Genomic DNA, 523,385 nt, shown 5'->3' with positions numbered 1-523,385 from the left:
TCTCACCCGGCAATAGCATACAAACCAGATCCGGCCATCGGGAGGGCGGTAAACCGTCACTCTTTTCACGGGTCCTTCTGCTGGTCCAGCCCCCGAAAGGGGGCTTCTGGGGGACCGTGGTGCCCCCGACCCTGGCTTCGGGGCCGATGCGGTGCAGAGCTGGGGGTTTTCCCTCTCTCCCCACCCTGCTCCCTCATCATCCCCCAGCGCCGCCTCCGATTGCCGCCCCTCTGACCGGGACGTGATCTGCGTGACGATGACAGCTCGTCGCCCGGAAAGGATGGCGTCTCTCGGGGCGCCCGGGGCCCCAGCCCAGTGCCTGACGGAGGACGGCTCGTGGAGATGGACCGCGGAGGCGCCCCGCCTCGGGAAGCTCCTTCCCCGTGGGAGCGGGAGAGGACTGGGCCGGGTCTTCAGCCGGGCGAATGCCGGGCTGGGGCCTTCCAGATGGGCCCAGGGGTGAGGCGCGCCGCCCCATGAGACGACCACCCTACCCAAATATGCCCAGCTCTGATATTCTCCCGTTTTCCAGCTCCGGTCTGTCTCGTTGCATGGAGGATGACTGTGTTTTTGTGGAGTTTTTTTGCTGTTCCCGGTTGCTGTTCCCGGCCTTCGCGTTCATCCTTATTTTGCAGGCGGAGGCCCTGACTCTAGGGTGTTGAAATGACTTTTCCAGCAACCCACCGTGAATCTTTCACCGGGTCGCTGAAATAGATGTGTTGACTGTTGGTAGAAGCTACTTTCAAGCCTATTCGGAGCCCTGCGTGGGATAGAAGTTCGTCCGTTCATTTAATCATATTTATCGAGTCCCTACTGCTTGTAGAGTGACATGCAAATCTGTGAAGCATTCCATAGTTTTCCTCAAACTTACCATGTCCGAAACAACTCCTCATCTTCCCACCCAAACCCTGTCCTCCCCCACGCCGTAGACAGCACCACCATCCTCTCTATCTCACAAACCTGTATCCTTGGTGTTATCTGCGGCTCATCTCTCACATTCCACCCACATATTCAACCTGTCTCCAAATCCCTGTCAGTTCAACCTTCACAACATCGCTAAAATCCTTCCTCTCCTCTCCAACGAGACTACCACCTTAATCCAAGCATCTATCCTGCTCCCCCTTGATTACCGCATCGGCCTCCTTACCGACCTTCCTGCCTCCTGTCTCTCCCCACTTCAGTCCAGACTTCTTCGCTCTGCTGCCTGAATCATTTTTCTACAAAACCATTCGGTCCACGTTTCCTCACTCAAGGACCTCCAGTGGTTGCCCATCCACCTCCTCATCAAACAGAAACTCGCTACCATCAGCTTTAAAGCACTCGTCTGCCTTTTGTCCCCTTCTACTTGCCCTCTCCAGTTTTCTATTCCAATCCAACTCACACATTTGGGTGTGTGAAGCAACAGCACGGCTTAGTGGAAAGAGCCTGGGTTTGGGAGTCAGAGGTCACGGGTTCTAATCCCGGCTCCGCCACTTGTCCGCTGTGTGACCTTGGGCAAGTCACTTAACTTCTCTGTGCCTCAGTTACCTCATCTGCAAAATGGAGATTAAAAATGGGAGCCCCACAAGGGACAACCTGATTACCTTGTATCTACCCCAGCGCTTAGAACAGTGCTTGGCATATAGTAAGTGCTTAACAAATACCATAATAATAACATTTCACTCCTCTAATGCCAGCCCACTCACCGGATCGCCATCTCGTCGTCTCTCTTGCCGCCGACCCCTCGCCCACATCCTGCCTCTGGCCTGGAACGCCCTTCCTCTTCCTAATTGACAGGTGATCACTCTCCCCCCAACCTTCAAAGCCTTTTTTAATGGTATTCGTTGAGCGCTTACTGTGTGCCAGGCACTATACTAGGTCCTGGGGTAGATAGAAACTCATCAGGTTGGACACTGTCCCTGTCCCCCATGGAGCTCACAGTCTTAATCCCCATTTTACAGATGAGGTAACTGAGGCACAGAGAAGTTAAGTGACTTATCCAAGGTGACACAGCAGACAAGTCCTTTTGATTCCCGGGCCTGCAGCCTATCCACTAGGCCATTGTTAAAAGCACATCTCCCAAGAGGCCTTCCCTGCCGAAGCCTCATTTCCTCTTTTCTCATTGAAAAAATGAAAATTTTCTCATTCTCTGTGTCTCCCTTGTGTTTGGATTTGCACCCTTCTTTTCCCTTTCCCTGCAGTGGGGCCTAATTCCTCAGTGGAGAACACAGATCAGGGGGTGACTGCTTAAGCCCCAGGTGACAAAGACCGTATTTTTTACATTTTTACACCTCAACCCAGCCCCTGCTCTCCCCTGTATTCGCACCAACCCAGCTCCGTTTTTCTCCTGAACGCTGACCTCTTCCCTCTCAAGAATCCAACGACCCGCGTGCGATTCGACCATCTCCTCAGGGTGTCACCGGATTAAGTGGTTATTGCTATCGATTGCCCAACCTACAACGCCTAAACTTCACTGACCCCACCGTGACTCCTCAATCCCAACCCTCCAGTCAGCCCATCGCAATCATCTCCTCCCGCCATACCTCCCCGTCCTCCACCCAACCCCTCTCCACCCCTTGTGCCACCCCGTCGTCCGGTCCCGGGGCCACCCCTCATCCCCCTGCGGTGGCCCCGGCCGACTGAATCCCCACCCCTCACGCCCTCCCTCCCCCCAGAACCCCCGCCCCCTGCCCCAGCCTCAACCAGGTGCAGCCTGTGGAATCCCCACTCCGAGGTGGGGAATCTTCCCCTCAGTCTTCGTCTGTTCCTGACCCAGTCACTCTCCTCCTCACCGGTACTGAAAACCTGGCGCTCCCCAGCTGCCACGGTCTCCCCTGCTGCTGTCTCCAGAGGGGGCCTCATCTTCTCCCACTCCCCCAGACTCACTTCTAGCACCCCAGTGCCGCTTTCGCACCACCCCACCTCCCCCATCCCTTTCTTTTCCTTCTTTCGAAGCCAATATCATTCACCTCCACCACTCGCTCCAGATTCTAATAACGGACATCTACTGCCCCCTAGGTCCCACCTCCGCCTTTTTATTTAAACGATTTTGATCCCTTTCTCAGGGCCTAGTCAGGGAAGGAAGGGAAAATTTTAAAAACCCACACCCTTTTTTTTTTTAATGGTTTTGATCCCTTTCTCAAATTCCTTCTCTCTTTAGCCATCCCTATATTGATCCTTGGGGACTTTGATATCCACCTAGATGTTCCTGACGACCTTTCCGCTTACCCACCCTCCTACCGCTTCTCAACTCCACTGAACTCCTGCTCCATCCCACCTCACCCACTCATCAACTTGGACACATACTAGATCTTATCGTCTCTAGCTACTGCACAGTCTCTACCCTCACCAATGTGAAATCCCTCTATCTGACCACAACCTCCTCACCTGCCTTCTCCCCCCGACAAATCTGTACAGTTCCCCCACGGAGACCTCCGATCTTTCGACCCCATCCATTTCCTCAAGTCATCATGCCCCATTTAGCCTCCGTTCCCAAACTACCTCCCCTCGATGACCAAACTGACACTCTCAACTCCACCGTCTGTACCGAACTCAACCCCCTCGCTCCCCACCCCTTCGTTGATCTCGTACCACTGACCCGCTGCCCCGGATCGCCTCCACGGTCCACTTCCATTGCTCCCGTGCACGGGCCGCCGCGCGCTGCTGGCGGAAGTGGAACCATCAGGCTGACTTGGTCCACTTCAAGTTTATCCTGGTGTGCTTTAACTCTGCCCTCTCCTCTGCCCAGCAAAATTATTTCTCCATCCTCATCGACACCCATGCCTATAGCCTTTGCCAGTTGTTTAACTCCCTCCTCGAACCGCCCCGTCTCCCTGCCTCCCCCATCCCTTGCCACTAACGGCCTGGCCGCCCTGACTAAGGGGCCTTCCCTGACCAGGCCCTCTTCTCCCTCTCCCTTCGCCGTCGCCCTGACTTGCTCCCTTTATTCATCCTCCTGCCCAGCCCCTCAGCACTTCTGTACGTATATGTAATTTATTTATTTATATTAATGTCTGTCTCCCCCTCTAGACTGTAAGTTTGTTGTGGGCAGGGAACATGTCTACCCGCTCAGTTGTACTGTACTGTCCCATACGATACTACTGTATGTACTCTGCATGTACTAAGCGCTCAATAAATATGATCGATTAATTGACAGAGCACGGTACTTGGTGAGTGGGAGGGTAGTAGAGACAGTCTTCTCTATTCCCCTGTGGGAAATAACTGTCCTTGCCTGTGTGAGCCCTGCTCTGATGCTCCAGCTCTTTTCCAACTCCCATTCGCCTAGTTGTGCAGAGGATAACTGTGGGTGTTTTTTTTCTTTTCTTTTCTGTTCTTGTTCTTTATTCATTTTGCGTCCATTTGCAAAAGGAACTCAAGCGCAAGGGAGAAACCCAAACAAACAAACAGCAGCGTGTCCTAGTGGAAAGAGCATGGGCCTTGGAGTTAGAGGATGTGGGTTCTAATCCCATCTCCGCCACTTATTCATTCATTCAATAGTATTTATTGAGCGCTTACTATGCGCAGAGCACTGTACTAAGCGCTCGGAACGGACAATTCGGTAACAGATAGAGACAATCCCTGCCCATTGACGGGCTTACAGTCTAATCGGGGGAGACAACTTACCCCTGTGTGACCTTGGACAAGTCACTTAACTTACCCGTGCTTCAGTTCCCTCGTCTGCAAAAGTGGGGATTCAGTCCCCGCGCTCCCTCCAACGAGCGTACGAGATGATCTCGTATCTACCCCAGTGCTTAGTACGGTGCTCGGCGTAGAGTAAGCGCTTCCATGATCATTATTATTATTGTTGATTATGATAATAGTAACCGATGAAAACCGGGATGATAGATTGGACTTTGCAGACACTTTAAATACTATCTTGAAAAGAAAACTTGAGATACTAAAACGTATTTCCGTTGGTTAGAAGGGGCAAGTCTGATTGCTTGTGGCTTCCTCGGCAGCCGAGGGCCTAGAATGAAAAGATGGCTGTGGTTGTCGGCGCTTTTGTGCCCAATCCCACATTCCTTCCACGGAAAGTAACCCGACCTGTAGCAACCCCCCTTGCCTCCTCCCCTTCCCCACTCAGCAGCCTGCTCCTCCCTCCTCTCATCACTCGTTCGATCCAGTGTCGAAGAAGACTAAAGTAAGGAGACACTGGGTAGCGTGCTCTCCTGGGCTCGAAGCGGGTAACAGGAGCTGGAGAAAGAAGGGGCCCGGCTAGGAGTTCCGCAGCAGCAACCAGGTACGGGGGGAAGGAGGAAGAAGGGAGATTTGGGCAGCGGGGACCTCACAATCTGGCCAGTGGATGCTTCGGCCGAGTTTCGACCGTCTTCCGGCAACAAGACCGGGATTAGAATGCCCGAGTTCTAGCCCGAGTTTTGCTTCTGGCTCACTGCATCTCCCAGGTTCCAGTTTCTTTGTCTGTCATAGGTGGTGGTGGGGGGGGCGGGGAGAGGTCATTTCACATCTCAGGCCTCCAGAGTAGGTGAATGGCACGCTCCCTGTTGCGCCGTGGGCAGATTGAGACGGGCAGGAGTATAATTCCAGGGTGGCGTTATGACCGAGTACCGTGCTGAGCGTTCCGTACGGTGCCCTGCATGCTGTAAGCGCTCGGCAATTCCCATTGATCGATCGATCCGCGGACCGTCAAGATCCGCGCGGCTAGAGCTGAGAAAGTGACTTTTGCTTATCGAGTCATTCAATCGTGTTTACCGAGCGCTCACTGCGTGCAGATGCGGCCAGGCTTGCAGTAGGCCATGGGAAGGGATGGCAGGGAACCCTCAGAGGGCGTGCGGCATCTCGTCAGAGTGGCCAAAGTGGTACAGATGGTTTTCAGTCTATACCATTTTCCCATTTTGCACAGAAGGGACCTGCCAGTGCCGGCCCAACCTCGTCACCTCCGTCGCCCCTTCCCGTCCGCGTTTCAGAGCCGGGAAGAGTGCCGGGGACAACTCTCCTTTCACCCTCTCCTCACACTTCTGCACGCTCTGGACCCCCTACGGTGGGGAAGGGAGGAGTAGCCACAGATGGAGGAGGGCAAAAGTAGCGTAATAGCACCTTAGAATTGGCACCTTTCTTCCTCCGCGCCCGAAAGGACTTTCCCTGAATCACCTCTCGTTTCCTTGCAACATCCCAGTGCAGTGACATCAGGGAAAGGTATTCCTATTCCCATTTTTTGGATGGGGACACTGGGGCCCGAGAGGGTTAAGAAACTTTCTAAAACCGCACCGTTCAGCTGGGTCGGAACCCAGACTCCTGACTGAGTTCCCAGTGCTTTTTCCACCAGAAGCTAGATCCCTCCGAATCAGTCGATCTAGATCCATCTAAAAACCAGGCAATCCAGATCAATCTAAGTCAATCTCCACCCATCTGAATCCTCTAAATTGCCGCTGCTTTTCCGAGCACGCGCAGCGGCACGTAGAAAGAGCAGAAGGCGCGGCCACTGGGAGCGCAGAAAATTCTCCTCCCGAAGACAAAGGTGTCTGGGGAGCGGCGGTGGGAGTGGCTGGAACGTGCCCACGGATCTCCTAGAGAATGGGAATGGGAATGTCTAAGCCTGGGGTAGGCAGGAGAGGACGGCTGGGCAGAGCCACAAGCTGTGCTGGAGAATAATGCCAATAAAAATATAACAGAAATTACCACGTATGAACCACGTACGAGATAACCCGGGCAGACGCGGTCCCTGTCCCACACAGGGCTCGCAGACCAAGGATGAGGGAGAGCAGGCATCGAACCCCCATTTTACAGATGAGGGAACCGAGGTGGAGAAAAGCGAAGCGACTTGCCTGAGGTCACACAGCGGGAAAGCGGCAGAGCTGGAATTAGAGTCCAGGTCTCCTGATGCCCAGGCCCAGGCTCTTTCCGCCGGGCCACACTTCTTCCCTCAGGGCAGGGGGGGCATGGAAGAGTAGGAACCGGACATTTAGCAGGGAGCGGTAGAGTGTGAGGCAGCTGTCAAAGAAAAGTCAAATACATTTCTGTTTATTGGAAAGGTTTTTCCAGAGCTCCCTAGCAACTCTTCCCCCGAGGGTCCCGTGCTCAGCATTCTTTCAAATCCCATAGAGGAATCGAGCCTCCTCTCCGGAATCACTAGAACAGCCATCTCTGCTAGGATTTCCTTGTGGGCTATAGATGTGGTCATATGACAATAATAATAATCATTGTCGTTGTCATATTCATTAGGCACTTACTCTGTGTCAAGCACTGTTCAAAATGCCGGGGAAGATACAAGATCATCGGGTCAGACATCGTCCCTGTCCCACCCTGGGCTCACGATCAGAGTGGGAGAGAAGACAGGTATCAAGTGCCCATTTTACAGAGGAGGTAGCTGAGGTACAGAGAAGTTAAGTGACTTGCCCAAGGTCGCACGGCAGGCGTGTGGTGGAGCCGGGATCGGTCCTCTGACTCGTAGTCATATTCTTTCCACTAGGTCACGTTGCTCCTCTCAACATAAATATATGATGTGCATATGAAGTCTATTCTCCGTCAGCTTTGCGGTTAAAATGTAATTATTGCAGCACTTGATGGTCTCCATGCTTTGATTTTTCTCTTCCTATTTGTCTTTTGGGAGGAAGCTACCTTAGAGGGGATTTTTTTTTTTTAATGGTACTTGTTAAGCGTTTGCTAAGCGTCAAACGAAGCAGCGTGGCTCAGTGGAAAGAGCCCGGGCTTGGGAGTCGGAGGTCATGGGTTCTCATCCGGGCTCCGCAGCTCGTCAGCTGTGTGACCTTGGGTAAGTCACTTCACTTCTCTGGGCCTCAGTTCCCTCATCTGGAAAATGGGGATGAAGACTGTGAGCCCCACGTGGGACAACCTGACTACCTCGTATCTCCCCCAGCGCTTAGATCGGTGCTTGGCACATAGTAAGCGCTTAACAAATACCGACATTATTATTATTATTATTATTATTATCTCTTGGGGGAGAGATGTAAATGATGCTTGACTTTTAACTTCTTAAATAGAGCGACTATGCTCCCTCGCCACTCGCTTCCCAACCCAGCGTGGCTCATTGGAAAGAGCACGGGCTTTGGAGTCAGGGCTCATGAGTTCAAATCCCAGCTCTGCCACTTGTCAGCTGTGTGACTGTAGGCAAGTCACTTAACTTCTCTGTGCCTCAGTTCCCTCATCTGTAAAATGGGGATTAAGACTGTGAGCCCCACGTGGGACAACCTGATTCCCCTGTGTCTACCCCAGCGCTTAGAACAGTGCTCGGCACATAGTAAGCGCTTAACAAATACCAACATTATTATTATTATTAACCCGCTACTGCCCTCCGAGCGGCATCTCCTTCCCTTTGTCGCTCGCTCCACTCTCTTTCAGCTCCCACATTCCCTCCTGGCTCCCTACATTAAAAAATGAATCAATCGGTGATATTTATTGAACGTTTAGCGTGCGCGGAGCACCGAGCGCTTGGGAGATGGCAGTGTAATAAAGTCGGTAGACACGATTTCATTCATTCGTTCAATCGTATTTATCGCGTGCTTATTGGGTGCAGAGCAATAATAATAATAATAATGTTGGTATTTGTTAAGTGCTTACTATGTGCAGTGCACTGTTCTAAGCGCTGGGGTAGACACAGGGGAATCAGGTTGTCCCACGTGGGGCTCACAGTCTTAATCCCCATTTTACAGATGAGGTAACTGAGGCACAGAGAAGTGAAGTGACTTGCCCACAGTCACACAGCTGACAAGTGGCAGAGCTGGGATTCAAACTCATGACCTCTGACTCCAAAGCCCGTGCTCTTTCCACTGAGCCACGCTGCTTCTCTAGCACTGTACTGTGCTAAGAGCACTGTACTAAGCGTTTGGAAAGCACAATTCAGCCACCAATAGAGACGACCCCTGCCCAACGGCGGACTCGCGGTCCAGGATCTCTGCCCTCAAGGAGCTTACAGCCTAGTTGGGGAGACGGAAATTAAAATGAATTACTGATCGGGGAAGCGGCTGAGTGTAAGGCTGTAGACATTATTGCGGTGGGGTTGGGGTGAGCATCGGCGTGCTTCAAGGGGGCAGCGAGCCCAAGGACGGAGGTGACGCGGAAGGGAAGATGAAGAGTTTGTCACAAACCAACCTGTGGCAGAGATGCTTTCGTTTCAGGAGGAGGAGAGAGGAAGGATCACAGATAACAAAACAGAGCTAGCTGCGTGACTGTGGGCAAGTCACTTCACTTCTCTGTGCCTCAGTTCCCTCATCTGTAAAATGGGGATGAAGCCTGTGAGCCTCACGTGGGACAACCTGATTCCCCTCTATCTACCCCAGCGCTTAGAACAGTGCTCTGCACATAGTAAGAGCTTAACAAATACCAACATTATTATTATATGGCCACCACCCAAAAACGGTATCAGAGGAGGTGGCGGATGGGGACACTGCTCATGGATGGCAGAAGCAGCATGGTGTAGCAGATAGAGCACGGGGCTGGGAGTCAGAAGGTCATGGGTTCTAATTCCGGCTCTCCCACCTGGCTGCTGTGTGACCTTGGGCAAAGGCCCTTCTCTGTGCTTGTTACCTCATCTGTAAAATGGAGATTGAGACTGTGAGCCCCACGTGGGACAGGGACTATGTCCTAGCTGATCTGCTTGTCTCCATCCCAGCGCTTAGTACAGTGCCTGGCACATATTAAGGGCTTATTATTATTATTATTATCATCGCAGTCATCCTGAGGGAGCTGGAGGCATGGTACCCCGGCCACATGCCACCTCTTACCCTGACTCCAGGTAGCTTGTACTTTAAAAAAGGAGGTAGGATGCCGGTTGAAGAAAAAAAAGGGAGAGATACAGAGAGGGCTGACCGTGTGATGACTTAGAGGCAGAAGACACGATGCAAATCTACCGAGGCGTGAGGAAAAATGACTGGAAAGAGGAACCTTTTTTTTTCTTCCAGTCGGAATCATCAGGTTTTAGAGGATCGTCTGAAATCTAGGTCCATCTCGACTTTGAAACGGAACGGTAATGTTGGTATTTGTTAAGCGCTTACTATGTGCCGAGCACTGTTCTAAGCGCTGGGGTAAACACAGGGGAATCAGGTTGTCCCACGTGGGGCTCACACTTAATCCCCATTTTACAGATGAGGGAACTGAGGCACAGAGAAGTTAAGTGACTTGCCCACAGTCACACAGCTGACAAGTGGCAGAGCTGGGATTCGAACTCATGAGCCCTGACTCCAAAGCCCGTGCTCTTTCCACTGCGCCACGCTGCTTCTCTAACGTAGCACCCTTATGACCTCTGAAAACGGTAAGGAAGGGATCAGCATCTCCTGACATGAGCGACGGTGATGATGATAATGTTATCACGCCCAACACCCACCGTACCAAGCCCTGGGGTGGATACAAGATAATCAGGTCGGACGCAGTCCCTGCCTCCATGGGACTCACAGTGTAAATGTATAGACTGAACCCAAAAAAAGATTCCATAAGCTTTTCAAGACTCGTCGGGAACATTTTAAATGAAAATGGCTCTGACTATCCAATCCCATTTCAAGAGCGCCAGAGCGGAGCATGCCAAGCCAATCTATTCATTCCTCCCATCATATTTATTAAGCGTTTACACTGTGCAAAGCACTATACTAAGTGCTTGGGAGAGGACAATATAACAACAGACACATTCCTGCCCACAGCAAGCTCACGGTCCAGAGGGGGAGACAGACATTAATATAAATGAAGTACAGAGGTACATATATATATATATATATATATATATATATATATGTATATATATATACAGATGTAAATCGATGTGTCATGGGGATGGGAGGGAAGATGAATGAAGGAGCAAATGAGAGCGGCCCAGAAGGGAGTGGGAGAAGAGGAGAGGAGGGCTTAGGGAAGGCTTCTTGGAGGAGATGGGCCTTCGATAAGGTTTTGAAGTGGGGGAGAGCAATTATCTATCTTTGAGGAGGGACGGCGTTCCAGGCCAGAGGTAGGATGGGGGCGAGAGGTCGGTGGCAAGAGAGAGGGGATCGAGGTACAGTGAGAAGGTCAGCGTTGGAGGAAGGAAGCGGGCCGGTTAGGTTGTAGTAGGAGAGTAGCGAGGTGAGGTGGGAGGGGGCAAGGCGATGGAGTGCTTTAAAGTCAAAGGTGTGGGGTTTTTGTTTGATGCGGAGGTGGATGGGCAACCACTGGAGTTCCTTGAGGAGTGGGGAAAGGGGGACTGAACGTTTTTGAAGAAAAATGATCCGGGCAGCAGAATGGAATATGGACTGGAGTGGGGAGAGACGGGAGGCAGGGAGGTCGGCCAGGAGGCTGATATAGTAATGGAGGCGGGAGAGGATAAGTGCTTCCATTAACGCGGTAACAGTTCGGAGGGAGAGGAAGGGGCAGATTTTGGTGATGTTGTGAAGGGCGTGACCTCCTCCAAGAGGCCTTCCCAGACTAAGCCCCCCTTCTCCTCAGCTTCCCCTCTCTTCTGCGTCACCTCGACTTGCTCCCTTTGCTCTTCCCCCCCCCCCCCGCCCCACAGCACTTATGTATATATGTATATATCTCTAATTCTATTTATTTATATTGATGCCTGTTTACTTGTTTTGATGTCTCTCTCCTTTTAGACTGTAAGCCCGGGGTGGGCAGGGATCGTCTCTCTTGCTGAATTGTACTTTCCAAGCGCTCGGTACAGTGCTCTGCACACAGTAAGTGCTCAGTAGATACGACTCAACGGATGAATGAGTGAATGAAAAGGTAGAACTGACAGGATCTAGCGGTGGCTTGAGTATGTGGGTGGTACGAGAGAGAGGAGTCAAGGCTAATGCCAAGGTTACGGGCCTGTGAAACGGGAAGGAGGGAGGTGCCGTCAACAGGGATGGGAAAGTGAGTGGGAGGGCAGGGATCGGGTGGGAAGGTAAGTTCCGTTTTAAGCCACAGTAAAGTCTGAGCTGACGGAGGACAGCCAAGTAGAGATGTCTTGAAGGCAGGAGGAAATGTGAGACTGCAGAGAGGGAGGGAGATCAGGGCTGGAGATGGAGATTTGGGCGTCAACAGCACAGAGGCGATAGTTGAAGCCGTGTGAGCGGATGAGCGCGAACCTCTCCGTGCGCTCAGGGTTTCTGAGACGGGCTTAGAGCCGAAACTGATGTCGGTTTGGTCTTCATAATAATAATGTTGGTATTCGTTAAGCGCTTACTATGTGCCGAGCACTGTTCTAAGCGCTGGGGTAGATACAGGGTAATCAGGTTGCCCCACGTGAGGCTCACGGTCCTCATCCCCATTCGACAGATGAGGTAATCGAGGCACCGAGAAGTGAAGTGACTTGCCCGAAGTCACACGGCTGACGGGTGGCGGAGCCGGGATTAGAACCCGTGACCTCTGACTCCTAAGCCCGGGCTCTTTCCACTGAGCCACGCTGCTACTCTTGCCAGCTTACTCGCTACTAACTTAGATAGACGCTGAATATGTGAAGCTTGTCTTATACCAATTTGAGACAGAAACCAAGTATTCTTTGGCAAGATGATTCCAATCGATTCATGGTATTTACTGAGCGCTTACTGTGTGCAGAGCACGGCATTAGGTGCTTGGGAGAGAACAGTTCAATAGAGTTGGTAGACTGCCCACAACGAGCTGACGGTCTAGAGAATTTCCCTAAAACATCCTTGCTTGGGGCAGATGTGGCCTGTGAGTGGCTTCTTCTCTGAAGCAGCGTGGCTTAGTGGAAAGGGCCCGGTCTTGGGAGTCGGAGGTTGTGGGTTCGAATCCCAGCTCCGCCACTGGCCGGCTGTGTGACTTTGGGCAAGTCACTTAACTTCTCTGGGCCTCAGTTCCCTCATCTGTACAAGGGGGATAAAGACTGTGAGCCCCACGTGGGACAACATGAAATCCTCGTTTCTATCCCAGCGCTGAGAACGGTGCTTGGCGCACAGTAAGCGCTTAATAAGGGCCATCACTATTGTTATGGGAAGCAGCGTGGTTCAGTGGAAAGAGCCTGGGCTTCGGAGTCAGAGGTCATGGGTTCGACTCCCAGCTCTGCCACTTGTCAGCTGTGTGACTGTGGGCAAGTCACTTCACTTCTCTGTGCCTCAGTGACCTCATCTGTAAAATGGGGATTAACTGTGAACCTCACGTGGGACGACCTGATTACCCTGTATCTCCCCCAGCGCTTAGATCAGTGCTCTGCCCATAGTAAGCGCTTAACAAATACCAACATTATTATTATTATTCTTGCTTCCTGTGCTGGGAACATATCTACCAACTCTCTTATATCGTACTCTCCCGAGCGCTCAGTACAGTGCTCTGCACACAGTAAGCACTAAATAAATACGATTGATCGATTCTTGCCTATCTCAGCTGCCTGCTCCTGGCTGGTTGTGCCACAAGGAAACAATTTAGAGCGGCGTTTTCTCAAATTTTTGCCACCGTGACCTCTCCGCCCCCGCAAAAGTCCATATGATTTCCCTGGGCCCCCATCACTCCTCTCCCCCTTTATTCACCTCCCACCAAAAGGCTCAGTTTGTCTCTTTCTTGGCTAGTAGGGAAGGAGGGAGAGAAAGAAGAGGAAAGGAGGGTGCAGGAGGTCAGAGAGGTCTGCTCGCCTCACTCATAAAGTCCAGTGTCTCAACCGCCACTATTCATTCATTCATAATAATAACAATAATATCAACAACGGTATTTGTTAGTACGTACCAAGCACGGTTCTAAGCGCCAGGGTGGATACGAGGTAGGTTGTCCCTCGTGGGGCTCACGGTCTTAATCCCCATTTTCCAGATGAGGTCACTGAGGCCCAGAGAGGTGAAGTGACTTGCCCAAAGTCACACAGCTGACAAATGGCGGAGCCGGGATCAGAACCCACGACCTCTGACTCCCAAGCCCGGGCTCTTTCCATTAAACCACGCTGTTTCTCTATTCATCCAGTCGTATTTATCAAGCGCTTACCATTTGCAGAGCCCTGTACTAAGCGCTTGGGAGAGTGCAGTACAACAGTAAACGGCGACATTCCCTGCCCGCAACGAGCTCACAGTCTAGAGAGGGGGAGACAGACATCATTGTAAATATATAAAATTACAGGTATATACATAAGGGCTGTGGGGCTGGGATGGGGGGAAGAGGAAAGGGAGCAAGTCGGGGTGACGGAGAAGGGAGTGGGAGATGAGGAAAAGCGGGGAGAGTCACCGTCCAGTGAATTAATTGGGTTCAGGGCATCCGTGTTTCTGCCGGGGTCACTTTCTCATGGTGACCTTCTTCTCTCCCGTCCCCCCCGATGGGTGTGAACGAGAGGGCTCGTTCACCTTGCCTGCCTCCCCTCCTGTGCTGCATCATCATCCTCGTTGGCGAGGATTCGACACCTCCGCCGTGTGCAGAACACCGTACTCTGCGCTTAGGGAGCATGCCGGACAATCGATCGGTCAATCAGTGATATTTATCGAGCGCTTACCCTGCGCAGAGCATGGTACTAAGTGCCGGGGAAGAGTACAGTGTGACCGAATTTGCAGACCCGTTCCCCTCTGACCATCTCACTATTCTCACTGGTCCCTGAATTTCCAACCGTTTTAATAAAAAAGATTCCAGAGACCTGACAGAAACATTTTAACTCAGTCTTGGAGTTGGTGCACTGTAGGGCACTGAATTATAGTCCCCTTATAACTTGAAGCCTAATCCGGCAGTATTTCTCCCTCAAAAGCGTGTCGCTTTCCAGAAATCACGCACTAGCCTTGGACTTTAATTTCACTTGATTTACCTAAGTAAAATCGAGTGCCCGAGTAATGGCCGACCTCGAGGAGCTTCCCAAATCCCGCAAGCGTCTCATATCCTACGAGAGGCCCCGGGAATGGGGCCCTCTGGGCTTCGGGCCTCTGGGCCGCCTCATCTGGATGTGGGGATGGGATCGGGGAAGGGATCGGGGTCCCGAATTGATGCCGATCAGGCCCCGAGCCCAGCGACGCGAATGAAACCTGGGGCTCCCGTTCCACAGATTGGGTTGCGTCCCCTGGGTCGCTTTCGGCAGCAACTGGGACCGGTTTAGGCTGGGTTGGGCAGAAAGGGGGGGAGGTCTGGGGGCTTTGGCGCCGGGCAGCGAGGAGCCGGTGAAGGAGGTATGCGCAGATCGTAATTTCCTTTGCTCTTCTTTTAGATTCCCTGCAAGGGGCCTTTTCATCTGGAATGAAGAGTTTGAGGTCCAGGTTTAAGAAGGCAGAGGTGAGTCCTGAAGTACAGAGGGTTGGGACTGGAGTTTAAGACCAGCCCTCAAGTGGCTCAGGATAGATCAGACCAATACCTAGGGCCCGATCCCTCCCCGTCTCATTGCTCTCGCTGCCGACCCCTTCCTCGTGTCCTCCCTCTGTCCTGGAACTCCCTCCCCCTTCCTATCCGACACACCGCCACCCTGCCCACCGTCAAAGCCCTGCTAAAGTCATATCTCCCCCGAGAAGCCTTCCCCGATTAACCTCTCTCCCCCCTCCCACACTTCTGTGTCATCCGTGCACTTGGCTGCGTACGCCTTAAGCACCGCCAGCCCCTGTGTACATTTCCTTATAGCCTCCCGCTCTGTTCATTCATTCATGGGTATTTATCGGGCGCTCACTATGTGCGGAGCACTGTACTAAGGGCTTGGAATGGACAATTCGGCAACAGATAGAGACAGTCCCTGCCCCACGACGGGCTCACAGTCTAATCGGGGGAGAGAGAGGGACATAAACAAGACGACATCATCACGATAAATAGAATCAAGGGGACGTAGACCTCATTAACAAAATCAATAGGGTAATAAAAATACATACAAATGAGCACAGCGCTGAGGGGAGGGGAAGGGAGAGGGCTTTGTCTACCTGTGATTTATTTTAATGTGTCCCCCCCGCTGACTTGTAAGTTCCTGGAGGCCAGAGACCACGTATTGTCTTGTCCTCTCCTAAACGCTTAGTACAGTGTCCTGCACACAGTAAGCACTCCATAAGTCCCATCGATCCATTGCTAAAGAAGGCAGGATTATTCCTGATATGGGGAAGGAGCCTCCTCTTCCATGAATTTTCCTAGGGTTTGTCCCTAGCTTCCCTCGCTGTCGTTTCAGGCGGGAGGTGGCTTCCTTGAAGTCCCAAATTGCTCTGACCTCCACTGTGGTTTCGCCGCTACTTTACCCATGAAAGGGGCAGCCCCACGTCTGTCAGTTATCTATCTATATTAATGCCCGCCTCTCCCTCTGGACTGTAAGCTCCTTGCGGGCAGGGGAAGCGTCTGCTTATTGTGTCGTGCCCTCCCAAGTGCTTAGCGGAGGGCTCTGCCCACAGGAAGTGCTCAATAAATACGATCGAGTGAATGAATGAACTAGAAACCGGTGGGAAAAGGTGGGGGGCTGGGGGAAGTGGAGATGCAAGTTGCCATTAGAGGCCCGAAATAAAGGGAAAGGAGACGACCGAACGCGACTGATCGGGGACGATCGCGTTTTCGATCAATCCATCTATTGGTAATATCGAGCGCTTTGTGGATTTTAGTTGCGGGGGGAGGGAGGGGAAGGCGCCCCCCCTCCTCCCTCCCCCCACCCCCGAAGAATGAAGCTCAAAATGGGCTTGTGCCCCGGGGTTCTGATCCCGGCTCCGCCGCTTGTCAGCTGTGTGACCTTGGGCCAGTCACTTCACTTGTCGGTCGCCTCGGTGACCTCATCTGTCAAACGGGGATGAAGCCTGTGAGCCCCACGTGGGGCGACCCCGTTACCCCGTATCTACCCCAGCGCTCAGAACAGTGCTTGCCGCATAGCGGGCGCTTAAGAAATACCAACCAACGTGCTTCTCATCATCTCCCGACTCCGTTGTCCCGCTCCCAAGCGGTAGGCGCTCGATAAATCCCGTCAATTGACCGGAGGGGTGCGGAGGTCGTCGGGGGATGGGGGGGGCGGAGGGGACAGGGGACGGGGCTCGTCTGAGCTCAGGTAGGCCGGGCCCCTGGCCCTCGCCTCGCCCTCCTCTCCGGTTCCCAATCCCCGAAACAAAGGGAGTCCAATTTCCGCGGCACCGGATGGAGGAACCCGACCCCGGGCCCGGGTCGGGGCTGGCCGGCCGCCGAGGCTGCAGTGCGCCAGGGGGAGGAGCCCGGCGGGGGCCCCGGGGGATGGGATGGGGGTGAGTGCCCCCCCTTCCCCCCGCATGGCCGCTCCTCGGGATCTCGCCCCGGACATCATGAAGCAGATCTGCCTCTGCGCCGCCGCCTCCTTCGCGGTAGGAGCCAGTGCGGCCGGGCCCTCCCTTCTCCACGCTGGTCTGGACTCTTTCCCACCCCCCGTCCCCGCCCCCCCCGTCCCCGGCCAGGACCCCCCCCCCCGTCGCCCCCTCTTCCCTGAACTGGAACGATCTCCTCCTTTCCCCCCCGCACCCCTAGTTGCCAGCGGCGTGGGGGCGAGGAGGGCTTGCGGAGGAACGGAGGTTCGAGGTCTTGCGCAGAGGGGATGAGGGCTCAGAGACGATTGAGGGGGACACCCCCCCCCCACACCACCACCACCAGCGGCGGCTGTGAGATCCCTAGGAGCACCCCCCGACCTCCTCCAAGTCTCAGCTTTCCTATCATCTCCCTCCCCGGCCCCGGCCACCACCCTTCCCGTGCAGAGCCAGGACTGGGGAAAGAACGACGAGAAGCTGCTCCAGGCAGTGGAGAGCGATGACCCTGCCCGGGTCACGGCCTTGCTGGTTCGGAAGGGTCTGGTCCCCACCAAGCTGGACACGGATGGCAAGTCCGCGTAAGTGCCCCTCGCCGTTTTCCCAGCAGCCGGAAGACTCTACCAGCCCCCGGCCGGGACCCGGCGTCCTCCGGGCGGGGAGAGATGAAAAAAGGAAACGGGGAAGAGAAAGATGAGGGTAGATGCGTCCAAGTCCCCCTCCCCACCCCCGTCCACCCTCATGGGCCCTCTCCCGGTGCCCCAGGCCAAACGGGTCACCGGAGCTGCCGGAGCAGAGGAAAAGAGGTGACGCTCCTGCGGAGGCCCCGTGGCGGTCCTCTAAGGCCAGAGGTTCCCAGGCCCAGCTCGGCAGCTGGCCCTAGACCCTAGATGCGGGGCCCGGGCTAAAGGTGGCGGAACGGGGAGCCTGCGAAAGGAAATCCATCATTTTATCCAGGCGGGGGAGAAAAAAAATAACGTGTCCGTAAAATGTCCGATCTGTGGTCTGGGGAGGACGAATCCATTTAAGCGGCCTACTTTGGTAAAGACAACTGCCCGATCGTAATTATGTGATAAAATCCAATCGCCTGCCATCTCTTATTGCTTCCGCTGGATCCGTGCGCCTGCTCCAAGGTAAGAAGTGGGCTACCGTGTAACGAAACTACATTATACGTGTCCGAAGACTGAGATGTGACCCCAGAAACCGCTCTATGTTAATTGCAAGGCAAGTTTATTGTAACGTCAGGAGCCCCGATGCCAGGATCGGGTTCATTTGGTACCTTCCAAGCGCTTAGTACAGTGCTCTGCACACAGTAGGCGCTCAATAAATACTACTGAATGAATTTTGCTTTAAATGACTTGTGCACAGGAACCGAGCCACATTAGTCTTAACCGGGCCTTCTAGGGGACCCCTCCCCTCCCGGGGAACCGGACGCCGGAGAGCGGCTGCGGCCGTCGGCTCCTCGGCCAACTGCCCCCTCTGCCCCGTGTGACGAGGGCCCTCGGGGGTCCCGATCACGGGGAGGGACGGGGCCCCTCGGGGCTCAAGCCCCGGGCTGACCGGTGCCCTCCCGGAAGGGACCGCCGAGGAGTTGCGGAGGTCTCCTGCCAAGCGCCAGAATCTCTTCTCTCCTCTTAGGCGTTTCTCTTCTTCTTCCTCAAATCCTCCTCTTTCTTAATCCCACTTTGCAAGAAAGTCCCCCAGATATTTTACCGGTCTACCCTACCTAATAAGGCACGCGGGCGATAAAGTCAGCCAGCCCAGCAGTCCTGACCTTGCAGCTAGCGACAGTCTTTACTCACCCCCCGAAGGAGTGGGGAAATGGCCATCTGAAACGCTGTTTAATGTGGGCGCTGTCTCCCCGAGTGGGCGGCCAGGCGTCCCTCAAGGGATTTTGACTGGGGGCGGTGGCGGGGGGGCGCGTTTCTGCTGCAGGTTCCACTTGGCCGCAATGCGGGGAGCTGCAGCTTGCTTGGAAGCCATGCTGGCCCACGGAGCCAACGTCATGAGCACCGACGGCTCAGGTAGCCCACGACCCGGGAGTCCGGCCGGGGGGGGGGGGGGGGCGGGGCCCGAGCCAAGAGGCGAGAGAGCCCGAGAGCGACCGCTGACGGTCTGGGTGGGAGTTCTGGTGCCCGCTTTGCTGTGGTCCTGAAGCAGCGTGGAAAGGGCACAGGCCTGGGAGTCAGAGGACCTGGGTTCTAATCCTGGCTCTGCCACTCATCCGCTTTACGGCCTGGGGCAAGTCGCCTCACTTCTCTGTGTCTCCTTTCCCTCACCTGCAAAACGGGGATCCGATACCGGTTCTCCCTCTCACTTAGACCGTGAGCCCCACGTGGGACCCGACGGTCTCATCTCCACCCCAGTGCTCGGTACGGTGCTTGGCCTTATTATTAACGCTAGCGACGATAAACAGGCTACTTCGATGAGTCGTCGGTCAGTGGCAGATATCTACCGAGTGCTTACTCTGTGCAGAGCGCTGTCCTGAGTGCTTGGGAGAGTACGGTACAACGGAGAGGGTATAGCCGAACGCTGCCCACAGGAAGGTCTCAATGTAGAGCTTAGACCTGCGCATCAGACGGAAGCACCTTACCTTAAAGCACTCGATCAGCTTGGCCCTCCTCCCTCTCCTCGCCGGTCTCCTACTCGGGTCCGGCCCACGCACTTTACTCCCCTGGAGCCAGCTTGCTCACCGTGCCTCTATCTCACTGCCTCCCCTTTCCCACCTACTCCCTCCCCCTCCAAACGGGCCAGACCATCGCCTCTCCCCACCTTCCAAGCTTTATTAGACTGTAAGCCCGTCAAAGGGCAGGGACTGTCTCTATCTGTTGCCGACTTGTTCATTCCAAGCGCTTAGTGCGGTGCTCTGCACATAGTAAGCGCTCAATAAATACTATTGAATGAATGAATATTAAAGTCACATCTCCATCACGAGGCCTTTCCCCGATAAGCCCTCTTTTCCCTGCTTTCCCCTCCCTTCTGCGGGGCCTACGCACTTAGATCTGGGCCCTTTGGACCCTCGGTATTCACCCCCTCCCTCGGCCCCACAGCGCTTAGGTACATATCGGTAAACGATTAATTGGCGTTAACGCCTGTCTCCCCCTCTAGACTGTAAGCTCATCGTGGGCAGGGAACGTGACTAATAATAATGTTGGTATTTGTTAAGCGCTTACTATGTGCAGAGCACTGTTCTAAGCACTGGGGTAGATACAGGGTAATCAGTTTGTCCCACGTGAGGCTCACAGTCTTAATCCCCATTTTACAGATGAGGTAACTGAGGCACAGAGAAGTGAAGTGACTTGCCCACAGTCACACAGCTGACAAGCGGCAGAGCCTGGATTCGAACCCGTGACCTCTGACTCCCAAGCCCGGGCTCTTTCCAGACTACCGACTCCGTTCCGTTATAGTCTCCCAGCCATTTAGTACAGCGCTCTGCACCCGGGAAACTGTCAGTAAATACCACTGGGGGGTCGACAGAGGGGGAGACCGACATGAAAATTCATTTCAGATGAATATGTTACCTAAGTGCCGTGGGGCTGGGGGAGGGTGACTATCAGAGTGCTCAAAAGGGAGCAAACCCGACTGCAAAATCGACCCAGAGGCCGGGGCGGCTGAGACAGGGAAGTCGGGGGAGGTCTCTTGGAAGAAAGGTGATTTTAGGAGGGCTTCGAAGGTGGGGAGAGTACAGGTCCGTCAGATGTGAAGGGGGAGGGCGTTTCGGACACGAGACCGAGGCACGGCGAGCAGGTTGGTGTTGGAGGGGTGGAGTGTGCAGATTGGGTCAGGGTTGGAGACCTGCGGGGTAAGAGAGGAGGGGGAGGGCCGACGGAGGCCGTTTCTAAGCCTTCGATTCACCCACCTGTACGAACCGTCGCTAACCCGCTTCCTGGGGAAGAGGGCGGGGGAATAGGTGAGAAGGAGTGTGGGAAGCAGCGTGACAGTGAAAAGACCTCAAGGCCCTGGGTTCTAACGCTGGCTCCGCCACTTGTCTGCTGAGTGACCTCGGGAGAGTCATCGAACGTCTCTGTGCCTCAGTTACCTCATCTGTGAAATGGGGATTAAGCCTGTGAGCCCCATGTGGGCCCTGGATGGTGTCCAACCCGATTAGCTTGTATCAACCCCCGTGCTTAGAACAGTGCCTGGCACATAGTAAGGGCTTAACAGATGCTATTATTATTATTATTAATGATATCACTAAAAAAAACCCCAAAACCCGAGTGTGGCCTGCAAGGTTCGAGAGGGCTGGGAGCCTGCAGCTTCTCTGCGTTCTCTAAAGTTACTCTGGGGCGGGAAAGGATTAGCTCCTTTTCCGAACGGGTTTCAGCTAGAACCAGGGAGTCCCAAAGGCCTGGGGAGACCCTGACTCAATATTCTTCCTCTTTCAGGTTATAACGCCCTGCACTTAGCCGCTAAGTACGGGCACCCGCAGTGTTTGAAGCGGCTGCTTCAGGTAAACTCCGCCCGCCTCCCACCCCCGGCAGGGTGGGTCAGTCCGTTTCATTTCAGCCTTCTCCTCTCCCAGGCAGCCTGCGTGGTGGACACCGTGGACGGCAGCGGCTGGACGGCTCTCCATCACGCAGGTGGGCGGCAAGAGGCCGCCCGAAGCGGTCTTTAGTCCCAGGGGGTGGGATGTTTCCCCACTTCCTGGGCCGGGGTGAAATGGGAGAGAACCGCTGCCGACGGTAAGCCGGAACAGGCTAGAACTCAGTTAAAGAAGGCCCAGAAGGGGTGGTGGGGAGGAGGGAACCCACCGCGTCCTGTCTCTTTGGTCACCGGCAGCCGCAGCCCCGCCTCAGCTGTTTTACTCCTCCCTGAAGGCCCTGGGCCGCAGGCCTGACGCCTTCTCTGGAGGCTGACCGGTCACCCCCTCTCTTCTCCTCTCCCCGCTGGCCTCGAGGGCAGCGGCGGAGGAAGCGGGGGGCTGCCGACACTTGGGTTAGACCATTTTTTAACCTCCTTGAACACCGGGCAGACTCAACAGTGGGGCAGCTGGGATGGACAAGGATAACTCCACGAGCAACGGGGACACGGGTGTTTCAGATCCAAGGATCCTTCCAAACATTCTATTAGTCACTACGTTGACAAACGTAGTATTTTTGACCCACATCAGATGCCCCCACCAGCACGGGCAAATGGAGCGAAGACTCATGGATTCGAGTTCAAGCTCCTCTCATTTTCTTGTCCATCCCGGGGAAGAGGTGCCGCCGAGCAGCAGGGCGACCGAAAGACAGGGCAGTCGGAGGGAGGGGGAGGAATCAGAGGCTTGGACGATCCACGGATGGGACCGTAACGCAGGGGTGGGGCAGTGATCGAGTCGGTGTTTTTGTGTGTGTGAGGCGGGGGTGACGGTATGTCTCTCCGCAGCTGCCGGTGGCTGTCTCTCCTGCTCTGAAATGCTCTGCGCCTTCAAAGCTCATCTGAACCCCAGGGATCGGGTGAGCGTTCTCCTTTCCCCCCCGCCAAAGCGGGTGCTCCCATCCCTCCCCTCCTTCACTCTCTCGGGGCACTCTGGCGTCACCCAAACTTGCCCGAAGTCACACGGCCAACGAGCGGCGGAGCTGGGTTCTCATCCCGGCTCCGCCGCTTGTCAGACCCCGGACAAGTCACTTCACTTCTCTGAGCCTCAGTGACCTCATCTGTGAAATGGGGATGAAGACTGGGAGCCTCACGTGGGACAACCTCATTACCCTGCACCTACCCCGGCGCTTAGAACAGCGCTTTGCACATAGTAAGCGCTTAACGAATGCCATCGTTACTATTATCATTATTATTTGAACCCGATCGTCAGTCTACCGTATTGATTGAGCACTTACTGTGTGCACAGCGCTGTACTAAGCACCTGGGGGAGTATAATCTAACAAAAGAAGAAACACATTCCCTGCCCACAGTGAGCTTACGGTCTAAAGGGGAAGACAGACAGGAATATAAATAAATCAATTGCAGATGTGTTCGTAAGTGTTGTGGGCTGGGGGGGGGGGAGGAGTATGAATAAAGGGAGCAAGTCAGGGCGACGCAGAAGGGAGAGGGAGCAGAGAAAGGAGGGCTCAGTCAGGGAAGGCCTCCTGGGGGAGAGGGGCCTTCGTTAAGGCTTCGAAGACGGGGGAGAGTAATCGTCTGTCGGATATGAGGAGGGAGAGGGTTCCAGGCCGGAGGCAGGACGTGGGCGATAGAGGAGATCGAGGTGCGGCAAGAAGGTTGGCGTTAGAGGAGCGAAGGGCGCCAGCCGGGTTGTAGTAGGAGAGTAGCGAGGTGAGGTAGGAGGGGCCAAGGTGATTGAGGGCCTTCAAGTGGACGGTGATCATTCGGCCACCTGTCCCTGGTCCCCGCCTCCTGGTGACCAGCCATCAGAGTCCACGGACGGGGCGTGATGGTCGGAGGGGGTGGGTGCCCCTCTCCGTGTCCCGTCTCCCCGTCCGCGTCTCATTTCCTCCCTCCCCCCCGCCCCTCCAGTCAGGTGTGACACCCCTCATCCTGGCCGCCCAGATGAGCCATGCGGAACTGTGCCGCCTCCTGCTCCAGCACGGAGCGGCTGTGAATGACCAGGACCAGCAGGGCAGGTGAGTGATCGCTGCCACTGTCTTGCCTTGGGGAAGGCGCGCTGGGCAGGAGGGGCGGAGACAGCCTGGGAATGCTAACATTTTAACCAGAAGTAAGAACCAGAATTTTTCCAGATCACCAAAACATGATCCGGGAGCTCTTTTCCACTTGCCGGACGTCAGTCGCTCCAGTTGGCAAGTGCCCCTTTTCAAGGCCGGCCGTAACCTTCTTCCCCCGAATCCAGCCGCTGCCTATTGGAAAGTGAGCAGGGGGATCCTGCGGGATGTAGGAAGGACGTGGTCCTCCCCTGTCCCCCCAAAACAGTCCCACTCCCCACCTGAGGGCCTACGAGGGGAAGCCGGGCTCCCCGAGAGCTTCAGGAGCCGGGTCGGCTAGATCCCGGCGGCCGAGGCGGGAAGAGCTTCCGGATTGGATGGGGGGAACTCGGGAGAGTCCTCCGACGGGGCACGTCCAGCCTCGCTTGCCCTCTAGCTCAGGCAAGAGGAGCGGGGAGCTCCTCAGGCCCCCAGGAGATGACGGCCCAAAGGCCCGAGACGAGAGCTAGGAGCCTGTGGGCCCGTTCCCCGGCTCCTCCCGCCCCAGGGAGCCCGTCTTTCCCGCTGCAGAACAGCGTTGATGTTGGCCTGTGAGGGAGCCAGCACGGAGACGGTGGAGGTGCTCTTGCGGGGCGGGGCCCGGCCCAGCCTCACCGACACCCTAGGCCACAACGCCGCTCACTACGGAGCCCTCACAGGGGACGCCCTGGTCCTTCACTTATTACGGGATGCTGCCCGGCGCCAGTCCTTGGCCAGTGGTAGGTCAGATCACGAGGCCCGTCGGTGGCTGGGAAAACCAAGGAGCGGCAAGTGCCGGGGCCCTCCAGCCCCTGCTCTCTGGTGTCAGGCTCCGTCTCCCCACTCCGGATAGCGGGTTTCACTCCCCTCGCGCCACCCCACCTCCCGTTGGTCTCGCGGATCGCTCCCTCTCCCTAACCGCAGGGGGTGGAAGGGAGCGGGGAGGGAGGGAGGGCCGGAGGGACCGAGGCCTTGGCCAAAACGGAGACCCGAGCCTGCTGATCACCTTCTGTTCTTTCTCCTCCCTTTGCAGAAGAGGAGTCGGCTGAAATCTCTTCTCAGGTATTGCATTCGCCCCGTCCCCCTCCCGGCTGGGGCTCCCCGGAGCAGTGATCCCAGCCTCCTCTTCCATCTCCCCAAACCTCCTGCCGCCCCTCTCCTCTGCCCTTTTCCCATCGCGGAGCCGCGATGCCCACCCGCGACCGGAGTGTACGTACACGGGAGCTGGGGACCACCCCCCGGGCTCCACCCCCCCCCCCCCCCGCTTTTACTCCCTAACTTTCAGGAGCCTCAGAAGGCCCTCGGGAACTGAAGCTGGGGTCCGTCCGGTTCGGTCCCGACTAAGTACAGAGTCCAGAAGTCCCGGGTTTGACTTCCAAGTCTGCGCCTGGGACCCGCTCTGTGCCTCAGTTACCCTGTCTGGGCAACCGAAAGGGAGGTTGGGGTGGGGGAGATGAGGACTACTCTGACCCTCGCTTGCCCCCCTGCTTTGCCCGGTCGGTGGGGGAGGGGTCGGGTCAGAGGACTGGCTTCCACCGGCCTTCATCCCATCTCCCCGCAGACCTCTCTGACTAGCCAGCCGACTCCTAAGGAGAAGAGCACGGCCTCCAAGAAGAGGAAGGCTCCCTTGCCTCCTCCCTGCTTCTCTGTCCCGGTAGAAGAGGCTCTGGGTGTGGGGGGCCTGGAGAGGGGGGCGCGGACCTGCCCAAGTCCCCTCCGTCCCGGGAGGCCAGGGAGCGGGGAGGCTCCTTTGAGGCTGGGGGACGGGGCATTTGAGGACGGGGGAGCGAGGGGGAGATTGCAGGGTCTTTGGGAGTCGCGCGGTCTCCCAGAGCAGAGGGATCGTCAACCCCCGAGCGGAACTCAGCCGAAGCCCCTCGGGTGGCAAAACCTGGTCCCGGGCCCACGCGGGTGTGGGACGGCGTCCCGTTGGCGACCCCCGCCCCGGGTTTGGGCCAGGAGAGGGGCTCTCCGGGGGGGGGCTGGCCCTAAGCAGGTGCTTGGGGCCTCCCAGGAGGATAAGGAGGCCTACGAAGAGATCGTGAGGCTGCGGCAGGAGCGGGCCCAGCTCTTCCAGAAGATCCGGAGCCTGGAGCAGAAGCAGGACGAGCAGAAGCGAGAGGCAAGCTGAGGGGTCCCGGCCTAGGTGGGAGGTCAGAGAAGAAAAGGGATTGACCGACTGACTGACTGAGGTCTGGTCTGGGAGCCCAGCAAGGCAGCTCTGGCCCTACAGTGGGGCCCTGGAGGGTTGGGTGGCGAGGATCCCGCCGGAGCTGGACTCCCGGCGGCAGGAGGCCAAGATGGGTTGCAGGGTGGAGCACGGTGCGATCCTTTCCCTCTCTGCCCGTCTCCTTGCAGCCCCGGGACCCCGAAGACAGCTCCCTCCACGCCCTGGAGAAACAGGTGAATCTAGGAGTCCGCAGACCGAGAATCCAGTGCCCATAACCACCTCCTCCCTTCCTCCTCCCCGCCATGTCAACTGCTCCGATTGGCAAGTGCCCGTTTTCGAGGTTGGCCGTAACCTTCTTCCCCGAGATCCGGCTGCTGCCTATCGGAGAGTGGGGAGGGGGATCCTGCGGGACATCGGAAGGACCCGGCCCTCCCCCGGCCCCCCAGAACGGCCCCGGTCCCCACCTGAGGTCCCCCAGCCCCGCCGCCCGAGGGAGGTCGAAGCAAGCCGTCCTCGTTTCGTAGAAAGGACGATAGGAGAGCTTCTGGAGCCGCAGGGGGGTGAGACGGTGGGCGGGGGTCCCAGGGTCTGATCTCTGCTGGAGGGGGAAGGCAGAGGGGCCTTATGGTGCCCAGGAGTCTAGCGGGGCACAGTGCATCTTAGCTACATTTGGGCCTGTCGACTGCCACCTTGGTCCAGTCTGCTCCCCTCCAGAGCCGGGTCTTTGGGGGAAGTGTGGCTGGATGGACCCCGTGATGGGAGCCCCCGACCGAAAAAACCATCAACAACAGATCGAAGAACTGCAGAAGCAGCTGGTGGACAAGCAGGAGGAGAAGGAGAGCCTCAGCAAGGAGTTAGAGAGCCTCCAGAGCCGCTTATCCTTGCTGGAGGTATGAGCCTTGGTTTGGGGCTGGGGTGGCTGGGGGGGACGGGGGACGGCCAGTGGTCGTCGTCAGACGCTGGAAGGTGCGACTGAGAATGTGGAATTAACTTCTTTGGAGCGATTTAGAAAACGGGAGAACCTCTCACCCAGATGGAGCGGTGGGTCACGTGTGGGTGTGGTGCATTCCCGCCTAGAGGCAGAGGGAGGGAGGAGATGGCCTCTCAGCGTCCCTTCTGGGCCCAGCATCCTCTAGATTCCACGAGCCCTCTGAGGGGTTGACTTTCGATCCCGCTTACTGTAGAGCCAGGCCCATGGAGGCTGGCACCTGCATCTCAGGGGATCACTAGCTTCCCGTTTAGGCCCCAGGGAGATGAGGCAGGGCGGTGATTGGAGGGAAGAGCCTGCAGCTCTCATGTTCCCTGCCCGGCCTAGCTCCACGGAGCCCTGGAGTACGTGACCTTTTAAGGCCTGGCATAAGACCTCCCTCTGGAAATGGCCCATTTTAGTGGTGGGAGATAAGATCCCACACCAGCTCGAATTTCGAGATCTGGTTCAGCCCGACCCGTCCCGATACCCAGCTTCGGCGGCCGGGTCCGGCTGCGTTCCGAACTCATGGGAAAGGAGGGAAGAAATAGGAAGCTCCAGGACTCAGGTGTCGCGCGTGCACGGGGACAACCTCGCCGACGCCCTGCGGTCCAGCTGACGGGTGGGACGCCGCCGAGAATTGCCCTCTGCAGGTCTTGTGGGCTTTTAAGTATGAGCGAGGTCGCCACCCTGCACGTTTGGGTCCCGGATCCGGGAGGTCCCAGCCGCCGGCCGGGGGAGATCTGACGTGGCAGGGCCACCTGCTCGCCGCGCGATCTGAGCCGGTCGGTAGCAGGGTCGACGGTCTTCATTAAATGCTTCGGGGGCACAGAGCGCTCCAACTGGTCCGGAAGAATTCACTGGGGAGAATTAGAAGAGAATTATTCATTCATTCAATAGTATTTATTGAGCGCTTACTATGTGCAGAGCACTGTACTAAGCGCTTGGGATGAACAAGTCGGCAAACAGATAGAGACAGTCCCTGCCGTTTGACGGGCTTACGGTCTAATCGGGGGAGACGGACAAACGAGAACAATGGCAATAAATAGAGTCAAGGGGAAGAACATCTCGTAAAAACAATGGCAACTAAATAGAATCGAGGCGATGTACAATTCATTAACAAAATAAATAGGGTAACGAAAATATATACAGTTGAGCGGACGAGTACAGTGCTGTGGGGATGGGAAGGGAGAGGTGGAGGAGCGGAGGGAAAAGGGGAAAAAGAGGGTTAAGCTGCGGAGAGGTAAAGGGGGGATGGCAGAGGGGGTAGAGGGAGAAGAGGAGCTCAGTCTGGGAACGCCTCTCGGAGGAGGTGAGTTTTAAGTAGGGTTTTGAAGAGGGAAAGAGAATCAGTTTGGCGGAGGTGAGGAGGGAGGGCGTTCCAGGACCGCGGGAGGACGTGACCCAGGGGTCGACGGCGGGATAGACGAGACCGAGGGACGGTGAGGAGGTGGGCGGCAGAGGAGCGGAGCGTGCAGGGTGGGCGGTAGAAAGAGAGAAGGGAGGAGAGGTAGGAAGGGGCAAGGTGATGGAGAGCCTTGAAGCCTAGAGTGAGGAGTTTTTGTTTGGAGCGGAGGTTGATAGGCAACCACTAGAGTTGTTTAAGAAGGGGAGTGACATGCCCAGATCGTTTCTGCAGGAAAATGAGCCGGGCAGCGGAGTGAAGAATAGACCGGAGCGGGGCGAGAGAGGAGGAAGGGAGGTCAGAGAGAAGGCCGACACAGTAGTCTAGCCGGGATATAACGAGAGCCCGTAACAGTAAGGTAGCTGTTTGGGTGGAGAGGAAAGGGCGGATCTTGGCGATATTGTAGAGGTGAAACCGGCAGGTCTCGGTAACGGATAGGATGTGTGGGGTGAACGAGAGAGACGAGTCAAGGATGACACCGAGATTGCGGGCCTGAGAGACGGGAAGGATGGTCGTGCCATCCACGGTGATAGAGAAGTCTGGGAGAGGACCGGGTTTGGGAGGGAAGATGAGGAGCTCAGTCTTGCTCATGTTGAGTTTTAGGTGGCGGGCCGACATCCAGGTGGAGACGTCCCGGAGGCAGGAGGAGATGCGAGCCTGAAGGGAGGGGGAGAGGACAGGGGTGGAGATGTAGATCTGCGTGTCATCTGCATAGAGATGGTAGTCAAAGCCGTGAGAGCGAATGAGTTCACCGAGGGAGTGAGTGTAAATGGAGAACAGAAGAGGGCCAAGAACTGACCCTTGAGGAACTCCAACAGTCAAAGGATGGGAGGGGGAGGAGGCTCCAGCGAAGGAGACCGAGAATGACCGGCCAGAGAGGTAAGAGGAGAACCGGGAGAGGACAGAGTCCGTGAAGCCAAGGTGAGATAAGGTATGGAGGAGGAGGGGATGGTCGACAGTGTCAAAGGCAGCAGAGAGGTCAAGGAGGATTAGAATGGAGTAGGAGCCATTGGATTTGGCAAGAAGGAGGTCATGGGTGACCCTAGAGAGAGCAGTCTCGGTAGAGTGGAGGGGACGGAAGCCTGATTGGAGGGGGTCTAGGAGAGAATGGGAGTTAAGGAATTCTAAGCATCGATTGTAGACGACTCGTTCTAGGATTTTGGAAAGGAAGGGTAGTAGGGAGATAGGGCGATAACTGGAGGGGGAAGTGGGGTCAAGAGCGGGTTTTTTTAGGATGGGGGAGACGTGGGCATGTTTGAAGGCAGAGGGGAAGGAGCCCTTGGAGATTGAGTGGTTAAAAATAGAAGTTGAGGAAGGTAGGAGGGCAGGGGCGATGGTTTTGATAAGGTGAGAGGGAATGGGGTCCGAGGCGCAGGTGGAGGGGGTGGCACTTGCGAGGAGGGAGGACATCTCCTCTGAGGATACTGCAGGGAAGGATGGGAAAGTAGGGGAGGGGGTTGGTGGGGGGGAGGGGAGAGGCAGAGGGGTGACTTTGGGGAGCTCAGACCTGATCGTGTTGATTTTCGTGAGGAAATAGGTGGCCAGATCATTGGGGGTGAGAGATGGGGGAGGGGGAGGAACAGGGGGCCTAAGGAGAGAGTTAAAGGTCCGGAACAATCGGCGGGGGTGACGGGCATGGGTGTCGATGAGGGAGGAGAAGAAGCTTTGCCTGGCGGAGGAGAGGGCAGAGTTAAGGCAGGAAAGGATAAATTTGAAGTGTGTGAGGTCGGCTTGGTGCTTGGACTTTCGCCAGCAGCGCTCGGCAGCTCGAGCATAGGAGCATAGGAGGCGGACGGAGGAGGTGATCCGGGGCTGTGGGTTAGTGGAGCGAGAGCGGCGGAGGGAAAGGGGGGGCGAGAGAGTCGAGATGAGTAGAGAGGGTGGAGTTGAGAGTGGAGACCTGATCATCGAGAGTGGGAAGAGAGGACAGGGCGGCAAGGTGAGGAGAGATGCTAATGGAAAGACGGATGGGATCGAGAGAGCGGAGGTCTCTGTGGGGCAGTAGCGAAGATTTGCAGGGGGAGGGAGTGTGAGAGATGAGGCAGGTGAGAAGGTTATGGTCAGAGAGAGGGATTTCAGAGTCGGTGAGGGAGGAGATAGTGCAGCGGTAGGAGATGACGAGATCGAGGGTGTGACCGAGTCGGTGAGTGGGCGCGGTACGGTGGAGGAGGAGGTCGGCAGAGTCGAGGAGGGATAGCAGGCGGGCGGCAGAGGAGTCGTCGGGTACATCCATATGGATGTTGAAGTCTCCAAGGATCAGAGTGGGCAGAGAGAAGGAGAGAAGGAAGGTGAGAAAGGGGTCAAGGTGGTTGAAGAAGTCGGAGGTGGGACCGGGAGGGCGGTAGATGACGGCGACAAGTAACTGGAGGGGGTGGTAGAGGCGAATGATATGGGCTTCGAAGGAGGGGAAGGAGAGGGAGGGGGGAGGAGGGATAGTGCGGAAGCGGCAACGGGGCGAGAGGAGGAAGCCGACACCTCCTCCCTTACCGGCGAGTCTGGGGGAGTGGGAGAAGGAGAGGCCTCCGCTGGAGAGAGCGGCGGCGGAGACCGTGTCTTCGGGAGAGAGCCACGTTTCCGAAAGGGCGAGGAGGAGGAGAGAGCGAGAGAGGAAAAGGTCACGGATGAAAGGTAGCTTACCTGTAATAGAGCGGGGGTTCCAGAGGCCACACTTGAAAGTAGCTGTGGGTGCAAGGGGGGAGGAGGGGAAGGGCGGGGGGAGGGGAGGGTTTGGATGGGAAGGAGGTGGCGGGGCCCTGGACGGGGAGAGGGGGATGAGGGGTAGCGGTGGGACAAGAGGACTGGGATGGGGCGTGGGTGGGGAAGAGAGAAGGGGGGAGGGGGTGAAGAGGGGGTTTGGTGGGGGGAAGAGTAGGGGGAGGGGGAAGAGGGGTAGCTCTGGTAAAGTGGGGTTCTAGGACGGGAGAGGGGAGGGGGGGAGGAGACAGAGGAGAGAACGGGAAAGAGCTGAGCAAGAGAGGGGAAGGGGAAGGGGAGGATAGGAAGGGGCGGGGGGGCGGGGAGGAGGGACATGGCGAGGCCAGAGAGGTGGGTGGCAGCACTGACAACAATAAACAGTAATAAACGAAATCGGTAATATAGCAACATGATACAGTATGATACAATATAGTCGTGTTAATAAAAGGGGGCGATGACCAGGGTCGGGGGTAGACTCGATTAAGGGGCGACCTGATCAGATTCAAAGTCTGACGACAATAAACAATAACAAGCGAGATCGCTAATATAGCAACATGCTACAGTAAGGCACACTACAATAGTGTTAATAAGCAGGCGATGACCAGGGTCGGGGGACAAGCCGACCCTACCCGATCAGACTCAAAGTCAAGCGGCCAGCGGCCGAGAGAGTCCCAGAGCTCATGACCAAATAACCCTGTGGCGGCGGGGGGGCCCTGAGGTTGTCCGGGGTGGGTGGCGGCCGTAGGCGGCGGCTAAGGTAAGGTAACATGGTGAGAACAAGGACGTCGTCGCCCGGGGCGGGGGCGGGAGAGATGAATCACCTCAAGAGGGAAGAGGGAGTGAGGCCTTCCCAAAATGGCCGCCTCAGGCAGAGTGGGGGCTTCCCAAAATGGCCGCCTCGGGCGGAGTGGGGGAGCGGTTGGGGAGCACAATGTCCCCGGGCCCGAGCAGGGGGACACAATGTCCCCCGAGGACACAATGTCCTTGGGGCCGAGAAGGGGAGCACAATGTCCCCAGGATCGAGAAGGGGAGCGCAATGTCCCTGGGCCCGAGCGGGGGGCGGGTGGACTGGAAGCTGGTGGCTGGGGGTCTGTGGGGGCGAAGATCCTGAAGGTGTGGGTCATATTTCCATCAATCGGTCGTATTTACTGAGCGGGGGAGAGTCCCCCGCCCACAAGGAGCTTACGGTCTAGAGAGGGAGACAGACGTTAATATAAATAAAGTACGGATGCCCACGGAAGCGCCTTGGGGCCGAGGGAGGGGTGAATGAAGGGTATGAGTCCAAGTGCAGGGACAGCGCTTGGAGAAGCGGGAATGAGGGCTTAGTCGGGGAAGGCCTCTTGGAGGAGATGTGCCTTCGATAAGGCTCCGAAGGTGGAGAGTGCGATCATCTGGCGGATGTGAAGAGGGAGGGTGGCTCGGGACAGAGGCGGGAGCAATATTTGGGCCGGTGGAGGGCTTCGGTGGGCGGGAAGAGTGGGGTTGCTGCAGCCACCTGCCCTGGTTGCATTCTAAAATACTCCGGCATCAAAGGTCGTATAATCGTAATAACGGTAACGGCGGTGTTTTTAAGCGGCGGGGCTCAGTGGAAAGAGCACGGGCCGGGGAGTCGCAGCTCATGGGTTCAAATCCCGGCTCCCTCACGTGTCAGCTGTGTGACTTTGGGCAAGTCACTTCACTTCTCTGGGCCTCATTTGCCTCATCTGTGAAATGGTGATGAAGACTGGGAGCCCCACGTGGGACAACCTGATCACCTTGTGTCCTCCCCAGCGCGTAGAACGGTGCTTCGCACCTAGTAAGCGCTTAACAAATGCCAACATTGTTATTATTATTATTATTATTATTATTATTAAGCGCTTAGTATGTGCCAAGCACTGTAATAAGCAGTGGGGCAGATACAAGATTATCAGGTCCCACATAGGGCTCACAGCGAGAAGCAGCACGGCCTAGCGGGTGGAGCGCGGGCCGGGGAGTCAGGAGGACCTGGGTTCTGATCCTGGCTCCACTCGACTGCTGTGGGACCTTGGGCAAGTTGCTTTACTTCTCTGGGCCTCAGTTTCCTCACCTGTAAAATGGGGATTAAGGCCGTGAGCCCCATGTGGGACACTGACTGTCCAACCTGATTAGCCCGTGTCTACCCCAGCGCTTAGTCTGGTGCCTGGCACATAGTCAGTGCTTAACAAATATCATTTTGAAAAGAAGAAGTAGGAGAGAGAAGCGGTACTGAATCCCCATTCTGCAGATGAGGGAACTGAGGCGCAGAGGCTTGCCCAAAGTCACCCAGCAGAAAAGTGACAGAGCTGGGATTAGAACCCAGGTCCTCCGGCTCCCAGACTCACGCTCTTTCCGTTAGGCCACGTTGCTTGAAGAAAATGGGGAGAGAAAATTCCCAACTACTTGAGACTGGCAACGGATGTGACTCCCTGAGGGGCAGAAAAGGGAGTGGGAACAAAGCTTTGGACGTTGGGGTCTCTGACACCCGGGGGTGGGGTGGGGATTGGGTAGACGGAAAGGGGAGGGGGAGGAGGGCTTGGAAAAGGAGGGAGGGGAAGAATGCTCTGGGTTCAGGTCTGTCTGTCTCCCTGCCAGAATGAGAAGGAGAACACCAGCTATGATGTGGACACCCTGCAGGACGAGGAAGGGGAGCTGCCGGACTTTCCAGGTGAGGACCCGGGGCAGGGCGTCCAAGTAAAGGGTTAGCGGGACTCTGGGGAGGAGTAGACAGGACTCCGCTGTCCTTCCCCGGCTTCCCTAGCTGCAGCCCGTCCCACTCAGTCAACCGATCAGTCGATTCTATCTACTGAGCGCTTCCTGGGTACAGAGCGCTGTACTAAGAGCTACGGAGAGGACAGTGCAACAGAGTTGGTTAGACACGTTCCCTGCCCACGACGAGCTCGCAGGCCAGAGGGGGAGGCAGGCTTTAAATTACCGACGTGTACGCGAGTGCTGTGGGGCGGAGGGTGCGGTGAGTAAAGGGAGCCAGGCCCGGTGCCGGGGAGAGGGAGTAGAAAATGAGGCCTCGGTTGGGGAAGGCCTCTCGGGAGAGATGTGCTTTTAGGAGGGCTTTAGTAATGTTGGTATTTGTTAAGCGCTTACTATGAGCAGAGCACTGTTCTAAGCGCTGGGGTAGATACAGGGTCATCAGTTGTCCCACGTGGGGCTCACAGTCTTCATCCCCATTTTACAGATGAGGTAACTGAGGCCCAGAGAAGTCCAGTGACTCGCCCACAGTCACACAGCTGACAAGTGGCAGAGCCGGGATTCGAACCCCTGACCTCTGACTCCCAAGCCCGGGCTCTTTCCACTGAGCCACGCTCCCCCCTCCTTCGTATCAATCGGTCATATTTACTGAGCACCTACTGTGTGCAGAGCACTGTTATTAAGCACTTGGGAGAGAACAAACATAAGACAGTTGGTAGAGCTGTTCCCTGTCCACACCGAGCTTACATTCTAGTAGTCCCCAGCATAGCCTTCGTATCAGACAATCGCTCTCCCCATCTTCAAAGGCTTATTAAAATCACATCTCCGCCAGGCGGTCTTTCCCAAGCAAGCCCCCCTTTTCCCTGCTCCCCTCCCTTCCGTGTCACACGCGCGTCGGAGTGGCGCCCTTTATTCACCCCACTCCCAGCCCCGCGGCACTCAGACATGAATGTAAATAAATTACGGATACCTACTTGTTTCCCTTTCTAGACCCTGAGCTTGTTGTGGGCGGGGGGGGGGGGGGGGGGGGGCGCGTCTACCAACTCTGTTGTACCCAACTCTCCCAGGGGCTTATACAGTGCTCTGTGTGCAGTAAGTGCTCAAGAAATACCATCGATCGATCGACCGATTGATTGATCTGAAGGCGGGGAGACCCCTTGCCTAGCTACTGCTCCCGAGCCAGCGTTACGATGAGCCTGTTATGCACCCTGAGGCGGGAGTTTAAAGTGCCAGGCCTTACGCGTCGCAGAATAAATCACGTCACAACTCACGCAAGACGTGGCGTGAAGGAGTCGTGTGGCGCATCGTGCGATGTCGTCAAATGGCACCGTTTCACCATGTGGCGAGACAGCGATCTCTTGACTCTGGCCCCTCCCTGCCCCCCGACCCTACTCCTGCCCCTTGCCCCGTCACTCCCAGGCCTGCCTCGCCCATCTCCTCTGCCCCTTCCCTGCGGCAGCCCACTGCTCTCCGCTTCTTCCCTCCTTTCCCCGGGGTCCCGTGGGCTCTCGGGGCCGACCGCCCTGGGCGGATAACGCCAACCTTGGGCCTCCGGGCGGTCTTCCCCGAGCACGGAGAGCGACCCCGCTCTCTCCCAGGCCTCGGCGTCCCCAGCCCGACCCAGGTAAGGCTGCCAGCCAGCTGCCCCTCTAACCCCTGCCCCACGGCTCCGAGTGGCTCACTTGCCGCTTCCTCTCAGCGGGCGGCTCCGCCGCCTCTGAGCCAGCTGGAAACCGGGTTTTCTGGGCCCCGATCCCACCCTGTGGACCCCAGGGATTCCAACTTCAGGTCCCCCAGCGGCCTTCCTCAGGGCAGGGACCCCGGACCCTCATCTTCCCCGGAGCGGCCAAACTCGAGCTCCCGCCTCAGGCCGCCCGCCGGCCCAGCCCTGGAGGAAGAGAAGCCGGAGGCCCCCCGGAATCGAACGGCTCCCTCCACTCCTGGGTTCTGAGGAGGCCGCGGAGGAAGGGGAACGGAGGGAGGATGGGAAGGAAGAGCTCCGCGGAGTTTAAATCAATTATAAAAGAAAGCTGGTCCTTTTAAGAAGGCTCCTTTATTTCTGAAGGTGGGCGAGGAAAGGGGCCATGTAAAACTAAAACTAAAAATGGCTGCCACGCACGTGCAGAGAGTGGCAGGGAAACTGCCGTGACTCTCCATGTGTGCGGTGGTCACGTCGAGCAGGAGATAGAGCCGCCACCTCGAACGTCCCGAGGGGCCGCCATCGTGGGAGGGTCAGGAGGCGTGACGCCACCCCTGCCGTGCGCCACCCTTCTGGAGTCGGCCAGTCGGAGTTTGCCACCTCTCCGTGGGCCCTGGGGAAATCTCACTGGAGGGGAGCGGTTGGCACGTTAGACAGCGGGTGATGCTATCTCCCCTACTAGGTGTCGAGCTGCCCCTGTCCAAGAAGAGTCTGAGCCCCTCCGTCCAGGAGCTGCTGGTCTCCCTGCAGGGCCGGGTGGCCTCTCTGACCCAGCAGAACAAGGAACTGTTGGAGAAAATCCAGGTGCTGCCCCCGCCCCACAGCGGGGGCCGTCCTTTAGCTGTGGGAGTTACCCTAGCCTCGTCCCCTCCTCCATCCTTAGGTCAGAGCTCCGGGTTCCTTCCCTAACTCTGGACTCCGCCGCTTCCCATTATTACGGTATTTGTTATGCGCTTACTGTGAGTCGAGGACCGTTGGGCGCGCTGGCCTCAGGCAGATGACCCCCGACCTCGAACAGATGAATCCAGGATCTCGCCCGCTCTCGGGGAGGAGGGAGAGTCCCGATGAGCGCTGCGGTCTCAGGCGGTCCTCCTCGCCCCCGCCCGGCCCCCCGGATCCCTACCTCACTCTCCTCGAATTCCTACCTCCCCTCCTAGGTCCTGGAGAATTACGAGAAAGACGACACAGACGTGGACCCGTCCGCCGACTTCATCCCCGTAATCCTCTATGACTCTCTCCGGGCCGAGTTTGAACAGCTCCGGGAGCGGCACGCGGAGGCCCGGCAAGCCTTGGAGCGGCAAGCCTTGGAGCGGCGGGGTGCCGGGCCAGCAGGGCCGGGGGAGCCGGGGGCGGGGCCCGCTCTCCGTCCCGGGCCCGCTGAGGTCTCGGAGCGGCCCCGGATGGACTCGGAGTCCCAGATCCAGGGCCCGGAGAACCTCCTGAGGCAGCGAGAGCGCGAGTCGGCGGCCGAGCTGGAGACGGCCCGGGCCCGGTGTGAGGCGGCAGAGGCGGAGGCCGAGAGCCTGCGCAAGCTAGTGCGGGAGGCCGCGGGGGCGCCCGGGGCTGACATCCAAGAGCTGGGAGCTGCTCTGGAACGGGCCCGGGAAGACCTCCGGCTCCGGGACCTCCGCCTGCAGGAACTGGAGGTGCAAGGGGAGGGGGCCGCGGCCCTGCGGGCCTCGCTGGAGGCGGCCTCCGCCGAGAGGGACCGGCTGCAGGTGGCCGCCGAGGCGGCCCGGGGAGAGCGGCGGAGGCTGGAGGAGGAGGCCCGGGGCCTGCGGGAGCAGCTGGGGCGGCAGGACGGCGAGCGGCAGGTGGCTCAGGCCCAGCTCCGGAAGCTGGAGGCAGAGGCCCGGCAGCGGCAGGAGGAGGCGGATGCCCTGAGGAAGCAGCTGGCCTCAGCTTACGTCCCCCAGCGGGACCACCAGCAGGCCGTGGAGGCGCTGGGGCGGGCCCGGGACGCAGCAGAGAGCAGGGCCCGGGAGATGGAGGAGCGGTGCGAGGAGGCCCGGCGGGGCCTCGCTCAGTTGAGGGAGGCCTCCGAGGCCTACCGGCGGGCGTCTGTGCCCGCGGCCGAGCACTCCCGGGCCACGAGCGCCCTGGAGGATGAAGGCCGGGAGCTGAGAGCCCGGGTGCGGGAGCTGGAGCAGGAGCTGGTGGTCAAGGGCAAAGAGGCGGCCCGTCTGCAGGTGGAACTTGCCCGAGAGCGGGAGGGCAGCGTGGCCAAGACGGAGCACGAGCGGGTGACGGCCGCCCTGCGGGCGCAGGTGGACGCCCTGACCGCGAGGCTGGAGGAGCTGGGCCGGCGGCACGAGAAGACCAGTGCCGAAGTCTTCCAGGTGCAGCGGGAGGCCCTCTTCATGAAGAGCGAGCGCCACGCCGCCGAGGCCCAGCTGGCCACCGCCCAGCAACAGCTGCGGGGCCTGAGGGCCGAGGCCGAGCACGGGCGCCAGATGCAGAGCCGGGCCCAGGAGGCGCTGGAGCGGACCAAGGAGAAGGACCGGAAGGTGGGGAGCCAGCAGACAGGGACCGGGCCACGGGAAGCGGGGAGGGGAAGAGGGGCAATCCAGAGATGCGGGGGACGGGCACGGGAAGTCCCAGCGGCTGACCCAACGGGAGGCCTGGGGGAGCGGCCTTTTGAGAACAGCGTCTTGACCCAGATCGGGTCCTGATCGGTCACGATGACCGTTGGTGACCAGCAAATTATCCTCTTTCGGGAAGTGTGGAGACAGGAATAGAAAATTACCAAAACTCTGCCTGGGATTACTCCGGGCGAGCTCAGGCCGAGGGGCTCATTCCCCGCCACCCATTAACGGGGGATTTGTTAAGCGCATACTCTGGGCCAGGCACCGTACTAAGCGTCGGGATAGACACAAGATAGAGAAACAGCGTGGCCTAGCGAAAAGAGCAAGGACCTGGGAGTCAGAGGTTCTAATGCTGGCTCCGCCACTCGTCGGCCGGGTGACCCTGGGTAAGTCACTTCACCTTTCTGTGCCTCGGTTATCTCATCTGTACAATGGGGATTAAGACTGTGAGGCCCGTGCGGACAGGGACTGCGTCCAACCTGATTATCTCGTATCTACCTCAATACGGTGCCTGGTGCGTAGCGAGCGCTTAACAAATACCATTTAAAAAAAAAAAATCAGGCCAGACGGTCCCTGCCCCACACGGGGCTCACCGTCTGGAGGGGCGCGAAGAACAGGCGTCGATTCCCCATTTTTCAGGTGAGGAAATTGAGACGTGGGGAAGTGACGGGCAGGCGGCAGAGCGGGCATTAGAACGCGCATCCTCTAATTCCCAGGCCTGGCCTCGTTCCCCTGGGCCCCGCTGGGGGAAGCTAGCAAAATTAGGGCACACTGCCAAAATGAGATTTCCCCAAAGCCAGCGTGGTTTTTCTCCCCGTAGCGTCCTTTAGAAACAAGAAATCAAGCCCACCGGCTTTTACGTGACCGGTTGGAGCCCTCCTTCCTACCCCAACAGATGCACCCTTGGCTTGAGATGCCTCCCGACGAGGGGAGCGGCACCCTCTCCTAGGAGAACGTTTCTTTTTCGGTGGGAATTACGCTTGATGCCCTGACCGGTCCTGCTTGAACAGCAACCTGGCCCCTCTGACCGTTCTGTCCAGCTCTAACAAGGGGAGAAATCACGTAGGGGCTGAGGCCGGGACGGAAAGGAAGGAGGATGAGAGCGGAGTGCGTGGATCGGAAATGCCGGGGACCCAGTCAAGGCTGGTCCTGGGCCAGGCCTTCCGCTCCCTAGGGCGGTAGCCAGTTCGGGCTTCGCACGCAGCTGGGTCCCGACCTGTTCGGCCCTAGCCGATTTAGAAGCCCCCGCCGTCCCAGAGTGACCGGTTCCCCCGCTCCTCCCTTTCGACGGTAAGCTCCCTGAGGGCAGGGATCGCGTTTACCGACCCCGTCGTACCGGACTCCCCCCGCGCGCCCAATACGGTAAGGGCTCGAGAAATCCCACTGACGGGTTCTCTGCAGATCACAGAGCTGTCCAAAGAGGTTTTCGATCTCAAGGAGTCTCTGAAGAGTCAGCCCCCGGCGCCCTCCCCGGAGCTGGGGGCTCTGCAGAGCCAGGTGAAGTCACTGAAGCAACAGCTAGCGGTGAGTCTCCCCGTTTGCTGGGCAACGGACGGGGCCGGGGCCGGGGCCGGGGCGGGGGGGAGACATCCGTAGAAGACGGGGCTGGGGGAGAGAGACGGTTCACGGGGTCCCCCGTAGCCCCACCTGCCTCCCGACTCCCCCCATCTTCCGCCCACAGGAGGCGGAGAGCTGTCACGGCACAGTGGTGGCCCTGTACCGCAGTCATCTGCTCTACGCCATCCAGGTCAGCGGGAGACGGGTCGGGGAGAGGGTGGTCAAGAGACCGGGAGGTGGAGTGTCCCCGAGGAGGGGGCCCAGGGCAGGAGACTGTAGGCTAGGGACATGGAAAGCGAAAGAGGCCTGGCGGGGGGTGGCGGGGGTTTGCATATGAGTGTGTGAGAGTCCACGTGTGTGTTTGTGTGTGTCAGGGCCGGAAAGAGGTATCGGTATCGGTGGAGAGTCAGGGGAGGAAGCTTAGCGGGTCACAGATTGGAAAATGCCCCCAGTAAATCCAAGTTTCTGTTTGACTGGTCCCCTGAGGGCGAGGGAGTCATTATCAGCCTCCCAACTCTCCGATAATGATAATGAGGATGATGACGATGGTAAGCGTGGTGTTTGTTAAGCCCCTACTATGTGGCAAGTGCTGTATTAAGTGCTGGGTTAGGTACAAAATCATCAGGTTGGACACAGTCCCTGTCCCACGTGGGGCTCACAGTCTAAGTAGGAGAAAGGACCAGTGATGCTGCTTCCTCCCCCTCCCTCCCTTCTCCTCTCTCTCTCCCACCTTCCCTCCTTCTCCCTCTCCATCTCTCTTTCCCTCCCACCTTCCCCCACCCTCTTTCCTTCCCACCTTCCCTCCCTCACTCTCTCCCTCCCTCCCTCCCCACACTCTCTCTCCCTCTCTCCCTCCCGCTTTTCAGGGTCAGATGGATGAAGATGTACAGAAGATCCTGAACCAGATCCTGCAGATGCAACAACTCCAGGCTCAGGGCCATTGAGGGTGGGCGGGTGGGGGGGGCCCCGGACCCTCTGGGTACTTGCCCCGTGACTTTCATGGGTGTCAGCCCCATCACACTCACACATACCCCGCCCCCCCCCCCCCGGCATCCAACCTGCAGCTCCTCTCACTTGGCCCTATCACCACCCCCTTAGCCCAGTTGGTACCAAGACAAAAGCCACGGTCTCGCCCTTGGCCTGCCTGAGGCCAGGGCTGAAGAATGACGCCGAGGCCTCCGAGTCCCAAAGAGCAGCCCCGGGCCCAGCAAAGCCTCTTCGGCCCGAAGGCAAAGGCAGCCGGTGGAACATCCTGGATTCTGTGACAGTCTTCCCCTCCCCGCCACAGATCCGTTTTCTTCTCCCTCGATCCTGAACACAGCCACAGGAAAAAAATAAAGTATTTATATTCACAGAACTGCCCGGTAGGGAGTCTGTTGGAGAAAAACGGGGAGGGGGGGGGATCGGAACTGAGCTCACCAGATGAGCTCTTCACCTCCACGTACTCCACCAGGGTGCCTCTCCCCCCCACCACCCCCAACACACAAGCTGTGCTTCCCCAACTCTCTCTGTTCCACCCTACCCTATCCCCTTTTCTTCCTGTTTCAGCTTCTACTTTTTTCCTCCCCGTCCTCTCTCCTCAATCAATAAATCAGTGGCGTTTATTGAGCGCTTACTGTGTGCAGAGCACTGTACTGAGTGCTCGGGAGGGGCTAATATGACAGTCGGTCGACATATTCCCAGCCCACAGGGAGCCTACGGTCCAGAGGGACTTAATCACACTGGCAAAGCCCCAAAGGTTTCTGGCTTCTCACTTGAGGAAGTGAGTTGGGAGGAGAGTGAGGTTTTCTGTGCGTGGTTTTCTGCCCCAAGGCAGCAGAAAAGGCCATTTCAGCAGCAAGACCCTCAAGGTGTGGTGAGTTAGAGCTTCTCTCCCTTCTGCCCTTCCTCTCCTTTCTGGGACTCACCTGCCAGATTCCCACTTCCCTTTTCTTGGGGAAGCCACGCTTCTTGGGCCCAGTGCTGACTTCCCTATTTAAATCCCACTCTGATTGCGACTCTCTCTGGCGGTTGAATGGGAACCGAGGTGAAAGAAGCGAGTGGAACGTCAGCCCAGGTAAGGGGAAAGAGTCTTCTCAGCTCTAAGCCGCTCCTACAGCTGGGCCCAGCGGCCACCTACCCGTCGATCAACCGGTGATGTTTATCGAGCCCTTAACGTGTGCAAGAGCACCGTACTGAGTGCTTGGGAGAGTACACTCTGACAGAGTTGGTAGACATCTTCCCTAACCACAGCTACCTAACGGTTCCTCTGTCAGCCGCTGTTGTCGATCTCTGTTTTTCTGTCACCGGGGGCGTAGGCAGAGTTGACGGGGGGAGGGGGAAGAGGGTGAAGGGTCTGTGAGGAGGAAGGCAGGGGCTTCTGGCCAGTCTACCCGACCGTCCACCCCCTCGGATCACCCCTAGCACGCCGCAGGCAAGAGAGTTCGGCCACAGGGTGAGCTGGTTTGGATTTCTCCTGCTCTAATTGCTGGGTTCGGGCGAGGCGGAAAGGGAGGCGAAATCACTGGGGTCCCCAGATTGGGTCCCCAGCCCCTTTCTCCTCCACCTCGTGAGGCCCACCAAGTTTCCCTGCGGTTTCTCCGTGGTCTTGAGCTAGAGGTCCAAGAGGTAGCCACGGCCAAGGTTCCCCCGGCACCATCCTCCGTGATCTTGTGACCCTGGATCATCGGAGACTTGGCCCGACACAAGGAGCCATAGTCATAGTAATAGTAGTATTGATTGAAGGCCCCTGAGTGAAATGAGCTGTACTGCACGCTTTGGAAGAACCAATCAAATGAATGGACATCCCCCACCCCCACGCCCCCATCAAGGAGCTCACACGCTAACGGGGGAAACGGGCGTAAGAACAGAAATAGAACAATCAAAGTAAATAATTCAACATACGATTGAGACTCGGAAAAACAGGCTTCGTTAGATCGATGACGCTTTTCTGTATCCAGAACTCTATCTATCTAGACTAAAAAAAAATCACCAAAATGGGGACCGAGCTCTATTTAGAACAGCCTGGGGGGAGAAGAGGAGTTAGAAAAGCCGGCCAGGATCCCACCGTTAGCTCCGTCACGGTGCCCGGACTAGATTTCCAAGCAGAACGATGGACAGAGTCAAAGACGAATCCGTAGTACAAACCGGAAGGCATACCAACAAAGAGAGGCAGAGACTGAGGTTTACCGAATAGTGTTTAAACCCACGGGACTCACAGCCGGGAACGCACAGTCCGATCCCAAAAGCCACCGACCACGTGCTCGGCCGCATGGGTGCCCTGGGCTTTTGGAAAGAGGGCGGAAAAGGCTTTGGACCGAGAGAACCCCAGATGAGATCGCTCTACTACTCTCACAGCTTGAGCGGAGAGGAAAACCACCTCACCCCACGGAAATCTCCTGGAGGGTCCCGGCCAGGCAGGAACGGGTCAGGGAGAAGGAGGGCAGTCAGCAGGCATCGAGAGCCGCCTCCGGACCGACGCTTTCCCCGGAGTCATCCCTGAGAAAAACTCAGCTTGACCCCGGGCTGGGGTTGAGCTCTTCCGCTATTGGCAGTGTCCCAGAGGCTTCTCTGGGTAACGTAGTTTTTCTTGCCCTGCATTTCCCTGCCAGTTTTCAGTCTCGGACCTGTCTGGGGGTTTCGCTCGGCACGCCGCTTGGGCTGGGATCAAGCTATCTTAAGGTGAACGTCTATAGACATCCGCCGTTGAGCCTGAATGAGTTGAGATCGCCTCCCCCCGACGCCCCGCATCCACTTCTGAGGTGTTCTGTGTGCTGCCAGGCGAGGGGCTTAAGAGAAGTGGCCTACATCCCCCTGAAACTGAAAGAGGAAAGGGGAAGGGTGGAGGACTCAGGGGGGATTTTCTCCTAGGCACATGAGGAACGGGGGATTTCAAGACGCTGGGGTGGGACAGTTTCATCTCTATTGCTGGGCAGTCCTGGACTCCAGTTCTGCTCTGATCCCTGGGGAATCCAACGTCCCCTGAGGGATCTGCGCCGGCCTGGCCCCACGCCCCGGCGGCTTGGAGGTTAGGCGTAGGGTGGCTGTTTCCCGGCAACTCGAACTCCTCTCCTCAGGCGCTTGAGGGTCCGGCCCACCTCCCTCCCCGGCCCTCCCACCGCCCCAACCCTAGCCATGGTCCGGGTGCTGATCCTGCCCCTCCTCCTGTCCGCCTGTTTGGCGTCCTTCGGCAGTGGCGAAGGAGCAACGGGAGACAGAGGTACGTGGGGTCGCCGAGGGTGGGAAAGGAGTGGATGTGGGAGTCGGGTCACCGACCCTCTTGCCCCTCGGCCCAGGTCTCCGCCAACAGCGGTTTGCCGTCATGGGCTCCGCAGTCGTCCTGAACTGCGACGTCTCCGGGGAGGCCGCGGGGGTGGAATGGAGACTGAATGGCAGCGTGGTGCCCGGCGGGGCCGGAGAGGGCGCCCAGCTGATCCTGCGCAACGCCGGCCCGGCCGAGGAGGGCCAATACAGCTGCCACGATCCGAGAACCGGAGAGGTCCGGAGCCGGATCGAACTGCTGCTGGGCTGTGAGTGAAAAGACGTCCGGGTCTCCCGCCGCTCTTCCCCACCCCCCCGGTCCGTGACACCGGCTTCCCGGAGCCGGCCGCTTCTCTGGGGCCTCGAGGCGAGCAGGCGCCGGGGGTGCCGAGCCTCCGGCCCTGGCCCCTCGACTCGTCCCCTCCTCCCGTTGCCGGGGAAAGCGAGTCCTTGACGCTGAAGGACGCCCCGGCCCTTCCCCCTCCTCCCCAGATCCCCCAGCTCAGCCGAGGGTGGAGTGTTGGGCCGTGAGGTATCCCGAGGCCGTAGACTGCTCCTGGACCCTGGAGCCGGCTTCAGCCCTGAGCACCTCCTTCATCGCCACGTACAGGTGAGAGAGCGGCTAGGGGAGGGGTCGAGAGCACTACCCGGGCGCTGGGGGCCTCGGGGCCAAAAGGCTGCCGTTTCGCCAGGCCTCTGACGGTCCAGCTTCGTGTCCCAGGCAGGGAATGGCCACCCTGGGAGAAGACCACAGGTGCCTTCAGCTTTCCCCGGAGGCCTCCAGCTGCGTCATCCAGGACCTCCAGATGTTCTCCATCACTCCCTACGTGCTCAACGTGACCGCCATCAACCCCCTGGGAGTCAGCAGCAGTCTCGTCCCTTTCTTTGTGGAGAACATTAGTGAGACCCCTTTCTTTCCTTAGTTTCCTTCTTTCCCTTTCTTTCTTTCCCTTTCCTTCTTTCTTTTTTCTCATGGCATCCGTTAAGCACAGACCACGTGCCGGGCACTCTACTGAGCGCTGGGGTAGGTGCGGGTTAATCAGGCCGGACACGGTCCACACCCCACGCTCACAGTCGTAACCCCCACTTTGCAGATGAGGGAACCGAGGCACGGAGGAGCGAAGTCTCGTACTCTCCCAAATGCTCAGCGCGGTGCTCCGCACGTAGTAAGCGCTCGATAAATACGATCGATCGACTGGCTGCCAGGCGACAGGGTCGGGATTAGAACCTAGGCCCTTTTGACTCCCAGGCCCCGTGCCCTAGCCATTAGGTCACGCTGCTTTCTCGGGAGAGGCGGGGCAGGGAGAGGGGCAGAGTTCGGGAGCCACTAGGTCGTGGAGTGGGGGGGTGGGGAGTTGAGAGACCCGGTCCCCAGAGGAGGGAGAGGAGGGTCCCGGGGAGCCGTGGAATCAAATTTAGGGAGACTGGGGAAGCCGGATACGAGATAGAGGAACTGTCCCCGGCTCACGGGATTAGGGGAAAGACGTTCAAGGGAGGAGTGGGTTTCAGCTCATCACTCAATCGAGCAATCAGTAGTATTTATTAAGCCCCTACTGTGTGCAGAGCCCTGTGCCAAGTACTGGGGAGAGTACGGTCAAATTAGTAAAAATGATCTTTGCCTTCTAGGAATTTACAGTCTGGCAGGGGAGACCGACGCTAAAATAAATCACGGATGGGAGAGAGAGGGAAGAGGGGTGTGGCGAGGAATTAGTGTTTAAGTACTAGAGCGTGGACGAAAGAGATTATTATTACTATTACTGTATTTGTTAAGCATTTACTACGCGTCAAGCACAGTCCACGGCGCCGGGGGTAGATCCGAGTTAATCAGGTCGGACACAGCCCCCCGTGGGCCCACTCGGGGCTCCCGGTCCTAGTGGGAGGGAGGCCGGGTTCTGAATCCCCATTTTACAGACGAGGAAACAGAAACGCAGAGGAAGTGAAGTGACTCACCCAAGGTCACCCGGCAGGCTCGTGGCGGACTCCTTCCCTCGTTCATTCAATCGCATCGATCGAGCGCTTACTGTGTGCAGAGCACTGTCCTAAGCGCTTGGAAAGTACAATTGGGCAACAGAGAGAGACAATCCCCACCCGACGACGGGCTCACGGTCTAGAAGGGGGAGAGAGACAACAAAACGAAATGAGTGGACAGGCATCGCTAGCATCAAGATAGAGAAATAGAATTATAGATATAGACACATCGTGAATGAAATAAATAGAATAATAAATATGAACAAATATACACAAGGGCTGTGGGGCGGGGAAGGGGGCAGAGCAGAGGGAGGGAGTCGGGGCGACGGGGAGGGGAGGAGGAGCGGAGGCAAAGGGGGGCTCGGTCCGGGAAGGCCTCCCGGAGGAGGGGAGCTGTCAGCGGGGTTTCGAAGGGAGTCCGGATCAGAAGCCAGGTCCCGTGACGACTAGGCCGAAGTTCTCGTGTGAGCAGGGACCTGGGCGTCAGGGGCCTCAAAGCCAACCGTCTTGGCCAGCCCCGCCGACACCCAAGAAAACCTCAATGCCCAACCCCCTGCCCGATGTCTGTATTTCAGTTAAACCAGGCTCCCCGGAGAACGTGCGCGTAAGCCCTGTCCCAGGCAGGAAGCTGCTGGTGCAGTGGAGTCCCCCGGCATCCTGGCCCTTACCCCAGTATTTCCCGCTCAAGTACCTGATCCGTTACCAGCGTCAGGGGACAGCCAACTTCCACCAGGTGAGGCCCGCTCGCTCGTTTGGGGGGGAGAGGGGGGCGGGGGGCCGGGGGGAGCGACGGCGGCTCGGGAGAGGCGCATCCCCGACACCTCTCTGGAAAGCTCTATCGCCTCCATGTCCCTCCTTCCTCGCATCCTTCCTCGTGCCTGACTAATAATCGTGTTTCTTGTTAAGCGCCCGCCAGGTGCCCAGCACTGTACCAAGCACCGAGGTAGATACAAGGTCATCGGGTCCCTCATGGGGCCCACGGTCTAAGTAGGGGGGAGTACGGGTAGGGAATCCCCATTTCGCAGATGAGGGAATTGAGGCACAGAGAAGCTAAGTGGCCTGCCACACGGCGGACAAGTGGTGGGGTCAGGATAAGAACCCAGGTCCTCGGACTCCCCAGCCCGGGCCCTTCCCGCTCGGCCACACTGCTTCCCCCACCGCCCGAGGGCAGGTGGAGTCAGCAACCCGCCATCTTTGGGATCTCGGCCCAGGTCGGCCTGAGCCTTCCCCGTCTCCCCGCCCCTTCGTCCCAGTGAACGCCTTCCCGGGCCGGCCACCCTCTCCTTCCCAGGTGGGACCGAGGGAGCAGACGTCTTTCATCCTGACTGGGCTGTGGCCCCGGACCCCCTACCGAGTGCAAGTGGCTACCAAGGACTTCACCGACTACGGAGAATATAGCGCCTGGAGTCCCAGTGTGGCCGCCATCCCTGGGGCTAAGTAGCTGGCGGGAAGTTTCACGCCCGCTGCCTTTCCCAAAATTCACCTCTGGCCTCGGTGTTTTGAGGCCGCACAGCCTGTCGGGTCCGGCCCCCGTGCCTCCTCGGGAAAGGCCCCGCTGTCTCTTGAGCCCCGAAACTACGTTTTGTTGCCCTTCTCCGAATTCCTAAGCTTTTCTTCTCTCCTCTTCGCCCGCTAATAGTTATCGTCATCATCGCTGTGGTAGTTGGTAAGTGCTTACTCCGTGCTAAGCACTGGGGCAGATACGATACGGACACAAGCCACCAGGCTGGAGACCTTGGGCCGGGGTGGCGGGGGAAGCTGGGAGGAAGTGAGCTAAAGCCACAGGGGGAAATAAAACTTGTCCAGCCAAAGTCTCACCTCTTTGGACTTGCTCCGTCCATCCTCAGCTTGTCGACTGCGTGACTTCGGGCGAGTCACTTCACTTCTCTGGGCCTCAGTGACCTCAGCTGGAAAATGGGGCTGAAGACTGTGAGCCCCATGTGGGACAACCTGATCACCTTGTATCCCCCCAGCGCTGAGAACAGTGCTTGGCACATAGTAAGCGCTTAACAGATACCAAAAAAATAAAAATAAAATGCAGTTTTTGCTCTACAGGAACTTGCAAGAGTAATGGGAGAGACAGAAATCCGTACTGTTGGGTTTTTAGTCATTTGCCTGCCTGGAGGCAGGGGCTGGGCCAGATGACCTGGGACTCTGGGATTCTAGAATTCCATGTCATGAATCTTCCCTTGGGAGAGGGGAGGGAGGAGAGTTGAATGAATGCGCATAGCGGGAGGTAAAAGAATGTCCGTCAATTAATCGGTCTCGTTTACTGAGTGTCTACCGAATGCAGAGCACGGGACTGAACACTTGGGAGAGGACAACAGAATTAGTCGACGAGAGCGTCGCCATCTTACAGTCTGGGGGGGAAACGGATACTAAAAGAAATTTCACGTAGGAGGAAGAAGGAAAAGGGGATACATGCCAGGAGTTAGTGCTTATTAAATAATGGGGTATGTACCATATGTCCTGTGGGAGTTTGGGAACGCCCAAGTGCTGAGGAAGTCCTGAAGTGGCAGTTATAAACTGGGGAGATCAGGAATTCATCATGAAAGGCCTCCTGGAGGAGCTACGATTTCTGAAGGGCAAGAAGATGGGGAGAGCGGTGGTCTGCCGGATTCGAAGAGAGAGGAAGTTTCGGTAGGAAACAAGAGGCGAACGTCGGGCGAGGGAAGCACGGGAAGCCGTCGCTTGAGAGATAAAGAGTGTGAACTGGGGTGTACTGGGAGAAGAGCGAGGATAACTAGGAGGCAAAACTAATTGAGTATCATAATGTCGATGGTGAGTACTCTCTGCTCGGTGTGGAGAGAGGTGGACAGCCACGGACGGTTTCTGAGGAATTGTCAGATGTGAATAGAACGCCTTTCAACGGAGTGATATTGACCGGAGAGGGGAGGCCGATGCAGTAGGCAAGCTGGGGTATTTTCAGGGTCGGGACCAGCGCGGTGGCCATTTGGATGGAGAGGAAGGTGGCCAATCCTGGAGACGCTGCGGAGAACCAAGATGTTACCAGCACCAAATCAACATCCGCAGTCGTGACCCCACAGTACACCCCGCTTCCTGACAGTCCGATTCAACGTGCCATCATCATCATCTAGAGAAGCAGCGTGGCTCAGTGGAAAGAGCACGGGCTTGGGAGTCGGAGGTCATGGGTTCTAATCCCGGCTCCACCACTTGTCTGCTGCGTGACTTAACCTCTCTGTGCCTCAGTCACTTCATCAGTAAAAGGGGGATTAAGACTGTGAGCCCCCCAGCGCTTAGAACAGTGCTTGCCCCTTAGTAAGCTTAACAAATACCATCATCATCAAATACCATCGACCAAGCGCCCGTTGTGGGCAGGGATCGTCTCTATCTTCTTCCCCTCTTCAAAGTCCTACTGAGAGCTCCCCTCCTCCGGGAGGCCTTCCCCGACCGAGCCCCCTTTCCCTCCACTCCTCCTCCCCTCCCCATCACTCCTTCCCCCTTCCCTGCCCCACAGCACTTGTGCAGCTTTGTAAGTATTATTATTCTATTTATTTTATTTATTTTATTAACGATGTGCATACCTCTATGATTCTACCTATCTCGATGATATAATAACAATAATGTTGGATTTGTTAAGTGCTATATGCAGAGCTCTGTTCTAAGCGCTGTTAATAATAATAATAATAATAATAATAATAATGTTGGTATTTGTTAAGCGCTTACTACGTGCAGAGCACTGTTCTAAGCGCTGGGGTAGATACAGGGTAACCAGGTTGTCCCACGTGAGGCTCACAGTTAATCCCCATTTTACAGATGAGGTAACTGAGGCACAGAGAAGTCAAGTAACTTGCCCACAGTCACACAGCTGACAAGTGACAGAGCCGGGAGTCGAACCCATGACCCCTGACTCCGAAGCCCAGGCTCTTTCCACTGAGCCACGCTGCTTCCCCTAAGCTAAGCGTTCTAAGCGCCGGGCTCACGTGAAGCTCCCAGTCTTCATCCCCATTTGCCAGATGAGGTGACCGAGGCCCAGAGAAGTGAAGTGACTTGCCCCCAGTCAACCAGCTGCCAAGTGGGCGAGCCGGGATTCGAACCCAGGACCTCATGACTCCCAAGCCCGGGCTCTTTCCACTGAGCCATGATATCTACGCCAGACTCCTTCTCTTTGGTTGTGTTTTGCTTTGCCGCCTCCCCCTTTTAGACTTTGAGCCTGCTGTTGGGCAGGGACGGTCTCTGACGCTTACCCAATTGTCCATTCCAAGCGCTCGGGATAGTGCTCTGCACACAGTAAGCGCTCAAGAAATGATGATGATGATGATGGTGGTGGTATTTGTTAAGCGCTTACTAGGTGCAAGGCACCGTACTAAGCGCCGGGGGATACAAGGTGATCAGATTGTCCCACGTGGGGCTCACAGTTTTAATCCCCATTTTAATGATGAGGTAAATTGAGGTCCAGAGAAGTTAAGTGACTTGCCCAAAGTCACACAGCTGGCAAGCGGCATACGACTGAATGAATGCATATGTGTGGCTGAACTGTACTTGCCCAGTGCTCAGCAGAGTGCTCTGCGCCCAGCAAGCGCTCGAGAAATACTTCTCTGTGCCTCAGTTCCCTCATCTGTAAAATGGGGATTAAGACTGTGAGCCCCACGTGGGACAACCTGATTCTCCTATGTCTACCCCAGCGCTTAGAACAGTGCTCGGCACATAGTAAGCGCTTAACAAATACCAACATTATTAAATACGATTGAACGAACGAACGATCGGATGCCCCCTTTTCCCTGCGGAACCTTTCTTAGCAGGTGGCGGTGTCCTGCCGGAATGGTTTGTCTGTCGCCACGCCGAGGCCCGAACGTTAATGGGGGTCCCGGAAGTGCCCCCCTGGGGGATCGTTTCCGGCGACGGACCGAGCCCCGGCCGCCTCTGCCCGGCCGCTGAAGCGAGAAGATGTCGGAGAGGAAAGTTTTAAATGTAAGTAGAATCGCCTCGGCTTCAACAACGCCCCCACGGCCCCCCCAATCTCGTCCTCTCGTCTTACCTCACTCGGGTTTATTGAGCCCTTACTGTGTGCACAGCGGTTGGGTCCGTCCTGGGCGGGGAAGGTCTCTGCTGCTCGGTCGTCCTCTCCCAAGCGCTTAGCACAGTGCTCTGCACCCCGTGAGCGCCCCGTATGAGCGGGCAGTACACGGTCCCTGCCCTCAACGAGCGGTCTGTGACTCGCCCCCTCCAAGCCGGGGCAACCCGTGGTGGTAATCATCTTGGTATCTGGTAAGTAAGCGCTTACTCTGTGCCGGTAAAGCATTGTTCTAAGCGCTGGGATAGATCCAGGGTCATCAGGTTGTCCCACTAGAGGCTCACGGTCTTCATCCCCATTTTCCAGATGAGGTCACTGAGGCCCAGAGAAGTTGTTACCCTGTATCTACCCCAGCGCTTAGAACAGTGCTCTGCACATAGTAAGCGCTTAACAAATACCAACATTGTTATTAAGTGGGCCAACCTGATGACCCTGTATCTCCCCCAAGCGCTTAGAACAGTGCTCGGCACATAGTAAGCGCTTAACAAATACCGACATTAAGTGCCTTGCCCCCAGTCACCCAGCTGACAGGTGGCAGAGCCGGGATTCGAACCCATGACCTCTGCCTCCCAAGCCCGGTCTCTTTCCGCTGAGCCATGCCGCTTCTCTGTGGGTAGATACAAGGTTATCAGATTATCCCAGGGATAGACGTTAACGGGAATAAATAAGTAACATGCTATGTAATTTAAAGATAGGTACGAAAATGCTGTGGGGTTGGGGATGGGGCGATGATCAAATATCCAAGCGTGTCAGATCCGAGAGGGAGAAGGCCTCCTGGAGGAGATGACCTTAAAGCAGGGTTGATTGCTCTGCTCTGAAGAAGTTTTTAATCTAATGGGTGGAGGCAGCAGATATCCGACAAACTCACCGCACTTAATCGGTGGTGTTGATGGAGCGCTCTGCTGTGTGCAGAGCATTGTACTAAGCACTCGGGCGAGTGCACTACAACAGAGTAGGTAAACCTGTTCCCTGCCTACGGTCAGTTTACAGTTTAGAGGGAATATGAGAGAATAGGTTGGCACAAAGTAAGTAAATCAATAAAAAACAAGCAACGAAAGGATGTGGCCGGGAAGGGGGAAGAGTTAATAATAATGCTGATGGTATTTATTAAGTGCTTACTATGTGCCAAGCACTGTTTGAAGCGCTGGGGTAGGCACAAGGTTGTCCCACTTGGGGCTTACAGTCTTAATCCCCATTTTCCAGATGAGGTAACCGAGGCACAGAGAAGTGAAGTGGCTTGCCCAGGGTCGCACAGCAGACGAGTGGCAGAGTCGGGATTAGAACCCGTGTCCTCCCAAGCCCGGGCTCTTTCCGCTGAGCCGCACTGCTTCTAGGCAGGGGGTGTGAGTTGAAGAAGCTGGTGGGGGAGTGGGGGGGGAGTAATGCGCCATTCTGAGAGAAGATGGGAACGATGAGATGGAGACAGAGGGTCAACAGCAGGTGGGTAAAAGAGAGCCAGCCGCTGGAGAGCCTTAAAACTGTTGCAAAATGGCACTGTGTACACGTCTGTAATTTTTGTATTTATTGATATTACTGTCTCCTCCAGACTGTAAGCTCGTTGTGGGCAGGGAATGTGTCTGTTGTACTGTCCCAAACGTTTAGGACAGCGCCGTGCGCAAGGTAAGCGCTCGACAGATACGACTGATTTACCGCCCGACCAACAGATGGTCGGGAGTTTGTTTTACGCACGCTGAGAGCAAGGGGGAGCGGTTTGAGAGTTTTCAGGAGGGTGGCCGGGTGCTCCACTTCGGACTGGGCTCCCTATAGCTGTAAGACTGAAGCGGGGAGAGGCTGGAGGCAGGGAGATCCGTAAGGAGGCCGTTAGAGGATTCCAGCTGGACGGTGGTTGTAAGGGTGGAGAGGAGTCGATAAATTGAGCCCCCGCTAAGCGCAGAGCAGTATTCGGAGCCCTTAGGAGCGTACAAGCGAGGTATAAGACACAAACCCTTCCCTCATGGAGTTTACCACTCGGCGGGAGAAAGGGCACCAGATAATTTACAGAGAAGGAGAGATGAAAAACTGGTCTGTCGACGTGCCAGTGCTCAGATTAAGTCCGTACGTTCAGAGGTGCTACAGACAGGGATGAGTGTAGAAATGCTGAGGTGGCGGTTAATGGAAGGGGGGGGTTGGACCTAGAGGAAGGGGTGTGTATGAAATATTTAAAGAGGAACTTGAAGGACTTAGTCAAGTCAAAGATGGGAGGTAATGACGCCAGTCAATGGTGCCTTACGGTATCTGTCAAGCGCTTTACTACGGGTCCAACACCGTTCCCAGATCTGGGGTAGATAAAAGCCCATCAGGCCGGACCCCGTCCCCGCCCCGCCTGGGGCTCACGGTAATGAGGACGACAAAGTCGCAGATCTGTGGGGGAAGGAGTGGGGCCTAATGGAAAGAGCACTGCCCTGGGAGTCAGAGGATCTGGGTTCTAATCCAGGTTCCTTCACTTGTCTGCAGTGGGACCTTGGGCAAGTCACTTCACTGCTCTGTGCTTCAATCTATAAAATGGGATTAAATTCTCCTCCCCGTGAGTCCCGTGTGGTACAGGGACTGGGTCCGACCTGATTATTTTGTACCTACTTCAGTGCTTAAAACAGCGCTTGACGCAGGGTGAGCGCAAAACGAAGATCAAAACAACCCAGGGAGGATTGGTCGTATTGTCATCGGCGGCGGAAGAGCGAGGAAGAGACGAGGGAGAGGAGAAGAGATGAAGCGTTCGGTTTTAGCCCTATTAAGTCGAAGCCGTCGCAGAGCGAAAGGACTTTCTGACCGGTGGTGATCCCCGATATTCCAATTCAGCAGTCGGTTATCTTAGCTAAGCCTCAGTCGGGGTTATTTGGCACCCGTAGGGAGCGGCGTACTGAGCTCTTGGGAGAGTGCGATATAAAAGAGTTGGTAGATCCCTTTCCTGCCTACAGAGAGCAGGAACGGCTGAGGACCTTCTTGCCCATTTCGTACGGGGACGCTTCAAACTAATTAAATTTAGCTAATGAAACGAAAATCGAAGTGCAGGCTTTGAAGAGCTAAGTACAGATTCAAAATGGGAACAGATTCAGGGCAGGAAAAGCGTATCTGGGAACGGATGTAAAGCCAGCGAGAGCCCACTGTATCCAAATCAGTCAGTCATATTTGTTGAGCGATTACTGTGTGCACAGCACTCTACTAAGCCCTTGGGAGAATACAATACAGCAGAGTTGGTAGACACTGTTTCCTGCCCACAAGGAGTTTACAGTCTAGTACCACAGGAACTGGTTGCTCTGCTCTCCCCCGCTCTTTTCCTCCCTTCTAATTTCCCTCCCTTTCTTCCACCCCCCCATCCTCCCTCCCGTCTTTTCTCCCTTTCTCCCGCCCCCCTTCCTCCCTCCCGTCCTTTCTCCCTTCTTCCCTCCCTCTTTTCACCCCATTTCCTCTTCTCCTATTCTCTCTTCCTGCCTCTTTCTCTTTTCCTCCCCACCCCCTTAGTGTTCTGTCATAATTAGAGCTCCATAACGAAGTTCATTAAATGTAATCTGTGGGATTGTCTGGGCTCAGAGGTTTCATTTCGGGGAGACTCTTCTGAATAAAAGAGTTGCAGACCCCCGATCTAGATTGTAGGGGATCTAGGAGGGCGCGGAGGCAGCGGGTGTATGTAGCCCATTAGAGAAGTTTCGGTAGATCTGGGAGGTGGGCCACCAGCTGGAGAGCAGGGGTGGATCTCAGGATGTTATTTTCAGTGTGTTGGAGGCATACGTTATGCTTGAAGGTAAAAGGGAATGAATGAAGGTAACAGTGAGAGTGGAGCACAGCGTGGGCGCAAGTTTCTTTTAAGAGGGGAGAGGGGATGGGGGTCCAAGGCCCCTTCAGAGACCTCCCGAGACTCAGTCCATTCTTTTTCTCTTTGCAGAAATACTACCCGCCGGATTTTGATCCGTCGAAAATCCCGAAGCTCAAACTTCCCAAGGACCGCCAGTATGTCGTGCGCCTGATGGCCCCTTTCAACATGAGGTGAGGGCCAGCTCCCGGCGGGCACGGACGGGTTCCGCAGCTCCCGCGCGGACCCCCACGCTCTGGGGGATGGGGATGAGCTCCCTCTTCCCACCGGCCCTTCCCCTGGCAGTCCCCTTGCCCCGCCGGTGGGAAGTTCCGAGAGCCTGGCGGGCGGGGGAAGGCCGGGGACGGGGGCTGGGGTGGGAGTTCCGTTCTGGGCCCCACTTTTCCCGGCCCCACTCACGTCGGGTCAGTTTCGGCTGGAGCGGCCCGTTGCTCCTTCCGAATGAGCAGATGCCGTCGCCCGAGGCGGGCGGACGCGTAGCGGCCTTCCCTCTCCCCGGCGCCCAAGCTGCCCTCACGTCCGTCTTTCAGTAGCCACACCGTCTGTGGCCGGTCCTCTCCCAGCGTGCCTGGGGCCGGTTAAACGGCTGCCCAGTCGAAGGCTGTTCGGCACTAACCCGGCACTAACCCTCTTAGATGTAAGACCTGTGGCGAGTACATTTATAAAGGCAAGAAGTTTAATGCTCGGAAGGAGACGGTACAGAATGAAGTGTATCTGGGGCTCCCCATCTTCCGCTTCTATATCAAGTGCACCCGCTGCCTAGCAGAAATCACTTTCAAGGTAAGTGTTTAATTAAGTCTCTGGTTCAGTTCGTGAAGCTGCTTGATTAGAAATGTACTGAGGACAGACTCTTGCTCTTGAAACTAGAGAAGGAAAGGGAGAGATGCGATCCTTGAATGACCTCCAGTGTAGAGTGGCGTATAATTAAAGAAAAAAAAATTAGAGTGAACCTTCTCTTCCCCCCGCCGGAGCTTCCATTTCCTTGTGTCGAGGGGGGAGACTCCATCTTAGTGGGAAGTTCTTTTCCTTTCCCGGGAGATCCGAGGCCCCACTGACATCGTCGTCTCCAAAGGCTTCCCCCATTTTGGTGGATTCTGGGATCGACAGCTTGACTCTCGCTTATTAGCCCAGCAGAGAGGTTCCGGGTCGGAGTGCCTCGGATAGCAGTGATAAGTAAAAGCACCATCTTCCAGCCCAGCCGTGGAAGTTTCTAAGCCAGGCACAACCTTTGGCCACCTCCCCGTGAAACTCTCTCCTCTCCCTCAGACAGACCCTGAAAACACAGACTACACCATGGAGCATGGAGCCACGCGCAACTTCCAAGCGGAGAAGCTCCTGGAGGAGGAGGAGAAGAGGATCCAGAAGGAGAGAGAGGACGAAGAGCTGAACAATCCAATGAAGGTAATCCCAGGTAGCTCACCTGGCACATCACACTTCTAATAATCGTGGCATTTGATAAGCGCCTCCTACGTGTCCAGCACTGTCTTAAGCGCTGGGGGAGGTACACGGTCGGACACGGTCCCTGTCTAACACGGGACTTGCAGCCTAAGTGAGGGGTGAGGACAGGCATTGGATCCCCCTTAGAGATGAGTAAACTGAGGCCCAGAGCACTTAAGTGACTTGCCCGGGTCACAGAGCGGGCAAGAGGCAGAGCCGGGATTAGAACCCAGGTCCTCTGACTCCCGGGTCCAGAGTTTTTCCACCAGGTCACGTTGCTACCCTACACTTCAGCTACCCCCAAGTCCCGAAGCCGGTGGCTTTATAACTGGAATCGATCGGTGGTATTTACTGGGCGCTTACCGTGTGCAGAGCACACTGCAACAGAGTGGGTAGACGCATTCCCCCGCCCACGAGGAGCGTACAGTCTCGATAAAATCGGGATCTGCAAATCACAGGGAGTTGGCCGTTGACCGTGAAAATATCACATCATCTTTGATAATCCCTTTGCGACGTGATGCTTCTCACGGCGATCCCCACAGGCGTCCTTCCTCCCCGGATTCCTTTACCTGTCTAAATGTCTCAGGTTTCCCGGCTCAGTAGAACAGCCAGGGCCCTGGGTCTCTGTAGCCTTGAGTTTTTTTCCTAGAGCCCTGGTGGTTCGAAGGAGGAGTGTGATTTCGGATCCGCGGACGCCGGGGCCTGGCCTCGTTCTCCCCTCTTCTCCGCTTTCCCCTCCTTCAGCACGGTCTTCCACGTCGGGGGGGGTGTCCCCGAGGCCCGGCAGTCCTCGAGCTCCTCTGCTCTGTCTCCGCCCCCCACCCCATTCAGGTGTTGGAGAATCGGACCAAGGACTCGAAGCTGGAGATGGAGGTGCTTGAGAACCTGCAGGAGCTAAAGGAGCTCAATCAGCGTCAGGCCAATGTGGACTTTGAGTCGATGCTGCAGCAGTACCGTGTGACCGAGGAGGAGAAGCAGCAGATTGAACAGGAAGAGGACGAGAAGGAAATAGAGTGAGTATAATGGGAAGGGAGGAGGTGGTGGCTGTCTGCGCTCACGGTCCAGGACTCTCAGAGAGTCAGGCTGGGGGGCCCGCTAAGATCCCTAGCGAAGCGGTCCGGCCTAGTGGGAAAAGGTGGGGCCTGGGAGGCAGAGCACCTGGGTTCTCACCCTGGCTCTGCCGCTTGCCCGCTGCGTGGCCTTGAGCAAGTCACTTCACTTCTCCGACCTTCAGTTTCCTCACCTGCCAAATAAGGGATTGAATCCCACTTCCTTCTCCGTAGACGGTGGGCCCCACGTGGGACGGGGGCTGGGTCCAACCTGATTATCTCGTATCCCCTCCGGTGCTTAGCGTCCACGGCTCGGCACCCAGTAAACACTTAACAAACATCCCAATGACTTATCGTCATCTCCTCGCCCGGGCCTCAGAGTCCCACTCTAGGTTTGGCAGATGCTTGGGAGGGGAACGGCGGCCTCTGGGAGAGGCGAAAGAGCGAGGCAGAGGTTGAGTTCCGAGAGATGCTTACTTGTTCGGTACTGAGGATGGATCGCTGCCCGGCGGGGGTGGAAGTCTAGTTTCAGGGTTGCGTCCTTTGCGGGTGAGGAGTGCTGTCCGTAGCTGGACAGTCGCCTCAGACAGTGTCAGCAGAGATTCCGGCAGACCTAAGGAGAATCGAGAAGAAGTGGAGCCTAGTGGATAGAGCCCGGGCCTAGGAGTCAGAAGGACCTGGGTTCTATTCCTCTCTCTGCCACCTGTCTGCTGTGTGACCTTGGACCTGTTACTTCACTTCTTTGTGCCTCAGTTACCTCATCTTTAAAATAGGAATTAAGACTGTGAGCCCCAGGTGGGACATAGACCCCGATCCACCTCAGCACTTAGTAGAGTGCCTGGCACATAGAAAGTCCTTAACAGATGCCATTAAAAAACAACCCAAAAAATCGTGAGCTCCAGGCATAGCAGCGGCCTGTCATTCGTAGAACTGCCTTTCTATCAAACCCAAGACCACTTTTTTTGGAATGGTAATTGTTAAACACTATGTGTCGGGCACTGAACTAAACGCTGGGGTAGATACACGCTAATCAGGTTGGACACAGGCCATGTACCACGTGGGGCTCGCAGTCTTAATCCCCCTTTTGCAGATTAGGTGAGGCATGAAGAGATTAAATGATCTGCCCAGGGTCACCCGGCAGACAAGCGGAGCCGGGATGAGAACCCGGGTCTTCCGACTGACTCCCAGGCCTGTGCTCGTTCCACTTGCAGGGGGATTAGTGGGGGAGCGATGTAGTCCGGCATGGAGAGGGCCCTGGGGTGCAGGCCTGTTCGACCGACCTCTTCCAGGAGCTCTGGAAGCTTCCGTCACTGTGCAGCCCAGAGGTCGCTCCTCGCAGCAGTCGAAGGGGAGACGCTGGCCGGGAGGCAGCAGGGCCGGTCCCTGAACATCCTCGTCTCAGCCTGCCCCCGCGAGGACAGAATTCCTTCCCAAGGAGGCCATGTGGGTCTTTCAGTTATCTGCCTAACGTCTCCCTGGTCAAATGTACCCCTGGCAGAGCCATGATGGAGCAAGCTAAGAGGCGGCATCTGATCGAGGACTCTGACTCTGACGAAGAACGTGCCCCGGCAAAAACCAGGCCCCCAGCGAGACTCAACCCCACTGCCATCCTGCACGAGGTGAGTTCTGATCCCCTTCTTCCTTCCCTCCTCAATGCGTCTGAAACAGAACTCCTAGGCCTTCCCCGCTTAAACCCCCTCCCCTCTTAACCCTTCCCAGCTGAGTCCGTAACGCCACCACTCTCCGTGTCCCAGAAGCCCACGTTGATCGTCCTCGACTTCTCAGTTCTCACGTTCATTCTACCGCCAAATCTTGCCAGTTCTTCCTACTCATAATAATAGTAATGATGATGATTATGGTATCTGTCAAGTGCTCGCTACACGCCAGGTACTGTGCTAAGCACAGCATACGAGATCATCAGATTGGCCACGGTCCCTGTCCCACATGGGGCTCACGGTCTAAGAGGGAGAACAGATATTTAATCCCCATCTCCCAGATCCGCATTTTCCTCTCCACCCAAACTGTTTTCACTTCAGTAGAAATTGCGGTCATTTTGCGGCTAGACCGATTCGTCATCTCCTTGCATCTCCCTTCCTCCAGCCTCTCCGCTTTCCAGTCAGAACTCTGTGCCGCCGCACGGGTCACCGTGGTCTAGTAGAAAGAACTTGGGCCCGGGAGTCAGAGGACTTTTTTTTTTTTTAAAAATGGTGTTTGTTAAGCACTTTGCTGTGCCAGGCACCGGACTAAGCACTGGGGTAGATCCAAGCTAATCAGGTTGGACGCAAAACGTGCCCCACCTGGGCCTCACGGTCTTCATCCCCATTTTACAGGTGAGGGAACCGAGGCCCAGAGAAGCGACGTGACTTGCTAGAGGTTACGCAGCAGACAGGTGGCGGAGGCGGATCTAGAACCCAGACCACCCGACTCCCAGGCCCGGCGCTCTCCACCAGGCCTCGCCGCTGCGGGTCCTTTCATCGTCGTGAGCCCATAATGGCTGTGCTTTCTCCTCCCCAGAATCTGGGCGTGCCAAACAAGAAGCAGAAAATGGAAAGTTGGGAGCGTAGCGTGGGCAAGCTCAGCAGCAAACCTCAGCTGACAGGGTTGGTGATAGGAAAGAAACCAAGAGAGCCGAGCCGACCGACACCGTCATCTCCCGGCCCGGGTAAGGAGGGGGCACCGGGGGTCCGGCCCGCCTGCCGGTCAGACCAGCCGGATCCGAGCCGTGGTCGGGGCTGGTACCCACAGCGGGCTGGAGCTGCTGCTCCCGGGGACAGCTGCTAATCCAGCCCTTGCTCTAGACATCTTTATGGGCTTGGCTTCGGTTAGTGTTACGGAGGCCCCATCCAACAGAGGTCAAAGTTCTAGGGCCCCGAGTGGTTTGAGCTGAAACTGAACGCGGGGCCCCGGGCTGGGCCCGACCCGACATGGGGTGCTGGCCTCGTGCCCGTGCGCATCGGCTGGAATCTGACCGATCTATGGGCCGTCCTCAGAAGCCCCTGCGTGTTGCAGCTGAGGCACATAGGCCGAAGAGAGCCACGGAGCCATCCCCCTCCCCTCCTTCGTCCAGTCGAATTTATCGAGCGCTTACTGTGTGCTGAGCGCTTGGAAAGTACAATTCGGCAACAGGTAGAGACAGTCCCTCCCCAACAACGGGCTCACGGTCTAGAAGCGGGGAGACAGGCGTCACTAGCATCAATATGAATAAATAGAATTAGCGATACATACGCATCGTTAATAAAATAGAATAATCAATATGTGCATACATACCCAAGTGCTGTGGGGCGAGGAGGGGGGTAGAGCAGAGGGAGGGAGTCGGGGCGATGGGGAGGGGAGGAGGAGCGGAGGAGAAGGGAAGGCCTCCTGGAGGAGGTGAGACCTCGGAAGGGCTTGAAGGGGGGAGGAGAGTAAGTTTGGCGGGCACGAGGAGGGAGGGCGTTCCGGGCCGGACGTGGGACGTGGGCCGGGGGTCGACGGCAGGACGGGCAAGGAGGAGGCCCAGTGAGGAGGTTAGCGGCCGAGGAGCGGAGCGTGCGGGCTGGGCTGTAGGAGGAGCGAAGGGAGGTGAGGTAGGAGGGGGCGAGGGGGTGGAGAGCTCTGATGACGGAGAAAGGGGACAGGATTTCGCCTCCGCCCTCTCACCCCGCCCCAGGTTTGTGCGTAATGTGGGCCCGTGGCCGGTATTAGCCCAAATCAGAACTCGGGACGCCAAGCGGTCTTCAGTTAAGCCCACCACCAGGCGGCAGCAAAGCCGCGCGCCCTCCTCCGGGAAAGTAATAATAATAATAATAATAATGTTGGTATTCGTTAAGCGCTGACTCTGCGCAAAGCCCTGCTCTAAGCACTGGGGGGATAAAAAGTGATCAGGTTGTCCCTCGTGGGGCTCCCCGTCTTCATCCCCATTTTCCAGATGAGGTCACTGAGGCCCAGAGGAATGAAGTGACTCGCCCAGAGTCACACAGCAGACAAGCGGCGGAGCCGGGATTAGAACCCATGACCTCTGCCTCCCGAGCCCGGGCACTTTTCACTGAGCCACGCTACGGAGCGTCCCCGGGCTGGCGACCCAGCTGCGTTTGAGTCCGGCCCACGCCGTGGCCCGGCACCCTCGGGAGCTAGGTTGGATCTGCGGGTTCGACTCATCATCTCAGTGGGGACTGGGACTCCCCTCTTCTGGCCCCGTCCCCGACCCCCCGGCTTCGGTCTTTCCGAGGAACGCCGAGAGCCCGAGCACGCGGAGGCACGGAGTGGGAGCGGGGGCGCGTCGGCTTGAATCGGGTTCCTCTTCTAGGAGCGGTTGGGCGGAGCTCAGAGGATGCCGGCGCGGCCCCTCCACCCTCCAGCACCTCCTCTCTCAGTCAGCTGGGGGCCTACTCGGACAGCGACGACAGCAACAGCGGCTGAAGCCCCGGGCCCAGCGTTTCTCATCGGCTCGGCGCAGCGACCAGGCCGCCGGGGCCTTTCGGTGCCCGCTCCCACTTCCGACTGATCGGGGGAGAGGGCAAGCTCCGGGCCCGGGGGTTCCCACCTCCCGGACACCAGCTGCTCTCCCGTCAGCGGTCAGTCAGCCGGGGGCCTCTCCCCCCAGACTCTGCTCTCTTCCCTCCTCCTCCTCCCTGCTGTCAGCCTTGTGATCCGAAAGCAGTGACGAGGCGAGAGGCCGATCGCCCCCGTCTCGCCTCAAAACGTAAGGTCGGAAAGCTTCCCACGTTCACAGGCGTTTCGTCTTTCGAATGGATGTCTTCCGTTACCGCACGCGCCGAGTTAGCTTCAGACGAAAGGGTTTTTCAATCCGGTCAGACTGTCGAATTTGCCACCCAACCTGAATTGTAAAGGGAGCAACTGGGCTACGTGTTTTACATGAAAGAATAAAGTGAGACCGAAAGACTGGGTCCGGTTCCAGAGTGATTTTTTTTCTCCCATTTTGAATAGCAAAGGTGTAGGAGCTGCAGGTGTGGCCACAGGAAAGGCGTCCTTTAGAATCACTGTTTGGCTTCTCTCTTCAAGCTCACCTTCCCCTCTCTGTCCCTTGAGTGAGGGAAGTCGGGTGAATCCCTGAAGGGAGGAGGAAAACGGAGAGGGAAACTAACAAACAGCACAGCCCTCTCCTTTTGTTTAATGACCTGCTCATCCAGCAGCGCGGAGACCAAGTGGTCATCCCAACTCTGCAGATAAAGGCTGACCCTACAGCTCAGGGCAATTTACGCGGAGGCGGGAGGGGTTGAGGAGGGAAAGCCGGGTAGACAAGAGGGCCCGGCCGCCGGCTGAAGCGATACTTCCGCCCTGGAGTTAATAGTTCCCCAGCAGCCTTGGGGAAAACGTTTCACCACAGAGATGCGCGTCACTGCCGCCCTCCTCGGAATCCTTCCGTGTGTAAGAGGGGGTCCCAGGCCCAATCTCACGGTGCCCCCGCTCCGTTGGTCCTGCGTGCCGCAGCCAACTGCCTCTCCCACCTTCTGATGCCCCACGTGCCCCCCCCGAGGGGCCTCATAGGGTAATAATAATGACGACGATGGTATTTGTTAAGCGCTTACTATGTGCCGAGCGCCGTTCTAAGCACTGGGGGAGATCCGAGGTAATCGGGTTGTCCCACGTGGGGCTCACGGTCTTCCATCCCCGTTTCACAGATGAGGTCACCGAGGCGCAGGGAAGTGAAGCGGCTTGCCCAGCGTCAAACAGCTGATGAGCGGCGGGGCCGGGATTAGAACCCACGACCTCTGACTCCCAAGCCCGGGCTCTTTCCGCTGAGCCACGCTGCTTCCAGGGTACGGGGGCCTGGGGACTGCATAGGATCCAGAGATGGGGGGAATCACCTCCCACCCAGACTCTAAACTATAAGGTCGTTGTGGGCAGGGAATTTCATTCAGTCGTATTTATTTATTGAGCGCTGACTGCGTGCAGAGCACAGAGAGTGTGTATTGTTATATCCCAGCGCTGCCACTTGTCAGCTGTGTGGCTGTGGGCAAGTCACTCATCTTCTCGGTGCCTCAGTTCCCTCATCTGTAAAATGGGGATTATAACTGTGAGCCCCACGTGAGACAACCTGATCACCTTGTATCCCCCAGCGCTTTGCACAGTGCTTTGCACATAGTAAGCGCTTAACAAATACCACCATTCATTTTATATTGTACTCCCCGAAGCGTTTAGTACAGTGCTCTGCCTACAGTGAGCGCTCAATAGATACGATTGAATGAATGAACCCCACTCTGGTCTGCACCACATGGGACCCAAGGGGTCCCAGCCCGGCACAGATGAAGCCACAGGACGAAGACGGGCATCCGTCCAACAGAAAGCCGTCGGCAGGAAAAGAGGCCCGGGAGAGACGGAGGCGGAGCGGGAGGGTTCGGTGGTTCGCTCCTGTTCTTTGACGTTTCTCCCCTAAGCCGAGCTGGTGGAGGAACCAGCGAATAAGCTTCCGCTCCACCGGAACTCAGGAGCGGAGCCTTAAACACATTGGTCTTTCCGACAGGACTCGGATCCGGGTGTTTCCGTCGAAAGCAGGTCATTCGTCTGGCACCGTGCGCAGCAAACCTTTTAATCGGGGCCCTGGCGCTCCTCTAATGAAGGGTGGGTACGCGACACCGGGCACTCTTTGGAGCGACGGAGAAATCTCTAAACTCCTTGGGAGTTAAATATGGAGGGTGCTGAAGCCTGGGGCATTGATCCAACTTAACCTGTAAGGTACAGGCTAAAATTGCTCCATCCGATTGACCCAGGGCTTAGACCAGTGCTTGGCACCTGGTAAACGCTTAACAGACACCATCGTCATCATTTCCATTTCCCCTGCAACCTTGTACCCCTGCTCTGGGCTGAGGGACAGGCAGAGTTCATTCAATCGTATTTATTGAGTGCTTACTATGTGCAGAGCGCTGTACTAAGCGCTTGGAATGTGCCATTCGGCGACAGATAGGGACCATCCCCGCCCGACGACGGGCTCGCAGTCTAAAGGGAGTTAGAGTTCTGCTCAGACAGCAACTCTTCCGGTCTGGGAAGGCCAGACGGATACGATTCCGGTGTCGGGGTCCCTGTTTTTAACCAAATTATAGCCCAAACGCTCTTCTCCTCGGGCCGTCGTCCTTCCATCGGCCAGGACGTTATCGGGAAGTTTAATGCTCTCTGCCCCTCTGGTTTGAGGGAAACTGGGGGCGAGGTGGCTGACGGACTGCCGGCAAGCCTCGAACGCGAGTCCTAATAGTGACGTCGGCAACCCGGCCCTCTTCGTCATCATCTTCGTCGTCATCATCAGAGACGGTGGTATTCGTTAAACGCTTACTATGTGCCGAGCACCGAACTGAGCGCTGGTGTAGATGACGAGATGATCGGGCCAGGTATCACCTCTGTCCCCCTTGGGGCTCGCAGTCTAAGTAGGAAGGAGGGCAGGGATTGAATCTCCGTTTTACAGATGAGGAAACTGAGGTTCAGACAAGTGACGTGACTTAATAATAACGGACTGCTTACTACACGCCAGGCGCTGTACTAAGCGCTGGGGTGGGTATGAGTAAACGGGGTTGGACCCGATCCCTGTCCCGCGTGGGGCTCACGGTCTCAATCCCCATTTTCCAGATGAGGTCACTGAGGCCCAGAGAAGTGAAGCGACTTGCCCAAGGTCGCACAGCAGACAAGTGGCGGAGACAGGATTAGAACCCACACCCTTCTGACTCTAGCCTACTACCCCGTGCCTTGCCTAAAATCACCGAGCAGGCAGGTGGTCGAGCCGGGCAGGGAATGGGTCTGTTTATTGTTGCGCTGTACTCTCTCAAGCGGTCAGTCCTGCGCTGTGCACGCGGCAAGCGCTCGACACATACGACTGACGGACTGATCGGAACCCAGGGCCCCTTGTCTCCTTCCCCTGGGCCACGCTGCTTCTCTTCTTCCCTCTTCTTTGTTTCCTCTGCTTCCATCTTCTAATAATAATAACGTTGGTATTTGTTAAGCACTTACTATGTGCAGAGCACTGTTCTAGGCGCTGGAGGAGATACAGGGTGAGGCTCACAGTCTTAATCCCCATTTTACAGATGAGGTAACTGAGGCACTGAGAAGTTGAGTGACTTGCCCACAGTCACACAGCTGACAAAGGGGCGATAATAATAACGTTGGTATCTGTTAAGCGCTTACTACGCGCAGAGCACCGTTCTAAGCGCTGAGGGAGATAGAGGGTCATCGGGTTGTCCCGCGTGAGGCTCACGGTCTTCATCCCCATTTTCCAGATGAGGTCACTGAGGCCCGGAGAAGTGAAGTGACCTGCCCACAGTCACCCAGCTGCCGGGTGGCAGGGCGGGGATTCGAACCCATGACCCCGGACTCTTTCCACTGAGCTACGCTGCTTCCCCCTGCCCCTACGCTCTTCTGCCCGGCCATGGCAACCAGAGCCAATGTAGCCCCGAGTAGATGGCAGCAGCCAGCCGCCCTCAGCCCCGTGAACTCTCCTAGCGGCTCCATTTACCTGCGTTCGGCAGCAGCCCCGGGGAGCCGTAAATTGGGGTCACCAGTCTCTCCGGATCAGCCTCTCTCGGCGGTCAAGAGGAGCAGTCCGGCTATATCCAGCAGGAGCAGGACGGGGCTTGGGGGGCCCTGATGGAAGGAGACCCCTTTCACTCTGTATTAACGGTGGTATTTGTTAAGCGCTTACTATGTGCAAAGCACTGTTCTAAGCGCTGGGGGATACAAGGTGATCAGGTTGCCCCACGTGGGGCTCACAGTTTTAAGCCCCATTTTACAGATGAGGGAACCGAGGCACAGAGAAGTGAAGTGACTTGCCCAAAGTCACACGGCTGGCAAGCGGCGGAGCCGGGATTCGAACCCATGAACTCTGACTCCCGAGCCCGGGCTCTTTCCACTGGGCCACGCTGCTTCTCTATTCAGATTATGCTTCTCTGTATTCAGATTAAGAGGGGCCCCAGGAGGCGACATGGCTGAGGGGGAAGAGCTGAACAGCAGAAGAATCTCTAGCCTACATTGCTTGAACAACCTGGATCCTGCAGGGGAGGGAAAAGGAAACTGATCCTCTCAAAGCCAACCCCCCCACCCCGCCCCTGCACCAAGACGAAGACGGCCCCGCCTGGTGTGGTCTCCTCCCGCCACCCCCCCGACCCGGGCGGCTGGAAAATTGAGCTTTCCACACCCCCTCCAATTAAAGGAATGGCTTTTCCGCAGAGCCGGTGGCAAAGAGGCATCTGGGGCCTGGGCCAGAGAAGCTGAGCTGCCTCTAGTCTTTTTATTTATTTATAATGGTACTTGTTCGGCACTTACTGTGTACCGGGCGCTGCTCTAAGCGCTGGGTCAGATAGGAGACAATGGGGTTGGACACAGTCCCGGTCCCCATTTTTACGGATGAGGGAACAGGGGCACAGAGAAGCTAAGTGACTCGGCCGGGGTCACGCAGCGGAGGCAGCTTGACGTAGTGGATAGAGCCCGGGCCTGGGAGGCAGAGGGTCATGGGTGCTAATCCCGCCGGCTCCGCCACTTGTCTGCCGTGTGGCCTTGGGCAAGTGATTTCACCTCTCTGGGCCTCGGTTACCTCATCCGCGAAATGGGGATTGAGACCGTGAGCCCGTTGTGGGGAAGGGACTGCGCCCAACCCGACTTGCTTGTATCCACCCCGGCGCTTAGTACAGGGCCCGGCACATAGTAAGCACTGAACGGATACCGTAATTATGATGATTATTCATTATTTTAAGGGGCGGAGCCGGGACTAGAGCCCGTGACCTCCCGACCCCCGGGCCCGGGCTGCTTCTCGTGCTGCTTTTAATGGTACTTGTTAAGCCCTTACTACGTGCCAAGCACTGTACTAAGGTACAAGATAGACTGGACACAGTCCCTGACCCTCACGGGGCTCACGGTCTTCACATTTCTCCAAAAGGGCTGATCTTCCGATCTGCAGAAGTGACAGACAGACAGGCGGACTCACTTCTCCCACCCTTCACTTCACAAAGGAGCTGGAGAGCCGCCAATTTAGCTGGCTCTAGCAGGATTCCAGGTTGGTCGATTACTTAATCTGTCTTTCCAAGCTGCCCTCCCGTGTATTTGCCTCCCGTGTATTTTTCTCTGCGGAAAACTTCCGACCGTTGCCTCGTGTTCATTACGGGCAGGGAACATGCCTGCTAATTCCGTTGTAGTGTACCCTCCCACGTGCTTAGTTCAATGCTCTGCACATAGTAAGCGCTCATTGATTGACGCCACAACCCCCCCCCCCTTCTCCTAAGCACCCTGACTAACCGTTCTCTGCCCTTCACTCACACCACGCAGCTGCTGTCACTCCACCCCACCCTCTGTTGGGGAGGCCCATTTCAAAGGGTCCTTTTTCGGGTTGGCGTTTCCAGATTAAAACTCCCTATTTTGGGGAAAGTGTCATTTTGTCTGCAAGGAACTTCAGCCCGAGCCATGTCAGACAAAAGCAGCAGGAAAACGTGGCATTTGACTGCGCTGAGGACGGACTTAATTACACCTGCTGGGTTGGGGTGGAGATGCTGAAAAGCATCCAAGTTTTCACATATGTTCTAAGTTTTTCTCTGGGCCTCTCGAGGGAGAGAGGGCCTGATTCTAAGAGAGGCATCAGCCTGCCCATGTTTAAGGTTAGTTGGGGGGAGTGGGGTCAGGGGGGTTCCCTTCTTCCTATTTAGGCAGTAATTAAGGTTGGTGGAGGGGGGGACCGCCCTCCGCCTATTTAGGCAATGATGATTTGTACCCAACTTCGACGCACAACTGGTTATTTGCAGGCAGATGACCAAGAAATCCAGGGATTTCGTTTATTGCGTCAGATCGGAAAACTCAAAGGGCCATTAGTCGATCGATCAGTGGTATTTATTGAGCACTTTATTAATAATAATAATGGTATTTGTTCAGCACTTACTTTGTGCCAGGCACCGTACTAAGCGCCGGAGTGGATACAAGCAAATCGGGTTGGACACAGTCCCCTGTCCCACGTGGGGCTCACGGTCTCAATTCCCATTTTGCAGATGAGGTCACTGAGGCCCAGAGAAGTGAAACGACTTGCCCAAAGTCACACGGCAGACAAGTGGCAGGGGCGGGATTAGAACCCTTGGCCTTCCTACTCCCAGGCCCGGGCTCTTTGCACTAAGCCACTGCTTCTCTAAAATGATCCCACCCCTTCTAATACAGAAAGGCAACATTTTCTTTTATCTTTCACTCCAAGCTTTTCCAATCTGGGCGGGGAGAAGGGAGTTGGAGAGAGTAGGGGAGGGGATTATGTGTGTGTGGAGGGGTGGGGGGGGGAGAGAAAGGTTGAACTGTACTCTCCCAAGCACTTAGTTCAGTGCTCTGCACGTAGTAAGCACTCAGTAAATACCATCGATGATATACCTATGTCAGACCAACTGGGTGACATTTGCCACCCCCCCCCCGCAAAAAGTTTAAAATCTCAGCAGGTCTTGCTCGCTGTTAAACGGCCATAGTATTTCCAGCCTCGGTTTCGATGGTTTCTGTGACCGTTCAGCCCGGATTGCCTGGCAAGGTCGAGCTTGTGGAGGAAAGGCGGTAGGTGTGCGTACGGGCATCCCAAGGTGAGCCACTCGATTAGCCTAGGTGGAAGTTGGCATAATTGGCGACTGACCTTTGGGGCAGACTGGTGGCCCAACGATCGAGCCTCTTCCTCATCCCCCGTCCCCCATCACTACCGGCCTGCCTGGACTCTGGACGGTGGGGAAACTCCCTCAGGGCCACCAGGTCGGCCTAGGGGGAGGTGCTGGGTTAGGGGCGGAGGGAAAGCTAGAGAAACATTAATCAGGCTTTTCCAATGATGGACTCCATTTGGATGCACAGCTAAGATGCGGCTTTCCACTGATCGTGTCACGGCTAGAGTGAACGCAGTCAAAAAGACCAGCTGTAGACAGATTTGGATCTGAGCGCGGTGACCCCGCTCGACGGTGTAGCTACAGGATGAGAGGGAGGGTGGTGGGAATGAGATTGTGGGTTTCGTTTTGTCAGTCCCTGAGTTGGCGTAGCAACCACAGAATTTGTCTAGTGGAAAGAGCACGGGCTTGGGAGTCAGGGGACATGGGTTCTAATCCTGACTCCGCCATTTGTCTGCTGCGGGACCTTGGGCGAGCCGCTTAACTTCTCTGTGCCTCAGTCACCTCATCTGTAAAATGGGGATTAAAACTGTGAGCCCCATTTGGGACAACCTGATTACCTCGTATCTACCCCAGGGCTTCGAACAGTGCTCTGCCCACAGTAAGTGCTTAACAATACCACTATTTTTATTATGGTTATTATTTCGGCAAATGTGAGCAGCTTTCAAATGCCCATTTCCACCCCTGTTTCCAGTCCTGACTGCCCAAATGAAGTCTGACTGAGCTCAGGCAGAAGGAGAAGCCCACGAAGGGGGACTTTCAGAGTCAACAAATCATCCCCCTTCCTTTGGTAATGCTAAATGAAGGGATTGTTGAAGAGCCCATCACCCTAGCACAAGCTCCCCTCTGTCCTGGATGGATTGGGCTTTGACCTGTCTGGAGGCAGAGGACTAGACCAGATGACCTCTGATCCTTTGCAACTGTGTGAACCTCTAGTTGCTTACGGGGAGAATCCAAAGCAATAAAGCCTCCAAACTCAGTGGAAAAACACACTGAAACTTGAGAACTTGAGTTTTTCGAGGTTTTCGGTAGCACAAGCTGGAGCGGTGGGGAAGGGGGGATTTATTTTTAAACGTCTCGTAGCAGTTTCCCTTTCTGCTGAGATTTTTTTCTAACCTCGCACTCGGAGTGTGTTGCCCAAGCAGATTATTGTGGAGAAACAGATCACTTTAGGCCTCTGGTGGCTTTCAATTTATTCTGGCCCCTTCTTGTTTCTCCTTGAAGCGGCCGGTCAGCAGAGCAGAATGTCAGGCTTTGTAATTCCTCACCCGTCTCGTCTCTTACCTGAGCCGAGAACTCTCTGGGGCTTATCTCTTTCTGATTCAGATCCTTACCCCCCAACTCTCCACTCCTGAGTCTCAGAGTTCTCTCGGTTAATCATTAAATCAATCGATTGCATTTATTGAGCATTTACTGTGTGCAGAGCACTATAATAGTAATACTTAAGCACCTACTATGTACAGAGCACCGCACTAAGCACTGGGGTAGATACGAGTTAATCAGTCCCTGTCCCACATTGGGCTCATATTCTCAATCTCCATTTTTTTACAGATGAGGTAATTGAGGCACAGGGAAGTTAAGTGACGTGCCTAAGGTCACAGAGCAGAGTCGGAATTAGAAATTCTGGGTTCTAGTTCCAGCTTTGCCACTTCTCTGCTGTGTGACCTTGGGCAAGTCATTTAACTTCTCTATTCCTCAGTTCCCTCATCTGTAAAATGGGGATTAAGACTGTGAGCCCCATGTGGGACATGGATGGTGTCCAACCTGACTAGCTTGTTTCTACTCCAGTGCTTAGAACAATGCCTGGCACATAGTAAGTTATTAACAAATACCTCAGTTACTATTAGTATTATTATTACCCAAAAAGGAGCGGAAGAAGAGGAAAATGAGGGCTTAATTGGGGAAGGCCTTATTTTTTTTCTTAATGGTATTTGTTAAGCGCTTACTTTGTGCCAGGCATTGTACTAAGCCCGGGGATAGATACAAGTTAATCAGGTTAGGCACAGTCCCTGTTCCACATGGGGCTCACGGTATTAATTCCCATTTTACAGATGAGGTAACCGAGGCTTCGTGGCGCGAAGTGACCTGCTCTAGGTCACACAGCAGACAAGTGGCGGAGCCGGGATTAGAACGCAGGTCCTTTTGACTCCTGGGCCCGGGCTCTATCCGCTCGGCAACACTGCTTCTCTTGGAGGAGATGTGTTTTTAATAAGACGTGGAAGGTGGAGAGAGTGAGCATCTGCCAGAGGTGAAGAGGGAGGGAGATCCAGGCCAGAGGCAGGATGTGGGCGAGGGGTCAGCAGCGAGATAGATGAAATCGAGGTACAGTGAGTAGGTTTGCATTAGAGGAATGAAGTGTGCATTTATTCATTCATTCAATCGTATTTATTAAGCTCTTACCACGTGCTGAGCACTGTACTAAGCTCTTGGGAAAGTACACTACAACAGTAAACAGTGACATTCCCTGCCCACAATGAGCTCACGGCCTAGAGGGAGGGGAGACAAACATCGATACAAATAGACATTAATACAAATAAATGAAATAATAATAATAATCATGTTTGTTAAGCCCTTTCCATGCACTGGGCTAGATCCAAGGTGATCAGATCGTCCCACGTGGGACTCACATTCTTAATCCCCATTTTCCAGATGAGGGAACTGAGGCCCAGAGAAGTGAAGTGACTTGCCCAAGGTCACACAGCAGACAAGTGGCGGAGCCGGGATTAGAACCCACATCCTCTGACTCCCAGCCCATGCTCTTGCCACTAAACCACGCTGCTTCTCTGATATATACTACAGATATGTACATAAATGTTGTGGGGCTGGGAGGGGGGAACAGCAAAGGGAGCAAGTCAGGGTGGCACAGAAGGGAATGGGAGATGAGGAAAAGCGGGGTTTATTCTGGGAAGGCCTCTTGGAGGAGGTGTGCCTTCAGTAAGACTTTGAGAGGGGTTGGGGGGGAGGGCAATTGGCTGGCAGATTTGAGGAGGGAGGGCATTCCGGGCCAGAGGCAGGACGTGGGCCAGGGGTTGGCGGCGGGACAGGAGAGATGGAGGCAGAGTGAGAAACCTAGCTCCAGAGGAGCGAAGTGTGCGGGCAGAAGAGAAGCGAGGTGAGGTAGGAGGGAGCAAAGTGATGGACCGCTTTAAAGCCATTGGTGAGGAGCTTTTGTTTGATACAGAGGTGGACAGGCAACCCCTGGAGATTTTTGAGGAGGGGGGTGACGTGTCCTCAAGTTTCTGTAAAAAGATGGTCCGGGCAGCAAAGTATGGACTGGAGAGGGGAGAGGCAGGAAGTTGGGAGGTCAGCAAGGAGGCCGATGCAGTCATCTATGCGGTATAGGATGAGTGATCGCATCTAACGCAGTAGCAGTTTGTTTGGAGAGGAAAAGGCTGATTTTAGCGATGTTGTGAAAGTGGGACCGACGGTATTTGGTGACGGATTGAATATGTGGGTTGAATGAGAGAGAGGAGTCAAGGATTAAAACCAAGGTTATGGGCTTGTGCAGGCTGGGTTGTAGTAGGAAAGCGGAGAGGTAAGATGGGGGGGGACAAGGCTTTAAAGCCGATGGTAAGGAGCCTCTGTTTGATGTGGAGGCGGATGGTCAGTCACTGGAGGTTGTTGGGAAATATGGAAACGTGGACTGAATGGTTTTGTAGAGAAATGACCCGAGCAGTAGAGTGAAATACGGACTGGGTTGGGAGAGGCAGGAGGCTGAGAGGTCAGCAAGGAGGCCGATGCATTAAACGAGGAAAGATAGGAAAAGTGCTTGGATCGATGTGGTAGTCCGTCTGGAGAGGAAAGCGTGGATTTTAGCCATGTGAAGGTTGAACCTACAGGATTTAGCGACAGGTTGAATATGTGGGTTGAATGAGAGAGACGAAGCGAAGATAGCTCCAAGGTTACAGGCTTGTGAAGGAGGTAGGACGGTGGTGCTGTCTACAGTGACAGGAAAGTCAGGGGGGTGGACAGGAGGGTTTGAGTGGACGGAGTTCTTTTTGGGACATGTCAAGTTTGAGGTGTTGGCGGGACAGCCAAGTAGAGATGTCTTGAAGGCAGGAGGAAATCCGAGACTGCAGAGAGGGAGAGAGATCAGGGTGGTGGTATAGATTGGGGAATCATCTGCCTAGAGATGTGGGAGCAAATGAGTTCTCCAAGCGAGTAGGTGTAGATGGAGAATAGAGTCAATCAATCGGTTGTATTTATTGAGCCCTTACTGTGTGCAGAGCACTGTACTAAGCACTTGAGAGAGTACAACATAACAGTATAACGGACACATTACCTAAGGGGACCCAGAACTTGGCTTGAGTGACTCCCACAGTTAGGGGTGGGAGGCAGAGGAGCAGCCCGTGAAAGAGACTGAGAATGAGCGGCCAGAGAGATAGGAGGAGACCCGGGAGAGGACGGTGTCAGTGAAGCCAAGGTTGGATAACATTTTCAGGAGAAAGTGGTGGACGGCAGTGTCCAATCCTCTCTTCCTGACCTTTCCACTCTCTTCTCCCACAACATCTCAACTCACACTCAGTGCTCCTACCAAACTCTCGTGCCTTTACGCCTAAGCTCGTTGTGGGCAGGGAATGCGTCTGTTGTACTCTCCCAAGCGCTTTAGTACGGTGCTCTGTACACAGTAAGCACTCAATAGATACGATCGATTGATTGATTGATTGGAACCCCCTCCCGATTCTGATCTGCCAAACTACAGCTCTCCCTCCCTTTCAAAGCCTTCCTGAAAACCCACCTGTTCCAGGAGGCAATCTGCGAGTCATTCTCATCTCCCTGGTCATGTCATCCCAACAGACCCTTAGAACTTTTGGGTACAGGGTATCAGTTTATTTCACTTGGTAGCTCCCATTTCTTTTTTTTTTTTTTTGCTTATTGGTCGCATCTAAGTTTTTCCTCTTGTTCCACTTATAGATATACTAGCTGTGTCAGCCACTCCCCTCCCCAAATTGAGTGGCCAATTTCTTCGGTGCAGGGTCCACACTGTCTACTTTTATTCTATGTTCCCAAGAGCCTAGGTCAGTGCTCTGCACAGAGAAAGTATTCAGTTAAATACTGATGGAATCCAGACCTCTGTAGCAAAGGCATCTGACTCCTTCCTGCCAGTTCTCTGACGGTCTCATTTCTCACTGTCTTCTGGGTCTGTCACGCTTATCAGCCGGTTGTTGTCAAACCTTATTTGAGACCTCTTCTGTCATCTGGCTAGCACCACTGCAGAACAGTGTCCGGGGGGCAGCCCTCTCCGCTTCCCCCCAAGTGGATGTTTAATATCTTTTCTTTAAGATGATGAATAATGGAGATCAGATAGAGAAGGAGATATTTTGACCCAGGCAGGGCCTCAGGGAGCGGGCTCTTTCTCTCTCTCTCTCTTTCATGCTTTTGTGTGTTAGCTTCATATCTCTGCCTAAGCACCAAGTACCACGGTGATCAGCCATAGAAACCGGATGATAGCTCGGGGAGCTGGTTCCCATCTCTGTTGAGTGATCGGACACAAAAGAGAACGATCCCTGATTAAAACGTCAACTCTTTTCTTTCAGACAGATTCATTCCGATCCAGCCTGACTTTTCCTTCTTGCTCCAAATCAGCCCTTTCTCCTGGACCTAGCTACCGAGATACCCGCATTTCTCATTTAATCTATCCTTCTCTGCTAATCCTGTCAGCCCTTTAATCATCCCGATGGTTTCTGGGAGGGTGGGGCGTGCTTTACCAGGAGTGAGCTGGGAGCCATGCAGAACTTGTTGCCTAATGGTGGTTCAAGAAAGAAAGATATCCCCAGGTGCCAGAAGGCTCTTCCCATCCCAGTGCTTTCCCCTTTTAGAAAACGAGCAGGGCTGGTTGAGGGGAGGAGTCTACTAGACATTTAGCAGGGACTTTCCCTCAATTAATCGACTGTATTTATGGAGCGCTTTACTGTGTGTGGAGCGCTGTACTGAGTGCTTGGGAGAGGACAGCGTAACAGAGTTGGTAGGAGAAGCAGCGTGGCTCAGGAGAAGTAGCGTGGCTCAGTGGAAAGTGCCTGGGCTTCAGAGTCAGAGGTCATGAGTTCGACTCCCAGCTCTACCACTTGTCAGCTGTGTGACTGTGGGCAAGTCACTTAACTTCTCTGTGCCTCAGTTCCCTCATCTGTAATATGGGGATTAAAAGTGTATGAGCCCCACGGGGGACAACCTGATTACCCTGTATCTCTCCCAGCACTTAGAACAGTGCTCGGCACCTAGTAAGCGCTTAACAAATACCAACATTATTATATGTTTCCTTACGGTCTAGAGCTTACGGTCTAGAGGGGGATAGAGGCAATCCAATAAATAAATAAATTATGGGTATGTATGGAAGTGCTGCGGGGCTGAGGGAGAGTTGAAAAAGGGTGTAAATCCTTAGCCCTACTGAGAGCTCACCTCCCCCAGGAGGCCTTCCCAGACTGAGTCCCCCCTCCCCTCCCCCCCACCCTCTGCTCTTCCCCCTTCCCCTCCCCTCAGCACTGTGCTCATTTGTATATTTTATTATCCTATTAATTTTGTTAATGAGGTGTACATCTCCTTGATTCTATTTATCTCAACGATGTCTTGTTTTTGTTTTGTTCTCTTTATCTTTGCTGTCTGTCCCCCCGGTTTAGACCATGAGCCCGTCACTGGGCAGGGATGGTCTCTATCTGTTGACGAAATGTGCACTCCAAGCACTCTGCTCTGCACATAGTAAGCGCTCAATAAATACTATTGAATGAATGACGTGCAAGGGCGATGCAGAAGGGAGCGGGAGAAGAGGAAATGAGGGCCTAATCAGGGAAGGCCTCTTGTAGGAGATGTGTCTTCAGTCAATTAGTCAATTGCATTTAATGAGCACTTACTGTACTAAGCACTTGGGAGAGTACAGTATAACAATAAACAGACACATTCCCTGCCCACAACGAGCTTACAGTCTAGAGGGGGAGAAAGGCATTAATAAATTTCAGATATTCATTCAGTGGTATTTATTGAGCGCATACTGCATGCAGAACGCTGTACTAAGTGCTTGGGAGAATACAATCTAGCAGACACAATCCCTGCCACAACGAGCTTACATTCTAGAAGGGGAGACAGACATTACTATAAATAAAGTACGGATACGTTCATAAGTGCTTTTGTGCTGGGAATGGCGATGAATAAAGGGAGCAAGTCATGGTGACTCAGAAGGGAGTGGAAGAAAAGCAAAAGAGGGCTCAGTTAGGGAAGGCCTCTTGGAGGAGATGCGCTTTCAATAAGGCTTTGAAGGAGGGGAGAGTAATCGTCTGTGGCATATGAGGAGGGAGGGCATTCCGGGCCAGAGGCAGGACGTAGATGTGGGCGAGAGGTCGGTAGTGAGACGAAATCGAGATGCACTGAGGTTAACATTAGAAGAGCGAAGTGTGCAGGCTGAGTTGTAGTAGGAAAGTAATGAGGAGAGGTAGGAGGGGGCAAGGTGATGGACTGCTTGAAAGCCGAGGGCGAGGAGTTTCTGTTTGATGCCGAGGTGGGTGGGCAACCACGGGAGGTTCTCGAGGATTGGGGAGACATGGCCTGAACGTTTCTGTAGAAAAATGACCTGGGCAGCAGAGTGAAGTGTGGACCAGAGAGGGGAGAGACAGGAGGCTGGGAGGTCAGTAAGGAGGCTGGTACAGTCATCGAGGCAGGTTGCAGGGTAAGTGATTGGATAAATCTGGCAGCAGTTTGGATGGAGAGGAAAGGGCAGATTTTAGCGATGTCGTGAATGTCGAACCGACAGGATTTAGCGGCAGACTGAATGTGTGGGTTGAATGAGAGAGGTGAGCTGAGGATAACACCAAGGTTACGGGCTTGTGAGACAGGAGGGATGGTGGTGCCGTCTACAGTGATGCGAAAGTCATGGGGGAGAACAGGGTTTGACTGGGAAGATAAGGAGGATAAGGAGTTCTGTTTTGAACTACTCCCTTCTCCTGGAAACATCCAACCTTGGCTTCACTGACACTGTTGTCTCCTGGTTCTCCTATCACTGAGGTCACTCCTTCTCAGTCTCTTTTGCAGGCTCCTCCGCTGCCTCCCACCCCTTAACCTTGGGAGTCCCTCAAGGTTCAGTTCTAGGTCCCCTTCTAGTCTCCATCTACACCCACTCCCTTGGAGAACTCATTTGCTCCCATGGCTTCAATTAACATCTCTAGGCAGATGGCTCCCAAATCTCCAGCCCCGATCGATCTCGCTCTCCTTTGCATTTCCTCCTGCCTTTAGGATATGAGGACAGAACTCACCTAACCAAATGAGCCTGGCCCAGCAGACGGGGGTGATGGTAGCCTTCCTGGCCGATGCTCTGTTTGCTTTCTATCGTGGTTGGTAAAAAAGGAGGAATCAAGATGGAGGCTTACGGACTCCAAGAATTCTACCGGTGCCTAGGCCCCCCTAGAGATCGTCATCTTATCCATCTCCCAGCTTCAAGACTGCACTGCCCCCTTCCCAGATCGGATACGTGTCTTTCCTAGTCTTATAGATCTTCCCTTCAGGAAGGGGAATGTCACAGCCTCTCTCTTACCATTCTAAGGGTCTCCCAACTCAGAAAGTCAGGAAATTCTTTCTGCCTGATCTGAATTCCTCCTGCTGTAATTTCAATTAGTCTGGGTCCGGTGGAGATGGAGAGAAGGGGTTTGGCTAAAACACAACCCCTGTAGTATAGGAGAATTTGGGGTATCTTGGATTTCTAAAACACTATCTTTACAGTGGTCTCCTTGATATCCATGAAGGCAAGGGTCATGACTCTCATTTTAAAGGCAATGTTCAGGGAGGTTAAGTGACTTCCCCTAGGTTACACAGCATGTCAGTGGTAGAACTGGAACTAGAAATTAGATAGCCTGACTACCAACCAAGAGATTAAATAGAACAACTCATTATTTTTTGCAGAAACAGGATGATCTTCAAATCCCATTCATTCATTCATTCATTCAATCATATTTATTGAGCGCTTACTGTGTGCCAAGGACTGTACTAAGCGCTTGGGAGAGTATGATAATAATAATGATGATGATGGTATTTGTTAAGTGATTACTATCTATGTGCCAAGCACTGTTCTAAGCACTGGGGCAGATACAAGGTTATCAGGTTGTCCCTCGTGGGGCTTACAGGCTTAATCCCCATTTTACAGATGAGGTGACTGAGGCACAGAGAAGTTAAGTGGCTTGTCCAAAGTCACACAGCTGGCAAGTGGCGAAGCCGGAATTAGAACCCACGACCTCTGACTTCCAAGCCCATGCCCTTTCCACTAAGCCATTCCTGCCCACAATGAGCTCACAGTCTAGAGGGTGGGACAGACATTAATATAAATAGATGAATAGATAATAGATAAATAAGTTACAGATATACACAGATAGATACACATGTGCTGTGAGGATGGGAGGGAGGATGAATGAAGGAACAAGTAAGAGCGGTGCAGAAGGGAGTGGGAGAAGGGGAGAGGAGGGCTTAGGGAAGCCTTCTCGAAGGAGATGTGCCTTCAGTAAGGCTTTGAAGTGGGAGAGAGCAATTATCTGTCTGAAATGAGTAGGGAGTCCCGGGCCAGAGGTAGGATGTGGGTGAGAGGGCGTCGAGATCGATGAGATTGAGGTAGAGCGAGGTTAGCATTAGAGGAATGAAGCGTACGGGTTGTGCTGTACTGGTCAGGTCTGATGTAACTAAGCTCTCAAATTTTGTGTTTCATCTGGGTCTTTCCTTGAGTGAGCCATGCATTTCAGGAAAAAAATAAGATGGAAACCTAGAAGTCAAATGCTCTTTTGATTATTCTGCTCGTGTAATTAACATTCCTCACATACTGGATTGAAATTAGACAGCCCTTTTCAAATATTTACACTTTAGGTAGTGCAAATTTTTTTCAAGGGAGAGGATTTATATTTGATGAGATGTCAACAACTGTTCTTAGGGACAGGGATTTTTGTGTGTATGTGTGCTGGCAGACTTCTGAAAACAGTACGATTGCAGTAACCACCCTCTTCCCCCAACCCAGTCCCCAAGAGGTTGACAATCTCATTTCTGGAGTGAAAAACAGCTAAGCATCTCAGGAGGCGTCTGAGCTAAAGAGGTTTGAATGTTAATGTAGCCTGTAGCATTTTCTACCACATCCAGGTTATGGCCCTAGTTTAATCCCAGGTCAAGGGACCTCCAGTTCAGCATGCCACTCCCCCACTCCTTCCCAGATTATTAGCCTCAGAGGTTATGTTTTGTAAATGAACAAAATTCTGGGGGAAATCTAATCCATCCCATGTCACCAAGCAGGCTGACATATACCCATCTTAGGTAGAAGTGCATTTGTCCCCTAAGATCCTACCACTTTCCAAGAGCAGGTTATCCCCATGGACTAACTCTGTCAGGCAGTGCCTTCTAATGTCTAATCCAAATGGTCCTTGCCCTAGTTTCAACGCCTCGCTGAGCCTTCGGGAGAGGTGGAGAACTGGTCTCACCAAAACTTCGCTCTCAACAAGTCTCTGGCATGTCCTGAGGTCTCGGCTACCCCAGCGGGGACCGGGTGAGGACCAGTGTTTTCAGGAGAGCCCAGAAGTCGTGTTGATGACAAAGGCGGGAGTCTGGGCAGAGGCAGGTGAGGTTTAGGAGCAAGGCAGGGAGGGGGTGGGGGGCAGGGGGGCTGAGAATCAGCTCCGGGCCTGGAAAGAGAGGATTTAGACAGATATGTGGGTGCAAGTCAGGTGGGGCTGTGTTAACCTCGGAGGATTTAGGCCGGTGCCTACTACTGCGAATCAATGGTGGCCACTGGGTCTGCCCAAGACTGACAAACCGAGATCCCAAGGTTTATAGCCGGGCTTGGATTGCGAAGTAAGGCCGGGTGTGGGCAGGCAGGCGAGGCTTTGTCCTTCCCGCACCCTCTCTATTCCTCTCCCCCTCCCCCCAGCCCTGGAAGAGCCGGGAACAAAGGAGGGCAGATGCTCCGGGCCGGGCCACGTGCAGGGAAGCGATTGTCCTTTCGTCTCCTCCGGGGCCGGCGGGGAGGGGGCTGCTCTTTGTTCGGGGAGATGCCCTCCCCTGCCGCCCCGGCCTCCCGGCTCCCGAGCTGGGAGGCGGCGAATTCAAACCTCGCCGGACTAAGAAGAGGATGCCCATCTCCGTCCCTTTCCCTTCCCCCTCCCCACTGTGGTTGTCCATTTCATTCGATGGCCCTTACTGAGCGCTTCCCGCGTGTGGAGCACTGGACTGAGCACTGGGAAAGGACAATTCGGCAACAGAGAGAGAGAGACGATCCCTGCCCACCAACGGGCTCGGGGTCCATTTCGACTTTCGCCTCCCTTAGTCGGATTCAGTGGCTGCTTCCCAAGGGGATCCCCCCCCCCCCGCCAAATCCCCACCTCCAGCGGGAGGGGGAGCGGGAGGGGGAGGGGGAGAAGCATCCACCCGTCCTTTCCCTTCTCCGCACAGACTGCCAGATGGAGGGAAAGAGGAGGGAGGAGAGCTCGGCTGCCGCTCCTTAGCTGGCTAGGTGAAGAGAACTGAAGAGGAGAGCGGGATTCTCTCCTCTCCTCCACCGCCGGAGCGCCAGATTTCTCAGGGAGAGATCTTTTCTTTCTTTCTTTCTTTCTTTCTTTCTTTCTTTCTTTCTGTCTTTCTTTCTTTCTTTCTTTCTTTCTTTCTTTCTTTCTTTCTTTCTTTCTTTCTTTCTTTCTTTCTTTCACGTGCTGGTACCCCGGGTCATGGCACTCGGCCTAGAGAGAGGGGGTTGGAGGCAGGGAGGAACGAAGAGGGAGAAAACGGTCAGTGCCCAGAGCAACTAAAGTACTGGCCGGCAAAGTTTGCTCCGAGGCCGGGGAGAGAAGAGCGAGGGGATTTTGCCGCCCCGGGTCTTTCCCTCCGGATCTCGCTGCCGGGAATCTAGAGGAGCCGGAGCCTGGCTGATTTGTCCAGGGTTCCCCTTCCCGCTCTTGGAGCCGCTGTTGTTAATGTCGGTATTTGTTAAGCACTTACTATGTGCCGAGCACTGTTCTGAGCACTGGGGGAGATACAAAGTGATCAGGTTGACGTGGGGCTCACAGCATGTTGGGATTGGGGGGGATTCTGCCGTCCAGCCTCCCTCCCTCGGCCATTAAATTTGGCCTAGATTTGGGTCCAGGAAAGTGTTTGTTGGGGGGTGAGACAGAGTTTCGGTGTGCTCAATCTGGTGAGGGGAAAAAGTGCAGAGCCCCAGGGGTGAGGGAGGCCCTGAGGGTTTAAGGAGCGAGCTGGAGAGGGGCCCCTAGCCCTTCCAGTTGGTCTCATTCTGGCCAGTGAGGGCCACGTGTTGGAATAGATGGCCAAGTGGCTGAAGGACTACCTGAACTTTGGCAGCCGGCGGTCTCCCCCGCAGCCCCCCAAACCCGACTACACAGAGAGCGACATCTTCAGAGCCTACAGGGTTCAGAAGAGCTTGGACTTCGAAGACCCCTATGAAGATGGGGAGGGCAAAGCAGAATCGGAGCCGGGTACCCTCGACTCACCTGGCAAATACAGCACCCTTAAACACCGGCTTATCAAGGTGGATTCTACAGACCTAAACCGCAGCAAAGTCCTGCTGGGGACTCCGGGGAAGGACAAGGTGGGTAAGAGCCATCGCCTTGGCTCCCCTTGCCAGGGTCAGAAGCTGGGGTTTGGGGGCTTCAGTTCCACCTTGGGGTGGGTCCTGCTTGAGGAAGGATCTCTCTGAGTCAGAAAGTAGTGAATCAGGACCCTGGAGGGGTGTGTGTGTGTGGGTGTGGGGGGGGGTGTGCTATGACCTGCTTAGCTTTCCCCAGGCTAAGGGGAGGGAATTAGAATTCTGCTCTTTGGCTCTATACTGTGTGGCTTCAGAAACATCAGTGGCCCTCTCTGTGCTGACTGAGGACAATTGGTCAGTACTGGGCAGAGAGGTGAAATGGCTCCTATATGAGAACGGGAAAAGCTAGACTGGACAACAGCCAAACACATCGGGGAGTCAGAAATCCCAAGGAGAAGCTGGGCACTCTGCTCTAGGAAGTAGTAGGGACATGAGCTGAAAGGATGGAGGGGTGGTGGGGGCCGGGGGCTGGGGGGGCGGGAGGAGATGATGATGTCTGAGTGTCCAGTTCAGCCCAGAGCACCCTTCATTCTTAGAAGCCCTGGGTTTTGAGGGTGGATTTTGAAGGGGGGAAGGGAAGGGTTTGCCAGGTAAGGACAGACTGTTTCCGGAATAGGGAGCTGAAGAGGGGGATCGGAGGGGGAAGACAGAATGGGGCAAAGATGGGAGGTTGAGCAGAGGAAAAAGCTGGGGGCTGAGAGTGAGAGGAGGGGGGAGTTTGAATTTTGCCGGGGAGAGGGAAGCGAGGGGACGAAAGGGCAGCGGGAGGGAGTGGGGAGACGGTACAAGAGAGTGAGAGGCAGAGACAAGAAGCACCGGTCTTGACTTTCCCTCCCCTTCCTCTTCCCCAGCTGGCTGCTGAGCGTGAGTACTGCAACCCCTTTGATGCTGAGGCCCGGGTAGCCCTAGGGAAACAGCCACTGCCTGAGAACGATGGCTACATGGAGCCCTGTGCTGCCCAGCGGGTCATGGCAGGTTAGTGAAGTGGCCCGGGGCCCGGGACCCAGGGATCACACTCGCAGCTCCGGCTGGCTGGGCCCCCCAAACGGGGCCACCCTACCAGCTGTGCCTGGACCTTGGGAGACATGCCAGTGTCTGGGTCCCAGAAAGGAGGACATTCTCTGGGCACCTCATCCACTCAGAATGCGGTGCTCCTGCTCCTCCTCTTGTGAGCGGGGAGGAAACACCTCTCGATCTCAGGCTGCCTCCCTCCCCATGTGTGCTTGCTTGGTGGCTCCGGCACACGGTTGCACGCCTGGGTCTGTGTGCTCACCCTGGGTCCGTGTGCTCACGGGTCCCAGGACCTGGGCTGGCGCTGAGCCCCTTGCTGCCGTCCCCCAGAGCTGCAGTGGCCGGAGGGCCAGAGGGGGCCGGGGACCCAGGCGGGGCTGCAGCTCTACGACACTCCCTACGAGGAGCAGCGGGAGGGCTTTGAGGCCGAGGGGTGGACTCAACCTCTGGAGAGCCGCCTGCCCGAGGACGACGAGCGGCCGGCAGACGAGTACGATCAGCCTTGGGAGTGGAAGAAGGATCACATTTCCCGCGCCTTTGCAGGTGGTACTCAGCCCATTCCCGCCTTGACCGCCCAACCATCAGACCCCCTCCTTCTCCCCTCTCACCTTTTGCACCTTGCTGGCCCTCTCCCTTTTCCCTCGTGTGGCTCTGCGGGTCATGGGACACACGCCCCGGGCGGACACTGGGGGAAAGGGTGGTCTGGCCCCACTCGAAGGGCCCACAGGCACCCTCCCTATCCCCCTCGCCCCCCCACCTTTACCTCTGAATTTGGACTGTCAGGCTGAGTGCAGGTTTAACCCTCTCGTGGTTCTTCAAAAGTGCCCCCCAGAGGAAAGGGACAGGAGTAATTGTCCAGGAGGAAAATTTTGGCTCAGTTTTCTTTGCTGTTTCTCTCCACAGTACAGTTTGAGAGTCCTGAATGTGAGCCAGCCTCAGGACTGGCTAAGGAGCGTTGGTGCCCGCCTCCAAAACTTGGGCTGGTTGGGAGCAAGCTCTGGAGGGGACCCAGCCCCGAGGGCAGCGCCCCTGTGGCCGAGCGCGTGGATCCAACTGTGCCCCTGGAGAAGCAGGCGTGAGTGAGCATGCAGGGTGGGGAATGGAGGAGTGGGGAAAGCAGTTCCAGCAATCTTTGAGGCCCTTGCCCGAAGAAAGGCTAAGGTCCTTCAGCAAAGTGACTTTTGTTCTGCAATTTAAACCGGACAAGGGTTGCACATGGAGCCGATCGGGGGTAAAATAATTGGGTTAGGAGGAGAGAAAAAGGCACAGAATAGGGAGGCAGGACAAAACAGAGATCAAGGCAGACCTGCTGACAGGCAGAAAGACGTACAGTGGGACAAAGGAGACGGAAAGAGCGGAAGAAACGAGAGACGGTCAAGAGAACAGTTAGAGAAAGCGAGAATCAGGGAGAGACGGATACCTGCCGAGAGATACCCAGAGAGACAGCATTTTCTAAGCTCGTCGTGGGCAGGGAATGTGGCTGTTTATCGTTATATTGTACTCCCCCAAGCACTCAGTGGCTTAGTACAGTGCTCTGCACACAGTAAGTGCTCAATAAATAGGACTGAATGAATTAGATGAAGTGACAGGTGACGTTGTGGTGGAGGACCACCAACAGCAGCTGGCAGAAAGGAAAGGAGAGGGAGTCAAATGATGATTACCCTGTATTTACCCCAGTGCTTAAAACAGTGCTCTGCACATAGGAAGTGCTTAACAAATACCAACATTATTATTATTATTATTATTATGTGGTCCCTCCTCTACCATCATCATGTTCACTGGGACCACTGCTTCTGCGGCCTGCCCTGAGGCTGCTCCCTGAAAGTTTCTGGCGGTCCGTCCCAGTAGCTCACTAACCGCACTGTGAGGAAATTCTTCCGTAGGTCTACTCCTAATCCCCCTTGCTGCCCTTTAAACCCATGGAGTTAGTTAAGAAAATGACACACAGAGACATGAGGTGATATTCTCAGGCTGAGGAATTGGCCAGGCGCTAATTAGAATCGCGGAATCAATCTGAGGCTGCATATCTTGAAGGATGTGGAGAGATCATGGAAGGCCCAAAGGAGAACAATGAAAATGATGAAAAGTGGGACTGGGAAGAGCGGGAAAAGGAATCGCAGTGAAGCAGAGGGAGTCTTTTTATAGCTTCCTGTCAGTAAAAGATATTGCCTTTTTCATCTGCTCTGAGGACTAAACCTAAGAAGAAATGGATTGAAACTGTATCGGGGGGATATAGGTTAGACCACAGGAAGACCTGCCTGCCGATGTGAGATGGGGGGTATTACGATAGGTGATTCAGGGAGACTCTGGAGACCTTTCAGTTGGAGGGGTCAGACACTGATGAAGGTGAATTCGGTGATGACTTACCTGGAGGTGGGACATGAACAAGATGATCTCCAGGAGACCGTGCAAACCTCAGGCCTCTGAGATTGTAACCTCGCCATTATCAGTGGTCATCTAGCAGCCACCAAGTCGATGAAGGCCAGTGGAAGTTTCCATTCAGAGTCCTTACTAATGACCCGGCAATAGGTACAATGAGCTTGTCTCCCTTGACAGAAGGGCTTTTCTAGTGATGTAGGAGGGTGGGTTAATATTTTTAAATTATATATCATTAATTACTTATTTATACATATCAATCTCTGTCTCCCCCTCTAGATTGTAAGTTTGTAATGGGCAGGGAATGTGTCTGCTAATTCTGTTGTACTCTCCCATGCAGTTAGTACAGTGATCTGCACATAGTAAGTGCTCAATAAATACCTTTGATTGATTGATTGATTGATTGACTGGTAGGAGAATCAGGGAGGCAGGGTTGGAAGGCAAGGGAAATAGAGGGGAAACAACTCTCTTTCAGCAGAATCCCACAATTTGAGACTGATCATCTGGAGGAGTTTCCCACCTCTGCCCAAGCCGAGAGGAAAGGAAGGAAAACAAGGGGAAATCCAGAGATAGGGACAGAACGTCCAGTTCGTTTTAGGAATCCACCTGAAACAAGTCAGGATGAAGAGAACCAAAGAGGGAGGCCGGAAAGACCCTTTCCTAAAAGAGGCCAAAGATTTGCGCAGAGTGGAGCCTAGCGGAATTTAGCTGAGCCAGACTCTGCCTGGCTGATTTGGAGAGGGGTGGGGGTAAATTGGTTAAGAGGAGTGGTGGGCTCTCTCTTTCTCAGTCTCTGCCTGACCCTCCTTTCTCCTCTTCTCCCTCAGGTGGTTCCACGGCGCCATCAGCCGAGTGGAGGCAGAGAGCCAGCTATCCCTGTGCAAAGAGGGCAGCTACATGGTCCGCCACAGTGAGACCAGCCGCGACGACTACTCCCTGTCCCTTAGGTGAACCCGGGGCCCAGGCTCCATTGCTGAGCTGGGAGGGACTGGGAAGAACTGGAAGGTGGTGGCGGGGGGGAGACAGGATGCTTGGTGTGGGCCTGACCTCTGCCTCGGGGCTTGGCTTTACCCCCTCCCAGCCCCCACACCCTTACGAGAGTCCCCAGGGTCAAGAAGGGGGTCAGTGCCTGGAGGGGGACCCTAGTTGATCCTGTGCCCCGTCTTCAGGAGCAGCCAGGGCTTCCTCCACGTGAAGTTCACCCGGACAAAAGAGGACAAGTACGTGCTGGGCCAGCACAGCGGCCCCTTTGCCAGCATTCCTGAAGCCGTCCACTACTATTGTGCCCGACCGCTGCCTGTGCAGGGGGCCGAGCACCTGGCCCTGCTTTATCCCATCACTGTACAGACTCTCTGACCCGGTGCATCAACCATCGGTACTGGCAAACGCGCCGCATGGGGATAGAGGGCTCGTGTTCTTCGGCATCGGGCCCGGTGCTCGGGCCCCGCGGTCTTCTTGCCTGCTGTGGTTTCGGGCCCTGGTCCTGCAAAATGATTGCCCCCCCCTTGCCATCCTCCCACCTGCCTCTCACTGTGCTTAGGGAGCCCTGGAGAAAAGGGGCAGTGCTACCCACAGCCCTGCTAGGACCCCTCAGCTGGAACCTTGGTCCCCGAGCGACAAAAGAGCTACGGTTCCCTATGCAGAGAGACAAAGTGGGTAGCAGATGGCACTCCAGAGGTCTGGAACCCTAAAGTTCTGTGTCATACAGAGCCCAGGAGCCAGACTTTTGACAGAATAAATAAGTTATTGACTCTCTCCATTCTCTTTTTGGTGTCCTCTTAGGGCTGGGGGAAGCAGGGTTGGGGGTGGGGGGTGGCGGAGGAAGAAGCTAGGGGAAGGAGAGCTTCGGAGATGGGGACAGGGAACCTGAACAGGAGACCGAAGGTAGGGGGAATGCCAGGGCTGATAGTACCCCAGCTACGTTGCTTGGTGCCTGGAGTAGGGGGAGGGACAGACTGAGGAGCCACAGCTGAGAAATCAAACGAAGGAGCCCTTAGCTCAGCTTGTTTCCACTCTCCCTTTTCCCTCCTGAATCTGGAGCCACTGGGAGATGCTTGGGTGGGGCCGGCCAGGGCCTCTGCTCTCCAGGACGTGGGGGACTGGGACTTCTCTCTTCAACTGTACCCCCTAATTCCCATGACCCCCCGGAGGCTGGATAATAGGCCTGGGATAGGGGAGAGGAGCAAAGAGGTACTGATTCTAAATTACGTTCAATTTAATTTGGGGGAGGGGGATGGTGGGCATGTGTGTGCGTGTTGGGGGGAGGGGGTGGCATGTGGTCACCAGGCAACAAACAGGAGGGAGTGTAACTCCTCCTTGGAGGAAAAGAGCAGAGAGAATTGCGGTTTCAACCCTCTCCCTCCCCGCAGGATTTGGCTCTTTCGATTTGAGTCGCGATTGGTTTGGAAGGGGCCGGACCCACTGAGCCCAAGCAGATATCAGTTTCCTCAGTCATCGGATGGATATTGACCGGCCCCCTGTAAATATTAGCTCTGTTTTGGGGGGGTTCCAGGGCTGGGGTGGACCCGGTATTGTGTCCAACTCCACGAGATGTGGAGCAAACTCTAGGGGGAAAGGAACCGTCCAATCGTATTTAGTAAGGGTTTTCTCTGGACAGAGCACGGTACTGAACACATCAACAATCAATCAGTGGTATTTATTGAGTGCTTACTATGTGCCGAACTAAACTCTTGGGAGAGTACAACACAACAGGATTAGCAGACACATTCCCAGCTCATAAGGAGCTTGCAACCTCCAGCACTTATGCACTTATCTGTACCTGTCCACGGCACTTTCGTATATATGTTAATCAATCAATTGCTTATTCTGACTATTCTATTGGTACATACCTTTATGTCTGTCTCCCTCCTTAGAACACAGGGGCGGGAAAGCTGTCACTTCATCTCATGCCCACGTCTCCCCCATCCTAAAAAAACCCTCCCTTGATCCCACAGCTCCCTCCAGTTATCGCCCCACCTCCCTCCTCCCTTTCCTCTCCAAATTCCTTGAGCGAGTCGTCTACACCCGCTGTCTCAGATTCTTCTCCTCCAACTCTCTCCTGGACCCCCTCCAATCTGGCTTCCGTCCCCTTCACTCCACTGAAACCACCCTCTCAAAGGTCACTCCTTCTTGCCAAATCCAACGGCTCCTACTCCATCCTAAATCCTCCTTGACCTCTCAGCTGCCTTTGACACCGTGGACCATCCCCTACTCCTCAATATGTTATCCAACCTTGGCTTCGCTGACTCTGTCCTCTCCTGGTTCTCCTCTTATCTCTGGGGCTGTTCATTCTTAGTCTTCTTTGCGGGCTCCTCTCCCCCTCCCAGCCCCTAACTGTGGGTGTCCCTCAAGGTTCAGTTCTTGGTTCCCTTCTATTCTCCATCTCCATCTCCTCCCCTGTTCTCTCTCCCTCCCTCCAGGCTCCCATCTCCTCCTGCCTTCAGGACATCTCTACTTGGATGTCCTCCCGCCACCTCAAACTCAACATGTCCACGACAGAGCTCCTTATCTTCCCTCCTAAACCCTGTCCTCTCCTGAACTTTCCCATCACTGTAGGCAGCATAACCATCCTTCCTGTCTCACAAGACCGTAACCTTGGTGTCATCCTTGACTCCGCTCTCTCATTCGATCCACATATCCAATCTGTCACCAAATCCTGTCGGTCTCACCTTCACAACATGGCCAAGATCCACCCTTTCCTCTCCATCCAAACCACTACCCTGTTAGTACAATCACTCGTCCTATCCTGACTGGATGACTGCATCAACCTCCCTTCTGACCTCCCAACCTCCTGCCTCTCCCCACTCCAGTCCATATTTCGCTCTGCTGCCCGGATTACCTTTCTGCAGAAACGTTCAGGGCATGTCACCCCCTCCTCAAAAATCTCCAGGGGTTGCCGATCCACCTCCGTATCGAAAGTTCCTCACCACTGGCTTTAAAGGTCTCCATCACCTTCCCCCCTCCTACCTCACCTCCCTTCTCTCCTACAACCCAGCCCGCACACTTCGCTCCTCTGGTGCTATCCTTCTCGCTGTGCCTCTATCTCTCCTGTCTCGCCGCCAACCCCTGGCCCACATCCTATCTCTGGCCTGGAACGCCCTCCCTCCTCAGATCCACCAGATAGTTACTCTCCTTCCCTTCAAAGCCTTACTGAAGGCATATGATAATTATGGTATTTGTTAAGCCCTTACTATGTGTCACGCACTGTTTTAAGTGCTGGGTTAGATACAGGGTAATCAGGTTGTCCCACATGGGGCTCACACTTTTAATCCCCATTTACAGATGAGGTAATGGAGACACAGAAAAGTTAAGTGATTTACCCAAAGTCACACAGCTGACAAGTGACGGAACGGGCATTAGAACCCACGACCTCTGACTCCCGAGCCTGGGCTCTTTCCACTGAGCCACCCTGCTTCTCTATCTTGGCCACCTGCCTGCAGTGGTAGCATTAGATGATGGCAGTAGAGGAGGAGAAGGAGGAGGAAATTAATCCTGTAGCTTTCTCCTCCCTCTCCTCATTTTCCCTTCATTCTCTCCCCTCCCCCCCCCCCCCCGCCCCATCTGCCTAAAGTGACCAACTGGAACTCGTAATCCCAGAGAGCAGCCAGGGACGTCTGCCCATGGGAAGCAGCGTGGCCTAATGGAAAGAAGCCGGGCCTGGAAGTCAGAGGACTTGGGTTCTAATCCCAGCTCTGTCACTTGTCTGCTGTGTGACCTTGGGCAAGTCATTGAACTTCTCTGTGTCTCAGTATCCTATATAGTAAAATGGGGATTCAATGCCTGTTCTCCCTCCTATCAGATTGGACCGTGTCCAGCCTGATTCCTCATATCTACCTCAGCGCTTAGAACAGTGTTTGACACATAGTAAGTGCTTTAAAAATACCATTAAAACATGTGCAATTCTTTCATGCTTGCTGGGAGCTGTGGGCCCTAACTGGAAGAGGCCTCAAACGATGACCTTGATGCTCTCAACACCACCCTCTCACTCTTTCCCCATCTCTTCGTTGATCCCATACCGCTAACTGACAGCCCCCTGATCACTTCCACAGTCCTCCTCCTTCCCTCTTGGTCACGAGCCACAGAACCCTGCTGACGGAAATCTAGACATCAGGCCGACTTTGTTCACTTTAAGTTTATCCTTGTTCGCTTTAACTCTGCCCTCTCCTCCCTCTGCTCGGCAAAATGTTTTCTCCATCCGTACTGACACCCATGCCCATCGCCCTTGCCAGTTGTTGCAGATGTTTAACTCTCTCCTCAAACTGCCTGTCCCCCCACCTCCCCCACTCCTTGTCCCTAATGACCTGGCCACCTGCTTTATTGAGAAAATTGACACTATCAGGCATGATCTCCCTAAAATCTCCCCGACTCCTCTCCAGTCCCTCCCCCCTCCTGCCCTCCTTCAACTCTCCCATCTTTCCCAGCAGTATCTCCAGAGATCTCCTGCCTTCTCTCAAAATCCACCCCCTCTCCTGCATTTCAGACCCCATTCCTTCTCACCTTATCAAAATATTTGCCCCTTCTCTTCATCCCTCTTTAAGTGCCATCTTCAACTGTACGCTCTCCAATGCCTTCTTCCCCACTGCTTTCAAACACACCCATGTCTCCCCTATCCTAAAAGAGCCCTCCCTTGACCCCACGGCTTTCTCCGGTTATCACCCCATCTCCTCTTACCTTTCCTCTCCAGACTTCTTCAGTGAGTTGTCTACACTGGGGGTCTCAAGTTCCTCTCCTCCAATTCTCTCTTTGACCCATCCCCGCCCCCCTGCCACACAATCTGGCTTCCATCCCCTTCACTCCACAGAAACCACCCTCTCAAAGGTCACAAATAATCTCCTTCTTGCCAAATCCAAAGGCTTCTACTCCATCCTTGTCCTCCTCGACCTCTCAGCTGCCTCTGACACTGTTGACCACCCCTTTCTCCTGGAAACACTATCCAACTTTGGCTTCACTGACACTGTCCCCTCCTGGTTCTCCTCATCTCTCTGGAAGCTCATTCTCAGTCTCTCTCACGGGCTCCTCCTCTGCTTCCCACCCTCTGACTGTGGGGGTCCCTCAAGATTCAGTTCTGGGTCCCCTTCTATTCTCCATCTACACTGACTCCCTTGGAGAACTCATTCGCTCCATGGCTTAGACTACCACCTCTATGCAGATGATACCCAAATCTCTATCTCCAGCCGTGATCTCCGCTCCCTCTCGGCAGTCTCGTATTTCCTCCTGCCTTCAAGATATCTCTACTTGGATGTCCTCCCGTCACCTTAAACTTAACGTGTCTTAAACGGAACTTATCTTCCCACTCAAACCCTTTCCTCCCCCTGACTTTTCCATCACTGCAGATGGCACCACCATCCCTCCTGTCTCACAAGCCTGTAACCTAGGCGTTATCCTTGACTACTCTCTCATTCAACCCACATATTCAATTCATCGCTAAATCCTGTCGGTTCGACCTTCACGACATCACTACAATCCACATTTTCCTCTCCATCCAAACTGCTACCATGTTAATCCAATCACTTATTCTATCTCGCCTTGATTACTGTATCTGCCTCCTCGCTGACCCCCGGCCTCCTGTCTCTCCCCATTCCAGTCCATACTTCTCTCTGCTACTCGGATCATTTTTCTACAAAAGCATTCAGACCATGTTTCCCCTCTCCTCAAGAACCTCCAGAGGTTGCTGATCCACTTCCACGCCAAACAGAAACTCCTCACCATTGACGTCAATGATTATGATGGTATTTGTTAAGCGCTTACTATGTGCCAGGCATTGTACTAGGCACTGGGGTGGTTACAAGAAAATAGTGTTGGACACAGTCCCTGTTTCATGTGGAGCTCACAGTCTTAATCCCCATTTTACAGATGAAGTAACTGAGGCACAGAGAAGTGAAGTGACTTGCCTAAGGTCACACAGCAGTCAAACGGCAGAGCCGAGATTAGAACCCATGACCTTCTGACGCCCAGGCCCATGCTCTGTCCACTACACCATGCTGCTTCAAGGCACTCAATCACTTTGCCCCCACATACCTCACCTCGCTACTCTCCAGCCTGCACACTTCGCTCCTCTCATGCTTAACCTTCTCGCTGTACCATGATATCGCCTGTCTCATCACCGACCTCTCACCCATGTCCAGCCCCTAGCCTGGAACCCCTCCCTCTTCATGTCCGGCAGATAGTCACTCTCCCCACCTTCAAAGCCTTATTGAAGGCACACCTCCTCCAAGAGGTCTTCCTCGACTAAGCTCCTTTCCTCTTCTCCCACTCCCTTCTGCATCGCTCTAACTCCCTTTTTTCATCTCCCCTCCCAGCCCCACAGCACTTACGTACATATCTGTAATTTATTTTATTTATGTTAATGTCTGTCCCACCTGCCCGCCCCCCCAACTGTAAGCTCACTGTGGGCAGGGAATGTGCCTGTTCATTGTTATATTGTACTCTCCCAAGCACTTAGCACAGTGCTCTGCACACAGTAAGTGCTCAATAAATACAATTGACTGACTGACCCAGACACACACACACGCAATCTCTCTCTTCCTCTCTCTCTTTCCCTCCCTTCTCTTCCCCCTTCCTCCCCTCCCCCAGCTCAATGCTCCTGTTGTCCTCAAATCTGGAACACCCTCTCCTCTCAGCTTCATCAAACCATACCCCTTCCCCTCCTTTAAAGCCTTCTTAAAAAGCCACCTCCAAAAAAACATTCCCCAGACCTTTCTGGTCGTGTCACTCCTTCGGCCACTTCAATCAACGCTCATGTATTTCCTCTCGGTTTATTTATTTTTTACTCGGCCTCCAGATCTCAAGGGGCTGGGTGGGTCAAGTTGGCACTGTAGGGATTAGCGGCACATCAGCCTGGGACTCGCGGTCACTGAGGTGGCTTTGGGCTTCCCAGACTGCACAGAGGGGTAACGGGCAGCTGGTTGGCGAGGAGGCTGTTGTAGTAGCAGAGCCTAGGGCTGGAGCTGGGTCTGGGCCTGAGCGGTTGAGGAGGCCGGCGGTTGGAGAGGGCAGAGGTGGTCAGTGGGGGGGGACAGGGGGCCGGGTGGAGGGGCTGGGCTACGGGGAAACCCACCGTATAGCGGCTCTGTCCCTTTGGATTCCCCTTTTCCCCTTGGTTCGTCTTTTCAACCTCCCTTTCGTTGGTTTCGGGCCCCGCTCTCTTCCCCTCTTGGCCTTCAGCCTTCGGTCGGCAGAGGATTTTAGCGTAGAAATGTTCTCCTGAGGGGGCGACACAAATGAGTAGCCGTCACTCAGCGGTGGGGAGGAGGGATGCAGTTGATGCAGTCCAACTTTGCATTGTCCTTGGAAGCCCTTGGAGGTCTCCTATTGGAAACCCAAAGTACCCTAAGCCTCTTTATCTGGAGAGCTGGGCCCCGGGGCCCCGATAGGAAGAAGAGAAGGAGGGAGAGAGGGGTGTGTGTGTGTGTCTGTCTGTCTGCCTGTCTGTGTACTTCCCACAGAGCAACCACACTGATGCCTCTCCTATCATGTGTGTACGTGTATGTGTGTGTGCCGCTCCCCACAGAGCAGCCATATGGATGCCTCTCATGTCAAGTGCGTGTATGTGTGTGCTTCCCCACAAACCGGCCATACTGATACCTCTCACGTTGTGTGCTTGTGTGTGCGTGAATTTGTGTGGGCTTCCTCCTAGACTGAGCGTACTGATGCCTCTCCTGTCCCAGAGCTTAGGCACAATGAAAAAGGCAATGTGTTCGGGATAGGCAGACTCGTCAGGCCCAGGATAGGGGTGGGTGGGATGGGGTGAGTGGGCATGATGGATGCGGGTGGAAAGCTCTACAGATTCTCTTGCAAAGGGGACCTGGGTCTGAACAGGCTGGGAAGGGAAAAGTGGAACAAAGTGTGTGCTGGTGGCCTAGTCCTTGAAGATTCTAGCTTTTGGGCTTATTTACTCCTTTCTCTGCAGAGTGTTGTTTCTCTGTAAGCTGGACTCCGAAACAGTCGGGGAGAAATCCGAAGAGGTTGTGCTTGCCGTGCCCCGCAACCTTGGTCTCCTGGATCCCATGTTACCTGTGTCCCTACAATGGCGACGATAGCAGCAGATCACGGCCGCCAGCACTAACGTCACCGAGGCTATGCCGCCCATCACCAACGACCAGACAATAAAATCTGAAAGAACGGGGAGATGGGAGACATTTCAGATGACGTCTGAGCCCCCGTAATTTTCACCGGCTGGGCAAGACCACCCTGGAGTGAAATATTTCAAAAGAAACAGAAAAGGAGAAAGGGGGAAAGGAGAAGTAGAGGCAGAGGGGACCCGCGAGGGAGTAGGGGGAGAGAGAGGAGCAGGGGCCGAGTGTCCTCGGGGGAAAATTGCAGGGATTGGCCAGTCAGGGGCAGAGGGGTGGGGAGCGAGCCGGTGGCTTCAGCCTCCGTCCGTCTGTCATTAACTGAGTCTGTTGGCGAATTTTTCCCAACTTTCAAAAGGACATGGGGATGCAAGTTGTTCAGAGAGTGGCCCTGTTCCAAAGGGGCTTGCATCTGCAAACCAGTGGCCCTGAGTGGGGGCCTGAGTGCAGGCTGGAGCCTACCCTAGGGACCAGTGGGGAGAGTTACCCTGGGCCCTACCCCTCTCAGCAAGCGGGGGGACTCCAGAGATCTGTCACTGTAGGCCTCCCTTGATACTCCTGCTATCTCCATGGTAACGGCCCTCTGGGGTGATGTGGACCAAGAAGGAGCGGCGGGACAACCCCTGGCCAAAGACCTAGCTGGTCCTGAGTCCTGCCAGGAGGGCCAGAGAAAGGGCAGCCAGGTGGGGCTCCGGGTGTGAGAGGGAGGAGATTTGAAGGTGAAACTTCCTCTCAGACAGTCCTGCCTGGAAACGGAGAACTGAGTCATGGGTAAGGGGCGGTGGGGGGGTCAGGACCTGGGAGGGGGCCAAGCGGGGGAGAAGGTTTGGTTGGGGTTCTGGGGAAGCGGACAACTGCAGCCTCTCACCTGAAACGAAGCTTTTGGGATCAACCGCTTTGGTCTCTGCAGAAAGAAGGAAATCTGTCATGAGATGCCCCTGTGATTCCCTCTGCTTCCAGATCCTTCCCTTTCCACTTTCCACTTTCCACTGTCCAGGGCTCCTCAGCTTCATACCTTTTTTCCACCGAGGCTTTGGGCTTCACCATACTGGCCTCACCCCACTGAACCCAGAGCAATGCCGAGGAACTTACTGGGATGAAAGAACGCCTGCCGAACGCCACCACGGAGGGCTCCTCGGGACTTTTTTTGGGGTGCCATTAGTTAAGCGCTCACTCTGTGCCGAGCACTGTTCTAAGCGCTAAGATAGATAGAAGATAATCAGGTCAGACACAGTCCCCGTCCCACGATGGGTTCGCAGTCCAAAGGCGGGAGGGGGAGATCAGGTGTTGAATCCCCATTTTACAGATGAGGAGATGGAGGCTTAGAGAAGTGAAGTGACTTGCCCAAGGTCACACAGCAGGCAAGTGGCATAGACGGGACAAGAACCCAGGGACTCTGGGTTCTTTCCACTTGGCTGTGCTGCATTTTTTCCTCTCTCTGCAGCTGTGCTGTCCCTGAACATCAGTCACCTAGGTTTTTCTGGTGACAGCAGTGTCTCCCGGAGAACGGGAAGAGAAAAGAACCGAGTACCTCAGCCCTGAGGGTGATACAACATCTGACTATAGAGAAGCAGCATGGCGTAGTGGCTAGAGCACGGGCCTGGGAGGCAACGAGGTCGTGGGTTCTAATCCCGGTTTTGCCACTCGTCTGCCGTGTGCCCTTGGGCAAGTCGCTTCACTTCTCTGGGCCTCAGTTCCCTCATCCGTAAAATGGAAATGGAGACTGTGAGCCCCATGGGGGACAGAGACCGGGTGCAACCCCATTTGCTGGTATCCACATAGTAAGCGCTTAACGAATACCCTGATTACTATTAATTATTATTATCACTATAGCCCTACCCGCAGGACCCGAGCAAGCGGGAGAGAGGAGATATTGGCCGGGGGAGCAGCTGCAGCATTGTAAACACAGTAAACACAGTCACTTGTGTCTTTGCTAATTTGGTAACTGGCCCAGCTGATGAGGTGGGGGAAGGGCACATGGCTGGTACTGCCAGTTTCTCTGCAAGACCCGAGCCAGCGAGCTGGACTGGACGCGCGGGAGAGGGGACGGACCCGCCGAGGATGAGCGGCCGGCGGCCCGGGTCAGCGAGAGGCAAGGCGGGCTACGGTGGAGGACGCCTGTGTTTTCAGCTCTGCCCTGCTGCGGGCTCCCTAAGTCCTCTCTTGTGTCTCAGCTTTCTCAGCTGGGGCATGAGGAATGAAGGGCGATGAAGATGGTCAGTGGTATACGACGGGGGTGCGGACCGTCTGGACCGTGTCTGAGTGAATCACCACCTTCCCTGGTGCCCTTAGCTGATCTAGCTTCACTCAGTTGAAGGGGTTGATTTACGGCACGGTTATAAACCGTTGCTTCTCATTGGTTACACACACACACACACACACACCCCAAACACATACACACACACACTTGGCTCTCATTCTACTCCCTCAGTGCTTAGCCCACACCCGGGAGCGCCAGAAAGGAGGAGAGAGCTACTCCCATCCCTTTTCCTTCCACCCCCTAGGAGGAGCCAGACTCTAAGAACTAGAGCGGAGCCGGCATTCCCTGTTCTGCAGCCCCCAGCTCTGCTCTCCGCCCGGCCCCTTTGGACCCCCTGCTCCCCCGTTAGTTCCGCACCTTTCAGATGAACGATGGTCCCGCTGCCGTTTCCTTGTTTGATCTGGGGGATCTCCACGATGATGCGGCACTGGTATATCCCGGTGTCATTGTTGTCGTTGATGGGCAGGCTCAGGCCGAGGCTGTGGTTTCTCCAGGACAACTTCCAACCTCGCGGGTGGTTGGTTTCGTTGAGCATGTTGTTGGTAATGAGAAAAGAGTGTAGCATGGTTCCATTCTTCAACCACTCCACTCGGATCTGCTCCATAATCTCATCTGAGATCACCATACAATTGATGTTTACGATGCTTCCTGGTTTTACCTGGATAGTCTGGGGCTCCTGGTTTATCTGCAGGTTATTCACTCTCTCTAGTACTGGGGGAGAGATGGGATGATGAGCGTGAGGCCAGGGGATAGGCGGTAGGGTTGGTCTGGGACACAGAGAGACACTTCTGCTGTCAGAGAGTTGGCGTCCAGTGCCCAGCCTGCTTCCCCTCCCGCTCCTGCGGCTCCCGGGCGTCACTCTGCCCCCATGGGGGAGAGGTGGGGACGTCCCGAGGTGCTTTGAGGGGGTTCTTCCAACCCCGCCACTTCGTGCTGGGGGTTGGAGAGGACCGGGTTTCCCCTCTTAAGTCCCATTCCTGGGGTTCGTCCTACTCCACGCTCTGAAGAAAGCCCAGGCCAGCTGGGCCTTGAGACTGGGAAGGGAATGGGATGCCAGTACTCACCCACTAGCAACCCCAGAAAGAGCGGCATTCCCTGCAGAACCCCCATGGTGGGGTCCCTCTGCTCCCACCCAAGGGACTGTTGCAGGCAGCTCTGGTGGGTCCCGGGACACTTCAGGTTGCTCAACTCTCCGATCTCAGCTCCCTTATCTGCCACCTGGGCTGTCCACAGTCATACTTCCTGCCACAATATCCGTTCCGCTCTCTCAACCGACACCCTTGAACACGATCCATAACGAGGGGGCCAGACCTGAGACAGGAGGGAGGCTTGAGGGATAATTGCTTCTGGTTTCAGTTCTTTCTATTTCAAAATGGGCCAGATTATTAGGCTATCTGTCGACTCAGAGGAATTGGGGAAACTGAGGTCCTGGAAGAAAGGAAGGGACTGGCTCAGCATCCACTATCAGAGGGAGAACAGAATTTAAACTCAATGGTTTAGACTGTGAGCCTCGTGTGGGACGGGGACTGTGTCTGATCTGATTGCATCGTAGCTACCCCAGCGCTTAGGACAGTGCTTGGCACAGAGTAAGCGGTCCGCAAATGCCATCATTACTATTATTATTGTATTTATTAAGTGCTTTGGGCGTGTCAGACCCCCTTCTAAGTAATGGGGTAGATACAAGTTAATCATGTCCGACACAGTTCCTCTCCCAAATGAGGCTCGCAGTCTAAGTGGGAAGGAGAAGAAGCAGTGAATCTTCATTTTACAGATGAAGAACCTGAGGTACAGAAAAATCAAGTGACATGCCCAAGGTCACACAGGAGGCAGCTTGCAGAGCCGGGATTAGGACCCAGGTCTTCTGACCCCCGGGCCCGGCTCTTTCCACTAGGCCATGCTGCTCCTCCAGTGCCCTCATTCTCATTATTAATATTTATGAATGGCAGTTTTTCCCTTGGGTGTTAAGGAATGCCCATTCCTGCTCAGTGGACAGATACCCAACAATCAGACTTCTCTTTTAAACCGACTTCTGAGTTTTCTTGGAGGCCAGAGGTGTGGAACACCCACTTCGACACATTCCGGTGTACGTCTCACACCATCAGGACCACTGTAAAGGAACTGACAGTCCCACATCCTGTGGCTACTTCTCAGCCTGCTGTCTAAACCACAATCTTCACTCCCCTACATGCTCCCCTTGATCTCCTTTCATGCATGATCTTCTTTCCACCATCTCCCTGCCAGACATGAGAGGCAGCCTGGGGGCCCCACCTTGCCTGATGTGGGCGTAGATGCTAGCCTGTCTATCCCCTTCATTCACTTACCCCGATCTCCGCCTCTGCCTTCGCCCCTCTAATGCCAACCTTCTCGCTGTACCTCCACCTTGTCCATCTCACCGCCGACCCCTCGCCCACGTCCAGCCTCTGGCCTGGGAGGCCCTCCCTCCTCAGATCCGCCAGACGTTTCCTCTCCCCACCTTCAAAGCCTTATTGAAGCCATTTCTCCTCCAAGAGGTCTTCCCTGACTAAGCCCTCCTTTCCTCGTCTCCCACTCCCTTTATTCATCCCCCCTCCCGGCCCCACAGCACTTCATATCGGTCATTTATTCACTTATATCAATGTCTGCCTCCCCCTCTAGAACGTAAGCTTGTGTGGACAGGGAATGTGTCTCTTTATGGTTACAGTGTACTCTCCCAAGTGCTTAGTACAGTGTTCTGAGCACCATAAGGGCTCGCTAAGTACAGCCGAATGAATGAATGAAGTCGGGGCAAGGGGAGAGAGAGCAGCCTCGGCACCCCTTTTCTGGCTGTCCTGGAGGCTTAGCTTTCTGCCTGATTTGACCTCTTCCCTTCTCAACACTTCCACCTGTAATGTAATCCCTCCATTCTCTCTTGCTCTGAGAAATTCACCACAACTCTGTTTCATTTGAAAGGGCCTGGTCCGATCCTTTAGTGCAGCATCAACAGACTACTGCCAAATTGTGTACTAGATCCGGTCTTTATCAATTTATTTTTGCTTGCTGTGTGACCTCGGGTGAGTCACTTAACTTCTCTGTGCCTCATTTTCCTTAGTCGTTCTCTCTCCTACTTAGACTGTGAGCCCCGTGGGGGACTGGGACTGTGTCCAACCTAATCAGCGTCTATCTACCCCAGGGTTTATTCATTCATTCATTCATTCAATAACATTTATTGAACGCTTACTATGTGCAGAGCACTGTACTAAGCGCTTGGAATGTACAATTCGGCAACAGATAGAGACAATCCCTGCCCGGTGACAGGGCTCACAGTCTAAACGGGGGAGACAGACAGCAAAGCAAAACAGAACAAAACAAGACAACATCATCAAGATAAATAGAATCAAGGAGATGTACACCTCATTAACAAAATAAATAGGGTAATCAATAATACATTCAAATGAGCACAGTGCTGAGGGGAGGGGAAGGGGGAAGAGCAGAGGGTGGACGGGAGGGGAGGGGGAGCAGAGGGAAAGGAGGGGCTCAGTCTGGGAAGGCCTCCTGGAGGAGATGAGCTCGCACTAGGGCTTTGAAGAGGGGAAGGGAGTTAGTTTGGCTTAGAACAGGTTCGAAACATGGTAAGCACTTTAACAGATACCATAAAGAAAGCCATTGTTTGAAAATGCAGCAAGGGATCTGAAAGCCAGTGTCAGAGTAGGGTGGCCATTTTCTTTGATGATATTCGTTAAGTGTTTACTATGTGTAAGCACTGGGAGAGAAACAAGTTAATCGGGTCGGACATAGTCCCTGTCAGTCAGTCAGTAGTATTTATTGAGCGCTTACTGTGTGCACAGCATTGTACTAAGCACTCGGTACCATGGTAATACAATCACTCATCCTATCCCGCCTAGATTACTGTATCAGCCTCCTTGCTTACCTCCTGTCTCTCCCCACTCCAGTCCATACTTCACACTACTGCCCGGATCATCTTTTTACAAACCGTTCTGGACATAAACGGACATGGACACGGACCATGGACTCCTCGAAATCTCCAGTGGTTGCCTATCCACCTCCATATCCAACAAAAACTTTTCCCCATTGGCATCACCTTCCCCCTCCTACCTCCCCTCGCTTCTTTCCTACAACCCGGCCCACATACTCCGCTCCTCTGGTGCTAACCTTCTCAGTGTGCCGCGATCTCACCTCTCTCGCCACCGACCACTGGCCCACGTCCTGCCTCTGGCCTGGAACACCCTCCCTTCTCAAATCCGATAGACAATTACTCTCTCCCCTTCGAAGCCTTATTGAAGGCCCATCTCCTCCAAGAGGCCTTCCCAGACTAAGCCCCACTTTTCCTCATCTCCCACTCCCTTCTGCATGACTTACTCCCTTTGCTCTCCTCCCCGCTCCCAGCCCCCCAGCACTTATGTATATATCTGTAATTTTATTTATTTGTACTGATGTCTGTCTCCCCCTCTCTAGACTGTGAACTCACTGTGGGCAGGGATTGTCCCTGTTTATTGTTGTATTGTTCTCTCCCGAGCACTTAGTACAGTGTTAGGCACACAGTAAGCACTTAATAAATACAATTGAATGAATTGAGTGAATACAGTATGACAGTATAACAGACACATTCCCTGCCCACAGTGAGCTTACAGTCTAGAGGGAGAGACAGACATCGGTACAGATAAATAAATTACAGATATGTACATAAGTGCTGTGGGGCTAGGAAGGGGCATGAATAAAGGGGGTGAGTCAGGGCAATGCAAAAGGGAGTGGGAGAAGAGGAAAGCAGGGTTTAGTCAGGGAAGGCCTCTTGGAGGAGATGTGCCTTCAATAAGGCTTTGAAGGTGGGGAGAGTGACTGTCTGTTGGACATGAAGAGGGAGGGGTTCCAGGCCAGAGGCAGGACGTGGGTGAGAGGTCAGTGGCGAGATAGATGAGATCAAGATACAGTGAGAAGGTTAGCATTAGAGGAGCGAAGTTTGCGGGCTGGGTTGTAGTAGGAGAGTAGCAAGGTGAGATAGGATAGCACAAGGTGATTGAGTGCTTTAAAGCCAGTAGTGAGGAGTTTCTGTTTGATGCAGGGGTGGATGGGCAACCACTGGAGGTTCTTGAGAGGGTGAAACATAGCCTGAACGTTTTTGTAGAAAAATGATCAGGACAGCAGAGGGAAGTATGAACTGGAATGGGGAGGGACAGGCGGCTGGGAGGACAGTAAGGAGGCTGATACAGTAATCAATGTGGGATAGGAAAAGTGATTGGATAAACTTGTAGCAGTCTGGAAGGAGAGGAAAGGGTGAATTGTAGCGATGTTGTGAAGGTCAAACAGACAGGATTTAGTGATGGATGGAATACATGGGTTGAATGAGAGAGAAGAGTCGAGGATAACGCCAAGTTTACAGGCTTGTGAAACAGGAAGGATGGTGGTGCGGTCTACAAGGATGGGAAAGGTAGGAGGAGGACAGGGTTTGGGTGGGAAGATACGGAGTTCTATTTTTGACATGTTAAGTTTGAGGTGAAACCCACGGTTGGGGGTGGGAGGCAGAGGACGAGTCCACGAAAGAGACTGAGAATGAGCAGCCAGAGCGATAGTAGGAGAACCAGGAGAGGACAGTTATCAACGAAGCCAAGGATGGATAGTGTTTCCAGGAGAAAGAGGTGGTCATCAGTGTCGAAGGCAGTTGAGAGGTCGAGAAGGGTTAGGATGGAATAGAGGCTGTTGGATTTGGCAAGAAGGAGATCATTTGTGACCTTTGAGAGGGAGGTTTCTGCCGAGTGAAGGGGAAGGAAGCCAGATGGGGCAGGGGCATTAAGGAGAGAATTGGAGGAGAGGAACTTGAGACCTCAGGTGTAGACAACTCACTCAAAGAGTTTGGAGAGGAAAGGAAGGAGGGAGATGGGGTGATAACTGGAGGAACTGTGGGGTCAAGGGAGGGTTTTTTTAGGATAGGGAGTCATGGCCATGTTTGAAAGCAGCGGGGAAGAAGCCACTGGAGAGCGAACAGTTGAAGATGGCAGTTTGGGAGGGAAGAAGGGAAGGGACAGGCGTTTTGATGAGGTCCAAAGGAATGGAGTCGGTTGCCCCTTCTGTCCCACATGGGGCTCTCAGTCAAAGAAAGAGGGAGGCACCCCTTTGCCAACTTGAAGGCAACAGGCACATGGAATGAAGTCATAAGAAGCAGCAGGATGGGTTGTTACTCACAGGCAGAAGCAGAGGAAGGGAACTATGGGAGTGATCCAAGGCTGGAGATTGGTGATGTGAGAGCAACAGAAGGCAGTGGGGCAAGGGAATTGAGTCGGGGGGAGGAGCTGGAATTAAGAACCCAGACATCAGCATCAAGGGATGGAAGGGTTGGTAGAGAGTCCAGGAACAGCGTGATAATGTGGGACAGATGGGTGGGTCCAGGGTCCAGAGGTCACACTGAGGGGTGAGGAGTGTGTTCAGGGGAATGGGGATGTGGGATATGTGTGAGATGGTAAGTCGGAAGGTTATGAGTGGATAATAGTGGGTTGTAGTTCGAATCCCAGCTCTGCCACTTAGCTGTGTGACTGTGGGCGAGTCACTTAACTTCTTTGTGCCTCAGTTACCTCATCTGTAAAATGGGGATGAAGACTGTGAGTCTCATGTGGGACAACCTGATTACCCTGTATATCCCAGTGCTTAGAACAGTGCTCTGCACATAGTAAGCGCTTAACAAATACCAACATTATTATTATTATTATTAGTTATCGAGGTTAGAGATGGAGCAATGTCTGGAGAGGATGAGATCTAGCAGATGTCCATGCTGATGTGAGGCTGAGGAGAGGCCAAGCAGATTTGAGAAGTCGATCAATCGGTCGTATTTATTGAGCGCTTACTTTGTGCAGGGCACCGTACTAAGTGCTTGGGAGAGTACAATATAACAGAGTTGGTAAACCCATTCCCTGCCCACAGGGCACTTACAGTCTAGAGAAGTGAAAGGATGTGGCTGTCCAGAGGGGTCAGAAGGTTTAGCGACATGGAGAAATCTCAGGAAGAGAAGAGAGTCAGAGTAGGAAGGAGAGAAAAGCATCAAAGTCAGTCAGACATGCAGGATAACAGCAGATGGAGATAACAGCAATCAGTATCTTGCAGAGGGAATGGGAGAAGGTGATGCTTCTTGAGAGAGAGCGGCAGGGGAGACAGAGGGATCGGGCAAGAGCCAAGTGTCAGTGACGGTGAGGAGGAGGAGGAAGAGTGAGCGGGTCAGAAACGGGTGGACGATTTGGTGAAGCTTATTCATGATGGAGCGGGTCTTCCATAGGCTACCGCGGAGGTTGATCGTGGGATTGGGAAATGGCGGAAGATGATGTAAGGGGCAGGGACAAGGTGCCATATGGGTGTTTGTGGGGCAGGAGGTTTGTGGGAGGGGTAGTGAGTGAGACCAACAGAGATGTAGAGGGAATCGATCACTGACTCCTGCCCCTGCCCTCGGGGACTTTGGTGGGTTGCTCTGCTCTCCCCACCCCTGGCTGGAGGGCGGGAGCAGGGGTGTGTGCTGCTGACCTGGCCATTCAATTGCTTTTCCAAAGAAGCCGGGTCTCAGTGGCCACCTCCCTCCCCACCTGGCTCCAGTCCCAACCGGCAGGGACGGACCACTGACCGGCCGCCTGCCACCCGAGAAGCATTATGCCCTATTGGATAAAGCACGGGCCTGGAAGTCGGAGGACCTGGATTCTAATCCTAGCTCTGCCACTTGGCTTCTCTGTGACCTTGGGCAAGTGCCCGTCACCCCCGCCGATTGTTCCGGACCTTTAACTCTCTCCTTAGGCCCCCTGTTCCTCCCCCTCCCCCATCTCTCACCCCCAATGATCTGGCCACCTATTTCCTCACGAAAATCAACACGATCAGGTCTGAGCTCCCCAAAGTCACCCCTCCGCCTCTCCCCTCCCCCCACCAACCCCCTCCCCTACTTTCCCATCCTTCCCTGCAGTATCCTCAGGGGAGATCTCCTCCCTCCTCGCAAGTGCCACCCCTTCCACCTGCGCCTCGGACCCCATTCCCTCTCACCTTATCAAAACCATCGCCCCTGCCCTCCTACCTTCCTTAACTTCTATTTTTAACTACTCAATCTCCAAGGGCTCCTTCCCCTCTGCCTTCAAACATGCCCACGTCTCCCCCATCCTAAAAAAACCCGCTCTTGACCCCACTTCCCCCTCCAGTTATCGCCCTATCTCCCTACTACCCTTCCTTTCCAAAATCCTAGAACGAGTCGTCTACAATCGATGCTTAGAATTCCTTAACTCCCATTCTCTCCTAGACCCCCTCCAATCAGGCTTCCGTCCCCTCCACTCTACCGAGACTGCTCTCTCTAAGGTCACCCATGACCTCCTTCTTGCCAAATCCAATGGCTCCTACTCCATTCTAATCCTCCTTGACCTCTCTGCTGCCTTTGACACTGTCGACCATCCCCTCCTCCTCCATACCTTATCTCACCTTGGCTTCACGGACTCTGTCCTCTCCCGGTTCTCCTCTTACCTCTCTGGCCGGTCATTCTCGGTCTCCTTTGCTGGAGCCTCCTCCCCCTCCCATCCTTTAACTGTTGGAGTTCCTCAAGGGTCAGTTCTCGGCCCTCTTCTGTTCTCCATTTACACTCACTCCCTCGGTGAACTCATCCGCTCTCACGGCTTTGACTACCATCTCTACGCAGATGACACGCAGATCTACATCTCCGCCCCTGTCCTCTCCCCCTCCCTTCAGGCTCGCATCTCCTCCTGCCTCCAGGACGTCTCCACCTGGATGTCGGCCCGCCACCTAAAACTCAACATGAGCAAGACTGAGCTCCTCATCTTCCCTCCCAAACCCGGTCCTCTCCCAGACTTCTCTATCACCGTGGATGGCACGACCATCCTTCCCGTCTCTCGGGCCCGCAATCTCGGTGTCGTCCTTGACTCGTCTCTCTCGTTCACCCCACACATCCTATCCGTTACCGAGACCTGCCGGTTTCACCTCTACAATATCGCCAAGATCCGCCCTTTCCTCTCCACCCAAATGGCTACCTTACTGTTACGGGCTCTCGTTATATCCCGGCTAGACTACTGTGTCAGCCTTCTCTCTGACCTCCCTTCCTCCTCTCTCGCCCCGCTCCAGTCTATTCTTCACTCTGCTGCCCGGCTCATCTTCCTGCAGAAACGATCTGGGCATGTCACTCCCCTTCTTAAACAACTCTAGTGGTTGCCTATCAACCTCCGCTCCAAACAAAAACTCCTCACTCTAGGCTTCAAGGCTCTCCATCACCTTGCCCCTTCCTACCTCTCCTCCCTTCTCTCTTTCTACCGCCCACCCCGCACGCTCCGCTCCTCTGCCGCCCACCTCCTCACCGTCCCTCGGTCTCGCCTATCCCGCCGTCGACCCCTGGGTCACGTCCTCCCGCGGTCCCGGAACGCCCTCCCTCCTCACCTCCGCCAAGCTGATTCTCTTTCCCTCTTCAAAACCCTACTTAAAACTCACCTCCTCCAAGAGGCGTTCCCAGACTGAGCTCCTCTTCTCCCTCTACTCCCTCTGCCATCCCCCCTTTACCTCTCCACAGCTAAACCCTCATTTTCCCCTTTTCCCTCTGCTCCTCCACCTCTCCCTTCCCATCCCCACAGCACTGTACTCGTCCGCTCAACTGTATATATTTTCGTTACCCTATTTATTTTGTTAATGAATTGTACATCGCCTTGATTCTATTTAGTTGCCATTGTCTTTACGAGATGTTCTTCCCCTTGACTCTGTTTATTGCCATTGTTCTCGTCTGTCCGTCTCCCCCGATTAGACTGTAAGCCCGTCAAACGGCAGGGACTGTCTCTATCTGTTGCCGACTTGTTCATCCCAAGCGCTTAGTACAGTGCTCTGCACATAGTAAGCGCTCAATAAATACTATTGAATGAATGAACTTAACTTCTCTGGGCCAGTTGCCTCATCTGTAAAATGGGAATTAAGACTGTGAGCCCCACGTGGGACAGGGACTGATTAACTTGTATCCACCACGTTGCTTAGAACAGTGCCTGGCAAATAGTAAGTTCTTAGTGAATACCATGGAAAAAAAGGGTTTAAGAGTATTTACTGGGGGCTTATTGTGTGCAGAGCAAGGAGGGGAGGGAGGGAAAGGGCATGCCGGGGGGTAGCTTCCAAGAGTTAGCTAGGAATTTGGATCCAGAATAGCTAAACAGGTCCTATGCTGGTGGAAACAGCTAATTTTGAACAAAGGGGGCCAGTCTGTGTGCAGTACACCCTTAGCAAGTCACCCTTTTCCCATCCAATATCCCCTTGCGCTAGATATGGCTTTTGGAGAGGGAGAGAGGTCGTGGAGGGAGTCAGAATCCTGGCCTGGCAAAGTCCCCTCCTCCTCTCCACGCTCTTGCCCAGAAGTGAGGGGGGAGGAAGGGATAGCGCTCAGGAATGGGAGGATTTACTTGAGCAGAAGTTTGGGTAGGCTGAGTGCCTAAGAATGCCTTACGGGCTCTAGACTGTAAGCTCCTATGGGCAAGGATCATGTCTAGTCTATTGTATCGTACTTTCCCAAGGGCTTAGTACAGTGCTGTGCACACAGTAAGCGCTCAATAAGTACCACTGATTGATCGATTGATTCCCAGTGAATGTATGTTATCTTTGCCTGCTGCCTCCCCCATTAGATTGTAAAGTCCCGGAGGGCAGAGACGGAATATTCTACTTTTATTTTATGTTCCCAAGTGTCTAGTACAATCCCTAGGGCACAGTAGAGACTCGATAAATACTGATGGTGAGAATGATGGTGATCATTCATTCATTCATGCATCTGATCCTATTTATTGAGCACTTACTGTATGCAGAGCACTCTACTAAGCGCTTGGGAGAGGACAATATAAAAATAAACGGACACATTCCCTGCCCACAACGAGCTTATAGTCTAGAGGGGGAGACAGATGTTAATAAATGAATTGCAGATATATACAGAAGTGCTATGGGGCCGGGAGGGGGGTTTAGAGAAGCAGCGTGGCTCAATGGAAAGAGCCCGGGCTTGGGAGTCAGAGGTCATGGGTTGGAATCCCGGCTCTGCTACTTGTCAGCTGTGTGACTGTGGGCAAGTCACTTACTTTCTCTGTGCCTCAGTTACCTCATCCGTAAAATGGGCATTAACTATGGGCCTCACATGGGACAACCTGATTACCCTATATCGCCCCCAGCACTTAGAACAGTGCTGTGCACATAGTAAGCGCTTAACAAATACCAACATTATTATTATTATTATTGAACAAGAGAGCAAGTCAGGGCGACACAGAAGAGTGGGAGAAGAAGAAAGGGGGCACTTAGGGAAGGCCTCTTGCAGGAGAAGTGCTTTCAGTAAGGCTTTGAAGGTGACAGGGAGTGTAAATGTCTGTTGGAAATGAGGAGGGAGGGCATTCCAGGACAGAGACAGGATGTGGGCAAGAACTCGGCAGCGAGATAGACAAGATTGAGGTACAGTGAGAAGGTTATTATTGGAGGGATAAAGTGTGCCGGCTGGGTTGGAGTAGGAGAATAGCGACGTGAGGTAGGAGGGGGCAAAGTGACCGAGTGCTTGAAAAGCCAATGGTGAGGAGTCTCTGTTTGACACGGACGTGGATAGGCAACAACTGGAGGTTCTTGAGGAGAGGGGAAACGATGGCCTGAACGTTTTTATTGAAAAATGATCTGGGCAGCAGAGTGAAGCATGGCCTGTAGTGGGGAGAGACAGGAGGCTGGGAGATCAGCAAGGAGGCTGATTCAGTGATCCAGGCGGGATAGGATAAGCGATCGTATTAACGTGGTAGCACTGGATGGAGCAGTTAGGAATGACAGGATGAGGGATGGATGGTGATAATAATGATGTTGAAGAGGCAGGACTGAAAACAGCACCTGCATCTGGCGCTATTTTCGACCCTTCTAGAGTAGCAGCATAGCCTAGTGGAAAGAGCATTGGTCCGGAAGTCAGAGCACAGGGGTTCTAATCCCGGCTCCGCCACGTGTCTACTATGTGAACTTGGGCAAGTCACTTAACTTCTCTGGACCTCAGTTACCTCCTCTATAAAATGGGGATTAAGACTTTGAGTGGGACAGGGACTGTATTGGACCCCATTACCTTGTATTTACCTCAGTGCTTAGAACAGTGCGTGGCGTAGAGTAAGTGCTTAACAAATACGGCTTAATTATAATTACTTTTTCTTAACCAAGGCTGTTGTTCCCATACCAGTCTTTTTGGTTGATCTCCCAGGTAACTCATAATCAAGAATGTCATTTTTGAACATGAAGGACAATTCGATCTATTAAATACTAAAATGAGTGATTGAGAGCTCAGCTTTCTTTCCCTGCCCCTGTCCCATATCTAACCTTGGGATCTCTGTCCTTTTCTGCTTCTCCTTCCTCTCTGGCTACTCCTTCTAGGTTTGTTTAACTGGCTCCCCCTCTAACTCCCATCCCCTACCTGTGGGGTTCCCTCAAGGCTCAATTCCAGGTTTCCTTTCACTCCCCATTTTACATCCTTCCTCTTGGGGAGCTCATCCAATCCCACGGCTTCAAATAGCTTCTTTTAAGGGAAGCAGCCTGATCTACTGGGGAGAGCCTGGGCCTGAGAGTCAGAGGATCTGGGTTTTAATCCCAGCTCTGCCACTTCTCTGCTGTGTGAACTTGGGAAAGTCACATCACTTTTCTGTGCCTCAGTTCCCTCATCTGCAAAAACGGGATTCAAAACCTGTCCCTCCCACCCCCCTTATTTAGACTGTGAGCCTCATGTGGGGGCTGATTATCTTGTATCTAACCCAGCGCTTAGTACAGTGATTGACAAATGGTCAGTGCTTAACAAGCACTGAGAAGCAGTGTGACCTGGTGGATAGAGCACGGACCTGCAAGTCAGAAAGACTTGGGTTTCTAAATCCGGCTTTGCCACTTGTCTGCTGTGTGACCCCGGGCAAGTCACTTCACTTCCCTGGGCTTCAGTGACCTCATCTGTAAAATGGGAATTAAGACTGTGAGCCCCACGTGGAACATGGACTGTGTCCAACCTGAGAAACTTGTATCTACCCCAGGGCTTAGTTCAGTGTCTGGCACATAGTAAGTGCATAACAAATACTAGTATTATTATTATTACATGGATGGCTCCAAAATCTACTTCTCCAGTGATGACCTCCTACTTTCTCTGCAATCTCACATTTCCCCTTTGCCTTTCAGGACCTCTCTACCTGGACACCTCACTGACATCTCAAATTTAACACATCCAAAAACGAACTTCTCATCTTTCCCCCAAACCCTCTCCTCCCCTGGACTTTCCCATCAATGTTAACATCACCATCTTCCCTGTCTCACAACTCTTGGTTATTATCCTTGACTCAATCAATCAATGGTATTTGTTGAGCGCAGAGTACTGGACTAAATGCTTGGGAAAGTAGAATAGAGTTGGTAGACATAATCCCTGCCCACGAGGAGTTTACAATCTACAGGGGGAGACCGAGATTAAAATAAATTACAAATAGCGGATTTAGGAGAGTAGAAGGATATGTTCATAATTGCTGGGGGATGGGGTGAGTATCAAAGTACTTAAAGGGTACACAGCTAAGTGCGTAGCAAGGGCAGTCGATAGAGCAAGGTAGAAAGTGGAGTGCCTTAAAGCTGATGGCAAGGAGTTCCTTTTTGTTGTGGAGGTGAATGGGTGACCTTTGGAGGTTCTGGAGGAGTGGGGTTTTATATATATATATATATATATATGTGGGCTGGATAGCTGGATAGTGTGTTTTTTTTAGAAAAATGACCCAGGCAGCAGAGTGCAGCATGGACTGGAATGGGGAAAGCCAGGAGGCAGGGAGTTCGGCAAGGAGACTGATGCAGTAGCCCAGGTGGTACACGATACATCATCATCTCCCCACCCTATTTCCCCTCCCTACTGCCTCCCCCAAAACAGTCCCAACCTCGAAGCACTGAGGTACCTGCCCCACCCTATCCCCTTAACACTAATTCATTCATTCAATAGTATTTATTGAGCGCTTACTATGTGCTGACCACTGCACTAAGCGCTTGGAACATACAATTCGGCAACCGATAGAGACAATCCCTGCCCAACGAGGGGCTCACAGTCTACGTCCTTGAACTTGACTGTCGTAATTCACTTTAACATCTCTCACCCTTGCTAGATTTTAAGATCTTCAGGGGGAAGAGATGGTGCTTCCTTACTCCGCGTCCTCTCCCGAGCACCGAGTGCCAGCGGTCTGCCTTGGTAAGCGCCCTAACGAATGCCACCGACGGCGATGCCCCAGCTGGTATCAATAATCCGCCAGACACCACCACGATTTTATTTGACGATCGCGAGGCCGCTCAGCTCCAAGCTCGGTAAGGATCTCGGAGACGAGAAGCAGCGTGGCCCGGTGGAAAGAGCCCGGGTTTAGGAGTCAGAGGTCGTGGCTTCGAATCCCGGCCCTGCCGCCTGTCAGCTGGGTGACTCCGGTCAGGTCACTGGACTCCTCGGTGCCTCGCTCCCCTCATCTGGAAAAGGGAGGGGTGAAGACCGTGAGCCTCAAGTGGGACTGCCCGCTTGCCCTGTGTCTCCCCCAGCGCTTAGAAGAGTGTTCGGCACATAGTAGGCGCTTAACGGGTGGCAACATCATTATTTTTATTATTATTATTAAGGAGGCCTCTCCGGATCGGGGGTGGAGGGGTCTTCCCGGGGAGGGCCGGGGGGATGGGGGGCGGTGTGGCTCAGTGGAAAGAGCCCGGGCTTGGGAGTCAGAGCCCACGGGTTCGAATCCTGGCTCTGCCACCCGTCAGCTGTGTGACTGTGGGCAAGTCACTTCACTTTCATTCATTCGTTCATCGAATAGTATTTATTGAGCGCTTACTATGTGCAGGGCACTGTACTAAGCGCTTGGAATGGACAATTCGGCAACAGATAGAGACCATCCCTGCCCAGTGACGGGCTTACAGTCTAATCGGGGCCTCAGTGACCTCATCTGGAAAATGGGGATGAAGACCGTGAGCCTCACGTGAGACCACCCGATGAGCCCGGATCTCCCCCGGCGCGCAGAACAGTGCTCCGCACATAGTAAGCGCTTAACGAATACCAACATTATTATTATTATTGTTCTGAGGGGTTTCCAGGCAGGCCGGCCGGCGGCGGTCGTTTCCCTGAGGGCCGTCCCGAGCCCCCTGCCTCCCCGGGCCCCGTGGGCCGGACTCCATTTCCCAGGATGCCCCGGCCGGCGCGCCTGCGTGCTCCGGGCCGGGCTGCGCAGCGGTTAGCGCCACCGGCGGCCCGGCCCCGGCCCCTCGCTCCCCGCAGCTTTGTGCAGAGGAGCAGCGTCGCGGGCCGGTGGCCGCCGCCTCCCCCCGCCCGTCCTCTTTGATGTCCCTGAGCCCCGTGGGTTGCGGAGCGGAGCCGGAGGCGCGATGGGGGACCAGAAGGTAAGTGCGGGGCGGAGGGCGGAGGGCGGGGCCGGGGAATGCCGCAGCCGCTGCGCCAGGTGATGCTCCGACCGTTTGCAAAAGGAGCCGCGAGCGCTCCCTCCCTAGGAGGAGCCCGGCCGGTGTGGGGGCCGGGGCGGGCTGCGGTGCTGGGTGCGGAGGAGATGCAACGATAAGGGGGCAGGGCCCCCGCCCCCTCCCGGGGACGGAACCCAGGCGTCCCCACCTCCCCGCGGCCGGGGGGGCGTCCCCGGCTTTTGTCGGTGCGGTGCTCGGACCCCGCCCCACCCCCCGGCCATCGGCCCTGCCCCACGGCCATCCATCCCAACGATGTCTCGGGACGGGAATGGGAGGGAGGGAGCGGGGGAAGAGAGAATCGGAGAAAGGAGGGAAAGCTGGGCTCCTGCCTCGCGGGAATATCCCCCTGCCTCCCCCCACCCCCATCTCTCTCATGCACACACACACGCGTACACACCCCTCCCCCTTCTCCTCTCCATCTCTCCTTTTTCTCCCCTCCCCAGGACCCAGGCGGCCTCACAGGATGGGGCTCGAACCCCTAGCCCCCGCACTGAGATTCCGCATCCAGTTAGCCCCCGCCCCCAACCCCAGGTTGTTCCCCAGTTTATCTTTCTCCCTCCCCCCCCTCCCCCGGCTCCCGTTCTCGGGTTACCCCTGCATAACCTTCCCGGATTGGTGCCCTTCTCTTCCCCACCACCCAACCGGGCCCTCCCTCCCCCCTCGTTGGGGCGGGAGGGGCCCCGGGTCGTTTTGCCGGAACAGAGAGGGTTCGGGGGGGCTCCCCAGAGGGACAAGGGACTGCGGCCCTGGAGGGGCGAGGAGGGAGGGCGGGCTGGGGTGGGGAATTGGGATCTTGGCTGGAGGGGCGGGGCTGCGGGACAGCCATATCTACGTTTTGTGGGTTTGGGGTTACACTCAGGAGGCCCTGAAAAAGATCATCACCACTCTGGCCGTCAAAAATGAAGAGATCCAAAACTTCATCTATGCCCTGAAGCAGATGCTGCAGAATGTGGAGGTAACGGATGTGGGCGTGTGCCCCGAGTCCCCGGGGGTCCCCCGGGGTGGACCCGCAGGGTCGTGCCGGGCCGGGGGTAGTAGCGGTAATCCCGCCAACGAGTACCCCCAGCTCGTCGGCCGACGTCGGTGTTTTCCCAGCCGGCCCCCTCCTCGCCATCTCCCTCCCCGCGCGGTCCGCCGCAGGGGTGGGAATATCCTGGAGCCTAACCCCGGGACATCCCTAGAGCCGGCCCTCCCCGAATCTGTGTTGGGATGCCGTGCCGCTGTTTTGGGGGCCGGGACGTGTCGGCTGCAGAGGGGAGCAGAGGTTTGGGCAGGAGGGAGGTTTTGGGAGCCCGGGCCTGCGACTGAGTGCCATCCCCCCCCCGCCTTGTGCCCCTAGGACAACTCCACCAAAGTTCAGGAGGACCTGGAGGGTGAGTTTCATTCCCTCTTCTCCCTTCTGGATGAGCTGAAGGAGGGGATGCTCATGAAGATCAAACAGGACCGGGCCCTCAGGATTTATGAGCTCCAGGTGAGACACCCCCCCCGCCACCGCCCACCGCCCCACTCCTCTCCGGGCGGCACAGCAGCGGACACAGCCGGCGCATCCGGTCTTTCCTAATCTGGGCTGTCATTCCGGGGACCGTCTGCCCCGGGCAGCGGGTTTGAATTCCACTGTGGTCGGTTGCCCTCGAGAACGAATTGTATTCGACGGACTAGAGCTAGGGCTCCTTGAACCCCTTTTGGGCTGAGCGCCCGGGGCGGCTTTTTAGCAGGATTGCGACCCTGCCTCTGGATCCCCATTGTCCTTTCTCCCCCTGTTCAGAACCAGCTGACAGCCTGTACCAAGGCCCTGGAATGCTCGGAGGAGCTGTTGGAGACGGCCAACCAGACGCTGCAGGGAGCAGACAACCATGACTTTCCTCAGGTTGGGGAGGGGAAGGGAAGGGTTGGGCTTGAGGGGAGGAGAGTCTGAGAGTAGATGGGACCTTTGGGGGCTGCGGAAAGTTTAGGGGCTCAAGGATGGGGGAGGGATGAGGGAATGGGGGGCTGGATCGCTTCCTGAGCCGCCCAGGGCCGGGGGAGGCAGGACTGTGAGGAACAAGGAGGTAGGGGAGTGGGGATGGTGGTTTCTGACAGGACGTAACCCTTTTCTCCGTGTGACTTCCCCGTTTGCCCTTTGCTTCCCCTTCCCACTCTTTGTCCCCTCGATCCCTTCACGTTCCAGGCGGCCAAGCAGATCAAGGACAGGTATGATATCCCGCCCTTGGGTGCCTCCCTTGCTTGGAACCTGGGGCACTAGTCCCTAGGTTCCCAGGCAGGGTTCTCGGGGTGGGGGAGGAGGATGTGTTGAGTGTGGGAGATTCCTCCGAGCCCCCCGAGAGCATATTGAGGAGCGGGGCCTTCTCCCTCCCTCCCTTCCTCCCCCCACGAGGGGAGAGACGAGACATTGACACCTCTCCTTCCCCCCTCACCCACCACCACCACCCAAATGCCCATAAGGCCAGGTCCTCCTGGTTTCTGGGTCAGCAGTGCCAGTCCAGGCGCCTCTGGGAGCTGCCCCTCTTGCCCCCCACAGTGTGACCATGGCGCCTGCGTTCCGGCTGTCCCTCAAGGCCAAGGTCAGCGACAACATGAGCCACCTCATGGTGGACTTTGCGCAGGAGCGGCGGCTGCTGCAAGCCCTCAAGTTTCTCCCAGGTGTGGGGGAGGGGGCAGAGGGAGGGACCACAGAGCAGAGACCGCCGAGCCGAGGCCACAGAGCAGAGGCTGGTGGGATGGGGCTTGGCCGCCTCGGGGAGGAGGCAGCAGGGGGCCCGTTGAGGGTAGGGGAGACGGTTGGATGTACCTTGGCTTGGCCTCTGGTGGCCAGAGGGAAGAAGGTGGCAGGGGTGGGGAGTCCCATGGAGACCTGGCCACGTCCAGTAACACGTAGGGGTTTCTGAGGGGACTGGTGGTCAGGCCCTGAGGCTCCTGGTTCTCGATTGTTTCCCCTCTTTGCTCCTGCCTCTCCCCAGTGCCCAGTGCCCCCGAAATCGACCTAGCCGAGTCTCTGGTGGCCGACAACTGTGTGACTCTGATGTGGAAGATGCCGGATGAGGACAGCAAGATCGACCACTATGTCCTGGAGTACCGTCGGACCAATTTTGAGGGCCCTCCCCGGCTCAAGGAGGAGCAGCCCTGGATGTTAATCGAGGGTATCCGGCAGACCGAGTACACCCTCTCTGGTGAGTCACGGCCCGGGCTCGGGGAGGAGGCACCGGCTTCTTGCTCCCCTCTGCGCTCCCAGACCCGTTTAACTCCTACCCCTGGGCCCTCTGCCTCTAAGGAGAGAACGGTGAGCTGGAGACAGGACACTCGGGCCCTGGATTGGCATTGTCCAACAGACTATTTTTAGGCTAGCCCCCGTACCGGGCGGCCTGTGTTGCCCGAGTTTTCCCAGCCTGACTGGAAATGGGCCTGGATCTGGCTTCTGCGGGGGGCCGCTGTGCACGTGCAGCGGTTTCGTCTGTGAGGATGAGGCATCTGTGGGAAAACACCTTGTGTGAACAGCAGCGCGTCACCACGACCGCCCCGGCTCAAAACTCCTATAAAAGGGGCCCTGCGGGAGTCTAGAGGAGTGGCTTTGCCCCTACCCTTTCTGGCCAATGGGCTCGGGGCCCTCGGGGCCTCCATTTATCCAAATCTGGGTGTGGTTGTACCCCATTCCCCACCCGCCACCCGTGACCCCCCTCAGTGTCTCCCTCTCGCCCTTCTTCCTTCCCTCCCAGAGAAGACGTGTTGGGAAGATGCTCCCATCTGGGCTAGGGTCATTCCCCTGAGGGCCGGGCCAGGGTGCCGGGATTTCTCCAGCACTTTCCGCCCACTCCCTGGCCAATGGCTCCTCCCTGGTCCCACCATCTCGCTCTCCCTCCCAGGTCTGAAGTTTGATATGAAGTACATGAATTTCCGAGTGAAGGCATGCAACAAGGCAGTGGCAGGCGAGTTCTCAGAACCAGTCACGTTGGAGACCAAAGGTACATTTCCCAGAGGGGCTGACCGGCTTCCCTTCTCTCTCCGTGTTCCCTCTTGAGTCTTGAAACCCGCAGCATCCTCTGCCCCTATCTTAGAGGCCTCGTTGACCCAAGTGGTGGGTACATTCTGCAAAGGTTCTGGTTGGGTTGGGTGATTGATGTCAGGTTACGGTCAGGTGTAGGGTGGGTATGGGTCAGGTCTAGGTGGGTTCCGGTGCACCAAATGAACGAATGACTAATCACCACATCAGGAAGCCTGGAGTAAATCATGGTTGCCGTCCTGAGGCTGCCTGACCCTCTCCTCCTGTTTTTTCCCCTCTCCCCGGCATGGCCCAGGTCTACCCTTCCTGCCTCACCCTGGTCTGCACCCCTCTCTCCTCAAAGAGAGTCTGACAGGGAGAGCAGGGCATCTGCCTAAGTCCTGGGGGAAGGAAGAAGGGATATGTGAGTGACCAGCCTGCCGAGTAGACTTGTGATATCTGCCATTCGTCGGTCCTGACTCACCCCTCGGGTACCTTTAGGAAGGTTGCGGGTTGGGCCGGGGAAATAGGCTTTCTCTGGGAGTATGGGGCGGGTTCCCGTGATGGATCTGCGCAAGCCTGCCGGGTACGAGGGTTAAATATGATGGTGGATTCTCCCGTTGGGAATGACAGACGCTCCTCGGTTCAGTCACAGAGACTTTTGGCCCCGAGAACCTGTGCGAAGCAAACCATCGGCTAAATCTAGTAACCAGGCAACCCCACCATGGTCATCTTTGCTGGTCCTACCTCCTCGACATCACCTTTCCCTTCTAAAAGTAGTTCTGGGAGGGCGGGGAGAGCGGGTCTGGAAAAAGGGGGCAAAGAGGGAGATAGAGCTTTCCTTGTCCAGGGCCCTCCAGAGCTTTAATGTGGCTCTCTCGCCCACCTCTCAATCTCAGGCATGCCGAGGGGGTGAGGGTCTCTCCCCTTTTTAAAAATCTTTCCCACCTCCTACAGTCCCAATCCTCATTAGTAGGAGACTTTTCTTCTACCTAAACTCAATCCAATTCAAGTCCATTTCTTCTCACGTTTTTCTCAGTGAAGACAAAGAACAGGAAGTGGGCCCTAGATGATAACTCATCATAGCCTCGAAAGCCGCTCTTAAAAGACCGAACACTCTTGTTCTCTCTTCGTTCTGTTTCTAATTTCAAATCCCCCGCCTCACGGGTGGTTTCTACTGCCTTTGGCTGGAGGAAGGCTCCTTTGACACCTCCCCCCCCCCCCCCCCCAACCAGGCCAAGCTTTAGCCCGTGGTCCTTTGGGCTGGCCGTGGACTTGGTTGACTCTGCTGATGAGGCCCCCGGTCACACCCCAAACCCTCTGCTCCTTCCCCCTTCTGTGCAGCATTCATGTTCCGCCTGGATGCAGCTACATGCCATCAGAACCTAAAGGTGGAGGAGCTCTCGGTGGAGTGGGATGCCATGGGGGGAAAGGTACAAGACATCAAGGCTCGGGAGAAGGATGGCAAAGGGCGGACGGCTTCTCCAGTCAACTCCCCGGCTAGGTAATAATCCCTGGAAAGGGGCTGATGAGATGGGGATCCTCGGGGAGGGGAGAATGGAAGGAACTGGCTGGAGAGCAAGGTCAGACCTGGGGAATGGTGGGGAATGGTTAGAGATGGTTGAGACCTACCCCAGTCCAATTTCCCATTATTATTATTGTACTAAGCACTTAATGTGCATCAAATACTTTTCTAAGTGCTGGAGTAGATACAAGTTAATCAGGCCAGACCCAGTCCCTGTACACATGGGGCTCACTGTTCTTAGGGGTGGGAAGAAAAGGCACAGTGAATCCCTATTTTACAGAGGAGGAAACTGAGGCACATAGAAGTTAAGTTGCAGAGGTGGAATTAGAATCCAGGGCTTCTGACTCCCAGGCCCTTGCTATTTCCACTAGGCCATGCTGCTTACTCCTGCCAAGTTGTTTGAACTGCAGGAATCCCAAGGGCTCCTTCTTCCCTGTGAGGTGGGCCAGGGCTTCCTTCCCTGAATGATAGGTGGCTCTCCACAGGTGCACTCAGTCTCCCAAGCGGATGCCCTCAGGACGGGGAGGCAGGGACCGTTTCACTGCTGAGTCCTACACGGTGCTAGGTAAGAAAAGGGGGTGGGGCCGGATAAAATGGCGGGGCGGAAGGGGCGCACTGGGCGGGATGGGGGTGGGGGTGGGGGCAGCAGGAAAGGGAAAGGGCTTCTTGCTGGAGAATGAAGTACTGGAAATAGGAGGGAGATCACTCTCATTCGGGCAAGAGTGGGAATAGATCTTCCTCACTGTTTATATATCTGTAGCCACAGTGGCATCTCTGTACTTATTTGGGTCTGTTCCATAGCGCCAACATTGAAACGAGCCGAGCCTCGCACAGCCACAACCCTCCTGAGGGTACAGAAGCCCCACAGTGAGACCCAGGCACACAGAGTTTGAGAGAGAGATGCACAACGTCAGAGTGCCTCAAACAGAAAGCCGGAGAGACATGGGAGACTGAGATTCAAGGAAACTGAAACAGACACTCAGAGGCAGAGCAAAACAAATTTGACAGACATAGAAACCCCATCACCCAGAGGTAGAGACCACGTAACAGAGAGATCCGGAGTCTAGGGGAGACTGACATAAGGAGACTCAGAAAAGCAGAGAAAGGCACGTGAAGAAGCAAAGCAAGAGACAGGTAGAGAAAAAGGGAGGGAGTTGGTGAAGACAGAAGGGAGAGATGAATGCAAATGAAGAGAGGAGACAGGTGGAGAGGGAGAGAGAGAGGGGAGAGACAAATGGAGATGGAGCCAGAAGTAGAGGCTGCAAGACAGTAAAACTGACAATCAGAGGCAGGGGGACACCATCAGAAAGAGTAAATGGGGTGAGCGGAATGTGCGACTCCCTGTGCGGGTGAGTGAGCGAGTAGCTGGAGTGATCCCATTGAGAAAACTGAACGTTTCATGCATTTCTGCTAGTAATGGGTAATAAATGAGTAAGCTTAGAAATGTGAGCTAAACGAAATAAAGTCAAATTTTAGCTTGTGTAATACATCAAAAGCAGACCGACAAGTTTCAACCGCAAAATCAGACTTAGATGCCCAGAGAAAGGCCTTGACCCTACCTGTGTCGGCAGAGCCAAAATTACATCAATCTATCCTAATAGTTCATGGCTCCCTATTGGGTGGAGACCGAAGGGTTTATTGTGGCTTTTTGGGGATAGGGTGGTTGACCCCCAGAATGGTCACAGTGGAAGCAAACCCGTTGGAGAGTAAGCACGGACAAGGAGCGGTGGCTGGGGAGACACCTGGACTCAAACAGTGGTTAGAGGGCACCAGCCGCTGAGGCTCCTGCCAACAGTGATACTAAGGGTGGCCGTCGGCGGTTCATCCTCAGTCGCGAGTGAGGGAATTGGATGAGCACCATATTACCATCCAAGAATGTGGCGGAGAATAGCCATTATAACAGGTATTGGGGCGGAGGTGTGATAATTCGGTTCAGAAGGTGGGACTTCCGGATTCCTCTCCCGGAACCAGGAAATTTTTCTCACTCCACACCAGGTGATGAAGTCCCTGACTAATGCCCAAAGTGAGAAATAAAAATGAATAACACCACCGATGAGATACCTTGTAAAGTTTGTACGGGGCTCTTGTTTTCAAGGCATTTTCTCATCTACAGTAGTCTCATGTGGTCTTTTACATCTTTGAGAGAGCAGGGGAGACAATAATGATAACAGTAATTGTGGAATTTTGTTAAGCCTTTACTCTATGTCAAGCGCTTTACTAAGCACTGGGGTGCTTAGTACAAGATAATCAGGTTCCACATGGGGCTCACAGTCTAAGTAGGAGGGAGAACAAGTACTGAATCTCCGTTGGGCAGGTGAGGAAACTGAGGCCCGGAGAAGTGAAGTGACTTGCCCCAGAAGCAGTGTGGCTACTGGAAAGAGCCCAGACCTGGGAATCAAGGAGCTGGGTACTAATCCCGGCTCTGCCGCTTGTCTGCTGTGTGACCTTGAGCAAGTCACTTCACTTCTCTGTGTCTCAGTCCCCTCACCTGTAAAATAGGGATTAAGACCATGAGGCCCATGTGGGACAGGGACTCTGTCCAACCTGATTAACTCGGGTCTACCCCGGTGCTTAGTACAGTGCCAGGCACGTAGTATGCACTTAACAAATACCATTAACAGCAACAACAAAAAAGTCACACAGCGGGCGCGTGGCAGAGCCGAGATTAGAACCCAGGTCCTCCGACTTGGAGGCTCGTGCTCTTTCCACTAGGCCACGCTACTGACCCAGCTTGTCAGTAGTAGAGATATCGGTGCCTCCCAAGCTGGGGAGGGCATGACTGCGGCGGGAGGGTGGCCCTGGCCTGGGATTCTCCTCTCCTCAACTTTCACTCCTTCCCCTGACAGGCGATACCCTGATTGACAGCGGGGAGCATTACTGGGAAGTTCGCTATGACCGGGACAGCAAGGCTTTTGGGGTGGGTGTGGCGTACCGCAGCCTGGGCAAGTTTGACCAGCTGGGCAAGACACCCGCCTCATGGTGTGTCCACCTCAACAATTGGCTGCAGGTCAGCTTCACGGCCAAGCACAACAACAAAGCCAAAGTGCTAGATACAGCCGTGCCTGACTGCGTGGGTGTCCACTGCAACTTCCACGAAGGTGATGGGGCTGGGGGGTTATGGAGAGGATAGTCTGGGGGTGGGGGTGGTCACGGAACGGGTAGTCACACACAGGAACGTGGAGGGGGCTTCGAGGGCACTGTCGTGCGTGGGCCGGTCAGGTTGCTGATTTTTTGCTCATCTCTTCTGCCGTCTGTCCGTCTCCAGGGTTCCTGTCCTTCTATAACGCCCGTACTAAGCAGTTGCTCCACACCTTCAAAGCCAAGTTCAACCAGCCGCTCCTGCCGGCCTTCATGGTGAGAGAGGGCGGAGGGGTGGCGGTTCCTAGGGGTAAGGGCACCGTGGGGGAGACGGCCCCTGCGCCATCTGGGTTGCCCCAGGCTTCCCCAGGGGACAGCTCGCTTCCTGGACCCCTTCCTCTGTCCCATTGCTGTCTCTCTGTCTCTGTCTCACCTCCCCCTTTCGCCAGGTGTGGTGTGGCAGCTTTCAGGTGTACTCTGGCCTGCAGGTGCCCAGCTCCGTGCGTTGTCTGCAGAAGCGGAACAGTGCCACGAGCAGCTCCAACACCAGCCTCACCTAGTTCAGCCCAGACCCCTCCTCTCACCCCCAATCCTCCCCCCCGCCCCCAGCCTCCGCGAGCCCGACGACTGACTCCTCGGCAGGAGGTGGGCTTTGAATGTACCAGGCCGACCACCTTCCCCTACGGTAACAAAACCAGTCCTAGAAGCCTGAATTACCACCCCAACATGTTGCCCTTGAAGGAGATTCGGTTGAGGTGGCAGGGGCCTTGGGCTTGTCTATTAGCTGCTCTCCTAGCCCCTAGGGCTCCCCACCCTGGGTCTCGGCCTTGTGTGTGTGTATGTGTGTATGCGTGTATGCGTGTGTATGTGTATGTATATGCACGCTCATGCACACGCGTGCCATCAAGAGCCTCCCCTCACCATTCCTCAGAGAAGGCTCAGGGCTGGATCAGTGGGCTCTGTTCACCCCTTAATTACCTCTTCTCCTGGCAAACACTGCTTTTGGCCTTAACACTAGACTGGTCATTGTAGATGGAATCTAAGGGGAGGACGATCAGGGCAGGGCTAGTTCTACCCCCCCCCCCCCAAGACTGCCCCCCCCCCCCGGCTCCCGTTCCCCCCCCACCATTAAAGCAAGATGCACCTGGCTGGGCCTGAAGTGTGATCATTTTGGATGTGGGGGAGGAAGGGTAGGGCCTAGTGACCCATCCAGGGATTTTCCTTGTCTCCTGTGACTTCAGCCCATCCTCCTTGGCATCCCACGAGACTAAGGGAGCTAATATGCCATCGCCCCTTAAACAGAAGGGGAAGCCAAAGCCAAATTGGGGCCACAGAGTTCACTCAATCTCTGCCATCCCCTCTCCCTGAATTTCAGGCCTTCCCACTTTGCATGCGGCCAATAGGGTCCCACCCTCCCTGGCGAACCGGGGACTAGACGCCCCCCTCGTCCCCCAACCTCCTCCGGCTCCACTTTGGCCTCCCCCATTGGGGATGCGGAGAGGGGTGTGCTGGGTATCTCATGCCCAGCTCCCTAGGCTAGAGCAGCAGAACGAAGGGGAAGAGAGAAATAAGGATTTGGCCTGTGGTTACTCTAGGAGCAGCTGGGACAACAGCTGTCAGGACAGGGGTTGAGAGGGAAGGGGACTATCATGACACTGCTGCTGAGAATGAACCCTTTTAATACCCGAGGGGAGTGTTGGGGGCTGAGGGGTGCAGACTGAAGGCAGAGATTTGGCTCGTGCCCTTCTCTGGCCCCTGGGTTGTGTCCCCGCCACACGGGCTCCAGGTCTACTTGGCATCCCCTGGGTTCAGGGTGCTGGGAACGGGGCAGGGAGGTCCTTATTTGCTGGGCCCCGTGCCCTGTTCAAGGGCCTGGGTCTGGCGGACCTGGTAGGTACTGGGGGGTGGGGGGCGGGGCAGCGGGAGAGGCCTTAGCCTCAGGCTGTCTGTAGCAGTGTCTGGGGGCGGGCTGCGTCGGTGCAGGTCACTCGTCCAGGGTCGCTCTGCGCAGCTGCAGCTTCCGCTCCAGTTCCTCTGACATTTCTGCCAATCCCAAAGGGAGGAGAGAGGCTAAGATGAGGGCAGAGTTCATATTCCTTGGGTTCTTTGGGGTAGGGGGCAGCAAGAGGCCCAGCACCCCCCCAACCTGCTTTCTCCCATGTGAGATGCCCTCCCCCACCATCCTCTGTCCACATCACCAACCCGTCTTTCCCCTCCTTACCAGTGCAGATGCCCATGGAAGCCAGGAATTTGGGGTGTGAAGAGCTAAATCCAGATTTCTTCGGGGTGACAGAGGAGAGGAGGCCTTTCGGCTCTGAGGAGAGAGTCGGTAATGGGTTTGGCACAGACCCATGATGCAGAGCGCTGGACGAGGAGGTTGGGAGCCATGCTAGAGAAGAGGCCTTGGCCCACCTTCAGAGAGCTTGCACTCTAAGAGGGAGGGCCGTACTTCTGGGAATATATTAAGGGGAAGACTGTGCTTCTGGGATGACGAATGAGTGGAGAAGGTGGCCACGGGCGGTGATTTAAAAGAGGGGACAGAGACTGGGCAGATAAGTGCTGGGCACACAGTAAGTGCTCAATAAATACCTTCAATTGAGAGGAGCAGGGAGATGCATCCATGCGAAGCCACAGATCGGGCAAAGGCTCAGAGGCAGGGGAAGGGTGCCTAAGAAAGCAGGTTTGACTGGGACAGAAAATGTGGGCTACAGCATAGCCAGACAGGAGGGCAGTCAGGTAGAATGGGCCCAGCAGAGAGCTTGGAAGGCCATTATCATAAGCTCGTGCCCAAGAACATGGGCGGTACCAACACTGAGTCAGAACAGTCGATCAGTTGGTATTTACTGGGCACTTTTTGTCTGCAGAGTACTGTACTAGCACTTGGGAGAGTATGATACCTGCCCACAAGGAGCTTACAGTCTACGGGGGAAGACAGACACCAAAATAAATTACAGCTAGGGGAAATGGCAGAGTATCAGGATATGTTCATAAGGGCTGTGGGCAGGGGGAGTATCAAAGTGCCTAAGAGGTACGTACCCAAATGCATAGGCGATGCAGAAGGGAGGGTGAATAAGGTGGAGAAACGACAGGGTAGTCTGGGAAGACCTCTTCAAAGAGTTGTGATTTTAGGGGAGAATGATGGCCTGTTGGATATGAAGGGGAAGGGAGTTCCAGAGGAAGGATGTGGGCAGGGAGTCGGCGGTGAGACAGATGGGATCAAGGTACAGTGAGTAGGTTGGCGTTAGAGGGGCGAAGGGTGGGGCCCAGGTCGGAGTAGGAAATCAATGAGATAAGATAGGAGAGGGAAAGTTGGCTGAGTGCCTTAAAGCCGGTGGTAAGGAGTTTCTGTCAGAGGCAGAGGTTGATGGACAACGAATAGAGGTTTTGAGGAATGGGGAGTTGTGGACTGAACTTTTTTTTTTTTTAAACCATCTGGGCAGCAGAGTGAAGAATTGACTGGATGGGGAGGGTCAGGAGGCATTCATTCATTCATTCATTCAATAGTATTTATTGAGCGCTTACTATGTGCAGAGCACTGTACTAAGCACTTGGAATGAACAAGTCAGCAACAGATAGAGACAGTCCCTGCCATTTGACGGGCTTACAGTCTAATCGGCAGAGAGTCGGTCAGGCAATCGTATTTATTGAGCGCTTACTGTGTGCAGAGCACTGTACTAAGCACTTGGGAGAGTCCAATACACCAAAAAAAAGACACATTCCCTGCCCACAGTGAGCTCACAGTCTGACAGACAGGGGTCAGACTAGCTGAACCAGACTGTCCACCAATATTAAACCGGACAAATGGCCTCTCTACTGGTGTGGGACTTTGCTCCAGCTCCTTCCACTTGGTTCCTCTAAGGGTGACCAAGAGCCTGCTTTCATTCTTGTTGAAGTCCTAGGACTCGGCTCGACATCTGGACAATCCAGGTCTAGCTCTAATCTCTGCTTCCAGCCTACCCAAACCTGGGACCTAGATGCCTCTGTTGCTGGCTAGGCCACGACTCTAATCCCCACCTCCAACTCTCACTCCTGAAAGAGACTTGGCCCCCAGAACTTGGCTCGATATCCAGGCCCTGGCTCTCCGGCCTCACCCAAACCTGGGTCCCGGCTTCTTCTGTAGCCGCCTCGGCCTCAGCTCTAATCCCCACTCCCCATTCTCACTCCTGAAGGAGGCTGTGGCCCCAGACCCCGCTGCCCCGTTCACACCCATCCTGGCTCCTGAGGCCTGACTCCTCCCGCGGGCAGTCTGCGTCCTGGCTCCGCTCATCACTTCCTCATCCTTGTTTCTGCCGGGATCCTGGTCAGGGGCAGGGCTGGATTCCCGTGGTGAGATGGAGCCATAGCTCTGAGCCCTGACTCTCTACAGACCCCAGGGCTCGGCCTGAAAATCCCACGGGGCCGTAGTAGCCACGTCAGACTGTGTGGCTCTTGACTTTCACTGCACCGCTTGGGCTCTGAGTCAAGGAGCCACTCAAAACCAGGTAGGAGAATGGCCTTTTGGAAGTAAAGGAACTAACATTCCTCAAACGCAACTCTGCTCTCAAATCTCCTACCAGGACTTCTCAGTCCAGCCCTGGGTAACCTGTTGCCCACCCACCTGTACCCTTAACCTGGACTTGGTGAGAATAGGTTGGTGAGGAATAAACAGAGGCCCTTGATTCCCTACCTTTATCGAAGTTCTGAATCCTGTATTTGACCCAGAACACTTTCAGTAGCTCCCTCACACTCATCTTCCAGGTGCTGCTCCATCATCCCCAATTTTTACCGATCAACTGCAAGGTGTTTGGCATGATTTTTTTCCAGAAGTTTTTTCATATGCTCCAAACAATTCTCCAGCTTTCCCACCTAGTAATGTATCTGAAACATAGTCCTGGTCCTGCGAATTCTATTTTTATTGTTTTTTAAAAAATCTACTTGACCACCGTCTGATTTTAGTTTGGGTACAGTCCGGTCTTTCAGCTACCAGAACTATAGGCCCAAGGGAATTTGGATTATTATACCTAAAATATTCATTTAGATTAATATTCATTTTAATCCTGAATGCTGTCTCACAAGCACTTAATACAAGCCTCTGCCCAAAGTAAGCATTCGATAAGTACCACTGATTGATGGATTCATTTTCCTTTAGAGAATCAAGGTTTTCATTCCATTTTTCCATCACTGAAGTGACCAGTGTGGTCGCATTTTTCTGCTTTTATCCTTTGGCCCACTACCTATCCAATGTGCAGAATGCTCTTGGAGCCAAGCTGTCAGACCCAGCACATCTTCTTGTTAATCTATGACACTGGGGTGGAACTACAGCTTTACCAAGCAGCCTCAGATTTTCAGAACTATACTATCTAGCTAAAATTTAGGAAAAGATTTTAAACTCTAAAGTATTTATAGGCCACTTACATTAATCAGTGTGCTCCACAGGTTGTATGTGCTAGTGAGTCCCTTAGGATGGCCCACCATCCCCTCCCCCATTTAGTCCTTAAACTCCTCACTTCCAGCAACCCCCAATCTCTGGCAATAAAGCAGTTCTAAAACAGCAGTGGAAATATCAGAAGGGATGTGCAAACCTCTAGCCTGCTCTCAGTTTTGTCTCCATTCCAGGACCAATTTAGCACTGTTCTGGTGCTAGAAACTGGGCCTACCATGAGGCAAGACCCTTCCCACCCCAACGGAGGAAAGGCTTTTTTTAGGGGGGTAGCGTGGGGGGGACGGGGAGAAATGGAATTTTCACACCAAGACTTCAGCCTCAGCAGTCCCTATCCCTGTATGAGATTGGTCCCTGCTAATGCTCACGGTGATGGTGTAGCCTCCTGCCGGGAAGGCTGGACTTCTCTTGCTTAGATCTGTCTGATACTGAACTGAAAGATATGGAGGATGTGGTATTGTCAGAAGTGATGGGAAAGTCTTGGGACGGACAGCGGAACTGGGGGGGGGGGGGCGAGAAGGAAGCCGACTCCTCCCCCTTTCTCAGTGAGTCTTGGGGAGTGGGAGAAGATGAGGTCCCCTCTAGAGAGACCGTGTCAGCTGGGGATAGCCGGGTTTCAGTGGCAAAGAGGAGCAGTAACTGGGTCAGGAACAGGTCAGGGATAAAGGGAAGCTTTCCCGTGATGGAGCAGGGGTTCCACAGGCCGCATCAGGCTGAGGCTGCGGGACTGAGGAGGGAGGGAGGAGGGGATGACACGAGGGGTGGGGAGGGGAGTATGAGGTGGCGGTGGGAAAGGACATGGATGGGGTGATTAGAGAGAGGGATTTGAGGGAACATTTAAGAGAGCTTTAAGAGGTTTTAAGAGAACTTGTCTGGAGCGGTTACAGCTTAGTCTGGGGTGGTGATCAATTGCAGGACTGATGGCAGGTCCTTCGAGGTGGGTGAGAAGAAACACACCCAATCAGGGGGATCTTTGAGAGTCGACGGGTGAATGATGGATGGGCAATGGTCCATCCAACCTAACAATCAGTCACCAACGATGGTAAGAAGACACTTGGAGGAAGTGAAGAATAATTTTAGAGAGTGTAGGGAGGCTGAATCCTGGGGACCAGCAAAGTTTCAAGAAGGCAGTGGGTGATCTGGGACTGAGTGGGTGTGTGGATGCTTGGATGATGTTGCCCACGGTTGAGGGGTGGAAGGGTGGAGGCCCTGACTGAGCACTGGCACTGTGAGGACCGTACCTGTTCTGGTCAGTGGGGGAGGCTCCTTCTCCTGGGTCTTCGCTGCCCACTTGGTTCTCACACCATTGGGCCGGTTCGGGGGCAGCCCTGTCGCACAAATATAACAAGAATTGCAGTATTGGTTAAGCACTTTTTAAAGTGGTGTTTGTTAAGCGCTTACTATGTGCCAGACACCGGACTAAGCGCTGGGATAGATACAAGCGAATCGGGTTGGACACAGTCCATGTTCTCCATGGAGCTCAAGGTCTTAATCCCCATTTTCCATATGAAGTAACTGAGGCCAGAGAAGTTGAATAACTTGCCCGAGGTCACACAGCAGACAAGCGGCAGAGCCGGGATTAGGACCCAGGTCCTCTGAGTCCCAGGCCCGGGCTCTTTCCATTAGGCCATGCTGCTTCTTACTATGTGTCCAGCCCTGTGGTAGATACAGATCAGATTGGACACAGTCCCTGTCCCGCGCTGGGCTCACAGCCTAAGGGGAAGAAAGAACAGGTATTGAATTCCCATTTTACAGATGAAGAAACTGAGGCACAGACAAGTTAAGGGATATGTCCAAGGTCCCACAGCAGGAAAATTGTGGAGTTGGGATTAGGGCTCAGGTCTGTGCTTTTCTACTAGACTGGTTCTCCACAAGGGAAATGGTCTAGACATTCAGGCCTCTCATCTAGTTAGAGTAGGCAACTGGCATCCCGGCTGTCATTCCCCTACTTTTTCAAGCCCAGAATGACCAGGGAAGCCAAGATGAGAATTTGGTCCGTCTCCTCCCCTAGGCATTCTCTCTGCCCCACAGTGTCTCCCCCTTGTCCTGGGCCAGCTGCCAGTTCTCACTCACCACTAGGCTTCGATCGGTGGAATTCAGCAACTTCTGTGAGGTGGTAGAGCGTGAGAGCCCAAAACAGGACGAGGGATAGAAGGGTAAAGGCAGAAGAATAGAAAGAGATAAGAAGAGAGATTCAGAGAGACAGAGAAAACAGGAGAGATGTAGGTTACCTCTCACTTTCCATTATAACCTGGGCTTGCTTTTGTCCACTCATTCAATCAATCAATCAATCAAACTTGAGCGCTTACCTGTGTGCAGAGCACTGTACTAAGCACTTGGGGTAGTACAATATATAGTAGTCCCACATGGGGCTTTCAGTCTCAAAGGAAGGAGAACTGGTATTGAATTCCCTTTTTACAGATGAGGGAACTGGGGCACAGAGGAGTTAAGTGATTTGCCCAAGGTCACTCAGCAGAAAAATGGCAGAGCCGGGATTAGAACCCAGGTCCTTCTGACTTCCCGGCCCATGGTCTACCGACTAAGCCACGCCGCTTCCAGCACCAACCCTCCCCCGTTCTCCCCGTCCTAGAAGCTCGACATCATTTTAAACCAAATGTGGGCAGTGAAACAGGAATTTCTACCCGGCCTTCCTCTTTAGTTCACCCATCTGCTTCTTCATCTCCCCTCTTTCAAGTGCTACACTGGTTCAAGTTCACATCACCTCCGGACCGGGCATCAGCCGGGCCTGGAGTCTCAGAACATATCACTCTCCTCCTCCAAAATCTCCAACGGCTCCCGCTTTCTGTCGATCATCAGCTTCGAGGCTCCTCCACCAGCTGTCGGCTCCCTGCCAAGCTGGTCTCTTCCTCTCTCCCCCAGCTCATCCTCTCCATTCTACGCGCCAAGCCCAGGACTAAGTACGAGATAATCACCTTCTAACTATGCTTTGCTCGCAACCCGCCCATCTCCAAACTATTTGGACATTCTTCTCTCTGCAAAAAACTTCCTCCCCTGTCGAGTCTGCCGAACCATGTGCCTCCTCCACCTCCAAAGTCCTTCCCAAAAGCCACCTCCTCTGGGAAGCCTTCCTTAACTAGCTCCCTACCTTTCTGGTAATGTCCTCCTCTCGGCAGTCATGTATAGCTCCGTTCATTTGTGACCTATTATATCGTTTGTTGAATTGTTACTTGTGTTGGTTTTATCATTTGTTTCTATGCCCTTATTCTTCCACCTCTCCTTGTTTCCCCCGGTTAGATTGTAAAGTCCTCGAGGGCAGATGTGGTGTCTTTTATTTCTACTGTATGTTCCCAAGTGCGACTTGGGGAAAGGCAGCCCTATCGGTTGATGGTCCTGAACTAGTTTTCACTGAGCACCCTTAGCCCAACTCAGCTGGGCAGGGGAAAGGATTTAAATTGCTCCAGGAGGGCCTTCCATACCATATTAGCCAGGACTTCCTGACTGATGTGCTACTTTCACCCCCACCCCCCCACCCCACCCAATTCCAGGGACCCACGGGGAGGAGAAGGATGCTTCTTACCCTCTTCATTGACATATTGGGTATGGGGCTCGCTGATGGGGATCACGTAGTTCTCTTCAGAGGGTGGCATGGGACCTGTCGTGGGGGGCTTCAAGGGATTTTTGTCCAGGCTGGGAAGCTTCAGGGGTTGTTTAGCAGCCACTGTAATGAGTGAAGGAACCAGGAAGGGCAAAGGATGAAGGGAGATGGCTCAAGAGACTGGCAGCAGAAGCAGTAGCCGCAGTGACAGCAGCAGCAAACTGCCCAGGAGGAGTGCGGTGGCCTAGCGGAAAGAGCACGGGCCTGGGAGTTGGCGGATCTGGGTTCTAATCCTGGAAGCACCACCTGTCTGCCGTGTGACCTTGGGTAAGTCACCTCACTTCTCTGTGCCTCAGTTCCCTCATTTGCAAAATGAGGATTCAATACCTGTTCTCCCTCCTATGTAGACTTGTATCTACCCCAGTGCTTAGTACAGTGCTTGGCACATAGTAAGCGCTTAACAGATTCCACAGGTATTATTATTAACTCCTCGGAGGGCAGTTGTCCCGGGAGCCCGGGGCCATGGGTCTGGGAGTCAGAGGATGTGGGTTCTAATCCTGGCTCCACCACTTGTCCGCTGTGTGACCTTGGGCAAGTCGCTTCACTTCTCTGTGCCTCAGTTACCTCATCTGTAAAATGGGGATTAAGACTGTGAGCCCCATGTGGGACAGGGATTGTGGCCCACCCGATTGCCTTATATCTACCCCAGTGCTTAGGACAGCTCTTGACAATGGTAACTGCTGACCAAATACCACAGTTATTATTATTATTATCATTACTAAGAAGACCAGCTTTTATTGAAAGTCCATGCCTTGGCCTGGGGGTAGGCCCCCTTCCTCCAAGAATGTCAGCCGGGTGGCTTCCAAGAGACCAGGACTCTCAAGACTTGCAAAACCCTGAGGTAGTTTCCGATGAGCGTGGGCCCAGCCCCAGGCTACTCATCCCAGGAGCTCCTGGGGGCTTCGGGCTCCCCTCAGTCACCAGTTTATTGCCCAAGGTTGAGGGGGCCACATAGAGTTTGCCCTGCCCCTGGACTTACCGCCAGTATCTGGGTGCATCTGTGTCTGTGCCTCAGTATAATAATAATAATTAATAATAATTATGGTACCTGTTAAGTCCTTACTATGTGCCAAGCACCGTTCTAAGCGCTGGGTAGATACAAGGTGAATCAGCTCAGACACAGTCCCTGTCCCATGTGAGGCTCGCACTCTTAATTCCCATTTTACAGATGAGGTAACTGAGGCACAGAGAAGTAAAGTGACTAGCCCGAGGTCACACAGCGGACAAGTGGCGGATCAGGATCAGAACCCACAATCTCTGACTCCCAAGCCCTTGCTCTTGCCACCAGGCCATGCTGCTTCCCGTATGTTTGGGTGTCTGTCATTTGCCATAATAATAATAATAATAATGTTGGTATTTGTTAAGCGCTTACTATGTGCAGAGCACTGTTCTAAGCGCTGGGGTAGACACAGGGGAATCAGGTTGTGCCACGTGGGGCTCACAGTCTTAATCCCCATTTTACAGATGAGGTAACTGAGGCACAGAGAAGTTAAGTGACTTGCCCACAGTCACACAGCTGACAAGTGGCAGAGCTGGGATTCGAACTCATGACCCCTGACTCCAAAGCCCATGCTCTTTCCACTGAGCCACGCTGCTTCTCTATGTATCGTTTGTTTGACTGCTACTTGTGTTGGTTCTATCCTTTGTTTCTATGCCCTTCTTCTGGGCCAGGCCAGCTCTGTCGGGGAGGGAACACTGGGCCGGGGGGCATCACCTGGGCTAGAGGCAGCTGGAGGTGGGAAGGACTTGGAGGCGGTCCAGCTACTCTCTCCATTCTCTTTGTTGGACTCCACAAACCCTGAAACAGAGATGTGAGGCTAGGAGAGGCTCGCGGGAGTCGGGCGGCCAGTCAGATGGGGATGGGTGTCTGCTGGACCCCACGCTCCATCACACGTGTCCTCCTGAACTGCAGGAGTGGGCCCAAAGGCAGTGGGCCCAAAGGCAGGGGGGTGGATGAAATGACCTCCTTAGTTTGAGTGGAGGTTTCTAGCACCCAAGCTTCTAAGCCCCCAGGTCCTGACCTATCTGCCCTACATACCACGACGGGATGCGTTGGCAGCCACCACTGGCCCTGGTAAAACCCACCTATCACCTTCTCATAGTCTTCATCCATCTGGAATGGGACCAGCGCTTTCTTGGTGTTGGAGACAAAATAGTTCACTACAGCCCAGAGAGACGAGCAGGAGAACTAGAGGGCAAGAAGGCGGGATGAAGAGGGCCTGGGTTCTCCCTCCTGGGAACCCTCGATGGGTCTCTCCCGCTGGGTCCCTCGCCCTGATCCCTCCCTGCCTGGGCCTCTGTCGTCGGCCACAAGGTGCTCACCGGCTCCTCCACATCAATGATGTACAGTTGCCCCTCCTGTTTCACCTTGTAGTGCCGCACAACTTCGGTCCTGCAATCAAACCCTGCGGCTGAGCCGTCTGCTCCCCACGCCTCTGGACGGGGAAGAGACGGGGTAATGCCCCGCAGGGCCCAGGAAAAGGATGCCTCCCGGGTCTCACCCCCTCTCCGCTTCCCAAGTACCCATTGAGCATCTGGCGGGTGGTGACGGAGATGCCGGCCCTGTCGCTCCCAGGCCTCAGGAGCAAATTCCCGCATTCGGGGTAGCGCTCCAGGAGCAGCTGGGCCTCCAGTCGGCTGACCTTCAGGAAGCAGCTGAGGAGAAAGATGCATCAGGATGCCTCCTCCCCCCATCTCTCCCCAGATCCATCCTCTCAGCCAGCTTACTGGCTGAACTGGCTCCTCATCCACCCCCACCCCCAACTCTGTCTGTCTCTGTCTCTCTCTCTCATACGCACGTACACACGAACGCCTGGTGAGCTACACCTCTACGCATGACACTCTTCTCCACCCCTACACTTCTCCGGCAGCCTCGGCTCTACTGACCATGTCGCTGTGGTCACTGGGGAGGGTGGGAACAGGATATGGGCTGACTTGAGCCTGTGGTCAAGGTTGGAACAAAGTGCGGGTTCTGGGGAGAGTCGTGAGATGCAGAGTGGTTGGGACCAGCGGAAGCCAGATGTCTCAGATGGGACAAGCTCAGAACGAATATAAACAGTCCGGTCCCGCCCCGGACCCTCGGCCGAGAGCTCCGGGACCCCTGCTTCAGAGGGTCGACTCACTGAGGTATCTCGTGGGCTCGGCGTTCCTCCTCCTTGGCCAGGGCCTCCGCCATCATGTACTTGTGCCCTGGCAGCAGGGTCAGATCGGAAGGGACCTTCATCTGTAAAGGCAGAAGTGACGCTGGAGACAGAACACTGGCCTCGTCTCTGCCCCCGGGATCCCTTGCTTCTGTTCTGGCCGGCGGGAGCGGTGTCCCGAGGACTCCGGGGGCAACGGCAGACGGACCCTCCCCCAAGACTAGAGCAGGGGCCAGCCGAGTCCCCTCTTCTCTCACGGTCTGTCCCTTCTGAAAGGGCCCAGCCACCTCATGCTCAATCTCTCCTACTTCCCCTGCGGCAAGGCCGAAGAAGGGCAGTATACCAAAGGGACTCACCTCTACCACCGTGAGGATGAACCCCTTCCACATCTCCCGCGCCTCCAAACTCTCCACCTGGAACCAGAGGCTTCACGCTAGCCAGGCCACAGGGGGAGGGGACCGGAGCCCCGATCTGACCCTTCTCCCAGCCCAGGGCATCAGAGCCCCTCCCATCTTCAGACACACCCACCGCCCTCCCCACCGCCTCCCCTACCGGGGAGATCAATCCCTTTCCCTTCAATCCAACGGCCGTGCTCCTCCACCCCCACGAGCCGACCCAATCCACCGAAATCCCGGAGCCTGTACCTTGAGTAGGAGTTCCTGGTTCCGGAGCGATAGGCATAGCCAGGTTCCCCCGTCCCTGGGACTGCCCCCTAGCCCGGTCCTTGGGGCGTCGTCTGTCAGCGACACAAACGTCTCCAAATCCACCTTCTCCACATACTGTGGAAGACAGTACAGAGGTCCCAGCACCGACCCTGCCCTCTCGGGGTCCCTTTGAAGGCAGGACTCTAGTTTCAGTCAACCCGAGCAAAGGGTCCCCTTCCCTGCTCTTCTTCCTCCTGTCCCCGCAGCTCAGAAGAAGGGCAGAAACTGGGGCAGGAACCCAACCGTCAGACAGCTAGAGCACAGAGACCGAGAAAATACCTCCCAGATTGCCTTGCTTGGGTCTCTGGAAGAGAGAACAAGCCCCAGTACCTAGTGGGAGGCCAGTGGGAGGGTTCGTTCCATCCAGGCATCCATGGAGCAGCTTCTGGGTTCTAATCCCAGCTCCACCTCTTGCCTGCTGTGTGACTTTGGGCGAGTCCCTTAACTCCTCTGGGCCTCAGTTTCCTCATCTGTAAAATGGGGAGTCACTACTTGTTACCCCTCCTACTTAGACCTTGAACATCACGGGGGACAGGGACTGGGTCCCACCAGGTAATCTTGTATCTACCCCAGCACTTAGTACAGTGCTTGGCCCAGAGTAAGTGAGTAACAAGTATCGTGGTGATTAGCAATTACTGTTGGCCTCTTCCCTGTCCAGCAGAGGAAGGGAGGCTGAATGGGGCAGGAGTCTTCAAACCAGGAAAGGGACAGTCTGAGATGGATTCGGGAAGGAGGGGCTTCTCCCTCTGCTTACCTGGGGGTCCCGAATGTTGTTGTAGAAATACAGTGTGAGGCCCTGGAGCCCAGCCCAGAACTTCTTAAAGTCCTAAGGAAAGGATAAGGCAGGTGAACCAGGGAGACCAGGGCCTTCTGGCTCCACATTGAATACATCTATATGCCACTTTCACTTGGCAGATCCAGTCCAGAGCAAATCAAGAGTCCAATCTGGTCCAAGCCCAACCTAGGGAAGACATCAAGTCCCAGGACAACCTGGGCTGCAGAGGGTAAGGGATAGGCCCCTTTGCCCCAGCTTACAAGATTGGTAGGCAAGATTAAGACTGTGAGTCCCATCTAGGACAAGGTCTGTGTCTAATCTGATTCTCTTGAGTACACCTTACCGCTTAGTACAATGCTTGGTACATAGTAAGTGCCATTAAAATACCATTGAAAAAAAAAAGCCAATAGTCCCAAGAGTAATGACGGTATTAGTATGCTGACCTCCCTGCCTCCTGTCTCTACCCATTGCAGTCCATACTTCACTTTGCTGCCCGGTTCATTTTTCCACATAATCGTTTAGTCCATGTCTCCCCACTCCTCAAGAACCTCCAGTGGTTGCCCATCCAACTCCACATCGAACAGAAACTCCTTGCCATCCTCTTTCAAACATTCAATCACCTTACCCCCTCCTATCTTAACTCTCTGACTTCCTACTACAAACCAGCCCACACATTTTGCCCCTCTAATGCCAACCTACTCACTGTATCTCCGTCTCATCTTTCTCGCCACTGACCCCTTTCCCACGTCCTGGCTCTGGCCTGGAACTCCCTCCCGCTTCGTGACCGACAGAGGATCACTCTACCCCCCTTCGAAGACTTATCTTAGGCCTGCCCCCACTAGGCCCTCATTTCCCCTACTCCTCTCCCTTCTCCATCGCCCTTGAACTTGGATTTCTTCCACCCTCACCCCACCCTCAGCCCCACAGCACTTATGTACATAGCCGTACTTTTTTTTCATGTCTGTCTCTCCCTCTAGGCCGTGAGCTCCTCATGGGCAGGGAACACGTCTACCAACTCTGTTGTATTTTACCCTTCCAAGCTCTTAGTCCAGTGCTCAGCACCCAGTAAGCGCTCGGTAAATATGATCGGTTGATATTGAGAGGGCCACTATCAAGAGAGGGTCATTTCCTACAAAATCGCTGTTCCAAATCATGTCTCTCGGTCTCCCGCCTTTGTCGTTATCATCCTGCCCTCCAAGTAAGACCCTGAACCGGACATCTTTCTTCTGGAGAACTCATTCGCTCACATAGCTTCAACTACCGCCTCTATGTGGATGATTCCCCCAAATCTATATCTCCAGCCTCGAGCTTTCTCTCCCTTTCTTCAATCTCACATTTCCTCCTGCCTTCAAGACATCTCTACTTGGGCGTCCCACTGTCACCTCAAACTTAACATGTCCAAATCAGAACGCCTTATCTTCCCACCCAAACCCCGTCCTCCCCCGACTTTCCCTTCACCATAGACAGCACCACCATCCTCCCTGTCTCACAAGCCCGTAATCTTGGAGTTATCCTTGACTCCTTTCTCACTCAAACCACATATTCAATCCATCGCTAAATCCCGTTGGTTCGACAACATCGCCAAAATTTGCCTTCTCTTCTTCCAAACTGCTTCTGTGTTAATCCAATCACTTATCTTATCTCCCCTTGATTACTGTATCAGCCTCCTTACTGACCACCCAGTAAGTACTGTCTCTCCTCACTCCTGTCCATACTTCACTCTGCTGCCCAGTTCATTTTTCTACAAAAACGTTCAGGCCATGTTTCCCCTCTACTCAAGAAGCTCCAGTGGTTACCCATCCACCTCTGCATCAAAGAGAAAATCCTCACATTGGTTTTAAAGCAGTCCCTCACCTTGCCCCCTCCTACCTCACCTCGCTACTCTCCTACTACAACCCAACCCTCACACTTGGCTCCTCTAATGCTCACCTTCTCACTGTACCTCGATCTCGTCTACCTCGCCACTGACCTCTTGCCCACGTCCTTCCTCTGGCCTGGAACGCCTTCCCTCCTCATATCTGAACAGACAACTACTCTAACATGCTTCAAAGCCTTATCGGAGACACATCTGTTCCAAGAGGCCTTCCCTAAACCCTCCTTTGCTTTTCTCCCACTCCCTTCTGCATCACCCTGACTTGCTATCTTTATTCCTCTCCCCTCCCAGCCCCACAGCACTTACGTACATATCTTCACTTACATATGTACATCTGTACATATACATACTTCACTTCTCTGTGCCTCAGTCACTTCATCTGTAAAATGGGGATTAAGACTGTGAGCCCCACGTGGGACAACCTGATTACCTTGTATCTACCCTAGAGCTTAGAACAGCACTTGGCACATAGTAAGCGTTTAACAAATATCATCATCATCATCAACATCATCATATCTGTAATTTTATTTATTTATATTAATGTCTGTCTCCCCTTCTAGACTGTAAGCTCGTTGTGGGCTGGGAATGTGTCTGTTCTATTGTTATGGTGTCCTCTCCCAAGCGTTAGTACAGTGGTCTGCCCGCAGTAAGTATTCAATAACTACGATTGACTGACTGCCTGACTGACTGGTGGATTTTTGCTTATCAGTCAATAGAGCTGGGGCCTGGATTGCTGGATTCCAGGATTCTACCTTTGGCAGGATCCCCGTCTCTCTGGAGGCTGTCCCTAAGTTCAGCAACTGTCCCTTGGCTGCCCCGAGAGAGCGTCCCGCCTCCAACAAATGGTCCCCCAGCCCCAGTGCCCCTGGGGTCGTTGGTGGATAAGCCTGATGAACACGATCCTGCTTACCTATCCCCTCCCGGCCTGCCCGGCGCCCTTCCCCGTCAGCCTCAGTCATTGCGATTCCCCAGGTCTCTGCATCTTTCCTAGCTCCAAAGCTCCGAGCTTTTCCCCCACTGGCATCGAGGTGGGAGCAGGGAAGCTCAGGGGCCTCTTCAGCTTGGGGATGAGCCCCAAGAGTCTGCCTGGAGGAGGAAGGAAGTGAGTGTCAGCTTACCCGATCCTTGGGGCCCTTCTTCTCCAGGTAGCCTTCATAGTAATGGCAGGGGAGAGAGGATTTGGATTTCCAGCCTTTGGGGTATCCTGGGGCCGAGGCCATGGCTGGGGAGGGAAGGGGAGATGAGGGAGAGCCCTGTTCTGTTGTTGGTTCCAACCAGGAAGCAGAGCAGGTAAACAGGCTCTGGGAATTTCCTCTCCCTTCCCCCACACCTTGCCCCTCCCTTGCACCTGATTGGGTGACTTCTCAAGTAAGGCTCAGAGGGCACCGGAGAGAAATCTTGCTGCCCCAACTAGCTGAAAGGGGAAGCCTGTTTCTCCTGCATTCCGCTGGGAACGGAAAGATCGACATCTCTGTCCTGCCCTCACTGTCTCCCGTGTCACTGAAAACCAGGGCAGCGGGGAAGAATCCCTGCCCTGGCTCCCTCCCTCTGAGTCAGAAATGCTCTTCCTTCTCCCTGCGCTTCTGCAGAGCAGCACTGGCTGGGCAGCTGCTGGCAACCTTAACAGAAAAGTCCCCTGAAATCCGACAAAGGAGAAGAATGGTCCTGGAGGACTGTTCCGAAAGGCCCTTTGCCCCCTCTCCTTTGCCCCCTAGCCTCAGAGGGCAGGGAGGATCAGAACTGAAGAAAGCATGAGGCATCTAGCCTAAACTCCTCCCTTTCTGAATCACGCTGACTCCATCCTGATCTCCCCAGAACCAGTCTGGCCTCAGCCTGGCCTCTGGGCAGGGGACTTTGGTTGGAACACTCTCCAGTGCATTTCCTCCATGATCAGGATTCACTAAAGGATGACGATTCCCTAAAGAGACACCCACCTCCCCGCCCTCCCCAACCCCTTCAAGCTCTTTGTATTTCTCTCCAGCCTTTTGCTCTCTCTTAGTCAAGCCCAGGTAGGAAGGATCCAAAAACTCTCTCCTAAGTAGTTCTGGAGGAAGCAGGGGGCCCATTCCAGAAGGGACCCTGGCCTAGGCAGAATGGACCCAAGCTATTGGGGCAGCTGGCTGATTGCCCCAGGGCCTGAAGTTTAGAGTGTCAGCCAGTCAATCGATCGTATTTATTGAGTGCTTATTCAATAGTATTTATTGAGCGCTTACTATGTGCAGAGCACTGTACTAAGCGCTTGGGATGAACAAGTCGGCAACAGATAGAGACAGTCCCTGCCATTTGACGGGCTTGCTCGGTACTAAGTGCTTGGGAGAGTACAATATAACAATATAACAGATTTATTCTCTGCCCACAATGAGCTTACAGTCTAGAGGGGGAGACAGACATTAATATAAATAAATAAAATTATAGATATGTACAAAAGTTCTGTGGGGTTGGGAGGGCGGACGGTTACAGGGAGAAAATCAGGGCGCCGCAAGAGGGGGTGGAAGAAAAGGAAAAGAGGGTTTAGTCAGGGAGATCTCTTGGAGGAGATGTGCCTTTAATAAGGCTTTGAAGATGGGGAGAGTAATCGTCTGTCGGGTATGAAGAGGGAGGGCATTCCAGGCCAGAGGCAGGACACGGGCGAGAGGTCAGGGGCGAGATAGATGAGATCAAGGTACAGCGTAAAGATTAGCATTAGAGGAGTCGAGTGTGCGGTCTGGATTGTAGTAGGAAAGTAAGAATGGGCGAGGTGATCGAGTGCTTTGAAGCCAATGCTAAGGAGTTTTTGTTCGATGCAGAGGTCAATGGATAACCACCGGAGCTTCTTGAGGAAAGGGGAAACATGGCCTGAATGTTTTTACAGAAAAATGATCCGGGCAGCAGAGTGAAGTATGAACTGGAACAGGCTAGGGGGCAGTGGCATTAGAATCCAGGCCTCCTGACCCCCTGGTCTGTCATCTTCCCAGTAGGCCTCTCAATCCCCCTGCCCACTCCTACCTCACTTCGTTGCTCTCCTACAACCCAGCCCACACACTTCGCTCTTCTAACACGAACCTACTCACTGTACCTGGATCTCGACTATATCACCGCCGACCTCTCGCCCACATCCTGTCTCTGGCCTGGAACACCCTTCCTCTTCATATCTGACAAGTACTCTCTCCACTTTCAAAGTCTTACTGAAGGCTCATCTCCTCCGAAAGGTCTTCCCCAACTCAGCTCTCATTTCCTCTTTTCCCACTCTCTTCTGCATTGTTCTGATTTGCTTCCTTTATTCACCCCTTCCTCAACCCCACAGCACTTACGTCCATATCCGTTAATGTCTGTCTCCCCCTCTAGACCGTGAGCTCGTTATGGGCAAAGAACGTGTCTACCAACTCTGTTGTATTGAACTCTCCCAAGTGCTTAGTACAGTGCTCTGCACACAGTGAGCACCCAATAAATGCCACTGATCGCTTGATTGATTCCTTCTCTGGGCCTTGGTTTCCTCATCTGTAAACTGGGGATTCAGTACTTGTTCTCCTTCCCTCTTAGACTGTGAGCTCCTTTTGGGACAGGGACTGTGTCCGACTTGATTCTCGTGCATTTACCCCAGCGCTTAACACACTGCTTGGCAGATAATAAGCACTTAATAGATATTATCATTAACCAATCATATTTATTATGATATTTGTTAAGCACTTATGTGTCAAGCACTGTTCTAAGCATTAGGGTAGACACAAGCCAATGAGGTTGGACACACTCCTGTCCCACACGGGTCTCGTGGTCTCAGTAGGATGGAGAACAGAGATTGAGTCCCCGTTTTACAGTTGAGAAAACTGAGGCACAGAGAAGTGAAGTGACTTGCCCAAAGTCACACAGCCAGCAGATAAGTGACGTTGCAGGATTAGAACCCAGACCTTCCAACTCCCAGGCCTGTGCTCTTTCCAATAGGCCATGCTGCTAATTGAGTGTTTACCGTGTGCCGAGCCCTCTACTAAGTGCTTTGGAGAGTACAGTATAACAGAGTCGGTAGACATGTTCCCTTCTCACCAGGCGTTTTCAGTCTAAAGAGGGAGGGATAAATTAAAATAAATTACAGATAGATACATAAATCCCTGGGGCTGAGTGGAGTAACTAGCAAGTGTTTAAAGGGGACAGATCCAATTATTAGTGGAAAAAAACGAATCCCCCAAATTGCCCTGGCCCCTTTCTGGCTATAAAGAATGGTTCAGGCTAGCTACGGCACACCACTCTGCCCTTAAAGGTGTGGAGGGAAAAGCAAATGGCTTTATCCTCACAGTGCTAATTCCACACAAACACTGGCCCCTCGCCCGCTCATGGAGGTCACGGCTTTCTTAAATTCCTGCTCTTTCAGGAACTCTGTCTGTCGATGCAGGGTAAGATGATTGGGCAGGGTAGTGCCCATGCAAGGCACTTAGAGGGGTTTTGTGTTCAGTTCACTCCTGCTATTATGTTGTGTGTCTTTACTGACAGTCAAGCTAGTCACTACTTCATAATGTTAATGAGTTGCACTGGGCCACTCTGGAAAAGCTCAGTCCTCCTCAAGGGCCCCAGAAGTTGAGTTAATCAATCAATGGTATTTATTGAGCACTTACTATGTGCGGAGCACTGTACTAAGCACTTGGGAGGGGACAATACAACAGAGCTGGCAGTCACATTCCCTGTCCGAAAGGAGCTTAAAGCCTGGAGTTAATGTTTGTTAATTTTCAAAATGGCTACCTGGGACCCATGAAAATCATACAGGATTTTGGAGTTTCCGTCTCTTTCCCAGTCTTCCGGTATTTCCTCTCCCTCCTTTGTCCCTCCTACCCATGTTCCTCTTAATCATGCCATTCTCTCCTTCTTTCTCCCACTGCCATAGATCTCTCTGCTTCAGGCGTTACTAGAGGAGGGTGCTGGTCCTGCTTCTCTCGCCTCTGCTTTTGGTGGCAGCAAAAATATAGACTGACGTTGTTGCTGATGAAAAAAAGGAGAAGGAGAAAGCTGGAATGTTAGCTTTTGGTTCCTACTCCTGCTATTTGTGTTTGCACAGTTGACTGGGGAGTGGTGGAAGCTAAGCCACCCACTTGACCCCTATTCAATCTCTGCACAGACTCAATAGCTAGGTTTAATTCATTCAATAGTATTTATTGAGTGCTTACTATGTGCAGAGCACTGTACTAAGTGCTTGGAATGGACAATTCGGCAACAGAGACAATCCCTGCCCAATGATGGGCTCACAGTCTAATGGGGGGAGAGAGACGGACAAAAACAAGACAACATCACGATAAATAAATGTTGGTATTTGTTAAGCGCTTACTATGTGCAGAACACTGTTCTAAGCGCTGGGGTAAACACAGGGGAATCAGGTTGTCCCATGTGGGGCTCACAGTCTTAATCCCCATTTTACAGATGAGGGAACTGAGGCACAGAGAAGTTAAGTGACTTGCCCACAGTCACACAGCTGACAAGTGGCAGAGCTGGGATTCGAACTCATGAGCCCTGACTCCAAAGCCCGTGCTCTTTCCACTGCGCCAAGGGGATGGGCACCTCATTACCAAAATAAATAGGGTAATTAAAAATATATACAAATGAGCACAGTGCTGAGGGGAGGGGAAGGGAGAGGGGGAGGAGTGGAGGGAAAGGGGGGAAAGGGGGCTTAGCCGAGGGGAGGTGAAGGGGGGGCAGAGAGGGAGCAGAGGGAGCAGTGGGAAAAGGGGAAGCTCAGTCTGGGAAGGCCTCTTGGAGGAGGTGAGCTCTCAGTAGGGCTTTGAAGAGGGGAAGAGAGTTAGACAGAGGAAGGAAGGTGCATATCCCAGCATGCTCTGCTCCTAGGTTTTTAAATTGCGCAAAAGACAAATTCCAGAATGCCCTGCTCTTGGGAAAAACGGATGCTCTCAGGGTATCCCAGCCCAACTGGCTATGGTGTTGAGAGTATTATTTTGCCCATGACTGCGGCATCATCCACTTCCCCTGCACCACTGATGTTGGGTCTCTATGGACCATAGTAATAATAACTGTGGTGTTTGGTAGGTGCTTACTATGTGCCAAGCTCTGTAGTAAGCACTGGGATACATGCAGGCTAATCGTGTGGGATGCAGTTGCTTATGGGACTCACAGTCTGAGTAATAATAATATTAATAATAATAATGGTATTTGGTGAGCGCTCAGCACCGTTCGAAGCACGGAGGAAGGTACAAGGCTGGCACGGTGGACGCAGTCCCTGCCCCACGTGGGGCTCGCATTTTACAGATGGAGTAACCGACGCCCAGAAAAGTGAAGCAACTTGCCCAAGGACACAAGGCAGACAGCTGGCGGAGCCTGGATTCGAGCCCAGGTCCTCTGACTCAACGTGCCTGTACTCTTTCCACTTGACCACCAAGGGTGAGTCCTGCTACTGCACACTTCATAATAATAATAATTATAGTACGCGCCAGGCACTGTTCTAAGCACTGGGGTTGATGCGAGCTAATTGGGTTGGACACAGTCCCCGTCCCTTCTAGGACTCACAGTCTTCATCCCCGCTTTACAGATGAAGTAACTGAGGCACAGAGAAATGAAGTGACTTGCCCAAGTTTTCGCAGCAGACACGGGGTGGAGCCGAGATTAGAACCCATGACCTCTGACTCTCAGGCCCGTGCTCTAACTACTAGGCCATGCTGCTTTTCTATTAGGCTACGCTCATGACTGCACAGACCTGATGTCGGCGGTGTGGTTAGGCTAAGTCGAGCTTAGCCGTACTCTGCTCCGCTAATGCATTTCGTTATCCCTTAGGTTCCGTAAATCAAATCATTTTGCTTGATGGTGACGCCATCGGCTGTGCCCTTTACGCAGGCGTGTGGTTGTAGCTGGGAACACCAACCCAGAGTCAACCATTCTTTCCACACCGTGCCCACCTGAGCTAGTCTTTATGTGTGCTCTTTGCAGCGCTCGACACCGTTTTTGAGTTTGGCTTTTAGATTCAGTATCTTTCTGAAGTCTCTGGGAAAGAGTTACCACTTTCCTGCTTGCTACATGCCAGGTTGATCTGTTGCTGCCCTCTTTTAACAATCCTCTGCTGTTATCTTATCCTTTGAGGTCGTGCTTGATTGGGTCTTTAAAATGTTTCTTCGGTCATCTCTGCTTTCGGTTACTTCATTTCAGCCGACTGGACAATACCGATACATTGACGGATCTTGCTTTCATCTGACCCCTCTGCGTGTCTTGCCCAGTAAAGCCTTACTGAAAAGCAGTGGGGCCTAGTGGAAAGAGCACGGGCCTGGGAGTCAGGGGACCTGGGTTTTAATCCTGACTCCGCCACGCGTTGTCTGTGTGACCTTAGACAAGTCACTTCACTTCTCTGTGCTTCAGTTACCTCATCTGTAAAATGGGGATTAAGACTGTGAGCCCTACGTGGGACAAGGATTGTGTCCAACCTGATTATCTTGTACCTATCCCAGCACTTAGTACAGTGCCTGGCACATAGTAAGCGTTTAACAAATACCATAGTCATTATTATTGAACTGAGCTTTGCTGCACTGGGGGGAGGCTGCATTCCAGTACTTCACTACTGTGTGAGTCCGCCTATCCTTGAGAAGCAGCATGGCCTAATGGAGAGAGCACAGATCTGGGTTCTAATCCTAGCTCTGCTATTGGCCTGCTGGGTGACTTAACTTCTCTGAGCCCCTGTTTCCTCATCTGGAAAATAGAGATTAAAAAACCATTCTCTCTCCCACTGAGCCTGTGAGCCGCACGTGGGGCAGGGACTATGTCCGACCCGCTTATCTTATATCTACCCCGATGTTTGGCAGGGTGCTTGGCACATAGTAAGCGCTTAACGAATGCCGCAGTTGTCGTTACACTGACTACAGCATGAAAGTGACATTAATAGAACTGCTCAAGAGGTCGGTTGAGATGTCTGCGGTAGGTCCAGGCTTCACAGCTATGTACAGGCAGCCCTCAACTGAAGGCGTTTCAAGTTATGACATGCGGTATTTACGTTTCTAAATTTACAACGTGTTTACACCCTGTTTACAACACATCCTTTCTGACTTTATAACACTGGCCTCCTTTATGGCACTAATTCCAGAGGTGCAGGCAGTGGAGGGAGAGGACTGCAGGAGCCACGGGGAAATGATAGTAATGATATTTGTTAAGCGCTTATTATGCCCCAAGCACTGAACAAAATGTTGAGGTAGATACAAGATAGTCAGATTGGATACGGCCCCTGTACCACGTGAGGCTCACAGTCCTCCTTTTTTTCTTTTTAATGGTATTTGTTAAGAGTTTACTATGTGCCAGGCACTGGTCTAAGCACTGGATTGGCGCTGGCTAATTAGATTGGACACAGTCCATGTCCCACACGGGGCTTGCAGTTTTAATCCCAGTTTTACTTGGAATTATTCCCAATGTGGGGGGAAAACAAGTATTGAATCTCCATTTTGCAGATGAGGGAACTGAGAAGTAAAGTGACTTGACCAAGACCCCCCAACAGACATGTGATGGAGCCGGGATTAGAAGCCAGGTCCACCGATTCTCAGGTCCGGGCTTCTTCCACTAGGCCATGTTGCTTTTCGATTTTAAAACGGTTTTTAAAAGTCGAGAGAGGGGGAGGAAAAGAGGGGGTAAGTTCAAAGAGGGTGGGGATGAGAACTGGGTTAGACTGCGGGGGGGAGAATGAGGGGGTTACTTGCAGACTTTTACGTCGGCATTAAAACAGACATGTCAGCCCTCGCTGGTGGCTCTCCCTGGTGATCAGGTAATACTCTCCCCGTCCCTGTCCATGGAAGTCAAAGTCAGCTACCCTACTGTGATGTTGGAGTCTCCTGCCAGGAATGACAGATGAGCCTCGATCCCCGGACTTCATGACCTAGAGCTCAGGTGTTTTATACGTGTTTAATCACTGATGGCCCAAATGAAGCAGCCTAATGGTGACGTCGAGTGCCGCGACTCGGCAGGTGGTTGCCTTGGTAGCCGCTGCGGTCTCCAATGCTCACGTCGTCCAGCTATTTCTGCTGGGCCCGATCGCTTCACGGAACGTCCCAAACAATTCTTCAATCAGGAACCTGCTCCAACAGGCAGAACCAGGAATAGAACCCAGGGCTTTCTGGTATCCAGAGCAGTGATCTTTCAACTGAACCAACAGCAGGATCTATGCCCGAATCAATTGTAGAACCTCCCGGACACGGTGTAAATGCACTGATGGAGTTATATTACTCATCTACAGTTGAATGAGTTCATGATTCTGAGTAATTTTTGTTAAAGCAGGATATCAGATCATTGTATAACATTATTCTAAGGAGAAAACTGGTTATTTATAATGTTTTCATCTAAGACCCGGTTTTCAGAAACGACTTGTGTCATAAATCGGAGGAGAGCCTGTAGAAGGTTAGCTCTTTGGTCTTCAGTAGGGTCTGGAGTATGATGCCTCATTGGTGGCCCACTCTGTGTGTCCATCTTTCAGAGAACAGGCTGGCCTTTTTGATTGAATTTTCCACTTCTCTGTCAGTTAGGTCACCTTTAGTTGCCTAGGAAGGAGAATTTGGTGACAGCCCTCTGCTCTAGGTGACAATCTTGAGTGAATGAAAGTCAGTCAGTCGTATTTTACTGAGCCCTTACTCTGTGCAGACCACTGTACTAAGCTCTCGGGAGAGTACAATATAACACTGCAATGGACACATTCCCTGCCCCCAGAAAGCTTACAGTCTAGAGGGAGAGACAGATATTAATATAAATAAAAGATATGTACGTAAGTGCTGTGGGGCTGGGATGGGGGGGATGAATAAAGGGTGCTAGTCAGGGCGATGCAGGAGGGAGTGGGAAAGGTTTCCTTGGTTCAGGCTGGTATGTATACCTGGTGTTCTTCGGGCTATTCCTTAATTCATAGTCCTGCGCTGACCGTGTAAAGTGGATCCTAACCATCTGTTCATCTTACGTATGTGTCTCTAGGGTACAGTTATCCATAGCAACTTGAGAATTTTTGATGATGTTTGTAGCCTGTTGAGCTGGAAGCATTTCCCAGAGGAGCAGAAGCATATTTAAAAACCAGCTTCCAGATCCTTCTTTTCTTCATCTAACCTGACTAGTCTTATTAAAAAACACATCTCTTCCTCCAAGAGGCCTTCCTCTAAGTCCTCATTTTCCACTTCTCCCACTCCCTTCTGCATCACCCTTGTACTGGGATTTGCATCCTTGCATTTATCCCTTCCTCAGCTCCGTAGCACATAAGTATATAACCACAATTTAATTTATTTCTATTAATGTATGTCTCCCCCTCTAGACTTTAAGCTCACTGGGGACAAAAACGTGTCTACCAACTCTGTTGTATTTTCCCAAGCACTTGGTACAGTGATCTGTGCAGAGTAAGCGCTCATTAAATTCGATTGATTTGACTGCATAGATTATATTGTGTCTACCCCAACACTTAGCACAGTGCTTTGGCACATATGAGTACTTAATGAATTCCATAATTATTCTAGAATGTTGAATAAGACTGATGGGTAAGTGGAAAGAGCCCGGGCTTGGGAGTCAGAGGTCATGGGTTTGAATCCCGGCTCTGCCACTTGTCAGCTGTGTGACTGTGGGCAAGTCACTTAACTTCTCGGTGCCTCAGTTCCCTCATCTGTAAAATGGGGATTAACTTTGAGCCCCACCTGGGACAACCTGATTACCCTGTATCTATCCCAGTGCTTAGAACAGTGCTCTGCACATAGTAAGCGCTTAACAAATGCCAACATTATTATTATTCTCAAATCATGCTTTATTAAGCTGGTGGTGGGGAAGTGATCAGAGAAGGAAATTTTGATTTTATCCATATCATCGTAAAGCAACCTCAGGATCTTAGTTGGTGGGACCCAGGTCTACTGATAATAATAATAATAATAATAGTATATGTGCTTACTATGTGCCAAGACTTGTACTAAGCGCAAGAGTAGATACGAGATAATCAGGTCCCACACTGGCCTCACAGTCTAAGCAGGAGGGAGAACAAGTACTGAATCCCCATTATCCAGATGAGGTAACTGAGGCACAGGGAAGTTAAGTGACTTGTCCAAAGTCACACAGCAGGTATGTGGCAGAGCCAGAATTAGAACACAGATCCTCTGAGTCCCAGGCCCGGGCTCCTTCCTCTAGGCCACACTTCTTCCCGAAGCTATATTTTCATTTCTAAAACTCGTGGTTGTCAATATGCTGTGGGCAAGTCACTTAACTTCTTGGTGCCTCAGTGACCTCATCTGTAAAATGGGGATTAAGACTGTGAGCCCCACGTGGGACAACCTGATTCCCCTCTGTCTACCCCAGCGCTTAGAACAGGGCTCGGCCCATAGTAAGCGCTTAACAAATACCAACATTATTATTATTATTATTATGCTTCAGTATTGAGTCCATGTGATCTCTGACTAGGGTCTTGCCAACAGTGGAGAGCGGTTTTTGCAGTCAACTCTCTTATTCGTATTCTTGAAGAAGTGGCAACGGAGGTGCTTTTCACCATTTAGAATTTCCTTATCAATCAATCAATCAGTAGGTGGTATTTATTGAGTGCTTACCGTGTCTGGAGCACTATGCTAAGTGCTTGGGAGAATACAATACAAAAGACTTAATTATAATAATGATGATGGTATTTGTTAAGCGCTTACTATGTGCCAAGCACCGGGGTGGATACAAGATCATCAGGTTGTCCCACATGGGGCTCACAGTCTTAGAGAAGCAGCGTGGCTCAGTGGAAAGAGCCCAGGTTTGGGAGTCAGAGGTCATGGGTTTGAATTCTGGCTCTGCCACTTGGCAACTGTGTGACTGTGGGCAAGTCACTTAACTTCTCGGTGCCTCAGTTACCTCATCTGCAAAAATGGGAATGAAGACTGTGAGCCTCACGTGGGACAACCTGATTACCCTGTTTCTACCCCAGTGCTTAGAACAGTGCTCTGCACATAGTAAGTGCTTAACAAATGCCAACATTATTATTATTATTATTAATCCCCATTTTCCAGATGAGGTAACTGAGGCACAGAGAAGCTAAGTGACTTGTCCAAAGTCCCACACTGACAAATGGTGGAGTTGGGATTAGAACCCACAACCTCTGACTCCCAAGACCGGGCTCTTTCCACTAAGCCGCGCTGCTTCCCTGTTGGTAGACAGGCTTCCTGCCCACAAGGAGGTTACAGTCAAGAGGGGGAGACAGACATTAGAATAGATTATGGATACGTGCTCAAGTGTTGGGGGGCATAAGCAATGCAGAAGGGAGACGGAATGGGGGAAATTAGGGCTTAAGTTGAGGAAGGCCTCTTGGAAGAGATGTGATTTAATAAGGCTTTGAAGGTGGGGAGAGTGACGGTCTGTCGGATATGACAGTGCGGAGGGAGTTCCAGGCCAGAGGGAGGTCGTGGGCAAGGGGTCGTTGGTGAGATAGACGAGATCAAACTTCAGCGAGTAAATTGGCATTAGAGGAGTAAAGTGTGCGGCCTGGCTTATAGTAGGAAATGGGTCAGGTTAGATGGGAAGGGACAAGGTGGATGAGTGCTTCAGAGTCAATGGAAAGGAGTTTCTGTTTGGTGTGAAGGTGGATGGGCAACCACCGGAGTTTCCTGAGAAGTGGGGAGACCTGGGCTGAACCTCTCTTTAGAAAAAATGATCCGGGCAACAAAGTGAAGTAAGGCCTCGGATTGGCTGAGACAGGAGGCAGGGAGGTCAGCGAGGAGGCTGATGCAGTAGTCAGGGCAGGACAGGATAAGTGCTTGGATCTGCATTTCTGTGACAGTAACGAATCCAAATCCAAGTCTTTAGTAATGTAGAATTTATGAAAAATGTGAAAACCTAAAGGAATTAATAAAAGGATTAAAACTCTAACAGAGAGTTCTTATCCAAGAGGTTTTGCTGTCATCTAGTGGTTGAACTGAATGAGTCGTCCCCTAGTTATCTTGGATTTGCGTACCTTGAATTGATTTCCAAACTGCTCTCTTGGTAACACCTCTAGGGAACAGAACTAGGGAGGTCAGTGGACCCCTCAATGGAGAGGCTAAACAGGGCTGAGAAGGTGGCCAAGGGAAAGATGGACCAAAAATAATTCCAGAGTGGATGGGTGAACAGGGATTGACTGGAAGGGCTTACTGGAAGGAGCAAGAAGAATAATGATGGTATCTGTTAAGTGCTTACTATGTGCCAAGCACTGTTCTAAGCCCTGGGGAAGATACGAGGTAATCAGGTTGCCCCACGTGGGACTCTCAGTCTTATTTTCCATTTTCCAGATGAGGTAACTGAGGCACAGAGAAGTTAAGTGACCTGCCCAAAGTCACACAGCTAAGTGGCAGATCCGGGACTAGAACCCACGACCTCTGACTCCCAAGGCAGTGCTCTTGCTACTGAGCCACACTGCTTCTCTAACCAAGGGAGGACAAGAGGGATTGGGAATGATGAACGCTCTAGGCCTAGTCCAACCAGAGTAGAGGTGGGCTTGGTCTGGACAGTCCAGTGGTTTAATCCATCTTGTGGGCCAGACCCAGACTAACTATAAAATAGCTATTTCTCCCTGTAGTGTCTCCTACTAAGCTCTGAGCCATGGGTGGCCACAGCTAGTAATCTCCTGCCACGCCGCAATCTCCATAACAGCAACGTATAAGGGTTTCTGACAATCTCTACCTTCTTAATCAGTACATCACCCACATCCTATAACCCACAGAAACTGTCTTCTTCCCCCACAGAGACTTCTGGACTCTTAACCCTCTTCACCTGTCCCATGCTATCATGCCCTTCTTGGATCCCCTAACAATCCTTCCTTCCCTTGATGCAAAGATCCACACCTTTGACCGTGTCCTATCGGATGGCCTCGATTCCCTTACCCCCACCCCCCTCCCTTGCACCACTACCTCGCCAGCTCCAGATTTCTCCTACTTCCTTGGCTCTTGCTGAGCACTGTTGCTGGAAATTCAGAAACCAGGCCCACTTCTGCAACTTAGAATTCGCCCTCGCCTGCTAAAACTCTGCCTTTCCTCTGTTCAAAAACAGCCCTCGATACCTTCCTCACTGATTCAAGGTGACCACAGCCCCCACCAACTATTCCGGGCCTTTAACTCCCTCCTGAGGCCACCAGTGGCCCTGACCTCCTCCCTCTTCAACTCCTGATGATCTCACCTTGTACTTTGCGAAAAAGAAACCCCCAGATATAAACTACCCCAAGTTCTCCTCCTTGTTTCTCCAATGCTCTACTGATTCCCACAACCCCATTCTCCTCTTTGCCAGCTGTATCACTCAAAGAGATCTCCCACTAGCTCATAAAATCAACCTACTTATTTCCACCCTCCTTCCTTCCCTCACCGTCATCTTCAACTTCTCCCTCTCCCCTGGCTCTCTCCTCTTTTCTTTCAAAAATGCTCAAGTCTCTTCCATATTAAAACAGTCTTCTCTGGCTCCCACTGTACTCTCTCTCCATAGTACCATTTCTGTCCAAAGTCCATGAGCAGGCTATATACACCCACTGCCTTCACTTCTTCCTTTTTTTTTTTCATGGTATTTGTTAAGCACTTACTATGTGTCAAGAACTGTTCTAAGCACTGGGGTAGATAGAAGTTTTGTCAGATTGGACACAGTCCCTGTCCCACATGGGGCTCACACTCTGAGTAGGAAGGAACAGGATTGAAACCCCATTTTACAGTTGAGGAAACTGAGGTCCAGAAAAGTGAAGTGACTTGTCCAAAGTCATACAGCAAGCAATTGGCAGAGCAGGATTAGAACCCAGGTCCTCTGACTCCCAGGCCACACTGCTTCCTCTCCATTCAACCTACTCTAAACTGGATTTCAACACCCTTCGCTCTACCGGGAAGACCCTCACCAGGGTCTCCAAAGACTTTCTCTTAGACAGTTCTCTTCTTTGTCCTAAAGTTCCTTGACCTTCCAGCTGCTTTTCTCGTACAAAGCCTGATCAGACCTTGGTTTGTCAACAAGGTACTCACTTGACGCTCCAGTTCTCTGACCATTCCTTCTCAGTCACCCTCACGGGCTCTTCTTATAACAGTAGTAATTACGATATTTGTCAAGCATCTACTCTGGGCCAAGAAATGTACTAAGCGCTGGAGTAGATACAACACAATCAGATCAGACGCATTCCCTGTCCCACACGAGGCTCACAGTCTAAGTGGGATAGAGAGTAGACTTTGAATCCCCATTTTACAGATGAGGCCAGGAGAAGTTAAGTGGCTCGCCAAGGCCAAACAGCAGGCAAGTGGCAAAGGAGGGATTAGAACCCAGGTCCTCTGACCCCCTGCTTCCTCTATCTCTTTCTCCTGTGGGTGTTCTACAGTGCATTATTCTGGTCCTCTACTCCTCTCGCTATACACTCACTCTTTCCGGAGCTAGCTCACCTGTTCACGTGGCTTCAGGTTCCACCTCTATGAGGATGGCTTCCAAATCTACCTCACCACCCCCAACCTCGTACCCCATTCCTCTCCATCCAAACTGCTATTTCAGTTATCCCAGCACCTATCACAGCCCACCTTGATTACTGCATTTGCCTCCTCGCTAACCTCCCTGCCTCCGGTCTCTCCCCGCTCCAGTCCTTACTTCATTCTGCTGCCCGGATCATTTTTCTAAAAAAAAATTCAGTTCACATCTCTCCACTCCTCAGAAATCTCCAATGGCTGCCCATCCACCTCCATCTCAAACAGAAAGTCTTTCATTCATTCAATAGCATTTATTGAGTGCTTACTATGTGCAGGGCACTGTACTAAGCGCTTGGAATGTACAAATCGGCAACAGATAGAGACAGTCCCTGCCCTTTGACGGGCTTACAGTCTAATCGGGGGAGACAGGCAGACAAGAACAATGGCAATAAATAGAGTCAAGGGGAAGAACATCTCATAAAAACAATGGCAAATAAATAGAATCAGCGTGATGTACATCTCATTAAACAAAATAAATAGGGTGATGAAGATATATACAGTTGAGCAGACGAGTACAGTGCTGAGGGGGTGGGACGGGAGAGGGGGAGGAGGAGAAGGAAGGGGGGAGAAGAGGGTTTAGCAGCAGAGAGGTGAAGGGGGGGTAGAGGGAGCAGAGGGACAAAGGGGGGAGCTCAGTCTGGGAAGGCCTCTTGGAGGAGGTGAGCTTTAAGTAGGGATTTGAAGAGGGGAAGAGAATTAGATTGTCTGAGGTGAGGAGGGAGGTCATTCCAGGACCGCGGGAGGACGTGGCCCAGGGGTCGACGGCAGGATAGGAGACTCCGAAGGATGGTGAGGAAGTGGGCAGCAGAGGAGCGGAGCGTGCAGGGTGGGCAGTAGAAAGAGAGAAGGGAGGATAGGTAGGAAGGGGCAAGGTGATGGAGAGCCTTGAAGCCTAGAGTGAGGAGTTTTTGTTTTGAACGGAGGTCGATAGGCAACCACTGGAGGTTTTTAAGAAGGGGAGTGACTTGCCCAGAGCGTTTCTGCAGGAAGATGAACCGGGCAGCGGAGTGAAGAATAGACCGGAGTGGAGTGAGAGAGGAGGAAGGGAGATCAGAAAGAAGGTTGACACAGTAGTCTAGCTGGGATATTACGAAGTCTTTATCATTCAGCTCTCCCCCTCCTACCTTACCTCACCAATTTCCTACTACAACCCAGCCCGCACACTTCGCTCCTCTAACACAGACCTACTCCCCGTTCCTAGATCTCGTCTATCTTTCCACTGATCCCTTTCCCACATCCTCCCTCTAGCCTAGAGCTCCCTCCCCCTTCATATCCAACAGACCATTACTCTCCCCACCTTTAAAGCCTTATTAAAATCACATCTCCTCCTAGAGGCTTTCCCTAACTACATCCTCATTTCCTCTACTCTTTTTCCCGTCTGTGTCACCTCTGTGATCCGTATCCTTTAAGCACTTGATATTCACCCCACCATCGGCCCCATAACCCTTATGTTCAGAGCCATAAATTTTTTAGTGTCTGTCTCCCCCGTAGACTGTAAGCTCCCGATGGGCAGGCAATGTGTCTACCAGCTCTGTTGTATTGTACTCTCCCAAGAGCTTAGCACAGTGCTCCGCACAGAGTAAGTGCTCAACAAATACCATTGATTGATTGGTTGATTGATACCTCCTGTAGAATCTCATCTCCTCTCATGTCCAGGACATCGCCACATGGATGTGCCACCAGCACCTTAGACTCAACGTGACTAAAACTGAACGTCTCGTCTTCTCTCCTATCCTCACGCCTCCCAACTTTACCGTCACAGATACCCCCACTATCATTCTCCCTGTCCCAGAAGTTCACAACCTTGTTTTCATCTTTGACTCCTCTGTCTTTTACTTCTCACCTTTGGTCTATCTCTTAATCCTTCTCATTTTTCCTGAAAGATATTTCCCAAAACCCATCTTGCCTCTTCACCTTTATGGATACCACCATGATTTAAGTTCTCATTAACTCCCGATGAGACAAAGGCACTGGTCTCCTTACTGGTCATTCAGTCAATTATATTTATTGAGTGCTTATTGTGTGCACAGCACTGTACTAAGTGCTTAGGAGAATACAACTTAACAATAAACAGACCCAGTCCCTGCCCACAACGAGCTTACAGCCTAGAGCTTTCGGTGTGACCTAGTGGATAGAGCAGGGGAATCAGAGGGACTTAGAGAAGCAGCGTGGCTTAGTGGAAAGAAGCCGGGCTTGGAAGTCAGAGGACGTGGGTTCTAATCCCAGCTCTGCCACTTGTCTGCTGGGTGACCTTGGGCAAGCCACTTAACTTCTCTGTGACTCAGTTACCTCATCTCTAAAATTGGGTTTAAGACTGTGAGCCCCACATGGGACAACTGATTACCTTGTATCTACCCCAGCGCTTAGAACAGTGCTTGGCACATAGCGCTTAACAAATCCCATTATTATTATTATTATCATACTCCCAGCTCTACCACTTGTCTTCTGTGTGACCTTGGGCAAGTCACTTCACTTCCCTGGGCCTCATACCTCATCTGTGAGATGGAGATTAAGACCATGAGCCCCACATGGGGCAGGGACTGTGTCCAACCTGATAATCTTGTATGTACTTCAGTTCTTAGAACAGTGCTTGGCACATTGTAAGCACTTAAATACCACCATTATCATTATTATTGCCTTTCTCCCTGTCTCCAACCTCTTCCCTCTTCAGTCTAGCCTACATTCTGCTGCCAGGATCATCTTTCTTTATTATTCAGAATGCATCGCTTTCCTCCTCAGAAACTCCTCTTGGCTACCCATCTCCGTCCTCACGGAACAGAAACTCCTCACCGTTGGCTTCGAGACTCTTCCCCAACTCTGCCTTTCTTACGGATCTGCTCCCCTCGCCCTCTGCGCCCTCTTTGCTCCTCCCAAGTTAACCTCTCACTTTACTTTGCCCTCAAGTTTCCCATTTCTAGCCCACTGCATAGGTCTTTCCCTCCCCTGTCAGATCTGCCAGACCACAGCCCTCCTCAGAAGCAGCAGGACCTAGTGAAAAGAGGCCGGGCCTGGGAGTCAGAGGACCTGGGTTCTAATCCCCGCCCCGCCACCTTTCTGCTGTGTGACCTCGGGCAAGTCACTTCACTTCTCTGGGCCTCAGTTACCTCATCTGTAAAATGAGGATGAAATCCTCCTCCCTCCAATTTAAAACTGTGAGTCCCGTGGGGGGACAGGGACTGTGTCCAACCTGATGAACATGTATCTAGAACAGTGCTTGACATGTAGTAAATGTTTAACAAATGCCATTAAAAAAAATCAGTCAGTGGTATTTACTGAATGCTTACTATGCACAGAGTACTGACCTAAGTGCTTGGGAGAGTTCGATGAGTTTACAGCTTCAAAATCCATAAACTGCAATTCCTTGCAGGCAGGGTTCACACCTACCAACTCTACTGCATTGTACTCTCCCCAGTTCTTGGTACAGTGCTCTGCATGCAGTAAGTGCTCAATAAATACCATTGATTGATTGATTACTGAAAACCCACCTCCTCCAGAAGTCATTTTCCAGCGGTTAGACTGTGAGCCCGTCATTGGGCAGGGATTGTCTCTATCTGTTGCCGAATTGTACATTCCAAGTGCTTAGTATAGTGCTCTGCACATAGTAAGTGCTCAATATATACTATTGAATGAACTAATTTCCAGCACCCCTGGTACTGTCATCCCCAAAGCTACCCTTAGTATTTAGCCTCAGTTACCTCATCTGTGAAATGGGGATGAAGACTGTGAGCCCCACGTGGGACAACCTGATCACTTTGTATCCCCCCCAGAGCATAGAACAGCGCTTCACACATAGTAAGCGCTTAACAAATGCCATCATTATTATTATTATGTACCTACTCCACTTATATGTTTCCATTCCCTGGTTGTTACCAGTTATATCCATATTTTTCCTCCTGCTCCCATTGTAGGAATTCTATTTATATTCTCCCCCCATAAACTCTTCAAGGTCAGAAACCACGTCTTTTACTGTAGGCTGGTGTTAGCTTTACTTTTTATCGAGGTGCCTCTGGGGAAAGCTTTCAGTTTGATCCCAAAACACTGCACTCGGTGGGCATGCGATACATTCCATTACATATTTGCCTGGCCAGTACAACATTTGAAAAGCTGAATCACTGGCTGTAGAAGGAGAGTGGAATCAGCCTGAAGACACAGATAAACAGTTTGACCAATTCTGTCTGCCCAGCCTGAGGAAAAAAGCCAGCATAAGATGTCAAAGGCTCGTTTATCTTTTTAATAATATTTGTTGAGCAATTTACTACACACCGGGCTCTATACTAAGCGCTGGGGTAGATACAAGCTAATCAGGTTGGACACAGTCCACGTCCCACATGGGGCTCACGGTCTTAATCCCCATTTTACAGATGAAGCACAGAGAAGTTAAATGACCTGCCCAAGGTTACAGAGCGGACTAGTGGTGGAGGCGGGAGTCAGAAGGACTCCCAGGCCCGTGCTCTATGGCCACGCAGCTTCATGTTCTGAACGCTGAGATCCTGCAGCATCATGGGAACGCGGCCACTGAGGCAAATACCAGGAGAGCAAAGGTGTGGTCATCCGGCATAAAAAGTTGCTCAACGTGCTTTTTTCTGGAGAGCTGAGCACGGACAAACTTAGCACTCTCCTATAATAAGAAGAAGAATAAGACGTATCAAGTGCTCACTATGTGTCAAGCACAAGGTAATCAGGTAGGCACAAGGTAATCAGGTTGGACACACTCCCTGCCCCGCACGGGACTCATGGGCTAAGTAGGAGGGAGAACAGATATCGAATCCTCATTTTACAGATGAAGGAACTGCGGCCCAGAGGAGTTGAGTGACTTGCCCGAGGTCACACAGCAAGCAGTTGGCAGAACCAGGATTAGAACGCAGGTCCTCAGATGCCCAGGCCTGTGCTGTTTCCACTAGATCATGCTGCTCTGCATATAGTAAGCGCTCAGTCAATACCACTGATTGATTGATTGATGGCTGCCGCTTCCGATTAGTCCAGCGCTCGGCACATGGTAGGCCTGCAATAAATACCAGTCGATCCATCCATCAATCAAACAGTAGCATTTATTGAGCGCTTACCATGGGCAGAGCACTGTCCTGAGCGCTCGGGAGAGTAGAACACAACAGATTCGGTAGCCACGTTCCCCGCCCACGAGGAGCCATTTCCTCAGCCTCTAGCCACGTCGGAGGACCACGCTGCAGCTTCGGACATCTTTCTGTTTGTCCTAGTTAATAATAATCAGGGTATCTGTTAAGCGCTTACTACGTGCCAGGCACTCTGCTAAGCGCTGGGGTAGACACAAGCAAATCGGGTTGGGCACATTCCCTCTCCCACGTGGGGCTCACAGTCTCAATCCCCATTTTACAGATGAGGTAACTGAGTCCCAGAGAAGTAAAGTGACTTGCCCAAGATCACACAAGAGATAAGTGGCAGAGTCAGGATTAGAACCCATGACCTTCTGACACCCAGGCCCGAGCTCTATCGACTACGTCGTGCTGCTTCTCTAGTTGCCAGCCTCTGTAGACATCCCATGGATCCTGAGCCAGCCTCGGTCTCTATAGAGGCATCAGATCCCCCCAGATGACGCTGATTAGATTAGCACCATCCCAGTATCTTCTATCACCGATGGCCCGATTCCTGGCTCCCAAGTGGCTAGTCCTTGGTCCGCGAACCGGGCTTTGGGGGATCGGTTCTTCCGTATCGCTTAGCCGGAGCTCCTCTCTGCCTGGGCTGGATGTCGCCTCGCTCTCTCTCGGGGATTCCACCTGGCACTTTTTGCATACAGATAAGCATATTTAATAACAGGGTCCTAATTCCCCATCTGTTTCCAGCCACGGTAGGAATGCTCTTGAGACTCCATGCTAGTACACCCCAAAATTGCCCTAGCGGTTTGCTGGCCCTCATCCTTTAACGCTTAGATTCTGTGCCCTTGAAAGGCCCAAGAAGCATTCAGGGTTCGGCTGAGGACCCGCACCTCACAGGCCGGCTGCTGAGACGGAGGGGGGGCAGGGACTGTCTCTGTTTTATTGTCGTATTGTGTTCTCCCAAGTGCTTAGTACAGTGCTCTGCACACAGAAAGCCCTCAATAAGGACGATCGATGGATCTTTCGATCGATTGCTTGGGAGGGAATGTACTGCGGGCAGGGAACTTGTCTACCAACTCCATTGTATTGATTTCATTCATTCATTCATTCATTCATTCATTCATTCATTCATTCAACCGTATTTATTGAGCACTTACTGTGCGCAGAACACTGTACTAAGCTCATGGGCGAGTGCAGTACAACAACAAGCAGCCACAGTGCTTAGTACAGTGCTCGGCACGTAGTAAGCATTCAATAAATCAGGCTAGTGATTGACATCCTATGGAAAATCGCTCTCCTCCTGGGAAGGGTCCTGAGGAGTGAGCGGTTTCCAGTTCTGCAAGTTTCCAGAAACGTCTCCTTTGTATGTGAGGGACTCACCTGGCTAAGACTAGTGAAGCAGCATGGCCTGGTAGGTAAAGCCCGGGCCTGAGAGCCAGAGGACCTGGGTTCTAATCCTGCCTACTTGCCTGCTCGGGTAAGTCACTTCGCTTCTCTGGACCTAAGTTTCCTCAGCTGCAAAATGGAGACTCAATACCCGTTCTCCCTCTTACTTGACCGGAAGCCCCAGGTGGGACAGGGTCTGTATCTGGCCTCAATAACCTCTCTTAGAACAGTGCTTGACACATAGTAAGCGCTTAGCAGATTCCATTAAAAATTAGTATGTAAAATAATGATAAATGACAAATAAATAAAATACTATTGATCGATTTATTGACCGGATGGATGCCTTATGTCCCATCCCTTCCATGTGATAACAGAATTAGCGGGTTCACGACACGCAGACTCTTCAGGCACGTCCCACATCGCCTCCCTGGCCAATTCCTTCCTGGTTGTGCTCCAGCTGGGGCCGCCAGGTTAATGATCGACATCTTACTGAAAATAGCTTTCCTCCTGGGAAGGGTCCTGAGGAGTAAGCAGTTTCCAGTTCTGGAAGTTTCCAGAAATGTCTCTCTTGTAGGCGAGGTGAGGTGTAGGGTGAGGGTGCCTTTCTTTGTCTACTACGATGTCCTTTTTGCCTTGGTATAATCTTTTGCTATCCTTCCCACCCTCAGCCCCACATCACCTATGTACATACCCCTAATTTATTCATTTCTATTAGCGTCTACCTCCCCTTCTAGGCTGTAAGCTCGTTGTGGGCAGGGAACGTGCCTATCAGCTCTGTCGTGTCGTACTCTCCTAAGCCCTTAGCTCAGTGCTCTGCACACAGTACACGCTCAGTAACTACCACTGATGGACACATTGATTGATTTGGCAGCAGGGTCTCATCTCAGTCTTGACTGGCCACTCCACAATAAGCCATCGGCCCTGATTTTGTCACCCAACTCAGCAGGTATGCCGTCAGATCCAACAACTTGACCGTTTTCCTGTCATAATATTCAGATGCCTAGATAGGCTTTGATTCTGTGCAATCTCGAAGTTGAATTTTTACTCCAATGAAGTGTAAAGTCGTCATCGAGAAGCAGCACGGCCTAGTCAGTCAGTCAATCGTATTTATTGAGCGCTGTGTGCAGAGCACTCTACTATGCTCTTGGTACAATATAATCATGTAAAAGACACATTCCCAGCCCCCAGTGAGTTTACCGTCTCGAGGAGGAGAGAGGCATTAATATAAATACATTACAGATATGTGCATAAGTGTTGTGGCCTAGTGGAAAGAGAATGGACCGGGGAATCAGAGAACCTGGGTTCTAATCCCCGCTCCGCCCCTTGTCTGCTGTGTGCCTACCACATGCAGAGAACTGTATTGCACTCCTTCTGAGGAGAGAGTGTGCCCAGAGATGCCGTGGCTTCCACAGCAATTAAGAGGCTAGTCTGGGACTGCCTACTTCCCCAGGTCTTTAATTTAAGGTTGAGGAAGGAGAGGAGGAAAGAGTATCCTACCATCAGCAAGACATGTAGAGTCATTCCTGCTACAACATGATCGTTGAAAACCCCCAATCTAACCAAAATTGCATTGTGTCTGAGTGGTAAACAAGGGGCTGGGGGGGAGGAGATGGTCCAGAAACAATTAAATTGGTGCAGAGAGAGAGAGGTTTAGTGACCACCGGGTTTTCACTTCTAAAGCCCGTTTAAGCAGCCGGCATCGTGTTTCTGCATCAAACACACCGCCTCAGTTCATTAGTAGTGTAACCGTTTTCGCCTATCCCTTAAAGAGGCTTCTCATTCATTCAGTCAGTCGTATTTATTGAGCGCTTACTGTGCTTAGAGCGCCATACTAAGCTCTTGGAATGTATGAGTGACCAATCCCGGCCCAACGACGGGCTCGCAGTCTAAAAGGGGGAGACAGACAGCAAAGCAAGTAGCATCATCTTGGTTGACAACCTCCGGCTGTATCGTGCCCTTCCTAAAATGTGGTGATGGGGACAGATAGCAATAATCCCCGTGGTCGCACTTATTGAGCGCTTACTGTGTGCAGAGCACTGTACTGAGCGCTTGGACGAGTACATTATAGCAATAAGCAGACGCGTGCCCTGCCCACAGAGAGCTTACGGTCTAGCACAGCGCCCTGCACACAGTGGGTGCTCAATAAGTGCTGTTTACCACAAAGTCCGGCAAAAGTAAAGAGGCTCGGGATCTCACGCCCGTGAGGATATCTCAATCAGGTTTACCACGTGCTGTAAACGGGTGTGGACCGGAGAGAGGCAGCGTGGTTCGGTGGAAAGAGCCCGGGCTTGGGAGTCAGGGGTTATGGGTTCAAATCCCCCATCCGCCGCTTGTCAGCCGTGTGACTTTGGGCAAGTCACTTCACTTCTCTGTGCCTCAGTTCCCTCATCTGGAAAAGGGGGATTAAGCCTGTGAGCCCCAGGTGGGACAACCTGATCACCTTTTATCCTCTCGACCGCTTTGCACATAATAAGCGCTTAACAAATGTAAGGAAGTGTCAGATGGCTGGATAGTGTGAAGCAGCGTGGCTCACTGGAAAGAGCTTGGGCTTCGGAGTCAGAGGTCACCAGTTGGACTCCCGGCTCTGCCACTTGTCAGCTGCGTGACCGTGAGCAAGTCACTTCACTTCTCTGTGCCTCAGTGACCTCATCTGTAAAATGGGGATTAAGACTGTGAGCCTCACGTGGGACAACCTGATGACCCTGTATCTCCCCCAGCGCTTTGAACAGTGCTCTGCACCTAGTAAGCGCTTAACAAATGCCAACATTATTATTAGTGTGAGCGGCAGCTATTTGCCGGGGGCCCTGCAGCCCAAATAGTTGCCCACCACGCCCTGAACCGGACATTACAAACGAGGTTTGGGGTTTTCTCCCCCCGAGGTTTTGACTTCGACCACTAGGGGCCACTCCGCTAAGAGAAGTCAGTCGGTTTTCCGATCGAAAGAAATTAGGACACGAAGTCAAGTGATCGATTGCATTCATTTCCAATCCTTTCTTCAGCCCAGTCGTCCCGAGGCTTTGCTCCATTGGGCGCCCGCTGAAAGCGACGGCGAGCTAGGCCCGTTAAAACGTTAGCTAAGAAAAGTAGGGCAGGGCCAACTGGCAGAGAGCGCTCTTTCCGAATCCGCTTCGACTCTCGGAACGATGGCGTTCCTTCCGAGTCGGCCCAAAAGGAAGACCGGGCTTCTTCATAATGGGGAAGCTCGGACGGCCCAACGGGGAGGGAACGGATGTTATTTCCCCCAACACCGTCTCCTTTCGGAACACTGACAACCGCTTAGCAAGCTATTGGCTGGTGGAGCGAAATGACAGGCCTCCCGGCCAATGAACATTCGAGGAATAGAAAAAAAGGGGGAAATGCTGAGCTCTCTGACGTCACACAAACCCGTGCCTCTCTTCTATTGGCTCTTGGCCTCGACTGGCAGATAGACTGACCAATCGGAGCGGAGCAGAGGGGCCGCGGAGCCGGAGGAGGGCGGGTGGATCGGGGGCGGTGGAAGTTAAGGGAGGGGGAAAGAGGAAGGAGGAGGGAGGTCGCTTGGGTCGGGTGGCGCTGGAGGGACGGTAAAGGCGGCGACTGGGAGGCGAAGTTTGGAGTCGGGAGTTGGGCTGAACCCCTGGCGGGGAGGAATTACTGCCGCCCGAGGCGGGGGAGGGGCGGGGGGGGAGTTAGGGAGTCGCCGCCGCCGCCATGGGGAACCGGGGGATGGAGGAGTTGATCCCGCTGGTCAACAAGCTTCAAGATGCCTTCAGCTCCATCGGGCAGAACTGCCACCTCGATCTGCCGCAGATCGCCGTGGTGGGCGGCCAGAGCGCCGGCAAGAGTTCCGTCCTCGAAAACTTCGTCGGCCGGTGAGTGCGGGGCGGGCTCCGCCAATGGCGTAAAGCGGGCTGCCCCGGCGCCGGCCGGCTGGCTGGGAATGGCTCTGGGCGCGCCTACGGGAATGGCGTAGAGCGGGCTGGGGGCGGGGGGCTGAATCGGCCCCTGGCCTACTTCCCCGGCCCGCTCCCCTCCCTGCTGTACTTCAGGCTTGGGAGGGCGGGGGGCGGCGGCGCGGCCGCCCCGAGGGGGGCTTTGAACTCTCCTTTGCCGCCGATCCCGTATTTAGCCCCTACTCTGTGCAGGGCGCGGTGCTGAGCGACTACAACAGAACTGGTGGCCGCCTTCCTTGCCCCCGACGAGCCGACGGTCTACAGGGGGGAGGGGATAGTAATGATAATGTGGCATCTGTTAAGCGCTTACTATGTGCAGAACCCTGTTCTGAGCGCCGGGGGGATACAAGGTGATCGGGTGGTCCTATTTTCCAGATGAGGTCACCGAGGCACCGAAAAGTGACTTGGCCAAAGTCACCCAGCTGGCAAGCGGCGAGGTGTCCGCTTCTGGCCCCCTTCGTGCCCCTCGTTGTAGGCGGGGAACGTGGACTCCCAGCTCCTTGCTGGACTCTCCCAAGCGCTCGGTACAGCGCCCTGCCCGCAGTAAGCGCTCCATAAATACCACCAAGTGCCGCCTCCCCCCTTCGCGCCGGGCCCCCCCCCCAAATCGCGCCGAGTTCCTAGCGATTGGACTTTGTTTTGGTCAAAGAGGTTCGCCCGGGGCTAATTAGTAACGCGAGGCCGGCTGCCGTGGATGAGCTCGAAGTCAAGCCGTCTTTTTTTTTCCTTTCTCTTAAAAAAACGGCCCCGTGCGGGAGCTTGAACAGAAAAAATAACCTTTTGGGGAAGGAAGGTTGCCCCTCGGTCGTGCTTACCGTGTGCAAGGAGACTGTACTAAGTGCCTGGGAGGGTACAGTCCAACGTAGACGTGTTCCCGGCAGAAGAGGAAATGTCTCTGTTTTTGTTTTAGTCATATCAGTTGTCTTGGGCAAGTTTTAATTTTTCATTCTCCAAAAATAGCCAGTGTTGTTGAGAGTTAGCACTTCTGAGGTCTCAAGTTATCTTGTCTGTCTAGAGTACAATACAACTTTTGTAGCGATTCGGAGGACCTTGTGGCTTTTTGGTCGTGTCTTGTAAGGTTTGTGTGTGTGTGTGTGTGTGTGTGTGTGTGTATTTAAATCTCCTATTCAGGCCTTTGCAGTTCTAGCATGCTTCATTTTCAAACCAAAGGCAATAGTGTAGTCATAGTAACGGGAGGAGGTAAACCACACACTCGGTGCTATGGGCAGGAAATCTTCAGATAGTATGAGTATTGAGTGTCTGTTGTGCGCAAAGCACTGTACCAAACGCTGGCAAGGGGCTTGCAATCTAAGAATCGAAACGGGCCTGGTGGCAGACAGAAACTCCCAAAGCGACCATTTAAAAAAATGACGGATGAATTCCAAAACGAAGTAAGGTGAGGGTAACATTGTTTCAGGAGCCTTGGCCTCTAGGGTTTTAAAGACACCTGATTAACGGGTGGTATTTATTGAACGCTTACTGTTTGCAGAGCACTGTACTAAGTGTTTGGGAGAGTACAGTAGAGCAGAGCAGGAGCAATATTGATATGAAGCTATCCAAATGCTGCTGGTCTAGTAGAAGAGTCCAAAGCATATGTCTGTTCTTTACACTCACTACACCCAAGCTTGCGTTCATTCATTCGTTTGTATTTGAGCTCTTACTGTGTGCAGACCACTGTACTAAGCGCTTGGGAAAGTACAATACAGCAATAGAGACAATCCCTGCCCACAATGAGCACACAGTCTAGAGGGGGAGAGACAGACATCAATACAACTAAACAGGCATCAATATAAATAAAATGACATATATATATATATATATATATATATATATATATAAACACATATATATACACACACACACATATATATACACACACACACATATAAACTCTGGGGGGTGGGGAGGGGGGGAGAGCAAAGGGAGCGAGTCAGAGTGAGGCCGAAGGGAGTGGGAGAGGAGGAAAAGTGGGGTGTAATCTGGGAAGGCCTCTTGGAGGAGATGCGCCTTCAACAGGGCTTTGCAGAGGCGGATTTGAGGAGGGAGGATGTGGGCCCGAGGTTGGCGGTGAGACAGGCCAGATGGAGGCACGGTGAGAAGATTAGCACTAGAGGAGCGAAGTGTGCGGCCTGGGTTATGGAAGGAGAGAAGGGAGGTGAGGTAGGAGGGGGTGAGGGGATGGACAGCTTTGAAGTCAATAGTGAGGAGTTTTTTGCTTGATACAGAGGTTGATAGGCAACCACTGGAGGTTTTTGAGGAGGGGGGTGACATGCCCTGAGCGGTTTCTATGGAAAGATAATCCGGGCAGCACTCTCTGCTCTTCCCAAGAACCCCTCTCACTATACCTTTATTGCTGTATTGTACTTTCTCCAATACTCTGCACACAGTAAGTGCTCAATAAATACCATTGAATGTATGAATAGTCCTTGCTCCCTACTCTCCAGTCTCCTGCTCATCCCCCTATGCCTGGAACATCCTCCTCCCTTCAAATAATAATAATGTTGGTATTTGTTAAGCACTTACTATGTGCAGAGCACTGTTCTAAGCGTTGGGGGAAATACAGGGTCATCAGGTCGTCCCACGTGAGGCTCACAGTTAATCCCCATTTTACAGATGAGGTAGCTGAGGCACAGAGAAGTTAAGTGACTTGCCCACAGTCACACAGCTGACAAGTGGCAGAGCTGGGATTCGAACCCACTACTACTACCGAGCCAGGCTGCTTCTCTAAGCAAAGAGGCCTTCCCCGACTAAACCCTCATTTTTTCTTCCCCAGTCCCTCTCCCTTCTGCGTCGCCCTTGAACTTGGTACTGTCCCCTTTAAGTAAGGTGGTCATCCCACCCTCAGCCCCACAGCTCTTATGCACTTATCCGTAATTTATTTTAACATCGGTCTCCTTGCTCGCTAAAGTCGGTCTTCTCTAGACTCTAAGCTCTCTGCGGGTGGGGAACATGCCTACCAACTCTGTACTCTCCCAAGCGCCTAGTGTAGTGCTTGGTACATGGTAAGCGTTCTATTTTATTTTTTAAAAATCTGCCAGACCCCAGCTGTCCCCATCCTCAAAGCCCTTCTGAAATCCCATCTACTCCAGGAGCCATTCCCCAGTTAATTCCCACCCTCTTTGGTCCTGTCAGTCAATCATTTTTGAGCGCTTACTGTGTGCAGAGCACACTGAAACCAACAACAGAGCTGCAATAAGCCTGATTGAATAAATAATAATTACAACAATTGGCTAATCTCTCTGTACAAATGTTATCTGTCATCATAGGCCCACGTGTTGGATGGTAACTTAATGGGGACCTGCTTGATCTTACAGGGAAGTAGCTGCCATGCCTAGAAACCCAAGCAGGTTTTTCAGACACCAACTGATGGTGTGTTTGGCTTTCACAGATTGCTATATTTTGCTGCCCCCATTGATTAGCTTTCAGGTAGCTGGAGGGCAAAAGCAGTATCTGTTTGCTTTGCTTGTTTCATAGGTTGGCAAGACTTTTTTTTTTTCCTAAGGACATTTTGGTTTCTTAAAAGATTGGGTGAGGGCCCTCTATTTTTGACCTCACTTCATTTTCCACTGTATTGGTTTCATAAAGTCCTTTAGTTATTTGTTCACAGATTACTAAGGAGGAGTTAGAATGTAATTTGAAAACAAGACTTTGGATTGGTTTCCAATATCAGGCTGCCAGCTTGCTAAGGACAATCCTTAACAAAACAGACCTGGCTATATCTTTTTTTTTTTCTCTTTTCTCCTGGATGAGACTGTCATCTGACTCTCTACTTCTGCGATGGGTATGAAAGTGAAATACTCTTAATGGCTCAGGTATTGTACACATTATTTAACCAGATTATTTAACAAGGGACTGCAGTTGAAATTTATCATATTAACAATTTCTCCTTTCCTCCCCATCATTGAGTGCACAAGGTCTTTACTAAATTCTCATCAGCTGAAATGAAACCATTTGATTCTCAAATACTCTTCACTGGAAAAGCAAAATGACGGATTTTCATTTCTATATTAAATCTGCATTCTATTTTGACTTATACTACAAATAGGTCAAAAGTACCAAGGCAATTTTTCTGAACAAAAAACAACTTCCTTTTTTTTTTTTCCCACTTTAGACAATTTCTCCCATGAATATTTTCAGACTTGTCAGTGTGCACCAAACTGAAAATCATAGTGATATTTTTTCCTCATTTTTTGAGGAAGCTTTAAATGTCTAAAGGAAATATTGTGGACCTGGTCATATCTTTTTCAGTTTTTGTAATCAAACTGAAACATTAAAAAAAAAACAACTTGTCAATGTGATCTGAATGTGGGATATAATTGGGTGAATCAGATACTAGTCCTGGAATTCAATATTAGATGCACCAAATTTGCATAAGTGAAAAGTCACCATCTTCTCCAAGTTCAAACTTTTAATTTTTGCGGGGCAATTTGACTATGTCAGAATCTTTGAAGGATCTTTAAAAAAAATTACTGCCCAATTTTTTCTCCAACTTGTTTGGTGGAAAAGGAGATCTGCTTTTGAAACTTTTGAAGCCAACTAGAAACCTCAATTTTGGTTGAGGTTGAGAGAAGAGGTCATTAAAAAAAAAAAAAAATCCAGTTTACTTGGGGTGTTTTTTGTATTTAATGTCCCTGTGTACAGATAAAAACTTCACTTTATAGTTCAATAATGCAGGGTGCTCTAACATTAGAACTGGGTTCTCCAGTTTAACCTCCAGTTTCAAAATCTATTTGTTCAAGGACTGCATTCATGTTTACTCCTTAGGTGGAGACCTAAAGTCTTTTTTTTTTTTTAAAGGCCTGAAAGTGTGCAGCAAGAATGCCAAATGGAATAAAAATAAGATGACTGTAAAAGGGCGGCAGCTAACCAGATTTGAATCACCCTTTTGTAAAACATAATTTGCATCTAGGCTGAGCCCATTTCTGCCAAGTTTTAACATGATCTGAAATAAAATGATAAAGCTATAAACACTTGAAATACTTTAAAAGTCAAAGCGTTGACAAACCCTTAATTTATATTGCTAAAGAAAAAGCACAGTATAATTAAATCCTTTGGGTTTTAAAGCTGCAGGGGGGGAGTAAAGCTCTTTTTCGGAGGAGAGTTGGGGCATTAGCAATAATCAGGATTTTTCTAAATGTCCATGTAGTAGTAGTTGAGATTAAGTACTCCAGATTTAGTAAACTGGAGTATCTACTTTATTAACCATCCAAATCCTAAAGGCTACAGGGAGCCTCCAGTGAAGGCCACGGAGAAGCAGCCTAGCCCTATTAGAGCACAGGCCTGGGAGTCCAAGGACTTGGGTTCTAATCCTGACTCTGCCACTTGTCTGTGCCTCAGTTACTTTATCTGGAAGATGGGGATTAAGACTGTGAGTCCTGTGTAGGACAGGGACTGTGTCCAGCCCAACTGTCTTCTATCTACCTCAGTGCTTAGCAAATGCTTAACAAATGCTGTATTTAAAAAGCTGGAAGGAGGATGGCAGAGCTGCGTACCATGTGGCTGGTTGTCTCACTGACCTCATATCTAGGTAAACACCGACCCCCTCCCCTTACTTTGCCATTTACCCAAGCCCATCTTTGGCTGCTGCTTCTATTTCACCTCCTTCCCACTCCTTGGCATTTGGCAGGTCTTAGGTGAGTTTCCATCTACATTTTGTGGTACCCCTAAGCCAATTCCTGCTGAGAAGATAGTCTCCCCTCTACATGATCCCAAACTAATAATATCACCAGCTTGCATTTTAGTTAAGGTTGGCTTGTGTTGTACTTTCTCATAAACAATTGGTGTCATTTACTTTTGGTTTTGTTTTCTGTGCCTGTGAAGGAAGCTAGAACTGGTGATAGAGTAATACAAGTTCTCCAAAAAAGGGAGTCTACCAGGTCAGGTCTGGAAGATCGGCTCCTCCCTCAGCCCTGACCTGTGGATGTCTGCGGGCTCTCTGCTGGCAGGAGCCCATAAGACCTGATTTTTTTCCTGTTCGGTTGTGAGGTCCTCCACCCCAAAACCAGACTTCCACCTAAACCGCATCCCGCAGACTTGGTTCTCTGAGGGAGGGGGAAAAAAATCTTTAGGGATGCTAACTTTTATAACTCTGGAGTGATTCTTTTGTGTAATTAGCAAGGCACAATAATGGCAGGAGACTGTGAGATGTTGATGAAAACATCGCATGTAAAACAACCGATGTGCTAAAGAGAGCACATGGAGACAAAAAGCTTTCCGGTGGGAATTCTTCTTTAGTAAACTAAACCATCGTTTGTTAAGCCTTGATTGTTAAAGATGTTGAGTGCATTATTTGTGATTCTCTATATTAATATAGAGTTGGGGACATTGCCCATCTGAACACTTGATTTTTAAGATGTAAATTTAAGGCACTGATCAGGTCTCTTCCCCACCCCTTCTCTCATCTCCCCCTGCAACCAGCCTGCACTGACTTCCTTTAATGCCAACCTACTCTCTGTACCTTGATCTCATCCATCTCGCCACTGTCCCATTGTCTACTTCCTCCGTGTGGCCTGGAAAGCCCTCCTCTCACATGTGACAGTCCACCAGTCTCTCCATCTTCAGAACCCTCTGAAAATCGCATCTCCTCCAGGAAGTCTCCCCTGCCTAACGACTCATCTCCCCACCCTATTTTCCCTCCCTTCTGTATCACCTATGCCCTTGAATCCATTCCTCTTGTGCTCTTGAGAATCCATTCCCCTTGTGTTCTCTCGCTTCCCCCCAGCACTCACGAACATACCCTTCAACTGTGTTGCCTCCCTTACCTGTAATGCATTTTAATGTCTGCTCTTAATCTTCTTCCCGCCCCCACCCCAAAACAAAAACCTGTAAACTCCTTGAGGGCCGGGATTGTCTACCTACCTTATTTTATGTTCCCAATTGCTTAGTGTAGTGCTCTGCGTGTAGTAAATGCTCAATTTCCATTGATTAGTGATCACAGCCGTGTGTAGTGTGTGTTATTGTTTTGGTAATAACCACACTGGGGTAGTCTGGTTACATGCCTGCAGAAGGATCTAGTTTATCCTCTGAAGGAATCCATAATTGCATTTGGAGAGAGGGAGGAGTGTAGGTGTGGCTTGCTTTTTTTTTTGTCTGTTTTTAGAGCCCTTGACATCATGGGTGGGAATCCTGCTCGCCTTTGTGTCCCTCTCTCATTTCTGAAAGTGGCCGAGGCCTCTGGGTAGAGTTGTAAGCTAAGTGCTCGGTTTACCTTTGGGGAATTTTCATAATGGTCAACTATTGATGAATAAATGTTGATTTGTATTTTTGCAGCAGTCCCTGGTAGGGCTGATTCTGAGGAGTCTTTCCCCACCCCTTGGACTCAGTAGGTTAGGATTGGAAGTTTGGCTTGCTCAACTTTGGCCCAGCATTTGAATTAACACTGGTGCAGTCTTTTCGCTGCCACTTGTCTAGTCTCACATTTACTGCATGCTTTTCTGCTTATGAAGAGAGTCTGGGCAGAGGGATATTTCTCATCGCTGTTAAAGCCGTAGTTCCTGAAACAAGAATGCCCAAAAGCAACGGGCAGTCAGCAGATCTAGGGAGGAAAGTAACTCGAAAGTTATTCTGATCCAAATCCAGCTGAACCCTAAATACAGGAAGTCAGGTTCTGATGGGTTCCTGAGTTCTGAAAGAGAGGGACTAGATGATTATGAAATCGTAATCCAGTGCCATGGTTACCAACTGCCATTCCAAAATGAAGTGACTAAACTAGACTTGTTGTTATGAACTCTACCCATGGTGTAGTGGATAGAGCACGGGCTTGGGAGTCAGAAGGTCATGGGTTCTAATCCTGGCTCTGCCATCTGTCTGCCATGTGACCTTAAGCAAGTCACTTCATTTCTCTGTGGCTGTTACCTGATCTGTAAAATGGGCAGCATTGAAAGTGTGAGCCACATGTGGGACAGGGTCTGTGTCCACCCTGATTTCCTTGTATCCACCCCAGTGCTTAGTACAGTGCCTGGCACATAAGCACTTAAATACCATCATCATCATCTTTGATCAGGTGCTGTCAAGAGAATTCTTCGAGGCACATTACAAGCAAGTATTCGTGAGTGTAATGGGCCTTTGCCATGGGTTCCATTACCTACAATGAAGGAGACTGAGACTCTTGGCTCTCGATCTATGGAAATGAGACAGAAAGCTGTTGATCAGTCAATTAATGGTATTTATTGAGTGCTTCCTCTGTGCAGAGCACTGTACTAAGCACTTGGGAGAGTACAGTACGACAGTTGTTCAGGTTACTTCCTAAAAGGGAAGCAGCATGGTGTAGTGGATAGAGCACGGGCCTGAGAGTCGTGGGTTCTAATCGTGGCTCCACCACTTATCTGCTATGTGACCTTGGGCAAGTCACTTAACTTCTCTGGGTGTCAGTTACCTCATCAGTAAAAAGTGGAGATGAAGACTGTGAGCCCAATGTGGGACAGGGACTGTGTTGAACCTGGTTAACGTGTATCTACCCTAGTGCTTAGTAAGCTGCTAAACAAGTACCATAATTATCATTCCGCTTTACATACTGGACACTCAGTTCTACCAAAATCCGTGTGTTCACTGTGGCTTTCGGCCAGAGTGTGGTAGTGGAATTAGGGAACATTCTTCGAAAACACAGCATCAAACACAGACTGTTGACTTCATGGCTCTCTCCAGTTTCCATAACAGCTCTTTTTACCTGCTGCGCTTGTCTCCCATGCCTCCAACCCCTGGCTTCCCCTGCTACCTCTCCTCCTCCCCAAAATTCACCTTCAAAGCCCTCCTAAAATCCCACCTCAACAAGCCTTCCCTGACCACTTCACAACACCCACTTCTAGCACTTATTTATTTGTACCCACCTTTATTGCGTGTGGGTGTGTGGTTGCGTATAAGTAGATTTGGTTGAACAAGCAATATATTTGGCACTTTTTGCCTCCCCTTTTAGGGTAAACCCCTTGTGGGCAGGGAATGTGTCTTATGCTTTTGTTGTGCTTTCTCTATATTCAATAGGCCCTCAGTAAATAACATCACTATTATCAGTGCAATGTGAGATCAGCAGAAACAGTAAGAATGTGTTACCGGGCAAGATATTAAATTGCTAAATGGCTTTCTGGCTCAGCTGACTTAGCATAGCCACAAAGTTTTTGGACAAGAAACCTTGGGGACCCCTGGATTCTTAATGACTTGAAATTATATCACCTTGGAATTGCTTGCTTTGAGTGCGTTCTGTTCTGGCTATTAGACGGCTGGAATCTGACAGCTGCATACAATAACGAGGCAGCATTTGAAAGCCTGTGGTGAATGAGAAACCCTTTCAGAATCTGTTTTTCTCTGCCATATTTTCCCATAGCTTAGAGTCCTTCTATTCATAATGTTTGAAAGTGAAGGTGGTAACACCCTTTGATTGTGCATCCACACAGTGCTATTCAGACGCACCATTTAGGAAGAATTTGATGTCTCTACAACACAAAGCTTGGTTTGTCGTCTGTCTCACTATATGAGGTTTGTTTTCTGTCTTGGAAAAACAAGAGATTACTTGAGTAGAAAGCCTTCTTTTTTTTTTCTCTCTCCAGGGGTTCCAGCACTTCAGTGTTACTGTGTTTGGTAGTGCCTAGTACAGTACCATGTGCCCTATGATCACTTGGTGAATGCTGTGATAATGACCCCACCCCACCCATCCACCAACTTAGACACATGCTGGATCTTATCACCATTTCTGACCCTACCAACTCTGAAATCTCACTCCCAACCACAACTACCTAAACTGCCTTCTCTTCCCCCTCCCCACCTCTTTCTCCCCCCCAACCCTCCCCTCCTTTTTCCCACAGGGACTTCCTATCTCTAGACCTGCTCCACTTATCTCAGGCCATCATGCCCCATTTGGAAACCCTACCCAGTCTCTCATCTCTTCATGTGCAAATCCACTCCCTCAGCAACACTCTTCACTATCCTGAGCTCCCTTGCCACCCTGCCCTTCAGTCAGTCTTGCATCACCAACTTCTAGCCCTGGATCAGCTCCACAGGACACTTCCTCCCTTCCTAGGCTCCGGGCACCAGGCTGACTGTGGCCATTTTGAATTCATCCCTCTTTGCTATAACTCTGTCTTCTCTTCCACTCAGCAGTGCTGATTCTCTCCTTAACTCTATGCAGATGACACCCAAGTCTACCACTTTAGCCTTGACCTCTCTCCTTACCTGCAGTCTCACTTTTCCTCCTGCTTCCGGGACATCTCTACCTGGCTGTTCCCCTGGCACTTCAGGTTCAACATATCCAAAAGTGAAATCTTCATTGCCAGCACCACCATCTTCTCTTGCCTCCCAAGCCCATAACAGTGGTATTACACTTGACTCTGCATGGCCCTGACGTACTTCCTTTATTCATCTCCCTACCCACCAGCCCCACAGCACTTATGTACGTATCTGTGATATATTTATTTATATTGCCTGTCTCCCCCTCTAGACTGTAAGCTCATTTTGGACAGGGACTGTATCTGTTGTATTCTCCCAAACACTTTGTACAGTGATCTGCACACAATAAGCTCTCAAATAGGTTTGACTGACTCCCCCGACCCCCCTTTCTTTCCATCCCCAGAGTCATTCTGTGAGAAGAGGGTTGGAAGCCTGACTGTAGCAGAGTTGGGTGGAAAGGGAACGTGAGCAGCTGGTATATACAACCCATTTTGGGAGTTTGGCTAGGAATGGGAGTAGGGAGATGGGGTGATAGATGGAAGGGATTGAGAAAATCAATGAAGTTTAGCACGTACTGTGTGTGGAGCACTGAAGTAACCACTCAGGAAAGTACAATACAAGAGTGAGAAAGCTATTTTAGGATGGGGAACGCTTGAGCATGTTTGAAGGTAGATGGGAAGGAGCCAACTAGAGTGAGAGGTTGAAAATGGGGAGGAGAGTGAGAGCAAATGATTTATATTTTATTTTGTAGGAGGTGGGAGATGATAGACTGAGGCACGGGTAGCATAGTTTTGAGAGCTTGCTCAGTGTTATGCTTATTGTCTTAGTGCTTCACTGCCCTGTGAAGTAGGGATGTGAAGGGTGTGGTAGCATTTAGGCAGCTGGACTCCAGGGGTCCGGACCTGCCTTCTTTCTCTTCAGGGCTTCCTGGAACAAACACAGTATTCCTGTTACAAGAGCACAAAAGGCCAGTGATGATTGGACCAGGAAGCTATTGTATTTAAATTTTTGACTGACTTAGTAATAATTAGAAGGGTGGATCTGTATGTTCACTGGGTAATATTGGAGACCAAATCCTAGTGAAGCCTAATTTTATTCCTTTAATTCACTGCCATACTTACTAAGCACTTACTGTGTGCAGAGCACTTTGCTAAGCACTTGGGAGAGAATAATACAATAATAAACAGACACATTCCCTTCCCACAACAAGCTTACAGTCTAGAGTGGGGGAGAGGGACATAATTCTAGTGAAGGGATCTTTCTAGGCTGGGCAGGAAGCCCGGGGAATTCTCCTTAGAGGGGGCTGCTTCTCCAGATGGTTGAAAAATCTGCTTCCTCCTAATAACTTGGAGCGAGGCTATTCCTGACAAACTTATCTTGCAGGGTTTTCCCTACAAGTCCCATCCCACAATGTCCTGCTTTTCTCTCCTTCAACCAGAGGCACCTGAAAGGAGTAAGGTGATGAATGAATGGTGGTAGTTTGCGGTCATATCCTGCTTTTGGAAGAAGGACAGTGAAGACTAGTTTCTATGTAACAGACCCCCAAGTGGAGCACTTAATAGAACACCAGATCAGCTGGTGACCAACAGACTCATTGGTGGCAGCTACCCTTTCTGTGTTAAGATCATTGGGCAAATGTGGAAAAACCTAAATGCCCTAGTCTGCCAAGTCTGGTGTCTGTCACATGTCAAGTTTTTGTAAAACTGGATTACTGAAATGTATAAATCTTGTTTCCCGGTCTAGACTGGGGAATTGTTTCCACCAACTCTGTAATATTCTACCCTCCCAGTGGCTTAGTATGGTGTTCTGCATCTAATAAGTAAATGCCATTGATTTTACTGTGTGCAAAGCACTCACTAAATGCTTGGGAAAGTAAAACAGTGAGTGAGTGATGGTATTTAAGTGCTATGTGCCAAGCACTGTTCTAAGCACTGGGGTAGATACAAGGTTATCAGGGTGTCCCACATGGGGCTCACAGTCTTAATCCCCATTCTAGAGATGAGGGAACTGAGGCACAGAGAAGTGAAGTGAGTTGACCAAAGTTCCACAGCTGATATGTGGCAGAGCTGGGATTAGAACCCACAGCCTCTGACTCCCAAGCCCGTGCTCTTTCCAACAAGCCACACTGCTCCTCTAATATTGGAAGGAGCTGACCATCTACTGAGGAGATGTTCACGATAAGTTAGATGGGAGGAAGAAGAGATTGGAAAGGGTATTTGGAAAACTAAGTGTGTATATGGCATTTGCTAACCCATATGCATAAAGCACAATAGGTTGTTTGAGTACATAAATGCTGAGGTGGTAGTTAAGAGAATCAGTGGTATTTATTGAGTGCCAGCTGGGTGCAGAGCAGTCTACCAAGTGCTTGGGAAAGTAGCAGACAAGGTTGGTAGGCATGATCCCTACCCTTGAAGGAACTTACAGTCTAGTGGATTTGACCTATAAAAAAAATTCATTGGGGAAACACTCCTCGAGGAAGTGGGATTTCAGAAAGACTGACGGTCAGGAGAGCTATGGACTGATGGATTTGAAGGGAGTCAGAGGCTGTGGAGTCGAGAAAAAGCCACAAAAGTTGAGCTTGGGGGAAATGAAGAATGCCAGCTGAGATGGAGTGAGAGAAGAGTGGAGCAGAAGGAGAGACGTGATAGGAGGGGCCTTAATCAGTGGTCAGAAGGAGTCTGTGCTTGATGCAGAGAGAAGTAGGTACGCACTGAAGGTTTTTAAGAAACTGAGAGATTATGGGCAGAATAGTTTTTAGAAAAATGATCCAAGCAGCAGAGTGAAGTATGGACTGGGAATTTTGAGAAACATCAGCTCCATAAAGGCAAGGGGATCATGCAGAATCTAGCCAGCACCTCCCCCCCCCACACACACATGTGAGGTTGGCCATGGAAGCTCCAGAGTTTGGGGGGGTGGGGGGAGGTGGGAAAGACTCCCTCCCTAAGCTTCTGAAGTAACCATGTCTCCCTGGCACCCCCAAATTACCCAAGTCAGTACTACAGGCAGACACAACAGCTCGTGCTCCAAACAGGTTTTTAGTAGAGGAATGGCAGGGATCAACAGCATATCACCTTGGTAAAAAGTAGAACAGAACTCCAATCCGAAGTTCCTTTCCCTTTTCTCTGTCTCTTCCCCCCCTGCTGCCGCATTCCTCCTCTCGAGATCTTTGGACTTAAATTGTGGTATTTAAGTACTTACTAAGAGGCAAATACTAGAGTAGAGAGAATACAGTCAGATAAGACGGTTCCTGTGGGGGCCCAATGGGGCTCAGGGTTCGAGGAAGGAGAGCAGTCATCTTATCCCCATTTTTCAGATGTGGAAACTGAGGCACAGAAAAGGCCAAGGCACCTAGCAGGTAAGTGGCAGAATAGGGCTTAGAATGCAGATCTCCTGACTCTTGAGTCTGGTGCGTATCCTCGGATGTCCGGGTAGAACTGCTGGCGATCCTCGTGGTCCCTTACCCTCCTTTGGTGGTAGGATCCTTCCTTCGGGGTCCCTCCCCTGGAGGGAAACCATTTTTCGTGGCAACCTGTTGCTCCAAGATTACATCTCAGCTCCTCTTTGTCTCCACTCTATCCACAATTCCCCCCACCCGGCTTCTCTTTGCTCCTCTTTTGCGAATCCTCCCCTGGGATTGGCTGCGTTCCAGTTGGCAGCCTGCGATAGGTCTCTCTAAGTCCCTGGGAGTGAGTTTCTTCTTTTAGCAACCTCCAGAGTGCCTCCTCTCCCCTTCCTCAGAGTATGGGCTTATTCGAGTGCCTGTAACATCTTGTGGCAGGAAAATGAACTTCCACAAATGTACCCTTTGTCACGCACATCAGACCATTCCACGCTTCCTCTTCCTGCCCCAGTCCTCAAATCAGAGGCTTCTGCTGCCTAGACACAGGAAGATCTTGAATTGCCCTTTAGACCCAGTGCCAGAAGTTCAAAAATGCACCTTGAAGCAAAGCTTCTGGCTTGGATTTGGTGGTGTCCCTTTTTTTTTTTTAAGGTTGACTGATTTGAAAGAAGTGTTGAGCTTTAAAGTATATATTCCAGTTTTGAAATTGACCCATAGAGGGAAGGAGGAAAGAGTGTCTGCACTGCCTTGTCCTCTGAAGAAAATGTCCATATTTAAAAAAATTAAACCCCAAATTGCCCCAGTGTTTAACTGTTCCTAATGAGAGTTTGTTCAGTGACATGGCTTCATCACTGGGTTTTGTTCCTTTTTTTCCCCCCCGCCCATCATCGCTTATGCAAGGGGATTTCTAAGGGACCTATTTAAAGCCACATCCAATTCCTGAGGCAGTGGCCCTGCTAACGATGAAAAGTACGGCTGGGACCATAAACTTGTCTGTTGCTGACAAAAGCAACCAAACTGTGTGATGCAAGAGTACAGTTCCAGGCAGCCTAGTTTTGAGTGAGTAGGTTTTCTGCATCCTGTGACTATGTGCACTCAGCATACACCCAGTGGGTTGACTCATTAGTTGGCATTTGCCTCATTGGCTGGCGGGTTATCTATTTGCTCTCTCTCTCCCCGGAGAGTCATCTGCACTTTGTTTTTGTCACTCTATTGTTCAACTAGACATCCCACCCTTTAGAGAACTAGAAACCCAAAAGGCTTTTGTTTTTGCTTGTTAAACTACAGAAAATATATAGACGTGCTTATTTGAGTGTTCTCCCTCTCCTTGAGGGCAGGGATCCTGTCTACTAATTCTGCTGACCTCTCCCAAGTTCTTACTATAGTGCTCAATAAAATACTGTTGATTTGAGGCTGAATGGGAAGCAGTGTAGTCTAGTGGAAGGAGCCCTGGCCTGAGAATTAGAAGGATCTGGGTTCTCATCCACGCTCTGCCACTGGTCTGCCCCTAGTCCTTGGGCAAATAACTTAACTTTTCTGTGCCTCAGTTCCCTCATCTGTAAAATGGGGATGAAGACCGTGAGCTCCATATGGGACATGGACTGTGTCCAACCTCATTAGCTTGTGTGTACCCCACCACTTAGTACAGTGCCTGGCACATAGTAGGCACTTAACAAATACCATTTAAGAAAAAAACGGGGCTCTGCAAAAAATGTAAATGTTGCCCCTTCAGTCCCCCCCCCCCCCCCAAAAAAATACAGATCCAGTTTAGACACTGACCTCTGACACATTTTACCTTCCCTGTTATACTTGTCCCAATTCACTTCCTGTTTAGCTGGTGTGCACTTGTAAATTTTGAGAATGAAAGCTGCTGGAGGGCAGGGCCATATTTTGAATGATCCCAAACTCATTTCTCAGAATACAGTTTGAATAGCTTACTTTTCCCCTTCAGTAGTTAATAATAAAATAGCAATAATTTCATTTAAACCCTTACTGTACTAAGCTCTGGCATAGATACAAGTTAATCAGGTTGGACATAGTCCTGGCTCAACATGGGGCTCACAGTCTAGGAAGGAGAACAGGTATTGAATCCCCATTTTACAGATGAGGAAACTGAGGCCCAGAGAAATCAAGTGACTTGACCAAGGTCATACAGTAGGCAAGGCGGAATCTGTTTGGAAGCTGACCTTTTTCCTCTGAGGAGCAGAGGACAAAAGTGACTGACCAGGTGGTGGTTCTGTCTCTCTCTCGGATTGGAGTGAGCCTATTCTCTCTTCCGTTTTAAGAGCATCCAAGCAGAAAATGTCCTTTTCCTTATACCCGCTAGAGGCAATTCATTACCTCAGTTTCCTTGAATCTTCTCCTATCTCATTCCTGGCAGGGCTTAAGAGATCCACTTTGCCACAAGAAACTAAATGTGCTTATCAGTTCACATTGCAACGCGTTCTGAGCCTCCTACTCTTCAGCATCACGCCCAAGTCTCGCACAGCTAGACTTTGTGTCTGCCTACATACCGTAGAATCTCTTCGGAGGGGTACTCTCAAAGGTCACAGCTCTGCTGATCCTGGTTGGGGTTCCCCGGGTGTAATGGAAAATTATTAGACTTCCCCAACCAGCAGCAAGCCTGAACACATGAATTCAGCAGGCAGCGGTCCTAGAAGAGGTTCCTAGTGGCTCATTTGCTGGATAGTAGGAACTTAATCCCGGCTCTGCCACTTGTCAGCTGTGTGATTGTGGGCAAGTCACTTAACTTCTCTGTGCCTCAGTTACCTCATCCGTAAAATGGGGATTAAGACTGTGAGTCCCACGTGGGAAAACCTGATGACCCTGTGTCTACCCCAGGGCTTAGAACAGAGCCGTGCCCATAATAAGCACTTAACAAATACCAACATTATTATTATTATTATTATTTTTACTTTCATGGATGATAAAGTGTGTTTTCCCCCACACACACACCTAAAGGGCAACAGGTTGTCATTGCCCTTTGTCCTGCTTAGTATTGGGGGTCGGCTAGACGCATTCAGCTGTCCTGACCCTTGGGTAAAGACTGCCTTCTCTCCCATGTTCCACATGACCATTATTTTAGCGATGTCCTACACTGTGTTTTGAAGGCTGGGGTTTCACAGTCATCCCTCAACCCAGCACCCCGAGCAGCTTGGTACTGAGACCAACACCCCCCATCCAACTTGCGCTCTGCCAAAAAATCGCTTCTACTGCCACTGTCTCTGAAAGAAGGCTGATTTCGTTTAGTAGAGAGGCCGTGTGGTTTAGTGGAAAGCACAAGGCTAGGAGTCAGGTGGCCCGAGTTCTAATCCCAGCTCTGCTGCTTGCCTGCTGTGGGACCCTGGGCAAGTTACTTAATGTTTTTGTGCCTCAGTTTCCTCACTTGTAAAATATTGCATTGTACTCTCCCAAATGCTTAGTACAGTGCTGTGTACACAGTATGCTCTCAAGAGAAGTAGAGTGGCTTACAGGTTAGAATATGGGCCTGGGAATGCAGAAGGACCTGGGTTCTAATCCAGGGTCTGCCACTTTGCTGTGCAACCTTGGCAAGTCATTTAACTTCTCTGTGCTTGTTACCTTATCTGTAAAATAGGGATACAGTGTATCCAACCTGATTAGCTTGTATCTACTCCAGTGCTTAGTACAATGCCTGGCACATAGCACCTAAATGCCATGAGTATATAAATTGATTCATTGGTAGAGGATATGTTTTACCTCCCCCCTTAGACTATGGTACAGGGACTATGTCTGATCTGTTGGTATTGTATTTATCCCAGTGCTTGGCACATAGTACATGCTTATCAAATACCACGGTTGTTACTGCCACATTACTTAAGCTCAAATTCAATTACTTATCCTATTTTCCTTCTTCCTATCTGCCAATTTAGTGACTTTTTTAAATGTCTGCCTCCCCTGCCAGAGTGTAAACTTGTTGAAGTTGAAGATCATGTCTACTAATTTTATTGTACTCGCTCAAGCGCTTAGTACAGTTAATCAATCATATTGAGTGCTTAATGTGTGCAAAGCACTGTAGTAAGCACTTGAGAGAGTACAACATAATAAATAGACACATTCCTGGCCCACAATGAGCTTAAAGTCTAGAGGGGGAGACAGACATTAATATAACTAAATTACAGGTATGAACATAAGTGCTGAGGGGCTGGGGGGCGGGCGGTGAATAAAGGGAGCGAGTCAGGGCGATGCAGAAGGGATTGGGAGAACAGGAAAGGAGGGCTTAATCAGGGAAGGCCTCTTGGAGAAGACACACCTTCAATAAGTCTTTGAAGCCGGGGAGAGTAATTGTCTGTCGGATATGAGGAGGGAGGGCGGGCGTTGCAGGACATGGGTGAGAGGTTGGCCGTGACATCAGAGCGAGGTACAGTGTAGGTTAGCATTTGAGGAGCGAAGTGTGCCAGCTGGGATGAGGTAGGAGCGGGCAAGGTGCTTTAAAGTCAGTGGTGGGGAGTTAGCACAATGTTATTCATTCATTCAATAGTATTTATTGAGCGCTTACTATGTGCAGAGCACTGTACTAAGCGCTTGGGATGAACAAGTCGGCAACAGATAGAGACAGTCCCTGCCGTTTGACGGGCTTACAGTCTAATCGGGGGAGACCGGACAGACAAGAACAATGGCACTAAACAGCTTCAAGGGGAAGAACATCTCGTAAAAACAATGGCAACTAAATAGAATCGAGGCGATGTACAATTCATTAACAAAATAAATAGGGTAACGAAAATATATACAGTTGAGCGGACGAGTACAGTGCTGTGGGGATGGAAAGGGAGAGGTGGAGGAGCAGAGGGAAAAGGGGAAAATGAGGCTTTAGCTGCGGAGAGGTAAAGGGGGGATGGCAGAGGGAGTAGAGGGGGAAGAGGAGCTCAGTCTGGGAACGCCTCTTGGAGGAGGTGATTTTTAAGTAAGGTTTTGAAGAGGGAAAGAGAATCAGTTTGGCGGAGGCTCTCTAATTATGATTGATTTTGATCTGAAACCAGCTCTGTGTTGCATCCAGGTCTTTGTGACTTAAAGGAGATTTTGTGGTGGCTAAATAGTCTCTGCACATCAGAAGGCCGACACTTGCTAGTCACAAGCTGTTCCCTCACCCCAATGGGATGAAACAGGGTGAAGTGGGTCATGGTCCTCAGGCCTTTTTCTCCTGAGGGCAGATTCCTGGTGGTCTTCAGCAGCTTCTCCAGGAGATGACTTGCTTCTCAGCTTCCTTCTGACCCCAGCTCTTCTTTTTAAAGGCTTCAGGCCCTTTGCCCCATGGACATGAAGCTAGCAGCCTCAGTTTCTCCAGTGTTAACTGGGGTTTTGCTGGTTGCAACGTGCTAACCTTTCAGGACCTTTAGGTGGCGAGGGTGAAATCAGTCAGTGGTATTTATTGAACGCTTAATGTGTACTAAGTGTTTTTGGAAAAGTACAATACAACAGTTGATAGATACATCCCCTGTCCTCGATGAGCTTGCAGTCTAGAGGTTTGGTTTAAAAATCTGACCAGGAGCATTATTGATATGAAGCGATCTTAATCTTGGTCTAATAGATGCGATCCCTGCCTATAAGGATCTTACAGTCTACAGGGGGAGGCAGACATTTAAAGATTAGGGAGAGGAGAAATAGAGTATAGGAATACTTTCTATTTATGTTCATCTATTTCTTGACCTTTTAACTGGAAATAATCTATTTTTTCCACCCCTCCCTCCCTGGCACACCCACCCACCCATCCTCAATCTGAGCAGTCTCCAACCCATTTGCTTATATCCACCACAGCGCCTAGTATATAGCTTGGCACATAGTAAGTGCTTATTATTACATTGACTTAAGTGGTCTTAGTGGGTCGGTTCATTGTAATGGGCGGATGCAGTGAAACACCTATTATGATTTGATCTCGGACGGACTTTACATTCATCCTCTTTCCAGGCTTCGTGTCCTCCCTGACTAAGAAGCTTTCACCTGTGATATCATCTTTGACTCCTCTCTATTTGCCCTCCTTTGCCTCCCCCATACCCCCCACCAAAATATTCTACAGCCTTGCCCACCTACTGACTCTGCACTCTGTGGCCCTAGGACAAGAGGGTTTGAGGGTCACTGTGCACATCAGTCAGTCAGTGGTATTTATTGAGCACTTACTATATTCAGAGCACTGTTCGGAGTGCTTGGGAGAGTACAGTACGACAGAATTAGCAGGCATGTTCCCTGCCCATTATGACCTTCACGAGACTATTCCGTCGTCAGTTTTCTGTGCTGAAGTCTCAGGATCGAAGCCCATCTGTTATTCGCGATGACAGGAGACTCCATTGTCATTTTTACTTTGGCTGGACATAGTGGGCTGGGTAGAATTCATGTCTAAAATAAAACTCCTTATCTTCCCACCCAAACCCTGTCCTCCCCCTGACTTTCCCATCACTGTGAATGACACCACCATCCTTCCTGTCTCTCAAGCCCGTAACCTTGGCGTTATCTTTGACTCCTCTCTCATTCAACCCGCATATTCCATCCATCACTAAATCCTGTCAGTTCGACCTTCATAGTATCGCTAAAATCTGCCCTTTCCTCTCCATCCATACTGTTACCACATTAATCCAATCACTTCTCCTCTTCCGTCTTGATTACAGTATCAGACTCCTTGCCAACTGCCCCCCACTCCAGGCCAGACTTCATTCTGCTGCCCAGATTATATTTCTACAAAAACGTCAGTCCGTGTTTCCCCATTCCTCAGTCCTTACTCTGCTTACTCTGTGCAAAGCACTGTATTGAGTGCTTAGGATTGTACAACATAACAGACACATTCCCTGCCCAAAATGAGCTTACAGCCTAGAGGGGCAGACAGACAATATAAATAAATCACTCCTCATACCCTCCAGTGGTTGCCCATCCACCTCCAAATCCAACAGAAAGTTCTCACCACTGGCTTTAAAGCTCTCCATCACCTCACCCCCTCCTACCTCTCCCTGCTACTCTCCTACTGCAACCCAGACCGCACACTTCACTCCTCTAATGCTAACCTTCTCACTGTACCTCGATTTCGTCTATCTCGCCGCCGACCTCTCATCTTCCTCCTGCCTCTGGCCTGGAATATCCTCCCTCCTTCTATCTGACAATTACTCTCCTCACCATCAAAGACTTATTGAAGGCACATCTCCTCCAAGAGGCCTTCCCAGACTAGCTCTCTTTTCCTTTTCTTCTACTCCCATTTGCGTCGCCGTGACTTTCTCCCTTTATTCATCCTTGCTTCCAGCCCCATAGCGCTTATATACTTACCTGTAATTTTGTTTCTGTCTTCCCCTCTAGACTGTAAACACATTGTGGGCAGGGAATGTGTGTTGTTGCATTGTACTCAAGCGTTTAGTACAGTGCTCTGCACGTAAGTGCGCAATAAATATGTTAAGTCTGAATTCAATCAAAGTGATCCTTATTATTGCCACCTCAACATATTCATTCTCCTTTTGATGGAGATAAGGTTAGAAAGACTGTCCATGAAGACAGGTGACAATCCCAGCCATGTCATTTTTGCCAGGTGACCTTTGAACAAGTCACCTCACTTCTGAGCCTCTGTTTCCTCATCTGTAAAATGGGGATGAAATCACCTGTTCTCCATCTCCCTTAGGCTGAGCCCCTGGTGGGACAGGGTCTCTGTTCTGATTGCATTGTATCTACTCCTGTGCTTAATACAGTCTTTAGCAAATAGTATGTGCTTAACAAATACTGCTGTTGTTATTACTGGCGAGAGGACTATTCATTAGTCTAACTTCAGGCTATGAAGAACAATTCTTTACTTATCTGCTTTGTTTTTCCTTAAAAAATACATGAAACTACTAGGCTAATTTCAAGTTACCCTGGGATAGAAGGCTCCATTACTGTTCTGTCAACTCTCCAGCCCCTCTAACTAGGGAGACCTCAGCGCTTAGTACAGTGTCTATTAAAAGGAAAAACTACCCCACACTCTTTTGTAATAACTGGATGTATGATTAACTTCTTGTTTTGCTTCTTACAGGGATTTCCTTCCTCGTGGATCAGGGATCGTTACCAGACGTCCCCTCATCCTTCAGCTCATCTTCTCCAAAACAGGTATATTGGGGTGGGACTAAAGAGGGGGGTGTGTGTATTGGTGGGGGGTAGGGGTATGCGCCAGATAACCTCCAGGAGGAAGAACTCTGTTTAGCTACTATTCTATATGCCTAAGGCTCTCTTGACCCAGTAATTACTGATGCCTCCAAGAAGGGAAAGTATTATAAGATTTTTTTTAACTTACTTTTTTTGAGGTGTGGCAGTCATTTAGATTTGCTTATTCTTTGCCTATATTTCTACCTTTCAAACTAAAGCATTTTGATTGTCTACCCTCTTTACTGTTAGCAAAAAGTTAGTGGTGTTCTTGGTCACATCCAGGCAGCGTGGTGTAGCGGAAAGAGCTTGAGCCTGGGAGTCAGAGGACCTGGGTTCTAACTGCCACTCTGCCACTTGTTTGCTAAGGGGCCTTGAGCATGTCACTTCCCTTCTCTGTGCCTCAGCTCCCTCACCTGGAAAATGGGGACTGAGGCTGAGAGCCCCATGAACTGTATCTTCCCCAGGGCTTAGTACAGTGCCTGGCACTTAGTAAGTGCTTAAGACACCGTAAAAAATAGGCGTGTCCTGACTTCCTGTTGTGAAAATTCAAATGATTCCCAAAAAAGCCCCTGGAGTTCTTCCATAATGCATGCTTTTTAACTACGTTGCGGCTAAACCACTATGAAGGGAACGGTCTCTGAATAGTTTGTCTATCTGGAGGGAATGTGGTGTTGAAAGAGACAGATGTCCACGTGCCTGGGATAGCAGTTGACAGGCATTCTAGAGCACAAGCTTTCCTTAATGGGGGGGTTGATCAGAAATTCTACCTCCATGCTGTAGGTCAGCTGAGCGCCTTTCCATCAAGGCTTCTGGTTAGGAACTAATCTTACCTAGGTCTGTACCGAGTATTGACTTCTTGCATATCTGAATCTTCATTTATCTACTAGACGAAACATGGGCTGTCGATAGTGGGGAAAACTACAGCATATAATGACCGAGTGGACATTTGGATATGATAATAGCATTGTGTGAAGGCAGTGTTGAATTTGAGAATAACTCTGGAAGCTAATCAGTTTTCTGAGTTGGTACAGAACTTGGATGAGCAGCTTGCCTATACGGGACAAAGTCCAAATGGTAGAAGCAAAAATGCCCTACCATAATTATCTTTATTTAGAGCATAATTAGTTTGAATAGAATTGTACTGGTCTCATTCAGGCAAGTTTTAGTGACTTTGTATTCTCAATCAATATTAATTTGGTTTTAAAAAAGGTAAAATTATCCAAAATCCGATTCCTAAGGAGACTGGTTAGCCTAACAGTAAGATCTAGCTGTTTGTAGCTTTTCCAGATGTTTTAATAAGTGTTTGATCCGGTGCTCTGCATATAGTATGCCCTTAATATCACTGATTGATGTGGAATATAGCATTTCTAAATATTTGGGATCTATCTTCACCAGTCTGTGTGGTTAAAAGGAGCCAAAACTTGAGGGATTTTGAAAGTGGCTGGAATTCTGGGATGGGAGTTAGAGCCGGTTTAGACACTGACTCATTTCCCTTCTTTGGGCCTCAATTTTCCTCCAAGTAAAACTGCTATTGCCCAGAGGGTTGTCAGGCCCGGTGAAAGAAGAAAGTCTGAAAAAGTATGAGCTTTGCGTGAGAGTATGATAATACTATTCATTGGCAAGTTTTCTTAATTCTCTTACCTGCCACCAGCAGTTTTGTGAAGGAATCAATATGGTAGGATATGAGGATCTCTTCCAGGACCGTGAAGTGGAAATCTAAAGTTGAAATTACAGTACTTAAAGCCATTTTTATCTTTCCATTTTTTTTAATGGCATTTAAGTGTTTACTGTGTGTCAAGTACTGCTAAGGACTGGGGCAGATAGAAGTTAATCAGGTGGGACACAGTCCCTGTCATGGAGCTTACCATCTAAGTAGGAAGGAGAGCAGGTATTGCATTCCAATTTTACAGTTGAGGAAACTTTAAAGTAGGGGTATTTAGTGCGCTCTGGGCCGACAGCCTTTCATTCATTCATTCAATAGTATTTATTGAGCGCTTACTATGTGCAGAGCATTGTACTAAGCGCTTGGAATGAACAAGTCGGCAACAGATAGAGACAGTCCCTGCCGTTTGACGGGCTTACAGTCTAATCGGGGGAGACGGACAGACAAGAACAATGGCAATAAATAGTCAAGGGGAAGAACATCTCGAAAAAACAATGGCAACGACAGCCTCCACCTCTCGCGCTGTGGGCCGACAGCCTCCACCTCTCGCGCTGTGGGCCGACAGCCTCCACCTCTCGCGCTGTGGGCCGACAGCCTCCACCTCTCGCGCTGTGGGCCGACAGCCTCCACCTCTCGCGCTGTGGGCCGACAGCCTCCACCTCTCGCGCTGTGGGCCGACAGCCTCCACCTCTCGCGCTGTGGGCCGACAGCCTCCACCTCTCGCGCTGTGGGCCGACAGCCTCCACCTCTCGCGCTGTGGGCCGACAGCCTCCACCTCTCGCGCTGTGGGCCGACAGCCTCCACCTCTCGCGCTGTGGGCCGACAGCCTCCACCTCTCGCGCTGTGGGCCGACAGCCTCCACCTCTCGCGCTGTGGGCCGACAGCCTCCACCTCTCGCGCTGTGGGCCGACAGCCTCTACCCCTGAGCCAGCCACAGGTGCAGTTAGCAATTCTCCAGCCCCACATGACAGCCTCTCTCCCCTAAGGTTCTCCCCCCCCCCCAAGTGTTTAGGCTTCTGGCTACCTGGAAGCAGCATGAGCAGAAGTGGTTGCACTCTCACTTCCCTCTCAACAACGTGATAAGTGACCCTCAAGCTGTGAAGCAGCTTGGCCTAGTGGACAGAGCCATGGGTCTAGGAGTCAGAGGACCTGGGTTCTAATCCTGGCTTTGCCACTTGTCTGTTGTGTAGTCTTGTGCAAGTCACTTCACTTTTTGAGGCTCGGTTCCCTCTTCTGTAAATGGGGGTTAAGACTGTGAACCCCACGTGGGACCGGGACTGTGTCTGACCTGATTATTTTTATCTACCCCAGTGCTTAGTACAGTACCTGGCAAATGGGAAGCACTTAACAAATACCACTTAGATAAATCATTTCCCACTCCTTGATCTAGGCAGACTTTATGGTCACTTTTTTGTCATGAATTGCTTACTAGGTAAATCTATGTGTACTTGCAGTGGTATATTTGGAAAATCTTAAGATTTTGGAAGTTCTTTGATATTAATTCCCACATGCATAAGATTTGTAATTGAAGGTTATTATCTATTAGAATAAAGGCATTTTGAAATTTTCATTTGTTCACAAAACTACAACTACGCCCTGGCTTTTCTTGTCTATGTCTACATATTTGCAGTCAGTATTTGAGTGCTTACTCTGTGCAAAGTACTGTACCACGCACTTGGGTATGCAGTGGAAATAAAATGCTTAAGATCTAGTTCATGGAGACAGACACTGAAATAACTTAAAGGTAGGAAGTGAATATGTGTGTGAATTGGTGCTTAAGTAGTAGGGTTTGTAAGTTGGTATATACAGGATTATACATATATGTATTCTTTGGATGGTTGTGAGGTATACAAGTGCATAATGCTTGAAGTAGTTAGGAGAGAAAATAAATGAATCTGGGAAGGCCTCCTGGAAGAGATGTAGGAGAACTTTAAAGATGGGCAGGTGGAGGAGGTGGGGAAGGCAGGGGGACATTCCAGGCTGAGGGAAAGAAGGCAGTGGGCAAGAAGTGAGAGGTGGGAAAGATGAGAATGGGGCACAATGAGCAGGATAGCTTGAGAAGGAAATGGACAGTTGGGAATAGTACATGGTGGAGGAGGGGGGAAAGAGTGGATACATAGAGGGAGGTGGCTGATAGTGCTTTAAAGCCAATAGTGCTAGGCAGAGAGGATTGGCTAACCACTGAAGGTTTCTGAGGAGAGCGGAGGCGTGTGCAGATGACCTTTTTAGAAAAAATGATCCGGACAGCGATGTCCAGTATGGCCAGGAGGCAGGGAGATCAGCGAGGGGGGCTGGTGCAGTAGTCATACGAAAATATGACAAGTGCCCGGATCAGCTTGATGGCCATCTGGACAGGGAGGAAGTGACAGATCTAGGAAATGTTGTGGCAGAAGAGCCGGAAGGATTTGACGGCACACACTGAATATGGGGGTTGAAAGAGGAGTCAAGGCGGGGAGAGCTTGAGAGACGTGGAGGGTGGTAATTTCGTCAGTTCTGATAGTTGGAGGTGAGGGTTTGGGAGGGAAGGGGAGGAGTTCAGCTTTGGAGATAGTGAGCTTAAGGTGCCAGTGGGGACATCTATATGGAGGTGTCCTGGAGGCAAGGGGAAGTGTGAAATTGCAGAGGAAGTGAGCAGTTGGGGGTAGCAAAGTCATCCGCAAAGAGGGGTAGTTGGAGCCATGGGAGCGGATGAGCTCCCCAAGGAAATGACTCATTAGCAGTTCCTGGTTTCTCTGTGGTGGTTGGAAAAGATGGATGACTAGAAAATTTGACCTCTGACTTCCTTTCTCCATACTACAGCTAAAACGAATCACAAGCAGAGCCATTTTCCTAAGTGTCCAAGGCAAGACGCTTCATCGCGACCTGCTAAATGTGATCCCTTGGAGGATTTCTCTTATTTCAATGCTTTTCATAAACTATTCATGCAGTGGCTGAAAAGCTGCTCACATGGCACCTGAAGAAGAACTCTTGCCATCATGAGGCTGACTCATCTTTAGCCAGATGCTGCTAGCTGTCCAACCCCGAGCAGTAATTATTCACTGTCATTTTATGTTGGTGATGGGGTCTAAAATACTTATTTTAGCCCATTGGAGCCCAGTGCTGTGCTTGGGAGAGTACAGTATAACAGAGTTGGTAGACGTGTTCCCTGGCCGCAACTAGCTTACAGTCTAGACCGTTGTTTTGAGGAGGGATGGGGTCAGAAAGACAGGTGGAGGAGATAGATTCTTGTTCTCAAATGGATTTGGAGCTGAATGTCATTGCCCCACTAGCTAGGATCTCCAGGAATGCATGAGACTTGTCCTGGCTTCTTTGCTGTACTCCATTCCCAAACTCACCTGGGCATAGTATCTTCTGAGGAGTTAAGCTGTATCTCTGGGATGAGTTCAGAGTCTGCGCGCACACACACACCCCGAGACTGGCATTGCTAAGAGCAACGATGGACCTTTTTAAATTCCGATCACCTTTCCCACGGACCAGTTTGCTGCATGGATTGAATTGAGGGCTGTGAACAGTATTGAGCCTATGCAGGACTCCTATTTTATAGAATTAAGCCTAGTGAGGGATACGTTTTGTTCTCGTCTCAACGCTGGTTCAGGGTTGCTAGTGCGGTGTGCTGGCTAGAGAACTCTGCCCTCTGCTCTTCATTTGTGGAACTAATTTCTTCTCCTTTTCTTCCACCAAGATCCTAACTTCTTGATCTCTTCCACTTGGTTGAAAAGATTGCACTCTTAAAAGGAGGTGCGAGTCTGTAGAATGTGTTTTTCCTTTGGGATTCTCCTGCTAAATTAGAGAAGCAGCGTGGCCTAATGGATAAAGCAAGAGCCTGGGAGTCTGAAGGAGCTGGGTTCAAATTCTGGTTCTGCCACTTGTCTACTGTGACCTTGGGCAAGTTGCTTCACTTTTCTGTGCCTCAGTTACCTCATCTGTAAAATGGGGATTACGACTGAGCACCCCATGTGGGACGTGGACTGTGTCCAACCTGATTAGCTTGTATTTACCCCAGTGCTTAGTACAGTGCCTGACACATAGTAACAACTACCATTTAAAAAAAAAACCCTCTAGTCCCTAGGATAAGTGCAGCACCAGTATTTCAACCAGTCATTGGTATTTGAGTGTTTGGGAGTTGAATATAACAGAGTTGGTAGACATGTTCCCTGCCCACAAGGAGCTTACAGTCTAGAAGGGGAGATTGACAATAATCTAAATAAATTACAGATATACACATATGCGATGTGGGGCTGAGGGTGGGCTGAATAAAGGGTCCAAATCCAAGTGCAAGGCCAACACAGAAGGGAGAGGAGGAAATGAGGGCTTAGTTGGAACATTTTACCTTTTGAGCAAGGGAAATGTACTGGATAGAGAAATAATAATGTTGGTATTTGTTAAGCGCTTACTATGTGCAGAGCACTGTTCTAAGCGCTGGGGTAGATACAGCGTAATCAGGTTGTCCCACATGAGGCTCACAGTTAAACCCCATTTTACAGATGACATAACTGAGGCACAGAGAAGTTAGGTGACTTGCCCACAGTCACAAAGCTGACAAGTGGCAGAGCAGGGAGTCGAACCCATGACCTCTGACTCCTAAGCCCAGGCTCTTTCCACTGAGCCATGCTGCTTCCCCTATCTGAACAGAAATCTGTGCAAATTTATTTGGCCAAATACTGGAACAGAGACAGATAGTCATAGTGTCCCTGATGAGCAGAGTGGAACTTGCAGCTACCTCTGTCTATTTGTAACCTTTCACAGCTGAAGTCTGTTATGATGAGGATTAGTGTATCCTGATCATGAGCGATCCCTTTGTGTCGAGCTTAGCCAACTCTCGATCCAACGTATTTCATTATTAATGGCCAACAGTGCAAAGAGCTAGAGGAGTTTAAGGATTGAAAGTGCATCGACATTTGTTTGTTCGTAAATAGGGTTGCAAAGCTTATTGTCCTACATAAGATGTTAATGCAGGAAGAGATAAACAAGAACCTTTGGCCAGTCATGGAAATAATAAAGAGAGCATTGAAGGTTTAATAAAAATACTTCATAGTGCAGAGTTGGAGACAAGGGTCTGTTAGACTCAGGAAATGCCTGAGGCCTGTGGGGCTGCCTTGCTGGTTTACATTAAGCAAAGATTAAAATTAACAATATCAATCCTTCATATTCAGTACATCCAGGAGGAGTAGGGAGGCTGGCCAGGATCTGATTGCTAGCGCCACAGAAATTTGGTCACCCCAGCTGACTTAGATTCAAAGGCGAAATAATGGCCAATGCCATTGTTTAATCAGCATTACAGTCAGAAGACATTCAGCAGGATTCAACTGCAAGCTACTCACAGATGAAAAGAGACTTTGGGGCAGTGACTTGGTTAAGGCCTGCAACGGTGGGAAAGGGGTGAAAACTAGCATACCAAATGTCCCTGACTTATTTTACCACAACTATTGTTTCTCTCCACCCAACCAATTTCACCATATGGAAATCTTCTTCTGGCAGGAACAGACCTGGGAGGAGCAGGCAGTCAGCAAGCAAAGGGAGGGAGGAGGATTTTCCTCTTGGAAATACCTTAGAAAAGCCAAGCTCTGTCTAGGTCTGCCCAGAATGGGGTGTGGTTCTCCACCAATGGCAGAGAAGGCAGACTCCTCGCAGAATGCCTTAATGGCCTCTGGGAAATGAAGGCGAACCAGCCTCTTTGCTCTCTGAGTCATGTAGGATGGGGTTTTTTTCCTTGTTTGTTTTTGTCCATTCCTTCCCTGCATTTTCCTTGCTAGTGTTCACCAGACCTGTTTGAAAGTACATGGTGGTTCTACCCAGTGAATGGCTGTGACCCAAGCATCTAACAGGCCACCCTGTTAGGGCAGTCGCAGTGAAAACAAGTGCTGGTTTAGTTTTTGAGCCAAGATAGATTGAAAAGATTAGGAGCCTCCACTTTGCAAACATGAAAGCTGAGGGAATGTAATTAGTCTTCAAAATCATGATAAGTTTGGGCAAGGTGAACCTGGCATTGTTGCTCACCATATGCCCCAAATCCAGAAGTAGGTATCCATTAAAGCGTGAATAAAGAAGATCTAAGACCAATAAGAGACAGTTCTTCACTGGGGAAGAGCAAGCATGTGGAATTTGTTAACTTAGGCGTACAGGTGGAAAACATTAATAGGCTCAAAGAAGGATTTAGAGAAAAGTTAGAGATGTTTGAAGGTTTGAGAAGAATTGAGATACATTCATTGACCGTGAGTTGGCCATGGATTGTTAGAGAGAAAACTTAGGGGGACTACAAGGTTTATTTGTAACTACGAAAGTCAAGAAAGACAACTATCACACTTTTCCTCCAGACATCTGTTGGTGCCACTGTCAGAGATAGGTTACTGGACTGAAGAGACCCTCTGATATTTCTAATCAAATTTTTTTTATGTTTACACATCATATGGTAAGAGTTCTTGAAATTGGATTGGCATATTTGAACGGTATGAGAATTGGGTGCCTTTTTTTATTTTTTGGTTCGCCACCCCAGGTTGTGCTAAGATGAGAAATGAATCACTTGTGCTCTGTCTTTGGTAGAAGCAGGTTTGAACCTAACCCTTTAATGGTGTGTTTTTTCTCTTTCAGAGTATGCAGAGTTCTTGCATTGTAAATCCAGAAAGTTTACAGATTTTGATGAGGTCCGGCAAGAGATCGAAGCAGAGACAGACAGGGTCACAGGAACCAATAAAGGCATTTCCTCCATTCCTATAAACCTGCGGGTCTATTCACCACATGGTAAGCAAGGCTAAACAAAAATTAATTTGCCTTGTTACGTGAAAATGGCTTGTCTTATTTTTCTATATCGATGGTGGGAGTCTCCTGTTGGGAATGATGGATGGACCTTGGAGTAATTTATTATAGACATCACCCTTATCCCTGTCAGTCATTTTTTGTTTTTTTTTTTTCTGCCAGGGCATGGAGTGCAACAAAAGAGTAGGATTGCAGCAAAGTGCAAAAAAACCACAGCAAAAAAAACACACCCACAAAAAGGTTTTGACATGCATTTTGGCCATTTATGGCCAGTGTGATTGCAGCAGAGTGTCAACTCTGTGCGACAGTACCTTAACACACCAGATGGTTGCATGCCTTGATAGCGGCCCATACTAGCCTGCTATTTTTTCAGGATTCTTGCTGGTCCTGATCACCTCGTGGAACATACTAAGATGTGTTTTGGTCAGAAACTTTCACCACTGATGGCAAGGTAGACCAGTTGGGGCTAGAATCACAGTACGGTGCTCTTTCCCCTTCTCCGACAGCAGATCTGGATTAGAAAGGCACATGCAGTGTGGCTATTTTGGAAGATGACACAAAACCCCAACAGCAAATTACTTTTGGGTGATTCCCTCATTGCCCGACTCTTACCGGAAGGGTTCACCCCATGGGCCTCTAATATAAAATCAGATTGATTTCCCAAATAAAGCCCTTAAATTGATGATTTTATACTCTGTGGAATCTTGAGGCATTGGTCTTTCCTTCTAAATAGGCAGTTCTCAAATGAGACGCTTTAAATCTTGCTCTCTGTATCTCCTGCCCACATTTGAGAAATGTAGATTCAGGCCTGGATGATATTCGAGTTGCAGAGTTGATGCTGATTTTTCTATGTCTTTTATGGTCCTCTAGACTTTAAGCTTGTTTTGGACAGGGAACATGTATGCTATTTCTCTTCCATACTCTTATACTCTTCCAAGCACTTAATACAGTGCTCTGCACATAGTAAGCAGTCAATAAATACCATTGATTGGGCAGGGAATTTTTACCAACTCTGTTAGCTTGTACTCTTCCAAGTTTTTGGTACAGTGCTCTGCATATGGTAAATGCTCAATAAATATGCCTGTTTGATTTTTGCACCCCTTGAAGTTGACTTTCCTTCAATTTTTTCTTCCTCTAGTGCTGAATTTGACTTTGATTGACCTTCCGGGTATTACAAAGGTACCAGTGGGCGATCAGCCTCAGGATATTGAGTACCAGATCAAGGAAATGATCCTTCAGTTCATTGGCAGAGAGAGCAGCTTGATCCTGGCAGTCACTCCAGCAAACATGGATCTGGCAAATTCCGATGCCCTCAAATTGGCCAAAGAAGTTGATCCTCAAGGTAAAATAAGTAGCCCCAGATTGGATGCTTGTTCTCTCAGAGTCAGTTCTAATTGTTAGGCTCTCCGATAAGTGAGGAAACATCACGTGAAGAAGAGCTTTTGACTTCTCTCTCCTCCTCCCTCCCCCCCCCCCCCAAAAAAAAAGTTTGTTGCAAGAGGAAAAGTCACAAGAGACAAGAGAAGCAGGGTGGCCTAGCGGAAAGAGCACAGGCGCCTGGAAGTCAGAGGACTTGTCTTTTAATCCCTGCTCTGCCACTTTGCTGTGTGACCTCAGCGAGTCACTTCCCTGCTCTATGCCTCTGTTTTTCTCCTCTGTAAAATGGAGATTAATTCTCAATCCCTCTTACTTGACTGGAAACCTCATGTGGGACAGGGACTGTGTCCAACCTGATTATCTGGTGTCTACCCCAGTGATTAGGACAGAGCTTAGGACACAATAAACTTATGTGTTTAACAAGTAGTATTTTTAAAAAGAGAGAACTGAGCCAAAGGTTTGTCCTTTGAAGAAGTTGTTGACTGGATGGAATAGTTGACGATATGATCCAAAATGTGGTCTGGTGTTTCCAGCCCATTAACCCCCACTCCCAATTCAGAACTTAACCCACTAATTCTTGCTGTTGCTCTTATTCCTCTGTTCGTTACTCTCCTTGCCCTCCTGCCGACCCCCCACCCAATTAGGTCAGAGGCTGAGTGGTGGCCATTCCACAAGTGATTGGCTGAAATGTGCAATGGTGGTACCATATTGAATAACATTAGTTGAGGGATTCATGAAGGATTGTGCTAGTGTCCTAGGAAAGGAAAGTTCACCCTGAAAAAAGTTGATTGCACTTTAACATTTTAGGCTGAAAATTAGGGTGGCTAGCCACCATATGGTGTTTAAGCCTCTCCTCAGGGGTTCTGACCTGATGGAGTAAAATGTTGCAACATCTGTTCTACAGCAAATTGTACCCATCTCAGTTCTTCTGTGAACCAAGTGTGTACACTCTGAGGGACCAAGTAAAAAGGAACAAATTCCTAACTCTGACTTTTTCAGGCCTGCGGACAATTGGTGTTATCACCAAGCTTGATCTGATGGATGAAGGCACAGATGCCAGGGACGTGCTTGAAAACAAGTTGCTGCCTTTAAGAAGAGGTATGAATCTTCGGTCAGGAATCTGAATGGGAGATAGGAGTGGGGAAATATTCAGAACTCTTTTGACTCAAACTCAACTAAACAACCCTGGCTTTAACCACAGAAGATAACTGTTATTTCTTGAGTGGGGAATAAGATCTCTATCGGTGTGAATTTTAACGCTAAAAAGTAGTTCTCACCTCAGCGTTGTTAGAAGACCGCATGAGTGCGTTTGAGTTTTCACGTCCCATGGCCGGCGCGCCTATTTGAGAATAAAACCCAGTGGTCTCCTTGCAGGCTATATTGGAGTGGTGAATCGGAGCCAGAAGGATATAGACGGCAAGAAGGATATCCGAGCGGCGCTTGCAGCTGAGAGGAAATTTTTCCTCTCTCACCCAGCATACAGGCACATGGCTGATCGTATGGGCACACCCCATTTACAGAAAACCCTTAACCAGGTATAGAATGGTCACTGGGCGAGCTTTTTCCATTCCCTTCCAGCTTGGGTGGGAAATGGTTTACCCGAAGTCTGGTAGGTGGGAATATTAGTGATATCCCTTGGCTCATATAATTAGGTTCTGGTTATTGAGTGCTTTTAGGTTAAGCCACTCTAAAAATCAGTGAGGCAAAAAAGCCAAGTGTTTGAAGAGGATGAAGAATGTTAATGCCTTCCTCTGTAAACATGTCATGCCATATGTCGCCTCTGAGAATGGAATGTATAGCCCGGCAGGGCAGGTTGAGTTAGTGGCAGCAGGCACCTCAGATAACAGGAGGAAAGAGAAACTTTTTTCCGTGAAAGTAACTTGTGCAATAGAAAAACTCCATCTGAAGTGAGGGCAATCATAAGGAGTAGTAGCGAGATTTTGCCAAAGCAGAGAAAGCGGGCTGCCAAGGAGCTATCCAGTTGCTGTGAACCCTTGACTTGTTAGCCCATCTAAGTGCATTTGGCCTGCTTGGGATTTGGAAACCTAGCACCATGGGTAACCTCCCAAGCACATAAATTGTTCCGGAGATAGGCTAGACATTGTAGCACGTTCCCTAGTCTTCCTCCCGAAGATGTTTTGCACGTGCTCTCAAATCCCTTTGCTTGGCTCCAAGAGAAGAATGGGCAAGCCGTATGCAGGGTTAATAGTATTTAGCAAGGACTCCCCTCCTTCTCCCCCCGCCCCAGGGACTTATACTGACCCTACTTCTGACTTCTTTCAATGTAGCAATTGACCAATCACATTCGAGAGTCTCTGCCCTCTCTGCGCAGTAAACTCCAGAGCCAGCTGTTGTCCCTGGAGAAGGAAGTTGAAGAATACAAGAATTTCCGCCCTGACGATCCTACCCGGAAAACCAAAGCACTTCTGCAGTACGTTTTGGTTTTTTGTTTTTGTTTTTTGTTTGGGTTTTTTTTTGTTTGTTTTTTTTTTTCCCCTCCAACCTGTGCCCTCAACCTCTTTAGCATTGGACACCTCCTTTGTCTTGGGAACTGACTTGCTTGGTGTGTGTGGTTTTTTCTTGTTTTTTTCTTGCTAAAAAGAATCCAGGTGGTTCATTTAAAAGGCCCCGGGCATTATTTTCATTTCCTGCCTTGGACACCAGGCCAGGAGCGATGACTGTGGCGGGGGGAAACGGGGCATCCCTCTACCGCACGTTCCAACTGAATAGCGAATGACCTGACTCTCCGGCCGGGCTTCTGGGGAGTACTTGAAGATGACTTTCCACGAAGGGTTCTTAAACATCAAGCTACCTTGGAGTTTATTAGTGGTGGTGGTCTTCACGCGACTTGGCCCTTTGAGGGCTGTGGACCACAGTGAGCTGCTCGTGTTGTCCTGTGCTCCGCACATCCCCTCTCAGTTGGGAGGGATTGTTAATTGGACAGGTTGTAGCCGAAGTGATTCTGGCTGACCTGAGAAGCTCCCTATCAATCACTGGCATCCATCAGTATTGAGGAGCTATTTCATTTGTCTACTTGTTGGTCACATAGATGCAGATGAGGGAATTTTGGATCTCTCTCTGTCTCTAAACAGGCAGGTACAGGAAATTTCCTGGCGATGAATCGTTGGCCAAAAGGAGTGGATTGCCATGTAATGATTAACCCAAGAAAATATCACTCCCAAGGACATGCCTCTTATCTTGAAGAATCCTTTCTAAAGAGGGAAAATAAACTTGGGCTTGGCCATTGGCAGGAGGGGCATGTTGCCTTTCTGCCTGAACAGGTCACCCTGAGTGAACTGGTGGCCGGCGTGTCGGCCAAGTCAGGCCACTCGCATCATCTCGACGTTCATTTTAGATTCTTAGTAGAACTGTGAGCATTGAAGCTCAGTACTGCCTTGATGCTGTACGTTGGCTTTCTTGTAGCTACGGTCTCTTCAAAACCTTGCTAACTGCCCAGACTTAATGTGCACCTTTTGGGGTGTTTTCTGCAAGAAAATACCCACCCCTGTTTTGTTCTCTAGGGCGATAAAACTTGGTCCATTTTCCCACTGCCTAGAGAAGCAGCGTGGCCTAGTGGATAGAGCAGGGGCATGGAAGTCAGGAGGACCTGGGTTCTAATTCCGGTTCCGCAAATCATCTGTGTAACTTTGGGCAAGTCCCTTCACTTCTCTGTGCCTCAGTTACTCCTTCTGTAAAATGGGGAGTAAGACTGTGAGCCTGGTGTGGGACAGGGACTGTGTCCAACCTAATTAACTTGTATCTACCCCAGCGCTTAGTACAGTGCCTGGCACATAGTAAGCGCTTAACAAATACCATAAAAAAAGGTTGAAGCCTTTGATTTTTGTCTTGTGTTTTTTTTAGGATGGTCCAGCAATTTGCTGTGGACTTTGAAAAGCGAATTGAAGGCTCAGGAGATCAGGTTGACACGCTGGAACTTTCTGGTGGTGCAAGAATTAATCGCATCTTCCATGAGCGGTTTCCATTTGAGCTTGTGAAGGTGATGCCAGTTTACACCATGTATCTCTTGTTTCCCTCGGCAGAGGAGCAATTATTTAGGGTTGATCAGGTCCCAAAGCTTTCCCAGACTAGAGAGGACTGGGTCATCTCGGGCAATTGTCTCTTGGCCTGTGGAGGCCCCTGGAACCCATTCGCTTTTTACCAAAGTTGTCTGCTTATGAAAGAACCTGGGGAGCTAGCGGCTTGTTCCTAGTGGCCTGGAGTTTTCAGGATTTAGGGTTGAGAAATAGCTCTCTCCTGATGCACACTTTATCAGAGTTGTTGGGAGGTAAGGCGTGCCCAATATCCTGAAGTGAGGGTACTCAGATTCCAACTTCTAGAAGCTTCCCACAGTTCCTTCAGGCATCCTTTGTTGGATGGTCGGAGATGGTATCCCGGGCTGGATGAACAACTGGCCTGACCCAGTAGCGCATTTCTTGTGGTCTTCTTTCCTTATCAACTTCTTACGACCCGAAGTGCCCAGTTGTGGGGGCCCAGGGTCCCTCCTTGCTGCTTGTGGTAGCCTGCGAGACTACCGGGCTTCACGATCGCAGACCTCTTCAGATGACCTACAGGAACGTGCATCTGCCCGCCTGCCTTACCCAAGCACTGTTTTTTTCCGTTGCTTTGCAAACTGAGCTGGGGAGGTGCCACCCTTATAGGGCTGAATATCCTCCAGGGATTACCTTCCCTCTCCTTCTGCCCCTCCCAAAGTTTTGTTTTGTGTGGGGGTGGGGGGGATTTTTTATCTTTATTTTCTTTTATTTTTTTAAAGGGGGAGCCAAGGTATATGTCTCTGCTCTGAGAATAAATTCCTCATGGGCAGGGAAATATGACACTTGATTGTTTTGTACTTCTCGAGTGCCTAGGACAGTGTGTTGTACCCAGTAGTAAATGCTCCTCTTCTAAAACCCCTTGGGGGAATGTGGGCCGGGTGGTAGGCTGTCTTTTTGTCCAGAGAAACCAAAAGGCCCTGAAACCAACCCTGGGCCACCTTCTAACCCGAGGTGGCCCTTTCGATTGTACTTACGCTTCCCCTCCAAAGCAGAAATATAAAGTTGTTTTCATCTGTGGGACAGTTTTTCAGTTGCTGCTGAACGGTACTGTGGTTTAATTTGCATGCATATTTGCTGTGTTTGTGTTCTAGATGGAATTTGATGAGAAAGACTTAAGGCGAGAAATTAGCTATGCAATTAAAAACATCCACGGAGTAAGGCAAGTACTCAAGTAGTAATATGGCAGTAGAAAAAGATGACCACTTTTTAGTGCGTAACCATTTTTCAGAAGCCCTGTCCATTGAGTCTCCGAATCTTAAGCTGCTGATTTTTTTTTTTTTGTTCTTTTTGGACACTGTAAGCTTATTTTCAGGAACATACAGGCACTTGGTTATTGGATGCCTTGTCCCTCTAGCTGTCCTCTGAGCCAGACGAATGTTCCCCTTAAGCAGTTTGACATCTGACATCTTAACTCCCTCTGAATTGTTTTGAGTTGGCTCTCATAGGGGGCAGGGTTTAAATCGATGAGGTCCCATCTCTAGCTCCTCATGCCCTTGATCCAACAGAAGTCAATCTCCCCTTTTTCCCTTTTTGTCACTGAGGTTAGTCTCATTTTGCCTTGGAGAAATATCTGCTTTGAACCACATAATCCTGGAAAAGAGACTTAAGGGAGTTCCCATGTTGGGGGGGTTTGGGGTGGGAGTGTAGGGGGTTGGCCAGCTTTCATTCCTTGGGAACCTAGCCTCTTCCCTCCCACCCCCATGCATTAACCCTGGAGGAAGCCTGGCTCCATCTGTCCCTGCTAATTACTTGGGTCATTTCCAATTGTGATGTCTTCAGTTTCCCAACTGGTACCCTTATTGGCATTGGGAATTCCCCTAATGGCGGGAGTGGGAGTCTGCCCCTCTGATGTATGATTTCTACGATTTCTTCAGTTAACCAAACCGTTGCCTTTAAAATTGTTTTCTTTTGATTATTTCCCCCTCCCCCCCCCCCCCCACCCCATGCTCTTATGTCTGGACGTGCTTAGGACGGGGCTCTTCACCCCAGACTTGGCATTCGAGGCCATTGTGAAAAAGCAAGTGGTGAAGCTGAAAGAGCCTTGTCTGAAATGTGTCGACCTGGTTATTCAGGAATTAATCAATACAGTTAGGCAGTGTACCAGTAAGGTATTGAACCCTCTGGAGCAAGTCCAGCCCACTATTAATGATGCTGTGGAATTGCGGGGGACCATGGGGGACGGTACCAAGATCACAGTGTGATAACCTGCCTACTCTAACTGGTAAAGTTTCCCAGATCTCATCTTCCAAATAGGAAATGGAGTGTTATTTTTAAAAATAATAATTAAAAAAAACAAAACCCAAAAGCAAATGACTGACTTTTTCTGAAGAGTCAAACAATTGAGATTGATTGAAAACAGGGTAACTCAGGTCAGCCCCACTACCCACCCTCATGCGTCCCAAAAGGGCAGGCAATTGGGAGCAGGATGCTGGACCTTTTTGTTGGAGCGTGGCAATCCTTCGTGGCCTTCAGAAGATGAGGCGGAATTGGGCCTTTTAAATAAGGAAGCAGACAATAGGGGTGGTGGAGCATGGGTGATATGCAGCCAGAGCTTTTGTCAAAGTGAAGGAGGTAGCCAGGGAGGAACACAGCCTTAAGGGATAGTCTCAGGAGTTTACCAGAGTGGTGGGCAGGTTACCCTAGGATTTTGGTACCTAGCAGAGCATGTGCCTTGATTGTGATTTAAACTGCTGCTTTGCTGCACCCTGGGAAGCAGAGGAGAATGAAAACCAAGCCTCTTAGAAAGCTGTGGTCATCTTAGTCTCCATTTATCACGGCTTTATTCGGAGACATGTGGCACTGCGTCCTGTACTAATAAACCGCTGGAGGATTGACCGGTTTCTGTGAGCCGTGTTATAAGGAGCCGTGAAGCTCAGTACAGTGACAGCGTAACGAGTGCTTTTGTTGTATTCCTTTCCAAGCTGGCATTATCAGAGGCTGATCTCTGGCAAACTAGTTATTAACTATCTCCTGCTATTAACTAGTGGCAACTGGTTTTTAAGACAAACTGTTGCTTAAATAAACAAAGAAAAATTGAAGTCAATTACATCTAACATTTGTTCCTTGATTGGCCCAGTTATTACAATGGGCCTGAAATTCCAGGCTGAAACCCCTTGTCATCCCCACTTCCCAGAGTGTCCTGCTTTAGCGGAGCAATTTAAATGCTTTCACAGTGGCGTGTGCATGCTAAGAGTCCTGGGTTGTCTTTCTAAGTCAGGAAATCTTGCCTGTGGTGTTCTTGATCTGTGCGATTTGGAGAAGCCCTGCATTTGCTTCCCAAGCTCCTTCAATGAGAATCAGTCTGGCCGAAAAGAGTCTCTTACAGAGTGTGCTAAACTGACAAAAAATTCCAGGTACCCAAGTGAACCCAACTTTTCTGTTCGTTTCTGAGAATTGAGGAAACACCCCCCTCCCCTCCCCTCCCCTCCCAACCCCCTACCCCCCACCCCCTGGTTTGGAAAACTTCTGACCGGGGCAGGCAAATAGTCACAATGCATTGGGCATACAACAAAAAAAAAACTATGACCTACTTAAAAGGGAGAAAAGAAAAGAAAAAAGGAAAAACCCCAAATCAACTTCAGATAAACCCCCTTTAGGTCTTGTCCCCGAAGCAGCTTTTTAGGGCAAATGCTGAGGCTTTTCACATGCATGTTACTAACCTTTTCTTTTCTCTTTATGTCTTTGTCACTGTGTGTTTGGTCTGCAATGCCTTTTGGTGTTTCATCTTTCTACCTCCCTTTCGTGCTCTGCATGACGCAGGACGGGTCTCTTCACCCCTGACATGGCCTTTGAAGCCATTGTGAAAAAGCAGATTGTAAAGCTCAGAGAGCCAAGTTTGAAGTGTGTTGATCTGGTGGTCTCAGAGCTGACCACAGTCTTTAAAAAGTGTGCTGAAAAGGTAATGGGTTACAAATATCTTTTTCATCTGTTTAATATATACTGCTGAACATCTGGAAAATATCAGCTCACGGGACCTGGCAGGTTAACTTGGATTCGGCAACTTTTAAGTCTTTTTTTTTTTTTAAACTTTCCAAAAATTGGGAACTGATGGGTCTTTCTTTCCAACAGTCTCAAAAATAAAATGGGTAAACCTGCTGCCTTTTGGAGTCATATGGCACAGATGTAACCTTCTACCAATGCGCCCCTCAAAAAAAATAAAAATAAAAATGCTAACGGGCTCATGGAATAACCTCTGCCTAAGTCACCAAAGGGCTTTGGGAGTGCTGCTCTCACACGTTAATTTGCCTTGCTGCTTAGCTCATGCTGTAGCACTTGGGACCTTTTTGTTTCTGACCATGGGGAGGGGAAATGAGCGCCAATTCTGTGGCAGATGCACTTCTGCAAGACCAGCTTGGAATGCCCCTTTTCGTCTTTGCCTTTCTAAAACAGCAAAAGAATCTCTCTAATTCTCTTGCTCTCCACTGCCCCGTTTTTGTCTCTCCGCCGAATGCTGATGCTGACAAAACTGGGGCATTCTCCAGCCCTTTCTGGCTTCTTCAATCTCCCCCCCCCCCCCCCCGTGCCTGTTTTGCTTTTGTATAAAGTGGCGTGGTTAATGTGCCTTGTGGAGCCAGCTGATCCTGCCATTTTCCTCCCCCGGTCCACAGCTTGGCTCATATCCCAGGTTACGAGAGGAAACTGAGCGAATTGTCACCACTTATATCAGGGAACGAGAAGGAAGAACAAAGGATCAGGTATGTTTCTGATGAGTCCCGGCCCCTCCCACAGGGGAAAGAGGCTGCTCAGCCGCCCCAGATTTCACGCGACTCAAACCGAAACTGCCCCGCGTGGTTGGGTTCTGGTCTCCAGTGGGATCGACTGGAAGATCCGATTGAAGCAAACGATTGCCATTATTCTCTTGAGAGGTAACTGAAACCATGACCTGCAGAGAGACCCCCATTCCCCCCACTCCCCACCCCCCGGCCCATCTCTGTCCAGTCTGTGCTGGTGCAGTCCAATGTCCGGATGGGGGGCAAAAATGGTTCCGGAGCCCCCTCTGCTGGTAGGATCGCAGAGCGCTCCTAGTTCTTGTCAGAGCCCATGGGATCCAAAGATGTGTGAACACACCCCGTGACAACTTTTTTTAAAAAAATGAAATAACAGCCAATGTACAAACACCTTTTCAGATTCTTCTTCTGATTGACATCGAGCTGTCGTACATCAACACAAATCACGAGGACTTCATTGGATTTGCTAAGTATGTATCCCGTGTGTGTGTCTAGCAGGCTCGGGGAGAGCAGCCGTTTGCTCGTTTCGGTCCAATAGGCGGAAGTGCCCAAAGGGGCCATCCAGGTAGTGAACCCGGGTGTGCTGGGCTGACTCCAAGAAGCCAGGATGGCATTAGGGTTTCCCTGGGTGGGCTACGGGCCGAGTGGTCCGACTTCCATCGGGGCGGCTCCCAGTTTGGATGGCAGTCGGCTCCTGCCAAGTTACAGAGTGTGGCACTGACAATCCCACGACGCCCTTCCCCTTGGAAATGGTCACTCTGGAGGCAAACCCTGAATGATCTGAGGCCCGGAGGATTTCCATGGCGGTGACGAGGGACCGTAAGGTTAACGTTGAGCTCGGTTGCTTCGGCTTGTGAATTTTTATTGTGAAAAATTTTATGTCTCCTTCTCCATCTCCCTTCCTTTTCCCCGATTTATTCTAGTGGTGTCGGTGCCCCCGACTGGTAGGGAGAATAATCTGTTCCCAGACAACTCCTACTTGGCCATATGTAGTCAGAGTTGCACGTGTAGGAAATAATTAATGGCCCATAGTGTACTGGACACCCCTCCCCACCAAATATAAGGCTGGTTCTGGGCACCGCCTCTTATGTCCCCTGAGTTTTTTTCCAATGTAAACATAAAGAGCTCTTATCACTTTTTTTTTTCCTCTTGTTGTGTAAAATTTGCCAGAGTTTGGTTTGGTTGGAGGGGTTGACCATTCCCATGAATTGGTCCGGGGATCAGGCTGAACCAATTATTTGATTGAAACTGGTGCCACTGCATTACAAAAGAACTGAAACCCTTGAAGTGAGTCTTCATTTCATCCTGTGGGAGACTTATGGAAGGAGGAGGCAATAGGCTGCTGTAGGTTTTTGCCAGGTCAGGAGTGAGTGAATGAGTGTGAGAGAGAGAGCGAGAGACAGACTGACTCTGTTTCTCCTGGAGGGAGCAAGACCCTAGAAAAGCACAGTATGCAGTCCCAGCTGCCCATCTCTGGGCCAGTGTCAGACAAACCCTATCAACAGACTTTTGCTCTGGGGTTCAACCCAGCTCCCTTTTCCTTGTTGACTGTGTGTCTGAATGAAAACAAATGGTCTGACAGTTGTTACCGCTCTCCTTCCCCTCTTATTTGCTTCTGTTTACCTCACTTTTATGTTTCTGCTTTTCACACTTCATTCACAGTTCCTCCTTCTCACAATCTCTCCTGTTTTTCCTTTGACCACCTCACTCTTTCCTCTGGAATCCTTGAACCTCCTCCCAATAACCCCAGCTGTTACTATACTGAGCAGCTTGTGACAGGGTGGGTATCTGCCTGGAATGATGTTTCAGTGCTGTGAACAAAGATTGGTGTATGTATGAATTGGGAGTCCTCGGTGTACGTCACCAGTTTTTTTGAGGCGTGTCAAGACGCAGGCTCGGGCACCTTTTGTGATTGTGGGTTACTTGAAAGTCTGCAGCATGACTTACTCCTTTAAGGCCTGTAGCATGACGCAGGGGAGAAGCAACATGGCCTAGTGGAACGAGCCCGGGCCTGGGAGTCAGAGGACCTGTGTTCTAATCCCAGCTCTGCCACTTGTCTGTTGTGTGACCTTGGTCAAGTCAATTCACTTCTCTGGGCCTCAGTTACCTCATCTGTAAAAGGGGGATTAAAGCTGTGAGCCCCATGTGGGATATGAACTGCGTCCAACATCTGTGTATCCCAGGGCTTAGTACAGTGCCTGGCACAAATGTTTAACATACCATTTAAAAAAAAAAAAGCACCACCAAAAAAAAAATTGATGCTGCTATAAGCCCCAGGGTGAGAATGGTTGAGGGTTGGTGGGACCCAGACTTTCATTTTCAAAATGAGGATGGAGTAAAATACTATGATTTTTAACTTGTCCTGTGGGCCTGGGACTCGAAAGGACCTTGGTTCTAATCCTGGCTCTGCTGCTTGTCTGCTGTGTGACTTTGGGCAAGTCACTTAACTCTTCTGTGCCTCAGCTACCTCATCTGTAAAATGGGGAGTAAGACTGTGAGCCCCACGAGGGGACATGGACTGTGTCCAACCTGATTAGCTTGAATCTACCCCAGTGCTCAGTACAGGGCCTGGCACACAGTAAGTGCTTAATCAGTGCCATTATTATTAGCCTCCTGATTGACCATTAATCAAAGACCCCTAATTAATGGTCACTTCTTTTACCCACTGGGGTGATTTCTCGGCCTTACAGATTGGGGTATAGGAATTTCCTCTCTGCTCCAAAGACGGCCAGTTACTCGCTCACTACCAACATCTGATCGTCATCCCTGTAATGAGAATTATCCAAAAGTATTAGGTAACCGTGTGGCACAGCTCCCTGTGGGCAGCGATCGCATCTACCACCTAACTCTATTATATTGTACTTTCCCAGCGCTTAGTACAGTGCTTTGCGCACAGTAAGCGTTCAGTAAATGTCATTGATTTGAGTGAGACTAGTCAAATTAGTCTCAGCCTTTGCAAACCGCAACAGAGAACCGTCACATAAGAAAGAACAATGTGTGGGGTTGAACTGGTCTGCCCTCTGGATTGGATTCAAACGTGAAGTTGGAAGACTTCTCTGCCTTTTAACTTGACACTTTAGTCCCCTGGCTGAGGTAAGTGGAGCCTACCCCTAGAGGTCAAGTGGGTCTGAGCATCTGCAGTTTAACTGTGGAGAAGTTTAATCTTCTTGGGCTCAGATACACCAGCGTAGGTGACCAAACGGGCTTTTGTCAGAAGTGATCTGAAAATTTGGGAGGAAGAGATCCTTGCCTGCGCTTGATCTGAGAGTGGTCATGTGCTCCCATAACTCCTCAGACTGAAATTCCTTAGAAACAGGGCTTTTCAGAAATGTTCTCTGAGCCTCTCGTGGGTTTGATTAAGTGGATGAGGAAGCTTCAGATGCTTTCAGAAACGACTGGGAATTTGGCTTAGATATGGTGTTTTAATCGGAAGAACTGGATATTTTCCAAATGAGAAAAGAATCCTGGCCTCTAGTTGTCTGCATTTTTCAAAATTGTGTGTTTTGCATCTCACCTTTTGCTGAGCAGTTATTACCTTGAAGGGGGAAACCCAGTTTGCACACTGGAGCCCAGAATGGCCATCATCTTTTCTGATGTACCATCTGCCTAAAACTTGCACTCTGCTTTTTTTTCTTTTTTTCCAGTGCACAGCAGAGAAACACCCAAATGAATAAGAAAAGAGCCATCCCAAATCAGGTACTGGAGACCACCCCCCTCCTCACCCGATGAGAGAGAGAGTGTGTGTGTGTGTGTGTGAGGATAGGGCTCAACTTTTCCAAATGCCCAAGGTGCCTTGAAATGGAAAACACTATAACCAGGGTGTAGAACATCAAAGCTACCTCATAGAAAGTGGATGTCTGAATATATGATTTCCTACGAGGTTGCCGGTGGAATTTCACACTATATACGCTTCAATATTTTTAACAGTGTCGTGAGCATCTGGAAAACTCTGAGAGCAGCTAGTTAAACTGCTAGTCTGAGGGAGTAGGTTTATTGGTGAGAATGCCACTGCCTTTGTATGGGTTGATCTGTCTGTTCAGTGGTTTGAAAATGGGTGGTGTTATCCCGAACAGTTCTCCGGAAAATGGAAGTTAATACTGGGAGGCAGTTCTAGCTAGAGCCTTGTAGCTTGTTTTTTGGTGGTTGTTTTTTTTAAATAAATGAATAAATAAGTGAATTCTGCAGTTGTCCCATCATTCTTATCTGGGAACTGCGTCTGAAACTTGCATGATTAAGAATGTTTGGGAAATGTAACCATTGCATGAGTTTTATGCTTGCCATAGGTAATACATATGTTGTTGCTTTTTTGTTTGGAAAGATTGTAATGAATTAAACATTAACGCTGTGAATATAATTAATAGCATGTCATTTTTTTTTTCTTTTGCTGTTTTTCTGGTCTTCCTCTTCCGTTTTTTGTGCTTCCTGCTTCTCCTTTGTTACCTTGTTTCTTTTCCTTTATTCTTCTCATCCTGCTTTTCCTACATTTACCCACCACCCTAACTTTGCGATCCTAAAGGGTGAGATACTGGTAAGTACCTACCTAGAGTGTTAGTAAATCTTAGACCTAGTGATGGAGACCCCTGCCAAAAAAAAAAAAATAGTCTAACAGAAACCTTGCCTCTTGGTGTGGATTGAGTACACTTAGTGCATTAAAGCAACCTACTTTAGCACAGAAACTCTTCAATTAATGATAGTTATTGAGCGCTTACTACGTGCAGAGCAGAGCACTTGGGAGGAGTACAAGAGACTAGGTAGACATGATCTGTGCCCCCCAAAGAGCTTACATACTAGAGGGGGAGACAGACATTAAAATAAATTGCAGCTGGATATGTATAAGTGCTGTGTCAAAAAAGATCAAATTGCTTAAGGGGTACAAACCCAAATGTATAGGTCATACAGAAAGGAGGGTAAATGGGGATGTAGTCAGGGAAGGCTTATTGGAGGAGATGTGATTTTTAGGAGGGTGTTGACGATGGGAAGAGTGGTAGTCTTTTGGATATGAAGAGGGAGGGAAGGCGAAGGGTCTGTGGCAAGAAAGATAAGATCCAGTAGAGTGATGTTAGAGGAGTGAAGTGGGTGGGTTGGATTGTAGTAGGTCAGTGAGGTAAATTAGGAAGGGAAGGATTGACTGAGTCTTGTTTCTTAAGTGCCTGGAACAATATGAGGCCTCTGGGAGAGCTTAGTAAATAACTCATTCATCAAAATCTCCCCAGGCTAGTGCTTTTTAAAGTCCACTGGGGTGTGAAGAACCCAGGACTGGTGTAGCTGCTGCTTGCCCTCCACCCACCCATCTTCCACGCTTCAAAATCTGTAGCCGAGGAAGGCAAATTTTCCCGGATGTGCTCTTAACTAGAGGAGTTGGTGCCTACATTCTCCCACCTGGACTCAAATAGAAATACCGAGGACAAATTGTTAGCCCCTCTCCCACGTCACACTATGGGGGTGAATTCTCATTCACATGCTAGCATGAACTATTTAGAGTATTAGAATTGGGCGAATGAGATTCAGAACCCAGCAAGAGTAACAGATTGGTATCCTCCAGTGATTGAGCAGTTAGACCTGTTCTTCCATAATAAATTAAAATATCCTGTGGTTTTTTCACTCTTCCTATAAGATCTGGGCTCTCCACTCAGTTCCCATCTCCTCCGCTTTCCCTTCCCCTTAGATAGGGGAACAGTTTAGTTCTGACCTGGTCTTTTGTCTGCCAGGAGCCCTAGAGATCTTCCTGCTAAGTGTACTCAGTTCTGAAAACCCGAGGTCTACGTTTCTCATTCAGCAATAGTGAGAGCTATAGACTCTCCCTCCAAAATGCCTTCCAGGTTGGAGAGCTGACTTCTGTGGATACAGAGTTGAGAAATCCTCATTGAATGAGCAAGAAAATGGAAACTGCCAATTTTTAAGACTTGAAAAAAGTCGAGGGGCTGGAAACAAGACTCTAGGTAGGGCCACAGCAAAGAGCTGGAGGCCAGGTGTTGGTGTTGATCTCAGGAAGGGAAAGGGTTCACTTCTCTCCCCCTGCACCCACTGGGGTGGCCATGTTGCAAAAGGAAATTGGCACCAATTGGGAAAAGGAGGCGGGCTTGACAGCTAGTCCCATTGCATCTTGGAAGGCTTGTTAAGCGATTGAGCCATCAGGGTGCTGTTGACCCAAGAGGTCCGTGGGAGAGTTTCCCAGTCAAAGCTGAAAGGGTTGTGGAGAGGATCTGGTGGGATAAGCCAAGACCAGTTTGGCCTAGTTCAATCCCTCCACCTCTATTCTGTTCAGGGGGCAGGGAGGAAATCATCACCCATTGTTGCAGCACAAGAGTGGGTGCTGATGTATATCCCATTTTCTCTGTCAGTTTTTCCCTTGTCACTCCACGTCACCTTCCTTCCCAATCGGGGAGGAGACTGACAAACTACCCTTTGGATTATGTTGATGGGTTTCGCCCCTTCCCAGAAGTTGCCCTGGATTTTTCTCACACCGGTTTTAGTGGCTTCCATTTTCCTGTCCACTCAAAAAGGCTTTCCTCCCTTCTCGTCCCGTGCCAGAGCCTTTTTAAGCACTATTTGTTGCCTTTGTGTCTCAGAGCTCTTAGGATCTCCTTGAGGCTGCAGTCTCCATCACTGGTTGGGAGGCTGAAGATGTGGATTGGGGTGTGGTGATGGGAAGGTGGCGAGCCCTGACAATCGAGCAGAGGTTGGCAGGTGCTGGGCTGCTTCAGGCAAGTGTATGTGTGAAGAGCGGCAAACGAGGAAAAGTTCAGCGCCGCTGCACCATAATCATGGTGCAGGGGAAGTGCTCGAGGGCCCCAGGATAACGTCTATCCTTCACAGTCCCAGGAATGGCTGGTGACTGGCTTTCTCTCCAACGTCCTTTTACGCTCAGCCCGCTTCCTTTCCTCTAACTTAACTGAACGTTCTCTTATTGCTTCACCCTGCCGTGCTCTGGCTGTTGTCCTCTCCCAGGCCCGGTGCGAGCCCAGATGTAGCCCCTTGGCTGCTGAATCAGCCGAAGGATTTCCAAGTAAACATTCCCTCCCGAGCTGCCTGGTCTCTACAGTGGATCTGAAGAGCCTGGAGCTAAGCCCCAGCCCCTGGCGGGGGCAAGGGAATTCCCCAATTGGCAGTGTCAAAGACATGTTCTTGTCCTCCTCTGTGGCTAAGCATCAGTGGCTCTCGTACTCACCTGTGTTCTGATTTTGCTGTCATGCTTGCCCTTGCTTCCCGCTTCCTGCCTCTCTTCCTATCACAACTAAATTTTTTTTATCGTGCTTCCGGTGCAAATTTGGACTAACCAGGGTCATGCTCAGCCCTTCGATCCCATATGTCTTCAGCGACCTCCCCAACCCTTAACGTACGTGTGTTCCCATCTTCATTTTCAGAGCTCCTTCTCTCCGCCAGATAAGCTCGCCTGAGTTCAGTTCCTTTAGACATAGCAGCCTGCAGGCAGCCAAAGCTTGTGCATTTGTGTTTAACCCACTTGTTGTTTTGCGTGGGCTTCTACAAGGGTATCGGGAACATTTGAGTAGGCTAGCCGCCCAGTTGGGGGGGAAGAGGTTGGAGATAAAGCCGCAGAAGGACCCAGGGTCCCCTCGAGTATTAATGAGCCAAGCTTGAAACTGAGCTGCCTCGGGAGGCCTCTCTAGAAGGGATCACATGGGACAAATCACTTCTCTGGGCCTCAGTTACCTCATCTGTAAAATGGGATTGAGACTGTGAACCCCATATGGGATAGGGGCTGTGTCCAACCTGAGTTGCTTGTATCCACCCCAGCGCTTAGTACAGTGCCTGGCACACAGTAAGCGCTTAACGTACCATGATTATTATCTTTATATAGGGAAACTGGAAAGAACTCAGCCTGGAAGCCTGGGGCAGATCCTACCTGGGCCAGAGCAAAAGTTCCCGATTGTAGCCTTTGACCTTGTGTGCTTACGTTTCCCAACAAAGCAGTCCGATCGCTGTAGATAGCCGGCCTTCTCCTGGCTCGTTTCAGCTGCTGAGGAATGTACTGTGTGCTTCCCTGTTGACACCTGTCTGTAACCCAGTGGAGTGATACTAATAGGCCCACCGCATTCATGGGCCGTAACCATGGGTGCTGGTTGCTCTCCTGATTCCATTTTGAGGGGTTTCCAGCAGTTCAGGAGGCTAATGGGACTATAAAGGTGTTAAGGGATGGGTTGTTTGCTTGGGGCGCGGATAGCCCAAGGGGAGGTGAACTTTCCACTCACGCATGAGCGATTGGCTTTCCGCCCTTCCGTACTGTACGCGCCTGATGGAAGCACAGCAGCCCCGACTGTCTTACGGCTCCTGAACTATTTTTACCACAGATGGTTTACGGGATTGATTCCTCTTGGACGTAGAAGGCATATTGAAAAAACCTGAGAGTCCTCCTTTTAACGTGGTAGTGGCTTTACTGCCCTAGCGAGAGATGAGTCCTCTTGACTCCAAGGGCCGGAGAAGGCGCTCTAAGATCCACCTGATTGTTTTACTGGGGATTGAGGCTCTGGAGAGGAGGTTCAGCTTGTTTTTCCTCCGCCCCGTAACTGTTTGTGATGATGCGGCCAGGAAGCGGCTGCCTACTCCAGTGGGGGTGAGGGATTTGGGAGCCAGCAGGAGCGGCAACCGATCACAAATCCCAGGGGACTGGGGGGAAAAGCCCAGACGGGCCGGCTTCGAGCCCTTGGTCACATTTGGGGTCCACGTAAAAGTGCGAGATTGTCATATCCGTGAAGCAGCATCACCCTCTGGAATGTAAAGTGCCTTCTGCTGACTGAGTAATTTACCTGTGTGCTGCATTGGAGCGCACTCAAATGAAGCCTGTCATTCAGTGGCTACCGGAAATCCACCTACAGCAGAGCGCAGGAAGGGCAGGAACTCTGTGTGTGGATGTGAAGCTCGGTTCCTTCAGCAGCCTGTTTTGTGTGGTCCCTGGGACTCTGGAACAAACTGAACAATTTCTCCTCCCTGCCCCCCAGCCTATTCTGCATAACCTTGTGGGAAGCCCCTTGGAGCCTGGGTTACTTTCACTTGGAGAGTGCGGAAAACCCCCAATAAGGTGGAGCGGGCATTGTCCTGACCCTTTCAGAAGTAACGGGCTAAGACGGAGCCCACCTACTTCCAGCACACAAGTTCTTAAACACTCCCTCCCTCTGCTGAACGGTTAGGTCTCAGCCCCACAGCCAGATGTGATGAAGAGGGGAGGAAATAGCTTCCCACTCCTCTGGGGGTGAAGAATTTGGGAGGCTATTCCCTGGGTAGCTCAGAGTGTCTGGAACTTACACATTGGATTGTTTTTTGGTGTTTTTTTTTCTTCCCCTAATTTCCTGCATTACTGGGAAGTTGGCCCTCTGCTCAGCTCAAAGGGGTTTGATTTTTTTTATATTCTTTTTTTCCTTTGGGTGGTGGTAAGGGAAAAGAGCGAGGGACTGGAATAATCCCCAAACACAAATCCAGGGTCTCTTTCTGTGTCCTGCTAGGTGAAAAATTGCTCTTAAGCCAGCTTGACAAGTCAGCTTCAGTCTGTGGCTGTCTCAAAAATCCAGGCGAATCCTGTTGGCTCCTGTGCGTTGCCCGCTTGCCCCGTGATCCCTGGCCTGGGTTTTTAGATGACTAGGTTCCGTGGGGTCTCTCGGTCGCCTTGTGTTTCCCGATGGACATTTTTCCCTCCTCCCCCGGGGTACGGCATGTCACACTGCCTGGTGCCCAGGTGTGGCCAAAGTTAACTGTGCTTCCAGCTGCCCAGGTGAGCTGCTGGGGCGGCTGAGGCCAGCGGGACCCGAGTATTAGAAAACGCAGGGTTGGACCACGGCCGAGAAATTGGCTTCGGTTTCTGCGTTCTTTTCCGATGCCGCTGGGAACCCGGGATGCTGAACCAAGTCACTGTCTCTAGCGAGGGAACAGCTGCTCTCCGATATTACCAGATATGGGCCGGGCAGGATAACCTAGTGACCAGTGATATTTATCGAATGAATCTGAAGCCAACCTTGGGGCCAGTTTTACTTCTGCAAGGTTATGGCAATCATGGAATAGGTAGTTATTCTTGAGCAGAGGCTTCTGAGTGCTCTGGTTCACCCTTACGTTGCTTACATAGCAGGTATTCCTGATCTCCAAATATTTCATAATGGGGCATTCAGTGCCATAATCTGTTTCTCCAAATGGGCTTTTTTTTTCCTTGAGGGCAAGACCACCTTGGTTCTGGCTAACCTGGAAGTCTTTTGAGGTGCTTTTGATTGCAGCAGCGATGGAAGGCTGGGGGAATTTTGCTCACTGCCTTTTTGTCGTCTTTTTCTGCCCCTGGGATGGGAAATGCTATTTCCTCAAAACTTTGGTGCTGGGGATTCAAGAAAAATTTTTTTTTCCTCTTTCATTTTGGTGGGGGTAAGGTTTTGACCGCTCCTCCTGCCTTGGTGGGAAAACAACTCTGAAAGTTGTGTGCATTAGTATGGACTCTACAGTGTTTAATCTCCTCCAGGTGATCCGGAGAGGTTGGCTGACCATCAACAACATCAGCTTGATGAAAGGAGGCTCCAAAGAATATTGGTTTGTCCTGACAGCAGAATCTTTGTCATGGTACAAGGATGAAGAGGTATGTAATCGATAGAGCAGCAAAAATCCTTTGTGTATACATTGGAAACTCAAGGGGAAATCTCTCCCCGGGCTAAAATGTTAGATCTGACCTCACTTGGGTCAAGTCCAAATGGGATCTCTGATATGGTGCCCTGCTTGATACCTGCTTTCTTTTGAGTGGACATATATGTTACTCCATTATTCCCTTCCTATCCCTGGGTTCTCCCAGGGCTACCAGTCCCACTGTGGAGGTGGCATGGCAGGCTGGAACCAGGAAGAAACTCCAGCCCCAAGTACTAAGCTGTCTTGATGACCGTGTTCCTTAAAGACTGGATTCTCTTCACTATCTGGGAACTTCCATCCCTGCACAGCAAAACACCTGGAGAAACTTGGGAAAACAGGAGTAGGTCATCCAGACCTGAATCATTCGTCGTATTTATTTAAACACTTACTCTGTGCTAAGTGCTGGGGTAGATAGAAGAAAAACAGATCAGACCCAATCCCTGTCTGACAAGGACTCACCACCTAAAAGGATAACGACAGCATACATCTTATCCCCACTTTACAGATGAGGAAACTGAGGCCCAGAGAGGTTGGGACTTGTCCAGAGTCACACACGGCAAGCTGGTGACAGAGCTGGAACTAGAACCCAGGTCTCCTGATAACTTAGAGCTGAGTCAAATCAGTAGGGTCAGAGTTCCTGAAGAGATGGGACGGGTGGTGAAGAGCGATTGGGATCCCAGCTGCCGAAAATCTCCCTTCAGAGCTCTGTGACGTACTATTTCAAAATCTGCCAGAGTTGGGGTGTGGCTCTAGTGATCAGAGAGAAGGTCCCCGAAAGGAGAATTGTAAGAGGGACAGGGAAGTTGGGGCCAATCTGCACTTTGCCCATGGACCCGGTTTAGAGATTTGACCCCTAACTTCACTCCAGGGTTGGCCAATGTCCCTCGCTGGCTGGAAGGAGATGAGTTTGGGCGGATGCCAACGGTAATTCCGTGTATTCACCCCAACTGATTCATTCCTTACCACCTTAGAACTGCAGGGGCCTCGGGGAAGCAGAGTGAAGCACAGAGCTACTCTGTAGTGGCCCCCAAAATCATGCTTTTGGACTTTTCACTTTTTGCTCCCCCAGATCGTAACCCAGTGTGTCTTTCAGTGCATCAGCAGCTCACCTTCTAGTTGAAATTGTAACTTCCGAAGGATGGAATGGGAAATGTGACAGTCCTTGACTTTACGAAGTATTGTTGATTTTTAACTCAAAGGTTTCAGGAGGCTTGTTCGTTCTTCTCTTGTTCAAAAGCATGAAGACGGAAGCCTCTTCTCTAATCCTCTTCTCTAATCTAATCCAAGGGGGTGGGAGTGGAAAGAGAAGCAGATACTACCCGTTGGGCTGTTCCTAAATCAGCAAATTGAGCTTCGATTTTTTCATTCCCAAGCTAGCCCCTTAAGTCTTGAGTCTCCAGCTGGCTATTTGGTGTTGGGAGATGCGGAAGTGCTCAGAGAGAGCCCAGTCTGGCCCCTGTGATGTGGGTAAATGAGAACCAGCCGGGACTCTGTGAATGAAGCTCTGTTTTCTCCAGACACAAAGCCAGCAGGAATATTTTGGCTAGGAGAGGAAAAAGAAAGCCCCATTTCTTGCAAAGTAGCTTCTGATACACTTCTGTTTTTCTGCTTAAATATCCATTTTATGTATACACACACACTTAATGGTGCTTTTTCACCCAGATATTTGATGGAGAACATGATAAAAGAACAGTTGAGAGGGCTGGGGGGGGGGGGTTTAATGGCTTTTTTTTTTAATGGCATTTAGGTGCTTATTTAATGTGCCAGGCACTGTATTAAGCACTGGGGTTGATACAAACTAATCAGGTTGGCCACAGTCCACGTCCCAAATGGGGCTCACAGTCTCAATCTCTATTTTACAGCTGAGTTAACTGAGGCACTGAGAAGTGAAATGAGTTGCCCGCACTCACACAGCAGCCAAATGGCAGAGCCAGGATTAGAACCCAGGTCCTCTAGCTCCAACCCCTCCTCTATCCACTAGACCACACTACTGCTTCTGCGTGAGCTTTTTTTTTTTCCTCTTCCCCCTCCTGCCCCTCCAAAAATGTGACCCTCCTTCCCGCCCCCTTTCAGTTGCGATTGTAACAGATTTAGAAGAGTCCATAGACTCATTTGGCTCATTCTTCTTGAGCTGCTTTAAAATTAAACCGGATTGAATAGTCTCTATCTCCACCCATCCAAATAATTTTCCAACCCAAACTCTGCCCGAAGGTAATGCTTTGAGGAAAGGGTTTTGGGAATTCAACCAAGAGGGAGAAGGGGAGAGAAGCTGATATAACTTTTTTCCGTACTCACCTAGGTCTCCAGATTACCTGTGTCTGTCTGGCAGCTCTGGTGTAGCTACATTCCCAGACCCAGCCTAACCAACGTGCAGACTACTGTATCTCTTCAGAATAGCCTGAATACTGGGTCCCTGAGGAAAGAGTTTAGCCAGGAAACCTCTGGAAACCACCCACTCTGCAACTTGTGGGGGGCAGCAAGGAGCTGAGGAGGAGGGGGGAAGGGGGTTTTGTTTTGCTTTTAAAGCTAATTTTACAAGAAGGGGAAGTGCTGTCCCACGAAAGCATCTGCTTTGTCTCTTCTGACGTGGCAAGGCTGCGGTGGAGTCCAGGCTGGAAAAAAGTTTTGTTTTTCAGAAGGGGGAATAATGGGAGAGGGGGGGTTTAGGTTCATGGCCTTGATACAAAAAAAAAACAAAAACCCACGTCACTTTTGGGACACTGGGGAGGGTCTGTGTGTGCTTGCAGCAGCCGGAGACAAAGCCGTGCTTTAGTGTGGGGCTGAACGCTAAGTAATTCCAGATGTTGTATTTCATGGAGACAGATCTGGCCTGTATTTCAGTTGGGTGGCCTCTCAAAGTAGTGGGTCTGATCGTGTCAAAGCCGACTGTTGGATTAAGCGGGAATCAATCAATCGTACTTAGCGAGCGCTTACTGTGTGCGGAACTAATGGGAGTCCCTTCTGCACCTCCCTGCAGGTACCTGGGCAGGTGGGGCTGAGGGGGGCAGGGAGGAAGGGGAGACAGCATGAGCAAGTACTGAATCCCCATCTGATAGATGAGGAAACTGAGGCCCAGAGAAACGAAGCAACTTGCCCGAGGTCATACAGCAGGCAAGTGGCAGAGTGGGGATTAGAACCCAGATCTCCTGACTCCCAGGCCTGTGCCATGCGATCTCCTGGCTCCTATTAGCTGTGCTCATCCGTCATTATCCAAGTAGTGGTTTGGACAGGTCTGGGTAAGGAGCATGGCAATTTTCGCCCAGCAGTTAGTTTTCATCTATTGACATCGCAAATGACATTAATTAAGGCCTTGGCCTACCATGGGAACCACATTCATTCAATAGTATTTATTGAGCACTTACTATGTGCAGAGCACCGTACTAAGCGCTTGGAATGAACAAGTCGGCAACAGAGACAGTCCCTGCCCTTTGACGGGCTTACAGTCTAATGGGGGGAGACAGACAAGAACAATGGCAATAAATAGAGTCAAGGGGAAGGCACATCTGGAGGATTCTCATCTGCCCCAGCCTCTGCCTTCAAGAGATCTTCTTGAAGAGTTGAAGGTCAGCCTACTCGAGTCGTTCCTGCTTTCCACCAGACTGTACTGTGACCCATGGCAAGTGCAACCAAAAGTCTTCCATGGAATTTAGGGACTAGGGGCCTCAGTCCGGCAAGGCGTAGCTTCTCAGTTCATTTTATTGCGGGAGTTGGCTTGGGTACCAGCCGGAAACCCTCGGCCTGCCAGCCAAGTGGTTGAGTCGACGTAGAGGAGCGACGTGGCTTAGTGGAAAGAGCACGAGCTTGGGAGTCAGAGGTTGTGGGTTCTAATCCCGGCTCCACCACTTGTCAGCTGTGTGACTTTGGGCAAGTCACTTCTCTGTGCCTCAGTTACCTCATCTGTAAAATGGGGATTAAAACTGTGAGCCCCACTTGAGACAACCTGATAACCTACCATGTGCCCTGGGGAAGCTGCCAGTACCTTATCTTTGTGAGGGTGGGGAGGGGGGTCCCCTGGGGTGGATCAGGGATGGAAAATGCAGGTAGTCGGAGAAGATCAAAGTGTTCCCTTTCTTCAGTGCTAATAGGTGATTTTGAAGTTAAGCAGCCCTATTTCCCAGCCTGTTTCCTCTGGAGGAGAGGATGATTAGTAATCAGTTGAACTTAATTGCTGATTTTTCTTTCTCCTCTCTCTCCCTCAGGAGAAAGAGAAGAAGTACATGCTGCCCTTGGACAATCTGAAAATCCGAGATGTGGAGAAAGGTTTTATGTCCAACAAGCACGTTTTTGCCATCTTCAATACAGAACAGAGGTAAGAGGCTTATCTTTCCCTAGGTGATTTGACTAGGCTGACTCAGCACCTAAGTAGATCTCCTCCTCTCATTATTGACTTCAAGGCTCTCTCCACCTCGTTTATCCACTCTCCTCATTTCCTCTTCCCCGACTGGGGCTTTTTTGCTCCTCCCAAGCTTGCCTCTTAGCTGAACCCTCCCATGTCTTGCCTGTCTCTGACCCCTTGTTTTCCTTGTCCTCTGATCCTGGAACACCCTCCCATCTCATCTCCTCTCTCTCCTCTCTCTCTCCTCTCTCTCTCTCTCTCTCTCCTCTCTTCTCTCTCTCTCCTCTCTCTCTCTCTCTCTCTCTCTCCTCTCTCTCTCTCTCTCTCTCCTCTCTCTCTCCTCTCTCTCTCCTCTCTCTCTCCTCTCTCTCTCCTCTCTCTCTCCTCTCTCTCTCCTCTCTCTCTCCTCTCTCTCTCCTCTCTCTCTCCCTCTCTCTCTCCTCTCTCTCTCCCTCTCTCTCTCCTCTCTCTCTCTCTCTCTCTCCTCTCTCTCTCTCTCCCCCTTCCCCCCTACACCCCCTTCAAAGCTCTGCCCCAATCCCACCATCTCCAACAAACCTTCCTGGGCTATTCGTCAATGCCCTTATCAACCTTTCAGTCCCCTCTTGTAATTAGGTAATTATTTAAGTTCATTCTCAGAGAGAGAGTGTGTGTGTATACATGTGCACACATATGCAGATTTTCCAAATAGTACGTATTGGGAAGCAGTGTGGCCTAGTGGTAAGAGCACAGGCCTGGGAGTTCAGGAGACTCCAGTGGTTGCCTATTAATTCATTCAATAGTGTTTATTGAGCGCTTACTATGTGCAGAGCACTGTACTAAGTGCTTGGAATGTACAATTCAGCAACAGAGACAATCCCTGCCCATTGACGGGCTTACAGTCTAATCGGGGGAGACAGACAAAAACAATAGCAATTAAATAGAATCAAGGGGATGTACATCTCATTAACAAAATAAATAAGGTAACAAAAATATATACACATGAGCGGAGGAGTACAGTGCTGAGGGGAGGGGAAGGGAGAGGGGGAGGAGCAGAGGAAAAGGGGGCTTAGCTGAAGGGAGGGGAAGGGGCGGGGGGCAGAGGGAACAGAGGGAAAAGGGGAAGCTCAATCTGGGAAGGCCTCTTGGAGGAGGTGAGCTCTCAGTAGGGCTTTGAAGAGGGGAAAAGAATTAGTTTGGTGGAGGTGAGGAGGGAGGGCATTCCAGGACAGCAGGAGGAAGTGGGCCAGGGGTCGACGGTGGGATAGGCGAGAACGGGGGATGGTGAGGAGGTGGGGGCCTATTTACCTCCGTATAAAACAAAAACTCCTCCCCATTGGCTTTAAAGCTCTCCGTCGCCTTGTCCCCTCCTACCTCACCTCACTTCTCTCCTTCTACAACCCCTGCCCGCACATTTCACTCCTCTAATACTAACCTTATCACTGCGCCTCCATCTCGCCCGTCTGGCTGCCTGCCCCATGTGCTGCCTCTGTCCTGGAACCCCCTCCCTCCTCAAATCCAACAGACAATGACTCTCCCACCTCTTCAAAGCCTTATTGAAGGCACATCCCCTCCAGGAGGTCTTCCCAGACTGTTATCTCCCACTCCCTTCCTTTGCTCTCCCAACCCCACAGTACTTATGTATATATCTAATTTTAATTTTATTTATTCGTATTGATGTCTGTCGCCGCCCTCTAGACTGTAAGCTGGTTGTGGGCAGGGAATGTTACTGTTGTTGTACTTTCCCAAGTGCTTAGTACAGTGCTCTGCACACAGTAAGCGCTTAATAAATGAGATTGAATGAATGAATGAAAGGAGACCTGGCTTCTAATCTCGGCTCCCCCACTTGCTTGCAGTGTGATCTTGGGCAAAGCGCTTTATTTCTCTGGACCTTAGTTTCCTCATTTGTCACATGGGGATTCAGTCCTTGCTCAATGCTTTCTCTGTCTTTTTTCTCTCCTTCTCCCCCACCCCAATTTCATGTGCGGGGGGGGGGGGGGGGGGGAATAGGGACCATTTCTGTTCTGATTGTATGGTATCTGCCCCTGGGCTTGGCTCATAGTAAACACGGAAGCACCATTGTTATTGTTATGAGAGTGCTCACTCTATACAAAGCACAGTGCTAAGCATTTGGAAGAATTCAGTTGAGCTAGTAGACCCTAAAGTACAGATAAGGTGGGAGGGTGAGGGGGGTGGTAATAGAGTTTAAAGACATGTACATAAATGCCCTTGGGGGATAGGTGACATAGGTGACAGCTATCCTGTCTTGCCTGCCCTTGAGGATCTTATCCTGTAACTAGTTTGCCTTGTGCTTCTGTTGTATTTAATGTTTAATGTTGGTATTTGTTAAGCGCTTACTATGTGCCGAGCACTGTTCTAAGCGCTGGGGTAGACACAGGGGAATCAGGTTGTCCCACGTGGGGCTCACAGTCTTAATCCCCATTTTACTGATGAGGTAACTGAGGCACCGAGAAGTTAAGTGACTTGCCCACAGTCACACAGCTGACAGCCGATCCGGGATTCGAACCCATGATCTCTGACTCCAAAGCCCGTGCTCTTTCCACTGAGCCACGCTGCTTCCCTGTCCTTTTAGTATGGTCCATTATACTAAGCTCCTTGGGGGCCGGGAACGTTTCCACTAACTCGATTGTACTGTTCCCTCCACAGAGTTTTGCACCCAGTGCTCTCCTGGCTTAGTGGAAATAATAATTATGGTATTTGGTGGGAGTGTTAGGGTCCACATGTTCACTTAGATGGAGGTGCTCCCTTGCACGCATGGGGCAGACATAGGTGATCTCATGGACTCCTGAGCCATATAGACTCAGCAGCCCACAGGACCAAGCTTCCTGGCGAGCGTGATATAATAGTGTAGTATCACATCGATTGGATTTATAAATAATTCAGGATACCACAGGGTTCTGTTGCTATGAGTTTAGTCTTTCATGTTTTTTTAAAAAGATTATTTCAGCCCCCTACAATTCCACATTTGTCAAGATATAGGGAGTGGGGAGTAAGGTGGGTAGGGATTCTGCAGTGAGTTATCCCATCAGCATTCCCTCAACGTAAGCCCGATGCTGTCAGTCATCTATTGTGGTTTTTGTTAAACACTTACTATGTGCCAAGCATTCTACTAAGTGCTGGGGTAGACACAAGATCATTGGGTCCCATGTGGGGCTCACAGTCTGACTCCCAGGCCTGGGTTCTTTCCACTAGGCCACACTGCTTCTCTAATCTATCAATCCTCTACCACTGATTAGACATTTTTATTGTGTGTAATAATAATAATAATAATAATGTTGGTATTTGTTAAGCGCTTACTATGTGCAGAGCACTGTTCTACGCGCTGGGATAGATACAGGGTAATCAGGTTGTGCCGCATGAGGCTCACAGTCTTAATCCCCATTTTACATATGAGGGAACTGAGGCACAGAGAAGTTAAGTGACTTGCCCACAGTCTCACAGCTGATAAGTGGCAGCCACGTACTTCCTTAGCATGTCAGTTTGCATATTCATTCAATCTTATTGAGCACTTACTGTGTGCTTTGAGCTTGGAAAGTACAATATAGCAGTAAAGAGAGACAATCCCTGCCTACCACGGGCTTACAGTCAGAGGACATGGTCTTTATTTTTTCACATATTCTCAGCTTTCCTTACTCCCGCTCCCACTATTTGAAGACAGTTTGCATCAATCTGCCTCTCCCATTGGGTTTGCAAGCTTCTTGATGGCACGCAGGAACTCAATCTTTTGCTATTATTGTACTCTCAAGCACTTAGTACAGTGGTTTGCATCCAGTAGGCATGCAAAAAAATACTCTTTGTTGATAGCAAAGTACTATCCTGACTGCTGGGTTAATTGCACGAGAATCGATTAAGACCTGCCCTCTGGCCCGCAAGACGCTCAGGGTCTAATGGGGCATAGAGAAAATTCCAGAAGAAATTCAGAAGCAGCATGGACTAAGGGAAAGAGGGCGGTCCTGGGAATCTGAGGACCTAGGTTCTAATCCTGGCTTCACCTCTTAACTGCTGTGACCTTGGGCAAGTCACTTCACTTCTCTGCTCCTCAGTTCCTTCATCTGTAAACCGTGAATTAAGACTGAGCCCCAAGTGGGACATTTGTTTTTTCATTCAATCGAATTTGAGACCATTGTACTAAGCGCTTGAGAGTATAATAGAACAGGCACATGGATGGTGTCCAATCTGATTATCCCATATCTAGGTGCCTGGCACATAGCGAGTGTTTAATTCCATTTAAAAATAATAATGAAAAGTTTGGTCCTTCTGACTCTTCACCTCTCCAACCTGGCTGATATGGACAGACTGCCATGTGAATTTCCCAGTATTTTAAAGGTGATAAAAAAGAGCACGTCTCCTCTGGTGTTGGACAGGAGGATAGGGAGCTGACCCTGGAGTCCCATGAAGATTAATCAATTGATGGTATTTGGGCGGTCACTGGGTACAAAATACTGTACTGAGCACCTGGGAAAATACAATACAAAATTGGGAGATTGTGTGTATATGTAAACACATTTGGTTTCCTGTCAACAGCAGTTGTCTGTCTATAGTAGGGCTTGGGAGGAAACAACATGGCTAAGTGGCAAGAGTGCGGGCCTGGGAGTCATTAGAACCCAAGTCCCCTCACAGCTCTGCCACTAGACTGCTGTATGACCTTGGGCAAGCCACTTTGCTTCTCTGTGCCACAGTTCCCTCATCTACAAAGTGGGGATCCACTACCTCTTCTCTCACCTACTCAGATTGTGAGTCCCATGTGGGACCTGATGATCTTGTATCTACCCAGTGCTTAGTACTACCCTTGACCCATAGTAAGCGCTTAACAAATATCATGACTATTATTCTCCCTTTTGACTTCCTTGGTTTTCCCTGTTACAGGAATGTGTACAAGGACCTGAGGCAAATTGAGCTGGCTTGCGACTCCCAGGAAGATGTGGACAGTTGGAAAGCTTCTTTTCTCCGGGCTGGGGTCTACCCTGAGAAAGATCAGGTAAATTCCATCCGCAAGCTCCTTCCTTCTTGGGCCTGACTTCTGTGAAGACTGGTGGATGTGTTTATTCAAAACTGCCCCATTTAGACCTGCCCCGGGCGTGGCAGGAGCTACCTGGCTGTATCTCCCCCACCCCAAAAATCCCCTTCCCATCCTCCTCAAAGTCAGGCCTTCCGAGGAGAAGTTACGGTGACCTGCTGTGTAATGTATTCTGGGATATGTAGTCCAAGTAGCATTTGCCTTGTGGAATTACAGTCCCCGGAATGAGTTGCAGTTCTACCAGTCTAACACTTCTCGCCTCACTTGAAAGAAAGGGAAGGGGGAAGTGGGGAGTTGTGAATGCAAAACCTGACTTCATCTGGCCCGTAGGCCATTTGAGAGCTGACTTGAACCTATGCAAGACTCTGCTCTCTGGAGCCGGTCTTCGATCCTTGGCCACGGTAGGATCTAGCCCCGACTGCCCAAATGGCTTTCCACCCCAAAGCTGCAGCCTTGTGTCACAGCTCTACTACCGTGACGGGGTTGGGGGGGGGGGGGGGGGGGGGGCGGCGTCTCGGCCGGCTCGGTTCTACCCGTGACTGCTGCTTGAAGTGTGGTGCCAAAGGTCGTCACAGTGCCACTGATGTTGAGAGCATGGCGTGTGCGCCCCGAGTGAGAGAGAGTGGTTGAGATAATGTCTCTCTGGGGCAGAAGGACCCACCAGAAGCAGCCTGTCATGGGGCCTCCGAGCCTAGCGGTTGCAATTCCTTCCATAGACCGTTCCGGTTGTTGTGGTCACATGCGTGCTCAGCAGGCGCAGTATATGTCCGCGTTCATGTTGAGCATGCTCCACTGTGTTCTCCCCCTTGCCTTGCCCAGGCTGAAAACGAGGATGGGGTACAGGAGAACACCTTCTCGATGGACCCTCAGCTGGAGCGGCAGGTAGAGACCATTCGCAACCTCGTCGACTCCTACGTCGGGATTATCAATAAATCCATCCGTGACCTCATGCCAAAGACCATCATGCACCTCATGATCAACAATGTGAGTGGCTCGATTCATTTTATTTTTCTTTTCCCCCCACCTGGGGCTCCCACGCCCCAAAACTGAGGTGGGCCGACAAGGGCTTTGGGAGGCAAATAGTGGTGAAAAGTATGTGGTGTTGAAGAGTGTCAGAACCTCAGTTTGAGGAGACCTGACTTCAGGAGAGGCTTGGCTCCTTTTTCGATGCTGCCAAGCACCAGCAGAGCAGTGTGGCCTGGTGGACAGAGCACAGGCCTGGGAGTCAGAGGACCTGGGTTCTAATTCTGGCTGCTGTGAGACCTTGGGCAAGTCACTTCACTTCTGTGCTTCAGTTTCCTTAATGGAGATTGACTGAGCCCCAAGTGGCACATAGCTTTTAACAGGCCTGTTTCAGAGCACCTAAGCAGAAGCAGCAGTCCTTTGGTGACAGTTTTTGGATGGTTTGGGCAGGAAGGCATCAATGGAGTGTCGGTGGGAGTGGCCAGGGAGATAAAAAAAAGATGGAACTGCCGGTTATTATTGTCATTGTTAATATTAATGATATTTTATTAATAATTGTGGTATTCGTTAAGTACTTACTCTACTAAGCACTGGGGGACCAGGCATGGAATACCATTTTACAGCTGAGGAAACTGAGACACAGAGCAGTAAAGTGACTTGTCCAAGGTCACGCAGTAAGCGCCCGCTCAATAAATACACTGGTCGGGTAGGAGCATTCGAATTCTGCAAGGGATGGTGGGAGTCAGGTGTCCTCCTGCCCCTGTGGTGCCTGTGAGTCTGACGTCCTCTCCTTCCCACCACCGCCCTCGTAGACCAAGGCCTTCATCCACTCAGAGCTGCTGGCCTACCTGTACTCCTCCGCGGACCAAAACAGCCTGATGGAGGAGTCTGCTGACCAGGCGCAGAGAAGGGACGATATGCTGCGCATGTACCACGCCCTGAAGGAGGCCTTGAACATCATCGGCGACATCAGCACCAGCACCATTTCCACTCCTGTCCCTCCCCCGGTGGACGACACTTGGCTCCAGAGTTCGAGCAGCGGTCACAGGTAGAACCACCGGGCCGGCCAGCTGAGACTGCCTTGCCCCTCCCCTCCTCTCCCCCCAACCTCCCCCCGGGTCGTTGTGGGAGGACTGACCCACAGGAGACAGGGATGAAGCTTTGGGGTAGAAAGCAAGGAGTCGCTTCTTGCCTTCCGAATCAGTCAATCAGCTGTATTATTGAGCACTGACTGTGTGCAGAGCACGGTACTAAGTGCTCGGGAGAGCACAGTATAACGGAATCGGTAGGCACGTTCCCTGTCTAAGAGGAACTTTACAGTTGGAAAGGGAGAAACGTACATATCCCTAACTTATTTATATCAAGTACCGTGGGGTTGAGGGAGGGGGTGAATAAAGGGAGCGGATCCGAACATCGGGGATGGGGGCCAGCCCTCGGCTCCTTCAGGGTCGATGACGGAAGGCCTCAACTTTGCCCGCATGTGCCAACTCGGCGTTTAGAAGAAAGGGCGTTGGAAAGAGCAAGCCCGTTTGTGTGTGTTTTTTATGGTATTGGTTGTGCGCTTCCTATGTATCAAACACTGTTCTAAGTACCGGGGTAGGTACAGCTTAATTAGGTTGGACACAGTCCCTGTCCCGCATGGGGCTCGCAGTCTGAGTAGGAAGAACAGGTATCCCCATTGTACGGTTGAGGAAACTGAGGCACAAAGAAGTGAAGCGACTTGCCCAGGTCACACAGCAAGCAATTTGCAGAGCTTCACTGTTTTCCTTTCTTCCAAGGCACTTGGCTGGAATAATAGAGGGAATAGCACAAGTTGAGCATGCGCTATTGGGAAAGAATGGGTCGATGAAACGGATGCTGTTTCTGATCCCCAATGGACTCCCAATTTAATCGTGGGAGGGACCCTCTACTCTCTCAAGCACTTAAAAACAGTGCTCTTTACACAGTAAAAGCTCAGTAAATACCAATGATTTTTTTTTTTTAAGCTCTTACTATGTGCCAGGCACTGCGCTGTGTTGGGGTAGATACAAGTTAATCAGGTTGGACATAGTCCCTGTCCCACATGGGGCTCACAATCTTCATCCCCATTTTGTAGGTGAGGTAACTTAGGTCCCGTGAAGTGACTTGGCCAGGGTCACACAGTCAATCGTATTTATTGTGGTACTTCTTAAGCACTTACTCTGTGCTGGGCACTGTACTAAGCACTGGGGTGGACACAAATTGGGTCAGACACTCTGTACCGCATGGGGCTCAGAGTCTTAATCTCTATTTTACAGATGAGGTAACTGAGGCACAGAGAAGCAAAGTGACTTGTCCAAGGCCACACAGCAGACAAGTGGCGGAGCCGGCATTAGAACCCATGACCTTCTGACTCCCAGACCCGAGCTCTAGCCATTACACCATTTATTGAGCGCTTACTGTGTGCGGAGCACTCTAAGCACTTGGGAGAGTCCACTATGACAATATAATAATAATGTTGGTATTTGTTAAGCGCTTACTATGTGCTGAGCACTGTTCTAAGCGCTGGGATAGACACAGGGGAATCAGGTTGTCCCACTTGGGGCTCACAATCTTAATCCCCATTTTACAGATGAGGTAACTGAGGCACCAAGAAGTTAAGTGACTTGCCCAAAGTCACGCAGCTGACAAGTGGCCGAGCCTATGACCTCTGACTCCAAAGCTCGTGCTCTTTCCACTGAGCCAAGCTGCTTCTCTATATAACAGACACATTCCCTCCCCACGATGAGCTTGCAGTCTAGAGAGGGAGACAGGCATTTAATATAAATAAATAAAATGATGGGTATGTGCTTAATTGCTGTGGGCTTAGAAGGGGGGAAGAATAAAGGGAGCAAGAATGGCAGAGCTGGGATTAGAATCCAGGTCCTTCTGACTCCCAGGCCAGGGCTCTCTCTCGGTGATGGAGGAAAGGTCAAGGGCAAATAGGAAAGACAAGGAGGATGGTCAACCCAAAAGGAGTGTGGGCCGTCAGGTTCCCTGTGGCTTAGTTGCCGAGGTCACGGGTGGCCCCGGAGGGTTCTGTCCTGTGCTGGCTTCTTGAGCCAACTCTTGTGTTTTCCTTCCTCTTACAGTCCAACACCTCAGCGTAGACCTGCTGTGACCGTGCCGCCCCCGGGCCGACCTCCGGCCGTGAGGGGCCCCACTCCGGGGCCCCCTTTGATTCCCGTGCCGGTGGGCACCTCGTCGCCCTTCGTGGCTCCCCCGATCCCTTCCCGCCCTGGACCGCAGATGGTGTTCGCCAACAACGATCCCTTTTCGGCTCCTCCTCAGATCCCGTCTCGGCCGGCCCGCATTCCACCCGGTATCCCCCCGGGTGTGCCCAGGTGAGAGTTGCTCGGATTCTAGCCTTCTCCCCTCGCCCTCCTGAATCCAGCTCCGGGATCAGCGGTGCAACCCCAAAACCCCCTGGACCGGTGGCCTCACCGCAAATCGCGTCTGGGAAGCGACGGGCCAGGGATCGGCCTTCCCGCTAGCATTCCCGCTTCCCTCCCTCCTGGGGTGGCGTGAGGACTGGGGGAGCAGTGGGTGTGTCCAGCGGCTCCCAGCAAGTGAGGGACAATCTGATCTGATGTCCCGCTTCTCTACCCTATGTATGGCTTGCTTGCCTACCTGCCTGCCTGCCTCAGCCCCCCCCGGGCATTTTTCTTCACTAAGATTTTCTGTTCTCCAGTACTCTTGAGGCTGGGGGCCAACATCTTTTTCTTGGCTGATTGGCTTCCCTGTGCTTCTTGTGCTCCTTTGCTCCCGGCCCCTCCAGTGTGACCCCTTTCCCCACGGTGAAGGATGAGAAACTTCTCTGAGGGCCCCAGCCATCTCCCGTGGCTGGGCTGCGTGCCCTTGGGCCTCAGGGATGAGCGTGGCTCAGAACACATCTCCCACGTGCCACTCCCTCCCGACCGACCTCTACAGCCTGGCTCCCGGCCTGAGAAGCAAGAGGAGCCACCCCTCTGGCTAGGGTGGTGGTGGGGTCGCTACCGAAAGAGGCATTAGGAGGCTCTTAAGCAAGAGAGCGGCCTGAAGCAGCTGGGGGAACCCCGGTAACCCTGCGGCAATAGTAATTTCCCTACTTTGCTTTCCTTCCCTAACCCGTACTCCTGTTTTTTTCTTCCCGTGTATCTTTGCAGCAGAAGACCCCCTGCCACTCCGAATCGGCCAACCATTATCCGCCCCGCTGAGCCATCCTTGCTTGATTAAAGTACTTGGGGTGTAGAAAAGCCTGCCTTCAGTTGGGGGTGGGGGGCGGGGGTGTTTCAAACAGACTGATGGGTTCCACTACATCTCAGGCAGGCGGGCTTTCTGCAAACTTGCAACTCTGAGTGACACCAAAGGGTATTTAAAAAAAAAAAAAGTGGTTGAAGGCCGAGGCCCCTACCCTCGCCCGACCCCCTCCATCCACTTTTCACCCCCCTACCCCCACCCCCTCCTCGTCCTCCTTCTCCCTGCCCCCAACCCCCCAGCCAATTAGCCCAACAAATCAAGTGCACTCAGAACCTGTAAATGAATAGAATTTGGGGAGCACGGCCTCTATCCCTAGATATTGAACCCTGCCCCCCCACCTCCCCCAACAAAATAAACTGGAGAGCATTGGGCACATTGCTGGCTTGCACTTAGCACTGATCAAAAGGGGCCTGATTTTGGGACCTACCATACCCCAGGTGAGAGGCAGATGAGCAGGGGATCTGGGATGGGGTTGATGTTCTAAAGTATTGCACTTTGTTGGTGACCCTGGGGGATGAATGGCCTGGGGCACTATTTGAATGTGTGACAGTAAAGGAGCATGAGAGAAGCTGATTTTAGACCCTGGGCTTGTCTGCAGTGTCACCTTTAAAGCCAGCAGCCCCCTCCCTGCCTCGCTCCTCCAATCCCACCCTCCTGGCATCATTTTGTATTAATATATACACATTTAGGGATTTTTTTCTAAACTTTGCTAATCTGATCAGTTTTATAGCTTTGAGGGGGGCCAGAAGGTGGGAGATGGGGGAGGAAGATATAGATATATGAAATCTGTGGGCTCAAAAGCATATTGTTGCCCAGAGAATGACTTTCTGATGATTAAACCTAATGCAAACTGGAGAGATGAAAATCACACCAGCTGAGTCCTTTGTGAACCAAGTCAGATACTCCTTTTAATTGGTTCTTGGGTTTCTGCTGCTTCTAAATTCCCTCTGAAGGAATTTGTGGGAAAGAACAAATCTCATCTGCAGAATTAGCACTTTGGGGGTGGAAAAATGGTCTGGATGTGGCCCCACCCTGAGCCTTTCTTCCTCTGAGTGACTTGTGGGAGGGGAAAATCCAATCAATCAGTGGTATTTATTGAGCACTTACTGCGTGCAGAACATTGTACTGAGTAAGGGCTTAGGAAAGGACGATGAAATAGAGTTGGTAGATCCATTCCCTGTCCACAAGGAGCATACACCCTTGAGGGGGAGGTGGCATGAAAGTAAATTACAGATGGATGTTTTACATAAGTGCTGTGGGGATGGGTGGATAATAATTGTGGTCTTTAAGCGCTTTACTGTACCAGGCACTGTACTAAGCGCTGCGGTAGATCAGGATAATCAGGTTGGACACAGTCCCTGTCTCAATATTAAGGCCCATTTTACAGATGAGGAAACAGGCACAGTGAAATTCAGTAACTTGCCCGAGGTCACCCAGCAGGCAGATGGCAGAGCCTAGATGAGAATCCAGGTCCTCCGACTCCCAGGTCTATGCCCTTTCCACTAAGCCACACTGCTTCTCAAAGTGCTTAAGCGGATACGGACCCAAGTGCATAGTCACTGCAGAGTGGGAAAGTGAGGGCTGAGTCGGGGAAGGCCTCTTGGAGGAGATGTGATTTTAGTAGGGCAAAATTCACCTTTCTCACCAGGCTGAATGACCACTCCCAGTGCTTTAGAATGGATCTGCCTCCCTCTCTTCTTCTCCTCCACCCCACCCCACCCCAGAGTTCTCAGCTTCAGTTGGGGCTGCACTGGGAATCCTGGCATCCTGACTGGAATCCAGTCTTGGGCAGAGGATGGAGTTTGAAAGTAAAACATCCTGTGATGGTGAGATGATGGGGAGAAGGAATCAGCAATTCAGTCATATTTATCGAACGCGTACCGTGTGCAAAGCCCTGTATTAAGAGCTAAGCATGGCTACCACCTGCCAGGGAATTAGCGGAGCGACCCCCACCCCCCAAACCTTGAGAGCCTTCTCTGTGTTAGAGAAGAGGAGGAGGAGGGGTGCCCGAGGAGAGCCGATCTGCTTTTTATTCCGAGATCAGGCCTCTCTTTGGAGTGGGAGGAGAGGTGGGAACAAGGGATTTCAGTTTAGAAGAAGGTACCCTGGCAGGGTAGGGTAGGCCAGAGCAGCCTCCGCTGTCCGAGGCCTTGGTGTGAGAGTGGTCTGGACAGATGGTGGGCAGGGTCCCAAGGAGGGCATCCCGACATTCGCTCCCTTATCATTCACTTCTCCTATTGCATTGAGACACATACACACGATTTTTAAATGGAATTGGTAAGAACACTCCAGACCCTGTGGTATTTGGACAGATGGAGTTGTATATATTTTTCCTTTGAAGATTGTATGAGTAACTGTAAAATGAGAGGATTTTCAAAAAAAAAAAAAATCCAAATTCAGTTCAAGCTGATGCTGTATAGGAATCTCTGGGGTCAGCTTCCTGAAAATGTATTTTCCTGGGGCCTCAGGATGGTCTTACCCTCTCCCCTATGCCGCTGCCCTCTTCTCCCTGCCCCCCTCCCCCCAACAATACCCTAACCCTGAAGCTGGTGTAGCAGCTGGGTTTTGGGACTTGCTTCTAGGCTTCTGGCCCTCAATAGCCCAGGTGCAAGGTGGGGGGTGGGGGTGAGCTAACTGGGCTCACTGAGCCACTCTTTGATGCCCAGTACACAGACCTGAATTGTCCCCTCTGAGGCCGAAGCCCAAGTGATCTTGGAGTTTTCTCGGTGGCTTGGGGTGCTGCTTGCTGAGGTGACTTTGATCTGAGCAGCTCCCAACCTACCTGCTGTGCAAGACCTTTGCTCGGTGCCCTGGGAGGGGCTCAACTGCTCGCTTTGTGGTCTGAGAAGCACTTGAGCAAATAGGTCGGGGCACGATGCGGCCACCCAGCTGCAGAGAGGCCAGGGTAGAGTCTTTTCTCCTGATACTTGCTTGGTGGCAGGGCTTGTGGTTTTTTTGGACACACTGAATCAAATGGAGGGGGGGTTCCAGGGGTGGGGAGTTGGGGAGAGACACATTTCCTCCTATGAGCTGACCCAGTGGCCCTGATTGGAACGGGAGCGGGGCCTCTGTCTTTTTTTCTCTACTGTTCATTATTCAGTTGGAAAATTGTAAGTGCCTCCACTGTGTATCCTATTAATAAACTAAAATAAAGGGAAAATCTCTGCTGGTGGCAGCTGTCTGGCCCTTTTGTGTTGGTCTCTGTATCATCCCTGGATGTTTTCTCTCCTGCTGTTTATCCCTGAGGTGGTGATCAGGTGACCAGGGTAAAACGGAAGGATAGTCTGTCTTCTGGCTGTCTTGAGTCCCAGATCTCCCCTTCCCACACTCCCCTTGTCACTCCTTGCCTTTTGGCTCATGGGTCCTTCTCTGCCAAGGTGACGGTGTTCTCTTCTGCCTAAACTCCGCTGCCTCTGCCATTCCTGCTGGCCAGGAGTCCTCAGGGCAAGATTCTGGCCCTTTGCCTAGCGGGAGCAGGAGAGCCAGCTCTTCAAGAGTTGGTGCCCACCTCTGTCCCCAGTCTGGGTTGGCAGCTCAAAGCCCCCTTGCTGGCTTGAAGGCTTGGCACAAGGAGCTTTGAGAAGGAAGGGCTGAAGGTCCTGCTTCAGATGGGAAGCAGTGAGGCCAAACTTTAAGACTGGGTCTTTCTAACAGCATGGCTTTGATTTTACAAGAAGCCTTTTACGGTGGCGATTCTTGGGACCTTATCCCCCTGCTCTTCACTTCTCTTCCCCAGCGTGCTTCCCCGGCTCCTGGGAGTCCTGCTGAGATCCAGGCTTTCTGGCCCTTGATCTTTTCGCTCCCAAATAATGTTGGTATTTGTTAAGCGCTTACTATATGCAGAGCACTGTTCTAAGCACTGGGGTAGATATAGGGTAATCAGATTGTCCCACGTGAGGCTCACAGGTAATCCCCATTTTACAGATGAGGTAACTGTGGGCAAGTCACTTAACTTCTCTGTGCCTCAGTCACACAGCTGACAAGTGGCAGAGCTGGGAGTCGAACCCATGACCTCTGACTCCGAAGCCCAGGCTCTTTCCACTGAGCCACGCTGCTTCCCTAAAATAAATAAAATGCTGGTATTTGTCAAGCGCTTACTACATGCAGAGCACTGTTCTAACTGCTGGGGTAGATACAGGAGAATGAGGTTGTCCCACATGAGGCTCACAGTCTTCATCCTCATTTTACAGATGAGGGAACTGAGGCACAGAGAAGTGAAGTGACTTGCCCACAGTCACACAGCTGCCAAGGGGCAGAGTTGGGATTCAAACCCATGACCTCTGACTCCCAAGCCCGGGCTCTTTCCACTGAACCACGCTGCTTCTCTGGTAGGAGGCTTCCATTTTGGTGAACTGGTTTGGCAGAACAGCTCTCTTGGGGCCCAGCTGAGTCCTTTGTGTCAACTGCGACTCCAGCTTTCATCGGGCACTCACCTCTCAGAGGAAATTTCCTGTGTGGTACTGGGGGTCTTTCCTGACACACACATCCAATGTCTTTTTGCTTCAGTTCCTCCTTGCCTTGTGTGTACTTACCTATACTCTACCACACCCCCCCCCCCCCCCCCAAACACACACACACTTCCATCCTGTAGCCTCCTTGCTTTTGTAGTGTTGAGGATGAGGGGTGGGAATCAATGGAAAGAACCTGGGCCTAGGAGTCAGAGGACCTTGGTTCTAAGCCTGGCTCCATCCTGTACTAATCTGTTCTCCACTTCCGCATCTGTAAAATGGAGGTGCAATGCTTGCTTTCCTTCCTAACTTAAACGTAAGCCCCATGTGGGACCTGGTTATCCTAAGTCTTTCTCAGTGCTCGGCACAAAGGAAGCACAGGTGACAACTTGAAGGCAAGCCTCCCCGTAAATGCTGCCCTGCTCCTCCGTAAATGCTGCACTGCTCCTCCGGGTCCAAACCCCACCTTACCTTGAGGGCAACGAGGGACCTCAAGCTGCTGTAGGCTAAGGATACATCCAAGGATCAGGGTGAAAGGCCATGGGGCTAAATGTGGAGGCTCAGTGGAGTAGTGAAGAACAGGAGTGTAGCAAGCCTGGGTGCTTTGATGGGCAAGGATTAGAGGGAGAGGGGAGAGGCTTTTCTCTTGGGCATAGGGGGGCTACAAAAGGTCCACCTGGGCACCCAGGCCTGATCCGTTAGGGGTAGTAACCACTCTGGTGGCAATCTAAGGCCACAAGGGGGATGAGGCGTGTTAAGCAGTACGTGGACTTAGAAAAGAAACAAGTTCTGTTCCGGCCTGGGCCCTGCCCCTCATGGCAATACCAGGAGGAACAGAATAACCTAGTGGAAAGAGCCCAGGACTGGGCAAGACCTGGGTTCTACTCCCAGCAATGCCATATGCCTGCTGGCCTTAGATTTGGAGCCCCAGCTGGAACAAGGCCCATGTCTGCTCTGGACCCACCCCACTAATCGGCACAGCACTTACTATGAGCTGAGCCCTAACCAATACTACGATAGAGGCTTATTATGACGGTTCACGGCAGAGTGAAATCAGGGCATCTGGGGGCTTCACGAGTGATGAAACAGCTCATGACTGCCCCTTAGGAGGATCCAAAGAACCAAAGTCCACCTTGAGAGCCATGGTCTTTCTCCCAGTTCTTCCTTCGAAGCAAACCTTCAGGAACTTGGAAAAAATGAGAGTGTATGTTAAGAGGGGGTGGGGTGAATTTTTATTTCAAGGTCTGTGAAAGGTGAGAAGTGAAATTCTGGGTTGGCCCTGAGGGGGTGGGAGGGTGGAGGAGAATGGAGGGGAGGGAGGAGAGACCTATGACTGCGCTGCGGCCGGGATGGAGAACGAACATCTGCCCAGCTGCTCTCCTCCTTCTCCACTCTCCTGCTGTTCTCCGGGCAGAAACGTTTTCAACTCTTGTTTTTTCTCTCTTGTGCTCAGGCGACCGCCTCCTTCTGCTCCTTCCCGGCCCTTCTTCTGACCTGCCGTCCCTGGCCTGCATCAAGAAATGCCTCTGCCCCGCAGTCAGTCTGAGGCCCTCCCCCGTCTGCACCAGTTCAGTCTTCAGCCAAGCTCGGCTCCGGGGCCTGCAGTTGCCCCTGGCTGGGCGGCTGGGTCCGTCCGCCCGATGGGGGGTTGGCGCCTGAGGCCCGAACCCCGATAGGAATCACTGTGGCAGCCCAATCCCTTCCCTCTTGACCTGTGGTTCCTCCACCCTCCTCTCTCCCTTCTCGGGCCTTGTGGCCCCCGACCAATACTAGAGAGAGGGTAACTTGGCTCAGTATGGCCTCCACCCAGCACCTAGCAGAGTGTTGACAGTGGAGAAATGTGCAACGGAGTCTCTAAACCAGAACCAGGAAACTGAGCAGGGAGGCTCCCAGCTAAATAGAGGAAGAGGTAGAGAGCTCAGCTGGCGGCTTGGGGCTGAGGGGGGCGTGGGGGGGAAGAGGGAAAGAGTTGGAAAGGTGACTGCTTGGTCCCCAGGGGAGGGGGCAGTAGCCCCTCTGCACATACTTTAGCCCATGAGGGAGCCTGATTAGTAGATCCAAAACCTTTAATCCCTCCATTCTGCCCCCAACTAGCTGCCCCAGCTGTAGGGGCAGCAATCATGGCCCCTGCCCCAGGGGAGGCATCCTGGCCTGTTGTGGCCCCTACCCCCTTATGGGGGGAGCCTCACGGGCCAGCCCAGGCATTTGAGTCCGGGGGTGGCAATGGCAGGGGGTGGTAGGCCTTGGGGGGGAGGGGTGTGGGGGGAGAGGGTGCCCTCTGGACCATCTTCTAATAAACTGTCCTGGGTAAGTGGCACATTGTTTGTTTCATTGAAGAGTCCCGCTGATAGGCGAGTCCTTGGCGGGCCCCTGAGCCAGATCTTCTTGGTGCTGGGTTAGGGCAAGCCCTGCCTTCTCTCTCTCTCTCTCTCTCTCTCTCTCTCTCTGGGGCGGCCAGCCAGGGAGTGCAGTGGCTGAGCCAGAACGAGACCCCAGGGGCTCCAACCCGTACCTCCACGGCTCTGGCTTTCCACTTCCCGGGGTAGGGGAGTAGACATTCCAGAGTCTCGACCACAAGGGTAATTTAGGCTCCTGCTGTCACTTCCCAAGCATTGGCATTTGTTTAGGACGGAAATAGCTAAGCTCACTAGGAGCCTCAGGGGAGGATAGGAACTACATTGCAGAGGTAAACTGAGCCCAGCTGCCCAAGCAGGGAGGGACTGAGAACCGAAGGAGTAAGGAGGGGAAATGGTTCTTGCGGCTTCTGGAAGCCAAGGGTGAGGCGAGGGGGATTGAGGCAGTGTTGGTTCCATAGTAGGGAGGGAGAAGGGGATGGAGTTGAGCAGGGGGAGGTCCACCAAGCCAGGCCCCTGGCGTTTGTGCTGGTCTCTGCCACCAGAAAGCAAGGAAATCTGCCCTCCTCCCACCCCTGTGAGGGAAGAGAGTTGATATGCCCCTTCCTTCAGTGACTGACTAAACGGGTTACCCCAGGCGGGGGCCACATAAATGAGATTTAATGGAGGAAGGAACAGAGGTAATGTGAGAGAGACTTTGACAGGGAGGGTGACAGCCCCTGGCCCTCTCGCTCTCAGATCTTGCTGAGTCCTCTGGCCGAGCCTATGCCTGCAGCTCAGTGTCTGTTTCGGTGAGGAGGGGACCTTCGGGTGGGAAATTGAGGGAGGAATAAGAGTCGCTGGGTGCTTTCCCCTGACCAGAGGGGAAGCCAGAAACCTCCCGGTCAGATCACCTCCTGGGACCCCGCTCCCTTAGCAGCGGCCCATCCGATCAGGCCAGCTATCTTACTGAAGGAAAGGAGGTTGAAGAGCCAGGGTGCGACAGAGCCAGTGTCAGCAGGGAAAGGAGGCGAGAAGGAAGGAAGGATGTCAAACTCGGTGTGTCCTGGACCTAGGACAGACTTCTTATCTTTAAAGGCACCTTACAGTAAAGAGTGAAAGTACAAGGCTCAAGGTTTGGGGGTAGGAAGGAGGGAGTGACAGCAGCAGATGAGGAAGAGCTATGGAACCCACAGCCTGGATCCAAACCCCGGTCTTCCCCATTTCACTCCCTTCAACAAAAGGGAGGGGCTGGCCCGGCTCCTGCTTCCCTGAAGGGGGACGGAGGAAGAAAAAAAAAAAAGCCCTTTCCCCCCTACAGGGGTGAACAAGAGAGCACCCAGGGGTTCGAGGCCAGGAGAGGATGCTGGGGAGACCCCGGCTGCAGGTGTTTAAGGCACGGAGGAAGTCTGTCCCATGATGAAGGGAGCGAGTTATCACAGGGGCAGCAGACCCGGCTCTGGCTGCCACTTTTCAGGGTCACGTCTGGGACCGGACCAGGATCGAGGCCTGGCCTGTGGGCCAAGAAGTCCTGGAAGGGGAGCAACCATCTGGGTTCTAGCCCCCAACTGCCCTCTAGATGCTTGTGGGTGAATCCTGCCTCTCCCTAGGCCTCAGGTTCCCTGTCTGTTCTCCACCCTCCCCTTTCCCTCTGGGACCAGCCAGGCTGAGAGGTAGGAGGGCTAGAATGAAAAAGAAAACGCCACCAGCCTAGAACCTCCCCCACCTACCCTCACAGCCCCACCGCTGGTTGTAGGGTAGAGCCCGGAGGCCGCCTCCTCCCTCTCCTCGTTCCCGAGCAACCAGGCCTGGATGGGAGGCAAAAGAGATGGCAGGAGCTTCACTCCGCTTTGTATAACCTTGCCAGGAAAGGGAGGAGAAAAGAGCAGCCCAGGAAAAAATGGCAGCAACTTGGAAGAGCCTAGGACAGCCTGCCCAAAGCCCCCATGGTGTCCTACCTAGCCCTTGGTCAGCCCCTCCCCCTGGGGCTACGTGTGCAGACTCTTCTTCTCATCAAAGAGGCTCTTGAGCATGTAGACCTGCAGGAAGGCCACCAGCAGCAGGAGCCCCAGATTCACAGCCGACCAGAAATTGACACGGTCCAGGTTATCCTCCTGCAGGTTGCGGTCCCGGGCCTCAAAAGCGCGTAGCAGGGTCAGCACCTGTATGCTGCGTTCCAGCCTTGTCTTCATCATCTCAATCGACTCCTAGGGGGAAAGAACAAAAGCTGGGGGTGGGGGGCAGGGGAATGGGGAGGTGAAAAACTACAACCACATGACCGGGGGAGGGAGAGAAACGTAAAGGAGTCCCCCCCGGGCCAGGAGGGACGTGAGCTAGCCCAGAGGGACTGGACAAGCAAGCCAGAGGCTCCGCTTCTCTGTCTGGGGCAGAAGCCCGGTGACAGGACGGCCAAATGGAAGGAGAAATGGAAGAGGGGAAAAGGAGGCAGTCGGGCCAAACGGGAGCGGGAGTCTCTTCGTGTCTCTCTCCCAGGATCTTAACCCATCTTCCCCTCGCACACCTTGATATCCTCGATCTTGATGTCTAGCATCTCCTCTGGCTCCACCACTTCGGCCCAGTCGTCACCCTCCTCGTCATCTTGCAGGCTGTCAAAGATGAGCTCGAAGAAAACCAGCTTCTCTGAGATAGTGCTGAAGGAGTTGTCAAAGCACAACTTGTAGTCTCCTGCCTCAGTAGGCTCCACTCTGGGAAGCAGACAAGAGGAAGGTGATCCCCTCCATTCCCTCACCTGCTCAGCCTCCTGCTTCTCTCCTCACATCTTCCCCCAAGCCTGCGTTTTTGCGCGGGGAGCCAGGAAGGGCTGGGGAGTCGGTTACTAGAGACCAGGTGAAGCAGGTTACATAGCTGAAAGAGAAGTGTAACCGAACCCTTCAGAAGTAGGGCACAGCAGAGCTGGGGGACCGTTCAGGGGAGTCTCGGGAAGAGAGGCTGGGGTGGCTGGGCCGAGGTGGCAGAGATGCCACGGCAGCCCGGGAGGGAAGGGGGGGAAACGGGGTCACTCACGTATGCACCCCATCCGACTTGCGGTACTCGTTGATCAGCAGCACACCCAGAGGACTCTCCAGGGTGAAGTCCACATCCAGCCCGGCTCCACCGATGACCTGGGAGACAGGCAGCCTACACTCGGACGAGGTACCACGACAGCCCACGGGGGGCAACTCGGGTGGGAGGGGAGGCGTGGCACGGGGGACCACAAGAGCAACCTGACCAAAATAAGAGGTGGGTGGTATCTGGGGGGAAGACGAACAGTAATATTAATAAGGAGGAGCAGCACGGTCTAGCGGAAAGAGCACGGGCCTGGAGATAGAGGACCTGGGTTTCAATCCCGGCTCTGCCAGTAGCCTTTTGTGTGACCCCGGGCAGGTCACTTCACTTCTTGACCCCAGTTTCCTCATCTGTAAAACTGGGATTCAATACCTGCTCTCCCTCCTATTTTGACCGAGCTCTTTGTGAGGCCAGGGCTGTGTCCAAGCCGACTAACCTCTATCTAACCAGCACTCAGAACGGTGCTCGATACGCAGTAAGCACTTAAATACCACAGTCATAGAAATCACGGCATTTGTTGCTAAGCACTTACTCCGTGCCAAGTACTATATTAAACCCTGGGGTGGGTATGGTATAATCAGATCAGATGCCGACACTGCCCCAGAGGGGACTCAAAGTCCAAGTGGGTGGGAGAACAGATATTTAATCCCCATTTTACAGGTGAGGAAACCGAGGCACAAAGTCAAGCGACTTGCCCGAGGCTACACAGCAGAGTTAGAACTCAGATCCTCCGACTCCCAACTCTTTCCACTGAGCCACAGTGCTTCCCACATGAATAGCTACTCCCCGTCCCCAGTGACCATTCCTCCCTCAAGATCAGCCCCCCTTAGAGAAGCAGCGTGGCTTAATGGCAAGAGTCCAGGCTTGGGAGTCGGAGGCCATGGGTTCAAATCCCCGTTCCGCCGCCTGTCAGCTGTGTGACTCTGGGCAAGTCACTTTGCTTCTCCGGGCCTCAGCTACCTCACCTGGAAAAGGGTGATGAAAACCGTGAGCCCTACATGAGGCAACCCAAAGACCTCGTATCTACCCCCATGCTCAAAACAGTGCCTGGCATGTAGTAAGCGCTTAACAAATACCAACATTATTATTCATTCATTCATTCAATAGTATTTATTGAGCACTTACTATGTGCAGAGCACTGTACTAAGCGCTTGGAATGTACAAATCGGCAACAGATACAGTCCCTGACCATTGATGGGCTTACAGTCTAATCGGGGAAGACAAAAACAATAGCAATAAATATTGTTAGAGCATTATTATTAGGTCATGGCTCTGCCACGTGTCTGCCGTGTGACCTTGGGCAGGTCGCCTCACACTTCTCCGAGCCCCAGCTAAAACCATGAGCCCTAGGTGGGACAACCCGATGACCTCGTATTTATTTTGTTAATGAGATGTACATCCCCTTGATTCTATTTATTGTTATTGTTTTTGTCTGTCTGTCTCCCCCGATTAGACTGTAAGCCCGTCAATGGGCAGGAACTGTCCCTATCTGTTGCCGATTTGTACATTCCAAGCGCTTAGTACAGTGCTCTGCACATAGTAAGTGCTCAATAAATACTATTGAATGAATGAATACCCCCGCACTCAGAGCGGTGCTTGGCACGTAGTAAGCGCTTAACAGATACCATTATTATTATTGAAGCATTATAATAATGTTGGTATTTGTTAAGCGCTTACTATGTGCTTAGCACTGTTCTAAGCGCTGGGGTAGATAAAGGGCAATCAGGTTGTCCCACGTAAGGCTCACAGTCTTAATCCCCATTTTACAGATGAGGTAACTGAGGCACAGAGAAGTTAAGTGACTTGCCCACACTCACACTAGGTCATGGCTCTGCACGTGTCTTCCGCGTGACCTTGGGCAGGTCGCTTCACACTTCTCCGAGCCTCAGCTACCTCATCCGTAGAAGGTGGATGGAGCCCCGTGAGCCCCCTGTGGGACGGTCTCCACAGCGGTGCTCAGTACAGCGCCTGGCGAATGGTAGGCGCTTCCCAAATCCCGTCATTCCGAACCCCACCCCCCACCCCACCCGGCCACGCCCCCCACCGCACTTCCGCCCCCTAACCCCCACCTGGTACTCGGCCTCCAGGCTGGCGTTAACCGGCGCCGGCTGGTAGAAACACTGCCTCCGGCCGGCGGGTAATAAAAAGGTGAATTCGCCGTCCTGAGGCGGTGGGGGTTTGGTGGTGGTGGTCGTCGTGGCCGTTGCCACCCCGACCAACGACAGCAGCCACAGGGCCCGGGCCACCGTTGCCGCCATCATCCGGGTCACCCCCGCCTTCTGGCGGCGGGACGCGGCTCCTTTAAAGGTTTGCCCGGCTCCTGCCTCCTCGGCCGCCTTGATTGGCTGTCGCGGCGGTCTGTCAAGCGGGCGCGCGCGGGGCGGTGGGGGCGACCCGACGGCGGCGCTCGGGGCCCCGAAAGCCCCTCCCTCCCTCTCTTAAAGCAACCCGTCTCCCCCTTAACGCCTCAGTCGTCTCCCTCGGCCTCCCGAGCTTCGGAGGATGAATCTTCTGAGGAGGTGTTGGTGGGCCCGGGGGGGACAGCGGGCAGGTTCTAGAGCGAGCTAAAATGGCGGAGGGGCGGGTCCTAAGTAGGGAGCCCGCCCCTGCTCCGAGCCCGCTTTGCCCTGAGGCGAACAGGCCGGCCAAGGGCGCTGTGACTACAGCGTTGGTACCCTTTCACACTGGGGGCCTCATCGAGCGCCTGCTGTGTGCTAAGCGCTGTTCTCAGCACTGGGGTAGATACGAGGTCATCAGCGGGTCCCACGTGGGGCGTGCAGCCTTCATCCCCATTTTCCAGATGAGGTCCCTGAGGCCCAGAGAAGTGAAGCAACTCCCCCGAAGCCGCACAGCTGACAGTAATAATGATGGCATTTGTTAAGCGCTTACTATGCGCAAGGCACTGTTCTAAGCGCAGAGAGGGTACACGGCGAGCAAGTTGTCCCATATAGGGCACGCAGCCTTCATCCCCATTTTCCAGGTGAGGTCCCTGAGGCCCAGAGAAGTGAAGTGACTCGCTCAAAGTCGCCCAGCTGATAAGTGGCGGAGCTGGGATTAGAACCCACGACCTCTGACTCCAGAGCCCGGGCTCTTGCCACTGAGCCACGCTGCTCCTGTAGTGATGCCCAGCCTCGTGCCCCATGCGGGGGCTTGGTCCTTGTCGTTACAGGAATGCCCTGAATTCCCCGAGCACCTCTTTCCACCGAGCTTTCCGTCACCCGGCTTGCCACATATGGAAATGGAGGCTTTGTCCCCTTGGGTCCCTCACCCTTTTTTTTTTAATGGTATTTAAGTGCTTACTTTGTGCCAGGCAGTGTACTAAGCGTTGGGGTAATAATGAGGGTATCTGCTAAGCGCTCACTATGTGCCAAACACTGTTCTAAGCGCTGGGCTAGACTTAAGGTAATCAGATTGTCCCCCGTGGGGCTCACAGCCTTCATCTCCATTTTACAGATGAGGTCACTGAGGCACAGAGCAGTTAAGTGACTTGCCCAGAGTCACACGGCTGACAAGTGGCAGGGCCGGGATTAGAACCAACGACCTCTGACTCCCAAGCCCGGGCTCTTTCCCCTAATCTGGTTGGACACAATCCCAGTCCCCCATGAGGCATGCAGTACAAGAGGAAGAACAGCTTCTGGCTCCTACTCTATCCTAATCCTCCTTGACCTCTCAGCTGCCTTTGACACTGTAGACCATCCCCTTCTCCTCCACACTTTATCTCAACTTGGCTTCACGGACTCCGTCCTCTCCCGGTTCACCTTTTATCTTTCTGGCCGTTCATTCTCGGTCTCCTTCGCGGGCTCCTCCTCCCGCTCCCATCCTCTAACTGTAGGAGTTCCTCAAGGGTCAGTTCTCAGCCCTCTTCTGTTCTCCATCTACACTCACTCCCTTGGTGAACTCATTCCCTTTCACGGCTTCAACTATCACCTCTGTGCAGATGACACACAGATCTACATCTCCGCCCCTGTCCTCTCCCCCTCCCTTCAGGCTCGTATCTCCTCCTGCCTCCGGGACGTCTCTACCTGGATGTCTGCCCGCCACCTGAAACTCAACATGTCCAAAACTGAGCTCCTCATCTTCCTTTCCAAGCCCTGTCCTCTTCCTGACTTCCCTATCACCGTGGATGGTACGACCATCCTTCCCGTCTCTCAAGCCCGCAACCTCGGTGTCATCCTTGACTCGGCTCTCTCGTTCACCCCACACATCCAATCCGTCACCAAAACCTGCCGGTCTCACCTTTATAATATCGTCAAGATCCGCCCTTTCCTCTCCACCCAAACGGCTATTTTACCGGTACAGGCTCTCATAATATCCTGGCTGGATTATTGTGTCAGCCTTCTCTCTGATCTCCCTTCCTCCCGTCTCGCCCCGCTCCAGTCTATTCTTCATTCTGCTGCCCGGCTCATTTTCCTGCAGAAACGCTCTGGGCATGTCACTCCCCTTCTTAAAAACCTCCGGTGGTTGCCTATCAACCTCCACATGAAGCAAAAACTTCTCACTCTAGGCTTCAAGGCTCTCCATCACCTTGCCCCCTCATACCTCTCCTCCCTTCTCACTTTCTACTGCCCACCTTGTAGGCTCCGCTCCTCTGCCTCCCACCTCCTCACCATCCCCCCTTCTCGCCTATCCCGCCGCGACTCCAAGGCCACGTCCTCCCGCAGTCCCGGAATGCCCTCCCTCCTCACCTCTGCCAAACTAATTCTCTTCCCCTCTTCAAAGCCCTACTGAGAGCTCACCTCCTCCAAGAGGCCTTCCCAGACTGAGCTTCCCCTTTTCCCTCTGCTCCCTCTGCTGCCTCTCTGCCCCCCCTTCACCTCCCCTCAGCTAAGCCCCCTTCCCCCCCCTTTCCCTCCGCTCCTCCCCCTCTCCGTTCCCCTCCCCTCAGCACTGTGCTCCTCTGCTCATTTGTGTGTATTTTTATTACCCTATTTATCTTGTTAATGAGATGTACATCCACTTGATTCTATTTATTCCTATTGTTTCAATGAGATGTACATCCCCTTGATTCTATTTATTCCTGTTGTCTGTCTGTCTCCCCCAATTAGACTGTCACCCCGTCAATGAGCAGGGATTGTCTCTTTCTGTTGCCGAATTGTACATTCCAAGCGCTTAGTACAGTGCTCTGAGCATAGTAAGCGCTCAAGCGCTCAATAAATACTATTGAATGAATGAGTGAAATCCTCATTTTGCGGATGAGGGAACTGAGGTACTGAGACGTGAAATGATTTGCCCAAGGTCACACAGCAGACAAGTGGCGGAAGCAGGATTAGAACCCAGGCCCGTGCTCTGTCCCCTAGACCACGCTGCTTCTCCCCTTCGTCTCACTTAGTTCCGACTGGCTGTATTGGCCTGGCAGGGTGTGGGTCCACTGAAAGGAATTTGCTTTTGGCAGGACATCTGCCCAGAGACATTCATGGGCCAGTTCCAAGAACTGGCAGCGGCATGGTCTAGTGGGAAAGCCCCATGCCCTGGAGTCAAGAATCCTGGGTTATTTGGGGAGTATTTAATGGTGTGTAAGCGCTTACTATGTGCCAGGTACTATTCTGAGCGCTGGGGTAGATACCAGGTAATCAGGTTGGACACAGTCCCTGTCCCACACGGGGCTCACAGTCATAATTCCCATTTTACAGATGAGATAACAGAGGCACAGAGAAGTTAAGTGATTTGTCTAAACTCACAAAAGTGGCAGAGCTGGGACTAGAATCCAGATCCTTCTGACTCCCAGGCTTGTGCTCTGTGAACTAGGCCCCTCTAGTAATCCTGGCTCAGCCACTTGCCTGCTGTGTGACCATGGACAAGTCACTTCTTTGGGCCTCAGTTTCCTCATCTATAAAATGAGGATTAAATACCACCTCCCCCTCCTTTAGATTGAACTCCAGGTGGGAGAGGGAGTGTATTTGACTCTGGGCAAGTCACTTAACTGCTCTGTGACTCAGTGACCTCATCTGTAAAATGGAGATGAAGGCCACAGAGCCCCACGTGGGACAACCTGATTGCCTTAAATCTAGCCCAGCACTTAGAACAGTGCTTGGCACATAGTAAGCGCTTAACAGGTACCATCATTATTATTTTCATTACCCCAACGCTTAGTACACTGCCTGGCACAAAGTATTTGTCTCTACCCCAGAGCTTGGCACGTAGGGCTTAACAAACGCCACAGTTGCTATTATTAATTGTGTAACACACTCCTTTACCCTCCCACCTCCGACCAAAGCAGTGGTAGAGAAGCAGCGTGGTACAGTGGAAGGAGCCCGGGCTTGGGAGTCAGAGTTCATGGGTTCGTATCCCGACTCCGCCGCTTGCCAGCTGTGTGACTTTGGGCAAGTCACTTAAATTCTCTGTGCCTCAGTTACCTCATCTGTAAAATGGGGATTAAAACTGTGAGCCCCACGTGGGACAACCTGATCACCTTGTTTCCCCCAGCGCTTAGAACAGTGCTTTGCACATAGTAAGCACTTAAATACCACCATTTATTTAATATTTATCAAACACCTACTAAGTGAATTGCACTGAACTAAGCGTTGGGAAAGTACATCAGAAGCACAGGACACCTCCCCACAAGGTGTTAGGCCCTTAGAAGAGGGCTCGACACAAAGTAAGTGCTTAAGAAATACCACAATTAATTATCAAAGTGAAGTGGGAGCTCTATATGGAGGATAAACAGCAGCGCCTATCAGGTGGATACAGCTGTGTGAAGCCAGAGGCTCTGCTTGCCCAATTTACACCACTGAAACTTGATCCCGGAATTGAAAACCTAGTATCTCTTCTCCCAAGAGCTAGAGCTTTCCAAGCTAACAAAACCTCCTCAAACCTATTGTGTGAAATCAGAAAGTCATATCACTTTCTAGTCTCAGAGACCTGTTACGCTCCAAGAGAGAAAGTCCACCACTGGGTGCTTTAAGGGGTGGAAATTGGCAACTCACTTGGTGAGGAGAATAGTAGTCCTTTGGGGGAGGAGGTTATGGTGCAGCAATTTCGTGATCCATCTTTAGCAAGCATACCTTGAGGGTATGCCCATTGGATTTACAGCGGACACTGAATCAGTCGATCATTGGATTTTACCGAGTGTCTACTACTCCACTGATTCCCTGGGCAAGCACGGTAGAAGAAAGAGATACGGTTCCTTCCCTCATGGAGTTTCAACTTCAACAGGGAAGACATGCAGTCTCCGTTCAATTCAATCGTACTTATCAAGCCCTTACTGTGTACAAAGGGCTGTACTAAATGCTTAGGAGGGTACAATATAACAACAAACGGGCACATTGCTGCCCACAGTCTAGAGGGGGAGACAGGCATTAATATAAAGAAATTACAACTGTACACACAGATCTATATATCTTTGCAGATACAAATTATGTACAATTAGGAGTAGGAGGAGGAAGGATAATGGTATAACTAGATTAACGAAAGGAAGAATGATGGGTAGGGGAATGATGGCGGAGTCTTCCATCGTAAACGGTGACTCGAGCCTCAATCCCGTCACGGGGACTTCGGGATTGAGAACCTGTGTGAAGGAATTGATGATAGTGTTAGCTCTCTTGTCCCTGGGAGTCATAGTCCCATGGGGACGGCGGGTACAACGGGCTAATAGGTGGGCAGGGAGGCGGCACATCGCCGAATGAAGGTGAGAATTTGACGAGCCAATGCCATCTCCAGCCAAAGTCAAAGTCACTGCCTCATGGTGCCGGAACCCAGCAGGCAGTTGACCAGGTAGCCCTTCAGCCTTCGCTACCCACATTAGCCATCCATTTTCAGGATTCCTGCTGAGTGTGTTCACCGTGCAGGATGGCCTAGATGGTTCTTTGGTCAGAAACCTTGACCGTCTATGGCGTCGCCCCATCATGCGGATTCCTACCTCTGGCCGTTTCGCCCCTGCTATCACAGTGAGGAATGGAATAATAGGGGCGTAGGTGAACGGATAAGCAGAACACAATTTGTTTTCATATAATGTGGGGTTACATTCTCAAACAACCCCACATTAATGAATTTCCACATTGTAGCCCTCACCACACATCAGCACTGCGCAAATGCCCACAAGAAGTTCTTTCATTCATTCATTCAGTCGTATTTATTGAGCGCTTACTGGGTGCAGATCACCGTACTAAGCGCTTGGAAAGTACAATTTAGCAACAGATAGAGACAATCCCTGTCCACAAAGGGCTCACAGTCTAGAAGTGAGGAGACAGACGTCAAAACAAGTAAACAGGCATTAATAGCATCAGTACAAATAAATAGAATTATAGATATATATGCATCATTAATAAAATTAATAGAATTATAAATATGAACATATATATACACAAGTGCTGTGGGGCGGGGAGGGAGGTAGAGCAGAGGGAGTGAGTGGGGGTGATGGGGGAGGGGAGCAGAGGAAAAGGGGAGCTCAGTCCAGGAAGGCCTCCTGGAGGTGAGCTTTCAGTAGGGTTTTGTAGGGGGAAGTGTGCTAGTTGGGTGGATTTGAGGAGGGAGGGCATTCCAGGCCAGAGGTAGGACGTGGGCCAGGGGTCGGCGGCAGGACAGGTGAGAACGAGGCACAGTGAGGAGGTTAGCGGCAGAGGAGCGGAGTGTGCCGGCTGGGCTGTAGAAGACTAGAAGGGAGGTGAGGTAGGAGGGGGCGAGGTGATGGAGAGCTTTGAAGCCAACAGTGAGGAGTTTTTGCTTGATATGGAGGTTGATAGGCAACCATTTTCGGCATATCACCCTATACCTCTTGTCTGTTTTTTATTTAGTCGGTCAGTCGTATTTATTGAGCACTTGCTGTGTGCAGAGCACTGTACTAAGTCCTTGGGAGAATATGATATAACAATATAACAGACACATTTCCTGCCCACAACAAGCTTACAGTCCAAATTCTAAAAAAGCAAAAATTGTTGCTTTTAGTGTCCATCTCCTTGCTAGATCGTAAAATCTTTAAGGGCAGGGATCATGTCTTCTACCTCTATGGTACTCCCCCAGATGCTTAATACAGTGTTTTATGCAGAGTAACTGCTCAATAAATATTGACTGCTAAATAAGAACATTCCCTAAGTCTGCCTTTGCATTATTGCAAAACACGTAGTGAAAACATTTTTTTTAAATAGTTTTTGTTAAGTGCTTACTATGTGCCAGACACTGTACTAAGGGCTGGGGTAGTTACAACCTAATCAGGTTGAACATAGTCCATGTCCCACGTGGGGCTCGCAGTCTTAATCCCCATTTTACAGATGAGGTAACGTAGGCCCAGAGAAGCAAAACGACCTGCCCAAAGTCTCACGGCAAACAAGCGGCAGAGCCGGGATTAGAACCCAGGTCCTTCTGACTCCCAGGCCCATGCTCCATCCACTAGGCCATGCTGCTTCATTCGTTATGGCAGAATCGACTGCCAGGGATCGACGTAGGTCCATAGAGATATATCTGCAAGCGCTAAGAATGTATGAACGTAAATGCTAAGGTGGATGTTGGGATGACCTGACCTGGGGTGGTGGAGATCAATAGGGGAAGGCTTCCTGGAGGAGGTGCAATTTCGGGAGGGCTTTGATGCTGGGGAGAATTGTGGACTGGTGGATTTGAAGGGGGAGCGAATTCTAGGCATGGGGCAGGGCGAGGCATAGTGAGTAGATGAGTTTGGAAGGAATGGAGCTTATGAGTAGGGGAGCAGTGGATGAATAATAATGTTGGTATTTGTTAAGCGCTTACTATGTGCCGAGCACTGTTCTAAGCGCTGGGGTAGACATAGGGGAATCAGGTTGTCCCACGTGGGGCTCACAGTCTTAATCCCCATTTTACAGATGAGGGAACTGAGGCACAGAGAAGTTAAGTGACTTGCCCACAGTCACACAGCTGCCAAGTGGCAGAGCTGGGATTCGAACTCATGAGCCCTGACTCCAAAGCCCATGCTCTTTCCACTGAGCCACGCTGCTTCTCAAGCCACGCTGCTTCTCAGATACGTTAAAAAAAGGAGAAAACTAATGGAGAGTTTTGAAATCAAATTAAACAGGGACAGGGACTGTGCCCGGCTGGATTATCCACCTCTGTATCAAACTAAAACTCGTCACCATTGGCTGTAAAGTTCTCCATCACCTTGCCCCCTCCTACCTCACCTTGCTTCTCTCCTTCTTCAACCCAGCCCGCACACTTTGCTCCCCTGGTGCTAACCTTCTCACTCTGCCTCGATATCACCCGTCTCGCTGCCGACCCCAGAACCACATACTACCTCTGGCCTGGAATGCCCTCCCTCCTCAAATCCACCAGACAGTTGCTCTCCTCCCTTTCAAAGCCTTACTGAAGGCACATCTCTTCTTAGAAGCCTTCCAAGACTAAGCCCCACTTTTCCTCATCTCCCACTCCCTTCCGCATCACCCTGACTCGCTCCCTTTGCTCTTCCCCCCGCTCCCCGGCCCACAGCACTTATGCATATATCTGTAATTTTATTTATTTATATTATTGCCTGTTTACTTGTATTGATGTCTGTCTCCCCCCCTCTAGACTGTGAAATCCTTGTGGGCAGGGATTGTCTATTGTCTCTTTATTGTTGTATTGTACTTGCCCAAGCACTTAGTACAGTGTACTGCACACAGTAATATGCTCAATAAATACGGTTGAATGAATGAATGATCTTCTGTCTACCCAAATTGGCGCATAGTGAGCGCTTAACAAATACCACAATTATTAATAATAAAAAAGCCAATATAATACTGGGATGTATTAGTGAGAGTATGGTATTCAAGAAATAGGAAGTAATCTTTCCTTTGCTTTGCCCTGGTCAGATTTTTTTCTAGAGCGTTGTTTACAATTTGATCACATTGCAAAAAAGGATGTGGAAATGCTGGAGTGGGTCCAGGAAAGATGGACAAAAATTACTAAAGGAATGGAAAATGTTTCCTAAGAGGAAAGGTTAAGGAATTGGTATTATTTGCCCCGGAGAAGAGACATCAAAGTGAATACTTTAATAACTCTTCAGGTACTCGAAAGGTTTCATGAGGAAGATACTAGCCGATTTTTCTTCCTGTCCAAAGAGGACCGAAAATGAGGAAATCCTTTCAATTGCAGCAGGGGAGAGTTTGGTGGAACATAAGGAGGAAAATTTTATAAGAGGAATAAAATACTGGAACAGATTTCCGAGGGTGGTTGTGAAGTTTCCATCCCAGGAGATTTGGACGATTTAGTTTTTCGCTTGCCTGGAGGCGGTGGCGGGGGGGGGGGGGGCGGGGGTCCGAAACAGATGGCCCTTCCCCATAGCCTTAAGGCCCTCTCCCCTTGGATGGAAGTGGACCTGAGGGCTGGGCTTCCCTGGCCATCCCAGCTGCTCCTGTATGGCTGCTGGTGCCCCGGGGGTCTGCAGAGGTCTGCTTGATGCCCCGAACAGCCTCTCTTCCCCGCCAACTGCGTGAGTGGAGGGTGGGCAGCAGCTTGCGGTCCTTAGTCCCCAGACTGTCAGAACTAAGGGGCCCATGGAGGTCCCAGCTCCCCCGGAACTCTGCTTGACAGCGAGAAGCAGCGTGGCCTCGTGGAAAGAGCACGGGTCTGGGGGGGCAGAGGACCCGGCTTCTAATGCCAGCTCGGCCTGCTGTGTGACCTTGGGCAAGTCGCTTCGCTCCCCCAGCTTCAGTTTCCTCATCTGTAAAATGGGGATCAAATACTTGCTCTCCCTTCCCCCTAGACTGTGAGCACCATGGGGGACGGGGACTGTATTCCATCTGTTTATCTCATATCTACCCTAGCACTTTACAGATGAGGAAACTGAAGCTCGAGAAGTTAATTAATTAATTTAGCACCCGGGGGGAGCTGCTGCAATTTGTCACTAAGTAGTGATATCTGTACCAATGAGGAGCCCTTCACTTTCCCAAAACTGTTGGTATGACCTATTTCGACGCCGTTATTCCGTGTTGTTGAATTGGTCGCTCTTATCGTTTCACCTGTCTGTCTTCTCCCACATAGATTGTGAGCCCCATAGGGACCTCGCCTGATCTGATGATCTTGTTTTTACCCCAGTGGGATCCTCTTCATAAATACTATAGTTAACCCCTTCACCTCTCTGACTGAGTTGACTGACCCTTGTCACATAGTAAGCACTTAATAAATGCCCTGATTATTCTTCCCAAGTGCTGAGGATGGACATAAAGAAATACAAAAGTGCTGAAGGGATGATGAAAATCGGGTACTGAAATTTGTCAGAGAAGGCTAATTGGGAGAGGTGGGGGATTTGGGAGTGCTGGAGAGGTAGGTAGGGTTCACCCGGTGGATACATGTGAGGAAGCAGTGTGGTCTAGTGGAAAGAGCATGGGCCTGGAAGTCAGAGAACCTGGGTTCTCATTCCGGCTCTGCCAGTTTCTCGCTGTGTGACTGGAGGCAAGTCACTCCCCTTCTGTGTTTTTCAGTTTCCTTATCTGTAAAATGGGGATTAAATACCTGTTATCCCTCCGATTTACATGCAGGACATGGAATGTGTCCGACCAGTTAACCTGTACCTACCCTTAGGTGCTTAGAACAGTGTCTGACACATAGTAAGCGTTTAATAAAAACCACAATAAAAGAAGCAGCAAGGCCTAATGGATAGAGCACGGGCCCAGGAGTCCGAAGGACCTGGGTTCTAATTCTGGCTCCACCACTCGTCTGCTGTGTGACTGTGGGCAAGTCACTTAGCTTCTCTGTGCCCCAGTTAACTCATCAGTGGGCATTAAGACTGCGAGCCCCATGTGGGAAATGGACTGTGTCCAATCTGATCACTTTCTATCTACTCCACATAGATCTTGGCGCATGGTAAGCATTTAACAAATGCCTTAAAAAAAAAAAAAAAGGAAGGGAGTTCTAAGCCCTGGGGAAATTGTGAGCGAGGGGACAGAGGTGGGCAGGATGAAAGCAGGGTACAGTCCTGAGTGAAGAGTACAAGCAGGGGAGGATTGGGTGAGGAGAGTTCCAAAGGCTTAGAACAGTACTCTGCTCACGGTAGGTGTTCAGTAAATACTTGACTGATGTGCTGAGCAGTGTTTCAAGAAGATGATCCAGGCAGGAGTGTGAACCGAAGGGGGACACCAGCAAGGAGGCTGATACAGAAGTCTAACTGTGATATGGATGCCCGAACCAAGAAAGTAGCTACACGGCTGGAGGCAAAGGGGCAGATCCATAAAATGTTTTTGAGGAAAAATCAGCAGTTTAGATGTAATAGTAATACCTGGGGTATTTGTAAAGCACTTATTATGTGCCAAGCAATAGGGTAATAATAATAATGTTGGTATTTGTTAAGTGCTTACTATGTGCAGAGCACTGTTCTAAGCGCTGGGGTAGATACAGGGTAATCAGGTTGTCCCACGTAAGGGTCACAGTTGATCCCCATTTTACAGATGAGGGAACTGAGGTACAGAGAAGTTAAGTGACTTGCCCACAGTCACACAGCTGACAAGTGGCAGAGCCGGGATTCGAACCCATGAACTCTGACTCCCAAGCCCGGGCTCTTTCCACTGAGCCACGCTGCTTCTGGGTAGAAGGGTAGAAACAGGATAAATCAGATCAGACAGTCCCTGTCCCGTATGGGGCTCACAGTAAAAGGTGGAGGGAGAGCAGGGATTTATTCAATCCCCACGTGACAGATGAGAAAACAGAGGCACCGAAAAGTGGCGAAGTGACTTGCCCAAAGTCCCACAGCAGGCGAGCAGCCGATCCCAGATTAAAACCCACATCTCCTGAGTCCCAGTCCTGTGCTCTTTCTACTAGACCACGCTGTTTTAATGTGGGAGCCAAATGACAGCAAGGAGTGGAAGATGACTGTGGGCTTCAGAAACAGAGGGGACGGTGATGTTGTCAGTAGAGATGGGAAAATTGTGGGGAGGAGGAGAGAGTTTAGGAGGAGAGATGAGAAGATCTGTTTTGGCCATGTTAAATTTGAGGTGCCGTCCAAGTGGAGATATCCTGGAGGGAAGAGGAGGTAGGTGTGGGATCGGATAGTTGGAGAGAGGTCAGGGCAAGGGAGGTGTATGTGTGAGTAATAATAATAACAATAATAACTGTGGTATTTGTTAAGTTTACTCTGTGCCAAGCACTGTGTTAAGCACTGGGACAAAGCAAGCTAATCAGGTCCCACATGGTGCTCACAGTCTAAGTAGGAGGGAGCACAGGTTTTCAATCCCCAGTTTGCAGGTGAGGGAAGTGAGGCCCAGAGAAGTGAAGTGACTTGCCCAAGGTCACCCAGCAGACAAGTGGCAGAGCCGGGATGAGAACCCAGGTCCTCCATCTCCCAGGCCCATGCTCTTTCTGTTAGGCCACACTGCTTCTCTAGCTGAAGCCGTGCAGGTGGATGAGTTCGCCAGTGAAAGGAATGGAGAGAGAGAAGAGCAAGGGACCCAGCGTAAAAACCAGTTAGAGGGCGTGAGGTGGAGGAGAAGCAGGAGGAGGAAGCAGGAGGAGCCATCAGAGAAGTAGGAGGAGAACCAGGAGAGTACTGATTGACGAAACAAAGATCAAAGGACATTCTAAGGAGAAAGGGATGGCCAAGAGGTTCATTATCATCCAAAGAAATAGAGAAGGAGTGTGACCTAGTGGGCTAGAACCCGGGCCTGGGAGTCAGAATCTAATCTAATCTCAGCTCCACCACTCGTCTGATGTGATCTTGGGCAGATCATTTCACTTCTCTGGGCCTCCCTTACCTCATCTGTAAAATGGGGATTAACACCGTGAGCCTCATGTAGGATACGGACTGCACCCAACCTGATTAGCTGGTCTCTACCCCAGTGCTTAGTACAGTGCCTAGCACATAGCAAGCGCTTAAATCTGAAATCCTTAAAAAAGAGGGCTAGGTCCTGTGGGTCAGCTTGAACGGGGAGGAACCTGGCTCCCACAGGCCTTCAGGGGCCACACACCGAATGCTGATGGAGTCCCCTCAGCTGATAGGCTAATGATAATAATAATTGTGGTCTTTGTTAAGGGCTTACTTTGTGCCAGCCACTGTACTAAGCACTGGGGTGACTACAAGCAGATCGGGTTGGACACAGTCCCTGACCCACATGGGGCTTCCAGTCTCGATCCCCATTTTACAGATGAGGTAACTGAGGCACAGAGAAGTGACGTGACACGTCCAAAGCCACACAGCAGATAAGTGGCGGAGGCGGAATTAGAACCCACGAACTTCTGAATCCCAGGCCCGTGCCCTATCCACTACGCCATGCCGCTTGGAAACCAGGGAAATGGACGGAGGAGGGCTGGCCAAAGAGCCGAAGACCCCAAATATGAGAAAGAAGGGCCTTTCATGTAGAGGACAAGTGACAATTCATTCGGTCTAAGCCAGACCTTTTTTAATGATGGTTAGTTTAACCTCTTTGCAAGCATTTCTGTTCAGAGACTTTTAAGGAGCATTAGCAATTTTCAACCAACCCGATCTGGTTGAAAAAATAAGTAACGCTCCTACTGTTTTTCTCCTGTCCTCCAGGGCCGGCTTCAGACGGTAAACAAGAGAGGCAGCCATCTCGGGGCACAGGGCCCACTGTCGAAGGGGGCAGCGGAAAGGGGGGTGGCTTTGCCACTCTGCGAAGATTTTCTATTCGGAACTTTGGAAGCATGGCAATTTTGAGGTCCTCTAATTGTAAGGTTAAAATCGATAGCCGATTGCATTTGTCTTTTATTGTTAGTCTTGCGGTCTTGACAGGGGTCCCGGCAGACTCGGGGGGACTTCCGCCGAACATCCTGGGTGTCATCATTACGTGACACTGCATGCCTGGCATAGTGCGTTGCGGGTGGCAAATTTGTTCCCACCTCCAGGAGGTCCAATGTCTGAAGCTGACCTCGCTCTCCTAAAGGGGCTGTGTCTCCCAGCCTTCTGACCATTTGTGCTACTCGATTCTACTGATCACCCTCTCTAGCCTGCCCACAATCTCCCCCTTGGAGCCTGGGGTAGATACTCAAGGAGAGAAAACAAAAAAAATCCCCTTACGTACTTGTCAGGGGACAAGGCCATTTTTAGACCTGATGAATAGATGGAGTGGTTTATAAATTTTATATGCATTTTCTTCTCTGACTAATGAAACTTGTTTCTATTTTTCTAAGATTGTGTGTGTATGTGTGTGTGTGTGTGTGACTCTTGAAAACAAAGTTCTCTGGAAAAGGAAACTGCCCAGGGTTTCACTTCAAATTTGACAGGGCTTTTAAGTTGTGGTTTGAGTTGTCGGGCGTAGGTTTCTGAGCTGCCCAGTGACGTTTGCCCTTCCCCCCACTGGGAATGATCCCTTTTAAAAAAAAGAGCACAATACTAAACACATACAGACCACCCAACCCTAACCATCCATTGTTTCTGAAATGGGGAGAACTGCAACTGAGAATGTGGCCTTGATTCCTGGCTTTGACATACTGTTTGTAAAAAGGGAGGAGAGAAACAGCAGTAACATCTCAGCGCATGAGTGTGCAACTTCCTCTCCAAGTGAGGAAACTCCACTTTACCAAACTGTTCTTCTCTTCTTCCTCCCTCACTCCCCCCCAACTCCACTTCCTTCACACAGGGAATTGATGGTAAGTGTTTGTCTTTTTCTCTCGGTGCTCAGCAAGAATCACGAGTGAATCCTGCGAAAAGATGCCCTGGAGAATCCTCGTCCTCGTAGCTGGTAAGTTTTTCACTGCCCCTCATGAAGAATCTAGAAGATTTCCCCTGGGATATCCTCTCTGATGGGCCTTTCTCAGGCTGGCATCGTGTGTGGCATAAGGCACTTCCTAGGCCAAGGAAACTAGGGGAATGTTTTACAGGAAATCACCTCAGAACTGAGAGCTTTTGAAGAGAGGCTCCGAAGAACCAAGAAACACATATTTTTTTTAATGGTATTTGTTAAGCACTTACCATGTGCCAGACCCTGCACTAAGCGCTGGGGTAGATACCACCTAATCAGGTTGGACACCATCCATGTCCCACATGGGGCTCCCAGTCTTAATCCCCATTTTACAGATGAGGTGACCGAGGCACAGGGAAGCTAAGAGCCTGGCCCAAGGTCACACAACAGACAAGTCGTGGAGCCGGGATCAGAACCCAGGCCCTTCTGGATCCCAGGCTCGGCCTCTGTCCAGTAGGCCACGCTGCCAGTTTCTGAAAACCTGCCAGGGCAGGGTCTTCTTTCCATCAGTTTTGGCCAGAAGTTTTATGTAGGGTCTTTAACGCACCAGTGTGTGGAATGATGTGATTGAACTTACTCCTTTTACCTTTGGGAAGGATTGCAGGGCACCCCAGCATCGAAGCCGTGGTTTGACTCCGAAATCAATCAGTCAGTCAATCAGTGATATTTATTGAGCATTTACTGTGTGCAGAGCACTATACTAAGCGCTTAGGAGAGCTCAACATGCCAGAGTTGGTAGACGTGTTCCCTGCCCACAAGGAGCTTACGGTCTAGAGGGGACATGACTTGTCAGGGACTCGTACAGCTAACTGAACTTGTCTTATACCTGCTGCATTTTGAGCTCTAGGCTTTTTGGCAATCCCGGCTCCATCCATTTCCTTGACCTCGCGTGCTGGTGACGACGGAGGGGACTCCATCAGCATTCAGTGTGTGGCCCCCGAGGGCCTCAAGGGAGCCACATTCATCCTGTTTAAGGGAGAGGAGGCAGTGCAGACGGTCCAGGCGCCGGAGACCCAGCCCGGAATCAACATCACACTGACCAACTCAAGCCGGGAGGCCCTCGGCCAATACCGGTGTCAGTATGTGGTGATAGGTGAGGTCGGAAAGCAATTCTCAAACTTGAGTGAGCCAGGGAACATCACCTTTACAGGTAAGGGTGGGCCTTCTTGCTCAACCTCGGTAAAGATGAAGCTCTCATTCTTGGGGCAAGGGAAGAGAGAGTCAGTCTAAGGTGATTCAGCTACTTCCCCATCACTTCTCGGTTGGGGAGTTTTTCCTCCTCCTCCTACCGGCTCCCTCTTCGGAGTAGCCGCCGCTCTCTGAGCTCGATCCCCTCTAGCCAAGGCAGCCATCGGACTGGTTTCCTTGTGGCCGCCTAGGGAGTTGAAAATCACTGTATCCTTAGGTGAAGAGTTAATACGCAGGCATATGCACACGCTGTAACGACAGCTGCAAAATCACTAAAAGAGGTCTGTAAAAAGTACTTGGGTGAGAGGACACAGTCGGGGGCCCAGTGTGGGGGCTGGGGGTAGAGAAATGCGGTTCCTGTATGGCTGCTGGCTTGGGTGACCCTGGGGCCGTAAGGGGGTCACACCCATCATCTGGGGTGAAGATTAGGGGTGCCCCCTTTCTAGAGAGCGGGCAACCTCTGACCCAGCCTGCTCTCTTCCAAGCAGAGGAAGTTGAAAGGATCCTTTTTTAGGACAGACTTTCTGGAAACCTGGACACCTTCCCAGTCCCTTCCCCCGGTGGTCGCGTCGGCTGCTCTCGCCGACCTGCAGCATGGAGAAATCTGGGGCCTCCGCGAATGGAAACTGGGACTCCCAATGTAGTGGAATTGTCCATGGGATAATCCACTGGAGACCCAGGCCCTCCCACCCTTCCTAAAGAGAGGCTCCCGTTGGCAGCGAAACCTGCCCAACCCTCTCCTGGGACCTTCCTGTTCGGTGGACCTGCCTTTCTGACCTGCCCGCTCTCGCTCTTCCTTTTTTCCAGTGCCCCTCTGGGTCTTGCCAGTCTCCCTAAGCCTGGCTGGAGCGCTAATCCTCATTGTGATTCTGGTGGTGGTCATCGTGGTGATTAGACGAGGTACATGGATCTCAGGGGTCCCTTAGTAGCGTACCAACCAGCCCACCCAGTTCATAGGCGGAGACTTGGGCTGGATCTACTGGGCCTAGAGTGCGTGCGTGCTCTCTGAACGGCCGTCTCCTCCGTTAGATGAGAAACTCTTCGAGAGCAAGGATCGTGTCTTCTACTTTTACCGTTCTCTCCCAAGCACTTCGGGTTGTGTGCAGCCAGCCTGTTGCTGCTGCTGCTAATGCCATTAAGCTTATCCTGGGCAAACCCAACTTCACTGTTATCTGGTGCTTGGGAGCCCAAGGAGAGAGAGAGAAGAAGGGGGAAGAGTTTCCCAACTGATCCATGCCGAAAGAGCTGCTATTTTGGGGAGTGACAGAATCTAGGGGAATCCTGAGTTCTCCAGGCAGAATTCCAGGAAACATTCCTTTTGCCTTCTCTATTGGCCTCATGGGGTACCAGTTATTTCTGCAGTATTTCTTCAGGATGATACCGCAGAGTGACCTAATGTCTGTTTCTTTTTTAACAGTTAGAATCGCCAAACTGCAGAAGAAAAGGTGAGTCCAAGCCAGGAGCGCCTTCGAGGGTTATTTGGGAAACATTGGTGGCCCCCCACCCCCATCAGGATTCAAAGTTAAAGGTCAAGATCAGCCTCGTGAAGGACCCCAGTGCAGCCCAGGGCCTGTGGGTGCAGAGAGCGTGTCTCCCAACTCCGTTGTATTGTACTCTCCCAAATGCTTAGTACAGTGCTCTGCACACAGTAAGTGCTCAGTAAATACTGTTGATTTATTCATTGATTGAGGTTGGGAGTGGCCTTGTAGGGAACCTCCCTTAACTGGACACTCCCTGTTCCAATGCAAAGCCCCAGGAGCCAATTTATTTTTTTTAATGGTATTTGTTAAGTGCCTACTTTGTGTCAGGCACTCTACTAAGCGCTGGGGTAGATACAAGATAATCAGGTTGGACGCAGTCCTTGTCTCACATAGGGCTCCAAGTTTTAATCCCCATTTTACAGTTGAGGAAACCGAGGCACCCAGGAGCCCGGGGTAACACAGCGGGACATGTGGCAGAGCAGGAATTAGAACCCAGAGCCTCTGACTCCCAGGCCCATACTAGTTCCACTGGGCCACGCTGCTTCTCCCCCGGATCCAGGTCCCATCGCTCAGAGTAGAAATGAAAAGTGGGTTCTGAGAAAAGAATCCCAGAGTTCCTTGATTAATGCCCCAAATGGCCCAGGATTTATTGAGTGATCCTGGCCTTCCCTCTGTGTCTCCAATTTCCCCAAGGCCAGAGGCCACTCTCAGGCGGGACTCTCAGGCAGTGCTTAGCACAAATAGTCGTTGGCTGACTAACAGATGAGTTGGCCTCGAGGAGTGCAGGGGCGGGGTTTATTCTTTCTTTTATTCTGTCCTTTGTAGGCAGAGAGAATCGTGCTGGACTGAAGCAAACTATTCCACTACAGGTCTGTATTCCTGACAGGGGGCTGAGATGGCCAAAAGCGCTCTCTGGGTAGCCTTCCCTCCTCCCTCTGAGCCGGGTGCCAAACCTCCGTAGCTCAGGGGAGACTGTGGACCGTTAGCCCAGTTCAGGGAACTGCCCTAAAGGAGCAGTTCACAGCTGGCTCCCAACCCATTATGAATTTTCTAAGACACAGTCCTACTGAGCTGAGAGTTTGCCTCTCTTTTCTGCTCCATTTGTGGGTCACCCTGCTGACTGTGCAGTGACCTTCTTTTAAAGGAGATGCTAGAAGAGAGGTAATCCCTCTATGGTTTTAAGACTTACTTTCTCTGACCTTTAATTATCATTGTTATCGGTAATCATCATCATTATTATATTTTTAAGCACTTACTATGTGCCCAGCACTGTATTAAGTGCTGGGGAAGATGCAAGATGATCAGGTTGGACACGGTCACTGTCCCACCCGGGGCTCACAGTCTAAGTAAGTATTAAGTATTCAATTCCTATTTGTCAGAGGAGGAAACAGGCCCAGAGAAGTGAAGTGGCTTGTCCAAGGTCCCACAGCAGACAGATGGCTGAGTTGGGATTAGAAGCCAGGTCCTCTGACGCCCAGGCTCTTTCCACTAGGCCACACTACTTCCTCCCTCAACTCTTGCATCCCACTCCCCTAAACTCTAGCAGTCACTGCCAAAGCATTCCTTTAAGTGGACAGGCAGATGGGGCATTAAAACCTGTGCTTCTGGATCCTGAATTTCTATTAAGTGGCACGAAAGGGCAGATCTCTGGTAAAATGCCTCTTCTTGCCCAGTGCCATACTGGACAGATGAGAAGACTGGTGAGAGAGGTGAGGTTCCTTTCCCAACTCGGGGAAGATGATCAGTGGGACCATTAAAATCTAATCCCATCGCAGTTGCTGACTTGCTGTTGGTTTGGGGTCTTTTTTTCTCTCTTCTGCGCCTCAGTCTACCCCTCTGTATTCTGGGGGAAAATAGCTCCGACCTTCTCTGCAGGGACGAATGAAGAATCTTAGGCATGTGACCTTCTGGGCCTGCTGGTGGGTGGGTGAGAAGGTTTACAAACACCCTAACCCTGTCTGTGCTCTTCTTCATTCCAGATATGTCATTCAATAACACCCTGTTCTCCATTTCGATGGTGAGTGAGCAACTCAGGACTTGGATCCTTTGATGTCCTGTCTGTAGTGACAGAACTTCAGGGAGGGGCAGGTTCAGGGGATGGACATTTCCCAGGTGGTGTGGCAGGGACAAGCCTATCCTTGTCAGGAATCAGTGGGTCGAATACTACCAAGCCCTCATTTTCCACTTGGGATCCCATTATGGGTGGGCCAAAGAGGGAGTGGGAATCACTACACCTATAGGCTTGTGTTGGCCGAGAGGTGCTAGCTCTCGGACCTGGAGATTTTCCAGTCATGTGCAAGGATTTATTCTGAGTCCTCGACTTTTCAACTGAAAGCTTTTAAAAAATATTCCCCACCCTAGGGATTGGGATTTAGCACAGGAGTTGGAGAGATGGGCGGTTGGGTAAGCACCAGGGGAGGGGGCTTAGGTATATTTTCTGGCCCTCCCCCCCCCCAGTTTCAGGAATGCCAGGGTTCAGTCCTGACTCATTCTGATCCAGTGAGCTGGACTGAACTTGGAAGAAGTGGGTCTCTTATGCGAATCCGAGGGATCGATCGATCAACGGTATTTATTGAGCGCTTGCCGTGTGCAGAGGCCTTGTACTAAGCGCTTGGGGGAGTACCATGCAACATAGTTGGCAGGCCCGCCCCCTGCCCCCAAGGAGTTTATGATCTACGGGGAGAAAAGGAAGGTAAAATTTCCCTCATTTAGAATCCGCCTCACTGGTCATTAAGTTAATTCAGCATCCACCGAAGGCAGAAAAACATTTCCGCTACATTATTAAGAGAGGCAACTGTTAACTCAGCACTGGCAACAGTAAGGACTCCAGTTAAAGGTGGCTTCCACTGTGGGAACTTCTAACAGTCGGTGGGGTGTAACTAGTACTGATTTAATGAGCCCGAGGTTCCAAGCGCTGTACTCAGTGCTGGGAGTGAACAGGACCTGGCCCCTGCTCTCAAGAATCTTACAATCAAAAAGCTGATTCAAGATGGGCAAATGGACGATCAATACAGCGATACACATAAATGGAATAATTACAAAAAAGAGCTATAAAGGGAGAGTGGGTTTTGGTGGGCTGGTCAATTGGAAAATGAAAGAGCTTAATGGGGGAAAACTTCCTGGGTCAGGTGGGCCTTGTTCTTCAGTTGAAAAGAGAGAAAGGTCATGGTATTACATTTGAAGAGGGAGGTTTAGTGTATATGACGATAATAATAATAATGTTGGTATTTGTTAAGCGCTTACTACGTGCAGAGCACTGTTCTAAGTGCTGGGGTAGATTTACAGGGTAACCAGGTTGTCCCACGTGAGACTCACAGTCTTAATCCCCATTTTACAGATGAGGTAAATGAGGCACAGAGAAATGAAGTGACTTGCCCACAGTCGCACAGCTGACAAGTGGCAGAGCCAGGATTCGAACCCATGACCTCTGACTCCCAAGCCTGGGCTCTTTCCACTGAGCCACGCTGCTTATGCAATAAGGGACGGTGTAGACAGAGAGCTGGCTAGCAGAATTAACAGTGAGAATCTGAGCCACAAGGATCTTTTCCTTACTAGCCGCTCCTTGCAGGACTGCCCCCGGGGGCCTGGACAATGAACCTCTTGCGGGGGGGGGGGCTCTGATGGTGGACAGGTAAAAGAGCAGAAAGTCAATCAATCATATTTGTTGAGCGCATAGTGTGTGCAGAACGCTGTACTAAGCGCTTGGGAGAGGACAGTGTAACGGAGTTGCTAGACTCCCCGCCCACTGTGAGCTCACAGTGTAGAAATCACATCCGTAAATCCTCCCCCAGTCCCTGGATCAGTGTGTCACTGGGCAGGGACAGCAAGGCTCGCACGGCACATCCTGCTACCCCTCCACTCCTCTCAATGAGCAGGACTCTGAACCGTCCCAGCCCCCTGCGCTAGATGATAATTATGGCATTCGTTAAGCGCTTACTATGTGCCAGGCACTGTCCTAAGCACTGCGGGAGATATAAGCGAATCAGGTTGGACCCAGTCCCTGTCCCAAGTGGGGCTCACTGTCTCAATCCTCATTTTCCAGATGAGGGAACTGAGGGCCAGAGAAGCAAAGTGACTTGCCCAAGGTCACACAGCAGACAAGCAGCGGAGCCGGGATTAGACCCCATAACCTTCTGACTCCCGGGCCCTTGCTCTATCCACTGTGCCATGCTGCTTCTCACCTGGGATAATGAGGTAGTTCCCCAGAGCCTGCAGAAGCAAGAGGGTCCCCCAGGGGCTAAGCCTAGGCTTTAGGCAGGCAATCACTCCCCCTCTATTGTCTGCATGATGGCAGCTCTCCAGATTCCTGTTCTCCAGAGACAGCCCTGTTTCCATGAGAAAAGCACCCAGAATAATGAATAAATAATTTGTTTTTGTTCGTTTTATGGTACTTGTTAAAGGCACACTCCCTGTCAAACGCTCTTCTTAGGGCCGGGGTAGGTACAAGTCCATTAGGTTGGACACAGTCCCCGTCCCTCCTGGGGCTCACAGTCTTGAGTGGGAGAGAGAAAACAGGAATTGAATCCCCATTTTACAGTTGAAGAAACGTACGTAGGCACACAACAGTTAAGTGACTTGCCCAAGGTCACACAGCTAGCAACTGGCAGAGCTAGGATTAGAACCCGGGTCCTCTGACTCCCAGGCTCACACTCGCCATGCTGCTTCCCTAATTCGTATTTATTAAGCATTTTCTATGTGCAAAGTGCTGTACTGAGCACGGGAGGAAAAAAAAAATCCGTGGATGAGGCAAAGACACAGTCCCTGGTCCCCAAGGGGCTCACATGGAAGGAAAGGCGTTCTGGGGTTGGGTCTCGATTTGTGAACTGGATCCTATGGAGGCTTTCTTAGCAAACCAGGCCACCGCAAGCAGCCTATTAATAATCAGAAAATTGGTACTGGATCTCTACCTTAATTATAACCCCCCTTTCCTGGCCCCAGTGTCCACCAGATCAAGGTGATCCCTCCCCCACCTTTGAAAGCTATTAATTAAATGGTAGTTTGTGGAAAAGAAAGTATATATTTTTCAGGCAGTCATTTGCGATAGCAAATACAAGTAGTCAGGGCTTTGTTTCATCATCACTAATTGAGTCTATTGTGTGCAGTTTTGAGGCACATACAAGTAGTAATTATAGTATCTATTAAGAGCCTACTAAGTGTTTGTTGTTGCATTCAACAGAAGTAAAAGACAAAATCCCTCCCCTTGAGGAGTTCACAGTCTAATGGGGGAGACACAAATCGCTCAATTTACAATAGGTAAGAGTCAGAGCTGAGCTATAACAAGCAAGAAAAACCAAAGTGAACCAAAGTGAAATAAAGAGGTATACACATTAGCCACTGAGGTGGCTGATGAGGTTATATCAATCAATCAGTCCATGGTATTTGTTAAGCACTTACTCTGTGCAGAGCACTGTACTAAGCACTTGGGAGAGAACAATACAACAGTAAACGGACACATTCCCTGCCCACAGTGAGTTTACAGTCTAGAGGCGGGGAGACAGACATTAATATAAATAAAAAAATACAGATATGTACATAAGTGTTGTGGGGCTGAGGGAGGGGTGAATGAAGAGTATAAATCCATGTGCAAAGGTGACACGGAAGAGAGTGGGAGAAAAGGAAAATGAGGGCTTAGTAGGGAAAGGCCTCTTGGAGGAGAATTTTTTAATGTTTTGAAGGCAGGGAGAGTGATCGTCTGGTGGATATAAAGAGGGAGGGCGTTCCAGGCCAGAGGCAGGACATGGGTGAGGGGTTGGCGGCAAGATAGGTGAGATCGAGGAACAGTGGGTAGGTTGGCATTAGAGTGAAATGTATGGGCGGGGTTTAGTAGTAGGAAAGCAGTGAGGGAAGGTAGGAGATGACTGAGTGCTTTAAAACTGATGGTAAGGTGTTTCTGTTGGATGCAGAAGCACCTAGTACATTGCTAAGCATTTAGTACAGTGCTCTGCACACAGTAAGTGCTCAATAGGTACTGTTGAATGAATGTGGTAGTGGATGGGCAACCAGTGGAGGTTCTTGAGGAATGGGGAAACATGGACTGAATGTTTTTGTGGGGAAATAATCCGGGCAACAGAATGAAGTATGGACTGGAGTGGGGAGAGACAGGAGGCAGGGAGGTCAGCAAGGAGGCTGATGCAGTAATCAAGGCAAGATGGGATAAGTGCTTGGATTAATGTGGTAGTGTGGGCGGAGAGGAAAGGGTGGATTTTAGTGATGTTGTGTAGGTTGAACTGACAGGATTTGGTTGCAGATTGAATATTTTTGTTGAGTGAGAGAGATGAGTCAAGGATAATAATAATAATAATAATAATGTTGGTATTTGTTAAGCGCTTACTATGTGCCGAGCACTGTTCTAAGCGCTGGGGTAAACACAGGGGAATCAGGTTGTCCCACGTGGGGCTCACAGTCTTAATCCCCATTTTACAGATGAGGGAACTGAGGCACAGAGAAGTTAAGTGACTTGCCCACAGTCACACAGCTGACAAGTGGCAGAGCTGGGATTCGAACTCATGAGCCCTGACTCCAAAGCCCGTGCTCTTTCCACTGCGCCACGCTGCTTCTCGACACACCAAGGTTATGGGTCTGTGAGATCGGGAGGATGGTGGTGCTGTCTACAGTGATGGGCAAGTCGGGGTTTGGGTGGGAAGATAAGGAGTTCTATTTTGGACATGTTAAGTTTGAGGTATAGGCAGGACATCCAAGTAGAGATGTCCTGAAGGCAGGGGGAGACTGCAGAGGATAAAGATCAGGGCTGGAGATGTAGATTTGGAAATCATCTGCACAGAGATGGTAGTTGAAGCCTTGGGAGCAAATGAGTTCTCCAGGGGAATGGGTGTAGGTGGAAAACAGACAGGGACCCTGAACTGAGGCTTGAGGGATTCCTACAGTTAGGGGGTGGGAAGCAGAAGAGGAGCCCATGAATGAGACCGAAAGGAGCGGTCAGAGAGATGGGAGGAGAATCAGGAGAGGACAATGTCAGTGATTAAGCCAAGGATGGAGGACGTTCCCGAGAGAAGGGGGTGATGGACAGTGTCGAAGGCAGCTGAGAGATCGTGGAGGATTAGGATGGAGTGGAAGCCGTCGGATTTGGCAAGGAGCTCATTGGTGATCTCTCGGAGGGCAGGGTCTGTGGAGTGAAGGGGACAGAAACCAGATTGGAGGGGATCGAGGAGAGAATTGGAGGAGAGGAGGTGGAGGTGGCGGGTGTAGACGACTCGCTCAAGGAGTTTGGAGAGGAACGGTAGGAGGGAGACGGGGCAGTAACCGGAATCACAGAAGGAGGGTCGTCCAAGTCAAAGTGGGGTGTCACCTGGTCAAAGAAGAGAATCTGAATTGGACCTGAAACAGCTCAGGGTAGTTCTTTGTTTGTGAATCACCGGGTTGATATTCTTTTTCTCTTCCAACTTCCCAAGAAAATGGCCCCAGAAGACATGGACACTACTCTTGAGTCTTTCACCAGCTCATCCACGGGCCCCGAATCACTTGTGCCCAAGAAGAGGCCCATGTCTACCTCCAGTCCAGAGACCCCGGAATTCACCACTTTCAGGTCTTCTGAATGACTCTGGCTCTTCTGAGTCTTTCCCCGGCTTAACGGAGAAGGACCAGAAAGGAGACTCCCACGGGGAAGGCAAGCTCTGCACCAGCTTCCTGGCACACAACTCTAAACTTCCTCCTCTCAGGGAATTTTTTCTTGCTCTAATCCAAGCTTGGATCATCAGAATCCAAACACATCCTTCTGGAAATCCCAGCTTCCACAGTTCTCTCCAGACGGGGCCTTGTCTGTCGAGCAGGATGGAGGGACCCACGACTTGCTGAAGCTGAGGGACAAGGTGGCTCTGGAGTTAACGTAGATCCTGCGCAGAGGTACTTTAAAGCTCTCCAAACCCCAGTCACAAGGGGAAGAAGATACCTGTCTGCTGGGCATTACGGCTTCCACAGTCATCGATGGAGTGAAGTGATATTCGGATAGGTTGCAAAATCAGAATTAGATTCGGGACAAAATCTTCTGCCTGGATTTCCAGACTCTCAGGGGACACCGAATTGCAGGGTGGAAGCAGCCAGCAAACTCAGTGCTTCCAATGACTTGATTCCCATGAAGGGAATTTGGTAGAATTTCTCTACCGCCGGTGCTTTCCAACCCCTGGTCCTTCGGTGTTACTCACCTCCGGGATTCTCCCTGGCAACCACCACGTGTTGGACTGGGCCTCTGGGATGTCCACCCCCACCCCCAAACCCCCTTTTCCAGTTTATAGAGTTACGTGTGTTCCGTTTATTTCTTGTGTGACCACCAGACACTGGTGGGCAGAGCTGCCTAAGTTATTCGGTTAATTATAAACAGTGTTGAAGCATTTTCAAGAGAGAGTGTGGAGTTTTATTTCGCAAGTTGACTGGGTTCCCTCTTTCACTTAACCCACTGTGTTTTAGGAAGCCCATCCCAAGTGAGGCATCAACTGAATACCCAGCGTTCCTAGTACGTAGCAGAGCCCCAAGGGGAAATCTCCATTTCCCATTGGGAAATATCATGACGGCTGATCTCTCACTCAACTAGCCTTCTTGTAAAGAAGAGCATCTCTTTGAGGTCTCAAATAACCTGCTCAGTTGCTCTACTCTCCTGGATTCTGGAGGAGGAAGAGGAGGAGGAGGCGGCGGCTTGTTCCTCAGTGGCACCTTCAGGAGTCAGAAGAGCTGGATTGAGGGGTAATACGATGGGCCCTTCAAAGCTGGGTGCCGTTTATTATTCCAGTACTATTATTAATCGCAAGGACTATAGACCTCATTCAGGGGTGGTGTTATCAAGTGGGTGGGTAATAATAAAAATCGCAGTGTTTTGCTAAGCACTGTACTAAGCGCTGGGGTAGATACAAGATAATCAGGCTGGACTTAGTTCCCATCCCACATGGGGCTCACGCTCTTTTATTTGGAAGGGGGTGGGGAGGGAGATTTAGGGCTTTGACCTGGCAAGTTGGGCAAGGGTTGGGACGGGAGAGAAGGAAAGGTTTTGGCTGGAACGCTGGCAGCTGACCGTGAGCCAGTGGGAGGGCACAGCCAGGACTGGCTTTTGGAGATCTCGAAGGAATCGAGAGAAGGTAGTGGTCAGTAGGAGATTTCGGGGGGACTCGGAAGGAGACAGCGGCAGGTGAAGAGAGGATAATAGGTAATTGGAAAGGAGCACCGGGCAGTCGGGAGGAGATGGAAATGCCATTACGGATGACACCCCGAGGAGAGGAACAAGCTGGAAGGTGGATAGGGCAGGCTTCAGACATTCCCCACCCTCACCCCCTGTTCGGCATGATGCCATTTTTCGGAATAATAATCTTAGGGATCTTTTTTAATGGTATTCGTCAAAGGGAAGCTATGTGCCAGGCACCGAACTAGGCGCCGGGGTAGATACGGAGGCGTTCCGGTCGGACACGGTCCCTGTCCCAACCAGGGTTCACATTCTGAGTATGAGGGAGATATGTGGATTTTGTTGATTCTAGAACATCTCTCCAGGGGTATCCCTCAACCGCCTCACCATTTTTTTTAATGGTATTTGTTGAGCATTTACTCTGTGCCAGGCCCTGTACTGAGTCGTGGGGTAGATACAAGCTAATCAGGTTGGACACAGTCCACGTCCCACATGGGGCTCTCAGTCTTTTCAGAGGAAGGTAACTGAGGTGGCTTGCTCAAGGTCACGTGGCAGACGAGCGGCGGGGCCGGAGTTAGAACCCAGGTCCTTCTGACTCCCGGGCCCGGGCTCTCTCCGCCAGGCCACGCTGCTTCTCGCTCGCTCCGGAGCCTTCGGGTCGCACTCCGAGGTCATCCATGAAGTCCGGCTTGGTGTCGGAACAGTGAGACACGGTGATAGGAGCCACGGCCAGCGCTGCAGAGATGAAAAAGCAGACATCAAAGCTGCGAACTGGCCGTTGGCCGCCCTAAAGGAGGGTCCAGAAGAAACATTTGGGAACCCCTGGCCTGGCGCGCTTGCCTCCATCTCGTCGCTCCCTCGGTGGACTCGCCCGGCCCTCCGTCCCCCTCCGCCTCCGGCAGCCCACCGCTCCCCGCCCTCGAGGCTCTGGTCAAGTCAGCGCGGCTCAGTGGAAAGAGCCCGGGCTTGGGGGTCGGCGGTCATGGGTTCGAATCCCGGCCCCGCCACTCGTCAGCTGGGTGACCGTGGGCAAGTCACTTCACTTCTCTGGGCCTCTGTGACCTCAACTGGAAAGTGGGGGACGAAGACTGGGAGCCTCCCGTGGGACAACCCGGTGACCCTGTATCTCCCCCAGCGCTTAGAACAGTGCTCTGCACGTAGTAAGCGCTTAACAAACACCAACATTATTATTATTATCAAATCCCATCTCCTCCAGGAGGGCTCTCCCGACTAATCTAGGGCGGTGACGCGGCCCGGTGACCCGGGTGTCGGAAGGCCCTGGGTCGTCGGCCCGGCTCCACCGCCCGTCCGCCGTGTGACCTTGGGCGAGTCGCTCCCCCTCTCCGTCCAACGGGGGTGAAGAGCGGGAGTCGCGTGCGGGGCCGGGACCATGTCCGGCCCGACTGACCCGCATCCACACGGCGGACGATAGGCGCTTACCGGGCGCCGTCATTATTACCACCAATCTGGCCGCGTCGCCTGGGGAGTCCTCGGGCCCCCCTCGACGGGTGATCGACTTGGATGCCGCTTCGAGTCGATGGGCCCTCGGAACAATGGGCCGCCGTCCCCCCACAGACGACCCCGCTGCCCGCCGCCGGCGGGGATTTCCCGCGCTGCCGAATAAAGGGGGGATTATGCCCCAACAGGGCCAGGGAGCGTCGGAGGGATGATGAGGGATGAGGAGGGCCGGGGGCGGCGGCGGAGGCGAGGAGAGGAGGCGGGTCCGGCCGGGGCGGCGGCCTCCCCTTCCCGCCAGCAGGGAGCAGTGTGGGGCGGCGGCGGCGGGGCGGCGCGGCGCGGCGGAGCCGTGAGGTGGCGCTGCCTTCGACCTCGGCCTCTGCGCGAGCTTGAAGCCTGGGGCCCGGGCGGCGGCGGCGGCGGCGGCGGCGGGGCTCGGAGCCGGATCTAAGATGGCAGCGGCGGCGGCGGCGGCGGGGGGCGGCTCGGGGCCGGCCGGCGGCGTGGCGGCGGCGGCGACGGCGGCGACGGCGGCGGGGCCCGGGGTGGCGGTGTCCGTGTTCACCGGCGCCCGGCTCCTCACCATCGGGGACGCCAACGGCGAGATCCAGAGACACGCGGAGCAGCAAGCGTTGCGCCTCGAGGTCCGCACCGGCCAGGACGCCGCCTGCATCGCCCTCTATAGCCGTGAGTGCCGGGCCGGGGGCCGAGGGCGGAACCCGGCCGAGCCCGGGGGGCCGGCAGAGGGGACAGACAATAGGAGGAGCCGGCGGCCGGGCCGGGGTCGGGCCGGGGCCGGGGTGGAGGGGGGAGGAAGGACAGATTGCGGGGGCGGGGGGCACGGGGAGGGAAGCGCGATGGGGGTGAAGGGCGTTGGAGCGGGGGGACCGGAGAGAAGAGGGTCCGTCGGGGAGCGGCCGCCAGGCCGGGGGGCGGGGTGGGGTGGGGGGCGAAAACGGGGCTCCCGGCCGAGAGCGACCCCGTCGGACCGCAGGCAAGAGGCGGCCGTTACGACGAGGGGGAAACGTGCTAATAGGCTCTGACCGAAACGCGTGGGGCCGCGATGGAAGACGGAGATGGCTTGCGAGGAGGCCTACGCGGGGGAATCAAGGTGATCGGAGTAGAGGAAGAAAAACGATCGTATCTCTGTCTGTACGGTCGGGGGAGCGGGGTGGGGGGGGCGGGAGCCGTAGTAAACAGCCCTTCTGAGCTCACCGCCTAAATATCTGAAATATCCGTCTTTTGAAAAACTGTCAGAAAGGTGCCCGACCCCAGGGCTCGGTCTGGAAGGCTGGCCGACTCTCCTGCATGCTCACCGTTCCTTCCCTTTCATTTTGAGAATCTAAGTGGCTAATTGCATCTTCAATTGCTTGAGTAGAATCCTGTGCTTGCATCGAGAGACTCTGATTGAGGCCCCCGGGAACATTCGCTGAGCCCCCCCCCCCCCCGAAAGTTCACTGGAAAAAAAAAATCGCAGAGGTTATTTTCAAATCCCCACATCTCTTTCTAGGTCCTTCGGCCACTTTTCCCTTTTATTTTCCAGCCTTTTTATTAATTCCATCTGCACGCAGATCGCACTCTCTCTCTCTCTCCAACTTTGGTTCCCGTCTTTTTTCTGTCGGTCCACTTTCCTTTTTCCAAGGTTTTTATCACTTCTGCTCCGAAACGCTAAGGACGCCCTTATTGATCTTTATTCTCTGTGGTCCACCGACGCTTTTTAAAAACAGATCGTCGAGGCTTAAATTTTAAGGGCTGCCTCTGTCACCCCGGTTTCCTCCTCTGTTCAATGCTCTCATCTGCTGCCTCACTTGAAAAGTTGGGCAGTTTCTCGGTTGTGTTAGGGGAGAGAATAGTGGTGCTCGAGAGAGGACACGGAAAATGGGGAATCTCTGCGCGTTTTGTGTGTGGTGGATGGAATCGGGGGACAGAGAGTGAGGGGAGTGGGAAGGTCCCCCTACCCCTCTGACTCAAGGTGAGGTCGTGAAGCATAATTCACCCTTAAAAAGTCTTCTGATGGTTGGGAATTGCTATAAACGACTGCTTTTAAGCATCTTAGTGATGGACATGTGCTACTCTGGGTTGGCTAGAGCAGGAGCCGGTTGGCTTTGGCTGACTACTCACCTGGAACTCAAAATAATAATAATAATGAAAAACAACCCACCCCAACCCATTAACTAAGTGCTAGAGCCACCTGAGGAAAATCACAGATATGCTTCCCCGTTTCCCCACCGTGGTTTGCTTCGGTACAGGTCGAGTGCCGCAGAGCCCTCTCTTGCAGTTGTTCTGGGCAGTCAGCTGCCTTTGGGAATGGACCCTACTTTATTAGTCTTCATGTATTATAGTTCCAACCCATGTCCAATAGGATTTAGACATCTCACACCCTCATCATCGATGGTATTTATTGCATTCCTATCGAGAGCAAAGGACTATATTAAATGCTTGAGAGAGTGTAAAAGAAGCCAGACACATGTTCTCTCCCCTCACAACCTAATGGGGGAGATAGATTGACCAAAATGATGTATTTTGGGAGGAATAATCATAATAGTTGTGGGATTTGAGCACTTACTCTGTGCCAGGCACTGGAGTAGGTACAAGATCACCAGGCCCCACGCGGGGCTCCCAGTCTCAAGTAAGAAGGGGGGACAGGCATCGAATCCTCATTTTGCAGATGAGGGAACTGAGGCCCTGAGAAGTGAAGCGGCTTGCCCAGGGTCACACGGCAGACAAGTGGCCGAGCCGGGATTAGGGCCTGGGTACTCTGATTCCCAGGCCCTCGCTCTTTCCACTAGGCCACGCTGACGGTAGTACGGATATGTCGGGATGAATTTAACCGAATAAATAGTTGCATCTTACAGTTCCCTATGTACCTAAGTGCTGTTGCGCTGACGCTACTCCCCTGTTGTGAACGGGTGAGGGAAGGTTTCTTGAAGGCACTGGGGTTTTGGAAGGGGTTTGAAGATGGGGACAGCTGTGCTCCGGCAGATCTGGCAGGAGGAGGGAGGACCGGCGAGCAGTGGGAGCAAAGGGTCAGAGGTGGGAGAGTCCAGGCAGGTGCGGTTAGAAAAGGTCTTCTCGGGAGGGGTGAAGAGTGGGGAGCTGGGGAGAAGTGGCCGAAGAGAGACGTAAGGTCCGGGGAGAGCCAGTGGATGGCCTGGAAGCCAGTTGGAAGGAGGCCTTGCTTGATGTGGAAGGAAATGGGGAGCGGGCAACTCCCCCCGGAAAGCAACCCCTACGCATTGCCCAGCATCTGTAATTTAGGAGAATAAACCCCCTTCTTGCCTTTAAAGCAGGGGTCAGCCACCTTCCAGTGCTGAAGGGCCAAACACAATGAAACCTCAGAGCAGTTGGTGTGCCAAAAGCCAATCATACAATTTAAACACATGAACGTAGCTTAGCGGTGAGAATCTAAGAGTTTTAACCCTCCACCCCTGCCTCACCTCCCCCAGCCCCAGTCAGGTCCAGGTTGGGTTCCAGAAAGAGCCAGATACGGCTCCTGAGCCACGGGCTGCGGATCCCCGCTTTCAAGTTTCCCAGCTACAAAGAATTATGGACAAAAGGCACTCAGAGCAGGGAGTTTGATACTTAAGCACCGTGGTGGCTGGCAAAAAAGGGAGCTCTCTGACTTGGTGAATGCTGCACATGGCCTCTATTAGACCCTATTTTGTGGAGGGAGGGACTTTCTACTGGGACACCTGAATTAATCTCTTTTGTATAATGGCCTCACAGTTTTTGTTTTTTTTTTTATGTTGTGCCGAAGCGAGGCAGAGAGATTTTCTTTCCCCCCTGATTGAAGCTGCTGTGGAAATATGCATGCCAGAGTTGCTATCTGCAATTTAGACAGGTTCATGCGAAACAAATGGTTGCTATGGTTAAAGGCAGGAGTCCCCTTGGTGGAGGGGAGGAAGTGACTTAGAATCTCTTAAATGTGATCAACTGGAAATATTTGCGCTAACTTGGGTAAGGAATAATGAAGATCTCCATTTCATTATGGAATTTCATCCACTATTTCCCCTGCGCTCTTGTTGACAGGGAAATCTTGGAAAATGAATAACGCAGGCAAAAGTACTGTAAGAGTCATGTCCTTACCTCGATTCTTTAATAACTTGGTAGGGTTTGGTTTTTTTTGGGCTTGTTTTTCGCTCATCATCTGGGTATTGACTCTGTCCTCCTGGCTCGGTGGAAGGATCTGCCGTCCTGCTCTTACCACACTAATGTAGTTTAGAAATGCAATTTTCCTGATGGCCAGTCTTCCTGTCACCTACCAAACTTCAGTAAAAGCTTTAACAGAGGCACCGGGGGCCTTTCTCATGTATTTTGTATAGGAGAAAGACAAGGGTGTTCAAAGCCTGTTGCTTTTGTTACCCAGCAATAGCAACAATGAAAACTGATCTGATTCTGGCCTTTTGAAATTGCAGCCGGACTTCCCCAGTAAATCAGCCAAGTGAAGTTTGCCATAATCAGGTCAGTCTTGCTTTGCAGAAGCTGAGGCTCTCTTGACTGGGAAAACTTTCCCCCAGTACATTTACTTTCCATCCTTTAAAAAAAATGTCTGCATTAGCTATGGAGTTGTTTGGAATTGTAATTAGGACGGTCACTGGGCTCTCCTCACTGTAAGAGAATGTTAGCCTCATTGAGTTGTGGAAAGAGGATTGGGATGGTGGGGGTTTTTTGAGGGTTTCTTTTTTTTTCCCTTTTTTTTTTTTTTAAAGGGGAGGTCAAGCAAAGGGAAACTTCCTTAATGTTCTGTTCTCATAAGTGTTTGGGAGTGGGGACGAGGGGGCTGTCTCCTGTGAGGCGCCTTTTTTTTTTTTTTGCCAATTTAAAGTTTTCTTCCATATAATCTCATCCTAACCCTCCCCTATTTAGGTACCAGCTATTCACTGGTGTATGCGTCTGGATGATTGTGGACCTCATACTGTGCTTTTGTTTTACAGCTTCTTAAGCCTGAAACATTCCTGCCACAGATTACTGGGTAACTTTCTTTTCTCACCCAGATTCACTAGGTTGGCCGATCTGTGGAACATTTCAAAAATACTCTTCAATGCCCATTGCTAACAGGTGACCTGAAATTGCACCGCCTTTGGCAGTGCCATAACACATTGCCAAGGAGTCAGGGTCTGGAAATTCCAGAAAAAAAACCACCTTTGTTTTCATTTAAAAAATCATCAGCCCGCTGTAAGGTTTTTTATAACAGAGAGACCGGTTTTGTTACTTGAATTGGCCTCATTCAGGATAGAAGAATATTTGAGTCTCATTCTCTAAGATGTGATTTGTTTGCTTTGGTATTTACTTGGCAAATCAAAGGATCTCAAGTTACCACACCGAGAAGAGGGTAACAGTTTTATCCACATTTTTTAGGTGGGAAAATTGAGGTCCAGCAGAAGGGACTTGAGAAGAAATTCAGCAAGGCAGACCCATTAATTTGCCCACAATAGACATTCTTTTGAACTAATTTTTCCACCCGTCAAGCGATCGGTGGTCCGTTGAGTGCTTTCAGTGGGCCAAGCACTGTATTACGTGCCTAGCGCTATACTAAGCACTCACCTTAGCTGTTACTTTGAAGACCTTCTCTAATGATTGTGGTATTTGGTAAGTGCTTACTATGTACCAAGCGCTGGGTTAGATACAAAATAATCAGTTCCCACATGGGACTCACAGTCGAAACAGGAGGGAGAACAGGTATCAAATCCCCATTTTACAGGTGACGGAATTGAGGCAGAGAAGTGAAGTGACTTTCCCAAGGTCACGCAGCAGATGAGTGGCAGAGCCGGGATTAGAATCCAGGTCCCCCGATGCCCAGGTCAGTTCTCTTTCCGCTAGGCCATTTTGCTGATGGGAGAAAGGGAAAAGAAAGAGAATGTAATCTCCTTACAGCACAAAGGGTAACAAATGAAAAGCAAATACCTAAAACCATTGACCAAGTTGTATCAAAACAGAGAATATCCACTTGCTCCCCTGTTTCTGGAAAACACTGGGAATTCTGAATATGTTCGCTCTCCTAAAGAATGAAATTGGTTACCACAGACAAAATAACTGAAAACCAGTAAGAAGGGGATGTATAAAGTGACTGAAAACCTGTAAGAAGAGGATGTATAAAGTGACTAGGTGAAAACCACTGTAGAAATAGATTAGCTGATTTGTCAGCCTAACGCTAGTTCACATATACCCGGTTCTATAATGCGAGGGTTGCATGCCTTCAAAATCCTGTATTAAGGAAAAACTGCATTGTAGTTTTCATCCTCTCCGAACCCACACACAAGCACCCAGACCCATCTGTATAAACTGTTACCTCCAACACCATGTCACGCTGTATCCAAACCATTCCCTAATTCCCTAACAGCTGTCTAGCCAAAACGTATAGTGAACGCAGGAGTTGTGGCAGAGTCGAGTGTAATTGAAAGCTCGGAGGTCTGAGCAACATGGGGTTTGGTTATATTGGACATGCGTGTGTCCAATTTTATTATTTAATGATCTGAGCTAACACGGTAGCGTAATAATAATAATTGTGTTTATTAAGCGCTCACTACGTACCGAGTACTGTACTAAGTGCCGGGGTAGATACAAGGTAATCAGGTCCCATGGGGGACTCACAGTCGAAGTTAGGAGGGAAAGCAGGTATTGAATCCTCATTTTTACGGTGGAGGAAACTGAGGCTCAGAGAGGTGAAGTGACTTGCCCCAGGTCACCCAGCAGACAAGTGGTGGAGCTGGGATTAGAGCCCAGGTCCTCTGACAGACGGGCCCGGGCTCTTTCCACTTGGCCTTGCTGCTTCCCAAAGTACTGATCAACAGAGTTCTCAACAAACTGATCGTATAACTACCGATCAGTTTGACGGACATTGTTCAAATAGTTTCTATACACACATACACTCTCTCTCTTTTTCTCTCTCTATTTAACTAGTCTTTCTTATTCAAAGACAACACTTCTGATGATTAAGTTCCCCTAAGAGTGCCTGTGTGACTGAAAAGGTCAATGGGGGACCACGGCCCCAACCACACCATACATGAAAACCTGCCCTTTGTTGTGCTGTCACATTGGGTGTTTTCACTAGTGTAACTTGGTGGATTGTGATATATAAGTGTTGTGAGTAGTTTCCTACCATATTTAGGCCTAATATCTCACCAGCCTTTCTGATGAACTCATGGATGGACAGAAGCAGGTTGGCGTAGTGGATAGAGACACGGCCCTGGGATCTGATCCTGACTCTGCCACCCCGTCTGCTGGGTGACCTTGGGCAAGTCACCTCACTTCTCTGTGCTTCAGTTACCGCCTCTGTAAAATGGGGATGAAGACTGCGAGCCCCATGCGGGAGTGGGATTGTGTCCAACCTGACAGCCTTGTATCTACCCCAGTGCTTAGTAGAATGCCTGGCACATAGTATACGCTTAACACATACCGTAAAAAAATTGGCCGCAAACGTCCGGGATGCATGCTCAGCGAACCCCATCCCCCGTCTTCCACCAAGCAGAAACTCCTGACTCTTGGCTTTAAAGCACTCACTCAGCTCTCTTACCCAGCTCTCCTACTTATCCACTCTCTCACTGCACCCCAGGTTGCACTTTTCCTCTCTAGCTAACCTACTCACCTTGTCTCATTCTCATCTTGCCTACCATCCACTTCTTGCCCATACCCTCCTCCCTGCCACGAACTCCCTCCCCCTTCACGTATGACAGGCCATAACTCTCCCCATCTTCAAAGCCTTCTGAAATGATATCTCTTCCCTGACTCTCCCCACTTTATATTCCCCCGACTGCCATTTTCAGCACTTCCTGTGCCACTTAAGCACCGGGGTACTCACAACCCCTTCCAGAGCACATAGGTCTTGTCTTATGCTGTCGAATCATCTCCGACCCGTAGTGAATCCATGGACACGTCTTCATTCGTTCATTCAATCGTACTGATTGAGCACTTACTGTGTGCAAAGCACTGTACTAAGCACTTGGAAGAGTACAGTATAACAACAGACACTTTCCCTGCCCACACTGAGCTCACAGTCTAGAAGGGGAGACCAACATTAATGGGCATGCATGCATAAATAAATTGTAGATACATATGTGCCGTGGGGATGGAAGAGAGAATGAATGAAGGGAGCAAGTCAGGGCGACGAGAAGAGGAGAGGAGGGCTTAATCAGGGAAGGCTCCTTGGACAGGATGTGCCTTTAATAAGGCTTTGAAGTGGGGGTGAGCAATTATCCATCTGATATGGGGAGGGAGGGCGTTCTAGGCCAGAGGTAGGTTGCGGTTCCAGGCCAGAGATAGGTTGCGGGCAAGAGGTTGGCAGCAGAATAGATGAGATTGAGGTACAGTTAGCATTAGAGGAATGAAGTGTGCGTGCTACGTTGTAGTAGGAGAGTAGGAACGTGAGGTAGGAGGGGGCAAGGTGATTGAGTCTTTAAAGTCAATGGTGAGGAGTTTCTATTTGATGCAGAGGTGGATGGACAACCACTGGAGTTTCTTGAGTGGTGAGGAAAGGTGGTCCGAATGTTTTTGGAAAAAAGTGATCCAGGCAGCAGAATGGAGTGTGGAGTGGGAACAGACAGGAGGCAGGGAAGTCAGCAAGGAGGCTGATACAATAATCAAGGTGGGATAGAATAAGTGCATTAATGTAACAGTTTGGAGAGGAAGGGGCGATGTTGTGACGGTAGAACTGACAGGATTTAGTGATGGCTTGAATACGTGGGTTGAACAAGGAAGAGAAGTCAAGGATAACACCAAGGTTTCGGGCTTGTAAAACAGGAAGGGTGGTGGTGCTGTCAACAGCGATGGGAAAGTGAGTGGGAGGACAGGGTTTGGGTGGGAAGATAAGAGGTTCAGTTTTAGCGCTATTAAGTTGGGGGTGATCAGAGGACATCCAAGTAGAGATGTCTTGAAGGCAAGAGGAAATGGGAGACTGCAGAGAGGGAGAGAGATCAGGGCTGGAGATGTAGATTTGGGTGTCATCGGCATAGAGGTGATAGTTGAAGCCATGTGAGCCAGTGAATTTTCCAAGGGAAAGGGTGTAGATGGAGAGAAGAAGGGGACCTAGAACTGAACCTTGAGCGACCCCCACAGTTAGGGGCTGGGAGACAGAGGAGGAGCCCACGAAAGAGACTGAGAATGAGCGGCCAGAGAGGTAGGAGGAGAACCGGGAGAGGACAGTGTCACTGAGGCCGAGGGTGGATAATGTTTCCAGGAGAAGGGAGCGGTCGACGGTGCCGAAGGCAGCCGAGAGGTCGAGGGGGATTGGGATGGAGTAGAGGCCTTTGGATTCGGCAAGAAGGAGATCATTTTTGACATTTGAGATGGTGGTTTCTGTGGAGCGAAGGGGACGGAAGCCAGATTGGAGGGGGTCAAGGAGAGAATTGGAGGAGAGGAACTTGAGGCAGTGGGTTTAAACAGCTCACCCAAGGATTTTGGAGAGAAATGGTAGGAGGAAATGGGGTGATAACTGGAGGGAGCCAAGGGATTAAGAGAAAGGGAGGGTTTTTTTAGGATTGGGAGATATGGGCATGTTTAAAAGTAGTGGGGAAGAAGCCATTGGAGAGTGAACAGTTGAAGATGGCAGGGAGGGAAGAAGGGAGGGGGCAAGTGTTTTGATGAGTTGCGAAGGAGATGAGTCCAGACGCACAGGTATGGGGTTGGGGCGGGGGGAGGGGGACAGATTTTGAAAGAAGGTAGGAGATCTCCTCTAGAGATAGTGCTGGGAAAGATGGGAGAGTTGAAGAAGGGGCAGGAGAGGGGAAGGCCTGTAGAGGAGCTGGGGAGATTTTGGGGAGATCACACCTGGTACTGTCAATTTTGTTGATGAAGCAAATGGCCTGGTCATTGGGGGCAAGGGATGGGGGGAGGTGGGAGGACAAGGGGGCCTGAGGAGGGGGTTAAATGTCTGGAACAACTGGCAAGGGCGATGGGCATGGGTGTTAATAAGGGTGGAGAAGTAGTTTTGCCAGGCAGAGGAGAGAGCAGAGTTAAAGCATGCAAGGATAAAATTGCAATGGACAAAGTCAGCCTGATATCTAGATTTCCACCAGCAACGCACTGCGGCTTGTGTACATCTCTCCCAGAACGCCCCACTCTCCTTTTGCAATCATCCTGGTAGTGTATCCATAGCGTTTTCTTGGTAAAAAAATTCTTGTTCTTGTTCTTGTCTGTCCGTCTCCCCCGATTAGACTGTAAGCCCGTCAAACGGCAGGGACTGTCTCTATCTGTTGCCGACTTGTTCATCCCAAGCGCTTAGTACAGTGCTCTGCACATAGTAAGTGCTCAATAAATACTATTGAATGAATGAATTATCATTGCCCTCTTCCGCACAGTAAACTTGAGTCTCTACCCTCGACTCTCTCCCGTCCAGTACAGGTGAGTTTTGACTTGTAGCAGATTGCCTTCCACTGGTTAGCCACTTCCCAAGCTAGGAATGGAATTGGGTATGCCTCTGCTTGACTCTCCTTCCCGTAGCCAGACCCGTAGAGTATCCGCCCTTTCCTCTCCATCCGAACTGCTCCCATGTTAATAGAATCACTCATCCTATCCCAAGTGAATTACTGCATCAGCCTCCTTTCTGATCTCTCAACCTCCTGTCTTTCCCCACTTCAGTCCATACTTCATTCCGATGCCCAGGTTATCTTTCTACAGAAACGCTCTGGGCACATCACCACCCTTTTCAAAAATCTCCGGTGGTTGCCTATCAACCTCCATGTTGACCAAAAACTCACTATTGGCTTTAAAGCTCTCCATCTCCTTGCCCCTTCCTAGCTCACCTCCCTTCTCTCCTTCTACAGCCCAGCCCACACACCCCGCTCCTCTGGTGCTAACCTTCTCACTGTGCCTCGATCTCTCCAATCTCGCTGCCGATCCCTGGCCCACGTCCTCCCTCCTCAAATCCGCCAAACCATCACTCTTCTCCCCCCCGCCCCGCTGCCCCCTTCAAAGCCCTAGTGAAGGCGCACCTCCTTCAAGAGACCTTCCCGGTCCAAGCCCCCTTTTCCTCAGCTACCCCTCTTCTGCATCACCTCGACTCACTCCTTTTGCCCCCCCCCCACGCCCCACAGCACTTATGTATATATGTATATATCTATAATTCTATTTGTTTAGCTTGATTACGGTTTCCTTGTTTTGATATCTGTCCTCCCTCCCCACCAACCCCAAGACTGCAAGCTCGTTGTGGGAAGGGATCGTCTCTCTTTATTGCTGTATTGTACTTTACAAGTACTTAATAATAATAATAATGTTGGTATTTGTTAAGCGCTTACTATGTGCAGAGCACTGTTCTAAGCGCTGGGGTAGACATAGGGGAATCAGGTTGTCCCACGTGGGGCTCACAGTCTTAATCCCCATTTTACAGATGAGGGAACTGAGGCACAGAGAAGTTAAGTGACTTGCCTACAGTCACACAGCCGACAAGTGGCAGAGCTGGGATTCGAACTCATGAGCCCTGACTCCAAAGCCCATGCTCTTTCCACTGAGCCACGCTGCTTCTCCACGCTGCACTTAGTAGAGTGCTCTGCACACAGTAAGCACTCAATAAATATGATTGAATGAATGAATGGAGGACTGGAAACTCTCCAGGTGTGATCCTGAGAGGCGAGCATATAAAATGCTACCATCTTAATATAGTCACTCATCGTATCCCACCCAGATTACTGCATCAGCCTCCTTGCTGACCTCCCAACCTCCTGCCTCTCCCCACTCCAGTCCATACTTCACTCTGCTGCCTGGATCATCTTTCTACAGAAACGTTCAGGACATGTCACCCTCCCTCCTCCAAAATCTTCAGTGGTTGTCTATCCACTTCCATATCAAACAAAAACTCTTCACCATTGGCTTTAAAGCACTCCATCACCTCACTTCTCTCCTTCTACAACCCAGCCCACACACTTCCCTCCTCTGGTGCTAACCTTCTCACTCTGCCTCCATCTTGCCTGTCTCACTGCGCCCCCCTGGCCCACGTCCTACCTCTGGCCTGGAACGCCTTCCCTCCTCCTCAAATCCTCTAGACAATTACTCTCCCCCCCTCATTCAAAGCCTTACTGAAAGCACAGCTCCTCCTAGAGGCCTTCCCAGCTAAGCCCCACTTTTCCTCATCTCCCACTCCCTTCCGTGTCACCCTGACTTGCTCTCTTTGTTCTTCCCCCCCTCTCCCCGCCCCACTGTATTTATATTGATGTCTCTCTCCCTCCTTCTAGACTGTGAGCTTGTTGTGGGCAGGAATTGTCACACTTCATTGCTACACTTTACTTTCCCAACTGCTTAGTACAGTGCTCTGCACACAGTAAGCGCTTAATAAATACGATCGAATGAATGAATGAATGAAAGGTACATATCTTAAATACTCTATTACTTTATTAGTTGGAGCGTCACTTTCCCTTGTTAGATTTTAAAATCGTCAAGGGCAGGGATCATATCTTACTAATTCTGTTTTCCTCTTCCAAGTGCTTAGTACAGTGCTCAACACTTGGGAGGCACTTGATAAATACTATCTCTTTGTTGGGTGCTTGGCTCCTTGGTGATTGCAAGAGGAGGGCTACCCTTTGTTCAGAGTGCTTTTGAGTAGTTGAGTAGTTTGATGTCTCAGTAGATAGGGCTTTTGTTCTCGAAGTACAGTTAAGCGAGGTGCACCCTGAGAGAGGAACAGACTACCTAATCCTCTTCTCTGTCAGCAGACCAGCATAGTGCTTCTCCACCTTGGGAGAACTAACTAGTAATGGGAATACTGGGAAGGCTGACATTTCTGTGGCCCACTGTCCCATCTCCCTTTGTCTCAGATAAACAGCAGACTTCTGATTACTTTAGAAGATACGTCTTATAAAGTGACCAGATTTGTAGTAAGTGCAGTAGTGTGGGGGCCGCTGAAGTCCCTCAGAGATAGTGAGTGTCAACTAGAAGAGCTAGGTCCCTTGGGTTCATAAATTTGAATTCTCTTATTCGTTTCTCCCTACCTCTAGATTGGGGGCCCTAAGTGGGGCAGTGATTGTGTCTGAGGCGATTTGCTTTTATCTGTGGAAGGGAGGGGGGTGGCTCTGCCCAGTACTTAGTCCAGTGCTTGGCACACAAGAACTGCATAAATACCATTATAGTTATTCTCCATGTATCAGTCAATCAATCAGTGGTATTTATTGAGAACTTACTGTGTGCAGAGGAATATACTGAGCGCTGTAATTTTATTTATTTGTATTGACATCTGTGTCCCGTCTTTCTCCCCCTCCCTGCCCCCGACTGTGAGCTCTTTGTGGGCAGGGATGGTCACTCTTTATTGCTGTATTGTACTTTCCCAAGCGTTTAGTACAGTGCTCTGCACACGGTAAGCACTTAATAAATACGATTGAATGAATGATTTGGGAAAGTACAATTGCTGTCCCCCAATTCAAAGCCTTACTGAAGGCACATCTCCAAGAAGCTGTGGGGCTTAGGATGGGGGTGAAGAGCAAATGCTTAAGGGGTACAGATCCGAGTACCTAGGCGACACAGAGGGGAGAGTGGTTAAGGGGAAATGAGGGCTTAGTCAGGGAAGGCCTCTTGGAGGAGATATGATGTTAGGAAGGGCTGTGAAGTTGGGGAGAGCATTGGGCTGTCAGATGTGAGGGGGTATGGAATACCAGGCCAGGGGGAGGATGTGGGCAAGGGGTTGGTGGTGGGATAAGTGAGATTGAGTTACAGGAAGTAGATTGGCGAAGTTGGAAATATGCCGGGTGGATTATAGTAGGAGACCAGTGAGGTAAGGTAGGAGGTAGAGCTAATTAATTAAGTGCCTTAAAGCCAATGGTAAGGAGCTTCTGTTGGGTGCAGAGATAGATGAGCAACCACTGGAGGTTTTTGAGGAATTGGGGAGATATGGTCTGAATGGCATTTTAGAAAAATGATTTGGGCAGCAGAATGAATTGGAAAGTGGAGGGGGAGAGGCAAGAGGCAGGAAGGTCCATGCAGTAGCCAAGGCAGAATATAAATGCTTAGATCGTCATCATCAGTGGTATTTATTAAGTGCTTACTATGTGCAGAGCACTGTACTAACCCACAGTGAGTCAAGTGCCTCTCCCCACTGTAGTCCATACTTCACTCTGCTGCCCAGGTCATTTTTCTACAGAAACGTTCGTTACATGTCACCCCACTCCTCAAAAAACTCCAGTGGTTGCCCATCCACCTCCGCAGCAAACAAAAGCTCCTCACCATTGGCTTTAAAGCAGCCCATCACCTTGTCCCCTCCTACCTCTCCTCGCTACTCTCCTATTGCCACCCAGCCCGCACACTTCACTCCTCTATTGCTAACCTTCTCACTGTGCCTCAAACTCGCCTATCTTGCCGCTGGTCCCTTGCCCGTGTCCTGCATCTGGCCTGGGATGCCCTCCCTCCTCAAGTCTGATAGACAATTTACTCTCCCCCGCTTCAAAGCCTCACTGAAGCCACATCTCCTCCAGGAGGCCTTCCCTGACTAAGCCCCCCTTTCCTCTGCTCCCACTCCCTTCTGCATCTCCCTGACTTGCTCCCTTTGTTCTCCCCCGCAACCCAGCCCCACAGCATTTATGTACATATCTGTAATTTATTTATTTATATTAATGCCTGTCTCTCCCCCATCCCCCGCCCCAAGACAGATCACTTTGGGCAGGGAATGTGTTTATTGCTGTACTCTGCAAGCGCTTAGTACAGTAAGAGCTCAATAAATATGATTGAATGAGCGGGAATCAGCATGATAGCAATTTGGATTCTAGATAGTCTAGAGATGTTATGAAGGTATGGATTGGAAGTGCAGCCGCAATGAAGGAATGGGCAAGAGTTTCTAACTTTTTTATGAATTGTTTTATGGTTTCTAAGAAGGGACAAGGCTCTGCCGCTCCCGGGAGTGTTCAGATCCAAGCTTTGTCCAGTTACAGCTCTTTGGCTCAGTATGTGTGGCTTAAGGTCAATGGGAACCGTCTCCGTGGATTTCCCTCCTAGAGTATGGAAGCTATACATTTGTTCCCAATAGAGACATTCTTGTAAATGAGTAATGATTGGGTTAGGGTAAGAGCCCTTCACCTCTCTTAGATGGAAAAAGGTTCTTTTATTCTGTGTTTTATTGGCTGACTCTTGAAAAAGTTTCATTGCCTACAGCATCTGGCAAGTGATATAACCAGGCTGTTTTTCTTTAAGATTGTTGGCAGATTTTTTTCCAGCTAATTTTGTTCCTGTATCTGGTATTCATTTTAGATGGATTTGTTACATGTGGAATATTCGAGAGGTTTTTATGTTTGGAAACCCACCTATTAGTTGTATTTCTACAATTCTACTACAAAGCAGCATGACCTAGTGGATGGAGCACGGGCCTGGGAGTCAGAAGGACCTGGGTTCTAATCCCAGCTCCTCCGCTTGTCTGCTGTGTGACCTTGGGCAAGTCACTTCACTTCTCTGGGCCTCAGTTCTTGCATCTGTAAAATGGGGATTGAGACTGTGAGCCCCACGTGGGACAGGGACTGTGTCCGGCTCGATTTGCTTGTATCCACCCCAGCGCTTAGTACAGAGCGTGGCACATAGTAAGTGCTTAACAAATACCATTAAAAAAAGGAAAGAATAATCACTGTACTTCACCCTAAGGGGAAGTAGAAAAAAGGCATTCTCTCTGCCCCTCCAGTTGACAGAAGTGCAAGAGGAGAGAAACAACAGAAGTCAATTTAAATGATGAACTTAACTGTGGAGGGCCAGGAAAGTGGAGCCAACTAAGGGGTGGGGGGTGGAAGGGGGTAGTAAGGGGAGTTAAATCCAGCGGGCTTCAAGCTGCTGTGTTCTTGTAGAGTGGGTGAGCTGGTTTGAAGATTGTGAGCCTCGTGTGGGACCTAATAATAATGGGACAAGCGGAGAGTGTGATCTGGGAAGCAGTTGGGAGAGGGAGGCAGTTCAGCATAAGGAAGCCATGGTGGAGAGCCCGAAAGCCTCCAGTGAAGATCATTTCTGCTGCTTCTGTTGTATTGTCTTCTCCCAGTGCTCTGCACACCTTAAGCACTCGATAAAGGCGATTGGTAAGTGAGTCAACAGACTTGAGGAGAGGAATAATGTGATCAAATTGATACTTGAGAAAGATGATTGTTTTTTTCCCCTGTGGCATGAGGAACAGCCATGAGCGGGAAGAGGTGAGAGGCAGGCAAGGAAGGAGGCAGTTAGTTTCATTCCAGACTTCCCGTGTCACACCAATCCAGTAGTGAAGCCTCTTTGTACATTAGACCCGTGTCCTGTAAAATGGAGATGCTAATCCTCCCTAACCTCCCTTAGGAAATGTGAGGCATTATGAATGTTTGTTAAGTACTCTTCATTTTCTTGGCTAATATTGGTTATACAGGGGCTGAGTAATTCGCCCAGCACAGCTATCTCCCGTAGAAAACGAGAGGATTATATAGTAGTTGCAGGCGTTTCCAAGAACCAGGAAATCTGGCATTCAGGTGGTTGTGACCGGCAGTCTAGTTTTGAACATTTCTGGGTCGTGGATGGTTCGAATTGAATGCAATTTCCATCCTTTATAGGGTTCCTATAGGAAAAACCTCTTCCAGTTTCATTACTCATTCCAATGTGATGTCAAGCAGAACTTAATCTAATAGGCTGCATCTGGAGTCACTGCTGACCAACAATAAGCACTTTATGAAACCAGGACTAGCCCAGCTGGAGCAGCAAAGAGGTCAGAATCGGGTCCCTTTGCACTGTTGTTTTTAACCAATGGGCAGCCACATAATTAGAACATCGTGTTGGATGTTGCCTGCTGGAGCTGTTCATCAGAATCATTTGGTAGATGACTAGGAGGACCCGTCTGAAGGTTGGGTGATGGGGACAAAGAAGAGAGGGAGTCCAGTGAATAAATGGCCTTCATGTGAAGGCATCTGTATTGCTGTATCATACTCTCCCAAGCTCTTAGTACAGTGCTCTGCACACGGTAAGCACTCAATAAATACAACTGACTGACTGAATGAATGAATACTCATTCTCGACTGAATTTCGGGGCAGCAACTGCTTCCTTTCCTGGGCTAGGGTGTTGAAGTTATTTAGAAAATTCCCTACTTTGTCTCAGATCCTTCTCCCATACTGGTCCCGGGAAGCTTGCTCCTTTCCTTCCCAGGGACGCTGGGACCCAGACTGGGAGGAGTTTTAATTATGCGGCGGCCCATTAGTGCAAAGCCCTCACCAAATACTACTAATCTTACTACTGCTGCTGCTAGGGAGTAGGGAGGAAAGGAGTATTGCTTTAAAATGAGAAGTAGCGTGGCCTAGTGGAGAGAGCCCGGGCGTGGAAGTCACAGGATCTGGGTTCAAATCCTGGCTCTGCCACTTGTCTGCTGCGTGACCTTGGACAAGTCTCTTCACTTCTGTGCCTCAGTTACCTCATCTGTAAAATGGAGATTAAGACTGCGAGCCTCATGTGAGAGAGGGACTGTATTCAACCCAATTATGTTGTGTTCATTTATTCATTCAATCATATTTCTTAAGCGCTTACTGTGTGCAGAGCACTGTATTAGGTGCTTGGGAAAATACAATAACAAACAGTGACAACTCCTGTCCACAACAAGCTCACAGTCTAAATGGGTGGAGACAGACATCAATGCAGACAAAATTACAGCTATATACATAAGTGGTGTGGGGAGAGCAAAGGGAGCAGGTCAGGGTGATGCAGAAGGGAGTGGGAGATGAGGAAAAGTGGGGCTTAGTCTGGGAAGGCATCTTGGAGGAGGCCTTGTATCTACCCCAGCACTTAGTACAGTGCCTGGCACATAGTAAGCACTTAACAAATACCATTTTAAAAATGGTTTATGCTTCTACCTGCTAAATTCTGTTTAGCAATGTCAGTCAGTTGATTGTATTTATTGAGTGCTTACTGTGTGCAGAGCACTGTACTGAGTGCTTAGGAGAGCACAATATAACAATAAACAGATGCATTCCTTGCCCCCAGTGAGCTTACAGTCTAGATGGGGTGACAGACAATAATATAAAAAAAAATTACAGATATAATAATTGCTATGGGGCTGGGCGGGGGATGAATAAAGGGAGCAAGTCAGGGCGATGCAGAAGGGAGTGGGAGACAGGAAAGGAAGGCTTAGTCAGGGAAGGCCTCTTGGAGGAGATGTAACTTCATTAAGTCTTTAAAGGAGAGCAGAGTAAGTGTCGGTTGGATATGAGGAGGAAAGGCATTCCAGGCCAGAGGCAGGACACGGGTGAAAGGTCGGTGGCGAGAAAAGCCTCTCTTAGACTCCCATGAATGCTGAAGGAAAATGTCAGAAAGCAGTTATGAGCTACTTTTTCTTCCAGACTTTCTCCTAGCTGTTTATGCTCTCCCAATCAATCAGTGGTATTTTTTGAGTGCTTATTGTGTGCAGAGCCCCTTACTAAACGCTTGGAAGAGGCCAATATGGCAGAGGTAGTGGACACATTCCCTGCCCACAAGGAGTTTACAGTCTCCAGTCTTTCAGTTCCCAGCTCTGAGTATAACGTTCTGCTCATAGTAAGTGCTTAATATTCCTGCTGCCCGACAAGAGCCAGAGAGCCAGTCAAGTGACTGACTCCTAGAGCAGGAGAGGAGGTAACATTCCCTTTGAATTTCTATGTGGTCACCATGGTGCAAGTTGCCGGGTTTGCTTTTCCTCCTACTGACTCTGGTATCAGTGTCGAGGAAAGTTATCTAGGGTTTTCCAGGGCTGACGGCATTCCAGAAGTACAGCATTCTCTACACAGATGGAAGGCCGAATCCCAAGTAGAGGTAATCGAGGATTCGTGGAAGCTTCTGCCGCCTGCATCAGGTCTGCTCTGGAGATTAGGGTCTTGCTGCGGTGGCTAAGTTTTTCCAGGGTTCTCCCGTAGTCTCCTCCGTGGCACCTGTAGAAAGGGACTCCTTGAATTCTGCCTTGGGCTACTGCAGAAGCTAGAGGTTGTGGGTGGAAGTAAAGCCGGTCTCAGACCAGCACAGATGCTCTGAGTTTGGGAAGCTTTCTGACCTGATGTGGTCTGAAGAGGAGGCGCTGGGAGGTGGGTGGAGGGGATGGGGCCACCCACACCTGCCCAACCAGTTCTTGGGAAGTGATCTCATTGAAATTCATGCCAACTCTCCAGAGCCCTTAATGGGCCAGATTTTCCACACCTGGTCCCTGCCTGGGACTCCCCAAATTTCGAGTCCCGGGCAAGCATGGAGTTGTTAGGGGGAGAGGGGTGGCGCTCTGAGGCTGGCCCAAACTCAGCTCGGTTTTCGCTAGATCTGGCCTATGGTCCAGTCAAGCTCATGCTCCATGGGCTGACTCCTCCTTTAGGCAGACATTAGGAAATGGCGTCTGGAGAAGAAACTGAGTTCCCTGGAAGTTCAGGAGAAGAATGACTAGAAAGTGTTGTATCTTGAAAGTTGGGGGGATAGCTATTGCCTGATTGCTGACTGGATAAAGTCAGCCAGTTATATTTATTGAGCGCTTACTGTGTGCAGAACACTACTGGGAGCTTGGGAGAGTACAATAAAACAAACAGACAAATTCCCTGCCCACAACGATCTTACAGTCTAGCATCCATGGTACCTTTTCTTGGCTCAAATATAAAATGGAGGACTTGACCGCTCATTCATTCACTCGTATTTATTAAGCGTTTACTATGTGAAGATCACAGTGGTACTAAGTGCTTGGGAAAGTACAATACAGCAATACAGAGTGACAATCCCTGCTCACAACAAGCTCACAGTCTAGGGGCGTGGAGACAGACATCAATACAAATAAATGGACATCAATATAAGTAAATGAATTTACAGATATATACATAAGCGCTGTGGGGCAAGGAGGGGGGGAAGAGCAAAGGGAGTAAGTCAGGGTGGGGCAGTGCAGAAGGGAGTTGGAGATGAGGAAAAGTGGGACTTAGTCTGGGAAGGCCTCATTTTAATTTGAGGCCAACCAGGGCACTTTTCATAGGATCCTAGTGTTCATTCCGTCTCTCCCTGAAGCCAGCCAATGGGAGGCTTACAGGCAGCCTTTGGACTAGCGATACAGTTAGTTCCTGAAAATGGCATCTCCAGTAGAAATACTGTAAGTCAGAACTAACTGGGAAAGTACAGTAAAGTTAGAAGGTACAGTCTCTATCCTGAAGATTCTAGCAGTGGGGGTGGGAGAGGATTGACACAAAGTAATTCACATAAAGAAGCAGAGAAAGGAAAAATGATAGATGAGTAAGTGCTTAAAAAGTTGGGTGTGGAAGCCAGTAAGTACAAAAGTGCTGTGGGTGGGTGTGAGTCCACAAGTGTGCAGTTAGTGCAGAAGCACTGTGAAGGTAGCTTGTTTTTCTTTTAATGGTATTTGTTCAGCGCTTCTTCTCTGCCAAGAGCTGTATTAAGTACTGGGGTAGATACAAGGTAATTAAGTTGGACGCAGACCACATCCCACATTAGGGCTCACAGTCAATCCCCATTTTACAGATGAGGTAACAGGCACAGAGAAGTTAAACGACTTGCCCAAGGTCACACACTAGACAGTTGGCAGAGCTGAGATTGGAACTGAGTTCCTTCTGACTTTCAGGTCCGTGCTGTATCCACCAGGCCACACTGCTTTTCTGGGAACTGAGGCACAGAGAAGTTTAAGTGATTTGCCCAAGGTCAAACAGCAGACAAGTGACGGTGGGATTAGAACCCAGGTCCTTTGACTCCCAGGCCCGGGTTGCTTCATTCATTCATTGTCATAGTTATTGAGCACTTACTGTGTGCAGAGCACTGTACTAAGCGCTTGGGAGAGTATGATACAACAATAAACAGACACATTCCCTGCCCACAATGAGCTTACAGTCTAGAGGAGGGGAGAAGGGCATTAACATAAATACAATACAGATGTGTACATAAGTGCTGTGGGGTTGGGAGGGGGGAAGAACAAAAGGAGCAAGTCAAGGTGAAGCAGAAGGGAGTGGGAGAAGAGGGAAGGGGGGGGCTTAGGGAAGGCCTCCTGGAGGAGATGGGCCCTCAGTAAGTCTTTGGAGGGGGAGGAGACTTGACTCAGGGAAGTGAAAAATGAAATCGGGGAAAGCCTTCCGGAGGAGATATGATGCCGAATTGTACTTCCCAAGTGCTTAGTACAGTGTTCTGCACACAGTAAGCGCTCAATAAATACGATTGAATGAATGAATGAATTTCCAAAGGGCTTTGAAGATGGGGATTGGTTTCTTGGACTGAGGTCAGATCCGCTCTTTTTCCCAAAACCAGAATTGTGTACTCAGTCAATTCTAGATGAGTAATATAGCTTGAATCAGAGAGCGTATACTTTTACTTGATTGGAGGTGACCTAGTGGATAGAGCACGGGCCTGGGAATCAGAAGGGTGTGGGTCCTAATCCCGGCTCCGCCAACATGTGTGCTGCGTGACCGTGGGCGAGTCACTCATCTTCTGTGCCTCAGTTACCTCATCTGTAAAATGGGGAGTGTGAGCTCCATGTGGGACAGAAACTGTGTCCAACCTGATTCACTTTGTACCTGCCCCGGCGATTAGAACAGTGCTTGGCACGTAGTAAGCGCTTAACAAGTACCGTAATTATTAAATGGGAGTGCAGACCCTCGGAGGGGTCTCTTTCTAGGGACCAAGTAACCCCCAGCCTTTGCTGCCTCCCCTCTTCCCGCCTGCACTCCCAAGCTTAATGCCTTAGAGGAAAGCTAGTGTTGTCGGGGCCGAAACAGCATACATTTAGAGACGAGAGTGGCGCTCGTCTTAACTCGAAATGTTTTAAGTCAAAGATGGCCCGCTTACAGATGGAATGACGCTGTGGATAAAACACCATGGAAGAATTAGGGCGCATTCTTCCCCAGTAGCTCACGTCTATCCGGAGAGAACATGGTGCGGATGTTGGAAGAAGCAGTGGAGCTCTTGCCTGCAGTGACGTTTTTCCCAACAGGCAGGGTTCTTTCAAGAAAGCAATCTCTTCAGCATTGTAGAACTGATTGTATTGTGGCCCAGAAATGGTCAGAGGGAGTGGCATTTCAGCTGTAAATGGGTATTTCCCTATCTATGGCCTGTACACTTTGGGGCAATGGCAAAGAGCCTCAGGGATCTTTTGAAACCCGAAAGGTCCTGAGATACCCATGGCGTTGCATTCTCCCCTGCTAGATTTGGTAGATTTGTGTGCATCCCAGGCCCCCAAAGATAGTCTTTTAGTCTGGTTTAGGTACTGTAGCCATCAGCTTTTTCAAAGCAGTTAGGTTGCTGTTTTTTCTCTCTGACCCAACTACAGAAAGAAACAAACCCTCCAGTTTCTCCCCCCTCCCCACCCTGCTTTTGAAATGCCTTTGTGAACATGGAAGGGGGAGGCTAGTTTGCGTTTGGCGGGGGAGGGGTTGTGTCAGGAGGAGGGAGTGGAGAGGTGGTAACCTCCGTCCATAGGAGAAAATACAAGGCTGGGGTATGATATAGAATTGGGTTTGAGTGGTGTGCGTGTGTATGTGTGTGTGTGTGTGTGTGTTTGGTTTCTCTGTCAATTATTTGCCAAGCTTTCCGTTCATTCAGTATCTGTGGAACTGCATAGCACATCTGCCATCCTTTTGTCACTCACAAAGAACTCAGAGGCCCAGCTTGACAGACTGACTAACATGGATGGGAGAAATTTGCATTTAATAGCTCTCCAAAGGAGCACCTTGAGTCTGAGAAGCCATGTGGGCTCTTTTATTTGGTGATTGAATTGTGTGCTCTTTCAAGTAACTAATGCTTTTATTTTTTTTCATCCATTCTTTTCTTTCTTTAAACCCTTCTTCTGAGAAACCCAAATTTAAAACTATTCAAGCCCTCAGAGATAGGCTGCAAGAGGCCCTGAAGCAGCCTGGTCTGTTTAGCCTTGTGTGTAAAGCTTTGGACTTTTGCCCCCCTCAGTTCTTTATTTTCTGTAGCAGGGTCTTTGCAGACATTGCTCATGCTTAATTCCCTCCCACTCGGGTCTTTGGCTGCCTGGAACCTGTAGATAAAAATTCATGTTTCAGAAATGCAAATTGTGTGATCATTCCTGTCTTACTGATGTTAAACATCGTGGCAAACTAGTGTTGACCACACACAGGATGGCTAAATAGTCATGGTTTTCTACGTTGGCTAGAAAATTTCATACTGGTTGATTCAGCCACCCTTCATTTTTGACTCTTCCAAAAGAAGTTAGGCCCTGTGTATCTAGGGATGTAAATGTGCTTAGGCTTTTCGTATTTCATCAGTTACTAGACCCACAATTAAAAATAAGATCTGTCATGTAAAAGTTCTTTTAAGCGATTTAGTAACTAATCTTGGCTATTTATGATGACTTATTACTACAGTATAGGTTAAGCGCTTACTCTGTGTCAAGGACTGTTCTAAGCCCTAGGGTAGATACGAGTTAATCAGGTTGCACACATTTGGAAGTAGGAGAGAGAACAGACATTGAATCCCTATTTATGGATGAGGAAAAGGAGTCGTGGAGAAGTGAAGTGACTTGCCCAAGGTCACCCAGCAGACAAGTAGGGGAAGCCAGAATTGGAACTCAGGTCCTTTGACTCCCACGTCTGTGTTCTTTCTACTAGGCATCCTGGCTATTCATTGGAAACCAGAGACTGCTGCAGAGCTAGTTTTTCGTTGTGCTCTCTGATTAAGTAATTGTAATTAATTGCATCCCACATTTTATGCTTTAAACAAGCAAGAACCTGGATCCCTAGATTTTTTTTTTATTTGGAGGTAGTCCTGAAGTGTTACACCCCTACTCCCCTTTAAAAAAAAATGACATTAGCACTACTACAGACGGAAAAGTGCCAAGTTGCATTCTGAAGGTGGGTGTCCCCTGAGGTTTTCTAACACAGGTATGTATAGCTGTTGGCAAGGCCGGGGAGATCCTACCTTAAAAAAGTTGAAGCTACTTGCCTCAATCAATCAGTCAATGGTACTTATTAAGCACCTACTGTGTGCCAAGCATTGTACTCAGCATTGTATGGAAGCAGCATGGCCTAGTGGATAGGACAGGATCCTGGGAGTCAGAGGACCTGGGTTCTTATCCCGGCTCCTTTGCTTGCCTGGTATGGGACCGTGGGCAAGTCACTTCACTTCTCTGTGTCTGTTACCTCACCTGTAAAATGGGGATTAAGACTGATTAACTTGCATCTACCCCGGTGCTTAGTTCAGTGCCTGGCACAGAGTAAGCACTTAATAATAATAATAATAATAATGTTGGTATTTGTTAAGCGCTTACTAGGTGCAGAGCACTGTTCTAAGCGCTGGGGGAGATACAGGATAATCAGGTCGTCCCATGTGAGGCTCACAGTTAATCCCCATTTTACAGATGAGATAACTGAGGCACAGAGAAGTTAAGTGACTTGCCCACAGTCACACAGCTAACAAGTGGCAGAGCCGGGAATCGAGCTCATGACCTCTGACTCCGAAGCCCAGGCTCTTTACACTGAGCCACGCTGCTTCCCCATTAACAAACACCATTTAAAAAAAAGCACATGGGAGAGTAAACTACATTAGACATGATTCCTGCCCACCAGGAGCTTACAATCTAAAGGGGGAGGCAGACATTAAAATAAATTACATATAGGGGAAATGACAAGATGTAAGGATATGTATATAAGTGCTGTGGGGCCGAGAGTGGGGTGAATATCAAATGCATAAGGGGCACAACTCCAAGTGCATGGGTGACCCGGGAGGGAGGGCAAATAAGAGAAATGGGGGCTCAGTCAGGGAAGGCCTCTTGGAGGAGAGGTGACTTTTAGGAGGGCTTCGAAGGTGGGGAAGAGTAGCCCTTCATCAGATATGAAGGGGAGGGAGTTCCAGGCCCAGAGGGAGAATGCGGGCAAGGGGTCAGCAGCAAGATAACCTTTAAAGCAAATTTGCCTCATCCCACCAACATCATACACCACTTCCTCAGCGTACTGTGGTTCAGTAAACTACCCAGACAGTGTTTCCAGAGGCTCTGTAGTTTGTGGAGGTCACCAACCCATCAAGCCGTCAGGAAGTCCCTACGAAGGAGCAGCTCTGGATCCTTGAGGAAACTGCCAAGTCATCTTTCCAGGCTCATTATGGAGGGGGTGTTCATCTTTAATGAGAAAGGAGGTGGAAGACTAGTGATAATGGTTTATCAAGCAACTCACTACCAAATAATTATGGTACTTGTTAAGTGCTTACTATGTACTGGGGTGGATATAAGTTAATCAGGTTGGACACAGTGTTTGTCCCACAGGCGGCTCACACTTTTAACCCCTATTTTGTAGAGGGAACTGGGGCCCAGAGAAGTTAAGTGACTTGCCCAAAGTCACACAGCAGACATGTGGCGGAGTTGGGATTAGAACCCAGGACCAAGCGCTGGGATAGCTACAAGGTTAGATGTCCCTGTCCCACATGGAGCTCACAGCCTAAGAGGGAGAACAGATCTCTTTTCCCCAGGTGAGGAAACTGAGGCCCAAAAAGGTTAAGTGGCCGGCCCAAGGTCACACAGTGGTGATAGTAGTAAGAGTACCTATTAAGTATCGATTACTGTGTGCAGAGCACTGTCCTGAGCGCTGGGAAAGAATACACAGGTGGGAATTAGACACAGTCCCTGGCTCTCAAGGAGTTCACAGTCTAGTATAAAAGTGGGGAGAGGAGACTGGTGACAGACACATACGGTGTGATGAAACAGTAAAATACCCTAAAACAGCATGAGACAAGGACAGATACACAGTGGAACGCTCCATAAGTTTGCACTGGGCCCTGCTAATCTCCACTTTCTTCCATTTTCGTGCATGTGTCGCCGCAACAAACTCATAGGATTGTCTCCCGCGGGAGGGGAAACGGGGCGGGGCAGTGGACGGCCAGTTGCCGCTGGTGTAGAAAGTAGTGTAGTAACTGAATAGAGGCTTGCAGAGTTCCAAGAAGTGAGGGGTTTTTTTAGGCCATTTGTAAAGTGTATTCATTCTCATTTATGTTTTGCTGCACTGTGGTCCCCTGAATCTGGGGATATTAATACTACCGCGCTTGCAAAGCTGCAGTGAAAAACCTCTCCTCACCACCAGATATTGTTTTCCAGCTTGGGTGAGGAGTGGCAGGTTTTCTGTCAAGGTCGGGTGCTTTCCATTCTTACCTAGCTAGAGAAGATGTACATTTAATAGACAGTCTTCTAGACTGAAAGCTCACTGTGGGTGGGGAATGTGTCTACCAACTCTGTTGAATTGTAGTCTCCCAAGCCCCTAGTACAGTGCTCTCCAACGTGTAAATTGGTGTTTCAGAATTGCTTCTCGATGGTGTGTCTTCATTTTGTTGTACAAGGCCTGTCTGACCAATAGCCAGGGACCAACTCCGTGTACCTTCTTGGACACCAGGGTAAACTAGGTACCCTAGGCAGCATTCAGTACTACAGAGTGAGAAAGACCGTTCATTAGATGTGGCAGGGCCAGACTCAACTGTATCTGACGTGCTGATTTTATCCACTTGTCAGCTGTGTGACTTTGGGCAAGGCACTTGGCTTCTTAGTGTCTCAGTTGTCTCATCTGTAAAGTGGGGATGGGAACTGTGAGCCCCACCTGGGACATCCTGGTAACCTTGTATCTGTCCCAGTGGTTAGAACAGTGCTTGGCACACAGTAAGCGCTTAACAAATAGGCCTTCCCAGACTAAGCCCCCTTTTCCTCAGCTCCTCCTCCCTTCTGCGTTACCTCCACTTGCTCCCTCTGCTCCCCCCCCCCCGCCCCACAGCACTTATGTGTATATGTATATATCTATAATTCTATTTATATTGATGCCTGTTTACTTTTTATATCTGCCCCCCCCCCCCCGTAAGCCCATTATAAGCAGGAATTGTCTTTTTTGCTGAATTGTACTTTCCAAGGGCTTAATTGCTCAGTAAATACGAGTGAATGAACGAATGAATATCTTCCCCAGCGCATAGAACCCTGCTTGACACATAGTAAGCGCTTAACAAATACCACAGTTGTCTTTATTATTAAGGCTTTGGTTAGTATTGAGCCAAGGGATGGAAAGATTTCCTTGATAGTTGAAGTAATAGGATGCCATAGAGCCTATCCCAGAGATCTGTCTTCTCAGGTCTCCTCTATCCCTTAAAGAATTCTTAGCCCAGTCACGCTGGCTGCCTGGAACCTTCCACATAGTAAGGAGTGTGACCTTGAGTATGACCAAGTACTAAATGCTCTCCAGCAGGCAGGCTCAGCCCTGTCTTGTGTCTCCTCTCCTGGACAGGCCGCAGCGAGGTGTTCTGGGTTCTCTGGGAAAAACACCCTTTAAATGGCAATTGGAGGGTAGGAGGTCAAAGAGAAGGCACAATTGGTGGCCTAGGGAGGAGAAACCGGTTTTATCACTCCAACATCATAAAAGTTCCTATGATTCAGTGCCTAGGATCAAGGTCGTTTTGGTCACAAAAAGGAGCCAAAGAGCTTTGAAGTTGCCTCAGACAAGGTAAATGGTTCCTGCCCCTCCTTCTTGAGGATACTCCTGGGGACCACTGAACCAGTCTCAAGGAGCAGAATGGCCTAGTGGATAGAGCACTGGCCTGGGAGTCCGAAGGACCTGGGTTCTAATCCCGGCCCTGCCGCCTGTCTGCTGTGTGACCTTGAGCAAGTCACTTCACTTTTCTGTGCCTCGATAGCCTCATCTGTAAAATGGGGATTAACACTGAGCCCCATGTGGGACTTGGACTTTGTCATTCATTCAATCATATTTATTAAGCGCTTACTGTGTGCAGAGCACTGTACTAAGCGCTTGGGAATGCATGGCTTCGTGGTCCTGGGTGTCAGAAGGACCTGGTTTCTAATCCCGGCTCTGCCACATGACTGCTGTGTGACGTTGGGCAAGTCACTGCACTTCTTTGGGCCTCAGGTCTTGGGAGAGTACAGTATAGAAATACAACAGAGTTGGTAGACGTACTCCCTGCCCACAACGAGTCCAATTAGACTGTGAGCCCATCACTGGGCAGGGATTGTCTCTATCTGTTACCGTATTGTACTTTCCAGTGCTTAGTACAGTGCTCTGCACATAGTAAGCACTCAATAAATACTATTGAGTTTACGGTCTAGAGGGGGAGTTTAGGATTAATCGGAGAAGGCCTCTTGAAGAATGTGATTTTTTTGGAGGACTTTGGAAGTGGGGAGAGTGGTGACCTGTCAGATATGAAGGGGGAGGGAGTTCCAGGCCAGAGGGAGGACATGGGTAAGGGGTCAGCATGGCTTAGTGGAAAGAGCATGGGCTTGGGATTCAGAGGTCGTGGGTTCTAATCCTGGCTCTGCCACTTGATTGCTGTGTGGCCTTGGGCAAGCCGCTTAACTTCTCTGTACCTCAGTTACCTCATCTGTAAAATGGGGATTAAGACTGTGAGCCCCACATGGGACAACCTTGTATCTACCCCTGCTTAGAACAGTGCTTGGCGCATACTAAGCGCTTAACAAATACCATCATTATTATTATTATTACAATTATTATTAAGGGTCGGCGGTGAGATAGACGAGATTGAGAGTATGTGCTGGGTTGTGGTAGATCAGTGAGGTAAGGTAGGAGGGTGAGCACCTTAACTCTGATGGTAGGTAAGGAGTTTATCTGATGTAGAGGTGGATGGGCAGCCATTGGAGGTTTTTTTGAGGAGTGGAGAGATATGGACTGAACTTTTTTTTTTTTTTAGAAAAATGATCCAGGCAGCAGGATGAAGTGAGGACTGGAGAGGGGAGAGAGAGGAGGCCGATGCAGTAAAGGCGGTGCATGATACTTGGATCAGCGTGGTAGGGAGTTTGAATGGAGGGATTGGATTCTAGAGATGTGAAGGAAAAAACAGAATTTGGTGATCACCTGAATATGTGGGTTGAACGGGAGAAAGGAGTCGATAATGCCAAGGTTATGGGCTTGTGAGACCACTTAACTGCTGTGTGACCTTGGGCAAGTCACTTAACTTGTCTGTGCTTCAGTTTCTTCATCTACAAAGTAGGGATTCAATATCTGTTCTCCCTCATACTTAGGGACCTGATCATCTTGTATCTGCCCCAGCACTGAGTATAGTGCTTGGCATAGTAAGCACTTACCAAACACCACAGTTACCATTAGCGTTATTGTCGTGGTGTTTTCTAGAGTGGTGGGAAAGCCAAGGGGAGGATAGGGTTTTGGGTGGGGAGGTGAGTTCTGTTTAAAATATGTTAAGTCCGAATATATTGAAATGTATTAAAAGGCGGTATGGGATTCACTATTTTCTGTCCAAGCAGAATGTAGAATTGGAGGAAAGGGGTTTACATATCAGCAAGAAGGAGTCAAGTTATAACTTGCTAGCCATTAGGATTGAAAGACACAAAGGAGGTCGTAGACTCTTCTTTCCTGGAGATTGTTAAAAAAGACTATTGGTTAAGTATAGTTGTTCTTGGAGGCGAGGAGAGGGGTAAGATAAGCCTGTGAGATTCCTTTCTGCAGAAATTTTAGAGTGATAACTTCCAATTTAAATGGCAGTTGAGAGACAAGGTCATGAAGTGAGTTCTAACAGGACTACAGACCTGATCTCCCACCAAGTTTCCTACCCAGCCAACAGGTCATGTGATGTCTCTTTTGAGTCCTTTCCAATGTTTGCTCCGGAAAGGGCCACCAAAGCTTATCAAGAATTTACACACCAGTGTAACTAAGGTTCTGGCCCCTCTACACTTTCTAAGGCCACGAATCTCCAAATTTCCCAGTGGAAGAGACAGCTAGCTAGTCAATACCGCTGTGTTAATAACTCCCAAATCAGTCTCACTAGCCCCAATCTATCAATCAATCAATCGTATTTATTGAGCACTTACTATATGCAAAGCACTGTACTAAGTGCTTGGGAGAGCACAACACAACAGTATAACAGATAGTCCTTGTCCACAGGGACTTAGAATCTAGAGGGGGAGACAGATGCTAATATAAATAAATTATGGATATGTACATAAGTACTGTGGGGCTGGGTGTGGTGGTGAATAAAGGGAGCAAGCAAGCCCGGGCGACGCAGAAGGGAGTGGGAAAAGGAAATGAGGACTGAGTCAGGGAAGGCATCTTGGAGGAGAAGTGCCTTCAATAAAGCTTTGAAGGTGGGGAGAGTAATTGTTGGATATGAAAAGGGAGAACGTTCCAGGCCAGAGGCAGAATGAGGGTGTAGATGGAGAATAGAAGGGGACCCAGAACAGAATTTTGAGAGACCCCCTCAGTTAACAGGTGGGAGGCAGAGGAGGAGCCTGTGAAAGAGACTGAGACTGAGTGGCCAGAGAGATAGGAGGAGAACCAGATGAGGATACCTCATGCAATCGTGCATTTCTTCTTACCTCCAGGATACCACATGTAATATCCCACTGTAACCTCAAGTTCAGTAGGTCTCAAACTGAACTCATCTTCCTCCTAAATCTACTCCTTGCCCATCACCATTGATAATACCACCACCCTCCCTGGTGGGCAAGCCCCCTATATTAAGTCCCCTGATCTTGGCATTATCCATGACTCCTTTTAACGGTCATGTGCAGTCTGGGCTAAATCCCATCAGATTTCCTCCAGTTCCCAGCTGCATCCCTTCCTCTCTGTCCAAACGACAACCGTCCCTGTCCAAGGGCTCGTCATTTACCCAGCACAGGACTTCCTGCCTCCAGTCTCTTCCTTCTTCAGTCCATATTTCATCCTGCTGCCTGGATCATTTTTCTAAAGTGTCTTACGCCCAAGCCTTCCTACTCCTCGAAAACCTCCAATGGTTACCCAATCTTCTCCATATCAAGCAGAAACTCCTGATGACTGAGTCAAAGGGACTTCATCAGTTCTCTTCCTCTTATTTACCCACTCTCCTCCCACTATAACCCAGCTTGCACTCTTCATTCCTCACCAGCTGACTTACTCTGCTGCCTCCTTGTCTCCAACCACTTAACTCATGGTGTTCCTCCTATCATTCAATCAATCACTCAAATCAGTTGTATTTATTGAATGTTTACTGTGTGCAGGGCACTGTACTAAGCACTTGAGAGAGTACAACACGACACTAGAAGAGACACGTTCCCTGCCCACAATGAGTTTATAGTCTAGAGGGAGAGACAGACATCAATATAAATAAATAAATTACGGATATGTGCAGCTGGGGGGGGGGGGGGGTGGTGAAGGTGAATAAAGGGAACAAGTCGGGGCGATGTGGAAGGGAGCGGGAAAAGCAGAAACGAGGGCTTAGTCAGGGAAGGCTTTTTGGAGGAGATGTGCCTTCGATAAGGTTGTGAAGGTGGGGAGAGTAATTGTCGAATTTTAAAAATGAGAGGGCGTACCAGGCCAGAGGTAGGACGTAGGTGAGAGGTCGGCAGCAAGATAGACGTGGTCAAGATACAGTGAGAAGGTTAGCATTAGAGGAGCGAAGCGTGCGGGCTGGGTTGCAATGGGAGAGGAGCTAGGTGACGTAGGAGGGGGCAAGGCGATTTAAAGCCAACGGTAAGGAGCTTCTGTTTGATGCGGAGGTGGATGGGCAACCACTGGAGGTTCTTGAAGAGTGGAGAAATGTGAACTCGGTGTTTTTGTAGAAAAGTAATCCGGGCAGCAGAGTGAAGTATGGACTGGAGTGGGGAAAAACAGGAGGTAGGGAGGTCAGCAAGGCGGCTGATGCGATAATCAAGGCGGGATAGGGTAAGTGCTTTGGGGTAAGTGCTTGACTTAACTGCCTAGAACTAACCCCCCCCCCCCCCCCCCTTCGTATCTACCGGACTCTCCCCCTATTCAAAGCCCTTCTGAAATCTCACCTCCTCCAGGAGGCCTTCCTCAGTTATTTTTTCTACATTCCCAACTGCCTCCTCAGCCCTTTTTGCAGGAACGCTGCACTTATGCCCTCACAGTCACCTGTAGTCCTTCTGTATCGACTTACATTGTCTATTATTTAAGCATCTGGGCATCCACGTATCCATTTTACCACTCTCTTCTTTCTCCTAATTTATTTTGCCTGTCTCCCCTTCTAGTTTGTAAGCTCCTTCAGGGCAAATATTGTGCCTTCTACCTCTGTTGTGCTTTCCCAAGGGTTTAGTTAGTACAGTGCTCTGAGTGCAGTCGGTGTTCAGTAAATAATGTTGGGTCTTTTGATTTGCTTGAGCTAGCTTGGCCGAAGATGGTGGTCAGTTGCCAAAGAATAGAGAAAGAAGAAGGGTGGGAAGCAGTGTGGGAGGCTTAGTGGAAAGAGAACGGGCCTGGGAGTCGGAGGACCTGGGTTTTAATCCCACCTCTGCCGACTGCTCGCTGTGTGACTGTGGGCAAGTCATTTAACTTCTGTGTGCCTGAGTTCCCTCAACTGTAAAATGGGGATCAAATCCTACTTCCTCCTACTTAGACTGTGATCCCCACATGGGACAGGGGCTCTATCCAACCTAATAAACTCATACCTACCCCAGTGCTTAGAATAATGCATGTCACATAGTAAGCGCTTAATATATACCATTTTTAAAAAAGGATGCCAATAAGCTGGGAATCTACAACCTATGCCTCTAGGGGCCTTATCTGGCCCTTTTTGGAGCTAAATGGGGCTCTCGAGCAGGGCCTCTCCCTAAGTGGGGACCGCCACCGAACATGCCCCTGTAACACCTGGAACCGCTCCAGTACACCCCACTGTGGCCACAGCCTACTTAAAAGTTGTGGAGCATCTGGGCTCCATCTAGTCCTACGTTGCTTGGGGTGGGGGATGGAGGGAGGCAGGGGGAGTCAGCAGCAGGCAGTCCGTCCTGAACCCTCAACTGGGCAGAGCAGACCCCGACCTCCCAGAATGCCATTGACCTGGGCTCCCACCTCGGGCGGCCACTGCTGGCTCGTTATGCCTCCCCTCCCTCCCTTCCCTCTCTCCCATCCCCACTGCCAGCCAGAGCTGTTGCTATGAAGCAGCCACACAACGCAGTGACATTATCACATTGTGCAGCGTGATGCAGTGATGTCACAATGGGGAGCTATAAATTGTCGGGCTCCTTGCGTGGCAATTGCTCCAAGGTTTCATTTTGTTTGCAAAGCAGAGGTTGCCCACCCCCTGCTATAAGCAGATGAAAAACTTTCAGTGACACATTTCCAGCCCCCTCCCACCCCAAAGTGAAAGACTCTTAGCTGGAAAAGCACAAATGGGGTTTAACGAATTGCAGGTTCACAGCTTACCCCCTGTACCAGAGTGAGACTGTTGTCAGTTTCATACTTGGGAATGTTATTGGAGAAAACTTTCCAAAGTGGCTTTGACTTTTTAATAACTATGTGGTGCTTTCATTTTTCCTTTCTTCCCTTCCCCCTTGCTATAGAAAATTTTCTTCTGGACTTTTACAACTTGAATTTCTTTTTCCCTGCTGGTAGAAAACTTAATAAAACACTTCACATTTGGGTGTTTCTTTTTTCCACCCTTAAGTCTGTGGCAATAAAAAGCTTTAATTCTATCTCTTTATGACTGCTGTAGAATTTTTCCTGCCATAGAGCTGTGTGCCTGAAACCTGGCTTTTAGGGATGGTGACTTGTCTTCCTCCTGCCTCTCCCCACCCACCTGGCAGATAACATCATTTCTTCCTTAGGTTGAACATGTTTTCAGGCAAGAGAGTATTTAACCTCAGTCATTTTTAGACCTCCTGGTTCCCTAAACCTATTTGGATTTCAGGCATCGTGGTTTTCTGCGGTTACCATATCCGGTGTCCACGGATCGCTTCAGCGAGCTAAGGGTTACAATTCCCCACTAAGGACCAGAGGTCCCGAGGTCTAGAATTTCCAACTTTGACACAACTTGCCCTAAATCCATGAGCCTGAAGCCAGGAAGAGCCTGCTGGAGTGGTAGATTCTCTCCCCCCACCCACCCCCACCCCCAGCTATTAGTAATGCTGGTTCTTCTCCAGTTACTGATCCTTTCTACACAGAAGCTACTTTGTGCTGCTCTTAAAGAAAGCTCAAGGACGGTGTCTGCTCCTGCTTTTGCTTATGGATAGTAACGGGTTTGAAGGGACAGGGGAGGTCATTAATATCATGATGAAGTAGTTAGCCCACTTCCACTTTTCCTCCTTCCTCTCGTTTTTCCTTAATTCTGGAGAATTAAAACCTCCGAGTCTTGGATATCCAAACAGGCAAAGGATTTATTCAGTTGGGTGGCAGTTAACTCCTGGCAAAGCACCTGGTGTGGAGTCCTGGAAATTGTGCTGAAAGAAATTGTCGTATGGGGGTTCAACACTTTTCACCAAGCAAGTTTGGGAAGAGAAAGTGTGAGGTGTCTGGTCCTACAAATGGAGTTTAGTTTTTTGTTCTGTTTTTTTTTTTTTAAAGAAAGAAACTCAGTTTAGCATTCACCTAGTTGTCGGACTCTGAATTTCTCTGTCAGTCCTCAGATGTTTCCATCATCCATCATGAATTCCTTTGCGTTCCTTGGGCTTGCTGAACAGACTCTCTTCAGTACAACCACTGTTGTGCTTGGAAAAGCTTTAGTCTCAAGTTCACTTTTAAGAGCTGGGTAGAAATATTTGCCTCAATTTTTTTCTTTTTTTGGCGGGGGGGTGCAGGGGACACGGAGGGAAGGCTCTCCTTCCATTTTTCCTTCCCTCTTCAAGGAGTATCTCTCTGAAACACCTCAATAAATACCACCTATTGATTAACACCACTTCGTCTCTCACTTTTTCATGAGAGAGGTGCCAAAATACCATTTGGTTTGGGGATTGCCTTTTGCAGAGGACCACTGTTATTGCTTTGCGGGGGGCGGCAGGGGGATAGTCCTAGTGTGCTGTGTGTGTCAAAGCAGAATCCTAAGCAGTGGAAATGTATCTGAAAGAGCCTCTTTCTTCTCCATAAGGAACTTGGCTACCCATCACAAAACTGTGTGGTTCTGGCTTTCAATTCCGGAAAGGCTAGAAATAAAAGGGTAGCGGGGGTGGGGGGGGTGGGGGTGCTTTAGTGGAGCGGCTGTCGAGATCTGGAATGGCAGAGGTGATTGCAGGTTGAGCGATGCCTTCAGAAGAGTCTCCTGGATAAGGCCGTCATTTCAGGAGCACACAATAGACATGGGTCCGTGTAGATGGTGTATTCTTGTTTCTCATTACATTCTCCAGTCATTTTAGGATCACTTGTCTTCAGTTCTCTCTGGCTCTTTGATTAAACCGGGATTGTTAAGCCTAGCTTGAAAGAGAAATAGAAAAGATTGAACAGATTCCCAAGTTTAGATTATGAATCCCTTGGGCGTCGGAAACCAGGCCCAATGATTTTCTCTTAGATCCACCCCAGTGCCTACCATAGTGCTTGTCACATAGTAAGCACTTATTCAAAGCCACTGCTGTGTAACCGACTGTGAAACATATTAATGCCATAGAGTACACATCTAGTAAAGTTATCTTTAGCAAGTCCCTCTGGCCAGTTGATAAGGCACCAACACTCTCTCCCCAGAGAACAGTCGGAGTTTTAATGATATGTAGGCTTTTCCGGGCCAGTGAATTTAGTCCAAAAGATGGAAAAACCTAACAAAATGTCAGTCCTTGGCAGCACTTCATGGTGCATCAAAGATGTGAGCTTAATGTAAGTGTGGGTTCACTTTTTGAGCATCCTCACCATTTTGGAGGGTTGGAATGAGCTAAAGCCCCAAGGAAATCCCTCTTCAATAATGGTATTTATTGAGCACGCACTGTGTGCAGAGCACTGCACTGGGCGCTTGGGAAAGTACAGCAGAGTTGATAGACACGATCTTGCCTTTTGTTCTGTCCCTCTCTTTGCCTAATCGGGACCCTTGGAAGAGGAAGCATTTGAGAATCAGAGTTGGGGTGGGGAGGGGGACTCGTAGGAGGTGGGGGGAAGTCATTTATCCTCACAAGCATCATCAGTTCCTCTTAACCCTTCAAAACAAAGAGCATGCGTTTCCCTGCTCACATTGGTTACAGCCTGGGAGTTGGCTCCTAAAGCTCAGTAATAATAATGCCATCATGATAATTAATAGTTACCTTGCGTTTTTCTGGTGCCGTTTAGTCAAATGAATGCATTGGGCCAGCTCACCAGATTGGTTGTAAACTAGTCTACACTTATCTTTGACAAGCAGGTAATAACTAATTTATCTTCAAGGTTGTCCCGTGAGGGAGGAGGGAATCCTTGCTTCCTTATTGAGGAGGGGAAGCTGAAGTCCAGACAAAGGCCCAGGGCTGCACAGTGAACCAAGGAATTACATTCAACTCCCATCTGATTGTTGTGGGCCTATTGCCATTCCCTCCCCTTGAGTGGCTTAGTGGATAGAGCTCGGGCCCGGGAGTCAGAAGGACCTGGGTTTTAATACCGGTTCCGTCCCTTGTCTGCTGGGAGATCTTGGGACATTCATTTCACTTCTCTCTGCCTCAGTTACCTCATCTGAAAAGTGGGAATTAAGACTGTGAGCCCCATGTGGGACATGGACTGTCTAACCCGATTTGCTCGTTTCCACCCCAACGTGTCTGACACATAATAAGCACTTAACAAATACCACATTTATTATGATTATTATTACTACTACTAATAAAACGCAGGAGCCGTGGTCACCCACCTTGGAGTGAAATGCTAACAACTTGTTTCCCTTCCTTTTTCAAGATGAAGAAGTGTGTGTATTTAAGTGCTCCGTATCCAGAGAGACCGAATGCAGCCGAGTTGGGAAACAATCCTTTATCATCACCCTGGGGTGTAATAGTGTCCTTATACAGTTTGCAACGCCGAATGGTATGTCCCTTAACATCTTTTCCCGGGGAGGAATTTGGGCTGGGGCTGGCTTATTGTTCATTCATTCATTCGGTCGTATTTATTGAGCACTTACTGTGTGCAGAGCACTGAACTCAGTGCTTGGAAAGTATAGTTCAGCAAGAGATCAATCACTAAGCCCGTTTTCTTGGATATGGGATCTAACGGAGGGAACCGTCTCTTACTTTAACTGCCCTCCCCCTATTCCGAGGACAGGGGCTCATAGAGGACCGCTTTGGTCACTGTGTTCCTATTAAGAATGAATGGGGCAGTCACTTAACGTAATTATTTTGCAAAACAGTTTTGGAAAAAAATGATCGTGGCCGAAAAGCAACGGTTCCAAGTATCAAATGGAATGGCCAACTTCTTCCTACACGTACCCTTTTTAACGTTGCAGTTGGAGGTTTAACCTATAGTTTGGATTACCTCATATTTGAAGTGACGCGAGTTCACATCACTTCCCCTCGCCACAGAGTGAGCGGGGAAAGCTTTCTTTTTTCGCTCAACAGGACCCCTGTGGTCGATCAAGACGCTAAACCTTCACGTTGCTTTGGTTTGCTCTTTTCCCATGGATCTTGCTCTTCTGCTTTCAGATTTCTGTTCCTTTTATAATATCCTGAAAAACTGCCGAGGTCACAACCTAGAACGGTCCGTCTTCAGCGAGCGTACGGAGGAATCCTCTGCTGTGCAGTACTTCCAGGTGGGTCTCATGGTTCTCTCTTCCTTGGCAAGGGACATTAGGCATATTAGTGACTCTCCCGTTTTGCTCGGAAGGGTCCCTGGCCTGGGGATGAGGTTTAGGCCACTGGAATCTCCATGAGGGAAGGCTGGGGATCTTTGGAGAAACTCGGCAGCAGCCCGTCGTATGTAGCCCAGGACCACGTGAATTGTTAACAAATCTTAGTTGCCAGGAATGGGCGATGGTTTTTCTGATGGCGGGAGTCAGAATGCCCAAAGGTGCTCCTGAACTTGGAACTTTTCAAGGAGGTGGACTAAGCAGTGAGGACTTATCTCCTGTTCAAGGACTCCGTTTTCACCATTCCTTGGGTTCTCAGGGTGGGTCTTGGGATCCTTGGATCCCCTGCACACTGAGCAACCTTGGTCGTTTGGGGTCACTCAGAGTCAAGCTGAAGAATGAAGAATTCCTTTTTTCTACTAGGAACTGCAGGGTTTTGAACAGGGTAATGGGCCTCGGTAGACATTAACGGGGGCATCTGTACCGTTGCCGGTGGTTGCCAGTGACTGTCAACAGTCTTAAACTGTCAACTGATATTGATTGAGCACAAACTGTGTGTGGAGCACGGTACTGAGTGGCTTGGGAGAGTACAATGTGACAGAGTTGGTAGACCCGTTCCCTGCCCACAGAGAGCTCACAGTGTAGAGGGGAAGAAGACGTTAATATAAATAAACAAATGCTGTCTTTGTACGTAAGTGCTGTGGGGCAGGTAAAGGGTGCACATTCAAGGAGAAGCTCCCCTGGCAGTATCACCTATTAGTCAGCAGCCTCTAAGCTTGTGTTGGAATTTTTCTCCAGGTTGATAGGGGAAGCGATAGGGAGGAAGAAGAGGTGTTAGTGAGGTCCAAATTATCTCTGAGATCAAAGGAGATGACAGCCTGGCTATAGGCTTGTTTCAGATCTTCTACTCCCAACTCCAGCAAATGGTAGTTGAATTTTACTTCCTTTCTGCCCTGCTCCAAAGAAGCCTTTCCCTGGAAAAGGCCCCCCTCGGGCCCAGCACAGTCTTTGCTTGGTGCCTTCCCTTTCTACACTCACCGGGCCTTTATTTCCCCCTTTGCCCTACTGGGCCGAATGAGGCCCAACCGCTTGTGGATCCATTCCAGGCTGAACGGCAGACCAGCAACCGGGCCTTGAGTCAGGCTTGACCCTCGAAGGTCTGGCCTCCTCAAACACCACCGGGCCTGTAAGGCTGAGGAACTTTAATTGCTCAGTGGGATCCTTGCACGTGCTTGGTAACCTCTTGGGTATGAATTGTCAGGGGCACCGGCTGAGACTACCGGCCCCGGGCAAAGCGATGCCCAAATACGCCTGAGTCCCGAGTATTGGCAGTCAGGTTGGACTCACACCTGAGTCCAAATTAAAACCCACGTAAGGTCAGGCTCGGTCGGTCCTACACTCTCTGTACCTGGCTCCGGCCGGGACCCAGAATTTCAGCCCCCACAGGCTGCCACCCTGGCCTTCTGCTGTGGGAGAAAGTACGGCAGATGGGTGGTGGAGGTGGTAGGGATATAATGGTCTGTATTTTGAAGGGCTGATTTGAAGTGGGTCACATGCATGTATACTTTTATTGACAGTTGCGTGTTGTGTGTTGTAGTTTTATGGCTACCTGTCACAGCAACAGAACATGATGCAGGATTACGTTCGGACAGGGACTTACCAACGGGCGATCTTACAGAACCACAGTGATTTCAAAGACAAGGTGAGAATCGGGGCGGAAACCGCCCCACCTCGTCTCGGGGCCCAGAGCCGCGGTTGTAATTTAGGAGGAGACCGGGAAGCTATGCCAAGATGAGGGAATGGAAAGGCCGACGAGGGCTCGTGGATGAGGGAGACTTTAATGTCCGAGGAAGCCGTCGGGAGGGGGAGAGTGAATGGGGGAAACATGCTTGGGCAAGAACAGGGTGATAATGTTACTTCCAAGAAGTTTCTTCCATCTGTCCCTTTTTGTCTTTCATTCAGTGGATGTCAGCTACAGGGAGGCTTTCACTCACTCTTCTTCGCATTCAGTGTGGTACAGAACACCTGCTCTGGTTTGTATTGAAAACCAGCATGAGACCTGAAAAAACTAAGGCTAACCTAACAAGTCAGGCCCCTCTGGTGTTTGTGTTGGATTTTAATTGACACCCAGACCCTAACCAGTGAGAGGTAGCTAAACCAAATAGTGGATATTTCCGTTGTCCCTCGTCCAAGAACCCTCGGGGTTTTTTTTTTCCCCTTTCTTTTTTTTTTTTTTTTTTTTTTTTTTAAATTTCTCATTCTTTTAAACTGGCTCCGCTCAGTACTTGAGAATCAGAATCGGCATTTTTTTTTTTTTTTTTTTGAGAGCCTGCCGGGTGCAAAACACTGTACTGAGGGCTTGAGAACAGACAAAAGAAATAAAAGACTGCGGTCCTTTCAGTCTAATTTGGTGGGGGCAGGGACACAGAAGATGTACGTTGACACAAACCAAGCTCGCTTTCCGAAACATCGAGCATTGGCTCTAAGCATGTGATTTCTAAAAACGATGTTTGTTACAGGCAGTGGTACTAAGCTATAATTGCAGTGAGGTGACATTACTGATTTGATCTTGGCTCATGTTTGATGATAAACTAATGGGACATCCTGAGTTGTGTGTTAATTGAAAACGAACCTTGCTCTCCAGCAGCTGCAAGACTCCTCGCCCTCCCGACAATTTTCAAATGCGTTTAAGGGAGATGGGAGTTCAGTCTCACTGGCCCTCTTTACCAATTGCCCCGGCTTCTTTACGGACCTCATTGGCGTGACATTGACTTGTTAGTCAGGCTCACATGCGCAACATGCGTAAGGCCAGTATGTTGACTGCCAAAGCGAAACAGGATGATCCTGAATAAGAAAAGAAAATCCAAATAATTTCCCTGCAGTGTGGGTAAGTCACTTGGGCTCTTGGTTGGTGATCTCATATCCTGGATGGGAACCAGCTATTGGCTCTCCATCAGTCGGTCGTATTTATTGAGCGCTCACTGGGTGCAGAGCACTGTACTAAGCGCTTGGGAGAGTACAGTATAATAGAGTCGGTAGACACATTCCCTGCCCACTGTGAGCTTACAGTCTAGAGGGGGAGACAAACTTTAAATAAATAAATTACGGGTGTGCACCCAAGAGCTGTGGGGTTGAGGGAGGAGTGAATAAAGGGAGCAAATCTAAGCGCAAGGGCGACACAGAAGGGAGAGAGAGAAGAGGAAATGAGGGCTTAGTCAGGGAAAGCCTCTTGGAGGAGATGAGTCTTCCATAAGACCTGGAAGGTGGGGAGAGTAAACTGTCTGATATGAAGACGGAGGGCATTCGAGGCCAGAGGCGGGGCGTGGGCAAGAGATCGATGAGATCCAGGTACAGTGAGGTGCAGGCCGTCAAAGGGAACCTCCTGCTGAGGTATCCAACGGAATGGAATAGAAGCAGTGTAGTCTAGTGGATAGAGCACGAGCCTGGGAATAAGCAGGACCTGGGTTCTAATCCTGGCTCTGCCACTTGTCTGACGTGTGACCTTGGGCAAAGCACTTAACTTTTCTGTGCTTCAGTTACTTCATCTGCAAAATGAGGATTAAGACCATGAGCCCCATGTGGGACAGGGATTGTGTCCAACCTGATTAGATTATTTTTACCCCAGCACTGAGAACAGTGACTGGCACAGTGCTTAAGAAATACGACTTTAAAAAAAATGGAATGGGGGCCCCACCTACTATCATATGGTAGTTGGACATTTTCCGCTTCCATGTCCCAGAGCTGGCTGAGGTTTGACCTGGGCCTCACCCTCCTGCAGCCAACTTGGCTTCTTCCCGCCACCCATCGTACTTTTCTGAGGGGGCTCTACCGTGACTTAGACGGGCAGTGAATTCTGAATGAATCATAGGCTTGTTTTCTAGAAGGACCTCTTGCGGGATGAGTGTGTGTATGTGTGTAAAGTTTGTGTGTGTGTGTGGGGGGGGGGGTCATGTGATGATCCCAGATCATTGTTTAGGGTGAATTAGCTTCTTCATAATCCTGGAGCCAGGAACTGGGTTTGTCTTGATAGTTTGTCATCATAATTTCAAACACTGTAATAGCCACGAGAGAAAGACGACACTTGCAGTGTGGTTGGCTGTCTTCATGAGCCTTTTTCTTGGCAGCAGAAAGTAGGATTTATTTCCGTACTGTATTTTTGAATCTGCTGTAGTAGAGTCATGTATTCCTTTGACGCCATAAGAACAGGGGTGGGAAAAGGGAAAACAAATCTTAAATGTGGGACGTAAAACCCTGCTTTACCTACCACCCAGCAGAATTTTGTGTTTCTAAATCGGATGGTGCTGGAGGTTTGATTGGTCTACCCTGATATGGGAAGAGCTGTGACCCTCAGGTAGGGAGTTCAAAATCATCCTCCTGTCAGTAACCAAAGGGAAGGAACTAAACCAACAGATTGGTTTAGGTTTTCCCCTCGTAGCCTATGGATTAGAGGTCCGAGGAGTAGCAAGGAATTTCTGTGTCCTTTTTGGATTCTCAATCGCCAGAAATACCAGAGAAGCAGCGTCTCCTAGAGGACAGAGCAGGGACCTAGGAGTCAGAGGACCCGGATTCTAATCCCCACACTGCCACTTGGCTGCTGTGTGACCTCAGGCAAGATGCTTCACTTCTCTGGGCCTTACTTTCCTCATCGTTTCTCCCTCCTAGTTAGACTTTGAGCAGCGGGGTCAGGGGCGGGAACCGGGTTCAACCTGTTTGTATTGTATTGTGTCTACCCCAGTGCTTTGTTCAGTGCTTGGCACATAGAACGCGCCTAACAACTACCATAGTTATTGTTAATAGAGGCAGTGACGAGCTTCTCCCATCCTGACCCACTCCTGGACAGAACCTGGGCAGTCCCTTTCACCCTCCCTTGTGACTTCTTTCACTCAATCCGTGTTATTTATTGTGCGCAGGACACTATACTAAGCGCTTGGGAAAATATAGTACAGTGGAGTTGGTAGACACGGTCCCTGCCCACAGGGAGTTTACAGTCTGCAAAGGGGAGACAGACATGAAAAGAAATTACAGACAGGGGAAGTAGTAGGATATCAACGTGGTTTAGTGGAAAGAGCCCGGGCTTGGGAGTCAGAGGTCGTGGGTTCTAATCCTGGCTCCGCCACTTGTCAGCTCTGGGACTTTGGACAAGTCACTTCCCTTCTCCGTGCCTCAGTTACCTCCTCTGTAAAATGGGGATTGAAACTGCCCCACCCGGAACAACCTGATTACCTTGTATCTACCCCGGCTCTTAGAACAGTGCTTGGCACATCGTAAGCGCTTAACAAATACCGTTCATTATTATGGGAACGTTTCATAAGTCCTGTGGGGCTGGGATGACTATCCAAGTGCTTACGGAGTACATAACGATGACTCTTTGAGCTTGTCCAATTGGCGGATCAAGACAGTCAGGACTTGAGGCCAGTGCTTTAAGTTCTGCAGCCTGTGGGTTTTGCATACAGTGGAATCTTTCAGATGCTGCAGTCTCGGGAGCGGGCATTTGCTGGCCATGTCCATCCTTCAATAGTATTTACTGAGCACCTTCTGTGGGCAGAAGCACTGGACTGAGCACTTGGCAGAGTACAATAGAGTTAGTTTGGCGTGACCCCTGCCCTCAAGGACCTTATAACGTAGCAGGAGAGTCGGACACTAAAATAATTCACAGATAGGAGGAGGAAGGAGACGGTAATATGTATTTAAGTGAGTGCTGAAGTAACGGGGTGTGTAAAATAGGCCCGGAAATGCTGAGATTAGGAGTTGGGTGGGCGGTAGCCCGGGGTGGACAGAAATTGGGGAGGGCCTCCTGGAGGCGATGTGGTTTTAGAAGGGCTTTGATGCGATGGTAATGATAATAATAATTGTCGTATTTGCTCAACAACAATTACTGCGTGCCAAGCACTGTGCTAGGAGTTGGGGTGGTTATAGAATAATGAGATTGGACACAGTCCCTGGCCCAGTGGGGCTCACAGTCCAAGGGGGAGGGAGAACAGGTATTTCAGCTCCATTTCACGGATGAGGAAACTGAGGCCCAGGGAAGTGAAGGGACGTGCCCAAAGTCACCCAGCAGGCAAGTGGGGGAGTGAGGATTAGGACCCAGTTCTCCTGACTTCCAGGCTCGCGCACTGTCCGCTAGGCCAGTGGTCTGCCGGATGTGAAGAGGGAGGGAGGGCATGAGCAAGGGTTCAGGGACAGGAGAAAGGAGAAGGAGGCCCAGTGAGCAATTAGCTGGAGAGGAAGGAACAAGGAGGTGTGAGCTGGGGTAGAGTGGAAGAAGAGTGGGGATAAGTCAGAGGGAGAAAACCGATACAGTGCTCTAAAGTTCACGGTCAGGAGTTTCTGCTTCTTGCGGAGAGGAACGGGCATCCCGTGGAGGTTTTTGAGGAGTGGGGAGACAGGTGCAGGATCCCATTTTAGCAAAGTGATCAGAACAAGCAGAATGAAGTATGGACCAGAGAGGGGAGCAGTCAGAGGCAGGAGGACCAGTGAGGAGGCCGATGAGGGGAATCAAGCCAGGATAGGACAAGGGCCTGGACTGGTGTGGGAGTCTGGAAAGGCTATTTTGATGGAAAGGAAGGGGTGGATCCTGGAAATGTTGTGGAGGAAAAAAATGGCAGGATTTAGTGACAGACCAAATATGGGGGCTTGAAAGAGTGGGAGGAGTGCCGGAAAATGCCACAGTTGCCGGTTTCAGAGACGGGGCGGGTGATGGTGGTGTCAGCTGTGATGGGAAGGAAAGTTAGATGGAAGAGAGGATTTGGGAGGGAAGATGAGTAGTTCAGCTCTTTCTGTGTTGTGTGTTAGCTTCTTTTCAGACCTGTTCTGGGGGCAGGAAGGCAGGTTATCGTTCTTCTTTACGCTTAGCCATTGCTTTTCCTTGGCTGCATATGATGGCGTCGTCCTTTTGTCCAACAGAGATATCACTTTCCCTCTGCCAAAAGAATTTCTCTTGGGAATACTTGCCTTCAGTAGGGGGGATGCGTACTTGCCTTTAGGAAATTCAGTATAATTGAAGTTTTGTCCCTTAGTGACTGACTACCTTCTGTGGTAAGGCTTTTACATCACTTGGTCAGAACCGTAGCGATGTTTGCTGACTGGGATCTGCCTTTGGGGGGAAGCAACCTCTTCCTTTGGCAGCTTTCCCCACCAGCCCTTCAAAGAAAATGGTTCAGATTCCCAGATTTTTTTTTTTCATTGGCAATCGAGCTGAGGCACGGGAGGGGGGGGTAGGGGGAGGGGGAGGTGTCTGAGACTGTCCGCTTCAGGCATTTCTCTTTTAAGTAGTTAGGCACAGAGGGCTGGATTTCCTGACCCCCCAACAGGAAGTGAAAATTGGGCCACAGTGGGAAATCCTATTTCCTAAATTCCACGGGAGCTAATTATCTGGGGTAAATTGATTTGTATGGTTGGTTGGAAGCCAAAACCAGATTCTTGCCAGCAGAAGCATTGTCCCGTTCCTCAAAATATTGTAATAGGGAAGCTAGAGGGAGGGGACTGCTGAGGCAGATTTCTGCCTAGTGACACTTTAGCTCTTTTATTTTTGTGGCACCATATCAGTCTCTGGCATAAAAATCGGTCTGAGCCTCTGACTATCGCAGGCGAACAGCTCTGGGCTCCTCTGCTGTCTTCCTAATTAGAGCAACCAAATGCTGCTCAATTGAAGGAGTAGTGACCCTCTGCCACACTGAAGTCCGCTCGCTTCCCTTCCTTTAGTCGGACATAGCCGAAATGAGTCCAGTGTGCTTAGTGTTCAGATTACAAGCACATTGTCCCTTCTGCGATCTTTCCTCCTAACGGATCCTAATGCACTTAAACAATCTCTTCCCCACTGCAGTGCAGCTATATCCAGGGCGCAGTAGGGCCATCTTGCTCCCTGGATGGGATTGGTAAAGCACTGAGAGATTATTGGATAAAAGGCAGCGATGCTGGGGGAAGTTTTGGCCAAGTTCCCCGTCGAGTCTCATGAAAAGAAAGCTGCCTTTTGGTCTCTGTCCAAAGTGGTCAAACAGAAAAGTGCCCTAGGCATGTTCCGTCTTGAGGTAGGAAGGAGAAGAACCATGGTGCGGCGTGTTTATCAGTTGTTCTTGATGGGGTCATAGAAAGAGCGGAAGTTTTCAATCTTACTTCTTCAGCCAACTGAAAAGGTGGGAAAGGGAGAAGGAAGCGGCAGAAGTCGAAACATTGATGGAACGCCCGTTGGGTGTGACGAATGACACTAAGCACTTGGGAAGCACTAAAGAAGCAAGTGACACGTTCCTAACCCTCCAGGTGAGAGAGGCAGACATGAGAAATATTTACAAATGGAGTAATGGAAGAAAGTAATTGAGTAGCCAATGCCCGGAAATGCTCAGGATGGATATAATTTAGCATAAGTGGGTTCGTATGGCTTGATGCCGGGAAGTACTCGGGGAAGGCTTGTTGGAGGAGGTGGGATTTTAGGAGGGCTTTAAATGTGGGGAGAGCTGTGGTCTGGCAGATTTGGGGAGACACAGCGTGGGCGAGGGGATGGAGGGCGGGAGAGGTGAGAGCGAGGTCCAGCTAGAAGGTGAGCTCGAGAGGAGCAGAGAGAGTGGGCTGGGGAGTAGCTAGTAAAGCCAGCAGATGTGTAAGATGGGGAGAATTTGGTTGAGGACCTTGAAGCTGAGAGCGGGGACTTTGTGCTTGAGGCTAGCACGGAAATTTTGTTCAGTTCTCCCACAGCGTGTGTTTTCGGGTTCCCACTTTGGATAGAACACAGAGAATTAGGGGGTCGTCCTCCTAACCATGTGCCTATCTAGATAAAACGGGGTGCCGTGTCAGTAGAAAGGGCTGTGCCCGGGCGTGGGGTGTCGCCTGAGCCATGCGTACTGTAACGTACTGTAACGTGAGTTTTTCTTGCCTAGGGGCTCACCAAGAATGTAACCTCCACCTTGTGGGAGAAGTGAGTGTGAAACTGAGCTCCAGTCCTTCGTACTGTGCTCTGCACCCAATAAGCATTCAGTAAACCTCTCTGATGGACTGATTGTGACTTCCAGTAACTCTTTTCCCCTCTTTCTCAGATCGTACTAGATGTTGGCTGCGGCTCTGGAATCCTGTCGTTTTTTGCGGCTCAGGCTGGAGCTAGGAAAATCTATGCAGTGGAGGCGAGCACCATGGCTCAACACGCAGAGGTCAGTGGGTCGGCCAAAGCGCCCCTGGAACCACGGAGGCACGGGTGGGGCTCTCGAGGCCTGGTAGCCTTGAGGGAGCAAGAAGGGCTTTCTAGGGGATTGATGAGAGAGCTCGATATCACGTACACTGCATGTTCCCTCTTCTTTTACCGAAAAGGTGGGACATTCTGGCCATTGGTTTCAGTCCCAGCGTTGACTCGGCTGGATGCTTGGAGCTCTGCTGCCGCTTTGGACCTTAAAGTGTATGGCCCCTGGCTCTCTGGCAACAAGGGCTTCCGTGTGTAGGAGGTGGCTTTCACTACTCCTCAGTGTGCACGTTGATTTCAAATCACCAGTCTCTCCCTATCTCCCGTAAGGGGTTTGGGACTGGACAGTCAGAACTCCCCGCATGTCCGGGGAAGAAACATACCCGCAGTTCTTCCTTAACGTGTGTCTTCCTATGTATGTTTCGGCTAGAACGTGGTTAAGGAATCTGGGGAATGTTTTTTCTGACCGTGTCAGAATAAGATGGCGGAGGGATCGGTTGCGTGCGGGCCTACAGCATTGGTCGAGGCGGGTGAACTATAACACAAGGTTTCCTTGACAGAGGGTTCATCAAGAACGTAACCCCAGCGTTGTAGAAAAACTGAGTGTAGTAGGCTAAAGGGAATCGCAGCTTTTTGTTGCTGGGCTGAGCGTTTCTGTTTTTGATAAGGACCAAATCAGCAGGAGTTTGGCAGAACTCATAAATCAACCTCAGCTGGTTGGTCCAAGTGGATGTTTCACCCTAAGGTTGTCGTTCCCTGATTTTTTTTTTTTCTTCCCCTATCCTCCCCACCCTCCACTTCCTGATAATAGGTTTTAGTAAAGAGTAACAATCTTACAGACCGAATTGTGGTCATTCCTGGAAAGGTGGAAGAGATCTCACTTCCTGAACAGGTGGACATAATCATCTCTGAGCCAATGGGGTACATGCTTTTCAATGAACGCATGTTGGAGAGTTATCTGCATGCCAAGAAATACCTGAAGCCCAGTGGTAAGTCTGCATTTCGGGGTTTGATGTACTCATGGAAATTGCCCCCAGCTTCCTTCCCTCCTTCAGGAACAGAGCAGTGCAAGAGCAACTCCGTTAGGCATTCAGTTGAAGTCTGCGCGGACTCTCCGTTTCAACGAGGTCATTTGACATTCCTTTTTACAGCTTAAAAATGCCACCCTTTGCTGTCTCGAACGTTATCTATCCTGTGATCATTTCGTTTCTTCCCTGCTGCGGGTTTGGGAATGGGGAGTGGTCCGGCGTATTGATGGAAACTTGGCATAAGAGGGATTTGCATTTTGCGTTGCCCCGGAGCCAGTCTGACGCATCTCCAGTCGATGGCGGATGTTTTCCCTGTAGAAGGGTATTGCACCCACCCTGGCAGGTCTGTAAGACAGTGGGGCCAGCTGCCGATTTGGTTCCTAACCAAGGAAACGTGATCCCTTCTTAAACCGCTACAGGTGATTGTTTCGTTGGCGGGATCGGGGATAGGAGGGTTACTTGGTGATGTTGGGGTACGTTGGATTCCTTGGTTTGTTTCGGTAGTCTGATTTAGCTTTCCAACCTCTCCCCCCCTCCCACTTGCCAACTAAATCCTCCTCCACTGACCACATGAGGAGGGGAGGCAACAAAGTGGAGTTTGCCCAGGGAGAATTGCCTCCTCGAGGCCGGCCTTCTAAGGAAAAGCCGCAGCGGCCTCAACCAGCCCCATTTTATACCAGTTGGAGCAACCTTTTTGCCCATTGGAAAGTTCCCAAAGACGGGCCCTCTGTGGGCTTTGCCCCAAGTTGACATCAGGGTTCGTTAATCCCTTTCGTTCAGCTGTCACAAATGAAAAAGCCTACCAAAGCCCACAGGGGCGAGGAGGGAACATTCAGTGCACTGTTTTCTGAGTTAGAGACCTTTCCCCGCCCCCCCCCCCCCCGACCCTTTCCTTTACTCTAGAAGCAGTAGGTGAAGGGGCCTGGCAGACCAGCCTGAGTTCCCCGGCGGTGGCCCCGGGGTCCATAGTCCCAACCATGGTGAATTTGTGAAATTCACAGAGCAGCGTCACTTTGGAGTTTAGGTGAGAGCAGACACCTGAGACTCATTCTGTCACATCTAAGGAAAAGTAGCAGCGTCTCAGAAATCCAAGATGAGTTTGCCTATCCGGGGAAGGAAGATTGACCTGGGAAGGGAAGCCTGATTCTGTTTGATCAATCTCCACTTCAGTCAGTCAGTCGTATTTACCGAACACTTACTGTGCAGAGCACTGTACCGAGCACTTGGAAGGGTACAATATAGCAGAGTTGATACGCATTCCCCGCGCACAACAAGCTTACAGTCTAGAGGGACTTCAAGACGGTTAAGCCGGTGGCGTAAACGCCTCTGTGAGCATCATCGTCCCCGTTCCTACCGTGTCCTTGGCCCAGTACAACAGAAACGAACGACACGATTCCTGCTTCCAAGGTGCTTATGGTCTAAGGGGGAAATAGGTAGACACAAAATTCTGTACAAATAGTTGGGAGCGAGGGGGAAAAAATAGAGATAGAGTTGGTAATAGCCATGATATGGAAAAACAAATAAGTAAACAAAGAAAAGAATAGCTGGGTTGCTAGAAACCTAGAAAAGTGGGGAAGCAGTGTTTTCTGGCCCCTTGCCCTCAATGATTAAGAGGGGAAAGGTACTGCCAGTAGAGTGTGTGCTTGAGTTGTTTTTGCAACCATGGGGCTGTTTTGTGCTGAGCCATCCACACTCTTTTACCTGGATTCCCTGTGCCACGGGGCATTGTGAGACCTGAAGCCATCAGGCATCCCTGCTCTCACCCCCACTTAGTTAAGCCTCTGAGTGGCGTAGTCAGAGTTGCCAGAGGGTTTCTTCCATTCTCTTGCTAACACCAGCAGGGAAGAAACCAAACCAAACCCCAGAAAACCACGGGTGAAAAATAAACACACAGTTGTCCTCCACAACTAAAACCGGAGCCGAGAGCCGGAAAATAGGAACAACAGAGCAGGACCCAGGCAGGCCAGGGCAGTGCGGCATCCCCGGACTAACTCAAGACAGATTTGGAGGGCCTGATCCCACTGACTGTCTGACTGTGAAGACAATTCTCCCCTCTCCCCGCCCCCACCAGCTACCGCTCTGATGAGGAAAGGCCTCTACGAAACAAACAAGGCTCATCTCGTTGAGCCCCGGAAAGCTTGTGCTCTAGTGCTCACCTGCCCTGACATTGCACTCATGCATAGAAGCCATTTCTTCCAGCACTGCAATTCACTCTGTCTAACCTACCAGGCTTGTGCTGTTGGATGAGCGGAGAGAGAGACCCGAGGTGGTGGTGGGGGCAGGGCGGGAGTGGTGGGGATCTGGAGTGGGGAGAGAGAGAGAGAAATCAACAAGTCCAGAGGGACAGCAGCAGTGGAAAACAGTAAGTAGATCACTGGCCTTGGAGTGGCACATTGTGAAACTACTCCCTAACTGCACCTCATCATTGGCTCTATTCTGCCTTAATTCTCTACCACCAGTCTGGTTATGCTAATTTCTGTTACCTTGGGGGGGGGGGGGAAGCATTAGTGTTGATCGTCATCTCCAATATAAATACTAGGTTCTAAAACAATTATTAATAGAGTAATGTGAGTTTCTTACGATAAGTAGTTCCTGGGTTTGATAGAAAACTGGCAAAGCGGAATCTGGTGTCTTTTCCCCTCAGATTCTCATACCAGAAGGTAAGGAAATGGTTATGAGAGTTTTTTGGTTGTATGTTTTGAATCTTAAGGCTGAGAATTTCAGCCACACCTAACAAAGTTTAGTTCAGACAAACACTGATATAGTCTGCTCTAAAAATACTGATTAGAACTGGGAAGATCCAGCAGATTCCTGAAGCGGCTACTTCCCATTGTGGGTTCAGGACCACTTAAAGGAGTAGCAATATGGCTGATATAGGTGTGCCGCGGGATATGACTAGGGAAGACGGGAACCTGCCATTCCAACTATGAAGCACACGTAGTCTCTCCCACCGAAGCAGTGGCTGCTACTTAGGTGGGTCGGCCGCTCCGGGGAAGAGAACGGGAGGGTTTAGCTGGGCCGGGCCAGGGGAATTGGTGAAATAGCATGAGGCAGTCAGCTAACTGAGTCCTCCTTCAGGTCAGATCCCAAGCCCTGGTTAATTTTATCTCGTGTAATTGAACTGTGGGTCCCTCCTCTGGCTCCCTTGCCCTTCTACCCCTCACTCTATCACCCCCCCACCCTGCTTCTCTGGCTTGAAATAACCCTGTAGCAGCATATGTACCCAGGCTTTTGCAGGCTGAGCAATGGCTGCTCTCAATGTGCTCACAAAGGCTCTTGGACTGACTTGTGGGGCCCTCTCCTGGCTGCAAGGCCGCAAGTCAGAACAACTGGGAATCTTCCACAGAAACTAACCATTTGGCTGAGAAGAAGGAGCTCCCTGCTGTCCTCTTTGGGCAGATTTGGGAACTCGGCATATGGCCCGCGTAGGAGCCCGGTTCCACTGAACATTCCTCGTCTCCAGATAAATCTGACCCACCTGAGGAGATATCGGCTATAACTTTTCTCTTCTTGACAGGCATCCTCTTTGAAAGAGGACTTCGGACTCTCAATCAGTTAGAATCCTCTCTGCCCCACAATAGTTCGACCTGTAATGATCTTGTTGCAGACACTGACCCTGGAACAGAGTGGCAGTTTGCAGTGCAGCGATTATAAATACGATTAAACTGTGTTCCAGCCCATTCCCCCAGGAATCTTGAGACGTTTTCACCTTCCCCTCCAGTACAGCAATCCTTTTCCTTCGGCCGTGGTGCACTCATTGTGATCCATACAGTGAATTCAGGGAAGTAACTAGCAGACGGGAGGGGCGGGTGGTTGTGAGAGGACTCATCTGTGTGTGAGGGTTGGAAATTAAGCAGAAGCCATTTTGTCAGCACAGGCAATCTTGAAATTTCTGTTGCTTGGATTATAAGCGGAGTGACTTGTGTGGTCTCGGGGACATTTTAAATTGCCCTGTAGGTGAAATGGTTCCAGAATCTTCCTTGGTGGAAGCAGCAAACTGCTCTGTTGAATTCTGTTCATCTACCTCCACCCCCCACCCCCCAATAGGTGTAGCTCATGATTCGTTAGCACCATCTGTGTCTATTCTAGAACCAGCAAGCAGCTGGTTCGTTGGTGAATTGCATGACTAGTCAGTTTGCCTAGGACACCAGTCCCTTGCTGGGATAGCTACGGTATAAGGCTGCTGCCAATCTCCTTTTCCGTGGCCCACCCTCCTTCCCCCAAGAGTCTTGAAAGATGACCATGTGCAGTTGCCTACCTTAATTTGGGACTGGGTTGTAGACTGCATGAAACGTGATCCTCCACGTTTGAAGTGGAGGAAAAATTCTGAATTTTGCTATGTGGAGACATTTTCCTTTGCCCCTGCCAACGTTCTCGTCTCTGGTTCAGTTGAACCGTTTTGCAGTCACTGCCAATCGTGGCCCCTAAACTCTGGAATTCACGTTTTCCCAATTCTCCTCAAGGTACTTGGTTTCAGACATCCCTAGATTTGGCTGCAGTTTGGACTGGTGGGGAAAATGCCGTGTCCCTTTATTAGTGCTTGCTCTCACCACCCTATACCAACAGACCCCCACTATAGGGTAGTGGGTTGAGGCCGAAGAGCTCGCTTTAATTGAAGACACATGCCTGCAAAGGGTGGACTCTTCCCCCCCAGCCCCCACCACTCCTGATGAGGTGGGGATAAAAGCAGCACACAAAGACTCTAAGGGAGCGTGGTGCAGAGCCTCAAGCACCAGGGAGTGATGTTCATTTCCCAGCTCTGCCCTGGGGCTTCCATTAGCCCCTTTCCCCACATGGCACGGGGGAAAGAGGACCCGGGCTCTGGAGAAGGCCATTAGTTCCTAAAAGAGAAGCTCTCACGAGGGCACCAACCAGTTCCCCATGCTTTTCCAACTGTAAGGCTGCGTAGCCCAGAGATGACTTTTGTATTCTGCTGGTTTGGGAGGAGCAGAACTCACCAGGAAATTCCCTCCTTTTCCTGGTGGTACTGAGTTTCAGTATGACCACTGTGCTTTGTGGGAGTTGTATGGAGTGGTGGGGAAGGAGCCTCCCCGCCCCCCCAGGGCCTGTGAGTTTTAATTCCACTCTCATTCCTGCCAGCAGCAGCTGAGTGGCAAACGGGCCTTTTTGCCTTCCGCCGCCATTGTTCGTTAGGGTCCTGACTCTTGTCCTTCGGTGGTGAGGAGGGTTTTAGGGCTGTCCTTTAATATTGCATCTGAAACTGGATCGGAGAGGGTTGATGCTGAGGCATTGATTTCACCAGCTGTTTCCCCTTGAAGCGGTCACTCTGAAAGCAGAGGAAATGAATGCACATCTGTTTGTAGTCGTGGAGGAAATTAATGACCCAGATTTTCCCCCTCCAAGTCCCCTAACAGCTCAGGCTGTGCCCAAGGTGTTATTTCATTGACCGGTATGATGGTGGGGGGGATGGGGGAGAAAGGAAACTGGAGGGAGAGAAGGTGGATGGGTCAGAAGAGGAATGTTTGCTGAAAAATCCTGTGCCTTGATAGGGCTTTGATTTCAGAGCAGAAGCAGCGGGGCCTAGTGGATAGAGCACAGGCCTGGGAGTTGGAAGGACCTGGGTTCTAATCCCGGCTCTGTCGCTCATCTGTTCTGTGACCTTGGGCAAGTCACTTCTCTGTGACTCAGTTACCTCATCTGTAAAATGGGGATTAAGATTGTGAGCCCTCTGTGGGACAGGGACTTTGTCCAATCTGATCAACTTGTATCTACCCCAGTGCTTAGTACAGTGCCTGGCACATAGCGCTTACCAAATATCATTAAAAAAAAAAATGGGGCAGGGTGTATAACGAACCCGGGGCCTTGTCCCTAAGGGGGCCAGTCTTCCATCAGACCCACACCCACTGGGTGTGACACTTTGTTCTCCAACCAGGTTTGTGGGTGAATGGGGGAGTGCAGCGCATCAGGGTGGGTGGGATGTAGTGTCCAGGCACGTAAGAGGCTGAGTTTCACCTAGAAATGGACTCTGCTGAGGAAATCAATCAGTGGTATTTGTTGAGCCCTTACTGTGTGCACAGCACTGTACTTAATGGTCAGGAGAGTACGATATAACGGAGCCGGTAGCCATGTGCCCTTCCCATCCGTAGCTAACAGTCTAGAGGAGGAGGCAGACGCTGAAATAGAAGACTGGTACATACCTAAGTGCTCTGGGGCTGAGTGAACATCGAGTGCTTAAAGGGGACAGATCTGACTGCAGAGGCGAAAGTCTAAGAGAATGCTTTCGGGCTCCTAGCTGGGTTATCTCCTCCACCATGAAATTTCCCCCTGGCTTGCTTCAGGGAACTCCTATTGCTGGGCCTGAGAGCTCAAGGAACAGAGCAGGACCATACCATGTCTTTGCTCATTTGCCACACAGAGAGAAGCGGCGAATTGCCGAAGGAAAGCACAGTAAGCACCTCATTTTTATGTTGCCGATAGGGCTTTGGAAATCACAGCGGGTGTCATATTGACGAATCCCACCCGAAGCTAGTAAGCTTCCTCTAGGAGCGTGCCCCTACCGATCGTTCAAGGGAATCCCTTCTCTCGACTCAGGACTCCGAGAGGCCCCAGACCTACACGCTCGTGGAGCCGGAGCCTCTGGGTTAACATCTGGTGGCCAGTTGAGAGATAACTTCCTGTAAACACAAGGGCCATTTGTTTATTGAGTTAGTACACACATGCATTCCTGTGGGGCTTGGTATGTGTTCTGTATATCCTGAGTGTTCCAGGTGGCTTGTGGTTTAATGAGAGCCAAAGAAGCAAGACGGGGTTCAAGTGGACCAGTGCCCCGCAACCCCAAAGCTGTTTTTTATGTTCGGTAACTGGGGTTTTCTTGGCTCTTTAATCTTGGGCTTATGGTGTTGCACTCATCTACAGTTTACACAGTTTGTAGGTCCCGCCCCTCCGCTAGGCGGTGGCTCCTGAAATCTGGCAAGTTAGCCGCTTCACTTCTCACAGGTGACTTTGGCCTTCTGCTTCTGCTAGGGCAGGTAACCCCCCTCCGCCCCCCGTCCCCCCCAATTAGCCAGCATGGTTAGTTTTCCGCAGGAGTTTGTCCCTCAGAGGGATGGCGAGAGCCTCGTAGCCAACCCACCTATGCAACTCAAGGTAGCAACCAAGCCACTTCCTAGTCACCAGCCTCTGACGGCCCGCCAGATCACATGATGAACTGGGAACGGTGGACAGCATGTGGGGGTGGGGACCAGGAAGGAGGCGGCGTACCCCGAGCGGGCAGAGGTCGGGGAGGGTGGGCGGGGGAAGGGGAGAGAGCAGGCAAGAGAGCTCACCTTGCATCCCCAAGTGAAACATCACTGGGGAAATGGTGGCCAGGTCTAGACAGTCCACTCTGCCTGAGCTAGGGCCCAACCCCGCTCTCTGGACAGCTTGCCCACTTCCGCCGGGACAAGGAGCTGTCGCTCTTAACACTAACTTTTTACTCGCCCTCCCTCGAAGAGGTAGGTGCCAGCTCGTTGGATACCATTCTGAGCTGGCCGAATGCCACGCTCACTTTCTCTGCCTCCTCCAGCATTTCCCTTTGCTGGCTCTCCATCTGCTCCAACGCTCTAGATTAAGCTCCAGGCCCGTGTGCCGCCCAGACTTCTCGTTCTGGTTGCATTCAACACTAGAACTTTGGGTGGCGACTGTTCATTGAAGAACAAGCAGGGATAGTTAGGGTGAATGCAGCCAGTGCTTCCTCGAAGAGCGTCAGTGCCATCACGTTTTCTTGTTGTCCACCTCCTGGCGAGTAGAAAGAAGGAAACCGTCGGGGTGTCGTTGGCCGTGACCGGTCAGCGCACCAAGGGCCACGCGTCCGTCCCACCCTGCACATGTGTGGGGGTTGTCGCATGCTGGCCAGGTTTCCCCTTTCCGTTGGGGCATTTAGAAGGCAAACCACCTTCGGGATGGCAGGGGCCGCTCTTCAGCAGCGGTCAGTCTTTGGTGCCCCACGATGCCCCCGGTCCGTGTTGGCACGAGCCTCGGAGCCTACAGACGTGAGGGGCTGCTGCCAAAATGTCCAACCGAGGCTCTGTCGGAGCAGCGGGAAGCAGGTACTCGTAATGCTCCGGGGAAAGAAGAGGCCGAGCGGCGGAGGCGCCCGCGCACTCTGATTCCGCTGCTTGCGGCCTGGCCAGCCAGTTCAAACTGGCTTGTGTCACCAGTGTCACCCGTGCTGGCGTCCTGCTGCAGTTGATGCCCTCGGCACATTCCCTGGCGAGCTCACTCCATTAAGGAAGCCGGTTGGAGTAGCTGGGAAAAACGTCTCCCCGGCCCTTCGCCGCACGCTTCCGGGAGCCAGATGCCTCCGCTTCCGGGTCCAGGGGCGTTTCAGGACGCCCCGAGAGCAGGGTTTGCCTGTACCACGCGTTCCAGTCACATCTCTGTGTAAAATGCAGCCGGCATGCAGGTTGAGTGCTGGAAGGGCAGGGAAAGGAAAGGGGGCTAATTCCGAACCCTGAGAATTCTGGGCACCAATACAAAAAAAAACCCATGTCTGAGGAATTTCTTCCCCTGGGGTATTGGCAAAGCTGTCCTAACGTAAGATTCTCTCCTTGTCCCCCTCTTCCACCTCCTCCCCCCATCTCCTTCCATCCCAGGCAATATGTTTCCAACCATCGGGGATGTTCACCTTGCTCCATTCACAGATGAGCAGCTCTACATGGAACAATTCACTAAGGCAAATTTCTGGTAAGTCCCTCTTCTGCCCTAAAGCAGCGTGGCTGCCAGCTTTCCCAAAGTGTGTTGGGCCACTGGGTTCCGAGAGGCTGAGGGTTGGAGATTTACTGTGGAAAACGTTCGGCTCCTTGGATGGGTTTGAGAGTTCTTGCCACAACTGGCTTGGGTTTTCAAGCCTGCAACTAGGGTCTCCGAGCCCACTGCTCTTCAGCCACTTCCTCACGTTGCCACTCAAACCCCTTCGCTTCTGTCTCTGTCTCTGTCTCCCCCCCCCCCCCACCGCCCGCTCCATTTAAAGCGATGTCCGAAATGTTTTTAGAGCGAAGCTAATTACCGCTCCCCTTCGGGCGGCGACGGGACTGGAGACGAGACTCGCCTGGGATCAGAGTTTCGTGGGCATGGAGCGCCCTCGATCCTCACTGTCCCTCGTGAGAGAGCCTCCGGGCTCAGCCAGAGCTCCAGGAGCGAAGACTCTAAGCATTTTGCGAGCTACCTTTTTATACCTCTCTTGCCTCTGGCTGGGCCCAGCCCAGCCAGCGTCCCCTTCTACTCCCACCCAACTGCGCCGCCCACGGAGTTGGTACAGTTGACTTTGTCTCCCAGCTACACCTGGGCCACGTTACTCTAGGTGAAATCCAGCCAACGTTCCCTCTGTCTAGCTTCTCTTCTGGCTCATCGTCCGGCCTCAGGGGCTCCTTGCTCTTCCTTTATCAGCGGTTCTGCCTTGTCAGCTGGGAGTTTTGGTCTTAGAACCTCCCTAGAACCGACCCCCCCCCCGACCCCCCATATTTCTTGTATTTAAGAGAATGGAGCAACTGTGCATAAATACGATTATCACTGCTGTAAGTTTATTCCTTTGGTCTTTCCCATGAGCCCACTTCTGCCACACCCATAATGCTGCCCGTTAGTTTAAGAGAGTTTAAGCAGTAACGGTCTAATTCATCGTATTGCTTCTCCACGTTCCTTAATCGGAGACCTCCATCCTCAACCCGATGCCTAAGTGCGGACTGGTTCCGAAACCAAACGGTCGGTTTGATCCTGCGACATTTTGCCCCTTCTTCTGCCGGTCTTTCTATCCCGGGAAACCGGCATTTGCTTCACAGGGGATTTTCAGCTTTGGCTTGTCAAATTTGCATCGGTTTATGTCTGGCTTCCTGACTGAACCTCTGTCCAAATGGTTTCTTTCATGTGTACATAACCCAGTATTCTAGCAAGGCGAGTTTCTAGAGCAGTCATCCTCCCCCCTCATTCTGAGCTCTGCTCTCTATTGACTGTCTTCCAGCCTTATTTTCAGCGTTCCCCCGCTTTTGTAATCCATCAGTGGTATTTCTTGAGAGCTTACTGTGTGCAGAGCACTGTACTGAGCGCTTGGGAAAGTACAATACGATGGAGTTGGTAGGCTCCATCCCTATCCTCGAGAAGCTCACCTTCTGCAGGCCGAGTTTACAAGTCTGCAGGAGGAGTTTATGGTCTACAGTAATCTGGGCATCTAATCTGGGCAATCCGATCCCAAGGGTTTCTCACCCCACCCCGCACTTCCTCCCAATCCTAAAATGGCCACCTGGGCCTCAGGATGAGGGTCGGAATTACCACCTGTGGCACTGTCCCGATGAGATCTGGACCGGGACTGGTTCCAGTGCTGAAGATGTCCTTAAACAAGCTCAGTTTGCTGCAACTGAGTTACCTTGCCCCCCGGGTTCTCACTCCTGGAGCCAGTTAGCACAACAGTAGAGGTTTAGCATCCACACCTGCCCCAACAATGCTTAGTGGGGCAAGTAACACCCCAGTAGTTAAAGAACATCAATCAGTTCACAGTGAACTGGTGGGGCAAAAAGGGGACTGCAGTCACTCAGTCCTTTTTATTGAGCACCTGCTGAGTGCTGAGCAGCTGGGGGAGTACAATAGAATTGGTGGGCACGATCCACCAGCCTCAGGGAGCTTTCAGTCTAGCTGGGGCGGCAACCACTAGGCAACCACTGAAGTAAATTAGAGCTGGGACGAAGTCATCAAATGTAAAGATAATGTACATAAGTGGTACCAGGTAGTGAATTCACAAGTGCTTTAGTGGTGCGGAATGGCTGAGACGGCAGCTGGGGCTAGAAAGTGGGGAGATTGGAGATGAATTGGGAGAAGTCTCTTGGGGGAGATGTGATTTCAGAGCGCACCATGTTATGTGAATTTGAGTTCCCCCTCTATACGTTTAAGTCCTTGCACGTGCAAGACATTTTACACAAGATTTGCACAAATAAGCACCCTCCATATATCCCCACTCATATTCCACCCATACATTCAACTCCAGAGTTCCCAAATATAGGATGAAAGAGCCTCATGGAAAATGAAACATCTCATTAAACCAATTCAAGACGAAGAGCCGTCCTTGATTTTTACAAAATATATCATCAACCGTAATTGAAAACTTTATTCATCTCCTTAACTAACTTGATTGGCCAAATTCCAAACATTAGGAATAGAGCTCATCCCGAACAATTTAATCCCCTCCTTCCTGTCCCAGGCATTCCTGGACAGGGAACTTTACTGCATTACTCTCTCCTCGCCTCCCCCCTTAACCCTTTGTGTTCCCGCCATCGTCAGTGGTGAGGTAAATCACCATGCTAGTTTTTCCAAATGGTGAGGTCCATGGTCCTAATCAAACTTTTCATTTTGCCATTCCAGCATGATATTTCCACCTCCTATACTCATTCATTCAATAGTATTTATTGAGCGCTTACTATGTGCAGAGCACTGTACTAAGCGCTTGGGATGAACAGGTCGGCAACAGGTAGAGACAGTCCCTGCCGTTTGACGGGCTTACAGTCTAATCGGGGGAGACGGACGGACAAGAACAATGGCAATAAATAGAGTCAAAGGGAAGAACATCTCGTAAAAACAATGGCAACTAAATAGAATCAAGGCGATGTACAATTCATTAACAAAATAAATAGGGTAACGAAAATATACTCCTTACCTCTAGCCCATCCATTTAGATTCAAAAGCTATGTGGAAAACCAAACTTAACTCCATTTCCATATCTCCCCCCACCAACCTCCATTTTCTCTGGTCACCTCAGTGAATAGTCTCCTAAGGCCAAGCACCTGCTCTGTTGCGTGCCTTCCCAAGTACATTTTTCCTTAGGCATGCCTTGGGTGTTCCAAGAAACACACCATCGCTGAGAGAAACGAGGCAGAGTAGAAAAACCCAAGTAAGTCAGAATAATGAAGTGAATTATTTAAAGCCATTTGGCCTTTGAGCCCATAATTTGACCCCATCCTCTCATTTAAGGGAATTAAACACCGGTAGGAGCCACCCCAACATAATCATGGGCTTCTCTTCGTAGAGAGCACATTTTCAACACTCAGGCCAATTCATTCTGACGTAAACCACACCATACACACTCACATCTCGTTAACGCTAAAGAAGCTCTGCTCGGCTGGAGCGTATTCACACGGTCTTCTGGGCACCTTTCACGTGAACCCAGAGAGTCATTTGTTCTAAACTGGCAACCTGATGTCAAGTTACAGTTTAGATCGTCTCTCTTGGGCAGACACGTAGTTACTACGCTGAGAAGCTGCTGCCCAGAGACCTTCCGAGTGTCCTAGACGTCTGCTAGAAGCCTGAAATTCCAAGCTAACAGGGATGTTAGCTGACGTATCCCAAACAGCAAGGTGGTAGTGTCTGGGCTGGTTACGTGACCTGTTTTCCCTCTTCTTGTTCTTATAGACCCCTCAGTCTTCATCCAGCTCTCTTCCCCACTTCCTGTCTGCTACATCCAGATTCCCTGCTGTACCCAAATTTGCTAGCATAAGAGCTCCTTAGAGGACTCCCTCTCTCCCATCTTTTTGTGTACAGCAGACTGTCTTTTCCAAATCCCTGCCCCGTCCAAATTCATACACATGCATATACCCTCCAAGTAGGCATCCCCGAGTTGTCCGCGTACACCCTCTTACCTCCCAAAGGTCCTCTTTCCTGATTTTTTTTTCTGCTTGAATCCCCACTGTTGTCCCCCGCCCCAATAATAATTATGGTATTTAAGCACTCTGTGCCAAGCACTGTACAGTCACATCAGTCACACAGTCCCTTGACTATCAATCAGTGGTATTTAAGGAGCGCTTACTGGGTGGAGAGCACTATGCCAAGTGCTTGGGAGAGGACATTATAACTCTCCTGCCCCACCTAAGTCTGAGTTCCATTCGCTAAGGCCCTGGGGTGCTCTCCGTTCATTCATGTAATTCAGGCTGTCTTCCTCACCACCAACCCCATCCATCGAATGGCCACAATTGAATGGAGAATGTGCTTGGATTAATTTTTCTGTGTGGTTTCTAATCTCTGAAATTTCAGCTATATTGCCCAACAAATTTGTGGGAAACACATTGAAAAGAGAAGCTATCCATACACAAGATACAGTACAAAACCCCCAATTAATTTGGCTGATTCAAACACTGGGAATTATTTCATTGGCTCTGGCCACTGTAAAAATGATATTCTCCTTCTCTAGATGGCATTTCTAATAACACTTGTTTCAATACATGCTAATCAAATTAACATTCTGTATTTTGGGACTCACCAGTTCTCACAACCGATTTGTTTCAGTCTAGGGTTATTCCTTATGCTAAGCAACTAAATCTCTCATTTATTTGCAGCTGTGTCCTTATCACCGAAGCCCAAGGCCATTGGTTACACAGAGTTTCTCTGCCAACTTTTTCCAGATTAACCCATAACATAACGTAAAAATCAGACGTCCTAAAATCCTAAACTTGCTTAACTGCCGACTGCTCGAACCCAGAGATCATGCTGGTTTCGTAAACCATAAAATTCCTTCCAGAATAATGGGACAGGTGATCATTTGGAGGAAGAGGGTACCACTGATCACCCAAATAATGGCTTGAAATGAAACAGATCTGCTTTTGTTTTCATTTTCGTTTTCAAAGTGATATTTTACCATGGTATTTCCAGGATAAGCTAACTTTTATTCTTTCACTGACCAATGTAGAATGAAAAAACCCCAACCTGTCGTTGGCTCCTCCGTGACTGTAGTCTTAAGGCCCTGTCTTATAGTAGTCCTAATAATGTTGGTATTTGTTAAGCGCTTACTATGTGCCGAGCACTGTTCTAAGCGCTGGGGTAGACATAGGGGAATCAGGTTGTCCCACATGGGGCTCACAGTCTTAATCCCCATTTTACAGATGAGGGAACTGAGGCACAGAGAAGTTAAGTGACTTGCCCACAGTCACACAGCCGACAAGTGGCAGAGCTGGGATTCGAACTCATGAGCCCTGACTCCAAAGCCCATGCTCTTTCCACTGAGCCACGCTTGTCCTCCTCCCCATTCCTCCTCATCCTCTCTTCCTGGGTCTCCCTCCTCAGCCCCTCCCTGTTCTACCGCCTCCCCGTGTACCCATCCCCTCCCGCCTCTTTGTAATGGTTGATGTCAGCTGATCACGATGGAGGACTGGACCAGGATTCTTTGCCGTTCAATCACATCCCCTAGCCCACAAATCTGGGCCCTTAATTCCTAGATCTTTTTGCCGGAGATCCTGTGTTTCCCCCACCTATGCCAGTTTAACAACCCCCTTAGCCTCTTCTCTCTTGCGTTTACCTTTGGGATCCCAGATTCCCTCCACCCATTCCCACAGGAATGGGTGACTTCCACCCATCTTGACTGACCTCTTCCTAGCGTTTCTGTACTTCCTTCCAGGATGACTGAACTAATGACCTTTGTTCCATCATTTCTTCCAGACCCCAGACAGGGCTGTGGTGGGGGGTGGGGGTGGGGGTGTCAACCACTTCTTTCTGCAAATCCCATACCCTACCCCCCCAAGATTAGTGCTTGTAAAATGAGTCCTTTAACCTCATCCCCCAAATCACCTACTGCCCAGGAATGGGATGGTCCTCCTTCCTGGGCTATCAAAGCTGTTGCTGCTTGACCTCAGCTTCTGGGACGTTCCTCTTTGATGCAGCCACTGCGATGAGCAGCTTCTTAGCCAGGTTGGAGGACAGGGAGGTACTCTCTGAGCTCAGACCAAGGTCATGGCCGAATTTCCAATTGGACTCAGGTACGGCTCTCCTGGGCCAAGGTAGCCTGCATCTTGCTTGAGCCCCGTTGCCCTTCCTTCCCACCCCTGGAGAAAGTTGGACAAAATGTAAACAGTCCTCACCTTGCATGGGGTGGTTTAAGAGGTCAGTTGGCATGCAGATGATTAAAGACCCGTCCAGCTCTCGATTCTGTGATTCCCTGGAGCACTGGAAATTGCATTCAATATGGCTTCTCTCTTCCCCTCTCCACACCCCCCCCCTCCTTTTTTGTCTTTTTTTTGCAGGTATCAGCCATCCTTTCATGGAGTTGACTTGTCAGCACTTAGAGGAGCGGCTGTAGATGAGTATTTTAGACAACCTGTCGTGGTAAGTGGCCGCCAGCACTGCCTTTGGATCTCGTGGATTTAGCCAGAGGGAGAGGGAGGAGCCTTCATTTCTTGCTCTGCAGAGGGAAAGGTTTGGTCAGCAGTTTCCGCACACGGGAGCCACAGGGTTGTGAGATTCCGGCTTACTGGACCAGGTGGCCTGCCCCCTTGGAGCTCTGGCTCAAGTTGACTGCCTTACTTGGGGGGCGGTTAAGGGGGAGATAAGCTTATGCCACAGCTTGGTGCTGATTTAATTTCTTCCAGCTCAGTTAGCAACCCCTCTGAGAAGGAAGGGAATCGAGTTTGGGGCTACTGTTCCTATGGAGACTTGGGGTGGAAACGATTTAGGCTACTTTGGCTCTGGGTGGCTTTTCAGGATGGGGGTTGCGGGGGCCCTGGGTAGTTTGGCCCTTGGGCGGAGGAGCGGAGATGGTTTCAGCTATAGTTTTCAGTGACACTTGACCTCTCTTTTGGTCCCTTGCTCACGTAGAGGTTGCTGCAGCGCTCCAGTCCCTCCCCTTCCTCCCCCAGCCCCCCCCCCACCTCTGCAGGAAAGATTCCCACATTCAGCCGAGGCTGGGAATGCCCCCGCTCTCACTAGTTCACGTGAGGAGCTTGGTTTCAGCCCTCCAAAGACTGCCGTTATTACTAAATTCCCATCGCCAAACAGGCCCCGGGGGAGATTTTATGCTAGGCACTGAGCCACTGCCATTTGGGCCTCCGGTAAGGTGGTAGCCAACCCTGCTGTTGCCTGTCGGACTCTCGGGAGAAACGAGTGCCTCCGGAACCCAGAGGATGAGGCGGGTTTCTGCTGGTGACCTTAGATGTGTGGCCTTGACCCCCACCAGCCACTTCCCGGATCAGGGAGCTGGACCTATCGGGGACCCAGAACATCATTTCTCTGCCTCTCTCCATGGCCTCACCCTGCCCGTTTCTCTCCTAGGATACCTTCGATATCAGGATTTTAATGGCCAAGTCGGTTAAATATACAGTGAACTTTTTAGAAGCCAAAGAAGGCGATTTACACAGGTAACTCTGTACTTTTTTTTCTCGGTAGCAGTAGGCTGCCAGATTTGAGGAATTTTTCCAACCTCGGCAACATTTACCGAGCACCTCTTGTGTGCAGAACTCTGAACTGGGCACCTGGGGAATCATACAAAAGAAGTAGCCACTGGCGGATGCCAGTCCATGAGGTTATAATGGGGGCGAGACTGGCATAAACTGCCGAACCTAATACAGATTAAGAGTGAAGAAAGATCTACACAATAGACATAAGCTTCTGAGCCTAAACACGTGAGTTCCGAGGTAATCACTGGGATGCTATCATCGGGAAGGGCGGAGGTAGGGAATTAAGGAATGCCTCCTGAATAGGGGACTTTTTAGGAGGGCTTTGAAAGAGGGAAGGGATTGGGGTGGTGGAGCTGGACCAGAAAGAGTGGGGGTTCCAGGCGGGGGGAAGAGCTGTGGCTGAAATTTGCTTGGGAAGGGCAAAGGACAAGAACTAGGGTGCAGCCTGAGGAGCAAGCAGAAAAGAAAAGGGAGCCAGCTTGGAAGCCGATGATCCGATTGACTTCTATCTACTCCAGCTTTTAGAACAGTTCTTGACCCAGAGTAAGTGGTTCACAAATGCAATGACGACGACGACAATGATGATGATGATAGTGGTCAGGAAATTTTTCTTTCATAATAATAATAATATTGGCATTTGTTAAGCACTTAGTATGTGCCAAGCACTGTTCTAAGCGCTGGAGGGAATGCAGGGTAATCAGGTTATCCCACATGGGGCTCACAGTCTTGATCCCTGTTTTACGGATGGGGTAACTGAGGCCCAGAGAAGTTGTGACTTGCCCAAAGTCCCACAGCTGGCAAGTGGCTCTTTCCACTGAGCCACACTGCTTTCATGTGAGAATCAGTGGGGAGATTTTGTGAAGGGGAGTGATGAGCTCCAGAGGATGTATTAAAAAGGTGGTTCGTGCAGGCATATTGAAGCTGGGATTTAGAGAGTGTGGCTTTGAGGAAAGAGGATGAACTGGAACCAGGGAAAGGCGATGCTTGACTCTTAGAAAAGACTGAGATCCTTTCGAACCATTACCGAGCTGCAGCGGTTGTGGGGCGTTGTCTTGGCCTGCCAGATGTACTTCTGGTCGCTCCAGAGCCTTCTGCAGCAGCTCGGTACAGGCTGACACGTTTTCCCAGTGCCAATTCTCTAACATCTTCTCATGGCCCTATAGCTGGAATCCCGCTGCTAGCTTAGCTGGGGCCTCAAATTTTCCCCGGTTTAAGGACTATCCAGGGTTCTCACCTCCAACCCCGGTTGTGATTGATGGGCTTTGACATTAGGCATTAATGAGCCCAAGGACATAGAGTAAGGCAGGGCTACAGTGTAGCCTCCCTAATGACCTTCATTTTGGGCCCCTCCATTTATCCGATCCCAATCTTTTTATCATTTATTTTACTTCCTCCCTCTGACTCTTGCCTCTCCTCCCCATCCCCCTTCCCTTACATTAGTGTGAAAACGTCACCCATGGCAGTAGCAGAGCTCAATGACGAAAGTGGGCTGTGGTAGATTTATCGGGGGGCGGGCTTTCTGCATGGCGAAGAGAGCCAGGCCTACGTTGTCCCCTGTCTTGTTCCGTCCCGCTCTTCTCCCCCCCCCCCCCCCCGGGGAAATTGTTGGTTTGAGGTAACTGGTGCCATGGTCTGAGATTTTAACAGAGATGCTAAGTGGGTTCTTACAATTCCCAGGAAGGAGAAATGTGGCTGTTTAGAGGTTAGTAGTAATAGTATTTACTGATCGCCCACTGTAACTCTTAGGCGCTTGGGAAGTACAGAATAACAAAGAGATGTGTTCCCCACCCACGGGGAGCTTACATTCTAGCTGGGGAGACCCATATAAAAATTAAGTGGATGTATATACACGAGTGCTAAGGGCGGTGTAAATAAGTTCTTTCAGTCGTACTTATTGAGCTCGTGTGCAGAGCACTGGACTTATCACTTGGGAGAGTACAGTATAACAACAATCAGACACATTCCTGCCCACAATGAGCTCACAGTCTAAAGGAGGAGACAGACATTAATATAAATAAATGAATTACAGATATATTCAGATAAATGCATATGTGCTGTGGGGATGGGAGGGAGGGAGAATGAAGGAGCTCTGTATAAGGGAGTGGGAGAAGAGGAGAGGAGGGCTTAGGGAAGGCTTCTTGTAGGAGACATGTCTTTGATAAGGTTTTGAAGTAGGGGAGAGCAATTATCTGTCTGATATCAGGAGGGAGGACATTCCAGGCCAGAGGTAGGGTGTGGGTAAGAGGTCGGCGGGGAGATAGATGAGCTCCTAAGTGCTGGAGTTGGCAGAAGGGATAATATGGTTCAGGGGGCTGGGAAATTCACCGGGGAAAGCCTGTAGGACGAGCTGGGATTTTAGGAGGGGTTGGAATGTGGGGAGAGCCAAGGTCTGTCTGATGTGGAAAGGGAGGAAGTTCCAAGCTGGGGGAACAGTGTGAGTGAGGGAATGGACCCCACCAGAAAGCCTCTTTTAAGTTGTTCCCCACATGGGCAGAACAAGAGTGCAGCCAAGAGGCAGAGAAGGTGAAGTCAGTTCTGTCTGTCCTCTCTGAGTTGGGTATCCCCCATTCTCCCAGCTTCTGCCCTGGATAGGAAACAAAGCGGCACGAGAGGATCGATCAATCGATCAGTTGTATTTATTGAGCTCTTACTGTGTGCAGAGCACTGTACTAAGCTCTTGGGAGAGTACAGTATAACAGAGTTGGTAGATATGTACCCTTCCCACAGGGAGCTTACAGTCTAGCGGTGGAGAGACAGACATTAATATAAATAAATTATAGGTATGTGCATAAGGACTGTGGGGCTGAGGGAGGGTTGCATAAAGGGAGCAAATCCAAATGCAAGAGTGACAGAAGGGAGTGGGAGAAGTGGAAATGAGAGCTTAAGCAGGGAGGGTCTCTTGGAGGAAATGTCTTCAATAAGGCTTTGAAGGTGGGGAGAGCGATCGTCGGATATGAAGAGGGAAGGGCGTTCCAGCCCAGTGGCGGGAAGTGGGTGAGAGGCCGGCGGCGAGATAGACGAGCTCGAGGTACAGTGAGAAGGTTAGCATCGGAGAAGCAGAGTATACGGGCTGGGTTGTAGTTAGGAGAGCAGCGAGGTAAGATAGGAGGGGGCAAGGTGATCGAGTGCCTTAAAGCCGATGGTAAGGAACTTCTGTTTGCTGCAGAATTGGATGGGCAACCACTGGAGGTTCTTGAGGAGTGGGGAAACGTGGACTGTATGTTTTTGTAGCAAAATGAGAGGGCATCTGTCCCGTTCCCAGACGGGGAAAGGCATGGCCGGCTCCTGTGGAGAACTTGTTAGCCAGAGCTGCGGGAGAACTTTGAGACCCCCGAATTTCAAGACTTACCTCCATCCCACTCCCGGCCAAGTCTCCAGCTAACTATTTGACTTTTCCTTTCAGGATAGAAATTCCATTCAAGTTCCACATGCTGCATTCAGGCCTAGTCCACGGCTTGGCTTTCTGGTTTGATGTAGCCTTCATTGGTTCAATGTAAGTGGTGGAGAAAGCATGCAGAGACTTCTTTCCTCCCAGCAGAGCTTGGGTTTTGTAAAACAAATAGCTGGCTCTGAGCTCCTAGTCTACATTGCAGTAAACTGGCAAGTTCAAATTAAGTTACCTTTTCACTTGTGTGTATAGCTGACTGTATCGCTTTTGCCTCACCCCACAACACTGTGACCATTTCTCACATCAGATGAGGCGGGAAAAGAGAAATGCCATCTTCCCTGGCCCGAGGCCACGGGGGTCATCAGATGTCAGCTGGCACTCTTATGCCCCAGCCCCCCGACCTCCCAATTAGTCTCGGAGTCCCCAAACAGAATCCCTTGGGAGAATTTGGGTTCTGTGCGGTGGTCTTAACCTGCCCGTGTGGCCCAGCCTAATGTGACGATCCTGATCTGCTAAAGTAAAGTTGGATTTGCCAACATCTGTCCCACTCTTTCAGATCTCCGCCGGGACCGATTTTCCCAGTTTTTCTCCTCAGGAATTTGCCCCTGCCCCAATGGCTGGCTGTAACTGGACACGGTGTGCTCCTCTGTGGCCTCGAGGGGGCCTATTGAGATTGGCCATCCCTTCCGTTGCCACTCAACCCAGGTCCCTTCTCTCTTTGCCCCTTCACACGACTATTGGTTTCCCTTTCCCGGGACCGGGGTAATTCTCTTGGAGTGTCTGACCGTTCCCTGGGGCGGGCACCTGGGCACCTGGTGTCCTAGGAACCTGGGGAAAGCAGGCAGATCCAGAAATGGACCTGCTTGGGGCTGAGAGGCCCACCCTCTCGCCGGAGGCGGGGGGGGACGGACCCCAAAAGGAAGCGGGCAAGAGGCAGGCACAGCTCCTGCAAAGTTGGCCTGCAAATAACCCTGCCCTCTGGGAGTTCCCTGGGCCCACTCGGTTTCTCACCTCACCTACTCTTGTTTCCCTGTCCTGGGCCAGAATGACCGTGTGGCTGTCGACGGCACCCACAGAGCCCCTGACTCACTGGTACCAAGTGCGATGCTTGTTTCAGTCACCGCTCTTTGCGAAGGCCGGGGATACACTCTCAGGGACGTGTCTGCTCATTGCCAACAAGAGGTAAGTCATTTAGGGGCGGGGGCAGATCACTTCCCTTGCCATGGGAAGAAAACCCTTCAGGACTGTGCGGCGGACTAGGTTAAACCTCTTGGGACCCGTCAGTCAGTGGTATTTATTGAGCGCTTACTGTGCACAGAGCACTGTCGTAAGCACTTGGGAGAGGACGATACAACAGAGTTGGTAGGCACGTTCCCTGCCCACAGCGAGTTTACGGTCCACAGGCGGAGGCGGGCATTAAAAGAAATGACAGGGGAAGTGGCAGAGATCAAGGATCTGGACATGAGTGCTATGGGGCTGGGAGAGGGGTGAGCATCAAAGGGCTTAAAGGGTACAGACCCTTGTGCAGAAGTGAAGTGGGAATGGGCCAAGGTGGGGGGCGTGGTCAATCTCGATCTTTTTGGCATGTGGACGGCCAGACTCCTGAAAGGTCAGCGAGGCTCCCTGGAGCGAGGGATGGCCAAGGAGTGTCCTTGCTGCGTCCCAAGGAGGACCTTGACTTAACCAGAGTCTTAAGTGAGGGGTCTGAAAGTAGAGCTCACGCTGCGCTTTGCAGAGGCAGGACTCCAAACAGAATGGTTCCAGATTAAGGAAGCAGTGGGGCTTAATGGATAGAGCACGGGCCTGGGAGTCAGAAAGATGTGGGTTCTAAGCACTTCTCTGTGCTTGTTCTTCATCTGTAATATGGGGATTAAAACTGAGCCCCATGTGAGACGTGGACTGTGTCTAACCTGACTGACTTGTATCTACCCCAGTGCTTAGAACAGTGCCTGGCACACAGTAAGCTCTTAGCAAATACCATTAAAAGAAAGAAAAAGATTGCTTCTCTTCAGAAGTCCAGGAACCCGCTCGCTTAAGCGATCTGTTCCGACTTTCAGCTGTCGCTCATTCCCTGATGGTTTTTGTAGCAGCTCAGGAAGGGATCCTGGTTCAGAAGCAGCGTGACCTCGTGGATAGAGCGTGGGCCTGGGAGTCAGAAGGACCCGGGTTTTAATCCTGGCCCTGCCACTTGTCTTCTGCTGAGAAGAAGTCACTTCTTCTCTGGGCTGCAGTTCTTTCACTTGTTAAATGGGGATTTAAGACTGTGAGCCTCATGTGGAACATGGACCGTGTCCAACCTGAATAACTTGTGCCTAGTACGGGGCCCGGTACATAGTAAGCATGTAACCGATACCGTAAAAGGAAAAGAAAGAAAAAAGGGGGAAATGGGAAGCATTTACTAGCTGCCCTCAAAGCACCCTTCTAAATGTTGCGGTCCCAGATCCAGGCAAAGTCCCTGGCCTTCGGAGGGCTCACAATCTGAGGGCAAGGCTTTGAACACAACGAGCCAAAACCGGGAAGGCGGCTATAATCAAAAAGGTATAAGAGTCAAAGTGTAGCAAAACTTTACTATCCAGTCCTCGGGCAACTCAATGCCCCAAGTACAAACTTGGGTGTGAAATACTGCTAAATGGGGCAAGGGGGATCAGAGGAGCTCCGAGCTCTGTGACCCCTGTGTCAATGCCTGTGTGATGAGTGCCTCGGGGCCTCCCTCTGCTCCCGTGAAAGGGTTGGGAAAGTGGGACGTCTCCTTGGATCGGGTGCTGAGAAGGAATGGGGAAGCCCGTTCCTTTCCTCCCGAGAGTCCGTTTTAGCAGTGGAGCAGCCTAAGACGGCTCCTCCCCTCACTCCGCCCAAGGACCGAGCCCTTTGAGGGGAGCCGAGGCATCCATCTCGAACCGGGATCAAAAATCTGTCTCCCACCAGCGACCTCTGCCTTCCCCGTGGAGGCTCTGAGGGCGAAAGGGCTATGGGATTTGGGGGAACTGCTGGGCCCAGGGATCTCTGTGGCAGCTCATATCCGGGCAGTCCCAAAGTGGCTTCAGGTGAACTGCAGCCCTAGCGGGCTTGTGGGTCGGGTTGTCGTTTTGAGGCTCGAGGATGGAGATTTGCTTTTTAATGGGAAGAATTTTAAATATCTAGTATCCCTAATGATAATAAGTGTGGTATTCGTTAAGCACTTACTCTGTGCTACAGCGCTGTACTAAGCGCTGGGGTGGATACAAGCAAGTCGGGTTGGGCGCGGTTCCCGCCCCTCTCGGGGCTCACAGTCTTCATCCCCATATTACAGATGAGTTAACTGAGGCCCCGAGAAGTTAAGTGACCTGCCCAAGGCCACATGGCAGACGTGTCGGAGCTGGGATCAGAACTCCCGACCTGACTCCCAGGCCCGTACTCTATCCACTGTGCTGTGAGGGAACGATGGGGTTTACACGTCGAGCCCGAGTTGGAGCGGCAGCAAGCGGTGGTGGAGTCGCTCCTCCCAGGGAGCAGCTCCAAGGGGCGGCTAGAAACGGAGTAGAGGGTAGGGGTGCCGGGCCAGCTGATGGGATGGAGTTGGCTTAGAGGTTCCCCGGTGTCCCCAGTCCCCCCGGCCCTGCTCTCCCTTCTGAAGGCATGCTGGCCTTGGGTGGCCTAAAATCCCGAGGGAGACGCTCCCCCGAGCCTCGAGGCAGGCTCTGGCCCAGCTCTGACCTCTCCTCTCTCTCTTCCTCTCTCCTTGCAGACAGAGCTATGACATCAGTATTGTGGCCCAAGTGGATCAGACGGGTTCCAAGTCCAGTAACCTCCTGGACCTGAAAAATCCCTTTTTTAGGTAGGTCCCTGCTCCCTCTGGTCCCCGACCCACTACAGTTCCAGCGATTCAGGATCTGCCCGCTCCTAAAAACAGGACTTGGGCATCTACTTGCCTCCCCGGGCCCTGGACCGCCGGCTCCCGTCTGAGCCGGCTCAACCTCCGCTGCCTTTGCAGAGCTCTGCACCACTGGCCTCGGCTCCCTCCCCGCGAGACCCCGTGTGTGCCGGTCCCCATCTAGACCCCTGAGAACCAGTGGTCTCCGTTTTAGATACACAGGTACAACTCCTTCGCCTCCACCTGGCTCTCACTACACGTCTCCCTCGGAGAACATGTGGAATACGGGCGGCGCCTACAGCATGAGCACCGGGATGGCTGTGGCCGGTACAGTACCCTCCTCTCTTCCTCCTCCTCCTCCTTCCTCGACATTCCTGGGCCAGGCTGGTGGGTGACTGACATGCTCTCTCGCACGTCCCCCTCCTCCCAAAGCTCGCCGGGACCGTTTGAAATATCAACCCGCCTACTGGGCTCCGTCAGCTGATCTCCTTTGTCACCGTAAAGGGCAGGGGGTGTCGTGGGAACCCAGAGCTAGGCATCTTCCCTCGCTCGCCCATCACGTCGAGACACCTGGTGGGTGCCCAAGAGAACGTCAGCAGCACCGTGGGGCAACAGGACAAGGCGGTGCCAACTGGCCTGGCCCTTTAGGAGCTGCGGCTCAGATCCACGAGGCGTGGTGGGCTGGGGAGGTCCCCTGCCTTCGCCCCCGTCTTCGGCAGCAGAAGCTGCGGCCGCTGCTGGCGCCCGGTTAAGTTGAGGAGAATAAGGCGGGCTAGTGGGGTGAGATGGGCCCGGAGGGACTGATTCACTCCCCAGCTTCCTCTCTTCTGCCGGGGCTGTCTGGACCCCATCTTCTAATGCCGCTCCCCGACCCTGGCTCGCAGGGCCCGAGGACCCGTGCCGGAGGCGGCTCCTGCCCTCCTATCTTTGGTCATCTCTGTTGAAGGGCTCCGGTCCTGCGGGGTTGGCCGACCAGATACCCTCGGCCGTGAGGACTAGAGAGTGGAAGGGAGAGCGGGGCCCGAGCGCCCGGACGCTCCCGGGAATGTTCCGGCTCTTGGCTGTAGGTTCCTGGTAGTTGGGGGAACTCTCCGATCCACTTGGGGGTGTGGATTGGGCGGCCCTGAAGGTGGAGCAGGCTCGTTGGGGCCCTCCAGATCAGAGGCTCAACCCTGGGAGCTGCCACAGAGAACCCGCCCCGGTAGAGATCCTGAGACTTGACTTCTCGAGCGCACTCCTCTCTCTTCCCCACAACGGCACTGAGGAGAAATGTGCTGCCTTTGTCCGTGACCCTGCTTTGCTGTACGTTCCTGTTGCGACTTACTGGGTCCTCTTCCTCTCTCTACCCCCTTTCTCTCTCCTGGGTGCAGGGATGCCAACAGCCTATGACCTCAGCAGTGTTATCGCTGGTGGATCCAGTGTCAGCCACAACAACCTTATTCCGTTAGGTGAGTGATGGGGGTTAGGAGGGGGATCTCGGGGCAGGTTGCCCGGATATGGGTCCTGGATGGCTTGGGGGTGGCATGGGGGCAGTCAGAGCAGGCCCCCAGGGGCATAACCTCCGTAGGAGCTAGGTCTCGGGGAAGGTGGGTAGGGGAGCCTGTCGCCAGCATCTCCTCTTCCTCTGCGGATTGCCCTCCGGGCCCTGGCACCCGCAGCTCTCTGCTCTGCCATCTCCTGTGTTGTCACCAGCTTCTTTGTCTCCTTCGTAGACTAGCCTGAGCAGAGTGTGCGTGTGTGTGTGTGTAACAAACACTCTCCTCAGCCTGGAGTGGAGACAGGCACGGCCATGGGCGGAGGGGGGTTCCCTCACAGGCACAATCCCACTCTAGCGCCGACTGCCCGGGCTTGCCTTTCACACACAGACCTAGGCCCCCCCGCCAGCCCCGCCGGCCCTCCCGGGCCAGGTCCCGCAAGCGCAGACCTGGCCCCTGGGCGGAGTCCTCTGCCGGCCGGCGCCCGTGGACCCGGCCCGCCGCCGGGCCGCGCCTCCGGCGGCTGACCGCCCGGCCTTGGCGTGTGTTAAAGCCGACGGGAGCCCCCCGCGGGGGGGTGGGGGAACCCTGCAGGCCGGAGTCAGGAAACCCCGACGAAGGGTCCGAGTGAGGAGCGGTGGCGTTCCCGCTCGGGCCCCTGCTTGGCTCTCCCTTCCCCCTCTCGCCCCCCCGCACCGGGAGGTCTGGCCGGGTGAGGCCAGGTGGGGCGGCGGCGGCGGGGGCAGGTGCTGTTAAAGCCTTTCCCTTTCCTTCTCCCCGCGCAGCCAACACTGGGATTGTCAATCACACCCACTCCAGGATGGGATCCATTATGAGCACAGGGATTGTCCAAGGTAAAGTGGCAGCGGCTGAGGCAGTGAGCGTGCGTGTGTGTCCGTGGCCTCGGCAGGGGCTCTGCTCTGTGTCCTTAGCCAGTCGCCGCTTAGCTCTGTCTTCGCGGGCAGACCCGTGGGCCGGCCCTTTCCCTCTACTTCTCTGTCCTCGGTGCCCTCGCTCTGAGACCGGATCGGGTGGGGGAGGGGGTGCCGGCCCGGCGAGCCTGGGGGAGCCCGCGGTGGCCCCGGGGTTCCTTGGCCCCTCCCCTCCCCGGGGATCTCTCTGCACGGCTCCTCTCGGCGAGAGAGTGCGACGTGGCGGGATGGAGCCCGCTCGCCCGGCCCCTCCTCCCCGAGCTGACGGTGTCCCGCAGCCGCCCCCTGCCCACCTCCGAGAGAAGTCGCGGCCCGTCCCCCTGGCGGGGAGTCTCCCGGGGCGGTCTGGTCTGGTCCAGTTGCCGGCCTCAGGGCCGTCCGGTTCCGGGCGCCCGCCGGCCCGGCCCTCCCCACCGGGAGGAGAAGCGATGCTAGGAGGCGGGATCGGAGGGCGGGCGGGCGGCAGGTTGGCGGCCACCCGGCGGGACGACTGGGGTGGCGTCGCCGTCGGGCCTCCGGGCCGTCGGGCAGCGAGCTTCGCCTGGAGCCGGCGGGCCGCCGCCGGCGCAGACGGGTCGCCGTTGGGTCGGGTCGTGGCCACCTGGAGAGGACGGGAGCCACACGTGGAGAAGAGTGGACCGGCCCAGGGGTTGTGCGGCGTATTCCCTGGGTCGTTGGAGGGGGACGGGGAGCAGGCGGGCCCCGGGGCCAGGTCGGGCGGTAACGCCGCCCCCTCCTCTTCTCTCCCCTCTAGGCTCCTCTAGTGGCCAGAGCGGAGGAAGCTCCAGCACCCACTACCCAGTCAACAGCCAGTTCACCATGGGGGGTCCGGCCATCTCCATGGCCTCGCCCATGTCCATCACCACCAACACAATGCATTATGGGAGCTAAGAGTACTTCACCTCTAATCTGAACTGACAGCGCCAGGAAACCAAATGAAGACTTCCCCTACCCCCTTCTCCACACCTCAATGAAAACTGTCTAAACTCCCCCTCGGCTGCTTCCCTGCCCGCGGGCGGCCAAGAGGGAGATTTTTACCGATGTACAATAGCAAACGAAAGCATCGAGTCGACCGTTCTCTTTGATATTGGACTCGTACGATTTTTTTATGAAATGGAGTTTCAGCATCTCGGCCCCCTCCGAGTCCCCCAGCTGAGCGGTGTTTTACAAGAGGTCTCATCAGATCAGTTTGGAGTCCTCAGTTTGGAATCTTCCATAACAGATTAATGTGTTGGTGGGAGGGGGTGGGGGGTCTGCCCAACGGATCTGCGGGTGGCAGCAGACAGGCATAGAGTAGCGGAACATTGAACACGTGATGGAATCGGAGCGACCGGCGCCGCTTTGAGCGGAAGTCTCCGCCGACCTAGCAGAGGCCGCTCTGTAGCAGACCCGGAACCCCGCACCCAGAGGGTGGAGCGGGAGCTGGATCTGGCAGAGAGCTGGGGACTTGGAGGACTTTTAGTTGACTTTTTATTCCTTTGGTCAGGATTAGTGTGACGTGCTGCATTTCTCTCTCTCTCTCTCTCTCGTTAACGAACATAATCAGTGTCAATTCGTAGGCTCGAGAGGGCTCAGGACGGCCACGGGCCACCTCTGCCTCTCTCTCTCTCTGCAAGTAAAGCAGACAGGAGTTGGGTGTGCGCTCGAGAGGAGGGGCCTGGTCTCTCTCCACAGCAGGGTTATCTTTTGAACTCCGTTATAGCTTTTAACACCCGTAACTACAGCAGCCTCTCTACTTCGGTGGTCTCTTTCATCCCCCGAGGGCAGCTGCCCCGCGTTGCTGTAGTAAAAACAGACCCTCGGCATCTATCACCGGGGAAACCCGGGTCCCCGGCACCAAAGGGTTCACCTCAGACTTTTAGACTTGAATGTACAAAACACGAAGTGGCTGCCAGAGACTCAAACGTCTTCCCCAGCTGGCATGAGGAACCTGTCAAAACCGTACCTTGCTGCTGTCCTGTCACCCCGTGGCCCAGGCGCCCGTGTTCAGTTTTCCTTCCCACTGCCCTCCCCCCCGCCCCTCACCCGCTTTTAAAATGGGGGAAAAGCAAAACATGATCTCAAAGCAAGCGGCTGTTGCCTCCTGGCTCCAATTGAACTCCTGGTCCTCCCACCACAAGCTGTTGGGGCGGCTTTAGACTTTCAGCCAGTACCCGGCGACCACCTGGGCCAACTCAGCAACCGACAGCTTCTGGGGCTATTGTAGTTAAGATAGTTCTGGCAAAAAAACCCTGAAATTGGAGTATCTGTTATGGAAGAAAATGTCTCTCTTGGTAGTTAACATTAGGACTGTGTATTCACTGTTTATTAGTGTACTCGCTAACCATTTATAGCGTGTAATTTTCTTTTTCCCCCTTCCTGAAAAGGCCATAAAAGGGTGTTTTGGGAAAGGATTTTGCAGGGACATCTTCTCCCTTCCCCTCCCCCCGACCCCTCCCACCCCACCCTGCCGAGGAAAAAATAAAAACTGAAATGAGTGTTGCATCACAAGCAGTTTTCTTCAACCCTCCAACCTTCAGGCCCCATGGGGGCTCCTGCACTAGCCTGGTTGGGGGGGGGCGTGGAAGCATGAGTTTGGCCTTGCCCCACAGTGTGCTCCGGGAGTCTTGTTATTCTCAAGCACAGGAGGAGGCTTTGAGAAATCTCTCTCCCCCACCCCCCACCCCCCACTTTTCATTTTCCTGCTCTCCCCCCCCCCCCCATTTCAGTATGTAAGAATAAACCAATTTTATCCAGTACTGCTTTTCCGTTCAGTGGTGTGTCAGCCTACGGAAGCGAGAGAGGATGCGGCGGGGAAGGAATGAAAGCGGGAGGAGCGGGCTACGGGCCTTCTGGCGTCTTAAAGTTGACCTTGTGAGCTGGAGATAGGCTGGCCATTTGTCTGATCTCCTACTGGGCAGTTTGGTGTTCAGCTCGTCAGCCCCCGGCTGGTGTGGACGTACCAGATGCCTATGGGTCCAAGTATTTTTCTAGCGAAAAGGCATGGCTTGGTGGAAAGAGCACGGGCCTGAGAGTCCGAAGGACCTGGGTTCTAATTCCGGCTCTGCCACCTGTCTGCTGTGGGACCGTGGGCAAGTCACCTCACTTCTGGGCCTCGGTTCCCTCCTCTGTAAATTGGGGATTAAGACTGAACTCCAGGTGGGATGGGGACTCTGTCTGACTTGATTAACTTGTATCCACGCCGGGGCTTAAAAGGGTGCTCGGCCCATAGGAGGTGCTTAACGAGTACCGTTACTATTAAGCCCCCGCCTTCCTTCCGGGTTGCAGGGCTCAGGCCTGACCGGCGTTCAGAGGATCTGGTCAGGGAGCCCCCCAAAATCCTGGAGGAAGGGGGAGGGCGAGGATCTTCCCAGAGAAGGGTTTCTAGGTTTGGGCTTCCTCCGGCTGTTCCAGGTGGCGCCGTTAGGCCCGGGGTCACATGCCTGCAGGTGCCCGGGACCCGGGAGTGCCACGGCTGGCTGCATTCTGCAATCAGTCTTCGATCCCTGTGGTGTCAGCCACACCCCTAAGCTCTATTCTTGGCATTACTGCCTCCCTCCCTCCCTCCCCCCAACCGGGGCTCACACCAGCCAGCCCCTCCCTGCTCGAAGAAGGTTGCCCCAAGGGACCCCGCCAGGAGCTCCCCATCCTCTACACGGTTCCCCTTTCCCTCAGGAGTCTCACATGTCCCACTGGGCAAGACAGGCAGGGGCTCGGCTCTTTTGCCAGGGTAAATGAAAACACTCCGGGGTTGGATAAACTCCCATTTTATAAAATCATTCAAAATCACCTGTGCCTATGAAACTTCAAATTTTGATTTGACACAGACCAAAGTCTTGAAACCGGGAAAGTTGACATCGTCCAGCCCCGCACGACACCACTCCCTCTCCCGCCCCTTGCAGCGAGAGTCAGATCAGAGGTGCTGTAACTGGGGGATCAGAGCCCAAAGCTGTCATGAGAGCCGGGCAGGCTGGCTCCCTCCAAAATTGGAACTCGGCCTGGACCGTCCCTTAGAGAGAAACGGGGTCCTCAGAGAGAAAGGAGTGTTGGACGGCTAACTGCCGAAGCGCTGGATCGAAACCTGGAGGCAAAGAAAGAAAGGGAAAAAAACCACAAAGAAGTGGAGCTGTGCCAGTCTCCCAATAACTACCCCTGGAGTGGATCTAGAGGGGGCAAGGGGTCCCTAGCCCCAGCCCAGGGCTTTTGAAACAGCAAGTTGAGAACCCCGGCAGTCAAGCTGCTCACTTGACAAAAATTTCTCAGATCCTGGCTGCTAAAGGCCAATCTCCTGGGGAAGAAGTGTGGACTCAAATCCCCCAAAACTAGGCGGGGTCCCCCTGCAGCTCTGGGAAGGGGGACGATTCCTTACTCACCAGCCACTCTGCTCGTCTAAGGGTGTAGTGTCCCTGAGGGGGTAGGCAGGGAGGTCTTCAGCAACGGGGATGGAGTGGATGAGGGGAGAGACCCCGAGCTGAGGTGGGGCGGGGTCTGAAAAAAATATAACTGGAGAGAGAATCAGTCAGTGGCCGCATTCAGGCAGAGGGGCCGGTGTCTCCTCTCCAGGGCTCCTGTCTGAGCCGAGGCAGCGCCGCGTCCCTAGGGGGAGAGATTCTGGAAGGAGTCGCCCCTACCTTACAGGCAATAGCCAGGAGGACGTGGAGGGCAATCATGCCCGTCAGCAGCGCGGTGGCTGCCATCTTGGTGTCAGAGCGGACGAGGGGCCAGAAAGTGAACACGAGCATGGAGCCCGAGGGAACCAGGACCAGGGCGACCAGGAGCCACTGCAGCCACACCACGGGGATCATCCACAGGACCTGCCCGGGCAGACGGAGACCGTTGGCCCCAACATCCCGACCCCCTGCCCCAGGAGCTACATTCCCCCCCACTACTTAAGGCTCACGACTCGCTGTCCACCCGAACTTCACTGCTCCATGTCCCACCGGCCCCGAGCCGCCCCCCCTTACCTTTCAGAATTATCATGGTTTTCGTTGACGGTGCAGGGCACCCTACTAAGTGCTTGGGCACAGACAAGGGAGCCACAAGACATGTTTTCTGCCCATGAGGAGCCTACTTACACTCTAATGGCGGGGAGGTGGGGGGAGATAAAAAAATATTTACAAATATTTTACTCCGAATAATTGAATCAACAATGATTGTCTGTGCATACTCTAGTGCTGAGGATGTGTCTAACTACCAAAGTATTAGAGGCTTGGCTTAAGGTACCTCCTCAGCTCTCTCCCTTCTACTTATCCAGGCTCACACTCTTTGTTCCTCTCAAGCTAACCTACTCGCTTGTGCCTTTTCCTCTGCTTGCTCGTGTCCTCCTCCAGCCTGGGACTCCGCCCTCCCCCCCCCCCCCCCCCGACTAGATTGCATGCTCCCCGAGGATTTGACTACTCTCTCAAGCGCTCGGCCCAGCAAGCGCCAAACAGCAAGTGCTCAATAAACATTACCGATCGATGCGACGCACTGGATTATGTGGCCTTGCTAGGTCGAGAGACCTCTCCCCTCTATGGCTATGAATACCTAGTTTATTACACCGGTCCATCGGTGGTATTTGAGCGCTTATTGTGGGCTGTACTGAGTGCTTGGGAGAGGAGAATGGAGTAAGAAATGATCCCTGCCCTCGGAGTTTACGACGCAGTGGGGGAGACAGAAGTTCGTTAAAATTACTGGGAGTAGAAGAAACCAAATGTAAGGATGTGGGGATAAAAGGGCTTTGGGGGCAGGGCGGAGTTACCTAAGCGCTCGGATGGGGGAACGGGCTTGAGTGGCTAGGCAATGCCGTAGGAAGGGCAAAGAGGGTGGGAAGAGGAGAGATTAGAATCCTTCCCTTCCTGCCAGTCAGCTCCGCTCCTCATAATGGGAGATCCCTGGGCAGACAGAGCCCCCCCCCCCCCCCACTCACCACAGCGGGAATGTAGGCAAAGAGGGAGTAGCCATAGACGCACACGGTCTCCAGGAAGGTGTAGGAGTCGACGCTTTCAATGACCCCCTTCCTCCACTTGAGAAAACACCACAGGCACAGGGGAACCAGCCACGCATAGCAGTAGATCAGGATGCCTGCGATGGTCACTGAGGGAGAGAAGCAAGTTTTCGTCATCAGCAATCAATCTCACCTCCACCCACTGTTATCCTGAAGCAAGCGGTGGAAAACCAGTGGCAGGCCATCGGGGGAAAGGGGGTGCTCCCAAGCCGAGCCCAGGAGTCCCATCTCGGGGACTGGTTGCCACCGAGCACACGGACGAGTCCATTCAGCCCCATCCAGGCTGCATCCACCTGAGAGGGCGGCACCTTGGGTTCACTGCAGAGCCGGGCTCTCACCTTTGTGGAACTGAGGGCTGTAATGAAAGGTAGGGTCCTCCCTCCTCTGCATCACAGTCGCCAGGTTGCTAGTGACGGCGAGCAGGCAGGCCAGGGTGGCACAGATCCAGAAAGGCCCTGGGGAGGAAAAGGCAGAGCTGTGGCATGGCTTGGGAGGAGGACGCTCTCTGAAGGCCCGGGAGATGGGGAAATTTGCCAAGCCGGGCCGGCAGAGACGGCAGCCGACGCCCAGTGACTCGGGCGGTGATCTGCTGCCAGAAGCTCAGACGCTAATCCTAAACCAGTGACTGGCTCACCTGTGACCTCACCGGCTTCCCAAAGGAAGACATGGGAAGTTAAGACCCTGGAATGGAACTCTCCCTCTGACCCTTCCGGAAACCTGCCTCCCTTTCTCCTCTGCCTCTCCCCCGGGTGGCTGGAACTGCAACTGGCCCTCGCCCTCTGGAGCCGGCCCTGTCCCAAATCCCGCTGCAGGCCCAGGAAGGGAGGGAGAACAGACGACCACGCTCACCGTACAGGTCGGGATGATCCCGGAGATAGTGCTTCACAAAGTTTCTGCTGGGCAGGGGCAGCAGTGAGCCCTTGATCCTGTCCAGGACCTAAAAGAAGGGAACCCTGGTGTGTGCTCTGTTGCTGAATTTCCTTGACTGTGCTGGCTCAGAGGAGGAGGCCCCAGTGGGGCTACTGACTTTAAGAGCAAGTTTGGTTTCACTAGTAAAATCTAGTGACACTAGTGAATTCCAAATCATTCTTCAAAATCTAACCCCAACCACCTAGGCCTCATGACGTGGCTCTGGAGAGTCTCAGGGCAACCAAAACAAAGGACATCTCGACCTACTCCCGCCCTCCCCCCGGGTCCCCCACGATCTACCTTGCCAGAAGATGCCCTTACCTGGTAGGTGTCGACATCAAAGAAACTCTGGTAGTAGCCAAATGTCCAGAAGCTAGGCGGTTCCTTCTCTCCCCGCAGCAACTGCAGAAAATCAACACGGGCTGGTCACGACCCGTGCAAGGGCCTCCCCCAACTCCAAACTGACCGGCTTGGCCATTCCTCAGAGGGACCGATAATGCTGTCTGCCGCCCCTCTCGAACCCTCCCGGAGCCCGGTAACGGTCATTCTTCCCAGTTCCGGTGAGTCACAGATCCACTTCCCGACCTGGAATCTGAGGGAAACTCACCTGGGCCTTATCACTCTCTTCTCCTGGCTCTTCGCTCTCATCATCCTCACTGCTGGTGCCCAACGTGAGAGTTACATGCTTCCTGCTGACGCTGGTGGTGGCGGCATGAGGAGTCACGGCCAGTAAGTCAGCAGCCTCATCAAATTCTGAAGACAAAACATGCTACGGTTCTGAGGGTTCGGAGAGACTCGGGTCCCCAGTATTGCGGGAGTAGCAGTAATATTTTCACTGCACAAAACCGAACCCGGAGAAAGTACAAAAAGAGGTGACGCTTTCCCCGTCAACGAGGAATTTACCCACTGATGGAGGAGACAGACATAAAAATACAAAGAGAGTCCTCTGAGCAACTAATCGAAGTGCAGTTGAATAACAGATACATAAAAGTGTTCAGGAAGGGTATGAAGAAGTGCAGAAGTGTTGGAGATGGATGGTGTGTTTGTATAACTTGGGGTGCTGGGAACTAAGCAGGCTTGTTGGAGGTAAGATTTTTAGGAGGGCTTCGAATGTGGGGAGAGCACTGTCGATGTCTGTCACAGTAGGGAGAAAGTTCCAGGTCAGGGGAACTGCGTGGGCGAGGGGACAGAGGGGAAACAGCCAGGTACAGTAGGAAACTGAGCTTGGGAGGAGCAAAGAGAATGGTCTGGAGAGTAGTGGGTGAAGAGAGCAGATATGTAAGATTAGGCAAGATGGTTGAGAACCTCAAAGCCAAGTTTGAGTTTTTGTTTGACTGCAGAGAGAGAAGCCAGTGGAGGGTTTTGGGGGGAGGGGAGAATCATTCATTCAATAGTATTTATTGAGTGCTTACTATGTGCAGAGCACTGTACTAAGCACTTGGAATGTACAATTTGGCAACAGATACAGACAATCCCTGCCCAATGACGGGCTGGAGAGATGTGGGTTGAGCGCTGCTTCAAGAAAATGGTCAGTGCAGTGTAGATTGGAGTGGGGAGAGACTGGAGGAGGGGAGACGAGAGAGGAGGTTGATGCTATAGCTTAAGTGTGATATGACTACAGCCTGGACCAGGGTGGCAGCTGTTTGGATTGGGAGGAAGGGGAGGATCTGGAAAACATTACGTAGGAAGAACAAGCAGGATTTAGTGATAGACTGGGAGCTCCAGAATCCTGAAACAATCAGTGTTATTCTGAGCTCCCATTCAATCTACCACCAAATCCTGCTTCTACGAGTAGGGGGTGCCGAACAGAGCCTTGGGGAATGCCCTCAGTGAGAAAGTGAAAGGTAAGGGAGGAACCAGCACACGAAACTTGGATCTGTGACCTTTGGACATTTGATATTCATCCTACCCCCAAAGCACTTATTAATAATCTAAATTATTATCAATGATTGATTTATATTCATACATGTCTCCCCCTCTAGACTGTATGCTTAAGGGCAAGGAACGTGTCTGCTAATTCTGTTGGACTGTACTCTCCACACAGTGCTCTGCACATAGTAAGTGTTCAAATACCAGTGACTGACTGAGAGGTAGAAGAGAGGTAGGAGAAACAGGTTGGTACCGCCCAACAAAACCAAGGCTTGACAGGGTTTCGTGGAGGGGAGGGTGGACCACCGTGTCAAAAGCAGCTGAGAAATCAAGGAGGTTGAGCAGAGATACAAGTAGCCTTTGTACTTGGCTACAGGGTCACTGGTGTCCTTATGGAGGGCAGTCTCAGTGGAGTAACGGGGCAAAAGTCTGACTGCAGTAGATTGAGAAAAGAGTTGGCGGAGAGGAAACGAAAGCAGTGGGTATATATGGCCCATTTTCAAAGTCTGGATGGGAAAGGAAGCAAGGTGACATAGATCCATAGCTGTGAAACGGAATGGGATCCGGAGAATGCTTTCTCCGGACAAAGTACGGAAATTGGAGCGTGTTTGACAGGCAGGAGGCAGCGGAGAATGAGAGGCTGAAAATGGCGGCAAGGTAGGTGAAGTGAAGTAGAGAGTGCTTTTAGGAGATGGGGCGGGGGGAGTAGATCTAGAGAACAGGTGGGAGACTTTCTCTTAAGAAACAGCCTCAAAGCAGAAGAATGACAGGCAGCAATGGAGTACGGAGAGTTCACATCTGATTGTTTCAACTTCAATAACTTAGTTGGTGAGGCCATCAAGGGCTTAGGGCAGTAGGGGCACTGGTAGCTTCGAGTGGGAGGTGAAGATCTGGAAAAGGTGGAGAGGAATGTGGGTTTCCCCCTGCTTCCCTCTGAGCTATTAGGGTAGGCAAGCCATGTTTGATCTCGCTCCCCTCAGCATTAATCCATTTTCCTATTTCACGGCACCGAGAATCTGGTCAACTCCAGCAATCATTCATTCACTCGATCGTATTTATTGAACACTTACTGTGTGCAGAGCACTGTACTAAGTGATTGGAAAGTACAATTTGGCAACAGATAGAGACGATCCCTACCCAACAACGGGCTCACAGTCTAGAAGGAGGGAGACAGATGACAAAACAAGTAGACAGGTATCAATAGCATCAAAATAAATAAATAGAATTATTGATTCATTCATTCAATCATTCCATAGTATTTATTGAGCACTTACTATGTGCAGAGCACTGTACTAAGCGCTTGGAATGTACAATTTGGCAACAGATAAAGACAATCCCTGCCCAATGACAGGCTTACAGTCTAATCGGGGGAGACAGACGGACAAAAACAAGACAACGTAATCATGATAAATAGAACCAAGGGGATGTACACCTCATTACCTAGAGTAATAAAAATATATACACATATACACATCACTAATAAAATTATAGAATAATAAATATGTACATATATACACAAGTGCTGTGGGGCGGGGAGGGGGGTAGAGGGAGTCGGGGCGATGGGGAGGGGAGGAGGAGCAGAGGAAAGGGGGGGCTCAGTCGGGGAAGGCCTCCTGGAGGAGGTGAGCTCTCAGTAGGACTTTAAAGGGGGGAAGTGAGCTAGTTTGGCCGATATGAGGAGGGAAGGCACTCCAGGCCAGAGGCAGGACTCCAGGGGTCGACGGAGGGACAGGTGAGAACAAGGCACAGAAAAGGTTAGCACCAGAGGAGTGGAGTGTGCCAGCTGGGCTGTAGAAGGAGAGAAAGGAGGTGAGATAGGAGGAGGAAAAGTGACGGAGAGCTTTGAAGCCAACAGTGAGGTGTTTTTGCTTCCAGGCAACCACTGGAGAGTTTTGAAGAGGTGGGTGGCATGCTCAGAGCATTTCTTCACAGCAGGGTAGAGAAGCAGTGTGGCTCAGTGGAAAGAGCTTGGGCTTCGGAGTCAGAGGTCATGGGTTCGAATCCCGGCTCTGCCACTTGTCAGCTGTGTGACTGTGGGCAAGTGCCTCAGTTCCCTCATCTGGAAAATGGGGATTAACTGTGAGCCTCACGTGGGACAACCTGGTTACCCTGTATCTACCCCAGCGCTTAGAACAGTGCTCTGCACATAGTAAGCGCTTAACAAATACCAACATTATTATAGACTGAAGTGGGGAGAGACAGGAGGTTGGGAGCTCACTTCAATTCAATTCAACTGTATTTATTGAGTGCTTACTGTGTATGGGGCATTGTACTGAGCGCTTGGGAGAGTACAATATAACAGACACCGATTCCTGCCCAAAACGAGCTCACAGTCCAGAGGGAGAGACAATGAGTGCTGCGGGGCTGGGAAGGGGGATGAATAGAAGGAGCAAGTCGGAGCGATACAGAAGGGAGTGGGAGAAGAGAAAAGGAGGGTTTAGTCAGGGAAGGCCTCTTGGAGCAGATGGGCCTTCCCTAAGGCTTTCAAGGGGAGGAGAGTGATTGTCAGTTAGGAAGAGGGAGGATGTTCCAGGCCAGAGGCAGGACGAGGGTAAGAGGTCGGTGGTGAGATAGATGAGTTTGAGATACAGTGAGAAGGTTAGTGTTAGAGGAGCAATGTATTTGGGCTGGGTTGTGGTAGGAGAGTAGCGAGGTGAGGTAGGAGGGGGCGAGGTGACCGATGGCTCTGAAGCCCGCGGTGGGGAAATTTCTGTTGGATGCAGAGGTGGATGGGCGATCACTGGAGGTTCTCGAGGAGGGGGGAGACATGGCCCGAACGTCTTCGTAGCAAAATGATCCGGGCAGCGGAACTTAGTTTGGACTGGAGGGGGGTAGAGACAGGAGGCTGGGAGGTCAGCAAGGAGGCTGATAGAGGAATTACGGGGGAAGAGGATAAATGACCGAAGGAGCTTGGTGGTGGTCGAGGCCATGGAAGCGAATGACCTCTCCGAAGAGCAGGTATGGACAGAGGATCGAAGGAGACCCCAAGGGGGGTCTTGGGGCGCCCCCACGGTTAGAGGGAGGCAAGGCGGGCTGTTGGGCCGTGGGAGAGGCCACGGGCCGTCGGCTCCACCCAGGAAAAGTAGACCTGGAGCAGTGAGGGAAGTGGTGTGAAGAGGCGGAGGGGGTCGGGGGCGGTCGAGTGATTGGGCCCCAGGGTCGCTCGCTCACCGTGAAACTTTAGCTCGTTTGTGGCAGCCATGGTCGGGGCTCGCGGCGCCTCAGGGGGACCTGTCTGGGGAGAGGACGAAGGCAGGCCTCCTGGCTTCAGGGAAAGGCCTCCCGCCCCGCATAAATGCAGGCGATTGACACACCGCGACGTCCCCAACCTCCGACCCTACCTCAGCCCCGCTCGCCGCGTCACTCCAAACCAGCGCCCCGCCCCCCCCCCCGTGCGCCTGCGCGGCCCCACTCTGGGTCAAGCCCACTTGGCCGGCCGGGGGGAGGGAGGGACGGAAGATCCGTTTTCAAAGCCCATCTTCTCGCCCCCGGACCTCTTTCAGACCGGGCCGACCGAGTGCCTTCCCGGCACTGTCGTAATGCCGCCCGAAACCCCAGGTGGTATGACCCCAGGCTGAGGCACGCCTCCTCTCCTCCCCCCCTCCCCTCGACCGCGCATGGTATCGCCCAACGCCGGTGCGGGGCTTCTCCCCTTCCGAGTGGGAAGCGCGGCCTCGCGGGGGACCTGCGGCGGGCGGGCGATGGCGGCCACGGTGCTGTGGAGGAGAGCCTCGTCCGGGGGCGCCGCAACGGGAGTCGGGAAAGCCGAGCCGGCGGCCGGACGGAGCCTGTGGGAGCGCCTGAGAGGCAGCCGGGTGGGTGAGTGGCGGGACGGGTCTGTTGGGTCGGGAGCCCGGGCTTGGGAGGCAGAGGTCGTGGCTTCTAATCCCGCCCCCGCCGCCTGTCGGCCGTGTGACCTTGGGCCGGGCACTTCACTTCCCTGGGCTTCAGGGGCCTCATCTGTCAAATGGGGATGGAGACTTGTGAGCCCCACGTGGGACGACCTCATCACCTTGTACTCCCCTCCGGCGCTTAGAACGGTGCTTTGCACATAGGAAGCGTTTGACAGATGCCGTCATTGTTATTATTATTATCACTCGTTAAGCCATACTGTGCACCGGACCGAGCGCAGGGGGAGATCCCAGCTCCCTTGGTTTCACCGGGCCTCTGTCCTCTCATCTGGCAAGTGGGGGTTCAGAGTGTCAGCCGGCCCCGCGGGGCTCCGGGTCGAACCCGATCGGCGGGCATTCACCTCACCGCCCCTGGCACATCCGTCCATTCGGCCGCGTTTCTTGAGCGCTGACTGTGTGCAGAGCACTGTAGCGAGCGCTTGGAATGGACAGTTCGGCGACGGACGGAGACGATCCCTGCCCGATAACGGGCCCCCTTCCCCGGCCCTTAAGAGCCAGCCCGCTTATCGCGATTATTGCCCCCCGGATGAGAGCCCCGGGCACGGGATCGGAAGGCAGGTGCGAGGCCCGCCTGAGCGCCCCTTTCTCCCCTTCCAGGTGCGTGGTGCCGGGCCCTCCTGCTGGACTACGCCGAGGCCTGCCGAGACGCGGCGAAGGCGGCGAGGGAGCGGCCCGGCCGGGCGGGGCTCTACGCCTCGCTGGTGGGCGGTGCCGCCCTCTGCTACCGGCGGGCCCCGACCGAATCGTCCTTCGAGGTGGCGCTGCTGGACGCGTCGGCCAGCCTCCTCGTCCTCGCCCCGCGGACCCGCAACAGGACGGCCGAGGACCACGTGCAGCGCCTTCTCTGGCTGCGGAACCGCGGCCAATGGCGCTACCTCAACCTGGTCTTCTGCTCCCTGGTGTACGAGGCCCCCTTCGCCCCGGAGGCCCGGCTCTACCGGGCCCAGTGCGAGCACCTGGCCCCCGGGTGGACGGAGTTCCCCGGCCGGGTGCTGGACGTGGGCTTCCTGGGGCGCTGGTGGACCCTGGACGCCAAGATGAAGGACTTCGACATCAACGAGGAGGAGTTCCGGCACCTGCCCGCCCGCCTCAGGGAGATGGGACCCCGGCAGCTGCGGGCCGAGGCCAACGAGAGACTGTACGACGAGAGATACGAGCCTGTGATCCTCACGGACGATCAGGTCAACCAGGCACTGTGGGAGGACCGGGTCTCGCGGAAGAAGTGAAGAGCCGAACCGAGGAGGAGCGAGACCCGCCGGGGTTAGGCGGGGGCAGGGAACCGGGGCCCCTTCCTCCGTGAAGGAAAATAAAGCCTAGATTCCCCGTCGGCTCCCTTCGGACCGGGCCCCTCCGGATTCGGCGGTGTCGCGAGTAGCGTGCCTGCCGCGTAGCTGGGAGACACCCGCCGGAATAAACCTCGTGGGTGGTTTTTTTGTCGTTCTGTCTTCTCTAGGCTGCTGTGGCGAGCCACCCGTTGGGTAAACCGGAGGGGCTTTCCACCCCGAGGGTGCGATTGAGATTTCAGGATGGAAAGGAGCACACCGGAGAGGCGCGGCGGGAAGCAGTGTTGGGAGATCGAGGCCAAAAGAGTATCCGTCGGTCTCGCTGCCTGGCGGAGAGCACCGCGTTCCTCTCAGTTTTGGGGGGAAGGAGGAGAGACAGTTGCCCGATCGATTGACCGATGGCATCTACTAAGCGCGGAGCGCCGTACTGTGTGCTCGAGAGGGTACGGTAGGGGAAAAGTAGTGGACACGTTCCTCGCTCGCGACAAGCTTACGGTGCAGAGGGGGAGGTGGACGGGGGGAGGTGGACGTTAAAATGGAAATGTACGTAAGTGCTGAGAGGCTGAAGGTGAGGTGGATATCAAGCGCTCCGGTGGTACAGATAATAATAATGGTATCTGTTGAGCGCTTACTATGTGCCAAGCACTGTTCTAAGCGCTGAGATAGATACAAGGTAATCGGGTTGTCCCATGTGGGGCTCTCAGTCTTCATCCTCATTTTACAGATGAGGTAACTGAGGCACAGAGACATTAAGTGACTTGCCCGAGGTCACACAGCAGACAAGTGGTGGAGCCAGGATTAGAACCCACTACCTCTGACTCCCAAGCCCAGGCTCTTTTCACTAAGCCACACTCCCCAGATCCAGAGGCATAGATGACATGGAAGAGAGAGGGAGTAGGGGAAATTAGGGCTTACTTGGGGAAGGCCACTTGGAGGAGGTGTGATTTTTTTAGGAGGGTTTTGAACGGGGGCAGGTGGCTACGAATGGGTAGGGAGTTCTGGGCCAAAGGCAGGCTGTGGGCGAGGGGTTGCCGGCGAGCTAGACGAGATGGAGGTGCAGTGAGTAGGTTGGCCTTAGAGGAGCGAGGTGGGTTGTAATAAGAGGGGCAAGGCGACTGAGTGCTTTAAAGCCAAGGGTAAGGAGTTCCTGTTTGATGCGGAGGTGGATGGGCAACCGCTGGGGGCCGTGGCGGGATGGTGGTTTGGCTTGTTCCCGTCGCTTCCCTCTGGCCCGTCTGGTCTGCTGGGACATGCCCAAGCTCTGTGGTCCCTGCCGCCCTCCCGCCCCCTGGGTCCCTCGGGATCCTCAGTCCCGGTGCAGCAGCGCTAATATTCCTGCGCCCCTTTGGGTCACCCACTCTCCCACCCCAGCTGGTGGAGTCTCCGTGGGCTGCGGCAGACGGTCCTGGGCTCGGCTCCTTGGGGCCAGTGCCGCTGCCGGTCTCTGTGACGCTAGGCCTCGCTGCAGCTAGGGAAAGATGAAGGGAGGTGTGCGGGTGGGGGTCGGGGGAGAGGAGGTCGGAGGGCTAGAGAGCGAGGGGAAGAGTTCGCTAGGAATGGGAAGGGAAGGGAATCCAGGAGCAGGGAGGGGTGTGCGATATAACTTGTATGGCTCTACCAGCGTGTCCAGGTCAGATCTGGAATGAAACCCACGTTAACCGGGAACGTAACCCACTGCAATGTGGATGATGCCTGAATTCAAGCTTCTTAGTTCACACAAATAACCCATCTCCACTCAGTCAATCGTATTTATTCAGCACTTTATTGCTCCTCCAACGCCAGCCTGATCACTGTACCTTATTCCTATCTATCTCGCCGTCGACCCCTTGCCCGCATCCTGCCTCTGACCTGGAACGCCCCCCTCCTTCATATCCAAAAGGTAATTACTCTCCCCACCTTCAAAGCCTTATAGAAGACACGCCACCAACTAAACCCTTATTTCACCTTCTCCCACCCCCTTCTGTGTCAGTCTCACAGTTGGGTTTGCACCCTTTATTCATCCCTCCCTCATCCCCATAGCACTTAGGTACATATCTGTTATTTATTGATATTAATATCTGTCTCTAAACCGTGGGCAGGGAACATTTCTACCAACTCTTAGTATTCCCCCAAACAGTATAGTGCTCTGCACACAGTAAGTGCTCAATGAATACAATTTGGTACTTACTGTGTGCAGAGCACTGTACTAATCGCTTGGGAGAGTACAGTATAACAAGTGCTATGGAGCAAAAATAGAGATTTGAATGAACACAGGGCTCCCTGCCTCCTGTTTCTACCTCCTATAATGAAGAAAATAGTCACTTCCCTACCGTTCCCCCTCCAGTGTCTTAAGGGAAGGCATCTGGGGCCCCCTTTCGCTCTGAGAGCCCTCTGTGGGGCAAGGACTGTGTCTGATCCGATTGCCTTGTATCCACCCCAGGCCTTAGTACACAGTAAGTGATTACAAAATAACACCATTATTATTATGAAAGCTCATCTGGTTCTCTGGCTTCAGCTACACCCGCTAGACGGATGACTCCCAAAATCTACCTCTCCAGCCCCAATCTCTCTTCTGCTATACAGATTTCCTCTTGCCTTCAGAACCTCTCTTGGCAGATGCCCCTGCTGGCGTCTCAACTCGACATTTCTGAAACTGAACTTATCTTCCCCATTATATCGACTCCTAACTTTCCTGTCTCTGTTTAGAGCACCCCCGACCTCCCTGTTCCAGCAGTCTGCAACCATGGCATAGTTCAATCAGTCTTATTCATTGAGCACTTAACGTGTACAGAGCACTGGACTAAGCATTTGGGAGGGTATAATACAATAGAGTTAGACAGGTTCCTTGCCCACAATGAACATACAGTCTAGAGGGGGAGACAGACATTAATATTGATAAATTACAGATACGTACATAAATGCCATGGGGCTGAGGGTGGGTTGAACAAAGGGCGCAAATCCAAGTGCGAGGATGAGGAAGGGAGTGGGAGAAGAGGACGTGAGGGCTCGGTCGGGGAAGGCCTCTTGGAGGAGATGTGCTTTTTAATAAGCAGCATGACCTTGTGGATAGAGCACAAGCCTGGGAGTCAGAAGTACCTGTCTCTATCTGTTGCCGAATTGTACATTCCAAGCACTTAGTACAGTGCTCTGCACATAGTAAGCGCTCAAATACTATTGAATGAATGAAGGACCTGGGCTCTAATCCTGGCTCCGCCACTTGTCCGCTAAGATTGCTGAATTTGGAAAGAGCAGTTTCAATGGAGTGGTGGGGGCGGTAATCTGATTGCAAAGCGTCCGGGAGGGAGTTGGAGGAGAGGAAGTGGAGACGGTGGGAGGAAACAGACTGTTCAAGGAATCTGAACAGGTATGGGCAAAGGGAGATGGGGTGAGAACTGGTGGGTGCAGTGGGGTTGAGGGAGGGTGTTTTTTAGGATAGACGAAACGTTCAAGTGTTTAAAAGTGGAGGGGACGGAGCCGCTGGAGAGTGAGCAGTTGAAGATGGCCGTCAGGGAGGGGAGAAGAGCGGGCACGAGTGTTTTAATATGGTGTGAAGGGAGGGGGTCAGAGGTGCGGGTGGAGGAGGCAGATTTCAAAAGGAGGCAGGGAGGCGTCTTGAGAGATGTTGGGAAGGGTGAGAGAATGGATGAGAAGGTTGAAGGGGGCAGTGGGTGGAGGTGAAGGGGAGGGATTTGGTAGGGGTTCTCACCTAACGGTGTCAGTTTTGTCAAAATAGGTGGCCAGAGAGGGGGGAGGCAGGGATACCAGGTATTTAAAGGCGCTCTAAACTCCTAAGCCACCCTCAGCCATTTGTATTTGCAGTCATTCTCAGCATTTATGTATATATCTATAATTATAATTATATAATCTATAATTATATCAGGACTTTAATTTGAGTCTAAAACCCGATGTGGGGAACAGGTAAGCTTCCTGAAGGCAAGGACTGTATCCTTTTCTTGTAAATCTTATGTTCCACAACACCCGGAATAGTGCTCTGCACACAGTAGGTGTCTCATAAATCCTACTGATCGATCGTAAGGTCCTCAACTGCCAGCTACACAGATGGGTCTGCAGGGGCTGGAGAATTCAGTCAGGATTTTTATTAGGGCAAAATAAAATGTGCGACTACCTCGCAGGAAGCCACAAATACACCCCGTGCCCAAGATAGAAGGGTTTGGGAATTTGCATTCGTTTGTGAAGGTGGCTGGAGGTGTTTGTAGTTTAGCTGGGTGAAAAATGCAGAGACCATTTTCACGGATCTAATCATTTTACTTAAAAATCTCTCTGTGCTAAAAAAAAGTTGAACATCGATTCCAAAGATTGGTTCAGTTGTTTAATAGCTGATCAGCTGGGCAGGATTTGGGGAGTACGACATATATGCAAAAGGATCTTTCTAGAGGTTTTCCCACAGAACACAGCTTGTATTTTTTTATGGTATTTGTTAAGTACTGACCACCTGCCAGGCACTGTACTAAGCCCTGGGGTAGATACGAGGTAATCAGGTTGGACACACTCCCTGTCCCACATGGGACTCACAGTCTTTATCCCTATTTTACAGACGAGGGAACTGAGGCCCAGAGAAGCAAAACGACACGGCGGACACGTGGAGGAGCTGGGATTAGAACCCGGGTCCTCCCGACTTCCAGGCCCGGGTTCTTTCCGCTAGGCCACACTGGGTGCATTCTGGTGTCTGGTGTCTGAGATTAAACCTAGTTATGCGAAGACAGGAAGCTTAGAAATTGGCTCCTATTTCATCCAGGTATGGTCCAGGAATAGACAATAGCCCCTTGTTCCTACTCCACGTGTGTTTGGAGAAGCAACTGAAAAACGGGGGAGGGCGGGAAGGAGCGAGCAGTGTTGAATCAAGGAAAAGCCTAGATCAACGCTGCTACTCAGCGGCTTCAGCTAGAACTGCATGAGCATCAGGCAGCTCGCTCTCTTTCCCTAACGTCATACTTATGAAAACCTCTGAAGGTGAGAGAGCCCTCTCTGCCTTGGAGGAAATATTAGGGCAGCAATTCTAGGGTAACCCTTTTTTGAGCTGGCCAATGGTCCCAGACACCGGTTGAGGCGAGCAGCGGCGGCTGGGTTAATGAATATTGGGACTTGCTTTTTAGTAACACACCATTACTGTGGAGTACCTCATGTCCTCTCCCTGATTTTCCCGTCACCGAGGACGGCACCACCATCCTTTCCGTCTCACAAACCCGCAACCTGCCGGTCTCACTTTCACAACATCGCCAAGATCCGCCCTTTCCTCTCCATCCAAACCGCTATCTACCTTGTTAGTACAATCACTCATCCTATCCCGACTGGATTAACTGCATCAGCATTCTTTCTGATCTCCCAACCTCCTCTCTCTCCCCACTTCTATCTATCCTAAACTCTGCTGCCCGGATTATCTTTCTACAGAAATGCTCTGGGCAAGTCACCCCCTCCTCAGAAATCTCCAGCGGTTGCCCATCAACCTTCATATGAAGCAAAAACTCCTCACTACTGGCTTCAAAGCTCTCCATCACCTCGCCCCCTCCTACCTCACCTCCCATCTCCTTCTTCAGCCCAGCCCGCACACTCCGCTCCTCTGCCGCTAACCTCACTGTGCCTCGGTTTTGCCTGTCCCGCCGTCGACCCCTGGCCCACGTCCCGCCTCTGGCCTGGAATGCCCTCCCTCCTCACATCTGCCAAACTAACTCACTTCCCCGCCCCACCCCCAGGCACTACTGAGAGCTCCCCTTCTCCAAGAGGCCTTCCCCAACTAAGCTCCCCTTTTCCTCTGCTCCTCCTCCCCATCGCCCCAACTCCCTCCCTCTGCTCTACCCCCCGACCCATGGCACTTGGGTATACATGTACATTTTTATTATTCTATTTATTTTATTAATGATGTGTATGTATCTATAATTCTATTTATTTTGATGCTATTGATGCCTACTCGTTCTGTTTTGTTATCTGTCTCCCCGCTTCTAGACCGTGAGCCTGTTGTTGGTTAGGGATTGTCTCTGTTGCCGAATTGTACTTTCCAAGCGCTTAGTACAGTGCTCTGCACACAGTAAGCGCTCCATAAATAGGACTGAATAAATGATCAAATGGAATAAAAGGAAATGATGGGTACTTCTGTGGGGACGGAGACAGTGAACCCAAGAGACATAATCGTGCACAGTCACTGACCCGTATCCACATTCACCCAGGTGATCTTCCCCTCGGGCACTTTGTGGGTCGCAGAAAGAAGTAGGGCGGGTTATGAAGCCAGAGACCACCACTCTCCCGCTTCTGCCAGCAGCTTGGCTCTTTGCCATTCTGGTTGGAGGTGATGCTGTTGGGATGTTAGGGCTGTACTTTGGAGGATCCAATGCAGGGAGACTGTGAATGAGGCAGCTCTTCGGAGAGGAGCCCCTATTCGGTCCATAGCCAAAAGCCAGGCCTTGGGCCCAGGTGGGTATGTCGGGGGGGTTATCAAGGGTGGGGGAGGGCGGGGAGAGTGGTCTCCTCCGCTCTTCTCTCCCCACACTTTCCAGTTGCCAGCTGGGCCGCACCGGACCACGTGTTTGATATGCTTGCTTTAAAACGGAAGGTAGTCAGGAAGTCTGGACTGTAAGCACCTTGTGGGCAGGAAACCTGTCTGCCAACTCTCGTGCCGTGCCCTCCCAGGCGCCCTGGCTACAGTAAGCACTCGAATCCCTCTAGATTGATTGAAGTCAGCTGACTTTTGGCTCAGCTTGGAGGGCTGAGGCACCAAGGGACTTCAGATGAGGGATCTCTGGCAAAGACACATGGTGGAGGAGACCAGGGTAGGCTGAGTCAGTCTGATGACTCACCAAATCCTGCTGGTTTTTAACACGACGCCTCCCTCCGCTCCATTTAAACCGCCACCACACTGGCCGGAGCATTTGTCAGATCCCGACTCAACTATTAAATCAGCCTCTTTGTTGCCTTCCTGCCCCCACTCTCGCCCCTCCCTCTCCAGTCCACATCTCACTCTGCTTGCCCCAACCATTTTTTCCAAAATGCCATTCTGCGCACATCTCCCTACTCCTCAAAAACCTCCAGTGGTTGCCCGTTCCTCCCTTCATCGAGCAGAAACTGCAGATTATAGGCTTGAAAGCACTCCATCAATTCCCTCCCTCGTACTTATCCTCGCTCTTCTCCCGCTATGCTCCGACTCCCAGGCTCCGCCCCTCTGAAAGCAACCTTCTGACTGTGCTTCGTCTTGTTTCTCTCGCCGCTGACTTCTCCCACCCTCCCTTCTGCCTTCTCCCATTGCATCTGGCAGACCACTGCTCTCCCCCTTTTTAAGGCCCTTCTGAAATCACATTTTCTGCAGAAGGCCTTCCCCGATTAATCTCTCATCTCCCCACGGCGGCCACTTGCGAACCCTTGGAGGGCCGGGGACGACTTCAAGTTCCCAGGTTTCAGTACAGTGTTCAGCACATGGTAAGCACTTAACAAACACTGTTAAATACTACAATAAATAATATCACTCCTACTACTATTATTTCAACACTTCCACGTCACCTAAGCACTTGGATACTCACACATCCATATTGCACTAATGTAGTTATTTTTATACTCTATTGCTTCTCCCTTCCTGTAATTTATTTGAGTGTCTGCCTCCCCCACTAGATTGTAAATTCCTTGACAGCAGGGATCATGTCTTCTAACGCGATTGTATCGTACTCTCCCAAGAGCTTGGCACAGTGCTCTGCACCCAGTAAATGCTCCATAAATGCCATCGGTTGATTGACAGACATTAACATAAATCACAGAGTAGGGAAGCAGCAGAGTTTAAGGATATGTTCATAAGTGATGTGGGGGTGGAGATGGGATGAATATCAAAGTGCTTAGCGGGTAAAGACCCAAGTGCAGAAGGGAGGGAAAATAGGATGGGGAAATGAGGTGGTAGTCAGGGAAGGCTTCTTGGAGATCTGATTTTAGCAGGGGTTTGAAGATGGGGAGAGTGGCGGTCTGTCAGATGTGAAGGGGGAGGGAGTTCCAGGCAGAAGGGAGGGCGAGATCAAGGAGTTGACGGCAAGAGAGAGACGAGATCGAGGTACAGCGACCAGGTGGTTAAAGGAGCAAAGTGTGTGGGCTGGGTTCTGATGGGAGAGGAGTGAAACTAGGTAGGACTGGGGCAGCTGATTGAATGCCTTAAAGCCGACAGTCAGGAGTTTGTGTTTGATGTGGAGGTGCGTGGGCATCCCCTGGAGGTGTCTGAAGAGTGGGGAGATGTGTGCAGAATGATTTTTTTAGAAAACTGAGCCGGGCAGCAGAGTGAAGTATGAACCGGAGAGGGGAGAGGCCGGAGGAGGGAGGTGAATGAGGAGGCTGATCCGGTAGTAGAGATGGGCTATGAGAACTGTTTGGATAAGCATAGGATAGAGTAAATGGAGTGAAAGGGGCAGGCTCTTAGCGGTGTTGTGAAGGTTGAACCAACAGGATTTCATGATAAATTGAATGCGTGGGTTCAGTGACAGAAGAGTCAAGAAGAAGGCTTCCAAGAAAGGGAGGATAGTGGGGTTGTCTACTGTGATGGGAAAGTCAGGGGAGGATAGGGTTTGGGTAGGAAGATGAGTTTTGTTTTAGGAGTCGGCAGGACATCCGAGTAGGGACATCCTGAAGGCAGGAGGAAATACGAGATTGTAGAGAAAAAGGACACCGGCTCTGCTGCTTGTCTGCTGTGTGACCCTGGGCAAGTCACCTAACTTCTCTGTGCCTCAGTTTCCTCATCTATAAAATGGCGATTGAGACTGTGACCCCATGTGGGACAGGGACTGTGTCCAACCTGATTAGGTTGTATCTACACCAGTGCTCAGTACAGTGCCTGGCACACCGTAAGCACTTAACAAATACCATTAAAAAGAGAGAGGGAGAGAGATAAGTTAGGGCTGGAGAGGAAGATATGGGGATCGATCATCTGCATAGAAGTGGTAATAGTGTGGGAGTGGATGAACTCTCCCAGGGAGTGGGTGTAGGTAGAAGGGGTCCAGAACTGAGCCTTGAGGTAGCCCCACAATCAGAGGGTGGGAGGCAGAGGAAGAGCCAGCAAAAGGGAATGCGAAGGAGCAGCCAGAGAGGTAGGAGGAGAACCAGGAGAGGACAGTATCAGGGAAACCAAGATTAGATAGTGTTTCCAGGAGAAGGGGGTGGTACACTGCATCAAAGGCAGGTGAGAGATCCAGGAGGATTTGGATGGCGTAGAGTTTGTTAGATTTGACAAGAAGGAGTTCATTGGTGACCTTAAGCAGCAGGTTGCGAACAACTCATTTGAACAGTTTGGAAGGAATGGTAGGAGAGAGATGGGGCAATCACTGGAGGATGCAGCGGGGCGAAGAGCGGAATTTTTGAGGATAGGGAATACTTGGGAGTGTTTGAAAGGATAGGGGAAAGAGCCACTGGAGAGTGAGGAGTTGAAGATGGTGTTTTGTGAGGGAAGAGAGGGGGAAAGTGTTTTAATAAGGTGTGAAAGGATGGGGTCAGAGGAGCAGGAGGAGGGGGCAGATTTCTTGAGCGATGACTAAGAACGATGAGAATCAATGGGGGAGGGAGTGGGATTGGGTAGGTGCGGGAATGATTTTGGAGAGTTCATGCCTGAGGATTTCCATTTTGTTGCTAAAATAGATGAGGTCATTAGGGGCAGGAGATGAAGTAGGCAGGAGGACAGGGGGCTTAATGAAAGAGTTAGTCTGAAACAGCTGTTGCGGGCAGTGGGCATGGGAGTCACTAAGGGTGCAGAAGTAATTGTTGCTGGGTGGGGGGAGGGCAGAGTTAAAGCAGGAGAAGATAAGTTTGGGATGGATGAGGTCATTCTAGTGTCTGGATTTCCACCAGCAGTGCTCCGTAGCTCGTGCCCAAGAGCGGAGGAAATGTACCCTAACCCTAATTATTTTTTTACCCCCTCCGGGGCTGTAGGTTGGTGTTTCAAGATCAACGGAGGGATGGGGATAGACGGCGCTATTGAGGACATCAATGTGTGCATCAAGAGAAGGTAGGTTGGGTAGGAATACCAAATGGAGCACGATGACTTGGGATAACCAGAGGGGCTAGAGAGACTGGAGGTCTCTGTGGGTGTCTGAGGGAGAAGACAATTTCACAGGGGTGGGGGTTTTGTGGGGGAAGAAGGCAGGTAAGGAGGTTGCGGTTGGAGAGTGGGACTTCAGAGTTGGTGAGGTTAGAGTCTGTACAGTGACTAGAGATAATGGGATCTAATGTGTGTCCAAGGTGGTGAATGGGGGAGGTGGGGTGGGGCAGGCGGTCGGGGGGGACCTGAAGAGGGAGAGGAAGCAGACAGCTGGGAGGTTGTTGGGAACATTCATGTGGATAGTGAAGTCCGCGAGAATCACTGTAAGGATGGAGGAGCACACGAATGGGCGGAAGGCCACAAAGTACACAGTATGCAGCATGGCGAAGTGGATAAAGCATGGGCCTGGGAGTCAGAAGGTCATGGGTTCTAATCCCAGCTCTGCCACTTGTCTGCTGTGTGACCTTGGGCAAGTCACTTCACTTCTCTGGGCCTCAGTTACCTCAACTGTAAAATGGGAATGAAGACTGTGAGCCCCATTGGGGACAGGGACTGTCCAACTGAATTTGCTTGTATCCACCCCAGCGCTTAGTACAGTGCCTGGCACTGTTGGGGGTGGGGTGAGTATCAAAATGCTTAGTGACAGTGAGTAGCTTGATGCCTGCTATAAGAAGAGCGAAGTGTGCAGGCTGGGTTGCAGTGGGAGAAGAGTGAAGATAGGTAGCGGGGAGAGAGCTGATTGTGTGCTTTAAAGCCAACGGTCAGGAGTTTCTGTTTGACGCGGAGGTGGACGGGCAACCACTGGAGGTTTCTGAGAGGCAGGGAGACATGCACAAAATGATTTTTCTTTTTTTTTTTTTTGAAAATGATCTGGGCAGCAGAATAAAGTGTGGACTGGAGAGGAGAGAGGCTGGAGGCAAGGAAATCAGTGAGGAGGCTGACACAGTAGCCGAGGCGAGCTACGGCGAGCGTTTGGACCAGCGTGGTAGGACTTTGGCTGGAGAGGAAGGGGCAGATTCTACAGATGCTAGGGGAGAACCGACATGTTTTGGTGACGAATTGGATGTGCGGATTGAATGAGAGAGATGAGCTGAGGATGATGTCGAGGTTATGGGCTTGTGAGACAGGGAAGATAGTGTTGGTGTCCACAGGGATGGGAAAGTTAGGTGGAGGAGAGGACTTGGGAGGGGAAAATGAGTCCTGTTTTAGGCTGCCAGAAGGAAACCTAAGCTGGTGGTGGGCACTGGCGAATGCTCTGGGCTTGCCGATAACTTGCCACCAAACAAGACAACTCATAAATTCCATCCTTGCCCTTTCTACCACCTATAAGTCATTTTGACGGCAGCACCGTTTGAATACGACTCCATTGGCCAAGAGGTGGCACTGGGAGGCCTGTCCCGTGGGCAAGTTCTGCCACTGGAGGAACCACATGATGCAACTAAACACTCCCAGCTGGATGTACATGTGCTGGAACCAGTTGCGTGGCATTTGATTCCATTCCCAGTTTGGGCAGCTTAGTTACTGCACAGAAGATGATCAGGATGTGCTTTCCTATTTCTGAGCCCAGTTTTCTTTTTTGGTTTCAGTTTGGTTTTTAATATTGTTAATTTAAAAAAAAACCAACCCCAAAACTCTGCATTAACAAACATTTGGACTGGAATTTGCCACTCCTTGCTGGCTGGTATGGAACCTCAAAACAAGGGGATCTGCAAGAAATCTTCCTGGAAAAGGCAATGTAATGCCCAACCTACAATGAATCAAGAAAGGAAAAATAAATACAGGAGGAAGATGAAAAAAGGGGAGAGAAGCACAAATGCTGATTCCCCAAATAAAACAAGATGTTGATCAGAGGAAAAACCAGGAGATTAGGACTTAGGAAAAGGAAGCATCAGAAGAGCAAGAAATATGTAGGAAGCTGAAAGATCTGGGAGATTTCATGGATTAAGTGAAAGGGAGTGGGCTGGGAACACATCTACCTACTCTGTTTTACTCTCCCAAGTGCTTAATTCAGTGCTCTGCACCCAGTAAGTGCTCAATAATACTTGTGGTATTTAAGTGCTTACTGAGTGTCAAGCACCGCACTAAGCGCTGGGAGAGATATAGGACAATCAGAGCTAGAGGGAAATGGGCCACGCTCACCAGCGGGAGACAATCTTCTGAATCTTCCCAGCTTCTGCACTCAATCAGACTGAAGCTGGCCTGGCTTTCCCAAGTGTCCTGGCTGTGATTAGCAGCATGGCTGAAGCAAAATCAGAGCAATGCAGAGGGGACAAGTCAGGAAAGGCTTCCTGGAGATTTAATACAGCTTTGAAGATGGGGAGAGCGGCGGTCTCCCAGATGGGAAGGGAGAGGGAGTTTCGGGCAGGTGGGAGGGTCAGTGGCAAGAGAGACATGAGAGGAAAGCGTCACAGTGCTGGGTTGTAGTGGGAGAAGAGTGAAGATAGGTAGCGGGGATCGATGTGCGCCATGCGGAAGCACAGCGAGCCATCCCTCAAGGTGAATTTTTGTTTATGGAAGAGCCACACGTGGCTTTCATACCCTTTCGTTGTGGTTGTTTCCAGAATTGGGTATTCTTAATCTGCCTTGCATAGCTGCCTGTCTTGTTCTGTGTGTGTCAGATGTCCTTCTGGTAAGGATCTTCTCTTCTGACAGGGATGGGGGGGCGCTTACTGTCATAATAATAATAATGATTGTGGTATTTGTTAAGCATTTACTATGTGTGGATTAGGTCAGACCCAATCCCTGACCTACATGGGGCTCACAGTCTAAAGAGAATGGATGGAGAACAGGTATTTTATCTTCATTTTCCAGATGAGGAAACTGAGGCATGGAAAAGTTCATTCATTTGCATTTACTGCTGCACGATGTCCCTGATTCAAGTTCTGAGCACTGTGGCCTAGGGAAAGAGCATAGCCCTGGGAGTCAAAGGATTTGGGTTTTAATCCCGGCTCCCCCCCCCTTGTCTGCTGGTCGGATTTGAGGAGGAAGGTCACTCCAGGCCAGAGGTAGGACGTGGGCTAGGAGTCGGCAGCGAGGCAGGCGAGACGGAGGCACAGTGAGAAGGTTAACACTAGAGCAGCGAAGTGTGGGGGCAGGGCTGTAGAAGTAGAGAAGCGAGGTGAAGTAGGAGAGATGATGGGGTGTTTTAAAGCCAATGATGTTTGATGTTTGTTTGATATGGAGGTGGATGGGCAACCACTGGAGGTTTTTGAGGAGGGGGGTGATGTGTCTTAAACATTTTTGCAGAAAAAAGATCTGGGCAGCAGAGCAAAGTATGGACTGGAGGGGAGAGACAGGAGGCTGGGAGGTCAGCGAGGAGGCTGATGCGGTAATCCAGGCGGGATAGGATGAGTGATTGTATTAATGTGGTAGTTTGGATGGAGAGGTAAGAGCAAATTCCAGTGACGTCGTAAAGGTGGGATCGACAGGATTTGGTGACGGGGATTGTATATGTGATTTGAATGACAGGAGTCAAGGATAATGCCAGAGTTTGGGCTCATGAGACAGGAAGGATGGTGGTGCCATCTACAGTGTTGGGAAAGTCAGGGGGAGGACAGGGTTTGGGTGGAAAGATAAGGAGCTCTGTTTCGGACATGTTAAGTTTGAGGTGGCGGGAGGACATCCATGTAGAGATGTCTTGAAGACGGGAGGAGATGCGAGACCAGAGAAAGGGAGAGAGATCAGGGCTGGTTTGTATCTATCCTAGTGTTTAGTACAGTGCCTGGCCCATAGCACTTAACAAATACCATTAAAAAACAAGAAGACAAAACCACTTTTCATTTGTGTGGAATCTTCCAAGTTGCCCCAAACCCTGCCAGTGTCTGACCTTAATAGCCATGTTCCCCAATAGCCCCAGTGGAAAGAAAAATCATTCTCACTGGTAAGACTGTTACTTCAGCTGATGCCAAAACACTTTTTATTCACGGGCCTCAAAATACTAGATCTAGTGATTGGTCAACTCGTGTCCATAGGCTCCCAGTGGAGGGAGCTGAAGTTGAGAAGCAGCGTGGCTCAGTGGAAAGAGCCCGGGCTTGGGAGTCCGAGGTCATGGGTTCGAATCCCGGCTCTGCCACTTGTCAGCTGTGTGACTGTCAGCAAGTCACTTCACTTCTCTGGGCCTCAGTTACTTCATCTGTAAAATGGGGATGAAGACTGTGAGCCTCACGTGGGACAGCCTGATGACCCTGTATCTACCCCAGTGCTTAGAACAGTACTCTGCACATAGTAAGTGCTTAACAAACACCAACATTATTATTATTATTATTATCATCATCATTATTGAGAGGGCCACAAGGGTTGAAAGTGTGGATTGCCTGCAGGGGAGCTGGGGCTGGGGAAACAACAGGTTGTGTTAGTGTGTGCCTGTCCAAAATGTCCAAAAGCCAAACGATCAAGTCCTCCACTTGTGAGGATTCTGTCCTTCTTCCTGCATTCATATTAGAGGAATGCCAGCCTCTGGAATTTACAAATGACTTTTAAAATCATCGATATTTTCACAACAGATTTCTCTCTATTGTGGTCCCTAAATGCCAGGGTTTTTTTTTTCCCTATAGAAAGCATGTTTCTCCTCATCCTTTCTGATCCTGTTATTGCCAGATAATGGCAGTGATTTTAGACAGTATGTGAATCTGCCATCTGGGGAGAATTCTGTTTTCTCTCCTTTATGCAAATGCTGTGTAAAAATACCTCTCTGGTTTCTTCTTGTAGGGATAGTGCAGGCACTAATTGGACGCTTGTACACCGTTCATTAGATATGATGGTGCCAGCTTGCTTTCTGCCTTCTAGAGACTTTTTAAATGGGTTGGGTGAGTAGGGTCAGGTTTGCTCTGAACAGGGTCAAAAAGGAACCGGAAGCAGAAAGGTCAGGGAAATGGAAAAGAATTTGGGCATTTAAGTTTTTTCCTTTGCCCCATTTTAAATTAATGTTGATGTTACCATCCAAGAGATGGCCCTTAACTCTGACATCTTTAGGGAAGAGGTGATATACGGTTCTCCTTTACATAACCTCCTATTAAGTATGTCTCAGGCCAACTGGGTCCTAGAACCCCAAAACTCAGGTAGAGAAGTGATGAATGGCAAGCTAAATAGAAAGCAAAACCGATTTAGTGAATATCCTTTCCAAGAAACCAGGAGTCCACAGAACTCCAGAGTTAAATTTTCTTGTAGCAACTAGGAAGATTTGGGTGATCTTTTTTGTTTTTTTCCCAAACCAATGTCACTTTCAGTAGAAATTAAATAATTCAGGTGAGCACACTCTTAAACATGTTAGATTATTCTCTATTAGGCATTGAATGCCCCGAAAGCCAAGGCACTCTGAGATCACCGCCTGGATTTCTAACCGATTTCAGGTACTTCATAAGATTACAAGCCTGAGATTGAGTTCACTGAGTAAGAGTCCTTGAAATGTTATGGGCTGAGCAAAGAGAGACTCATTATCTCCCCCTATTACCTCCACCCAACCTACGTACTTTGCACCTCTAATGCCAACCTACTCATTGTCCCGCGATCTCATCTGTCTCGCCAACAACCCCTTGGCCCACGTCTTCCCTCTGGCCTGCAACTCCCTCCGCACTGTCGTAGCTGACAGACCACTGCTCGACTCATCTTGAGCCTTACCAAAATCACATCTCCCCAAAGGCCTTCCCTGCCTAGGCCCGTTTCCCCTACTCGCCCTCACTTCTCTGTCGTTTACACTCTTGGCTATGTGCCCTCAGACACTTCGATACTCATCCTAGCCCCACGACACTTATGTACAAAACCTTATACTCTCCCATTTCCTCTATCTGTAATTTATCTTAATATGTCCCCCCGCTAGAATTGTAAGCTCCTTGTGGGCTTAATACAGTGCTCTGTACACAGTAAGCACTCGATAAATACCATTGGTCGATTGATTACATTATCCAGTTCATGCGGTGATCTGTGGAATCCAGAACAGTTTTTAGTTTTTTGGGTTTTTTTTGGAATAGGGGACTACTCCCTCCCCCTTCGTATCCAACAGACTACCACTCTCCCCAAAGCCTGATTAAAATCACTTCTCCAATGAAACATGTTCACAGAATCAGTTACTGATATGGAATCCTCTAAATCCAGGCCAAATTTCAAACTCTCTGATCCTAGTCGAGTGCATGTAGCTCATGCCTCATGCCCTAGAGAGAAGCAGCATGGCGTAGTAGATAGAGCAGGGGCCTGGGAGTCAGAAGGTTGTGGGTTTTAATCCCGGCTCTGCCACTTGTCTGCTGGGTGACCTTGGTCAAGTTACTTCACTTCTGTGCCTCAGCCACCTCATCTGTAAAATGGAGATTGAGACTGTGAGCCCCATGTGGGACAGGGACTGTGTCCAACCCAATTTGCTTGAACCCACCCCAGTGCTTAGTACAGTGCCTGGAACATAGTAAATGCTTAACATATACCATAATTATTATTATGCCTCCGATTTTGCAAAAGGGAAATCTTTTTGGTCAGGAAGTGTAACAGAGCATTCTTGCCCAGAAGATTTTGCCGTTACCTAGGGCAGGGAATAGGGTGAGGGTGCAAAAAGCAAGGAGAGTGGAAATGGGAAGGGGGACGAGAGAAGGGAAAGGTGTGATGAGGGCTATGTAGGGCTAGTTGCAGGTGTTACTCAGTAACAAGGAAGGCCAAGTGCAAGCAGTTTAATCAAGAAGCGAATTTTACCAGTCTGTTATGGAACTCTCTGGGTAGCAGAGGTGGGAATCGATTGAGAGCATTAGGAGGGCCAAACAAAGCCAAGGTGGGACTCTGTTAAAGAGCCTGAGGAGGACTCTCCCAAGCACTTGATACGGTGCTCTGCACACAGTAAGTGCTCGATATATACCATTGATTCATTCTATTATTATCATCAAGTGCCGTCGAGTCGTTTTCAATTCATAGAGACTTTATGAATATACTTTCTCCAGAACGTCCTGTCCTCTGCCATAATCTGTAACCTTTCTTAACGGTTCTTCTGTTATTGTCGCTATGGTCTCTATCTGTCTAGTTGCCGGTCTGCCTCTTCCACGCTTTCCCTGGACTTTTCCTAGCATTAGTGTCTTCTCTGGAGAATTAGTCCTCCTGATTATGTGTCCAGAATAGGCTAATCTAAGTCGAGTCATTGGCCTTCCAAAGACTACTTAATTTGCACCAAAATCTTTTTGTTTGTGTTTCAGGCAGTCCATGGGATACTCTTGACTCTATAGTAGGTGGAAAAGGAGGTCTCCTCCACCAAATTGGGATCGGCTAGAAAGACAAAGGACCAGGGGGGAGAGACACTGTGCCTTTGGCCACACCTGTGGCTGATCCCTTGTGAAAGGGTTGCCCAGGCCCCGGTGAAGTGCACGTCTAATCCCCAGAAGACACTCTGGCAGGGCCAGGACCAGCACCCCTCCCCATCACCCCTATTCCCTCCCTCTCCTCTACCCCCTTCCCTGTCCCACAGCACTTGTGTCTATTTGTCCATATTTATTACTCTATTAATTTTATTAATGATGTGTATATAGCTATGATTTTATTGATCTATTTTGATGCCATTGATGCCTGCCTACTTGTTTTGTTGTCCGTCTCCCCCCTTCTAGATTGGGGTTGTTGGCGAGACAGATGAGATCGCGGTACAATGAATAGGTTGGCATTAGAGGAGCAAAGTGTGTGGGTTGGGTGGGAGTAGTAGGGGGAGATGAAGCAGCATGGCTCAGTGGAAAGAGCCCGGGCTTGGGAGTCAGAGGTCATGGGTTTGAATCCCGGCTCTGCCACTTGTCCGCTGTGTGACTGTAGGCAAGTCACTTCACTTCTCTGTGCCTCAGTTACCTCATCTGTAAAATGGGGATGAAAACTGTGAGCCTCATGTGGGACAATCTGATTACCCTGTATCTACCCCAGCGTTTAGAACAGTGTTCTGCACATAGTAAGCACTTAACAAATACCAACATTATTATTATCATAAGGAGTCTCTCTTTGCTCGGCCCATAACATTTCTGAGAGGCAGCGTGGCTCAGTGGAAAGAGCCCGAGCTTGGGAGTCAGAGGTCATGGATTCGAATCCTGGCTCTGCCACTTGTCAGCTATGTGACTGTGAGCAAGTCACTTAACTTCTCTGTGCCTCAGTGACCTCATCTGTAAAATGGGGATTAAGACTGTGAGCCTCACGTGGGACCACCTGATTACCCTGTATCTACCCCAGTGCTTAAAACAGTGCTCTGCACATAGTAAGCGCTTAACAAATACTAACATTATTATTTATTTGACACTGTCGACCATCCCCTTCTCCTCCACACCTTATCTCACCTTGGCTTCACGGACTCCGTCCTCTCCTGGTGCTCCTCTTATCTCTCTGGCCGGTCATTCTCGGTCTCCTTCACAGGCTCCTCCTCCCCCTCCCATCCTCTAACTGTTGGAGTTCCTCAAGGGTCAGTTCTTGGCCCTCTTCTGTTCTCTATTTACACTCACTCCCTCAGTGAACTCATCTGCTCTCACGGCTTCAACTATCATCTCTATGCAGATGACACACAGATCTACATCTCTGCCCCTGTCCTCTCCCCCTCCCTTCAGGCTCGTATCTCCTCCTGTCTCCAAGACGTCTGCCCACCACCTAAAATTCAACATGAACAAGACTGAGCTCCTCATCTTCCCTCCCAAGCCTGGTCCTCTCCCTGACTTCCCTATCACTGAGGATAGTACAACCATCCTTCCCGTCTCTCAGGCCTGCAACCTTGGTGTCATTTTGGACTCGGCTTTCTCGTTCACCCCACACATCCAATCCGTTCCCAAAACCTGCCGGTCTCACCTTTATAATATCGCCAAGATCCACCCTTTCCTCTCCGCCCAAACGGCTACCTTACTGCTACAGGCTCTTGTAATATCCCGGCTAGACTACTGTGCCAACCTCTCTGATCTCCCTTCCTCCTCTCTCTCCCCGCTCCAGTCTATTCTTCACTCTGCTGCCCGGCTCACCTTCCTGCAGAAACCCTCTGGGCATGTCACTCCCCTTCTTAAACACCTCCAGTGGTTGCCTATCAACCTTTGCACAAAACAAAAACTTCTCACTCTAGGCTTCAAGGCTCTCCATCACCTTGCCCCTTACCTCTCCTCCCTTCTCTCTTTCTACTGCCCACCCCGCATGCTCCACTCCTCTGCCGCCCACCTCCTCACCGTCCCCCGTTCTCACCTATCCCACCGTGGACCCCGGGGCCACGTCCTCCCGTGGTCCTGGAATGCCCTCCCTCCTCACCTCTGCCAAACTAATTCTCTTCCCCTCTTCAAAACCCTACTTAAAGCTCACCTCCTCCAAGAGGCCTTCCCAGACTGAGCTCCCCTTTTCCCTCTGCTCCCTCTACCCCCACTTCACCTCTCCGCAGCTAAACCCTCTTCTCCCCCCTTTCCCTCTGCTCCTCCCCCTCTCCCGTCCCATCCCCTCAGCACTGTACTCGTCCGCTCAGCTGTATATATCTTCATTACCCTATTTATTTTGTTAATGAGATGTACATCACCCTGATTCTATTTATTTGCTATTGTTTTAATGAGATGTTCTTCCCCTCGATTCTATTTATTGCCATTGTTCTTGTCTGTCTGTCTCCCCCAACTAGACCGTAAGCCCGTCAAAGGGCAGGGACTGTCTCTATCTGTTACCGATTTGTACATTCCAAGCGCTTAGTACAGTGCTCTGCACATAGTAAGCGCTCAATAAATACTATTGAATGAATTTCAAGGATTCTTACTTAGTGAATTCAATCTCAGGCTTTGTAATCTTAAGAAGTATCTGAAATCGGTTAGAAATTCAGGCGTTGCCGAATTGTACTTTCCAAGCGCTCAGTACAGTGTTGCGCTCAATAAATACGATTGAATGAATGAATGAATGAATGGGGAGAGTTCTTGCAACTGTGATCCGAAACGGTGCCATCTGGTGGAAGAGGCCTGCAACTGCAGCCCCAAGCCCAGGCCACTTCACAGCAGTCGCAACCTTTAACGGCCTTGAGAGACTGGGGCGGTTAGGGGGTGAGAAGTGGAAGAGGACCCAGAGAAGGGGCAATTGGAGGGGTAGATAAAGAACCGGGAGAGTGGTGAATCAGCAGGACGAAGATCGGCTAGCGTTCTAAGATTGGCAGAGAAGCAAGAGTGGCTTAGCGGAAAGAGCCCGGGCTTGGGAGGCAGAGGCCATGGGTTCAGGAAGGGCGTTCCAGGCCAGAGGTAGGATGCGGGCGAGAGGTCAGTGGCCAGATAGACGAGATGGAGGTACAGCGAGAATAGGAACGAAGTGTGCGGGCTGGGTTGCAGCAGGAGAGTAACAAGGTGAGGAGGGAGGGGGCGAGGCAATTAAGTGCCTTAAAGCCAACGGTGAGGGGTTTTTGTTTGATGCGGGGGTGGATGGGCAACTACTGGAGCTTCTCGAGGAGTGGGGAAATATTGTCTGAATGGTTTTGAAGGAAAATGACCCGAGCAGCAGAATGGAGTATGGACTGGAGTGGGGAGAGACAGGAGGCATGGAGGTAATCAAGGCACGATAGGATAAATGCTTGCATTAATGTGATAGCAGTTTGGATGGAGAGGAAGGGGTGGGTTTTGGCTATGTCGTGAAGGTAGGCCTGAGAGGATTTAGGGATGGCTTGAATATGTGGACTGAACGAGAGAGAGGAGTCAAGGATTATGCCAAGTTGTGTGCTTATGAGACAGGAAGGATGGTGGTGCCGTCAACAGTGATGGGAAAGTGAGGGGGAGGACACGGTTTGGGAGGGAAGATAAGAGGTTCAGTTTTAGCCAGATTACAGTTGAAGTGACCGGAGGATGTCCAAGTAGAGATGTCTTGAAGGCAGGAGGAAATGGGAGACTGCAGAGAGGGAGAGAGATCAGGGCTGGGGATGTAGATTTGGGTGTCATCGGCACAGAGGCGATAGTTGAAGCCAGGTGAGCCAGTGAGTTTTCCAAGGGAGTGGGCGTAGATGGGAAAAAGAAGGGACCCAGAACTGAACCTTGAGGGACCCCCAAAGTTAGGGGATGGGAGGCAGAGGAGGAGCCCACCAAAGAGACTGAGAACGTGTGCCCAGAGAGGTGGGAGGAGAACTGGGAGAGGACAGTGACAGTGAAGCCGAAGTTAGAAGACGTTTCCAGGAAAAGGGAGGGGTCAATGGTGTCAAAGGCAGCTGAAAGGTCTAGGAGGATTAGGATGGAGTAGAGGCCATTGGGTTAAGCAAAAAGGAGATCATTGGTAACCTTTAAGAGGGTGGTTTCTGTGGAGTGAGGGAGAGTGAAGCCAGATTGGAGGGGGTCAAGGAGAGGAAATTGAGGCAGAGGGTGTAGACAGCTTGCTCAAGGAGTTTGGAGAGGAATGGTAGGAGGGAGATGGGGTGATAACTGGAGGAAGCCATGTGGTCAAGGGAGGGTTTTTTTAGGATAGGGGAGATATGAACATGTTTAAAAGCAATGGGGAAGAAGCCTTTGGAGAGTGAACAGTTGAAGATGGCAGTTAGGGAGGGAAGAAGGGGTAGGGGCAAGTGAAGGAATGGGGTCGGATGCATAGGTGGAGTGGGTGGATTTTGAGAGAAATAATCCACAGTTCTTACTGTTCATGGCTACCCACCCTATCCAAAAATTTAGAGGTCAAGGCTAATTGCTTCCCCAACTTGGGTGCTAATCCCATGGAGAGGATGACCTCCCTTCATCTCCTAGGGAGCTCCTGGTCACATGGATTTATGCGCGGCTTTTTCTACGTGTGAGGGAAAGAGTCTCTCCCACATCCAGAGAAACCCATGAATTACTAATGAAAGGAGATGGGAATCTCAAAGCATCTTATAAGTGCTCTCCAATTACCATGTTGGGGAGAGAGGTATGGGAAGGTAAAGGAGGGAAGATACAATCAAGGGGGGAAAGAAAATGGTTGAAAAACTTTTAGAAAAAAATCTGGATGTTGATTTAGGTGGCAAGATAAAGGCAGAGCTGTTTCAGCCGAAGTGGCAAACACTTACAGCAACCAGGTTATGGTTATATTTGTATGTCTCTCTGTTTACGTGGGGTGTTTCAAATCAATTCTCCAAGTTGTTCAAGTATGTGAAAAGACCAAAAGGTCATGACAGAGACACCCGCAGGGGTGGAAATTCAAATAGAGCAAGTCAAAATTCTTCCATTTTTCAACACCCACCAGACTTCTGGAAGTGCAAATCTGGATCAAATCCTAGATTGTATAATTCAGACAGCACACCTCTCATCTGGCAAAGGTAGCCTGATTTATGAGGCCGATTTATCACAAACATGAAAGTCGATTTAGCCGGATCAGGCAGCCAGTGTGAATTATTATGGCATTATCAAATCCTCCATGCTATGTTTTTGTTAAGAATAAAGCTCCTAAAATCGTTCACTCTCTCAACACAATAGAGGCTACCGAGAAACTGCACCTGGTTAATAACTGTTCCTTCTAGTGCACTTTGCCTCCTGCAGAATCTCGGCCCAAGTGCTGTTTTCGTACTGCGGATCTTACTGTTAGATTATTTAAGAAACAGACCGGAGTCCATTTATGAGCTTTCCTCTGCTTAAAAACGATTACATTAGCATATAGAAAAGATGGGAAATTGTAGAGTCAAGGAGAAAATCAACCCTCCAGTAACTTGCCTCCTCCCTGCTTTCCTATTGTTCCTGTGGAACAGCTTTCTTAGAGTGATGAAGGTGATTTTAATGGGGTCTAATGTTACCATGGAGACAGCTGCTCCCACTGCTAATAGCTGCAATTATGCCAGTTATTATCATGGTGAAAAGAGTGTGAAGAAATTAATCTATCAGAGGCATCCAGGAAGCATCTCTGGTAAAAATTTGACATAGTATTTATCTTTCTCTAATGCACCACTGATCAGCAAAGACCCAGGTAGCAAAGTTCCCAAAAGGAGAGGAACCGTCTTGTTGACTGCTTCATTTGAAACTCCGTTCAAAATTAATTACAGGATAAAGCAGAGATGTGTATCTGGTGGGAAAAGGACAGAAATTGGAACTGGGGGGGGGGGGAACATCCTAAAAGGCACTTATTTCAAAAACTGAAATAGTTAAGAGTTAAGGAGTAACGAAAAGTCTGAGCGGAAAATAAGGTTCACATTCTTGAGGTCTCGTCCCACATTTTTCTAACGACAATAATTATGGCATTTATTAAGCGCTTACTATGCGCCAGGCCCTGGGGTAGGTCTGAGTTAATTAGGTCAGACACAGTCCCTGTCCTGCGTGATGCCCAGTCTACAGGAGAGGGAAGAACAAGTATTGAATCCCCCTTTTACAGATGAGGAAACTGAGGCACCGAGAAGTTAATAATAATCATGGCATTTGTTAAGCGCTTACTATGTGCCGAGCGCTGTTCTAAGCGCTGGGGTAAACACAAGGTAATCAGGTTGTCCCACGGAGGGCTCACAGTTTTAATCCCCATTTTACAGATGAGGTAACTGAGGCACAGAGAAGTTAAAAGCGGCTTGCCCAAGGTCACACAGCAGACAGGTGGCGGAGCTGGCATTAGAACCCATGTCCTCTGACTCCCAAACCTGTGCTCTTTCCACTGAGCCACGCTGCTTCCAGGGCAAGTTAAGTGACTCGCTCAAGGTCACACAGCAAGCAAATGGCAAAGCCGGGATTAGAGCAAGTGGATTAATTCTGTGATTCCCGACTGCTCGCTTTACCACTCTGTGGCCCGTTAACTGTTGTATTTGTTAAGCGCTTACTCTGTGCCAGGCACTGTGACCATTGGCAAACGTCATCAACAAACCTTGGGGGATCATTTGAAAATCTTATGTGAAGAGGCCTATAAGGCTGTGAGCCACTAGTTTTGGGAGAGCTGGGTTTACTACATAAAAGTCTGCAGTAGAAATTGAACCCGAGTAACGACGATGTAGTCCGACAACACGGAATGTCCAACAGACAAAAATGAAGAGGCCCAGAGCCTAGAAGGATTATTTCCAATTGCACGGAGATTACATAGTGCAATCATACCCAGTCTTCATCATCTGCAAGTGCTCCAATTGAGGAAAAAGTCTCTAGTGAATGCTGGGGAACAGAGCGATGATTACTCTTTGCGTTGAATCCATTTTAAGACACGAGCAATATTGTGGCCACAAGTGGCCGGCACAGGTCCTGATTACGTGCAGTTCTCCTGAAATCCGGGGCTGGCTTTTTCAAGACCCCGTGGGGTTTTTTTGTTCGTTTGGTTTTTAAATGCCACTCGTTAAACCCTTACTATGTGCCAGGCACTCTACTAAACACTGGGGAAGATACAAGCTAATCAGATTGGACAGAGTCCATGTCCCACATGGGGCTCACAGTCTTAATCCCCATTTTACAGATGAGGTAACTGAAGCCCAGAGAAATGAAGTGACTTGCTCAAGGTCACACAGCAGACAAGTGTCAGAGTGAGGATTAGAACCCAGATCCTTCTGATTCCCAGGTCCAGGCTCCATCTACCTGGCCACACTGCTTCACCGTGTTCAGGAAACCTTGCTCTGTGTTTCTCCCGCTATCTGACACCACCCCCATATATGCATACGCTGCATTTCCAACCTCACAGGATCCCGATTTCAAACAGGCTCACATTGTCAGATGAACATTCCCTACCTCCTTAACAATATTTTAGCCAAAACACGTCGTGAAAACATGCGTCCTGGCAGAACTGAGTGTACTTGGACTGGAGTACTCCTGGCTGAAGAAGTTTTCATCCCATAACGGGTTTTGTTGATTTTTTTTGCCTGACTTCAGCCACCCTGTTCCTACTTTTCTTTTAGGGCCTTTTCACAATAGCGCTATTGAATTTTAATTCCAGTATTACGGTGCTCCCCCACTTCACGACAGTGCTCTGGGTTCATCACACATGTGCTCTGAGCAGCCTTGTGTGTGTTCTGTGTGGATAGACGCTGGGGGCCAACACAAGAGAGATTCTGGGTTTGGCCTCGACGTTACCTATCCCTCACATGCAAACATCGGGATAATAATAATAATTATAATAGTCACTGGTATTTAAGCTCTTAGTATGCACCAAACACTATGCTAAGCGCCAGGGTAGATGCAAGATAATCGGGTCCCACGTGGGACTCACAGGAGGGAAAACAGGTATTGAATCCCCATTTGGCAGTTGAGGGAACTGAGGTACAGAGAAGTTAAGTGACTTGCCCGTGGTCACACGGCAGACAAGTGGCAGAGGCGGGATTAGAACCCAGGTCCATCGGATTCCCAGGCCCCGGCTCTATCCACTAGGCCACGCTGCCTCTTCATCAGGATCTCAAACTAGGATACCAAAGCTACTGCAGCTAGAACAGAGGAAAAAACATTCCAAGAGCTTGGGTCTGGCAGTGAAATTGGATGTGTCGAAGTGTCTGGCCTCAGATGAGCATTAAATCAACAGATGCAAAGCTTTTAGTTTGGTGGGGGTCAACCTTGAGGACAGTGATGGGGGTTTTCGGTGTGCACGTGTGTTAAGTATTTAAAGGCATAATCTTTTATTATTGGTACACATTTACATGATCATTTGGTTATCCAAGTTAATAGTGTAAACTCTACTGTGTTTTTGGTCACTAAAATATATATTTTTGTTTTGGTCTATTTTGAGGACCTTGAGATGGAGTAATGTGCTTTAAATTCCTTTGTATGGGAAACTACTTCATTCAGTCTTCTTTTTCAGTGAGTGTGAACCAGGATGTACCAGTGCTCTCTGGTATTAGTTACTTGAGTTATAAAACCCTGGTATTTTCAATAGTGTGGACCATGATGTGAAATGCTATTACGGTGACCAGGTACCCCCTCATTAAGTGGGAGGAGGGTCATAGATTTTAGGGCTCCGTCCCTATGACGATCACTCAGACTAGCCCCACACTCAGAGGAAGCAGGAAGGAGAAACCCAGGAGGAGACTCATTCACTCCTAAGTACCCCTCCCCGAAGGGAAGTTAATGGGAGTAGGTACCAAATCATAGAAAGTATTAACTTGGAACCCAGCCAGTCTCAGACAAGGATTAGGAAGGAGGTTCTTTGGTTATCTGGGGGCAGAAGTTTCCCAAGAGGTGATCGTGGCAAATCAAGACACAGAGTAAAATTTGGGCCTGGAAGGATTCGGGGCACAGAGAGGGATGTCAAAGGGCACCCTGGTGGGTTAGAAGACCCAGAAGGTTTGGGATCCAGAGGTATTTTGGGCCTGATTGATCTGGACAATTGCCTCAGTGTTCAACTTCTCTTTGCTAGTGTAGACATGAAATAATATGATGGCCTCTACTCTGTCTTCCTGACTTCGAGGTTCCGATCTCTTCCGTTTCTTACTGCATTCCCTTTCAAGTGAGTCAATCATGACAAGGGTCTTTCATTTGTAACGACTTTAAAAGTCATCACTTTACTACTTCTGCTTCATAGCTGCCCTGCTGAAGTTGCCTGTACTCAATAGCTCAAGTTTCTGTTTTTTGGTTTGGGGTGGTGGGGTGGAGTTTTTCCTCAGTCCTTAGTACAGTGTTTGGCACATAGTAAGTGCTTAATAAATACCCTTCTGGGGAGGTGTGGTTCTTTGCCCAGAGCAGGGAGCCATCCCCCCCATCTAGACGGTGAGCCCGTTGTTGGGTAGGGATCGTCTCTGTTGCCGAATTGTACTTTGCAAGCGCTTAGTACAGTGCTCTGCACACAGTAAGCGCTCGATATATACAACTGAATGAATGACACTGGGCTCATTTCCTCACCGGAGAAGGGAAGGTGGGAGAAGAGGGGTGGGGCTGGATACAAAAGGACCAAGAAGCCTCCTGTCTGAATCCTGAAATACAAGAGGGCAGCAAGCAATTTGCTATTGTCAAGCGACCCCACAGATTTTACCCTTGGCCATTTTCCACTCCTTTTCCCTATTCAGCTTGCCTGCAATCGATCAATGGCATTTACTGAGCGCTCACAGTGTTCCGAGCACTGTAGTAAGTGCTTAGGGGAGTGCAATACAACTGAGTTAATACAAGTACACCGCTTGGCACATAGGCCTTAACAGATACTAATTTAATCTTAAAAAAATGAGCACATTTTATTCTCTGGCCACAGAACATCCTTGGGTTCCCACTGAAGATGCCAAAGATTGATAAACTGTGGTTTTTGTTAAGCGCTTACTATGTGCCATGCACTGTGCTAAGCATTGAGGTAGAGAAGCAGCGTGGCTCTGTGGAAAGAGCCCGGGCTTGGGAGCCAGAGGTCATGGGTTCTAATCCCGGCTCCACCACTTGTCAGCTGTGTGCCTTTGGGCAAGTCACTTCAGTTCTCTGGGCCTCAGCTCCCTCACCTGTAAGATGGGGATGAAGACTGTGAGCCCCATGTGGGACAACCTGACCACCTTGTATTCCCCCCAGCGCTTAGAACAGCGCTTAAATAATACTATCATCATCATTATTATTATACAACATAATCAGGCCCCGGATGGGGCTCACGATCTAAGCAGGAGGGAGACTAGGAATTGAAGTCTCAGAGAAGTGTGGATAAGAAATGGAGGCCCAAGCGGATAAAATGGATGGGAGGGTGTCCCTCGATAACGGTGTACAAACGGTATTGTGGATGAGGGTACGGCAACATCTGCAGCTGAGAGGGCCTTTGAAGATATTCTGTCCCACGGCCAAAAACGCACCCCACCATCTCACAACACATGCTTTTTGGCAACAAGGAGACTGGGCGACAGTGTGGGTGACTCAGTCTACACCAGCAATGCTAATAAAAAAACAACTCAACTTCTCCCTCACCTCACTACTCTCTTACTACAACCCAGCCCATACACTTCACTCCTCTAATGCCAACCTTCTCACCTTACCTCCACCTCGCCTGTCTTGCCAATGACCTCTCCCTCACGTCCTGCTTCGCACCTGGAACACCTTCCCTCCTCATATCTGACAGGCCAGTACGCTCCCTGGTCAAAGCCCTTTTGAACAACAGTAATAATGATTATGATTATGTTGTATCTACCTCAGCGCTTAGTACAGTGCTCTGCACACAGTAAGCGCTCAATAAATACGGTTGAATGAATGAGTGAATCCAAAGGGGGAGATGGATGAGCAACCATTGGAGGTACTGGAGAAGTGGGGAGACGTGTGCAGGATGACTTTTTGGAAAAATATCCGGGCAGCGGAGTGAAATATGGACTGGAGAGGGGAGAGGCTGGAGGCAGGAAGGTCAGTGAGGAGGGTGGGGCAGTAGTCGAGGCGGGATATGATGAGTGCTTGGCAGTGTGGCTGTAATTTGGATCGGGAGGAAGGAGTGGATTCTGGAGATGTTGTGGAGATAGAGTCGACAAGATTCGGTTCCCGACTCAATATGCCGGTTGAAGGAGAGAGAAGGGTCAAAGGCTCATGCCCAGGCTGCGGACCTGTCGGGCAGGGAGGAGGGTGGTGCCGTCAACAGGGATGGGACGTGCTGGGGAGAGTTTGGGAGAGAGGATGAGTGGTTCAGTTTTGGACAGCAGTCAACCCTGCTCCAGCCTCGTCGCGACCGAGGAGGGAATAGTGCCCACGTGGCAACACCCTTGCATTATCCCGCTGAATGTACCTTCTGCTGCTGAAGAGGAGGCCCTTGTGAAACTGGGAGAGCTTTCCGACAATCAAAGACACGGCGCTTGCAAACACCAAGCGCGAGAGCATAAAGGGGGCGTGCAAGCTCGACGTGGGCAGGGAATGTATCCGTTTACTGCTATGCTCTCCTCTCCCAGGTGCTTAGTACAGTGCTCTGTATATAGCAAAAGCACTCAGTAAATACAACTGACAGTCAGATTTGAGGTTTTCAGCAGCGCGGCTTAGCGGAAAGAGCATGGGCTAGGGAGTCAAAAGGTTGTGGGTGCTAATCCCGGCTCCGCTGCTTACCAGCTGTGTGACTTTGGGCAAGTCAATTAACTTCTCTGTGCCTCCATTCCCTCATCTGTAAAATGGGGATTAAGACTATGAGCCTCATATGGGACAACCTTATTACCATGTATTTACCCTAGTAAATACAGAACTTAAAACAGTGCTTGGCACATAGTAAGTGCTTAAATACCATAATAATAATAATAATTACTACTATTATTACATATGCACCCATAAACATATAAGAAGCAGCGTGGCCAAGTGAAAAAAGCACAGGCTTGGGAGTAAGAGGACCTGGGTTCTAATCCCAGCTCTGCCACGTAATACTAATATTAATAATGGTATTTGTTAAGCACTTATTATGTGTCAGGCACTTTACTAAGCGCCGGGGTAGATACAAGATAATCGAGTTGGACACAATCCCTGGCCCACATAGGGGTCCCAGTCTCAATCCCCATTTTACAGATGAGGTAACGGAGGCACAGAGAAGGGAAGGTACTCGTCCAAGGTCACACAGTAGACAAGTAGCAGAGCTGGGATTAGAACCCAGGTCCTTCTGATTCCCAGGCCTGTATTCTATCCACTAGGCCTCGCTGCTTCTCTTGTCTGCTGTGTGACCTTGGGCAAGTCACTTCACTTCTCTGGGCCTCAGTTCCCTCAACTTTAAATTGGGGATTGAGACTGTGAGCCCTGTGTGGGCAGAGTCTATGTCCAACTCGATTATCTTGTACCTACCTCAGGGTTTAGTACAGTGCCTGGTACATAGTAAGTGCTTAATACCACTATTATTATTACTACAGGCGAATTTTACTGCCAGCGGGGTCGTCTTTGAGTAAAATACATATAAATCAAAGTGTTCTTTATTACAGTACAGTAAAAGTTAAAAGAAACGGAGGGAAATGGCACTGTAAATACCACCACCAAGTTTTTCTAAATGACACACTGGCAGTGTTTAATTCTTGTCATATTAAATTCTTGATTTATTAGCCTTATTAAAAGCACATCTCCGAGAGGCCTTCCCCGACTAAGCCCTCATTTTCTCATCCCTTCTGCATCGCCCTTACAATTTGGATTTGCACCCTTTATTCACCCTTCCCTCAGCACCTTAGCACTCGTGGACATATCCACAATTTATTCATTTATATTAATGCTTGTCTCTCCCTCTAGAGTGTAAACTCCTTGTGGGCTGGGAACATGTCTACCAACTGTTATACTGTCCCCTCCCAAGTGCTTAGGACAGTGCTCTGCACATAGTAAGGGCTCAATAAATACAATTGATTGATTGACTGTGGGCCTCCACATTAAGCACTGAATGTTACTAAGAGAGCTTCTGTGAGCAAAATATCTCAGGCTTCTGAGCTACTGCTGGGAAAAATCCGGAGCAGGGAATTTGGCAGATGGAGAGGCTCAAGTTGAGCTCCCAGCTGTATCCATTGAAGCAGGTCTCAGCTGTCTGTCTTTTTTTTTTCTGAAATAACGGTAGGCTTCTCTCTGGATACCATAATCTGCTCTTTGTGGTAACTAACACCTGCAGTAGACTTTATAGATACGCAGAGACAGGCCACAAAACATGCAGAAGTAAATCAGATGAACAGATAAAGCAAATGGAGGACTCCCTCTCACATGCAGCATCTTAGGTTAAAAGATTTCAGTTTCACAGAAGTTGATGCAGTCGACATGGCTTAGGAAGCAGGAGTATTTTGCTACTGCTATTGTTTGCTGTCAGAACCATTAAACCCCCTCCACCTCAGAAGACCACAATTGTAAATTAATGGCATAATTTGCACTCTCTAAATGAGTGCTTTTAAACATTTGAAGTACTAGTCTTTGGCTGTCTGATTCCAGTATCCAGGTGTTAAGGGAAAGAGGCAAAAGACTTCTCCAAAGATGTGATCATAATAATAATAGTGGTATTTGTTAAGAACTTACTATGTGCCAAGCACTGTTCTAAGCGCTGGGGTAGATACAGGGTAATAATAATAATGTTGGTATTTGTTAAGCGCTTATTATGTGCAGAGCACTGTTCTAAGTGCTGGGGTAGACACAGGGGAATCAGGTTGTCCCACGTGGGGCTCACAGTCTTACTCCCCATTTTACAGATGAGGTAACCGAGGCACAGAGAAGTGACTTGCCCAAGGTCACACAGCAGACAAGTGGCAGAGGCGGGATTAGAACCCATGTCCTCTGACTCCCAAGCCCGTGCTCTTTCCACTAAGCACTGCTTCTCTATTTTGTTAAAATAATAATAACAACAAATAATGTATAATCCCAGCAAACTGTTCCTCAAATCTCCTCTTTCTCTGTCCTTTATCATAGGTCCTGATATACCATGTCTATTTCCAGGATCCATTTTTGCCCATTTCTTATTCCAATCAGTCCTATTTACTGAGCGCTTACTATGGGCACGCTTACTATGGGCACAGCTCTATCCTAAGCCCTTGGGAGAGTGCAATATAACAGAGTTGGTAGAAAACTCAACACTCAAGGTGTATTTTGTTAATGAGGTGTACATCCCCTTGATTCTATTTATCGTGATTATGTTGTCTTGTTTTTGTCTGTCTGTCTCCCCCAATTAGACTGTGAGCCCGTCATTGGGCAGGGACTGTCTCTATATGTTGTCAAACTGTCCATTCCAAGCGCTTAGTACAGTGCTCTGCACACATAAGTGCTCAATAAATACTATTGAACGAATGGATGAAACCAGAAAATGCCCCATGTATTCATTTTATTTCACTTTAGAGTGTGTCTTTCCCTTCTGATTGATTATTCCTTGTCAGCCTCTGCTTTTCAGCTCGCTAGGCTTCGGAATCAGGTGGTCTAAATTCTAATCCCAGCTCTGCCCCCGATCTGTGCAACTTCAGGCCAGTCACTTCACTTCCTTTGGCCTGTCTCCTCACCTGCAAAATGGGGATAACAGTACCTGCCTTTCCCTATCTCACAGGGGGTTGTGAAGATAAAATGAGATAATAATAATAATAATAATGTTGGTATTTGTTAAGCACTTAATATGTGCAGAGCACTGTTCTAAGCGCTGGGGGAGATACAGGGTAATCAGGTTGTCCCATGTGAGGCTCACAGTTAATCACCATTTTACAGATGAGGTAACTAAGGCACAGAGAAGTTAAGTGACTTGCCCACAGTCACACAGCTGACAAGTGGCAGAGCCGGGAGTCGAACCCATGACCTCTGACTCCAAAGCCCAGGCTCTTTCCACTGAGCCGTGAAAGCACCTCAGAAAGATAAAAGTGCTCTACCAAAAGCACCATTAATACTAGTAATAGTGCTTTCGGTATAGCACTTTTATAAAATAATTATTATATAATAATGATGATGTTGATAATAATAATAATGACTTTCCACCTTGCCCCAAGCAACACTGTTTCCTTGCTTTAAATTTCTCTTCAAAACCTTCCTCATCCCTGGAGTTTATAAATAACTCTCATCGGTAAAGTATGTTGTTAAACACCACCTAAAAATAAGTGTGTTGTGGTTTCCTCGCCCGCTATTATAACAATACTCTTCTTCAAATTCTAAAAACAAAACAAGGCACAGAGTTAAATCTGAGGGTGTAGGTAAATTAGGCAGTTGGCAAAAAACCCCGTTTGCTAACCTCAATGAGAGTTCTTGAGCTTTGATCACTTCTGTACAAATTATGGTCCCTTCAAATGCTGCTCTGTCTGCCCAGGTTAAAGAATCAAGTTGATTTCCTCAGGCTTCTTCTAATTACAAATGTGAAATTTAAAAAATAAACTTCAGACTATAAAGAAAAAACTGCATATTGAAAAAATTTGGACTGCCATCTAAAGTGCTGAACAATAAAAGAGTCAGATAATGCAATTAAAGGGAAAACAAGCTCTGATGACTTGGATAGCTTCTCTCTCTTTCACTCTTGCAATACTTTGTCTTTTGACATCAATTACCATGTATGCGTTTTGACTAATCCCCAAGATGGTGATTAGTCACGGTCTAGTCACATCATACGGGAACTATTTTTTACTCAGACCGGCAGTAGATTTCAGAAAAGGATGTGGACCTGTACATTACAACCAGGTTTGCCAACTGCTGAGAACGATTTTTATGAGCAAAATGACTAAAATTACTGACTTACTGAATTACTCTTGGGGGACGGTTGATGTATGAGGTTTTGGGAATTTGAGGAATGCTAAAGACTTTGGGGGGAAATAATACAATGTAATAAAGAATAACGGTGGTATCTAAGCACCCAAACTCTCTCCTCTCCACATCCTTCCCATCACTGTAAACACCACCACCATCCTCCTTGTCTCACGAGCCCGGAAGGTTGGCGTTATCCTCAAGTCATCAATCAACTCTATTTATTGAGTGCTTACTGTATGCAAAACACTGCACTAAGCACTTGGGAGAGTACCATATAACAGAGTTGGGAGACATGTTCTCTGTCCACAAGGAGCTTACGGTCTAGACAGGGAGACAGGCATTAAAATAAACTATGGATATGTACAGAAGCGCTGTGGGGCTGAGCGTGGAATGAATAAAGGGCGCCAATCCAAATACAAGAATGACAGAGTGGGGAGAGGAGGTTGAGGAAATGAGGACTTACTTGGGGAAGGCCTTCTGGACAAGATGAGACTTCAATAAGGCTTTGGCGCTGTGGTGAGTGATTGTCACGTAAGACTGTAAGTGCTCAATAAATACGCACTTTCAGCCCCACCTGACAAATGTCCTATGAATGGACAGTTAGACAGGATTGCGTATATGGGCTTCTTAATGTCTGCCTCTCTAGACTGCTCATTGCGGGCAGGGGACGTGTCTACCGACTCCATTGTATTGTATTCTCCCAAGCATTCAGTACAGTGCTCTACGCACAGCAAGTGCTCGACAAATACCACGGAGTGATCGATTGAGTCCAGCCTATAAATGTTGCTGACGGAGCTGCTCGAGGAGTCGAACATGCGCCCGTGTGGGATCTGGAGAGCTCAGCTGCAGAGAAGGTTGGGCAAGACTATATCTCTGTACACCTTTAGTCTGGTCTAGGGCCTGGTACCAGACTCTGTAGGACAGTCTCCCAAAGGAGGTGCTGACCTTCTTGATTCGATTTTCTACTTCCTTGTCTCTCTTTGCACTGGTGGTCAGTGGGCTGCGTTGTTAAGGGAATTCTGTCGCAAGGGTTAACTCTGTGTTGCTAATAGGAGTTCTGCTTTGTGCAGGGATTTTTTTCATTCACACCCTGGAAATCATGAGCCGTTTTGAGCATTTAGCTGTCAAGGTTTTTTTTTTTTTTTTAATGGTATTTGTTACGTGCTTATGATGTGCCAGACACAGTATGAAGTGCTGGGGTAGATACAAAATAATCCGGTTCAACACAGTCCTAATCCCCGTTTTACAGATGAGGTAACTGAGGCCCAGAGAAGTAAAGTGACTCTCTCAAGGTCATACAGCAGACGAGTGGCAGAGAGGGATTAGAATCCAGGTCCTCCTGACTCCCGGGCCCGTGCTCTATCCACTAGGCCACACTGTTTCTCTACAGCATGCGGTCTTGAACAATCAGCTTTTCTCTGCTTAAATGTTTCCAGTTATAAAACCTTGCCATCTACCTGACAGGTTAAATAATGGGGTGTCCCATGATACAGCCATGAGAGGTTCCTTAAAAAATGTGGATGTATCACGGGCAGCTAGCTGTATTTTGGGGTTTATTTTCCCATAGGTTTACGTGCAATTTGTTAGGTTCCCATTTCAGAACTAGCTTCAACATGATGACCAGCCCCTATAGGTAACTAAAAGTGACACTGTAGATGGGCAGGATTGTCTCTGTTGCTGAATTGTACTTTCCAAGCGCTTCGTACAGTGCTCTACACTCAGTGAGTGCTCGATAAATACGATTGAATGAATGAATCCCTCCCTGCTATCCTCCTTCCCCTTCACTATTCACAGAGACTTTTCTGGCACCCCAATCTTGTCCAGTCCTCCCTAGCCACCCCATTTTTATTACTAATGCCACCAGAGCCCCCTTCCGACGGCCAGGCACCTGGGTTCCAACCTAGCTGCCTGCAGCAGTGGGGAGGCATTTGAGCCGGCTGCTTGGCTTGCATCTCTTGTCACCGAGATTGAGGGATTTCGCAGGCAAGGGCCTGGGTCCCTGTGTAGCCTCATCTGGCCCCTGCTCAGCCCCTGAGTTCCTCCAAGAATTCCACCGACGCCGGTGCTGCGGCTGACATCCCTGGGCCCCTCGCTTTCCTCCTCTTCCTTGCCCTGATCCCACATCAGAGGCTCTGCCTCTGCTCGCAGCTGCAAATTGTTGTTGGCTCCTGGGATTAACCACTCCCCCTGTCTCCATGGTGACCGTCAGGGCTGCTGCTGTGGACAGGCAGGAGCCGGGAGGGGGTTGAGTAAAGCACCATGGGTCACTGATTTATTTTTTTAAGGGGTGGGAATGGGCAAGAGGCAAGGGAGGGGTTGCGTTAGGATTCTGGAAAGGGAGGAAAACTGCTGGAAACAGGAATAGACCGGGGGGGGGGGGGGGGGGGGCAGGAAGGGGCTGAATTTTCAGGCAGAAATTGAACATACGCAGGGCGGGGCTTGAAGATCCTGGGCTAGGTCAGCAAGTAGTGTACGATATAGTTCCACATTTTATGTACTGTGATCGTTCAGAAGGTGTGTTGGGGGGGATGTCTGTACATGCTAAACCTTGAGATAATGAAAGGTTAGGAAATTCTGAAAAACGCTCATTAGGGAATAACGAGAGATACGAAGATAACCTAGAAGAGGCTGGCTACGGCGGAATATTAGGTTTCCACATCAGCGGCCCCATTGGGTCCTTCTGAATCAAAAAAAAATTGAGCTAATGGGACGTTTGCTCTTTTCTACTGAAGATCTATGAAGGTAAAATTTAGATAAATTACCTGTTTAACTCATTTGGTATTCTTCCCTTCTTGTAGGTTTAGAGCAGCGGTACGAAACGAAGTGTTCACTGGTGTGCCATGAAAATCTGTAAAGACTGTCATAAGGTTATTAATAATAACAACAGTGATGATATTTATTAAGCACTTAGCCAAGCACTGGTGTAGAGCCAAGATAAGCAGCATGACCTAGTGGAAAGAGCACAGGCCTGGGAGCTAGAAGGGCCTGGGTTCTAATTCCACTCCGCCACTTGTCTGCTGTGTGATCTGGGGCAAGTCACTTAATTTCTCTGTGCCTCAGTCATCTCATCTGTAAAATGGGGATTAAGGCTGTGAGGCCTATATGAGACACGGACTATGTCCAACCTGATTTATCTTGTAGCTACCCCACTGCTTTTGTTCAATGCCTGGCACAGAGTAAATGCTTAATAAATGCCATTTTTAAAAAAGAGCAGTCTGGACACAATCAGTGGTGTTTATTGAGTGCTTACTGTGTGCAGAGCACTGTACTAAGTGCTTGGGAGAGTTGGTAGGCACTCTCCCTGCCCGCCTGATTTCCTTCTCTCCTCTTTGTGCACGTGTGCACATTTCTCTGGGTGTACCTCCCAACTCGGAAATATCATCCAGCTTGGATTGCTCATTAAAATTGAAGTAGTCATTATGAATGGTTTTAATCTTATTTCCACATTTTGAAGATATTGAATTGAAAAGATTATTTAAACCTGACACCTCCAAGATGTTATTAAAATTCTCAGGTGTGCCTTGAGGAAAAGTAAAGATATCCAGCTTCCCCTGATGGGGAAAAAGGGTTGAGAACCACTGGTTTTGAGACTGAGCGCCTGCTTTTTTTTTTCCTCTCTGGGAATAACTTTTCTTCTGGTTGTGCAGTCAGCTCCTCTGTATTAGTCAACTGAGAGAAGTAGGCAGGCACGTGTTATAGGGTTGCAAATAAAACAGCTTTCGTTCTATTTTTCCCCATTATAAATTTGATTGTAAACTTAGTTCTAGCATAACATGTGTTTTGACTACATGTTTTGTCTAAAACATTGTTAGGGAATTCAGGAAGGTCCATCTGACAGCCAATCAATCAATGGTAATTATTGAGCACTTACTACATGCAGAGCACTGTCCTAAGTGCTTGGGAGAGGAAAATATAACAGATTTATATTATCTTCCTTCCCAAACCCTGTCCTGACTTTCCCGTCACCCTGGACGGCACTACCATCCTTCCTGTCTCACAAGCCCACAACCTAAGTGTCATCCTTGACTCCACTCCCTCCTTCACTCCACACAACCAACCAGTCACCAAAACCTGCTGGTCTCACCTTCACAACATCACCAAGATCCGCCCTTTCTTCTCCAACCAAACCGCTATCTACCTTGTTAGTACAATCACTCATCCCATCCCGACTGGATTACTGCATCGGCATCCTTTCTGATCTCCCAACCTCCTGCCTCTCCCCACTTCAGTCTATCCTTCGCTCTGCTGCTCGGATTATCTTTCTACAGAAACGCTCTGGGCACGTCACCCCCCCCCCCCCCAGAAATCTCCAGCGGTTGCCCATCAACCTTCGTATGAAGCAAAAACTCCTCACTATTGGCTTCAAAGCTCTCCATCACCTCGCTCCCTCCTACCTCACCTCCCTTCTCTCCTTCTGCAGCCCAGCCCACACACTCCGCTCCTCTGCCGCTAACCTCACCGTGCCTCCGTCTCGCCTGTCCCGCCGTTGACCCCTGACCCATGTCCTACCTCTGGCCTGGAGTGCCCTCCCTCCTCACATCTGCCAAACTAGCACACTTCCCAATTCAAAGCCCTACTGAGAGCTCACCTCCTCCAGGAGGTCTTCCCAGACTGAGCCCCCCTTTTCCTCTGCTCCTCCTCCCCTCCCCATCGCCCTGACTCCCTCCCTCTGCTCTACCCCTCCCCCCAACCCACAGCACTTGTGTATATATGTACATATTATTCTATTTTATTAATGATGTATATATCTCTATAATTCTATTTATTAATATTGATGCTATCAATGCCTGTCTACTTGTTTCGTTTTGTTGTCTATCTCCTCCCTTCTGGACTGTGAGCCCATTGTTGGGTAGGGATTGTCTCTGTCGCCGAATTGTACTTTCCAAGCGCTTAATACAGTGCTCTGCTCACAGTTAGCGCTCGATAAATAGGACTGAATGAATGAATGAGTTGGTAGAAATGTTTCCTGCCCACAAGGAGCTTAGAGGACAATGCAAGCTGGTTTGTGTATGGAGTACCATGGTGTCAGAAGGAACAGTTGGTGCACATTCATAAGACATCATACACGGTGAGTACTGCAGCACGAGTTTTCTTTAAAGTGGGGTTTTTCAGAAACGCAAACCACATTTGTAGAAGCAGCGTGGCCTCATGGAAAGGGCACGGGCCTGGATTCAAATCCCAGCTCCGCCAACTGCCTAATGTGCGACCTTGGGCAAGTCACTTAACTTCTCAATGCCTCAGGTTGCCTCAGCTGTGAAATAGTTAATACATATGTGCTCCCCTCCTATTTGGACTGTGAGCTCCATGTCGAACAGGGGACTGTGTCCCATCTGAGTGACTTAAATTTACCCCGGTTGACACTTAGTAAGCACTTAACAAATACCATTTTAAAAAAAAGAGAGAGAACAAGAATGCAGCCCTCCTTGTTCCAGAAGAACTGGGAATGGACGTACCTTTGTTTTTTCTCATTATAATGAGGTTCTCATTGTATGCCTTTCAGGAATTCTGACAGTCTGCCTAATTCCTTGCAACCTTTGGGCCATCCAGGAAGTTAAGGATACATTTCTGCCTGTAAATGGGCACTAGAGGAAATCATTTTTGTGAGGTCCTTTCAGGCGGGTTTAGAGTTTGCACCTGGTTTTGCCGGTGCTATTCCAGACTGACTCTTTTGTGCTGTCCGTTTTCCTTTCACTCTGTCTCTGCTTCATTTTTTTTGAATGTTGCAGTTACCTCAAAGCAGGTTGCAAGGTTAAGAGAAAATTTTGACCCCCAACTAACTTGCTAATGAGGAGAGAATGCAGGGCTTTCCACAGGCCTACTACAGTGAGTCCTCTTTCTCTCAAAATTCTCTCTGAATCAGATGAGTTTTAACTCCATCACATCTGAGATTAGATGCCATGGACTGATAACGTTCTTGATAAATACTTTTGACCAACTCTCCCAAGATGATAATGAAATAATAAATAGTATTTTTAAAGCACTTACTATGTGCCAAGCACTGTAATAATAATAATGTTGGTATTTGTTAAGCGCTTACTATGAGCAGAGCACTGTTCTAAGTGCTGGGGTAGATACAGGGTAATCAGGTTGTCCCACATGAGGCTCACAGTTAATCCCCATTATTTTACAGATGAGGTAAATGAGGCACAGAAAAGTTAAGTGACTTGCCCACAGTCACACAGCTGACGAGTGGCAGAGCTGGGATTCGAACCCATGACCTCTGACTCCCAAGCCCGGGCTCTTTCCACTGAGCCATGCTGCTTCTGTTCTGAGTCCTGGGGTAAATACAGGATCATGAGGTCCCATATGAGGCTCACGGTCTAAGTAGGAGGGAGAACAGGCATTGAAACCCCATTTGGCAGATGAGGGAACTGAGGCGCAGAGAAGTGAGTGACTCGCCCAAGGTCACACAACAGGTAAGTGGGGAGAAGCAGCATATCCTAGTGAGATGTAGCTCCACAACTCGTCTGCTGTGTGACCCTGGGCAAGTCACTTAATCCATCAAATTTATTGAACACTTACTGTGTGCAGAGCACTGTACCAAGCACTTGGGAAAGTACATTATAATAGAGTTGGTAGACATGTTCACAGGCTACAAGGAGTTTGCAGTCTAGAGGAAACAGCTTCTTTATTAAGAGAAGTAGCAGCATGGCTTAGTGGAAAGAGCATGGGCTTGGGAGTCAGAGGACATGGGTTGTAATCCCACCTCTGCCACTTGTCTGCTGTGTGACCTTGGGCAAATCACTTAACTTCTCTGTGCCTCAGTTACCTCATCTGTAAAATGGGGATTAAAAGTGTGAGCCCCACGTGGGACAACCTGATTATTCTGTATCCACCCCAGCACTTAGAAGAGTGCTTGGCACATAGTAAGTGCTTAACAAATACCATCATCATTATTATCTGTGCCCCGGTTCCCTCATCTGTAAAATGGGGATTAAGACCGTGGGTCCTACGTGGGACAGGGACTGTGTCCAAACTTAGTACAGTGTCTGACACAGAGTAAGTGCATAATAAATACCTTTTTTTTTTTTTTAAGTGGTGGATCCACGATTAGAACCCAGGTCCTCTGACTCCCAGGCCAACGCTTTTCCCACTAGGCCTCGCTGCTTCTCGAAGTCTAAATTTAAATTAAAACGTACAGAGTCACAGCTACTGGGTTTGTGAAGGCTCTGATGAGTTGCACAGCAGATGTGAACTTACATTCAACTTCAGCCCCGTGAAGCAGATAAGGGCTCAGCAACTGAGATAGTGTTCATTCTTTCATTCAATCGTATTTATTGAGCATCTACTGTGTGCAGAGCACTGTACTAAACGCTTGGAAGGAAATTCAGCAACAAATAGAGACAATCCATGCCCGCAACGGGTTCGCAGTCTACAAAGGGGGAGACAGACATCAAAACAAGTAAGCAGGCATCAGTAGCATCATTATAAATACATAGAATTATAGATATATAGACATCATTAATAAAAATAAATAGAATTATAACTATAAATATGTACATATATACACGAGTGCTGCGGGGTGGGGAGGGGGGGTAGAGCAAAGGGAGCGAGTCGGGGGGGCAGAGGAAAAGGGGGGCTTAGTCTGGGAAGGCCTCCTGGAGGAGGTGACCTTTCAGGAAGGCTTCAAAGGGGGGAAGTGTGCCAGTTTGGCGGATTTGAGGAGGGAGGGCATTCCAGGCCAGAGGTGGGACGTCTGCCAGGGGTCAACGGTGGGACAGGCGAGAACGAGGCACAGTGAGAAAGTTAGTACCGGAGGAGCGGAGTGTGCGGGCTGGGCTGTAGAAGGTGAGAAGGGAGGTGAGGTAAGAAGGGGCAAGATGATGGAGACCTTTGAAGCCAATAGTGAGGGTTCCAGATTGCATGCTTTTTCCAAGCAGGTGTTCTGCAATACAGGGTTGTAGGTCATGAGGGATCAGGCAACTAAGTGTGGACGGTTCAGCACAACTCTTCCCCATTACTGAAAAAATCATTCAGTAGTATTTATTGAGCACTTACTATGTGCAGAGCACTGTACTAAGCACTTAAAAACAACAATGGGACCCCCAAACCCACAAGTCCTATAAAAGAAGACGGCCAACGATACCGGTTTTACAAGATTTAGGCAATGGCATTTCATCGATGATGGAACTTTTGTGTTGTTATTCTGTCTGGAAGGAAGACCGGGTCCATAAGCCTAGGGGTTTCTCTCCCCTCTCCTGACGTGCAAATCCATATCCTCAACTAATAATAATTGGGGCATTTGTTAAACACTTACTCTGTGCCAGGCACTGTACTAAGCGTTGAGAAGTAGCGTGGCGCAGTGGAAAGAGCATGGGCTTTGGAGTCAGGGCTCATGAGTTCGAATCCCAGCTCTGCCACTTGTCAGCTGTGTGACTGTGGGCAAGTCACTTAACTTCTCTGTGCCTCAGTTCCCTCATCTGTAAAATGGGGATTAAGACTGTGAGCCCCACGTGGGACAACCTGATTCCCCTGTGTTTACCCCAGCGCTTAGAACAGTGCTCTGCACATAGTAAGCGCTTAACAAATACCAACATTATTAGATATGAGCAAATCGGGTTGGAAACAGTCCCTGCCCGACATGGGACTCACAGTCTTAATCCCCCATTTTACAGATGAGTGACTGAAACCCAGAGAAGTGAAATGACTTGCCTAAGGTCACACAACAGACAAGTGGCGGAGCCAGGACTAGAACCAAGGTCCTTCTGACCCCCAGGCCCATTCTCTATCACGTAGGCCACGCTGTTTTATCCTCCAGATTCAATCCCCTCTCCCCTACCATCCTTCAAGAAATTCCCAGCCCTTCATCACCTCCAGACCACAGTTCTTTCCCTCTTGCACTCATGTTGGGGTACACTATTGGTGGAAATCTGGGTATCAGACCAACCCTGGCCACTTCAAATTCATCCTTACCTGCTCTAACTCTGCTCTCTCTTCCTCTTAGCAACATGGCTTCTCCTCCCTCGACTCCCATGCCCCGTCACCACCTACTATTCCAGACCTTTAACTCTCCCCTGAAACTGATGACCTTGACAACTACTTTGTTTACAAAATAAAAACCAACAGGCATGAGCTCCTCAGAAACTTCCTCTCACCTCCCTAGCTCCCTCCCGTGCCCATATCCACTGTCTCACCCTTCCTGGCCATCTCTCAAGAGATCTCCCTCACGCTTTCAAAATCTATCCCCTTCACCTGCATCTCCGACTCTAGACCTGCATACCTTATAAAGACTTGTGTCAACTCTTCTCCCCTTCCTGACTACCATCTTCAACTGCTCACTCTCTGATGGTTCTTTCTCCTTGGCTTTCAAACAGGCTTATGGTTTCCCTATCCTTAAAAAAACCCAAAACCAACCTTTTCTGGATCCCATTGTACTATCCAGCTACTGCCTCAGTTCCCCACTCCCATTCTTTGTCCAAACTCCTAGACTAGGTCGTATCCCCTCTGGACCGTAAGCTCCTTGTAGGCTGGGATCATGTCTACCGACTCTTCTGTGTTGTAATTTCTGCTCACGGTAAGTGCCGATTGATCCATCCACTGCCTGTACTTCCTCTCCTCCAACTCCCTGCTTGAACCTCTACAATCTAGTTTCCTCTTCTTTCCCTCTATTGGGACTGCCCTGTCCAACGTCACCAACGACCTCCCCTTCTCACCAAATCAAATGGCCTCTATTCTGTCCGAGCTTTCCTCGGCCACTTGGCTGCCTTTGACATGGTCGACCACTCCCTTCTCCTGGAAACGCTAACTTTGATTTTTCTGATGCAGTTCTCTCCTCCTTCTCAGCCAGAGACACTGCAGAGGGTCTAAAAGAGTGACAAAAATGGCGAGAGATGGGAAAATAGGTTCAGTGAGGAAAGGTTAAAGAAATTGAGATGGGTAGTTTGGAGAAGAGGTTAGAGAGTAACAACTGTCTTCAAAGATAAGAAGAATTGTAATGGAGAGGACGCACATATTCACTGAGTAATCAATATGTGAAAATGGGTTTAAATTAAAGCAGGAGTGATTTGAATTGGACATAGGCAGATTTTGTTGATTGTCAGGGTGCTAAAAGACTGGTACAGGCAACCGTGAGGGGTTGTGGAATCCCTACTTGTAGAGATCTTTCAAAAAATATGTCACGGAAGGTGGAATCATTTATTTGCCTATAGGCAAGGAGCTGACCTAGCTGACCTATACAGGGTCCCTTCAAGCTCTATGATTCTATGTTGGAATGTCTTACCACTGAGTTAACTGCTTCTCATAAATACTGACCAGATGGTATCTCCTTGGCACCCCCGAGTGATTAGCTTAAAGGCAAAACAAATGCAACTTTTTCAGCTGGGATTCAGTAGGTATTTCATTTACTTTCGCTTCAGTGATTGTTAATACACGGAAGATCTGTACTGAAAAACTGTGTCAGGATCATTGATTCGTACATTGCAGAAAAAACAAGAAAGATTATGCTGTATTCAGCTCACATTCTGTTGCAAAGACTAAATAATTAGAGGCTTCTTAATTGCAGTTTAATTGTCTCACTAAACTTTTAGAAATGACCTAAATAACCTTTCTTTGCACATATAACTGAAAAGAATTTGAAATCAATACTAATTTAAGTCTTTTACAGCTAATAATGGTTCCTTCAAAGAACTTCACGGGCTAGGTTAAAGTGGGAGACGAAGGGAGGATAGGTTAAGGGAGAGAGAGCTGATTGAGTACCTTAAAGCCCATGGTTTTCGAAGACTGATCCAGGCAGCAGAGTGAAGTATGGACTGGAGGGGGAAAGGCTGGAGGCGGGGAGGTCAGTACAGAGGCTGATGCAGTAGTTGAGGTAGGATATGACAAATGCATGAACCAGTGACAGTTTGAATGGAAAGGAGGGGGCAGATTCTAGAGGTTGTGAAGATAGACTCCCCCAAATAGTCAGGATTTGGGGACTGACTGAATACGTGGGTTGAGGGAAAGAAATAAGACAAGGATAATGCCAAGGTTGCAGGCTTGAGAGACAGGGAGGATGGCGGTGGTGTCAGCGGCAATGGGAATGTCGCGGAGAGGAGAGGGTTTGGGAGGGTAATGTTTTGATATGTTTGAGATATCCGTGGGACAGCCAAGTAGAGGTAACCTAAAGGCAGGAGAGAATGTGGGACTGCAGAGAAGAGAGGTTCGGGCTACGGTCATCTGAGTAGAGATGGCAGCTGAAGCCGTAGAAGCGGATGAGTTCTCCAAGGAAGTGGGTTTAAATGGAGAATAGAAGGGGACCCAGAACTGAGCGTTGAAGGACCCCCACAGTTAGGCAGAGCGCTAGAGACTACGAAAGAACACGGAGAGATAGGAGAACCAGGAGAAGACAATGACCGTGAAAAGTGTTTCCAGGAGGAGTGGGCGGTCATCAGTGTCAATGGCCACTGAGAGGCCTAGGAGAATTAAGATGGAGTAGAATCTGTTGGATTTGGCAACATTGGTGACTTTGGAGAGAGAAGTTTCAGTGGAGTGGAGGGGGTGGAAACCAGATTGCAAGGGATGGAGGAGCTGAAGGAGAGGAAGCGGAGGCAGTGGGTATAAACAATTCATTGGCCTCCAATTCATTGGAGGAATGTAATAGAGTTTAGTTTGGGGTTTTCAATCTTTTAAAAACACTACACCTCTGAGGTCTCAAGATTTCTTCTGAAGCATTACCCGCTATTAGATGGTGCCACATGGCATTACAGTCAGTTGATCTTTGGCTCTATGCGATTTCAGAACATCCAATCAGACCTCCTTTTGGGTGTGGGCAAGAGGACTGTGGAGAAGGAAAGGTAAAACTACTAGAGAAGCAGCATGGCCTAGTGGAAAGTGCGTGGGCCTGGGAGTCGGAGGACCTAGGTTCTAATCCTCCCACTTGTCCGCCGTGTGACCCTGTGCAAATCACTTAATAGCTCTGTGCCTCGGTTCACTCATCTGCAAAATGGGGATTCAATAACTGTTCTCCATCCTGCTTAGACTGTAAGCCCCATGTGGGACCTGATTATCTTGTATCTACCCCAGTGCTTACGCATGGCATAGCGGACAGAGCACGGACCTGGGTGTCAGAAGGTCGTGGGTTCTGATCCCAGCTCTGCCGGTCTGCTGTGTGACCTCGGCCAGGTCACTTCACTTCTCTGTGCCTCAGTCACCTCATTTGTAAAACGGGGATTGAGACTGTGAGCCCCACATGGGACAGGGACTGTGTCCAACTCAATTTGCTTGTACCCACCCCAGGGCTTAGTACAGTGCCTGACACATAGTAAGCGCTTAAATACCACAGTTATTATTATTACTATATTTCCCAACAGGCAAAGGAGCAGATTCATGACATTTCACAGACGTAAGGGGCTGTTCTGGGACGAGCCCAGCCCCCAGAGTTCTCTTGGAGGGCCTCTGCCAAGATCTGACCTTCTTTCTGGTCCCGAACTCACCCTTTGGCTCAGTTTTCTCCCCCGAAGCAAGGGCCTAAGGATATTCAAGACACAAGCTACCCTTTGATCAAAAAAGGGGTGGTTTCCTGGTTTTGTGGTTTAGCAACCACTGGTAACCCCTGCTGCCATCTCATTGCGTCATCCAGGGTGCCCACTCCTGATATGCCCTCACTCCTCACAGGCCCTGGACATGTGAGGCCGAAGGGGATTTAAGCTGCAAAGCGCTCCCCTCGGCCTCTAGAAGCAGCACGGCATAGTGGATAGAGCCCGGGCCTGGGAGTCAGGAGGTCATGGGTTCCAATCCCAGCTCCACTACTTGTCTGCTGAGTGACCTTGGGAAAGTCACTTCACTTCTCTGTGCCTGTCACCTCATCTGTAAAACGGCGATTGAGACTGTGAGCCCCACATGGGGCAGGGACTGTGTCCAACCTGATTTGCTTATACCCACCCCAGCACTTAGTACAGTATCTGGTACATAGTAAGCGCTTAACAAATACCACTATTATTATTACTATTAGGACTTCCGGGCAAAATCACGGGGAGCCCCTGCCGCCTTCCCGGGACATCTAAAGGCACCTGCTCCTGACATTCCCCATGCGTGCGGGCTGTAGGCCATTAAACAACGATGGCACGTGGCTGCTACGCATTTTAGAGCCTTGGGAAGCTTTGAACTTGAGACTCTACTCTCCATCTGGGTGGCAGGATCCTGAGGTCCCTACGAATCCCCGGGAGCTGCCCAAAGACACCGAGAAGGAGCGGCTGACAGCGTCAGCGAAGCCGAGGTTAGATAATGCTTCCGACGGAAGGGGGTGATCCACAGTGTCAAAGGCAGCCGAGAGGTCGAGGAGAGTTAGGATGGAGCAGAGGCCGTTGGATAGGCAAGAAGGAGGTCTTTGGTGACCTTGGAGAGGGAGTTTCCATGAAGTGGAGGGGGCGGAAGCCAGATTTACAGAAGGTCAAGAGGAGCAGGGGAGGCAGCGGGTGTCGACAACTTGCTTGAGGGGTTTGGAAAGGAATGGAAAGAGGGAGGTAGGGATGAGTTGACAGGAGATGAGGTTAGAAGCACAGGTAGAGAGGTAGATTTAGAGAGTACGTGGGAGGTTTCCTCCTGAGGGATGGTTGGGAAGGAGAATGAGGAGAATTTTCCTCCTCCGAATGACAGGTGAGCCTCAAAAGCAGTCATGAACACTTGGGGATCAAGCAGATGCACAGAGTTGATTGTAGGGCTAATGGTTTGAGCAGCCCACTCGCCCTCTGCTATGTGACCCTGGGCAAGTCCCTTAACTTCTCTGTGCCTCAGTCTCCTCGCCCGTTTCCTATTCCCTCCTACTTAGACTGTGAGCCCCATGTCCAACCCGATTATCCTGTCTCAGTATAGTTCTTGGCACACAGTTAGCACTGCAATTATTATTAGCACCTGCCAGTCATCCACTGGAGCACTGGGTAATAAAAGGAAGTGGGCATGGGGTGCAGCTCTCTGAGAAATACATGCCAAACTTTTATGTGCAAAACCCACGTATAACCCACAGCAGAGCACTGATGCTGGGCTATGGAGCCATAGACCAGCAGGCAGTTGCCAAGGTAGTCACTGTAGTCTTTGCCATCCACCTGAGCCAGCTATTTTTAGGAATTCTGTGAGCCTCTCCACCACATGAGACGTCCTAGGTGGTTTTTGGTCAGAAACCTTCGCCGCATTTGGCATAACCCCAGCTTGCATTCATCTATTTCAGGTTGTTTCACACCGACGCTAAAGAGAGGCAGCATGGCCTTGGGCAAGTCACTTCACTTCTCACCTCAGTTCCCTCATCTGTAAAATGGAGTTTGAGACTGGGAGCCCCATGCGGGCCAGGGACTGTGTCCGACCTGATTAGCTTTTATCTACTCCAGCGCTTAGTACAGTGACTGGCACAGAGTAAGCACTCAACGAATACCATAAAAAAAAAAGTGAAGTGTGGGTTGGACTTTGGGTGCGGGGAAGGGTCAAGAGGGAGTGGTAGAGTGGTGAAACAGTGAAGGTGTGACTTTGGTAAAGTTCACGCCTGATGGTTTCTATTTTCAGTCGATCAGTGGTATTTGAGTGCTGTACTAAGGGCTTGGGAGAGTAGAATACAACAGAGTTGGTAGACAGTTCCCCTGCCCACAACAAGTTTACAATCTAGAGGGGCAGACAGACATTAATATAAAGAAATAAATTACAGTTGTGTACATAAGTGTTGTCGGGCTGAGGGAGGGGTGAATGAAGAGTACAAATCCAAGTGAAAGGACAACACAGAAGGGAGAGGCAGTAGGGAAATGAGGGTTTAGTCAGGGAAGGCCTCTTGGAGGAGATGTGATTTTAATAAGGCTCTGAAGGCAGGGAGAGTGATCATCTGCTGGATATGAAGGAGGAAGGAGTTCCAGGCCAGAGGTGGGACATGGGCGAGGGGTTGGCTGTGAGATAGACGAGACTGAGGTTCGGTGAGTAGGTTGACGTCAGATGAGAGAGATGAGGTGAGGATAATGTGAGATAGGGAGGATAGTGGTATATAATGTTCATATTTATTATTCTATTTCTTTTACTAATGATGTGTATATATCTATAATTCTATTTATATTGATGCTATTGATGCCTGTTCACTTGTTTCGATGTCTGTCTCTCCCCCCCGCCCAGACTGTTGGGCAGGGATTATCTCTATTTGTTGTTGAATTGTACTTTGCAAGCGCTTAGTACAGTGCTCTGCACATGGTAAGCGCTCAAAAAAAAACGATTGAATGAATGAGTGAATGGTATTGTCGACAGCGATGGAAAAGACAAGGGGAGGACAACAGATTATTTTTACCAACAAAGTCATTGATGAGGTCATCAGGGTTAGGGAGGGAGGTAGAAGGGGCATCATGAGGGGAGTTAGCGGTCTGAAGTAGTTGACTGGGGCTAGTATGGTCCAGTTTCAGAGAGCAGCGCTTCCCAAAGCAGGGGTTCCCAGTGCCACCCTTCACGTGATGTGGGACGATATATGACGCAGGACTCAACGGGACGATATCATCAGATTTGGCATGGGGTGAAGTGGGATGACTCGGCCGAGGTCACGCAGCAGGTAAGTGGCAGAGTTGGGATAACCCCCACTTCTCTGTGCCTCAGTAAAATTAAGATTATCTTACCTGTTTTGCTTCCTGCTTGGACTGTGAGCCCCATCCTCTATCTAACCTTGCTCTTCTCCCTCTACAACCCAGCCTCGCACACGTCCCTCCTCTAACACCAACCTACTTGCTGTACCTTGATTTCATCTCTCTCACTGCCAACCCGTGGCTCACATCCTCCCTCCTCCTTGCAACTGAGAGCAGCCTAGTCTCATGGAAAGAGCATGGTCTTGGGAGTCAGAGGGCCTGGGTTCTAACCCCAGCTCTGCCACTTGTCTACTGAGTGACCTGGGGCATGTGACTTAACTTCTCTGTGCTTCAGTCACCACATCTGTAAAATGGGGATTAAGACTATGAGCCCTCTGTGGGACAGGGATGGTGTCCGACCTTCTTAGCTCGTCTCTACCCAGTGCCTGGCACATAGTAAGCGCTTAACAAGTACCATAAAAAAAACCTCCCTCTTTATATACAACCACCACTTTGCCAACTTCAAAGCCCTCCTAAAATCATATTTCCTCCAGAATCCTTCCCTGACTAACCTCTCCTCTCCCACCCTTATTTTCCCTCCCTTCTGTGTCAACTTTGCATTTGGGTCTGTATCCCCTAAGCACTCTGTTACTCACTCACCCCGCCCCCACTGCACTTACACTCTGTGGCTTCCCCTGTGTGTAATTTATTTTAACATCTCCCCCACTAGTCTGTAAGTTCCTGTGGGCAGGGAATGTGTCTACCAAATCTGTGTTATACTTTCTTAGTAAGCGCTCAATAAATACCACTGATTGACTGCGTCTGATCTATTTACGTTGTATCGACTCCAGCGCTCAGTACGGTGCCCGGCACATAGTAGGCAGTTACCAAATACCGCAGCTGTTATTATCACTGTTAGCAGTTCCCACCTCTGGCACAATCACTTCATCTGCCCTTTCCCCTCTCGTCTTGTTACTGCACATTCCCGGCTGCACTCTACTGTTCTCCACATCTTCCCTCTGTTCGTTCATTCATTCATTCATTCAATATTTATCGAGCGCTTACTGTGTGCAGAGCACTGTACTAAGCGGTTGGGGGTGTTCGATATAACACTAAACAGACACATGCCCTACCCACAGCGAGCTTTCAGTCTAGAGAACTAGACAGCCACCAGACTAAAGAAAACCTCACTCTACGGGGGTGGGTCAGGGCCCTTCACCCCCCACCAAGGACCTCGACGTCAGGCTCGTTTCATGCCGCCCGATGCGAGCCCACGGTCTGGTTCTGGAGCTGCCCCCAAACACGGATGGGGACAGCCATCCTCGGGCCCCCCGAACGCTTTCCCCAAGAATCAAGACCTCGACCTCTGCCCTGTAGGTGAACCCACTCTCTCCCGGCTCAGCCTTCCTGGCCCGACTCAGGTAAGAGGATGATGATGGTGGTATTTGTTAAGCGCTTACTATGTGTTACGCGCTGGGGTAGATGCAAGCTAATCAGGTTGGACAGAGTCCCTGTCCCACATTTTACAGATGAGGTAACTGAGGCACAGAACAGTTAAGTGATTTGCCCAAGGTCGCATAGTAGACAAGTGCCAGAGCCAGGATTAGAACCCAGGCCTTTCTGACTCCCAGGCCTTTCTGACTCCCAGGCCCGTGCTCCATCCACTAGACCACGCTGCTTCTCTAATGCATCCTCTCAGCCCTTCCGTCCTTCCAACCTCTGGCCCCAGGCTTGTCAAGTCCTGAGATTCCATGCTGTGCACCCCTGGGGATCCCCTAGGTAAGGACAGGCGAACCCAGGCCAGCTACCTGTCTTCTCCAGTCGGGGGGGACCAAACCCGGGCTCCCATCCCAGGCCGCCCAATGTCCCATCCCCCGACAAAGAGAAGCCCAAGGCTCGAATCGGGCAGCTCCCTGCCACACTCCCAGAGCCTAAGGAAGTAGGAAAAGCTCATGGGTTCTTATATAAAGCAGTCAAACCTTTTAAAAAACAGTGTGGCCTAGCGGAAAGTGTCTCTAGTGGCCTGGGAGTCGGAGGACCTCGGTTCTAACCCCGGCACCACCACCTGCCTGCCGAGTGACCTTGAGCAAGTCCCGTAACTTCTCTGTGCCTCAGCTTCCTCAACTGTGTAATAATGATGGTATTTGTTAAGCGCTTACTTCGCGCCAAGCACTGTTCTAAATGCGGGGGTAGCTACAGGATTATCAAGTTGTCCCTTGTGGGGCTCACAGTCTTAATCCTCAATTTCCAGATGAGGTAACAGAGGCCCAGAGAAGTGAAGTGACTTGCCCAAAGTCACACAGCTGACAGACGGCAGATCCAGGATTAGAACCCACAACCTCAGACTCCCACGCCACGCTGCTTCCCCAGTGAGGGCAATGAGGATTCGATACTTGTCCTCCCTCCCTCTTAGTCTGTGAGCCCCATGTGGGACGGGGACTATCCAACCTGATTAACCTGTATCTACTCCGGTGCTTCGAATGGTACTTGACACATAGTAAGCCCTTATCAGATACCCTAATTATTATCATCATCATAATGATGATAATTATTATTACGCCAGTAGCGGTAGCTCTGCGCATGTGTGGTGGCCATTTTGAAGTAGAGGTCTGGTTCAGGCGTTATCTTGGGAGGGCCTGAGACATTATGGGGGAAACAGCATAGCTAAGTGGAGAACATGGAGTGGGAGTCTGAAGACCTGGGTTCTAATCCCAGCTGTGTTGCTGACCTGCTGGGTAAACCTGGGCAAGTCACAGCCCCTAAGAGAAGCAGCGTGGCCTAGAGAAAATAGCACGGGCCTGGGAATCAGAGGACCTGTATTCTAATCCAGACTCTTGCCACTTGTCTGCTGTGTGACCTTGGGAAGTCATCACGTCTCTGGGCCTTAGTTACCTCATCTGTAAAATGGGGGCCGACGGCCAATCTCCTGGCCTCCTGTTCCTCCCCATTCCAGTCCATACTTGGCTCTGCTGCCTGGATCATTTTTCTATAACAACATTCAGACCACGTCACCCCGCTCCTCAAAAAACTCCAGTGGTTGCTCATCCACCATCAAACAAAAACTCTTCACCATTGGTTTTAAAGCGCTCCACCACCTTGCCCCCTCCTACCTCACCTCACTGCTCTCCTTCTACAACCCAGCCCGCACACTTCGCTCCTCTAATGCTAACCTCACGATCTCACCTATCTCACTACCGACTCCAGCCACGTCCTGCCTCTGGCCTGGAACGCCCTCCTTCCTCAAATCTGACAGACAATGACTCTCCCCCACTTCAAATCCTCACTGAAGGCACCTCTCCTCCAAGAGGCCTTCCCTGACTAAGCTCCTCCTTTCCTCTTCTCCCACTCCCTACCGCGTTGCCCCGATGTGCTCCCTTTGTTCTTCCCCTCTCCCAGCACTTATGTACATATCTCCAATTTATGTATTTTTATTGATGTCTATTTCCCTGGCTCTAGACTGTAAGCTGTTGTGGGCAGGGAATGTGTCTGTTTATTGTATTATACTCTCCCAAGTGCTTAGTGGAGTGCTCTGCACACAGTACATGCTCAAAAAATACGACTGAAAGAATGAATGAATCCTCCTCCCTATGACTTAGACTGTGGGCCCCATGTGGTACAAGGACTGTGTCCAACCTGATTATTTGTATCTAGAATTTTGTATGTAGTATTTTGTATCCAGTGCTTAGAACAGTGCGTGACATAGTAAGTGCTTACCAAATTCCATAAAGAAAAGAAAGGAAAAAAAGGAAATCACTCTGAGCTTGTTTCCTCATCCTTCCTCTTATATTGTGAGACCTAGATTAATTCATTCATACATTCAGTAGTATTTATTGAGCGCTTACTATGTGTAGAGCACTGTACTAAGCACTTGGAATGTACAATTCGGCAACAGATAGAGACCATCCCTGCCCACTGATGGGCTTACAGTCTAATCGGGGGAGACAGACGGATAAAAACAGGACAACTTAATTATGATAAATAGAATCAAGGGAATGTACACCTCATTAACAAAATAAATAGGGTAATAAAAATATATACAAGTGAGTTGGGGCAGACACTACGGCTGACCTGATTACCTTGTGTCTAGCCCAGTGATTAACACTGTGCTTGGCACGGAGTAACCGCTGAATAAATAAAAAACAGAGTGACCCAGTGGAAAAAGCACAGGACTGGGAATCAGGAGATCTGGGTTCTAATCTTGTTTCTGCCACTTGCCTGTTGTTAGAGGTTGGGCGAATCCTTTAGCCTCTCTGTGCTTAGGTTTTCTCATCTGAAAATGGGGATTAGAGACCTAGACTGTGAGCATGAAAGGGGTGGGAACTGTGTCTAATCTAATTTTACTGTAGCTACCCTAGTGCTTAGCACAGTGCTCGACACATAGCAAGGGCTGAACAAATGCAATTCTGATAGTACAAAAAAGATGCCGCCCTTTGGCGACTGCTTACCTTGCTTGCTGTCTGATCCTGCAGAAGAGAGAGCTGAGTTACAGCAGGTCAGAGTGATTTTCAAGTGGCAAAAGTCATCCTGCTTCCCAGCTTTCTCCAGCAGCATTCAGCTGCATGAATATAAGAGCTGAGGAAGGCAAACAAATATACAGTTCAGGTAGGAGGAAGCAATAGCATGTAAATCTAGGTATATAAGTGTTACATCCAGGGAGGGGTGTGAGTACCCAAGAGCTTAGGTGAAGCAGAAGTGACAGTTACAGGGAATATAGGATGAGTACACTGAGGAAGGATTATCAACATGGAGGTTGAAGTGCCCAAGATTCAGAGTAGGAGAAGGGAGGGAAAGGTATCGAAGTCAGTCAAATATGCAGAAAGGTAAAGTTGGAACTAGGAAGAACGGGGGCTCTGTATCCCACTGACCTCTGAGTCAATTTATTAATAAAGCCGTAGCTTCCCATTACCTCTAACTGCTTTGGGTTATGGGATATTCCCCTTGAAAGACAAGAGAAAATGCCCTTTCTAGTTTAAAGCACTGGACAACTGGATATATGTGCATTAGAGAAGAGATATTTGTTCTCTTGTCAAACATTAGTCATTAACAATTGTTGGGGCTGGTCAAACCTGAGGGATCGATACAAATATGATCTGTAAATCGGGAAAGTCACATGCCAATGAGCCACTCAAGGGCTAAAATAAACAACTCTTTTTCAGGCCCTGAAGAGAATGCATCCACCTCTCCCCTCCCCATTCTTTACGGCCGGGTCTACGCTAGTAGCAATCGTACCGAGTGCCCGCTGGGTGTAATGCACGGTACTAAGCTCTTAGGAAGGTTCAACAGAATAAAGAGGCATGTTCTCTAACCAGATGGAGCTTACACTCGAGCACAAATAAATGTACAGTTGAACGTACATACACGTGCCGAGGATGGGACTAAAAAAGCATGCAAGTGCCCAAAGTGGCTGATTGAGACAATATGACTTGGGGTGTAGGGAATAAATTGGGGAAGGCCTACTGAGGAAGTGGAATTACAGGAGGGTTATAAACATGGGGAGAGCTGTGGTCTATGTAACAGCATGACTGAAGGGATGGAGGCAGGAGCATAGAAAGCATGATAGGATTATGTGGGAGAAACCAAGAGAGTCAGCTGGGGGGGGGGGGTGGCGGGTGAAAAGAGCAGATATGTAACATGGAGATAGTTGGTGGAGAGCTTTGAAGCCGACTCGCAGTTTATGCTCGACGCAGAGTGAAATGGGAAGCTAGAGGAGTTTTTTTTGAGGAGACGAGAGATGTGGGCCAAGCGATGCTTCATGATGATCCATGCAGCAGTGTGCGGCAGAGATTGGAAGGGGGAGGGACTGGAGGCAGGGAGAGTAGCAGGGAGGCTGGTCCAATAGTCTAGCCACAACATGACTAGAGCTTGGACCAGTGTGGAAGCTGCTTGGGTGGAGGGGAAAGGACAGATCTGGGAATTAGCAAACTGACTGAAAGTGAAGCTGGGAGTTGAGACCGACAACTTGGGCTCAAGCAGCCTGGCTTAGTGGCAAGAGCACAGAGTTGGGAGATGGAGGTTGTGGGTTCTAATCCCGGCTCTGCCACTTGTCAGCTGTGCGACTTTAGGCAAGTCACTTAACTTCTCTGTGCCTCGGTTACCTCCTCTGTAAAATGGGAATAAAGACTGCGAGCCCCACGTGGGACAACCTGATTACCTTGTGTCTACCCCAGTGTTTAGAACAGTGCTTGGCACATAGTAAGCGCTTAACAAATACCATGATTATTATTATTATTATTACGACTAAAGTTGTCGGTTTCTAGGACACAGAGCACGGTGGTATTGTTGACAGAGAAAGGAAAGTTAGGAGTGGGGTTAGGGATAAAGATGAGAAGCTCAAATTTCAGATGTGGTGAGTTCAAGGGGATGGAAGGTCATCCATGAGATGTCCCAGAGGCAAGAGGAAATGCAGGACTGTAGAGCAGGAGAGAGGCTTAGATGGTGAGGTAGATTGGGAGTCATTGGCATAGAGGAGGTAACAGAAGCCACGGTAGCCCTCCCTTCACGGCCCCCAGATAAAAAGTAGAAGAAGAGTCGGGGACTAAGAACAAGGCCATGCACGAGACCCTCAGTTAGGAGACGAGCTAGACAGCAAGCTCGTTATGGGCAGGACTCATGTCTAAAACTCTGTTGTATTGTTCTCACTCACATGCTTAGTACAGTGCTCTGCACACAGTAAGCCCCCAATATAGCCCATTGATAGATGAACTGTGGAAAGAGCTAATGAATGAAACTGTGGAAACTTTTCAAAAAATACACAATGAATAATTTCCCATGGAGCCCAGTGGCCACATCCAGGCTCCCTTTCCCAATAACTGAGTTCAAAGCAGCTGAAATGGAATTTGAACAATATTCCACCCACTTGGAAAGAGTGTCGTTCGGCGCCACCTTCAATTCCTGTTCCAACAGGTGGACAGGCAGCAGATGTTGAGACCGACGAGTGGGTATCCTAGTTAAATAACCATCTCACTCGGTGAGATGAAGGTGGCTCTTAAACACATCCTTATATATACAGGTTCAGACATTATTCGTTTAAGCCCAATGGGGCAGGGATTTGTTTGAACTTGTGCCCAAACCTATTACCAAAAGAAGTCACCCTTCCCCCAGTCAGAGGCCTCTCACCGAGCTTTCGGTGATCCGGGGGTAGAAGTGACTTGGCCGGCTTTGTCCTAAGGAGGGTCGAAACCATCGTCTTCTCACATATTTTACTCCTACTCGTCATCCCCTTTAGACTGTGAGCCTGTCAAAGGGCAGGGACTGTGTCTGTTGCCGAATCGTCCATTCCAAGCGCTTAGTACGGTGTTCTGCACGTAGTAAGCGCTCAATAGATACGATTGAATGAATGAATCCCCTTCTAGACCCTTCGTTGGGTAGGGATCGTCTCTCTCTAGAAGCAGCGTGGCCGAGTGGAAAGAGCCTGGGCCTGGGAGTCAGAGGTTGTGGGTTCTAATCCCCACTCCACCACGTGCCTGCTGGGTGACCTTGGGCAAGTAACTTCCACTTCTCTGGGCCTCAGTTCCCTCATCTGGAAAATGGGGATTAATAGGGTGAGCCCCACATAGGACAACCCGTTTACCCCGTATCTGCCCCAGCGCTTGGAACAGAGTACGTGCTTAAATAGCGTAATTATTATTATCTGCGGCCGAAATGTACTTTCCAAGCCCTTAGTCCGGTGCTCTGCAAACGGTAAACGCTCAATAAATACGATCGAACGAACGAATCCCAACTCCCCGCCACTCCCGTTTGCAGATGCCCTCTTCCCGAATCTATTTCTTCCGGCCCCCGAGGCCTTCTCCCTCCCCCCCCCCGCCAAAGAAAGTCCCTCTACGTCCTTTTTACGTCCCTCTTTCCAAGGGCACACACCTTCCGAGCAACCCCCTTCCCCCTTCATTTTTCTCTCTCCTCAGAGCAACCTTCCTCGTGCCCTCCGTGAGGAGGGGGAAGCGCAGCGACGGCGCCCCTCCCCCCCTCAATCTCCCTCCCTTCCCTCCGCCGCAGTGGCGCCACCAGTGCGCATGCTCCACGGCGTGGCCTAGTGGGGGTGGGGGGGAGCCGGGAAGAAAGACTGTTCGGCGAGCGCCGCCGCGAGGTACTCGGAGAGCGCGAGGAAGCCTTTCTCCCGCGCGGGCACCTCCGATCGGCGCGCGCGCGCTCTCGCTCGCATTGAGAGGCGGCCGGTGGCGTGGCGGGCGGGGGGAGGAGGCGCGCACGAGGCTGCGCGTCGGAAGGCCAACGCATGCTCCGCCGCTGCCTTCGGGGAGGGGGGGGGAAGAGGAAGAGGAGCAAGGGAGCGCGCGCGGGCGCGCGGACGCCAGGGGAGGAGAGAGAAAGAAGGGGGGTAAAGAGTGAGCGAGGCTGAGACGGGTACGCGCGCGAGTCTTCCTTTTCCCGGGACGGAGAGCGACGGGCATTTTCTTCTTTGTTTCGTGAGGCGAAGAGAGAGACCGAGAGAGGCTCCGACTGACCCTCGGCCCCGGGCTGAGGGGGTGGGGGGGGGAGGGGGCGCTGGGACGTTCGGCCGTCGTGGGCTCCTCCTGGAACCCGGTAAGAAAGGAGGCCGCGGGTGGGCGTGAGGGCGGGGGGGGGGGCGGCCGTTTTTTGTTTTGTTTTTTTTAAAAAAACCCAAACCGGGTGGTTTCCTGCCTTCCCTCGGAGGTAGGTTTTGAATGGAGCTGGGGATCCGGGGGCGGAGGGGCCGCGACGGTTTGGCGGGGCGGAGGAGGGCGGTCGCCTTCGGCCATGCCTGCGATACGGCGGCGCCAGAGGGTCAAGATCTTTCGCCGGGCCCCCGGTACTGTAGGAGACCCTGCTCGGTGAGGGCTGGACACAGCGGATCGAAGAGTAGGAAGCTACGGGCTCCGCGGAATCTGGATCTTGGGCTCCTTTTGCTCCTTCCTACCCCACCACGCCCCTACCCCCACCCCCGTAAGCCACCGTTGGGCCTGCCATTTACACCTCCTTTGGATTTGCCCCTCCAGTCTCGCCGAACCCCCTTTCGGTTCCTAGCGTAACCTTTAGTTATCTGTCTCGCTTTCTAATCATCCTCGCTCGTTATGCTCCCCGCCTTTTTATTTTATTTTCTTTCTTTGCCTACCCACCTCGGCGAAACACTTCCTCCGGTCACCCTTAAATGGGGGTGTGATGTGAGCGGCAGGTTGGGAAAGAAAACACGAGCCCGATTGAAATCTTTCGATTTTGTCATAGGAGAAAGATTCAAAATGCCCCCCCCAAAAAAAAAATGAAAAGGGGCAGCGATTAGAAAGCCCTATTAGCAAGCGTAGATCTTCCAAGAGGCTTCTTTTATTGATTTTTTTTTCCTCTTCTGGAAGAGAGGGAACAGTTTCATCTCTTTTGTTGCTTCAGCAGCAGTTAACAATAGGCTGTTGTTTGACTAGCTCTCTGGAGATTTTCTGGGTACATTGTAAACCCGTTTTTATCTAAAATGTTGTCCTCGCATTTTCTTTGAGACACATTATTAGCTGCCCAGACGTGAAAAAAATATCAAGTCAGCAGGCTCTGAATCCACCCAGGCAAGTAAAACGTGAAAATCAATTTCTCAGAAGAACTACCCCCCCCACCCCCCGCAAAAGAAAAATCACGCACCAAGGGACAAGGATTTCAGAACTCTTAAAGGTGAAATGAGAGGCAGAGGGTGGTTTGAGGAAAGAAAAAAAGTGTTTCCATCGAAAATGCCCAGTACACTTGTACTTATGCACCCTTCCATTTTGTTCTATCTAAAAAGCTATTGCACTTTCAATTTTAATTAATGTAATAATTTTAATTCCCCTTTTTAGGTGACGGCTTTGTTTTAGGGCCCAAGTTATATTTTGCATATTTACTTCAGAGATGGAAAGAGAAGAAAGGTACCATTTCTTGGGGGGCATGACAGTACTTTACCCTTTTTAAATTTACTTTTGGATAGATTATACTTTCGGTGTTCGAGGATCGGTACTGTGCTAGGCACAGCTCAGTAGTTGCTTAGTTTTCAGGATATGCTTTAAAACTTGATGAAATTTGCAAATTGAAAACCGATCTGTGCATTTCAGGTGATTGCTTAGCTTTTGAAAGAAACTTAATTTTTTAGGGTTCTAATGGGGTCTTATGCCCCTCAGGTACTAAACTACAGTAAAATATAATCGGGTGAGTTGTTTAAGAGAGTTGCTTTTTAGTAGAAGGAGAACTTTTCAAATCACTTCCATTAATGGAATTTATTGAGTTGCTTACTATGTGCAGAGCACTGTACTAAGCGATTGGGAGAGTGCGGTGCAACAGGATTAGGCAGAAACCTTCCCTGCCCAAAGCAAGTTTACAGTCTAGCGGGGGAGACTGACATTAATATGAATAAAGTTAATGCACCTTAATTTAGGGAGAGGGTGGATTCAACCTCAAATCATCTTTTGGAGACTATTGGAAAAACCCTGGTTAGTGTTCTTAATTGGTTCTGTGAAAATAATCTTAAGAGAAAGAGTTAAACGAAGCACACTGATCAATGGCGTTTGAGTGCCAGGCGCTGTACTCAGGACTTGGTAATTGGCAGTATAATACAGTTGGTAGATGTGATCTCTGCCCTCAAGGAACCAGTTCACATAGGGTGAGATTTATTGAGTGACTGCCGTGTGCAGAAGACTGTACTAAATGTTTGGGAGAGTTCAGTGTAACAGAACTGGTAGACACGTTCCCTGCCCACAAGGAGCTTTCAGGACTGAATGTTTTAATAAACTAACATTCAAGTAAATATATACATAAACATATTCCTATATACCCAAGTGCTGAGTATTAATGCATCCCAAAGGTCAAAAGAAGACCAGAGTAATAATTGTGATACTTAAGCACTTACTATCATGTGCCAGGCACGTACAATCATATCAGACACAATCCTTGACCTATAAGGAGCTCACAATTTGAGGGAGAGAGAACAAGTAAAAACAACCCATTTTACGGTGAGGTAATTGAGGCACAGAGAAGTTAAGTGACTCGCTCATGATTGTACAGCCATGGTGATTAAAACCCAGGTCCTCTGAACTTCCAGAACTGTGCTTTTCTCCCTTCAAGTGATAATAGTTAATACTTTAACTAGTACTTTAGTATAGCTTATACTAAGCCATCCGGTCAACCGGCAGTGTAGCGTACCAATAGTAAGAATATGTATTTAAACAATTGAATGTTTAAATCTCTATATCTGATTTAATGGTCACCTACATCCATTTTCTGAGTTTAAGCACATTGGTTGCTTCTTGCAGCACCCGACTGCTCAAAGAGCTGATGGTTGCAGGCCGGCTGGCTATGTGTGGTATCGCTGTTGCTTCCCAGCAGAGTACCACTACGTTGTGTTATTTGAGATTTGCTTCAAGGTTATGATTTACAGAGAATTCTTTAACATGAAGGCTGTGTTGTTGAGGAAACTCATTCTCGGAAAATGGCTGAATAGTCCCAGTGATTCAGTAGGAATGGATTGTTTTGGGGTGTGTGGTTCTAGGATACTGCCACGGCTGACATTTTGATACAAATTCCTATTTTGTTGAATTGGCTACTTAGCGGGACACTATCCCCCTGCCCCTCCGAACGATTTTATTGTATTAAATGCTGTAAAGTGGAAAAAGCATTAAGTAACCCAACAGTTGTATTTATTGAGCATGTACTCTGTGCAGAGCACTTGGGAGGATACACTATAACAGACCAGTTCCCTGCCCACAACGAGCTTAAAGTCTAAAAGGGGTGACAGACATTAATATAAATCAGTTAAATTATGCATATGTACACAAGAGCTGTGTGGCTGAGGGAGGGGTGAAATAAGGGGTGCAAATCCTAGTGCAAGGGTGACAGAAGGGAGTGGAAGAAGAGGAAGTGAGGGCTTGGGAGACGTTTGCATAGTAAGGCTTTGAAAGTGGGGAGAGTGAGCGTTTGTAGGGTATGAAGGATGGAATTCTAGGCCAGAGGCAGGACATGGGCAGGGGCTTAATGGCAAAGTAAACGAGACTGAGGTACAATGAGTAGGTTGGCATGAGAGGAGTGAAGTGTGTGGGCTGGGTCGTTAGTAGGAAATCAGGGAGGTAAGGTAGGAGGGGACATGATTTGAAGTCAATGGTAAGGAGTTTCTGTTTGATGCGGAGGTGGATGGGCAACCACTGGAGGTTCTTGAGTGGGGAAACGTGGACTGAACAGTTTTGGAGAAAAATGATCTGGGCAGCAGAGTGAAGTATTGATTGGAGTGGGGTGAGACAGGAGGCAGGGAGGTCAGCAAGGAGGCTGATGCGGTAATCAAGGCGGGAAAGGATAAATGAGTGGAGTGACGTGGTAACAGTGTGGATGGAGAGGAAAAGGATGGATTTTAGTGATGGAAAGGTTGAACCGACAGGATGTGGCAACAGATGGAATTATGTGAGTTGAATGAGAGAGCTGGGTCGAGGATAATGCCAAGGTTACGGGCACGTGGCAGTTCTGCCTTCAGTGAGGAAAGTCAAGGGGAGGACAGGACTTGGGTGGGAATATGAGGAGTTCTTTTGGGACATGTTAAGTTTGAGGTGTCAAGTTGGACATCCAAGTAGAGCGGTCCTGACGCAGGAGGAAATACGAGACTTGCAGAGAAGATCAGGGCTGGAGATGAAGATTTGCATGTCACGTCCATAGAGATGGTAGTTGAAGCCTTGGGAACAAATGAGTTCCCGAAGGGAGTGGATGAAGACGGACTCGCAGGATAAGGCTGTGGGAGGCAGGGGAGGAGCTGTAAGAGACTGAGAATGAGTAGCCAGAGAGATAGGGGCTCCAGGAGAGGACATGTGAGTGAAGCCGAGGTTGGATAATGTTTCCAGGCGAAGGGGCTGGTCGACAGTGTTGAAGGCTGCTGAGAGGAGGAGGAGGAGGATTAGGATGGAATAGAGGCCGTTGGAATTAGAAAGGAAATCTTTAGTGACCTTTGAGAACAGTTTTGGTGACCTAAACCAGATTGGAGGGGATCAAAGGAGAGGAAGTGGAGACAGCGATCAGGAGTTTGGAGAGGAATGGGAGGCTAACCGGAAGGAGCCATGGGAGAGTTTTTTAGGGCAGGGAAGACATGAACGTGTTTGAAAGCGCTGATGAAGAAGCCATTGGAAAGTTGGTTGGGGAGGGGGCAAGTGTTTTGATAAGGTGTGAAGAGATGGGATCAGAGGCACAGGTGGAGGGAATGGATTTTGAGAGGAGGTGGGAGATCTCTTCACTGCTGGGAAAAATGGGAGAGTTGAGAAAGGGCAGGACGGGGGAGGGATCGGAGAGGAGCAGGGGGCATTTTCGGAAGATTATGCCTGGTGGTTTGTTTTCTTACAGTGTGTGGCCAAGTCACTGGGGGCAAGAGTTGAGGGAGGCGGGGGGGACAGGAGGATTGAGCGGGGAGTTAAATGTCCAAAGCAACTGGTGAGGGGAATGGGCAGGGGAGTCGATACCCTATAGCACAGTACGGTTGAAGCAGAGGCTGGGAATGTAGCTGCATCACAGCCTGACCGATGCCACGTGCGGGCTCATAATCGCTTCTTCCTATACCTACACTTTCTACTTGGACCAACGTGTGGACAGTGTTTTGCCCATAATTAATCAATGGTATTTGAAAGCTTACTGACTGACCTTGGGCAAGTCACTTCACTTCTCTGTGCCTCAGTTACCTCATCTCTAAAATGGGGACTGTGAAGCCCCATATGGGACGTGGGCTGTGCCCAATGTGATTAGCTTGTATTTACCCCGATGCTTTAGTACAGTGCTTGGCACAGAGTGCTTAACAAATACCATTGTTAAAAAACAAACAAAAAACCACATTATTCCCTCATACTCCTGTCATGTTTACCAGAATTGGGTGCATTACAATTTATCTCTTTGCAGGATAACTAATTTGAATGCAGATCACAGCAATTGTGATCATCACTGTAGACAGCACCACTGTCCTTCCTTCTCACGAGTCCGTAACCTTGGCATTAGCCTTGATTCCCCTCTCTTATTTAACCTACGTATTCAGTCAATCACTAAATCCTGTCAGTGCAACTACCGCAACATCACTAAAATCTGTCCTTTCCTCACCGTCTCCAAACTGCTGCTACGTTAATCCAAGAGTTTATCCTATCCTGCCTCCTTGCTGACCTCCCTGCCTCCTGCCTCTCCCCACTCCAGTCCATCCTGTGCTCTGCTACACTTCTCCAAAAACATTCAGTCCCTCTTTCCCCACTCATCAAGATGGATGGTTGCCCATCCACCTCTGTATCCAACAGAAACTCCTCACCATTGGCTTTAAAGCACTCAATCACCTTGCTCCCTCCTACCTCACCTCACTACTCTCCTACTACAACCCAGTCCACACTCTTCGCTTCTGTAATGCCAGCCTACTTACTGTCCCTCATTCTCGTCTCTCTTGCCACCGACCTCACGTCCATGTCCTGCCTCTGGCCTGGAACGCCCTTCCACTTCATATCCATCAGAGAATTACTCTTCCCCCCCGCTTCAAAGCCTTATTGAAGGTACATCTCTTCCAAGAGGTCTTCCCTGACTAAGCCCTCCTTTCCCCTTCCACTCCCTTCTGCATCACTCTGACTTCCTCCCTTTTTTCATCACCTCCTCTGAGCAGCACTTGTGTCCGTATCGTAATTTATTTATATTAGTATCTGTCTCCCCCTCTAGACTGTAAGCTTGTGGGCAGGGAATGTCTGTCAAATTGTTATACTCTCCCAAGCACTTAGTACAGTGGTCCGCACACAGTAAGGGCTCAATAAATACGATTGATTGAATTGTGTGTCAGTACGTAACAGTGGGCCTGTGTATGCCAAACACTGCTGTGTGTGTGTGTGTGTGAGAGAGAGAGAGAGAGAAAACTGGAGTGTTATGATAAAGTACAAGAATGCTGTAAAGAACACCAAGCAGTAAAATGTTAGTGGAACCAATGGGGAAAAGGGTTAAGAGCAAAGCTTCAAAATGGGGGCTGCATGCTTTGTTACATGCTTTGAAATGGCACCAAAGAAATAGAAATTTCTTCCTGCTCCTTCATCCAGTCGTATTTAGTGAGTGCTTACTCTGTGCAGACACTGTACTAAGCGCTTGACTCTTTGAGATGCTTATGGGTGCTGAAGATATTTAGTTCCACTTCATAAATGACTGTACTTTGGTAGGTAACTAAAAGTAATTTCTAGTTGATTTATCCTATCGAACAAAACGATCATTTGACATCATTTGTTTTCCCCTCTCCTTTAATGCTGTACCCTGTTGCATTGTATCACAAAATTATTTGTGTTAATCATGAAAAATATTGTGAAGTTCAACACAGTGTAATGTCACTTGTTTTATTTACATGGTGCAGTTGTGGAGGGACACAGGATGGCCAATATGGTTAAGAACACGGACCCAAGAGTCAGTAGTTGTAGATCTCAGAATTTAATGGATTTAGATAACGGACTCTTTTCCGGTTTCCATTCTCTCAGAATCAGCAGTATTTATTGAGCATCTGCCGCGTGTAGAGTACTGTATTAAGCACTTGGGAGAATTAGTAAACAATCCTTGCCTTTAAGGATTTTACAGTCAAGCAGGGGAGATGGACATTAAAGCAAATTACAAGTGTGGAGAAGAGAGTATAAAGAAATGCACATAAGTGCTATTGGGTGGGGGGGGGGGGGTGAGTACCCAAGTGCTTACCTAGCACGGAAGTGCTGAAGTGGCACTAAGAGAACATAAACTGGGGAGATGAAGAATTTTTCTGGGAAGGACTGTTGGAGGAGGTCTGTCGATTTGTGAAGTGAGGGGTGGCGGGGGGGCGGGGGGAGTTCCAGAGCAGCGGGGAGCATGTGAACAAGAAGAGATCAGTGGTGGGAGAGACAAGAGTCACAGTGGGTAAGTTAGTTTGAGAGCAGTGAAGTGTAGGAGCTGCGTTGTAAAAATGATTGTGGTATTTAAGGGCTTCCTATGCCCCAAGAACTGTACCAGGCTCTGGGGTAGATACAAGATAATCAGGTCGGACACAGTCTGGTGTAGTGGGAGGAGAGTGAATAAGGAGGGGGGAGAAAGTGCATCAAGTGCTTTCAAAGCCAGTGGTCAGGAAGCGGAGAGGAATGGGCAACCGTTGGAGGTGTTTGCAGAACGGGGAGACGGGTGCAGAACTATATATTGGAAAAATGATCCGGGCAGCAAGTGACTGGAGGAAAGGAGATGAGCAAGGAGGCTGATGCGGTAGTCAAACCAGAATATAAGACGTGCCTGGCCGGGTGGGGTGGGCATTTCGGTGGAGAGGAAAGGACAGATTCTGGAAATGTGTAAATGTTCTTGTATGTTCCCAACTGCATTCAGTGTTTTGCATTTAGTAAATGTTTATATTATGTACGTGGAGTGAGAATGTCCGCTGACACCAAACTGAGTTTATAGTCGGCTCTCATCAAAATTAATTGCTGGAACAAATGGCATTTATACTTTCCAAAAAAAAGTACCAAACAGGGTAAAGTGGCTTGGGTAACGGAAACTAACCGCTTTGGGTCAGTGAGACCTACTGGAACCAGTATGGTGGATTGTGTAGGAGAAATTGAAGGGAAAAACAGGCTTCAACTGGAACACTTGGAGAACACTGCAAAATAAATAATCCTTTTACAGATGTCTCTGCTGTTTTCTGGATGTCACCAGAATAGTTGCTGTATGATTTATGGAATAGAAAACAAAAGGAGTGACGGGATTTATACAAGTGCAAGAAGGCATTTATTAGAAAAAATAAGACAGGGACATAATTTACTAGCTCTTACTACATTACTGGATTTGTAGTTAATATTTCTAGTCTTCAGAACTGTAAATAAGCTTTTGATAAATAACTTGTGCTACCAGGCGACTTATTAATTCATATTATCTTCTACATCCATTTTAATTAATATTTATTCTTGAATATAATTTACAAATTGAAATCCAGATTTGATTCCAACATTCCAACAAACATCTTGTTTTATGAAGCAATTCTGTTTTGTATCGTTGCAAGCATATCTTTGACTCTGGGGATTCCAGTGGCCCTGCAAGTCTGGAGACTGCTTTGGGACCACCCAAGTTAGGAGTGAGTGGAGTGGGGATGTGGCTAGGAGTGTGGAAAGACCTCAAATGCTTGGTTGATTAGGTGCAAATACTGATGACAGAATGTATGGAAGGAGCTCAGAGATGGGTGTGTCTCCCCAAATATTGGTTTTCTCTGCACAACCCAGTAACTGCTGACGATAGTTTCAAGATTAAAATACTTTTTTGTCCTGATAAACTGTTCCAAAAAAACCCTTTTCCTGTGCTGGCAAAGCCATTCTATCTCCAGAAACGTAAGGCATTCTAGTTTAGTGCATTCGGTATATCTCGCCTCCTTGAACCAGGATAATGAAAAACTTAACACTATACAGATAAAGAATCTGCCCCACTCTAAATTATGGGGCTGTAGTTTTAAAGTACACATCTTCAATCTTGATAGATGAGTTTAATTTTCAGTAACGAAGCAACTGACGCGTCATTTTGTTCTCAGTTTTGTAAATTTTCCATCCGGCATTTGCAAACGGTGAGCGCATATGGTGACTTTGTTTTTGAAAATATCCCATTTTTCATATCGTTTCAGTACAACACATTTCCTTATTGTTAGCCTGGGACGTGAACAGACAGTTGTAGTTTAAGATTTTAAAGAGATGTGAGAAAGCTGTAAAAGGAATGAATTACCGCTGGAAGGAAGTTAGAGGGGAAAAAATATGAAGAACAACATGTTGGAAATTAGATTTTTGAGAACTGAAGGGATTCGTGAAGGTACAATTGTAGATGATTGCTTAAGACCGTAAGTCCCTCCAGACTAAACTTCTTGAGGGCAGGGATCGTGTCTACCTTTGCTGTACTCACAAGTGCTCTGCCCATAATAAGTGCTCAATAAATACCACTGACTGAATATGATTAATAAATAAAATGAAGAATCCTGGCCATTGCTAATTGCTGAATGCATCATTCAAGCTAGGTAATAGACATGGATTCATTGTGTTCTTGAGCTTTAAAGATCCAGAGGAGAAAAATTTAGCTGTTTGCATTTCACGGGTCACACGAAGCAGAATATATCACATGTCCTTATTGAAGTCACAAGTAATGGATTGTTTTCAAGTAACTTCTGTTCTTGTGAGCAATTGTAATAGTAATTCGCTTGCAAAGACAGAAGTACTTTAGAGAACAGATACGTTGGCACATAAGCCGTAAAGGAGTTCACAACTGCATTACCAAGTAGCAGAGTGCTTGCTCTTGTCCTCAAAAAAGTAGAAATACAAATAAAATTATTAATGTTACAAATTTCCAGTCTTTTAGCTTTTGGAGTCTTTGGTTTCCCATGTAGTTTTGCTTTGCAGGGGAAAATGAAAATGCAGCATTTTAATCTACAGAAGAATACTGGTTGTGACTGTGACTAAAGCTAAATTAGGTAATCAGAAGTTTAGACAAAACAGTTGGGCTTTTTTGGACAAAAGGGAGCCCAACTTTGTACAAACTTTTTTTCCCCTCCCTTTTATCAGAGCTGATTTCATCTTAAGATTGAAGTTTGATCAACCAGCATCGTATCTCCAGTTTTAGTAGATGTATATGTAGGAAATTAGAAATGGTTAGGTTGGCAATCACTTCAGGTAAATGCACAGTTTTAATCTACAGAACACTGGTTCTAAAGCCCATTATGGGCAGGGAATGTGTCTGCTAATTCTGTTGTATGGACTCTCCGAAGTGCTTAGTACAGTGCTCTGCACATAGTAAACGCTCAGTAAATACCCTTGACTGATGACTGAAGCTAATTCAAATAACCTAAATGTTAGATACACCTGATTTGGCTTTCTCGGACCTCTGCCAGCTAAATTTTGGTTGAGCATCAGGATGAACTCGGAGGCCGGATGTTGATGTAAGAGGAAGGAGCGTGGCTCAGTGGAAAGAGCATGGGCTTTGGAGTCAGGGCTCATGAGTTCGAATCCCAGCTCTGCCACTTGTCAGCTGTGTGACTGTGGGCAACTCACTTAACTTCTCTGTGCCTCTGTTCCCTCATCTGTAAAATGGGGATTAAGACTGTGAGCCCCACGTGGGACAACCTGATTCCCCTATGTCTAGCCCAGCGCTTAGAACAGTGCTCGGCACATAGTAAGCGCTTAACAAATACCAACATTATTATTATTATTATTAGGTGCGGGGGGAAGGAAAAAGTGCTCACTGATGCTTCTCCTCTTCCTCCGCTGCTGCTCTTGGGGCCTTGTCAGACACCAGAGCTGGGCCTGGGTGGCTCAAGGGTAAAGGATGAATGGTGCCAGGACAGGAGAGAAGAGCAGCCTGATGAGCATGGCGGGAACCCCACAGGTCCCTGGGTATCCTGCCACGAGAAAGCAATGTTAGAGCTGTATCCTTAGCCCCCTTTTGACTCTTAAGGAGCACGGTGGGCTACCGACAGCTCTTCTTCCATCCCCACAGTAGCTGAGGCCATGCCCCCTTGGTGCTAGGAGCCTACCAGTCAGTAATATTTGAGTGCCCACTCTGTGCTAAGTGCTTGGGAGAGTACCATAGAATTAGTAGATAATCCTTGCCCTCAAGGAGCCTAGCCGGGGAGACAGACACTAAAATAAATTACAGCTAGGGGGAAACCAGAGAGGTTAAAGATTGTGCTACTGGGGGGAAATTCCGTAGTGTGTGGGTGCTGAAGTAGTAGTAAGGAGTTGGGGAAACGAGTTAATCGGGGAAGGCCTCCCGAAGGAGATAAAGTTTTAAAAGCGCTTTGAAGAAAGGCTGAGTAGTGGTTGGGAGGATGTGAGCAAGGAGTTAATGTCAAGAGATGAGAATGTGGAGTAGGTTGGCTTCAGAGGAGTGAAGCCTGCGAGCCGGATTGCGGTGGGAGAAAGAGCAAGGATGAGTATAGGGGAGAGAGCTGATTGAGTGCTTTAAAATTGATCGTCAGGAGTTTCTGATTGATGTGGAGAGGAACGAATAACTATTAAAGGCTTTGGCGGAGTGAGGAGACTTACGCAAAATGATGTTTTAAGAAAACGATCTGGGCAGTAATGGGAAGTATGGACTGGAGTGAGGAGAGATTGGGTATGAATCTATGTGCATAGGCAATGAAGAAGGGAGGGAGAGTGAGTGTGGGTGGGAGGATAGTGAGGGAAGGCTTCTTGGAGGAGATAGGATTTTAGTAGGGCTTTGAGGATGGGGAAGGTGTCTGATATGGAGAAGGAGTTCCGGGCAGGAGAGAAGGCAGCTGAAAGGTCTGTGGGCTTTGATTTTGTTCGAAAGAGCTCTTTTATACTATTTTATAGTGGGCGTACTTGACATCGATTTGTCGGACCTCAACCTCTTTGAAGTGAGCAGTGCCGCAGTGAGATGATCACAAATTTTGAACCTACTGTTGCCATTTTGCCATTTGGTTACAAACCACTGACAACAGAAGTGTGGTCGTGAGCCATTCTGTAACCGGAGTTCCCAACTGGTGGGGTAGAGCATACCAGATGACTAGGCAACCCTGCTCCGGGGCCCGGCGATTTCAGTGTGCTTTCCATCTTTGGTTTCACCTTGTGTGAACAGATTGTCGCTCGCAGTTGGGGAGCTGCGAAATTCAAATGGCAAGTGATACGATGCGTCCCGCACCCACACACCTCTTCGGTTCAAGGTTTGCGGAAGATAATTCTCAATTGTCCCAAACTATTTAGAGAATTTCTAAACAAATGACATAATCCATCTTGCACCCACACATATCTTCATTTCAAAGTTCGGATAAGATAATTCTCAATTATCCCAAACCGTTCAGAACATTCCATACGATAATGTCAGAACAATAAATGCCCTCTCTGATTCTCATTCTGTATTGCAACCATAATTAGTTGGCTCATTTAACTTTTTATAGATTTTATTAGACATTCATTCAGTCGTATTTATTGAGCACCTACCGTGTGCAAAGCACTGCACTACGCGCTTGGCAGAGTACTGTGCAACAACAGACACATTCCCTACCCACAGCGAGCTCACAGTCTAGAGGGGGAGAGACAGAAGTCTGACACTTAAATCTTAAATCTATCTCTGTGCTATAAGGATTGTCCATTCGAGAGAGGATTTCAGAGGGAACTAAATCAACAGTCATTAGATTTGTTATTCCTGTTAGAGATTTAGCTTTACAATTCTTTATAGAAAAACAGCTAAATGGAACATTTACTGGTAAACCCTCTCTAAATTGAATTGAAATTAAAATTCTGCTTAAAATTGTGTTTTTGTTGATGTAAAATACTAAGATAAAATTTTGAAAGGATCAAAATGAACTCTTTACATCCAAGTGTCTGCCTAGGAACAAACGTATTGAGGGTGATTGAGAGCAAAGGCCCTGACATTGTCTTCTCCACCAGTTTTTGGGGGGCCTGGACTTTCAGCCCATTTCTCCAGCAAGACCTGAGAGCTTCTGAAAAGTTTGTGGTTTTTTTTTTTTAAAATCCCCAATAAAAAGAACCAAATTGTCTTTCTAGTCCATTAGCTCTTTGAAGCCTCTTTGCACCCCTCTAATAATTCCCCCCACATTTAATCAGTGGTATTTATTGAGTGTTCAGTGTGTGCGGAGCAATGTACTAATCTCTTGAGAGAGTACAATACGAGTTGGTAGACTCTTTCCCTGCCCACAAGGAGTTCACAGTCTAGAAGGTTCTCAATAGAAAGTTGGTGCCTATATTTGCAAATTTTCTATTCATGAATGAAGTGCTTTCTTTTTTTTCTTCATTCCACCTTCTGTTACCAGAGAAATGAACTATTCTGCAAATCTGCAGTTTCTAAACTTCTGGCTGAAATTTGGGTACCTGACTGGATTTTAGCCCCCTTGTTTTGATATCTAGAGAAGCAGTGTGGCTCAGTGGTCATGGGTTTGAATCCCGGCTCTGCCACTTGTCAGCTGGGGGACTGTGGGTAAGTCACTTAACTTCTCTGTGCCTCAGTTCCCTCATCTGTAAAATGGGGATTAAGACTGTGAGCCTCACATGGAACAACTTGATTACCCTGTATCTACCTCAGCGCTTAGAACAGTGCTCTGCACATAGTAAGCACTTAACAAATACCAACATTATTATTATCTAACTTTGCTAGCTCCTCTTTCAGTTTTCAAATTCTGATTTCCCCCTTGTGCCCCAGACCAAATTTTCTTGACTCTCCCGCTGCCTCCAGACCTGTTTTCCCAGGATTGTCTCTCGCTCCTCTCCCCCCTCAAATTGACAACCCTTGCCCCAAAGGCTAAGTATCGAACTGTTGGGAAGTCCTCTAGCTCTAGTCTAGCCCATATAGGACTCCTCCGGAGTAGAGGAAAAACAGTAAGCCACCTATGATTTCCCCACGCAACTTTTCATAAAATGGAGAAAGACAACCTAGTCTTCTTTTTGTTTCTCCTGACCCTTTTCCCTGTGATTTTTATCTTCCCTTGAGTTGACTTGGTAGTGAGCTGGGCTCTCGATGGATTTCATTACTGTATAAAATTGCCGTAGCTTTTCTAACCACAGAGGGCCGCAGAGGAATGCTAGCGTCACAGTTATAACTTGTAATAGAATGACTCATTGCAAGGATCCCGGCAGCTGTACTTTAAGCAGTCTGAAACTGAATATAGATTTGCTCACGTTGCCGTAGGCCTTTTGAAGACCCAGGAGAACTATCCAAAATACCCAACCTTTGGCCTTCCCTGGAGAAGCAATGCCTAGGATTATTTGATGAGATTAGGAGTCCATACGGTAGGGTTTGCTTTATAGTGTGAGTCCGAAAGGGAAAGACAAGGATTTCAGCTACTAGTTCTCAAAGCTCCAAGGATGCCTCCTTTCAGAAGGTAAAAAAGATTGGAATTGAAAATAAGGGGAATTGAGCATAAATTGCAGAAGGGATTTTTGGGGTGGCTAGAAAGGAGATCTTTCTGATTGGAAATTTTTTATGGTATTTAAGACCTTAACTACGTGCCAGGTACCATACTAAGCGCTAGGATAGATATAAGCTAATCCACTTGGACATAAATCCGTGTTCCATGTTGGGCTTGGTCATAATCCCCATTTTACAGATGAGGAGACTGAGGCACAGAGAAGTGAAATGACTTACCCAAGGACATGGCAGACGAGTGACTGAGCTGGCATTAGAACTCAGATCCTTCTGACTCCAGGGCCGTGCTCATTTTACTAGACCACACTGCTTCTCTTGTTAAACATTGAAACACGTTACCAGAGGAGGTCAAGGGATATTTTTTGCTGGAGATCTTTTAAGAGTAGGTTAGGTAAGAGCGGTCCAATTACAGGGTCAGGAATCAGAGGCAGCCCTCCGGATCTTTAATAATAATGATGGTGTCCGTGGCGTCGCTGTGGGTCGGAGATGACTCGACAGCAAAAGACATTTGTTAAGCAATCACTGTGTGTCAAGTACTGTTCTAAGCCCTGGGGTAGATACAAGTTAATCAGGTCGGACACGGTCCCTGTCCCACGTGGGGCTCACAGTCTTAATCCCCATTTTATAGATGAGGTAACTGAGGCGCAGAGAAGTGAAGTGACCGGCCCGAGGTCACACAGCAGACAAGCGCCGGAGCTGGGATTAGAACCCATGACCTTCCCTTAAAGCAGTGTGGCGTAGCGGATAGAGCACAGGCCTGGGCATCAGAAGGTCCTGGGTTCTCCTTCCCTGAGTTGATTCACCTCTCCACTTCCCGTGCAGGTTCACTTTTTTTGAACAGGGCGAAAATGGTGTTCTAAAAATGGTGCTGGAAGCACCATGGTGGTCCTTGTTCTTGCAGAAAGCACCCAAGTGGGAACAGGAAAGGGACCGATACCGCACTCCTTTTGTCCCCCTTCTCCCCTGTCCCTTTGGAGCTGAAGCCTGTCACAGTCCGCTCCATCCTCTTCTAGTCGCGTTCCCCCTGGAGCTCTACGGCATTCCACCCTGGGATAAATATTCCTTTTTTAGAGTTGGTAAGTGCAGCCCTACTTAGAAACCTAAGCTGATAACTGAGTCCCTTGATCAAAAGGAAAGCAAAACGATTGTTTGCACTCTCATCTCATTGTTTCAATCAATCAGTTGATCGTATTTGAGTGTTTACTTTGTGCAGAGCAACTGTACTAGGCGCTTGGGAGAGTACAGTATAACAGACTTTGTAGACACCTTCCCTGCCTACAAAAAGCAAAGATACTATATAGTTGGATACAGCTAAGCTTTTTTCTGTTTTTGAGAGCATTTTCCCCCTGGAAACTGTCAGCTCCTTGTGGGCAGGGATCCTGTCTACCAATTTTGTTGTGTTGTACTTTCCCAACTGGGTGCTTAGTACAGTGCTCACAGGAAGCATGCAACTGATCTGAGCCTAAAGGAAAAAAGGCACATTTGAAAGTACATGTTAGTGATGTGTTAGAGGAAAACAGTTTTACTGTCCCTTACAGCTTTTGCTCTCAGAATCACAATGTGTCAGCGGGAAATCCAAAAATGGATTTGTCATATGATCTTAGGCCACAGTGCCCTAGGTAAAATTTACAGTTCAGATAATGGGTTCTTTCTGTAAAAGGGAATCTGTGTAACTTTAAAACTGTCCTCATTAAATCTCTGATTTTTGGCAAATGACATGCATTAGAATTGACAGTATTAACATTTGCAGTTGTGCACCTGTGTATCCGTGAGAGCTGTCAGGGTCACCCTAATCATCAGAATGCCACCGTGTGAATTAGTTAACTGTCCTTTTAGTCGGGTTTGAGGGGAAAGCCAACAGATGAAAGAAAATTTCTGGGTGACTGACCGGCTAAGCCTCCAAGGTCTATGGTGCAGAGCTTGGATTTGACGATGTCCAGGCCCCTCAGGGGCTGCCGGCGGCCAGCGTGGGAGCCGGCACCGAGGCCAACCAGGGAAAATGTCCCTGCTGCCTTGGCTGGACACCACCACAGGCCCTGGGACTCGACCCCAGCTCCTCGGGGGTCAGCTGCTTCCGCGGCTAGAGGGATCGTGATGCCCCCGTCAGTCTTGAGCTGCCCGCCAGCCTGGAGCTCTGCTGAGCTCCCGCCGGGGAAGGAAGAAAGGGCAAGGAATAATAATGATGGTATTTAAGCGTTCACTATGGGTCAAGCACTGTTTTAAGCGCTGTGTGCTAACCAAGCCCGACCCTGCTTAGCTTACGAGATCGGGCGCGTTCAGGGTGGTATGGCCGCAGACACACGAGAGATTATTTGATGAAAGAAAAGAAAAAAAAAGTGGTTTCAAAAGAAAATGAAGGAAGTTGCTCTGAAAAAGGCTGCAGATCAAAAAAATCAAAGGCAAGAAACCAGAACCCTAGTTGGAACTGGTGTTTCCGGGTCATGCCCCAAGGAGGGAAACCAAAACCACCCCAGAAAGCCGTCTTCAAAGGCCCCGTCCACCTCCTTCCTGTGCTCCTTCACTGTCAATTCTCCTTGGCCCCCAACAACTTCAGCTCTCTCTTGAATAGTATGTGAATTATCACAGTATTCTTGGACCTCCCACAGAGCACAAGAACATAAGCCCACACACAGAAATAGTCAGCAACGGCACCAGCAGACCCAGCATACCAGACTTCAGATAAAAAGAACTCAGCTGGGAGATTTATTGGCTACTTCCAAAATTGTAACCACTAACACTGGAACCACTGCTGACCACCTGCCGGGCCGCAAAGAACTCACTCCCGTCTGCTGAGTAGCAGCCATTTCTTCATCTTACCTCTCCCTGTTCCGTCTGTAGCCAGACCTGGGGTCACGATAGGGACCACAGGGTAGATGTGGCTGTCTAACCTCCTGGTGACAAAGGATCCCTCTTTCTGCAGGTCACCATCTGCCTACCCTCACATAATAATAATAATTATAGTATTTGATAAGCGCTTACTATGTGCCAAGCACTCTTCTAAGCCCTGAGCTAGATACAAGGCATTCAGGTTGTCCCACGTGGAGCTCACAGTCTTAATCCCCATTTTAGAGATGAGGGAACTGAGGGCACAGAGAAGTGATTTGCCCAGAGTCTCACAGCTGATAAGTAGCGGAGCCGCGATTAGAACTAACAACCTCTGACTCGTAAGCCCGTGCTCTTTCCACTGAGCCATGCTGCTTCTCCGACTTCACAGCAACTCAGCCACCTGTTCGCTCCTCAACCTTTACCTCTTTGCTCTGAGACCTACATTCAATTCAGCAGTTGGTCAAAGAATCACCAGATCAAGAAGTTATTGCTGCTGACCACCTCTCCTGTAACTCTTAGCTTCTCTGACCTCACAAGGTCCCCTCAGTTCCCTCCCTCTAATCAGCCCATCCCCGTCCTCCCTTCCTAGCACCCTTCCTCATCCCGTCCTATTCCTGTCTCTTCCCAGCACCGCCCTCATCCCTCTCCCTCCACCCCAGCCCCCATCCACTCATTCCCGTCAGCCCCTCCTCACCCTCCTTCTTCCCCTTTTCCCAATGGCCTCAGCCAAGTGTGGCCTGTGGAACCCCAACTCCATCATGGGAAAGCTTCCCTTCAACCATAGCCTGTTCCTGACCCAGTTAGTGTTCCTCGTCACCATTATTGAAACCCGGCTCATGCCAGATGACAGTCTCCTCTGCTGCTCTCTCCTAAGGGGTGGGGGGTGGGGGGGGGGCTCATCTTCACTCACTCCCCAAGACTCCGGGAAAGGGGGAGGAGTTGGTTTCCTTTTTGCCCTCCAGTGCTGCTTTTGTATCAATTCAGCTCTCCCATCCCTCTCTTCCCCTTCCACTGAAATCCATATCGTCTGCCTCTATCGTTCACTCCAGTTACTAGTCACGATCAACTATAGATTCCCCCCCCCCCATTCACACACACATTTATCCCCTTGCCGCTCCTGCAACTTCCTGAGTCCTTTTGATCCCTCTCTCATTTTTTCCACCCCATATAGATATTTGCAGCTGTTGATATCCATGTGGATATTCCTGACAACCCTTCCGTTACCTACTTTCTCTTACTCTTCAACTCCACTGATTGACCCTTTACACACTGCACAGAATGTATTTTCACAACACTGGCCAGTTCATTCAAACTGATCCATTGATACTGCCCCAACCCATCTCATAATAATAATTTTATGATTTAAGTGCTTACTCTTCTCTCTTAACTTTGCCAAGCAGATCAGGTTGGACACAGTCCCTGTCCCATCTGAGTTTACCATCTTAATTCCCATTTTACAGATGAGATAACGGAGGCACAGAGGAGTGAAGTGATTTGCCAGAGGCCACACAGCAGAAAAGTGGTGGGGCCGGGATGAACAAAATCTAATACAGTAGAATTTCATAAATAGTGACTAAATCGCCACCCCAACGGGCATTTCAAGCCTGGAAAGCACTTGCAATTTCTCACCCAGTCACCTCCTTTGCAGTTTCAGACTTTACTCTCTGATTGAGGGAGGGAGCCATTTACTTGAGCGAGGTGCCTTTTCTTAAATTCCTTTTGGATCTTCTAAAGTGATAGTTCCAGCCCGGGGGTTTTCTTCCCAATAAGAACCTGAAGGAAAGTTGGTTAGGGTTCCTGCAACTAACTGGGTGGCTTCAAGAAGCTGAGAAGGGAAAAGGATTAAAAACACCAAACCAATAAGATGACTCAACCTGTGGAGCTCCCCAAATTCAGTCAGGAATTTCTTTTCACATTTCACAGGACCCATTTTCACAACACTGGCTAGTTCATTCAAACATAACTCATTCTACATACGGTTTCACACAGACACATGGGTACAGCCAGTCCCCCCACCATTAAATAAGGTATTAATTTTTGCCCCCAGAACAAGTGTCTAAATCTTCAACATTCTCATTCCTTCCAGAGACATCGGGATTCCCTCTCATCTATATTCACTCCCCCATCATCTCTCTCAGAGATAGCCCTTTTCATTCATTCTGTCCTGTTTATTGAGCGCTTACTGTGTACGGGGCACTGTATTAAGTGATTGGGAGAGTACAATGCAGCAGTAGACACAGTCCCTGTCCACAGCGAGTTTACAATCTAGAGCGGGGAAGATGGACCTTAATATAAAGAAATTACAGCTATGTACATAAGTGCTGTGGGGCTGGGTTGCGGGAAGAACAAAGGGAGCAAGTCAGGGTGACGCAGAAGGGAGTGGAAGAGGAGGAAAGAGGCTTAGTCTGGGAAGACCTCATGGGGTCTTTCACTTTTCCATTTTTACAACATTTCCTCATTCCTGTTCCAACCACATCCTTACAGTAATCTCTATAGGCATCACCCCAAATCTCAACTCCTTGAATGGAGTTCCCAAAACATCCTCCGTAACGCACACAAACCTTAATCCCAACACGTTCACACAGTCTTTTCAGTACTTTAGAACAGAATGGAGATGTTTTCAGGTCTTCATCGGAGACGTTAAGTGTCAGGTAGCAGGCTTCTCTCAGTTCATACGGCAACCTCTCTCGAGGCCACTCTCCCCGTACCGGCCGCGCGAGTCGGGTGTGCTTCCTACAAGCGGTCCAAGTTGTCCTCCTCAGCACCGGGCCCTTCTCAACCATCTGTTGCTGAATTGTATGTTCCAAGCGCTTAGTACAGTGCTCTGCACCCAGTAAGCGCTCAATAAATGCGATTGATTGAATGAATTAATGAATGAATGAATGAACCATGGCTGCTACCCACCAGGCAACCAGCAGCTCAGCAGACTGGTACAGAGGCCAGTCGCTGTTAGCTATTCAGTCGTACTTATTTAGCGCTTACTGTGTGCAGGCCACTGTATTAAGTGGTTGGGAGAGTACAATGCAGCAGTAGACACAGTCCTTGTCCACAGCGAGCTTACAGTCTAGAGCGGGGGAGATGAACATTAATATAAAGAAATTATAGATACGTACATAAGTGCTGTGGGGCTGGGCGGGGGGAAGAACAAAGGGAGCAAGTCTGGGTGATGCAGAAGGGAGTAGAGGAAGTGGGCGGGGTGGGGGTGGCTTAGTCAGGGAAGGCCTCCTGGAAGAGAGGCCTTTAGGCTAAGGTGGTCCAGGTTCGTACCCCTGTGGCACTATCACTCAGGCATGCTCTCCGGCCCCAGGGGTGCACCCTTTACTACTAGGCATAGTAAGCCCCCTTGGTGGGGAGGGAACAGGGGCTAAGCTCCTGGATTCTGCCTGTACTATCCAGGAGTAGTTCGATTCCGAGCATCAGGAGATGCTGGTTGAACGTAGTCAGGTTGGCCCACCCACTCCCTCGGGGAGCTCATTCACTCCCATGGCTTTATATATCACTTCTTGGTGATCTCTAAACCTGCCTCCAGCCTTGGTGTTGGAAATCCAAATTTATCTTCCCTGGCTTTAATTCTGCCCTCTCCTCCCAGCAACAATGCTTATCCGTCTTTGACTTCCGTACACATTGCCAGTGCCAGCTGTTTCAGATGTTTAACTCCCTTTTCATACTCCCTGTTGGAACCTGGGTTCTAATCCTGCCTGCCCATTGCTTGCCGGTTAGCCTTGGGCAAATCACTGAACTTCTCCATTCCTCGGTTTTTGCAACTGCAAAAGGGGGATTCAATCAACGCACCTTCTCCCTCCTACGTAGCCTGTGATCCACAGGCGGGAGAGAAACTGTGCCTGACCTAGTTAACTTGTACCTACCCCAGTGCTTAGAACGGTGTTAGACATAAAGTAAGCGTTTAACATACACCATTTTTAAGAAAAGTACAGTAAGAGTTGGTAGATGTGTGCAAATAATTTCTAATTAATAGATATGCACGTCAGTGCTGTGAGGCAGAGGGTGGGATGTGAATGCACGAAACTTGGTTCTCACTGATACCAGATATAAGTGCATGAGGTATGGGTTGGAAGGATACCAATGATGCATGCGAAAGCTATGTTTAAATAAGTAGATTTATTAAGGAAGAGTACTCACACCCTGATGAGTGCAAAGACCCCCAAGTATAGCTGCATGGAGGAGTTGCGGGGGCCACACAGGACGGTCTGCGTGACCGGGCTTGGTGGGTCTCAAGAGCAAAGGGGAAGCAGCACGTTTTTATAAACTAGGCTGGTTTCACACACAACAGTAGAGGGAGGGGGACCGTGGGCACATTATCACCTTGGGACGTCTCCTCCCGACCAGGTCCGGCGTTTCCCCGCAGCGCAGACTTTGGTGTTTGTCCTTGCTCTGTGAGATAAAGATAACATCCCTGGAGTTGGGCCATTCTGCACGTAGTGCAGGGATGCGGTTATTCTTTATCTGGGGCCTTCCTCCCAGGAATACGAATCAGGGCCCACAGTTCTCGGGTTGGCACCGGTAGATACGTGGTGCGTTTGTTCAGGACCCGTGCACTAAATTGGTTAATTGCAACTGAGAGCCCTCCTCGTTATTCTTCTGTGGCATTCCCCTTCCATGGAGCAAGTGCCCAGAGGTCACAGGTGATGCAGAAGGGGGAGAGAGAGTCGGAGAAAGGAGGGCTTCATTGGGTTAGGCCTCTTGGAGGAGATGTGACCTTATGTAGGTGTTCGTATCTCCTATCTTAAAAAAAAAACAAAAAACCCTCCCTTGACTCCCAGGCTCCCTCCAGGTGTTGCCCCATCTAACTCCTAACGTTTGTCTCCAAACTCCTTGAGTGAGTGGTCTACACCCGCTGTCTCCACTTGCCCTCCTTGATCCCCTCTAGTCATGTAAACTGCCCTCTCTAAGGTCACCAGTGACCGTGCCAAATCCAATGGCTCCCACTCCTTTTAGCTCAACACTGTGAACTACCCTTTTCTTCTTGAAACATTATCCACCCTTGGCTTCACTGAAGCTGTCCTCTCCTGGTTCTCCTATCTCTCTGACCGCTCCTTCTCAGTGCCTTTCGTAGGCTCCTTCCCAAACTCCCACCTTCTAACAGTGGGAGTCCCTCAAGGCTCAGTTCTGGGTCCCCTTCCATTCTCCATCTACACCCACCCCCCTGGGGAGCTCATTCACTCCCATGGCTTTACATATCATCTCTTGGTGATCTCTAAACCTGCCTCCAGCCTTCACCTCTCTCCTCCTCTACAGTCTCACGTTTCCTCCTGCCTTCCTTCGCCTGTATAAATTGACCCACGTTCCTCTCAAAAGGGTTTTTATTCCTGGAGAAAGATTTCTTTCTATAATCACCTGAGCCTTTATCGTAAAGCCGCGATTTCCGGGGGGCTAATTTAAGATTTTGACTTGGAAGACGTAGGAACTGTCCAACTAGCGATGCATTTATCTGTACTAATTATAAAAATATTCCCGGGTGAGTTGTTGCCAGTCTTTCCTTTGGGTTGCAGTTTCCTCTGGAAGATGATGAGGGGGCTTGGAATAAAGAGTCTTATTCCCGACCCTGGCTCTGCCCCAATTTGCTGCTTGGCCTTGCACATTTCACAGTCAGGCAGCCCCTCTCGTATCTGAAAGAAGCGGGTAATACTGTTACACCAAAGGTCATACTGTGCCAGATAAAGAAATGTGGGACATCTTTTCCATTCCTGATAGCTTGCCCCAGTAAAACTCTCCTCAGGATCAAATTAGGAGAGTCAGCTAGTATTTAGGAGTGATACACTGACCTCACCACTGTTTTTCAATTCTGTTTTTCTCTTTGGTCCTGCTGGAGAAAAAAACCAAAAGAGTAATTGGTGCTTCCAAATTGAATTTTCCTAAGCTAAGTCCTTGGGCTTTAAAAATAAGAGTGTGTTGTCGTGTTCGCTACCTTATGGAACCTGGCAGAAATAAGGAGAAACTTTTGTTTTCCTAACCAAAATTAAAAAAAATAGCATACGGCCATTGTTTCAGAGTTATTTGCCGGGCAAACGGTTATGCTCGCCTCGCTATGAAAATTTAATTGTCCTCTCTTACCACTTTTCTGTTAGCCTTCCCTTGCCATCTCAAAGCAGTGGTTAATAGTGGGCTGCTGATACTGTGTTTTTCTCTAGCTGATGTCTGCATATTTGCAGTCTCCAAACTAACGCTGGATTTTGTTGTGGTAGGAAATCACTTCGAGCAATTGATTTGAAGATGTCCACTCCAGATCCGCCCCTGGGAGGCACACCTCGACCAGGACCGTCTCCAGGACCTGGCCCGTCTCCTGGTGCTATGTTAGGCCCGAGTCCTGGCCCTTCACCTGGCTCTGCACATAGCATGATGGGCCCCAGCCCTGGGCCACCTTCAGCAGGACACCCCATACCTCCTCAGGGGCCTGGAGGCTACCCTCAAGACAACATGCATCAGATGCATAAGGTAATCGGTGTCACTTCCAAGAACTCCAACTGCTTTTTTTCCTTCCACTGTAAGCTTTGCCTATATCCGTGGATCAGTTTCCCCCCCGCCATTCTGATTTACCTTCCGGGTGTGTAAAGCCAAAACTTCTGTAGTAAAAAAGAAAAATATCCTGTTCTTTTCCCCCTAAAAGTGACAGGTAAATGATTTAGCTGCTCACAAAGTTCCATGCCCATTTCTGCTTATGAATTGCTTTTCTAAAAAATTTAATCTAGTGTTTTCCACCCAGGCATTCACTTGGCTTAAATACAGACTATCTTTTAAATTTCCAGTAGCTGTGCTTTTTTCTCCCCTGTTTCTGCGGAGGGAACGGAGTGGTAGTTGAATATAATGGGACCTTGGATTTAATATCAAGGCAGGAACATTTTTGGAAATGTATGCTTTCTAGAGAGGCAGGAAATTGAGGAAGCGCCTTTCAAGATGGAGAATTTTGAAATTTGAGTTGGGAGAGAAATTGCACCTAGGACAGGAAGAAACTTACATTCTAACCAGTGATTGCATTAAGTAATTAATTGGCTTCTAGAAATTGATATTGAAAGCCCTATTGAATCTCCCCATCTGTCTATCTTTACCTCTTGACAGGGCAGCTCTGGAGTTAATATTTTCCTGTTTGGTTTCCACTATATGGAGCAGTGGCACTAAATTCATTTCCTCTTGGAAGCATGAGCTGCTCTTTAGATGTTTGTGGTTTCCAGATAAGGGGGGTTGCAGGGGGAGATGCTGTGCAAAACTGAGAGTGATCTTTTGAATAGTTCAGATGATCACCCAGCTCTTTGCGGAGCACATTTAGCATTTCACTTCAAATGATTCAAAGCGCTCCCGCTCTGCAGACTGCAAATGAAAGCTTTAACTGCTGCATAAAGAAAGAATAATACAGCAGTAAAGGGTAATTAGTACCAGTAATCCATGGTAATTGTAGGGTCAGAAATACTGACCAAGTGGTTCCTGCTGTTTTCTTGCCAAGTCCATTGTTTTCCCCATGTTTGAAAACCATCTTTGTCTCTGAGGTTGAGGAGTCACTCTCAAAAGAGGGGGATGCTAAGTAACTGCATTGTTAAAATCGCCTCTTAATCTTCACTTGAGCTTTCAACATGATACCTGGGCTCTTGAAATGGATCTACATCTTAGGGGTGGGGAGGAATGATTTCCCAGATGCAGCCAATTTTGTGCATGGCAAATATAAACACATGCCTCTCAGTTGTGGCTTTTGAAAGAAGTAATGCCAGCTAGTGTGATAATTGGCAGACAGGAGACTCAGCAGCATCCAAAGAAGTCTCCCTATCCATTTAAACTCCCGATTCATATCATCCTGATTAAGAAAGATTTTGATCAAGCATTCTTGGGAACAGTGAATTAGTACCGTCATCTAAATAACAGGGTACCTATTCCTGAAGTCAGAGTGGCTTTTCTTTACCTTGTTGCCTGTGCATTTGCAGCCAATGGATTCCATGCATGAGAAAGGGATGTCAGATGATCCTCGCTATAATCAGATGAAAGGGATGGGAATGAGATCTGGAGGACATTCGGGGATGGGTCCTCCTCCAAGCCCGATGGATCAACATTCTCAAGGTACTGTTTCTCTTCCAATATTCCTGGCCCGAATCCATCTCCTTACAGATTTTCTTTGGAGGGTGGGATGTGTTAGACGCTAGGAACATTTCCAGGAAGATAGTGACCGCTGTTTGTGCCTGTCCTTTATTTTGGCAGTTTTCAGGGTATGCATGCTCAGTAGCTACTTGTGGAAGTTCCAGTCCACTTCTGAGCCATAGCTACTGGAGAATTTAGGGTATTCTCCACAAAAACGAGCCCTTTGGTCAAGGGTTTGCTATGCTTATCCAGATCCGGAACCTCAGTCAAAGTCTGATAAAAATAGCTGCTTGTACGTTCACAACAAAAATCAATCTCCAAATTATAGTCCTTAAAAATACGTCCTTTTAATCCTCGTTTGTGTATCTCTAGACTCATGAGGATGAAGGGGGTCTTTGAGGATTTTCTAATTTAGGAAAGACTTTCCTTAAGCTAGCCAATAAGTTAGTGGCCTCCCCTTGGTTTAATATGAAAAGCGGAATGCCTATCAGGAACGGTAAACCAGATTGTCAGCTCCCTGAGGGCAGGGATGGCGTCTCCCAACTCTTTGCTCTGGGCACGGCCAGCGCTCAGTGAGTACCTTGGGTTGATTGGAATTGCGTCTTTTTCTTAGGTTACCCTTCTCCTCTCGGTGGCTCGGAGCACGCATCCAGTCCAGTTCCAGCTAATGGCCCATCCTCAGGTCCCCAGATGGCATCTGGCCCCGGCGGGGTTCCGTTAGATGGTACTGACCCCCAGGCATTAGGACAACAGAACCGGGGCCCAACTCCTTTTAACCAGAACCAGCTGCACCAGCTAAGAGCTCAAATCATGGCTTACAAAATGCTAGCTAGAGGGCAGCCTTTACCCGACCATCTGCAGATGGCAGTGCAGGGGAAAAGACCAATGCCTGGAATGCAGCAGCAAATGCCAACACTACCTCCACCTTCCGTATCTGGCACCGGACCAGGCCCGGGCCCTGGACCTGGGCAGGGTCCAGGCCCAGCACCTCCAAACTATAGCAGACCTCATGGTAAGTGCTTTGGGAGCGTGTTCTCTTTGTCTTAAACTGAAGGCAACCTTGAAACAGAGACGACTGTGATGGCAAACAAGATGGCTGACCCGGGGGGGTGGGGGGGGCGCGCAGGGTCAGGGGGAGAGGTGAGGTGGTGCTCATTGGAATGACTCCTGCTCCATTTTCTGTTGTCACCTGTCCGTACAATTAAGTCCAGAGAAGGCTGTTGTTCTGTACGTTATTTGCAGTTATGGGCACAGAAAAGAGAAGAAATGATAGGGTTCCCATCAGTGGCTTTTTCCAAGAATCTGGTCAAGTGTAGCGTCTAGAAAGAAAGCTTTTTCTCTCTCCCTTTTGAACACTTTTTGTTCCTCCCTTCTTGCAGGTATGGGAGGGCCCAACATGCCCCCTCCTGGCCCCTCAGGAGTTCCCCCAGGAATGCCTGGACAGCCTCCCGGTGGACCCCCAAAGCCCTGGCCTGACGGTAACTTCGAGAGACTTCTGTTCCCTGTCCATTCCAGAGCAGGTAGACTGACGGCTTGCAAACCAGACAGGGAGAGGAAGGACACACTGAAGGCTAGAAACCAAGCCCCGAGAGCTGTGAGCCTTGCGGTGCCGAGGAAACCTTAAATTTGATTTTTGCTACCATAAGGTCACGATTTGAGGCTTCTGGGGACTTTGATAAAGGACAGCTCCACCACCTAACTTAGACGAGTGGGCCGTGACCTGGGAACAAGGTTATAGGGTCTCCTTATGGGATATCTGTATCTGATTTTTTTGCGTATCTTGCCTGGGGTTACATGATTCTCTTTCTTCTAGCAGCTTATTTGAACCGCAGTGTTGACATTAGGGATGGCACTTGTTATATCCCACCTTGACTACCGCATGAACCTCCTCTCTAACCTCCCCTTCTCCAGCTTCACTCCTCTCCAGTCCGTTCTTCACTCTTCCACCTGGATCATTTTTCTAAAAAGTTGTTCGCTGCACACCTCCCCACACCTCAAAGGCCTCATGTCCGCATCAAAGAAACTCCTCACCGTCGGCTTTAAAGCAGTCATTCAGGTCTCCCCATCCTCATTACCCAGTGCAACCCAGCCCACACACTTTAATACCAACTTATTATCTATCGCTCTTGCTTCTCTCTTGCCAATGACTCCCTGGCTCACGCCCTCTCTCCTGCCTGGAAGTCCCTCCCCCTTCATAGCTGACAGACTGTCGTTCTCCCCCTCTTCGAAGCCCTACTAAAATCAGATCTCCTCCCGGAAGCCTTCCCTGACTAACCTCCCATTTCCCCCCGTATTCTCCCTCTGACTAACTTCTCATCTCCCCACCCCGTTCTCCCTTCTGCATCACCTATGCACTTAAATCCACGCCCCCTAAACCCACCGCCCCACTGCACTTGTGTCCGTATCTTCTCTGTCCTTCCCGTATCCAGAACTTAGATCGTAAGCTCCTCGAGAGATAGCGATCGCGTCCACCGACTCTGTCGTCCTCTCCCAGGTGCTTACTCTGGTGCTCCGCGCACCGTAAGTTCCCCAAAAATGCCATCGATAAGAATGCTGTAGAGATAAATTTCATACATTCTAGAGTCATTTCATTTTCACGTGCTTGGATTTTGAGTAGGGGAACCAGTGGTGGGAATTTTTTTTTCCAGTGTGTACGCTGCCTATAAAGGGCTCTACTTGGTCCCGATCCTCTTCAGCCTGTCAGCTGCCTTTGACCTTCGTGGACCGCTCCCTGGAAACACTCTGGTCCCACTCCTACCTCTCCGACCGCTCCTCCTCTGCCCTCTCACCTCCATCCTGTGGGTGTCCCTCAAGGTTCCGTTCTGGGACCCTTACCTCCTCTCCGCCTCTACATACTCCTTTTGGGAGCTCAACCACTCCTAGGGCTTCAGATGTCATCTCAATGGGATTACTCCCAAATCTACCTCTCTAAATCCTGGCCTCTCCTCTGACCTCCGATCCCGCATCTCCTCTTGCCTCCAAGACATCTCCTCTTGATTGTCTCTCCGCCACCCCAGACTCAACTTGCCTAAAACAAAGCCACTCATCTTTTCCCTCTAAACCCCTGACTTTTCCATCCGGTGGTCACCCCACCTGCCTCCCCGTCCCAGAAACTACAGCAGCTCCCGGACCCGCCCCTGTCTCTCCACCCAAACAGCTGGGTCATTTCTGGTTCTGGTCAGTTCTGGTCTGGTCAGTTCTGGTCATTTCTCTGCTTGACGATTGTATCGGTTTTCTTGTTTCCCTGTTTCCAGGCTCACGTTCGATGCTCTCCTAAAGTCACATCTCCAACAAGTCTTCCCTGATTAATTCCCTGCACCTAAATTGGATGACCTCCACCCGCCATCTCTAGCACTTTTGAATTTACTTATACACATCCTCGGCACTTCTCTGTGTGTGTTTGTGTGTATATTTGTGCTTTAGTTTATTTAAACTACTCTGTAAATCCTTTTGTGTTTGTCTCCCCATTGATGTAATCGTCATAGGTCCCGAGTGTTTAGTACAGTGTACTGCGCCAAGTGGGTACTGAATAATTACTCATCCCACTACTGCTGAAGACAGCTCCTGAGAGATGGGGCTTTGCATTTTAAAGGTGGATTTGGGGGTTGCCTTTGGGCTTAATTCCGTATGACATCAAGTTCCGTGCCCTGCTCCTCCGGGGACTCCAGAAGTGGTTTGATGATGACGGTGAAGAGTATAGGAATTGAGAAATCAAAATCATTTCCTTTTGAGCATTCCGGGAACCCAAGAATAAGGGATGCGTACAAGACTGCCAACACGGGTTCTTCCTAAAGAAGGGGTCTTCCACCCACTCGGTATATCGTAAAGTTCTGCTCCCCGCAGCCTAGGGTGAAGTTAGAAATCAGCCGTGCAAGAGTGAGACTGTGTTTTTTAATTTTAATCTGGACAGATTTGGAAAGCACCAATTTAAGTGTATTATATATCCCTGAATAGGACCCCTGGCAAATGCCGCAGCACCCTCTAGCACACCTCAGAAATTGATTCCTCCTCAACCAACGGGCCGTCCTTCACCAGCACCCCCGGCCGTACCTCCTGCAGCGTCCCCCGTGATGCCCCCCCAGACGCAGTCCCCCGGACAGCCAGCCCAGCCAGCTCCCATGGTCCAGCTCCATCAGAAACAAAACCGAATTACTCCCATCCAGAAACCAAGAGGACTTGACCCCGTGGAAATTTTACAGGAGCGAGAATACAGGTAGCTCAGCCCCACCCCACCCCCCGGGTGGTGCCGATTCTTGAGCCCCGGGGCAAACTTGGAGTGGAACTCGGTGGGGTGAGGCTGGGGAAGAAATGGACCTGCCAACACGCGGACGCAGGGATGTGGACCCGGGCACACAGGGAGGCAGGCGCACAGAGGGACAGACGGACGTGGACGGATGCAGACACACAGATAAGGACACGGGCGGGTACAGGCACAAGCACACTGGCAGAGGCACAGACAGACACACAGACGAGACAAGACACACTGACGAGAGACAGGCAGACACAGGCAGGCCCGCATGTGCCGACAGGCAGGCAAGCGCACACTGACAGACACGTGGACATGCAGATGGATGGATACATGGATGGACGCACATGCGTGCAGACGGACTCACGCAGAGGCACGCACCCACCCTCACCACTGGGGCGTGGGGAGAGGTGGACACGTACACTCATCCACATTGGACCAGTCAGGGCCACCCCCGTGGAAAGTGGCAGGGAGTGGGTCCGCCGGCTCTGCTGAATTGTGCTTAATACAGTGCTCTGCACACAGTAAGTGCTCAGTAAATGCCACTGGTGGGTTGGTTGGGGTTTGGCCTGGAACCACTTTCCCACTGGAAGCTGGCACCTTATAGGGACAGGAGGGAACCAAAGCCGGGAACCTTGTCGTGGTTCCAACACCTTCTAGCCGGCCCACATCTTGCCACGAGGGGCCTAAGAAACTTCACCCCCAGTCTCAGTTCCATGTGGTCCTTGCCCCGACCCCTCCCATCCCAGGTCGTCGGTGTCCTTGGTTGGGTTAAAGCTCACCCGCCCGGGCTGTAGTGTTGTTGGCTGCAGAAACCGTTCACTCACAACTGCATTGTTAGAGTTTGTTCCCCACCTCCTTTTCTAAGCCCTCCTTATTAAGTTCACGCCCTCACCCTACCGGAGTGTTTCTGTTAAATCACTGTAATAAAGCCCCTCAGAACTTTAGTACAGTTTCACGTTGCTGCACGCTTCTCCTGAATTGGCTGCTAATGCCCTCGATAGATAATCCCGGAACTGCCGTCTTTTCGGGCTTTCCTGTTTGTATGGCTAGTGACAGTGGGAGAGTGGAGCCTGTAAACTAAATGGATCGGTTTGATGTCTCCATCTGCTATGATTTGTGTCTCGTCCCCCCGCCCCCAGGCTGCAGGCTCGCATTGCCCATCGAATCCAAGAGCTTGAAAATCTTCCTGGCTCCCTGGCTGGTGATTTGAGAACCAAAGCTACCATTGAACTCAAAGCACTCCGACTGCTTAACTTTCAAAGACAGGTTGGTGTGTTTTTCTGAAGTTGATGAACATAATAATTACGGAGGTGACCGTGTAAGTGTTAGTGATTTTTGAAACAGCATAGCAAGAGTTTGGGTTGAGGTTGATCTGCCTGGTTAAATAATTTTACAATAAAGTAAAGTAAATACCCTATTAAAAATACTTCCACTCACACTTTCCTTTCGGATGGCTTATTACCCTTGCTCCTCTCTAGTAAAATTTTGGCCATGTGCATTATGAATAACAATATTTTCTCTGATAGGTTTAGGTCAAAGTCCATAGACCAAAATCACTAGGCTCTTGCGCTTTTCCCGAAAAGCCGTTTTTATATAGGCCCTACTTGGACCGTATCTCAGTTCTGAAAGATAATCCAAAAGAGATTTTGATTGTGGTGGGTGTTTTTTGGGTGGGATTTTTCTTTTTTTTTTTTAAGACTAGCATCCTAATTAAACAAGATTGCCTTCAGTTTTTGTTCACAGGCAATGTCCTCCTGATTCATGCCTGCCTACCAGATATCTTTTTAAAATACAGATTTAGTGCTTGAGGCACTTAAAGAAAATTCTTTCAAGTCCTCAGTGGCTTTATGATTTCTGTAATGTGTAATTAAGAATATAATTATGGGTATTATGCAATTATACACTGTATCTAATTTTTTGAAACGGGAATTTATTTCAAAGCTGCGTCAGGAAGTCGTGGTGTGCATGAGAAGAGATACAGCCCTAGAAACGGCCCTGAATGCCAAGGCGTATAAACGCAGTAAGCGGCAGTCCCTACGTGAGGCTCGGATCACAGAGAAACTGGAGAAACAGCAAAAGATTGAACAAGAACGGAAACGCCGACAGAAGCACCAGGTAAGTTTGGAAGCAGCCGACCACTAGGTCTGACCTTTAGGGTAAAAGGAATCTGCTGTGTCCTTTACCTGACTTTTTCACATCTTTGAAACTCTTTCAGGTTAATGCCTGCTTTTTCCTTAAATTCTCCTGTAGGGAGGGCCGCGGGGGTTTTGGCACCACATTTACGCAAGAGTCCTAATCTGAGAAATGGTGTGGTGAACATCTCTTTGGTCTTTTGTGCCGTTACAGGAATACCTCAACAGCATTCTTCAGCATGCCAAGGACTTCAAAGAATACCATCGATCGGTCACTGGCAAAATTCAGAAACTTACAAAAGCAGTGGCTACTTACCATGCCAACACAGAACGGGAGCAGAAGAAGGAAAACGAAAGAATCGAAAAGGAAAGAATGCGGAGACTGATGGTAAGCATATTGCCAACACTCTTTTGGCCACAACATGATTTTTGTGTTGCATAGATGGCATAGAAGCAGTGTGGCCTACCGGAAAGAGCAAGGGTAGGGGAATCAGAGGACCCGGGTTCTAATCCCAGGCCCCACCGCTTTTGTGCTCTGTGACCTGGAGTCAGGCACTTAATTTCTCCTTGCTTCCGGTTCCTCACCTGTAAAATGGGGATTAAATATCTGTTCACCTTCCCCCTGTGACCGTGAGCCCCATATGGGGTAGGGACTGTCTCTGACCTGATTGTCTTGTATCTGCCCCAGTGCTCGATTTAGTACTTGGCAGATAGTAAGCGTTTAAAGAATAATAGCCTAATTCCGGTTATGCACCAACAAGTAAATAAACTACAGATATGTACGTATGGGGCCTTGGGGTGGGGGAAAGGGTGAATAAAGGGAGCAAATCAGGGCAACGCGGAAGGTAGTGGCAAGAGAAACGAGGGCTTGGTCAGGGAAGCCTCTCGGAGGAGATGTGCCTTCAGTATGACTTTGAAGTGGGGAGAGTAAATGTCTGTCAGATAAGGAAAGGACCTCCCCTTCTCCGTCCGTGTCCACGCCATTACAGTACACAGAGGAGGCAGGCGTGAAGAGGGAGGGCGTTCCAAACCAGAGGCAGGACCCAGGTGAGAGGTCGGGAGCGAGACGGATGAGATTGAGGTACAGTGAGTAGGTTGGCGTTAGAGGAGCAAAGCGTGCGGGCTGGGTGGTGGGAACAGGGCAGTGAAGGTAAGGTAGGAGCGGGCAAGGGGATTGCTTTAAAGCCAAAGATATTTGATGCAGAGGTGGATGGGCAACCACTGGAGGTTCCTGAGCAGTGGGGAAAGATGGGCTGAATGTTTTTGTAGTAAAATGATCCGGGCAGCAGAGTGAAGGATGGACCAGCGTGGGGAGAGAGAGGAGGCCTAGAGGTCAGCGGGATAGAATAACTGACCGGATTAACGGGGTTGCAGTTCGAATGGAAAGGGAAGGGTGGATTTTAGCAGTGTCGTGAAGGTTGAACCGTCAGGATGTGGCAACAGATTGAATGTGTGGGTTGCGTGAAAGAGATGAGTCAAGGATACGTCAGGGTTATGGGCTTGTGAGACAGGAAGGATGGGGGTGCCGTCTACAGTGATGGGAAAATGAGGGGGAGGACAGGGTTTGGGTGGGAAGAGGAGGAGTTCCGTTTTGGACATATTAAATTCTAGGCTTCAGCCGGACATCCAAGTAGAGATGTCTTGAAAGCAGGAGGAAGTGTGACTGCAGAGAGGGAGAGAGATCAGGGCTGGAGATGGAGATTTAGGTATCATCCGTTTCGAGGTGGTAGTCAAAGCCACAGGAGCGAATGAGTTCCCTACGGGAGTGGATGTAGATGGAGAACAGGAGAGGACCTAGCCCTAAGCCTGGGTCAGTTCTGCTTCTCTTCAATCAGTCTACTCCCTGTGCCTCAATGGAGTCTCTCGATAGCAACCTCTTACTCATTCTCTCCCTCCCCCTTCACACCTAGGACCTTCTGTTCTCCTGGCCTTTAAAGGCCCTTCTGAAATCACATCTCCAAGAGGACTTCCCTGATAGATCGCTCATCTTCTTACCCTGCTTCCCCTATGTCCTATCACTCCTGCACTTCCATGTCACCTGAAAACTTCCAGTGGAAAGAGCCTGGGCTTGGGAGTCAGGGTTCAAGGGTTCGAATCCCAGCTCCGCCACTTGTCAGCTGTGTGACTGTGGGCAAGTCACTTAACTTCTCTGTGCCTCAGTTACCTCATCTGTAAAAATGGGGATTAACTGTGAGCCTCACGTGGGACAACCTGATTACCCTCTATCTACCCCAGTGCTTAGAACGGTGCTCTGCACATAGTAAGCACTTAACAAATACCGACATTATTATTACTCATCGCTCCCACTACCTGTAATTTATTTCAGGGTCGGCGTGACTGGAAGCTCCTTGGAGGGGCGGGGATTATCTAATTTCCGTGCTCTTCCCCAGCACTTAGTACAGCGTTCTGCACGGTGTAAGTGCTTCACGCATAATCTTGATTGTAGGTGCCTCACTGCAGTTAAGCGCTCAAACTAGAGATGCTCTGTCATTTCTGTAGGCCGAAGATGAAGAAGGATACCGTAAGCTCATCGATCAGAAGAAAGATAAACGTTTGGCATACCTACTTCAGCAGACAGACGAGTATGTGGCTAACCTCACCGAACTGGTCCGACAGCACAAGGCTGCTCAGGTGGCAAAGGAAAAAAAGAAGAAAAAGAAAAAGAAGGTAAATAAAAGCCTTTCAGTTCTTCCTTTGTCTTTTCGTTGGTTGACCTAACTTTCTAGTAGGTTTGTTTTCTTTGAACCTCAGCCATGCTTTTGAAGTGACTAGTTTACTTCTCCTTTGCAGAAGGCAGAGAATGCAGAAGGGCAGACTCCTGCAATTGGACCGGATGGCGAGGTTAGCATACCAATGTTGATTTTTGTTGAAAAGCCAAACCACTTAAAAAAAAAAATGGGTCAGTTTCATCCAGAGGACCGTGGCTCTTTTCCTTTTATCAAAGTGCAACTGCTGCGCTTTTGTCTACTTGAGCCGCATCAAACATTTCCAGCACTGTAGATTTTAAATCTCTCCCCTGCTATCCTTTTTCCTCCCCAGGCATTCCCCTGTCTCTGACTTTTTTCCCCTCTTTGTTTGTCCATCCCGTTTCTGTCTTTACCTCTTCCCCTGCCTGCCCCGAGCACTTGGTGCTCATGCTTACACGCATGTGTGTGTGCTCTCTCTCCCCCTCCCTCCCTCCCTCCTCCCCACCCCCCACCCCCCACCCCCCAACTCTCTTGGACACTGTAATTTAGGGATTGTCAGTCCTTCAAGCACGCCCTGATCCACCACCCATCTCTAATTTGGAGGCACTCCACACCCAACACCTCCACCTGATCTCACTCCCTTCAGCTTCTGGCCAGTCCGGGACCCCTCCGATTCCCACTCATCTCCTCTAGGCTCTTTACCCCATTTGCTGCTGCTCTTCCTTGCTCTCCACTGCTGTGTTGTCTTCCTTTGTCCCTGTGCTAGGAGTTTGCACCTTCTTACGAGAGACCCACCCCACTACACTCACTGAGTCCTTCCCAGTCTCTCATCTTAGCCCACCTGACCCCTGCTTTCCATTTTGGACCGGGTCGATCCTTTCCTTCTCGGGTCTCATTAGTCTCTTTCTGCTTCCCCCAACTGTTGTGCTTTCCCAACTCTTGATTTTTCACTCCTGGTGCACTCTTTCTCTCTCTTGCACACACAGGCTCTCTCTTCTGCCTTCCCCCAAAGCAGGGCAGTTCTCCCCACTCTATTCTTCTCCTCCTTCCCCCTTTTTTTGTTCTGCCTATATCACCTGCCTATACCGGCCCAGACCACTGATACGTCTATTAGCAATAGAGATACTTTAATGCTAAAGCATTTATGTATCTATCAAATACTTGAAATGAAGTTCTCCAACTTTTCCATCGCCACCCTAGACATTTCTTCTCTCCCTGAAATCAAGTCCGCTTAAGTCATTTGTATTAAAAGAAAATGTTAACCATAGAATGGGAAAAGATCATCTGGTCCAGTCCTCTTCCTCCAGGTTTATGAATGATTAAGTATCTAGAAACAAATGACTAGCTTTTTTTTACACCATCCTCTCCCCTTCCCAAAAAAAAACAGTGAATGGAAATTGCCTCTGGCAACCTGCCTAATACGATTATTACTGTAATTAGAATAATATTAGAAGCAGTGTGGCTCAGTGGAAAGAGCCCAGGCTTGGGAGTCAGAGGTCGTGGGTTCTAATCCCGGCTCCGGCACTTGTCAGCTGTGTGACTTTGGGCAAGTCACTTAACTCTTCTGTGCCCTCAGTTACCTCATCTGTAAAATGGGGACTAAGAATGGGAACCCCACATGGGACAATCTGATTACCTTATATCTCCCTCAGCGCTTAGAATAGTGCTTGGCACCTAGTAAGTGCTTAACAAATGTCATCATTAATAGACAAGACCTTCTGCCCCATGTCCAACTCTTAAGATTAAGCCCCTTCCTAGCTCCCTCTCCTTCTTTGTCGACTACGTACTTGGATCTGTATTTGGTCCTCAGCCCCACAGCACCTACAGACATATCTATAAATTATATATTAGAATTAGATAATCTTATCAATTATTATAAATTGTTCTATGTTAATGCCTGTCTCCTCCCTTAGTCTAAGCTGGTTCATTCATTTGGTCACATATATTGAGCGCTTACTATGTCCAGAGCAATGTACTAAGCGCTTGAAAGAGTATACTATAACAATAGACAACTCGTTGTGGGCGGGGAGCGTGTCTGCCAAATCTGTGGTAGTATGCTCTCCCAAGCGCTTTGTAGAATGCCCTGCATACAATAAGTGCTCAGTAAATACCATCAATTTGATTAAATCCCTCTAGTTTGGGCGTCAGCGGACAGGGAGAGCAACTGGTTAGCATCCACCCCATGAAACCCTTCATCTAATTAAGACTCTTAAATCATCAGTTAGCATTGGTGCAGCAAAAACAGCTGGGCCTGTTGCCCTAAAAAGGTTTGACCAGTGTTGAGGAGTAGAGCAGAACAATTATTTCCCCACCCTTGCCCTGGATACTCTTGCGTGGACACCTGAGTTTAAGTCAATTAAATCAGTCAATGTTGTTGGTTGACCTTACTGGGTGCAGAGCACTGTACTAAGCACTTGGGCAGAGGACATTGTAACAGAGTCGGTAAGACGTAGTCCCTGTCCATAAGGAGCTGAGGTTCTTGAGGTAAATGAGTCAGTGGTATTTATTGAGCACCTGCCGTGTGCTCAAGCATTTGGGTCAGTACTGTAGAAATACTAGCCATGATTCCTGCCCTCTCGAAACTTACCATCTGGTGGTAGAGTAGACACTAAAAGGAGATAGGCCGAAGGGACAGGAGATCTGTATATGAATCAGTACGCTATGTGTTAGATAACAAGATATGTGCCGGAATCCTATGGAAAGTAGTTGCCATATCAAGCAGGACCTTCTGACCATTAACAGTCAGTTCTCACCCACACTGTTGCCCTACTACATCCCTCCACCGCATCTCAAGCCAATCGACTCCCTGGGGGGTGGAGGTGGGGCATTGTTTGTTTATGGTATTTGTCAAGCACATACTCTGTGTCAAACACTGTTCTAAGCGCTGGGGTAGATACAGGGTCATCAGGTTGGACACAGTCCCTGTCTAACATGGGGCTCAATCTTAAATCAGGGGCAGGAGGATTTAATCCCTATTTTACAGATGAGTAACTGTGGCAACAGAGAAGCTACATGACTTGCCCAAGGTCACGCAGCAGCCAAGTAATGAACCTGGGATTAGAACCCAGGTCCTCTACTCCCAGGCCCGTACTCTTTCCACTAGGCCAAGCCACTTCTCTTATTCTTCTTTTTCCTCCCCTGGTCTCCCCTGATGGATTCTGTGCACTGTTCCCAAAGGTTATCTTCAGTGCTATTTTTATGGTCAAAAGATACTCTTAACTGCTGGGTCTCCCTTCCCTTCTCTCTCTTCTCCCTGCCTTTGCTGCCTTTGAAGATAATCTCTTAATCTTGTTTCCACTGTACTACTCTTCTTTCACCCTGTCCCTTTGGCTTACAATCATTTAACCTCTCAGACCCTAAGCATCCCAAGCCCTTGGTCACAATTGCCCCCCAGGGGAATGTACCCAAATGCTCTTGCTAAATAGAAGAAAGATAAGTTGGGTGGGGAGAGCCAGTGGTCACGGATGTCCGCTTGAAACCCATAACGGTGCCATTATCCTCACCTCATCTCTCCTTCAACCCGCCATTGAATCCGTCACCAAGTCCTGGCAGTTTTATCTTCAGAACGTCTCTAGCATCCGTCCTTCCCCCTCCATCCAAACAGCTGCTACCAGACGGGTCCAAGCACCTGTCATACCCTGCCTCAGCTATTGCATCAATTGTCTGGGCACGTCCTCCCCACTCCTCAACCTCCAGGGGTTGCCCGTCCATCTCCACTTCAAGCAAAAACCCTTTACCACTGGCTTTAAGGCACTCAGTCTGTGCTCTCTCTCTCCTACCTCTCCTCGCCCCTTTCCCACTTCGCCCTTCTAACACCTATCCGTGTACTATACCTCCATCTCGACTCTCTTGACACTGACCCCTTACCCACATCCTCCCTCCTGACTGGAAGCCCCCCCTCCGCACCATATCCAACACTACCACTCTCCCCATTTTCAAAGCCCTACTAAAGTCATATCTCTTTGAAGGGTGCCTTTCCTGTTTCACCCCTCATTTCCCTACCCTCTTCACCTTCTGCTTGCTCAAGGACTTGGGTCTGCACTGCTTAAGCACTTTGATAACTCACCCCAACCCCAGCCCCACAGAACTTTCATACATCTCCTTATACTTGGCTGCTTCCCCTATCTGTAATTTATTTGGAGGTCTGTCTTCTCTACTGGATTGTCAGGAATTGTCTCTATCAACTCTGCCCTCCCAAGCGCTTAGTACAGTGCTCTACACACTCTAAGTGCTCAGTAAATACATTTGATTGATTGACCAGGGAGCCATGAGAGGATAGTCAAGGGTGGCGTGCGTAGCGACACGTGAGAAAATTGATCCAGGCAGCAGAGTGAAGTACGGATGGGAGAGACTGGAAGCAGGGAGATAAGAGTCTGGTGCCATTGTCAAGTCAGGATGTGACAAGTGCCTGGACCAAAAAGATGGCCCTTGAGATGGAGAGGAAGGAGCGACTCCTAGGAATGTGGAGGAAAAAAAATCACAGGATCTGGCAACAAACTAAATATTGCAAGTTGAAAGAGAGGGAGATATCAAGGATAGTGCCACGGTTGTGCGCTTCAGACATGGGAAGGAAGGCGGTGTTTTCAAAGATGATTGAGAATATTTGGAGGAGAGGATTTGGGGTTTTAATAATAATTCTCCATTGCTATCTCATTTAGTTTGTGTTCAGCTGTGAACCCACAGGTTATTCATGTGCTTGGCCAGTCTTTCCCAATGCTGGATTTGTGGTGGTTGGGGTTTTTTTGTTTTATTTTGTGTTTGTGCGTTGTTGTTTTTTTGGTTCTGTGTTGGTTGTTTGTTGTTGTTTCTTGTTATTGTTTGGGGGTTTTTTTGTTTTGTTTTTTGGGGGCGGGGGGAGTCCTTTTGTACACTACCTTATATTCGTCCCTGTTGAATTTTTTTCCTGATTTTGTAGAACCATTTTCCCTATTAATCTTCATCTTTTTCAGTTCAGTTTCTGCTTTCCAAAATTAGTTATGGTCATAACCCTGTCCAATTTAGAATTATGGTTAATAGGACTGGTTGGGGATGTCACACTTTCCTAAAAGAAATCAAGTAAAGCATAGTTACCAGATATTTATATGATAAACAGGCTTCCATTTTCACAGATTTGCCATTCATCGATAGCTTTGTATTTTTTCTTGGCCTTTTTGTGGGTATTTTAGAGAAGAATACAGGTTCTGTCTCACTCCCTCTAGATGTGGGAAGGGAACATGTCAATCAACTTTGGGAGAGTATTGTACCTCTCCCAAACCCTTAGTACAGTGCTCGATAAATACCGATGCATTGTTGCCGTGACAACGTAATTATAAAACGTTGCTTCAACAGCGGGAGCCTGTCTGGACAAAGCGCATTGTGATGTCAGAGGCAGTGTTTGCCTGCACGCCCGCAGGTTGGGCGAAGCACAGCCCCTCCGATGAGGCCCAGGAGTGCTACGAAACTAGCCGACGCCCATTAAATGTATTCATCCTGGAGGCATAAGACCAATTTAAAGACTTTTTTTTCAAAATTCCAGCCTCTAGACGAAACCAGCCAGATGAGTGATCTACCAGTTAAAGTGATTCACGTCGAAAGTGGAAAAATACTTACTGGTACAGATGCTCCCAAAGCAGGACAGCTGGAAGCCTGGCTGGAAATGAATCCAGGGTAAGTCCGTTCGCGTACCACTAAATATAAACATATGTTCTTTGATGCCTGGACATCTTAGTGCAAGATGTTTTGTGACTAGAAGATAGCTTTCTTATACTCATAAATGCCAAGACACAACCAGTGACATCACGGTACTATTTGTAGAATTCATACTGATACATGACTGTTTTCCATAATTAGATACGAAGTAGCTCCAAGATCAGACAGCGAGGAAAGTGGCTCAGAAGAAGAGGAAGAGGTAAGATAAAAATTCTTTGCACAGAATTTGCTCTCTGCTCTTAAGTATTTGATTAGAGTGCTGGAAAACCCCAGTTATTTTTGAGAAATCATTCCGTTTTGCTACTTTAAAAAAAAAAAAAAAGGTTGGCGATTTGGGGGTGCCGCTTAGGTTTTGAGAGATTTTTGGAGAGTCCGTTGCTCTTTTCATTGCAATGCCTCTCTGAAATGTATTCTAAGTAATGGGTCCTTTCCTTTACCACGTGTGAAGAATTGAATTCAGCTCTTGTGCCTTACAGTGTGGGTCAATTGGAGAATCCATGTTTAAAGAGCGACCTATTGTCGAGAACGTGGTACCATTCAGAAACACTCAGAACGTTTTGGCACAAGAGCTATGTCCTGAACAGACATTCAGAATACTAAATTGGGGTGCTTTTCCCTCCCCCCGGTAGGAAGAGGAAGAAGAACAGCCACAGCCTGCTCAGCCTACTCTTCCGGTGGATGAAAAGAAGAAGATCCCAGATCCTGATAGCGACGACGTCTCTGAAGTGGATGCAAGACACATCATTGAGTAAGACAACATAAAACTTTAGGCGGTCAGCATTTCTGACCTCCAGTTACGTGGCGTGAATAAGGCTGAGTTCCAACTGAATGCAGCATTTTCCTGGAACTGCATCTGCCATTGACCAGTAACTGGGAAAACGCCAGGGAAGGTTCGATGGTGTTACGTTTCTTACCATTTGGCGAACAAAAACACCACAGGGCTAGGTATTACTTCAGCCGAAAGTCAAAAGGGCCACTCTAACATGCAAACAAAAATCAGAAAATTTGGTTTTAATCATGACGGCTGTGGAATCAGTTTCTCGTCTTAGGCCAGATTTTGCCGATGACTTCTGACTTCCCTTATGCTCAGACTCTGCTGTGAAATGAATTTAGAACGCGACTGTGAGGTCAGAGCAGCAGTCCATCCCGCCCAAGAGTCTGTCTCCATCAAGGACGCTAAAGAATGCTCAAAAGATCCATGTGGTGCTTGCCCACCTTGACATCCACCCCAGTGTCTGTGGATGTGCCATCTTCCACCTCCCTATCTGCCCCTCTCTTTTGTTCTAAAAACCTATTGTGGACAACTCATCCATTCATTTATCCAAACCCTTCTTGGTTGTATTGATCTTTTCGGCCTGCACGACTTCCTCTGGGAACGAGTTCCACATGCTTACCACTCGCTGGGTGGGAATGTGTGTCCTTTGATTTGGTTTGAACCTACCGTTTTCAAGCTTCAGTGGGTGCTCCTTCAGGCCTGGTGTTATGGGATTCGGTGAACAGCAGTTTTGTGTTTGCCCTGTCCTCACCCTCCATGATCCCGAAAACTTCAGTCACATTCTTTCTTCTTACCACAATGAAGATCAGTTAATCGGCGGTGTTTACTGAGCGCTTAACTGTGTGCAGAGCACTGAGAAGTTCTAGTCTTTTTGGCCTCTACTCATATGGAAGCCGCACCATTTCCCCTCCCCCCACAGTCGTCTGGTTGCCTTTCTCTCCAGTTCACTCCATTATGTCCTTCCAAATATGTGGTAACCAGCACTGCACCCCAAATTCCAGGTGTAGCCATGGTTCTCTAAAGGCATTTTGTTTCCTCTGTCTTTCCTGGCGATGTCCAACGTTTTGTTGACTCTTTCGGCTGCCGCCACCGCGTTGTAAATCAATGATCAATTGATTACTCGGTGGGATCTGTTGAAGGCACCTGGGGGTGCAGAGTGCTTGGGAAAGTTCGACAGAGGCAAAACACACGTTCCCTGACCACGAGACGTTTACAATCTACCGATTTGCGGGAACAGCCAACGATTTCTCCCAAGATGGGACTCCGTCATCACGTAGTTGTAGTTTGGGATTATTTTTCCCTAGGTGCATTACTTTGCACTCGCTCACATTTGAACTCTGCCACTTTTCTGCCTCCTCACTCAATCTGGGGCCTTTCCACAGCGTATTCCCATCTGCAATGCATTTCACCACTCGAAAGAGCTAAGTGACATCTGAAAATTAGATTTCACTGTTCACTCTCTTGCAGGTCAGTTAAGAAGGTAGTAAAATAAAACAGTCAAATAGCCAAGGATTCCCCGGAAGACATTATATTCACACTTCTCCATCCAGAAAAATGACCGTTTATCAGCTACCCGGTGTTCCTTATCTTTTAGCCGGTTTTCTGTCTGGCCAAACGTACCCTCTAATCTCACTGTCCGATAAATGAAAATAAATAAAAACAAGTAAATAAAGCCATTGAGTTGGGACCTTGTCGGAGACCTTCTGGAAATCTAGTGTGTGCCCGCTATTTCCCTCCTCCCACACGCTTCCCTGTCTGTCAAAGTCCAGCAGATTTTAGAGAGGCATGATTTCCCCTTACATTTCCAGGGTGTCACTCCCCCCACCTCCACCCCCCCCCCCCCCCCCCCGGACTCCATTTTTCTAATTGCTTGTGGATCGTAAACTTAGAAATTCTTCCAGTTTGCCCTGTAATTCCCAGGATCACCTCCGGAAACTCTTCTTAGTAATGGAAATTACTTTAGCAATCCACTGATACAGTGGCCTTTGGTAAGAGTGCTCTACCCGCCTTCCCTAGAAGTTGGGTAACTTCTTGGCCTTCCTTCAGCACTCCCAAGTGGGTGCCGTCCCGGTCCTGTGGCTTTTTTTCCCCCCATCTAGCTAATCGGTTCAGTCTATAAGATTCTCCGTGGGTCCCGCAATTTGGTCCGGTTTCTCTGACCTATCTGCTCCCGCGAGCAATTTGGTTATGGGAATATCCCGAACATCTTAGTGAAGGCTGCCATTTCCTTTCAGTTTAGGGCCCCCAGTCATTTCTTTATGCACTTTTAAGTTGTGTCGGTTAACTGGTGGCAATGTGGTGATTGGTGCCCGATCGTACATGAACAGTGGTTTCTCAAGTCCCAGCAGCTCATGGGGAGAACTGCACATGTGCAAAAAGCACCAGGGGTGCCCCGCAGCGACTCTTCGAAGCCCAGGAAGTAAGGCCTGAATCCACTTCCAGTCCCGCTTAGACTTGGACTAGGTGGACTGAGGTGGGGTGGGCCAGTGGTTTTTGGCCCACACAAGAGTTCAAACGGGCTGCTTCGCAGGAACCCAGAGGAGACTCCTAGAAAAAGAACATGTGTTAGGAATGCAAATATATAGACTCTGCATCTTCACACTCTGCATTTTTCATCCAACTCTTTTAGAAACGCTAAACAAGATGTTGATGATGAGTATGGCGTCTCCCAGGCTCTTGCCCGTGGTCTGCAGTCATATTATGCTGTGGCCCATGCCGTCACTGAAAGGGTGGACAAACAGTCCACACTTATGGTCAACGGTGTTCTCAAACAGTACCAGGTGAGAGAATAAGAAAGCAGACACTGACCCCTAATGCGCTCCTCTCCAGGGACTTTTTATACCTGTGAAATACCCTTCTCAAGAGGTGCCATGTTGGCAGCTCCTGAACGTTGTGCTTCCGTCTCTTGTGTAGCAATTGTTTTCTCTACAGTCTTGCAGCTCCGATCAGCTGATAATGGAGGAGCCGTTAAAATGGCGCATTTAATTCAGGAATTGTTTTTTCCTGTCTTGTTCCTATATAAATAGCCGAGGCATTTTTGTTGCATGTTATTCATCGAGACGAATTTGACAAGCCCTTGGCTTAGCAAAGATAGGAAAATTGCCAATGGCCAAGTAGAACTAGCAGAATTGGTTTGGTTGTGGGTCCTTGGGCACTTATTGCTTCTGTTCTGTGAAGATGTCAATTTATTAGGCCACGAAGACAAAGTTTTCCTTGCTCTTATTTAAATGGTACCATTCTGCAGAGTATTAAAAGCGTCAAAAGATACGATTTGTGCGAAAGTGGAAACTGGTTCATTTCCATTTGAGTGGTCTTGCTCACTGAAGATGTGTCCTGGGGAAAGGCTATGTAAACTGCATCTGTATAAAGTACACCTAGTTTTACCTAGTGAAGGGGGTTGAATTGCAAAAAAAAATAAAAACAAGCCATTTATTCATATCGGAGAGGCAGAAAGCAGAATCTTAAACTAAATGCCATCGCTATTACGGGCCGAAGAATCAAAATAAATAAGATTGAATGCACGCATACTCCCACCGGGAACCTGGCTGTCAGTTGCCAAGGATCGACCAGCGTAGCGAACTACTACCGAGAATGGAGCGGCTCTTTTTGAGCAAAAACTTCGTAAGAAAAGAGACAGAGAGGTAGAAGGCCCTGCAAACCACAAACATAGCACAACTAAGGACGGCCTTTTTATGTGCAGAACGTGGCCCGGACTGTAGGACCTGCATTGACCTTTTCAGTCACACTCTTAGGATGAATCTCACTTTCTTTTAATATAATGGACAGTAACTGTGTTGACTTGCATAACCGCCTCACCTTTTGCCTAATTTTTGTAACGTGAAAGCAGGGGTGGGCCTCTACGTGGCTCACCTAGCCATAAGGGAAGGAGGAGAAAAAGGTGGTAGCGGGAGATATAGCATTTATCGTATGCCTTGGTACGGTGCACTGTACTGGGCGCTTAGGAAGAACAGAATAAGAACGTGACACGTCCCCTGCCTGAAAGGAGCTTATGCTCTTAACGGGGGAAGACAAACATAAAAAAGTATTCACTAGAGAGGTCAAAGATAAAGCTGACATAAATACGTGAACTTTGAGGGACTCCCACGTTTAGGGAGTCAGTTATTGAGCACTTACTGTGTGCAGAGCACTGTACTGAGCACTCGAGAAAGTACAATATAACAGACATTCCCTGCCCACAGTGAGCTTACAGTCTAGAGGCTGGAAGGCACATTAGGATAAAATAAATTGCAGATATGGAAATAAGTGCTGTGGGGCTGGGAGGGGGAATGCATAGAGGGAGCAGGTCAGGGTGATGCAGAAGGGAGTGGAAGAAAAGGAAAAGAGGTTTTAGGGAAGGGCTCTTGTAAGAATTGCGCCCTCAATAAGGCTTTTAAGGGGAGGAGAGTAATTGTCTGATACGGAGAGAGAGAGGGCGTTGCAGGCCAGAGGCGGGATGTGGGTGAGAGGTCAGCGGCGAGATAGATGAGATCGAGGTACAGTGAGAAGGCTAGCGTTAGAGGAGCGAAGTGTGGGAGCTGGGTTGTAGTAGGAGAGCGGCAGGATGAGGTGCTAGGGGACGGGGCGATTGAGTGCTTTAAAGCCAATGGTGAGGAGTTCCTATGCGATGCGAAGGTGGATGGGCAATCCCTGGAGTTTCTTGAGAAGCGGGGAAACGTGGCCTAAACGTTTTTGTAGAAAAATGACCCGGGCAGCGGAGCAAACTACGTATTGGAGAGGGGAGTGACAGGAGGCAGGGAGGTCAGCAAGGAGGCTGATAAAGTAATCAAGGCAGGACAGCATAAATGCTTGGATTAACATGGTAGCAGTTTGGATGGAGAGGAAAGGGCAGGTTTTCAGCAATGTTGTGGTTTTCAGGATTTAGTGATAGGTCGAATATGTGGGCTGAATGAGAGAAGTGAGTCCAGGGTAATGCCAAGGTTACGGGCTTGTGAGATAAGAAGGATGGTGGTGCTCTCTACGGTGATGGGAAAGTCAGGGGGAAGATAGGGTTTGGGTGGAAAGATAAGAAGTTATGTTTGGACCTGTTAAGTTTGAGGTGATGGGAGGATGTCCAAGTAGAGATGTCTTGAAGGCAGGAGAAAACGCGAGACTGCAGAGAGGGAGAAAGACCAGGGCTGGAGATGTAGATTTGGGTATCATCCGCAGAGTTGAAGCCATGGGAGCGAATGAGTTCTCCAAGGGATCGGGTGTAGGTGGAGAACAGAAGGGGACCCAGAACTGAACGTTGAGGGAACCCCCACAGTTAGCGGGGTGGGAGGCAGAGGAGGAGCCTGTGAAGAGACCGAGAATGTGTGGCCAGAGAGGAGGAGAACCAGGAAAGGATGGTGTCAGTGAAGCCGAGGTTGGACGGTGTTTCCAGGAGAAGGTGGTGGTTGACACTGTCGAGGCAGCTGAGAGGTCCAGGAGATTTAGGCTGGAGTAGAGGCCATTGGATTTGGCAAGAAGGAGATCATAGGTGACTTTTAAGAGGGTGGTTTCTATAAAGTTGAAGGGGACGGAAGCCAGATTGGAGGGGGTCAAGGAGAGAATTGGAGGAGAGGAACTTGAGACAGCGGGTGGAGACAGCTCACTCTAGGAGTTGGGAGAGGAATGGTAGGAGGGCGATGGTGTGATAACTGGAGGGAGCTGTGGGGTCGAGAGGGTTTTTTTTTAGGATGGGGAGACATGAGTGTATTTGAAAGCAGTGGGGAAGTAGCCATTGGAGAGCAAACAGTCGGAAGATAGAGAAGGAAGAAGGCAGTGGCTTTGATAAGGTGCAAAAAGGGATGGGGTTGGAAGCACAAGGGGGAATGGGTGGATTTAGAGAGAAGGCAGGAGATTTCTCGAGGTACAGCTGAGAAAGGTTGGAGAATTGAAGAAGGGGCAGGAGGAGGAGGGAGAGGAGCAGGGGAGATTTTAAGGAGAGTACACCTGATGGTTTTGATATGACTCAGGGTGCCGGGAAATTGTTCAGATAGCCCGTTGGAGCCGGGGGTGGGGATTTTAAGAGGGATTCGAATGTGGAGAGAACTTTGGTCTGTCTGATGTCGGGGTGGAGGGAGCTCTCTAAGTTGGGGAACAGGGTAAGTAAGGGGCTGGAGAGAGGATAGTGAAAGCAAACTATAGCTAGAAGGTTAGCCTGGGAGGACTGAAGACAGCGAGTTGGGGAATAGCGGAAGAAGAAAGCGTAAGCGAAGTGGGGCCAGATGGTGGAGGGCCTTCGAAGCTGACCGTGAGGAGTTTTGGTTTGATGCAGAGACACCCAGGGAGCCAGGTGGAGGGTTTTAAGTGCTTACCATGCAGAGAGCATGGTACTAAGCGCTTGGGGAAGTACATTACAAACAGTAAAGAGTCGTGGCATGACCAGAGCTTGCGTCAGGGCAATAGCAGTTTGGGTGGAGAGTCAAGGGTGAATCCGAGAAATGTGTAGGAAAAACTGGTGAGATCTGACAGTGGATTGGATGTGAGAGTTGAACGATAGAGAAAAGTTGAGGCTAACAAAATGTCGCCGGCTTCTGGGGTGGGGGGGGGAGGGTGATGATGTCGGCTGAGGTCATAGTGGGTTTGGGGGAGAGATGGGTGGGTTTTTTTGTGTTGCCTTCAAGGTGCTGGCAGGAGATGTGGAGTTGCGGGTCATGTGAGAGGTCAGGGCGAGCGTGCTGGATTGGGGAGTCAGCTATATGACGGCGGTAGTAGAAGGGTAGAGAATTGTTACCATTCATTCATTCAGTCATATTTACTGAGCGCTTACTGTGTGCAGAGCACTCTCCTAAGCGCTTATCATTACTATTATTATCAAGGTATTTGTACAGCACTTACCATGTCAAGCACTGTTCTAAGCGCTGGGGTAGATATATGGTAATCAGGTTCAGCACAGTCCCCATCCTTCACAGGGCTCACAGTCTAAGTAGGGAGGAGAATGGGCATCGATTGACTGTAAAATAAGGATCAGTCAGTGGTACCAAGCACTTTCGGTGTGAAGAGCACTGTACTAAACACCTGAGGGTAAGTCAATACAACAGAGTCTGTAGACACATTTCCTGCCCACGAGGAGCTGAGAGTCTTGAGGTGGGAGACGGACATTAAAATAAATTGCAGATATATACATAAATGCTGTGGGGCCGAGAGAGAGTGGGGTGAATATCAAGTGCTTAAAGGGTGCAGATCCAAGTGCCAGAGTAGAACCTCCAATAATGGTGTTTTTTGCTAGGTGCTTACTCTGTGCTAATCACTACTATACACTGAGATAAACACAATATAAGCAGATTGGACACAGCCCCTGGTCCACATGAAGCTCACAGTCTGAGGGGGAAAGAGAACAGGCTTCCCCATTTTTACAGCACAGTAAATTGGGACACAGAGAGGTTAAGTGGCCATCACACAGTAGGCAAGTGGCATTAGATGAGAATCCAGGGCTCTTGAGCCTGTGCTCTTTAAATTAAGCCATACTGAGACTAGCAGGGTAGCTTATGGAAAGAGGATGAGATAAAAGAGGAGGGGCCAGCGAATGAAACTCAGAAGGAACAGTCAGAGGTAAGAGAGCCAGGGTAGTACTGCTTTGGCCAAACTGAGGCCTGGTGGCATTTTGAGAAGGAGGAGGGAAGGAGAGCGCAGCCACGGCATCAAAGGCAGCGGAGATACCGAGGAAGATCGAAGTGGGGTATATTGGCTATAAGGAGGTCTTGGTGGAGTGGAGTTGAAAGCCAGATGGGAAAGGTGGAATTTATTAAGCGCTAACTATACGTCAAACACTGTACTGAGCACCGCCGTGGGTACATGACCATCTTGTCGGACCCAATCCCTGTCCCACATGGGTCTCACAGGAGGGAAAACTGGTGTTGGATCCCCATTTGACAGATGAGGAAACTGGGGCACAGTGGAGAAGAGAGTTGGTGGAGAGGAAAGTAAGGCAGGCGGTATACCCATTCTGCTCTAGGAGTTTGGATAGCAGTGGGAGAAGGGAGATGGAGTGGGGTGCAGAGGAGGCTTTGTTAAGATGTGGGAGGAGGGATGAAGGAAGAGGCAGGCAAGAGGGCACCTGAGACTTGTTTCATCAATTGCAAGTTTCCAAGTAGTGCATACAACAGGCATTCAGTGAATTAACTCACTCCCACCCCATCTGCTCTTTTGAGAGTTGACCTCTTCTTCCCCCCTTCCCCCCACCACAGCACCACTGTCCTCCCCCTGGGGCATGTGGCTCTTACCTCCTCCTCAACCAAGCTAGGCCAGTATAATGATGTTTCAGCAAGATCGAGTCTCAGTAGGCGGGAGGGGTCCAAAGAACGATCTAGTATGATCTGAATGGAGTACAGTCAATTAATGGAATTTATTCAGGGCTTACGGTGTGCAGAGCTCTGTACTAAGTTCTTAGGAGAGCACAGGGTCCCTGCCCTCAAGGAACTAACAGTCTAGTCAGGGAGACAGACATAAAAATCAAATTAGGAGAGACATATGTACACAGGTGCATTTTTGGAGGGGAGAGGCAGGTAAGCAGCTAAATGCTTAGTGCGTATGGACCCAAGGGCATGGAGGAGGGAGGTAAAATACAGTGGGAGTATGAGAGATTAGTCAGGGAAGGTTACCTTTCATTTGATCATATTAAGCGCTCACTGTGTGCAGAGCATTGTACTAAGCCCTTGGAAAAGAACAGTACAGCAATAAACAGTGACAATCCCTGCCCACAACAAGCTCACAGTCTTGGGGTGGGGAGGAGAGCAGATGTGATTTTAGAAAAGCTAAAGATGGGCTGAGTTGCAGCCTGTCAGATGTGAAGTGGGAGGGAGTTCCAGGCAGGAGGGAGGGCCTGAGGAAGAGGTCAGCGGCAAGAGAGATGAGAGGGACACAGAGAGAAGGTGAGTATTAGAGTGAAGTGTGTTGGAGATAGGAGTGAGGGGAGAGAGCCAATTGAGTGTTTTAAACCAGTGGTGAGTTTCTGCCTGATGCAGAGATTGATTGGCAACCATTGGAGATTTTTGAGGAGAGGGGAAAGATGGACAGAATTTTTCCTTTTTCAGAAAAATGATACAGGCAGAGAAGCAGTACGGCCTAGTGGATAAATCACGGGCCTAGGAATCAGAGGACCTAGGTTTTAATTCTGGCTCTGCCACTTGTCTGCTGTGCCACCTTGGGCAAGTCACTTCTCTGTTCCTCAGTTTCTCATCTGTAAAATGGCTATTAAGACCGTGAGCCCCATGTGAGACATGGATTGAGTCCAACCTGGTTAACTTATTTCAACCCCAGCACTTAGTATAGTGCCTGGCACGTAGTAAGTGCTTAAATACCATTTTAAAAAGAATGAAGTATGGACCGGATAGGGGAGAGGCTAGAAACAGAAGTCAGCAAGGAGGCTGATGCAGGACTGACAAGTGCAGTATGGATGGAGAGGAAGGGGAAGATTCTGGAGATGTGAAGATAGAGCCAGCAGGATTTGGTGACTGAATGTGTGGGGTGAAGGAGAGAGATGAGTCAAGGATAATGCCTAGGTAGCGAGCTTGTGAGACAGGATAGGATGGTGGTGGTGTCAACAGTGATGGGAAAGTCAAGGGGAGAAGAGGGTTTGGAAGTAAAGATGAGGAGTTCTGTTTTAGAGATGTTGAGTTTGAGATGACAGGAGGACAGATTTGGGAGTCATCCATGTAGAAATGGTTGTTAAAGACCTGAGTGTGGATGAGTGGGTTTAAATGGAGAATGGGAGACCCAGAACTGAGCTTTGAGAGGGACCCCAACAGTTAGGGAATGGGAGGGAGAGGAGGAGCCAGTGAAAGAGACCCAGAAGGAGTGGCCAGGGAGATGGAAGAACCAGGGGGGCACAGTTTCAATGAAACTATGGTTCAATAGTGTTTTCAGGAGAAAGGTGTGGACCAGGGCATCAAAGACTGTGGAGGAGTCAAGGAGATTTAAGATGGAGTGGAATTCATTAGATCTGGAGAAGACAGTTTCATTGGCGTGCAGGGGGTAGAAGAGGAAGTGACGGGGAGTAAATTTATTTGAGAATTTTGGACTGGAATGGCCGGAAGGAAATGGGGCTATGTATGTAGCTGGAGGGTACAATGGGGTCACTGGAGGGCGTGCTTGAAAACAGAAGGGAAGGAGCCATTGCAGGTGAGTCGTCAAGGTAGGTAGGAAAGAAGAAGGGTGAGTGTAGATGTTTCAATAAACTGTTAAAGGATGGGATCAGAGACAGAGAAGGTAGATTTTGAAAGTAAGTGGGAGTTCTCTTGAGAGACAGCTGAGAGTGAATGGAGGGGTAAGGTGGAGCAGGGACTGAGATATGGGGAAGCGGTGGGAGGAGTGAATGAGTCCTCTAAGGGAGTGGAGGTAGATGGAGAATAAAACGGGGATCCAGACCGAAGCCTTGAAGGACTGCCACAGTTAGGGGCTGGAAAGCAGAGGAAGGGCTGGGGAAAGAGACCGAGAAGGAGCAGCCAGAGAGATAGAGCTGGGAGAGAAAACGGTGTCCATGAAGCCAAGATTACATAGTGTTTCCAGAAGAGGGGGCTGGTCCACAGTGTCGAAGTCACCTGAGTGGTCGAAGCGGATTAGGATAGAGTAGGCATGAGAGATGAGTCAAGGAAGGCTTCCTGGCAGAGATTGTTTTAATAGGGTTTTGAAGAGGGGGAGAGTAGTTGTCTACTAGATGTGAAGTGGGGGGGAGTCCTAGAGAGGAGGGAGGACATGAGCAACGTGTCGATGGCGAAAGATAGAGTAACAGCAAGAAGGTCGATGTTTAGAAGAGCAGAATGTACTGGCTGGGTTGTAGGGGGAGAAGAGTGGGAATAGGTAGGATGGAGAGAACTGATTGAATGCTTTAAAGCCAAAGGTCAGGAGTATCTTCTTGATGCCAAGTGAGTGGGCAACCATTGAAGGATTTTAAGGAGCGGGGAGATGTGTGCAGAATCTTGTTTTACGGAAATGACCGGGGAAGCAGAGTGCAGTATAGACCAGAGAGGGGCGAGACCAGTGACAGGGAGGTCAACAACAAACAGTCATCGAGGAGGGATATCACGTGAGGTTGGACCGGCATGGTAGCAGTTTGGATGGAGAGGAAGGGGCTGATCCTGAAGAGACTAAGGAGAGAACCGACAGGATTTGGTGAAAGATGAATATGCAGGTTAAAAGAGAAGTGAGTCAAGGGTAATGCCAGGTTTATGAGCTTGTGAGATAGAGAAGACGGTGGTGTTGTCAGCAGGGATGAGAAACTGTGGGAAGGAGAAGGTTTGAGAGGAAAGATGAGGTCATTTTGGGACATCTTCAATTTGTTGTGTCGGCAGGATCGCCAAGTAGAGATATCCTGAAGGGAGGAGGAAATATGACATGGCCGAAGAGGAGGGGGATCAGGGCTGGAGAGGCAGATTTGGGAGTTGTCCTTGTAGAGATGGTGGTTGAAGCTGTGGTAATAGATGAGCTCCCTCAGGGAGCAGGTGTAGATGGAGAATAAAGGAAGACTCAGTAATGAGCCACAGTTAGGGGGTAGGAGGAAGAGAAGGAGCCAGTAAAAGAGACCAGTGAGGAGTGGCCAGAGAGATAGGAGAAGTAGCAGAAGGTAGTGTCAGTGAAACCAAGGTTAGGTAGTGTTTCCAGTGGAAAGGGGTGGTCTTACAATGTCAGAGGTTACTGAGAGGTCAAGGAGGATGGAAATAGAGTCCATTAGATTTGGCAAGAAGAGGTCATTGGTGATCTGGGAGAGCAATTTTGGTGGAGTGGAGGGGGACGGAACCGTGATGCAGGGGGTCAAGGAGGGAGTTGGAGGCGAGGAAGTGGAGCCAGCGGGAGGGAACAACTCGTTCAAGGAATTTGAACAGGAATGGTTGAAGGGAGATGGGATGAGAGCTGGCGGGCGCAGTGGGGTTGAGGAAGAATTTTTTTTAGGCTAGGAAATAGGTGGGAGTATTTAAAAGTGGAGAGCAAAGAGCCATTGGAGAGCGAGTGGTTAAAGATGGCAGTCGGAAAGGAAAGGCGAATGAGTGCAAGTGTTTGAGTAAACTTGTGAGTGAGGAAGATTTCAAAAGGAGACAGGTGGTGTCTTGCGAGACAGCTGGGAGAGGTGAGTGGATAGGGGGAGCAGGGGGTTTAGGAGGTTTTGTGGGGATCCCACCCGACAGTTTCAGTTCCGTTGCTAGTCCTTTGAAATTGGTTACAAGGAGTTCATTAGTGACCTTGGAGGGAGCTGTCTTGGTGGAGTGAAGGAGTGGAAAGCCAGATTGTGGAGCCAAGAAGAAAGTTGGTGGCAAGGACACTAAAGCAGCCGGAGTATCTGATGCATTCTAGGGAGTTTGGATAGGAATGGGAGGAGGGAGATGGAGTGATAGCTGGAGAGGCTCTTGGGGCAGAGAGGTTTGTTGAAATAGGGGAGTCTTGGAAAAGCAGGGGAGACGGTAGGATAGGGCAAGAGGTCACATGACTCGCTCTCCTCTATTGCACTTGTAATCTTTCAAGTGGTGCGTACTCTAGGCCCTCAGTGACCTAACTCCCCCCCACCTGCTTTGTTGTTGGGTTCTCACCCTTCGTCATCGTCAGTGGTATTTATTGAGTGCTTGCTATGGGCAGAGCACTGTGCTAACCACTTGGGAGAGGCCAATGCAACCGAGATGGCAGATACGTCCCCACCCCTTCTGTCTTCTTCCTCCAAACTGCAACACTCTTAATGAATTTACCACCCCAGTCGTCCTGTTCTTACCCCTCCTCCCCCAGCCCACACAGCCTGCTTAAAATGATTTGGTACTATTTTCTCCCCAACATTTGTGGAGGGCCATTATCAGCCGAGGCAATTATGCAAGTAAATATGGAGTATGTGTATTTTGCATGTGTGTCTAAGTGCTGAGGATGAGCATAAATACGTATGCAAGAGTCTGCGGGCTTGATAAGATTCTGGACCCTGGTAATTAGTTGGGGAATACTTCTTGGTGCAGGAGGGATTTTAAAAGAGGACAATCTAGATAAATGTTAGGGGACATGAAAGTGTCTTCCTCCTCCCCCCGGCTCCCCCACCTCAACTAAACTGTAAGCTCCTCAAGAGGCAGGGATTGTTTCCACCAACTCTGTTATAGTCTCCCAAAGACTTAGTACACTGCTCTGCACACAGTAAATGCTCAATAAGATAAGATTTCAGGGAGTAAAATGACCGACTCCAAGTAAGCTAGACACTTCGTGAGGAGGATACATTTTTTTCAGCCTACCAGAGCAGTGTTAGTTATTGCTGCTGTGCTTGGATGATGTAGACAGCGAGGCGTTAAAACAGTCCCCTGGTAGTCTAAGAGTTGATGCTCTCCCCAGTGTGCTTAACTTTCTATCCGTGGGTATATTTAGACACTAGGATATTTGGGTTAGGTGTTTGCACAATATGAACTGAGTGCTTGTATTCAAGTGAGCCTCCTTTAGGTAAAAATCTGCAAAATCAATCCAGTTATAGTGAAAGGGAGAACGGGGTTCTAGACACCTCCCACCCTCCGGCAAAAAAAAAGCACAAGGGCAGTCTGTTCTAAGCTGATTATATACGGCTCATTCATTGCCAGTTTTTCGTTTCCCCAGGTGGTCTTTGAGCTGATGTTCAAAACGTAAATTACAGTAGAGTAAATTTTCGATATCTGGAGGCTTTCTCTCTATAGCTTTTAGTTCAAAATCCCATTTTGAGTTGCAAGTTACTTAAATGTCAATAGCAAGCAAATGGTGCTAGAGAGCAAATTCATTTAAATATAGCTGCCTCTTGTTTTCAAAGAAGACAGCACTTATAGTGTGAAGGTCATGTCTGAGTGCATGGGAGGCTGGAAAGGCTAGTGCGGGACCCACAGTTCTGGCTTCTCTCTGTTTTGAGAAGCAGCGTGGCTAAGTGGAAAGAGCACCGTCTTGGGAGTCAGAGGACGTGGGCTCTAATCCCGGCTCCGCCACTTGTCTGCTGTGTGACCTTGGGCAAGCCACTTAACTTTTCTGTGCCTCAGTTACCTCATCTGTAAAATGGGGATCGAGGCTGTGAGCCCCACATGGGACAACCCGACTACCTTGTATCTCTGCCAGTGCTTAGAACAGTGCTTGGCACATAGTAAGCGCTTAAATACATCATTATTATTATTATTTTCACACCTAAGGTTTGCAGCGCTTTATAATGGCTGTCTTTGCTCAAAGAGAGTCATTCCCTTCTTGGTGACAGTGCGGGATGCTGATCTAGCCTTAATCATTGACTCTGTTTTCAGCTGAGACCCAGCATTGCCCGAAGCTTTGTTTGATCGTGTCCCTAAAAACATTTCCTCTGCCCTCCCGGCCTTTGATTTCCCAGTTTCAACCCTCCATACACAGCTGTTGGGGCCACCTGCAGTTATTTATTTTCCTCACATATCCCACCTAGCATAGCTGTGTTCAAGGGAGCAGAGCTTCAATGCCAAGAGACTGACAAGTCTTAGAATTTCACCATTCGGGATCTTGTCTTGTGCTTTGCTAGTGAGTGTGGGCTGTAAGTGTCCCCGGTGGAACTGCTCCAAGAACTGCAGGTGGGTCCTGCAGTCCAATCCCAGCTGTTGAGGAGATTGGTTAATTTTGCCGCCACACTGTTCCGACAGTCTCCCAGTGCTGTGCCGGGCTCCTGGATTCGGTTTTCCGTATCAATTCCCTTAGACTAGATGGTCCAACCGGAGCACCCTGAACAAATTGTTTCCAGAGCCTCAAAGTAAATGAAGAGACTTGAAAGCAACTAGTGAGGGGAGCAAAATCTTTGGTCCTTTAATGGGGTGTAAATTACAAACCAGCGGATGTTTTCTGCCTCTCTAATGAGGTAGAGTCATTATGACAGTCGCTTATTGTTTGCTTCAGGGCACAGGAAGGTGACAGTTGATCAAAAGGGTGTCACAATCAGAATGGTTCCTAACTGCTTTTTATAAATGTTACTTTGGATGGCAGGAATTTAAAGAAAAGGTTATTAAAGGGACAACCTTCCTTTTAATACCATCAGAGGGAAAAATCTAATCAAATCTCTTCTGATCAACTGTTTGAGATCAAGAGGTGGAAGAAAATAATTCCTAAGTATTGTATTTAAAACAAGTGTTCACTAGATCATTTGAGAGTGTTAAGAAAAAAACATTTATATTTTTGTCTGGTTGTGTTTTAAGATTAAAGGTTTGGAGTGGCTGGTATCGCTGTACAACAATAACCTGAATGGAATTCTAGCCGACGAAATGGGTCTGGGCAAAACCATCCAGACTATTGCTTTAATTACATACCTCATGGAACACAAGCGTATCAACGGACCCTTCCTTATCATAGTTCCTCTCTCGTAAGTGTGAAAAGCTGAAGCTCCTTTTCTCAAGAGCAGAGTTGTGAAATTTCATGGTTTTTGTTTAGATGATCATTGTTCCTGTTTCAGTTACCTAGCAAAACTTCCTTCTAGAGAGGAATAACACCTGTTAGCAGATATTCTTTGTCTCCTACTAAATCTACTCATAATCACAGTCAGTTACGTTCACACCTGCCCAGTCCTTTAGCTTTGTTTTGAGTAAGAAATGGGACCTGCCCAAGGCTCCAACAGAAAGAGACGGCAAGAACAGAGTCTCTAACTTGCAAGCTATTACATCTCAGATATTACTACCGAAGGGAAATTGGAAATCTCACCCTCAAGTCTTTAAAAATCGCATAATTACTCACTTGCCCACTATGGGTTAGGAGCACAGCTGCACAAAGAGAATCCCGGAGGACCCCGGAGAGGTCATCTGCTCGAATCCCCCGTCTCCGGATGACCCATGATTCTTGCCTGGGCTTGTGGATCAGTCGATAGTATTTATTTAGCGCCCACTAGAATTTTGTTTTCCAACTGCTAATATAAAAATAGATTGGTCTTGGAAAAGTGAGTGTGACAGTCCATCTGTGAGGAACTGGTCGGGTGGTTGTATTTGTTTAACATGAATATACTGTTCATTAGGTGAGATGAGATTTTATAGTTCTCTCTTTTCTTTTTCCCCCACGTAGCACTCTGTCAAACTGGGCGTACGAATTTGATAAATGGGCTCCTTCTGTGGTGAAGGTCTCCTACAAGGTAAGGTCCTGCATTCTCAGTGCTGCAGAAGGCTCTTTCTTGTCAGCCACTTGACACGTTGATGTGGCACACGACTCATTTGTAAAATGCTCGGAAGCACTGGGTTCAAATATGCCCGATTTTAAAGTCAGAAACCTGAGACTGTCATTTAAGCTAACTGGAGTGAAAAGCTAGTAAAATAAAGCGAAATGTTTTTAGTATTTCAGTGTGCCGCTTGTTGCAGGTGAGTACTCCTCCATAGCAGTGCCCCCGGTCAGAGTGAATTTGCCCATGAATCGTCAGATTTCTATGAAAGGATTGCTCTTTCCTTTGGGGGAGTCTTACGGTTCTAAACCCTAGGGAGGCAGAAAGCATCCTGCACACGAGAAGGCCCTGTTACCAGGATCTTGTGTTTGCAATGCTAATGAGGGCAGGAGAGGAGGAAGTAGTAGGAAGGTCAAGACAAGAAGATCCCAGAAAGAGAGCTGGTATAACACTTTGGAAAACAGAATTGCTTTCACATTTACCCACCTCAAATCTTTTATCCTCCAAATACTCTGTGAGGTAGGGGGAGGCGGGAGTTGTTATTCCCATTTTATAGACAAGAAAACTAGACCATGCTCCTCCTTCCCTGCCATAAATAGTTGATAATTACAGGGTTAGTTTTTAAAGGAGATTATCAGTAAATTAATCACAGGGGAGGGAGTTATTTGTTGCTCTATTCACCGTTGTTTCTGTCCTCTCAATTATGCGTAAGTGTTCAGTGTGTCCATCCCGACTGCTACCATGCTGATCGGAGCACTCATCGTTTCCCACCTTACCTACTGCATCTGCCTCCTCACTGACCTTCCCGCCTCCCGTCTCTTCCCCGCTCCAGTCCGTACTGCACTCGGCTGCCTGGTTCATTTTTCTCAAAACACCTTTCAGTCCCCGCCTCCCCGCTCCTCAAGAACCTCCAGTGGCTGCCCATCCACTTCATCAAACAGATATTCCTTTCTATAAGCCCTCGGTCGGCTTTCCCCCTCCTACTTTCCTCCCTGCCTTCCTACTACAACTCAGACCGCACACTTGGTTCCTCTGACACCAGCGTCCTTATTCAACCTCAGTCTCGTCTGTCTCTACAATCAATCAGTGGTATTTGTGTGCTTACTCTGTGCAGGACACTGTACTGAGCCTTTGGGAGAGCACAGAACAACAAGAGCTGGTAGGCCCGTTCCCTGGCTACAGCGAGCTTACAGTCTAGAGGGGGAGACAGACACTAATATAAATAAATTGCAGATATGAACATTGAAGTTCTGTGGGCCTGAGGGTGGGGTGAATTCCAAGTACAGATCCAAGTGCGTAAACACAGAAAGGAGAGAGTCGGGGAAAGAGGGCCTAATCGGGGAAGGCCTCTTGGAGGAGGTGTGACCCTGGACCCCTTGTGCATATCCTCTCTCTGGCCTGGAACGCCCTCCCGTGCCATATGAGAAGCAGCGTGGCTCAGTGGAAAGAGCCCGGGCTTGGGAATCAGAGGTCATGGGTTCGAATCCCGGCTCTGCCACTTCTCAGCTGTGTGACTTTGGGCAAGTCACTTAACTTCTCTGTGCCTCAGTTACCTCATCTGTAAAGTGGGGATGAAGACTGTGAGCCTCGTGTGGGATGACCTGATTCCCCTGTATCTACCCCAGCGCTTAGAACAGTGCTCTGCACACAGTAAGCACTTAACAAATACCAACATTATTATTATATGTGACAGACCGTCACCCCACCCACCTTCAAAACCTTACTAAAATTACATCTCCCTGACTAAGCCCTCATCTCCCCAACTTCCCTCTCTGTTCAGCGTCGTTTGCGCACTTGGATCTGTCCCCTTTAAGCCCGTTATTCACCCCACATCCCTTATATACAGATCTGTGATTCATTTTAATGTCTGTCTCCCTCTCTAGACGGTAAGCCCCTTGTGGGCGGGGATCGGGTCTACCAAGTTCTTGTAATCACTCTCCCACTGCTCTGCGTACAATAAGTACTCAAATACCACCGCTTAATGCCAATATGGTCCCTAAATGCCTAATGTAGTGTAGGTATTCAGGAGATTTTGTTGATAGTGTTATGCCTAGAGACTAGCAGTGGACAGATATTTCAACCCTTGGACCACTCACCAAATTCCTAAGACTCTTGTATGCTGCACTAAGGGAAAGTGCAGGGTTAATGTGAGAAAATATTGCGGGGAAGCTGCTGGGTTTTCCCCACCCAAGGTGTTTAGGAGAAAAGTAAGGGCACGTGGTGTTGACCCACAGGTCTGAGATCTACGGAGAAGCAGCATGGCCTAGTGGAAAGAGCGCGGGCCTGGGAGTCACAGGACGTGGCTTCTGACCCCAGCTCTGCCACTTGGCGGCAGTGTGACCTTGGAGAGGTCACCTACTTCCCTTCTCTGGGCCTCAGTTACCTCATCTGTAAAATGGGGATAAAATCCTAACTCCATCCATGAACCCCATGTGGGACAGGGACCGTGCCCGACCCGATGAACTTGTCACCTACTCCAGTGCTTAAAACAGTACTTGGCACATGGTAAGCGCTTAACAGGTGCTAATATCATTGTTTTTATTATATTATTATTACTATTATTATTATTATTATCTATATGGCTAAGCTTCCAAAAATTTGTCAAGGAGGGTTGCTAGTTGATAGACTGAATAATAAAGTTTTATGATCCTAAAGCAATAATAAGTATAGCATCTTTTTATATACTTAGATGACATACCTCTTCAGCTAATATCTACAGCATTGATAAGCGTTTTTCTCCTATGTAAGCATATTAAGCTGTGGTATTTTTATAGCCGATTGTGGTCTGCACTTTGACTCATGTTTCTTGTTTTGTCATTTTTCTTAGTGACTTAAGAGAGAATTTGGGAACTTGGATGAAGCAAATTGTGATTCAGTAAAGAAAGGAGTTTTCAGCCTTTTTCAGAAACTGCTCCCAGGGGGTCTAAACATTCCCCCCCAAAACACCCCCGCCCCCGCCCCCACCCCACCGCCACAGTTCATTAATTCACAGAACTACCTGCAGGAGCCTCCTATTTGCATCCAAGATAATCTCTCGCCTTTTCCTGCGCTGCAGCTTCCCGCTCTAGGGCCCGCTGGAGTTTTCCATGATCAGTCCCCATTGTCTGCTATCGATGGCCTCCCCGCTACAGTGCCTTGCCTTGGCAGTCCCTTTGCCAACGCATGCGATGAGACTTCCCAGACATCTCGTTTGCATCACTGGTCTCCCAGAAATGATTGTAAAGCCAAACTTAACCCTGAAAGTGACTGGCCTGGAAGTGGCTTGAGGAATGCCTGTGGTGTCCCTAGAGCCACCAGACCATTCCACAGTCGGTTTTCACTTTTGTGTCACCTATTGCCTATTTGGTGCTCTCCTTTAAGTGTTGTGTTTGTGGTACTCGAGCTTTTTTTCAGTACTTACTATGTGCAGAGCGCAGGAGTAAATTTTTGAGAGAGTACAATAGAGGAAGATGCAATCCCTGCTCTCCAGGAGTTGGCAATCTAAGAAAGGAGACAGACACAAAATACATTACAGATAAGAGGAAGAAGAAAATACAGATAAGTGCTTAAAAGATAGAGTGTGTAAGTCAATATGTTCAGAAGTGTACTGGTTATCAATGCAATTAGGGAAGCGGCATGGCTTATTGAATAGAGCACGGGCCCGGGAGTCAGGAGGACCGGGGCTTTAATCCCAGCTCTGCCACGTGTCTGCTGTGTGACCTTGGGTGAGTCACTTACCTCCTGTGCCTGTTACCTCATCTGTAAAATGGGGATAAGAGTGTGAGCCTGATTAGCTTGTCTCTAACCCAGCGCTTAGAACAGTGCTTGGCACGTAGTTAGCGCTTAACAAGTACCATGATTACAATTATTACTGATGCGTGAGTGCCGAGGTGGTAGTTGGGTGGGTACCACCCGGGGAGATGAAAGATTAATCAGGGAAAGGCTCTTGGAGGAGGAGAATTTCCGCAGGGCCCAGAAGACGGGACGAGTACAGTCTGGCGGATTGAAGGGGAATGGGGTTTACAAGTGGGAGAGAGGGCTTGATTGCGTGGCTGGAGGCAAGCAAGTTGAGAGCCCAGGTACCCTGAGAAGATGAGCTTGGAAAGAATGAAGAATACGACTCGGGGTCTAGTGGAAGAAGACAGTGGATAAGTAAGAGGGAGAGAACTGGTGGAACGCCTTAAACCCAATGGTCAGAGGTTCCCGCTTGATGTTTGTTCCTTTGTTTTGTTCTGTGGTATGTTGAAAGGAATGGGTAACCATTGGAGGTTTTTCAGGCGTGGGGAGACATGTGAAACAAAAGCTTCGCTCCTGTCCGATCTCTGTCCACCTCTCACACTCTTCTCCCTCCCATCACCCCACCGTGCAACTCTAAATGTGGCCTCTGGAGCCCCTTCATTCTGTCGGGAGCCAACTCTCCTTCGTGCTCAACCTGTTTCTGTCATATTCACTCCTTGTCATCACAGTCCTGACTTGCCCAGGGTGTCTCACTTGCTCCTTCTGCTCCTGACCTGTAGGGTAAAGGGAAGGATTTGCCTCTTCCCTCCCCTCCCCCAGGTCATTTTTGCACTATCCCACCTGTACCACCCATCCGCCTCTATCACCTCTTATCCGTCATTTAATCAGTGGTTTTTATTGAGAGCTTACTGTGTGCAGGGCACTGTACTAAGCATTTGGGAGAGTGCAACACAAGTATGATTACTAGTCTCAGTCTACACTCCCCACCTCGCCTTGCTTCCACTTTGATGCCTTTCTGTCCTCTCCTTTTCCTCTTCTACATTGACCTTTGGGAACTTGAACACCTTGTGGATTTTCCCGCTCTCCCCCGCCAGTTGCCTGCCTTCCTCTCATTCTGCAAAGCCTTGGACCTCCGTTCCAACACACCCACGCCCCAACTGGATCACACGCTGGATCTCATCACAAGTCATCGTACCATTTCTAGCTTCATCAGCTTCGAAATCCCCCTCTGACCTCCTAACCTGCCACCTCACCCATATGCCCCTTCCTGGCAAAACTGTTCTCTTCCACCCACCCACCCCAAACAGAAAGCTCTGATCTTAAGAGCCCCTCCATTTATCCCAAGCCATCATGCCTGTCCTGGACTCCATACCAACTCTTCCCTCCATTGATGCACAAATCCGTGTCCTCAGTACCATTCTCTCCATGGAACTCAAATCCCTTCCCACCCCCCACCCCCCCATTCTCCATTATCACTGTCATATTTAAGCTCTTACTATGTGCCAAGCACCGGATGGGCATAGTCCGTGTCTCACGCTGGGCTCACTAAGTAGGAGGGAGAATGGATATCGAAGCCTCATTTTGCAGATAAGGCAACTGAGGCACAGAAAAGCCAAGTGACTTGCCCCAGGTCACAGCGGGCAAGTGGCAGAGATGGGATCGGAACCCAGATCCCCTGACTCCCTGGCCTCTGCCCTTTCCATCAGGTCACGCTGCCTGCATTCATCCTTCCGTTACCGTCACACTACCAACGCCCCCAGCCTTGGGTCAGCTTCACAGTACACTTCCTTTGGTCACGCTGCAGAGTGCTGTTGATGGAAATGTAGACACCTCTCCTGCCACATCAAATTCACCCTCTCTTGCCCTCTACCGTCATCCGCTTCCATGCCTGTTGTGACCACCGAGTATTCTACACCTTCGGCTCCATCCTAAAACACCCAATGCCCCCGCTTCACCCATCCTTTCCCCTTGGCGACCTCGCTAGCTACTCTGTTGAAAAAATAGAAACCCTCAGGCATGAGTTTCCCCAAAGTCCTCCCACTCACCGACTCAACTACGTCTCATCCTACATTGTCCATGCTCATCTTCCCCAGCCTTCTGTCAACAGCTCCTCTTCTGCCTACTTTCAAAATCTCCCCCATCCCCTCTTGCTCTCACCCTTCTGTCCTCCCTGTCATTTCCAACCCCTCGTGCTCTGATGGCCCCTTTCCCCTCTGCCTTCAAACAGGCTCAAATCTCCCCTCTGCTAAGAAAAGCCTTCTCTGGATCCCATTGCACCCTCCAGCTATTTCCACATCTCTCTAATCGCATTTCTGCGCAAACTCCTGGAGTAGACTGTTGCTACCATTTCATCTCCTCCAACTCCCCCCTTGACCCACTACAGTCTGATTTCTACCCCTTCCGCTTCACAGAGACTACGTTCTCTGAGGTTACCGATGACTTTCTTGTCAGTCTAACGGATTCTGTCCTCATCCCTCATGACGTGTCGCCCGCCTTTGACACCATGTGTCGCCTGCTTCTCCTGGAAATGCTCTGTGACTTTGGTTTTGCTGATAGTTTTCCTGGTTCTCCTTCCTCTTCTCTTGGCTCCTCGGTCTCTGTCACCAGCTCCTCTTCTCACCCCACTCTCTCAGGGCTATATTACGGGTGGCCCTGCTCCTTTTGTTCACCTCTGTCAGGAGCTCGTTCGCTCCTAACCCTTCAACTCCCGCCTCTGTGGATGACTCCCAGTTCCATCTCGTTAGCCCGGGCTTACTCATCTCCCGTGCAGTCTCACATTTCCTCTCGCCTCCTACGCCACCCCACGCGTGTGTCTCGCTGACACCGTTAAGCTCCCAGTTGTTACTCGTAATTTCGGGTTTCTCCCTTTCCTGGAAGTTTCAACTTGTGTTTGTTTTGACCAGGGCTCTCCAGCAGCAAGACGTGCTTTTGTACCTCAGCTTCGAAGTGGAAAGTTTAATGTCTTGCTCACTACGTATGAGTACATCATTAAAGATAAACATATTCTTGCCAAGGTAAGAATGACGAGTGGGCTGGACTTTGGGAGCTCCTAATGAAGGGAGCGTCAAGGAAGACTCTGTTACTAAATCTCCACAGCAGGGAATGTGCATTACAATAGACTCCCGCAAGGAAGATGCAGTTGTTTGTAGACAAGAGTCGTATACGGTCCGATCGGTGGGGGCCAGGGGTCGTTGGGCAGCGTTCCTCACTGGAACAGCTGACAGGGTATGAGAGTAGTCTATCCCTCTGGAAGAATAGGGGCTTAGTTGCATGGAGACTTAGTTCCGATTCTTACCTTGCGTCGGAAGGATAAAAATTCCTCTTTCCTTGAAACTCTGGGTGACTCGCTCTTCCTCTCCTTCCCCTCGCCCTTAAATGTCACATTTGAGCAGATTCGCTGGAAGTACATGATTGTAGATGAAGGTCACAGGATGAAGAATCATCATTGTAAGCTAACTCAAGTCCTCAACACACACTACGTAGCTCCACGCCGTTTGCTGCTAACAGGCACTCCACTACAGAACAAGCTACCTGAACTGTGGGCCCTGCTCAATTTCTTGCTGCCTACCATCTTCAAGAGCTGCAGTACCTTCGAGCAGTGGTTTAATGCTCCTTTTGCCATGACGGGAGAAAAGGTATGTAAAAAGAAAGCCCGCCACTAGCAACCATTTTCTTTGCTGAACTATGAGAAGTCCCGTTTGTCATCTGAAAAGAGAAAAGGAAGTGGGATCTTAAATTTTTTTGGTGGTGGGCAGCGGGGGTGGCCTATAAGCAGCATGGTGGAAGGCGATTTAGTAGTTATCTTAAAAATTATAGGACCAGATCGACATGTACGTATCCAGTGCCAGTGTTACATTTTGAAATGCAAAGTTTAATAAGCGGCAAAGGAAACATCTTGACCTGGTAGTGGAAAGGGCACTGGATTCTAATTCTGGCTCTGTCACTTCTCTGCCGCGTGACCTTGGGCAAGTCTCTTAACTTGTCTGTGATTCAGTACCCTCATCTGTAAAATGGGGATTCAGTACCCCTTCTCTGTCCTACTTAGACTGTGAGGCCCTTTGTGGGGGGCAGAGACTGTGCCCAACCTGTTTAACTTATATCTGGCTCTTAGTACAGTGCTTGGCACATAATAAGTGCTCAACACATACCATAATTATCATTAATTATTATAAGGTATCATTGGAAAGAGTGCGGAGTACTGAATCTTAGAGCGTCCGTCCTTGTTAAATCCCTACCTTATAATAAACTACGTTTTGAATTTCTAAGTTGGTTTCATAATGACTTGCTCTGAAAAAAATTTTGAAAGATCAAGGGCTGAAAGCAGAAGTTCCTCTTTTCTGACTCCTGAATGAAATGTGTCACTTTGAGAGAGCGACCAACAGACTCTTTAAACTGGGGTTTCTGCAGAGAGCTTCCGAATTGGAGATCGAAACAACTTGGCCAAAAGCCGTAAATGAGACCTGTCTCCTCCTTGATTGAAAAGGTTTTACTTTTTTATCTCCCATTTGGTAAAAATAGGTGGACCTGAACGAAGAAGAAACTATTCTCATTATCCGCCGTTTACACAAAGTTCTACGTCCCTTCCTCCTCAGGCGATTAAAGAAAGAAGTAGAAGCTCAGTTGCCTGAAAAGGTAAAAAGCTGCCAGCCGAACAGAGGTTTGGCCTTGCTGGTTCGGGGTGAGGGGTCCATTTAAAGAACCTCTGTCGTTTTTTGTGGAGTTTTCTATTTGGTCATTTATTCATTTCTTTACAATGGGTATCTCTTCTGGTTCATTTCAGGTGGAGTATGTGATCAAGTGCGACATGTCTGCGTTACAGCGGGTGCTGTACCGACATATGCAGGCCAAAGGAGTGCTGCTCACCGATGGATCCGAGAAAGATAAGAAGGTTCGGCAATGAAATTTTGTGTCCCCGTCGCCCTGATTTTGCTCCCATTATTCACCCGTCCCCCAGCACTCACATGTAGATCCATAATTTATATTAATGTCTGTCCCCGCCCTCTGGACTGCAAACTTTGTTGTGGGCCGGGCATGTGGCTGTCAACTCTGTTGTATTGTACTCTCCCAAGCGATTAGTACAGTGCTTTGCACACAGGTGCTCAATAAATAATACTGATTATCCGAGGCCTATTCCCGAAGGACTCTGGTGCACACCTAGTGCCCCCTCTGAGCAGTTTGGAGTTCTTGCTTCCCAACTCAGATATTGAACATTGTGATGTTAGGGCATGCTGCTCTCTTCATGATTGGTCTCCAAATCGGGAAGGGATTGAAAATCAGATCCTCGATCATTAAGCAAGTGGGGACCTGTCCCAGGGGAGTTACCCGCCCTACATCTCCAAGCTGGAAAATCAGGGATGCGCCCCAAAGATGAGAAATACTATGGGAGTGAAACAGTCAACCTAAAGAATTTGTTGGACACCTATTGAGGGTGCAGTATTTTTCTGAATGATTGTGTGAGTCGAGCACAGCGCCTATCACAGTGGACAACATCACCATCCTCACAGTCTCGCAAGCCCACATCCTTGGTATTATCCTCGACTCCTCCCTCTTCATAGTATAATAAAGTACCAATTAAGCTCTCACTGTGTGCAGAGCACTGCACTAAGCGCTGGGAGAGAATCCACAGGTGAAAATTCGACATGGCCCCTTTCCTTTGGGAAGGTTCACAATCGAGTAGAAGTGGGGTGAAGGGACTGGAGAGAGACACATCAGGAATGATCGAATGTTAAAACGTAATCACACAGAATAAAAGCAAACTCACTAAGGTTCTGTGGCTAGAAAAGCAGAATTTCAGGATTCCTCTGGGCTCAGCGTGCCGGGCCCGCCGGAGTGGTGGAAGGCGGGACAGGATGGAGTCTCCTCCATGGCGTGAAGGAGAGTCGGGGCCAGTTCCCGAGGAGGCAGCTTGACTGGCTGACCGGCTGGTGTGGGGGAGGGAGGGTTGCCAGTGGCGTTTCATTCATTCAGTCCTATTTATTGAACGCTTAATGTGCGCAGAGCTTTGTATTAGGCACTTGGAAAGTAAAAGTTCAGCAACACAAGGCAGCAGCTTTTATCCCCAGACCGGCATGCACGGAGCTCTCCAGGAGCAGGGCCCCAGAGGGGCAGGAGGGATGGAGGCAGTTTCCATGGATGTACATATGTACATAGCTGTACTTTATTTGTATTAATGTCTGTCTGCTGCTCGGGACTGTAAGCTTGGGAGGGGACGTGTCTGCCGAATCTTATATTGTACTCAAGTGCTTAGAACAGTGCTCTGCACACAGTAAGAGCTCAATAAATAGGATTGATTTGAGTTCCTCGAGGCTCAGTTCTGGGTCCTGTTCTGTTGGCCATCTAACCCCACTCGCTTGGAGAACTCATTCACTCCCGTGACTTCAGCTACCGCCTCTATGCGGATGATTCCCAAATCTACATCTTCAGCCCTGATCTCTCTTCCCCTCAGCGGTCTCACGTCTCCTCCTGCCTTCGGGACATCTGCTTAGATAACCGGCCGATACCTCAATCTTAACCCATCCAAAACAGAACTCTGTCTTCCCACCCAAACCCTGTCCTCCCCGTGACTTTCCCATCACTGTAGACACCTCCACCACCTCCCTGTCTCACAAGTCTATAATCCTGGTGTTATCCTTGACTCATTTTTCTCTTTCAACCCACACATTGAGCCTGTCACCAGATCCTGTCGGTTCAACCTTCACAGCATTGCCGAAATCTGCCCTTTTCCCTCCATCCGAACTGCTGTCACATTCGTCGAAGCACTTATCCTCTCCTGCCTTGATAGCTGCCTCAGCCTCCCCGCTGACCTCCCTGCATCCCGCCTCTCTCCACTCCAGTCCGTACTTCACTCTACTGCCCGGATCATTTTTCTATAAAAGCATTCAGTCCACGTTGCCCTACTCCTCAAGAACCTCCAGGGGTTGCCCATCCACCTCCACAACAAACAGAAACTCCTCACCACTGGCTTTTGAAGCACTCAATCACCTCACATCCTGCTGCAATCCAGACCACACACTTTCGTTCCTCTAATGCCACCCTACTCGCTGTAACTCGATCTCATCTATTCGCCGCCAGCCTCGCGCCCACATCCTACCTCCTCTTGTTATGGAACTCCTCCCTCATATCCAACAGATGATCACTCTCCCCACTTTCAAAGCCTTACTGAAGGCACATCTCCTCCAAGAGACCTGCCCCGACTAGGCCTTCATTTTCTCTTCTCCCACTCCCTTCTGTGTCGCCCTTGTCCTGGGATTTGTACCTCTCGTTCACCGCCTCCCCCCTCAGCATTTATGTACGTATCTGTAATTTATATTAATGTCTGTCTCCCCCTCTAGACTTTAAGCTTGTGGTGGGCAGGGAACATGTCTTCCAACTCTGTTATATCGTACACTCCCAAGTGCTTAATGCAGCGCTCTGCACCCAGTAAGCGCTCAGTAAAGATCAGTCAAACCATGGTATTTACTGAGAAGAACTGTGGTATTTGTTAAGCAGCGTGGCTTAGTGGAAAGAGCCCAGGCTTGGGAGTCAGAGGTCATGGGTTCTAATCCCGGCTCCGCCACTTGTCTGCTGTGTGACCTTGGGCAAGTCACTTCACTTCTCTGTGCCTCAGTGACCTCATCTGTAAAAATGGGGATTAAAAAATGTGAGCCCCACGTGGGACAATCTGATTACCCTATATCTATCCCAGCACTTAGAACAGTGCTCTGCACATAGTAAGTGCTTAACAAATGCCAACATTATCATTATTATTATTATGTGCCAGGCACTGTGCTAAGCGCTGTGCTTACTGTACGCAGAGCACTGTACTAATTGCTTGGGTGAGGGCAACATAGCCCATTTGGTGGACCCATTCCCGGCCCTCAAGGAGCCTACAGTCTAAAGGGGGAGAACGGATGCATATGAGTGAACCTTACATGGACATAATCAACTTTCTTAGCCTAAGTTGGATTTTCCCCATGTAACAAACAGCAGGTGTATGGGTAGAGTCCAGTGCTTCCTCTGTAGTGAGAATTTGCAGGTAGACGGCATTTGTTCTACCCAGGTGGGTGTTGAGCTCAGGGTCAGGAAGGGGAGGAATGAAACTCTGCTTCTGTCTCCATCCTTTACTGTACATTCCAAGCGCTTAGTACGGTGCTCTGCACATAGTAAGCGCTCAATAAGTACTATTGAATGAATGAATCCTTTACCTCCTCCAGTCGGTACTTCACTCTTACCCAGATGATTTTTTTCTAAAAGGTCACTGTGCACTCAGTAACCTTTGGTGGTTACCCGTTCCTCTCTAGTCAGGCAGGAATTCCCGGCTATCGACTTGAAGGCACTGTCACCTCTCTCCCCTGTACTCCCACTACATCTCAACTTATACTCCCTGTTCACCCCAAGATCACCTTTTAACTGTGCCTTGTTCTCGATTCTCCTGCCTCTGATCTCTTGCTCAAACCCTTTCTCCTGCCTGACGCTCCCTCTTCCTTCAAATCTGCCTGACACCCCACCCCCCACCTCCACCCCCACCACTCTGTCTCCAAAGCTCTCCTGGAAGCTCATATCCTCCTACTTACCACCTCAGTACATACATATTCCCAGCCACCCAAAAGAGTTGTGTATATGGATTCACACACTCTATTCAAGTACTTACTAAATTGCTTATTTCAGCACTTAGTATAAATCACTATTTAAGCTCAGTTACAAATACTGGGACTCGACTATTTAAGCTCTGGTTGATTCTTGCTCCCGCTGGCAAATTCTCTGTTTTCCACAGTTGGTTGTCAGCTCCCTAGGAGCCGGGATCGTGTCTCTTCTAGTTGCACTATCCAGGGCACTTAGTACAGGGCTCGCCGTTCAGTAGGCGTTTACTGCATACTAAGGATTGATACGAGTGCACGACACGTCCGTTTCCCTCAAGGAGTTTTGCGACCTAACCAGGGGGAGGCAGACACCATGTCTGCCGGTGGGTCTCCGTTGGGGAAGAAAGTTGCTCTCCAGCTTTCTAGGATTGCCTTTGAGTTTGCCATGTGATTTTGGTTTTGACTTGGGAATCTCTCCTTTACCTAGGGCAAAGGAGGCACCAAGACCTTGATGAACACTATCATGCAGCTGAGGAAGATATGTAACCACCCTTACATGTTTCAGCACATAGAGGTAGGAGCCACGCCACTTATATAAGTTCCTGAACCGAATCGAAGACTTCCTGGGGAAGTAGATTTCGACAGGGCCTTTAGTATTTCCACTCACTTCCAGATGGACGTAGTAATAGACTGAAAGCTTTTTATATGTGGTGTTGCCATATACAATAGTTGGATCTCTGCAAAGCAGTGGATTTTTTTTGTGGTGGGGTGAGGTGCGGGGTCAGCCCTCCATTTGCGGACGATTTGTCCTTTTAATAACAGAAATCTCTGCGCATTTTTCTCATCTCAGTCGCAGAGATACACTTGGGGAAAAATTCACTGGAAGACGAATAATCATTATATTTTCCCTTTGAGATTGTCTTGCACCAGTGTATGCCTTAAGTGGAGGGACTCTTCGGTTCCCAGTTACAGTCCCTTGACTTTGTGGCGAGATGCTGGATGGTCTCATAGGGGTGGGTCAGACTCGTAACTGGGCGAAGGTTTTTCCATCTGTGGGGAATAAAGCTTTTTTTTTTTTTGGCCGCAGGAATCTTTTTCAGAGCACTTGGGATTTACTGGAGGCATTGTCCAAGGGTAAGGCAAATCCCAATTCGGAGCTTTTCGAATGAAATTTGTTCACATTTTCATATTTGACCTTCTTTTAAATGCTTACTTTGACTGTGAAGCTCAGGACTGCGTTGAAGTAATTTTAACCCAGTGCAGATGATTTGCTTTATCTTTGCTCTGGGGTCTTAGCTTCTGTGGCATCCTTTTTAAATGCCATCTTGCGTAAGACTCGGTGCTGACCATCCCAGAAAGTATTTAAGTGAGCATGAAGAATCAATCGTCTCCTCTTCCCGCTTTGAGAGTGCTTTATTTCTAATGTCTTGGTATTTCACAGTATTTTGAATTTCTTTTACACACCAGACTTGATTTATACCGAGCCTCTGGCAAATTCGAACTCTTGGACAGAATTCTTCCCAAGCTGCGTGCAACCAACCATAAAGTTCTCCTCTTCTGTCAGATGACCTCCCTCATGACTATCATGGAAGATTATTTTGCATATCGTGGCTTCAAATACCTCAGGCTGGATGGTGAGTTTAAGGGAGAAGTGACTTCTCAAAGCACCTTTCTCCACGTTGCTGAAAGGGATTTCCAGACAAGCAGCGTGGCCGAGCGGCAGGAGCACACGTTTGGGAGTCAGAGGACGTGGGTTCTGATCCCAGCCCCGTCACTCGTCTGCTGTGTGACCTTGGGCAAGTCACTGAACTTCTCTGTCACCTCATTGGTAAAATGGGGAATTAAGTCTGCGAGGCCCCTGTGGGACAGGGACTATGTCCAACCTGATTACCGTGTATCTACCCAGCGCTTAGAACAGTGCTCGGGGCAGAGTAAGCACTTAACAAATACTGTAATTATTATTATTGTCTAGTTCATTGTCTTTGTCCCTAAAGAGGGAACATTGGTGCCATTTTATGCATGAAAAAGCCAAGGCACGTGAAAATGGTGGCTTGCCTTAGGTGTGCAAAACAGGTCGTCAGTGTGTAGAAATGAGGTCTCCTGATTCACTGGGCCCTGCTCCTCTCTGCTGGTTTTTGAGTGTTTTGATGTGGATAAGTGCATGCTGTCTCCTTTTGCCAATGGAGCTAATTAGAAAGTCTCAAAAGAAAAATGGCCCCATATGAGCTCAAGTTGTAGTAATCCATCTTAGCTATGCTTGGTGATAAGTAGGAGAACAGCAGGAAGGACTTAATTTGCATTTGATTACTGGATACGTTCTGAATTGTCGCCTAAAGCTCTTTTGATCAGAGTTAGCCCAAGGTAGATTGGAAATTGTCCTTTTTGCTCATAATATAATTGAATCTCCGTATGCTCGAAGCTGATGGATGGCCTTTCCCAGTACTTGGATGCCAAAAATTGACCAATCGGTGTCAGTTTATAACGCCTTTACAATTTGTCAAACAAAATGGGGGCCTAGTCTGATGAAACATGGGAACTTTTCTCCTGGTTGTTTTGAAATTACTCAAGAAATTGCAGCAGTAAAAATATAGGCAACCCTGGCTGAGATTTAGCCTCCTCTTCACTCCCGGCCCTCCCACCCCCAATCCCTCTCAGGATTATCGAAGTCAGGTAATGTGCTGTTTACTCCAAAGCAGTAGTAAGGCCAGCACTGAAAGGACCTGGGGAGACCTGGCAACTAAAGAAGTCTTTTGTAGAAAGCAGGTTAGAGCCACCTTGGCCTCAACCTACACTGCTTGTGAAATCACCCTAGCCTATAACTTCCGAACTCACCCTCGAGTACTTCCACCATGACAGTCGCTCAACCGCACCCGGTAGTGACTTTGGCCTCCGTTGGCTGTGGCGGTCATAAACCGCCTGGAGCAGTACCCGCGTCTGCTTCATTCCGTTGATGGAGACATGGCCTGAAACGGTTCTTTAGACCTCTGGCTTTTCAGGGGGAAGTACCCTGAAGTGTGCATTTCGCTAAAGGATCTGCACTGCCCTCAGTTTCATGACCCTTGGCCTACTCCAGGCCAGCTTCCATCCAGGCCGCCCAAGTAGAGGCCTGGGACTTAGTCTGGATTGTGCCTCTCATCACCCTGAGCCAGAAGGTCTCTGGTCTCTCTTCTGGGCCCGCAGGCACGCCAGGCCATATATGCCGCTCGGAGTCCACGGGCTGAGCAGTAGCCGGGCGTTCTGGGTGGGTATACTTAGAACCCCACCCCCCCAGATTTTGCATTGAAGTGACCCATCAGACAGATACAGTTACAGTGCATAGTGACCGGTGCAAATCCCGAACTGAGATCAGGCAGCTGCGAGGCAACAGGGATGCCAGATGGTTCCTAGAGCAGAGACTTTGGGAAAGGAAGAACTGAAACCAACGTCCGGGGCTCCAAATAGATTTGCTAAAGCAGGACATTTAGGTTTGACTGAAGTGTCTGGACTCGGGTAACCCCAAAGTTTTCTGGTTTGGGTTCTTTTTCTTGGACTGTGTTTACATTTCAGTTGGTTTGTGTACATTAATGTTAACCACTGGGTTATTACTGTGTAAATATTTTGGACAACTTTTTGTTCTTGGAACACATCGATGCACTTTACATTATTTGCTGTGGGGAAATTATACTTTGGCGCTTTTTCGCTTAATATTTTATTTTGGAGCCAATGGAGCGCCAACGGCGATTTTCGGTATTTTCTAGTCTGTGCCATCCCAGTGGAATTAATTAGCAATATAAAGTGCGTAACACATGCACGCGAGAAAAGAGCGTGACCTAGTGGAAAGAGGACGGGCCCAGGAGTCGGAGGCCCTGGGTTTCTAATCCCGACTCTGCCGCTTGTCTGCTATGTGACCTTGGGCAGGTCACTTCATGTGCCCCAGATACCTCATCTGTAAAATGAGGATTAGTGTTGTGAGCCCCATGTGGGACATGGACTGTGTCCAGTCTGATTATCTTGTATCTACCCCAGCGCTTAGTACAGTGCCTGGCACGTAATGAGTGCTTAACAATTACCATTAAACTAAAAAAAAATGATTGAGAGCCCTAAGTGGGACATGGGCTATGTCCAACCTGATTATCTTGGGTCTGAGCATACGGTGCCGGGCACGTAAAGTGCTTAAAGTGTCATTTTAAAAAAACTGTACATTTCAGTCCAGAGCAGCCATGGCTCATCTGCTTTCCTCAAATGATCTTCTGGGTTCTTTATTTCTGTAGAGACAATTACCTGGGTGAAACCCTTTTAAGTGCAAATAAATGGGCACGTCAGTCTTAACCGTTATGGGTAATTCTGGTGTTGGTGATTTTTATTGAGACTCTTCTGTCTTTTCCTGGAGATATGCCTCAAGATATGCCTTTTATCTTCCATTCCCCCACCAGGAACCACTAAAGCTGAAGATCGTGGCATGTTGCTAAAAACCTTCAATGAGCCAGGCTCTGAATATTTCATTTTTCTGCTGAGCACTCGGGCTGGGGGGCTGGGCCTGAACCTCCAGTCCGCTGATACTGTGATCATTTTTGACAGTGACTGGAATCCTCACCAGGTAAAAAAAAAAAAAAGAAAAGAAAAAATTAAGCTAAGTAAATAGATTTCTGGTTCAGAGATTTCAAAAGGAAAATCTGTCTTCTGACAGAAAGGAGATGGCAGTTGAGATGACATTATCACATGGCATCGGCAGAGCAGCTTCCTCTGAAGTAGTTCAGTTGATTCACATCCAGATAAATTGTTCGTTTTATTAAGGGTGCCCTGAACCATCCACATCTATCTAAGTTGATGTAGACCTCCAAAGAGGCTCTTGTTGTATGAAAGTTCTTTTTACAGGTAATCTTATGTATTATTCCTACCAGGTTTTTCTGCAAGTTAGGGACGGAGAGAATCCCTCCTTTTACAGATGATGAAACTTGGAGGAAAAAGATTAAATCACTTGCCTCTGGGCACATGGACGACCTGGATTCTAGTCCTACCACCAGAATCTTTACATCTTTGAGGCCAAAAAAAAACAACTGCCATTCGAAGACTCTCGTTTGATGTAAAGTTATGTCACAGATGAGAGAAAGACAATCCTTCCCACAGGAATTGGAGATTCTGAGATTTAGCCTCTTTTCCTCCCTGTGCACCCAAGCACGAAACTTTTAAGAAGATACGAGGGGGAACGGGTCTGCCAATTCTGTTATATTGTACTCTCCCAAGCATTCAGTATGGTGCTCTGCACACAGTAAGCACTCAATAAATACAATTGATTCATTGATATGAAGCATAAAGCCCAGTACATGATGGGGGCTCACTTAATTCCTGCCTTCCTCACCCAACCTCCAGCCTCTCCCCTCTCCAGTCCATACTTCACTCTGCCGCCAGGACAGGTTTTCTAACCGTATTCTGTGCACGCCTGACAAACCGGTCGCCCACTCCTCTCTGTCAAGCAGAACCTCCTCACCATTGGCTTTAAGGCGGCACACAATTGGCACTCTCTCCCCTACAGCAACCCAGCCCAAACACCTTGTCCTCCGATGCCAACCTACTCACTGGGCCCCTCTCCCACCTCTCTTGCCATCGACCTCTTGTTCACACCCTCCCTCCTGCCTGGAGCACCGCCCCTGTTCCCCATCCAGCGGACCACCAATCTCCCCATCTTCAGAGTCCTGTTAAAATCACATCTCCTTTGGGAAGCCTTCCCCGACCACCCTCTTTCCCCCCCACCAGTCTATTTGCCCTCTCTTCTGTGTCATCTCTGGACTTGGCCCTGTATTCCTTAAGCGTTTTGAGAGTCACCCCACCCCCACCACACTTATCTCCATGTCCTTAGACTGTTGCTTCCTTTAACTCTTTTTTCTTTCTTTTTTTTTTTAAAGTATCTGTTCTCTCCCACTGGGTTGTAAGCTCCTTGAGGGCAGGGATGGTGTCTACCAAATCCACTGTATTATCATCTCCTAAGTGCTCTATGCAGTGTCCTGTGCCCAGTTAAGCGCTCAGAAAATACCAGTGATGAGCAGACCAATACCCAGAGCCCTACTGAAATCACATCTCCTGCGGGAGGCCTCCATGACTAATCTCTCATCTCCCACCTTGCCCCCTCCCCCACCACCACACACAAAAACACACACTGTGTCATCTATGCACTGGAGTCATTGGTCGCCAGACACTTAAGTACTCGCTCCATCCCTACACCCCACAGCACTTTTGTATATATGTTTAAACTCCGTTGCTTCTGCTCCCTGTGATTTAGTGTCTGTCTTCCCCGCCCGTCCACCAGACTGTAAGCTCCCGAAGGACCAGGGACCCTATCACCTAGGTCTATCATACTCTCCCAAGTACAGAGTAAGCGCTCAATAAAGACTATTGGTGGACCGATTACCTGACTCCCTTTTCACCCATTTCCTAGATCTTTACAATCGTTCCTGCTCATGTTATTACCTGACCAGGCTTTTAGGTGTAACATGGGTATGTCATTTCATGAGTCCCTCGGGATCGACGCTGTTGATAATTGAGCAGCCTATATTAATGTTCATAATCATAGTGGGAGGGAAGGGCCATCCTGTGCAGCCGTGGAAGAGAGTAAGGTATGAAAGTGAATATTGGTCCTCAGTATCCAACACATTGGACAAAACTTGAGTTTTCTTGATTTTTGTTTTTCCTTGCGGGAGGCCAAGGGAGCTTGGTCTGCCAAGAAAGGTAGCAGAGGACAACTCGGGGGAAAACACCCACATCCTGACAGCGTATGGGATGGAATAACGGCAGTCTCTGCCGCCGTCCCCCGGAAACACTGTTCATCCGTTAAGATGAATCCATTCAGAGTCTCTGAAGGAGCTCGGGCTCTGCTTGGTTATCAGTCATCCGTTTTGAAGGGAGACCATTATCTTCTACATTCCTCTGTCTTTTCCCCTCACCAGGCAGCACCTCAGCCCAAATTTACTGTCCCGTTAATCTCTTGTTCACTGGGGCCATTCCCACCTGGAGCGATGAAGTTCGACCCGGCCGTTCGGGGTGCCAGATTTTCCCTCTTGTGGCGGCAGAATCCGATATTTGTCTTGGCGCGAGTTGGGCGAAACTGATGGGCAAACAATTCCTCGTTGCAGGACTTGCAGGCCCAGGACCGCGCCCATCGTATCGGGCAGCAGAACGAGGTACGTGTCCTCCGTCTCTGCACGGTCAACAGTGTGGAAGAGAAGATCCTTGCTGCGGCCAAGTACAAACTGAATGTCGATCAGAAAGTGATCCAGGCTGGTATGTTTGACCAGAAGTCCTCCAGCCACGAAAGAAGAGCTTTCCTGCAAGCGATTCTAGAGCATGAGGAGCAGGATGAGGTAAAAAGCTCTGCACACCCCTTCCTTTCGTCCTCCCAAGTGTGAATGGTGAATGCATGGGCGGCTTTCATTTTTTTTTATATATATACATATATATATATATTTTTTTTTGCTCTCTTATTTTTTTTGCATCCCTGGAGTAAAGGGAGTGTGGGCTGAAAGGAAAGAGGATGAGTACTTGATTTTCTTGAAAGTGAATTTTAGTGCTGGTGAAAGATGCCGGATTGACAGCCCTGGAGACTGAAGTCCTCTATTTATCCACAGAGCAGACACAGCACGGGCAGCGGCAGTGCAAGCTTCGCCCACACTGCCCCTCCGCCAATGTGCCTCAACCCCGACTTGGAGGAACCACCTCTAAAGGTGAGAGGGGTAGTTCAGTCTCCATGCCCATTCAATCCTTGGCTTCTCTGCTGAGGTGGCCAGCAAGGGGGCCAGATCTGGTGTGTGTGCGTGTGTGTATGTGCGTGTTTTTTGTTGCGATGTGGATACGTGTCCACTGGAAACTGGACGGAAACCACCACCTCATTTTCCATGGACCACCGAATAGCTGTCAGGTGGTAAAGACTGTCGGTGTCACTGCCCACCACTTCCACGCCCGGGGCGTCTTGTCGGTCGGATTAAGGTTCTGCCGTCTTCTAGGAAGAAGATGAGGTTCCCGACGACGAAACAGTTAACCAGATGATCGCGCGACACGAAGAGGAGTTTGACCTTTTCATGGTAAGCTTGGCAGGATGCGCGGAAGCCGTCAGTCGTGTGGGTAGAGAGCACGGGATCAGGGGCTTGGGAGAGCACGCTAGCGGGCGGTCCCGCCTTCGAGGATTGTGACAGTCCGGAGGGGAGCGAGGGGCAGTTGCGTTTGAGCGCAGGAGGAAGAGAGGGGATGCAACGGGGAGCAGCCAGGAATCCGGCAAGGCGAACGGGTCGCCGAACGGGAAGAACAAAGAAGTATTAAGGGCTTGGGAGAGCACGAGAGTAGACGGTCCTGGCCTTGGAGGATCTTAACGGTCCAGATGGAGGGAGCAGGGCAGGGCAAGGATGCAACCGGGAATAGCAGGAGCACGGCAAAGCGAAGAGATCGGCAAGAGTGAGGAATAGATAATTAGGGTACGTAGAGCCCCGACAGCAGTGTGGCCGTGGAGCCGAAGGAAAGCCCTGTGTTCGTAAACGCTATGGATAGCTGCTTTTCCTGCATCCGAGTGGCTAAGAGTCTGCCTGCCAGTACAAGGGCAGCAAAATAGCAAGGGGCGGAGCTGGTAACTTTCCGTGCCCTGGAGGATTTGGGAGGGGAAGATGCTTCAGAAGATAATGGTCTGATGAACCAAAGTCAAAAGTGATTTTTTTTTTTCTTTTAAAATCACATTTAAGCACTTACTGTGTGCCAGGCACCGTACTGAAAAATCACTAATAAATTAATCAGATCGGAGACAGTCCCTGTCCCGTGAGGGGCTCACAGTCGTAATCACCATTTTCCAGGTGAGGGAACTGAGGCAGAGAAGTGAAGTGACTCGCCCTAGGTCACACAGCAGATGTGGCAGAGCTGGGGTTAGAACCCAGGTCCCCTGCCTTCCAGGCCCGTGCCGGATATGGGTCTGTGCTCCTGGCTCCATCCGTCCTCCTAATAAAGGGACACTCCTGCCTGACCCTTGATCCAGCGCTTAGAACAGTGCTCGGCACATAGTAAGCGCTTAACAAATACCAATATTATTAAGAGTATCTCCAGCTCCGTGATGTGTATGTGCTTGAGGGGTAGAGCTTACGCTTTCTGAGCAGCCTGTTTACTTACTGAGCTTTGCAGCATTTCTTTTCAGTGGGGACGGAAATGATTCCAAACCTTCAGAGTCTTTCGGGTGACATTAAAATTCCCCCTCCAGTGCCCTTGCATCTCTAGGATTCTCGCGTCGCCTCTCATCTCTAGGCGGAAGCCGTATTCTGAGCGGAGGGCCAGATTTGCTCTTTAGTAGAAAGCCTCCACCACTGCGGGGCCGGGGGCGGTTAGTGATAATAACTGCGGTATTGGTTTACCGCAATACTCCGCGTCAGGCATGTACTGAGAGCTGGGGTAGATACAAGATAATCAGGTCGTACCCAGTCCCTGTCCCACGTGGGGCTCCCAGTCTCAACCCCCATTTTACAGGTGAGGTAACTGAGGCGTAGAGAAGTAAAACGACTTGCCCAAGGTCACACAAGAAGCAGCGTGGCGTTGTGGATGGAGCACGGGCCTGGGACTCAGGAGGTCACGGGTTCCAATCCCGGCTCCGTCGTTTACCTACTGTGTGACCTTGGGCGAATCACTGTACTTCTCTGTGCCTCGGTTCCCTCGCCTGTAAAATGGGGATTGAGACTGTGAGCCCCACGTGGGACAGGGACCATGTCCAACTTCATTTCCTTGTATCTCCCCCAGCGCTTAGTACCGTACCTGGCACAGAGTAAGCGCCTAACAATTATTACAGCAGGCAAGTGGCAGATCCAGAATTAGAACCCAGGTCCTTCTGGGTGCCCTTCCGGTCTCTGCCTCTTTTTCCAAGGCAAAAGAGCTATTCGTGGGGGTAACCCCCAGCACCAGAGCATGCACAATGCCCTGGAATGAGGTGCTCAGACTAGATTGGCAGCTGCAGATCTGAGAGCTCTAATATATGTATGAACCTTATTTGACTTTATTGGTAATGGGACCCCTCGGCAGTCTACTCACTTGAGCTTTGTGAGTGGGGGGAGGAAAAGCAATGAACAGAAATGATTTTGAAACCAAAGTTTCTCCTTTCGAGTTATTTAAAATAGAGGCTGTGCATCGTTTTTGGCGGGGGGTAGGGGGGTGTGGGAGTGGAGGGATGGGAAGGTATTTATAAGCATTGACTATGTGCCAGGAACTGTACTGAGCACTGGGATAGATACAGACCAGTCAGGTTGGACACAGTCTGTGTTCTACGTTGGACCGTCTTTGTCCCATTTTGTAGATGAGGTAATGGGGCCATAGAGAAGTGAAGTGATTTGCCCAGAGTCACACGGCAGACAAGTGGCAGAGCCGGGATTAGACCCCAGGTTCTTCTGACTCTCAGCCCTGTGCTCTAGCCACTAGGCCAGTGCTGCTCTGACTCGGTTTCTGGGCTTTTTGCATTTGCAGTTGTATTTCAACCCAGTAAGGTTTCCAGCTTGGAGTAGAAGTGGCCAAGGACCCCCTTTAATAATAATAATAATAATAATAATAATGCTGGTATTTCTTAAGCGCTTACTATGTGCCAAGCACTGTTCTAAGCACTGGGGGAGATACAAGGTAATTAGGTTGTCCCACGTGGGACTCACAGTCTTAATCCCCATTTTATGGATGAGGTAACTGAGGCACAGGGAAGTTAAGTGACCTGCCCAGAGTCACTAAGCTGACAAGCGGCGGAGTGGGATTAGAACCCACGACCTCTGACTCCCAAGCCCGTGCTCTTTCCGCTGAGCCACATTGCCTTTAATGACTATGCTAACTGTCCCTGTGGCCTCTGCCCCACTTTCACTATGTAAAGCGCATGGATCTGGACCGCAGACGGGAGGAAGCCCGCAATCCCAAAAGAAAGCCACGCCTGATGGAGGAAGATGAGCTTCCTTCTTGGATTATTAAGGATGATGCCGAAGTGGAGAGGCTGACCTGTGAGGAGGAGGAAGAAAAAATGTTTGGCCGCGGCTCCCGCCATCGTAAAGAAGTGGACTACAGCGACTCACTGACTGAGAAGCAGTGGCTCAAGGTATATACCATAGGTGACTGCTTCATTCTGCAATGACTTTTCAGGTCGCCTTGTTAAAACCGGCCAGAAGGACCTTAGTTTGTGCTGGGAGGAACTGGAAGAAAACCTCCCCTCGGCATGAGGGAAAGTGACTCTCGGGACTCCCTTGGTGGTGTTTCATGGAAATCTGGCAACCGGCCATCTTTAAGGACACTCTGTCTGATTGTCTCTAATCGCAGTCTCAATAAGGTTTGAGCAGCCAGTTAATCGACTGGTGCCTTTTCACATATGTCAAACCACTACCCTGACCCACCTTACTCAGTGAGGAGTCGTGAAGCTGCAGGGAGAGGTTGGGGCTGGAGAGATATTTACTGAGCGCTCACTCTACTAAGCCCTTGGAGAAAGTAGAATCCGAGTTGGTAAAAAAAGATCCCAGTCCACAAGAGCGTAGCTGACAGGGGAAGGCAGGCATGAAGATTACCGATTACCAATTACCGATAGGGGAAATCCCTTCTAGACTGTAAGCCCGTTGTGGGCAGGGATTGTCTCTCTTGCTGAGTTGTACTTTCCAAGCGAAGTGCATAAGGAGCACACTGCCAGTCAAGTGTATAGGTGACGTAGAGCAGGAGGGCAGGAAGGAAAAATGAGGGCTTACTCGGGGAAAGGCCTCCTGGAGGAGTTGGGATTTTAGGAGGGTTTTGGAGGTGGGGAGAACGGTGGACTGTTGAATATGAAGGGGAGTTCCAGACCAGAGGTCGGATGTAGGCAAGGAGGCGGCAGGATAGACTAAATCGAAACACAGTGAGTGGGGGGGAGGTGTTTAGACAAGCAAAGCTTGCAGGTTCGGTTGTAGTAGATCAGCGAGGTAGGAGGGAGAGAGCTGCTTTCCTTAAAGCCGATGGAAAGGAGTTTCTGTTTGATTTGGAGGTAGATGCACAACCATTGGAGGTTTTTGAGGAGTGCGAAGATGTAGAATGAATGGGTTTTTCAGAAAAATGAGCCTGGTAGCGGAGCGAGATACGTACGGCCTGGAGAGGGGAGATACAGGAGGCAGGGAGGTCAGCAAGGACTTGGCTGAGGCAATAGGCAAGGCAGGATAGGATAAGCGATTGGATCAGCATGGTACCGGTTTGGGTGGAGAGGAACGGTCGGGTTCTGGAGATGATGTGAAGGTAGAGCCAACAGGATTTCGTGACTGACTGAATGTGCCAGTTGAACGGGACAGATGAGGACAATCATGGGCTTGTGAGGCAGGGTCTACAGAAATGGGAAAAATCTCAGGAGGGACAGGGTTCAGGTGGGAAGATGAGATCCATTTTGGACAGGTTAGGTTTGAGGTCTCAGCAGGACATTCAAGGAGAGATGTTCTGAAGGGAGGAGAAAATGTGAAGCTGCAGAGGAGAGAGGTCAGGGCTAGAGAGAGAGATTGAGGAATCATCCCCGGAGTGATGGTAGTTGAAGCCGTGAGAGCTAATGAATTCTCCAAGGGAGTGGGTGTAGATGGAGACAAGAAGGGGACCCAGAACTGAGCTTTGAGGGACCCCCCCAGTTTGAGGTCGGGAAATGGAGGCAGAGCCGGCGAAAAAGACTGAGAAAACCGCCAGAGAGATAGGAGAACCATGAGAGAACAGTATCAATGAAGCCAAACTTAGATAAATCTTTCCCGGAGCAGGGGATGGCCCGTTATGTCAAAGGCAGCAGAAAAGCTGAGGAGGATTACGATGGAGTAGAGACCATTGGATTTGGCAAGAAGGATGTCATTAGTCAATTGTATTGAGCACTTACTCTGTTCAGAGTACTGTTCTAAGTGCTTGGGAGAGTACAATACAATAATAAACGGACACATTCCCTGCCTGCAACGAGTTGTGGAGTGAAGGGAATGGAAACCAGATTGGAGGAGGTCGAGGAGAGAATTGGAGGAGAGGAACTTGAGAGAGCGGGTATAGACAACTTGCTCGAGGAGTTTGGAGAGGAATGGTAAAAGGGAGATGGGGTGATAACTGGAGGGAGCCATGGGGTCAAGGGAGAGTTTTTTTAGGGTAGGGGAGACACGGGTGTGTTTGAAAGCATTGGTGACCTTAGAGGGCCATTTTCATGGAGCGGAGGGGGCAGAAGCCAGATTACGGTAGGCTGAGGGGAGAGTTGGAAGAGAGGAAGTGGAGGCAGTGATTGCAGAAAACTCAAGCAGTTTGGAGGGGAATGGTAAAAGGAGATGAGGCGATAACTGGAGCATGCCATGGAGTTGAGGGAGGGTTTTTTTTGTTTGTTTGTCTTAGGGTGGGGGTACCAAGCTTGCTTCCCCCCCCCCCCCTTCTATTTCATGTGGGTATAACTTGTAGGGATTTACCAAACTTCCCTCTCAGGATTACAAAACCACTGAGACTAAATCATTTAAAACCTGATTTCAAAGCAGATGACAGATCGCATTGAGATTTTATCCCCTTCTGATCATTTCTTCAAAAGTTATCGAATTTTGGCAAGAAGAGTTATGAATCTACTGGTCTTACAAACTTTGTTTAGAAATGATGAAAATATCCCACCCTAAAATAGTTTGCTTAGTTGGAAATAGGGGGGTGGGGAGTGAATGCATGTTTAATGAGAATCAAAAATACCTGCTCAACCAGTTTACGCCCTATGCTTCCTTCATTAAAAAGCACCCTTTAATGTTTTTTCTTTGCTGATTATTTCCAACCTTCAAGATAAATATGCTAAAATGTGCGCATCTGGAAACACTGAAAATATCCCTTAGATTTGTACACTTCTATTTGTTCTGTAAGCGTCAAAGGACTGTGATTAAGGAGGAGGTTGAAACAATCCAATAAACCGAATGTAGTGCTGGAGAGCACTGTCTGCCAGGATGGTTTTCATTCTTGGGGAGAAAAATTTATGAGAAACTTGTTCCGTAGCAGTAGACCAAGTTCCCTGAGCAAAAAAGACCCACTATAAAGGATGAAATACGTTACTGCCTCTTGCCAAGGAAGAAACAATTGTTTGCTGAAAAAGTAATATCCGCCACAGGGGAGGGACCTGGGCCTTAATGGGAAACTGTGCACGCTGAGGCAAATTGAATTCCTAGTCACGAATTCTGCTCTCTGGACTAGTAGGTTATGAGCCCTGGAGAAGTGAGATTCTTTTTTCTTTCCCCCTGCACCGTATTTGAGGTCGGTCACTCTTACTGGATCTGGGAGCAGAGAGGCGAGTTATACAAAGCTGCTTTCGTGACCTAGAGCGAGGTTGCCGGATGATTTGTGGGTGAGGCCGACACAGAGTTCACCAGCAGTGCTTAAGCATCCTGTAAACTGTCCCCACTCTCGGTTTTGCTTATTACTTAGCCCACCAGTTTGGCTTCTTTCTCTCTCTCTCATCTTAATGGTGGTTGTTCTGTTTTACTACATTACTGTGAAGGCAATAGAAGAAGGCACCCTGGAGGAAATAGAAGAGGAGGTTCGTCAGAAGAAATCATCCCGCAAGCGCAAACGTGACAGCGACACTGGTTCTTCTACTCCAACTACCAGCACCCGCAGCCGGGATAAAGATGATGATAGCAAAAAGCAGAAGAAACGAGGCAGGCCTCCTGCTGAAAAGCTCTCTCCTAACCCTCCAAACCTAACCAAAAAGATGAAGAAGATAGTCGATGCTGTGATCAAATATAAAGACAGGTAAATAAAGAAAGGGACGGGCTTTTTCGTAAGAATTCCTCTTTAGTTCTCCTGTGGCAATAAATACAGCGTTTGCCAGCTTGAATTGGTTCTGTCTTTGTGGAGAAATCGTTTACGCTTCACGAACTTCCAGCAGTTGGACCTACTCAATAGCACTCTCTTTGGTTGGAAGGAATATCTGAGGGCGGAGGCTCCGGCAGTGGGTGGTGGTGCGTTTTCTCATTAGGGCAGTAACCAATCAGTTGTATTCATTAAGTGTTTACTGTGTGCAGAGCACTGTACTAAGTGGTTGGGAGAGTACAGTACAACAGAATTAGCAGGCTTTCAGTATGGGGGAGAGACGGACGTTAACCTGAATAAATAATATATAATCCAAAGAGATATGCACATAAGTGCTGTGGAGTTGGGGGTGGGGAGGAGATCAAGTGTCCAAAGGTCACAGATTGAGCTGCATAAACGTCGCAGAAGTGAGAGCGAGGTGGGGAAAAGAGGGCTTAATCAGAGAAGGCCCCTTGGAGGAAATGTGACCTTAGTGATGCTCTGAGGGTGGAGGGGGGGTTTTCTGGCATATGTGGAGGTGGGGAGGGAGTTCCAGGCCAGGAGGAGGACGTGGAAAAAGGGGGCAGCGACAAGACAGATGAGATCAGGGCACAGTGAGGAAGCTGGAGCTAGAGGAGTGGAGGGTGCGGGCTGGGTTATAGTAGGAGATTAGTGAGGTGAGGTAGGGTGGGGCAAGGTGATTCAGGGCTTTAAAGCCAATACTGCCGAGTTTCTGTTTGATGCAGAGGAGAATGGGCAGCCATGGACTCTGCCACTTACCTGTTGGCTGACCTTGGGCAAGTGACTTAACTTCTCTGTGCCTCAGTCCCCTCATCTGCAAAACAGGGATTCAATACCTCTTCTACCTCCTACTTAGACTGTGAGCCCTGATGATCTTATATCTACCCCAGCACCTAGAATAGTGCTTGACAGTATTTAATAAATACCACAGTTCTTATTATTATTACTATTACATATTATCTTTATCCCCCTAGATTTTTGTGCAGGGTAGCCAGCAGGAGCTAGATTGCTCTGCCCCTTGGAGGTGAAAGGGGGCTGCCTTGTCCTTGGATTTCCAGCATGGGCAGTTGGAACCCCTGTGATCACTTTAGTCTTATCTTTGGCAGGGGCTTCTGGAGGCAAGCGTGGGGCTCCTTTCATCCTTTTCCCCTCCAGGGGACTTCAGGATTGGGTCAGAGGTGGTTCTCCCTTCAGCCTGGTGGGATATTAGGGGTGAATCTGGGGCACTGGCTTTTAGTACTAGCTAGGGATTTTGGTTGGGGGTGTCCCCAGTAAAGGCCGGGAAGGTAGGGAAAGGCAGAGGAAGCTTCCACCTGTGGTTTGCCCCAAGCCCTCAAAAAGAAAAATTGGTGCCTCTAAATGAAATTCCTAATTCCACCTGCATACTCAGAGGAAGTGCTATGGGCTAAATTACCTTTCCCCACCAGTTCCTGTTCGTGCACTATTGTTGGGGTCCTCGTATCGTCATACAGTTTCAGCTTTGTGCAGGTTTCACACCGGCCCACCTTCCTTTGGCCTGTGAACCAGGCTAACTGGGTTTTGTTTTGAATTGCAGTGCTCCGCTACCTCATCTCAGTCTCCTACATTGTGCGACTTATGTGGCTGGGGCTCGTTCTGACCGACAAGCATACCCACATAGTGGCTTTTCAAGGCCTCTGCAACAAACTCCTTTGTCAGATTTCTCAGTGTGTCAGTTTTTCTTTGTCAGATTTGTCAGTTGGCAAGAAACTCCTTTGTCAGATTTCTGACTTTCTTGCACGCCTCTTAATCCCCACCCTGTTGTCCTGAATTGCTGGGGCACAACTGCGATGCACTCCTCAAGATGTACCTTCGCATTAGAGCAGTACCTACTGCTTTTTATAGGGGGTTATGATTCTGGAAAAGTTTGAGAGTTAAAGAGTGTGTAGAGAAGCAAGAGTTAGCTTAATTTTAAAGCAGAAATTCTCAGCTTGCTGCTTGGGAGCTCAAAAGAGCTCAGCAACTTCAAGGAAAGACTTCTCTGTTGGGGTAAAATGGTATTTGGGATTTACCAAGCGCCCAAAAGGGAGCTGGGAGGAAGAGAAGAGAGAAGTGAAGTGTGGAGGAGGAGGGAGAATGAGAAGAAAAAAAGCCAAAAAAAGTACGTTCGATCTTAAATGCACAGGAAAAGTACATCCTGGGTCTTGAGTTCTGTAAGTTCATTGAGGGCAGGGAATGCGTCTACCAACTCTTTTACACTGAACTCTCCCAAGTGCTTAGTACAAGGCTTTGCACACAATAGGCTCTCAATAAACACCACTGATCTACCAATACTGAGGTGAGTTGATCTTTTGTAAAGGAACTTTACTGGAGTGAAGAAGGGGTTGATGGGGACTCACCATATGAGTCTGCTGACTTGTCCCCTTCCAGAGATTCTTGTGGCTCTCTGGACTTCTCTCAAAATATCCAAGAAATGGGCTCCCAAAAATTAGTCTTCAGGAAAACAGCCTGGAGGAGGAAAGGAGTAAATTTGGACACTGGGATGGAGCTGTAAAAAGTGGCCGCATCCTTTTGCCTACTGGAAAGAATGATGCTTTTAGTGGTAATACCATTTATCCCTTTTTTTGCCTTCCTCTGAAGCCCATATAATCCCCCTCTATCACCACTCCAGCCACTAGTGATGGTCACCTATCCTTGGAGACTTCAATATCCACCTAGGTATCTCTGAAGACCCTTCTACCGCCTGCCTTCTATCACTCCTCAACTCCACTGATGTCCTGCTCCATCCCACCTCGGGCACACAGTCTCATCGTCTCTTGCCACTGCACAGTCTCCACTCTCACCAACTCTGAAATCCTTCTATTTGACCTAAACCTCCTCATTTGCCTTCTCTCCCAGAGACCTCCAATCTTTTGACCCCATTCAGTTTTCTCAACTCACCATGCCCCATTTAGCCTCCATACCCAAACTACCTTCCCTCAGTGACCAGATTGACGCTGTCAACACCACCGTCTCTACTGAACGCAACTCACTCGCTTCCTTATCCCTTCGTCGTTCTCATTCCACTAACCCACATCCCTGGATTACTGCCACAGTTCACCTCCTTCGCTCTTGTGCACGAGCTGCTGAGCGCTGCTGGTGGAAATCTAGACACCAAGGCTGATTTTGTCCACTTCAGATTTATCTTTGAGTGCTTTAACTCTGCCTGGTAAAATTATTTCTCCATACTTATTTTCACCAATGCCTATCGCCCTCACCAGTTGTTCCAGACATTTAACTCCCTCCTCAAATTCCCTGTCCCTTCTCCTCCCTTATCCCTGTCCCTAATGATCTGGCCACCTTCTTTATTGAGAAAATTGGTACTATTGGCAAGATCTCCCTAAAATCTCCCCTGCCCCTTTTCAGTCCCTCCCCCTTCTGGCCTCCTCTTCATCTCTCCCATCCTTCCCAGCAGTATCCCTAGAGGAGATCTCCTGCCTCCTTTCAAACGCCATCCCATCCAGCCATCCTGTCCACATGCGCATCCGACTCCACTCCTTCACACCTTCTCAAAACGCCCCTTCCCTTAGTCCCTCCCCAACAGCCATCTTTAACTCTTTGCTCTCCAATGGCTTCTTCCCCACTGCTTTCAAACAAGCCAGTCTCCCCCATCCTAAAAAGCCCTCCATTGACCCCACAGCTCCCTCCAGTTACCGTCCCATCTCCCTCCTGCCATTGCTCTCCAAACTCCTTGAGCGAGTTGTCTCCACCCGCTGTCTCAGGTTCCTCTCCTCCAATTCTCTCCTTGACCCCCTCCAATCAGGCTTCCATCCCCTTCACTCCACAGAAACCACCCTCTCAGAGGTCACCAGAGATCTCGTTCTTGCCAGATCCAATGGCCTCTACTCCATCCTAATTCTCCTAGACCTCTCAGCTGCCTTCAACACTGGACCACCCCATTCTCCTGAAAACATTATCCAACCTCAGCTTCACTGACACTGTCCTCTCCTGGTTCTCTTCCTATCTCTCTGGCTGCTCATTCTCCGTCTCTTTCGTGGGCTCCTCCTCTCCCTCTCACCCCCTAGCTGTTGGGGGGGGGGGGGTCCCTCAAGGTTCAGTTCTGGGACCCTTCCTATGCTCCATCTTCACCCACTCCCTTAGAGAACTCATTCGCTCACATGGCTTCAACTACCACCTCAATGCGGATGATACCTAAATCTCCATCCCAGCCCTGATCTCTCTCCCTCTCTGCAGTCTTGCATTTCCTCCTGCCTTCAAGACATCTCTACTTGGATGTCCTCCTGTCACCTCAAACTTAATATGTGTAAAACTGAACTTCATATCTTCCCACCCAAAGCCTGTCCTCCCCTTAATTTTCCCATCTCTGTAGATGGCCCCACCATCCTTCCTGACTTGCTCCTTGCTGACAAGCCCATAACCTTAGCGTTATCCTTGACTCCTCCCTTTCAACCCACATAGTCAATCCATCACTAGATCCTGTTGGTTTGACCTTCACAACATTGCTAAAGTCCCCCCTTTCCTCTCCATCCAAACCGCTAACACGTTAAATCCAATCACTTATCCTCTCCCGTCTTGATTACTGTATCAGCCTCCTTGCTGACCTCCTAGCCTCCTGTGTCTTCCCTCTCCAGTCCTTACTTCACTCTGCTGCCTGGATCATTTTTCTTAAAAAAAAAACCCACAAAAAACGCTCAGGCCGTTTTCCCGCTCCTCAAGGAACTCCAGTGGTTGCCCATCCACCTCCGCATCAAGCAAAAACTCCTCACCATTGGCTTTAAAGCACTCAATCACCTTGCCCCCTCCTACCTCACTTCGTTATTCTCGTACTACAACCCAGCCTGCACACTTGGCTCCTCTAATGCTCACCTTTCTTTTGTACCTCGATCTCGTCTGTCTCGCTGTCGACCTCTCGCCCACGTCCCACCTCTGGCCTGAATCTTCTTTCCTTCTCATATGTGACAGAGTATTACTCTCCCCTCTGCTTCAAAGCCTTACTGAAGACATATCTCCTCCAAGCAGTCTTCCCTGACTAAACCCTCTGTTACTCTTCTGCCTCTCCTGCGTCGCCCTGACTTGCTCCCTTTATTCATCCCCGCCCCACAGTACTTATCTGTAATTTATTACAGATTATCTGTAATCTGTAATTAATATCTGTAATTTATTTTATATTATTGTCTGTCTTCCCCTCCAGACTATAAGCTCATTGTAGGCAGGGAATGTGTCTAATGTTGAATTGTACTCTCCCAAGCGCTTAGTACAGTGCTCTGCAATAGTAGGCGCTCAAATACGATTGAATGAATGAATGAGTGCCTAGCGCTGGGAGGGAATATCCAGGAGGGGTTTAGCTAGGACATGGTCCCTGTCCTTCATGGGGCTCACAATCTAAGAGCATAAGTGAAGAGAAGGGATCGGAGACAGGCACAACAAGAATGTTGAGCCGTCTGGCTTTTGTGCTTCCTTCATGCAGTCTAAGGCATGTTTAAAAAAAGAAGCGCATGGCCTGGTGGCGAGATCTTGGGGCCTGGGAGTCAGAAGGACCTGGGTTCTAATCCCGGCTCTGCCAACTGCTTGCTTTGTGACCTTGGGCAAGTCACTTAACTTCTTCATGACTCAGTTTCCTCAACTGTAAAATGGAGATACCTGTTCTCCCTCCTACTCAGACCGGGAATCCCACACGGGACAGGGACTGCGTCTGACCTAACTTGTACCTACCTGCACTTAGAAGTATTTGATGCCTGGTAGGCACTTAACAAATACCATAAATACAAGTTTTATTTTTTCATCCTTTTAAAAACCAATCAGTAGCATTTACTGAATGACTGCTGTGTGCCAGAACACTGTACTAAGCACTTATGAAAGTACAATCAAATTAGTATGCCTGGTCCCTCCCCTCAAAGAGTTTACAATCTAGGGGAGACAGACACTTAAAATACATTTTAGAGCAAAGAGGAAGTAGAGGAACAGTGTGGCCTAATGGATGGGCCCAGGAGTCAGAAGGACACCACTTGCCTGCTGTGTGACCTTGGGCAAGTCATTTAACTTTTCTGTGCCTCAGTTACTTCATCTGTAAAATGGGGATTAAGATTGTGAGCCCCATTTGGGACATGGACTGTGTCCAAGAGCCCGGGCCTGAGAGTCAGAGGTTCAAATCCCAGCTCTGCCACTTGGCAGCTATGTGACTGTGGGCAAGTCACAACTTCTCTGTGCCTCAGTTACCTCATCTGTAAAATGGGGATTAACTGTGAGCCTCACGTGGGACAACCTGATTAACCTGTATCTATCCCAGCACTTAGAACAGTGCTCTGCACATAGTAAGCGCTTAACAAATACATTTTTACCCCAGTGCTTAGAACAGTGCCTGACACACAGCAAGAACCTAACAAATACCATTTTTAAAAAATACTTCAGTCAGGCGACGAGGAAGGGCTGCAGTGGCAGTTGGAGGAAATAAAATGTGGAGAAGAGAGAGAAATTAGGGAAGGCCTCTTAGAGATGTGATTTCAGAAGGGCTTTGACAGTGGGGAGAACTGTGGTCCAGCAGGTGTTAACGGGAAGAGTTCCAGACAACTTCGGGAGAGGTGAGAACAGGGCACAGTGAATAGGTTAGTTTGAGAGGAATGAAGGGTGGGAGCTGGGGTGTAGTGGAAGAGGAGTGGATATTTAGGGGAGAGAGGAAGAGATCATTGACTGAGTGCTTTAAAACCAGGGTCAGGTGTTTCCGTACTCCTTGCTCCGAACAGCCCCGTGAATAAATTCAGTTAAATAGAATGACAACTTCTAAATCAACCAGCTGCAGGATTAAAGTATCAATCATTCCATCAGTGTAGTTTAGCTGCAGAGCACTACCCTAAGTAACAAATACAACAGAAGCAAAACACACATTTCCTGCCCACAAGAAACTAATAATCAAGTGGAGGTAACAGACAATAATTTTCAAATCATTTCCTCCTGGCACAGGAGGAAGAACAAAGATAAAAGTAGGTAATATTGATTCACTCAATTGTATTTATTGAGCACTTACTGTATGCAGAGCACTCTACTAAGCAGTTGGGAAAGTACAGTCCAGCAGTAAACAAGACATCCTCTGCCCACAACAAACTTACAGTCTAGAGGGGAGACAGGCATTAATATAAAAAAATTAATTAGAGATATGTACGTAACTGCTGTAGGGCTAGTACAGTGCTCTGCACATAGTAAGCACTCAATAAATACTATTGAATGAATGGGAGGAGGGATAAATAAAGGGAGCAGGTCAGGGCGACGCAGAAGGGAGTGGAAGAGCAAAGGAGGAGCTTAGTCAGGGAAGGCCTCTTGGAAGAGATATCCCTTCAATAAGGCTTTGAAAAGGGGGAGAGTAATTGTCAGATTTGAGGAGGGAGGGCATTCCAGGCCAGAGAGGACGTGGGCTGGGGGTTGGGGGCAAGATAGGTGAGATCGAGGCACAGTGAGAAGGTTAGCTCTAGAGGAATGAAGTGTGCGGGCTGGGTTGTAGAAGGAAAATAGTGAGGTGAGGTAGGAGGGGGTAAGGTGTTTGAGTGCTCTGAAGCCAATCGTGAGTTTTTGTTTGATGTGGAGGTGGATGGACAACCACTGGACATTCTTGAGGAGTGGGGAAAAGTGTGAATGCTTTTGTAGAGAATGATCCGGGCAGCAGAGTGAAGTAAGGACTGGAGTGGGAAGAGACAGGAGGCTGGGAGGTCAGCAAGGAGGCCGATCTCATCATCTCAAACCACTGCAGTCTCTACCCTCACCAACACTGAAATCCCTCTGCTTCCTCTCACTTGCCTCCTCTCCCACCTACCTCCACCCCTTAAATCTGTACTGTTTCCTCACAGGGACCTCCACTCTCTCAACCCCATCTATCTGTCTCAGCATGTCACACCCCACCTAGCCTCCATACCCATTCTACACACTCTTGATGACCAAAGAGATGCTCCGAACACCACCCTCTCTACTCAACTCAACTCGCTCACTCCCCTGTCCCTTCGTCGCTCTTACACCACTAACCCACAGCCCTGGATCACCTGCACCGTCCGCCTCCTTCATTCTTATGCTCGAGCCGCTGAACGCTGCTGGAGGAAATCTAAACATCAGGCCGACCTTGTCCACTTCGAGTTTGGCCTTTCTTGCCTTAACTCTGCCCTCTCCTGTGCCCGGCAAAACTATTCCTCTTCCCTTATTGACACCCATGCCCATCATCATTGTCAGTTGTTCCAGACATTTAACTCCATCCTCAGGCTCCCTGTCCCCCCGCTTCCCCCATCCCTCACCCCCAACGATCTGGCCATCTGCTTCATCAAGAAAATAAACACCATCAGGTCTGAGCTCCCCAAAATCCACCCCTCCCCCTCTCAGCCCCCTTTTCGACGTTCCCATCCTTCACAGCAGTATCTTCAGAGGAGATCTCCTGCCTCCTCAAGTGCCACCCCCTCCACATGTGCATCAGACCCCACTCCTTGGCACCATATAAAAACTCTCGCCCCTTCCCTCATTAACTACCATCTTCAACCGCTCACTCTCCAATGGCTTTTCCCCACAACCTTCAAACATGTACATGTCTCCCCCACCTCCCCCAACAACTTTTTCCCCAAAGTATGGCATATGAATGTAAATGCTGTGAATAGCTGTTGGGTAGACAAGATTTGGGATGTTAGGAATTAATTGGGGAGGGCTCCCTGGAGGAGGTGGGATTTAAGGAGCTCTTTGAAGATGGGCAGGGCTGGTGGCTTAGTTGATCTGTGGATGTGGAGGTTATTTGGGGCCAAGGAAACAGCATGAGAAGCCGTCAGAGGTGAGAGAGCTGACATTGGAGAAGAGTGAGGTGAGCCTGGGAGGAGTGAAGAGAATTGTTGGAGTGCCTTGAAGCCAGTGGTAAAGAGTTTTTGTTTGATGTGGAGGGAGGTTGATAACCATTGGAGGCTTTTGGAAGAGTGGAGAGATAGAATTATATAGGATTAGCGTGTTCATAGTAACCGTTCCTGTATTAAACTGGATTAGAAGACAGGTCAGACACGGTTCCTAAGAGTCCACATGGGGCTCTTCATAAAAATTCACATAAAAGACCAAATAGCAACAGAGCAAAAAATTACCAGCTTTATATTCCAAGGTGTAAGAGCGATCTTTCATCATATGAGGTGGTCAGGAAAGTGAAGCTGAACAGGACCACTGTATTCAAGGAATCCAGGAGTGAGGAGATCAGGATTCTTGTTCCCACTCCTTTACTGACTCAGTGACCTTGAACAAGTCACTTCATTGCTCTGTGCCTTAGTTTCTTCCCCCCCCCCCACACACACACACCCACAGACAGTTTTGTTCTAAAGATAGCTAAGAATCTATTTTGAAAGTGTACCCTTCAGAGGGAAGATGCCCTTTCCTCTCCACCCAAACAGCTACCTTACTGCTACAGTCTCTCGTAATATCCTGGCTAGACTACTGTGTCAGCCTTCTCTCTGATCTCCCTTCCTCCTCTCTCTCCCCGCTCCAGTCTATTCTTCACTCCGCTGCCCGGCTCACCTTCCTGCAGAAACGCTCTGGGCATGTCACTCCCCTTCTTAAAAACCTCCAGTGGTTGCCTATCAACCTCTGCACAAAACAAAAACTTCTCACTCTAGGCTTCAAGGCTCTCCATCACCTTGCCCCTTCCTACCTCTCCTCCCTTCTCTCTTTCTACTGCCCACCCCGCACGCTCCGCTCCTCTGCCGCCCACCTCCTCACCGTCCCCCGTTCTTGCCTATCCCAACGACCCCTGGGCCATGTCCTCCCACGGTCCTGGAACGCCCTCCCTCCTCACCTCCGCCAAACTAATTCTCTTCCCCTCTTCAAAACCCTACTTAAAGCTCACCTCCTCCAAGAGGCCTTCCCAGACTGAGCTCCCCTTTTTCCCTCTGCTCCCTCTACCCTGCCCCCTTCACCTCTCCGCAGCTAAACCCTCTTCTCCCCCCTTTCCCTCTGCTCCTCCCCCCTCCCGTCCCATCCCCTCAGCACTGTACTCGTCCGCTCAACTGTATATATCTTCATTACCCTATTTATTTTGTTAATGAGATGTACATCACCCTGATTCTATTTATTTACTATTGTTTTAATGAGATGTTCTTCCCCTTGATTCTATTTATTGCCATTGTTCTTGTCTGTCTCCCTCGATTAGACTGTAAGCCCGTCAAAGGGCAGGGACTGTCTCTGTTACCAATTTGTACATTCTAAGCGCTTAGTACAATGCTCTGCATACAGTAAGTGCTCAATAAATACTACTGAATGAATGAATAGAAAGTCTTTCAGTCTATTGGGGTTATCTCCCCCGGTGCTTAGTACAGTGCCTGGTACAGAGTAAATGCTTAACAAATACCATTTAAAGGAAAAAAACAAAGTATGCCCAAGAATGCCTAGTCCCGTCCAGAGCTCGGTACCAGATACTGTAGCTTTACCATCCCTTTCCATTTCCCACTTGATTACGATCATGAAATCAGCAAGGACATTTTGGAACACAGAGCAGGTGTAGTCTCATAACCAAGAGGATTCTTAAATTTGGTTTCCTGTTCCACTCTTGGCTTGTTTCTGATTTCTTGTGGCCTCAATCTCTCCCTTCTCTCAAAGGGAATTGTGTACGGCAGCTGTGAAATCTTCTATTAAAAAGGTGCTGTAAATCGATCGGTGGGAGTTACTGAAAGCTTCCTGTTTGCAGAACACTGTACTAAGCGCTGGGGCGAGTAGAGGCATGTGGCTAAGATTTCTTATCCAGTTTCCTTTTACAATCAGTAATACACAAAATGTGGCTCTTCCTAAGAAGAGAGATTTGAGCAGGTCTTTGATTTTTGTGTGTATTTCTCATTGTTTTATAGTAGTAGTGGACGCCAACTAAGCGAGGTATTCATCCAGCTTCCTTCTCGCAAAGAACTGCCGGAGTACTACGAGCTCATCCGCAAACCAGTGGACTTTAAGAAAATAAAGGTAACCCTGGCTTGTCAGTTCTCTCTTCCTTTTGGGCTGGTGGAGCACTAATGGATTTCACGCGGTTCTTTGGTCTGTCTGGAAAAGAAAAGTTGTGGAAAGTCTGATGCTTCTGGGGTCTTTGACCCGTTCTTAGTGGAGAAGCCAGGCCTGGCGCCCAGTTTGCCACTCTTGGCTACCTTCCATGGGATCTCAGGGGCTGGATTTCACTAAAGAGTTTTATGTTCCCCAAAAGGCTAGGCTTTGGTCCATCTCTGCCAGCTTCCACATTTCTGAATAACTTAGAGCCCATTGCTTTTCTGTCTCCCTTAAGTGCCTTGGAAGAGGCCCCATTTTGGGAAACAGGAAAGAGAAGCAAACTCCCATAACCCAGTGAAGTCGCTGGGGAGAAATAGCTTGGAGTATCTAATTAAAAACAAAGATGGAAAAAAAACCGTCTTCCGGGGTAGCCAAGAGGCCAGGTGCCGAGGGCTAGTTATCACCCATCATGCTACCTGTGTATAGAGGGGAGGGCCTGTTCCACTCCCTGCTACGTGGACCTAGTCCCCCTTTTAAGGTACTGTTGAATGTGGTTTCTTGTTGGCTGGGAGAGCCTAAGTAGTTGTGAGGCGGTTGATTGGTCTGGGGTTGACTTATGCTTCTCTCCCCCAGGAACGTATCCGCAACCACAAGTATCGTAGCCTGAATGACCTGGAGAAGGATGTGATGCTCCTCTGTCAGAATGCGCAAACATTTAATTTGGAGGGCTCCTTGGTAAGGCATCAAATTGGGTAACTGTGCTGGGTGGGAATATAGGGGTGCCGACTCTCAAACTCCCTCCCCTGATTCAAGAAGCAGTCAGTGGTATTTCTCGAGTGCTTACTGTGTGCAGAGCACTGTACTGAGTGGTTGGGAGAGTACAGTACAGAAAGAGTAGGGATAAGCAAACCCTGCCCACCGAGAAGCGTACAGCCTAGCGGGGAAGACAGACCTTTAAATACGTTACAAATGGATCTGTACGTAAGTGCTCTGGGGCTTGGGGAGGGTTAAGGGTAACAGACCCAAATGCAGCAATAGTAAAATTATTTCTCTCCATTAAGGTTGGGACCCCTGTGGTTCATCATGGATTTTGTGGGTTTTTTTTGACATTTCTACTAGAGCAGCATGGGCTTGGGAGTCTAATCCCGGTTCCACCACTTGTCAGCTGCATGACTTTGGGCAAGTCACTTCACTTCTCTCTGCCTCAGTTACCTCATCTGTAAAATGGGGATTAAGACTGTGAGCCCCGTGTGAGATAGCCTGATTAGCTTGTATGCCCCCCAGTGCTTAGAACAGTGCTTGGCACATATTAAGCGCTTACCATGTGCAGAGCACTGTACTAAGTCCTCGAGAGAGTAAAATATAACAATAAACAAACATTCCCTGCTCATGAAAAATCAATTACAAACATCAGAAGCAGTGTGGCCTAAGGGAAAGAGTACGGGCCTGGGAGTCAGAAGGACCTGGGTTCTACTCCTGGCTCCACCACTTGTCTGCTGTGTGTCCTTGGGCAGGTCACTTCACTTGGCCTCCATTTCCTCATCTGTGAAAAGGGGATTAAGACCGTGAGCCCCATGTAAGACAGGGACATGTCTATCCCAGCGCAGAGTCCAGTGCCTGGCACATAGTATGTGCTTAACAAACACCACCTTATTGTTATTATTAATATTATTATTATTTTTAGGGGACCACCTCCTAATCTGGGTTATCTGTAAACTTTAGAACTTCCTGGTGGTTGGATTCCTGTAGATTGCTGAGATGATGACGGTTGTCCAGAAATCGCTTTAGAGAGCAGTTTCATCCTATTGGATTTTTGTCTTTCTGTGCCAACCTGGAGTCAGCGGAAGGACCACCTATCCTGAAAGAATCAAGCTTACATCTACAAAGAGTTCTTCCCCTTGTGGTGTGATCTGCCAAGACTAGTTCAAAAGCTGGTGTCTTTTTTCCTCTCTTTAGATCTATGAAGACTCAATTGTTCTGCAGTCCGTTTTCACCAGTGTGAGACAGAAAATTGAAAAGGAAGATGATAGTGAGGGGGAAGAAAGTGAAGAGGAGGAAGAAGGAGAAGAAGAAGGATCTGAATCTGAGTGTGAGTTGTGCTGCTCTTTCCTTACCTTGACGGGTGAATGTTGTTTATCAGTTTTGGGACCTACATCCAGTTGGCCATCTCAGCCTCTCATGGGGTGAGGCAACAACCTGATTAACTTGTATCTACCCCAGCACTTAGTACAGTGCCTGGCACATAGTAAGCTCTTAACAAGCACCATTTAAATAATAAAAAAGAGTCTTCACAGTACCAGACTGATAGAACTGGACAGGGCTTTACAGTCCAAGAAAACAATGTTCCGGTATTTCATCCTACAGGCAACAGACTCCTGTTTCATATTCCAAATTGAATAACCACTTGGAAAATTAATGTCAACGTGGTGTCGGTGGCAGAAATTAACCTTTTTGTACCTAATTCTAGAGTATATGGAGGTGGCAAGAGGTTTTGTATGTTCTGGTGCCATGAATAAAATTGGAGATGTGGAAGTGCACAGGGATGTGGTTGGGGGATTAAGATTGGGTGGCGGGTGATCTAAAACTAAGAGAAACCTAAGGGGGAGGAATATTGGAGAGTCCCTTCAAAACGAGAGTGTCTCTTTGGGGTGCACCAGGGTGTGATAAGAGAGGGAGTCTTGCCAACTTTTGGCACGGTTGGCCTGAAAAAAAAAAAAAAAGCAAATCCCTTTTCCATTCCCTTCAACTTTTCCAAATGGTGCCCTAGCACATTCCAATTTTTTTTTTCTGTTTGGTTTCTTCCTGTAGCTCGCTCTGTCAAAGTGAAGATCAAATTAGGCAGGAAGGAAAAAGCACAAGACCGGCTGAAGGGGCGAAGACGCACTAGCCGGGGATCTCGGGCCAAACCGGTAGTGAGTGATGATGATAGCGAAGAAGAGCAAGAGGAGGTAATTTCAGAATTGATTGCTTTTTAAGTTTGAGGCAGCACCGAGGTGTACATTTTACTGCCTTGGTAAGAGAAGTCAGGACCCTAATCAACCAGCTATCCAAGCATGATTAATGACCAACCTTTCCGAACATCCTTAAAGCATAGAGATCAGAAAAGTTCATTTTACAGCATTGCTTTTTTTGAACCGGGAAATCGGATCGAAAACTCTACCTGGTATGGGGCCCCAGTAACGTCTTCTCAGCCTGGCTCTACTCCTTTAGCCCTTATCTCAGACCTTTCCGTTTCCTGCTTTTCAGGATCGCTCAGGAAGTGGCAGTGAGGAAGATTAAGCAACATTCCATGATGTAGACAACGAGCCCATCTTTCCAAAGTGGAGATGCTGTATTCCTTTTAGCTGTAACGGGTAGCAACAAATATAGTATCAGATTTCAGTAAACTGTATAAAAATCTTCCATATTTATACTATATTGCAAAGAAGATGTGGGACTGTTTGTGTCTTGCTCTGTCCTGACATCAGTAGAGTTTGTAACAGCATTAATGAATTATGAATTGGGGAACACTTGATCTATTTTTTTTTTCCTTTCTATGGCAGTACTGTTTCATTTGCAGTATTGAATCACTGTAGTTTAAATTGTGGATGCATGTGCGTAGCAGTCCACTCCTAGTACTGTATTTTATCCAACAGGTCAAATAACCACCAGTGGCTTTCTGTCCTCGAGCGACAGTGGTGCTGGTGACTGTGTGTGTGTCAATGTCACTGGATTTCAAACAGTAATAAATTAAACAAAAACACTTCCTTTGTGGAGGTTTTTTGGGGAGGAGGGGAGGTTGGGGGGGGCGGGGTTTTGCCACTTCAGATATTAATGGGGTTTTTTCAGAATCTCCCCATTGACAGGCACTAAAAGAACAAGAAATCCCTAAGGAGCGAAATGTCCGTTTCCTCCTTCAGGGAGAGAAAGTGTGATGTACCAAAAAGCTCTTTGGAGACGGGCAATTAATTCTCTGCGGGCAAGGATCGTTTCGTCCTGGTCTTTTTATACCTACGTCCTCTGCTGCCTGCCCTTAGACACCGAAGGAGTTTAGTGGTTTTGAGAAGGCAGAGGGATCAACAGACCGTCCTTGCTTAGCAGGAACTAGTGAACCTGGGTAATTGATCTATTAGAGAGAAATAGAAATGACTCTGAATTGCTTTCTTACATTTTGACGTGATACCACCAGGTGGTGGTAGATTCAGCTGCATAACATCAGGTGCCTCCTTGTATGCATTCAGACAGAAAACAGCCATGTAGCTTATTTTCTTGCCAGGGTCCGAGCCTCCTGATAATCCTCCCTAAACTACATTGTAATGGTTTTCCTCCCCCTCCTGCCACTAATCAAATTAAGCCCAGTTTAAAGGGGCTCACACTGCTTTCCGGAGGAAACCATTGCATAGACTAATCCAGCCTTGTCATCCCGCACCCAAAATGTGGCAGCTTGCAGAAACATGCCCTCATCCTTTACTTTCCTTCCCTCGCCCCGGCATACATCTCTCTGGGCATGCCCGGATCAGTGAACCGAGCTTCGACTCTGGCTAGTAATACGTAGATTTCAGCAGCATCCTCTCTTGTTAGTTGCCCTGAACAAACAGGCAAATAAGCATCGCCAAACCTCAGCTGTTCCTAAACGGAGGGAGCTTTCTCTAATTCAGCCCATTTTATCCCATTGCTCTGCTCAAAGCCACCGTACTGTTAAACAGTGTTAGCGTCCACAAGTCTCCCCCTATTGAAATGACTGCGGGCCACTTCCCTCTGTGTTTTGGGAAGTTCATTTTGAGAGCCTGAATCGGCAGGGGGAAAATCTCACAGCCCTCCTTTTTCAACCCTACAGTGTTGATTTGTAGCAAGAAGTTATTAGCAAATTTCCCCATCGTCGGTTGGCTTCGCAGATCAGACAGCATAATGAAACAGTTGGATTCTTTGCCTTCTTTTCAACCTGGCATTAGACTTGCCCTGTGCAGACATGGCCCGTTTTCCCCTACTGTACCAATTTTCACCATTCACAAATCGCATCTCATTGGGTACTTTCTTTCTGCTCCGTGCTTCTCAATGTCTAGACCCATATAGTAGTCCTCATCTGTCCCTGTTTTCGCCCACCACAAAGCTGCAGCATTATGTTCTCTTTTGGAGTCCAGATCACAGTTCAGCATATAAATCATTTTCATGTCAATATCAATATCATGTCAATATGTATTTGTGGTAGCTAGGACCCATGGTCAGGTCAGGCTAAGCTTAAACCAACATATTCCTCTGGCATCCAGCCACAGAATCTTCTCTGAGCCCAGCTTCCTTGACATTATTTGTATTGTACTCTCCCAAGTGCTTAGTACCATGCTCTGCACATAGTAAACACTCAATAAATATCATTGACTGATTATTTGTTTGAACCTTTCCTTTGGAAGAGAAGGCAGTGGTGTGACGACCTGGAGGAGTGACCGCAACCTAGCGGATTGGGAGGAACAAGGCCCAAAGTCACTAGAGGGTGAAGGGGCAAAAAGCAATTCTGAATGATGGTTGGGTGGATAGAAGGAAGTGGGTGGAAGAGTAGGTGGCATTGTGTAAAACTTAGAAGGTGATTTGGAGATACAGGGATTTTTACCTAAGAGATGACGTATAGCACAGGAATTTTTAATGAAAAGGAGACATGGGCAGGGCAGTCAACAGAAGTTAATTGAGCTCAGCCATTGTCCCGGATGGTTTAGTCATAGGATTTGAAACGGTCATCTTCTGGACAGTTGGCGTGTCTCCTCCAATTAAAGATCACTAATGAAAGAGCTTCGAAGATCCAACGGCTCTTAAGTGCTGCTATTAGGTGAGGTTTTCCTGGAACCTTCCCCATTAGCCAGTAAAAGCCTCACGAGGCAGAATGTGATTAGCCTATTTTATCTGTTTGGTAAGTTTATTGCCATTTTTATTGAAACAGCTGCTGCCCTAAGAGCTGGGTATTGCCACAACTTCAGGCAGCTCGAGCGTTATCCCATTCTGAGGTTGGGATGTCATGGAGAAATATTTGCCAAAGGCCAAGCCAGCTCCAGTCTGCCCCACTACCACTTTATGGTAGTCGGGTGCCCGATGTCATCTTGCTCAGTGGAGTGGCTCTTTTTTTTTTTTAAAGACAAGCAATGACGTGAGGGGATCGGGCAGCCTGGGCAATTTGTTAATGTGGGGCAAATACCACATCTCCCCATTCCCTTCTTTGCTACTGAAACACTTGAGGAGAGAGAGGAGCCTCACCCATTTTTCCCCATTCCTCGGGCAAGTGCCCATGTCCCAAATGTGTTCCTAATCCGACGTTCTCTTTCATTGCTTTACGTGAGATTCATTCAGGATAAAGCGTGGCTCAATGTTGAGTTTAGAAATGTGTGAGGGTAGGGTGGCTAGAGAGTCCAAGAGGTGGTGAGATACTAATAATAATAATAATTATGGTATTTAAGCACTTACTATATGCAGAGCACTGTTCTAAGCGCTGGGGTAGCTACAGTGTAATTAGATTGTCCCACGAGGGGCTCACATTTTTTTTAATCCCCATTTTTACAGATGAGGTAACTGAGGCACAGAGAAGTGAAGTGACTTGCCTAAGGTCACACAGCAGACAAGTGGCAGAGCGGGGATTAGAACCCATGACCTCTGACTCCCAAGCCTGCGCTCTTTCCACTAAGCCACGCTCCTCAGCCAATCCCTAAAAGAAAACAGTCCTGTTGACTGCAATTATTTTCCTTTCACCTGCGATTCATTGAAGAGTTTTCCACATCAGGTTATTTGATTCACTTACAGCAGAAATATTGCCACTGCATTGGCTTGGGGCTTTATTTCCTGTAGAAACTTGCTCTAGGGCTTAATGAATGTGAGCAGTCAATGTTGAGAGAGTAATTACTTTAGCTAGGGTGGAAGGGAGAGCTCCTGGCCACTTGCCATCTCTAGGTTTGAGGGATCTCATTGCCCTCTCACCTCATGCCCTCTTTCCTGGTCATTTCCCTCCAACTTGGAGCAGCTGTGGGCCTAGCGGAAAGAGCCCAGGCCTGGGAGCTAAGAGGACCTGGGTTCTAAGCTCCCTTTGCCACTTGTCGGCTGTGTAACCTTGGGCAAGTCACGTCACTTCTCTGTGCCTCAGTTGACCTCATCTGGAAAATGGGGTTAAGACTGTGAGCCCTATGTGGGATAGGGCCTGTGTTCAACCTGAGTGATTATCTCATATCTACCCCAGCATTTAGTACAGTGCCTGGCACATGGTAAGTGATTAACAAATGCCATTTTAAAAAGATATTTAATGCAGTGTCTCAGGCTCAGGCTCAGAACTTGACAGTTCCACAACCTTTTTGAAAGGGGGTGGCAGGGAGCGGAGAAGCATTATTATTCTACTCTGCCAAGACAGCAAACTAGCTTGGACTTAAATTGGCTCTGATTCCCAGTTTACCTAGTTGGAAGTTTGATTTCCACCTGTTTTCCTCATTTTTAAAACTTTAAAATTCCTTGTCATTTTAAGTGGATAATGCCATATATTTTTCCAGACAAAGCAAAAAGCATTTTCTAGTGTTTTGGGTAAGAGGTCAGTTAATGATTATTGAGTACCTTGTGTGCAGAGCACTGTACTATGTACTTAGGTGAGTACAATATAACAAAGTTGGTAGACAAGATCCCTGCCCTTGAAGACAGACCCTAAAACAAATTACAGATAGGGGAGGCAACAGAGTATACGTAAGTAGACATAAGTGTTCGTGGCTCAGTGGAAAGAGCCCGGGCTTGGGAGTCAGAGGTCATGGGTTTGAATCCCGGCTCTGCCACTTGGCAACTGGGTGACTATGGGCAAGTCACTTTGCTTCTCTGGGCCTCAGTTCCCTCATCTGTAAAATGGGGATGAAGACTGTGAGCCTCACGTGGGACAACCTGATTACCCTATATCTCCCCCAGCGCTTAGAACAGTGCTCTGCACATAGTAAGCGCTTAACAAATACCAACATTATTGTAAGTGTTGTTGGGGATAGGGTGAGTAGCAAAGTGCTTAGGGGATATGGATGCAAACACATAGGCAACTCAGAGGAGAGGGAGAAGAGGATGGGGAGATGAGAAGTTAGGGAAAGCTTCCTGGAGGAGATGTGGTTTTAGAAGGGCTTTGGGGAAAGAGCGGTGGTCTGTCAGATGTGAGGGGGGAGGGACTTCCAGAAAGGAGTGGGGGGATGTGAGCAAGGGGTCAAAGGCAAGAGATGAGATCATGGTACAGTAAGAAGGTTGGTTTTTCAAAGAGTGAAGTATATGGGCTGAGTTGGTGGAAGAGGAGTGAGGACAGGTAGGGAAAGAGCTGGACTGAGTGCCTTGAAGCCAACGGTCAGGAATTTCTGCTTGATGTGGAAGTGGACGGGCAACCATTGGAGATTTGGGGGGAGCGGGGAGATCAGTCGATCAATGGTATTTACTCAGCAATACTGTGTGCAGAACACTGTACGAAGTGCTTGGGAGATTACAATAGAGTTGGTGGACACATTCCCTGCCCACAAGAAACTTACAGTCTAGAGGAATAGACATAGCACAGGAAAAAAAAAATTCAATTGGAGCCAAGGTAATAAAGGAAGGATTATGCAAGTTCTAAGAAATCTTTTAATATGCCCCCACCAGCCCGGCCCCCAAAATCAGTCTGTTCTGGACATACCACAATTCTGCGCATCTGATTTGTCCTTGCGGTCAAAATCCCCATCACACTGCCAGCTCATGAGCGTAGAACAATTTTTTGGAAAAAAAGATCCAGGCCGCAGAGTGAAATGTGGCCTGGAGAGGGGAGAGGCTGGAGACAGGGAGGTCAACGAGGAGGCTGATGCAGTAGCCAAGGCAGGATATGACACGTGCTTGGCCCTGCGTGGGTAACAGCTTGACACATAGTAAGCATTACTTAGTAATGCGCTTATTATGTGCTGAGCACTGTTCTAAGTGCTGGGTAATCAGATTGTCCCACGTGGGGCTCAGATATTTTAATCCCCATTTTTACAGATGAGATAACTGAGGCAACAGAGAAGTTAAGTGACTTACCCAAGGTCACACAGCAGACAAGTGGCAGAGCAGGGATTAGAACCCATGACCTCTGACTCCCAAGCCTATGCTCTTTCCACTAAGCCACGCTGTTTCTACTTCTCTAGCCCTGATCTCTCTCCCCTTCTCTGCATAATAATAATGCCAAATTAAAATCTTATCTCCTCCAAGAGGCCTCCCCAGCTAAGCCCTCACTTCCCTTACATGCCCTCCTTTCTGGGTTGCCTATTCCCTTGGATCTGTACCCTTTAAACACTTAATATCCCCCCCCAACCTCAGCCCCACAGCACTTACAGACATATCTGAAATTTATTTTAATGTCTCCCCTTCTAGACTGTAAGCTCCTCATGGGTAGGGAACGGGTCTACCAACTCTCCTGAGTGCTTGTAGTACGGTGCTCTGCACACAGTAAGTGCTCAGTAAAAATAATAGTAATTGTGGTATTTGTTAAGCACTTACTATGTGCCAAGCACTGTTCTAAGCACTGGGGCAGACACAAGGTAATCAGGTGGGATACAGTCCCTGACCCACATGGGGCTCACAGTCTTAATCCCTATTTTACCAATGAGGTAACTGAGGCAAGTGAAGTGACCTGCCCAAGATCACTCAGCAGACATGGGGCAGAGCCAGGATTACAACCCAGGTCCTCTAACTCCCAGGCCCATGCTCTTTCCACTAGACTATGCGGCTTCATTGGTTGATTAGTTAAAGCTGTGAGAGCAGATGAGTTTTTCAAGGTGCCTAACAGCTGGCTGGTAGAGGTTAGGTTCTGCATCACTGGTTCATTTTGGGGGCCGAGATTTAATTAATGGCTCTTAACTCCAGGGCAATCTAGGGGGAAACTGGAGGCTATGGCTTGTCTAAGTGACTGGCAGTGTTTCCCCATGGGCCCAGACCTCTGGATGAGAAAGCAGCTCTCCAGTAGATAAGAAAGCAAGATTAGATAGTGAGATTCCAAACTCTTTAGGAGACGCAAACTGATTCTGAGAAGGCATCTGGAACCTGAGGGGAACACAAAGGCTCTTCTTGCTCAAGTCTAGTGAAATCAGACTCGACGCTCATCTAACCCCAAGAGGACCAATCAGTGGTATTGAGCGCTCGTATTAACTGAATATTCACTTCGGAAAAAGCTCATTGTGGGCAAGGGAATGCGTCTCCCAACTGTCATTTCGTACTCTCCAGGTGCTTAGAACAGTGTTCGGCACACTTTAAGTGCTCAAAAATACCACTGATTTTGAGTGGGAGAAGGATGAGAAAGGCTTTCTCCTAGCCCTGCGATTAGGGGGAAAGGGGCTGTTGTCAAAGCAGAAGTAATAGTATTTATTAGAGTCTCCATTGGAGGTTATTCTTACCCCATCTATTCTCCATTTACATCCACTCAATCTTGTGTCTACCCCAGCGTTTAGTACAGTGCCTGGCACATGGTAAGTGATTAACAAATACCATTAAAAAAAAATATTTAATGCAGTGTCACAGGCTCAGACCCAGAACTTGACAGTTTCACAACCTTTTTGAAAGGGGGTGGCAGGGAGCCGGAGAAGCATTATTATTTTACTCTGCCCAAGAGAGCAAACTAGCTTGGATTTAAATTTAAATTTAAGTCATTCAATGGTATTTATTGAGTGCCTACTGTGTGCAGAGCACTGTACTAAGCACTTGGGAGAATACAGAGTTGGTGGAAACATTTCCTGCCCACAATGAGCACACAGTCTAGAGGGGGCAGCAGACAATATCAATAAATAAATATACTCCCCTAGGAAGTTTCTTCGCTCCCACAGCTTAAACTACCATCTCTTGGTGGATAATTCCCAAATCTACCTCTCTCCCCTTCTCTGCAGTCTTGCCTTTCCTCCTGCCTTCGGGACATCTCTACTTAGATGTCCTGCCAACACCTCAAACACTCCAGCCTCTTCCGCCTCTAGTCCTTACTTCACTCTGCTGCCTGGTCATTTTTCTAAGAAAATTGTTCTGCACACATCTCCCCACTCAAAACTTCCAATGGTTGCCTATCCATCTCCACGTTGAGTAGCAACTCCTCGCTATTGGAGTTTCTCCCCCAAACCCATCCTGGTCCTATTCCTGCTACAAACTAGCCTGCATACCTGGCCCTTCTAATACCAATCTACTCACCATGTGTCATTCCTTTACTCTCACCTTCAACATCTTGCTCACGTCCTCTCTCTACCTGGAACTCCCTCCCTGTTCATATCAGACTGACCACAAATCTCATCTCCTCCTGGAAGCCTTCCCTGACTAAGCTCTCATCTCCAAACCCTATTTTTCCACTCTCCTGCAAAGCCTATGTCCTTGAGTCTGTAACTCCTAAGCACTAGTCATCATTCATTCATTCAATCATATTTACTGAATGCTTACTGTGTGCAGAGCACTGTGCTAAGTACAGTACAATTTGACAACAGAGACAATCCCTACCCAACAACAGGCTTATGGTCTAGAAGCGGGGAGACACAACAAAACAAGTAGCCATCAACAGCATCAAAATAAATAAATAGAATTTTAGATATGTACACATCATTAATAAAATAGAAATATATGTATATAAATACACAAGTGCTGTGGGGCGGGAAGGGGGGGTAGAGCAGAGGGAGGGAGTAGGGGCGATGGGGAGGGGAGGAGGAGCAGAGAAAAAGGAGGCCTCAGTCTGGAAAGGCCTCCTGGAGGAGGTGAGCTTTCAGTAGGGCTCTGAAGGGGGGAAGTGAGCTAGTTTGGCAGATGTGAGGAGGGAGGGCATTCCAGGCCAGAGGCAGGATGTGGGCCAGGGGTTGATGGCGGGACAGGGGAGAACGAGGCACAGAAAAGGTTAGCACCAGAGGACTGGAGTGTGCGGGTTGGGCTGATGCTCTTGATATTTGTCTACTTGTTTTGTTCTGTTGTCTGTCTTCCCTTTCTAGACTGTGAGCCCGTTGTTGGGTAGGGATTGTCACTGTACTAAGCACTAGGAGGGGGATACAAGCAACTCAGGTTGGATACAGTCCCTGTCCCATATGGGGATCACAGTATTAATCCCCATTTTACAAGATGAGGGAACTGAGGCACAAAGAAGCACAGTGAAGTGACTTGTCCAAGGTCTTGGAGCAGATGAGCAGCAGAGTCACAATTAGAATCCAGGTCCTTCTGACTCCAAGGCCTGTGCTCTATCCACTAGATAGCGCTGTTTCTCCAAAAGGAGCACCGTGGCCTGGGAGGAAGAGGACCAGGGTTCTAGTCCCCGCTCTTCCCCCGAAACTTCTGTGTGACCCTGGGCAGGTCACTTCACTTCTGGGCCTCAGCTCCCTCATCTGCAAAATGGGGATTCAATCCCTGCTGTCTTTTCTACTTAGACTGTGAGCCCAATGTGGGACCTGATGACCTACCCCATCACTTAGTACTGCGCTGGACACATAGCAAGCACTTAAATACCACAGTTATTATTATTACTATTATTATTATTGGAAAGCTGGGGAGGCTCAGGTGGTTTGGAAACAAAGACTGTACCGGGAGCTTAAGATATGTGAGGACATCTCCCCTCCAAGAACTACATTTAGCTATTTTGGTTTCCTCTCTCATTGTGGATTTTGGAATGTATTGCTTTGTTTTCCACTTTTACTGTTCTGTCTCTTTACCCCCATTTAGACTGTGAACGCTACTAGAACAGGGATGGGTCTTATATGCATTTTCCCCAGCCCTTTCACATAAGGGTTTACAAAATACCCACTACTCCTAATACAGCGCTTTACACATAGTAAGCACTTCACAAATGCCATCATTATTTCATACCAATACTGTTATTTCTCCTTATGCTCTCCAGGAATTTGCAATCTAAATCGGGACACTGGCAGATAGAGATTTCTCACCAGGCAATAGGCAAAAAAGCAAGAGTGTAGATGCGTCTGATAACAAGCCCTCTCACCCCTATACTGAAAACTCCTTGTGGGCAGTGATCATAACTCCCTACTCTATCGCACTGCACTCTCTCAAGTTCCTAGTACAGTGCTCTGTACACAGCAAGGGTTCAAGGACGCTCAGCAGAAAGAGCCGGGCTTGGGCGTCAGAGGATGTGGGTTCTAAACCCGGCACCTCCCCTTGTCTGCTGTGTGACCTTGGGCAAGCCACTTCACTTCTCTGTGCCTCAGTTACCTCATCTGTAAAATGGGAATTAAGACCGTGAGCCCCTCGTGGGACAACCTGATTACCTTGTGTGTACCCCAGTGCTTAGAATAGTGCTTGGCATATAGTAAGCACTTAACAAATACCATTATTGTTATTATTATTAATAATAATGATAAAAGATAGACATAAAACATTTTGACTGGTTTCAAAAGAGAAGCAGCATAGCCTAATAGAAAGAACACGGGCCTGGGTGTCAAAGGGCCTGAGTTCTTATTCCAGCTCTGACTCTCTCCTGTTGTATGACCTTGGGAATGTGACTTAGCATCTTCGCGCCTCAACTTCCTCATCCGTAAAATGAAGATTCAATTCCTATTTAGACCGGTGGGACTGGAACTGTGTCCAACCTGATTATCTTGTATCTACCCCAGTGCTTGGAATATAGTAAAGTGCTAAACACATACCACAATTATTAGGTAATAAATACTTGTGTTTCAGATTTTTAAAACTCAAATAATCTCCTTCCAACTTAAAAATCTTGTGGCCCAACTCCACCTAGTCTAAGTTTACAGATTCCTGACATACTTCATACATTTCCTCCTTCCTTAAACAGAGCATTTTAACGAGTGAAAGGACAGAGAGGAGGCAGAAAGTGATCTCATTTTGCTCAAGGATAACCTGAATAACCAGTATGTGTTCAGTCTTTCCTGATTTTCTTAAATTGTAAAACTCAAATCAGATGGGTGGAATTGGAGTAAAAATAATACTCAGAGCTGTTCCATTTTCTCAATTCAATAAAGCCAACATAAACTTGTGCCCTCATTAAGATGCACCTTCTGAGAGCTGTGAAGGCATTAAACCTTTTTAGAGCATAAGCAGGAACAAATTGTTTCTGCCTAGGCATGATTATCATCTTTTAGAGGCTGAGCAAGTTTTCTTAACTATGTTGAACTGAGCAAAATATCTAGATTTGTTGTGGTTTTTTTTTTTAGTAGTGCATTTTTATTTTTAACCAACTTCTTGCTATATATTTCCATGCTATGTTCAATTCCAAGTTCTAATGCCACACAGTTGATGAGATAGAAAGCAAGAAGAAAATGATACATCATCCTGACGATTCTACAGAAACTGAGAAGCAGTTGAAGCAGCAGCGTGGCTCAGTGGAAAGAGCCCGGGCTTGGGAGTCAGAGGTCATGGGTTCGAATCCCAGCTCTGCCACTTGTCAGCTGTGTGACTGTGGGCAAGTCACTTAACTTCTCTGGGCCTCAGTTACCTCATCTGTAAAATGGGGATGAATACTGTGAGCCCCACCTGGGACAACCTGATTACCCTGTATCTACCCCAGTGCTTAGAACAGTGCTCTGCACATAGTAAGCTCTTAACAAATACCAACATTAAAAAAACTGACCAGTTTGGGGAGCTACCATATCTGTGGAAATTGTATTGCAAATGAAACAGCAAATCAGTTATGGGACAAAACCATTTCACAGATTAAAAGGGAGCACTATTCATTTATTCAATAGTATTTATTGAGCGCTTACTATGTGCAGAGCACTGTACTAAGTGCTTGGAATGAACAAGTCAGCTAGACGGTTGCTGCAGTTTAGGCTCCTTAGCAAATTAGAAGCAGAATGGCCTAGTAGATAGAGCACAGTTGTGGGAGTCAGAAGACCCTGGGTAATAGAGGCTCTGCCATTTGTTTGCTGTGTGACCTTGGGCAAATGACTTCACTTTTCTGTGTCTCTGTTACCTCATCTGTAAAATGGGGATTAAGACTGTGAAGCCCCATGTGGGACAAGGGATTGTGTCCAACCTGATTAACTTGTATCTGTGCCGCTGTTTAGTACATAGGAAGCACTTAAATACCATTAAAAAAAATTTCAGAAAGACATTCCCTCTAGAATCCCTAGAGAAGTATTGTTCCTTGGCAGTTTTAAAGTTGTGAAAATACACGTGCCTGTCACAGCAATTTTATGACTCAGGTTCAACTACCCAATCTACTGGAAATGATGTACACTCACTGAACTTTTTTTTAATGGTATTTAAGCATTTACTTTGTGTCAAGCAGTGGTCTAAATGCTGGGGGAGGTACAGGTTAACCAGGTCAGACACAGTTCCTGTCCCATGTGGGACTCACGGTCTAAGTAGGAGGGAGAACAGGTATTGACTCCCCATTTGGCAATTGGGGAAACTGAGGCACGAAGAAGTTAAGTGACTGGCCCAAGGTCACACAGGATGCAAGTGGTGGCGCCAGGATTAGAACCCTAAGCCCATGCTTTATCCACTAGACTACACTGCTTCTCAGCTTGTGTTGTGTTTTTTGTTGTTTTGAGCAGGGGGCAGAGGAGTTAATGGTATTTGTTAAGGACTTACTACATGCCAGGGACTGTACTAAGCACTGGGGGTAGTTGGACACGGTCCAGGTCCCACATAGGGCTCACAGTCTTAATCCCCATTTTACAGATGAGGTAACTGAGGCACAGAGAAGTGAAGTGACGCACCCAAGGTCACACAGCAGACAAGTGGGATTAGAACCCAGGTCCTCCTGATTCCTAAGCCCATGCTCTATCCCCTAGGCCATGCTGCTTCTTGTATTTGCATTTGTCAGGCAGCCAGTGAGCAAAGAGTAGTTCTTCTAGGAATATGGCGTTTGTTTTAGTTTTCAAGAAGAAAGAAACCTGTCCAAATGAAATAAGATTAAATTACGTTCCTTATCTGACCTGAATTGGGAAAAAAATATACCTTCTAAAGCGCCCTTGGAAAAAAATAAGGTTGCAAAGGGAAAGTGTATTAACCTTTGAACTAGAAGAGGGAAGCTGGGCAAAGGTGGTGGAAATTCAGAAGCAGGGTGAATTATTCACACCCCACAACTTCAGCTTATCAATGGAACAGTGTGTACAGTATTCACTTGGTCTCCTGACATCAGGTAGGGGCTTCCAGGGGAGTGGCATTCTCCATCTTTGCTTCTGTTTTTTCAAGTGATACCTGCAACCCTACAAGCCAGGGGGGATTGGAAGACTCAAACACATTCATATAAACCCTTCCAGAGGCTTGACCTAAGAAAAATGTGGAGTTTACAGCAAGAGAGGCATCTTGACATTTTCTCCCTTTTTCAAACCATCTTGGGTTGGCTCAGTATAATTGATGAAGGTGGCAAGATGACACCAGTGCTACATTAGTACATCGTGAGGTAGATCGGTAAATCAGTAATACAGGTTTTCCTCCAGTGGTTGCCCATCTGCCTCCACATCAAACAGAAACTCCTCACCAATGGTTTTAAAGCCCTCAATCACCTTTCCCCCTCCTATCTCACCTCATTACTCTCCTACTACATCCCAGCCCCTACACTTTGCTCCTCTAATGTTAACCACCTCATTGCACCTTGATCTCATCTATCTTGCCGTCTACCTCTTGCCCACGTTTTGCCTCTGGCCTGGAATGCCCTCTCTCCTCGTATCTGACAATTACTCGCCCCACCTTCAGAGCCTTATTGAAGGCCCATCGCCTCCAAGAGGCCTTCCCTGACTCAGCCCTTCTTTCCTCTTCTCCCACTCCCTTCTGCATCACCCTGACCTGCTCCCTTTATTCATCCCCCCTCCCAGCCCCATAGCACTTTGGTACATATCTGTAATTGATTTATTTATATTAATGTCTGCCTCCCCCTCGAGACTGTAAACTCGTTATGGGAGGGGATTAGACTGTAAGCCCAATTAGACTGTAAGCCCGATTAGACTGTAAGCCCGATTAGACTGTAAGCCCGTCAAACAGCAGGGACTGTCTCTATCTGTTGCCGACTTGTTCATTCCAAGCGCTTAGTACAGTGCTCTGCACATAGTAAGCGCTCAATAAATACTATTGAATGAATGAAAGGGGAACTTATCTGTTATACTACTACAGTGTACTCTCCCAAGCACTTAGTGCAGTGCTCTGCACACAGTAAGTGCTCAATAAATCCAACTGACTGACAGACTGACTCCAATGGCTGCATTCTTGACATCGTACTTGCCGCAAACATTCCTCCCCATCAACATCATGGTTTTGGGGTCAGTCTGTTCTCCCATCTCAGCCACGTCATCTACCTATCACCACCATGCTTGCTCTTGCCGAGATCCCCATCCACACTGCCATCTCCTCCCACCTGGCTGCATCCCCCTCACATTTCCCGAGGGCATCACAGGCACCTGGCTGGACACAGCTTTGTAGAGGGTCGACTTGCAGCTCCCCCTCGCTGCCTGAGACCTTTCTGGCCGCTTCTTGAACTCTTCCAGCCCCCAGTGCCTCCTCTTGCTTTCTCTGACTTCTCTGATTTCTTTCTCCACCTTTTCGCCACAACCAAAGGCGAAATTCTCTCCTAATTCTCCTTTACCTTTCAGCTGCCTTTGATGCTGTGGACCACCCCCTTCTCCTGGAAACATTATCCAATACTGTCCTCTCCTGGTTCTTCTTCTATCTCTCTAGTTGCTCCTTCACAGTCTCTTTTGCAGGCTCCTCCTCTGCCTCCCATCCCCTAACTGTGGGAGTTGCTTGAGGTTCAGTTCTGGGTCCCCTTTCTATTCTCCATCTTCGCCCACTCTCTTGGAGAACTCATTTGCTCCCACAGCTTCAACTACCATCTCCTACGGATGATTCCTAAATCTACCTCTCCAGCCCCACTCTCTCTCTCCTTCTCTGCAGTCTTGCATTCCTCCTGCCTTTGAAACATCTCTATTTAGTTGTGCTGCCAAAACCTCACACTTAACATGTCCAAAACAGAACTCCTTATCTGCCCACCCAAACCCTGTCTTCCCCCAGACTTTCCCGTCTCTAGGCAGTACCACCATCCTCTCTGTCTCACAAACCCATAGCCTTTGTATAATTCTCAGATCATTCATTCAATTGTATTTACAGAGCACTTACTATGTGCAGAGCACTGTACTAAGCACTTGGGAAAGTACAATACAACAATAAACAGTGACATTTCCTGCCCACAAGCTTGCAGTCTAGGGGCGGGGGGACACAGACATCGATACAAATAAATAAAATTACAGATATGTACAAAAGTGTTGTGCATAAGTGCTGTGGGGCTGGGAGGGGGAAAAAACAAAGGGAGCAAGTCAGGGCGATGTAGAAGGGAGTAGGAGATGAGAAAAAGTGGGGCTTAGTCTGGGAAGGCCTCTTGGAGGAGATGGACCTTCAATAAGGCTTTGAAGAAGGGGAGAGTAAATTGTCTGTCAGACTTGAGGAGGGACGGTATTTCAGGCCAGAGGCAGGATGTGGGCTAGGGGTCCGTGGCGAGACAGGCAAGATCAAGGCACAGTGAGAAGATTAGCACTAAAGGAGTGAAGTGTGCAGGCTGGGTTGTAGAAGGAGAGAAGTGAGGTGAGATAGGAGGGGCAAGGTGATGGACTGCTTTAAAGCCA

General features: G+C 50.2%; 14 protein-coding genes across 37 annotated transcripts; 10 read left to right on the top strand and 4 right to left on the bottom strand.

Moving 5' to 3' along the window:
• Window positions 1-17,025: 17,025 nt before the first annotated feature.
• On the top strand, window positions 17,026-40,369 carry ANKRD24 (ankyrin repeat domain 24). 3 transcript variants are annotated; one of them, XM_029052500.2, is made up of 19 exons: window positions 17,026-17,096; window positions 17,481-17,611; window positions 18,966-19,054; window positions 21,416-21,480; window positions 21,553-21,610; window positions 22,395-22,465; window positions 23,481-23,587; window positions 24,194-24,381; window positions 24,675-24,703; window positions 25,203-25,295; window positions 25,656-25,763; window positions 26,000-26,044; window positions 26,603-26,701; window positions 33,467-33,539; window positions 35,959-36,080; window positions 36,434-37,783; window positions 39,263-39,385; window positions 39,543-39,608; window positions 40,285-40,369. In XM_029052500.2, exons 1-19 carry the CDS (start codon window positions 17,058-17,060, stop codon window positions 40,360-40,362), a joined length of 2,934 nt encoding a protein of 977 aa, XP_028908333.1. In that variant the 5' UTR covers window positions 17,026-17,057; the 3' UTR covers window positions 40,363-40,369. The 3 variants fall into 3 exon arrangements, with proteins under 3 accessions (XP_028908333.1, XP_039766519.1, XP_039766520.1); XM_039910585.1 differs by having other exon boundaries at window positions 21,416-21,610; XM_039910586.1 differs by lacking the exons at window positions 17,026-17,096; window positions 17,481-17,611 and adding an exon at window positions 17,619-18,163 and having other exon boundaries at window positions 21,416-21,610.
• A 2,926-nt stretch (window positions 40,370-43,295) lies between these two features.
• EBI3 (Epstein-Barr virus induced 3) lies at window positions 43,296-47,442 on the top strand. The gene is made up of 6 exons (XM_029053090.2): window positions 43,296-43,616; window positions 43,693-43,926; window positions 44,150-44,267; window positions 44,379-44,557; window positions 46,201-46,358; window positions 46,917-47,442. Exons 1-6 carry the CDS (start codon window positions 43,532-43,534, stop codon window positions 47,064-47,066), a joined length of 924 nt encoding a protein of 307 aa, XP_028908923.1. The 5' UTR covers window positions 43,296-43,531; the 3' UTR covers window positions 47,067-47,442.
• A 3,020-nt stretch (window positions 47,443-50,462) lies between these two features.
• YJU2 (YJU2 splicing factor homolog) lies at window positions 50,463-61,840 on the top strand. Its single transcript, XM_029052374.2, has 8 exons — window positions 50,463-50,557; window positions 54,541-54,641; window positions 55,104-55,248; window positions 55,735-55,869; window positions 56,737-56,918; window positions 58,453-58,573; window positions 59,469-59,616; window positions 61,240-61,840. Exons 1-8 carry the CDS (start codon window positions 50,534-50,536, stop codon window positions 61,350-61,352), a joined length of 969 nt encoding a protein of 322 aa, XP_028908207.1. The 5' UTR covers window positions 50,463-50,533; the 3' UTR covers window positions 61,353-61,840.
• An 18,679-nt stretch (window positions 61,841-80,519) lies between these two features.
• On the top strand, window positions 80,520-86,222 carry SHD (Src homology 2 domain containing transforming protein D). Its single transcript, XM_029052531.1, has 6 exons — window positions 80,520-81,083; window positions 81,932-82,055; window positions 82,422-82,634; window positions 82,995-83,166; window positions 85,295-85,414; window positions 85,637-86,222. Exons 1-6 carry the CDS (start codon window positions 80,799-80,801, stop codon window positions 85,821-85,823), a joined length of 1,101 nt encoding a protein of 366 aa, XP_028908364.1. The 5' UTR covers window positions 80,520-80,798; the 3' UTR covers window positions 85,824-86,222.
• Window positions 86,223-92,218: 5,996 nt separating this feature from the next.
• Window positions 92,219-96,992, bottom strand: TMIGD2 (transmembrane and immunoglobulin domain containing 2). The gene is made up of 5 exons (XM_007661455.3): window positions 96,863-96,992; window positions 96,156-96,509; window positions 94,407-94,442; window positions 93,480-93,578; window positions 92,219-92,669 (listed from the first exon to the last, which is right to left on the bottom strand). Exons 1-5 carry the CDS (start codon window positions 96,906-96,908, stop codon window positions 92,317-92,319), a joined length of 888 nt encoding a protein of 295 aa, XP_007659645.1. The 5' UTR covers window positions 96,909-96,992; the 3' UTR covers window positions 92,219-92,316.
• A 13,997-nt stretch (window positions 96,993-110,989) lies between these two features.
• On the top strand, window positions 110,990-120,879 carry FSD1 (fibronectin type III and SPRY domain containing 1). Of its 2 annotated transcripts, XM_007657143.2 has the most exons (14): window positions 110,990-111,134; window positions 111,656-111,743; window positions 112,072-112,167; window positions 112,552-112,683; window positions 112,978-113,079; window positions 113,380-113,402; window positions 113,731-113,852; window positions 114,170-114,379; window positions 115,070-115,168; window positions 116,530-116,689; window positions 117,196-117,275; window positions 119,557-119,808; window positions 119,976-120,064; window positions 120,238-120,879. In XM_007657143.2, the coding sequence occupies exons 1-14, from the start codon at window positions 111,076-111,078 to the stop codon at window positions 120,346-120,348; spliced, it is 1,623 nt and encodes a 540-aa protein (XP_007655333.1). In that variant the 5' UTR covers window positions 110,990-111,075; the 3' UTR covers window positions 120,349-120,879. The 2 variants fall into 2 exon arrangements, with proteins under 2 accessions (XP_007655333.1, XP_001507232.2); XM_001507182.4 differs by lacking the exon at window positions 111,656-111,743 and having other exon boundaries at window positions 111,031-111,134.
• Window positions 120,880-121,450: 571 nt separating this feature from the next.
• On the bottom strand, window positions 121,451-136,572 carry STAP2 (signal transducing adaptor family member 2). The gene is made up of 14 exons (XM_029052504.1): window positions 136,434-136,572; window positions 133,422-133,493; window positions 132,608-132,742; window positions 132,320-132,376; window positions 131,946-132,046; window positions 131,347-131,478; window positions 131,146-131,215; window positions 130,909-131,011; window positions 130,538-130,621; window positions 128,746-128,886; window positions 127,281-127,313; window positions 126,449-126,535; window positions 122,010-122,102; window positions 121,451-121,831 (listed from the first exon to the last, which is right to left on the bottom strand). Exons 1-14 carry the CDS (start codon window positions 136,533-136,535, stop codon window positions 121,773-121,775), a joined length of 1,269 nt encoding a protein of 422 aa, XP_028908337.1. The 5' UTR covers window positions 136,536-136,572; the 3' UTR covers window positions 121,451-121,772.
• A 24,081-nt stretch (window positions 136,573-160,653) lies between these two features.
• On the top strand, window positions 160,654-232,797 carry DNM2 (dynamin 2). 10 transcript variants are annotated; one of them, XM_029052876.2, is made up of 21 exons: window positions 160,654-160,995; window positions 182,568-182,641; window positions 190,929-191,078; window positions 192,232-192,435; window positions 193,470-193,568; window positions 193,845-194,005; window positions 194,759-194,901; window positions 196,332-196,467; window positions 197,614-197,681; window positions 200,282-200,420; window positions 201,130-201,216; window positions 201,649-201,719; window positions 204,894-204,945; window positions 205,766-205,777; window positions 211,703-211,816; window positions 216,060-216,169; window positions 221,063-221,174; window positions 222,033-222,197; window positions 222,989-223,224; window positions 225,266-225,517; window positions 232,314-232,797. In XM_029052876.2, exons 1-21 carry the CDS (start codon window positions 160,835-160,837, stop codon window positions 232,351-232,353), a joined length of 2,586 nt encoding a protein of 861 aa, XP_028908709.1. In that variant the 5' UTR covers window positions 160,654-160,834; the 3' UTR covers window positions 232,354-232,797. The 10 variants fall into 10 exon arrangements, with proteins under 10 accessions (XP_028908709.1, XP_028908705.1, XP_028908703.1 ...); XM_029052872.2 differs by lacking the exon at window positions 232,314-232,797 and adding an exon at window positions 226,322-226,542; XM_029052870.2 differs by lacking the exon at window positions 232,314-232,797 and adding an exon at window positions 226,319-226,542.
• A 1,045-nt stretch (window positions 232,798-233,842) lies between these two features.
• On the bottom strand, window positions 233,843-238,528 carry TMED1 (transmembrane p24 trafficking protein 1). The gene is made up of 4 exons (XM_029052890.2): window positions 238,329-238,528; window positions 236,218-236,315; window positions 235,715-235,898; window positions 233,843-235,400 (listed from the first exon to the last, which is right to left on the bottom strand). Exons 1-4 carry the CDS (start codon window positions 238,518-238,520, stop codon window positions 235,182-235,184), a joined length of 693 nt encoding a protein of 230 aa, XP_028908723.1. The 5' UTR covers window positions 238,521-238,528; the 3' UTR covers window positions 233,843-235,181.
• On the top strand, window positions 238,319-263,842 carry CX2H19orf38 (chromosome X2 C19orf38 homolog). Of its 7 annotated transcripts, none has more exons than XM_029052887.1 (9): window positions 238,319-238,407; window positions 251,657-251,809; window positions 252,762-252,821; window positions 253,669-253,971; window positions 254,817-254,909; window positions 255,427-255,454; window positions 256,316-256,359; window positions 257,470-257,507; window positions 262,900-263,842. In XM_029052887.1, the coding sequence occupies exons 2-9, from the start codon at window positions 251,785-251,787 to the stop codon at window positions 263,044-263,046; spliced, it is 738 nt and encodes a 245-aa protein (XP_028908720.1). In that variant the 5' UTR covers window positions 238,319-238,407; window positions 251,657-251,784; the 3' UTR covers window positions 263,047-263,842. The 7 variants fall into 7 exon arrangements, with proteins under 7 accessions (XP_028908720.1, XP_039766398.1, XP_028908717.1 ...); XM_039910464.1 differs by having other exon boundaries at window positions 253,663-253,914; XM_029052884.1 differs by having other exon boundaries at window positions 253,663-253,971.
• Window positions 263,843-266,599: 2,757 nt separating this feature from the next.
• CARM1 (coactivator associated arginine methyltransferase 1) lies at window positions 266,600-341,798 on the top strand (the record flags this gene model as incomplete). The annotated part of the gene is made up of 16 exons (XM_029053355.2): window positions 266,600-266,759; window positions 302,466-302,591; window positions 303,203-303,309; window positions 304,943-305,047; window positions 312,372-312,482; window positions 313,320-313,497; window positions 322,131-322,221; window positions 328,524-328,605; window positions 329,548-329,633; window positions 333,076-333,165; window positions 334,105-334,242; window positions 336,785-336,874; window positions 337,125-337,237; window positions 338,281-338,358; window positions 339,171-339,239; window positions 340,072-341,798. Coding segments are annotated over 16 exons (1,761 nt in total), but the record flags the coding sequence as incomplete, so codon positions are not given.
• A 1,249-nt stretch (window positions 341,799-343,047) lies between these two features.
• Window positions 343,048-351,432, bottom strand: YIPF2 (Yip1 domain family member 2). Of its 3 annotated transcripts, XM_029052726.2 has the most exons (10): window positions 351,402-351,432; window positions 351,232-351,295; window positions 346,799-346,944; window positions 346,513-346,593; window positions 346,132-346,219; window positions 345,621-345,737; window positions 345,205-345,371; window positions 343,928-344,110; window positions 343,670-343,799; window positions 343,048-343,377 (listed from the first exon to the last, which is right to left on the bottom strand). In XM_029052726.2, the coding sequence occupies exons 2-9, from the start codon at window positions 351,260-351,262 to the stop codon at window positions 343,686-343,688; spliced, it is 927 nt and encodes a 308-aa protein (XP_028908559.1). In that variant the 5' UTR covers window positions 351,263-351,295; window positions 351,402-351,432; the 3' UTR covers window positions 343,048-343,377; window positions 343,670-343,685. The 3 variants fall into 3 exon arrangements, with proteins under 3 accessions (XP_028908559.1, XP_028908558.1, XP_028908560.1); XM_029052725.2 differs by having other exon boundaries at window positions 351,232-351,429; XM_029052727.2 differs by having other exon boundaries at window positions 343,670-343,784; window positions 351,232-351,429.
• A 329-nt stretch (window positions 351,433-351,761) lies between these two features.
• Window positions 351,762-353,402, top strand: TIMM29 (translocase of inner mitochondrial membrane 29). Its single transcript, XM_029053354.1, has 2 exons — window positions 351,762-351,879; window positions 352,569-353,402. Exons 1-2 carry the CDS (start codon window positions 351,762-351,764, stop codon window positions 353,195-353,197), a joined length of 747 nt encoding a protein of 248 aa, XP_028909187.1. The 3' UTR covers window positions 353,198-353,402.
• Window positions 353,403-409,914: 56,512 nt separating this feature from the next.
• SMARCA4 (SWI/SNF related, matrix associated, actin dependent regulator of chromatin, subfamily a, member 4) lies at window positions 409,915-508,622 on the top strand. 4 transcript variants are annotated; one of them, XM_029052722.2, is made up of 35 exons: window positions 409,915-410,163; window positions 433,482-433,731; window positions 435,207-435,339; window positions 435,971-436,369; window positions 436,737-436,835; window positions 439,312-439,570; window positions 440,746-440,872; window positions 441,548-441,721; window positions 441,953-442,126; window positions 444,238-444,405; window positions 444,529-444,579; window positions 449,941-450,071; window positions 450,255-450,312; window positions 450,743-450,861; window positions 453,518-453,668; window positions 465,984-466,147; window positions 466,837-466,903; window positions 473,548-473,658; window positions 474,037-474,279; window positions 475,163-475,276; window positions 475,425-475,532; window positions 479,690-479,776; window positions 480,290-480,336; window positions 480,670-480,836; window positions 483,615-483,778; window positions 486,309-486,536; window positions 486,801-486,896; window positions 487,176-487,253; window positions 490,043-490,261; window positions 493,646-493,899; window positions 504,753-504,861; window positions 505,513-505,614; window positions 506,836-506,968; window positions 507,688-507,827; window positions 508,126-508,622. In XM_029052722.2, the coding sequence occupies exons 2-35, from the start codon at window positions 433,510-433,512 to the stop codon at window positions 508,156-508,158; spliced, it is 4,929 nt and encodes a 1,642-aa protein (XP_028908555.1). In that variant the 5' UTR covers window positions 409,915-410,163; window positions 433,482-433,509; the 3' UTR covers window positions 508,159-508,622. The 4 variants fall into 4 exon arrangements, with proteins under 4 accessions (XP_028908555.1, XP_028908554.1, XP_028908557.1 ...); XM_029052721.2 differs by lacking the exon at window positions 409,915-410,163 and having other exon boundaries at window positions 504,756-504,861; XM_029052724.2 differs by lacking the exons at window positions 409,915-410,163; window positions 486,801-486,896 and having other exon boundaries at window positions 504,756-504,861.
• The last annotated feature ends 14,763 nt before the right edge of the window (window positions 508,623-523,385 follow it).

The sequence above is a fragment of the Ornithorhynchus anatinus genome, chromosome X2 (assembly GCF_004115215.2).
Source record: "Ornithorhynchus anatinus isolate Pmale09 chromosome X2, mOrnAna1.pri.v4, whole genome shotgun sequence".
In the NCBI taxonomy this organism is placed as follows: Eukaryota; Metazoa; Chordata; class Mammalia; order Monotremata; family Ornithorhynchidae; genus Ornithorhynchus; species Ornithorhynchus anatinus.
This window is presented reverse-complemented; position numbering and strand designations above follow the sequence as displayed.

What these genes read in the sequence shown, in the direction of transcription:
- ANKRD24 (XM_039910585.1), top strand. Translation starts at nt 17,058, where the DNA reads ATGAAGCAGATCTGCCTCTGCGCCGCCGCCTCCTTCGCG. An exon ending in CATGAGCACCGACGGCTCAG is followed by an intron (nt 19,055 to 21,415) that starts GTAGCCCACGAC and finishes TTCCTCTTTCAG; the next exon opens with GTTATAACGCCCTGCACTTA. An exon ending in ATCTGCTCTACGCCATCCAG is followed by an intron (nt 39,609 to 40,284) that starts GTCAGCGGGAGA and finishes CCCGCTTTTCAG; the next exon opens with GGTCAGATGGATGAAGATGT.
- EBI3 (XM_029053090.2), top strand. Translation starts at nt 43,532, where the DNA reads ATGGTCCGGGTGCTGATCCTGCCCCTCCTCCTGTCCGCCTGTTTGGCG. An exon ending in TCCTTCATCGCCACGTACAG is followed by an intron (nt 44,268 to 44,378) that starts GTGAGAGAGCGG and finishes TTCGTGTCCCAG; the next exon opens with GCAGGGAATGGCCACCCTGG. An exon ending in TTTCTTTGTGGAGAACATTA is followed by an intron (nt 44,558 to 46,200) that starts GTGAGACCCCTT and finishes TCTGTATTTCAG; the next exon opens with TTAAACCAGGCTCCCCGGAG.
- YJU2 (XM_029052374.2), top strand. Translation starts at nt 50,534, where the DNA reads ATGTCGGAGAGGAAAGTTTTAAAT. An exon ending in TAGCAGAAATCACTTTCAAG is followed by an intron (nt 55,249 to 55,734) that starts GTAAGTGTTTAA and finishes CCTCTCCCTCAG; the next exon opens with ACAGACCCTGAAAACACAGA. An exon ending in CCACTGCCATCCTGCACGAG is followed by an intron (nt 58,574 to 59,468) that starts GTGAGTTCTGAT and finishes TCTCCTCCCCAG; the next exon opens with AATCTGGGCGTGCCAAACAA.
- SHD (XM_029052531.1), top strand. Translation starts at nt 80,799, where the DNA reads ATGGCCAAGTGGCTGAAGGACTACCTGAACTTTGGCAGCCGGCGGTCT. An exon ending in TGCCCAGCGGGTCATGGCAG is followed by an intron (nt 82,056 to 82,421) that starts GTTAGTGAAGTG and finishes GCCGTCCCCCAG; the next exon opens with AGCTGCAGTGGCCGGAGGGC. An exon ending in GTGCCCCTGGAGAAGCAGGC is followed by an intron (nt 83,167 to 85,294) that starts GTGAGTGAGCAT and finishes CTTCTCCCTCAG; the next exon opens with GTGGTTCCACGGCGCCATCA.
- TMIGD2 (XM_007661455.3), bottom strand. Translation starts at nt 96,908, where the DNA reads ATGGGGGTTCTGCAGGGAATGCCGCTCTTTCTGGGGTTGCTAGTGG. An exon ending in CTTTCTGGGGTTGCTAGTGG is followed by an intron (nt 96,510 to 96,862) that starts GTGAGTACTGGC and finishes TCTCTCCCCCAG; the next exon opens with TACTAGAGAGAGTGAATAAC. An exon ending in GACCATCGTTCATCTGAAAG is followed by an intron (nt 94,443 to 96,155) that starts GTGCGGAACTAA and finishes TTCTTTCTGCAG; the next exon opens with AGACCAAAGCGGTTGATCCC.
- FSD1 (XM_007657143.2), top strand. Translation starts at nt 111,076, where the DNA reads ATGTCCCTGAGCCCCGTGGGTTGCGGAGCGGAGCCGGAGGCGCGATGG. An exon ending in AGATGCTGCAGAATGTGGAG is followed by an intron (nt 112,168 to 112,551) that starts GTAACGGATGTG and finishes TTGTGCCCCTAG; the next exon opens with GACAACTCCACCAAAGTTCA. An exon ending in ACAACCATGACTTTCCTCAG is followed by an intron (nt 113,080 to 113,379) that starts GTTGGGGAGGGG and finishes TTCACGTTCCAG; the next exon opens with GCGGCCAAGCAGATCAAGGA.
- STAP2 (XM_029052504.1), bottom strand. Translation starts at nt 136,535, where the DNA reads ATGGCCTCGGCCCCAGGATACCCCAAAGGCTGGAAATCCAAATCCTCT. An exon ending in ACAACATTCGGGACCCCCAG is followed by an intron (nt 132,743 to 133,421) that starts GTAAGCAGAGGG and finishes TGTCTTCCACAG; the next exon opens with TATGTGGAGAAGGTGGATTT. An exon ending in AGACTATGAGAAGGTGATAG is followed by an intron (nt 130,622 to 130,908) that starts GTGGGTTTTACC and finishes TCTCTGTTTCAG; the next exon opens with GGTTTGTGGAGTCCAACAAA.
- DNM2 (XM_029052870.2), top strand. Translation starts at nt 160,835, where the DNA reads ATGGGGAACCGGGGGATGGAGGAGTTGATCCCGCTGGTCAACAAGCTT. An exon ending in CTCGAAAACTTCGTCGGCCG is followed by an intron (nt 160,996 to 182,567) that starts GTGAGTGCGGGG and finishes TGCTTCTTACAG; the next exon opens with GGATTTCCTTCCTCGTGGAT. An exon ending in GCTCATCTTCTCCAAAACAG is followed by an intron (nt 182,642 to 190,928) that starts GTATATTGGGGT and finishes TTTCTCTTTCAG; the next exon opens with AGTATGCAGAGTTCTTGCAT.
- TMED1 (XM_029052890.2), bottom strand. Translation starts at nt 238,520, where the DNA reads ATGATGGCGGCAACGGTGGCCCGGGCCCTGTGGCTGCTGTCGTTGGTC. An exon ending in GCCTGGAGGCCGAGTACCAG is followed by an intron (nt 236,316 to 238,328) that starts GTGGGGGTTAGG and finishes CCTGTCTCCCAG; the next exon opens with GTCATCGGTGGAGCCGGGCT. An exon ending in TCAAGATCGAGGATATCAAG is followed by an intron (nt 235,401 to 235,714) that starts GTGTGCGAGGGG and finishes CTTTCCCCCTAG; the next exon opens with GAGTCGATTGAGATGATGAA.
- CX2H19orf38 (XM_029052884.1), top strand. Translation starts at nt 251,785, where the DNA reads ATGGCAATTTTGAGGTCCTCTAATT. An exon ending in CATCGTGGTGATTAGACGAG is followed by an intron (nt 254,910 to 255,426) that starts GTACATGGATCT and finishes CTTTTTTAACAG; the next exon opens with TTAGAATCGCCAAACTGCAG. An exon ending in CCCTGTTCTCCATTTCGATG is followed by an intron (nt 257,508 to 262,899) that starts GTGAGTGAGCAA and finishes CAACTTCCCAAG; the next exon opens with AAAATGGCCCCAGAAGACAT.
- YIPF2 (XM_029052726.2), bottom strand. Translation starts at nt 351,262, where the DNA reads ATGGCTGCCACAAACGAGCTAAAGTTTCACG. An exon ending in TTGATGTCGACACCTACCAG is followed by an intron (nt 346,220 to 346,512) that starts GTAAGGGCATCT and finishes CCCTTCTTTTAG; the next exon opens with GTCCTGGACAGGATCAAGGG. An exon ending in TTGCCTACATTCCCGCTGTG is followed by an intron (nt 344,111 to 345,204) that starts GTGAGTGGGGGG and finishes CTGCCCGGGCAG; the next exon opens with GTCCTGTGGATGATCCCCGT.
- TIMM29 (XM_029053354.1), top strand. Translation starts at nt 351,762, where the DNA reads ATGGCGGCCACGGTGCTGTGGAGGAGAGCCTCGTCCGGGGGCGCCGCA. An exon ending in CCTGAGAGGCAGCCGGGTGG is followed by an intron (nt 351,880 to 352,568) that starts GTGAGTGGCGGG and finishes CTCCCCTTCCAG; the next exon opens with GTGCGTGGTGCCGGGCCCTC.
- SMARCA4 (XM_029052722.2), top strand. Translation starts at nt 433,510, where the DNA reads ATGTCCACTCCAGATCCGCCCCTGGGAGGCACACCTCGACCAGGACCG. An exon ending in CCCAAAGCCCTGGCCTGACG is followed by an intron (nt 436,836 to 439,311) that starts GTAACTTCGAGA and finishes ATCCCTGAATAG; the next exon opens with GACCCCTGGCAAATGCCGCA. An exon ending in GCGAAGAAGAGCAAGAGGAG is followed by an intron (nt 507,828 to 508,125) that starts GTAATTTCAGAA and finishes CCTGCTTTTCAG; the next exon opens with GATCGCTCAGGAAGTGGCAG.